This window comes from Bactrocera dorsalis, chromosome 2 (assembly GCF_023373825.1).
Source record: "Bactrocera dorsalis isolate Fly_Bdor chromosome 2, ASM2337382v1, whole genome shotgun sequence".
NCBI classification, from domain to species: Eukaryota; Metazoa; Arthropoda; class Insecta; order Diptera; family Tephritidae; genus Bactrocera; species Bactrocera dorsalis.
The window spans coordinates 103,217,275-103,638,799 of NC_064304.1; the positions used below are offsets into that span (position 1 = coordinate 103,217,275).

General features: G+C 38.6%; 21 protein-coding genes across 38 annotated transcripts; 8 read left to right on the forward strand and 13 right to left on the reverse strand.

Annotated features, from left to right (window-relative positions):
- The first annotated feature begins 423 nt into the window (after positions 1–423).
- On the forward strand, positions 424–147,325 carry LOC105232669 (cadherin-87A). Of its 3 annotated transcripts, none has more exons than XM_049450550.1 (26): positions 424–790; positions 43,625–43,694; positions 80,598–80,698; positions 128,028–128,116; positions 128,240–128,586; positions 129,555–129,700; positions 129,825–129,939; positions 130,219–130,411; positions 132,170–132,282; positions 133,269–134,372; positions 134,631–135,139; positions 135,344–135,572; positions 137,278–137,499; positions 137,566–137,670; positions 139,772–140,371; positions 140,451–140,858; positions 140,934–141,124; positions 141,207–141,512; positions 142,377–142,554; positions 142,617–142,791; positions 142,921–143,324; positions 143,406–143,566; positions 143,630–143,731; positions 143,802–143,883; positions 144,529–144,762; positions 144,969–147,325. In XM_049450550.1, exons 4-26 carry the CDS (start codon positions 128,038–128,040, stop codon positions 145,041–145,043), a joined length of 6,078 nt encoding a protein of 2,025 aa, XP_049306507.1. In that variant the 5' UTR covers positions 424–790; positions 43,625–43,694; positions 80,598–80,698; positions 128,028–128,037; the 3' UTR covers positions 145,044–147,325. The 3 variants fall into 3 exon arrangements, with proteins under 3 accessions (XP_049306507.1, XP_049306509.1, XP_049306508.1); XM_049450551.1 differs by lacking the exon at positions 424–790 and adding an exon at positions 850–1,112; XM_049450552.1 differs by lacking the exon at positions 80,598–80,698.
- LOC105232660 (uncharacterized) lies at positions 137,763–139,687 on the reverse strand. The gene is made up of 4 exons (XM_011214437.4): positions 139,438–139,687; positions 139,247–139,377; positions 137,946–138,146; positions 137,763–137,878 (listed from the first exon to the last, which is right to left on the reverse strand). Exons 1-4 carry the CDS (start codon positions 139,576–139,578, stop codon positions 137,767–137,769), a joined length of 585 nt encoding a protein of 194 aa, XP_011212739.1. The 5' UTR covers positions 139,579–139,687; the 3' UTR covers positions 137,763–137,766.
- A 425-nt stretch (positions 147,326–147,750) lies between the features above and the next one.
- On the forward strand, positions 147,751–174,465 carry LOC105232689 (RNA helicase aquarius). Its single transcript, XM_011214472.4, has 11 exons — positions 147,751–147,958; positions 148,019–148,499; positions 148,566–148,684; positions 148,759–148,986; positions 169,852–170,677; positions 170,735–170,943; positions 171,011–171,471; positions 171,607–172,650; positions 172,712–172,883; positions 173,396–173,764; positions 173,829–174,465. Exons 1-11 carry the CDS (start codon positions 147,857–147,859, stop codon positions 174,327–174,329), a joined length of 4,512 nt encoding a protein of 1,503 aa, XP_011212774.4. The 5' UTR covers positions 147,751–147,856; the 3' UTR covers positions 174,330–174,465.
- On the reverse strand, positions 150,066–162,197 carry LOC105224990 (probable G-protein coupled receptor Mth-like 5). 8 transcript variants are annotated; one of them, XM_049448984.1, is made up of 8 exons: positions 161,932–162,197; positions 159,777–160,783; positions 151,994–152,118; positions 151,638–151,805; positions 151,324–151,508; positions 151,126–151,241; positions 150,661–151,045; positions 150,066–150,596 (listed from the first exon to the last, which is right to left on the reverse strand). In XM_049448984.1, the coding sequence occupies exons 2-8, from the start codon at positions 160,561–160,563 to the stop codon at positions 150,338–150,340; spliced, it is 2,025 nt and encodes a 674-aa protein (XP_049304941.1). In that variant the 5' UTR covers positions 160,564–160,783; positions 161,932–162,197; the 3' UTR covers positions 150,066–150,337. The 8 variants fall into 8 exon arrangements, with proteins under 8 accessions (XP_049304941.1, XP_049304940.1, XP_049304942.1 ...); XM_049448983.1 differs by having other exon boundaries at positions 161,824–162,197; XM_049448985.1 differs by having other exon boundaries at positions 161,862–162,061.
- LOC105232697 (putative inner dynein arm light chain, axonemal) lies at positions 174,372–175,771 on the reverse strand. Its single transcript, XM_011214481.4, has 4 exons — positions 175,375–175,771; positions 175,190–175,312; positions 174,919–175,051; positions 174,372–174,858 (listed from the first exon to the last, which is right to left on the reverse strand). Exons 1-4 carry the CDS (start codon positions 175,483–175,485, stop codon positions 174,479–174,481), a joined length of 747 nt encoding a protein of 248 aa, XP_011212783.1. The 5' UTR covers positions 175,486–175,771; the 3' UTR covers positions 174,372–174,478.
- Positions 175,772–176,092: 321 nt separating this feature from the next.
- Positions 176,093–180,200, forward strand: LOC105232714 (sphingomyelin phosphodiesterase 4). The gene is made up of 11 exons (XM_011214506.4): positions 176,093–176,351; positions 176,440–176,739; positions 176,804–177,346; positions 177,404–177,672; positions 177,735–177,936; positions 178,037–178,140; positions 178,208–178,514; positions 178,586–178,702; positions 178,815–178,937; positions 179,012–179,120; positions 179,317–180,200. Exons 1-11 carry the CDS (start codon positions 176,325–176,327, stop codon positions 179,508–179,510), a joined length of 2,295 nt encoding a protein of 764 aa, XP_011212808.2. The 5' UTR covers positions 176,093–176,324; the 3' UTR covers positions 179,511–180,200.
- Positions 179,712–193,671, reverse strand: LOC105232707 (cytochrome P450 315a1, mitochondrial). The gene is made up of 7 exons (XM_049448991.1): positions 191,873–193,671; positions 182,821–183,030; positions 182,501–182,700; positions 182,045–182,433; positions 180,616–180,831; positions 179,975–180,190; positions 179,712–179,852 (listed from the first exon to the last, which is right to left on the reverse strand). The coding sequence occupies exons 1-7, from the start codon at positions 192,217–192,219 to the stop codon at positions 179,733–179,735; spliced, it is 1,698 nt and encodes a 565-aa protein (XP_049304948.1). The 5' UTR covers positions 192,220–193,671; the 3' UTR covers positions 179,712–179,732.
- Positions 193,672–194,101: 430 nt separating this feature from the next.
- On the forward strand, positions 194,102–257,821 carry LOC105222005 (ATP-binding cassette sub-family C member 4). 8 transcript variants are annotated; one of them, XR_007421786.1, is made up of 14 exons: positions 199,372–200,134; positions 219,265–219,482; positions 221,281–221,412; positions 221,527–221,723; positions 224,538–224,794; positions 226,527–227,378; positions 227,447–227,724; positions 228,943–229,708; positions 229,785–230,139; positions 230,210–230,440; positions 230,573–231,105; positions 231,172–231,332; positions 231,408–231,736; positions 257,617–257,821. XR_007421786.1 is itself a non-coding variant. In XM_049448978.1 (13 exons), exons 2-13 carry the CDS (start codon positions 219,298–219,300, stop codon positions 231,670–231,672), a joined length of 4,212 nt encoding a protein of 1,403 aa, XP_049304935.1. In that variant the 5' UTR covers positions 194,102–194,120; positions 219,265–219,297; the 3' UTR covers positions 231,673–232,388. The 8 variants fall into 8 exon arrangements, 7 of the variants coding, with proteins under 7 accessions (XP_049304935.1, XP_049304936.1, XP_049304937.1 ...); XM_049448978.1 differs by lacking the exons at positions 199,372–200,134; positions 257,617–257,821 and adding an exon at positions 194,102–194,120 and having other exon boundaries at positions 231,408–232,388; XM_049448979.1 differs by lacking the exons at positions 224,538–224,794; positions 226,527–227,378; positions 227,447–227,724; ... (4 more) ...; positions 231,172–231,332; positions 231,408–231,736 and adding exons at positions 249,401–249,630; positions 250,893–251,744; positions 251,813–252,090; ... (3 more) ...; positions 256,452–256,984; positions 257,051–257,211 and having other exon boundaries at positions 199,370–200,134; positions 257,287–257,821.
- A 2,264-nt stretch (positions 257,822–260,085) lies between these two features.
- LOC105222001 (uncharacterized) lies at positions 260,086–267,402 on the reverse strand. The gene is made up of 6 exons (XM_011199157.4): positions 267,042–267,402; positions 265,706–266,985; positions 265,494–265,620; positions 264,729–265,395; positions 261,666–264,670; positions 260,086–261,033 (listed from the first exon to the last, which is right to left on the reverse strand). The coding sequence occupies exons 1-6, from the start codon at positions 267,162–267,164 to the stop codon at positions 260,575–260,577; spliced, it is 5,661 nt and encodes a 1,886-aa protein (XP_011197459.3). The 5' UTR covers positions 267,165–267,402; the 3' UTR covers positions 260,086–260,574.
- A 365-nt stretch (positions 267,403–267,767) lies between these two features.
- LOC105222000 (enhancer of split m8 protein) lies at positions 267,768–268,879 on the reverse strand. Its single transcript, XM_011199156.4, has one exon. It carries the CDS (start codon positions 268,754–268,756, stop codon positions 268,163–268,165), a length of 594 nt encoding a protein of 197 aa, XP_011197458.2. The 5' UTR covers positions 268,757–268,879; the 3' UTR covers positions 267,768–268,162.
- Positions 268,880–272,080: 3,201 nt separating this feature from the next.
- LOC105221999 (enhancer of split m7 protein) lies at positions 272,081–273,204 on the reverse strand. The gene has a single exon (XM_011199155.4). The coding sequence runs from the start codon at positions 272,979–272,981 to the stop codon at positions 272,376–272,378; it is 606 nt and encodes a 201-aa protein (XP_011197457.2). The 5' UTR covers positions 272,982–273,204; the 3' UTR covers positions 272,081–272,375.
- A 16,838-nt stretch (positions 273,205–290,042) lies between these two features.
- LOC105221998 (enhancer of split m5 protein) lies at positions 290,043–291,559 on the reverse strand. Its single transcript, XM_011199153.4, has one exon. The coding sequence runs from the start codon at positions 290,905–290,907 to the stop codon at positions 290,314–290,316; it is 594 nt and encodes a 197-aa protein (XP_011197455.2). The 5' UTR covers positions 290,908–291,559; the 3' UTR covers positions 290,043–290,313.
- A 15,762-nt stretch (positions 291,560–307,321) lies between these two features.
- Positions 307,322–309,692, forward strand: LOC105221997 (enhancer of split m4 protein). Its single transcript, XM_011199152.4, has one exon. It carries the CDS (start codon positions 308,953–308,955, stop codon positions 309,433–309,435), a length of 483 nt encoding a protein of 160 aa, XP_011197454.1. The 5' UTR covers positions 307,322–308,952; the 3' UTR covers positions 309,436–309,692.
- Positions 309,693–314,759: 5,067 nt separating this feature from the next.
- On the reverse strand, positions 314,760–316,330 carry LOC105221996 (enhancer of split m3 protein). Its single transcript, XM_011199151.4, has one exon. It carries the CDS (start codon positions 316,119–316,121, stop codon positions 315,348–315,350), a length of 774 nt encoding a protein of 257 aa, XP_011197453.2. The 5' UTR covers positions 316,122–316,330; the 3' UTR covers positions 314,760–315,347.
- A 19,506-nt stretch (positions 316,331–335,836) lies between these two features.
- Positions 335,837–338,420, forward strand: LOC105221994 (enhancer of split M2 protein). The gene has a single exon (XM_011199150.4). It carries the CDS (start codon positions 336,509–336,511, stop codon positions 337,310–337,312), a length of 804 nt encoding a protein of 267 aa, XP_011197452.2. The 5' UTR covers positions 335,837–336,508; the 3' UTR covers positions 337,313–338,420.
- A 4,653-nt stretch (positions 338,421–343,073) lies between these two features.
- On the reverse strand, positions 343,074–346,732 carry LOC115066672 (uncharacterized). Of its 2 annotated transcripts, XM_049447640.1 has the most exons (7): positions 346,596–346,732; positions 344,471–344,592; positions 344,332–344,409; positions 344,140–344,216; positions 343,742–343,954; positions 343,510–343,666; positions 343,074–343,445 (listed from the first exon to the last, which is right to left on the reverse strand). In XM_049447640.1, exons 2-7 carry the CDS (start codon positions 344,586–344,588, stop codon positions 343,330–343,332), a joined length of 759 nt encoding a protein of 252 aa, XP_049303597.1. In that variant the 5' UTR covers positions 344,589–344,592; positions 346,596–346,732; the 3' UTR covers positions 343,074–343,329. The 2 variants fall into 2 exon arrangements, with proteins under 2 accessions (XP_049303597.1, XP_029409210.2); XM_029553350.2 differs by lacking the exon at positions 346,596–346,732 and having other exon boundaries at positions 344,471–345,154.
- A 1,158-nt stretch (positions 346,733–347,890) lies between these two features.
- On the forward strand, positions 347,891–349,911 carry LOC105221993 (enhancer of split M1 protein). The gene is made up of 3 exons (XM_011199149.4): positions 347,891–348,273; positions 348,358–348,576; positions 349,725–349,911. The coding sequence occupies exons 1-3, from the start codon at positions 348,015–348,017 to the stop codon at positions 349,775–349,777; spliced, it is 531 nt and encodes a 176-aa protein (XP_011197451.2). The 5' UTR covers positions 347,891–348,014; the 3' UTR covers positions 349,778–349,911.
- A 10,679-nt stretch (positions 349,912–360,590) lies between these two features.
- LOC105221992 (enhancer of split malpha protein) lies at positions 360,591–362,006 on the reverse strand. Its single transcript, XM_011199148.4, has one exon. The coding sequence runs from the start codon at positions 361,596–361,598 to the stop codon at positions 361,035–361,037; it is 564 nt and encodes a 187-aa protein (XP_011197450.2). The 5' UTR covers positions 361,599–362,006; the 3' UTR covers positions 360,591–361,034.
- A 19,928-nt stretch (positions 362,007–381,934) lies between these two features.
- Positions 381,935–383,294, forward strand: LOC105221991 (enhancer of split mbeta protein). Its single transcript, XM_011199147.4, has one exon. It carries the CDS (start codon positions 382,106–382,108, stop codon positions 382,766–382,768), a length of 663 nt encoding a protein of 220 aa, XP_011197449.2. The 5' UTR covers positions 381,935–382,105; the 3' UTR covers positions 382,769–383,294.
- Positions 383,295–409,048: 25,754 nt separating this feature from the next.
- LOC105221990 (enhancer of split mgamma protein) lies at positions 409,049–410,700 on the reverse strand. Its single transcript, XM_011199146.3, has one exon. The coding sequence runs from the start codon at positions 410,048–410,050 to the stop codon at positions 409,388–409,390; it is 663 nt and encodes a 220-aa protein (XP_011197448.2). The 5' UTR covers positions 410,051–410,700; the 3' UTR covers positions 409,049–409,387.
- A 4,156-nt stretch (positions 410,701–414,856) lies between these two features.
- On the reverse strand, positions 414,857–417,092 carry LOC105221989 (enhancer of split mdelta protein). The gene has a single exon (XM_011199145.3). It carries the CDS (start codon positions 416,190–416,192, stop codon positions 415,545–415,547), a length of 648 nt encoding a protein of 215 aa, XP_011197447.2. The 5' UTR covers positions 416,193–417,092; the 3' UTR covers positions 414,857–415,544.
- Positions 417,093–421,525: the final 4,433 nt, after the last annotated feature.

The following is a 421,525-nucleotide window of genomic DNA, read 5'->3' on the forward strand; positions in this document are numbered from 1 at the left end:
AGAAATTATTATAGGAAGTTTCAATTCATTAAACCAAAAAAAGGATCTAATTATGAATTTTTGCAGTAAATCAGTGAATATAAAACTGAGGACCTAGACGGTACTCAATGAGCTGATACTACCACTTATCAAAATTGCGTGAACAATTTTATTTTCCTGACTTTTTTTATTTAACAAATACTCATTCACCAATGAATCTAGGTATTTATGTACATCAATCGAAAAAATCATAGTCTAGTTATTATCACGACCCTTTTTTTAGTGATTTTTTTCTCAGTAATGCATTATTTGCTTTTATCCTAATAGCCCAACTAAAAAGTACCTATTTTATACTACCTTTTCCAAAGTTGCACAAAATCCTGTTCAACGCAAACACAAAACGTGCGAGCGATTCTGTTGCCTACGATTAGGGCCGTAGGAAAATGCACCAACAGTTAAACGCCGTCGCTCATAGAGTTAACACGTGTTTTCGCACGAGTGTAGTTGTGGCTTGGCTTTTGTTCTGCCGTCGCTAGCGTTTAGTCGTTTAGAGTGAAGTGTCGGCATTTTAGAACGCGAACGTGAAGTGTACTGCGAAGTCAACGACGACGTTGCAGTGGTAAATAATAATACCAGCAAGAGCGAAATTCTACGAGTAAACAGCGACAGAGCTGTAACAGCGTCGGCAGCTCGGTTAGTGTTAACAGACGCAGCGGCAGCACAAATCGTGGATGTGTATTTTACGTGCGGTTTATTCTGCATTTTGCTGCTTATACGCTGTCGTAGAAGTTTAAAGTTAGTTGTATTAAAGGTATGTGTTAATCTTATTTGCTAACAGCCAAGAATATGTATGCGTATGTCTTCGCCTCCTATTTATTTATTCAATCAGAATTTTTGAAGAGTGGTTTAGTTTAGTGATGTTTTAAGTAACTGCGAAGTGTTGTGAAGTCAAATTACTGTCGAATGTGAAACTAAATTCACTAAGAAGAGTTTGAAAGTAGAAATAAAAAAAATAAGTTCATAAAAAAGTCACAAGGTGGATTTAAAACGGATTACACATATGCATACGTAGCTACATCACACATAGTTATAGATACAAATACACACATACATACGTATGTATATGAATGCAGGTATGTATGAAAAATTAAATATCGCCGAAACTCTTTCATATGGAAAGTGATGTCAGTGTATAAAAGTAGTGAATACAAGTACATAACAGCAAATCAGGTTTTTTAAAGTGGAAGCTGAACTGTGACGCAGCGTCGCGTCAGCAAATGACCACAGAAACAGCAGACAAAGCGCAACAGAAATTCTCCGCGAGAAATCTGAAGACGAAGAATAAGAAGTAATGAAAGAATAAAATTATGTTTACGTGAATTACATATGTCATTTTGTGTGTGGCCTTCTGTATGTGTGTGTGTATTTTATTGTAAATTTGTTTTGGTACACACAGGCACAATATTAAATATCTGTGTGCGTGCATGTGTATTTTGTGCGGAAAGCGGTTTGGCAGCTTCTTGCATTACGACAGAGTGCAGATTAGAATAGCAACCGTTGTAATTCTACAGTCGACGTCGACGTTCGACGCTAGCAGTGTGCTGTTATTGCCATGTAAAAAACAAAACATGAAAACAAATGGAAGTGTTGTGCATATGTGTTTGATATTTTGTGTTTGCCCTCTAAACTTTTCGGCTGTTGTATTATAATATAATGTACATATATAATTTCTAAATATTCCTTCGAGTGTTAATTCAAATAAGACGTGTGAAGTGTATAAATGAAACGCTAGAATATTAGCATTTAATATAAAAAAAGTTAATGTGATTTAAAGAGCCTATATACACACATAGGTGCGTATTTCTTATTTATGTATATAAATAAAACGAATAGTGATGTGTCAGTTATGGTAAAAGATTGATTAAAAGTACTTAGTTTCAGTAACTTAATACCTACAATCTGTTTTGCATGTGGTATAAATATTTGTTCCGCTTGGTTTTGCTCCAAAACTTACTAATGTATTTAAGTGACTTATGTATTACTAGAAAGAAAAATAATTAATAACTTAATAATATTTAGACAAAAAAGGCAAAGTGTAGTTAAAATAAATGAGAATATAATTTTTATGTACAATTAATAATTATGCATTAACAGATGTTAGAAATCGTTCATAGAATCGATAATTATGGCTCGCAATATTGTTGTGAGCTCTATAGCGTCTTAGGAGGCACACCTAGTCCGCCATAATTTTGTGAATTACAAAAAAACAATGCTTCTTTTAAATTAAATAGTTATATATACATAGTTTAAGAAAAAATATTAAATATGTATTTTTCGAGTTAGAAGTGATGTGACACCGCGCTAAAAAAGGGCTCTACTGCCACAGTGATTCCGACCTTGGTTGAAATTTGTATATAAAAAATCTTTACTATAAAAAGTTGAATTTTGATTGTTTTTGACCATTGTATGTTATACTTATTTCGTCCATTGTATGATTTAAATTTTGGTATTTAAATTTAAAGGTATAACCTATTCAATATTTCTTCTTATTTCTGCACATTACATCCAACGACAGTCGGGGTAACCAGAACGGACTCGGATTTTTATCCGGCCAAGGACTGAAGTAAGATATGTAGTGCTCTTTTTAGTGAGGGTTACTCTTTTAACTAATTTATTAATAAGTTTGTCGTTATCTTAAGCAAAAAAGAGCTTCCTTCGAATCATACTCACGGGGATTTCACCGCCACTAATTACGAAAAAAGTTCTATATGCCACTAAATGTATGTATGTGTGTATGGAAGTCCTAAAAATATATTAAATTACCGAGCTATTTCTTTCCTAGTGCCATATGATACCATATACCATACCCTTACAGCCTACAGTCACCGATAAATCTTCTAAAAAATAAATAGTAAGCTTCACACGAAGTCAGGGACCACAGTCTGATGGTGAATTCTGGATTAAAATTGGTATGGGCTTATAGAGGAGGATCTGCAGATAAAGAACACATACATACACATATGCAATATGTATGAATGTCAGTATGTTAAGATAAACTTCAGCTCCCTCTTCTTATTCTTTAAGAGAACGGTCTGAGCTTTAGAATATCAACAAATTAAATTGGGTAGGCATGAATAGTGGTTTTTGTGATTATGATTTTTGCGGAATTTGCATTTAAAGTAAAAAAAGTGTTTAATATGCTAAAGTGTATATTACGGTAAAACATAGATTGGCATAACTTTTAAGTTAAGAAAAGTGCGTACTTTTATAGTTAGTGTATAACTTGACATATCATTTTATTTATTATTGGTCGTTTAGGCTTTTGATTCTAAGGATTTTTTTTAGCTAAATATGTATATTGTTATGAATAACTCTTTTAATTTCATTAACTTCAGCGGATTACAGAAATTTTAATATGTAGCAATTTACCAAATATTTAATACCGATTATCTTTCAAAAATATTGCAGAAAGAAATTCTTACTTTTTATACTCTTGTCTTCACCACTCATACCTACATAGCTGTACTGAAAAAATGTGTGTTAGTATTATATTGCACTGCAGGATGTTTGCATAAATAATATTTTTTATACCCTGACAGGACAAGATATTTTCACAAAATTTCGCATGGATTAACAGATTAATTGAAAAAGTCACCGCCCTGTCACATACATAACGCTACTATAATAAATTACGTATGATATTTCATTAGCCATAACCTTCAAAAGGCGGACAACTGTCGTATCATTAGTTTGTGAATTATATCATTGCAAAGAGGAACAACTTTTTTCATTGTGAAAAAAAAAATGTTAAAAAAGAACTGCTTTTTGGAGGGAAAAAGTTTAAGCAAAAACTTGGCTTGCTGGCAAGTTTTCGGATACTGCTCCAGGAAAGTCTACCTTCAAAAATTAGTATGCTAAGTTTACTTGTAGATGTTGTGGAATAAACACCCGGTAGACATCCAAAAGAGGTTGTTACCGACGAAAACATCAAAAAAAAGTTCACAAAATAATTTTGGATGACCGTAAAGTGAAGTTGTTCGAGATAGCAGACACTCTAAAAATATCAACTGAACGTGTACATGCTGTAATTCACGAATATTTAGCTATCAGAAATCACTGGGTGCCGCGCACTTTTCACTTTTGAGCAAAAACAACGATGAGTTAATGAATTCGAGCAATGTTCGGACATATTCAAGCCTTAAAACATGTGTTGATATGTGAAAATGACATTGAAAAAAGAAAGGGCCATCAACAATGACTAATATATAACGTTATTGGATCGTTTAGCGACGAAATTTTCGAAAAAAGGCGCATTTGAAACAAAAGAAAGTGATTCACCAAGGCAATGCACCGTGTCACAAGTCAATGAAAAAGATGCCAAAAATTCATGAATTGGGCTTCATTTGCTTCCGCATCCACCGTATTCTCTAGATCAGACACCTTGCGATTATTTCCTCTTCTCAGATCTCAAAAAACTGCTCGCTGGGAAGAAATTTTCGTTGAATGAAGAGGTGATCGCTGAAACTGAGTCATATTTTGAAGCGAATTTAGCCAAAAAAGGGTTTTATTATGGTAGGACGGGGACTTTTCAATTAACCTGTTATTATCCAAATTAATTCTATAAGCTCCGCATAAAATTTTTAGACCAGACCTCTATAGCCTATAGCTGCTATATGAACTGAACGATCGGCATCAAATGCTTGTATAGAATTTTTTTTCCATTTCTGTAGGGTATTCTACCCTCGATGCAACCAACGTTCCTTTTTTTTCAAATTATATGCAAGAAGGCGGATTTATGTGGTTAATCTATATTTGCAAACGAAATCAAAGCCTTTAATAAAATCAGTGCGCCGGTAAATCAATATTTTATTCACTTCAATAAACGATAAGCTTCAAACCTTTGACAAAAAACCGCATAAGTCCTTACCTTTGATCAAGTGTGCATTTGTATGATGTATATATGTATGTATGTATGTAGCATTGCAAATTGCAAATTAAAATTATAGTGATGTATTTGCCCTCCGCCATTTCTATCCATATGTAGTTGTATACTGTCATTTCACAGGTTTGCTGCCTTACATATTTACGCATATCATCTCTGCACACAAGCAATTGTTGTTGTGAAATACCACCTTTTGACCTCAAATTAAACGATTTAATTGAACGTGTTCATTGGAAACTACCTACTTACTTACATACATGCATATGTACATATTTGCTTACGAATAAAAAACGTGGGCGACATGCAACGAAAATGTTCAATTTTTCACTACATAAATTGTTAATGGCATCGTTTTTTATAATAATATATGTTAGGCATAACTGAGCAATTATAAGCGTACTTAATCGTATGTATAGTATGTATGCGTTCAGTGTTAATTTCTGTTTTTGACATCATAAGCAAAATTTGAAATGATTTGCTAATAACGAATATATGCTAATTATATTTTTAGTGTAAGGAAGTGATACGACAGATTGCAGCCGGACATTTTAACTTTCCCAATTTGTAAGCATTTTTTTGCTTAGAAATATGTGAAGGAACCTACAAAATTTTATAATAAAAATCTAAAGGCAAGAAATCGCTTGATCTTGGCGGCTTTTTGACTAAGCCATTTCTCGAAATTAACAAGTCGACAAACTTTGCACGTAATGTGTCCATGTTTAGATGTGAAACGGCGGCGCACCGTCTTGTTTGAAATAGAGATCGTAGCGAACGGGAAATTTTTAGGGATGTGATTGTATTTTCTGAACTCCACAAGGATTTGACAAACCCCAGTAGCGAAAATTTTGTTCGTTGACGCAGCTATAAACCAGAAATGGGCTTCTAATGAGAAGTTTATTTTTCGATGATAATGAATTTAGGTAATAATCTGGAACGATTTCCAAGCATTATACCAAAGTGAAGCGTCGTCGCATGACTAAATGGTGAATATGATATATTATATTATATCTTGTTTGACACAAATCTGTAAATAAACACGGCCGCCACGAGCTCTCAAAATCACGACTTCTCTATTTATACACGCTGTATGTAGAGCTGGGCTAATTTAAGCTTCGATTTTACACATTTTCGGCATTTGACTATAATACCTACTTATATCACATATTTATTATACGTTTACTTAATTTTGATTACATTACACTAATGTGGCCAGAAAATATTAATTTAATTTAAATTTCGGGCGAAAGCCCATTCGTCGACATATTTTTTTGCTGGGTTGGCATGACTGTCAGCGACATTTGTGATAATCAAAATAATCATTAGTGTTTGGTATATGCTTGTCCCTCTGAAGTATGTACATAAAGTGCATTCGGCAACTTTTACGATAAGTGAAATTATTCAACAAAGAAGTTCCATTAAATTTTGTCTGCAGAATCAAAGTTCTGGTGCCGAAACGTTCAGAATATTGGAGAAGGCCTTCGGTGATAATTCTTTGTCGCGAGCAAGTGTTTTGATTGGTACAAATTATTCAAGCGGGTCGTGAACGGCTTGACGATGAACCACGTCCATGACGGTCATCAACATCAACTGTTGATCATCAGTCTATAAACAATCAGATATCTTACTGGCATTGTTGGAATATCGGAAGGATCAGTGAAAACCATTTTGAAAGATCATTTGGGCCTAAGAAAAGTGAAAGTACGGTTAGTTCCAAAATCACTAAACTTTTTCGAAAAACAGTGTTGCGTTAACGTCTGTGAAACAATTCTTTCCGACAACCAGGACAAGGATGAATTTTGGATCTATGCTTACGATCTGGAAACAGAAGATAAACCGGCGTAATATAAGTTTTTTTCGAAAAAACAGCGCCGCGTTATCACAAATGTTAAAACAATCCTTTCCGACCACCACGATGTCATGACACGATAGTGGCGATAAGTCTTGGACCTATGCTTACGACCTGGAAACAGACGATCAATCGGCCGAATATCGTGACTAAGATGAGCCGAAGCCGAAAAAATCAACTGAAAACTGTTACAAATCAAGGTTGTGTTGACAGTTTTCTTCGATTATCGAGTTGTTGTGCACTTCGAATTTGTTTGGACTGTCAACAAAAAATACTATTTGGGTATTACGCGTCTTTTGCGCGAAACTATTCGAAAAAAGGTCGTAATTATGGGCCAACAACTCTTGATTTTTGAACAAACGATAATACATCGTTGCATACTGCATTGATTCTTCGTGCCGCAACCACCGTGTTCGCCTGATTTTGGCACTTCCAGCCATTCAGCAAACCCAAATGACCGCTCCGGGGAAACCGTTTCGAGTCAAGATTTGTTTGAACATTTCCCGCATACGCGAGCTTTAGGTTTTTTTGGCTCCCTGTAAAACAACCCGCTTTAACAAGTTTATATGTACATATGTATGTACATACATACTTATGAATCTTTTAATTTGTGATCCAATTATAACTAAACATATCCAACTGTCAGAGAGCTTACAACAACAATGAGCAATTTGTTTTTATGCTTTACGGACTTGCTTGCCCTCAACAACAAGAAAAAATCCTAAAACCCGAACGATTTGCCAGAAAGCTGAAAGCAGACAATTAAAATGTCATTAGATATATTCTATGCTTGAGTTTCAGGTGAGGTATAACAGTGTTCTTTCCATTGCAATTAAAACTAAAAATTTCCACGATTTTCCTATTCAAAAATAAAGCAACAAAACAGTTATGCGTACGTCCGCCTCAGAATTTTTATCAAACTATTCAGATTTTTGTGTATTCTATGAACTCCACACACATACAATTGTACGCATAAAATTTACTTGCACATTTACATTGGCTCGATTCGCCAGCACCGGTTTGACTCCTCAGGTGGAGCAACAACAACAAACAAATCAAATATTTAGAGTAGAATAAGCAAAGCAAAAAGAATATTTACTATGATGTTTGCTGTGCATTTGTGCGGAAAGCAGTTTGGCCACTTTGTATGCAAACACACACAACCACACGCAAAAATACATACATAAAGACTTTGCTGCTGCTGCTGTTAACAGTCGTAACAGAGCGATGAAGCGAGGTACGATGAACAGCAAATGGGTGCTGCAAGTCGACAGCGCTGTGTGGCAGATTTCCAGCAGCGATCGAATTCAAAAGAAATTTTTTTTAGCGCTGAGAGAAGTTGCACAACCAACAAGTTTTTGTTGCTACTGTTGATTTTTTCATTTTTCTCTTGGGTTTCCCTCAATTCTGCTCTTTTATGTGCTTTTGTTTACATTTGTGACCTCATCTAATCACCTCTTAATGTGTTGCTGTTTGCTGGTGGAGTGAATGCGCTTATGTGTATGTATGTATGTACACACTTACATACATATATTTATATTCACAGCTTTAAAGAACACACACACGCGCATAAAAAAATGTGGCTGATATTCTGATTTTGATGCTGAGAAGCGCTACAGCACAGATTAGCGTTACATACATTAATTTTATATGTAAAAACATACTTACATTATACGAATGTGTGTGCAGGTATGTATGCATATTTGAGGATTAGCGGTTTTTTAAGTTTTTGCAATTTAAAATAAAACAAGTAAGGAAGCGCTAAGTTCGGGTGCAACCGAAGATTTTAAACTCTTGCAACTGCCAAGAATCAGGATCAAGCCAGGGAAATACCGGAGGATCGGAATCCAAGCATTTATATATGCACACATATATAAATATTTATATATACATACATATGTAGATGGAAGTTGTATGCCGAATATGTCCGATGAAAATCATTATAATATTGTGTAGTCGAAAAAGTCTTTTCGTATTTTGACAATAGATGTGGTTGCAGTCGTATATCTCCAGTGCTACCAATCACATTTTGTCATACCATACGATATATCACCAATCATGTGGAGTAAAATCAGCTGGATGTTTGAAAATCCTGGTTATATGGGGGCTAGGTCAAGTTTTCGTTCAATTTTCGCGAGTTTAGTCACAAAGCTACACTGTTACCAATAAAACACGCTTCCTCATTTTTAAAGAGACAACTCAAATGCATGCTGATTTTTAATTATATATGTATTTCAAATATTGACCGTTATTTTCATGTGTATCAGGTGTCATCAAGATATTATGATTTTTACTCAACGGACAGACATACAGTCACCCGGATATCAACTTCGCTTGTCATTCTGATCATTTATATATATGTACATATGTATATGTACATAACCTTATATCTATCTCGATTAGTTTTGGGTGATACTTACAACCGTTATGTGAACAAGACTTATACTCTGTAGCAACATGTTGCAAGAGTATAAAAAAACTTAAGACTTTGAAGTTTATGGTCAACAGGCAAATCAAATACTTATGTTGGTTGAGTACAGAGTCCTTAATCTCAGCAATTTATTTACATAGTGGTATGAAAACTTATAATTTGTATCTACATACAAACATACACATTTATTTAACTAGCTACATGAAAACGTACAGGCATATGTACAGCGAATTTCTTCGAACCAAAAGGTAACAAGTACAAGCCTCATATAATCTGGTCAGAAATGAATAATTACCCATATGAAAGCAGCAAGCGGATTTGGAATGAATTCTCGTTTTTTTTAAGGTTCGCCGTAAGCTGAGCTAATACTAGTAATCTAAAATTACGATAGCGTGCGATTTGCGATTCAAATTTCCAATATATTGTTTGGAGATTATTTTAGTACTAGATAGTAAGGGTAGGTTAGGTTAGGTTATATTGGCCGACTGCCCCGCCATACATACATATGCAGACTTACTGGCTCAGTAATGTTAGGAGGTTCAGTTTAATTTGAGCTGAAGTATTCGTCAAACAGGGCGAAAATACCTTTTGCCAACTTTAAGATAGACTTTATACTTAATTTTGATACTTTGTCTAGTCTCCTGAACTGCGAATGTGCTTGCTATCTAAAACGAGTTTTAGAGAATGCTCGTCAGAAGCATAGGAGGTGTTCATGCCAATTTTCCTACACCGTCTGCATGCATTACCATTACTTATGCTCGTCTGGCTCGCTTGTGGTGCCAGTAGGTCGTAATCTGTCATTAGCCTAACAACCGCCCTTTCAAGACTTTGTGAGTAAAAAGCGTGAGTTGTTTTGTTCGGGACTCTTGCACATAATTTTGGCTATTCTTCATGTCCTCAATGCCTTCCAACTCGTCCTGATCCGTACATATGTCAAGGATGTACACTTTACAGAGTTATTTCTGATCTTAAAAATTTTCAAGCGCATTTTGACTAAAACTAAGGGTTCTCCTTGTCTATGTTTTCAACATTAAGTTTAAGAACCAAAAAAATATTACTTAAAAAAGTTCTACTAGACAATTTTATTTATATTTTTCTATTTATTCTAAATTCGCTCAAGCAAAATATATGTATAAGTCTTCTAAAATAAAAAAAACTAGAGGTTTTTAGACCATCTTGCTACCGGAAGTGTGTATGTACCCGGATATGCGAATATTACCAGTTTTTCCTTACTATCGGAATTTGAAAATTAATATTTCGTTTGGATAACCGGTTAGTTACCGCCCTAATATCAATGATATCGTGGCTTGAGTTCTATATCTGGTTAGTACCATTCCAGTTAATTATAGTTATTTTTCAGAAGAGAAATGTTTGTGAGTAGACATTATCCTTCACTCTTGGGATATTGATTGATTGATAAATGACCGCGACCGCAGGCCCAGCATATTGATAAAGTCCAATATTCCGCAGGGTGCTGGCGAAGTGATGTAAACCCTATTTGGAAAGACTGCTATGCAGTCATTTAGGAGGCGTTCTGGTGTTTCGGGTCTCTGCCGCAGAACCGGAAATTTACGCAAGAAGCTAGGCCCTTATTGTGTAAATGCTTCTTCAACTTGCAGTTGCCAAGCAGTAAAATGCGACCAGTAATCTGAGTTTATCCCTAGGGAGGTTGATTGCATACTTAAATCTGCAGAGGTTGTAACCCCCGTTAGCAACTTGGCATGCCGCATGCCTTGTAGTTGTTGCCAATGCCTCTCTCTGAATATACATACTTCTTTGCGAAGCAACTCCTTTATGGGACCCACTCCAGTTCAGATCCTAATATGTTAGTGGTTGCTGCGGGGAGGGCGAGCTCATCAGCCAGTTCGTTCCCGGCTATACCTTTGTTACCGGACACCCAGATGAGGTGCACATGGTCATGTCTCTTGGGATAAGTATGCAAACTGTTCAACGACAGTTATTTTTAAGTCGGGTAAGATTCTAGAATGATCGGTTAAGCGTTTAGATCTGCTCGTGATTGACATTTAATATTTGTGTTGCTGTAAATTCGCACTTGTACACGCAATTACACATAATATATTATTTATTTATATCGAATTAATTATATATTTATGTCCTGTGGTAACTCCTTGCTTATCTAGCTTTAAGAAATTTGTATGTTAAATAAGCAAGCAACTCGTTGACAAAAAAAAATGAATTTTACTATCCAATTTGTGTGCAATAATGACAATGACGATAAAACAAAGAAACATGTAATTTAATTAGATTTAAGTTGCAATTGTAATTGATTGATTTTATTGTATTGTCAATTAAAAAAGAAATTTTTGTTATTGCTATTTTTCCTTGGTGCTTAAATTGGTTCAAATTGTTTCAACACAAAACTTTCACGCATCTATACTTATAGTATGTGTGTAAAATAAATACCCTGCTAAGAAATTTGTGAATTCTGCGAATTTTACAAAAATTTAAGAAGATTCTTTGTTATTTACCTGATACATACATATATATATACATACATAATAGATAAGGTAGAAATTAACACATAAAAATATGTACATGTGTGTTTATTTCCCTTGTCCATTCATATTTGTGCATATTAAATTTTATATCAAAAGAATTTATTTGTTATGTCATTTATTTGAATAGTAAACGACAAGAAGTATTATTTTTCAATCAAATATGTGAACTTTGCGCCTGAAAAGTGTCTTTTGTCATTAATTCAAGAAGATAATTTGAAGAAAACCTTAGTAGAAAGTCATTTTATTTTGGTGGAAGTAATGGCTCTTGCAGAACCCCCAGTGGTTGCCTAGTGACTGATGCCTAGAGCATACTGAAATTGTGGAGATAACACTTTTTCAGCCTGCTGAATGGCAGTGAAAGCATAACGCCAGGAGATGATGAACCCGATTCTCCAATCGATGATGTTGGGGCAGAATTTCCATTGCCCGACCTAGAAGAAGTTTAAATAGCCATTACCCGCCTGAAGGGCAACAAAGCGGCGGGGGCCGATGGATTGCCGGCCGAGCTATTTAAATAGGGCGGTGTAGAACTGATAAGGAGCATGCATTAACTTCTTTGTGGAATATGGTCGGACGAAAGCATGTCCCTTGGATTGGAATTTAAGTGTGCTATGCCCAATCCACAAAACGCGACACCTTCTCACCTGGAGAATTCACAATCGACCAGATTTTCACCATGCGTCAAATCTTCGTCGATTTTAAAGCCGTCTTTGTCAGCACGAAAAGGAACGCTATGCCGCTCTGTCTGAATTTGGTATCACAGCCAAGCTAGTACGGCTATTTAAGCTGACATTGAGCAATACCAAAAGCTCCGTCATGATCGAGAAGGAGCTCTCCGAGTCGTTCGATACCAAACGAGGTTTCAGACAAGGCGACTCCATATGGTACGACTTTTTCAACCTACTCCTGAAGAAAATAGTTCGAGCTGCAGATTTGAGTATTCTATAAAAATGTACATCTGCTGGTATTGATATCATTGGCCTCAACAACCTCGCAGTTAGTTCTGCTTTCTCCAGACTGGATAAGGAAGGGAAGCGTATTGGGTCTGGTAGTGAACGAGGAGAAGACGAAATATCTCCTGTCATCACACAAACAGTCGTCGCACTCGCGACTTGGTTCCCACGTCGCTGTTGACAGCCCTAACTTCACAGTCATAGATAATTTCGCCTATCTTGGATTCAGTATTAACAATAACAACAACGTCAGCATTGAAATCCAACGCAGAATAACTCTTGCCAACAAGTGCTACTTCGGACTGAGTAGCCAATTGAGAAGTAAAGCTCTCTCTCGACGAACAAAGACCAATCTCTACAAGTCATTCATCATCCCCGTCCTGATATATGGTGCAGAAGCATAGACGACGGTCTTTGAGCTGTACGAGATATACGACGACATTGACTTAGTTCAGCCAAGACAAGGGCTACGCTGGCTAGGTAATGTCGTCCAAATGGATGAAAACACTCCAGCTCTGAAAATATTCGACGCAGTACCCAACGGGGAAGTAGAGGAAGAGAAAGTCCTCTACTCCGTTGGAGAGATCAGGTGGACCTGGTGGATATGAAAATGCTTTTCCACCATAACAATGAACACCTCCGCCGTCGCTACTACCAAATTGATCGAGGACTATCAACTCTTGCCCTTGCACCTTATTATACATATTTCTTTCCGTCCGTTTTCCTTTTGCCTGGAAACATGACAAAGTCACTTGCCGGGCAGGATTTTCCAGAAAACGATCTTTTCAGAGAAGTTTTTTATTCGTGTATCAAATGATTATTGGATCGTCTTCGTTAATAAACTAGAAATAATATATTTTCAGAAGAAAATGAACTACAAATAGACTCCGGAAAAGAGGGAATTTTAAAGCCTCTGGTTACTTGCTCTATTGACAAATATGGTATATGTAAATTTAGCTGAGTCTTAGTGGTATCAATTTCTGATTTGCTCAACAAGTAGGCAAACGAGGCATGAATAGAATATAAACCGCACAAGCCCACTATTAAAAATCAATAGGAATGATATAAGAACGCTAGTAAAAGTACTAACTGGCAAACTTGCCAGTAGACTAGGAACGCCCTACAACATGGAAGAAGGAGACTATTGAACATATTCTATGCGATTGTAAAACTCTATATAAAAAAAGCATCACAACTATCGGTCGAGGGTTTTTGACCACGCCTGGGAGGTTGCTAGGATAAAAATTTTCGTACTAGAAAATAGACTGAGGGGTCTTTAGTGCTGGTGGTATCACTATGTGTCTACTAAAGACCTATGTGGTTCGTAAAACTACCACTACCTACTCTACCTACCTTGTTTGTACTCAATTCACAAATCCAATCGCTCCAGTTTTTTTTATGGAAGTCTTAACACTAAATCTGAAAAACAGCTCTATTTTCCAACGAAAAGCTGACAAATAAAAAAACATATTTTCCACACACTTCACACTGCAAGAGTCGGGATGTTATTCTGCAATAATGGCGCTGCACAAACAAAAGTGTGGCAACGTTTAAAGTCGAAAACAACAACAACACCAGCAACCATAAAAACAACAAAGTAAAAAGTCAAAAGTAAATAAAAGAGTGAATGAGAGTGCAGTGGAATCATAACACCTCGCCGTTGTGTTTTGTAAATATATCTGTATGTATGTACGCTTAACAGTAAATACATATACATGTGTGTTTGTGTTTGTTTAGTAAAAGAAAGCACAGTTCTTGCATTGGCACATCAGTTGCAGTTGCATTTGGACTCATTTCACAAAATTCACACGTGCGGATTGCAACGTTTGCTTTTATCTGTACACACATACACATACGTATATGTATACACATACGTATATATGTACATACCAAACATATGTACCCGTATATGTGAGCTAAAGTACAGTGAAGTGTGTGTTTGCCACCTGCCTAGTTCAATTGGTCCATGTAATGGCCCAGTTCAAGTTTGGAAAAAAATCCATGCACGCACACACACACATGTATACGTATGCGCATCTGTGCGCTCAATAAAATCTACAAAAAATAGAAAGTCTGTGTTAAAACAGCAAAGGTATTTGCCCACGTTTTTGTTTTCACGCGAAAAGCTCTAACGGCAAATACACTCAGATTATCTCACAAAAACTGACACAAACACTTACGCACCAGGTTCCAGGTGTGCACGTGCATCATTCGGAATTCAAATCAATCGGCCGCGATCTGTTCCTCTTCTCGCGCAATAGCTTTTATTAACAGTTAGTCGCTTAAAAACGTGCAAACAGTATTAAATTATCGTTACTTGTGTGTTAATCTTTTTCATGTATTTAAGTTTTAAGCGCACTGTGCATGTAAATAAATCAAACTCCTGTGAAATTTGTGTGATACACTCGCTAGCAATAAATATGCAGCTTCATAAAATTATTAATTTAATATGATTTTCAGAAAGAAAATATACTTTTCTATACAATAACTTGTTTTTGATCGTTAAGTTTGTATGGCAGCTATATGCTATAGTGATCCGATCTGACCGATTTGTTCGGAAATTGTATAACTTCAAATTTTTTGCACTCAATTTTCAGGTCGTTAAAAAATAAAAGAAATGGTCAAGTCAAATAAGTTCTTCCTGAGCTTGCAGTGGCCAGTGTAGAAAACGACAAGTAGCCTAAGTTTGTTCCTTGTAACGTTGAATACATATTTAAACCCATTAGCAACTAGGCATGGTGCATGTCTTGGAGTTGTTGCTAATGCCCTTCCCTGCCGACTCTTTTATCCTTGCGGAGCAGCTCCTTTATTGTATGGGGGCCAACCCCATGGAAAGGTTCGGGTCCTACCATGTTGGCGGATGCTGCAGAGCGGGCGAGTTCATCAGCCAGTTCATTCCCGGTTATACCTCTGGGATAAGGTGTACTTGGTTACGATATGGTAGACTATTCAGTCATTCTATGTATACATTCCCGCAACTATAGCGATTTGATCTCATACGCAGAAATCGCTTTGTGTGCCGCTTGACTATCGCTTGGTATAGTTATACGTTCATTGCCATAGTTGTGTTGAAGGTTTAACTTTACGCGCCGACTTATAGCAAAGAGCTCTGCGTGGAATATGTCAATTCCATCCGAGATTTTCGCTCTTGCATATGATCCTTGCTATCGTGCATGTCCTTAATGCCTTTCACCTCGCCCTAATCCGACTGACAGTCCTTTCGCAAATTTAGTTGTATATCCTTTTTATTATCTTCCGTATTTCCTATACTGGTTTAGCCAGACGGATGACACTTTTGGTGTACCTTCATATAATATTTGTAGACTCTGATTCTGTCTGTGATCATGCATAAGTTTCACTGACAATTCTTAACCCATCTAAGCCTAGATTAGCTGACCTACTCACACATATCTTTCCTGCTTCGATTTAGCTCTAGAGATTTAAGAAGTGGAATTTATTTTGGTTCAATTATTAACATAATACATAATATAATATAAAATACATTGCCATCGGGGTGAAAGCCAGACAATATTCTGCGAACAAGCTCGCTCGCATATTTCCTAGATCTTATTAAATTTGCATGAGTTTTGATTGTTGTTAGCAGATTTCTTCTTTACCTCGACTCGTTAAAACTTCACAACTTTGTTTCATAAATCTGCAAAAAACAATGGTTCACACTGTCTTCTTGACTTTTCTCACTGGATGTGAAAAACTTATATTGGTCTCAGTCTGGCTTAATTCACACTAAACTTCGGTAAATAGAAAAACCAAAAACAAGAACGAACGCAAACAATAGAAGTGAGTTACCTATCGCCTTTAGCTTGGACAATAAAAAAAGTCACATGTCTTCTGTTGCACGCAACTTTGTTGTGAATATATAGTTATTTCGATTGTTGTAGATAGAGTATGTACTATATGTGGGTCCAGCGCAGAATCGGCTTCTTTGCTGGTGCACAAATTACAGTTTCTTTTTGCTGCAGGTTTTCAGCAGTATTTTACTGCAAACAAACATCCAGTATTTAATAAGATGGTGGCTTGAAAAGTCGGCAACATTTGGAATTTCACTAACTTTACTTAGTGTAGTTGTATGATTTTTGATAAGTTTGGGGTTTATAAGCTGTGCTCGGCTTGACAAAACTAGCAGTTTCAGTATTAACTTAGAAAACTTTCTGAACTAGTCATTACTTCGAAGTCGTAGAAAATTTCGTCTATCTTGGAACCAGTATTAACACCAATAACAATGTCAACCGAACAAAGACCAAACTTTATAAGTCGCTCCTCATCCCAGTTCTTCCATATGGTGCAGAGGCATAGAAAATGAACATCTGATGAGTTTTCGAGATCAAGGTTATGCGGAGGATTTGTGATCCTTTGCGCATTGGCAACGCCGAATATCGCATTCGATGGAATGATGAGCTGTATGAGATATACGACGACATTGACATAGTTCAGCGAAACAAGAGACAGCGGCTATGTTGGCTAGGTTATGTCGTCCGAATGGATGAAAACCAGCTCTGAAATTATTCCACGCAGTACCCACCGGGAGAAGCAGAGGAAGAGGGACACATTCAATTCGTTGGAAAGACTAGGTGGAGAAGGACCTGGCTACACTTGGAATCTCCAATTGGCGAAAAACAGCGGGAAGGAAGGACGATTGGTGCGCTGTTTTAAACGCGTAGATGAAGAAAGTATGATTCTTCTCCATCTAAATAATTTATAGAAAGGATTACAAATGAGCCATGGAATACGTAATAATTGATGTAAAAATTTTTTGTTGGTTTTCAAGAATTAATTTCTGTTACTAACTCTGAAGAAAGAGTTCATGGCTTGCAGATTGATCTCGATTGTAGAGGTTATCATTGAGGAACGTCAAACCTCATCAGCTTTCAAAAGAAAAAAGAAAAAGAGCAGAAGCTCGAATTGAGTTCATAGAATATCATCTTGAGCAAAACAATATTTTTCAAAAAATTGAATTTCTATACTAAAAATCACCGACTGACTAGCCTCGTAACCTTATCTAGCTCACTATTAAATTTTTTGAGTATGTATGTACGTACATACCGACATACTTATACACATCTTTTAATTTCTCTAGGAAATAATTGACCGTACGGCAAATGAATTATTTCACTTTTCTTTCAACAAATGTAGTCGTCGTATATTTTCTTCGCAAACTTGTGTTTATACCGCCACCAACTTGAAACTAATGCTATAAATTCACTTAATGTCAGCTAATTCGGAATTTTCTTATAAAAGTAAGTAAGTGAGAGTGTGTGTGCGCGCAGCGAAAAGTAGCTAAATTGAAAATTTTTGCACTATAAAGAAGTATGTGTGTGTGTATTATGTGTATTCAGCCTCCAGTTGCACCCGCCACCTAGTTGGCTGCAGGCTGTCTTTGTTGGGTGACTTTCGGTTGGGTTTGCTCTATTTCTCACGAGCGAACTCTCGCAGTGTCATACTTCGCCTGCCGCCTTCTACTCGAAGCCAACTGCATAAGTATTCCCTCTTTGTATTGCATACTTGCCATTTTCGGGTTTCGCCAAGCGTCCCAGGGTACGAATATATGCATAGTAGAGCATTCCGTTTGAATTAATTCAGAATAATACCGAGTTTTCTTAAAGTTGCACCTGGAGCCGACACACAAGAATATATATATGTAGGTATTTTCATAAGTAAAATGCAAAGTTGTTGAACTGTAAAGTCTTTGTCGAGGCGGCTAGCTTTCCTTTATTCCATTAATTTCCTAGGCGCATTTGTGCCAAATCTTCGAGTCCGAGTGCGCAAATTAATTACAGTTAGTTAGAATTTGAAAGTGTGTCCACTCACTATGAGGACTATTTACAAACCTAACTACATAGATACATACATATGTACGTGTATTTTGGGTTCGACTGCAGGTTTCACTGCATGTGCTTACAGTGTTGACGAAAAGTATGTCAACATTTCTGCGGGCCACAATACTGCAAACGCGAGAGATAGTTGCTTGGGTTCCTTTTTTACTTTGTACGCTTAAAGTTCGCTTGGCAATTCCATCATAGTGGACGCAGGATTCCAGCGATGGAAAGATTGCGTCTGAGCTCTATGTTGTTTTCCAAATTTTTACTAACGTAAACGTTCCATTGTTCGACCATGAAGAAGTTCGAATAGCAACTAGTCGTCTGAAGAACAACAAAGCTTCGGGGGTCGATGGGTTGGCCGGTGGGGAATAAGGAGCAAGCCTCAGCTTCTTTGTAAAATATGGTCGGAAGAAAGCATGCCCGACGATTGGAATTTAAGTGGGGTCTACCCAATTTACAAAAATGGAGACATCTCAACATCGCATATAACGTTCTATCGAGTATTGTGTGAAAGATTAAAACCCACTGTCAACAAACCGATTGGATTAAAAGTGTGACTTTAGGCTTGAAAAATCATCAGCCAATTGACCAGATATTCACCATGCGCTAAATTTTGGAAAAGACCCGTGAAAAGTGGATCGACACACACCACCTCTTTGTTGATTTCAAAGCTGCTTTTCACAGCACGAAAAGGTGGTCTTTATGCCGCGATGTCTCTCCGAGCCGTTCGATACTAAACGAGGTTTCAGACAAGGTGACTTCATATCGTGTAACTTCTTCAATACACTTCTGGAGAAAATATTTCGAGCTGCAGATCTGAATAGAGCAGGTACAATCTTCTACAAAAGTGTACAACTTGGTTGGTGAATGCCGATGACATCGATATCATTGGCAATAACAACTGTGCAGTTAGTTCTACTTTCCAAGGTTGGACAAAGAAGCGAAGCAAGATGAAATATCTGCTGTTATCATGCAAACAGTCATCGCACTCCTGATTATAACAACCATAACTTCGAAGTCGTAGATAATTTCGTCTACCTGGGAAACAGTATTAACACCAACGCAGAATAACTCTTGCCAACAGGTGCTACTTCGTACTGAGTAGGCAATTGAGAAGTAAAGTCCTCTCTCGATGAACAAAGACCAAATTCTACAAGTCACTCATCTTCTCCGTCCTGTTCTATGGTGCAGAGGCATGGACGATTTCAATATTTGATGACCCGATGTTACGAGTTTTCATGAGAAATGTTCTGCGGAAGATTTATGGTCCTTTGAGTATGGGCAATGGCGAATACCGCATTCGATGGAACGATGAGCTGTACGAGATATACGACGACATTGACATAAATCTGCGAATTAAGAGACAGCGGCTACGCAGGCTGGGTCATGTCGTCCGAATGGATGAAAAAACTCCATCTCTTAAAATATTTAACCCAGTACCCGCCGGCGGAAGCAGAGGAAGAGGAAGACCTCCACTCCATTGGAAAGACCAGGTAGAGAAGGACTTGGTTACATTTGGAAACTCCAATTCTCGCCAAACAGCAAAAAGGAAAAACGATTGGCCCCCTGTCTTAAAAAAGAAAACGAACGTCATCGTTAAGATTTTTTCAACGATTTTTAGTGAGATACCAAACGAGTTTTTATAGTATTCTAAGCTCTCTTTCAACCAGTTTCTGTCGGATGCGGTTTGCATATAGAAAACATTGTCAGTCCACACTTTTTTGAAATGGAAAATGAAGCCAGCGGATATTTAAATCTGCCAGCATCCAGGGACCTTATTATGCAAATCGATTCGGAAAAAAAATGTTACTCGAATTTTTTGTTATTGGCAACGCGATTTTCACATATTCAATCCTATTTTCAAAAATATTCGTTAGCAACACAGGTTGGTGTAACTTTTGCATAATTATAAGATTGATACTAATTTGAATATAATACATTTGAGAAACAGAATAGGATCCAGGTGTTAATGTTACGGGTATTAAATGCAATATTTATTCTCAAAAAGATATATTTATCAGACTTTAGAAAACCACATCTCAAGTCAGATGTAATTAGTAAACGCAAATTCTCTTTAACAAATAACACGAATAATTGTCTAAGCCACTGTTTACCTGTATATATATATATATTCACACCCCTCTAAACATAAAAGTAAACATCCATGCACCAATATATACCTTCACAGTTAGAAATTTCGCCTTCACTCATTACATCAACGGGCGAACTTGGCCAACTGTGAAATGCTGAAAAGTGTGAGAAGAAAAATATTGAGAATTCATTAGTGTTGTATACCAAAATGAAAGCAAAACGTTACAAAAACAAAAATACAAAAATAAAATAAATCAACTAAAATCATCAATGGAAGACTTTGTTGTTGCGCGCACAGATGTGCCACAAACTTTTCAGCTAATTGTCAGCGGCAACTTTTCGAATTGCAACCGAATGTTACATGTTGCTTAACCCTTAGTTTATATAATATGGTATTGAGTTTTCTTAGCTCCATGAGGTGTAGCAATAAGAGATAATACCGTCTTTGTTTGGAAATATATAGTCCAGTCATTATAGTAAGTTCACCTCTGAATTCGATATACCCATTTATATGTCTGTAAATACTTGTAGATATACCCTACCATATGTATGTAGGTTTTGAGACAACTTTAGGGTGTCAATATACAAGTATTTACAGACATATAAATGGGTCTATCGAATTCCGAGATTCTTACCTAATTTAAGCTTAAATGACTGGACTAATAGGCTGACACATAATTAAAAAAATAAAAATTAATTATTAGATAAATATTTGTAGCAGCAAGAGTACGAAAAGTCTAAGAAGAATGAAACTTGTGAGCTTTGCCAAAACGGTGTTAGGAGTTCTTAGCTGTAGATCAACAGTTTAAACGTCTTTTTTGTATATATCTCAGCAAAGTTAATTAAAGTTCGATTGTATGGAACTTCTAACTGAAATATATACTATATTTATATTCGAATAGGTTAGCTTAGCTTAGTCTGGTAGGCTAATCAGCCACGCACAGAGTTTAGGTCCCTTCCGAAATATTCAAGTAAAAAAGTATAGCATTTCTTCATTTCACCCCTATCTCTTTAAAAGTGAACAAAGAACCAAAGAAATTAAAGCAGTAAATGACGGAATTTCCTACCCATCCATACCCACACAGGGGTTAATCTAAAAGCACTTCGTTGCCGTGTTTTACCGCTTGTGAAGAGTTCGACCGATACTAACGAAATTATAGAAGTTTTTGAAAATTCTAAAAGGCAATTAGTTGCATAAAAGCAAGTCTCTTAGTTGGGTGGCGTAAAGTATTAGTGAGTTGAAAACATTGCGTTAAAGTTAAGACTTGATTGTGTTGGTTGACAATTTCAGTCAAAAGCAAAAACTGACTAGACATTCCTTAGAAACATACTTACATATGTACGTATATGAATGGTAAAGCAAATGTTGCGCGACGTCTGGCAAATTAATATACAATAGTTTATAAATTGTTTGAGTTGCAATACAGTAACAAATCAATAATTTTAAAGATTTTTTAGTTATGCATTTTAAATAATTAACAAAATGGTGAAATATGATAAAATATTATGTTAGCCGTGGTAGTAAAAATTATTATGCATTTTTCTTTTTCTTTACTGACGTAGACACAGCTTACGCGGTTATAGTCGTGTTAACAACAGCGCAACAGTTGCTATTCCTTTTCGCTACTCCAACTGTTCTTTCCTCCTGCTTCCTCGGGGGATACTGCGTCGAATACTTTCAAAGCTGGAGTGTTTTCGTCCCTTCGAACGATATGTCCTACTCAGACTAGGCGCTGTCTTGAACTATATCAATGCTGACGATAGTGACGAAGTGAGAGGTGTCAGAAGTCAAAATTACAAAGAACAACGTTTGAAAAATTATCATCTTAAATATGTAAAACTGCATTTAATATTAAAATATAAAAGTATGTGTTACTTTATGTATGTATGTAATCATTTTAAGTTAGATATTAAGTTAGAGGTAAGAAATTACCAAATACGCTACGAAATGCTTCGAGTTGTTGGTGCGTCACGCGAAAAAGGTCCCGAGTACAAAGTGTTAAAAAAGAGTGTGTAAAAATGTTTTGGAAGAAGTCATTAATTTACCTGGAAACCTATTGAAAACGGTTAAGAGATTTTTCAGATATTCCAATGAAAAGTTTGAATTCCGTCAAATTGTTGGGTTCCTTTAATCTAGTGTTTATAATAATCAAAAATCTGAATGCTAACAAAATATGTGCCGTAACCGAGGGCAAGCTAATGCTTGGACCACCAATAATTCACATTAGACTAAAACGACCTTGCGATCACCCAAGTATATTGTCCAGCATACGTTTACCTCTCTAGTGGACCACATAGAAGTAAGTGTGTCGATAATAATTATAACTTTCATCTCTAAATAACAAAATTTTTCTAAAAGCTCACTCGCTGAAATTTGAATATATGTACGTAGGTATTTCAAACCGGTTATTTTGCTTTTAGCGCTTTCGTAATTCAACAGTTAAGTGGTTAAATATCCGTTGGTTATTGTTATTGCTTTTTGACATACTTCTTTTGCGCTCCTTTTTGCATAATTATTTTAAAGGGGTTATTAATCTTGTGTGACTCATGCCGAGTGCGTGCAATTAATTTAATATTTGGCGAAATAAGTTCGGTTAATAAAACTATCAAGTTTCCTTTATTTTGTGTTTCCGTCTCGTATATATTTAGTAATTTGCAAAGACAATTTACAAAGTTTCGACAGTTTGAGATAACTGTTTACGTAATGTTGCAATCACACCACAAACTGGGGATAACTACGGGTATAAAAACCGACTTATTGATAACTTAAAGGAATGGATGGTATTTTCTTGTACTAATCGCTCCACTGGTCCTTCCAATGGAATGAAGGGTTTCCTCTTCCTCTGCTAGCACTTAAATCTTCTGCGAAACCTTTCTCTGGAAAACTAGTGAGGTCGACTAATCAGATGTTGTCAGCGTCTATGGCTCTGCACCATATAGCAGGACGAGGTAGAGTTTGGTGTTTTGTCGAGGGAGGACTTTACTTCTCAATTGCCTACTCAGTTCGAAGTAGTACCTGGGTTGGATTTCGAGTAGTAGTTCGTGCAGATTGTTGAGTCTCCCCTGTTGTGGATTGGGCAGCACACTTAATTTCCAATCATTGACCATGCTTTCGTCCGACCATATTCTACAAAGAAGCTGATGCATGTTCTTCAATTCTTCGCCGCCATATTTAAACATGTAGCTCAGTCGGTAATCCATCGGCCCTCACCGCTTTGTTGTTCTTAAGACGGGTAATTGCTATTCGAACTTCTTCTTGGTCGGGCACTGGAACGTGCGCTCCAATACAATACAATAAAAATAAATGCATTTATATAAATATTCCTTGGTTTTTCTCGTCAACGCTGATGTAAAAAGATTCAACTTCAAGCATTCGTTTGACCTCCTTTTGCTGTTCTCTTGTCGCCGCCACAAATCAATTGCTCGTATAAGCACCCTCGACTCATTGAAGCGGCGCTGAAACTTTCATAACCATAACGCTGATAGCACTTACCACTTACCAATAACAACAGCAACAATCTCCCTTATCGAAGGCCGAAATGCATACAAGATATGGTCTGACTGCATGCATGCTTTGCGTGCAGTAGCTTCTGGTTGACCTCTAACCATAGCCAAGTACGCCAACAACAACCGTCGAATGGCTAATAACAGTCGAGTTCCAAAGCGCTGATGCACTGAGTTCAACCGGATTGCAGTGTGGTGATGTGAAGTGGAGTGAAGTGAAGTGAACGGAGCTAAGCGCGGAAGTGCGTGTGCGTCAACCGACTAGTAAGTGGCTTGCGGTTTTGAAAATCAAATTTTCTATTTTTCAGCAGTTCGACTGCAGGCGCGACGCAAATGTGCAAATGTGCGCTTTCATATGCGGAAACGGCAAGAGAGCAAGCAATGCGCATTGGTGGTAATGTTGGCAGGAGTGTCAGCAGCTGGCAACCACAGAGAATTCCTTTTTCATCACTTAGCTATTTCCTTTACTTGTGGCTATGTAAAACCCTGTATAACTCTAGTACGAGTACATACCATACCATACCAACTAGACTGTTATGCAACATGCATTTGTGGTCTCTATGTGGCCGGCGTTGCTGCTGTTGGTCGGTTGCGGCAATCCCAATCTCGGCAACGAGCAATTACAATTACAAATTTGTGCTGTCGTGCGTTGTGACTATGTTGCTACAGCAACTGGATTTGTGCTGCCACTCAACTGCCAGCGAAATTTTAAGCCATATTATTGCCGGTAGTTGTCAGCAGCTTGTGGAACCATACATATATACCAGTCCCAATGTGCGATTTCTGAGCTAACAGCTTTTGTTGCACGAGTATGTATGGTGCACAAATTTTCAACAGCTCTGCGGGAAATTAAAGCTAGCTGGGATCGACCATTGATTCCTGCTTTGAATACTAAAGGAAATGAATGTAGTAGGTTGTTTCATGCGCGGAAGTTTACGCAGAAGTGTGAATATAGTGAAAATAGCGCAGAGCTCTGGGTCACATGTCCCTTTTGATAGTGGTGACCCACGCCCGCAGAATGGGGCTGACATATCGAGAAGACTGCGGCAAATGTATAGAGCAGGGCACCATGGAAACAATGGTGTATTTCTTGTGCATTTGCCCCGCATTGGCTAGACTACGCTGTAATCATCTGCGGTCACCACGGTATGATACACTGGGGGATGTATCGATAGTGAGGTCGCAGATCCTGTTAAAATTCGTAAAATTTATAACTATTTCTCATGGACCTAGTAACTGAACTCCATCTACTATCGCAAAGCACCAAACTGGTGTATGCGTGGCTTATTGGCCTAATTGGCTCCCCCAATTATCTTTGATTGAGCTCAAGAATTAAAATAATGAAGATAGCTCAGAGCTCCCGGGTCAGTCACATGTCCCTCTTGGCAGCGTTTTCTACTTCTGGCATTCATATAGACCTTTACCAAATTTTTTTGATTGAGCACGACATAAAATTGCTTTTTTCCTTTGGCTACGGCCATTTTTACCCATTTTCACCTCCCAAAAGACTCTGCTAATTATGTCAAGTTTGAATTGATTACTCCATTCAAAATTCAGATACCGGAATACCACAGTAGAACGGGTATTTGCCGATCGCGCAATAGCTTCTTGAATATCTAACTAGGGAAAATCACCTAAGAACTCTACTGACTACGTGCTGTCTAGTCATTGTTTGATGCCCGTTGAACCGGCTCAAGTGATGAGGAGCAAAGATGACTACCTTTCAGATAGTTTCTTTGGCTAAGAGTTTGTATGTGGAAATCGCGCTTTCACGGTATTGGTTTCAGGTTGACAACATCTGAGGAATATCTATTATATTTGTGAACATAACCGATCCACCTTACACAATTTATAAATTCTTCTTTTTTTATCAAAATAGAGGTCCAAGGCTGTTGTTTCCTTTTCGTGGGGGCGTCTTTTACGTGGCGGGTTCCAAACACAACGCTCAACCCTATAGAGGGATAGTACACCTTCTCACTTTAGCTTGCCTTCAAATGGATATTTTACCAAAAATACTTGATCTAAGACCGGAAGTCGTGAGCTGCATGAGCTATTGGTAAAATAATAGTTTCTAGTCATTTCCAAGCGAGTGGCACTCAGAGAACTTTCCTCCCTTACGAGAACTCTGATACATGACTCCTTCTCCTTATCCAATCGTTCAATTACTGTGCATGAATTGCTTCTGGGTTTGAAAACTAGACAGGAATTATAGTACGACTTGGTTCAGATTAAAGCAACGTTGTTTCTGTTCTCCATAACCGCACTGAATTTTAGGGTGTAATATGTATGTATATGATATCTTCGAGTTTTGGTTTCTTGTTTGCAAATCCAAAAACTAGCTTCTCAAGTATCAAAACTATATACCATCTGAATATACCTGTTGCTTTCTTTTAGTACTGTTGTTGACAACAGCTCAAAGTTCTTTCCAAATAGTTTCGATTGCTGAGATCTACAGTCGAACGTTGGCGTTTCCGTCGTAAGGAAGGGTAGACCATTGTTCGGCTTATTCCGGTATGATTGCCCGTTACACCAAGCGAAATAATATGGAAAAATACTTAAATTCCAATATTTCTCTAATATGGGTTTACATGAGACTATTAGGATTAACCAGCGATCCGTATGCTTTATTTACTTCACTTCCATTAAAAAGTAATGCCTTTTTTGCTACAAGGTAACCTTCTGCTTCTCAACATTCGCTTGCATATTTCTTCATCAGTACATTTCCGCGTTACGTTTTAGCAACGTCATTGCGCCTTGTGTGGGGCAGCAGGTAAGTCGGTGTGGAAATCTTTGCAACAGCCATGCACTTAATGCTGTTGCCATAGTTTCGGCTGCATTTGCTTATGGCCACACTGGATGGTGTGGCATTTTGCTGTGTACAAATGCTTTTATTTACCACAAATGCCAAATGGCGCCAAAGTCTCCACATCGACATATGTATGTATAAGTGAGTCTACAACGAATATGCTTAGATAAGAGGTCGACTAAAAAGTTCATAGGCTGGTGCATAGATGGTATTACTAATATTAAATTCATATAATTTGTAGTCACCCCCTATTTTTAAAAGATATACGTACGTGTACATATTTGACACCCGTCGAACTATTAGTTTATGAGATATAGCATTTTAGGTGAAGAAACTTGTGTTGGATTACAAAAAATGGATCCTGCATTAATAAAGCATTGTTTTTTGGGAGGAAAAAAATACTGTTGAAGTCAAGATTTGAATTGATCAACATTATCTGAACTCTTCATCAGGGAAATCAACCATGGAAAGGTGGCTAAGTTTGAACGAAGAGAAATAAACACCGAGGATCCTGAAGGCAATGGACGCGCTAAATAAAGTCTCTAAAATAGTTTCGGATGCCGGAAGTAAAGTGAAGTTGTTCGATGCTCTACTGAACATCTAGATTATATCACTAACGAATATTTGGGTATGAGAAAGCTCTCTGCAAAGTGGGAACCACGTGGGTGGCTGGCAAGCTCACGATCTATCCAAAACAAAAACAAATGGTTGATTCGGAGCAGTGATTGAAGATTTTTAATCGTAATAAACACAAGTGTTTGGGTCGATATGTGACAATGGATGAAACATGGCCGAATTATAATTATAATATTGTCGTATAACTCGTACAGCTCATGGTTCCATTGAATGCGATATTCGCCGTTGCCAATGCGTAAAGGACCATAAATCCTTCACAGAAAACTCGAAAACTCGTAACGTCGACCCATCAGATGTTGTCATCGTCCATGCTTCTGCACCATATAGTAGGACGGGAATAATGAGTGACTTATAGAGTTTGGTCTTTGTTCGTCGAGTGAGGAATAGTCCGAAGTAGCACCCGTTGGCAAGAGTTATTTCGAGGCTGACATCAATGGTATTCGACATATGTGATTATTTTCTGTCCTGAGACCTCAAGAGAATTGAGAGAAATTTAGTAACAAATCACCGAAATTGAAGCTTATTTTGAGGCTTAAGGCAAATGTTTTATAAAAATAGTAAATAAATTTTTTTTTATTTTTTTTTACCGCCATAATCGGTGAATAGTCCTCGAAGATAACTCCCATATTGAATAACCAAATCAGCTTTTATCAAAAAAAAATCCATGTTAGCCAACGAACTTTTCAGCGCACCTAGTTACTTATACCACTCCTACCATATGTATGGAAAAGCAACTGTATATATGCGTACATATGTATGTGTTTGGGAGTGTGTGTTTCTGAGTTTGAGCGATTAAAATATCGATAGTGCTGGTGATGCTGCTGCTGCTGTTGCTAAGAAAATATGGCATCGCCTTCACAACAGCGCCACTACAGACCAGCTGCAATATGTTGGGGCAAGCCATCGAGGTGCGTCTGATGTGATTTTCGAAAATATTTCGACGCCAACAATAAATCGCACAAAATCGGCAACGGAGCAATAAGTGAACTTACTTGTAATATTTTTGCGACCGGTTTTTCTTGCTGCCACTGCTGTTCCCGTACTGTTGTTGTTGTTGCTATTTGTGATTACTTTGCATTTATGTTTTTGTTACTGTTTTGTGTGTTGCTGTTATTACTTCTATTCGTACTTGGTAAATATTTTTCTTGCATTTTTTGCGGTTTCACAGTCTATATTTTTCTTTACTTTTTTCCATTATTTTTTTACACTCAGCTAAACTCGTTTGTAGCGCGTATCAAATAGCAGAAATACTATAAAACGAAAAACTTGTGCGGGAAAAAATTTCGTACATAATACTGTTCATTTCTTGTTTCTGTAGCAATAATCTCTGTGTTTTGGTGTGCTGCGGTAATTCATTTAGTGTCGAACACTTAACTTCTGGAAGTTGAAAGCAAAACGTAAAAAAGTCTAAAAATTTAAAATTATTTTTTGTTGTTTTTAAAGTTTTTTTTTTATATATTTGTTATTGCACTATCGCAAAAGTTTCATAATAAATCTGTCTAAAATTAAATGTTTTATCATGCACTTTAATAGTAATGATAGGCGACATATCTGGATACTGTCCCATTAGCACTCGCGACGAGAAGCTAAAGATTTTGGTGTACGAAATTTGTCAAAATTGCAATGATGAAGATGAGGTGGAAACATGGACACTTTCTACTCCATTGTTCAGCTTGCGCAAGACTAAGGTTGTTGTTATTGTTGTAGCGGTAGAATTTTGCCAAGTTGACAGTTCTTGGTCGGAAAAAAATCCGGGTCCGTTCCGGTTACGCAGACCCGACTGTCGTGGGAACGGCAAGACTAAAGTTCAAGTACCTCGGTTAGAATTGGCTGGTATTGAAATTAGCTGCTTCAATAAATTTGTGGGAGGCTGCTCATAAAATTCTTGTTCTCCGGAGGCGGTTGCAAATTTGTGGGACCCTAAAGCAAGACTAAGCCCGAAAAGATTTGGATATTACCACAATGCGATGTCAAGCTCTGAGCGCTTTCGTTTGTGTTACGGAAGACGAACTCCATAACATAATGCGATATCAGACAGACTACGTGATAGTATTGTAATCCAATTATGTGACCTCGTCGAAGATCACATGAGAGCTTATTTTGATTCCGTATGCCGCCAGTGCTTGGAGAGCTTGTATTATTTGTAAGTAAAGAAACCCTAAGGATCCCTCATGCCTACACTGAGGTCATCAATAATGGCGTTATTGAATGTGAGAAGCTTTTTGGCCAAAAACTCCTTCAAAGCCTTTTGCTGTCTCAAACTAACCAGACTAAATTGTCAAGTAAAGAGTTTTATGACGAGCTCTTTTGAGCTAAACGGTACTGCAGTTCGCAAAAGACATTAGACCATCCTCATCCAGCGCTTTTTTACCATTTCCAAGCTTGAATCAATTAAAACTTTTCATCGGCTTAGATTAGGTTAGATTAGGGAGTTGATCTGAAGAGATCGCACCTGGACTGCTATATGTAATTCCTTGTGAAGCCATAGAAAAGAATAACTCCAGAACTCCGTTTAATTTCCATTCCTGTCACTTCGTGTTCAAGTCTTGATCTTTCAAACACGGGGCAGTCAAAAAGAAGTGTTGAGTTGTTTCTACCCCATCATCTTCCCTACAACTTCTGAAGAGGGCGTCTCGTAAGATTTCCAGCCTTACATCGGAAAGGCAATAGAGCAATGGCCTCTTAAAAGCCCCACAACTATGGAGGGGCTAGTCTTACAGAGGACAAAGAGATCACTAGTCCTCTTGGGATCGAAGAAGCCAAAAGGCTTTTGCGACAGTGCGTATAGAGATGATGGCCTAGCTCAGGCCAAGCCTCTGCGAAGCCCAGATACTTAGTAATAGAACACAAGAGTATACGGGAGCTCCCATTATAGCGATAGCTGTTCTAGGGTGCCTTTCCTTGCTAGCTCATCAGCTTTACAAGTTCCTGCGATTCCGCTGTGGCCTGGCACCCATACGAGTTATATCACAAAGACACTCGATGCTATTGATAGCTAGGTTAGGCGCTTTTTGTCAAACCCTGAACGTATTGTTAATGACCCTGAGTGGATGATCACTTCTCTGAAGGAGGCTGCACTCCGGAGCAGTGATTCTACTGCTAACTTAATGGCTGTCAGGAAGTCTGAAGCTGAAGTTGATAAAGAGCTCCTGACAGTAAACCCCTCCACCAAGCTTTGGTCTATTCGTAAAGAAGTTCTCTGCCCCTCTCCTCCTTCATCGACTTCCTTGGCACTGAATTCTGAATAAAACTTAAAGATCCTTTTCTGAAAAAACCTTACAAAAAGACCACCATTAATGCGAAGATCGAGTATAAAAGCCTTTTTGTTGGCTGAATACTCTTTTGCAGTGTGGTTTTCTTCCTCAACAGTCTCAGATAAAAACTAATCAGATTAAATGGGCAACTAAAAAACGATCTAACGAGCGATTCTGAGTTTAACGGTACTTTAGTCCACTAACAAGTTTATCAGGTCAATCCTGAACCAAATATTTGTTTAATTTTTGCAACTATGCTAAATTCCATTGTTTTAGTATTTGTTACACAACACATGTAAATGTAAATAAATAAACTATACAGACTATATGCCAGTTTTATTGTGCGTCGAAGCTTAAAAATTAATTTATTCAATGAAATGCTTAGTTCGGTCTACGCTCGACATGACTGATGGTTGTGTTGCGTACAAATGTTTTAGTTTATCTGCCATTTTGACCGCATAATATACATACACAAATACATTCTCATCACACACACACACCCAAATGCACACAAATATTCGGTTCATTGTTGTTTCGGTTAACGCTGTGGTAAATGCTATAAATTAACTTGCACATAATTTACACAACCACATTTGAGGATTTTTACATAGAATACATTGTATAATGTTGCATGCAACTGGAATTTTGTGGCTGCAACTGCATATGCTGCAAGGCAAATCTTGAAACAAATTAGTTTCTACAAATTCGAATCAAATATTGAGCGATGGCAAACCAGATTGATTGAGTGGTGGATAAAATGATTGAGAAGTGATTGATAAAATTATTGACATTTCATGTGCGATGACGAGAAACCAGCATTGCCATGCGTATTAGAGGATGTAAATTACCCACACGACATTTAAATGAAAGTAGTGATGGAAAAAATTAATTGAATACTCGGGGGACAAGCATTAGAAGACAAAAGAATTGTAGCGAAATCATGTTAGATGGAAAAAATCATCTTCGGATTGATTTAAATTGATCGTTCTTCCCATCTTTCTTGTATCATTCTTCCCATCTTTCCTGCACGGTTCTTCTTTTCTTTCTTGCATCGTTTTTCCCATCTTTTTTAAAGGGCTCTTCCCATTTTTCGGTGCCTTGCAGATTACATCAACAGCACCCATTGATAACGCTGACAGGTGTATTGCCGCGAAGGTCGCTCTAAAGCCCAAAGAAACTAGGCATATGAAGGCGTCCAAACAGGGACACGCTCTTCCTTCAACTGCTGCTCTAAAAACGTGATTCACTGCGTCGCAGAGTCTATTCCTGGTGGATTTTTCTCAGCTCTTATAGCGACGAGGAATATGTGGACGGGGTGAAGTCCCTGGAGAATAGGCGTAAGGAGCTTTTTCACGGTTGGCTCGCAGCTAGACAGGAAGATTGGAGGCTAAGTTTTCTGTAAAGAGCTTTGCTTCAGGTTTACTTTTAGGCTATCGCACCGCTGCAGTGGTTTCAAGGCAGCAGTGGCTACTATTAAGGGAGCAGTAGAGAAATTGCTCCAAATTCTTCTTTCCAGGAGGTAACCATTCGCTCTGACAGCAGAGCTGCAGTACTAGCGCTAAGCTTGCTGTGTGTTTTAGTTAGCTAAGAAATGTCCCCGCACCCATCGGAGTGAGAAGGAGTGTGTTTCCCAGTTACCGTACGTTCTGGTCCTCGGCCCAGAGATCTTTCTTTGTATATCGCCGGTGTCAACGACCAGTTTATGTACGATTGCGAGATCATTTTGAACTTGAGTAAAATGCATGAGATTTACTGAGTTTCTAGCTCTCAGCAAAGTTCGTCTTCCCGCAATAGTTGACAACGTTGTATGGAAGAAGGTAAAATGGAAACATCCCGGCACTTTCTTCTACATTGTTATAACTTTGGCGAACAAGGTGGCAGTCGAAACTTGCATTAGCCGCATTAACAATTTTGTGATAGGCTCAAAGTGATTTGTGGATCTTATGACAGGAACATCCTTTAAGGATCGACCTTATTAAACCAACCTAATATAACCGAAGAACTAATTAAAATATATAAGAGTAAGGAAGTTATCGGCGCTCTTTTGTCCTAATCGAAGGAAAGAATGTAGACTAGACGACATTAATATAGTCTTAGAAATAAATCCAAATGGGTAAAACACTCCAGCTCTGAGAGTATTCGACGCAGTACCCGCCGGGGGAAGCAGAGGAAGAGGACAACATCCATGCTGTTGGAAAGACCAGGTGCAGAGGGATCTGGCTGCCCTTGGAATCTCCAATTGGCGCCAAACAGCGAAAAGGAAGAGCGACTAGTGCGCTGTTGTAAAGAAGAAGAAGTTGGAGTTCTGTGATAGCCATTCACTTGGGATTGGCTAGAAACGATTCTTTAACATATGTATGTCTCAAGCAGCTCACGACTTGTGCTCTTAGACCAAGTAGAATAGACCTCTGCGTAGACAAGAAACATCCGTTTGAAGGCGAACCTTCCGTCCGCAAGGTTATGCGCTGGATTTGGGACCCGTCATGTAACAAACACCCCCAATAAAAATTAGTTTCTTAAACACTTTAGTTTAAATACAAGTTCCCGAACCGTAAACCTATAATTAGATTTAGTCAAGTTAAGTAGTCACATGGGGTTCCTCGGCCAAAAAATTACCTATTTTCTGTTTTTTTTTATGTAAAAAATATTATATAGAAGAACTAAAGTTATTATTTCGACGATACGTATTTTACGAAGATTTTGTGAAATTTTTAAAGGAAAATATTCGAAAGTCGGTGACTATGTAGCTGATCTGGAACGCTCAAATTTTCAAGACTGTATCTTCAAAACTATTACTCATATCAAGGACAATATTTCAGAGATGTAGTAGCATTATTTAAGAGAATTAAAATCCAATGCACTTTTTGAACCCTTGACACCCATCTAACCCCTCAATGACAGTATTTACTGTTATTGAAAGACACTTTATCTCCATTCTAATCAAACTATAAGCATGATTTTTGTTAGTTGGGCTTAATCAAATGTTTTTTTTGCCGTTTTTAGTACATACATATGTACAGGTATTCATATGTAAATATGTTTGTGCGACAGCATAAAATCAAGTGTTCGTTTTGCTGACACAACTTTCCCGCGCTATGAGCCAATGACAAATACCACAACTCACATGCACATGCAAAATTTCTATTGTCCAAGCAATTCATAACAGATAACCAAACGTGATTTTGGTGCATTCCATTAATATACTGCATAAATAAATGTCAATTTTATTTGGCGAAATTGTCATGCATACTCACGCAAAGCGTACTAAAAGAGAGGAGCGTCAACACACATACATATGTACATACATATATAAAAAAAACTCTGAGCTGTCTATATATGGTGTTTATCTGAGTAAAATATCGAAATAAATGGATTTTAAAATGTTTTGGTTTTTTGTTTATAAGTGTTTTAGCTTGCAAATATTTGTGTTAATTGTTTATGACACGCAGAGATATAAATAAAAACAAAAATGCCACCTGTTTGTTAGAGATGAGCATTTTATATATCGAAATATTATCTATAAATAGATTAAATCATTTAAATAAAAATTCTTTTATCAGTATTTAACGGGTGATCCAAGTAGAGGTATTTACAATAGTCTTTTTTTTGACAAATCAGTAATCAGTATTCAGTTCAGTATTCTTCGGCATTCCATCATGGAAAGACTTACGCCTGAACAAATCGTTCAACTTTTTTACGGAAATTCACGTTCTGTAAAAAATGTGTTTCACACGCTTCGTTCTACTTATCGTCAACATAAACGGCTGAGCGTTCTATTCAGAACACCATCAGCCATCTTGAGACCTAGCATTCATTATTGGATAATATTCGACCGAATAGGCCACGTCCAGCTCGCAGTGAAGGAAATAAAGCAGATGCTCGAAGTAACAGCCCTCGGCCGAAAAAATCCGAGTCAATTCCGGTGTCTTAGAACCAGCTGTTGTGGAAATAGTTACTTCTGGTATCGTAAAACCGGCTGTTGGCGAAGAATTTGGAGGAATGAGAGTCGTAAGAAATGATTTCAAGCGATATACTTGTGATGCTGACCGTGAGTTTGCTTAAAGTGTGGCCTGTGTGGCTACTCTTTTTTAGTCCTGCAGTTTCTGGTTGACGGAATTTGAAAATAGCGTCGACTTCACGCAAGCGAAGGATATTTGTAGTTTTTTACTTCTGGATATTTCCAAGGTTGCCAATTGCAGACGTCTAAACGCTGTCAATACGTTGATCCTTCTGCAGTTCACATCCGATTCGACTCCTCTAACAGTTGTTGAAGTATTTCCGGGTAGCAAAAGTTGTCAATGAACTCGATCCCATATTTGTCAATCTTTTCTGTTGGAATAATTTACTACCATGACTTTCCGGCAGTGCGTTCAAGCTTGAATAGGTTACTGATCTTATGCTGTTGTTGTCGTAACGGCTATCTAGTCCCCGTTAGGGTTGTAAGGTTCAGATAAGTTGTCATCAAAATCATCCAGGAAACGTGCTGTTTCCACGGGGTTGGACCATAGGGAGAGGGGTGTCAGATTTGTAGGGTTAGTTGGACATGCAAAGAGGTGGTGGAATAATGCGGAGATTCGTTGCATGCTGGGCATATGTTTGATATGTCGGGGTCAATTTTGGATAGGTAGGGGTTTAACATAATACAGTTTCCAGATCGAAGCTGCGCAAGGATCTTACTGCCATACAACTGTCTTACGATTCCCACGACAGCCGGTTCTAGGTTACCTGAATTGATTCGGATTTTATCCAGGTTAACGGCTGTCCTTACGCAGGTCTTACCTCGTATGGATGATTTTACCTTTCACGTCGGGCAGTTCGTGCAATAAGCGACAAACAACACCCGCGTAGTCTAATTTCTCGTGTTGTCGTATGACATCCTGTTATCTTGTGTAGTGTGAGTGTCCTTCATCCAGAATGAATTTCGAATTATTTCGCTTAGCTTGGATTAGGCGGTTTATCTTGTGAGGTACTTTCTTCTACTTAATATCACTAGCTAGATCTCGATGCTACTATTAAAAAGTACATAACTACATATGTTTCTATTAAAAAAAATATATCGTGTACTTAAATATTCTGTCGCTTAATTGATATACACATATCGATATTGTTATTCACCATTATTCTTTTTAACTTTATGCATATATTTTGGTAAATGCCTGTGGCTTGAAGTAAGTGTTTTACAATAGTTTTAAAATATAAACATATGTACATTCATGCAAATATACTTGTATTTGTGATTTTACTCCATTAAACACAACGTGTTTATTTGCAAAGCAATTTGCGCCAAGCCTACGTGCCTGCTGCTGCCGCAAATATACTTTTCAAGTATCACTTTCTTTGCTTATTTCGAAGCGTAATAAATCCAAAAATGCACAAAATAAAAACTGTGGAAAATTCGTTTATCACAAACTGGCTAATAAACATGATATGTGCAAAAATGTTGAATTCATTTTGCATTCATGTAGAAAAGGTTTTTCATTGGAATTATTAAAATATGACTCAACTAACGGTTATTCGATAATTGTAACTTAACTATATCAATATTTATAAGGTGCATACGGATTCTTGGAAACTTTTCGTTTCTGCCTTCAAATGCACACAACAAATTTTTCGATTAATTCCATAAATTGAAATACAATATTGTTTCTGATACTTTTTTATATTTATATATATTTTACTTTTTAAATATTTTTAAATTTAAACGCCTGTAAAGTTGAAAGTGGTTGGAACAGTGGTTAATTGCTCACAAGTACCAGGTTGTTCAATAAGTTTTGTCGTTTGATAAGAAAAACACAATATTATCATTCAAAATACACTTTAATATTCTCCCTGATCATTAATACACTTGCTTCAATGGTCCTCCAATCTGTGGATCCCATCCCTGAAGTCAGAATCCGGAAGGTCTGCAAAATACGCTTCAACAGCCATTATGACCTCTTCATTTGATGAAAAACGCTTGCCACGCATACAAATGGAAGTCGCTGGGGGCCAAATCTGGTAAATACGGTGAATGCTCCAACAATTCGAACTTTGATTCATGGATTTTAGCCAATGTCAAAATGCTCTTGTGACACGGTGCATTGTCCTAATGTAAAAGAATTTTTTTCTTATGCATACTGGGTCTTTTTCACGAATTGTTTTCTTCAACTGGTCCGAAAGGTTGCAATAATATTCAGAATTAATTGTTTTACCACCTTGCAAGTAATTCACAAACAAAATTCCTCTCGCATCCCAAAAAACTGGCCGATTTTCGGACACGAACTCGTTTCGAAGCCGTACAACCAGGTTCACACTAATCTTAAGTCTCTTGTTTTGATTGAAGATCATGGTGATGGAGCCAAGTCTCATCCATAGTGATGAATCGATGCACAAAATCCACTTTATCCCTTCCAAATGTTGCTGAGAATGTCGCATTCGAATGTGTTTTTGTTCCATTGTCAGCGAATGCGGCACCCATTATGCACAAGGCTTTCTAAAACCCAAAATTTCATTTATAATATGGCTCACACTACCTAATGAGATGGGTAAAGCCTCTACTAAATTTTTCTCAGTCAATCGACGATCTTCTAAAACCATATCCCGTATTTTGGCTATCATTTCTGGTGTTGATATACTTTTTGGACATCCTTCAATTAATGTATCAGAATAATACTTTGTCTGAATGACTAGTGCGCTGGAAGTATGCCGTCTTATGACCAAAAATTGTCAACTACAACTGTTCGAGCCCTCATATGCCGAATATGTGCACTCCAGTTCCAAACATTTTTTAGTTTCGAACATTTTATCGAAAATGTCTATCTAACTGTAAGATATTAAGTTGTCAAATATCTCCCTTCCTCTTTTTTGCTCTTTATTCAATGCTCTATAAAAAGTGTTACTGTGATCGGATTTAGTTCAAATATGCGCCGTTTCGTTCAATAATCTGTTTCCATCTAGAGGGCAGCTTCATAATATCCCCCTCGTAGAAGCCCCCCTCCTTATTTGCTGAGAAACTTGGACAGCCATTTTTTACAAGCCTGTTTTGAGTTCAACTTTACACCAACAAGGTCGTTCGCCATGGCGAGGAACAGGTGGTAATCACTTGGCGCTATGTCCGGGCTATATGGCGGATGCAATAAAATCTACCATCCGAGCTCTTGTAGCTTCTGACAAGTCATTAACGAAGTGTGTGGCCAATACTGGACGCTTCTGGTCGATCTCCTGCTTCAAGCGGTCCAGTTGTTCGCAGTAGATGGTAGAATTAACCGTCTGGCCATATGGGAGCAGCTCATAGTGGATGATTCCCTTCTAATTCCATCAAACACACAGCAAAACCTTCCTGGGCGTCAATCCCGGCTTGGCCACTGTTTGAGACAATTCACCGACCTTCGACCACTACCGTTTTCGCTCGATATTGTCGTATGTGATCCATTTTTCGTCGCCAGTTACCAACCGTTTCAAAAATGGGTCGAGTTCGTTCCGTTTCAGCAGCATATCCCAGGCGTTGATTCGGTCCAGAAGGTTTTTTTTTGTCAAATCATGCGGCACCCAAACATCAAGCTTTTTTGTGTATCCAGCCTTCTGCAGATGGTTGAATATGGTTTGGTGACTAACTCTCATCTTCTGGCGATGTCAGGAGATGCCACATGCCGATCTAACTCGATGTTTTTCATGATTTTATCGGTTTTCGTCATCACAGATCTTCCGCCGGCTGGATTATCCATGGTGTCGTTTTCACCCGCTCTGAATCGTCGAAACCATTCCTCCGCAGTTCGAAGTGATAGAGTACCATCCCCCAAAACACCATTAATCTCACGGAAAGTTTCTCTAGCGGATTTGCCTTTAACGAAGGAAAACTTTAAAATTTTAAAATTCGCGCGAATTTCGGGTTTAGTGAACTCCATGTTTATACGTCTATAACTGTTGAACGCAATATCCAAACTAATCATGCATGGCGTGGTTTGGTAGGTTATGTGAAGACCTTTCAAATAGTATTGACAAATCCGAGCTCTGTAGCGCTTTATACATAGCCCCGAAATTCAAAAGACAAAAAGAAATTCGTAGTAAATTCTTTACCGATAACAGTATGCCTGTATGTCAAATATAAGTAGATGAATTCGGATAAATACTTCCGTTAGTCCCCATATACCTAACACATAGATTTTCGAACTTCTAGTTTATAGTTAGAAATTGCGAGAAAATTATTCTCAAGGGTATGAAATATTCAGTTACACCTCAACTTAGCCATTTCCTTACTTGTTTAAATTAAATATATATTCTTGTACATACATATATAAAATTGGCATAAATACCTAAATAAAATATTTATTTTTACTACTTGTTAAAAGCTAATTGAATTATTTCAACTGATATTGATCATAGCAACAGTTTATTATCGATATTTTTTTATATTATCAATACAAAATTATAGTCCAAACGTTTATCACTCATGGAGATTTTGATATTCACATAAAACAATTCTAATAATCACATTTGCAAGCAATTAACTTTAATAAACAATATAATAAATATTCATTTGCAGACAAACACATACATACATATGTACGCACATACATGCGTACAATACATATCCTTTTCAGCAATTATCAAAACTGCATTGAAATACATATTTGCTTACATACATACGTTTGTGTAGATATGTCCGTATGCAAATGAAACTATTAATTATTCATATTAATTGTTTATATATTTCTCTCTGAATAAATTTGTTCATGTCCATAGGAGAAATTGAAATACCAATTTCAATTAAAAAATTCGGGATATTGCGAGTATTTCAATGGCATTATTGCCATTTCTTGCTGAAAATATGCCACAAGTTATGCGTCGCTAAGAAACATTTGACTAATAGCAGTTTTGATTTTTTGCATTTCTAACGAATTTATCTCTTCTCTTTGTACGTGTCCAATAAAAATACTAATTGTAGCTTTTTGTACTGTGAAAGTACATTCGAGGCCATTATGTATGGAACTCGATTTCTTTTGTATAGCCACAACGGGGACACTTGCAGAAGTCCAGAACCCAATTTTCGACGGGTTTCAAGCATTAATCGGCCGTTACTGTTGCAATTTCACATTCGGTATTCGTACGAAGTTCATCAATCGTCGCCAGTTTGTTGGCATAGGCCATAGACTTGACGTAGCCCCACGAGAAAAAGTCAAACGGCGTCAAATCGCACGAAAGCGGCTAATTGACTGGACCATTTCGTGAGATAACATGCTCACCAAACTTGGTTTTCAATAAATCGAATGTGACATTCGCTGTGTGACTTGTGTCGCTGTTCTGTTGGAAGTACATATTGTCCAAGACGAATTCAGCTAATTTGGGTAAAAAAATATTCATTCATAGTAATGTGCCGATATTGATCATCATGGAAGAAATACGGCGGAATGATGCCGCCGGCCCATTAACCGCACCAATTTTTCGGAATGAAGTGATGACTCATGGAGTGGACGAAGCCATTCAGCCAAAAATTAGTCTCATCGCTGAGGATGATTTTTCGATGAAAATCCGAATAACTTTCAAGTGGTTGCTCAGTTGCTGGTTTCGCTGGCGTCAGCAATATTCTCGACACTACGGACTCTTTTTGTCTCACTGACAAGGGAACATTTTGTACTGTGTCTGTGGATTCAAATTTTTTCACTAGACGCTAAATTATTCATCTGATAGACGATAAATTGTTCATCTGACAGGACGATTATGACGACCATAAATTGAAAAATGATGCAAACATAATCGATAATCTTTGCTTTCTTAAGTACCTAGAGATCTTCCCAAGGCGTTCCAATACTGTTAGCCTCAGCCAGTAATTTTATATCGATAGTCTACACTTTTGAAAATAACATACTAAAACTTTAATTCGTTATCTGAAGTAGTTCTTGAGCTGGGGCCTTCTTAAGTGACGCTGCTCGGTTTAATCAGTTCAATCAGTACAGCCAGCTTAATTAGTTTATCTTTTAACTTCAAATTTGCCGTGATAACTCCGAAAAAAAATAGTCCGATCTCTATCAAATTTTTCTGCATATTTTGTATATGGTTAAGAGGAAGGGTGGTGTCTTCTATCGGGAGCTCTCCATCAACTCTAGTTTTAGACTACCAGTAACGTCTTTCGAGCGGAGATGGCTGCCATAAGTAGCATAAAATATATTGCTGCGAAGAGCTGCTTCCTTTAGAGAGCTGTGCATTCATTCTAATTGCCGAACGGCTATACCGACTTTTAGCTTGCTGACTGTGCACTCAAAACAAGTCAGTGCATTTTCTTATTAGCAATTGTTTCATGCTGGAAATTGCTTTCGCTGAAAATTGCAAAGCCAATGCGTTTGCTAGAGGGGGCACCACTTCCCAAATTTTATTCGATTGAAAGCGAGTCGTCCGTAATGGCGCTGGAACTTTGGATATTCAGTGAGCTCATCAAGCGCTGGTCAGCAAACAGAACTGTAAGAGGTTCTCGGAACTCCTAGCAAAGCCAATTTCGCCCCAAGAAAAGCATGAGATCTATCGTTTTTTTGTATCAACCCTATGATCTAACCTTCGACCAAGGGAAGTGTGGTATTTGCAAGGAGTGGTTCCAAACATTTAATCCAACTGATTCTTGAAGCCGCCAACTCAACTATCTCTCACAGGAGCCTATCGTATCGGGATTGCTGTGCCTAGTGCAGCGAAGATATTTAAAATGCCTAAAACAATTACACATAATCATAGTTATTTTCTGGTTGGCCAGCTCATTGGCCACGCCAAGCTTTCGAGCTTTTTGAGCACTCAATTGAAATTATTTGTTCAAATATTGTAGAGGTATTAACCGATTAAAATATCTACATATACTTACATATATTTGTTGTATTTGTTTCTTGTTGTTTCAAATATTGAAATCTACTAAATATGTTTACAAATATTAATGTGCAATGGTTTTAAAGTAACTTTGTTTTTCCATTTAAAAGCTTATGCAGGCTTAGCCTAGCATTCGATTGTTGAAACGGGTGATCCAAGTAGAGGAACTTTTTTCAATTTATAACGAAAGTTTCCGTGGAATCATTGGTCCATGTTTCTTCAAACACGATGCCACTGGGAACGTAACCGTCAGTGGCGCTGCCTGAAATTGAAACTCGTTGTCTCGGCGACAATTGGTTTCAACAAGACGGCGTCACTTCCCACATATCGCATGAATCAAAAAATTTATTGAGACAACACTACGGTAAGCAGATAATTTCATGTTTGGGGCGGTCGATTGTCCACCAAGATCATGTGATATCACACCGTTAGACTTTTTCCTGTGGGGATGTGTAAAGTCTGAATTCTATGCGGATAATTCCACTTCGATTCAGGCCTTGGAGCGAAGCATCACACGTGTCATTCGCCAGTTACCAGTCAAAATGCTCGAACGAGTCATCGAAATTGGACTCAACGTATGGACCATCTGAGACGTAGCCGTAATCTTTTCTTTAAAAAGTAGGAACATCGAAATGGATCACCCTTTATTTGTCTATTTGGAGAGAGCGAAATTTGCATATTTTTGAATATTTCTGTAACTAAATTACACCGTAATGATTTGCCCACACATTGCACGCAATTTACACGCTCATTATCTACTAACTCGACGCTCATGGCTCATAAATTTCCCATGCGCTCTTTAGTTCACCCGTTTACCGTGTGGGGGTGGCCACACAAGTACAATTATATAATTATGCCGACCGTAATGTTTCTAAATGAAATTGAACAGAATTAAAAGCTCGTGTCACTAGCGAAAAGTAAACTAAAATTTATTACCTTCGTTTAATGTGGCTTCCGAAAAAGACAATGTGGAGAATGCCGCTTTTGGTATGAGGAAATAAGTTGTGTGGAGAGAGTTTATGCCCAAGAGTGTCTAAGTATGCCCAGCTGAATGGGTTGTCACTTTAAATTGAGGGAAAGTGAAGTTAGCCAATTCATTTGGGTGGTCGCAGCTTGAAGATGATAAATTTGTGTTACAGAACTAACCAATTGCACTTAATGAACAAAACTTTACGTATTCGTCTCAATGTTATTCGACGAATAGGAGGTTTTACGAATTATAAATTCGCCAGTGAACAGCTGCACCTAGTGGTTTGCCATTTTTTATAAACTTTTATAGATATATTTGTTGGATGGTCGGATAAATACGTCAATACTCACCTCGCGTCCGAGTATAAAGGTAAAGAAATATCCGCAGAGTCTGCAGAAAATTCACAGAGTAAACTGGAAGTTCTCTAGCGGAATAACAATGAAAACGTTCGCTAAGCCTGTTCTTCACAATCTTACTTTCCTACTTTGCAAAAATTAACTCTCCCCCTAAATTTTTTTCTTTGTTTCCGTCATTCTAAAGCGTTGAAGTGTCAACGAGACCAGTTTTTTATTTTGTGGAATGAACTGTTTCAGGTTCTCTTACCCAACAACGGTGAAATTAGCGCTCTTATAAGACTATTAGTCTTCAAAACCCAGTTCATATTCAATCAGGTCTTCTAGAACCTAGGTTTGTCTTTCGCGCAAAAAAGTTTTTAGTCAATAATGAAAAAATATTTGCCTAACCTTTTAACTAAATCCAAGCTGGTATAAAACAGCGAAGATTTCGACTGGGAGAATAGGACTCAGACCTAAGCAAATTTTTGGGACTTCTATTAGATAGCCAGCTGTGGCATTCAATTTAGATCAAATTATTGAAACCAATGCATGAGATCGTGTCAACTATAGGGTTTTCAAAAACTTATTACTACTTAACACTATTTGTAAAGGAACATATCCTGAAAAATACCGGGAAAGCTGACTCCTGATTTTATAAAGTAACATAGTAATAATATTTTTTTTAATTATTTTTCAGATTGATTCGTTGACAGCCAATGAAACTTTATGCTCATTCCAGCGCTTAAACCATAGTTACGTGAAACAAGGTAAGCAAAATAATTTGTATTAAAGTCTGCTGAGAGAAAGCAACTTTTTCCGAAAAGAGTTCGAGTTAAAACAAATTGATACGAGCGAAATAAGAGGAATGTTAAGCGAAGCAAATAATGAATATGTTTTAAATAATTTTAATACATAAAATATTTAATGTTTTCATAAGAAATATGTATTGGTTTCATTTCTGAAATGGTTCATACAATCTGTTCATTCATCATTAACGAATTTTTAACCAAAAGTTATCGGAAATGTATCGCTCAACTAAAATTAATGTGCCCAATTAAAATTGAATTAAAATATTTCTCAACAAAGGTGTTAAACTGTAGCCATCAAGGAAGTCTTAACTTCGGTTGAAACCGAACTTGTTATTTCTGCAGTTTTTATGACATTTTATTGGAGTTTACTCGAGTAAATTGTAGTCGTTTAGTCTACCATTAGCTATAATTTAATGTTAGCGTTGTCGCTTTCGAAGCTTAACTTTTAGGTACTCCTTCAATATATTGAATATCTTCGGTGCGCACAGTGCGGCTTCTGCTAAGTCGGTAGGACTGTCCTTAACTGTTAACAGCAGCTTTTTAAGTCGGTACACGTTGCGATTTTTGCCGTGGATAAAAATATCGAACAGAGATTTGGTCTCAAATTTTGTATTTCGTGTGCGGAATCGTTGCGAATGTTGGGAAAGGCTTACGATGATTCAGCTTTATCACAAATACAAGCCTGAGAGTGGTACCAAGCCTTCAAAGACGGCCGAGAGATCCTTGAACATATATTATGGACGACTTTCGTCCTCTTCAACTGATGAAAATATTAAAAAGTGTGGTATATAGTGCTTGACAATCGCAAGCGTTAGAGAGATGGGAACAGAACTCGACGTCTCTGTCGAATCCGTTCGAATGAGTTTGGTGAATATTTTGGGTATTAAACGCTCATCTCGCCCCGATAAAGCTGATATTTTTTTCAAAAAGAGGATCTCTTTGGTCCAAAAAAGCAATAAATACCATCAATCAACCGCCGTAATCATCACATATGGCTCCGTGTGATTTTTTCTTGATCCCCAAACTAAAATTTAGACGTTGTGGAATAAACATTGAAGGCGGTGAACGCCGAACAGAAGTTGTGACCGACGAAAACATCAAAAAAGATTACAAAATAATTTGCGATTCCCATAAAGTCAACTGAACACGTACGTACATATATTATACATTCACGAATATTTGGGTATGAGAAAGCTCTCTGCAAAGTGGGTGCCGCGCGACCTCATTTTTGACCAAAAACAACGACGAGTTGATGATACGAAGCAGTGTTTGGAGATGTACAAGCGCAATGCAGCCGAGTTTTTGCGTCGATATGTGACAATGGATGAAGCATGGCTCCATCATTTTCCGAAATCCAATCGACAGTAATCTGAGTGGACTGCGCACAATGGATCCGCTTCAAAATGTCAAAAACGCAACAGCTGGCTGGCAAAGTTATGACTTCAGTATTTTGGGATGCGCATGGAGTAATTTTTATTGACTATCTTGAAAAAGGAAAGATCATCAATAGCGCGTATTGCATAGTGTTGGATTAAGTCGCCAGAAAACGGCCGCAATTGAAGAAAAAGAAAGTGCTGTTTCACCAAGACAATGCACCGTGTCACAAGTCAGTGAAAACGATGGCAAAAATGCATGAATTGGGCTTTGAATTGCTTACGCATCCACTGTATTCTCCAGATCTGGCATCCAGTGACTGTTGCTGTTGCCTGTTGCTGTTTTCTGTTCTCAGGTTTCAAAAGAATGGGTGGAAATTTTTGTCAAATGATGAGGTGATTACCGAAACTGAAGCTTATTTCGAACAAAGGACAAATCGTCCTACAAAAAGAAAGAGGGTCGCTATAAATAATATCTCCCTTGAAGGGAAAAAATCGTGGCAGGCCACAAAAAACCGTAATTTAAACCGCTCCAATGCGTTTGGCTTGGGTATAAATTATTTCGCGAATTTGGTTTTTTTCATAAAGCATCAGGAAAATAAATTGATTGAAAACCACTAAGTTATACCCACACACGCACACACATGCATACATACTTACATATATATAAACGTACACTTGTGTGAATAACAAATAAGTAGTATTAATTAAAAATAATAATAACGAAGTGGAATAACAATGCGAACACCACGAAGTGGCATTTATACCCGTGCATGTGTGTATGTGTGAGTAAAAATATTTAAATGCGATTTAACGCACACATACCGATAAACAAGCTGAAATGTCATTAATGCAATTAAATTACGTGTACTATTGCATTTTTCATTTATTTCTGCTACTCCCACCACTGCTATGCGATGATTGGAAACTATTTTTTGCTCGCTCACTAGCGCCGGCTACAAGATGCTAACGACAACAACGAAAAATATAATAATTGCATTTGAAAAAACAAAACAAGAAAAAACGTTAAATTTCGTTACGCTGAATAATATCCTTCACAGGGGTATTTTTCCATAGAACGGTATTAGAGGGTCCTTACTTTGCTTTTAATTGATCAGTTTGTATGGGGGCTACATGCTATAGTGAACCGATCTAAATAAAATTTTCGTAAATTGTAGCATTGCTTTAAGAAATATTCTATGACAAATTTCGTGAAGATATTTTGGCACACTAAAAAGTTTTCCATACATGGCCTTGATTTTGATAGGTTTGTATGAGACCATGTTATAGTGGTACGATCTGAACAATATATTGGGAGATCGTAGCATAGACTTAGATAATAATATCTGCGAAATTTCAAAAAGACAATTTGTCATTTAAAAAATGTTCCTTGAGTTTGAGCTCAGCTCTTTTATACAGTGGTTGCCTCAGGCAATGATCTTTGGCAAACTTCAGAAAGATAACTCATTTAAGGGGGTATTCTAGTCTAGAGACATGAATTTCAGTTAATATTTACCTAATACTTTTACTACCCGGTTTTTTTTAGTTCTTTATTAACATTATAACAATACAGAAAAAATCAAAAATAGAAAAGTCGAAAATTAGCAGCTGAAGTGGGGGCACGTGGCCATACCCACGTTTTCAACCCTCCCAGCAATCTGATTCAAAAAAATATATTTAGCAATCTGGAATAATGTCAAAATGTCTGGTACAACGGAAATTTTTTTACAACTATTTCACGAAATGGAAACTACTTGGAACCGTTTTTGTACTACTTTTTTTTGACTGTTTAAAAAATTTTAAGGGGTTACATGGACTTACGGGTTTCAAAAATATATTTTTTTGTCTTACTAAATTCTACAACACCTCTAGAAGATTGTCTTCAATTTTCAAGTTGATCCGAGCACTAGTTTCGGAAATACAACCTTGAGAACTTGTGCGCTCGAGGCCAGCTAGGCTAAGAGCGCCGTCTTTAAACACGTTTTCTCGAAACTGTGTTTTTGAAGTTGGTTTGGCACGATTTGTCAAATGCGCTTTTCTCAAAATCTGACAACATTAGCTCGACAACCGTTCGATAGATTTCAATGAAATTTATAGACCGTTTTGAAAACATAAAAATCTGGAAAAAACTTTCCTGAGTTGATTTTGTTAGTAAAAAAGGTTCGATGAGGGCACTAAATTATCATTTAATGAATTTTAGTTTTTTTGACCGTTTGTTAGATGAATTTCCAAGAATTAGTGTTGACCACCACAAGAAGCTTCGCTTGGAACTGTATCAAGCAAAACAGGCATTTCTTTTATAATATTATTTTTCAAATTTCTATTAATTAAAATACATATAAATCTTATTTAATGATGCGATGTTTTTAACAAAAAAAAAATTCTGATTCTTCATGTCTCTGACTACACTTAACCTCAAAAATACTATTCTATGGCTTTTGTTACACCTATAAATCGTCATTTTGTCTCGTTTATCGCATTTGTTTGCAATTAAATGTTGCACTGTGCAACAACAACACCAACAATATAATTTTGTTGCAGACAAAATTTAATTCTATGCAACAAAGACAAACACAATAGCGGTAAAGTACAATTTTTTTGTGGCTTTGTGTTTTCGTCCGTCTTCCGCTGGTTGCCTCTGTTTGTCGGGCGCAAAATATTTATATAAACCGCTATGCCTCCACCACGCCACATCCACTTGTTGCCCGCCAGTTCTGCTGCTTACACGCTGTCACTGCTGAACAATGTCAAACTTTCGCAATTAAATTATTTAAGTGCGACGGCGTACAATTGCATTCATCGCATTATGCAATTTCGCTGCGACGACGAGTTAGTGGCCGCCGCAACAGGTGGTTGTGAGGGAAACGTGCGTATGTTTTTATCTACGTGAACAGTGGTTGGAAATAATGAGACTATGAAGACGATTAAAAGTAAAAAAAAGTTGAAATACTAAAAAAAATATGTTCTGAAATTTACATGCCATTGTACTCAGAACTTTACCACCATAGCAGAGGGTCAGGCAATATAACAATCTTTTGTAAAGTTTAAGTAACATAGTAATGTACAAAGTAGTCTTAAACAACCATAAAGCGTTTAATGTATATCCACTTGTAAGACAGGAAAAACGCACTTTGTTGGGATTTTTGATCGGAGGAATAGTCAATATTTTGACAAATACAATTATGAGCACAAAAAAAATCTTTGTTCATACATAATTTTAAAATTCTTTTTTTATTTTTCAAAATCTATGACGTCCCCCTTAAAGTAATGCCTCTTGCTTCCAATACACTGGTGTCAACTTTATTTCGAACCTCCTCGAACCAGTTATTAAAGTCAATTTCTGGAATAATACGAAGCATAATACTACACTTGACAATCGAAGAAAACTGTGAACAAAACCTTGATTTTTGACCTGCTTTGACGTGAGTTTTTCGGCTTCCGCTCACCTTTGCCACGATATTTGGCCGATTGATCGTCTTTTTGTCTTTTCCGGGTCATAAGCATAGATTCAAACTCATCGCTAGTAATAATAAAACGTTTCGTGACATCCTGGTACCACGCTGTTTTTGAAAAAAATTAGTGATTACGGAACCAATCGTGCGTTCACTTTTCTTAGGCCGAAATGATCTTTCAAAATGGTTTTCGCTGATCCTTCCGATATTCCAACGCTTCCAGTAAGATCCTTGATCGCCGATTTTCAATCAACAATTCCTTTATTTTATTGACGTGTTGATCATCAGTTCATATTGATGGCCGTTCAGGTCGTGGCTTATCACGGAGGCTTTTTCCAACATTCTGAACATATCCGCACCAGAAATTTGATTTCACACACAAAATTTGATGGAACTTTTTTGTGAAATAATTTCACTCATCGTAAAAATTGTCGAATGCATTTTTTGTACAGTCTTTGGACGGCTTGGACGTTCTTTTTTGTGTTAAAACTGGATAGGTTACTAGCATCGGAACGTCATAAAACTTGCAAAAATGTATTGAAAAAGAATTTTTGGAGAAGAAAACAACAGCAAACAGATAGGTTAAGTTTTGGAATTATCAAGAGGCTATTAGAACCTTAGCAAGTGACTTTATTAGAGAATCTAAGAGCAACGCGTTAGGTGTCCAGGCGTTGTGGGATCCAAGGAAATGAGCCGGCATGTAAATTACTCAGCGTATGGTATTACGTTCTCCTCACTCAAGTGTGAGAGTTCATAATTTGCGGAATCGATTCTTCCGCCTTCCTTGAGACGAATAATGTTTAGATGGATACATAACTGATGGAATGAATTTAGCTGGAAGTGCACGTGGTCTTCCACCATATCCATTCCCTAAAAAGGTCTTTACTCATTCTTATATGGTGGGCATGCCTATAATCACTGGTTTTCTTACCGACTAACTGTAAGTTAGAACAACGGCTTTGTCTTCAACATTGATAAATCGGAATTTCCAAGACGTTACTAAAGTTGCTGACGATTTATAAGCGATACTGGGTTAAGGAAGGAGGGACTGTTATCAGATCAAAAACTACCTTATTTTTTATTTGTTGGACTAATCAGATAGTCATATATGTATGTAAGATAATATCTTTTAATTTTTAACTAGATACTATTATCTGGGTTTAGAGAGCCTATACACATATTGGTCCAATCTATGACGACTTTTTTATAGTATACAAAGTAGATGTCGTCGTGCCTTTTGACATTTAATTGACAAAAATGTCCAAAACTGTCGTAATAGCTGCTTAACCACGCCCACAAAACTCAATATATTAAGTTTTATGGTTTGGAACAGACGGGCGAACGTCTTTTGTTCTGGACGTGGTCACTGTATTAAATTTAGGATTAGATTTAAAGTGGTTGATCTCTCATCATTGAGAAGATTCTTATGTACAGCTCTTTGTGATACCAGTCGAAAAACTGCTGTAGTTGGATATCTACCATCGGCAAGAACGACCCAAATCTTTTACAAATGTGCTTAGGTGTCTTATTTCTATTTCCGCTATTTCACCTGGATGTCTAAAGGTATGATATTCGAGGTGTTTTTGCTTTAATCTGGCATTCGAAGAGGAAGTGTTCAGTAGACTCCATCTCATAGTTTTCTAAACAGCTGATGCAGCTGGTAAGTTATTCAATCGTACTGCAGGAATTCTGATCGGACAGTGTCCAGTTAGAACTCCTACAATCTCTGAAAAGTGGCTGAGAGCGAAGAGTTCCCTGTGCCTCTTGCAATTTACAGAAGGACTTCACGACTGCACAGCTTTTGCTGAATTGATGCTACAGCGCAACTGTCCAGTAGTGTGCCAGAGAATGCTAAAGCAGCCTTACCCGTTCCCATTCGTGTCCTAGCAAGTTCATCAGCCTTAAAGCTTTCTGCAATACCGCTATGGCCAGGCTCTCAAACCAGTTTAATCATGAACGAGCTCGATGCTAGAGATAAGGAGCTTAGATTCCCCTGCAATACTCTTGAATTTACAGTCAGCGAACTCAAGGCTAATATCCTTGAACTCTACAACCACTGAAGGGGGATCTTGCTGAGAGCGAAGAGTTCTCTAGGTCTCCTGTAATTTACAGAAGGACTTCACGACTGCACAGCTTCTGGTATACGTAGTCGGTAAGCGCTAGCTGATTAGGGCTGAGGATCTACAATCTAATGGTGAGCCAGAGCAACCTAAAGGAGAAACCTTAGTGAGGCAAGCTCATTAGCCTTACAGTTTCTTCAAGCTCAGTTTCAAGAATAAGCTCGATGTTAGAGATAAGAGATACCCCTTCAATATTCCTGAGCGCACAGTCAACAAGGCTAATATCCATCCCATACTATCGGAGAGAATATTCACGACTCTGGAGGCTGCGCTCACTGTATTAATAAGTGAATGAAAAACGTCGCTGACTTCCACTGTTGTTAACTTTTTTACGACTAGTGATTTCAGTTAGGTTGACCACAGCTTTAAAAATCTGTGGGATTTCTACCGAATTTTAAATCCACGCCGAACCGGAGCACTTTGTAGCTAGTGTTCAGTTTATTGTTTCCGTTCAGCACAAGTACATCACATACAATATTTGTATACATACTTATGTATGTATATTTAGGTGGTTCGTCATCTCCAACAATTAGTGACAATTTAAATGGAAAAGCTTTCAAGCTTGTTAAGCAATTAGACCTCTAATTCAAATTAGTATGTGAATTGTGGTTGACACGGAAAAGAAATTACCGCCACGCTGTACACATGGTCGCATTTTGCATACTAAAACATAGTGCGGCTAAAAGTTAAGTTAAGTGAGGTTAGGTGCTGAAACAATAGCCAGCCGAGGAAGGAACATTTGAACGTGTGTTAATATGACCATTTATGGGTTAAAGTGGCGGAATAAAAGCATGTCAAAATAAACAAATTATCTAATGCGCGGAAGCGTGTGCAGAAGGCGGTGGCATGGCACCCACACACACATACACACACTCGCTAGAGATGCAAGCAGGGACCTTGCAACAAGCCGTGCAGGGTTATATGGCAGCGGGCAAATGTCAGTACGCTGGCAATTTGCATTCAGCAAATTTGTTCAAGTCGAAACAAAACAAAGCATTTGGCGCGCTACTACGCTGCCACCAGCGACCGACTGCCGGCAAAGAAAATGTGTCACATGCAAATATACTGCACTATGCAATGCAGTGTAGCATATGCACAGCGAGAAAAGAAAAACACAAAGCAAATGGCAAAACAAGAAGCACACAAAAATAAAAAATAAATCAGAAAAAGAGCTTGCATCTATGTGTGTGTGTGTGTCTGCGCATGTAGTAAAACAACATCCGTAATCTGCTTTGTGTGTGTGTGTGTGTGGAGGATGTCGCGCTGCAGCAACGTGTAGCAGACATTTGCATTTTTCTCTGTACCGCATTGCAGTCGTTCCCGTTATGTGCGCTTTTGTCGCTTGATTATTTTGGCGCCGCCTAGCCGCCAGCCATGCTGCCTCAACGGCGCGCACAATTGGGAATACAGCCAGGATGTGCAATATTTTGTGTCTAAGCGTGGGTGTGTGTGTATGTGTGGCTTTCTAAAGGAAGTGGCGTTTTCGTTTGCGCATTGTGCTTACTTCCTTTGTTCTTTGTTAGTGGGATGGTGATTCGACCTTTAGTGTACGCGCTGGTTGAACCAACGCCGGATTAATGCACATATTTTATTTGTCTATTCAATTTTTCATTAGTTGATGCTGTGCCATCCGAGCGGAACTTTAATCTTTTGTTGTGTATTCACGGTAGTATAGGAACTTTGTCAGAGAGAAAAGCTTACTTGGAAGTACATATTTTTCACAAACATATTGAACTTTTAAACAAAATGTTATATATATTATTAATTAACAGGTCAATTGAAAAGTCCCCGGCGTGACATACATATACACATATTTGGATGGCGCGACTAGAATTAAATTCATATGATTTTTAGACGCTATAATCAATTGACCAGTTACCTTATAATTTTTGGATTTAAATCGATAAGATTCTAAGATAAACCTAGTCGATGAATTTGCCTTCGAAAATCGATTATTTTATATTTCGATAATTTATCTTCTTCTTTATTGCTGTAGACACCGCTTACAGCGTAGTCTTGCCAATGCAGGACAAGTGCACAAGAAATGCTCCATTGTTTCCCTGGTGCCCTGCTTTAGACATTTCCTGCAGTCTTCTCGATCTGTCAGCTCCTTCCTGCGGGCCTGAGTCGCCACCAGACAGTGGTCAGTTAGTATTCGGATAATTTTCTTACAATCTCTTCTATCGAGTGCCAATAGGAATTTTGTGTAATTCTGATTTACTTGGCACACGATTTTTGCAGTTTTGCTCGCAGGTAGCTCGTTCCATCGGGTTTTGTTTTTCTTTAACATGTTTTTGTCCAGATCATCGTATACACAATGCATGGGTTTCCTAACATTGATCACGTTTTCAGGTGTTAGCACTATTTTATTGCCCTCGATGCCTTTGTGGCGTGGCACTCAGTAGAAGAGAAGTTGTTTGCTTCTGGCAACACTTTTCACTGCTGCCATGCTTCTCAAGACACTTCTGGTCGATATACGCTACGAAGTCGCTGCCTTGATTGCTGCTTGACTGTCTACTTAGATGCTGACTCTGGATCAAATAAAATCCGAATTATCTTCCTTTGCTGCTGCTGATTTGTCTACTTATAAGGATTGCTTTGTGTTATAAATATAAACGGTCGAAAAAATTTGAAGATATTGAAATAAATTCTTTTTGAAGGCTTTTAGAGGTAGAGATATGCAGCTTAGTAACTATGTTAAGGCCTGGTAACTTGGTTTCAAAAAATCGAAAATTGTTTTGGGAAATTTTGGAAAGTACAATGTTTTGGAAATATACTGTGAAAATTTCAGACAGAAATTCGAAATATTTCGAGAGTTATAACCAGTTTCCTAGAGCGCCACAGAGTCCTCTCTCTCGGAGTTGTTGAACTTTAAACGCGATTTTTTTTAAAACATTGTTGTTCTGGTCGGCCCGAATCCTAACTTTTTTTACACTAAACCGATTGCTTTCAAAATTTAACGGGCTGCTCTACACACTTATAGTTCTCGTCAGTACTAACGAGAATTTTTTTTACCTCTCACCTTTTATTGTACAACCCTTTCTTTGCTAAAATAAAAGAACATTTTTTTTAAGTCCGCCATTTTGTTATTTTCCCTTGAAATTTAACTTCAGTAGTTCCGATCAGAATGACATGTTTATAGATTAAAAATAATTAAGAATATTTGATTTCAGATAACATCAAGAGTCAAAATCACCCAGGCCACCCACGTGCATTTTGTTTTTGAGGTTGCAACTTCGAGTGAAAAAATAATAGTAATAAAGTATTAAATTTTTTCAAATAATTTTTTTTTTTATTTTTAATGTGTAAATAAAAACTCTCTAAATATTCAAGATAATTCATTTTTATTTTCCTATAAAAAACCACCCTCCAAATAAGTCATGAAAATAGGCATAAGTTACCAGACTACTGCCTTTAGTTCGAGCGTTTTCTTACTCCGGAATACAACTTATGTATAGCCGTGAATAAATTTCTATATAAAATGAAGTGTTTTCTAAGCTGTTGGCCGAAGCTTCTATACAACAATTGTCCTTGCATTCATTAAAAATATTCCAATGCATCTAATTGCAATATTTGTAGCGCGTTGTAAATTGTTTTCCAGAAGTTAAATGAGGTTTTTAAAATATGCTACGAACATTTCAATACCATCCGTAACATATGTACATATATGTATAAACTCCTAATCGAGGAGCTTATATGCAAGTACTTACAGATATCCCGAATTGAACCATGTTTACGGCGGGACAAACTATTGAGACAAATGTACGGGTGTGGGAAAGAAAACGCTGGTTTCATGTTGTAGTTGGAGTAGGGTCTTAGTTTAGTCTGGATAATTCCTACGAAATGTTAAGTGGAGGATTACGTGTTTGCCTGATTGGTCTAATTGCTCATTCACTGACAATTGCGGCAAGTGCTTCTGGCGTAAATTGCGAACATACGGTCATGCATAGCATAGATGAGGTAAAGGGAATAGGAAAGTGTGATAGGTGGGAGAGATTTTGCAGAAATCCCAATCATTCGACTAAATGTATGCAGCGCTCAAGGGTGCGGAGTTTGTACATACTTAGTAAATGCGTTTGCACTGTTTCTCTAAGTACCTACGTATTGTAGAATTCTCACAAAACCGCCATTTTGCTGGCTGATTATTTTAAAATGTATTCTAATTTCGCATGGATTTTACTTCTGACTTCAGTGTGCGCGCAAAAGCTTTGAATGGCTGGGTTCATCTTTCAAGTGAAACAGGGGGGTTAAATGAGCGAGCATATTAGCGAGTGCTTTGCAGTGCTGAAGTGTAGACTCAATCAAATGTACATATGTAAGTATGTAAGTACATACATACGTATGTATACACAAGGCTTATCAATAGAAGTGGGTCGATTTTGTCTACAACTGGCGCCTTTAACTTGATGAACAAAAAAATATTTGTGATCAACCAAAGTCGGTGGCATCGTCAGAAACCTAACTTAGAGACGAGCGGTGTTACCAAAATAATGCCGAGATATGCCGAATGTCTAAGGCAAAATTCGTTGTCTGTATTTAATTCGCTTTATTTCTATGGAAAAGAAAGGCAAACTCCTTCCTACACTCAGTTTTGACTGAAAAAATTTATGTACCTTATGTGTTTGAGTAGAGTATCTAATGGTGATAGTTAACTTATTGAAATAACTCGGGATCAGTGGCATATCTGGCTATAAATCCTATCTAAATCTCGAGTTGAGGGATATAACAGGTTATTCAATGGAGGGTTATCATAGTAGAACACATTTTTTTTGTCGAAATTCGTTTTTATTCTTCTCAGCGAGCATTCTTTTGAGATATGAGAACAGCAAATATTCCATAGTTTCCACTGATTTGTGGAAACAGCCTTTTCTTTTTCTTTCGTGGAGAAATTCCAGCCGTCAGGCTCTGTTTCAAAGCAGCTTTTCTGTATAGCTGAGGTTAACACTTAATATCATATGGAATGTTCTCTTTCCAAATCTATACAGAATGTTGTACAAGGTGCTTTCCAAAGTAAACAAGACTTTTTTGAATCTGGCGCCCCCTTGGGGCATTTCATGACATTTTGTCGTTTGGAAGTGAAGTTATTGCGTTTTAAGTGTCAGCATGTTTGTGTTATCGGTGCGAAAATGAGTTCCAACCAAAAGCCAACATTAAATTTTGTTTTAAAATTGATAAAACTTTTACCGAAACGTTTCAGTTGATGAAACAAGTTTATGGCGATGATTGCCTATCCTGTAACAGAGTGCACGAGTGGTTTCAACGTTTTCAAAGTGGTCGTAAGGACATAAATGACGATCAACATGTGGGCCAATCAAAATCCGTGATCACTGGAAATTCCATCGAAACTGTGCGTGAATTCATCAAAAATCAGCCGAAATCATCATTGAAATTCATGGAAATGGAATTGAACATCTCCAAAACATCGATTTATCGCATTTCGACCGAACATTTGGGCTTACGAAAGGTGTGTGCACGGTTTGTTCCGCACAAATTGACTGACGATCAAAAATTGCTCAGAATCCAACATTCGAAGGACGATTATTTGACCAAAAATCACATTTTAACCATTAACCACTCCCCGTATTCACCTGATATGGCACCGTGCGACTTTTTCCATTTCGGAAAAATGCATTTGCCCATGAAAGGAAAGCGTTATGCAAACGTAAAGGCTATTCAAAAGGTTTGAACCGGCATACTGGCGGCCATACCGGCCAACGAGCTAAACACTCGTTCGACATGCTTTAGGACCATAAAGCTGTATTGAGGCAGACGGAGACTATTTTGAATAAAATAAATTGATTTTACCGAAAAAACCATTTGTTCTGTTTTTTTTTAAGTCCTGTTAACTTTTGGAATATTTGAATGCGAAGAAAAAATTAAAGCAGTTCCATTTAACCAAACTACGATGATTAGCACTTCTTTGGTTTGAAGTAAATATAGCTTTCGAACTTTGTTGTAATATAATTTGCTTCTTAGCATATTGTGTGGGTGGCACGGCAAGGCATTTTAGAAAGGCATAACAGGGAAACAGATCCAACTGCAATAACTATCTCCTTGACGCACTCACTAAAATGCACCTACTAAGGCTGCAGAAATATTTTTATTTTTTCTCTTTATTAATTTGATACCCTGAGCTATTTAATTACAAAAAGCACTAACAATACAGTTGACAACTATATTAGTCGTCATTAAAAGCATTTATATGTCCAAACAGTTATACACTCGGCTAAACTCACTTCTACTTATGGCCCTACAAAGCGCCCACTACTCTCAAGGAATCCCCAGATCATCCGTTACGCCCACTTAGTATTGCTTGTTAGGTTCGTAGTGTCGTTTGTCACGTCAAGCCCGAACGTGCATTCGTGCGTGTGTCGGTGCATGTGTGAGTGCTTTAAATGATGGGCCATGCACGAATGCATGTTGCGGTAGAGTGCCACAGCAGGAGCTCCAGACAACAACCGCTGCGTACTCATACTATATACATATATGGTACAATCACAAGCAATCATGGGACAGCAGTGGCATCACCTGTTTCCAGAGAATGTTCATGCAGCCATAGCCAGAGTAGAGTCAAATTATGCCTGAGGGAGCGGCCGTTCAGTGTGTTAAAGTCGTTAAATGTGCTTAGAGGAGCTATGAGGGAATAAAATTGTATTTTATTTTGTGGAAAGTTTACTGAATTGTATCACAGCCAAGGGAGGTCTTAACTATCTTACCAAGGACTTACTGAGAGAACGGCAAAGAAGGTGTTGCATAAAATAGCGGAGTCTTTGAAGTGTCACTATTTAAGTCTTCATAACAGCGTGGATCTGAGCGTTAGAGAAAATACTATGTAAATGCCTAACATGTAGTTTCTTTCAGACTTTTTAACCATAACACACCTAACTCATCTATCAGTATTGTACACAAGAACTTCCGTTGTGTTCCAGGATTCCGAGTTGTTGTAGTTGGTTACAATTACTTTCCCAAGATTCCTGCCGATGATCTTAGCGATCCTTAATGATCTTAAGGCCTTTCCCCTCCGCTATCAGCCCTTTCGAAAATTTGTTTGTATATTGTTTTTAATGACTTCCGTATCACCTGTACTGGTTCGGGAGCTGTGGGAAAGAGTTCTTGTCTTGTGCAGGTTTTAGAACTCAGAACTTAGTACGAATCCGTTTGCTTGACTTCCTATGTCAATTCTTAACCTGAAATATTGCTGATTCTCAAATTTTGCACCGTCAAAATCCGCATGCTACCACTGTCTCTCAGTTCTATATTTATTTACATTATTTCTCTCGTCCCCAGCACTTTCTTAACTGCTTTTGTTCACACTATTCGTTGCGTGTCGTGCACAGCTGGTACAGTTTCACTGTTGACACGTTGTTGCATTTCATTGTTGCAATTTTAACGAGTCAGGAGCCATCAACGGCACCTGCATATACGCAACCCCCACTCACATGTACTCCCCGCCACCATTACGTTTCCTAACACTGGCCGCTGTTACAACGCTTGACAAGTTGAAGGACTCTGATGGAATTTGATTATTTCACTGTAAACAAAAGTGATATAAAGTGAAGATGATACATTGAGTTGGCATAGAAAAATCACCAGCTCCATAGATCACATTACGCAGAGTGTACTGTAGTGCATATATTCTGGTACTAATAAATTTTCGCTTACTTTCACGCGCTTACGTTCTTTCTTACACTCTCATTCCTTTCGTCCTTTTAAAATTTTATTATTCATTACTTTCTCACCTTTCGAAGCATTTCATGCGATGGCAGCCCTTTTTAACGCTAGTTTAATTCTGTTCCTCTTTTTAGGATTGAAATAGTTATTTTGCAAATGAATTAATTGATCAATTAACCGGAATTTACTCAATTAAATCGCTAATTTAGATCGATTTACCATACAAAATAAAAATCTTATTTTACTACATTAATTCCTGAGCGAGTTGAAACTGAGGGTTGTTGTCCACGCTGAACCCAATTATCAAAGCTTTTCAACCCGCCTCTACTGTTTCAATTTTACGTGCGATATTCGTATGAAGTTCATCCACCGTCGCTGGTTTGTTGCCATAGACCATAGACTTGACGTAGACCTACAGGAAATAGTCTAACCGTGTCAAATCTAACGACCGAGGCGGTCAATTGACCGGACCATTTCGTTAGATAACACATTCACCAAACTTGGTTTTCAATACATTGACTATGACATTCGCTGTGTGGCTTGTGGCCCCGTCCTGTTGGAACCACATATTGTCCAAGTCCAATTCGGGCCAAATATATTCGGTTATCATTAAGCTGTAGCGATTCACATTCACAGTAACGTGCCGATCTTGATCATCACGATAGAAGTACGCCGCCGGCTCATAAACTGCAGCAAACCAAATTTTTTCGGGATGCAATAGTGATTCATGAAGTACGTGTGGATTGCTACCTGACCAATAACGCATATTTTCTTTATTGATGGAGCCATTCAGCCAGAAATGAGTCTCATCGCTGAATTTTTCGATGAATATTCGGATATTCGGATTTTCAAGTTGTTGCTCAACCCAATTTACAAGCATTCGACGATTCTGGTGGTCAAACGGCTAGTGTTCTCGCGTCAATTTAATTTTCTAAGGATGTAGGCCAAGATCTGTTCGCAAAATTCGCCACAACGTTGTCACAGAGATGCCCACCACTTGAGAACGACGTATGAGAGACTGATTTGGGTCTACCTCAATTGATGCGCTAGCGGCAGCAATTTTCTCGGCACTTATTTGTCTCACTGGCACTGAAACATTTTGTACTGTGCCTTTCGAAGTTTTGTAGTTAAAGAAAATAGAGTTGAAGCACACACTTCCAATGGATATACTATCCATTGGTTTTCTAGTCGGAGCCGACATTAAAATTACGTGCATCAATTATGGGCTCTCCGAAAAGTTTCATTTTTTGCTATATGTGAGGTTTTGAATAACTTGGGTGGCGTTTGTATATATTCTTCTTTCATTATGAAGTCATCAAGTCGGTCTACGCTTTCAGTTTGTTAATGAACGCAGTACGAGCTTTTGTTTTAAGGAAGACTTCCACTTATCTACTGATTCTTGTTTGGAATACCAAAAAACATTACACGGAGCTTTAGGTAAGCTTTGGAAGTCCTTAAATGTAAGATGTTCGAACTTTTCGGTATTGAAGTACCTTAGCGGCGAGCTCAATATCGGTTTGCAATTTGTGAGATCTCCAGGAAAACACATAACGTAAACCCCTCACTCCAATGAATCGGCAGATTTGCAACGGATTTGTCGAAGTATTTTAGTTATATTGAAACCGTGATTTTTCCTTGCTCTCTTTAAAATTATGTTGAAGTTTTAAGCCTGAATGAACCCCTAAAAGTGCTCTGTTGAAGTAATCCACAGAAATTTTTACTCTTTTTGCTCCGTTCGAATCGGCCCAACGGGTTACTCTTCAGTGTTTGCCGACTAACTCGATTCCTCGCCTCACTGTAGGTGTGCAATGCATACACGTGTGTTTGTGTATGTGCGCACATGCAGTAAAATATAGTTTTGCATGTGATTTAGAAAACTGTGCTCTATATCAGCTCGCAGATGACATCATTGGATGAAGAACATCACTGTCACTTATTGCATATTGTTATTGTTTTTATGACTGCGACAGAAGCAAAGGCATGTAAGCACATACCTAGATATGTTGCAGTTGCAGGAGCAGCAGTTGGTACACGCCAACGGCGTTCAAGTGCTATGGCTAGGTAAATATGGTATATACCTTATAAAGCTGATAGTGGCGCCGCTGCATGGCAAGCAAAATACAAGGCACCGCACGTAGCAGCAATTTGAATATCCTTACAAATACACTTGACTGCATACAAATGCATATAAGTATATATAAGGTATGTGTGTACATATACATATAAATATACATAAATATATAATCGCTTCTGGGTATAGTGAATGCTCGCTTTCGCAGCATCTAAGCTCTAAACTGTGGCAATGCAGTAGCACTTTTTTGCCAACACGCCGCTTGGCTGTTGTTGCAACATACGAGTATATGTTGGCTGTCGTCAGTGTTTTGTATTGCTTGTTGTTGTTAATTTTTTCTTCCGCTCTCTTTTTTTTTGCTGGAATACTCAATTTTTGGCTTCCACCCAAACGGCGCTTGAACGCGCACGCCATACCGGCGCACGTAGCCTCTCCCCACAGAGGATGTATAACCATCCATAAAGCCAGACACGGCGACAGTCTGTCTACTTGCTGTGCGACTTCCCCTTCTTCCTTTTGTAGCTTCTCACATACCCTTTGTCTTGTTTATTATTTGGATGCTCAACTGAGCTTCGGCTTACTCATCCGCATAGTATCGTAATGGTTCAAAGTGTTGCCAAAAAGAAAAAGAGAAAATATTTAACAAAATAATACTAATAACCCCACGTACCACCACAATAAAAGCAACAACAAAATATCGTAGGGAAACAACACAGCAGCAGCACAACAACAACAAGACGGGAAACTAATAATATTTCCACTGCTTTCATTGGCAATATTAGCAAATATGGCTGACTTGTTCCAGCCAGGCGGATGTGTGTCTAGTGTGTGTGTGTGTGGCTTATGTTGGTAAGCGCCGAAAACCACGTTGCTCATATAAAATGGCATAAAATAGTAAAATAAAGCAATGTGGCATGGCGTGTGCAGCAATTGTTGGCTAACACATTGCTGGTGAGTGGCGAGGAAGCTTACGCGGAAGCAGTGTAACTGCAGTGCAACGAAAGGAAAGATATTTATATAATTGAAATGTGTATTATAAAAGGATGCAGCTATAGTAGTGGCAGCAACAGCAGCCACAGCAGTATTATATGCGCCAATATAAATTATTTGAAGACACTAAAAATGCACTTTAGCTCACAGATGTGCACACATGTAGAGCGGTACTTACATTTTTCGAAAAGAGGTTGCCTAATTTTTAAGTGATCACTGCTTTGGCAGCATTAAATGATAGTGACTTTAGCTAACGTTGACATTTTTATCGATATACATATTTCACTTCTTCACCGCGAAATACTGCTGGTATGTTTCTCTATTTGGGTAAGTCTTCTTTAATCCTTTACCAAAAGACATATCTCTGAATATCTTGCGATATTTTGCATTGGTAAACGTTCTTGTTCCTTAGTGTGTACAACATCGCATATAAGGCGTATTTTGTGAAAGATTAAAGCCCATCGTCAACAAACTGATTGGACCTTATCAGAATGGCTTTAGGTTTGGAAAATCAACAACTGACCAGATATTCACCATGCGCCAAATCTTGGAAAAGACACGTGAAAAGAGTATCCACCACCTCTTCGTCGATTTTAAAGCTGCTTTTGACAGCACGAAAATAAGCTACGTTTATGCCGCGATGTCTGAATTTGGTATCCCCGCAAAACTAATACGGCTGTGTAAACTGGCGTTGAGCAATACCAAAAGCTCCGTCAGGATAGGGAAGGATCTTTTCAAGCTGTGCGATACCAAACGAGATTTCAGACAAGGCGACTTCTTTAATCTACTGCTGGAGAAAATTATTCGAGCTGCAGAGCTTAATCGAGCAGGTACAATCCTCTATAAGAGTGGACAGCTGCTGGCGTATGCCATAACAATGGCATTATTGGCCTCAACAACCGCGCCGTTAGTTTTGCTTTCCCCAGATTGGATAGCAGCAGATGCCATTCTTCGAAGAGCGGCTTCTTTTATGAAGTTATGCATCCACTCCGATATTAGAGCTACTAAAGAGGCCTTGATTAAACTCAAAGCTCATCAAAGAGTGCATGACCTCATTAGTAGTATCATCAAGCTATGCATATCAAACTTGTCTGGGTATCTACCCCAGCGGAATCGTCGAAAATAGTTAAGCCGATGAACTTGCAAGAAAAAGCAGCTAAGCCCAAATTATTTCAGGATGGGGCCGAGCAGACATTCCCCTGTCTCCGTGCAGTCGGGCGATGAATCTATGGGCCTCGTGCGAGCTCAGCAAGCGTTGGTCAGCAACCAGCACTAGTGGGGTTGCGAAAGCCTTTTGGCCTAAAGTGGAACGCAAAATATCCACGCAATTACCAGCTCCTAGCAAGGATTACGGGCCCGTACTGATAGGCGTCCTAGCTGGACACGTCCAATTGGCGCTCATGCGTCGAGGCTAAAGTTTTTGAAGCACGCAACTTGTCAAAGTTGCAGGGAGGAAGATGAGGTGGAGACCTCTAGACACTTTCTCCCTAACTGTGCAGTTTTCGATTAATTAAGGTTGAAGAATCTTGGTTGTCATAATTTCTACAAATCCGGCGAATTAACTGATTATCTATCTAACCTAACCTAACATACAAGTGGAAAGATAAATCCATCTAAGGAATTGATCATCATTTAAGATGCCCTTGACGCGATTTTTAACAGATCCTGCGACCGCACTTGTTTCCCTGGTGCCCTGCTCTAGACATTTACTGCAGTCCCGATCTGTCAGCCCCCTCTTGCGGGCGTGTTTCGCCCCTAGACAGTGATCAGTTAGTATTCCCATCAATTTCCTACCGTTTCTTCTATCGAGTGCCAATTGGAATTTTGTGTACTTCCGATCAATTTGTAGTTTGTGATCGACCGAAGAATCCACAGACGAAACCAGTAAAGGTACTTAGTGGTAGGCAGATACGTCTTCTACATTCCATCACTTAGTAAAACAAATGGGGAAATTTTATTTAAATTTTGTAACACTTCAAAGCAGTTGTTGCATCATTTACAACTTTTCTTCATAAAGTAATTTTGAAAGAAAATGAAATGAATGTATGTATGTATTTATATGTTTTTTCAAGTCTCCCCAACAGGGACTTTAAACCTAAATTACAATACAACACCGCATACATATTCGATTGCCTCTTATGAGCGTAAAAGCATTCTCTATTCCACTCTACTTTCTTACGTTTATACCTATAAGTCGCATATTGTTGTTGTATTAGTAATTTATGCATGTTACGCTCGCTTGCTCCGAAATGCAGCTGTGACCCGGGTTCACTATCAGCAAATCGATTTATTGCTTAATGTAATTAAACTTCCATATATACATACATACGAGTACAACAACATAAACATGCTATTTACGTACCTCGACACATGCATACATACATACATATGTGTATACATATGAGTGTATATTTGCTTGTGCTTGTTATCACTAACACTTCCAATGGTCTCAATGCACACGGAGCAAGACGTCAACATTTGGGGATAATATCCTTAGTTCAAGCTGTGTTTGTTGTTGTTAATTGTTTGCCTACAACTACGTACTACAAGCACACTTAACATCGGAGAAACATTTTCAGGCTCGACACCAATGCAATGCACAAATCTTGATTTAAGCCACTTAAGTCGATAGCCAAGAGACATTCAAATACCTTATTTGGCCCTGTTGAATGCTCTAATCTGTTATAGTGAGTTTGTCACCGCACCGCTCTGTCACACATCCTCGCAAATATTTGGGTAGCTTGAGTGTATGTGAGTGTAATCGTGCACTGATGGTGTTCATTGGCTGTTTTCTTATGTGACTTACGGGGATAGCACTGTTAAATGCCTAAAGGATTGTATTTCGACTGGGAAAACTACCTAGTACTGTCTATTAAGTGCTCAGCTGCTGTTGTAGTAGAAGTAGGAGGTTATAGTTACGTAAGGTTCATATGAGAAAGAAAGTTCATGCGAGGAAAGTTCGAAATGATAGTGACTTTTAGCGTAATAGTTTTTAGCATACGCGTGCCTTTCTGAAGTACCATACATAAGGTTCATACAAATTATTCAAAGAGGGTCGAAAACGCATTGACGACGGACCACGTCCAGGACGGTCATCAACATCAACTGATGATCAGCACGTTAATAAAATAAAGGAGTTGGTGCTTGAGAATCGACGATCATCAGTTAAAGATCTTACTGACATCTTTGAAATATCAGAAGGATCAGTGAACACCATTTTGAAAGATAATTTGGGCCTAAGAAAAGTGAAAGCACGATTGCTTCCAAAATCAGTCAACTTTTGCGAAGAACAGCGACGCATTAACATCTTGCTTCCTACTATCAGGATGCCATGAAGCGTATTATTACTGACGACGAGTCTGGCATCTATACATATGACCCGGGAGAGGACGAACAATCGGCGAATATCGTGGCAAAGGTGAGCCGAAGAAGAAAAAACCACGTCAAAACAGGTCAAAAATCAAGATTATGTTGATAGTTTTCTTCGATTATCGAGGTGTGGTGCACTCCTTATTCCTTCGGAGCGACCAAACTGTCAACAGGATTACCATTTGAGTCTTATGCGTCGTTTCCGCCAAGCTATTCGTGAAAAGAGGTTGGAATTATGGGGGACTGTTGGTTTTTGCACCACGGTAATGTCCCGTCGCATATTGCATTGATTCTTCGAGATTTTTTCGCCAAATTTTCAACCAATATCGTGTCGCAACCACCGTATTCGCCTGATTGAACTCCGTCTGACTTCTGGCTATTCAGCGCTATTCAGCAAAATCAAACGACCGCTTGAGTCGCTACGCTCATTTAAGGTTATTCCAGAAATTGACTTTGACAACTGTTTCGAGGATTGGAAATAAGGTGGCACGATGGATTACAGAGATTTTGAAAAAAATTAGGAATTTTAAAATTACTATATGAACAAAGTCTTAAAATTTTTTGCTCTTAGTACGAGTATATATTTTGTGCCTCGCTAAGTACTTGACTTTTACTGTGCCTAGAGTTTCTTACATTTTTCTTTGGCTTTATTTCTCTATCTAAGGTTTCGAAGTGTCGTAAGAACTTGTCTGGACTTAACCTAGTAAAATATACTTTTAAATTCATATACTAAGAACACTTTTCTTAATGTCTGACTAATAGCGATCGGTCAGTTAAGTTAATGAAGTTAAAAGAAAAAGTTCTGCACTGAAGGAAGGAGTCTTGGTCTTAGCCGGTACTTAACGCACGGATGGCTGCTAACCGGTTCTAAGTGATTTATGAAGCAGCTTGCCTGGTTACGGACTATATAGATCTCAGTGGAGAATATTTTAGAAAACAATAAAGCCATTTTCAATGATTAAAATTGGTTTTTATTCTCGAAATCCGAAATATAAAAGAAATCTTCTTACAAGGTACGTTTGCAAAGAAGTCGTCGTAAAATATGCAAAATAACTTGGAATAGATTGAGTAGAGTAGTAGGAACAATAGCAAAACCTCATGTTTTGGAGCCCCTGAAAATTTTTATGAATTGATACTATGCATTCTCGTGTTTAAATAGTTAGCTAACTTTGGTATAAATTTGACAATTCAGACTAGTTTTTATATTATAAGAGTTTATATCGAAGTTGGCTAATCAGAATCTGCTTATAAACCAAGACTCTCTCAAAACGCAATATTGGAGTTTTAACATTTTCACTTTGCTTTTCACATTCATGCAAAACTGTGTGCCGTTATAACAAGCTTAGGATTTACAACTACCGATTAGAATAATTTTTTAGTAGTTTTGACGAATGCGTAACGGTAAATAACATTTAAATTTAACAAGCAAATAAGTGCTGTGCTATTAACAGTTTTTCAAACGGCATTCAATTACATATTTTTCGCAAAGTTGCTTTGAAGCTAATTGGCCGTTATGTGCTCCCTTTGACTTTACGCTTTTGGGATCGTCGACGACCCCTTTAAAAAAATATAATTTGCTAAAAGAACCAAATACGAGCGGGTGACTTCTCTTCAAACAAATAGAAAAAGCAAATCTACTAAATTAACTTTGTGTAACTTTTGCGCTCAAAAGTAATACAAAAACAAAAACAGAACGCAAGAAAAAACATCCAAAACGATTCGTCTAATTAGACAGCCTGACGTCGATGGCAACGGTACTGCCCGACGGTTGTTGTAAATAGCTGCCGGCTTATTATACATAATATTTTAATTCGTAAAACTAGTCGCCGCGGCACAGCAAAAGACGAAGTCAGCCGAGTGTTAATGAACCCTTTGGCAAATGAAGCAAACTCAGTCCAACAGCTTTAATTACAGAGTAAGGTTGGAGCAGCGGCTTATCAACACAGAGCATAGCTAAAAAGTCCAAAATGCAGATGAGCTTTGCGCCGTGGCTAAGAATTACCGTACGACACGAAATACCAGAAACTGAGAACGTACCACAAGCATAAACACGTAACACCTGTGGCTAATGAGCGCGCATCGCCGTTTTGTTCTGTCTGTGTATAGTATGAAGTCAGACTGTTACACACGGGTTCGTAGTCTACTTAGCCAGTCGGCGCTGTGTCAGCAGTTAAGTTTTGTTGCGACATAAAGTGCGAAACTGGCTGTAGCAGCAGCAGTGCTGTTGATGACCTTTAGCTTTGACACAGTATGTACATAATTAAATCGGCAAAGTCAAATAAAATGAATATAAAAAAAGTAGTTTTCCAGGGACAGTTTGACTTTCTGATAATGCAAATGGTTTGGCCTGGTCCGAATTTGACAAAAACGACTGTTGAATTCTTTTTAGAATACTCAAGAAAAAGACAAACCATTAAGGAAGTACGAATTCTGGTGTAATCGAACATTTTATATTCCCGCAACTTGCAAGGAGGAAAGCCGGGACTTAATTTCAGACGTTGGCAAAACTTTATATTAACATTATGGTATATTTAGATGGGGGTATATTATCTGGAAAATATTTTATCGCAAAAGGAACTGGGGTACATATATTTCACATCCAGGGGATAGAGCAATCCGATTTTGACAATTTTTGGCTATCTTAAAGGCACTATTCCTCCAAAGTTTTATCTCGATGCATTCTTTATTGCTTGATTTGTACACTGGAAAGTGAAAGAGTTAAATGGAAATCAAATTTTGTTATATGGAAAGTAGGCGTGGTTGTTATCCGTGTTCGCACTGTGGGACATAGGAGTGTTAAAATAATGTCTTGTACAAAATTTGATTGAAATTTTTCCAGCAAGTGCCGATGTACGAGTTTTCACCTAAATAGGGACAATGCCACGGACATTGTTCAATTTTGATATGGGCTCTTATAGAGTTTGTTTATATCACCTCGGGCGCAAAATTTAGTGTATCTCATGCTTTTATTTATCGAAATATCGCACTTTTAGTTATTTTCATCAAAACCGTTGTATGAATAGTGCTCGGAGTTATAGAGCGACGAGACAGTCGCTCGGATTTCAACTTCTCTCAGCATCCTGATCATTTATATACATTATACATTGTTCATATATGTATGTATATATATATATATATATATGGTATATTGTTCGATCAGCTCATTTGGTATTTTTTTAGCTTGTTTTGAAGCTTCCCTCATCATTAGTCCTCATCCATGCTGTACTTTCTCATGGGTTTTGTGGATTATACTAAAGTTTGAAGTTTTGTAAATTTGTCTTTTAAATCATAATTGCATCACTGACCTGGTTACGACTCCACTTTCCGTCATTCAACATTCAAGAATGAACTGCCAAAGCATCCCCTCGGATGACAAACTTTCGAATCGGTCAACCTAGGTATTTAGAATCAATGTGTCTAGGGCAGAACGTTCACGGGAGGAATAATTTGAATCGATTTTTTTGTTATCCAAACCGTCTGAGTTGCTGTGACGTTGTTGTATGCCAAAAGATCCATTGCTTTAACATTTGGTGCTGTGGATCGAATTTGTATATGTGGGTGGTTGCAAAAAAGGTTATACATACTATCGGCAAAAAATATTAAGATTTTGCTTATGATTTAAAATTTCTTAATTTATTCTTCAAAATCTATGTCGTCCCTACTAAAGTAATGCCCCTTGGCCCCAATATACTTGTGCCAAAGTTTTCTCCAATCCTCGAAACAGTTTTTAAAGCTAATTTCTGGAGTAGCCTTCAATGCCTGAGCGACTCACGTTTAATGGTTGACTCAAAACGGTTTCCACGAAGCGATCCTTTGAATTTTCTGAATAGCCAGAAGTCTCACGGAGCTAAATCAAGCGAATGGCGGCACGATATTGTTTGAAAGTTTAGTGAAAACTCACGAAAAATCAATACAGTTCGCAGCGGTGGATTACTGTGGTGCAAAAACCAAGAGTTGTCGAACCATAATTCCGTTTTTTTTTTAATAAATAGCTTCTCACAAACGACGCATAATACTACACTAGTTTTCATTATTGACAGTTTGGTCGGTCGGAAGGAATTCGGGATGTACCACAACTTGAGAATTGAAGAAAACTGTGAACAAAACCATGATTTTTTACATGCTTTGACGTGTTTTTTTCGGCTCACTTTTGCCACGATACTCGTATTCGGCCGATTGATCGTGTGTTTCCAGGTCGTAGATTCAAGACTCATCGACAGTAATACTCGTAATACGTTTCATGACATTCTGGTAGTCGGAAAGCATTGTTTCGCAGACGTTAACGCAACGCAGTTTTTTGGAAAAAATTAAGGAATTAAGGAACTAATCGTGCTTTCACTTTTCTTTGGCCCAAGTGATCTTTCCGAATGGTTTTCACTGATACTTTCGATATTCCAAACGATGCCAGTAAGATCTCTACTTGTTAATGGTCGATTCTTAAGCACTAATTCCTATATTTACTATTCTGACACAATGTGATTTGTACCACTGGAGATATTCGACTGCAACGAAATCTATTGACAAAATACGAAAAGCCTTTTTCGACTATCAAATATCTTTGGCTTGTTTCATTTTCTATTTCGTTTCACTCTTATTCGTGTAAATAGATTTCAATATAGATTTATAACTGAATCCAATAAAAGAAACAGCTCGAGTAAGCTCTCTTCAACCTGCATTGCTATTAAATCCAAGCCACCATATGCAACGATTGCGATTTCCTATTTGGTACTTCGGTACACCCCCACTTATGTTGGCATGTGTGTAAAAAATATGCGTGAGCAAGAATAACTCAACACCACCCCCACCCCACCTTAAATGCAGCAACTCTTATCAGCAGCAAGCCATACAGCAGCCGTCATGCATGTGTGTATGTATGCTTGTACGCCCATCAACCAGTGTTGCTTTGCTGCGTCAGTCACTCAAAGAAAAAAGCAAAAAAAAAGCCTTTACCCGTCTACGTAATAATGATTGCGCCGACAAGCGAACTGACAATAGCAACGCTGTGAGACCGAGTCTGTGTTGGCTGTCAAAAGCAATTTTATACATTCATGTCACACCTTCACCGCTTTTGGCCTATTTCTTAGGCGGCCTTCTGCCTTTTTCTTCTCATATATTTTTTGCCAAGTTTTACTCTTTACACTCGCATATACTTATTACATTACTTTACTTACATACATGCATACATGTTTTACTTTTTTTGTAGCGCAAATTTGCAGTCATTAGAGCGAAGGCCGCCAGCGCACGTGGGTGGGGAATCGATGAGGTGATTACAGCCGCTGAGCGTAAGAGCCTCCGAACCATGCTGTGCTCTATTAAGCCTTACCTTAGCTTATGTCTTCGTTACATATACACGTGCATACTTACATACATACTGTATTTGCGCTCTGGCTTCGTTCTCTCAGTGGCGCTTAAATACTGTTGCTACTATGTACCGACACGAGCTCCCACATCCTAAACGTTTTCGAAGAATTCCTTTGACTTGATTAGATGCTGTTAATTGTGACGAGAAGCCCAACACATACTTGTTACGACAGTTAGGCGAGACTTGTTGGTAGAGGCAATGTTTGCTAAGTGAAGTGAAACAAGTTCTGTTGAGCTTATGGATAAGCTTCAAGCTCCTGGAGTTAGTTATTTGCGTAGTTAGAGTTGAAGCTTTTAATTATCTTTATTTAAGTACGAAAGTCAGGCAACTTGTGCTTGGAGCACCTATGCAGTTATTTGAGATTGAAATTTGTGTAGACAAATGTCGGAAATATCGCAGCAGCAAAGCAAAAATGTGCAGATTTTGAGTTCGTTTCGCCAGGCGCTAAAAAATCAACAAAGCGCTAAAAAAGACGGTGATTTCCAAATTTAGACATGAATGGAGGGTATGAGGAGGAGGTATGGAGACCGGCGTCTTTACTGATTTCCTCTAACGCACATTTCTGGTTCCCGCGGACCATCTAAAGGCCGGGTCGTATATTACAAATCGGCTGATCACTCATGTGTTTATGCAGTTCGGGTTTTGGTGCTCTTGCCACGCTTAAGATGTCGCCTACAACTTCATGGCTTGGACGAAGTGGTATGAGAACCACTCATTCCAGCAGCTCTTAGGCTCAATTTGGAATCTAACAATACACTGCTTGTTTGACTAACATGGCATTAAGTTAAAGAAAATTTGAGCTTCTTTCTTTAGTTCTGCAGCTCGAATTATTTTCTCCAAGAGTGGATTAAAGAAGTCGCTTTTACCACGGTGGTTGGCGCAGTTTGTGAGGTCTCCCTTTTTGTAAATTGGGCAGAGCACACTTAAATTTCAAACGTCAGTCACGGTTTCGTCCGACCATACTCTACAAAGAAGCTGATGCATGCTTCTTATGAGTTCTTCGCCGCCATATTTGAATAGCTCGGTTGGCAATCCATCGGCCGCTGTGTTGGTCTGCAGACGGGAAATATATTTGTGCATAGAATAAATAAAATCGGGTGAAAACTTGTTCTAGACCCCATATAAGTAACAAACCCTATGTACCTGACGGTATTATCCCGGCTTTTATCCTAAGTTGCAAGAGTACGAAATGTTCGTTTATACTCGAACACAATCCAAAAACTTGTTTATTTTTAATTTCCGCCAAGTCAAGTTGAAACCTTATTTAATGATATTACAAGTACAAAAAGAAACTCTGAAATCAAGATTGAAATGAAAGGCATTTAAAGCTCAAATTTACTTCTTCCTTCGTCGAAAATGTATTAAAGAGTAAAAAGTTCTCAAATTCTTCCGGTGACTTCTCTATTACTGCTTGACCATGTGAATGCAATAAATGTACGTATGTTTGCATTTACTTTCAAATTATTTGGTACCAACTCCAGCCAGCAATTTCAGCAGAGTTCAATAGAAGTGGCAGCGTGCACAAAAAGCCCTTAGCAAACCGGAGATAGAAATGCTGAATGAAAAGGAAACCACTAAAATACTTGAAGTCAGTCATGAAAATGGAGTAGCAAACTCCTTGAACACTGGTAAATAGAGAGAGAGAGAGAGAGTTGAAATAATTCTCGGCATGCTTCGTCTAAGCAAATTAATGCTTGCGTTGCTATATGCCGGAAAAATGTCTAATCAAAGCATGCTATGGCAAGCATTTTTCGAATTTATTCCATGACCTCTTGGCTGGTTTCATATTTTTCGTGAAATGAGCAAAAGAGACACACAAATGTTTGCTGCTCATTTTTAATTAAGGAAAAAATAGGAAATCTGAGCACTTTGAACCGAATTTCTTGTGTTGAATTTTCAAGTTCATAATTAAAAACTAATAATATTTTACTAAGAACCCCAAAAATCTCGCAAAAGCTTAGAAGATAAAAAATAACGTATTTATTTAATAAATAAATGAAAATAATGGAAAAAGGATTTCTTTGATCCCGTAGCCGATCTTCTTCAAGTAGACCTCCGATAAGAGGTTGCGGACAGTGAGGAAAAATCAAATTTTTGAAATTCACAAGTCTTTATAGCCTATTAGGCCACCATAATCTTAAGTCGTAGTCCAAGTAAAGATACTTTCTTCTATAGCCCTTTTTTAGCATATCTAGCATGAGCCGTGCCAATTTGTCATTATTTTTATTCAGTATTGTTTGACATTTCAACCTTTCAACCTTATTACGAAAATTCATGTTCTGTACAGAATATCTTTCACGCACTTTGCTCAACTTATGGTCAAATTAATCGGCCTACTGAGCATACTATTCGCAAGACCATTACCCATCTTTAGATCCATGTTGGATAATATTCGACCGAATAGACCACGTCCAGCACGCGGTGAAGAAAATACAAGTTGAAGCCGTAGCTGAGAGTGTACACGAAGACCATTGAGAGTCGATTCGACGGCGTTCGCAGCAACTTGGGATGAAGTTTCATTACATCCAGAAAAAAACAACGGTTTAGTGTGGTCCGTAGGCCGTTGGAATCATCGGTTCATATTTCTTCAAAACTGATGCCGGTGAGAACGTAACCATCAATTGCGATCGTTATCCCGCCGACTATTTGATGCCTGAAATTGAAGCTCATGATCTCGGCGATATTCAAAAAAATAAATGCCATAAAATGTTCCTTCGAATGATAATAAACATCCCCCATTAAATTTTAAGTTTATTTGTTTTTTCTTTACAAAGACCTCGAAATGGATCATTCTTTACATACTATATGTACAAATCGAGTTGAGCTATTATGTTCTCAAAGGCTATTCAGTACTAATTCATCTGCTAATACACATGCAAACGTCATAGATCCATTATCTGTTTTGCAATATTTCCAATCTCTTTATTAAATAAAATTTTTCCCCGGCTACCTATACACTTCGTACCAGCTCTTTCCATCAATAACAATGAAAATGTTTTTGAAAGCTATGTTGACAAGTAGTACTCTTGTTCATCGCCATCAGTATCGTCAACATCTTTGTCAATGTCCATGTTAATACTTAAGTTATCTCCACCCCGACCGCTGTCAGTGCCGTTCAACTTCCTTGAAATGTTAGCCCATTCATTCTTTATGCGCGCCCACCTCCACCTCCTCTGCTTTTATCGCACTTTTCAGTTACGAAACCCCTTCCGTATTCGCCCCCATTCACCTTTAGCAGCTACTGTTTTGTTCTATATTCGCTCGCCCATGGCAGTGTTGGGAAACTTTAGTGATGTTGATGGCAAACTTTTGATTGATGTGGGAAAAGTCATGACGATATTAAGTGGCAAGTGCAGAAGGGTGTACCGGCAGCTGTAAGCTGAGTGAGGAAGTCCCCGTTTGCCTACTACTTGGCCAAATATATAGTATGTATGTATAGAGGTAAACAAGCATATATACGTACATAATTGAGATCGCAGCTGTAAAAACTATTTATATACATACATAGGCGCACAGAAACAATAACGGTAATAACGCCGAAAAAAGTAATAAGCAATTCATACTCGTATTTACGCGGAAGGGGAACACAGGGTGATATTAACTAGAACTTTAGTTATTAATTAATTACTCAAATATGCATGCAGCGCGCGAGGGTTGTTGGGGGAAGTAAAATCAATTTTGATTTAAAGTGCTAGAGACTGTCGGTAGTTTCGGTGCTTGTAAATATTACAACCAACTTGTAGACCTGTTAGGAAACGCAACGGCGGTTTTACAAACTTTAAAGTAATTAAATGGCTGTTTGGTTGAAAAGGGAGGCGGATGAATGCTAGATCGCAGGCGGCCGCACTTAGTGCATAATTAGGCTCATTGCGATCTTGAGTGATTACCACATTAAGCCTTATGCAGAAATTTAGTGGATTTGGTAAATAAATCAGCTTTCTTTCATCACAACTGCCCAATGTCACATATATGCCGTCTAATCTGGCTGAGAGCTGGGCATTCGCATAAATATTCTTTCAGATTCCCATTATCCTTCATGCTTGCTCTGCATTCCCTCGACCAAGCTTTTTCCCATTTTCTGAAACTGGAGTCTTAAGGGTAGGTGCCCTGTGACCACTGTAACATCACCAAGTTCTCTTTTGCCTAGAAGTACGCGTTTTTGGGTCTGTCCACCAAAACCCCTATGTTGTTAGTATTCCAAGATCTGAGTTATTCCTCTAGGGTCCATTGCTCCAAATAATCTTTGAAGTAGCTGAGTGGCCTGGGGCAGCAGTGGAATTGTGTTTCCAACTGTTTCCAGACCAGCTCGTCTGCTATACCTATATGACTGGATACCCAGATGGTTTAACCAAGTTGCCTACTAAGAACCTAGTCATCGCCTGCTTGTATAACCTAACCCAATAAGATTTAGATATGGCGCTACGGATAGCATTAATAGATGCCTGATTATACCCTACAAGTTTAAGGATTTACTGGTTAGATCAAAAGCCATTTGGCACCTTCTGTTATACCCACAATTTTGAACTGAAAGACTAAATATTAGTAATTTAATTTGAAGCTACATGATTTACTATGGAAAAAGCCGGCTTCTGTTCCTAATTCACACTTTAATCCGTCTGTAAATATGTAGGTTTCGCCGATTCCTCCTTACAATGTTCATATTATGTTTAGAGCTTATCGGTAATCTGGTATCTTAGTGGCCGCCGTACTGAAGGTGTGGCTAATGGAGCTCAGCTTTCATTTTTCACTAGAAATCTCTTTTCAAAATATCAATCCACACACTCGGTAGCGTTTTCATTCATTTTTTAATAAACATCTAATTTCAAAATCTGTATCCATAGGTTCGAAGTCGACCTATAAAGCATCATATTCAATATTGGAAAGCATTTTTTTTTAACTATTATTTATGGTGTGTGGTATAATACCATCCATTAGGTCCTACATACAATATTTCAAGATTTCACAGTGCAACCAAGAATCCGTCGCATAAAAAAAAATCGCCTGTTCTGTAGTTTTAGTTTTTGTCTCTGAAGAGCTTTCAGCCTTAACCCTCGACCCACGTTATCAGCGCCGCCGTAGATCTGGTAAATCGGTCAACAAGCTACAAAGTTGAGGCCACTAACGCCTAATTTCGGTAGTTAATTTTAATAATTTCGACTCCTTGTCGGATCGTATAGTTTTCCATGTTGAAAGGATAAACCTTACCGAAGAGAAATGTCAAAAGACCGGACGTCGTTTGCCGTCCCTATCGGTGTACTTTTGTGGTGCCCTATTTAAAACCCCTACATTATCCATCCGAGGCCAAAAAAGACTTTGTTTCAACTGTCCAAGTGTAATCCCCGAGATCTCCGTCGTAAGGTAACAGATTTCGAATTTACGATACATACTCGTACTATCCCTGGCAAATTTCTTCGATCCATGAAGAAGAGAAAAAATTTTTTCAATAAGCCTTTATGCTGAAGCTTTGGCTGCGATAACTGCTACTTATATCCACTTTGAGAAGAAAAAATTACAGCCAATATACCGCCAGTGCGCCAAAAATCGTTAAAGTGGTGGTAATAGCGCCCAGCGATCAGAAAAAGCTGTGCGCCTCTTTTCGGCGCCAAACATTTTCCTGCTCTTAGTTTGAAAATATTGAAGTTTACAAAATTTCCATCGCAAATTCATGCAACTTATACTCATAAACTCTGTACAAACATGCTTGTAAATATACTCGCACACAAATTTTTTCAATATTCATACCCTTCGAGCCCAGAATACCTGTGGCTTTGTGTAGGCGTGCGAACGGAATGCGCATCACAATTTTTCGCACTTCCCCACCCCGCCACTAACAAAGACCTTTTTTGTGTTGCGGCAATTGATGAGTAGTTGTGGTAAATGCTGAGTGGTTTGACGAAAGTTGGTCGGTATTCAATAGAGAGACGAGTCGGTGTATACTATATATGTATGTACGTACCGTAGCTAGATGACTTGTAGGCTGCACAGAGCTTTATTGCCAGCAATACCGATGTTGAGGTTGTTGTTTGATTGTTTTTATTTTTGTGTGGGTGGGTTGCCATCAGCTGGACATTTGGTATTTCGTAGGTTTTCACACTAATTGCCATGTTTTTGGGAAATTAACTTTTCGATGACTATGCGCAACAACAGCAAAAACAACAGTAACAACAACAAGAACACGCAAACAAAATGTATTCTGAATAGAAGAGCAAAGTGCCAGCAATTTTTGCTTGATATTATGTTGGAGCTTGTGGTTGGGGTTGTGAGCGAGAGGGTGTTTGGTGTTCGGGTGAGACAAATATTTGTTGCTGCATACTTGCCTTCAATTATTTCATATTTCGAAATTTAACAAGGCCAAAAGTCTTGTACTTCCCGTCACACATTCATTCTGGTAGCTTTCGGGTAGGTATATTGAATTCGACGCACAACCCGCACCACTTTATCCTGCCTATCCTGTTTGGTTAAAGTTCCGTCGTGCACTCCACAGCCACTCACACAGAAACACATTTTTGCATACTATATACATACATACATACATATGTATATACAAATATATATTACATAGTTTGTTAGTTGGTTAGTTAGTTAGTTTGCTGCTGCTGCTGCTGAGATGAGTTGAGTTGAGTTTGTTATTTGCTGCTGTTGCACGTTTACCGGCACCACTGGCTTTTCCTCCCCTTTCTTGTTGTTGTTGTTGCCTGCCAAAAGTACGCAACAAGCTAAACTCGTCGACAGTCGCCGCTGCCATTGCTTAACTTACTTCACAAGCGCTTGTCTTAAGCCACGCATCTGCCTGATTGTGCCTGCCTGTATGTGTGTGTGTGTGTGTGTGTGTGTAGGGAAGTGTGCTTGTGTGAGTGTACTAAAAGCTTCAACAATTTGTGGCATCGTCTGTGGTGCTTAATTAAAAATGTGTGTTTTTGTTGTTGCATTTTGCTTTTTTTACTTTTTTGTTTGTTTATTTCATTTTACTTTGTTGTAAGCGTTTTAAGTATCCATTGCTGCGGTCGAAAATTAGCACCACCAGCTTCTACGCGTGCCCACATTTTGTATTCTGAATCTCTACACTTTTCATTATGCGTTAATTTTATTTAAAAGCTTTAACTTAATTTTGCTCATTAAAAGTTTTCGTGTTTAAGGTTAAGGTCGCGCTATTTGCCGAAGGTGAGGATCATAAAAAATTAAATTTGCGATTTCGCTTCACTGTTTGCTTGTGCAAATGAGCGGAGTGTGCCAAAGTAAGTGAATGCTTTTGAAAATACTAAATATGAAAGACTTAGAATACAGGAAAAAAATATTGTAGTAAATTTAAATATAGGAAAACTAAAATATTCTGCTTCCGAATTTAAGAAACTTTTACCCAAATACCTGGTAATTTCTGATGCTGTTGTAGTTGTAACATAAGCTAAACTCCCTTAGGATGGTAAGGATTAGATAAGTTGTCGTCGACGTTATCCAACGGTAGGCCTAGGAACCTGGTCATTCCTCACTAATAACGCTTGAAGTGTTGGCTTCGACCTGAACAGTCAAAGCTTTTGCATTTTCTTAAAAATTTTAGCCGATATACATAAGTTAGATTAGGAAGCCGTCGGGTTGATCCAAAAATCGATGAATCTTACTTGAACAGATATTGTTGTTTGTTCAAATACTTGTTACCTCTTAGAATCTAGAAAAGCATAGAATCTATATGGATCGACGAAACGTTCTGAGCTCACCACAAATTTATTAGGGCGGTTTATATCAATCTCAGCCACTTTGCTAAGTTCTCCAAGTGTTTAACTACCGAGATAGATAGATAGATAATAAAAAATGAAATTCTGCACTGCGACCTACGGTCTATTGTGCCCTACCCTCTATCACATATGTATGGTCACCAAGGTCCAATATCCTGACCAAATCCCGAAGCCTGCTGGGCGTTACTGAGGGGATGTAATTCCTGTCCACGTAGATGGATAATTGGGCCTTGAGCTTGCTTCTGCATATTGCTGGGCAATACAGAATCATGGGTTCTGGGGTTTCCTGTGCCATGTTGCAGAACCGGCAGTTTGCACAAGAGACTATGCCCATGTTGGGCAAGTGTTTCCTGGGCCTGTAGCGCCTTGTATAGAGCGCGACAAGGAGGAATTTGTCTCGACGCATTCCAGGATCCTACTGCCAATGCAGTTCTCTCCCCACTCTCTTCTCCATAAAAGTGTGGCCCCCACTGCAATGCATGGTTCTGGCTCCATCATCCTGGACGTTGCCACAGCGCGGGCTAGTTCGTCGGCGAGCTCATTGTCGCCAACTCCTTTATGTCCCGACACCTATACACTCCTCTACTAAAAGCGATTTAACCTCACTGTCGCCTAGTGTGGTGATACGCTAATTTCGATAGTTGTGGTAACGATTGAGTTCTGCGCACTGACTTATAGCAAAGACTTCTGTTTGAAAGATGCTCGGAAAACGTTATGGAATAAATAGTTTGGTATGCGGTCCCGCCTACCGAGATATTTTACTCTGGCAAAAGTCGGGCAATAGAGGGAAAAGTGATCAGTGAGTACACCCACAATTGCGGCTATATTGACTTTGCCAAAGGTAACTAGTGCATCGGAAAAACAACTCGCTCACACCTCATGAGCTGAAAGCTCATTAGCTTTGCAATTTCTGCCGATGCCGGTAAGATCCTCGAAATAACAGCCCTTGGCCGGAAGAACCTGAGTTAATTTCGATATCGCAGAACCTGCTGTTGTGGGAATGGGTCCAGTGCTAGAACGCGAACCTCATGAGCTGCGGGCTCATTGACAATTTCCCACGATGCCGCTGTGACCGGGCACCCTTACAAAGCTAATATGGCAAAAGTCAAAAAATATTGATATTGGTATATGGAACCACAATGTCGTGGTATATGTCATTACCTGACAATGAAAGGAAAGCTTTATGTAGACGAAGAGGCCATTCAAAAGGCTTGTACCGAAATACTGGCGGCCATACCGGCCAACGAGCTGAAACATTCATTCGACATGCTTTTGGACCGTGCAAAAAGCTGTATTGATTTTGCCGAAAAAACATTTGTCATTAACTCGCTATGAATTACATTGAGTCAATGTGCGCCGTGGATACAACGAAAAGGATTTTTTTCATCGTGTTCATAATTAGACCGCTCTGTATTTCTTTAATTTTTTCTTCACTAAGTAAATAGTTGTTGAACTTTATGGCGAAGCCTTGACCCACACTAACAACTTGCTAAAGCTGCTAGCTGCCATCCAAAAACGAATTTATCACGAAGAGCCGCTTCAAATCCTTCAAGTGTAAAAATGTCACTGATTCCGTTCATCACTGTACAAAATGATGACTTTGATGCTTAGCTAAATCTTGGGCACCTTATATTAAACTACTTTATATCTACATACATACATACATACATACATACATAAAAGGCTCGTCAGTCTTTTCCAGTAAACTTATGCATGCTTATCCGTTCTTACATTACCTACCTTGCTTTCTTGTTCTTCCTCAAATATGACACTATTTTTCTTTCTGCTTAGTTCCATAATTTCTTGAATGTCACCAAAATGCTCATAAATTTGGTATAATAGACTTTTGTCATATCAGCCAACTGCACATGACTAAAATGAGAGCAAAAAACAAGGTGAAATAATGCAAGTAATGCCCGATGACTTACGAGCGAAATAAAGCCAAAATTTGACAGCAGAAAAATTATGCTAGCCTGTGTTTAATGCGTATGAGTACGTATCTACATACATATGTACATATGTTCAGGTGTATACATATGTACATGGTGCATTATCTGCGTGGAAATTACGGTAAATTTTCGTAAGTTGTATAATAAAGTTTTATAGAAATGTTAACATACGCAAAACCCAGAAGCCCAAACTTATGAGGCTTGTTGTTTGATCGGTTTAAGTATGGTTTAAAGTGTGTAGAATCGGTAACTAACTGGGTTAAACAGTATTTTATAGTTCATCTCTGTTTCATAACCAAACGAAGAAGTGCTTAAAGTCCAACATTTTAAATCGAGATAAGTTCCTAGCTAAAATTTGTTTTTTAGAGTCCAAGACTTAGTTTGATACTCTCTTGAAGAGGAGTCAATAAAGAGTTCTATTTGGCCGTATTTCGGCGTTTGCGTGAGAACATTTATTCAAAACGGCTGGAATTATGAAAGAACAATTCAATTCATTAGTTTAACACGATGATAATTCACCATCACATCGAGCCACGATTGTGACCGAATTTAAAGCCAAAAACGCAATGAATACCATAAGAGAATCCTGTGTTCTGTGGCAATACCTCTGCTAGTAGTAATGCGCTTAAAAGAGAAGTAAGAAAAGTGTATTGTACATACTTACATATATAAATATATGTATATAATATTAAACACACTTCATTCTTTAAATAATAAATAATGCAAAACATATTATCTTTTCTAATAAAATGTTCCTTATTTGTACCATTTCAGCATACAATTCTTATGCGCGTTGAGTTAAACTAAAAATTCCATATGAATTCGTTTCATAACATTTGAAACAGCACAAGTAAATATAAGCCATTAAATTGAAGGTAAGTGTATTGAATTTATATTCTGATGTTGTATTGGTTTCATTATTAAGAAAGTTGTTAAAAAAGCAAGAACCGGTTAGAAGAGATGGTAAACGAGTCTGTGGGTAATATAATACTTATAAAGACAAAATGAATTACTTCTAAAAATATCCGTTAGAAATCCATCAGTAAACGATCCTCAAAAAACTGGAAGGCTTTGTAAAATTTGGCTTCAACTTTAGTTTTGAATTAATCGCATTATTTCAAGCATTGTTTCGTTGCTCCATTATCGAGTCTTGCACTTCTCAAACGGTTACTAATATCAAAATTTTACAAAGTTTGCTACAAGGAATCATAATTTCGAGAAATAATCACAATAAAGTACATGGAATCGTAATTCATAAAGAGTTCCTGAGATCTTAAGCTCAGGCCTCAAAAAAAAGAAACCTTTAGATGCTATCTAAAGCCAAAAGCACAAAAAAGCTCCCAGACTAAGATAATTTTTATAAAAACGCAAGTTGAAGCTATTGAACAACTTCTGAGCAGTAATCAATTCTTAAAATGCGATTTTCTCTATATAATATGCCTTGTCTTCATCAAAGTTCAAAGTTAAAAAAAATAGTATGAACCATTACTATTCATGCCACTCTAACTTAACTTAGCGCATAAGTATAGCTATAAACAGGTTATGTACTCCAAACTGTAACCAAATTATTATAGCTATCATAAAATGAATTTTTACTATAAAAAAAACATATAAATTTTATAGTTTTCGATTACACTGAGCACCCTCCCTATTGTGTGTGGCTCTCCTTTTACTTGCTGCTATTAAATAGCTTAAATAGCATATTTTCACTATTATTGGGAATGAAAGATAAAACGAACGATTTATCTTCTAAACTGAAGCGTCAAATGACGCCACTTTTGGGGCCAGAACGCCAAGTTGCAAGTGAACATACAAGGGTGTGGTAACAAGTAATTGAACTGACTGCCATTTTAATACTGTTTTATAACTAGTATTGCCATTGGTTTCAACTTTCGCTATCGTCCTTCATAACAGCTTAAAACTTGACTTTCTCTACTTTGGGACTAGCAAATAATCATTTAGACCCCAATATTTAATAAGGATGAATGAGATATGATTCTGCGGGATTTCCGCAATAAATTCCTAAACTCTGTCAGGTGGATTGCATATTTTTTGGACTCCTAATTTCTTAAACATAAGTATACTTGACGGTCAATGAACTGTTTGGAGCGTGGCTTTGGATCTAAAAATTTGCAATTGGCCAGATATTGCTCATGCGTTCGACTTCAAAGTAGTATTAATAAATAGTTCAATGTAGTATTATTAAATATTAAAACTTTAACAATATCGTCTGTCCAAGTTGTCTTTCTTAAGTCTAAGAAGACGGAGCTAAGCGTTTTATGAACTGTTCAGAAAATCAAATATATCCCTCCGATTGAATGCCTGCTGAACGCATCAACCGCCTCTTCAGTTGTCGAAAAACGTAGACCTCTTAGTTTATATTTTTCGCACGGGAATCAACGTAGTCATTCGGTGCCCACATGACTCATCTAATCATTGTTTTGAGTGCTCGAAAATGCGGTTGTTTCCGTCGAGGTGTGAGAGTGATCCATCTCCGGCGGTTGGTTTTCCTGATTTCTTAAAAGACAATTGACACACGAATGGTTCTGTACCACTCAAAATTTACTGTTCTGCGTTATTTCAGTGATATGGTTGCGATATGTCCACTTTTTCAACAAAAGAAACAGGCAACCATTCGCTTGGAAGTTCCTCGTCCGCGAACAACTTTTGTTGGGTTTAGTTAATCTGGAAGCACACATACAGTTGACAGCTGTTTACTTTCGGGCTCATCACATAAATCCTCGATTCATCAAATGACAAATTGTTTGGGATCCAACGTAAACATTCTTTTTGTAAAATCAAATGTTCAGGCAATATTGACCTTGACCTCTAGTTATCTCTTCTATCCCACGATAGGTCACACGATGATCTGCCAATATTAATTTAGACATAACATCAATAGTTTCCGGGCAATAATTTATTTTGGACAAATTTCACGAAATTCGTCTTAGAGTGATCCTCGGTTCAATTCCCCATACCATCCATAAAGCTGGTCCTCGATAGAGTTTCATCGCTAAAGTTTGAATTCAGTTCATTGCTGCACTGCTGAGTTAATACGCGACGAAATTTTTAAAAAATAATCGCGCGAAAATGTTTGCAATTTACTTATTTGGTCGAGTTGAATATTTTTAAGTCACTGTAAATAACACAAATAGCGCTCCTACGTCAAAATTTTTCGAGTATGTACAACAAAAAAATGTCAAATTTTACGATAAAATTGTGATTCGCCAAATTGCAACAAGAGGATTGCCAAAAACGGCAAAAAACCATATTATCCAAAGGGAACTGTCCACCCGGACCAGTCGAACTCCAATTACTTTTCGATGCACCTTCGTATATTATTTTGAAATATATACATATATGTATGTATGTACATATTGCCATAGTGAAAAGCATACTAAAAGAATATAAGAAGCCGTTGAACTCTGCTTATTGTATCCGACAGCGTATAAAACTCACTTGTAAATGTAGTGAACGAGTTAAAGTGACTGCTCCGCACTCGGAATAATTTTTCATGTGACTTCAAAGTCTCGCTATTTGTCTGTGATAAAGTTCTCATAGCGAGGGAAATATGTACATATGTATACATGCACACATACATACCTACATGACTCTATGGCCGACATGTTGGACTTAAATACGCAAGGAGCTCATATCTCAGTGCCTGTGGCTCCTGTCTGCTGTGCAACTTATCTGCACTTAAAAAAATAAAATATATAATTCAAAAAAAAATGAGGAGGAATTCTAAAAGCTGCATTTAGAGTTGAAAATCTCGTCAATTTTTATTTTTTTCCATCACGTCAACCCACTACTTCTTAACTACTTACGTACTTACGTACTTAAGTCATTTTTCATTCTCTTGCCACATTTTTACGGGCTTGCAGCTTAGATTGAGTAAACGCGGTAAAGTTCGTAAAAGTTCTCAAATTAAAGTGGGAAAAATTAGAGGAATTATTTTAGCTTAGACAAAAGCGTAAAGGAGCGCTATAAGAAGCATGCCAGCGTGGCATACAATTCGAAAAGACTTAAATACATACATACCTATATACGAGTACATGTATCTATATGTAAGTCTGTGAAACGATAAAGTAGAGCAGAAATATCTATATATGTATGTATAAAATATATATGTTTACAGCCGCGCCAAGCACTGTTAGCCAAAGGAAGCATTACCGCATGCCGTGCAAGTCGAGCTCCCAGCCAAGCGCAAACAAGCTGAGCGCCAGAGTGGTAAGCAAATATACGAGTCGTATGTAGCTTAGAAGTGCGAGTAAACGAAGAATAAAAAATCTGTGTATAAACTAGTCAATACCTATTGTATGTGTCCAAAGACAATGCGCCCCAAGCTCCATTGCTGCAGCTTTTTTTTTCGTTTTCTGTTGGCCTTATTCGCAGAGCGCACGTGGCAACACATATTTTCTTTGACACTATGCAGGTGATGTCTCAAACATCTGCGCCAACTGGTCTCCGGAGCTATGGAAAAAATTTGCAAGCACAAACAATAGGTTCACATATACATATATACACATATGTTTACTCATACTGCATTTGCGTACGAAGTTCCCTACTTTTTTAAAGAAAAATCAAACAAACTTAATATTTTATGGGGAATGTTTATTATCAATTCTTTCAAATGTTGGCCACGGCTACGTCTCGGATGGTCCATCCATTGAGTCCAATTTTCGATGACTCGTTCGAGCATTTCGACTGGTAACTGGAATGATACGCGTGATGTTTTCCTCCAAGACCCCAGTCGAAGCGGGATTGTCTGTATAGACTTTAGGCTTTACTTATCCCCACAGGAAAAATTCAAACGGTGTGATATCACACGATCTGGTGGCTAATCGACCGGTCCAAAACGTGAAATTATCTGCTCCCCAAAGTGTTCTCTGAATAAATCTATTGATTGATATGATTAGTGGAAAGTGGCGCTGTCTTGTTCAAATCGAATGTCGTCTTGGTCACGAGCTTCAATTTCAGGCATCAAATAGTCTATTAACATGGCGCGATAACCTTCGCCATTGACGGTTACGTTCTCACCGGTATCATTTTTGGAGAAATATGGACCGATGATGCTATACAAACCACACCAAATCGTTGTTTTTTCTGGATGAAATATCAATGCTTGAATCTCTTCAGGTTCGTCTTCGTCCCAAATCCGGATATTTTGCCTGTTTACATACCCATTTATCCAGAAATGGGTCTCATAGCTGAAGAAAATTTGGCTCGAAAAAGTCGAGCGGCTTCAGGTTTTGCACAAGCTGTAGTTTGTACGCTTTCGACTTAAGTTCTCGACGTAGAATGCGCCAAGTCGTTCCATACGTCAGTCCGAGTTGCTGCGAACGGCGCCTAATCGACTTTCCACGGTCTTCGTGTACACTCTCAGCTACGGCTACTATATTTTCTTAACTGTGTACTGGAAGTATTCTGTTCGGTCGAATATTATCCAATAATGAATGCGAAGCACACGGAACACATTCTTTACAGAACATGAATTTTCGTAATAAAATTGAACGATTTGCAAGCGTTGAAGGCTGAAAAATGGACCTCTACTTGGATCACCCGTTATATTAATCAACACATAAATGTTTCTTTGTCTATAATTAGTGGTGGACCTAGTGCATAGATTGAATGAGGAAGGCTATGTGAGGTTAGTTTGTCTGCTAATAAGCCGCACTCAAGCGCGACATGTTTTGGCCATAACCTCTTCATTCGAGGAAAATTTCTGGAGACCAGAGCTGGAGAATACGGTAGATGCAGAAGCAATTTGAAGTTCAATTCATGGATTTTTGCCATCGTTTTCACTGACTTGGAACTCGGTGGATTGGCTTGGTGAAATCGAACTTTTTTCCTTCAAATGCGGGCGTTTTTCGGTGATTTCGTCCTTCAAACGATCCAATAACGCAATTTGACAACTATCAAATTTATACACACGCCCTTTGAAGGTTGGGCTAATAAATCATATAGATTTAATTTAATTGAACAGCCAGCAGTCAGCGCTTTATTACTTCCTTCAATCCGTTTCAAAGTTATCCCTTAATCTCTTAAAGCGACCACATTTAAACCAAATCTACCTCCCAGGGATTTGCTAAGTTGTATCATTTTCCGTTTACCTTTCGTATTATTTCCCAATAAGTAACGAATTTTAGCAGATATTCATGTACTTATGTAGGTATCTGCGTAAGTAGTGTGAGTACTGTCTAAAGTGCAAACATATTTATCAACAAATATTTGCAAATTCATATAGGAGATGCCCGCAAGCGGCACTTTACAAAAGAGCAGTTCTCTGAGGAAAGGATCACAGCAACAGCTAACATGCATTTTAGTGCATATACCCTGTAGGCATTGCCAAAACTGAATCAGGACGGAAGCAATGGAAACAAGTAGGGTTCGCATGTGGTTCGCACATGGCGTACCCAGCATACTTTTAAAAGGACGAGAACTAGAAAAATATTGGGTGTATATTAGACCAAAAAGGTGTACTTGAAAGAATTTAAAAGGCAACCTACGTACAGATTTATTTAGGTCGTATTTAGTACAAGCTAGACGAAAAATTTTCACCGAAGTTGTATGGATAATAGATTATTATAGATTAAAACAGTTTAAGACTTTGCTAAGATCGGCAAAGGCCCTTTTGAAGTGATCACGTGAACAATGAGTGAGTGTGGGCAATCATAGAATCCATTTTAATAATTTAACTGCTCCACTTGGTATTAAAGAAAATGAGTGGCGCTTGTCCAGATTGTTGTTCCGTCTTACCAAAAGGTTCGTCAGAAGTAATCATGCTATTATTTTTTCACTAACAAAACACTAGTTCTTACAAGCCCTGTCCCCTTAAACACTTTCTTTCTTAGATTGTTCAATGTTAGTCAAAAAGTTTTATTCTACCAATCTTTTAACGAGATAATTAAAGCAGTTGCTTAAGTACTGTTGGTCGTACAAACCAGACCCCCTTTCTGGGGTCGTGCACAAGTTTTACTCTTCTCAATTTTTTTGAAGATATCACGACATGTCAACCTTTGTGACTTATTCCAAAACAGCTCATTAAAGTTGTATTGCTTTTCACTTGGCTTGGTTTACTGGGACAAAGTCAGTCATTTCTACATTTTCAGGCCATTTTCCTTGCGCTTTTTTGATATGTTCTCTGCTTTAATTGGCTAATTGGTTTTCAGATGTTGCTGTTGCCGAGAGGAAAAATAAAACTGAAAGAATTTCACAAATTCGTTTATTTCAAATTCTCCTAACACTCAATTTCGTATCTCATCATTCGGTTGTTTCTCAGTTTTTTTTTTGTTTTGATTACCTGGATTTGCGAGACATGCTTTTGAGTTGTTTTCATTTCTTGTTTTTCCATTATTATTTTGACACGAAGTAAAATGCAAATACACATGCTTTTCATGCCATCGTCCTGCTTGTCATGGCCTACATTCATTATGTGAAAATCTTGAAATATTTATTCCGCTTGTGTGCATATTCTTTGTGTTTATTACCTTAGGAAAACCGAAGGACAGTTTGTGTGCACTCACTAAGTAATTCACTCTCAGTTGTTAAGGAGTTTTTTTTTTACTTGAATTACTTACGTAATGAAATATGGGCAGTCAGCCTGATGAACTTGAAAGCTTTAAATGAAATTTTGTATAATATGCATACATTTCTAAAATCTTAAATCTTATAAGTAATAGCATAATACTTTCAGTTAACTTCCTATAAAAAATTTTAGGCAGCTTCCGAGCGTCTGATGAATTGCGAAAGAAATATTTTTCGTGATAGAAACATACTCGGAGTTTTGAGATTGCCTTCGTTGTTTACTCTGAAAAATATTGGCATCTTACTATGAAGCACGGCTCAATCATTTTTTCCTTGCATTTCTAGTTGTCTCTTAGTAAACTTTAAGGTGTTCAGCATGCCTATAATGAAGGCAGGTATCATGAAGAAATTTTGCTGTTGGCATCTTTTTCGACATCAAGTGGGCCTCCAATAATGTGCGGCTGGAAGCGGTGGCTAAATCTCTCGAAAAGTTTGATGTGTAATCGAACCTAAAGGTTTTCATATATAGTTTTTTTTGCGACGGTAAGGTCGTGACGTAAAGGTTAACAGTGGTAAAGGTTAACGGAGAAACCCAGCAAGATCCCCACTGCTTTGGATGGTTAGCGACCTATTTAAAGATGTCGGCGAACGAGGTTGTGATATCCTATGCTGACGATGTTGTTCTTATAGTAAAAATAAAATTCCTATATACCGTCGATGAGCTAACCGAAGGATACCTCAATGTGGTATCCAACTGTGCGAATAGAAGTGGTTTAGCCGTCAACCCAACTTACTTACTGTGCGCTCAGAGTTAGTCAAGGAATGTCTGTCCTCATTGAAATAACATCAAGCTACTACTGTATCATCAGACGCGGTTGGTTGCCTGTTCAAACCGGAATTGCTGGCAACTGCAAAGCCAAAGTGTTCAGTTCACATCGGATTGGGGCCGGGTTGGATATCCATTGGTATCTTGCGTTCTAGCAATGAACCAATGACCTCGCGTGAGCTTATCAGGCGCTGATCGTCAAAGTTGTATGGAGGAGGGTGAGGTGGAAATATCTAGGCATTTTCTCCTCTAACCTCACCTTCCGTAGTTATCGAATTTTTGTTGGAGAAAATGAACAAATGAACGTTAGAAAATGGATATAGCTGAGCTTAAGCTTGGTAAAAAATAATATGGAAACGGCTTAATACTTAAAAAAAATAATCTCGGTCCAATAGTTTGAAGTGTATTTGTTGGCACTGTTTTATACAACAAGCGTGTAGGAATCTATATCTAATCCTCAGAAGACTGGTATGATTACAAGGTCACAGACTACCTACTTGTTCAAACATATCGTTGCCATCCTGTCCTTAAAAGCTCGATATTCTTTGAAGGAAGTATGTATACTATAAATTTAGCACCGTTGACTCGTTATACTGTGTGTCTCGACAGCATTTGTCGTATCTTTATGTTGTTGATTTATCTGCACAACACTGTAAAAGTGAATACAAAAGCGCATCACCAAGTTTATGTATAAAATCCTAATATAGAGGGTATCCTTGTGCCCGTAAGTCTGTTGAACGAACGCCCTAAGTGACGCTGTTGGTCATGCAGAAACTGCTCATGTCCATTGTGGTTGGGATGCGGTTGCCCAGGCAATGTTGAGTGGTAGCTTGTGCAAACATTCGGTTCTTTTTAAACTTTGCCTGTGGTTGCCGTAGCCTCCAGAACCTAAGAGCCACTCACTTGCGTTAGATTCATATATTTAGTACACACATGCATCTATATTTCTCCATTATCTCTGTTTGTAAGCGGATAATTTACTTGGCAAATATGGGAGGTTAATTCAACAAAATATATTGTAGGTTAATTAATTGCTACATAGGGTATGCAGAGTACTTAGGCAAGTAAATAGACAAATAAGTTTCACAAGCAAATCTTCAACGAGTAGTTCTTTAAAGCAATTTTCTTGAAAAAATATTACATGAATCCATTTCAGTGATCCAGTTTATGAAACGGATTATTTTACGGCTATTAACAGCGGCATCTGGTTAGGATATTTTTAGAAAGTTTGATTTTGCCACCTTATTTTTGGTAGTTTGGCTTAGTGCAAAATGCTTGTAAGGGGTGATCCATGTAGAGTTACATTTTCAATAGCCTCTTTTTGCCAGATCACGCGTGAGTCATGTCAAGCTGTCATGTTAGTTTTGTTCAGTATTGTTTAGCATTTCTTCATGGAGAGACCTACGTCAGAACAACGTTCACAAACCGTTCAACTTTATTACGAAAATTCACGTTTTGTAAATAATGCGTTTTGTGCGATTCGCTCAACTTATGGTCAACATAATCAGCTTACTGAGCGCTCTATACGCAATATCCATCTTGAGACCCAGCATTCATTAAGGGACATTATTCGGCCGAACAGACCACGTCTAGCATGCAATGAAGAAAATATAGCAGCCGTAGCTGAGAGTATACATGAAGACCGTTGAGAGTCGATTCGGCGCCGTTCGCGGCAACTCGGACTGACGTATGGAACGACTTGGCGCATTGTACATCGAGATCTTCAACAAAAAGTGTACAAAATACAACTTGTGCAAGATCTGAAGCTGTTCGACTTCCTCAAGCGACTTCGCTTCCCTCTATGGGCTCGTGAAAAATTCCAAGAAGATTCGACATTTTTGAGCCAAATTTTGTTTAGCAATGAGCTTCATTTCCGGCTCAATGGATTTGGGACGAAAAGCAATTTGCAGATGTTGAAAATCTGTCATTTCATCCAGAAAAATAACGGTTTGGTGTGGTTTGTGGGCCGGTCTAATCATCGATCCTTATTTCTTCAGAAATGATGATCAAAAGATTACGAGTGTCATTCCCATGTTATTAGTCGAAATGATTCAAAATGTCAAGGTATGAATTCAGTTGATCACAGTTGCTTGGAAAGGACTTAAATTTATTCAAGTTGTTTCTTAATATCATATCTGAAGTTTAAATTTCGTTCTTCCATTTTTGTGTAACTTAAGGAGTTCCAAAAGTTGCGAAACATTTCCTCACTAGAATGCAATGTTCTGATAAGGAGCGTGAAAGGACGGTAAAGTGCTTATCGAAGGTTGTTGTATGTTCTCTGGTTCCGATTTTTTTACCTTGAGCTTATGTTTCGAAGGTCTTTGCTTCTTCTTTCATTTTCGATACTTGTGAGAGCTCTGGCCGCTTTTATCTGCAACAAATAGTATGTGGTTCTTTCCTTTGAGTATGGAAAGAATATAAGTGTATCTTCAAAAACTAAGCGTTATTCGCTTCAAACTGCATGACCGTCCTTCAATTTTTTTAATCTATAAGTAAATCGCATGACTGCATTAAATTCTTTGTCAATTTTTAAATGCGTTTGAGATTATCAGCCTGCCAGCTGCGGCCTGCCGAGCAATGAAAACAAATTTCAACAATCAAATCAACATCAACAGATGGGTACCTAAGGAATCGTAACCAATTTACTGCTTCTACAACAAACAACCCACATACGTAACCTAATATTTTCTACACACATGGCTCCTGGTATCATCGTTATGACATTCGTACATATGAACTTATGGAACATGTGCGTCGATTCAAAATTGCGCTCACATTTTATTATGCATTTGTAGGCGAATTTGCATAAGAATCAGGTCTGATAAAAAAATCTTCAAATTACAGCATTGCAGTTGGAACTGTAAAAAATTGTGAAAAGTGGAAGAAGAAAAGAAAGACTAATGTCAAGTAAAACGACGCCAGTATGGCTAAACTAATATGATTATGCGCGTTTGGTTTATAACGAACGAGCGAGGGAGTGGTATAGGTATAGTGAAGAATTGGGTTAACGGGCGTACAGTCGTTGTCGTTATACCTACATACTATATATAATAATGTGATTTATATTATGTAAATTTCAAGTTGTAGAACTGTGTTCTTAAGATTTCTTTTTTAAGTTCTCCAGAACAGTTATACATATACATATGTATGTACATACATACAAGTGTGTTAGCGCTTTCAAGTCGCCGTTTAAATAGCGTCAAATCAGTTTCGAATGATTCTGTTGTCGTTGGTTTGTTTGTAAAGGCTATAAAGTACTTGCAGCCAATATGCACTGACATTTCAAAGTTGGCTAATTTTTTTTAAGAAAAAATATAGAAACATCAAATTTAATGGAAATTTTTTATTACGATTCGAAAGAAGATTCTTTGGCATTTATTTTTTGAGGATTAAATTTTTTAAATTGGCTGCGACTACGTCTTAGAAGGGTCATCCGTTGAGTCCAATTTTCGTTAAATCGTTCGAGCATTTCGATTGGTAACTGGCGAATGACACACATGATGTCTTGTTTCAAAGCCTGAATCGAAGCGGAATTGTCCACATAAACTTTAGACTTTACATACATACATATTCCTACATGCAACAATCTAACGGTGTGAAATCACAAGATCGCGGCCAATCGACCGGCCCAAAACGTGAAATTGTTATTATCTGCTCACCAAAGTTTTCTCTCATTAAATCCATTGATTGATGCGATGTGTAAGAAGTGGCGCCGTCTTGTTGAAACCAAATGTCGCCGTGATCACGACCTTCAATTTCAGGCATCAAATAGTCGGTTATCATGGCGCGATAAAGGTCCATTGACTATTACGTTCTCACCGGAATCTTTTTGAAGAAATATGCACCGATGATTCCACCGGCCCACAAACCAGACCAAACCGTTGTTGTTTCTGAATGAAATAGGAGCTCTTGAATCGGGTTGGTCTTCGTCTCAAATGCGGCAATTTTGCCTCATTGCTGAACAAAATTTAGCTCGAAAACGTCCGATCTTCTTGGAACTTTTCAAGAGTTCATAAAGCGAACCGATATCGCTTGGAAAGGTCGAGCGGCTTCAGTTCTTGCACGAGCTATAAAATGTGCCAAGTACGTCATACGTCGATCTGAGTTGCCGCGAATGGCGCCGAATCGACTCTTCATGGTGTTCGTGTATATTTTCAGTTACGGCTGCTTTGTTTTCTTCACTTCGTGCTGGACGTGATCTATTCGGTCGAATATTACCCAATAATGAATGCTGGCCGATTATATTGACTATAAGTTAATAGTTCGAGAAGAATTATGTTGTCAAACTTGGCAATTTGGAAAAATATTTTTTGTTCTCTTAAGAAGACCTAACTTCTATATTGAATTTGTGCATTAATTCTAAATTTCTTGACGATATCTCCGCAAATGAAAAAGTTTTCGTTTTCAGCCCTCGATCCCTATGGTTCAATATACATACATATATGACAGCTATGTGATATAGTGATTTTATATTGGCGGTTCTGGCTAATGAGTATGTTTTTTAGGGAGCGAAGGACATGAACACAATTTCATATCAATATCTCAAAGACTGAGAGATTAGTTCTCGTACATACAGACAGGCGGACTTGGCCAATAGTGGAAAACTCTGAAACGACTTCGGTTTCGTCTGTAATTTAATAGACACGAATATTTCAAGAGATGAACGGATTGAGTTCAGAGCTTCAAATTTTTTCTGTTTCCTTAGCTCTTTGCAATATATGGTGACCCTTTCTGTTCTTAGCCTAGCATTTCAATAAATACCGCTAGTTTTAGCTCCACCAGCTACCAGTTTTACCACCATCCACCATCTACAATGTCATCTGTTAAAACTCTGATAATCTCAGCCCTTTCGCAAAGTTGCATGACAAAGAACACAAGCGAAGCAAAAAGTCATTGATTTATCAGAAAGTATTGAAAAATTCGTGCAGTTCAATTTACATTGCATGCAACATGTTGCAGCATCGAAAGTCAACTGCAAATTGGCATAGTTTTGCAATGCTTTTGATTGTAAAATACCAATGCGGAATGTGACAAAGAGCAAATATAACGAAATCAAAGACGAGCGAAGGAAAAATCAGTGCGTCTTGTGACGTGCGACGTGCAGCATTTGTTAGTGTTGCACATCCAATATGCCTGCCACGCAAGTTGACGTACAAGAGCGCTGGGTTAATGTGCAAGCGGGTAGAAGAGTGAAAAGTAAACGTTGCAACGTGATGCAATGCAACCGCACATACATACATATATGTGCATATGTACATATGGGTGTACGCATGTAAATATGTCGATTTTGCTTGCGTGTGTGTGACATTGAAAAATTAGCAGCAAATTGCAGCAATTGCGCTTGAAGGTTATATAACTGCAAGCGCTTACACATGCACACACATACTCGTACAACCATACTTAAATACATGCAATTATGTCGCTCATATAATATAATGGCAGTAATGTAATATATAGAAAAAATTACAATAAAAACAAAGCTGATAATTGAGCGATTATATAAGCATAAATAAATGAAATGTGTTTTACAGTTATTATTGTTAGACACCGACATTGTTTGTTTTTATTACCACTTAGTTGTTGTTGTTTTTTGTTAATGCATTTTTTCTGCTTGTTATTGCGATTATTATTACTATTGTATTATTTTATTATTACATTCACCAAGCGTTAGCACATTTTACTGCACAATCGCACAATCGTCTGTTTGCTGCTCTCCACTTTGCTTGTGTCTGTGCGTTTTTTGTTGGGCGATATTTCATTTCTTTTGTTGCTGGTTTATTATTGTGACATTAAATGAGCAGCACAAGTGGAATTTGAGTGGTTTTCGCTACTTGCAGCCACTCGAAGGCGCCGCAAGAAAAGCGAAATTAAAAAGAAGAAGAAGGCGAAGACGAATACGAAGACGTAGAAGTGTAACGAAAACAACTTGACAGCCCAGCCATTACACAATGCAATCGCCCACAAACCGTTAGATAAGTATTCAGCTAATATAGTCAAGTGCCGTTGAGCAGCAACTTCGGGTTGCAAGAAGTGGCGATTATTTTCCACCACCCAATAACAAATATTAAGTTTAAATGCCAATTTAAGTAATATGTGAGAGAAAAAGTATTCGATATATGTATATGTAAGCACGTAAGCTGTGTCTATTCCAATAAAGAAGATAAGGTATGTAGTCGAAATGATTTAAGAAAAATTCTTCTTCTTTACTGGCGTATACCGGTTATAGCCGAATTCACAACAGTGCGGCGGCAGTCGTTTCTTCCTTTCGAAATGTGGCGCCAATTGGAGTTTCCATGCGAAGCCAAGTCCTTCTCCACCTGCTATCTCCAACGGAGTGGAGGTCTTCCTCTTGCTCTGCTTCCCCTGCGGATACTGCGTCGAAAACTTTCAGAGCTGGAGTGCTTTCATCCAATCGGACGATATGACATAGCCACCGTAGCCATGTCTCTTAAGTCACTGAACTATATTAATGTCGTCGTATATCTCGTACAGTTCGTCGTTCCAACGACTGCGGTTTTCGCCGTTGGCAATGCTCAAAGGATCATACATCTTCAACTGAACCTTTTTCTTAAAATCGTCGACTCATCTTATGTTGTCGTAATCCATGCCTCTTTACCATATAGCAGAAAGGGGATGATGTGTGACTTGTAGAGTTTGAACTTTGTCCGTCGAAAGAGGACTTTACTTCTCAATTGCCCACTCAGTCCGAAATAGCACCTGTTGGCAACAGTTAATCTGCGTTGGATTTCGAGTCTGACATTGTTGTTGTTGCTGTTAATGCTGGTTGCAAGATAGACGAAATTATCTACAACTTCGAAGTTATGACTGTCAATGGTGACGTGGGAGCATAGTCGTGAGTGCGACGACTGTTTGTTTGATGACAGGAGATACGTATTTCGTCTTGCCCTCGTTCATTGCCAGAGCCATCTGATTCGCTTCCTTATCCAGTTTGAAGATAGCAGAACTAATGGTGCAGGTATTAAGGCCAATGATATCAATATCATCACTCTTATAGAAGATGGTACCTTCTCTACTCAGACCTGCAGCTCGAACTATTTTTTCCAGCAATATATTGAAGAAGTCGCACGATAGGGAGTCGCCTTGTTTGAAACCTCGTTTGATATCGAACGGCTCGGAGAGGTCCTTCCCGATTCTGGCGGAGCTTTTGGTTTTGCTCAACGTCCGTTTACACAGTTTAGTTTAGTTTTTCGGCATAAAGACAGCTCCTTTTCGTTCTGTCAAAAACAGCTTTGAAATCAACGAAGATCATGGGTCTTTTGCAAGATTCGGTGCATGGTGAATATCTGGTCGGTAGCTTATTTTCTAGTCCTAAAACCGCACTGATAAGATCCAATCAGTTTGTTGACGTTGGGTTTTAATCTTTCACACAATACGCTCGATAGAACCTTATATGCAATATTTAGGAAGCTTATCCCACGGTGTTTGACGCAAATTGTGAGGTCTCTTTTTTGTGGAATGAGCAGAGCACACTTAGATTCCAATCATCGGGCATGCTTTCGACCGACTAAATTCTACAAAGAAGCTGATGTATGCTCTTTATCAGTTCTTCGCCGCTGTATTTGAATAGCTCGGTTGGCAATGCATCAGCCGGCGCCGCTTTGTTGTGCTTCAGCTGAGTAATTGCTATTCTTACTTCTTCATGATCGGGCAATGGAACGTCCGCTCCATCGTCACTATTTGAATGAATCTTAAATGTCTGCTGTAGCCTAAATCCGATCCAAAGCTACTCGTTAAAGATAGATAAGTCATTAGTAGAAACACGTTTCCATAGCAACTACAAGCATATCTTTCTTTTTTCTAGTGCGCTTAATGCCCACCATTTGAAGAGTGTACGCACTCAGCTCCATCAGAAGACGACATTTATATGCAACTCGAACTATAGTCAATTCATGCTTTATTCTTCGTTTCTTCTTCTTCTTCTTTGTCTTCTTCTTCGTCTTCTTTTTCTTCTTATGGCACAATAGACAAGTTTTTCAACTCAAGGCCACGAGCAGTACACACTTCCGCCCAACCAAAGCAAGTTCGATTCACTTCGAACACCACTCACCACTCAAGCATGTCGGCATACACACTTTTGGACAGATCCATATGTATGTGGGTATGTGGGTACGTGGCAACTCTTCAGTATTCGCCTTTCGTATGCATTTCAATTTCATTATTGTTCGCACGTCACACGGCGCTGTCTTTGGGTCGAACTGATTGCCGCCTGATTGACTGACAGTCACTGTCAGTGTCATTGTTGTCAACACCATTGTTAGTTAGCACACGGTCAGTGCCTTCATTTGCTGCGGCCAGTAGATATGACTCGGATGCTCGACACTATGGCCAATGTCGTTAACAATGAGCGTCCAAATCTCAGTTGCAGCCGCAATTTTCTGCACACCAATCCAGCTTATTGTGTTTAGCGTTGAACCATTGAATGCGTCTAGCTGGAGCTAAGTCTCACAAATACTACACACGTTGCAAGTAGTGTGTTAGTTTTTCGTAAGTACTCGTACGCTCAGCCATACATAGTTGGAGTTTGGTTTTTAGAAACTTTGTTTGCTTTTACTCGCTTATTCAGCTCACGTAATGATGATGATAATAGTCGCACGCCTCAGCCAGCCACTTCTTGTGCCAAACTGCAGCTGGAAACGCTTCGATTAGATATGCTCTGTCGTTTGGGCCTTCAATCTAGTAATTCTACTTCCCACTCTTTTTGCGCCAATCATTTTTGTATTTTCTGCGTTCTCTTCGTTTTTTTGTATACTCTTAGCTTTTGGCGAGCCACTTAAGCTGACGCTTTTGTGGTCCACTTGATTTCGTCCATTTGCGCCATGCACTTCACTCTTGTACCACGTTTATTCTATTCTGGTGAAATGCTCACTTACCACGGGAACTTTGTTGACTGTATATATGTACATATGTATATATATGTAAGTATATGGCGACAGATGTGTTATATAAATATTTGTACAATTTCTATTATTCTTTCCATATTTTCATTTTGATTGATTAATTCAACGGGGAGCTTTTATACACCTGACCACAAGAGAGAACTCCAATGGGTAAATATCGTCTCAAACAAAAAAAATATATACATACATACATATGTATATTTTATAATTTTAAGAAAAATATGGAGCTAAAGAATTTTAATATTTGGGTTCAAAAGTGTAATAGTGCATAAATAATCTTACATCTATTATACTAGTCAAATTATTCAGGAATATAAATTGCGTAGTCCATTGTCTTTGTTGTGTTTGTTGTAGCAAAAGAGAGCATTATCCCAATATTTTTGAGGAAGACTGCGAATTCTAGGTATAAATCTGGCTCCATTCTGGTTAGTAGACCCAACTCACGTCAAACAATTTTGCTAAAAGCTGGTCGTTAATAGTTCTCTCTGGAAGACATATCCGAGCCTATTCTAGTTACGTATACTCGCTAAAATAAATACATATATATAAAAAAGAAACGGGTTCCACGGAGATGTGATTTCAGTTTGGGGAACAAGAAAAAATCACACGGAGCCAAATCCGGTAAATACGGTGGTTGATGGATGGTATTCATTGCGTGTTTGGCTGTAAATTCGGTCACAATCGTGGTTCGATGCGATGGTGCATTATCATCGTGTAAAATTCATGAATTGTTCTTCCACAACTCCGATCGTTTTCGACGGATGTTCGTTCACAAACGCCTCATTACGGCCAAACCCAAATATATCTCCTCATTGACCGTCTGTTCCTTCGGAGCGAATTCATGATGCGTCAGACCTCGAATATCGAAAAAACCAATAAGCATTACCTTTAGTCTTGAGCGGCATTGGCGTAATTATTTTGATTTCGGCTCGTTTTTCCCTCTCCATTTCGATAATTGTTGACTTGTTTGTATCTCAAACTCATAAACGCATGTCTCATCGGCAGCTATAATGCTCTCCATGAATGTGGGATGAGAATTCGCCCGATCAAGCATGTCCAAAGATACCGGCTTACGATACTCTTTTTGAAAGAAAAAAAATCAGCTTCATCGGCACGAGTCGAGCAAGAAAACGTTTCATACTCAAAATATCCACCAAAATCATTCGAACGGTCCCGCCGGAATTGTCGAGCCCTCTTGCCATCTCTCTAACACAAGCCTGACGATTTTAAGATTTGGATCTAGAAGAATGCCGCGCAGGACAGCTAAATAAGTTTGAAGATGAGCAACTGAATGCATTACCCCATGAAGATTGTTGCTAGACATAATAAGGGTTCGTAAATTTTTCAGAAGTCACTCAAGCAGCCATTTCAAATCGTTTAAAGGCAAGGAAATTGGGTGTCATGTGAATAGGAGCCTTGAGACTTTGAAAGGGGATTTTGCAAGCCAAAAATGCTGCTTGAAAGCTACAAAAAGAAGTCGGGTTTGCATATAATTGTGTTAAAAAATAATGGTGATAAAAAGTGAAGTTCCATTACTGAAACCTGGTTGGCAATCCAAATAAACGGGAAAGCCGAATACCGATAACGCCTTGATAATGATCTGTCTTCTGTAAGATCAAAAGACCGTGCTGCATTATGAGTTGCTAAAACGTATTACAACCATTATTGTAGAACGCTACCGGCTTCAACTCATCAATTTTAAGCGAGCGTTTGCTGAAAAACGCGCGGTATATGCAACTAAACTCGAGACAAAAATTTTCCAGCATGGCAACGCTCGGTCTAATGTTAGAAGACCGTTGAAAAACCATTTGGAAAACGCTAACTGCGACGTGTTTCGCCTTATAGCTGAGACCTTGGCTGCTACATATTATTCCCATTTACCTATATTTCGGAATTTGGTTACCGTAATGTTGCAATCCTGCAACTCATAACTTTATAGTAAAGTCTGACATTATTGTTGTTATACGAACTCGAACTGTTTTAACATAGGAGTGTTATTTGTGTTGTTTACAGTAACTTATAATATTCATCTCGACCAAAAAATTAAACCAAATCGCAAACAATTTCGCGCAATTATTTTTTACAACTTTCGACGCGGATTGACTCGGCAACAGTGTTCCACTTCGTCTTTAAAGTGCTACGAAATACGTCTATGAAATTATGACAGGTGATGGATCGTGAAATTACGCTTGTTAACGCCAAAGTAAACAGCAGTTGACTGTATAGGTGTTTCAAAACGAGCCGAATCCAACAAAAGCCGTTCGCGAACGAAGCACTTCCAAGCTAATGGTTGTCTGTTTTAGAAAAATTGAAGATGGACTATAGATCTTAATGGAGAATATTTTGATAAACTATAAAACGATTTTATTTGTTAATATTTCATTAGGTTCTCTAATCTCGTAATGTAAATGGCAACCCTCGTATGACTTCTATTGCACTGTTCGATGCAGTACACCATTATACGGTTTACATCTGAACAGAACAGTCACTTTAAACACTATTCTCGCAATTTTAAAGGATTACCTTCAATTATTATGACAGGACTATATACTATGATCTCTTTTTTCTTTATATGCATACCTCTTTCATAAGAAAGTAAATGCGAAAAATCTGAAGTCGACACTTCTCCGAGTGCACTATTCACGTTAAAGCCACTCAATGACTCTTGATGCCAACTGTTGGCTTAAATACATAAATACTTACTGTTAAAAAACCTGTTGCGTATCATTGTAACCATTGATATTTTCCTATTTTTTCTCTTTCAAAGAATGCAGAGCAATGTACATTTTTATACTCCTGCAACATGTTGTACAGAGTATAATAGTTTTGTTCACCTAACGGTTGTACGTATTACCTAAAACTAATCGAGTTAGGTATATAACGATCAGGATGATGAGTCGAGTTAAAATCCGGCTGGCTGTCTGTCTGTCTGCGCGTCCATCCGTCCGTCCGGTCACGCTGTAACTTGAGCATGGGGGTTGCTTAATACAAAAAAATTACGAGTTCGTAGGTGAATGTAATCGGACCACTGCCACGCCCATAAAACGCCAAAAATCGAAAACATATACTTAAAATGCCATAAATAAGCACTAAATTAAAAAATAAACCTCTAATCTGCAACGGGGAATTACAGTAGCACAGGGTACTTGTGGGAAAAAATTAAATAAAGTCACAGTGTGATAATGGGAGAAATCGGACTACAACCACGTCTACTTTCCATATAACACAACTTTAAATTCAATTTTATTTTTTCACTTTCCATTACACAAATTAAAAAGTAAGTAATATAACGTGATAAAATTTTGCACTAATAATTTCTTTAACTTAACCTTATGACCAAAAATTGCCGAAATCCAACCAAAACTGTTCCGAGCCACTAGGTGTCGAACATGTGGACTCCAGTATCTATAGTTGACTTTTGACCGAAAATATCGGTAAATGTATGGGAATAAATTGAAATTCTGAGAGAATGCATTCCCGACAATAGGAACTCTGTGTACCAAAAATGGGTTGAATCGGGTCAATACTTCCCTGATACCCCACATAACTAATATAAAGATTTTCGAACTTCCGGGTGACTTTATATTGCATATATCGGTCAATATTTGAGCTATCTCAATGAAAATTACAGAGCGTGTTTTACTCATAACAGTGTATTTTTGTGACTAAAATAGATTCAATTAGGCAAAAATTGGACCTAGCTCCCATACAATTAATATCAGGATTTTCGAACATCCGGATTCCGCTCCTCTGGTTGACATTTTACATTTTAAGGTATATCCCTGGCTTTCTTCCTTGCAAGTTGCAAGAGTATAAAATGTTTGGTTGCAGCCGGACTTAGTTCTTCCTTACTTGCTATCATTGTTGTTTTCTTGTTATGTAATTCGCTTCTTTTTTGCCGTTGGCACAAAAATGCCGTTGTGTGCAGAATTCTGTTTTTTACAAACGTTTTTTGTTTTCATTTTTTTGTCCATCAAATTTGTCAATTTCATTCAGTGAAATTGCATGTTGTTTATGTTATTTACTTATATAAATATTTGGACAAAAGAAAAATGTATTAGAAAGACACGAAAGAAAAATAAAAAGTTAACAACTTTTCTCATTTAAACACCCACGCTCATCACCAACACCACAACAGTTGATGTATGCCGTCGTTGCTTGTAGTCTCCTGCTCTGGTAAGAAGTGTTGAAGAGACGGAAGAAGCTCTCGCTAAGAGTAGTACGAAACAAAAGCTGTGGAATATTTACAGCCCTATTCTGCGTCAGTTACAACATTTTTGTTAACCGCGAAATGAAAGTTCTTTTGGTGTAAAGTACATCACACACCGACTTACAAACGCCCAACGAATCTTGAATGATGCTTTCAATGTGTGTGGTGTTCTGTCATCCAAGTCAATACTTCAACACAAATGTGTTGTACAATAATGTAACCGCACTGGAGTGATGTATAAATATTTTAAATATCCCTGTGAGAAAATTTGTTGGTGGGGAATTGGTAAAATTTAATGTATGTATGTATGTACATATACGTATGTGTCAATTGAGGAGCATAACGATTTCTTATTCTCAATCGTCAAATCAAGAAGCGTTTAAGATCTAACAAAGTTGTGATTTTTTGCGTATGAATTTCCTGTGCTTCCTTTCAAAATGTTCTCAATCAGGTTTAGAATCGTAATTTGTGGTATATTAGCTCAAAAACACGTCGCTCAAAAAAGAGTACTTTTTACCTTATTTGTGATGTTTTTGGAACCAATGAGATAGTTATTTCTAAAATTAGCATCGAATCAGCTCAATAATTCGGCATGGTAGAGTCTTGTGACCATTTTGATTTTTTCCTGCTAATCGATATAGATCGCAGCTTGTGTATGTCAGAAAATCGTGGCTGATTTCGGCCGATAGGATAGTTTTCGCATTTTTCAAAGCACGGCCGCCGTTCACAGTTGATCCAGTGGTTCCTTGGTCTTTGATGTGAATACCAGTGGATTCGCATTTCGCCGAGGGTTAAAAAACAATCCTTTGGTTCATGCTTAAACAGGGTCAAATATTGCTGTGAAGTGGTCTAACAGTGGCGCTTCTTTCTTTCAGCTTTCTCATGCGCAATATCTCATGCAAAATCGGACCCAATCAACTTTTTGAGATACCTACTGTTTCAGTTATCACGCCCTGTATTAATCGGCGGTTTTTCAATACAAGACTACCTGTAATCATCGTTGAGTCAAGCGCTTGGTTTGTAAGAGCAGCGTCGGATAGTAGTAGGAAAAGGAGACCCGCTAACATCGTAGTGGGAACGGGTTGGTTATCCTACTACCTCATAGGATCTATGGACCTCACGTGCGTAAAGCATGCATTGGCGCCGACCAACTTCTATACATTTGAGTTATCCTTCTGGCCTAGAGTAGAAAGTAGGCGATCTACTAGACTATTTGCCCTTAACAAAGTTCATATTATCGCTATCGTAGGATTTCTTACTGGATATTAATAGTTCAATAAGCGCTTTTTCGGTTTATGAGGGTTTTTATGATCAGTAATATGGGAGTTTTAAGTACCACAACAGACCGGCGTTCTAAGTTGTACAAGTGAGATCCCTGTTAGGTTCGACCTTTTGCCTTAACCTAACCTAACTATACTTCGAAGCTATTATAACTACACGTGAAATTTCCCTACAAGTCTTTTTCTTTCAAACAATCAAAATGGTAAATTTGTATATATACATATGTACATATGTTTTACGAAATGCTTGTATTTAGTATGCTATATAGTAAACTCCATGTAAACTGTGTAAACGTACTATAAATTGAGCGAGTACTGGCGAAACATTTTCCGGAAGTCTTTCTGACATTGCTTCTTACACTCTGCTTTGTGCGCTTGCGGCGAAGAAGTTGAAATTTAATAAAAATGTCAAAGACAGCTTCTAAAAGTCGTTTATTTAATATGGCGACTATACATCTCTGGCTTCTGCGGACGAATGCGTTCATATATAATTCAATTCACACATATATATACATATAAATATATGTATGTATATGTATATTATATTTTGTGAACATTTTACGAACGAATATTTTCTTGTACAGGGTCTACCAACAAGAATTCACGTCTTTCTGAACAAAAAAAAAATAAAACACTGAAAGGTGGTTAAAATGGGATCGGATTTTTTGTTATTTAGATTAGTTTACGCCATTTGTGACGAGAACAAAATGTTCGCTAAATTGGTAATCACACGGCTCCGTTTGCATATCTCCACCCGTTTACGTCAATTTTCGATGACCCGGTGCAGCATTTCGATATTAGAAGAAAACTGTCAACATAATCTTGATTTTTGAACTGCTATGACGTGCTTTTGAGCTTCGACTCACCTTTGCCACGATATTCGGCAGGTTGACTGTCTGTTTCCAGATCGTAAGTATAGACTTAAGACTCATCGCTAGTAATAATACTTTTCATGCCATTCTGCTAGTAGGAAAGCATTGTTTCACAGACTTTAACGCGACGTTGTTTTCCGATAAAATTGAGTAATTTTGGAACCAATCGTGCTTTCCCTTTCTTAGGCCTAATTGATCTTTCAACTGGTTTTCACTGATCCTTCCGATATTCAAACGATGCTAGTAAGATCACTGACTGTTAATCGTCGATTCTCAAGCACCAATTTTATTGAAGTGTTGATCATCAGTTGATGTTGATGGCCGTCCTGGACATGGTTCGTCGGCAACGTGTTCTTGACCCTTATTGAATAATGTGTACCAATCAAAATCACTAACTCACGACTTCTGAGATTTTAATTAAGTCTTCGTTCATCTGATGTACATATGAATGAAATCCGAGCGAATATAACTTTTGAGAAAACTGTAGTCAGGCCTCAAATTCGGGCTAACAGTTAATGTCGATAGCAGCGGCAATAGTCTTTGAGTCCAAACTATATCATCGAATAACACCAAGCTAAGGTCTCTGAGATCAAAACATATCCCGAAATCGTCATATGAAATCATCGAATAATGTCAAATTTGTTTAAAACAACGACGTTGACCATGAAACAGCTTAAGTGATACTTTTTAATAGTCAAGAATCATTTCAACGGGTTAAGCAGCTCCCGTTGTTTATCTAAAAATGCAGTAGGTTTATTCTGCATGGGAGCATTTGTATACATATATCTGGAAAAGACTTTTTTGGAGCGTGTAGTGTCAAATGTCAGACCTGTAATCGATACTACAAAATGCCAAAAAATCTGTTATTACATCTACATATGTATTAATATAGAGTTGTAAATCCTTTCGCCCACTACCTTTGCATCCTCTATTTAAATACGATTATCTGCGACACCTTCCGTTTGTACTATTCTCTGTAATCTCAGAGCTTTTGTGCATGAATAAAGATAGAGAATTATTTTTAAAGAAGTACCCAAACCAAAATATAACTGTGTATGTTTTATTTTTTCTTCTACTGGCATATAATTTTGTTTTTGTGTTTTTTACGTTTTGCTGATAAAGGATATATGTACATACATATGTAGCTGTCAGCTTTCCATGTTGTTGACATTGGCTTGTGGAAGTGTTTAGCTTTATTGACATCCTTCGTATTTTTTAATATATTCATACGCTACTTCGGTTACTTCGTTCTCAAGAGATAATCATAAAAATAAAAAAAAATCAAGGTAGCTGATGGGGCTCAAGTACTTACCTACTTATATAGTAAGTATGTTTATGAAAATATTCTTCACTTATGTAGCATGTGGTATGGAATATGGTAGTTGTGCAGTTACAGAACTGGTCTCTTTTTCACTTTTGTTACCAATAAAAGCTTCTAAAAATCTTGTTAAATTTTTGGATCATGCCATTTTTGGTTACTACTAAAAATTACGCAGAAGTTCGGTCTTTCGGTGCTTTCTATCTATATCTAATTTTGAAGAAATGTATATCAGAAAAAATAAATTGATAAAATTAATTAGGACGGTTGAATTCTCCATTTTTAGAAACCATATAAAGTGAAGCACAAGTTCGCATTCTATCTATCTATCGAACTATCTATTTCTGCACTCACTTTCGCTCCATATTTCTTTCAAATTGATATTGGATATCTCGATATTGTTAAATATCTTTTCTCTCTCCTTCTATCTCTCCAAAATTTAACTAAAATCACCCTAATAACTAATGTTTAGAACATTATTTTGTTCAACCTAGTCGAATAATAAATTTTAGAGGCTTACTAGATTAACCTGAAACATTAATATGTTCGTTGCGCTCCTCCCTCAAGGGGCTACATGGGTTTCCACGAACAAAAACGCCCTATTTCCCATAATTTGTTTTTCATATAAAAACTAAATATTTTATTCAAACTTTTAATTGTTCCAAAGATACATATTTTACAAAGATTTGGTGAATTTTTCAAAGAAAAATATTTAAAACTTTTCCGTCAGGCCTTCGCGTTGACATCAGAACTTCTTAAGTGGCTAGCTAAACTAGAGCTCACAACTTTTCAAGGCTCTATCTCCAAAACGAATACTTGGAATGGAATTAAAAAAGTCAATGAAAAATCGTTTGTTTTGAAGCCGCAAAACCCGTGTAATCCCTTAAACTTGTTTATGAGAAAAAACATTTATATAAATCTATAAGAGATCTGTTAAGGCGATACCCGATACCGAACAATTAAAGAAACATGTAAAAAGGATCAAGCTCGGGTGCATATTTGCAAGTTGCAAGGCGCAGTAATACCTTCGGGTACATAAGGCTTGTAAGTTATATGGGGTATAGGGCAAGTTTTCATCCGATTTCATGCATATGCATTCTAAGCTAAAAAATACACCGTTATTAGAAAACCACGCTATCTCAATTCTATTAAGTCAACTCATATTTTGGCTGATATATGCGGGGGTTAAGAGAAATATTGAGACGATTCCACCTATTTTTAACACACAGACATACCATCGTCAGGAGAAATGTATCCCTGAATTTCAGTCGTATATCTCACACATTGACCGATATCTGTCGCAAGAAGTCAACTAGAGTCACTGGGGTGCACATATTCGGCACGTAGAGGCTTGAACATGTTTGGCTCTACTTGTATTTGGAAACGTTTTGGTTTTGTGGGCGTGACAGTTGTCCGATTACACCCATCTACGAACTTTTTGGCCAAGGTATATGCATACCAAATTTATTTTTTATTTTTACTCAAGTTGCACCTTGCACGGACGGAGGGAAATATAGTCAGCCGGTTCATACCATCTCTTCGCTCTGATCAGTTCTATATATGTATGTATATAAGAGTATATAAGTATATAACGGTGTACAAATTTATTATACTCTGTAGCAAATTGTTACAAAAGAAAAATAATTATGCGAAAAAATATATTAGGTATTCTTCTGAGAAGAAACCTCCGAAAGAGACATTTTTTAAGATGTTAGTCTTAGCTCAGAGCTTGTGAAGACCACTACAGCACGTGGGCATTACGAAATATTACACCAGTAACCTATTATGAAGTTATTCTGTAATTTCTACTATATTTGTATACCCTACAAACCTATACACACACATGTAATATTCATATGCTCAAGGACAAACGACATTATTCAGGCGCCACTTATACTTGTGTGGCATCCTTTTGCACGGAATTGCTTTATGTACCGTTATATGCTGCTACAAAATGTATTCTCTCTTGATGCCAGCGTTAGATTGTGTGTATTTGTGTAAGTGTGTACGTGCGTTGATGCCTGTGTGCCTTGCCTATTATCTTCGCATTATTCATTTTCCGGTACACAAATGTTTGCTCATTTGATTAACAAACCGAGCAAAACGCCCCACACCTACCCACTAGGAATATATAAAAATAATCAGAGATACATAGATTTTGATTTGTTTTTGGTTAGCACTGTGCTCGAGTCACAATATATCAATGTGAAATTAAGAATTTATATTTAAGCTTGGGGATAACAGGTCAATTGAAAAGTCTCCGGCATGCTACGTAGTTGGCGCTAATAGAATTAAGTCTATATGATTTTTGGTTAGCCCTTATTTTGTCTGACGGTAAAGTAAAGCTTTTCGAAAGAGCTGAGAACATATCGGATATATTGTTAATTAATGTTTGGGTACCTGTTTCGTACCATTGTTTGGAGATGTTCAAGCAGAATAAACCCGAGCGTTATGTAATGGCGGTAATGGCGTTTGTATATTGGGATGCGCATGAACTCATTTTTATTGACTACTTGAAAAAAGAAGGACCATCAACAGTGACTAATGCAAAAGCGTTTTGGAACCGTTTGAAGGGCGAAATTGCCGAAAAACGGTTGTATTCCAAGAAAAAGAAATTTCTATTTCACCAAGGCCATACACCGTGTCACAAGTCAGTGCAAATGCGATTATACAAATTCTTGAATTGGGCTTCGAATTGCTTCAGCAACAACCGCATGCTCCAAATCAGACCGACTGTTCCAGTTCAAAGATCTCAAAAGAATGCACTCTGGGAAGAAATTTTCGCCGAATGAAGAGATGATCGCCGACAGTGAGGCCTATTTTTAAGCAAAGTACAAATCATTGTACAGAAATAGTATCGAAAAGTGGGAGTACCGCTATAACCACTCTTGAAGGAAACTATGTGGATTTAAAAAAAACGAAATTCGACAAAAAAATGTATATTATACTATGGTAGGAGAAGGACTTTTCAATTTACATATTATATCTCTAGAAACAATGAGATAAAACTCATGTTTCTCGTTTTGACATGCACCGGAAGTCAACTATGAACTTCTATATTTTCCGCTAGGTATACTTTTCGCTGCTTAAATTTCGCGCCATGCAAGTTTATATAAGTAATACATATTATTATCTACCTATTACAATAGAATAAGCAATAGCACTGGCATTTTCTCTTACATAATAGTATATCTCATTACCATAAAATTTTGAGTAATTTAATATACTTATTAACATAAGAGTATATATATCCTGTATTGAAATTGTCTAAGGCCAAAGCCTGACCAGAAACATTGTTAGAGTTTACTAAGAGGAAGAAATTATTTTGTTAAATTTGGCTTAGTGGAAGGATATTTACGATATATATGTATGTGTAAGCAATAGCGACCTTCAACAGTACATTCACTTCTATGCCTTTCATATTTCGGTATTATAGAACAAACACAAATAGAAATCATCGAAAATCACTTTTTTGTTTTTCAAAATATTCTCCATTAGGATCTAAACACTTTTGCATGCGTGAACCAATTGTCGAAGCACTTAATTTTTTTTATGTAGGGGAATAAAACGAACTCAATCGGTTCCAAATGAAGACTATACGGTAGGTGACTTATCTATCAATATCGATGTTTGGAGTACTCAAAAATGCAGTTGTTATAGTTGGTTAGTTGGATTTCCTAATTTATTGAAAAACAACTGCAAACAAATGGTTGCGTAACACTTAAAATTTACTGTTCTGCGTTATTTCAATGGGTATGGTTGCGATATGTTCAGTTTTTCCAAAAAACAGGCAACCATTTGCTTGGAAGTGCTTCGTTCGCAAACAACTTTTGTGAGATTCGGCTCATCTTGAAACACCCATATAGCCGATTGTTGTTTACTTTCGAGCTCATTCACGTAAATCTATGATTCATCACCTGTCATGATGTTATAAACATATTTCGAAGCACCGCTATTGTATTTGTTAGTCTATCTCTCGACCAATCGACCCGAGCCTTTTTTTGAGCAATGGACATTTGTTTGGGATGCAATGTGAAAAAAAAATATCGTCTTATCTTTATAATCTTATTATTATCATCTTTGATCATTTATTTTCTACTAGCTCTAGGAATTAAATTGTTGTTGGAAGATGATCTAAATAATTACATAAATTCTTTCATTGTCATTTGTTCAATAGAAATTCGTATTCGTTTCGTTTGGGTAAACCTGTCTGCCTTGACAATAATTCCTTAGAAAACATGACTGACAATTCACGAGAAAGACTTTTGAGTGTTTGTACATTTGAATCAGAGCTTTTGCTTTGATTCTTTAATTAGCCGCATGATGTGCCTAAACTTAACCTCACTTTATAAGCTCTTAATGACGCAAGTTATGTTATGATATATATTTTCCAATTCTTCTGTTATTTTTGATGCGGCCATCTTGTTCTCCATTGTTTGGAACAGTTTTTTTCTTAAAATTTGAGGTTTTAAGACAATGACACCCCAATATTAGTATATTACGACTATATGTTTTACAGATAGTAGAGAATTTTGTTTGCTTTTTGCAAGCTATTGAAGTTTATTAAGTAATTTAAGCCATCTTGAAGAGAGAAGCGAGAAGCATTTGCAGACAAAAAAAGAAAGAGGCCGAAATGCGTGAGTATGAAGAGCTTGACAAGCTGGTCACCAGAGGTAATGCTCGAAAATTCTACGAAAAGATGCGACGGCTAAGAGAAGGAGAAAAAGACCGGAACATACCCTTGTAGAACCCCAAGACGTGATCCAATGACTGTTGCCTAGAGCGTACTAAAATTATGGAGGGAACACTTCTCCAGCCTACTAAATGGCAGTGAAAGCATAACTCCAGGAAATGTTGAACCCGATTCCACAATCGAGGTCGATGGAGCGGACGTTCCATTGCCCGACCAAGAAGAAGTTTGACTAGCAATTACCCGTCCGAAGAACAACAAAGGGTTCAGAGCCGATGGATTGCCAGCAGTGCTATTCAAACACGGCGGCAAAGAACTAATAAAGAGCTTGCATCAGCTTCCTTGTTGAATAAAGCGTCCTGCATAATTTAAGATATCTCCGATGGAGTAAAGTACTTTTTCGGTATTTTTCCTCCCGACTTTATTTAAATTTTTCTTTTTACTTGAATTTGCACCAAGACTCGTCAATCGGCTCGGTTATATACTCGTTAATTTATGTTTCTCTTACTTTAAGCTGAGACTTTAAATATTAATTAAACAGTTCTTCCCTTCACAACCTCGATCTATGCCCTGGCATTACATTAGTACGGATGTGTGTAATTACTCGCGTAAGTTTCCCGGCTCCATCCCATTTGCGATGCGCTGCTACGCCAGCCGCCATCCTTTAAAATGGCTGCTTTAAGCTGTTAATTTTTTGCGTCAACCGCAATTACGGTAAGCGCTCGATGAGCCCACATTTCCCGAACTTTCATCAGCCACACTTTCAGCTCTCTCGGTATATCCAATTACGTAAAGACACCTACTTTTTTTTATTTATCTTTCTTTAAATGTTGCAAATGAGGTGCCGCCTCCAATGCGGGAGGGGGTAGAGATAAAAATTTTACTTATTTCAAAGTGTAAATAATTACTATGCTTTTCGGTTGGGGCTGATGTCAACGCCACTACGCAAGTACAAATAATACGTATTCTTTATTTTCTCACGGGATTTGCGCAAAAGTTTTTCAAGCCTTCTACGTGGCAAGCGTAGAAGTTACACAAATTTATTGTGAGGGCAAAGAAAGGCAGAAAAACTCAACCAATACTAACTGTTGCGGTGCAAATATACTATATGTACATATATTTGTATACATATGCATATGTATGAGTGTAAGAAAATGCGAATAAATAAGCCAAAAACTAAATCCCTCTGATGTTGCAATATAAACGCGGCGTTATTGAGTTGAGCGTTACAGAGCAGTCGTCGTTCTTTATTTGCCGTTGCACAGATTCATCTCATTCGAAAGTGAATAAAAACTTTAAATTGGTTTTGTGCGGATTATGTTCTTATGTATATAAGTACACATATATACTTACATATTTACTTATGTACATACATATGTACATACGTAGTAAGGTAAGTTCTGTAGGTGAATTTGTAGATTTGAGGCTGTAACTCAGCGCTCTGCCTCTGCCTCTGCTTTGAAATGTTACTGGAATTCAAAAATGCCAAGTCTCATATTCAAGGATGTAAAGCCCTGAAGTAACATTGAGTTAAGTTAGATTGAAACACAGGAAAACGGGGAACATCATGTGAGAAAAATATTTACAAACGATTGGCATCAGCCAAGGAGCAATGCCAGCTGCTAAGTGCACTAAGTTCAAACCATTCAAATTTGATGAAATGACAAAAAAATATATTTTAACTACTCGAAGTATTTTAATTAAAATCTTAATTATCACCTTCAAATAGAATAACGGGCCTCAAACAAGCAAACCAACGCTTAATCAAAATTTCCATACACCTGTTATAAGTCTCAGCTGCGATGGAATTCATTGCCTTCAGCGTTTTTTTTCGATTCCCCTCAGTTTGTAACGCCTTTCGCTAGGTAGTTGGACAGTTTCCATGTCATATTCATACATTCACGACTCGTTTACAGTACTGAAGTGTTTGATGTATGTCGGGTTCTATGCTATGTCAAGCATCTCTTTTGATTCAGATGTTTTGATGCGAGTCTAGCATTAACACGCTTCGTATCCAGAATAATAACCAATATGTGTTGATTCGATCCATAATAAATGTTGAGATGCTCTCAAATACCATAATACAAATTTTCAAGCACTGTTCTTTTAATTTTTTCGATGTTATCGTCATTAAAAGGGGTAAATGGACGACTCGCATGAAGCAAATGTTTTCGATGGCTTCACGACCTTTCCTGCATATTTATATCCAAAACATTAACCACTACAGTCGAATATACGTAACCGGAACCGACCCCTTTTCTATCCGGTCATGGAACCGGCGAAATTCTGCCGTTGCAACAACAACTACCTCATTAAATGTAAAAACAGGGAAATTGACCTCACCAGAGCTCGTTCACCTCAGAAAAGGTGTTTGTCTTTGCTAAATGCAAACAAAGGGCTGTTCTCCTCGGTAAACAAAGTTCCATTGCCCTCAATAAAGGTCATTTACCTCAGATGGGCTTATCGAAATCGTAAAATGTAAACAAAGTTCATAGAACTCACCAAAGACGTTAAACTCGGAAAATGTGGATGACTATGTTAAATATAAAGAAAGGGTTGTTATCTTCGCTAAAGGTCCCCTATCGTCCCTTAAAAGGTCATTTACCTCGGCAGGTTTAATTGTTATCGGTAAAACTAAACAGAACCTTGAGAAGAGGTTTCGTCCTCGTTAAAAAAAAAAAAAACACAGGGTAAAAGTCAAAAGTATTGAATTCAACTGAAATTTCTACGTTTGCGTCATTTTCCCACGGTTATCTACCTGTGCTGGTGCTAACCATAACAAAGCATAAAATAATCGAAACTTCATAGTCTCGCCCCGTTCTAGTCGAGGTTTATCGGATCGCAAAATTAAAAGAACATAGTAGTTCGATCTATCTACATACAAAATTGTAGCGGATTATTAATATTTAATACATTTTACAATTTAAGATGTAATATAAGCGAAAGCACAGCTTTACATGTATGTTGGGTCTTGCGTTCCTTACATGCCCCGCATATCTTAATTTTACATAGCACACCGGGGAGTTAACCTAAGTTTATACAACCAAGTTCTTCAGCGATGCAGTATTTTCCGTAAATTCGTTTGTTTACTGCAACAACAGGATGCCATTACTATGCACAGTTGTTATCCTTTGAACTCAAATGCACATACATTTGATGGCATACCTTGCAGGTAAATCCATTAGCTCCAATCCCAGGATAATTCTTTAATATCGAATGTGGGTACTTAAAGCCCAATTAGAGCACAAACTCTGAAATGTTCTCTTCTCGATTTATTCTTACTTTTAGTGGATCTACAATACGCAAATTCACCTCCAACGGATTCGGCAACTGATTTCGTTAAATCAATCTAGGAACTCGATCTATGCTTGCTCTTTTAATTGTAAAAAAGTGCACTAAATGTACCAGACTTCAGGCTAGTCTGTATCAATTTAGTTTGCAAGATTCTCGTTCAACGAACTTTCACTTAAGTTTCAGATTGTATCAGAACATATTAATCTTATGGTTGTGACTTATTATCATAGACTTGTTAATAGCTGACGAAAGCATGCCCGACGATTGGGAAAGGGAGACCCCACAATCTGCGCCAACTATCGTGCGATAAGCCTCCTCAACATCACACATAAGGTTCTATCTCTCGTATTGTGTAAAAGATTAAAGCCCACCGTCAACAAACTGATTGGATCTAATCAGTGTGGCTTTAGATCTGGAAAATCAACAACTGACCAGATATTCACCATACGCCAAAACTTGGAAAAGATTTAGCCTCTACAACCAAGCAGAACTTTCTCTAAAATTGATAAAGAACCGAAGTGATATGAACGAGAACAAGATGACGATTTCCTGTCATCAAATAAACAGTCGTCGCACTCGCTACTAGGCTCTCACGACAAACTTAATTTCGAAGTCGTATATAATTACATCTATCTTGTAACCAGTATTAACAGCAACAACAATGTCAGCATTGAAATCCAACGCAGAATAACTCTTGCCAGCAGGTTCTCAACAAGTCACCCATCATCCCCGTCTTGCTATATGGCGCAGGAGTATGGACGATGATAACATCTGAGGAGTCGACGCTACGGGGTTTCGAGAGAAAGGTTCTGCGGAAGATGTATGGTTCTTTACGCATTGACCACAGCGAATACCGCATTGTATGGAACGATGAGCTATACTAGATGTACGACGACAGCGGCTACGCTGTGTAGGTCTTATCGTCCGAATCGATGAAAACGCTCCAGCTCTGAAAGCATTCAAAGCAGTACCCGCCGGGTAAAGCATAGGAAGAGGGAAGAAATGACTGGGTAATGACCGCGTAAGCGGTGTCGATCCCACTAAAGAAGAAAAATATTATTTCCGAAAAGAGTTTCATAAGCTCAAAAAATTATAAGGTTAATTTGAAAATTTGTCTACACAAATTCTTTTGCTATCTTACGTCTGTAAACATCTAGCCGCTTGAATACCTTTATAAATATAATACGTACATACTTGTATATAAATTGTGAGAATTTTAGCATTACTTTGAAACAATATTTCACAAGTTCACATACTCTCTACAACCGACAACATGTATACAATGGCACAGTAAAATGTTTCATAAGTTCAGAAGTTTGTAACGTTAGTTTAGCGCACTGTTTCACAAGTTCATATTTTCCCTACAGGCTACTTCTGCATACACATATACAAATACAAAGCTGTTGTCTGCTCTCTGCAATCCGACTGACCCTTCTCTACTGTGAAAGTTCAATCAGCCAATTCACACCTGCTTGAATGCGTTTTATGAATGGAATATTTAAAATTCCTTCTCCTTCCATGCTTTCGCATGTTTTTCTGTTTTTCTGTTTGGCAGCTTGTTGTTGAAACCTGTCTGTTTTTATTGGAATTTAATAACAGCGAATATCATCATGCCAAATTGCTCTCTGTATACACACGAGTATTGCATTTTAATTTTCCTGTTTTCGTGAGTATTAATGGTGCTATTCAATAGCTTCTTTTAAGTGATACGTAGTATATAAGTTACATGCCACTAACCGAGTGCAAATTGATATATTCAAATGTATGTGTGGCTATAATTGTGGTCACAAGTTATAACAGCTCATGTCGAGTTAATGCGTGAACAGGTCAAAGTAGCACCAAGTACTGGTATATACATATACGAGTGTACTGTTCATGACAAGAATTGGCTGTTCTTTTCTGAAAGCGTAAGGTGTAATAGCTTATTTACTCTCTACGGCAAAATGACGTAATTTTAGCCATTAAAGTGCTACCTTAATGTACTTGCTTCAAGATTTCCAACATTGAGTTAAGCTGTTATGTCGTATAGCCTTGTGCTGTTTACAAACCATATGCATATTTTGTCAAAGCAAACTTAAAAGCTTAAAAAATTATTTTCTGAAAAGTTATTCTCTCTTGTGTAAATAATCGGCTTAGCAACGGCAAGCAATCAAGCGGTGCAATTATTTCTTCTTAAATATTTTTTATTTGTTTTTTTTTTATCTTAACAGCTATTTACTTTACTCAAAGTGCGTAAATTATACACATTACTTTTGCACTTTATTAAGTCCGCATTAATTTCTTCTTCTTTGGATTTAAATAAATATGCATGTGTGGATTGTGCAAAGAGTTTATAAAAGGATATCAATTAAGGACTAAGACATGTTTACGAACGAGCAGCCTTTAAGTAGTTGGGTTGCTAGGAAGAACGACTTTTACATATCTTTCATTTGAGAAACTAAGTTGAAAGCGTAAGTAAGTGCATGTGCTGGAATCTCAAGCTGCTAATGATTTTGAGGCTTTAGCAAAATGGCATCATAAGAACTTACGCAAATTGCATAAGTGTCAGAAATTTGAGACACGCAATAATTCTAAGCAAATTAAGTTTCTTAACATATTTCAGAGACCATCGTGTTCAAGTGAAGGCTACCACTTTTATTGGTTAATAACATAAATGGAGCAGTGAAAAAGAAAGTGGTGAAGATGGGGTTCTCAAAGAAGCCCGGTGCTTTGCTGCAATGTTTTCCAGATTTTTTATGCAACAACTCACTTCAATCATCCCCCGGCCACAGTTTCTCGCTACGGTCCTGAATAGTGAAATCGAAGGGAAAACATGTGTAAATGTAAATCATGTGTGTGTAGTTCTGAATTGCCTTGCTACTGCTAAAAACCGTTAACAGTTAATAATAATGAGAGTCTTATCCACCGAATCATGGAAATTTACGAAATTATTCATGGAATGAGTATTTTTTGTACAGGTCAATTGAAAAGTCCTGGCAAATAGATGGCGCTACTAGAAGGAAATCCTAAATCCCTAATTTTAAAAAGGCGCATGTATAAATTTGACAGCTGTCGGATCATTAGTTTGTAAATTATATCGTTTTGAGCGAAGAAGCTTTTGTTATTGTGAAAAAAATGGATAAATATGAATTTCATGTGTTTATAAATATTGCTTTTTGGAGGGGAAAAAATACATTTGAAGCCAAAACTTGGCTTGATGCCGAGATTCCGGACACACGCCTAAGAAAATCAAGCATCACTGATTGGTATGCTAAGTTTGGACGTGGTGAAATGAGCATCAACTGCGATGAACGCTGTGAACACCCAAAAGTTTTTGTTACCACGAAAATATCAAATACGTCCACAAAATAATTTCGGATGACCGTAAAATGAAGTTGTTCTAGATAGAAGGTACTCTAAAGATATCAACTGAACGTGTACATCAAATCATTCGCGAATATTTGGGTTTAAGAAAGTTCTGTGCCGCACGAGCTCACTTTTAACCAAAAGCAACGATCCGGAGCAATATTAAGCCCGAATTTTTGCGTGACAGTGGATGAAACATGGTTCCACCACTTCGAAGACAGTCATTCATCACTCTTGAAGAGAACTATGTTGAATAAAAAAACGAAATTCGCCAAAAAAATGTGTTTTACAATGGTACGCCGGGGACTTTTCAGAACGAGATCTTATCTTTTTGATATGTTGCACAATTACCTTTATTAAAAATATAGTTTGGATTTCGCAAAAAGTTTTTGGCAGCCATCAGTGTCTCAGCGTTTATCAAATAGCAATAATAAAACACTAAATTTGATATTTACAGAAGATAATCACATTAAATGGGCAGGCAATCAACTTTGACCGGATCGGCCTCAGATAACTTATTATGATATTTCTAAATCGGAATCAGAGTCAAATCGTTTAGTATAATTTCTGAGACAGAATGTCGGATTTGTCTTTGGCACTTGAAGACATTAGAAGACAGTGCCTGACTTACACTCTATAAATTCGTCGGCTGTTTTCGGACGAGCTTATTTATACCGGTTCGGAAATTATGTACAAAGCAGAACGATAAGAAACTTAAAAGATCTTGTAACTTCAATACAAACGTTTAATATCAGCCTAAAAATATACTTCTAAAATAATATGTTTGATAATACCTTAGAGGAAATTTGACAGTGACAGTGATCTTATTTTCACTGACCTATCGAACTTTCCTTTCATTTCAAATCATCTTAAACGCAAAATTGTTGTGATGTTAAAACATTCGATAAGATAAAAATAAATAATATAAATTTGTTTGCTGAGATTTGTCAAAATTTCAAATTCTTTAAACATTTTTGCACGCATGATTGGTTCCACACATACCAATACCATGCGCACACACACACAGACTCCAAATTCTGACCGATTTGATTATTTTCGCAGCACATTGGCCGCAAATGTAATGTGCAACTGATTGATTAAATTTCCACGTACGCAAATGCCGCAATCAGGCACGCTATAACAAAATTTTACAAATGAATGCTTACGGAATGGTGGAATGCCAACGAGCGTACTGATTTTATAGAATGTTGCAAGCACATTTTGTGCCGATTACTCGGTGGAATCGCTTTTGGGCGGCCGGCATTCAGAGATGAGAGTCACAAAATAGTCGCTGGTTTAGAGGTTAGGGAAATTGTTGTATGTAAATGTGCCACCCGCGAACCGAAATAACCATTTCAATAGCAACACCAACAACAGCAGCTCTAATTAAAAAAAAAAACGCAAAATTGCAATTAGGCGGACAATGGGGAATCCTTGTAAACAGTAATTGAATTTGTAGCGTTTCTATGAATCTAGCATTCTATACTCGGTTGTATGTATGTATATGTATATTGAATGAACGTATGTATGTTTGTATAAAGTTCACAGCCACTGCCTGTCAAGTTACAGAGAAATTAAATATTATTACGGCGAGCGTCAAAAGTCTGCGCGCTTAGTGCAAGAGGTGTCAGTGCCGTAGAGAATGCCTATATGCGTTGAACGGATGTCAAACTGAAGAAAAATACTGAAAAAATATGTAAAAATATACACACTTTACTGTGTATGTAGATTATGGTCTCGTTTTTATACCCTGACGAGGATTACACCGCAACCTTAGATCTATTGTGACCTCTTCTAAATTATAGAGACTCACCTAGCCCCAGGATATTGATAAAGTCCAATATACAGCTGGTGCTAGTGATTTTCCCTATTTGGAAACATGGATCCCATTGCCTTTATCCTATGTAGTCAATTAGCAGGTGTTCTGGAGTTTCAGGCTTCCTGCCTCAGAAATGGCAATTTGCGAAAGAAGCTAGGCTCATATTCTATGAGTGGTTCTCCAGCTTGCAGTGACCAGTGTGGAATATATCTTCAGGACAAGTAGCCTGATTTCGTTCCTAGGGAGGTTGAATACATAATTAAACCTGCTTAGGGTTTAGCCCCTCAATTGCAACTTGGCATGGCCCGTGCCTTGAAGTTGTTGCCAATACCTCTCTTTGCCTACTCCTTCTTCATCTCCTTTATAGTATGAGGAGCCAACGCTCCTTTGTGACCGATGATGAGGTGCACTTAGTTACGTTCCGCTTGGCTATTCGACCGTTCTCTACACTCCTGCACCAGTCGCGATTTGATCTCGTAGGCAGAGATTGCTTTAAGTGCCGCTTGAATATCGCTAAGTATAGTTATACGTTCATTGCGATAGTTGCGTTGGAGGTTTATCTCTATGCTTTGACTTATGGCAAAGACTTTTGTCTGAAATACTCGAAAAACTATGGAGAGTTTGACGCATGGTCCTGTGACTACAATACCAATTCCCTCCGACGTTTTCGAGCCGTCGGTGTACCACTTGATTGTACTTTCCCCAAGCAGTAGTTCGAGAGTGGAATCATTCCATTAAGCCTTGCTGTTAAGGGTAACCTTGAACTTCTTGGTGAAATTTACCCTTTTGGTAATGCTATCGCTTGGAAGAAGAGCCAATGGCATTACACCACTTAACTCTTTCATTAGCTGGGATGAGATTACCTTACGATACAATTTCCCAAAAAATTGTGCAGATCGGATTACTTTAGCATATAGCTGTCATACGAATTGAGCGATCCAAAGCAAGGTAAAGATCGTTTTATACCTTTCTGTCCTTAAAAATCCACCATTGAAGCTTCGCTGCAGCTGAAGTTTTTTTATTTTAATTTTGTTTCAGGCATATTCATTCCTTAGAATCACCGTCTATCGTAGAACAAAAATTTTGAACAATTTCAAGAACTACATAAATTCTACTCACAAGAATTTCTCCATGTGTGTGTATGAAAGTAACTATGTACAAATATTGATATATGATCCTTTAAATATATAAGATTCACTACATTAACTTTCCACTCATACACTTCAGTAGAGTTACAGTGCGTATGAGTAACCTAAGCATATCAAACATATTCATCGAAAAAGGGGGAAACTATTTACATTTCAATATTATATATCCAATCAAGTTCGGTGAGTATTCAATATTCATTTCATTATGCGCCAGCAATATGTTGTACGAGACTATAATACTCTTTGTTCGCATAACGGCGATTTGTAAAGGCCAAATATAGAATAATAGTGATGATGGTTATGTAATGCATCAAAGTAATGAGGATTAAGTTTGTAATGTATCAGTGTTCGTTGTGCCGTTCACTCATGTGTCTGCCTGTAGAACGGACAAGTAGAGTACAACTTTAGACAATTTGAAATGAAGCTTGGCTTGGTTGAGCGGCAGGCAATGTTGTGAAATGTGCAACGTTGAAATTCTAAAAAATTAAGATTGACGTCACTAATTATAATATTTACTTTGCTTTTTTAAGCAACTAAATAAAATCGTTGTGAAAATAAGTAATATTTAAGCGGTTATACTCGTATACAGTTAAAAGGCCAAAAAAGCGAATTTTTCAGATTTTTTTCTGAGAAAACTTTTAAATTTATTGTTGCAAAAATTTTACTCATATTATGGTACCTTTTAACTGTTTTTTAAGATTTAGTATTAGTAAAAATATTTATTTGAAAAGGAACTACAGCGAATCTCCGGGAGCTTCTCTCCAAAAAGACGTTTTCGGGTGACCACTATATCTCTGAACTGAATCCTCTGAAATTAAAAATCCAAACAGATTTCCTTAAAGTAATGTTAAATCTAGTAATTAATCGAAGGAATAAATAAAATAAATATTATTGACAAAATGGCGGTTTCTAAAAAAATCGATTTTTGACCAAAATTTGAGACTAATCGGTTTAGCCGTTTTCGAGTAATGTTGGTGACCGCCTTTGAAAACACCAATTAAAGTTTGGCCTTGTACTTCCAAGCACTCTGTAACTTCTTCTCTTCTTCTTCTTTGTTGGCATGGACACCGTTTCTTGTAACTTCGAAAATATTTACCGGAACGATATGAAATTTTCTGTGTATATTCTTAAATATATGTACATTAAGAAAATACAATAAAAGAAATCCATTTATAGAAATTTCTAACTGTATACATCCCCTTAATTAAATACCTCAATTATCAATTTGATGTTTAGAAATCCACCAACAGATTATTGAAAACTTTCCACAAGCAGCAGATTACCGCTAACATTTTTATTTTCAATTCATCAACATTCGTGCTTTTGTTTTTGTTGCCATAAACTATTACACATTTTGCGAAAATGCTCTAAAGTGTTCCCAACAGCACAAAGCAAACTATCGCAAATTATCTGCTCATGCACATAATAAGTGTATTCATGTATGTGTAAACTTGTAAGTGTATACTAACAACGAACATTAAAAACCTCATAATTCTGTACAAAACGCTTATGCACACGCACACACAGCAGCTCATAAATTTTCCTACTGGGTCTGATTGTATTACCACGAGTATTTGCATACAAATTTCTTTACGCACATCATAACGCGTCAGTCGCCAGTCGTTTAATCTCCTCTCGGCCATAGCGCAAAGTGGAAATATTCAGCGTGGATTTTGCTCACAGCGCTGCAAAAACAAAACAGAAATTGCTTATACGCCTGGGCATACTTAAAAGCTAGTGGTGTAGTGTGGCGTTTCTATGCGCATACAGACAGGCGCACATACACACACAGCTTCATACATATGTATACAGGAACACAAGTGTACACATACATATGTACATATGTATATGCCATGTACAACACACACATACAATGTATTTGGTGCGCGCGTAATTGTATTTTTGCGTTTGTTTTTCCTTCGCATTTTAGCTGATTTTAGTAATGTTTATCATGTTACCGGCTACGGTTTTTGCTGCACGCATTTTGTTGTTTTTGCCACTACTGACATACCCGCTAGGGGCTAGTGGAGAGTTTAGCTTTTGTTAAAAATTGTATTTGTTATTGTTGTTGTTGTGGTTATTGTTTTAGTTGTGCCTGTTGTTGTTGTTGTGAATGTTGTAGTTGTTGCTGTGACTGTTTTTGTTATTGTTTTCTACACTTCCATAGTACGCTAACAACTAATTGAATTTTCATTTTTTTATTTGAGGCTCGTAACACGCGGCACCAAAGCCGCTGGCGTTTACGAAGTTCGCGGAATCGCCGGAATGTGACATTTTACAATTCGGCATGTTGGCAGTTTAGCATATCTGTTTTACAATTTTGCGAATTGCTTTCACTCGCAGATTTCAAGCTGCAGCGTATGGAAATAGTGATAACGGTATTGTTAAAAAAATTGTGATATTTTCGCTGAATTTTCAAGCGAAATCAAATACGAGTTACTTTCGTTATGATATCAATAATCACAGTTAACTGTTAAAAAAAGAAGATTGAGGTATGTGGCTGCACTTTTTTTTTTGGATTTCAGGCGTTTTTTGGTTTAACATTTAATTTTTTAACATTTGACAGCTTAACATTTTGGAGAATGATAACTGTAATTTCTTCTTTAGTACAAAAAAGGGGACTTTTTTATATTTTGGTGAAACAGAAAGTATTTATTCTTGTTATTTCTTAATTGCATTTTGGAATGCATGGGCTTTAGTAACAATTTATTGTTGCTGTATTTTACAATTGGGTTACTCTTTACTCATCTTAACGGGTTATAAACACGTGCATGTCAGAAAACACGCGTTTTTCGTGTGCTTTTTTTTACTTGAGGTGGCGTTCTATGATTGCGGCCGTAAATAAAAAATTCAAAAAATTCAAAAACAGTATTAATCTGTACGAAAGTCGCTATCGCGCTATGGAGTTGTTTTTTTTTTTGAAATTCGACAAAATAGCGGCGGTTTGAACAAAAAGTTTCGAATTTGGCCCTTTTTCCGACAGTTTCTCGTAGAAAAAAATAGCAAGATATCAAAAAAAGCTTCCATAGCGCTATAGAGAATGACGTTAAAAATGGGAACTAAATACCTTCAAAACACTTCATTTGAGAATGGAAACCGTTTTGTAAAACGAGGCAGCTGTCTGGCTCCGTTCCACACTCTGTTACCTTTCTACAAGAAACGCTGTAGTGACCGTAATAATTTGAATTTCGACTTAAAAATTTGAGAAAATGTATACACATACATATGTATATACATACATACATATGTAAGTACGAGAAAAAAAAATTGAAATTTAAAAATTCACAAGTGGATGTAAACCCGTGAAGGTTAAGCCAGCTTAGGATTTTCAATAAATCTAATATTGTTTTTATTTTAAACTATATAAAATTGTTGTTTCGGCTTAGACTCACCTTTGCCATGATGTTCGACCGATTGATCGTGTGTTTCCGCGTCGTAAGCATAGATCCAAGACTCATCGCCAGTAATAATGCCTTTCATGACAAACTGGTAGTCGAAAAACATTATTTTACTGACATTAACGAGACGTTATTTTTCAAAAAAATTGTGTGATTTTGGAACCAATCGCGCTTTCACTTTTCTTTCGCCGAAATGATCTTTTAAAATGGTTTTCACTGATCCTTCCGATATTCCAACGATGCCAGTAAGATCTCTGACTGTTAATCGTCTTTTCCCAACCATCAATTCCTTTATTTTATTGACATCTTGTCCATCAGTTGATGCTGATGGCCGTTCTGGCCATGGTTCGTCGTCAATGTGCTCTTGATCCTCTTTGAATAATTTGTACCAATCAAAAACATTTGCTCGCGACAAGGCATTTTCTAACATTCTCAACCAGAAATTTGATTTCGCACACCAAATTTAATGGAACTTCTGTGTTGAATAATTTCATTTATCGTAAACATCGCCAATTACTTTTGATGGACTTCAAAAAGACAAGCGTATACTAAACCCTAATGATTATTTTGAAGTGTCATTTGGCATAGATATGACTGATAGTCATACAAACTTAGAAAAACTAATTTTTCGACGAATCGGATTTAGCGCGAATTTTAAATATAAAAGACTTACTATTTTTTGCCCACAATATTATGATCAGCATGATCGCTCTAAAATTTTGCATTTGTCCGTTTCTTACCAAGAAGCTGGCCATTTGCAGAAACCGCCGATATTGGACCACTATAACATACATATACATAGCTGCCTTACAAACTGAACTATCACAATCAAGTCTTTGTATGGAAATTTTTTATTTAACAAAATATCTTCACAAAATTTGGTATGTATCAATCCAACTACTACAATCCAAGGCAACGCTACAATCTCCGAATATATTGTTCAAATCGAACCACTATAAAATATAGCTGCCATACAAACTGACTAAAGAAAATCAAGATAAATATCTCCATAAAAGATCTGTTTCTTTATTAGTAACCTTTTTCCATTGGCTGGACGTTTTTCAAATTAAGTCATACATGTGGTTGCCACAAGAAAAGCTTTACTCTTTATTTATGCTACCATTTTCTTAATGAAATGGTTTGGACTCAAAATTGTTAATTTGAAAATAACACATCACTTCTTACCCTTATTCGTACACCTAAACAGAAAAAGCTGACAAGCTTCCGAAACAGCTTTGCTCTTCTGCGAAATAAACGATTTTTAAGCACTCAATATGCATATTTTAGATGATGTACTTGCTGAAACCAATTTCCTGGAAAACTACTGCGCGTTTTTCTTCTTTTTTTTACGAATTTCTGCAGTCAACATAAATGGAGGGGTGTGTATTGTAGCAAAGAACTTAAATGCAGATAAGCATAAAAAGCGGAAAACAGCTGCGAAGCAAAAATTTGTGGAAAAACGTCAAAAGCTAAAAGCATAAAACAACAGACAGCCAGCGCTTGTTGCATGCCACAATGCGCATATGGATGCCACATCAACACCACAGCCAGAGTGGGATGCCTTAATTGGCTGGGATGTTGGTGTTGGTGCTGTTGATGGCGGCAGCAGGGGGTTGAGGGCGCACTTGCTGATTGCCGCTGGCAGTAATGTTGATGTAAACATTACTTTTTGACACATGCAACACAACACGCGCTTCAAAAGCTGCCACACTCGACTTGACAACTGCAAGTGCGAGCTATTGCCACTACAACTCAACTGCCTCACCACCATGCGCACGCCTATCTCCTTGCCAACTCTGGCACTCATTTGCAGCCACTTTTTCTCCAACGCTTCACTGGTGTTATTTGTTGTTTTTGTTGTTGCAGCAGCTGTTGATCTTCACTCGCAGGAGCACAACAGCGCGCTGCATACTATCCTCAAGTGCATTTACACGCTTACTTGCTCGCAGGCGCCTTTCACGCTCCCTCTGCCTTCCAGCGCCGAACACCCGACACACTCGACCAAACAAGCACGAAGCTTTTTTCAACTGCCGCTACCAGTGTCGGCGCTTACAGTGTTGATGTTTTGATTTAAGTGCGTCAAAAGTTGACTTCCTGCCGTCGCTGTCATGCCGCTGATGAAGCTATTGCCACTGCTGCCACTGCTGTTGTTGTTATTTTTGCTATTATTGCAGCTAGCGGCGTTTGCATTCCGCGTTTTTGTGCCACGCGCAGCTGCTTTAACGATGCGGATGTTTTAGTTCGTTCGTCAGCCGTTTTATTTACGATTTTTTCCTCGCTGCCAATTTTGTTGTTGCTGCAGCATTTCTTTGCTTAGTCCTGCAATGCGGCAGCAGTAGCAGCTCACGCTAGTGTGGCTGTTGCGCTTATTGCTATTGTGTGCCGCAAGCGTGGCAATAAAGTCGGTGGGGTGCGGTGGGACGCGCCTTACTGGTTGACTAAAAACGAGCGAGTGCAATTGTGACGCTGCCTTTTTGTACGGTGGCATTAATTAGCGCGCACCCGCGCCCGCATCCGCATCCACAGGCAGTTCGCTTACTTAAAATCAGTAAAGCCGAAAAACTATTTTGCATTTTTTGCGAATATTTGTGTTGTGTTTGCTTTGCAAATTCGCGGCTCGCAAGGAGCAGCGTAAGCGCGCATAGGCGAAATGGCGTGCGAGATAGCAAGTGGGGCGCGTGTGTAAGTGTTAGTGGCGCCGCAAGCACTCCAGCGCACTCTCCCAATCTCTATTTCCCTCTCTCTCTCCCGCCTATCTCTCTCTCGCTCCCGCTTCCTCTGCGCGCACAAATTGCTGTAATTAATGTCGTGCAAAGTTGCGTGAACTTGGCTGCAATCAAGTGGCGCTGCTTGTTAAGTTTGCGGGGTGAGGTTTAAGTGGTTTTATGAATGTAAAAATTCAGTGGTTGCTGATGGCTTCGCGTGAAGTTCTTTGGCGCCAATGTGTGCGGTTTACGAGCAAACACTCAGCTCATGTGCGTGCATATTGGCTTATAAAGAAATGTGTGCATGTGTGAGTGTGTGAGTTTGCTTTAAATTTTAGTTGTTTCTGTTTTACTTTTTTTTTGCGGCTTGTTGACATTTTCCATTTACACACATTAACTTTTTAACTTTCGTAAAATTTTTGCTTAACAAAAATACATTAACCTTTTTCAAACTTTACTCGCAATGAGTAGTCACTTTCCAGGAAGACTCGATTTTTATTGAAACTATAAAGTTTAAAAATAAAAAAAAATACCAATATCAATGTAATGCATTGAAAAATCTCTACAATCATAAAGCGATAAGAATAAGTTATAGTATTACACATACAGCCGCGTTCATGAAAATAGGTTTTAACTATAAAATCGAAAAATAATAAAAAATTAAAATTATATATAGTAAACCTATTCGATTCACTAATATTTGGTTGTAAAGTCTGTATTTTTTGTTACATCCATAGACCGACGTTGCATGGGGTCTATTGGAACTGATCGCCTCACAAGGCTTTGAGCCGAAACGTTCAGAATGTTGTAAAACGCCTTCGGTGATAATTGTTTGTCGCAAAGAAGTATTTTTGATTGGTAAAAATTATTCAAAAAGGGTTGAGAACGTGTTGACGACGACCCACGTCAACGGCAATCAACTCGTCAAAAGGATAAAGGAATCAGTGCTTGAGAATCGACGATTAACAAACAGAGATCTTACTGGGATCTTTAGAATATCGGAAGGATCCGTGAAAACCATTTCGAAAGATCAATTGGTCTTAAGAAAAATTAATGTCCGATTGTTCCAAAATCACCAAATTTTTGCGAAAAATAGCGTCCGTCGTGTTAAAGCCTGTGAAACAATTTTTTCCGACTATCGGGATCTTATGAAACGTGTTATTACTGGCGATCAGTCTTGAATCCATTTATACAACCCGGAAGCAGACGATCAATCGGATATCGTGGCTAAGGTGAGCCGAAGCTGAAAAAACCACAACAAAGCAGGTCAAAAATCAAGATTGTATTGACAGTTTTCTTCGATTATCGAGGTGTGGTGCACTCCGAATTCCTTTCGACAGGTCAAACTGTCAACAAGGAATACCATTTGAGTGTTATGCGTCGTTGGCGTGAAGCTATTCGTAAAAAGAGGGATGGTCCGGCAACTGTTAGTTTTTGCACCACGATAATGCACCGTTGCATACTGCGACAATTCTTTGTGAGTTTTTCATCAAACCAGTTCAGAGTAAACAAAGAAAAAACTGGTTGGCATAGAGGTACGTTAGCCTCGCACATACACATAGAACATTTATACGAATGGATCGAAAATGGAAGACTGAGTTGGTGCGGGGATATACTGTCCAGAGTTACCCATAAGGCAACCTTTAAAGTTGCGGCACCACTGCAGTATATTATATTTTAAGCAGAGGTCTTTCCTATTGGGATAGCCACAGAAGTAGCAACTAATACATCAGCACGCAATTCCAAAATCAACATCTTGGCAGTTGACCTACATTAGTTAACCCAAGCATTGTCTTTACGACGATTTTGACAAGAGTATGGCGAGAAAGGTTTAATTTCGTTTTTGTGATTTTACAGAATGTAAAACTGCAAAGAAAATCTGCAAAGCAGTAGATCAAAAAAACACAAAGTTCCTTTTCAATCTTGGTAGAAAAGGAGGAGGTATGGGTCTGATAGATCTAGATGACTGCAGGAATTGTCAAGAGCAAGGCACCAAGGAATAAATTCGACATCTTTAATGGTACTTGTCCCGCACTAGCAAGGCAACGCTTCAAACATTTGGGGTCTCTTGGTATGAAACACTAGAAGAAGTTTCGTTCATGAGGGCTCTGAACCCATTGAAATTTTAAGTCAAGCGCGGGCATCCTTAGAACTGACTATTCCTCAAGACCTAAGTAAGGACATTCCATCTGACACCGCTAAGAACCAAAACTGGTCTATGCATGGTTCATGAGCCTACCAGACTAACTTAACCTAACTTAACCAATGTTTGCCGCATCATTTTGAAACCAACGCATAGTTACCAGCAGCCGTTAACCAAAATACTGTTTTTTCTGAAGGGTTTTTTGAAATCGTTGATATGCGTAGATCCCTCTATAGACTTATGTAATCTAAATTTATCGCACGGAGCTAGTGAGATTCTCCATTATCTCAATCTAAATGACAGAATCAGCAAATAGAGGATCTTTTGGATATCTGTAACCGCCAGAAACCCTGCATAACCAAAGGATCTAACTCCTTTTGGTTTGAAATTTTTTCGCTTTGGCTTTCTAAAGTTTTTCTCTGTTGACAACACATTTCTACTTCAATCTTTTCGAATTACCTCGATTATCGGCTTCACACTGCACTTATATGTTACATGCTGGACTTCATAAGGGATTAACGCTCCAGTGCTTACAGCATAAATAATTTCGTCATATAAATATATTAGAGCAAACCCTTGAAACAAATTTTATGACTTTTCTTAAATTTCAGTATTATCATTATACCAAGATATGTAATTCATATATAGTGTATTTCATTTAATATTTTACACAATGTTTAACCTAACTGTCACGTCCTCTTTTTTTTACAGCACCTACACCATGCCCAGACATAAATTGTTGCACACACACTATCAGCTGTTCGCGTTTGCGCTTATCAGCATTGTACCGTTAATCAGCTGTAAGTAGCATTTACACTGTGCACCATGAAACACGTCGCACTCATTTACCTTGATCACTCTTTTCGCTGTCGAAACTAATTACACTTTTTTATAACTCTTTATCACATTGTCTTCATTCGCAGCTGAAACAAATCGGCCGCCTGTCTTCACTCAAGTACTCAACAACATTGTATTGGAGGAGAATGCAGCTGTTGGCACAGTTGTCGCTCAATTGCAGGGCTACGATCCGGAGGGTAGTAATGTGACTTTTGGTGCCATCGGTTCGGAACACTTTGAAGTGGACCCCATAACGGGCGTTATAAAATTAATAAAACCTTTAGATCGCGAAGAAAAAGACAGTCTGCTGTTTTATGTCACGATACGTGATCGTGTCAATCCCGATGGCGAATCCGAACAGGATAATATCGTACAAGTGCCAATCACTATTATTGTGCTGGACGAAAATGATAATCCACCAGAATTTCAGAACGTAAGTTGTGCAGCTGGAGCATAATTCTTGATTAAAGGATATATTTTTATGGGGAAAGACTTCGTCTAACTAACTGAAAATTTCTTCTAAGATCCCGTAGTCCCAAACGCTATGACAAAACATCCCGCAATAGAAGCTCTTATGAAATTCGGTGTTGCTTGGAATATCGTTATCTAAAATATTCAGATTAGGACAACTATTCTAGAGAGTTTCACCTCAAATCAGTGAAATAGCCTCGCAAATTTTCAAAAGTTTTTGGTTTTTAATCAGGCTAGTAGAGATTTTCCAACATCGGAGTGCTCTCGGTAATTGAACGCCAGATTTTTTCTCCATCTTCTTGTTTGGCTCTAGAACTGTGTGTTTGGCAAAGTAACGTCATTTGTTCATCCCAAGTGCAGACTGGTCGCTATGCACTTGGTCATTTCATTGGTTGCGTAGGACCCTTGGTACCATTCTCCACCATGGGTGTCAAATCGAATGAGCTTTTCACTAGAACTCGACCTAACCAGTGCATTCGTTGGATTTTTATGCTCCTAAATATATCCGTCTCAACGTAGAGCTCATACAGTTCTTAGATGCTCATCGCTCACTCGAATGATTCCAAAGAGAAAACAGTTCTCTAGAACAGCAAGCGCTTGAACACCTGATCCCTAGTTACTTATAGACTACAGTTAGAGTATTATGGCCTATATTTTATAAACTTACAATTCTTAAGGCTTTTGTGGGAAAAATTTTTGTGAAGAGCTCTTGCGGACGTTTTCAAAGGCTTTACGGAGAACAGTTCTCTCAAATACTCTAAGAGTTAGTCTACTTTACGTCTCATTGTTTGTGGGAAATTTTTTTGTGAAAAGCTTACCGCATATTCTTACTACTTAACAACATTGGACGAAAACCCTGCACTCATTTGAGGCATTCCAATGAAATTCAATTGACCAAATACATATATTTTGCAATTCTCTTCCTCTCAGACGCCATACGAGACAGATGTGAACGAGGACGCCGCCATCGGCACAACCATCTTCAATCAAATACTCGTAACAGACCGCGATACCATCGGCGAGAGTCTCGACCTTAAATGTCTGCCGCAAGAACAGAGTCCAGAGGCGTGCAACAAGTAAGTATTTCGTACTAAAGAAAACATTACACACAAATGACTTTATGTCTTGTTTACTTTTAATAAAAATTCAACAATCACTTTGCACTACTTAAATGTCTTCTCATGTCGTCCGCACACACAGATTCCGTTTGGAGCCATTATCGCGTGAGCCAACCGTCTTAAAGGCGGCCGTTGTGCTGAATGACACGCTGAATTATAATCAACGCATGATTTATCACTTTCAAATTGAAGCGACGGTAAGTACCGAGAGGAAATGGGGAAAGGAAATGTTCGGTAGGCGGCTTAACATAGCGGGTGACTTTATACAATTACCAAATTGGCGACTTTTTAATAAGCAATTAAGTTGTTAACAACATTTCTCCTTTGCAACTACTCGGCACATCCCTTTGTGCTTGTCATTTTGACTTATCTGCTTATTTATCATTGTATTGCTTTGTTGTTGTTATTGCTTTTCTTTTTCTTTTACATTTATTTTCTGTGCAATTTCTTTACTTTTATGCTTCGGCCTTCGTTAGGATGGCGTACATAAATCACAAACGAATTTCGAAGTCCGTGTCAAGGATGTCCAGGATAAGCCGCCTGTATTTCAGGGCTCCTTGTCGGCGGTCATCGATGAGGATAGTCCCATTGGTACGTTGGTGCTGAAGGTGCAGGCGCGCGACGGCGACACAGGCGAACCGAGGAAAATCGTTTACGATTTGTTAACGAGTAAGTGCAATAATTAAGTTGATTAATGGCGGCGGCATTTTACGCAATTATCTGATAAGTTATTGAGCGCTGAAAGGGAGATTCATTACGAATACACACATACACGTAATGCAATAAAAGGATACAAGTGTACGAAACAATGCTCATTTATGAGCACAATTACTCTTTTATACATAAATTATTTGTCTACTTACATAACTGGCCGAAACAATAGATAGCCTGTGAAATTTGAAGATATTTTTTTGCAATTTAATAAATATCCGCAAGTCTTACTGACTATTATCACTTAAGTCTACTCAACTCCCCCTGACAGTTATTCAAATATAGGGTTTGCCTGGACAAGATGTTATGCTAGAGACTTAATATCGATGGAACGTTAAAGGTAGTTCTTGGTTGCTCGGCAGAGAAGTCAAAAAGGGTTTTGGTGTTTTTAAGTAGCGAGTAATTGGATCGTTATAAAGGTTCCCTACTTTTTTATAGAAAAAATTCAGAAAATTCAAATTTAATGAAACATGTTTATTATCATTCGAAAGAACATTCTTTGGCATTCATTTTTTGAAGATTATCTCTTTCAAATGTTGGCCGCGGCTACGTCTCTGATGGTCCATTTGTTGAGTCCAATTTTCGATGACTCGTTCGAGCATTTCGACTGGTAAGTGGCGAATGGCAAGCTTTTTTCGCGATGTTTTGCTCCAAGGTCTGAATCGAATCGCGATTGTCCGCACAGACTTTAGACTTTACATTTCTCCACAGAAAAAAGTATAATGGTGTGATATCACACGATCTTGGTGGCCAATCGACCGGCTCAAAACGTGAAATTATCTGCTCACCGAAAATGCTCACAATAAATCTGTTAATTAATGCGATGTGTAGGAAGTAGCACCGTCTTGTTGACGCCAAATGTCGCCAAGATAACGAACTTCAATTTCAGGCATCAAATAGTCGGTTAGCATGACGCGATAATGGTGGTCTTTGACGGTTACGTTCTCACCGGCATCATTTTTGAAGAACCATAGACCGATGATTTCACCGGCCCACAAACCATACCAAATTGTTATATTTTCTGGATGAAATGACAGCTCTAGAATTTCTTCAGATTGCTCTTCGTCCTAAATGCGGCAATTTTGTTTACATACAAACACGTCCGTCTTTCCGTTTCCTTCTATTCCTCTAAGACTGGACACCCAGATGATATTTACATGGTTTGCTATAAAGAGTCTAATTATTTTCTCCATGCATAACCTAACGCAATGAGACGTAGTATGGGCTCTACAAATAGCCTCAATTGTCGCTTGATTGTCCACTAGAAGATTAATGAACTTGCTGGTTAAAGCAGAAGCCCACTTGACATCTTCTGTTCTACCCACAACTTCGAACTAAATTACTTAATTGTAGTCAGTTAGTTTGCATATGGATTACCTTTTGCTCTGTCGGTGAATATATAGACTTCGCATTAAAATTGTCGACCACGGAACCATTGATCCATTCTTTTCTACCGGGGAATTAAAATGTTGTGTTGAATTCCTCATGGATATCTTTTTCTCAGACGCATTATTCAAACAAAAAATACATGCAGATCTCTGTATTCCTTTCATATATAATAGAAATGGTTATGTAGTTCCTGTATAAACTTTTTCTCAAAAGGTTTTGAGCCTCTACAGCTTGTATCTTTCCATTAAAATAATATGTATACATTTTTTTACTTAATTTCTCTAATATTTTTACTAAAATTCTAATTTTTGTTATTAACTTTTTTAGATCCTATGGACTATTTCTTACTAGATGAGAAAAGTGGTGAACTACGTACAGCCAAACCTTTAGATCGCGAAGCACTACCCGATAGCACCGGCCTGATAACACTCACTGTTAGGGTAAGTCGTATTTCTATAAATAGAAATATAAAATCAATCGATAATTGTGTTCGGAATATAAATAAGGAACACGAAGGTAAGTCCTTAGCTGTGATTCAAACAACTCTTTTATCTCGATGGTTCATGATGTCTCAAATCGAATATTACTGCTTTGTAGAGAATTCTGCAACCCTAAGCTTACCTATCGGCTATAACCGCGTAAGCAGTTTCTACGCCAGTAAAGAAGAAGCCTACCTATGACAGAATTATAGTGTTTGGTGCCAGAACTTGATATTGAATGCTACAAATGATAACTTATCTTAATAAATTTTATGTATTGAATTTCTGTGGTGATTGGGTTTCGCCAGAACTCACTGAACCCAAACGAAATTTATCAAAGTTAACTACATTAAGGCGATGAGGAAACACCTTGACACTTTTTCCTTGATTGTCCAGCTTTTGCTAGACTGAGCTTTTCTCAGGCATTTGGAATGCCATACCTTCTTTGAGTCGGAAGGATTGACTCGAAAAAATTTTTGAGAGTTCTTGATCTACACTACAAAGTGTTTGAAATCACAAAGGACAGGTGTTTCAACTGTCCCCGAGATCGCGAGAATCGACCCCGAACCTAAACCTAACCCATCTATTTATTCAAATTGACTCAGCCATTCACCAACACTATAGACGGGTTCCCACCATCGTCAGATCTTTGTACATAGCCGGAATAGAACCAGTTTTTATTAAGGCTTGTTTTTTCAAACCACTAACCCAAAAATATCGTGCAAAAAGTTAAACATGTGCTCAAAAGCAAAATTACTTTACTCAAAAAATATTTAGTCGCCTGAATATTTCAACGCCAATTTTCCCTCTTCTGAGCGAATGGTCCCTTTATGCTCGAGTAGAATCTCGAACGTAGTCACACGTCAAAATATTTGTCTGTCTTGAATTAAAATGGTTTCCAGCCACCTTTCTCACGCTCTCTTTCTTGTTTTATTTTATTATTTCAGGCCCGTGAACTCGTCAATGGCACCGCCAGCAGTGACGCACTGACGAGTACCACCGCTCAGGCCACCATAACCATACGTGATGTGAACGATTCACCACCTACCTTCAATAAGAAAGAATATGAAGTTTCACTGCAAGAGAACACAGCACCCGGTACGCCACTCGCGCTCGACATGAATGTGACAGATCATGATGTTGGCATCAATTCGAAATTCTCGTTACGCTTGGATGATGTATCCGGCGTATTTGAGGTGGAACCGAAGTATGTAAATGGTTTCTCACAAGTTAACATACGCGTCGGCAACGGCACACTGGACTATGAAAATCCCAATCAACGTAAATTTATTGTGCTCGTCATTGCCGAAGAGACAGACACGAAACCAAAATTATCCTCCACAGCCACCATTACCATAACCGTGTTGGATGCCAACGATAATAAGCCAATGTTCGAGCATGAATCATATTCGGCAAGCATATCGGAAGCGGCTGCACCCGGTCAATATGTTACCACCATCACAGCGAAAGATGTCGATTCGGGTCAATATGGTGATGCGGGTATACGTTATAGTCTATCGGGCACCGGTGCTGAACTCTTTCACGTCAATGAACAAACTGGTGTAATAACATTAGCCGATTGCCAAGCAACGGTGGCTGTCGGTGCAGATGGACGTGCTGGTCGGCAGCGACGTCAATTGCACACGCAAACCGATACGACAGATTACGCATCGCTCTTATCGCTCGCCAATATGGATAACTACAGTCAAATGCCATCGTCCGCCACAACATCGACGGAGGAGGAGGATAATGAACAGCCCAGTGCTGCACTTTTTAATGCGCTCGATATCAATACAGAACCAACGGTAGAGTATAAAGTCGTTACACAATCGGAAGCACGCAGCAGCATTAACGATGTCATTAGCGAAACAGCAGCTACAGCGCCAACAGCAGTGGTGCCCACCCATTTGCCGACAATGTTGGAAAACAGCGCAACAGCCACTGTCCGCCCCACAACGCCGACAAGCCAAGCTGAGATGGTCCGACGAGCTGAGGTGCCGCGTACGTGCCTTGACTATGAAACGGAGACCACGTACTTTCTGTCATACAAAGTGAGTGACGAGCTCAGCACGCGTTGTTGTTGCTGCTGCTGCTATTATTATGTTTATAGCGTTTTAATTTGTTGTTGCTATTGTTATTGTTGCCACGACTGACTTCCATACATACAAGTTGGGTTGCAAGTTTGTGGTTCTTATTTGAAATTCATTTGCAATTATGTGACTTCGATTTGAAATTTCAAGTTTGTCTTGTGAACGTATGCTTTGAATTTAATTTCGTTTTCACTTATTTCGCCCCATTCTTATGTGTAGGCAACCGACGACGGCGGTCAAGGCCAAACATCGGTGGTGCCGCTGCGTATTTCAGTAACCGATGCCAATGATTCGCCACCGGTATGTGAGAGTCCGTTGTATCGCGCCGCTGTTGATGAAGGTGCACACGTGTTCGATTCGCCGTTGGTGGTGAAGGCGCGCGATGCTGACACCATTTCGGACATAACCTATCGCATTATTGGTGATGAGCAAATCACAAGTGTTTTCGCCATCGATCGGCGTACGGGCCAGATAACGGTACGTCCGAATGCAACACTGGATGTGACTTACCTGAAGCGCGATTATTTGGTGTTCGCCGTCGAGGCGAATGATGGCGTTTTCACTACAAATTGTGGTGTGAATATAACGGTACGTGATGTGAATAATCATGCGCCGCGCTTCCTTGCCGCGGAATATTCGGCAGTGGTGGAGGAGAATTCGGAAATCGGCACCAGTGTCGAGAAGCTGCAAGCTGAGGATTTAGATTCGGGCATAAATGCGGAGATCAGGTGGGTAAACCGACGATATAACCGTAATCAAAATGTCTTAATGTGAAAGCAAGCAAGATTAAAGGCATAAACATTTAGATTTCTCTGTGGTACGTGCCTTCCAACCACTTAATGTTGTCGTCTATTCAAATTTTGTATGAATTTTATTTAATTAACCTTCAGCTTCAAGCATTCTGACTTTCATACTTTTCATTTCCATTGTAGATACCGCATTGAGCATGGCAGCTTCAATGATTTCCGCATTGATGAGCGTACCGGCGATGTTTTTGTTTCGCGCAAACTGGATTATGACCGTCGCAATACCTACCACATCGAAGTACTCGCAACCGATTTGGGTACCCCAAGTCTTTCGGGCACAACTACGTTAACTGTAAACATAAACAACAGCAACGATAAAGATCCATACTTCACTCCGGCAACGCAGCATGCGGAGGTGAGTAGTTGGTTATGGAGATTTATATAGGAAATCAATCGATTGAGTGGGCTTTAAATGGACCAAAGAGAGAAGGGTGTCAGAAGAATAGGCTTGGCAGGACATATACTTGATATGTTAGGGTCTATTCTGGTTAAGTAGCAGTTTAACCTACTACAGCGTCCAGAACGAAGCTGCTCGAGGGTCACTCTCGTTTCTCGCGGCAACTTGAACTCTTCGCCTGCAATGGGTGGTGGTTTGACTCCTAGTACTCATTAATTAGAGAGAGTCGGTGAAAATATTAATGGCTCCACTGTGAATGGCGGTTAGTGCTTGTTGGAAGTTAGTTGCGTTTGAAGTCTGGGCAGGGTATTGTTTGATGTCGTCGACGTAGTTGAGGAATGACACCTTGATGCTGCTAGAAAATCCGCTTAAAGCAGGTGACTGCAGGGATGATTTATGCGAAAGCAACCCAGCAGGAATTGCTTGGAGAGGGATTCATTATGCTCCTTAACTGGGAGCATATGGGCCTCACTATGCAGGTGTTCGATGCGAGACATGTTGGCGCGGCGTAGTTAAGGACCGGCCGGATGATTGCCTTGTAGGTGGCCGACTAGCGATATGAGGATTTTGTTGCGGCTCTGTACTTTGGCAATAATCGCGGTTGTATAAGAAGTGAAGAAGTGCAGACTGTAGAAAGTCTCACCTAAAAATTTAGTGTTATTAACAGTCGCAATCTTAACGCCATCGACTGCAATATTAAGGTCAAGTCTGTACACCTTCGTCCAGTTTGTGAATATGGTCGCTGCGGATTTAATGTGGGAGAATGTTAAATTCCGTGCAGCGAGGAAGTGAGAAAGGTCGCAGAGATAGTCGTTTTCTCTTAAAGAAGGTGATCGTCAGCTCTTACCTAATGTTTACGGGGTTCCGCTTTCTGTAAAAATGCGTCTGCGTGTGGGCCAAATGAATTCATTGTTCATGGTTAGGTGTAAACCCTATAATTAAGTTAATATCTGAGGGTTAAGGTATTCTCATCGTCAGGTATTCTCATCATCAGGTTCGCATTATGTCGCGTGTCGCCTAGGCCGGGTCGATAAGTCTGTGCCAGTTGTCTCTGCATTATGCCATGACGACGCCAGTTAGTGATTTCAAGTTCCCCCAGATCTGCTTCCACTTGATCCTTCTTTCTAAGTTTGCGTCGTCCTTTACTTCGTCGGCCGCCAGGGACACCACATTGTAAATGTCTATATCACCAATAAACTTAATAGCTCACCATTCCATCGAATACGGCACTCCCCTTCGCCATGAGGGGTCAATAATTCTTTGATAAACTGCTCATCGCTGTTCGTCATTGTCCTTTCTTCCAGACCATACAGAAGTATGAGTATTACAAGTATGAGTGACTTATAAAGCATTAATTTTGTTTTGTGAAAACGGCTCTACTTTTCGATTGCCTGCTAAGCATGGGATGATAGCAGCTATTGACAATAGTTATGATTCTAACTCTCTGATTCCGGTTGCTAATTACATTTCTAACCGCTTATTTCCTTCACGGACTGGGCAAAGGCTCCAAGTTTTTTGATCAACCAAAATTTCACACTCGTGCAATTCTTGACGCGAGAACTGCCCTGTACTTTGCTAACTTTTTTCTTTTATTCCTATTAGTTTTTTTATTATATATTTCTAATTATTATTTATTTTCTTATACTTCATGTACATTCTCTAGATTCCCGAGGATGCACCTGTTGGCACTTTAGTTCATACTCTCATCGCACTCGATCCAGATGTGCCCACTTACAGCGCTCTCGAATTCGCCGGCACAGATGTTGTCGCCATCGATAAGGATGGCAAAGAGGTGCCAAATAGTGAACAGTTCAAAGAATACTTCACCATAAATCGCAAGGGGCAAGTGATCGTAAATAAGGCGCTGGATCGCGATCTCTTTGCGGTAATGCAATGAATTAATATTCGAGAATTTTTATAATACTGTGGCTTTATTTTTTATTCCATTCAGGTCATACGAATTAGCGTACTTGTTACGGACAGCACGGCGCCCACTGTGCAACAAGGACGTGGTTTGCTTAACATACAAATTACCGATGTCAACAAAACACCACCGGTAAGTCAAATAACCTGAATTTGGAGGCTTAACAGTTTATCAGTTTTTGATTTTTAATTTTTGCTCTTTTTAAATCTTTCATCTGCGTGCTCCCTTTTAAATGAAACTTTCTTTTTTCAAAAATAATTCCTTTTCATCTGCTGCAATATCCGAATCAGTTTCCTCTATATGATACATAAGACTTTGATGTAGATCCGTGTACATGTTACTAGAAATAATTGTTGTTGTAATAGAAATATCCATATATAAGGGCATATATTTTGCTGATAACTTACAGCGCCGCTATGCCAACGGTTATTTGTATTATATTTTTCGCCACGAATATGCTGAATAGCGGTATTTTGCATGGCAAGCAGTAGCGTACCGTTATACCACCGATTATTACCTCTAAAGTGGTGAATATTATATTCTCCACGAATTGCGCGTAAATTGATGGAACTAAAAGATCGCCAAAATCCTCCGCCAAAATGGGAAATCTATGCAATGAAATACATATATGACATTAGGGAGTTATAGAAATCTATGCAAAATTATAGGAATCTATGCAAACAAGTATCTATCATTAAGGGGTTATGGAACAATTGTTACAGAGTTATGAATCGCTAGTGATTTTCTATCGCATGAATAGCCAGCTCATTTACTACATATAGGATCTGAGTGTGTTGTTGAAATTTCGCGTAATATCTGTACTTCCCTGTGAGAAAATTAGGTACGAAATATCGATGAAGATCATTCAAGTTCTAGTTTTCTTCTTCTTGAATACAAGAAAAAAGTGGGATGTTGTATAGAATAGCTGGTATTTATATCACCCACCGAATACTTCCGCTTGGGTATGAGATTTTAAAGAGATGGCTCCAAAACGCTTCTGCTGAAAGAAGATTTGGATACACAGCCTAGTTGATAGATATCTTATGGACGCTGTTTCCACAGCTGGGCAGTCGTAGAAGATAAAGGGGATATTTCTTAAAAAAACACTCCAAAAATGATTTTTTTAAGAAATGATGATGCGTTAAGAGATCGATGGGGTATTTGAGGTGTGGTGATTACGAATTTCAGTTCAAATAATTTCCATCATGTACAGCTATTTTTGTCATTTTAGTAAGTGGTGGTGGTTTGATCCCTAATCCCTTAACTACAATACAGATAAATTTATTTACTAGGAAACTTTTGCTATCAATTTCGGTTTTAAATACATAAAATTAGGAAAAAACAGCCTCTAACATCGAAGTCACAAAATGATTAATAATTATTAGAAACTGCAGATATCGGACCATTATAACATATAACTGTCATACAAAATGAACTATCAAAAACAAGTTCTGCTATGGAAAACATTTTTATTTCACCAGATATCTGAATTAAATTTGGCATGGCTTATTGTCCAGGGCAACGCTATAATCTCCGAACAAATTGTTCAGATCGGTCCACTATAACATATAGCTGCCATACAGACTGAACTATCAAAATCCAAGTTCTTTTATGATTTTTTTTATTTGTGAAGGATATTAGCTTCGGTTCAGCCGATATTAAAGTTTTTTCTGTTTTTAACTGCAATTGCATAGACACATATACTCACAATGCGATGATGTTGGCCGCAAGCCCCACATAACCAAAAACAAATTTCGCTAAAATGATCACTGATACAAATATGATGTGCAAATGCAATAATAAAGTATTGCAACAGGAATTTTCAAGTGCTTTATTAATCTGCAAACAAAAAATATATACAAAAATTATCATAATAAACTTCCGGCCAAATACACTCACGGTGCGCAGATCCAAGCCCAGTTTACGCGGACTTAATGTGGCCGCTTTATACAATATAGTGAAAACGTTGACGAATAAGATTTTGAATTTTCCATATGGTATATCCGATGCTTCAATTGCCGGTATAATAACGGAGTTCATGCTTTGTACAGATTTTGTTTGAAATTGAAATAAAATAATAATAATTTTGTAATAGAATTTTTTATTTTATTTTGGTTTCTTTTTTCACTTTGACACAAAGCACAAAACTACAGTCTTGTGTTGTGTGCATTTATTATATAACATTTGTAAAATAAACTTTAATTTGTAATTAAATATAAATTTAAATTTCCAGAAATTCAATCCACCATGGACTGCCGAAAACCCTGTAATCAAGCTACAAATGACCGAGGAGCAACCAATCGGCTCAGTTTTGGCAACACTACAAGCTTATGACGATGACTCCACTATTGGTGAATACAACATAACACCAAATGCATATTTCACCATCAACAAGACGACCGGTGTGATCACCTCAACAGCGCGCATTGACTATGAAACACTGAAAGAGGTGAAATTCATTGGCACAGTAAGCGATACCGGTGTGCCGTCACTCACATCGACCGCTGAAGTCACCGTCGATATCATCAATTTGAACGACAACGAGCCACACTTTAGCCAATCCGAGTATCACTTCAATGTGACGGAGAATTCACCGCGCGGCACAGTCGCCGGCAAAGTGGAGGCCTTCGATGCTGATGTTGGCACCTTCGGCGAGATAACATATACGCTAATTGGCGAGTATAATAAGTATTTCAGCATTGATGCATACACCGGCAGCATAATGGTGGCCGACGCAACGATACTCGATCGTGAGAAGATCAGCGAGATCACATTGACGGCGGTGGCGCAGGACAAAGCGCCGACTACGGTGCAGAAATCGGCAACAGCGGCAGTAAGGACATACATCATATAATATTTATAAATATTTTCTGTATTTATGTAATGCATTTTTGTTGCTATGTTCATTGCAGATACACATCAACGTGCTGGATGTCAATGATAATGCGCCGATTTTCACACAAACTCAATACACCACAACGCTGGCCGAGAATGCCGCCGTTAGTCCACCCGCTGCATTGCTACAAGTGAAAGCGCTCGATGCGGATGAGGGTATATTCGGCGATGTGCGCTATTTCATCGCCGATGGCAATGAGCAAGGACTCTTCCGGCTGGACGCGCAAACCGGCATTATCTATCCAGCGCAAAGCTTGAGCGGCAAGAAGGGCGTGTATGCATTGGAAGTTGTCGCACGTGATACACAGGGTTCGGGTACAATGGAGAGCCGCACGCGAGTGCTGATCACAGTAATGGGTGTGAATCATTATCGCCCGGTATTCGTGATACCAGCGCTGTCGAATGCCACCATCGAGATACCCGGTGTAAGTGTAGATTTTTTGTTTTAATATATGCATGTCCTTACATTACATACTCTTCCTCTTCTTGTTTGTTTTTAGGATATTGTGCAACAAGATTATCTGCTGATAACCGTTAAGGCTACCGACAATGACACCGATGAGAATGGCGTGCTTTCCTATCATCTACAAGTGAACAATGAGAATGTGCAGGAGACCGATGAGTTCCGCATCGATGCAGCAACCGGTGAATTGCGCACGAAGCGCGAGTTGAATCGCAAGGAACGCGCAAAGTGCGTAAATGCGTGTTTTGAATCTACTCTTCGTTCTCCTATTAAATTTTTTATTAATTTTTATTCCAATTTTTACACTCAGCTATGACATAATTTTGGTGGCTCGTGATGCTGGCAATCCCACGCCATTTGAAACATTACGCTTCCTTAGCATTAGCATTGTTGACGCTAATGAAAATCGTCCTGAATTTCCGGATGCTGCAAATCCTTATAAAATCTCGATCAAGGAGAATAGTGGACGCGATGTCAAGATTGGACGCATACAGGCTACGGCGCGTAGCAAACACAATAGGGATGTCTATTACTATTTGTTGTTGGGCAATGAAGATAATGCTTTTGTTGTGGATAAAACAACTGGTGATATTTACACGAACAAGAGTTTGGACAGGTGAGTCACAACTTTTTTACTCTTGCAACATATTGTTACAAAATATAACGGATTTTGTGCACCTAACGGTTGTTTGTAACACTTAAAACTAATCGAGATAGATATCGTTTTGTATTTATATATGTACATATGTAAATAATCCGGATGAAGAGACGAGTTGAATTCCGAGTGAATGTTTGTCTGTCCGTCTCCGTCCGTCCGTCTGTACAAACTGTAACTTTGTTAAAAATTGAGATATCGGACGTAGTCGGACCAAGTCACTCTTTCAAGCCTCTTTCTGGTGGTCAAACGGCTTCAAATCTTGCGTCCATTTGATCTTGTAAGGGTGTAGGCCAAGATCTTTTCGCAAAATTCGTCACAACGACGTCACAGAGATGCCCAACGCTTGAGAACGACGTGTGAGAGACTGATTTGAGCCTTCCTCAATTTATGAGTTAGCGGCAGCAATATCCTCTACACTACGGGCACGGGAACATTTTGTCCTGTGCCTGTGGATTCAAATTTTTCTGCTAGACGCTCAATTGTTGATCGGACAGGACGATTAAGACGACCATAAATGCTCTTAAAGTTGAGGCCATTGACTCTGAATCCCGGTTGTAGATTTCAATCATTTTGACACGTTGTTGGATCATATATCTTTCTATGATTTAATGGCAAACTTTACTGAAGAGAAATGTCAAAAGAGCGGAAAAAATATGGCGTCGTTTGCTGGTCCTATCTGTCTACTTTTGTAACGCCCCTATTGAAAAACCGTTATCTCCATTGGTTTTAGAATAGTGTTTCGTGTCACAACAACCGTTAGATCAATTTGTTTTGTGTACATCTTCATATTTACATTAATTACAATTTGTTTTGAATTTTCAGAGAGGATACCGATTTCTACACACTTTATATACTTGCAAGTATCAAGTCAGATTTGCATATATCGGAAGAAGAGCGCGCTTCGTTTTCAATAAAAAGCCTTGAACGTGACAATACTGTGGCGAAAGTGTGGATAACGGTACTCGATGAGAATGACAACGCGCCAATATTCGAAAAAGAGGTAATTATAACCTATTTAAATTAATAAATACTTGAACATGTGCTAAAATCTCACGCTCGCAGGTCTACTACGCCGGCGTCAACGCCAAGGCGGCCGTTAACAGTGTCATAACCGTTGTAAATGCTACCGATGCGGATGAAGGCAAGAATGCCAAAATCGAGTACATGATTGTTGCTTCGAATCTTTACAAATTTGGCGCCACCAAGGCAACAGGTTCCATAGTGCCAAGTCCATTCGGTAAGTACAGTGTATAAATTTCAAGTTTAACTTTAATCTTGAAGTTTTTGAGGTTACATTTCCTTTAGAAAAAATATTGATTTTTGCGTTTATTTCATTTGTATTTTGTATTTTTTTTTTTGTACGCAGCAATTTCTGCCGATGGCCGCATCACTACCGCCGCTTTCATGGCTGAATACAATCAGGATCGCTTTGAGCTGGAAGTGATTGCCAAAGAATTGGAGCAACCACAGCAAAGCACACGTACCAAAGTCTATGTATGGGTATTTGACTCCACGCAATTAGTGCGTGTGATACTCTCACGCCCGCCCGAGGAGGTGCATCAAGAGCAGGAGGAAATCATCGCTGAATTGCGCAATGCAACGCAACATCGCATCATTGTCGATGAGATACGCTATCACGTGGATGCCATGGGCCGCATACGCATGGATTGGTGTGATTTATTTTTCCATGCTGTCGAGCCGCATACGCAACAAATCGCCGCTGTCGATGAAATATTAAAAGTTATCGATGCGAATTACGATTACCTGCGGGTGAGTGGGGGGTGATGCTTTGATGTTTTCGGTATAGTGTAATATATGTATATTTTTTTCGTACAATATTTTTGCCTTTAGGACTATTATGCCGGTTTTGCTATTGAGAATGTTGTGCCCGCTTATATCACTATCGTGCAAGATGAATTTGATTTGGCGGTAGCTGGTTTGGTGGCTTTGGTCATTGTGCTCTTTGTGGGCGTCATCAGTTTTGTTGTGCTGTGTTGTTGTCTCAAGCATTGGTGAGTCAGTTGGTTAATATTTTATTATTGTTACTAAAATTTTAATATTTATGTTTGTTTTAGGAATCTTTCCGTGCCCGTAGAAAATCGCCGCAAAGAGGCTTTAATTAAGAAACAAATAATTGAGGACTTGAATACCACAGAGAATCCTTTGTGGATTGAACAGTAAGCGTTTTCTGAAAATGTCTTTAAATATAAAAATGTAATCATGATTTATTATAATTTTTATTCGCAGAAAACTCAAACTTTACGAAGAACAAGAGTTGACGATGCAGGTCTTTTCTGAACCCGACCATATTTCCAACTCGGATTCACCAGTAAGTATTGATTAGCATTCGATAACTGATGTGTTTATAAATATAAAACATGTGCAAATATATATAAGCGGGTGATCCTTTTTTCAATAGCATGTTTTTTTACATATCACGCGTGAGTCGTGTCAAGCGTCATTTTATTTTTGTTCAGCATTATCTGGCAATCGTTCAATTTTATTACGAAAATTCAGGTTCTGTAAAGAATGTGTTTCGCTCAATTAAACTAAACAAGAAAAATTGCCGCATTTTGGACGAAGAGCAACCTGAAAGATTCAAGAGCTACCATTTCATGTAGGAAAGGTGCCCACACACCTTCGCTTCGATTCAGGCCTTGGAGCATCACGCGCGTCAGTCGTCATTTGCCAGTCGAAATGCTCGAACGAGTCATCGAAAATTGGACTCAACGGATGGACCATCTGAGACGTAGCCGTAGCCAACATTTGAAAGATATAATCTTCAAAAGATAAATGCCAAACAATGTGCTTTTGAATGATGATAAACACTTCCCATTAAATGTCTTTAAAAAAAGTAGAGAATCTCGAAATGGTTCACCCTTTATATATTGCTATCTATTTTTAGCCTTCTTTACTCTTCCTTAAGTTTAATTTCAATATTTATTTAACGGAAATATTTCGTATGTTTTTTCAGGCTCAACTGGAGCACCATGTGCCACATCATAGTGTTGTTGACAACACCTATGCCACAATACAGCCACGTAACGGTAATCACAGCAATCACGGCTTGAACAGCACAGCTGTGCACAATGCTGAAAATGTAGTTGGTGTCAATATGAGCAATAGCAATGCGCTGGGACGTGTTCACGATGCACATATTAATGAATTTGCCGATTATGCGACGTTGCGCAACAATCGAGCGCCATCGGTGAGTTGCAATTTTGTTGCAATTTAACTAGCATTTGTTGTGGTTATGTTTAAGAATATTAGAAGGCCTTAAATTTCAACAAGCTTTATGTTCAAGAAAAGTGTTCACCTAACGGTTGTTTTTGCCACACTTGGCACTCTACTTAATGGCTTTTCCTCCCTTAATTTTTACATTCTCTTTAAACACCAAATATCTTATTTTTGCAGATGTATGAATTCACTGGGTCCACTTTCCAAGCGCCCATACGTGAGGGAGACGATGCTGTGGCCGAGCTCATTTAAAATTCAACCCATGCCATGTGTAGAAGAGCTGTGTATATGTAGATCGTGTAAACGCTGGCATTTACAGTTAAAATAATTACTTTTAAGTTATTTTGTAAATTACCAATTGGCAAACAATATTGCTACCGAACAACTTGACACGTTTCGAGCAAGATATTGCAAATTCAAGCAAATATGAATAGGAAAATAATTATAGCTAGCAAAGCTACTAACTGACTAAAAGAAAAACATTAACAAACACACAGGTGATGGTCCAGGGTATGTCAAGTATGCGGTAGTATGGTAGTTATATAAGAAAGTTCGAAAATATATACTAATTAGTAATTATTTACACATACTTTAATTCATAACATTAATTTTTATTTATAAAGTAGTAGGCAAGTATGTATTATGTAAATGTATGTATGTAAGTAACATAAGAAATACTCAAGTCAGCTCAGTTGCTCAGAAATACAGCATTGACTATATACTGAGCAAACATTTATTAGCTGAGTGAAGGATTCGAATATGCTTATGAACAAATGAGCTAAAAAATAAATAAAAATAATAAAATTATTATTACAAAAGCTACAAAAGTATATAAAAATGAGACAATAAGCGAAAAGTAGATATTGCAACGAAAGAACTAAACTAAAAAATTTTTATGTATACACATTCATATTTAAATACCTGTATAATTTTTTAATTTAAAAATGTTTGAATTTTACTTTAAATAGACATTTTTTTATTTCAATATATACGATTTTTACATATGCATGTATATTTATATTTTTTGATTTTTTCATAGCTTATTGTTTGTTTTCTTATCTGTATTAAGTAACAAATATTGAATTACATTTTTTTGTTAACTTAGTGTATTCTCTAGGAATTTTTTACACATACATATAAACTTCTTATATACGAAACTAACATAGCGCTGTAATTAGTTAGAATAATTTGTTTTAGTTAACTGAATAAATTACTTTTGTGCTAAGTTAAATTCAAATAATGCTAAAAAATATATTACACTATGTAAAAAAGAAAACAAAAACGAACAAAATATATACACAAACATATAATTTTAATACTTAATTCGAAATTTAATTATTTATATTCAAGAATTTTACTCTCAAAATAAAACAATTGAATTCAATATCAATTCGGTTTCATTATTTTGATTATTTTTCAGCTCCACTTTTTTTTTGTATTTTTTTTTTTTTTAATATTCAATTGCACTTATAACTAATCGTGTTTAACCCTAAAATATTTAGCAGCTTACACTAATAAATTATAAATTATGTTTTTTAAACGAAAAATTACAATTTTTCTAATTTTAAATACTACTTTGTCAAACAGTAGAGGTTAAATAAGTGAAAAACAATATTGTACTGACAGAAATGTATTTTTATGGCAACTTTTATTTTGTTCTTACAAGATAAAATCCTAAAAGTAATTTCTTTAACTATTAAATATAAAAAAATAAATTTTCTAACAATTATTATTTTTTTTAAGAATTTAGCATAATTTTAAAATAAATATGCGCCGTTCTTGCTCAATGTAACTTCTCTTCAAGAGTATTGTCAAACACACAAACGTACATCAATAAAAAATATATATACACATATGCATTATTTATTTAGTATATCTAGGCTTACTGACAAAGTAAATGTTACTTGTATTGAAAATACTTATACATGTATACAAGAAATAAAAAAAATTAAAATTATACGACTATGTATGTATGTAATTTAAAGACTTAAGCAAATTATGAAATAATAAATATGCGTGAAATTATTAAACATAAAATATCACTTTATATAAGTTGCTGCGATAAATATGAAAATAAATCGAATGTATTTATTTAAAGAATGACCAACGGTTTTTATATATTTTTATTGTTACCCAGTTGGGAGGTTTGTATTGTATTATTTATTATATTTCCTTTGACATAGATATGTATAGAATTATTCTGCAACGGCAAGCTTACAATCTATATACTCGATTCTTTAACACATTAAGAATTAAAAAATAAATTTACTTGGATATGTCTGAGCCGAGAACACAAAACTTCGCCAGTTGTCTCTTTCCTATGCGAGATCATTTTTGTTGTATATCCTAAGTGCAGGCAACTCGCTATACAGTTTGTGTTTCCATTGGATATGTGGATGCTTCCGCTGTCCACTACTGAATCTCGAATAGCAAGACCTTTTTCGCTGTATCATCATCTTCCAAGTACGTTATCTTGCCCTTGTTCACCACAAGACCAAAATATTTCTCTTCTTTTCCTGGCTGGAAAAGGCTGCGTTGTTAAGGCCTACAATGACAATATCATATGCATACCCCAATTTATGTATAGAATTGATTAATATTTTAATATTATTTTTTCTTTTGTTTTAAATTATTTTAAAATTTTAATTTTAACGTATGAATAACAATATGTTAATGATAACTATCGATACATGAAAAAGATATCGATCTACTAAATTTTTTTGGCACAACACTTATGTAACCGTAGAATCTCTAACAGGGCAATAATATCATACTTTCCATTTTTAAATGCAGTAATAAAAGTTAATAATTTGTTAAGTAACCATAAATAAACTAATAATTATGCAAGCGTTTCGCTTATATTCCAATCTAGAATGTTTACTGCAAAATTTTGTTTTGTCAAATGCAACCTTGTGTTGTTGTTAGCTTCTGACAACTACAATCTATTACAATTTCAGCTGTAAACAGCCGGCTGTCAACATCAACACAAGTTCGTCTCCTATTGCAAAAATAATTTACCTTATTTCGATTTCTGTTTATTCTCTTATAAAAATAAGAAATAAAATATGAAGCAAAAACGTAAGCATTCCGAAACGGCGGACGCAAATAGCAAGCAAAATCCACATACCGTGACAGTGTCACAAATCAGCGCCGACATTATATGGCAGGTATGTTTTGATGCAACAATTATTTTAAACGTTTACAAACCTTATGTGCACATTTTACAGCTTGCATCACAATACTGGTCCCCCGAGACGCCAGCAGACGAACTACTGCCTTACAATGGCAATATTATCGAAGATATATATAGTCGTGAAATTTTGGATCATAAATCGGCGACGCGGCGGATTATGATGCTGGAATTCAGTCAGTACTTGGAGAAATACTTGTGGCCTAATTATAAACGTGAAACAGCCACGCATGCTCATCTCATGTCCATTGTGGCTATGGTCAATGAAAAGTTCCGTGAACGTGTGGAAGTTTGGCCACTATTCGAAGCTAAACCGGAAGAGTTTCCCGCTTTCTTTAGACACGTGCTGGAAACATGCTTACCCACGGATGATAGTAGAGGCAGACACGCGACAATGCGTGAAAAAACTGCGTTACTCATATTTCTCAATCACTGTTTTAATAGCATGGAAATCGAGTTGTGTCGCGAGCAGGCAAAACGTTTAGTATCGCTATCAATGTGGAGTTGTCTGCAGCCAAGTAAGTATCTAATTGGTTTCTATTGTATAAAAAACTAATATTTTGTATTTTCGAAATTCTGTGAAGAGCGTTTAGAGCAAGAGCTGCGAGAAGTGCCGGAATGGCGTAAATTTTGGCGACGTTTGCAGAAGAAAGAAAAGGGCAGTGCAAAACCGGAAGTCGAATGGGAAAGACATTTTTTGCAGGTAAGTTTTGACTAAAAATTTGTATTTTGCAACATTTTGTAAAATCACATTGCTTATGTAAATTCATTTTGCAGAATTTAATCATACAATTTTTGCGTATATTGGAAACCATACCGTTAGAAGGCGATGTTCAACCAAATGTTGTTGCATATTGTGAACGTTTTTTGGAATTCATTATCGATTTGGAAGCATTACTGCCTACACGGCGCTTCTTTAATACCGTATTAGATGATACTCACCTGTTGGTGCGCGCGCAAATCTGTAATTTAGTGCAACGCGAAGAGGGAAAGCTGTTCGGTCAGGTAAGTCATAAGTGCATTTCTAATTAGTGAAATTCTTCTAAAGAGGGCATTGTTAGTGTTGTAACGGTTATCTAGTCCCCGTTAGGGTGGTAAGGTTTAGATAAGCTGTAATCAAAGTCTTCCAACGGTAGGCCCCAGCAGATACTGCTCCTCCCAGCATAAACTGCTTTGAGAGGAGTTAATTTAAACGACGAACAAAATCATATTTAAAAGTCGTATTTTTAATGCTCGGAAATTAGATTGCTAACTACCTACCATCACAATAATAGCGAGAGGTGATTTAATATTGTTGTTGTTGTTTGTGTAATAGTAGAAACAAATTTCTTAGACTTTTCAGTTGTTGTAGTAACTAAAATATTACTGAAGTAATATGGAGGAATGCTGTCCAGTCTTTGGCCGACAAGCCGTGTCCTTTCCGGTTACATAGATCCGAATGTCGCGGGGAGGGCGGATAGTTTTCAGTTGTGACCTAAAGTGAGAACATGCTTATTTTTTCTTACCCATATTAGTTAACCTCAAATTTTTAATTATAATAACAACAAAAAAGTAAGCCAAATTATAGAGTCATGTGTAGAAGTACCCCAAGTGAGGAAAGTTCTCTGATCGCCATTCACTTGGGTGTGGCCAGAAACGATTATTTTACATATGGCTCAAGCAGGTCACGACTTCCGGTCTTAGACCAACTATCTTCTGGGTATCAAAAGAATATCTGTTTGAAAGCAAGCTAAAGTGAGAAGGTGAACCATCCCTACTTAGTGTTGTGCGCTGGGTTTGGCACCCGACACGTAATGAAAACCCGGCTATAATGAATTATATTTCGTCAATCCTTTTGCCGCCTTCAAAATGTTTAATTATGCAAGAAATATTAAGCAGTCAACTTGTTACTTAATTTTATTAATATTACTTAAATTATTTTAGTTTAAAGTCTTCACAAATAATTATAAAATTATTTTAATTTCGAGAAAAACTAATAATTTCAATGCTTAAGTACACTTCTTAGGCGTTCAATGAGTTATCTGCATGGAATTTCGAAATTCGAATATCGCATACACTGCGATACAGTTATAAAATTACTAAAATTAATGAGAGTTCAGTTATTATTGGTATAGTGTTGTACAATTGTATTGATTTACTCCATCTTACAACTAAGTATTTGATCAGACTCCAGAGTTTAACAGCAAAACACCAAAACACACAAATTTCCAAGGCATTCCATTGAATCCATTTACACCGACGTATGTCGATACACAGTCACTGGCACGATGGGTATGCCATCGGGGAATATACACGTTGACTGCTGCGCCAACGTTGGTAGCGTTTGTTTGGGCGCGTTCTTAACGCGCGCCTTATCTCAGTAATCATTACAATTCATATAATGCATTTCATCGCCCCAATCATTGGTTGATGGCGGTTCATTATAGCAGCAGGACTTTTTCAACAGGAATGTAACGTGTTTCTGACGCAGCACACATATGTAGAGTAACAGCGGCGCCTGCGCAGCATTGACTAGTACGTGCGCGTAGAGTAGGCCTTCGTACGGCATCAGCGAGAGCACAAAGAAGAGCCACGCAATCGACATGATTAGCAGCATCCAAGAAAACATTATGAAACTACAAAGAAAAAAGTATGTTATTTAGTATATTTGTACATAAATCGCATCATGCTTTCACTCACTTCGCACGCAGCTTATGTTGTATGCGTCCATAGACATTTCTGCGATTGATCAACTTCAATGTGGTCACATAAAAGAATATATTGATTAGTATTATGCATGCGATAGGCGCAAAAAATATCCAAATGCCCAGCCAACCGATTGTCTGCTGATCGCCGATAACATATTGTTGCTTATACGAATCGGCGTCGAGAAAGAAATGCGCAAATACCGCCAAAGCAGCCATCAGCGCGGTCAAACCCCAAGCATATGCGGAATAATAGCAATATTTGCGTCCATCGGTGACGCGCAGGAAGACATTGCGTGAACGGAACGTCTTCCAAATGTAATAACCGAAGCTATTGAGCCAAAAGAAGGCGCCCAGCAAGCTGATGTACAGTATAATATCTGTAAAAAAAATAAAAGAATAATAATAAAAAATAGAAAAAAAAGTTTGTCCAAGTATGTTAGAAGTTTGTCTTAGTTACCCGCCACAATGAAGCTGACGTGGTTCGAGAACTCCGTGAAGATGCGCACAAAGTCCGCCGCCTGCACCATCATCATACACACCGCTATGGTGGTTATAATATTGCCTACCAGATCACTGTTGTGAGTGAAAATGACAAACAATCGATTTTAGTGCACTTTTAATGGCATTTTTTGTTGCCTTTTTATATTTTACTTACCGCAATGTGGGCAGTATAAAGTAGATAATCGATATGAGCAATAAAAGTATCAAGGATATGCCATGCAATATGGGATTTATTACTTTACGCAGTAAAAATGTTGTATCCGACCATTTAATTTCACGCTTCGCCAAACAAATGTTCGCATAGAGCACTTGTTTATGCTGACCTGTTGTAGAAATGGCCTAGAAATAAGTGAAAAGAGAGAAAATTTATATAATTATATTTTAATCTGATCTAACCTCACATTTCAAGTTGTCATAATTTCTTTAGCGTTGTAAACAATTCGCAATTTTCACAACCGTTTTACTTACCTTATCTATGCAATATTGCCCCGCCGCATAATCATGAAAGAGTGACTTCCGTTCATCATCCAAATCTGCATCGTAGTCTGTGTGCTCATACAGCTCATCCTCTTCCTCATTAGAGTTGGTGTAGTGGCGTAACTTGCCATCGTCCAAAAGCACCAGCTGATCAGCGCTCTGCAGAAAATAAATATGTACTTATATATACATATACACATACATATATGTGTGTGTATGTGGTCATTGCCCAACTGTAACGCCACTCCAAACACTCAATTACTTAAGTATTCAATTTCATAACAATGAATGGCTAGCGCTTAAGTAACTGAATATATGTAGTATGTAAAGTTTTAGCGTTTACTTACACCTTGGTAATGATATATGGGCCATGACTGCATCGTGCCACAAGCCGGTATGCCAATAACGAACTTGAATTTCACCGCCACATTGTGTATACCCTGATAGTTGGTGAACATGGGTTGGAAGTACTCTGCAAGTGTGGAAGCATAAAGTGGCATATGATGAAAACTACATACATATATTATCAAGTTTGCGCGTGTGTATATCTATGATTGTTTATTTTTTGCACTATAAAATATTTTAAGCTGTTAAACACCTTTTTAGCAAAAATTGAAAAAAAAATATATTGAATTCACACACATCTCGCCTGTTTTGCTAGCCAAGTTGTTTTGCTGTCGCGCCACAGGCATTTATTTTTTCGACCAAAATGGCAGTAGCTAGACAGTTATCTAGTAATATCGCAAATGCCGATCGTGGAAATTGCATTTATAAACAGTGACATAGAAAATTCAGTAGAAGTTTTATGATTTTATGCACTTTTGTATATGTACAGTGCGTAAAATAAAAAATGGGACACTTTTTAATATTGAAAAAAATACACTTTCGAAACTATATATAATACCCTTTTTTTTTTTTGATCGTTCATTTTGTATGGCAGCAATATGTTATAATGGTCCGATTTAAAATTTTTTTTTAGGATTATAGCACTGCCTTGGCAAATATTTCAAACCAAATTTCGTGAAGATTTTTTGATCGTTCATTTTGTATGGCAGCAATATGTTATAATGGTCCGATTTAAAATTTTTTTTCGAAGATTATAGCATTACTTTGGCCAATAATCTATAAAAAATTTCGTAAAGATGACTCGTCAATGAAAAAATTTTCTATACAAAGACTTGATTATGATCGTTCGGTTTGTATGACAGCTATATGCTATAGTGATCCGATTTGGAAATTTATTTTCGTGGATTATAACATTGCCTTGGCCAATAATCTATACCAAATTTCGTGAAGATATCTCGTTAATCAATGGAGTTTTCCATACAAAGACTTAATTTTGATCGTTTTTTGTTTGGTGGCTATATGCTATAATGGTCCGATATCGGTGAATTAGAATTTTAAATTTATATTATTTTTTTCCTAAAAAAAAAAAAACAAAAAAAAATTGATTTTTCAAAAAATGTTTCTGTTTTTTTTTTTTTTTTATCTATCAAAAGTATAAATTTGTTCTCATTTTCTTATTAAAACTAAAGTGAAAATTTTTTTAACCAAACATAAATTCATAAATGATCTGCTGTCGTCATACTTTTTACAAGCACTGTATGCGCTCCTCTAACTCGTCTGCCAAATGAGGAAGCAAACAATTACGGTATACAATATTGGAAATGAGCACAATAAACGGTGCAATGTGCGTTCGCATGCAATGGCCTAAGTATGCACATACAAATGTATATACATGTGTACAACTGCAGCCAGGACCAGCGTGCGGCCAAATAAGCTGTCTGTCTACATTTCATCAATTAACTTTATTTTCTTATTCCTATTTTCTCTTTTGTTTTTGTTTTACATTTGCAGCGAATTGCAATTGAAGCCAAAAACGAACTGCCTGATGAGTTGATTAATGACTTCTGCTTTATTGTTGTTGTTTTTTAGTTTTCTTTCATTTTATTGTGCAATTGCATTGCTACTCCTTAGTTGGTGGGCATGAGGCAACTTCTCAACTCATGCCATTTCTCCATCGCTCATAGTTTTTCTTATCACTTGTTGTTGTTGTTGTTGATGATGATTGTTTATTTGCAATGTTATTAGCAGCACGAGAATATCTACGCCGACACAAAGTAAAGCGATTATGAAGTGATACATCTGGCGATCAGTGCCCACTGGCCAAACACACGTCGTTTCTTTGTTTGTGTCGCTCCTGAGTTTCTGTATATTTCTCTGTGTGTGTATTGGTGAAAACGTCTGTTCTTTCTTTGTTTATCCGCAGATCGTTCGAGTGGTTGAGCGCAATTGCAAACGCTTTTGGCACCACAGATAATTATTTATGTATGTATGTATGTATTTAAAAAAGTTAACGGTAATAAGTTAACGGTTATATTTAATTAATACGATCGTTTAATGGTTAACAGAATCGGTCAGAGTACGAGTTACAATATTTGTTTCGAGCAAGATTCCTGTGTGAGAGAGTTTTTTATGTTTCAAGACGTTTTTTTCCTTTTCCTTAAGTACTAAAATTAATACTCCCGAAGCTTTGAACAACTTTCAGAGACGATTTTCTTACATCGCTCGTTATTACCGCTATAAAATAGAAGAAAAAAAGCTTGTGAGCTTTTGCTAAACCCTGCTTGTGCGTCCGGTTATGAATAATTGTCGCCAAAATAAAGCCTCTAACAGGTCACTAGACGATTTTTTACTTCTCTCATTATTCCGGCTATACAAATATTCATTAAGTTCTGTAATGGATACTCCAAAAGCTTTAAAGAGCTTTCACAGCTCTACTTCGCTCATTATTCCCGCTATAAAAAAAGGAAAAGGGCTTGTAAGCTTTCGCTAAACCCTGCTTGTAAAAGCTTTCACAAGAATAAAAACTTTAATATAACACTAGAAAATATTCTTAATTCAATTGTTATTCCCGCTATATAAATATATTTACTAATTACTGAAATGCATACTCCGGAGCTTTGAAGAGCTTTCACAAGTAAAACAGCTTGTGAGCTTTCAAAAGAATACAACCTTTAACAGATCATTAGATGATTTTTTTTTTACCTTCTTCGTTATTCCCGCTAAAAATATTACATTAAGTACTAGAAGGAACTTTCAGAAGCTTTGAAGAGCTTTTACAGACGATTTTCTTACTTCTTTCGTTATTTCCGTTATAAAAAAAAAAGAAAATGTTTGTGAGCTTTCGCTAAACCCTGCTTGTTCATCCGTTTTTGAAAAGCTTTCACCAGAATATAGATTTTAACAGATCACTAGAGGAATTTCGTACTTCCCTTGTTATTTCCGCTATAAAAATAATTCAATTAAGCACTGAAATGCATACTCCGGAAGCTTTAAAGAGCTTTCACTAGCGAAAAAAGCTTGTGACTTTTCGTTATATGATACTTGTGAAGAGCTTTCGAAAAACTAAAGCTTGTGTGATTTCACTATCGGTAGACTGTTGCTTCATTCTAAAAGAGCTTTCACTTAAAAAAAGCTTATAAACTTCAATTATGTTAGATAGCTTTTGATTTTTATTCTAAAAAGCTGTTACGTGGAAATTCGAAGAATCTATGATCCCATCTTTTGTAATCCGATGTCGCTCAAATAAACACCCTTTATGTGTGTTATAATTACACTTGCTATTTTTGTTATAATTTGTTGTTGTTGTTGCATACTGTTACACATAATTGCTTTGCTGATACGAATATGCAAATTCCTGAGCATCAGTAGGATGACTAATTCCCAATTTTAAGAGGTTATATGGAAAAGCGAAAACCCTCTTGGCTGATCGCAGCTGTTGTGATTTAACTAACATATAGTATAAATACTCGTATTAGTATGTACTATGATATGTTTTTGGTAGAACTTTTTCTTTGACTGGAAATTGGTGCAAATTTAAAAGATTAAAGCTGCAACCACTTACGTTGGTGTTTGTTTACATTCGCGTTAATTTAAGTGTTTATTTTGCACTTATCGTAATTTTCTATTGTTTTGATAAATGAACAATAAATATAAGATAATTCAAATATTTTCTAAAAACATTGATAAATTATATATACAAGCCACATACATATGTATGTATGTATGTACATAGTATAGTTCCTAAGCCATTTCCAAAGTGCATTCTGTTTTGAAAAGTTTATTTTATTAATTTTTAATTTCATTTTTTTATTTATTCTTTTTTAAAGATAGATTTACTAATAATGTACACATTGTAGAGTCGTTTAAACTATCAATTCTTCTAACTTCCTGCTTCAAACTTCAAAACAAAGTAATATAATTCATTGAAATCAAACTTCGTTTCACTAGAATTTAAATTAAGTGAGTAAGGCTCAGCTGACATTTACTGTTATGCTTCACAAAAGAGAAATTAGCATTCATTCCTGTATGAGTCAGCAATTCAAAAGACCATAGCAGATTGAATTAGATTATTGCCTTATTATATTGATATGCTTACATTAGGGTGGTGCTAAAATTTTGGAAATAAGCTTTACATTCGTATTTCCAAACATTGAGAGATCATTGAAGACCTGCCTCGTTCTGGACGACTTTCGACCTTTTCAACTGATGAAAATATTAAAAAAGCGAGGGATATGGTGATTGAAAATCCTCAGGCAAGTGTTAGAGAGATGGCAACAGAGCTTGACTTGACTTTTTATACTTTTTTTGTCACAATGTAAACCTAATCAGGGGTCATAAATGTAATTATTATTTAAATAATTAATTTGTAGTATAATTTTCATATCATTCAATTGGGATGCTAAAAAGTTAAATTCTGTTATTAACCCACCCAAAGAACCACCCTAATATGCTTAGTACAGCTATTGGTATGCAAAAATATATGGAACTCTGTATTAAAATGATTTGTTGCGCTCTGTTTACCTTATAAACTTAATGTTGTGGATGGTGCTACACATTTCTTTAATTCTAATAAATTGCATTTCCCTCCATTTATGCGATCCGTTAAAGAATCAGACAGACATTTATACTTCTTTTATCCGTTGTGAGTAGCTGCGAAGCACGTTTTATTGCTAACAACTCGACTTTTTGTTTGTTAGTTTTTTTTTTGTTGGGAACATTAATAAAAAAGAAGGTTAGGAAATAAGTGTGCGAAGTCTTCTACTGACACACAAATGCGCGCGCTTTGGAAGGCACAACATTAAATTAGCTAAACGAGGCCGCGTGACGTCATTGTGCTCGACCATTGTCACCTCCTACACATACATGTATACATTTATGTAGTTTATTTTAACTTTGTGTGGTTCCTAGAAATTGTCCTTAAGGGAAATCTATTGTTGTCGAACTAGTTGGCGCCCAATGCAGCGCGGTGCATCCGCTAAGCAATTTCAATGCATAATTTAGACATCACCAAGACAAAGTTTAGCTTGCATCATACATTTTTAGGTCAGCTACTCTTCGAAAGTAACCAACAACACTAAGTTAATATACATTTTAGATTCTCTAAAGATTTTGTTGAGGCGACACATTTTTATACACACACAAACACTGTAGTTGTACCTTAAAGAATACCTTCCTAATGTCTTCTACATTCTAATCGTGTTCGCGAAAAATGTTTTACGGTTCATTTTGAGCAACTTTGTCTAAGAGACTATAGATCTAAAACAGCTCACGAACCAGCGAATTTTAAGGCGAAGTTTTTTGGGGATTGTAAAAATTTGTTGCTTAGTTTTTGAGATATTCCAATTAAAGTTAATATGTAGGTGCATTTTGATATTCTATTATTCATTTGTCGTATACGGACAGGTCGTAGAACTATAACATAATATCTCCCATGCAACCGACTATTCAGATTTTTTGAACTTCACGAAGTTGTTCAGAGAAAACCGTTGAACCTCTCCCGGATACGTGATTTTATAGAAAAAACACGACCCGCTCCGATACACACAGTTACAGCTCGCATTTTTAGACTAGATTTAGGTAGATTCTTAGGTCTCTTTTACAGTAGTGTAAGTCTAATCTAATAGTCGAGCAAAAAAATATATTTATGTATGATATGTGGCAACATTCTATCTACTTCAAGGTATGTCTTGCAAAGATTATTAGTTTTTTTCGGGTACCTAAACGGTAACTGAGAGGTGATAAATCACTTGATCATGCTTTCAAGAAGAAACCCTCCTTGTGTGAATGTAGAAAAAGTTCCTCTGCCTACATTCAGTGTCCTCTAACTGAGAAATACTGAAAATGAACCGAACTAGCCAATTTTGACGTCTGAACTGTGGCACCTTTTAAGCTAACTGTTGTTTAAACAGAGAGTCTTAGTGATTTCTTCACTCATCCATACAATTTTCGTACAGAATTATGCATTTGACATATTATGGTTTATTTTTATGAGGAAATTGGTTTAAATATGCTATATTTTTTAAAGTTAATCAAAGGTAGTTTTCGACAGTACTTGGAAATTCTAGAGCTGCCACAAATTAAATGATTTTTTTGTTGTTTTTCTTGTATTTTTCAACTTGCTTCATACATATGGATATCTATAGATTTCTTATGATTAACTTGGAAATTTGATAGTATTCATATTTTGTGGAAAATTAGAAGCACGACAATAGGCTTGGGGGCGCCCACACAAGCGTAGGCCGAACACAGGAAAATCAATTGAATAAATTAAAGTATATTGATTTGACATGTGTCATATGTAATATATCTACATACATATATATACATATACGTACATACATATATATGTATGTATGTACGTTTGACTTTCATATTCGCACCACAAAAAGAAATCCGAAGACATAAGGTAGAAAATGAAATATAGAAAATCAGGGTTTGCTTGGTAAATGAAGCTTCACCGGGTTCAAAAATGTAGAAGAATTAAGCAACAATTAAAGCGTCTTTCAACTGTAAAAATATATGAAAGCAAGTATCTTACCACTATTCAACTAAAGCATGGAGGCCAAAGACTTATCGGCGCTTCTGTTACTACCTTATATTTTTATATCCTGATCAGAGTATATAAAATATTATGAAGTTATTTAGATCAAACCACTATACCATATAGCTGAGTTAAAAACTGATCGTTAAAAATCAAGTCCTTGTATGGAAAACTCATTAACGGCCGATAATTCCATGTTCGGGTTCAATATTCTTCATTTACACCTGGGCTGAAAAGTCATATAGGACTTTGAGGAAAACGACTTCAACTGAATCTACTGTTAATATTGGCAGCTGTTAGAACAGACAATTTTAAGAGGAGAGGCTCTCATCCCGTGAGTAGTACATTCAAATCTCACTTCTGCCCATCGATACGTAGAAAGTTCAGTCGGAAGTTATTCTCGGTGCAAGAACCTTGAGCACAGCGAATGTCGAATAAATACATACATATAGTACATTTCCTACGGTACATATTTAGGTGGTACTCAAGCTCATAACTGAATCACATCCCAATTTAAGCTACCATAAAAAATAGTCTTATTGTTAGGAAAGGATTATATTCTGCAGTTGAGGTTCAATTAAGAACCAACTTCTGGAGATTTGGGAAGTACTTTAGTTGTAGGAGTTCACCAATTTGCCTCAATCCCAAGCGTATATACAGGTATTAGAGCGGGTCGTTTTGTTTTTTCTATAAAATCGATTATAAGGGAAATGTTCTATGGATCATTCTGAACAATTTTGCCTAAGAGATTATGAGTCTAAACCAGTTTCGAGCCATCGATTTTTAAGGCAAAGTCTGAAAAAACGAACAATCAGTTTTATGGGAGATACATATGTGATATGCATAGTTGTGCGATCTTGCCGATTTCAACAAATGATCAACATAATATCAAAATGCACCCGCGTACTAGATTTCATTGAGATATCTCAAAAACTGAGGAACAAATTTATATTATCCCTAAAAAAAACTTTTTTGTTCCCTGTCAATCAACCCGCTGTACTATATTACATAAACCTAAAGCAACTTTTATATAAAAACCAATTGGTATTGCACAATTTCTAACGGCATCATCACGTGCAGCGTAACCAACGGTTCTTATGCAAATCACAACCGGTTTTAAAGCTATCACGCAACCCCTACCATTTAATTGACTTTTTGCTGCATTTGACTCATTGTTATTTTTATATAATTTTTTGCGTGTTTAAATGTTTTCACAAAAAGAAGTACCATTTCTCTTGCCTTACCACTCTCATTGACCTGCGTGCAGAGGCCGTCCACATGAATTTCGAATTTTTCACAGCATTTATACACGAAAACCAGATTCGCATCATCTGTGGCGGCATTGTTGTCCTTAACGATGGCCGTCGTGTGCCGCCGCTGCAATAGGCGTGTCTCGGCAGGCGCGTTAGCTAAACTTTCATTGCTGCCAACAGCGCCGGCGCAACAGTTGCACACGGCATAGACTAGTAGTAGAAGTGTGGCATGAACTAGATGCCGGTTAAATGCAAATAACGGTGGAAGATTGTAATTGTTGCGGTGGTTGTTTTTATTATTTTTGCTAAGCTGATTTTTGTTACGATTATGTTCATTATTATTATCGTTGTTATGTTCATTATGAGCATCATTATTTTGTTGATAATTTTTATTATTTTTATTTTGAAAATTATTAACATTATTGTGTTGATTATTACCATCATTATTATTTTGATAATTATTGTGCTGATAATTATTTCCGCAACAGCTGATGGCTTGCGGCGTCGTGTGGCAGCTGCGCTTGCGCTCACTGTTTGCGGCTTTAAAATGCATATCGGTGGTAGTGTTCGTTGCTGTTGACATTGTAGATAGTGTTGGTTTTATTGTACTGGTTATTGTTGTTGTTGTTATATCTAATATTTTTGTTGTTGCTTTTGCTGCAGGCGTTCTCGCCACCACTTTTATCATGTTCTCAGGCGCTTTATTTGCTTTTGTTGTAGCCGTTGTTGTTGTTGTTCTTGTTTTTGCTGTCATCTGCAACGTCATCGACTTAATCATTGATCGCGCTTACCACAACCACCAGCGCAATGCGTTCCACTAATATTTTTCTTAATAGGCATATATTTATGTACATATGTATGTATATATTGTATAAATATGTACATATATATTGTATAAATACATATGTACATATATATGTGTGTGTTTTTATTTGATCTGTCTATTTTATGTTTGTAATACGATCTCTTCTGGCGCTCTTTCTCAGCGACAACACAGACTGTCGGTTACGAAATATTTAAAAGGAAATGCGAAAAAAAATTATTATTATTTGTTGTTTTTGCTATTTTATACATATAAGCATGTACATATGTATGTGTTTATATCAAAAAATGCTTAATGATCTAGCTACGTCTCGGCTAGCGCACTGGAACATATGTATGTATGTACATACATATATTCATACATAAGTTCGCGTCATAAGCATTTATTCGTTTTCACTGTGTGTGCGCCGTTTCACCTTGCTACGTCATCGACAAAAGCCGGTTTGTTATTAGTAAGCGTGTAGGCCTTTTTTGGAGCTGGGTAGTGTATCTGTATGTATTATGTACAAATAACACAAGACAGGCAATTTACTGTCGCCAACAATTTGTTGGGTTCTAACTTTTTACACGCGACTGTATGTATGCACACGTATATGACGGTTTTCTTATTTTACGGCTGCTTTTTATGCACCTTAAACAGTTTGAAATATTCTAGTATTACTGCTTTAAGTATTTTTATTTTACAAAAAAAAATATTATTTTTTTTATTAAAATTAATTTTTATTAAAAAGAAATATTTTTATTAAAAAAAAATATTTTTTGGTTTAAAAAAATTGTGGTTTATTAATTTTCTAATTTTTTAAATTTATTTAGATTCTTCTTATTTTTTTAATTTTTCTAATTTTTTTTTAATTTTTCTTAATTTTTTTAATTATACTTTATTTTTTTTTATTAATTTTCCTTATTTTTTTTAATTTTTTAATTTTTTTTTATTTTTGTTTTTAATTTTTCTTAATTTTTTTCATTATTATTAAATTTTTTACAATTTTTTTCAATCTCACTGCTTGCTACAAAAATTTATTTTGTTTATTAACTTTTGCCTCAAGCAGCTTAAAATATCCCAATCCACCGAAATTGGCGCAATTTTCCTGCAAACTCAGCTCTTTAATTATTTCACACTTCTATACATACATATACATATACCTATGTATGTAAGTATATGCACAAAAGCAAGTATTTATTTATATTTCGAAAATATCCGCAATTTTTCACATACAATTCCCACTATAGAGTCATCCACAATATATCTTTTACCCGACGCTCAACAATTTGCATATAACACACTCGTTTTCCGGCACATTTTTACTCATACATCGCTATATACCTGCGTCTGTTTGTATGTATGTACATAAAAAGTAGTGCTGAATAAAAAAAACGTAAAAAAAAATCGTTGCTCTTAAACAAATATATAAAATTATTCAACGGCAGCACCGGGTCTAGCTCTCTCCAGGAACATCAACAGCCGACTAACTGGCGTTTGGCTTTGGTGAGCGCGTTTCAAGCATTGACTGCTTCACTAACTGCTAGCTGTGCTGAGCAGTGCGGTAAGTGGCTGAGGTAACTTGCCTTGCTTGCCGCTGTTTGCTTGTGTTGCCGGCTGGTTTGCTGGCTGTGCTGTTGGTTGCGTGCTCAGCGCCTCATACTCGTACTCACAGGCATTCCATTTGGTACCAGCTCTACCAGTATAGGTAGATTACTCATTGTTGCACTCTGTGTTGTGTGTTGTTGTATGTGGAGTTGCACCGGTTGACTGTGCTCACTCCTGACTTCGTTAATAAACTGCTGTTTAAGCGCAGCTCATCGTCATCACACAATATATTTACTACTAGTTTACCAAAATTACATGTAAAGTGTATATGTGCGCTACAAATACACAGAAACAATGGCATACCCTGTAGGAAAATGCGCAATAGTCGGAGAAAGTTCTTTTGGTTCGTGGCAGATTAAATCCGTTAGGTTAGGTTAGATTAGGTTACGTTAAGTTAATCTTGTAGGCCATAAGCCACGCAAAGGCCTGTTTGGGTCCTTTGTGGTACCCATTATCTTCCTACAGTGTCTTCTTTCGAATGCCAATATGAATTTTCTGTACTTCCGATCTACCGTTTTGCACATGACTTTTGCAGTTTTGCTTTGAACCCAGGTAGCTCGTCCCATCGAATTTTGATTTTCTTTAACATGCTTCTGTCGCGATCATCGTATAGACATTGCATGGGTTTCCCAATTTTTCTCACATTTTCGGATGCTAGCCATACACCATTATTGGCAATCTCGCCCACTACTTGCATGCCCTCGATGCCTGGTACCCAGTAGAAGATTTCTTTTTCTTTGATTTCTTTTGCCAACACTTTCTATTGCTTCCCTGTTTCCCAAGGCGCTTCTGATCGATACGAGATTCCTTTATTTAATGGCTTTATTAAGCAGTATCTCGTGCTCTATAAGTGTATTCGGGTTACGCTTTATGTCTTTAGAAAGACAAGATTTCGTACTAATAATACTAATATTTTCTGGCAGTTTTTTGATTGTGCAATATTCTTTGAGCACGCCTCAAGGATGGATATCAGTAAATAGTAACTACGCCTCTATTACTGTTTTTCTTCGATAAAGACGCAAACTCAAGTCTAGACAGCTGAACACGTGAATAGTTTTTTAATTTGTCGATTCCGTTTCGGTAATTTTCATGTCAAATATGAACCTCAATTGATATTTTTTTTCTTTACTGACGTAGACACCGCTTACGCGCTATACAAGTTAACAACAGCGTGCCAATCCTTCTTCCAACCCACTGTTTGACGCCAAGTGTAGCCAGGTCCTTCCCCACCTTGATTTTCCAATTGAGTGGAGGTCTTCCTCTTCCTCTGCTTCCCCCGGCGAGTACTGCGTCGAATACTTTCAGAGATATTTTCATCCATTCGGACGACATGACTCCAAGAACAGATTGAAGAAGTCGCTCGATAGGGAGTCGCCTTGTCTGAAAACTCATTTGGTATCGAACGGCTCGGAGTGGTCCTCCCGATCCTGACGGAGCTTTTGGTGTTGCTCAACGTCAGTTTACACAGCCGTATTAGTTTTGCTGGGATACCAAATTCAGACATCACGGCATAAAGGCAGCTTCTTTTCGTGCTGTCAAAAGCAGCTTTAAAATCGACGAAGAGGTGGTGTGTCGATTCTCTTTTCACGGGCCTTTTCCAAGATTTGACGCATATGGAATATCTGATCAGTTTTTGATTTTCCAGGCCTAAAGCCACACTGATAAGAACTAATCAGTTTGTTGACGGTGGGCTTAAACTTTTACACAAGACGCTCGATATAATCTTATATGCAATGTTCCGGTGGCTTATCTGATGTCCTGCAAGAAAATCTAGACTAGACCTTGTGGCTATATTATTCCTACAGAGGTGGTACTTACATTAAAATACCAATACCAATGTAAATGAGAATATCTTCTTGTACATTTAGTTCCAGTTTTTCTTTGTTTTTTTTTTTAAATGTTGTTGTATTTAATTACTTCACTTGCCTGTGTATTTATTTGCTCGCTTGCTTGCTGGTCACTGATTGGAAACGGAAACCGGCAATAGTGTCACAGACTGCAGCTCGTGCCGCAGATGTCACGCACACACACACACACTCACGCCTAATACGCTTTTCGATAGCCGCTTGCAACCAAGCGCAGCTGAAATTTTGTCTTCTTGCAACACTGCCACATTATCTATTCATCTGCGCGTCCCCCAAAGACTGCAATCTTCGTTGTCGAAGTTGTTGACCCAATTCAATCAGTGAATTTCAAAACCAACTAAATGTTTTTACAACTTACTTTTATTCCTTTATTTCCTTTGATTTTGTATCGGCAATACCATGTGATTTTAATACAGGGGTACTCGACTGGGGCTCATTATATAATCAAAGGACATTCGCAACAAAATTTTGCTAAATATTGCTGCCTTGATTTAAATCTAAGTCTATATATGCCGTAGAGTGTTTCCACGTCACCAAGCCCGTCTTAACAACGATTTAAACTCACCTTCACATATGAGTATACACTCGTCAACGTTTATTTTTTCAAGTCATCGGTTCAGCTACTCACCCAACTCTCAAAAGTTGTAGAATCTCCAGGTCGTTAATTCGACACATTCCGTCAAAATCAAAATCACGCATCACATAATCATAATTTATTTCCTTCTGGTACAATCAACGACTTTTTGGTGGACACATTGTGGTTCCACGAATACAATTCTCTTCCTCCTCCTTACTGGAGTAGACACCGCTTACGCTGTTATAGCCGAGTTAACAACAGCGCGCCAGTCGTTTCCTCTTTTCGCAATTTCACGCAAATTTAAGATACCAAGTGCAGCCAGGTTCTTCTCCACCTGATCTCTCCAACGGAGTGAAGGTCCTCCCCTTCCTCTGCTTCCCCCGGCGGTTACTACATCGAATACTTTCAGAGCTAGGGTATTTCCATTCATACGGACTACATGCCCTAGCCAGTGTAGCTATCTTTTAATTCAATGAACTATGTCAATGTCGTCGTATAACTCGTACAGCTCATCGTTCCTTCGAATGCGGTACCCGCCGTTGCCAATGCGCAAAGGACCATAAATCTTCCGCAGAACCTTTCTCTCGAAAACTCGTAACGTCTACTCATCAGATGTTATCATAGTCCGTGCCTCTGTACCACATAGCAGGACGAGAATAACGAGTGATTTATAGAGTTTGGATTTTGTTCTTCGGAATAGGATCAATATCATCGGCGTACGCCAGCAGCTGTACAGTTTTATAGAAGATGGTACCGTCTCTATTTACTTCTGCAGCTCGAATTATCGAATGGCTCGGAGAGGTCCTTCCCGATCTTGATGGAATTTTTGGTATTGATCGACGTTAGTTTACGCAGTTTTGTGGGTATACCAAATTCTGACATCGCGGCATAAATTCAGCACCTTTTCGTGCTGTCAAAAGCAGCTTTGAAATCTACGAAGAGGTGGTGCGTGTCGATCCACGAATCTCTTATCTTATTGTCTAAAAATAGACACAACGCACTTTGTTGCTCAAAATGAATACAACAGTTCGCCCATATTGAGAAACCCTTTGCAAGTAGCAAGAGCCTTATGGGTGAAGTTTTTTTCTAAGGAAAAAAATAAATTAAATTTACTCCACCGTCGATTGCTTACCACATTTAAAGTCAACAGCTTTTCTTATCGTATTTATTTGTAAGCAAAAACTCGAAGTTTCTTCTTCTCTAAAAAACTAAAACGAATTCCTTGTCATTCCTTGTTATCGCACGTCAACTTCAAAGTTTACAACACTGGCGTCTACGTCGCTGCGACTATCAGCGCTGTTGTTGTGGGTTGCGTCGTCAAGGAGCTGTGTGCTGCCCTATATTTGAGCCACACAGGCAGCAATCGACTTCCGTGTTTTTGTCGCGGCTCGTGGATTGCCGACGTTTTGACTTGACCACACGCTCAACCGCCCCTCCGTCTGCTTATCCGTCCGTCTGTCAGCTGAGTTTGGTAGTGTAAAAACGAGCTACCGTTATAATTTGGAAAGCATGTTCGATTTTCTCAAACTCACACTTCTTTTGTGTGAAGGATATATACTGGGGCACGTGGTCATGCTCGGTAGAAATATTTATTTGTGTGCCACACACACACACTTCTCGGCAACTATTAAGGCTGCATTGAATGTGTTACGTGATTTTAAACGTTTAACTACATTAATATGCTTTTTTACCCCTACAACAACAAAAACTTCCATTAGCAGCCGACGCACGAAACGTCGAAACGCAACGCTAAAGCGACTGCTACTTGTTTTGTGGTTGTTCGCTGTTTAGTTTTAGCGGTGAGATGGTGATGTATCGAATTGCGTTGGCTTTCAATTTGGTATTTGTGCCTTTGTGGTACCGCATCTTGTGCTAGTTTTGTTGTGAAGCTATTTGTGTGTGTGTAAGGGTGGCGCAAAGAGTCACTGAAAATCAAAATCCTGTGTGCTTCAACCCCTGCAAACAATTTCCACCGGTATATGAGTACTAAGAACCGTCGGTAATTTAGAATTCGATCAGGAGTTCTCCATCTTCTGGTTTAAGATTTTAATTTCGTTTTTTCTTCTTCTTTACTGGCGTAGACACCGCTGATCGCTGATCTTCTTTTCGCAATTTGGCGCCAATTCGAGATACCAAACCTAATCTCTCCAACTCCTGCGTCGAATAATTTCAGAGCTGGAGTGTTTTCATCCATACGGTCGACATGACCAAGCCAGACGTAGCCGCTGTCTCTTAAATCGCGGAAACATGTCAGTGTCGTATTATAACTCGTTCGGCTCATCGCTCAATCGAATGCGAATACACAAAGGACCACATATCTTCCGCAGAACCTTTTTCTTGAAAACCCGTAACAGGATGGGAACAATGAATATATTTCGTTTACAAATAATGTAATTAGGGTACGGTACAATCGGTAAAAAGCACATAATTGCCTAAAGTTGATGAATGGTTAGAGTATTACCTCTCAGAATGCCTATTCGTTGTTTTTCCTTCAAGGGCGATAGTCATTATAGCAACCCTCCTTCTTTTTGTAGTACGATTTGTCCTTTGCTTCAAAATATGCCTCAATTTCGGCAATCACCTCTTCATTCGAAGAATATTTCTTCCCAGTCAGTATTTTTTTGAGATCTGTGAACAGGAAATAGTTGCTGGGGGTCAGATATGGAGAATATGGTGAATGCGGAAGAAATTCGAAGCTCTAGTCATAGATTTTTGCCAACATTTTCGCTGACTTATGACACGGTGCATAGCTTTGGTGAAACAGCACTATCTTTGCGGCCCTCTCACGGTCCAATAATGCTATGTAAAAGTCACTATTGATGGGTCTTTCTTTTTCAAGGTAGTCCATAAAAATTATTCCATACGCTTCCCAAAATACAAGCGAACATACTCTCATCATCCTCATTGCTACTCGTTGAAACTTAGCAAACCACTTTTCAACGGTTGATTTTCCTGGTGCAGAGTCCAAATAATGTTAATCAATCCAAACCGTGGCTTTAACATTTTTTCAGAAACAAAAGTTGCTTCACTCAAAATGATATAATTCACTAACTAATGATTCGACAGCTGTCAAATTTATACAAGTACCTTGAAAGTTAGAGCTGGCTAAAATCATATGGATGTAATTCTAGTAGCATCTATGTGGCAGGCCTGTGATTTTTTCAATTGGCCTGTTACTAGGATAATCGAAAAAAACTTTACGGTTAGATCCAAGATTTTTTTGGCCAAGACTTCATCCCAAACTCGCTGATTATTGTAAATATTTTAGATATTTAGTCTAGCTTCCCCTCGCCATTAGTTACATTCGTTCGTTTCTTTACCTAACCTAGACAAAGTAAAACAAACGACGCATTGGTGATATTGATTGGAAGGTCTGGAAATATTTTCTTAGAAAAACTTTTAAATACTTTATTCTGAGGCCAGCAAGCCATCTGGATCAAATTATTCCGTCGATAGTTGCTCTCACTGAGTAATTTTAAATTCTCTTCCAGGGAGGAATAATGACTGTCTGCCTTGTTAATTTTGTGTTATTATTTTCAAATTTGAAGCTCCATGTTTCTCTCTGTTTCTCTCTCACTTGTACGAGTACTTTGTCAATATAACTATCGTTTTCGGATCGGTTTGCCAATATTATCATAGTCATATATGTTATATTTTTTAGTTGCTTATTGAACCACCCTCGTTTCACTTAATTTGTGGTTTCTTTAGGTTATTAGTTTATTTATGTATGTATACATACTAATATATCTACTACATAAAAATATGACTTACATAAAAACAAATTATTGCGTGCGCCGATGTCACGAGTTCGCATTCCTGTCTACCGTAATAGCAGGTGTGTTAGGTTTTTTCTGATTCTCGTGGGAAATAATTATTGCATATATGGGTATTTGAGTTTTTTGCTTCGTATTTTGGAGGATATGTTTTCAGTGGAGGTTCGATTTAGAGTATCATTCAAGAAACAATAAATAATTTTGACATAAACTGAAAGATATTGACGTAGATGACGTGGGGTTTCTGCAGAACTTCATTATGTTTACGATAAACGTTTGGAAGGACTTGCTTCTAAACTCAGAAAAAGCGAAATTTGTTCTAGGCGAGGAGTTCACTAGACCAAATTGCGACTGAGCACGTGTTGATAGCTTGCCAAGCACATACGAAGCACATTAGTTCAATAGTAAATCCTAAGAAGACTTACAACTTACGCTTTCACGACGCTGCCGAGTAATATATAAATATGGGTTCAGTACGTTTATGTAGAGCTGAATATCCTGTGGAAACGACTTTGAACTACCATTAGCTTTAGGTTAGGTTAATATGGTAGGCCAATAAACCATACCAGATGAAGTTCGCTTGCTAAGTCCAAGAGGAGTAGTCATCGTTTAGAATGCCTGAGCTTTACGTGAATTTTAAAAGACTCTGCGGCTTCACTGTCGTTACCTCCTCCAGTGCATCATACTGTGAGGACCCCAGATGCTTACTCCGTACTTTGCTTTCCGCGTTTATGCTAACAGCACTTTCTTGGTCCGAGTCTTCATGGACTGTGGTATCCGCGCGCTGTACAGCTGGTTTGGCAGTAGGAATACAACCACTGCAACCTTTTTCCGTTGCAGTGGAGGTGTGGCCGCTGGCGATACAGCTCTTACGATCCCTGTGCCCGCCGGCGGTAGCAGCCTCGCCTCCCACCGACATTTGGACCGATATCCCGGTCCGCTTCGTTTCTTTGTCGTCCTCCATTACGAGTTTTAGATTCGGGGGTCTCTACCCCTAGCGTTTTATACCTACCGCCGGGTACCTGATTAGCAATGGACGTTGTATTACCCATTCACCTACTTCTGAGGATGCGCATAAAGCAGTCCAACATGAGGGGATGAATGGAAAGATATGTCAGTCTTCGCTAGGAGTCGTCTGCCTGCAATGTAATGACTCTACCAGAAACCAGCTTAAGATTCTGATATTGTAAGCAGCGACACCCATTGCCCAGTCGACACTCGCTCGGAGAATACATTGCTGAATTTCTAAACGGAAGCGCCTTCCTCTAAGTTCCGTTAATCTTAGCAGTGAGCTAAGTCTTCGCAAGGGTTGGATGCGTTCTATAGATAAATTCCAGAAGATATTAACCCACTACTCGTATGCCCTCTTTGGTTCCACTTTGTCGTTTTATTATTCTTCAATCAACAACTCATATATGTACATATCTACTCTGCATTGCAGCTTCTCGACATGTTGAAATTCTATACGCGCTTCGAAATTAGTGACGTAACCGGCGACTCACTAACCGACCATCAGATGACACAGTTACATTACAAGAAAATCACTTCACTACAACGTGCAGCATTCGCCAAATTTCCCGATTTGCGACTGTTCGCTTTGTCCAATGTCGCGAATGTAGACACGCGCGATGCGCTACACCGTCACTTTGGTGCATTGGATGCAAAGGCGCTCAAAGAAATTGCATCGTTTTTGAATTTGGTGCCGGAAGCACTGGAACCGCCCTTCCAATGGCATCGGCTCGACGATGAATTCCTCAAGGAGCTGTTGATAACGTGTCACGAACGTCGCTGTTCACAGCTGGAGGCGCTCAACGAGATGCCACTCTATCCCACCGAGGATATAATATGGGACGAAAATGTTGTACCTTCCGAATACTTTTCTGGTGATGGTTGCTTAGCTTTGCCGAAGTTGAATTTACAATTTCTCACTTTACACGATTATTTGTTGCGCAACTTTAATCTGTTTCGCTTGGAATCCACCTATGAGATACGACAGGACATTGAGGATGCTGTAAGTCGCATGCTGCCGTGGCAATCGGAGGATGGTGGTGTCGTATTTGGCGGCTGGGCGCGCATGGCGCTGCCGATAGCAACATTCGCTGTGGTTGAGGTGACGAAGCCGCACATTGGCGAGCGTAAACCGTCACGCGTGCGCGCCGATGTTTCGGTAACCTTATCCGTACGTAAGGAAATTAAAGATGAGTGGGAGAACTTACGCAAGCATGACGTATGTTTCTTAATAACAGTGAAGCCGACTAAACCTTACGGTGAGTGGAATGTGGATTCTTTTCATATATTTGACTATACAAAATTTATACTTTCAGGCACCAAATACAATCCACGCGAGCCCTTCATACCACAGGTGGGTCTCGTGTATGTGCGCGGCTGTGAGGTGGAGGGTATGTTGGATGCCAATGGACGTGTGATAGAAGATGGACCCGAACCACGCCCACAATTGCCCGGCGAGCAACGCACCTACCGCGTATGGTTGGACTCGAATCAATATCGCTTGGACATGGACAATTTACAAGATGTACGCTGAAAATATTTGATTCGCAACTTTTCTATTAACTAACTAATACGTTTCAATTTTCGCTCAGGGTTCTGATGATGTCTACGAGAGCTTCAACATCATAATGCGTCGCAAGCCAAAAGAGAACAACTTTAAGGCTGTGCTGGAGACCATACGCCATTTAATGAACACCGAATGTGTGGTGCCGCCATGGTTGCATGACTTGCTGCTCGGCTATGGTGATCCGGGTGCTGCGCACTACTCGCACATGCCGAATCAGGAGCGCAGCTTAGATTTCAATGACACTTTCTTGAATTTCGATCATCTACAAAATAGCTTTCCAGGCTATGAGATTAAATGTACGGCGGCAGAGGAAAAGCGCGTACCACCATTCCGTTTGATATTTGAAGATGTGCCGGAAGAGCAAAACGGTGACGATGATGCTAAGGAAGATGACGAAAATATGAAGCCTGCCTTGGAAAAGGCCATCGTGGTACAGCCCTATGTCTACGAAAGCCGTGGTCCATATGTGGCTAACAAACCGAAACAGTGAGTATAGACGTACATATTATGGTGTGTATGAAAGAGATCAGTTCGAATCAGACTGATAGTAATGATATGAAATATCTTACAATTTTTCAACCGACAATTTATGTTACCGACTAACTGACAACTGTTTTTCAGAAACTCGGTACGTTTCACCCCTACCCAATTGGAGGCCATACGCGCTGGCATGCAACCCGGTCTAACGTTGGTTGTGGGTCCACCAGGTACAGGCAAAACTGACGTGGCCGTGCAAATCATATCCAATATCTACCACAATCATCCCAATCAACGCACTTTAATCGTAACACACTCCAATCAAGCGCTTAATCAACTCTTCGAAAAAATTATGGCTTTAGACATTGACGAACGGCATTTACTACGTCTGGGTCACGGCGAAGAGGCACTGGAAACGGAGAAAGATTTCAGTCGTTATGGACGCGTCAATTACGTGCTGACACAGCGCTTGGAATTGCTTAAAAAAGTACAAAAGCTGCAGGAATCGCTCAATGTGCTCGGCGACAATGCGTACACTTGCGAAACAGCCGGTTACTTTTATCTCTACAATGTAGTGGCGCGTTGGGAAAAGTTTCTTACCCAAGCCACAGCCGTTTCCGTTGCAACGGAGCCGGCGGCATGGCGTGCAGTCTTCGAGAAAGAATTTCCTTTCACACGTTTCTTCGCCGATGCGCCACAACCGCTTTTCAAGGGCGACACATACGATGAATATATGGAAATTGCCAAATCCTGTTTCCGTTATATAACGCATATTTTCGCAGAGCTGGAGGAATTTCGCGCATTCGAACTGTTGCGCACCGGTTTGGATCGCTCCAAATATTTGCTTGTGAAAGAAGCAAAAATCATAGCCATGACTTGTACACACGCGGCGCTGAAGCGTAAAGAACTAGTTAATTTGGGCTTTCGCTACGATAACATACTGATGGAGGAGGCAGCGCAAATTTTGGAAATTGAAACATTTATACCGCTGCTGCTACAAGATCCGCTCGATGGTTATAATCGTTTGAAACGTTGGATTATGATCGGTGATCATCATCAATTGCCGCCGGTCATAAAAAATATGGCATTCCAAAAGTACTCGAATATGGAGCAAAGCTTATTTACGCGCTTGGTGCGTTTGGGCGTACCCACGGTCGATTTGGATGGCCAAGGACGTGCCAGATCCAGGTATATTACAACCTGTTATGTTTTGGTTAATTTTTTATTTTTACTTTCTTTTATTTTTTAGCATATGCTCCTTGTACAAGTGGCGCTACAAGAGACTAGACGATCTTTCGCATATCTTAGAGCGCAGCGAATATCGCAATGCAAATGCTGGCTTTGTACACGACTATCAGCTTATCAACGTGGATGATTTCAAGGGTGTGGGCGAAACAGAACCGAATCCGTTCTTTTATCAAGTAAGTTCTGGTGATATATATAGGATATGAATATTAGAGCGTGTCGAATATAATGATAATAGTAATTCCTAAAATAAACTTTGCCATAAAAGTCGCTGACTCGAGACCTGTTTTAGGCCTATAATATCCAGAATATGCGATTTTTCCATTTTTTCCGCTCCCTGTGAATCAACTCGCTCTAATCCGCATACAATTAGATTCGATATCTAACTATATCAAACTTATTTTCATTTATAATTTGATATGAAGTCTGCTAAATCCCCCAAACACGCAAATAATAGCTTATCCTTTGTCAGATCCCTCTCATTATGCTTATACTTAGTACACCCAAGTCCTTTTCATTTCATTGTTTACCCTAACCCACCTTTTCATCTCATGATTTTATGCTTTTCCTTAAGTTCACACATTGTCTTGCCTCTGTTCCCGTTATTATCCTTACTCAAAGCTCATAAACGTTCCACTTCGCAAAATATTCTTTCCACTCTTTACATAACCTTACTTTTAATCAACAGAATCTCGCTGAGGCTGAGTACATAGTAGCCGTTTATATGTACATGCGTCTATTGGGTTACCCCGCCGAGAAGATATCTATATTGACCACTTACAATGGGCAAAAGCATTTGATACGCGATGTGATCAATGTGCGTTGTGGCAATAATCCGCTCATCGGTTGGCCATACAAAGTCACCACTGTGGATAAGTATCAAGGTCAACAGAATGATTACATACTCATTTCATTGGTGCGCACAAAAGCGGTGGGCCATTTACGCGATGTACGTCGTTTGGTTGTGGCTATGAGTCGTGCGCGTCTCGGCTTGTATATATTCGGACGTGTAGCATTGTTTAAGAACTGTTTTGAATTGCAACAAACTTTTAAGTTGGTAAGTTCATTGAAGTTTCAATACAAAATGTGGTTTCGAATATAAACTTATATTTTCAATGCAGCTCACACAACGTCCACAGCGGCTGCAACTACTGCCAGAAGAAACCTATCCCGCACAGCGTTTAACTAACGACAAAGTCGATGCACAAAACCTGTGCGAAGTAAACAATATGTCACATATGGCCGAGTATGTATACGAAATGTATATGAAACGCATGGAAGAGATAAAGGATAAACTACCAGCACAAGGTGACTTGCAAATGTACACAAACTTACCACAGGAGAGTGAAGACGACGTGTCGGCAATACCTGAGACAGAAGAAGCCGCCGGAGAAACAGAAGAGCCGCCTGCAAAGCGTCCAACTAACGAAATAAAAAAGCCAGCTAAAGTTGCTGCTAAATTCACACCCACGCCGATTGTTAATGAAATCAATATGGAGGACGAGGTGGAGGAGGAGCAGAAAGCGCCAGCTGAGGCAGCAGCGGCAGCATCCACCGAGACAGAGGAAATTGTGACGCCTGCTGAAACTGATGCGTCTGAAGCGCCGACGAATGCAGAGTGATTGGGATTTTTACCAGAACATTATTAAAGTTTATAATGTCATCAAAATAACAACAGATTCATCAATAAATATATGTAGAAATATAAACATTTTATTACACAAAAATATAAAAATTGCATAAAACTCCTGGCCAGCACGAGTATATATTTTTACTTCTTTGGCGCTGTAATGCCCTCCAGTTGCGCCTTGAGTTGTGTATTGGTCTTCTTGAGGAATGCCACTTCTTCTGCGTATTTCTTCTCTTCGGAAGCGCGCAATTCCGCATTACGTCGCTCTGCTTGTTCTTGTTTAATTTTCATATCGTTTATAATATCTTCAAGCGTTTCTTTTTCCATTTCCAATGTTTTGACACGATCACGCAACATTTCCTTTTCTTCGTGCGCTTGCAGTGCCTTACGCATACCAAAAGCCACCGAACTGCAATATAGCGTTTCATATGCCTCCATCGACATGGTGATTTCATCGCGTATGCGTAGTAACAGTAAACCACGCTCGGAACAGTTGATGGTGACCTGACGTATTATTTCATCTTGAAAGCAGATATTTGGACATTAGTATTTAACACTACGTACATGTATATTTTGCCTACCAAAACACTGTGTATATAATTCTCTACGTATGGGGCATATTCCAGTCTCACGAGCCTGAGTTTGTTGAAGACGTGTGTCGAGCATCTCTTGCAGATTGATCACATCCTGTCGTGTAGCTGGTGTGCTTGAAACCTTTTGGAAGAATCATAAATTTAGGTACAAGTTGGCGGCAACATTTTTATAGATTTCTGTGCTTTATTTAACACGACGATTTTTTCAGCTAAAACCTTTGTTTCACCTATTTGGTTATCTTTCACTTCATGTACTTACTGTTTGCTGCCACAATTGTCCATCCTCTTCCCAGCAGCGTGGTGGCAAAATCGAATTCAATATCTCCTCGGTTTCCCGTTTAGTGTCGAGCAAAGCACCGGCTGTTAGTGGTCGCTTCATCTCCTACGTACGTCATTAAAATACTAAATTCAGCTTGTGTTAAAAATCTAACATGCTGGACTTACAATTTCTGTTGGTACACCCTTTTTGTCTGGATGTTTTACCACCAAAACTGGGTTATTGTAGCGCACCAGCGTCTGGTATTGATCGACTGTTGTTACATCCACTTCCTCCATGGTATCGCGTCAGTGATTTTATTACAATTGCAATAATATTATTTATGTATACATATAAAAATAAAAAAACAATAATTTCCCAATAGTTTTATAAATTTTCTATTTTCTCGATTTGTCTGCCTTCCCAACGGCTGTCTGTTATTATATGTGTTGTTATTTTGTTTATAGCAACCGGAAATGGAAGAGTCAAGTAATTTAAAAACACTTTAACCCACTTTTTTGTTGCTTTGTGCTTCGCAATGCAAGAGTTGTAAAGTAATATTGACACCCTGTGGTGTATTTGAATGCATATACATACATATACATATGTATATGTGCAATGGAATTCGCTAAATGAGTGAATAACTAAAATTGCAGAACTAGAAAAATAGTGAAAATATAACAAAATATGCGGTGTACTACGGATTATGTGCCAGAAAGTGATTATTAGTACTTTATTATTAGGTAAAATATATTTGGCAAATAACTTCTTAACATCAAAACTATGTGGAAACTACTGAAGTTATATTTTATTTTTTATCAAATCTAATTTAAATTTATAGTAGCACACATTTCACTTTTTTTAAATAAATCTTGTCACACACTCTTGTATTAAAGCATTGAATTTGTGTCTTTTAAGTCCGCATTTGGAATAGCGCTAAAATTTCTGTAACAAAAATCCCTTTACAAAGAAATTACATCATTGTTTTATTTATACATCTGGTAGCACAACGGGTATGCAGCCGGCTGCCGCAGAAACTCTAGTAGTGACAATCTTACCGCCGTTTTAGTAGTAAACAAACTGAGTTGAAGAAAAATATTCTACCATTCAACAAACTGCAAAAGGCAAGCAGATAATAATGGCCTTTTATAACGAAAATCTTGGTGTAAGTACTAATTGCATATAAATAATATCAATATAGTAGGAAAATAACCTCAAATTATTTGTATGCATTGCCCATCTGTTAATCATAGAATCGAATAATGGAGCTGATGAGCTATCCCATACCGGACCGTTGTGTAGAATTGACGCAGCTGTTCGAGCGTTGCAGTCTACGTGAATTGCAGGATGTATTCCCGACAATAGTGCAATCCGTTTTTGGTATAGGTAGTGGGGGTCTTGGTTGGGGCTTACGTGCGACCACCAAGGAAAATTCACCAATGTGCTTCGATATACTGCATGAGTTTTTCTCTCCCATGGGTCCAATGTTGCGGCTGTGCTATCGCCTACTAAATGAAGCTATAAAATTTGAATTCAATTTGGATTTGTTGCCGGTGAGTTAATAATGTTTACTTTATTAAATAGCATCGATTTTTATAAAATTCTCATCTATTGTAGCACAAAGTAAGCGAGATGATACAATCTGGCCAATATTCACTTTTCTATGCCGACTTAGTAAACATTGATCCATTCCGCCGACAAGTCACATCACTTCTACTGAACGCATTCGATTATTATATGCTTCATTATGTTATACACGCTACATTTCCATTACATAAAATGTATCCAGCTGCATTACAAGTGCATAATGAGCGCATGAAAACGGTATACTTCTTCTTAACAGCTGAATATCTTTGCACCCTTTTGCCGGGCAATCCAGATGCGATCGTTTTTCCCACAAATATTTGTACGTCAGTTAAGGCGCCACAACCACTGCAGCCGGTGCAACCGCTGCAGCCGCAACGCTCGCCAAAATATTTGAAAATACCATCAAACACCAGTTTGTTTCAGGCAGACAGTCCGTCTACGTCAGCGGCAGCTGCAGCGGCTGTGCAGGCCGCACGAAATTGTGAGTCGCCGCGTACACATTGCTGGCGCACAGAATCCGTGCTGCATTTCTTCATAGATACATGGCTGCGCTATGACATCGATGAGGCGCGCGTAAGTGCGAGTGTAAAATTGTTAAAAAATATACATTTAATTTCAAATACATTATAGGACTTACCTAGCAGCGAATTTATACGCGTTGTGCGTATATTGGTTAAGCAAGTGCATACATTTGCGAATTCGACGCACTTGGATCACACACCAATGGTGATGTTACGTAAACTCGCCAATCCAATGATGAAAACGCGCATTTACCCATTTCTTAAAAGCATTATAGGACGCTGGCCATTGGATAGTTCGTTATCAGTGGTGCTGGAGTTATGGCTCAGCTACATACAACCTTGGCGTTATCTGTTTGATGCCCCAAGTGCAGGTTACTAGTAAGTGAAAATTTATTTAGTGTGACATTTGACATTTATTTAACTTTGGTAATTGTTGACAGTGGTGGTAGTGGTGTTAATGCTGGCAACAGTGTGGCGCCGGGACCTAGTGGCAATGAAGTAGCAGTAAGTCAACGCTTTAGCACATTCATAGCGGAGAATTTGGTCATATATACGCAAATTTTTGTTTACATATTGCCACGTTTCGAGCGATTGGATTTCACAACATTTAGGAATGTTATTATGCTGCATCGTTTGGTTAAGGTGCGTAAGAGAAGGGGATTCAAATATTCAAAAGTGATACAATAATTGAACAACAACATTTTGTAATATGTGCCAAATAATATTTGAAATCTCATTTTAGGTTTTCAGTCAGCCTAACCTGCCCGCAATGCTTTGCCAAGCAGAGCAAGCATACATATGTCAACTCGGCACGGATTCACCAAGAAAGCATTCAGTTTACGCCAGGTATCATTGCTCTTACATTTAGCATTATAATATATGTGAATTAACATAGCTTTTTAAACTCTTCCAGACAAGGCAAAAACGAATGGGATGGCATTTTCCATGAGGAAAGCTACACACCACTCTTTGGTCCAGCAGTTAAATGCGAGATTGAGCAAGTGATCAAAACTGTATGCATTTCACGTTTATATGTGCTGCAAGAAATCGACAGTATACGACGCGATATTGTGGAGCAACGCAAAGCGCATAGTTTTTTGCGTAAAATATTTGCCAGCATATTTGCTGATGTCTCGCCGGCAGAGCTGAAATTACAAGAAATTGTCAAAATACCTGATGTACTCGATTTAGCTGTGCGCTCATTGTCCAATATGTTCGATGTAAGTTGCTTACACTTGTTTAGTGCATAAAGTTATTTTATTCAAATAATAATGTTAATGTTTACATGTAGGTACGATTGCCGGAAATTACATTGGAACAAATACACGATCGCAGCAGTCCGCAATTAAACATTTCTGCATATGATAGTAGTGATTATTTGGATATATCGAAAATTTCTCCAATACAAGTGAGTGCATAATATTTTTATTCCTGAAGTTTTAAAGAAATGAAGCTCGGGTGTTTGAATATTGAAAAAGTGACAATTCTTTCGCATGAATTAATAATTTAATATTTTTCAGATGCAAAACAATTTAGCGAATTTATCAGCGACAATCGATCCCGCCACAGTGCCTATAAAGGATTATGAGGTTAAATTCTTAGTGCGCTTTCTGCATAAAATTTCCTGTCGCTTAAATGAAACGGTGTGTATGAAAGACAAGTAATTGTATTTGTGCAGAATATATTTAAGTTTAAAATATACTTTAATTGCTTGCAGTTTGGCAACGAAATTCAAGCACTTTGGTGTCGCTCAGACTTTGTGGGCAAAATAGCGCGACAACTTCTGTATCCGCCCATGACGCAGCAGTGGTTCGACAAATCAAGAGGTAATAAACACTATTTTTTCTTTACCAAATTTAATTTTGTGGCATAAATATCATATTTTTTCTATTTACATAACGATAGTTGTGTATATAGTATATATGTATGTATATACATATACTTTTTTAATACATTAAACAAATTACTAATACAACTAAAATTATTGAAATTATTCACTTATTAAAATTGAAACATTTTAAGGTGTCAGTGAATTGTGTGAGGAACGTCTACCCGCCCGCATATGCCTGCGTCCATTGGCCTCATACCAAGTGCTCGGGCTCATCACATTTGCCATGCTGATCGGTTACTCATTATGGCGTGCGCCCATTTTCGGACTGTTTATTTTTATATTACTATTTTCTATATATATCACTATACTAGCATTATTTGTGTAATTACATATATACATAGATATGTATATATATTTAGCTACATAATTATTGTCCTTAATATCCTCATGCTCCGTTATATTTGAAATTTCTTAATATTTTATATATGTATGTGTGTTTAAAATCTAAACTGAGTGCAAAGAATATTATACACTAAACATATATGTATATATCTATATACTGAACATATATACGTGTTGTGTATGTATGTATATGTATTAACTAATACTATGCGATGTCACGAAGTTTTATTGCCAGTCGTAGCGGCTGATCGGGTACCGTTACCAAACGCAGCTTGCAGTCAATTGGTGTTGTATTGTTACATTGCAATTTGAAATTGCTTATGACCTGAAACATGCAAGAATATGTTATAAAATTTTAAATCAGCGCACAATAATTATATTATATTATATATTATTTAATTATATTTGCTTTGACGACATTAATATATTTAAATGGCATGCACTTACCGACGCTAGCAGGCAGTGCATTTGTTTCATGGCCATGCGTCGGCCAATGCACGAACGATTGCCGATGGCGAATGGTAGGGAGCCATGCGATTGCAAGACTTCCCGTAGTTCGCCGGTTTCCTCGTTGCGTTGCCAACGTTCTGGTTTTGCCGTCTCTGGATCGGGAAAATGTTTGGGCTCACGACCGGCCGTGTACAAGGAGAGCAGCACTAAGCTCTGTTTTTTTTGCGAGTTATAAGAAAAAAAACAGATTGGCGGTTAGCAAAACAAATTTTAATAAAGCAACTATATGTAGTTTAAGGAAAAAAGATTATGCAATAAAAGTATGATGTAAGTGTAAGTGCACATTTATATTATATTAACATTAAAATAAATTAAATGCATTTTTTCAATTATTTTCAGGTAATAAAAATATATATACAAATTTTTCGTATCAATTTCAAAAAATTACAGCAACAAATAAGCCGTGCAAATTATATAACATTTAATATATGTAACTACTGCGGATTTTAAACAAAATTTTTAAAATTACAACAACAATTATTAATTTAAACAATCTTTACATGCACGTGTGAGTTTGAACATACAGGTATATACCATAATAATAGTTACTTTTTATGCTTATTAATTCACATACATACATTTCTTTCGATTTGATAGCCGCCAATATTGGCCTCAGTGTCCAAATAGCGTCCAATAAATGGTGCAATCGGATATAAACGCATAGCCTCTTTTATGAGACCATGTACCAGCATATTGCCGCGCCCGTCATGCGCAGCCATTTCTTTGGCCAAACGCTCTTGCATTTCCGGATTCTGAGTGAGTAGATAAAATGCCCATTCCGTTGTGTAGGCTGTCTGTAGTGGTGTAATATTAATTAAAAAAGTTCCGGTAAATTATTATACCTATTTTAATGAGGTTATGTTGCATGTGGCTTGATATTTTGAAGTTCTTATCATTTACGAGTAGTAAAAAAATTCTTTTAGTCCAGTAGTTCGGACAATTTGTCTGGCAGGCAGTATATAGTATTGTATTTCAATTTAAATAAATTGTTCGGATATTGTTAGCGTTGCCTTGGACAATAGTCCATACCGAATTTTGTGAAGATAACTTGTCAAATAAAAATTTTTCATACAACACTAAATTCCGATCGTTCAGTTTGTATGACAGCTATATGCTATTGTGCTCCGATCTGAACAATTTGTTCGGAGATTTTAGCGCTGATTCTGATAATCACATGTGCCAAATTTCTTGAAAATATCTTGTCAAATAAAAAAGTTTTCCATACAAAAACTTGATTTGGGTCGATCGGTCTGTATGACAGCTATAAGCAATAATGGTGAGATCGGAACAATATATTCGAATGTTTTAGCACTGTCTTCGAGAATAATCTGAGTAAAATTTCTTGAAGATATCTTGTCAAATAAAAAAGTTCTCTATACAAGAACTGGATTTTGATCGGCCAGTTTATATGACAGCTATTTGCTATAGTGGTCCGATCTGAAAAATATGTTCGCAGATTGTCGCGCTGTCTTCGACAATAATCTGTGCCAAATTTCGTAAGATAACTCGTCTCTGAAAAAACTTTTCTATACAAAGACTTGATTTTGATCGGTGAGTTCATATGACAACTATATCCTATAGTAATCCGATTTGAACAATATGGTTGGGGATTGTATGTTGCCTTGAGCAATAATATTTGTCTCATTTGATGAAATTATCATGTCAAATAAAAATATTTTCCTTACAAGAACGTAATTCTAATCGGTTAGTTTGTATGGCAGCTATAAGCTATAGTGGATGGATTTCGTCAATTCTGACAAATGAGTAGCTACTTGCGGTGAAAAGGGCAATAGCAAAATTTCAGATGGATATCTCAAAATTTGAGAGGTTAGTTCGCGTATATAGCGACCTGCGTCGGACTAGTTGGCTAACTCGACTCCACCTTCACACTGATAACTTGCATAAACTCGTATGCATTATTAAGTTTCGGACGTTTTCTTCTGGATGTCAGAAACTTCGTGACACACATGATATAACCTGTTCAGAATATAAAAACACATTGCTTACCGTATCGCCGGCGGCAATAACCAAATCCACAAATATGCGCTTAATCGTATCCAATGGCATGTCGGCCAAAATGAGTTTCTGGAAGAGTGAATCTCCACTGCAATCGTGACAGTCGACGCCATTTTTCACACACAACCCATTTGTAACCTCTTCTGGTAACTCAACTAACAGATCAATCAAATCGTTGCCCTTCTTCAGCACCGCAGCGACGCTCGCCTCGAAATCACGCCAAATACGCATATTGAAACGTTTGGCCAATTGTGGTGGAAACGTCATAAGCGCCGAACTAGTGTCGAATATTCTATGCACAATGCGCGAGAATTCATCCATTGTCTTGGCCATATGCGGATTCTCCGCCGCTGAAACGCCAAACATGATGGTGCAAACCACTAAATGGAGAATTGTTAGAAAAGTTAACTTAGGGAAAAGTTTTTATATTCACGCCTGCCAACCCACCATCAATTGCCCAGTTGTAGAGCTGCTGTTCGAGCTCCAGCACTTCGGTGTAGCTGCCTTGCGCTTTGGCCGCTTGCGTCTTCCACAGATTCACCAAACGCTGCGTACACGCTTCGATGTGCACATCCATCCACTTCATGGTACCGCCGAGCAGAAAACGATTTAATATGCGTCGGTTATGTAGCCATTCGGGTCCCTCCCTAAACGATTGAGATTAAGCGATAAAAACTAATTAAATTAGAAGTGTTAATGAAATTCAAGCAAATAAATGCAAGTGCCTTTTTTTTGCTACTTTTTTGTTTTTGTTCGTCTCAACTCACATGAAGAACAAGCCGCGCTGACAATTGTGCTGCTTATTGTATAAAATCCACGACTCTGGCAGCGGATGCCGTGGATATTGGCCCTCATATTGGAATACCGCACGCATTTGACTTGCTGATGAAACAAATATGGCATCCTGTACGCCGCCCAGACGTTCGTAAAATATTGGACCGAGCTCTTCATGGCGTCGATGAACGTATTTGTGTAATCTAAAAAAAATGTAAAAAAATCATTTTGATTTTAAAATGACAAAAACCCAGTAGGCGACGCTGCCGGCAGGTGAACTTGTGGCGACTATCTGTCGCTACAGTTTAATGAACCAAGTATTTAAAATTTATGTTAAATTTCCATGTAATTGTAAAAAAAAATAATGTAACGGAAACAGTTCTTGAAGAAAAAATTAAAATAAAGATCTTCCAACTGCTGCTTCAATAGTTCAATGCAGTTTCCAGGCTGTGCAAATTATTTTTGCTACAAAAAAAATTTATACAAACACGTTTATACCTGTTTATGTTAATATAAATATATATGCAGACACCGAAAATTCCGATACTGTCATTGAAAATTTAAGCTGACCTTCAAAAACACCTATTTAAGTTTCGCTTGTCAAGTTTATCTTTAAAGTAAGCAATTTGAAATTTATAAATCCTTGTTTATGTTAAAAAAAGCTGGCGACTTTGCAAAAAACTGACCCTGGAATCACATCCGCTGGCTAGCGGAGAAGAGCCACACGCTCAATGTTGAGTGAAAAAATCGATTTATGTAAATTGGATCGACATCATCATCGTAGGTCTTAAAAAAAAAAAAAAAAAATTATTCTCTGGCTTTTAGAGGGCTTAAAAACCCTCAGGAAGTCGGTGCAAAAAAAATAAAACCGCATGAGCTTGTTACATATTTTTATACTCTTCCAAAATAATGCCATAGAGTGCACTCTGTCAAGAAAGTATCGGGAATTCTTTATTTAAATCTCCCGCTTATATAGAAGACAGGCTTTTCCTAGGTTGGTATAACTGTCCTTAATTATGATGCCAAAAATTAGCGCGATCTGTCAACCAGTGTGTTTACAGCAGCTGTTTATGTCAGTCGACCTCAGTAGTGTTTGTCGAATTTTACAATGACCGAAAATATTGATCAACGTATTTGTGTTAAATTTTGTGTTGCGAACAAATTTTCGTGTGCCGATTCATTGGAAATGTTGCAGAAGGCTTTTGGTGAATCTGCTCTATCAAAAACGCGGACTTACGAGCGGTACAGAGCATTCAAGAAGGGTCGGGAGACCGTCAAAGATATGCCACGTTCTGGACGGCCTTCAATGAGTGTGACCGATGATAACGTTGAAAAAGTGAAGGAAATTGTTCCCGAAAATAGCCATGTGAGCTTGAGAGAGATTGCCCGTAAATTGGAAATGTCACACGAGAGCGTACGTACGATTATACGTGAAAAATTGGGCATCCAACACGTTGCTGCAGGACTTGTTCCGATAGAGCTGAATTTCTTTCAAAAAAGGCATCGAGAGCAGGTAGCTGCAGACATGCTGGATCGAGCCAATTCGGATCCCACCTTCATGGAACGCATAATTACTGGTGACGAGACATGGGTCTACGAATATGACACACTTACGAACCAGCAATCATCCGAATGGCGGCCCAAAGGCGCGCCAAAGCCGAACGAAAGTGAAGGTAATGCTCATTGTTTTCTTCGATATTCGTGGTGTCGTCCACTATGAATACGTTCCAACTGGTCAAACCGTCAACATGGCTCCCTGTGACTCTTTCTTATTTTCCATACTGAAATATCCACTTCGGGAACACGCTTTGGCTCAATTAAAGACATCAAAACAAATTCGAAGCGAGAGCTGAAAGCCATCCCGGAAAGTGTCTACAAAAAATGTTTTGGGCGATTGGAAGTAGCGTTGGCACATGTGCATCGCTTCAAATGGATGTTACTTTGAAGGCGATAAAATAAATTTGGATGTTGATTGAAACATTTTTCGTTTTATTTATAAAGTTCCGATACTTTCTTGATAGAGTGAATAATAGTTTAGTTCACCTAACGGTTGTATGTATCACCTAAAATTAATCGAGACAAATATAGGGTTAAATATACTATACATATAAAATGATCAGGATGACGAGTTGAAATCGGGGTGACTGTCTGTCCGTCCACCCGTGTAAGCTTGCATAAAATTTGAGATATTTGATGAAACTTGGTATGCGCGTTTCTTAGTGAAAAAAACATGTGTTCGTAGATGGACTTAATCGGACCACTGCCACTCCCACAAAACGCCAATAACCGAAAATCTATAAAGTGCCATAACGATGAACAAAATCAAGATATAAAACTCTAACTTGGCACAAGGGGTCGCGGTAGCAAGCAACGAAAAATTTCGGAAGATAATCCCGCTCACTCTGCATATAACGGTACTGTTAAAAACTACTAAAAGGGCAATAAATCATAAATAAATACGCCAGAGACATACAATTTTACCCCCGAGCTGATATGAGAGGGCTTTATGGGAGCTGGTATGAAAATTAGACGAAGGTTTTGGCACCGCCCACTTTTTAGTGAAATCCCGTATCTCGGGACTCGATCGACGGATTTCGACTAAATTTGGTACGTGGCATTCTTCTCATATTTCTATGTCACAGTCCCAAAAAAACCACGCCAATTTCCCATGGAACGCAATTTTAAATTCCATTTTACTCTTCGACTTTCTAGCACACAAATCAAGAAGTAGTTATAATAATGGAATAATATTTCGCACTAATAATTCCTTTAAAGTATGCCTCCTCATGACCAAAAACTTCCCAAATACAATCAAAACTATTCAGGCGCTAGGTACCGAATATATGAATCTTAGTATCTATAGTTGACTTTTCATCGAAAATATCGGCCAATGTATGAGATATTCGTATATAATTGAAATTCAGAGACAATCCTTTCCTGACAATAGTAATTCTGTGCATCAAACATGGGTTGAATCGAGCCAATACTTGCCTGAGCCCCTATACCCTATATACATATGTATTTTCGAACTTCCGAGTAACTTTATACTGCGTATATCGGTCAATATTTGAGTTATGTCAATGAAATTATAAAGTGTGTTTTACTCACAACAGTTTACTATTGTGCCTACAATAGCTCTCATATAACAATAGCCTCCTAACTTAGCCTTTCCTTATCTAATGATAGCGACCCCACTTCAATCTCAATGCGGAAACAATTAAATTTTATTAAAACAAATCTTTGAGAAAATGTATGCCAAAAATGGCACACAAAAATAAAAAACGTTTGTTTAATGATAAAACACAGATAGCGGAACATAAATACGAAATAACGTGCTGTTGTAACGTCACTGCACAGCTGTTTAGATAAACGGTACTGCGTTATGTTACGTTGCATTATCTTATCTGTATATTCTATCAAGCGTGGGTGTGTATAAAGTCAAATAAAAGAAAACTTCAAATTTCTCCATCAATTTGTTCGTAAACGGTATTCAGAGGCACGGTGATAAGAGACAATCACTGCTCTCATTATTGGAATCGGCTATATGGGAAGCAAATGTGTGTAACACTAAACCTACAATGGATAAAATGTCGAACAAAGAATTTGTCTAAAATTTTGTATTTTTAACCGAATTTCTTGTGCGGAATCGTTGCGAATGTTGGAAAAAACTTACAGTAATTCAGTTTTATCAAAAACAAAAGCCTACGAGTGGTATAAAGCCTTCAAAGACGGTCGAGAGATCATTGAAGACCTGCCTCGTTCTGGACGACTGTCGACCTTTTCAACTGATGAAAATATTAAAAAAGTGAGGGATATAGTGATTGAAAATCGTCAGGCAAATGTTAGAGAGATGACATAAGAGCTCTCGACTTTTCTCGTGAGTACATTCGAATAATTTTGGTGGATATTTTGTTCTTGCTCGACTCGTCCCGATAAAACTGAAAAGTGTACTGTAAACAGGTCCCTTTGGACATGCTTGATCTTGCGAATTCCGATCCCACATTAATGGAGAGCATTATAACTGCCGATGAGACATGGATTTATGAGTGTGACTTGCAAACAAGTCAACAATCATTCGACTGAAGGGAAAAAACGAAGCGAAACCAAAAAAAAGATTCCAAGCCGCTCAGAAATAAAGGTGTGCTCATTTTTTTCGGTGTTCGTGGTTTGATGCATCATGAATTTGTTACGGGGGGAAAGACGGTCAATAAGGTGTTCTATTTGGTCGTATTGAGGCGTTTGCGTGAGCACATCCATCGAAAAGGGCCGGAATTGTGGAAGACCAATTCATGGATTTTACAAAATGATAATGCATCAGCACATCGAGCCACGATTCTGACCGAAATTAAAGCTAAAACACCACAGTGAATGCCATCGAAATGAATACCAGTGAATGTCGTCGTGTTGAAGGATGGATTCATGTATAGAAGTTCACGCAAGTGAGGAAAGTTCTCTGCGCGCCATTCACTTGGGTGTTCCGGTCTTAGATTAAGTATCCTCTGGGTAGCCAAAGTACATCCGTTTGAAGGCGAGTAAAGTGAGAAGGTGAACCATCCCTTCCCAGTGCCGCGCGCTGGGTCTGGGACCCGCGACGTAAAAAACGCCCCCAATGAAAAGAAAAAGTCTCCAACTATTCATAAAAATTGGGAAACTATTAATTACGTTGGAACAAATTCGATGAACTTTATTTATAAATTCTATCAGCTTTTTGCTAACTTTTAATTTTAATTCTATAAACATATGTATAAACGATACAAGATCGTATTCCAACTGCGCTTGCCTTAATTCAACTACATTTCATTCCACTTGTTCCACATGCCGGCGCCGCACGTTCACCTACTGGGTTCAGTTGAATTTTCGAAAAATTTGAAAGTCAAAATATTTTACTTTCGTCACTCAAATTGATTTATTCCCGATATGTATGCATGTGATCACCCGCCCAGAATGTTATTAATGGACTTGTGTATAAGTACATTTAACCACCATCGTTGAGTTCGCGTGCATGCGTGGGTGTGTGTGTGTGTACAAGAATAGCCTACACCGTTTTTGCGAAATGGAGTTTCAAGCAGTGAATATGAACTTCGCTGTTGTTTTTAATAAAATTGTAAATTTTTCGTATAAAGATGGCGTAGTGGCAACTGACGCATTACAAACGGTACGGCGGCCATACTTGTAAATTATTTGCCAACATGTTCCTATAGCTTTGTATGCTGATTCGCTAAAATATGCGCATACAATTTCTGTTCGCAATCAAAACCTAACTGTCCTGTACTCCTCGCTAAAAAAGCAAAAATCCACAAAAAAACATGTCAATTAAATTGAAGCAAATACATAGAAGAAAAAAATTGCTTTAAAGGTAAAAATTCTAACCTAAAAATAAGTATAGCACGATCCTTCCAACATTTAGGCCGCATGCCAATCGCTTATAGATTTTGTAAAAAGATACTGTCGGATGTTCAAAATCGCCTGTTTTTTGATTTTAAAAATTTTCGTTTGTAATAAAAGTATTTTTTTTTTTATCGATATTGGGATTTGAGTTCAATTATGAATAAGACTTTACAAAATATGTTTCTAATTAATATTCACACAATTGAACTAATGTCATTACTAACTTCGTTTGAAAATAGAGCAAACTGATATATCGTCATCTAAAATGTAAAATAGACGAAACTTTTTTATCAATTACAACTATTTGAAAAAAAAAAAAATGTCACGAAATTTTTACCGAAACATTTGGTGCCCTAGACCTACATATATGTACATATATATTTCGGCCATATTGGTTTTGTTATCTTGCAACTTGTTGTTGTGTTCCATCTGTTCTGTGCGATTTGTTCAAAATGCTTATAAAGCTCCCTTTTGATCGTTCCTAACGGTCATAGTACTAGCTCTGCTTCGGACTCGCCTAAAGAGACTCCTAACTTTGCCAACTCTTCCGACTTTTCGTTGCCGAAAATGTTCGTCTCACAGGGAACCTAAAAAATTGGATAAATGCAGTTGACCTGCCAATGCGTTTAAAGCTTTTCTGCAGTTTTAGGCTACGTTTAAATTAATCTGTGATGTCGACAAGGCAAGCAAAACCACCTGGCTGTTCATGCATTTGGTTGCTATCCATTTCGTCATGCAGTTATTCAATAGAACTTCGCAGGCCTTCTCTATACCTAGTACTTCCGCTTGGAAGATGCTGGTTGAATTGAATTTGTTAGGCGGGTCCTGGTGGTTCCTGCTAAGTATTATTTTGCAAGTGTAATAGACCATGTAAGCTTTATTTATTCATTTTCATTGTCAATCTTCCCAATTAGTTTGGATTCAATTTGGACTCCTAGGTGTTTTGTCGTGGGAAATATAGGAATTGTTGTACCGCTGAGCGTGGGAAAATTGAGTTGTGGTATTTTTGTTTTACATGAGTTAACCTTGGTAGGGCTTTTTCCATAATCACAATGATTGTGGAAGGAAACATCTCTGATACCGTGTGTCAGGGATTCAATAATTGGGCTTATTTTTATATTGTTGAAATCCCCTTCTACGTCAAGAAAGGACGCCATTATATGTATATGTATTGTGTGTGATCTAGTGATTTTTCAATTACATTAATCAATAGAGCAGTTTCGGTTAACCGACCCTTTATGTAGTATGCATGTTGTGCATTCGATAAGGTATTCTACAGAATTGATCTTTGATGTCAGCATGAAGGATGTGAGGCTTATAGGTCTGAAGTCTTTTGGTTTTGGTAGGAAGACCACTATGACACTTTTCCATCTTCTCGGTATGTATGATAGTTGGTCTTATATATATTTTCTAACCTTGGAACCATTAATTCCTTTAGGTTCGCCATCATCATGGGAATAATCCTAGACGGGCTAGCCGATTTAAATGGTAAGTAACTGTTTATAACATTTCATAATATTTTTCTTGCTTACTATGCGGTCGGATTGGCCTGCTCTATTCGCAAGCAATTCCAGTTGTACCTCCATTGCGGTTTGCTGATTGCCAGGAAAGTTCGTCTTCATGAGTTTCTCTAAGGATTCTCTTGTAGTGAGAGTCCACGCACCGTCCTTTCTCTTTAAATAATATTTATTGATATGTTAGTTGGATAGAATCTTATTCAGTCTGGCGGTTTGGCGTAACTTTCTATCAATGTGCATAAAGATTTCCAGGAGTCTGCTTTTACTTTCCTTACTGCTTTTCTGTATTACTTAAGTTTGCCATGTTTTGGTTCATAACATTCATTTAAGGCTTTTTTCAGTGGATTCTTAGTTTCCTGAGGTCGGCGCTACACCAGTGCGGCAATTTCCTCTTTTTGAGAACCGTTAATGGTGTACATTGTTTGAAGGAGTGGTTAAGACTTATTCTAACTCTTCTACCACAATGCTGATTATATTCTGATGATATGATAGAGAGATATTTAAAAATATAGCTTAACTAAATGGAACTTGAGATATTCTAAGGACCGCCTCGAAAAAATAGTTTCGAGAAAAAGGCGTTTCAAATTTCGTTGCCCACCAAACCGGTCCAGTTGGCACGACGGTAATAGGTTGCAACTTTTTAGTATCTAATTTATCAAAATTTGTAAAAGTTCGATTTTTCCGACAAACTATCGTTATTAAGAAATATTTATACCCCGAACAGGGTTTGTCACGAAGTTTGTAACACCCAGTGGGAAACTTCGGAGACCCTCTTGAATATATACCTAAATTTTGTATTGTGTAAATTTCATGTGCGGAATTGTTGCGAATGTTGGAAAGTGCTTACGGTGATTCAGTTTTATCAAAAACACAAGCCTACGAGTGGTACATAGCCTTCAAAGACAGTCGACAGATCTTTAAAGACATGCCTCGTTCTGGACGACCTTCGACCTATTCAACTGATAAAAATATTAAACAAGTGAAGGATATGGTGCTTCAAAATCCCCAGGCAAGTATTAGAGAGTTTGCAAGAGAGCTGATATCTCTCGCGAGTCCGCTCGAATGATTTTGGTTGATATTTTGGGTATGAAACACGACTCGTTCCGATAAAATTCAATATTTTTCAAAACGAGTACCATAAACAGGTCTCTTTAGATATGCTTGATCGTGAGAATTCCGGTCCCACATTCATGAGGAGCATTGTAACTGCCGATGAGCCACGGGCTTATGAGTTTGATATGCAAACAAGTCAACGATCAATGAATTTGGTGGAAAAAGCGAGCTGAAACCAAAAAAAAAAAAACACGCCAAAGCCGCACAAAATCAGCTCATTGTATTTTTTCGATAATCGTGGTTTGGTGCATCATGAATTGGTTACGGAGGGACAGACGATCAATAAGGAGTTCTCTTTGATCGTATTGAATCGTTTACGTGAGAACATCCATCGAAAACGGCCGGAATTGTGGAAGAGCAATTCATGGATTTTACACGATGATAATGCACCACTGCATCGAACCACGATTCTGACCGAATTTAAGGCCAAAAACTCAATGAATATCATCGATCGACCCACGTATTCACTAGGATTGGATCCGTGTGATTTTTTCTTGTTCCCCAAATTGAAATTGTCGCTCTGTGAAAGCCGTTTCCAGTCGATCGAAGAGATACAAGAAATTTCGCTGAAGGAGCTGAAGACCATCCCCAAAAAGTGGTTCGAGGACTGAAGAAACCCTTGGCAAAAGTGTATTACAGCCGGTGTGGATTACTTTGAAGGCGACATAATAAATATTGAGAATAATTAAATATTTTGCGTTTTATTTACAATTTCCGGCTACTTTTTTTATCACAATGTATGTTAGGCTTGTAACTTATTATTATTTTTTTTTTGTTTATTTAACTGTTTTTCAAATGTACTATACTTTTTCATTTCTTTGCCTGATTCATATTTCAAAAAATGTTACACAGTTCGTGCCAATCGGATCCAAGCGATTTGAATAAGCGCACATGCTTAGTCACATGCAAGTGTAATATGTACGATTTTGTATATGCCATAGTGCATACATACGTGCAAAACCAAACAGTCACACAAACCCCACCAACAAAAGTCATTAATAACCAATTTACATGAAAGTGCACTCACTGTTGTCCACCGCCGGCCGCGACTAGATCCCAAAACGTGCCAATTAATGGCAATCCTTTCGGCCTTGGCAACTTCCGCAATTCCTCTGCCGACGACTTCTCAACTTTCGCCTTCCACGGCCAAGCCCCCGTGCTGGGTGGTGCTGCCAATGGCTGTGTTGCCAGCGCCGCTGCCATGTCGTTCGGCTTCGCCGTCGCTGTGATCGAGATAGTTGCTGCTGCTGTTGATGGCGTTAAGTATTCACCTTCTCCCAGGCGACATTTATGCGTTCGACCGCATATTACCAGCAAACGCAGCCAGAAGGCGCGCAAAGCATTTATCACCGCCGATGGCAACAAATTTAGCATGGCGACGACGATGCGCACGCTTGTATCTAATTCAAGTGGAAATTGCAATTTTTTCACAAGCCCTAACTCAGCACTGTGCTCGCTGCTTGCTGCTGGTCTGGCGCAAGGCTGCCTATGTTATGACCACCAAACGTGCCGCGATATTCTTCTGTTGGCGCGCTCTGTTGCTTTGTTGCTGTTAATGATGCCTATGTGCGTTGTATGACTCTATGGGCTTTTCGTTTACTGCAAATGCTGTTTCGGCAAAAACTTAATTTTTTTTAGCCAATTTTTTTCTTTTAATTTACGGCCTTTTACTTATTTCCTTGCTGGTTCGCTTGTGGTGTGTATAGACTTTTGCCGGTTGCTATTCACGTATGATTATTAAAGAAAAAAACTTTTGCGAAAAAAATTATAACGCGTAATCGTCAATTTTGGGCGCGAGCATAAAATTGCGTTGGTTAGTGGAAATGAAATATTTCGACTGCTTATGCAGTAGGTGAGGGCTCGTTTGGATTTCTTAGAGTACGACGTTGAAGTTTAAAACAATTTATCAAAAATAAATCACAAGCACTTCAATAAGGTTATAACACACTTAACACCCAACAAAGTAACGCACACGATTTGTAATTAATTGCACGTAACAGCAAGTGTAAAATTTTATTTAAACAAACCACAAATAATTTTTAAAACTTTTTCCTTTTTTGTTTAGTTTTTTAAAATACTTTAAAATTTTTTACTTTCAATTTTTTTCGCTTTTATGTTTACTTAATTCCTTTTTAAAACAATAGCTGCCGCCACGCCGGCTTTATAATGTGTCTTATACTCTGCGCGCGTCCGACCGTTTGGTACTTGCTTTGTGCTTCTGTGTGCTGCCTTAACTAGCGGCGCTCACTTAATGATTATAGGTGAGAGCATAAGTTCTTGACGCGTTCACCGTTCGTGGTCATCTGAAACCGATCGAGCAGCTGTGTCGCATGTTAAAGGCGAAGGCGAAGCCAAAATCCAAGCCAAAGCCAAAGCTACACCGAAATTAAACGCCGTCGACGCCGCCGAAGCAGCAGCAGTAGCAACAGCAACGGGAGCAGCAAGCAATGAAAATCACGAAAACCACGCCGAATCCGAAACCCAAACTCGGTGTCCATTTCACACAGCTGTGCGGTGCGTAGAGCGAGGAAATTTCACTGCTTGCGCGACGTTACAATAAAAAAAAAAAACAAAAAAAAAAGTATGAAAAAATCGCTGAATAAAAAAGCGGATAAAACCTTTAATTATGCATGCATACCAACGCACACACACAACTAGCAATAAATATACTGAATCGTGTGTGTGTGTGTGCGTTCGTGCGCTGTGCGCCAATGCCGAACAACGTTATCAGGCTGATCTATTAATGATGGTTATCGTCGAACGTTCTGGCCGCATGACGCTCTGCAAATGGTATTGCGGGAAAAGTAAAAGGTGCAATAACAACAACAACAAGAAGACCACCAACACTAAACAACAGAATCATGTAATAATATAGCGTGTTTTGGCTAGGTATCGAAAGTGATGATGATGACAATCAACGAAACGCACCACGTTTTATTTTGTGACCATGATTACATTAAACAGGCCAACATTTTCACGCGATGTCAGCAACAACAATGTCGACACTTACCTATAGGCATAAATACATATACAAGTATGTAAGATATATACATATGTATGTACAGAAAATCGCTCACACATACGTAAATATATTTTATTACATATGTATGTCTATTTTTGTATGCATCGCCACCTTACTGTTTATTCACGGATTTGTCAGCAGCGAGCGCGTATAAGAACAAAAGTTAAGAAAGTGGATAAAAACAAAAAACGTTGTTGAAATATTTTCGCGTTACTGCGAAACTCCACGCAATTGTATTTATGGAGACAGGCAAGTAAGTACGCGCAGAGACGCATCTTTTTAAAAGTTCATTACTTTCTTTAGTTCATTAAGTCAATATTTATGGTTTTATTGAGTTCATATTGTAAATACAGTTATAATTCGTTATATTGTACATTACACAATGTTTGCGATAATGACCGACACATGAGAGTAAATTAACAAGTACGGAAGGACTAAATTCGGGTGCAACCGAGCATTTTAAACTCTTGCAACTTTCAGGAATCGAAGCCAGGGAAATACCTTAAGATGTAGAACGTCAACCAGAGGAACGGAATCTAAGGAATTTTATATATGTGTGCATATACTTTATATAACTCATACACTGACCTATATACTCGGCATAAGGTTTGTTAGAAAAACGAAAATTATATGTAGTATATGGGAGTTGGAGTAGTATCGGCACAATTTTATCTATTGACTATTATCATACCACATGCTAAATAAATGTTCCCTGAGTTTCATTAATGTACCTCACATACAATCACCAATAATATGGAGCAAAGTCACCCGGATATTCGAAAATGCTGGTAATGGTCATATGGGGGCTAGGTCAAGTTTTCGACCAATGTAATCTATTTTAGGCACAAAGATATACCAGGTGGCGCAAAAATAACCTTCCGATGTTTTTTGGCTGTAATTTTTTTTTAATGAAAAACTTTGATTCTGCTTGTGGATTATTTTTATTTAGTCTTTTAAATTTTTTTACATCAAGTCGAGAATGTGATATCATGTAAATGGCCGCCGCCACAGTTGATTGTCATTTGAGCCCTTTTTATGGCATTTTCCATCACTTTGGCCAGAACTTCCGGCGATAGGTCCTCACATTCTTGACGGATATTGTCTTTAAGAGCTGCAAGAGTCTGAGGCTTGTTGACATAAACCTGCGACTTCAAAAAGCCCCACAAAAAGAAGTCTGGAGCGGTCAAATCAGGCGATCTTGCTGGCCAGTGCAAATCGCCAAAACGGGAGATTAGGCGCCCGGGAAATGCATCCTTCAGCATATCGGTTGTGGCACGTGCAGTGTGTGCCGTTGCACCGTCCTGTTGGAACCACATGTTTTCCAATCCCAATTCATCAAGTTGCGGCAAAAAGAACTCGTTGATCATTGCTCTGTAGCGCTCACCACTCACAGTAACCGTTTGGCCCGCGACGTCTTCGAAGAAAAAAGGTCCGATGACTCCTCCAGCGAAAACAGCACACCATACAGTGACTTTGAGCGGGTGTAATGGCTCTTCGTGGGTTACACGCGGATTTTCAGTGCCCCAGAAGCGTAAATTTTGCTTATTTACGTACCCGCTAAGATGGAAATGGGCCTCATCACTCATGATTATTTTTGATGAAAAATCATCTTCCTCTTGGTGGTGATTAAGGATGGCTTGAGCGTATGTTAGACGCGATTGGCGGTCAGCAGCTAACAGCTGATGCACCGTCTGGACCTTGTACGTAAACATATTCAAATCTTGTACCAAAATTCATGGTAAACACCGTCGACTGATACCGATTTGAGTGGCACGCCGTTTGGTCGATGTCGACGGCAACAGCAGCAATATTCTCTGTAGAACGGCTACTGCGGGGTCTGCCACGCCTGGCAGCATCTCGTGTTGTGCCAGTCTCTTCGAGGTGAGCGGCTAAACGTCACAGTGTTTCAGCAGTAGGCGTCGGACGGCCAGGAAATCTGCGACGAAATTCACGCTGTGCCAAAGTCACCGACCGATTATGGGTCAAATAAATAAAATGAAGGATTTGGTCAGAGATTTTACTGGTATGGTTGGAATATCGGAAGGGTTATTGAAAATCATTTTGAAAGATCATTTAGGCGTAAGAAATGTGAAAGCACGATTGGTTCCAAAACCACTTAATTTTTTTTTTTGTGGGACAATGCTTTCCGATTGCCAGGATGTCATGAAACGTGCTGACAATCAGATCTTGGATCTATGTTTATGACCCGAAAACAGACGATCAATCGGCAGAATATCGTGGCAAAGGTGAGTCGAAGTCGAAAAAAACCACGTCAAAATATTTCAAATATCAAGGTTATGTTGACAGTTTTCTTCGATTATCGATTATTGACCAGCCAAACGGTCAACAAGAAATACTGTTTGAGTTTTATACGTCGTTTGCGCGCATCGTAGCGTACTATTGGTTTTTGCACCACGTTAATGCATGTCGCATACTTCATTGATTCTCCGTGAGTTTTCGCCAAATTATTGACCATATCGTGTCGCAACCACCGTATTTGCCTAATTCAGCTCCGCGTGACTTCTGGCTATTCAGAAAACTCAAATAACCGACCTGGGGAAACCGTTATGAGTCAATTGAAGACAAGTGAATCGCTACGCACATTGATGGCTATTCAGGAAATTGACTTTATCAACTGTTTCGAGGAAAAAATCGTTGGCCTAAGTGTATTAGGTCCAAGGGGATGGGACATAGATGAGATGACAGAGATTTTAAGAATCAAATGGAATTTAAAATTATGTTATATGGGAAATAGGCGTGGTTGTAGTCCAATTCGGCCAATTTTGCACTGTGTGATTGGAATATAAGAAAAATGCCACGTACTAAGTGGGGGCTTCTTTTTACTAGACCCGATATAACCTATAACAATTTCATAAAAAGATTGTCCTGGGTTATACGAGAATGTCCTAAAAGTATTATATTTATTTTTTATTTATTCGAAAATAGACCCCTTGTCCAAACCAACTCAACTTGCCAGATTAAACCATATGCAACTTCTGTACGAACTTATAGTTTCCTCGAAGTACTCATAGCAGTCTACTTTTTGGCATAGTTCATTCCCTTGCGATTTGAGTTGCGGCAAGATTGGTAGAGACGAGAAACGATTCCTATTAAAACTCCATAATATCAAGTTCAACTTCCTTGGTCTTAATAAGTCAACCCAAGTATACAAATAATCTTGCAGTTCATTTGTGTGAATAAACGTTTATGTACATACATATATGTACAAAGTTAACGATTTTTCAAGATTTTCACTTTACTGTAATTTTCTTTCTCTGTTCCAAAAAGTACTCGTATATGTATGTACATACTTATATATGTATGAGTTTTAATTTCTGTCGTCAAATGGCCTACACAGCTGACTGTGATTCCCAGACTCCACTTTTTCCAATAAAGGCGAAGCAACAGGTTTCACCGGTATCTAACATTACAACATGCGCACAACCATAAATACACTGCAACACTTCCATATTTAAGTTTTTGTGAGACTTACTTAGAGCGTATTTCAGCTCCCAGCGCGAATAAGGTTAATGTGCCAAGTTCAAGTTCATGTGGCGGGTCATGAAAGGGGAAGGTCAGTATGCCGGTAAAGCGGAAGAAAGGTCAATACTGTAATATTTCCCAGTGCAACGTGGAAAATAACAGTATTTCATAAATTTTAGTTGTGGAAATGTAATTGGTAATATATTTATGGAACGTATTTAAACTTGAAACTTTAAAGTACAAAAATCAATTACACAAACGATTCCACCTATTTTAGTGGGCTATAAGCATGTCTAAAATATATTTTTAGCATAGCTCAGATAACTTTGCGATGTAAATCTCATCTCACTCGGATACTAATTGCCGACTCAAAACGGTATTTATATCAAATTAATGCCGACCATTCATTTTTTACAATTAGCGACAAGTATTCGATTCCACCCGAATTTAACCTTTCCTTGCTGTATATATACATTAATATTTACATATATATATGCCATAAATTTTTAAAAGTAATGCTCTTTACACATACATACTTACACTAAATGACACATTTAACCAATTTCTTTCGTCATTCATCGTTAAGTTCATTGGCTTGTTGTTCAAAAACGCCCAGTAATGGTAGTTGCCAATTCTTGAGCAAAGAAAGTAAAATACAACAAATTAATTAAGTTTTTTCCACCGGCAAAATGTAAATTTTCTCTTCTTACTCTTGAGCTTTCATATCTAGAAGCTTTTGCATTGATTTCGGCCCTTTCGTAGTTGTGCTCTAGTAAATCGTCTCCTTCTTTGACGTTAATAATGTTAATAGGGGTATTTCTTTAAGCAAATCGCGTAAGAAATTGGGAAGCTATAAGTCCTTTGGCTGATGGAAGCTCATTTATTGAGTCGGAGTATTCTTTTGAATGGTCTGCAAAACGCTTTTCTTTCATGGGCTATACATTTTTCCGAAAAGGAAGAAGTCGCACGGTGCCATATCAGGTGAATACGGGGAGTGGTTAATGGTTAAAATGTGATTTTTGGTCAAATAATCGGTCACAAGCGTCGATCGAATGTTGGATTCTGAGCAATTTTTGGTCGTCAGTCAATTAGTGCGGAGCAAACCGTGCACACACCTTTCGTAAGCCCAAATCTTCGGTCAAAATGCGATAAATCGATGTTTCGGAGATGTTCCATTTCCATGAATTTCAATGATGATTTCGGCTGATTTTTGATGAATTCACGCACAGTTTCGATTGAATTTCCGATGATCGCGGATTTGTATTGGCCCACATGTTGATCGTCATTTATGTCCTCACGATCCCTTTGAAAACGTTGAAACCTCTCGTGCACTCTGCTACGGGGTAGGCAATCGTCGCCATAAATTTGTTTCATCAGTAAAAGTTTTACCAATTTTAAAACAAAATTTAATGTTGTCACTTTATTCGAAGCTCATTTTCGCACCGGTAACACAAACATACTGACACCTAAAACGCCATAACTTCACTTTCAATCAATGAAATGTCAAATGTCAATTTTCACTGGACAATCGATAAAGATAGCAGATTCTAACGCATATAGATGTCGCCACCAGGGGGCGCTAGATGCAAAAGTCCTGTTTACTTTGGAACGCACGTTGTAAATAACATTTAACTCAGTATTTTGAAATTTATTTTTAAGAATTTTTCAAACCAAAGCCCCATTTCACATGAAATGCCCCACAAGTTGCTTCTCTCACACCGGTTACCAAATGCTTAAAGTTCACCGTGAGAATCAATTTCGCTACTGTTGGATACGCGCGCATTGCTCCAAAAGTCGCTCTTTAGCTCATTAGTACAGGCTCGTACTAGCCACATACTATAGAATGTATTGGTACAATATTGCATGTGTACGTTTCTATAGCTACATACATACATGCATACACATGTTCTCGTATGACTTAGTACGTCATTTCACGTTCTATGCGAGCATAAAAGTACTCGTAAACTATATTGAAGGAAGTGGCAGTGGTCGGCTAAAATCATACTCAAATGTTTCTCATAATTTTAGTTCTATTCGGGCTGCCTGCGCGGTTGGCCAACGGTAATTTAGTTCAGGTGTAGCTGACGGTTGTTAAGCATCTGCGGTGTTTGTTGTGCCGGTTTTTAGGTGCTTCGCGAAATTCATTTAGGGAGCGGCGGTATGACGTGCTTATCTACATACATTCATACATATATACAAATGTGATTTGCAAAGAAATTTTCTCTTTTCGTCGTATATGGTTTAAATTTGTTAAAAAGAAAATAACCACAGAATAGATATACAAATAACTAAGTACCAGTGAGGTTAGCAAGTGGTGTGCAAAAGTGAACATGTGAAATTTAACCAAATACAAATTAGTTGTTTAGACTTGTATGCATGTTTTTACTTAAGTATTTACTTAATTGTGTTGCCTTGAATGAAACACACTACTTTTGTCCATTGTTGTTGTTTAAAATAATTTTGCGCAAATCACGGCGTTGTCAATGTGCTCTGTCATTGTGTTACACAACATTTGACTTTTGCTTGAAGAACATTTGGTGTTTGACAGTTAAATTCACAGCAAAGGAAGGCAAAAATTAAACCCAGATGTGTTGGCAATTATTTTGTGTTTAATCGAGTATTTTGCTAGTAGAGTTGTTGTGCTAATTTTGACCAAATAATACAAGCGTTGTTGCTCGTTTCGTTTTTTGCGAAACTCGGTGTACGATACAATCTTCAGTTTAGCCAATAGTTACCTTCGCACTGCAGACGTGCTTATCACCGTTTTCATTCGTTATTTTAGTGGTAAGTAGACGCACAGCTGTTTTATACTTACCTACTCACTTACGTATAGGTTATGCTGCCGGTAGCCGCGCACGTTTGTTTACATGTCACCGGCTATCAGCGTTTCTTTCCGTCTAATGGAATTTCAAAGCGAACTTGTTCTTGTATTCCTTTTAATAGCAAATTTTTCAATTCGCGATTATATATACATATTTCAAATTGTTGCTAAGTGTTATTACGGCGGACGAATATTTGGAGTAATAAAATTTCTTTTTATGAAATTAAATCAATTATACAGGCTGCGTCGATAATTGCGTAGAATAATGTACGCATGAAATTTTTTTGTAATGCGCGAGTAATCAAACACAAATATGTGTGTAGAAAATATATTTATATAAAGGTGAAGGGTGTCCCAGAAATAACGCAAGATTTGCCGCCATTTACGTATGTATGTAGTAAAGTGTTGATAACCCTAAAAATAAAGAAATAAATCCACAGCCCAAAATGTAGGCTTGGTAAAAATGGATAGAACAACGTGTTTTCATTATTGAAGAATATTTCAAGATTAATGAAAGTTTGGCAGCCACGGCTCGAAAATTTCATACAAAATATGGTTAGAATAGTGTTTTAACTTCTGTGCAGATTAATTGAAATGGCGACAAATTTCAACTTTGGGTCATCCTATACATGCATTGAAACGGTAATAGAACAAAAAAATCACACCTTTCCTTGTTTTTATAGTTCGTAACTGGAATACCAAAAGATGTCCATTTTCCTTTTAAAAAATGTTTTCTGGCCATAAAGTGTTAAAAGGTTTTGAGAATTTAGTACTCAATCAATTAGAAAAACTCAGTTTTTGGCTCTTTTATTGATTATACCTTTTACTATCTTCTGTGCTTTGGTTAGTCGTTTGTCTTCCAGTAATCAGCGTAGATATTCGAAAAATGCTGCCTCATAAAAAAAAGTGCTTAACAAGTAAAGACTTTTTTTTACTCTTGCAACTTGCATAGATCAAAGCCGGCGAAATATTCAGAGGTGAATTTATACTAAACAAGTAAGGAAAGGCTAAGTTTGGGTGAAACCGAACATTTTTTACTCTTGCATGAATCAAAGCCAGAAAATACCACAAGGTCGAAAACTTCAACCTAAAGAGCGGAACCCAGCAATATAGATTTAATTCATACACTGGCCGACATATTCGACATAAGGTTTGTCATTATACATACATACATATGTAGTATATGGATGTTAGTATCGACCCGCTCTTTTCATTGAGATAACCCACATATTGGGCGATATATACCACATAAAGCCACCCTGAAGTTCGAAAATCTTCATATTAAGAATATTAGCAAAGGAATTTCTCCAAATTTCAATTATACGAGTATATCTCACGCATTGCCCGATATTTTCAGTAAAAAGTCAACTAAAGCACTGGCGTCAACATATTCGATACTTTTGATTCGATTTGGATAATTTATGGTCATAAGGTGGCATACGCTAAAGGCATTGTTCGTGCGAAGTTTTATCCCGTTATATCAGTTGTTGCTTTATTTGTATACTTGAATGTGCAAGGATCAAATGTGCCGAATTTAATTGAAGTCAGTCGAGCAGGTCCTCAAATATGTTATAATATTTAAAAGTGGGCGGTGCCACGCCGATTGTACAATTTTGACCGCGACTCCCTTTCATATCATCCCGGGAGTCCCAGTTTGGCAGGTCGAAGGGAATTCGGAGTGCAGCACACATCGTCGTCGATTCTCAAGCACCAATCAGTTGATGTTGATGACCGTCCTGGACTCTACCCTCTTTGAATAATTTGTACCAATTAAAAACACTTGCTCTCGACAAACAATTATCACCAAAGGCCTTTTCCTATATTATGAACGTTTCGGCACCAGAAATTTGGTTCTGTGAATAAAATTGAATGGAACTTTTTTGTTGAATAATTTCACACATCGTAAAAAATGCCGATTGCACTTTAGAGATCACTTACAGGTAACCTAGAAAAAAATATTTCGAAGACTGGGTTTTCGCGCGAAATTTAAATTAAAAAGTCTTACTACTTTTTGCTCACAACAGTGTAATTTCTAATTTTGTATGATAAAGATTTTTAAAGCACCTAAAAATTTTGCACACACCATAAATTTTTATTATACGCAAATAGTGAAAAAGCAAAAGTAATTAATATATGCACAAAACGTCTATGCACCCTTGATTACTATTATCTAACAAAAAATAAAAGTACTTATGCGTAAATGTCTAGCAATGATTAGATATTCTGGCATCCACTGACATGCTGTGCTTGACACTTTTTAGCACATATAGAGGATAATGTTTAAAATACATTTACTGCAACGGGGATTAACTTAGTGCTTTTCTGCTGACGCCACAGTAAGCTACTTAGATCGTGATGATCGTTTGCGAAGTTTCGTTCTCACAATATTGCAGTGTTTCAACTATTCCGTGCTCATTGCTGCTGCCGTGAAACTCGAAACATAACCTAACATTGGATATTACGGTGTTCCAGGGTTACCTGTCTGATACGAGTCACACTCTCACAAAGCAATAAATTCGTCTTCACTTTGAAGTTACTGTTTAGAAAATGATACATGGAAACACGCTTGGACAAAGCGTCGTTTTAGAAACATAAGAAACAATTCCAATCATTGAAAAGCTTGATCATAATTATAATACCTTTGAGCTTTAGGCTTATAGAAGAAAACAAAAGTCCGTACGGAACTCAGTCTCAGAGATTATCGAAGTTGTTGTTGTTTGCTGGGTTGAAATACTCTATGCTAACAGTACATTTCTTACTTACGTAAATACATACATACATATAATACATACATACTAAATTTCGGGTTTCCAAATTTAAGTTGCTTTAGCGCCTTGGTAGTTCGCCGCTCGTCATTAAGCACATCATATGGTCGTTGAACCGGTTTACAAAAGCTTGTAACTATTGCGCAACAAGCCGGCACAAAAACCGTTAGAATAAAAAAGTAGGTTAACAAGCCAAAAGAATGTACCACTTGAAAAATAGAGTTTGCCTACTTTAACTAAAAATAATATTTTAATTGTATTTGCAAACTCCACTCTTAACTGCAAGCTTAGCGTTCGTTATCTCTGAATGTGCTCATTTTACGCCCATTCGCGTTTATTTACTTTATTTATTTCAGCGTGCAGAAATAATTGATAAGATAGATTTTTATGGAATGCAATATTTCTATGCACTAGTTAGTGACATCAAGCTTACTGCGTATGGAAACTTCAAAGGGAAACCCATTTCCTTACTTCTGTTTCTACCATGCTCGTACTAGACAGTTAGGCCTCTATAAAGTCTCGTCTGCATCTTGTTATTTAGTTACATATGTATATAGTATATGTATATGTATGTATGAATATACTGTATTGTTGGCACGTATTATTTATTATTTGCTGATAAGTTCTCAAATATAATAAAACGTTCCCTACTTAACGGGGTTTTCAATAGGGACGCTACAAAAGTAGACCGATAGGGTCAGCAAAAGACGCCATATTTTTTCACGCTCTTTTGACATTTATCTTCAGTAAGGATTGCCATTTCATCATGGAAAAATAAAAATATATAAATAATATATGTATATATGTATATATTATTACAATTTATACCGAAATTTGGAGTCAGTGGTCTCAAGTGTACAAAAATTTTCAATCCCCCTCCTGTTCGCACCACCGTTTTTCAAATTTAATACATATAACAGCCCCGCGAAAATAACATTATATTTAACAAACTTTAGACATTAATTTTACTTGCTTAAATTGTTTATGAAGTATAATACTTTCGAATTTGTCTCCATATACTGTTTCCAAATGCTCTAGTTTTGAAACTTGTTTTCCTCGTCATTGAGGTGCTCTGAAGCTAATCTACTCGAAATCTGTCTGTTTTATTTTTTGGGCGGAACATGGTTAATTTTGATTAGTCAGCTTGTATGGCAGCTATATGCTATAGTTGTTCAATCCGAATCGCATATTCATCACTATCTATATGAAGTATTATTATATAGCATAAGAATATAGTTTTCCATACAAGAACTATATTTTCTCAGATCTGTGCGATTATATAACTACCATATATGTAAATGATCCGATATCAGCAATTCAATCAAGCAGCTTCCTATGGAAAAAAGCACGTGCGCGAAATTTCAGGTCGATATCTGAAAAAACTGAGAATATGTACATATGTACAGCAGATAGATGGAAATGCCTTATCAGCTGAACTCCACACAATGATAATTTTTTTTATTGGTATATTACTCGTATAACCCCGTTCAGGGTATAATGTATACTCCGCAATTGCAATTTTTATTTCATTTACTCAGCCAATTTAAGACCCTTTATTTCTCCATTCATTTATTATTATATAAATATATGCATGTATATAGTTACATATATAAAACATTAGTAAATTGTAGATTATTAAAATGATGTTTGCATTGTAAATACATTAAACTTATTAAATTACAAGTCTGTATATAATACATACATATGTACATATATGTATATAATTATTAACATGCAAAAGGCATATAAAAAGTTTATATAAACTGACGAGCACGTGATTGCCAATTAAAATGAAGTGAAACCAATTTTGACCGGAACAAATTTTTCCAACCGAAATAGAAATAAATCTAAATCGATCGACATATATACAAATATGCATACAAAGCTACATAAAAATATAATGTGCTTTTATGATTAATGTTAATGTGTGCCTAAAATTATGCGGACCATGAATCAGCTAACCAAAGAGTGTTGTACTAAAATGTAAATAAAACTGGGAGGGCACTAAGCAGTTACTCCTTTGTGTTACCGTAAAAATAGCAAGGTTCCATTAGAAATAATAGAGACCGAAGAATAGTAAAATACAGATTATAAGGTTACCGATTTCTGAAGAAATTTTGTAGTAAAATTAAAAAATTTAACGCTTTTGGCGAAGGAGATGATTTCTTCGTGAAAGCAATGCAAATTTGTATAATATAACATAGGGTTACCAATAGGATCGTTATTCAACATATAAATATGCGAGATATAACGAATAATTTTGAGTCAAATATCTACGGTTCCGGAGAGAAAATCGATTTGGAAGAAGGATACTTTTAGCGTAATAATAAAGGGAGATCCATTTCGAGGTTCCCTACTTTTTTAAAGAAACAACACGGAAACTTCAAATTTAATGGGAAATGTTTATTATCATATCGAAAGAACATTATTTGGCATTTATTTTTTGAAGATTCTTTTTTTTCTTTTTGAAGATTATCTCTTTCAAATATTGGCCGCGCCTACGTCTCAGATGGTCCATCTGTTGAGTTCAATTTTTATGACTAATTCAAGCATTTCGACTGGTAACTGGCGAATGACACGCGTGATGTTTTGCTAAAAGGCCTGAATCGAAGCGGAATCGTTCGTAAAAACTTTAGACTTTACATAGCCCCACAGGAAAAAGTCTAGCGGTGTGATATCACATGATCTTGGTAGCCAATCGACCGGCCCAAAACGTGTAATTATCTGCGCCGAATATTTCCATGTTGAAATGCCAAATAATAGTCAACAAAAATCATATGACAGCTTGACACGACCCGCGCGTGATCTGCCAAAAAAAAAAAGGTTATTGAAAAAAGTACCTCTACTTGGATCACGACATACAACAAATTTACAAATTGAGCGGAATAATAATCTAATTATTACTACGTTTTGCACTCGTTTCATAAAGTTAATAATTTTCCGCTTATCAGTCTAAATGTGCCATATTAGCCACTCAGTAAATCGAATTAACGCAAACATAATGCAAAAAATAATAATAATAACAATTACACTAGTTTACAGTCATTTAGCGACTGTGATTTATATGTACATATGTATGTATATGTAGTGGGCGGTTTCTTGATAATTTCATCAGATATTCCGTTTAATTTCCTGTTGCTATTGTAAAATATCATTCGTTGTCAAGCATTTTAGTGTATTGATAGTGTCAGCTATCTCGATTACCTTCCTAATGTCGTCCTCAAAATCACTTTGTGAAATTCTTAGATAATGTCGTGACGACATTGATTAAACCAAAGATGCTTGACCTAGCGCAGCGCCCCAAATAACACTCAAATCACTTAAGCTTTCTAGTGATATGTAAAATTTTAGCATCGGTTACTATGAAATACATAAACAGTCCACGGCAGTCGGGTCTAATTAAAGTACTATTCTTCCAAATTACTTCAGGAATGTTGCCATAAAAATGGTGTAATGATAGAGTTGTATTTGTGAAAAGCTGTGCAGTGTCATTTGTCACACAACTCCTGACAATTGCTTTGGAAGAAATGTAGTGTTTGACGGTTTGCTTGACAGCGAAAGTAATTAATAATTGCAATCGACATTGTTGGCAATTATTATTTGTTCAATAGAATATTATGCTAATAACATGTGTCCGCTAATTTTGATAGAATATAACAAGTGTTGTGGAACAGCTGTTTTATATCTACAGACACAGCTGTCTGGCTCAGTATAACGTTGTTTACCTGCCGGCTATCTTGTTGCTTCTTTCCACAAAATGGCATTTCCAACGTCAAATCGTTGTTGTATTCCTTTTAATTGCATTTCAACTGATGAAATTTCTAGTAATAAAAGTAACTCAAATTACTTATTTTACCTTTTATCTGCCTTAATGCGACTTTTAATAAGGTAGCTCTATTATATAGCACGATCACTCCATAGATATTGGTATATAATGTAAACTGGTAATCAAAGCAATTAGGACAACACTTATTTGCAGGCTTCTTTGTTGTTATCCATTAAAAACAACAAGAAAAAATAAACGTTTAAGGTATAAAAAAACGGTCGATAAGATATGAAATAGAATACTCATGCAATATGCACAAAATAAACAAAGATATGTCTGGCAATGATTAGATATTCCGGCATGCAATGTCATGCTGTGCCAATCACTTTTTAATTATCTACTTACTAGGCTAATGTTATCCTAGTTTGCGTATTTATCAATATACATATGTATGAATAGGGTGTTTCATACACTGTGACAAAAAAGCAACCGGGAATTGTAATTAAATTCCCTGGGTAAATAGTATTTCAAAAGAATGTATTTATTTTGCTTAATTGATAGGACTGTCCTTAATTACTATGCCAAATATGAGCATGATCTATCACAAAGAGTTTGCCTTAAGTTTTGTACATCTAACCAAATTACGTATGTGGAATCGTTACGAATGTTATCAAAAACACAAGCCTACCAGTAGTACAAATCCTTCAAATACGGTTGAAAGATCGTTGAAAACATGCCTCGATCCGGACGACCTACTACCTCTTCAATTGATGGATTGAAAGTGAAGGATGTGGTGCTTGAAAATCGTCAAGCAAGTGTTCGAGAGATGACAAGAGAGCTGGACATCTCTCCTGAGTCCATTCGAATGATTTTGGTGGACATTTTGGGTATGAAACGCGTTATAGCTCGACTCGTCTCGGTAAACTGATCTTTTTTTGCTTGATCGTGCGAAATCCGATTCCACATTCATGGAGAGCTTTATAACTGCCGATGAGACATGAGTTTATGACCCATACTGAAATTGCCGCTCCGAAGAATCCGTTTTCAGTCGAGCGAAGAATTAAAACAAAATTCGCTGAAAAATCATTAATATAACATTTCCAAACTCACCACTTCATCATTCAGTTTTTCTTCAAAACTCTTTTCCTTTATCAGTTGCAGTATTTGTATTACAAATATTACCTCTTTAATTTTTGCCCCACAGAAGCTCTAATACCCTTCACAAATACTAAAGATGCCTTCTAGGAACATACGTCAGTGAGTTTGTATGGCATGTTCAGGGAGATTATACTGAATAATGTAAAGTGTATTGTGAGTCATGGTATGCTATAGCCACTCAGTCCGAACAATGACTCACGATACACTTTATTATTCAGTATAATCTCCCTGAACATTAATGCACTTGCTTCAACGATCTTCTAATCTGTGCATCCCATTCCTGAACTGAGAATCCGGAAAGTCTGCAAAATAGGCTTCAACGGTCGTTATGACCTCTTCATTTGATGAAAAACGTCTGCCATGCATACTTTTTTTGAGTTCTGGAAACAAATGAAAGTCGCTGGGGGCGAAATCTAGTGAATACGATGGATGCTTCAACAATTCGAACTGTAATACATTGATTATAGCTGTTGTCAAAATGCTCTTGTGACACCGTGTGTTGTCCTGATGAAAAAAGATTTTTTTTTTTGCAAACCGGGTCTTTTTTCACGAATTTTTCATGGATCAAGTTTCCTCCATAGTGATGAATTGATGCACAAAGTCCATTTTATCCTTTTTAAAACGCTCCAAATGTTGCTGAGAATGTCGCATTCGAACGTGTTTTTGTTCTATTGTTAGCGAATGCGGCACCCATTGTGCATACAGCTTTCTAAGACCCAGAATTTGACATAAATTATGGCACAGTGTGTGCCTAATTAGATGGGTAGAGACTCTACTAAATCTCTCTCACTCAATCGACGGTCTTCCAAAACCATATCCTGTATTTTGGCTATGATTTCTGGTGTGGATGCGCTTTTCGGACGTCCTTCACGTGGATCGTCTTCAAGGTTTATACGACTACGTTTAAACTCAGCAACCCATCTTTCTATTGTTCTAATTGTAGGTGAACAATCATTATACACTTTTAACATTTGTTCATGAACTTCTTTTGGTGCTGCGCCTTCCAAAAATAAGATTTTATCACTGCAACAATTTTTCCATTGTAAAAAAATACTGTGACACGGCGACACTAAATGGCTTGTAAACAACGAATGAAAATGAAACTTCACATACGTTCATATGAGAAGTGTACCAAGAAAACAAAGAAAAATGGGTAAACATGGTAAATTTTGGTAAACGCCCTCTCTTTTCGAACGACAAATTAACGGACAACTTGGCATTACACACTTAGTTTTTGAAAATCAGCCACTTACCTGCTATTTGTGACGTCGTAGCCGTAATTTTAAAAGCTTACTTTATCTCTACCACACTTCTATCACTCTTGAAGTCATTCTTTTCTACAACTCACTAGCCAATATCAAATTTCAATTCCTGGAAAATGTATATTTAATCTTTAAGTCTTCAATAATAGGATTATTTATAATTCAGTTAAATTTCGATTTCAATAAACAATAAACACACATCACATACCATACTTATTGTAAATAATATTATTAATATTGTATATTTTTAAATTGGAGTATATGCACACATTTATGTAAAAGGTTTATGGGATATACATACATATGTATGTGAGCCTACAATTAATTATGTAAACAAAAAGCGATAGCATTTTGAGCTTTAATAACAAATAAATGAGTGAAATTACTGGAATGCGAATTGATGACTTCAATAGGCGCTTGTAATGAAGAATTATTTCTATTGCATATACAACGCACCGTTCCAAAGTAAACAGGACTTTAAAAAAATAGAACAAATGTTTTTTTTTCGGCAAAATCAATTTATTTTATTCAAAATAGTCTCCTTCTGCTTCAATACAGTATTTTGCACGGTACAAAAGCATGTCAAAGGAGTGTTTTAGCTCGATGGCCAGTATGCCGGTGCAAGCCTTTTAAATGATCTCTACGTCCGCATAACGCTTTCCTTTCATGGGCAAATGCATTTTCCCAAAAAGGAAGAATTCGCACGGTGTCATATCAGGCGAATACAGGGAGTGGTTAATCGTTAAAATGTGACTTTTGGTCAAATAATCGTCCCTCGAATCATGAATTCTGGGCAATTTTCGGTCGTCAGCCAATTTGTGCGGAACAAACTGTGCACACACCTTTCGTAAGCCCAAATGTTCGAACAAAATGCGATAACTCGATTTTTTGGAGATGTTCAATTCAATTTCCACGAATTTCAATGATGATTGCGGCTGATTTTTGATGATTTCACGCACAGTTCCGATGGAATTTCCGGTGATCACGGATTTTGATTGGCCCACATGATGATCGTCATTTATGTCCTCACGCCCACTTTGAACTTGTTTCATCAATTGAAACGTTTCGGTAAAAGTTTTACCAGTTTTAAAACAAAATGTAACGTTGTCTCTTTGTTCGCACCGGTAACACAAACATACAGACACTTAAAACGCAATAACTTCTCTTCACTGCACAATCCATAAAGATAGCAGATCCTAACGCACTAGTCGACATATAGATGGCGCCACCAAGGGACGCTATATTCAAAAAGTAATGTATACTTTGGAACGCACCATGTATATATGTATATTCAATTGAAAAGTCCCTGGCCTACAATATACATACGTACATAGTTCCCTTCAACGGTGACACACTAGTTATAGCTATCTTAGAAATTTACAATCCTATTTTTGTTGTACGATTTGGTCTTTGCTTCAAAATACGTCTCAGTTTCGGTGATCATCTCTTTATTCGACCAAAATTTCTTCCCAGCGAGCATTCATTTAAGATCTGAGAAGAGGAAATGGTCGCTGGGGCCAGGTCTAGAGAATACGATGGATGCGGAAGAAATTCGAAGACCAATTCATGGATTTTCGCCATCGTTTTCACTGACTTGTGACATGGTGGATTGTATTGGTTAAACAGCACTTTATTTACCCTCAAATTTGATTTTGTACTGCCAATTTATATAGTGACTCGACTTGAACAATTTTTTCGAAGATTGCACTGTTGCTTTGGATCGGTATAAATTTACCCATGGCAGATTTGGTAAAGGTATCACGTCAAATGAAAACGGGTCCATGCACTGGATCCGATCGTTTAGTTTGTGTCGCAGCTATATGCAATAGTTATTAGTTCTGGGTGATTCCGAACAGCTTCTTGGGGAGAAAAGAACGTGTATCAAATTTAAGGTTTGTATCTAAAAAAACTCAAGAGCTAGTTCGTATAGACAGTATATACAGACAGACGAACTTGGCTAATCCGACTTTATATGGTCTCCGACGTTTCTTTTTAAATGCTACGAACTTCGTGACAAAACCCCTTCGAAGTTCCAGCAGCTTCGACAATGATGTTTTTCATATATAATATGTTAACGTACATTGACATAAGAAAGTTCTACAAGCTATTACGTCAGCTATTTTAATTAAGTAAATGAGAGCCAAAATCAGAAGTGAAACTCGGTGCACCTCAATTACTGCTTCCATTTTTCTATCCATTTTTTAACAAGCGACCTATTATTCGTATTGTCTTACCCTCTCCCGTTCACATTCATGAATCGATATCACAATTTCAGGCCAACAGCCAATAATATTACGAATCGAATATGAAAGCAATGAGTTTTTAAATTAAAATTCTATTATTTGTATCCATGTATAACATAGCAACACATTACAGAGATTCACGAAGTAATTTTTTGTTTGGTTGGATTCAATACATAATCGTATATATGTAAGTATATACTCAGGTTGCCCTTTGGAAATGATACGAAAGTTCGCCACCTAATGTTAAGCAAATCCCTTGGTCAATAAAGAGGTTTACTAAAGCTTGCAATTATTGCTCCAGAAGCCGTGTGCTTATATCTAGAATCAAAAACTTACACTTGAAATAGAGAGTTTGCTTACCTTAACTCATAATCACACTTTAATTATATTTACATATGTATATTCAACTAATCGTTTGTTATCTCTGATAAAATGTGTTCGTTTTACGCCCTTTCGCGTTTATTTACAAATATTTTTGCATACAGATATAAGAGAGTACTTAATGAAATGCAATTTTTTATGCACTAGTTAGTGACGCCAAGATTACTACTTATGGGTACTTCAAACGAAATTATTATTTCCTTATACCATGATCCGACCGACACTTAATCACGTGATTTGGGAAATTTTCGGTCATAAAGTGCCATACTTAAAAAAAGAATTTATTGCAATTCACTTAATTTAGTCGAAATCGGTCGGTCGACTTCGAGATATGTGATTTCACCAAAAAGTGGACGGTGCCATACCCATCGTTGAATTTTCACATCGGCTCCCATAAAGTCCTCTCATATCATCTCGGAGGTGAAATTTAATGTATCTACAGTTTTTATCGTTATGTGGGGAGTGGGCAGGGTTATTATCCGATTTCATCCATTTTCACACTGTCGATATAGTGTAGTAAGAGTTTTCTTTTAATGGCGTTTTGTGGGCACGGCGGTAGTCCGATTACTCCCATCTGCGAACTCGTAATTTTGTTTGCCAATAAATAGTACGAGTACCAAGTTTCATCTTCTTAAATTTTACTCAAGTTACAACAAGGACAAACAGACAGTCATTTTCAACTCCTCTCCTCATCTTGATCATTTATATGTATACATAGTATATAGTATACAACCCCATATCTATCTCGCTTTGTTTTAGGTGATACGTACAACCGTTAGGTGAACAAAACTATTATACTCTGATACATACTTTTGCCAATTTTTTTATTAAAGATTTTATTTAAAATATTTATTAATTCATACTATGTAAAACTTGCCATGAAAATATAGGGTGCCAACATAATTTTTCTTTTGGAAAATTTGTATTGTTAATATCCATTGCATTGGGATCGTTATAGGTGGAAATGAATCTGGATTTATGGTGTAATTCCTTAAATAATACAATTTGTTCTGAAGAAACCAAAAAATAAATAAATTTAAGATTAAAATATTCGAGCAATTTGTCAACACTTCACTTTACTTACCGCATAAAGTGGGCAGCGCAATGGCAAATTTGATATTCGTCTCATCTCTCTAAAAAATACTCCAAGCATGCTGTTTGCAATTGTGCCTAGTTTCCCAAGTTGGCAACCATTTACAGGTACTTTCATTAAATTTAAGCGGCTGTCATCGCCACGTAATAAATCTATTGAGGAATGTAAATCGTAGCTCGTTACATTTTCCTTCACTTTAAATTCAATTACAATCTTCACTTTACGTTTTTCATTATAAAATTTGTATTTAAATTCACTAAAGATATCCTTTTCACCGTAAGTTAAATTCATATAGGACAAGCTAAAAGCTAGGTTACGCTGAAAGAAAGAACATACATATGTACATATATGAATTTCGTTAAACTAAATTATAGTTAATGTTATTTTATTTCATTTCATTTGTTTTTTTGTTGCAAATATAATTAATTTTAAAACATTTGTAATTACCGCTGCTTTAGAGGCATTCGAGTTTGCAGACAGCTTCAAAAGCAGGAGTACAAGAAACACTTTAGTCAAAACGTTAGACATACTTAGTTGCGATTAACGTTTCTGGAAACTGTGCGTCCGCAATGGACTCGTGATGAATTGCGTATAATAATTCTTCTTCCACCCTTTTTGATTTACAAATGATTAGCTTAAATTTTAAATATAAATAGTTACTAAAACCAATATCATTTATACTATGATCTGTTATCAAAACTATCCAAATTAAAATTACTTTAAATATACATTAGTGTAAAAAAATTAAATGAAGTATAATTGCTTCATCTAAATAAAAAAATGCAATTATAAAATATGTACCACATATATAAAACGATCGAAGGCCATCACGGTGACCGAGTGCGTTACTAGAACAGCCACGATTCCTGAATATTTTGGGTATTTCGCAAAGTTCTTGGTTGAGCCTGGGTATATAAAGAGTAATCCATTTCGAGGTTCCCTACTTTTTTAAAGAAACAATACAGAAACTTTAAATTTAATGGGGAATGTTCATTATCACTAGAAATAACAGTCTTTGGCATTTATTTTTTGAAAATTATCTCTTTTAAATGTTGGCTGCAGCTACGTCTCAGATAGTCCATCCGTTAAGTTTAATATTCGGTGACTCGTTCGAGCATTTCAACTGGTAACCGGTGAATGACTGAGGTGATGTTTTGCTCCAAGGTCTGAATCGAACCGGGATTGTCCGCATAAACTTTAGACTTTACATACCCCACAGGAAAAAATCGAACGTTGCGATATCTTACGATCATGGTGGTCAATCGGCCGGCCGAAAACGTGAAATTATCTGCTCATTGAAGTGTTCTCTCAATAAATCCATTTATTTATGCGTGCGTTTATGTGTGAGAAGTGGCGCCGTCTTGTTGAAACTGAACGTCGCCGAGATCGCGAACTTCAATTTCAAGCATCAAATAGTCGGTTGTCATGCCACGATAACGGTTGCCACTGGCGGTTACGTTCTCACAGTCATAATTTTTTAAGATTGATTCCATTGATTCCACCTGTCCACAAATCACACCAAACTGTTGCTTTTTTGGATAAAATGGCAGCCCTTGCATCCCTACAGATTGCACTTCGTTTTTACGCCTTCCATTTAAGATCTTGACGTAAAATGCGCCAAGTCGTTCCATACGTGAGTCCGAGTTGCTGCGAACGGCACCGAATCGACTCTTTACGGTCTTCGTATACACTCTCAGCTACGTCTGTTATATTTTCTCCTGCTTCTGCGTCTGCGTGCTGGAAGTGGTCTATTCGGTCGAATATTATGCAATAATGAATGTTAGGTCTCAAGATGGGTGATAGTGTTGTGAACAATACGCTCAGTAAGTGGTAATAAAGTTCAATGATTTCCATGATGAAATGCCAAACATGACTCACGCGTGATCTGTCAAAAAAGGCTACTGAAAAAAGTACATCTACTTGTATCACCCGTTATTACTCCGGCTTTAAACTTTGCGAATGGCAAGAATATAAAATGTTCTGTTATATCCGAAATTAGCTGTTCCTATTTTTATTTATTATCGTCGTTAGGTTAGGTTATACCGGCCAGCTGACAAGCCAGACATAGAACTACTGGTTAGTAATGCCAGATGGAGATTCAGTTTTAGGTGAAGTATTCGTCATACAGGGCGATAAATGTGAACTTTACGAGCGATTTGATATATTATATAATTTTAATACTTGTATAGTCCCTTGTCCTAGATAGTACTAGATAAAGTCATAGGAGGTTTATAGCGTCTCTCATGTCTACTTTCCCTGCACTTTCTGCATGTAATTTTGCATTTTATGTCCAATATAATTATTTTAATCGTAATATATGTATTTCAAATGAATAAAAAACATGGCATTGCTTGTTCACGAAAGAATGGATTTGTTATCAAAATGTAAGGGTACACAGTTCTCAGTGCGTTTCGGTAATTTTCGTGCTCACGCACACAGTCGCAGTTCCTTTCATGCCGACCACTGCATTAGGCCAACAAATATTCTTCAGTCCTTTGAAGACCGTGTAAGTAAAACAAATAATTGTTTCTATTCGAGGCTCTTGCACTATTGGCGATCCTGCAAGACTTTAAGGTCCTTCTCGCCCTGATCCATCTGTCAGCCTTTCCGGAAATTTCATTGTATATTGTTTTTAACGACTTCCGGATTTCCCGTATTTGGTCGGTACCAAGACGCATGACACTTTTGAAAATCTCATCAGCTATTTCGTTTTCCGGAATTCATTTGTGGCCTGGAACCCAGTACACACAAATTGTCTTGAGTGCCGCTTTGCTATCGAACTATATATTGACGATATTTATATTGATTGTTGCGTTGTTAGCTATCAGCTCAGCCGATTCCCCGACTACGAAGATTTCCCCCCGGAAGATGCTGCAGTATTCGGAAAGCTTGTAGAGTCGCATGAGATCCAGCTCCAAGCAATAAATTCCGCTTCCTACTCCATTAGCCAGTTTTGGTGCGTCTGCATCCCTCCCTGCTTATTGAGCTATGCCGGCTGCCATTTTTGTAGGTGATTTTGCTACAGAGTTTTCCACTGCTACAGGTATGTTGTTTGGTGATGAGCTGAGTAACAGTGAACAGCGAGTCGTTGTATCCTCTCCCTCTCCAATGGTTTTTTGTATGAGATGTTGCTGTCAGCGGTCCACCAAACCAAAACACAATATTCTGCAATAATATTGATATAATTAATTTAATTGGAATATACATATGTATGTGGGCCTACAATTAATTATGTAAATAAAAAGCGATAGCAGTTTGAGCTTTAATAATAAATAAATGTGTACAATTATTGGAATGCAAAACGTTGACTTTAATAGAGATGCGCATTTTATGAATATTTATTCATATATACATATGTATATGTTTTCATCGTATACATATACATATGTATTTATGCCGATAATGTGCACTCATATATAATCAACGTATGGCCATGACCTTAACATATATACAGAATCCGACAAAACTTTGTATACCCTATGAATGTAAGACCAATCATATGTGATTATATCTTTGGGGAAGTGAAATTTATTGCTTTGTTTGTTTTTCTGTTTTGTTTATTGGTATATACCCAATTAAAAAAAATTTAATTTAAATATTGTACATCGAACTACTTACGTTGGATGACTTTTATATTGTGGGATTCGAAAACAAAACAAATTTTAATTAACGAAAATTGCTTTATTGTTTTCTAAAATATTCTTCATTAAGATCAATATAATTTTGTAAGCAATTTCGAAGCACTTTAGCCACTCTGGATGAAGTATCTCCAAAACATGAGCTCTATACACATCAACGGCCTGTTCATGTACTTAAAAACGTTGACCTATAATTTTATTTTTTACGAACGGGAATAAAAAAGCCATTCGGTGCCAAGTCAGGATAATACAACTATACGGAGAATGACAAATACATTTTTTAAGTGCTCAAAAATGCAGTTGTTTCAATCGATGTGTAGAGCTAGATTTGTCGTGGTGAAGAGTAATTCATCCTCGTCGGTTGGTTTTCTTGATTTCTTGAAAGACAACTGGCAAACAAATGGTTGTATACCACTCAGCATTTACTGTTTTAGGACGACCTTCCCAAAATTTGTCTTGGAGTGATCTACGACTTCGATTAAATTCATCATACCATCGATAAACACTAGTCCTTGATGGAGCTTCTTCGTCAAAAATTCAATCAAGTTCATCTGTGTACAATTGATGAGTTAATCCAATTTTAGCGAATTAATTCCGGGGAGCCATATCTGGACTGTAGAGCGGCTGCGGATGCGTTGAATTGCCGGCCTTGGTTCGGTATCTGTTCACAAGAAATGCGGTGTGAGCCGGGGCGTTGTCGTGGTGCTACTTCCAATTAGTTGCGATGTCTTGTTGGATCCAATTGATTCTTCGTTTGACGGTTTGTCTAGGAGAAACGAATTCATGAAGGACGATGCCTTTGGTGTCAAAAAAAAAACAATGAGCAATAGTTTTCACTTTAGATTTGCTCATTCATCGGCGACCACTTCCCGGCCCTCCAAAAAGGAATTCAATCGCGTACCAGTGCTGTAACGAACGCTCCGTTGTCGGCTTGCATCACTCACAGAAACGCGTCGCCCGAAAATGTTTATCCTGACTCCCCAGATGCTCGGCGACAACTGACCTCGTTCTTTCGTTAGCTAGAAACGCCCTCTACCGAATCCAGTCGGTACGCGGACGCACCGTAGTACAGTCGCGGCGGAAGAAAATCAGTCCTATTATTACACTTTCCGGACAAACCCTAAATATGTATACGAAAAGTTTGAGGAGCATTTCAGTTTCAATCAGTGAAAAACATGCGTCAACTGTTTTTATCAGCTCCGAGCTTTATAACTTATGTAAAGCTAAAGTCCGAAGTTAAACTCAAAGTTGAAAACACCTCAATTACTGCTTCCTCGTTGTCTTTTTTTACCCTGAACAGTGTATATTGCCTCGAAGTATGTAAAACCCAAAAGGAAATGCCCATATAAAGTAAATGATGAACATGACGAGCTGAGTTGATTTAGCCGTGTCCGTATGTCTGTTAATACGTGACTAGTAATGTAAGAATTTTATTTTTTTTATTTTTTGCAACTTCCACAAAACCTTTATTATCTTACTTTATATTCAATTATGTCTATGAAAATAGCACGCACATTGCATATATGTATATTTGTATTTGCTACGTTATTATTTGCTGATAAGTGCTCAAATATTAAACATATATTTCTATAAAAAAAATTTTGATAGGCGTGTTGTAGCTGCGAGCAGTTTCCGCTTATACTGTATATAACTTAATTAGAGTTGCCAAATGATATTATTTTAGTTTAAATCTGGACGTGACGCCTTTATGGGAAATTCTTGGCAATTCTCTAGTACCCATAACTTGATGTGGAAATTGCGGCAATTTAGACGAGTCTACCTTTTAAGCATCCCAGTAGTAGAAGCAAAAGCTTCCTTAAATCTTATTAAATCTTAAAGTATTTTGTCCAGGTCTTGTAAGTTTACTTCGAAAATTATTTCATGGGTGAACAGAAAGAATTTCAATTAAAGACTGTACTTTGACTCGTCATTATTTTTACATAATATATAAATCGGTTGGAAATCTGCGATTTTTGCGAAGAGTGAATCAAGTTTTGAAAAATAATTTGGGTTTAAGGAAAGTGAGAAAGCTCGATTGGTTCCAAAATTACTAATTTTTATCGAAAAACAGCGTCACGTTAACGTTGCTGAAACAATGCTTTCCGACTACCAGGATTCCATGAAACGTATTATTACTGGCGATGAGTCCTGGATCTATGCTTACGACCCGGAAATAGGCGAGCAATCGACCGAATATCGTGGCAAAGGCGAGCCGAAGCCGAAAAACCACGTCAAAGCACTTGAACTGTCAACAGGGAATACTATTTGAGTGTTGTGCGTCGTTTGCTCGAAGCATTCGTAAAAAAAGGTCGGAATTATAGAACGAAAACCCATAATTTTTGCACCACAATAATGCACCGTTGCATACTGAATTGAATCGTCGTGATTTTTTTTGCCAAATATTTAACCAATATCGTGCCGCAACCACCGCATTCGCCTGATTTACCTTCGTGTAACTTCGGGCTATTCAGCAACTTCACATGCCCACTCCAAGGACACCGTTTTCACTTAATTGAGTATATAAAAGCTGAACCGAAGAAGGCTCTGATGTCCCTCACGACAGAGGATTTTTCCAAGTGCTATGATGACTGGAAAATTCATTGGCAAAGTGTATTGCAACGGCAGGGGATTACTTTGAAGGAGATGAAATCTACAAAATTCACCTTCCAATTTGATCACACTAGTATATGTATTTATAGTCTCTTATTATAAACCTACATATATATCGATTTCTATATCAATATTTTTATGGCTGCAAATTTTTATTATTTAATTTTATTTTTACAGTGATACTTTTGCTATAGAGCACATCTAAGCAAAATGGATAGTTCCCGTAAGCCAGAAAGAATCAATCCTCGCCGTCATGCGAACATACTGTCGCAAATACTTTTCGTTTGGGCAATGCCGCTGCTCTTTAAGGGCGCCAAAAATGGCTTGAACACAGATGATCTCACCAAATGTATGCCAAAAGATAGCTCAGAGGATTTAGGAGATCGCTTGGAAGAGTGAGTAACAAATATTTAATAAACAATTAAAGATGCGCCAAGCTCACATGCAGCCGGGCAATTTGTACTCTCACAAAAGTTTGAAATAATTTCAAGCTTTTAAAAATGTGGTAGACATTTTATATTTTGTATACCTTCTTTATTGGCGTAGACACCGCCATATGGTTCATAAACCCATATTCATAAACGTCTTGTTATCAGTAATTACGCGTTTGATAAATTTACAGCTCTTATCTACGTTGCCAATCACGTTTTTTGCGACTTCTACTCGAAGTAATTTTTGCAAAGATTAAATTATTTTGATAAAAGTCTAGCATTGACACGCTTCATATCCAAAACATTAACCAAAGTGTGCTGAGTCGATCCATAAGAGATGTTGAGAGCATCTGCTTTTCTCTGATGCCAAAATAACCATTTCCAAGTACAATTTCTTTTATATTTTCGATGCCATCGTCACTAATAGTGGTGGGGAGACGACTCATCTGAGGCGAGTTTTCGAAGACTTCTTGTGTAAAAGATAAAAGCCCACCGTCAACAAACTGATTGGATCTTATCAGTGTGGCTTCAGGCCTGAGATTTCAACAGGAAACCAAATCTAGGAAAAGAGCCGTGAAAAGCGGATTGACCACAACACTTCTTCGTCGAGATTAAAGCTGCTTTTGACAGCACGAAAAGGAGCTGCCTCTTTGTTGCCAACTACTGTTTCTGGATTTGGTTTCCCCGCAAAATTAATACGACTATGTAAACTTACGTTGACGTTGACGCAATTCCAAAAACTCCGTCAGGGTCGGGAAGGACCTCTCCGAGCGACTCCCTTTTGTGCCACTTTTTCAATTTACTGCCGGAGAAAATAATTCCTGCTGCAGAACTAATTAGAGAAGGTACAATCTTCTCTAAGAGTGTTTATCTCCTAGCGTACGCCGATGAAGTTGATACCATTGGCCTCAATAACCGCGCCATTAGTTCTGCTTTCTCCAGAATGGATAAGGAAGCGAAGCAAATGGCTCTGGTAGCCAACAAGGGTAATCTAAAGTATCCGCTGTCATCAAACAAATAGTCGTAGCACTCGCGACTTGGATGCCACGTCACTGTTGACAGTCATAACTTCGAAGTCATAGATAATTTCATCTAATTCGGAATCAGTATTAACAGCAACAACAGTCAGCCTCGCAATCTAACGCAGAATAACTCTTGCCAACAGGTGCTACCTCGGACTGAAGAGGCAATTGAGAAATAAAATCGTCTTTCGACGAACTAAGACCAAACTCTACAAGTCACTCATTATTGCCGTCCTGCTATATGAGAAGTATGAGATATACAGCGACATTGGCAGCGAATTAAAAGACAGCGGCTACAGTGACTAGGTCAAGACGTTCGAACGGACGAAAGCATTCCAGCTCTGAAAGTGTTCGACGCAGTACCCGCCGGTGGAAGCAGAGGAAGACTTCCACTCCGTTGGAGAGATCAGGTGAAAAAGGACCTGCTTCGCTTGGAATCTCCAATTGGCGCCAAGCAACAAAAAGGAAGAACGACTGGCGCGCTGTTGTGAAGTCGGCTATAACCTCGTAAGCGGTGTCTAAGTTAATAAAGAAGAAGTAAAATATTTGATAATAAGAAAAAAGCGTCCTTATCCTCAAAGTATGTATAAAGTGAATAAAATATAAAAAAACCAAAGGCAAAAACGTGCAGGCAGCGCTCAACGGCAATTATCTTAAGTTTTTTAACTTAGCTTCCTTTGAAACTATGAATAAAATTAGTTAAAATGCATATTCTCCTAACTTTGTCTCTTTGCTTTCAGAAAATGGTACGCTGAAGTGGAGCGGGCACGTCGCAAGGGACGTAAACCGCTGCTTCGCAATGCCATTCTGCGCACATTTTGGGTGTCCGCAGTTGTGGATGGCATAATATCATTAATTTATATGGTCATTAAGTAAGTAAAAGATGAAATAATCAAAGAACCTTCTGAATTCTACTTTTATACAAACATAAATACATACATACCAGCGCCCCTATTTATATGTACATCCTTTGTTTGCGTTAACAGATCACTCATACCCGCTGTGTTGGCGCAATTATTGATGCAATTTCAAAAGCAAGTGTCACTCTCTTCAAATCGCTCAGCGAATACAACAACAACAGCCACTGATATAGTGAATGCGACAAGCCGAGCAATACGTTCCATTGATGCAGCCGTGAAAAACATGTCTTTGTTGTCGGCTGATGTTGGAAATGCTGAAAGAGGTAGGTGTATTCATGAATGGACTTCGGTTAGTATGCATTAAATTATTAGATCATAAAGATTGTAGTGAAATAAACTGCGGAAGATCACGAATAAAAAGACCACTTCGCTTTTTGATTTTCGTAATCAAAGCCACACCCTTACCGACAAAATGTAATATTTGTACTGAAGTTTATTTGACTGTCCATTCATTGGGACAAAAGAAGAGAACTTTCGACTCTGTTAAATTTTTCAGAAACGTTTCTGCCAACAACAACAGCAAGATGCAAGCCTTCATCGAGAAGGAAAGCCCTATCTAACCAATAGTTCCGGTGATATAGCTATGTTGATGACCCAGCGACCTCAAGGTCTTCAATTTGTCACTAACCGCTCTGAAAATACAAAACTTAAAGAAGAATAGCTGAGAGGTTCGACTACCGAAACTTGGGTTCATATCCCCTTGTTGCTTCTGGGGTTTGCTCTCCATCAGCTTTGCTTCATATTAACGCCAACAGCATTTGACCAATCAGTGACTATGGACTAGATGATTTTTTATGGATTAAAGTACCGGTCCCCATTGTGGTACATAAAACTCCAAAAAATACTGGATCATAACACCTTTACAGATGAACAAAGCGCTTTGAGCCTATCACAGATTTGTTGAGACGGCTAATATCAGTTTCGGCTACGTCTTCTGGTTCGCCGGAGGTAAAACTACCGAAATGTTTCACCTCAATCTTGCAAGGGCTGGACGACGGAAGAGAAAGTGCATGAATGTTTGCTCCTCATCCCCCTTCATGCAACTTTCACAACTAGCGTCCAACAAAATTTTGAGTCTTACCTATTGAATGCCTGCGATTGCGGCATGATTAACTTTGCTCAGTGCTATTAGTTCAGTTATCGAACAGCGCCAGCTTAGAGCACGCGAAGTCCATTATTCCAGTGCTAATATGCAAGATGGCAACGGAAATCCTATTCGATCCCCTTCCGATGTGATCAGGACAAGGATGTGCCCTCTGGCTAGCTCATGGGGCTTTGCAATTGCCAGCGCTTCCGGTATGACCAGACACACAAACGAATGTCATGATGCTGTTTCTAGCGAAGACAGACACTCCTTAATTAGCTTTGAGTGCAAAGTTAATGAGCTCAGCGCTAGTATTACTGCTTTGCTTAGTGAGTGCTTAATTCCCTGAAAGTGGAGCCCCTTGGTCGTAGCAGTACCTCCTCTGCCACCTTGACTGCAGCTGCTTCTGCCTGAAAAACAGTACATTGAACCAGTAGCCTAAAGCTAAGGTTGACGGCGAGCTCCTTAAACAAAACTACCCTTCTATCACATTTCCTCGGTATGTAAGCAGAGAAAAATTCGCCATTAGTGACCTCTATGACGTAGTGATCCATGTTTTCAAGCATGCAATTGAAAGAGGAGAGCATTTAGGCGTGTCCTTTATGCTCATTCAAACTCATTTTAGGCGTCTTTTGCCATAGCCAGAAGGCACATGGAGCTAAATCAGGCGAATGCGGTGTTTGCGGCACGATATTGGTTGAAAATTTGGCGAAAACTGACCAAGAGTTGTTGGCACATAATTCCGAACTTTTTTTACGAATTACGAGTGTTGTGCTTTGACGTGGTTTTTCGGTTTAGGCTCGTCTTTGCCACGATATTCGGCCGATTGATCGTCTGTTTCCGGGTAGTAAGCACATTTCCAAGAATGAATCTGAGTCTGAGTCTGAGTAATAATAAGTTTCATTCCTGGTAATCGGAAAGCATTGTTCACAGACGTTAACGCAACCTGTTTTTCGAAAAAATTGTGTGATTTTGGAACTAATCGTGCTTTCACTTTTTTCAGCCCTAATTGATCTTTCAAAATGGTTTTCACTGATCCTTCCGATATTCCAACGATGCCAGTAACATCTCTGACTATTATTCGTCGATTTTCAAGCACCTTTTATTCGTTTATTTTATTTTATTGACGAGGTGATGTTGATGACCGTTTCGACCGTGGTTCGTGGTCAACGCATTCTCGACCCTCTTTGAATAATTTGTACCAATCAAAAACTGTTGATTGCGATAAACAACAATCCAACATCCAACATTCAGAACGTTTGGGCACCAGAAATTTGATTCCGTACACAAAATTTAATAGAACTTCATTGTTGAATAATTTCGCCGAATGCTTTTTATTTAATTTAGAAAGGCATACGTATACTAATGATTAGCTAAGATTTGGCACAGATGTCACTGACAGTTATGCCAACCAGAAAAAAAAAATTAAATTAAAAGTCTTACTATTTTTTGCTCACAATTCTTGAAGCTGTTTTCAAAGAATCCATTAAATTTGTGACATATGTATTTTATGAACGAGCAGGCAGGCGCCAGGCTAAATACAATCATTAAGATTCTTCTTCTTCTAAGATTAGTTGGCATATTATTGCTGGCCGATAAATATTGTATATACGTATGACTATAGAATATAGTTCCGTTATGTTATGAGAGATGATTGATACCATCATTGGCAATCATTGTTGTTCTTTGTAGTGAGCTGGGCAAATCTAGGGTACAGAAATAGTTGATACGTATATATGTATATGTATGTATGTACGTATGAACGTGAGTAATCTGCGGACAAAGCGAGCCGTTTGCGTCAATTAAGTTGTATGACAATTAGCCGAGTGCACAATTGATTGGCTTGCTCGAACTGATTACGACACTGCAATTGCTGATATCATTCAATAAATTTCTTTCATTACGATTTACTCCTTTCTTCTTTGCTACATGCACGTGCCAGTATTTACATACTTATGTACTACTTATATATAAATATTTGTTTTCTTTGCAGCATCATCTAACATCCTTGACGTCGCCGGAAAATCTGCGACAGATAAATTTTTGTTTGCCGATAATACAACTGAGCAACCTGAATTCAGTGATATCGAAGATCCGTTATGGTTTGTATTCAACGATATTTATTGCTTGAGCACTATTTTGGTAACATCCACACTCCTGGGTTGCTTTCTTATACATCATGTGGATTTGAGGCAGCGTTTGTTGGGTGCACGCATGCGCATCGCTTGTTGCTCGCTGATTTACAGAAAGGTTAGTGAATACTTAAGCAATAATCGTTCTTGGTAGTTTCTCCTGGGTTCGGAATATATGAGTTTATTATAACAAAAAAGGATATAAAATATATTGGTTTTAATCGATTCGTTTGTATGGCAGCGGGTTCTTCAATAAGAGCTAAAAATAAAAAACGGCTTATGATATCAATGCAATTCTTTATTCCTTGGAAAATAAATTCGCTGCCATTATGTATGGAACTCGATTTCTTTTGCATGGGCACGCTTGCAGAAGTCCCGAAGCTCAACCCAATTTGCGACGATTTTCAAGCATAAATCGACCGGTCCTGCTGCAATTTCATGTTCGCACGAAGTTCATCAATCGTCGCTGGCTTGTTAGCATCGACTTTGGACTTGACCTAGCCCCACAGGAAATGGACTGGGCCATTTTGTGAGATAACACGTACACGTACTTGGTTTTCATTAATTCGACTGTGACATATTGTCCAAGTCCATATCATCCAATTGGGGCCAAAAATATTTGGTTATCATTGAGCGATAGTGATTCCCATTCACAGTAACGAGCCGGTCTTGATCATCACGGAAGAAGTACAGCCCAATGACGCTGCCGGCCCATAAACCGCACCAAACCGTAATTTTTTCGGAATGCAATGGTGACTCATGGAGTACGTGTGAATTGCTGCCTGACCAATAACGCATATTTTGCTTATTGACGAAGCCATTCAGCCAGAAATGAGCCTCATCGCTGAAGATGATTTTTCGATGAAAGCTCAATTCACGGACAGACGACGATTCTGATGGTCAAGCGGCTTCAGCTCTTGCGTCAATTTGATCTTGTAAGGATATAGGCCAAGATCTTTTTGTAAAATTCGTCACAACGACGTCAGAGAGTTGCCCAACGCTTGAACGACGTGTGATAAACTGATTTAGGTCTTCCGCATTTGATGAGCTAGCGTCAGCAACATTCTCGACACTACCGGAACTTCTTTGTCTCACTCGCATGGAACAGTCCCTTTGTCTATTTTCCATATATGGTACAATTGAATAATGTCGATCAGAAAATGAAATCAGCAGAAATTACCAACTGAATTCTACTCTACTACTAGATTGGATTCGTTTCTACGAGGGTGTAGGTAGATCAAACTTTTAAAAGCACTTCAAGAGATTGAGCGAAAATGAGGATATTATAGCCGAGATTCAGGTCTATTTTGTATTCGAATTTTCGCAAAGAAAGAGGACCAAGAAGGTTGGAACCAATTAGGGACCGATTTAACATAAGACTGTGACCATGTAACCTTAAACACTTAACATTTTTCAAAGTTTCTATTAACAGCTTTACTTACTTTTTCCTAAAAATAAGTCAAGTACAGTATCAATAGCAGAGTAAAATTTGAATTCGGCGTTGGTATATCCAATCTATTTTCTTCACATAATGAATACATTCAGTAAACTCGGAAACTCTTTACAAGCACTCTAGATACTTCTTCATTACTTCAGTTGTTTAGTCCAACCTTGTGGGTACAAGCTAAGGACTGAATATATTGCTTGAAGATTAGTTGACAATCCTTAGGAAGGTCAAAATAGTATTGTGGCCTTAGAGAACTATACAAACTTTTATTTTCTCTTTATTTCACCCTAGTCTTTTAACAGATTCGCGTGCAAATGTTACTAAAGTCTACAATTTTTTTAACTCTTCAATTTCCAATGTTTTTCTTCGTCTTTATGATTCCGTTATCATTCTTTAATTTCAGACACTTCGTCTCTCAATGCGCTCCGCTGGCCAAACTCCAGCCGGATATCTAATCAATTTGCTCTCGAACGATGTTAATCGTCTTGACTACGGTTTCATCTATATGCACTGGATCTGGATAATGCCATTGAATGCCATGCTGATTTGCTATCTCATTTGGTTACGCATTGGTTGGGCAGCAGTTGTGGGCGTCGTCGGTCTACTACTTAAAACCATACCGGTACAAACCGGTCTCAGTAAATTGGCCTCCAAGTTGCGTATGAAAATCGCCGAACGTACCGATGCGCGTGTTGGCATCATGAACGAATTGGTGCAGGGTATACAGGTGATCAAAATGTATGCATGGGAGAAACCCTTTCAGGCTGTGGTCGGCGAGGCGCGCCGTCGTGAAATCAAGCAAATTCGTTATGCATCATATTTACGTGGCTTCTATTTGAGTACGATGGTGTTTACGGAACGTTCCACACTCTATATAACCATTGCAGCGGCTGTACTTATGGGTAATCAAATTTCAGCCGATATTGTTTTCTCTGCGGCCAGTTATTATAATATATTGCAATTGGTCGCCGCCGTTTGGTATCCGCTAGCTGTGTCTTTCGGTGCTGAGGCATTAGTCTCACTAAATCGTGTCGAAACCTTCCTGCAGCAGGAGGGACACGACGAGAAGGCACATGGGCTGACACATAAAAAAGAATCCAAAACGAGCGAAAGCAGCGCCGCCAATGCCATTGTACTCAAACAGGTGAATGCGAATTGGGATCTGACTAAACCGCAGCATACCTTACAGGATATCAATTTGGAAATAAAGCGTGGCCAGTTGTGCGCTGTTATTGGTCCCGTGGGTGCGGGCAAGGTATATTCTATATTTTTATTTTACACTTTAAAGGGACTTTCACTTACAAAAATATAATTTTTTTGCAGAGTTCATTGCTACAGCTACTGTTAGCCGAACTGCCAATCACAGATGGCGAAGTTGTCATACAAGGAGAACTCTCGTATGCCGCTCAGGAGCCTTGGCTGTTCACCGGCACTGTGCGCAATAATATACTCTTTGGCGAGCCTTACGATCGCAAGCGTTATAATGAGGTAACGAAGTGCTGTGCGCTTTCGACCGATTTCCAGCAGCTTAGTAATGGCGATAAGACAATTGTAGGCGAGCGCGGCGCGTCACTGTCGGGTGGTCAACGTGCGCGTATAAGGTGAGTTGTGCTATATAAAGGGTATATGATCGGCAAAACAAAAAATAATAACTTCGGTTGCAACAAATCTGTAATACTCTTCGCAAATAAAAAATGTTCCACGTAAGAACTTGATATTGATCGGTTAGTCTGTATGGCAGTATTCTTATCTGAACTCCCCCAGAGCTGATGCGGCTATGTAAACTGATAGCAATATCAAAAGCTCCATCAGGACCGGAAAGAACCTCTCCGAACCGTTATATACCAAGCGAGCTTTCAGATAAGCCGATCTCCTATCGTGCGACTTCTTCAACCTACTATTGGAGAAAATAATTACGGTTGCAGAAATAAATAGAAAAGGTACCATCTTCTATAAGAGTGTACAGCTGCTGGCGTAGGTCGATGATATTGATATCAATAACCGCGCCAATTAATTCTACTTTCTCCAGACTGGATAAGGAAGCGAAGCAAATGGGCCTGTAGTGAACGAGGGCAAGACGAAATATCTCCTGTCATCAAACAAACAGTCGTCGCACTAGCGACTTGGCTCCCAAGTCAGTCATAACTTCGAAGTCGTAGATAATTTCATCTTTCTTGAAACCAGCGTCAACACCAATAACATTTTCAGCCTCAAAATCCAACGCAGAATAACTCTTGCTAACAGGTGCTGCTTCGGACTGAGTAGGCAATTGAGAAGTTAAGACCTCTCTCGACGAACAAAGGCCAAACTCTATAAGTCACCCATCATTCCCGTCCTGCCATATGGTGAGAAATACCGCCTTCGATGGAACGATGAGCTGTACGAGATATACGATGCCATAGACATAGTCCAGCGAATTAGGAGACAACGGCCGCGCTGGCTAGGTCATGTCGTCGTAAAGGATGAAAATACTCCAGCTCTGAGTACTTGACGCAATATCCGCAGAGGGAAGCAGAGGAAGAGGAAGACCTCCACTTCGTTGGAAAGGCCAAATGGAGAAGGACTTGGCTACACTTGGAATCTACAATTGAATTAGAATCTCCTATTGGCGACAAACAGCGAAAAGGAAGACGACTGGCGCGCTGCTGTAAACTCAACGAATAAAATCTATTTGTATTTCATAAGGTTACCGACGATTATAAACTTTGTGATAGAGTAGAGTTTTTCATATGAGTTTGAGGTTTCCTAAACATTGCGAACTTTAATGATAATGTCCTTCAAAAAAACAATTTTTTAACTCTTTATTTTTAATTTTCTAGTTTGGCACGTGCTGTTTACAAACCGGCTTCCATTTATTTGCTCGATGATCCGTTAAGCGCCGTCGATGCACACGTCGGTCGTCACCTTTTCGACGAAGTACTTGGACCACGCGGTCGTTTGGCCACTGAAAAGGCCACACGGGTGTTGATTACCCACCAAGTACACTTCTTGACCGAAGCCGATTGGATTGTTATCATTGAAAATGGACGCATCTCACGGCAAGGCACCTACGAGGAGCTGTCGAAAAGTGACCTTGATTTTGCCAAATTACTTGAACGCATGAAGGAGGAAGATGAAGCCGTCGAAAGTGAGAACGAATCGATTTTATCACATGAAACCACCTATGAGGATGAGGAAATTCCTTATATTGATGGTGTGCGTGATGGTTATCAACCGCTGCGTCGTACCAGTCGTAGCAGTCGCACCAGCGCTAATAATGATGGTTCGCTAACGAGAAAATCGGCAAGTTTGGCTTTGAGCTCTGAACAGGATCTCTCCGATGATTCTGGTTTGGCGGAGGACCAGGCGAAAGGCGGTGTCTCCGGACGCGTTTGGTGGGAATATTTCCGCGCTGGCAGCAGTGTATGCGGTCTAGTCTTTATGACCTGTGTCATGTTGTTGTCACAAGTGGTTTGCAGCGGTTCTGATTATTTCGTAAATATTTGGACGCAACAAGAATACTTGCGTTCGCTCAGTAAACCCACGACTTTCACCACCTTTGAGTGTTTGTATATATACGGCGCACTCATCGTCGCCGTTGTGTTGGTGAGTATGCAAAGAATGTAAGACCAAAGTTTGTTCGTACTAAAGAATTTTTTTTTTATCTTTCGCATTCTCACAGATGACCGTATTTCGTGGCTATCTCTTCTTCAAAGTTTGTATGCATGCCTCCAAAGTGCTGCACGATCGCATGTTTGGCTGCATACTCCGTGCAACAATGCGTTTCTTCGACACCAATCCCTCGGGTCGCATTCTAAATCGTTTCTCCAAGGATATGGGCGCCATTGATGAGTATCTACCCAAATCTATTATGGACTTCATACAAATCTCTTTGGTTATGTTTGGCATATTGATTGTGATCTCTGTCATCAATCCCATTCTGCTGTTGGCCATTTTAATTGTAGCCATAGTTGATTACTGGATTTTACAGTTATATTTGCGTCCTTCGCAGGACCTTAAGCGCTTGGAGGGCATTTGTAAGTTCGCCAATAAGCCTAAAAAATTATTCTCACAATTATTATTATTACTTTGAACCTCACATCACAGGTCGTAGTCCAGTCTTCTCTCATCTCTCCGCCTCACTGTCTGGCATTGCGACTATACGCGCACGTGAATTACAAGATATTGTCATAAAGGAGTTTGACAGTCTACAGGATGTGCATAGCGCCGTCTGGCAACTGACAATGGCTGCAAATACGGCATTGGGCTTGTGGTTGGACTGTGTCAGCTGTTGCTTCCTTGCCTCGGTGACATTTAGTTTTTCGTTAATGGGAACTCGTAAGTGTTGCCAACACTATTTTCAAATATTTTTTATTATATAATAGACATATATATAATATACTGTATTCCTAATACATAATTTATCTACCGTTTTCTAACCACAAACACAACAAATTATTTTCTTATCAGAAACCTTCAGCGGCAACGTGGGTTTGGCCATCTCTCAAGCCATGATACTCACCGGCATGGTGCAGTATGGCGTACGCCAAGTAGCCGAATCTCTACAACAGATGACTAGCGTGGAGCGCGTACTCGAATATACTGATCTGGAACAAGAATCGGTAATTAAAAAACAACCACCGCCCACTTGGCCCACACATGGGCAAGTTGAATTTAAGGATCTATCACTACGTTACGATCCCAACAATCCGCCCGTGTTGAAACACTTGAATATCACAATCGAACCCAGTTGGAAGGTGGGCGTGGTTGGACGCACTGGTGCCGGTAAGAGTTCGCTTATTGGTGCGCTCTTCCGTCTCTCGCATCTCGAAGGTGACATCATGGTCGATGGCATTGAAACCGGTAGTATTTCGCTGGAGGCATTGCGTTCGAAAATCTCGATTATACCACAAGATCCGGTGCTATTCTCCGCCACCATACGCTACAACTTAGATCCGTTCGATAAGTATGGTGATGCTGATTTGTGGCGCGCGCTGGAGGATGTGAGTTTCTGATATCTCTATTATAATTTATATTTGTATGTTATATGTGTTTGTTAATGCTTTTAGGTTGAGCTCAAGGGCGCCATACCCGGCTTGGATTATATGGTGACACAACGTGGCAGCAACTTCAGTGTGGGTCAACGTCAGCTGTTGTGCTTAGCGCGCGCCATTTTGCGCAACAATAAAGTGCTCGTGTTAGATGAGGCCACCGCCAATGTGGATCCACAGTGCGTAGTGCAAAAATAAAAATTTCCGAATTAAATTTCTAATTATTTGCCAATATTTTTAATTTCTCTACACAGAACCGATGCGCTCATCCAAACCACCATTCGCACCAAATTCAAGCAATGCACTGTGCTAACTGTTGCTCATCGCCTACACACCGTTATGGATTCGGATCGCATACTCGTGATGGATGATGGTCGCGCACGCGAATTCGATATACCACACCTGCTGCTGAAGAAGCAAAATGGCGCTTTGCGTCAGATGGTCGACGCTACGGGCGCCGAGGCAGAATCACTTAAGAAAATCGCCAGCGAGTCATACAATATGAAGCAACGGGCTTAAATGTGCCTGCTGCTGTTTTGTAATAGTTCTAATTGAAAACACGAAACCTTAACGGTGCTTAAAAGTGGCATTTTTTAAATAGCGACGTGCTCAAAAATTGATTTTGCGCATGCGTAGTTAATGCGAATGTACAATATAAGTGAAACTAACTGCCTTTATATAAGAATAGTATAGTTTTTAGGGAATTTTTTAACTAATGTTAGCTTATTATTTGGGGGAACACTTCAATATAAAATAAAAAATATATGTACACATGTACAAACATATATATGTGCTTAAGAGTAATTAGTCTTTTTTAGAGATTTTGTTTGTTAGTCTCAGCCTCCTTTTGTGTGTCTGTTTTCGAAAAATGCATACATACAAGTTCCAAAAGCAATGCGATATTGAATACTTTTTATTATAAATTATATTTAAAAAAATTTATTTTATGTACAAATTCTTTTGTATAAAAAATTTGAAGCAGTTCTAGTTTGTCAGGCTGGCTCTGAAATCTGTGCAAAAGTCAATTTCGAAAGGAGTTAAAAATCGCATATATGTAGTTGTTGTAAACTGACTTACTTGTTTTTTATCGTACAGATTCTCTACTTAAGGCGGAACTTATACAGTTAGCTCTCAAACGCGAACTAAAAGAAGCGTTTCTCATATATTTCGATTCTGAATTTGTACTTTATACTTTATGTTGCATTATTTTGTTAAAAAATTATAATTTTTCTTGTTTTTTTTTACGTAATAATTTTTATATGTAATATAATTTTTTTTTTCGTTTGAAGCTAATTTTATTTTGTATTTTTTATTGGGTTTCCTGTTAATTTTTAAAGTAATTTTATTTTTAAAAGTTTTTTTCTTAATATTTTTTTCGGTATTTTTCTAAATAATTTTTTATATACACCCACGTTTGTATGTATTTATTTTTTCTTCCATCGTATATTTTTTTGTAATTTTTTATGTATTTTCTTTTGTTATATTTTAATTTTTCTTATTTTTTTTTTGAGATTTTAAAATTTAAGAAACTGGAAAATTATTTGAAATAAAGAGGCAAATGAAAGAAAATTTAAAAATTATAAAAATATAAATATTTTCATGTGTTTTTTGTTGAAATATTTAATTTCTAAATTTATTTTCATATTTTTTTGAAATTAAAATTGAAAGAAATGAAAATTTAACTGAAATAAAAAGGCAAATTAAAATGATCAAAATGTTAAGTTTTTTTGCATTTTTCGTTTAAATATTGTTTTATAAATTTTATAATATTTTCATTTTTCTTTTGAAATTAAAATTAAACAAAAAATGGAAATTGAACTGAAATAAAGTTTCTATTTTTTATTTTAATAATTTCTATTTTACTGTTTAAGCTAAAATAATTTTAATTACAAACTATGTAAAAGAAATATGTTCTTTTATAAAAAAAATCAAATGATTTTTTATTTTTTTAACCAATTTTCAATTCTTTTTTGTTAAAACAAATAATCAATATTATTATTTTATAAATTTTTGTTTAAACCTTTTAATCAAAAACTGAAAATACTTATTTCTATGAAAAACTACTTTTTATTGCAATTAAAATTATTGTAGTAATTTTTACATACTTGTACTATATATTTAATTTTCGAATTCATAGAAGTTTTTAATATCGATAAAAATTTTTAATTTTTTTAAATTTAGTTAATTTCTATATTTAATTTTAGAATTCATACAATTTTTTAAATCGATTTAAATTTTTGAAATTTATTTTTGTAATTTTCTACATTATTTAATTATTCTATATTTAATTTTTTGATATCGATTTAAATTTTTTAAAATATTTTTGTAATTTTCTATATTATTTAATTTTTCTATATTAAGTTTTAGGATTCATAGAATTTTTTAATATCAATTTAATTTTTTTTTAATTAAACATCTTTTTTAATTAAATTTTTTTCTAATTTTTTGAAATTAATTTTTTTTTCAATCGCTGAACAAGTTAAATTAAAAAAAAACTCACTTGCCAAATTTATTAAATATAAATAATTACATTTCTACAAATAAAAACTTTTATTGTAAAACACGAACTAAATATCTTTTTTTTTTATAAATTTACCAAAATAGCCGTACTTTTGCAAGCGAACAAACCCATTTTTATAACCCGATCACTTACAAAATTTATTTTTTTATTTTTTGTACGTAACAATAATGGCAACAACATTTTTTTTTATTTAACACGTTCGCGGACGCAAAAAATTTTAGGGAGCTGCAAAAATATACAGGCAATTATTTTTGAAACTATGTAGTTGTAATATCCGAAATCTAATTAGACATATATTATAAGAGCAGTCAGAACATCGTATTTTAACCGTTATATACAATGAATGCTATAGCATCCACGACGATATAGATAATATTTTTCAAACCAGAATGACGTGAATGAATTTGTAAATACATTGAGAAAAGATAAAATAATATGAAAGTATCTACTGAATCAATTGGTCATTATTTTGAAATGTGTATTAATTACAAAAACTTAAGATTGTATAAAATTAAATGAATAAAAATTGGCTTTAAAGTTTGAATGCTATAGCATTCACGTAATTTTGCATCAGTATGAAAATGAATGCTATAGCATTCACGTCCGCGAACGTGTTAAGTATATTTTGGGTTTATAGATGTTATACATATACATATGTCGTGACAGCCGGCCAGTATGAGCAAAACATAGTTTGAAATATTATGTCTTGTATTTACTACTTTTGTTGCACTTTACTAAAAATTATATAAAAAATATAACGGCTTATACCTCAAAAGTAAATTTATTCATAATATATGTACATATATGCAATTTGCTCCGCCTAGCCGCCCACCTGGCGCATTTCACTACACGGTGACATAGCAAAGTGAACTTCTCAATCATTTACAACGCAAACAAATTTACAATATATTTATGTAGTTACAGCGTGCTAGATTTTTTCTATAATACTGAAATGTGAACTAATTGAATTTACTTAATTTTTTTATATATAAAGTGATGCCTTATACTTAAAAAAAAAAACTTTAATATACAGATACTATACTTATGAAGACGATGATTTTTCTTAATTTAAATTTTAAACAAGTGCTTAAATTTAAAAAATAAATAAATATTTTTAAATATATTTGAAGAGTTAAAGTTATTAATATTGAATTAATTTGTATTATTTTGTTGTAAATACTGCAAAAAAAGTGCAAACACAAAATCAAAAAATGTGTAACTACATTATCGGTTAGGGTTTTAATTTACAACAAAATAACTACAAAATGATAAATAAAAACGTATGTACATATATCGTCACCAAAAATGCAAAAAAACTTAACATCACTTTTCATAAGTTGGCAGGCGAAGGAAAAACGATATAATACTTGTAGAAACCACTCACTTTGAAACAGAATTTGATTTTTGGTTATAAAATGGTTATATATTGGTTATATCTGACAGCGGAAGAATTTAATGCTACATATATGTAATATGACTATATTTTTAATGCTACGTTGTTTTGCATTTTAAGTGACGATGTGTATATACATATATGTATTTCGTGCAATATATGCACATATATAAAAATATATTTTTATGCGTTTCAAAACACCATTAATACAATTACTTTTCTTTTTAATACGTATAATTTTAAAATATTGAACTAAAGTGTAAAAATAATTAGCATATATTTTTTAAGATTATTGTACTGAACTGATATTAGAAACATTTCTAGCCAAATATTTATTGGATACAATTTTGTCCCATAAATAGGTTGTATTCTTTGATGGTGTCAAAAAATATAAGAAATTCTTTAAAGAATTGCGAACAACTTATTTATGGATATTAAATTGTCGAAGGTACATACATACATATACATATATACGTTAAGTTTATAAAATATGAATTTAAATATAAAAAAATTCTAAAATATTGTATATTTAAAATATATGTTGTGGTGTTCTAGTGCCCTAAAAAGGTAAAAATACATATTTTTATAGGTAATTGAATTAAATTTTTTACAATTTTAAACATTTCCAAATACATTTTTTCAATAAAAAATTTATTTTGTATTTTGTATTATTTAACGATAATTTTTGTTAAAGAAAAATTCTAAAATATGTTTATTTACTAGATGGGCACGCGCACTAAAAGAATAAAAAACATAATCATTTAGTTAAAAATGCATACTTTATATTTGAATTAATTTTAAAAGAATAAAAGCATAATAACTTAGCTAAAACTGTTTACTTCATTAAACTTTTTCTTATAAATATTTGCAGTAAATATGTTTTTTTTTGTTTTTTTTTTATTATAATTCTTAAATATTTATTGTTTGTATTGATATTTTTTTTAATTTTTACAACAGACGACACTTTTTAAATATTTTTTTCAAATTTTTTTTCAATTTTTTTTATTTAAAAATTCGATTTTATTCCTTTATTATAAATTATAAGAGAAAAAATAATTAAAAGTAAATTATTATATATAATTTGAATATAAAATTAAAATTTTTTTACTCTCAAAATGAAATTAAATTTAGGCATTCAAACAATTTATTAATTTAGTAATTTAAATAAGTAATTAAATGAAATATATATTTTTAAAATTATCACTAAACAGAATTTGTTTTTTATTCGAAAAACATATAGTTTTAAAAAATGAAATAAATAATTATAAGAAATATATATATTTTTAATTTGTCATAAAATAGAAACCATACTTTTTTTATTCAAAAGTGTATAATTTTCAAAATTTGAATAAATATATCACAAAATAAAATACTTTTTTATTCAAAAAATGTATAGTTTTTAAAAATTGTATAAATAATTAAAATAAATAAAAAAATATTAAGAAATGCAAAACCTTATTTTAAATCATAAATAGCATAGTTTTAAAAATTTAAAAAATAATTTAAAGAAATATATTTTTTAAGTCAATATTTATCGTTTTATTAAGTTCACTTGTTTGCGATAATTACCGGCACGAGACGGTAAATGGAAAATTGTTAAAAAGAGCCATTACAGGGCACGGCACTCGAAGTATAACCAATTAAAAAAGCCATAAATTCGATTTGGAAAATTATTTCTATTTATTTTAAAGTATAAAATGTGTGAAAATAATCATAAATTCAGGACCAATTCACTTTTGCTCGTTATGACCACCTTTTGCCTTAACTATGGCCTTGAGACGGTCAAAAACGAATCGCAAGCTGCCCGAATGTGACTTACCGGTATTTTGGCCCACTCACGGACAATGGCTTTCTTCAGCATCTCGAGATTGGTGTATTTTTTAGTTCGGACCTTGCTCTCCAAAATGGCCTGGAGAGAATAATCCATTGGATTCGCATCTGGTGAATTCGAGAGCCATTGTGTGGTCGTAATGAAGTTCGGAACGTTGTTTTTCAGCCAGTCTTGGTTCACTCGCGCTTTGTGAGACGGTGTTATATGTGAGACGGACGATAATATGTCGCATTTGCTTTGACCTCTTCCATAATTGACTGTAATGGCTGTTTGCATATACCCATTAGAGCAGATAAGCACGTGGATTATTTTGTATGGCAGCAGCTACAGCAGCGATTGTTTCCTCCATTCGAACTTAAGGGTTTCGATGGTAAGGTCTTCTGTTGACTGTCCCATGCTCGGCAAAATTGTTTACAAGTCTCATTATGGTCCATCTGCTCGGAGGATTGCCGCCAAACGTGCGCCTATACTCTCTTTGAACCGAAACTACGGACTCCAGTGCGTGATAGCGGCGGACAATCCAAATTCTTGTTTCAGTGTACCAGTTATCCATTTTTGTTAAATGTAAAAGTCAATCTGCAAAATAAAAAAAATTAACCAGATTCATTAAATAGAAAAAAAAATTATTTATTTTTTTTGGGGGGTAGCGGCTTTCATCAGCCACCCTGTATTTATTCGAAAATCAAGCCTTTGGCCAAATCTACTCAACTCGTCAGAATAATTCATATGCTATTTCTATAAGAACTTGTAGTGTCCTCGATTTACTCATAGTAGTCTACTTTTTGGCATAGTTCATTCCCTTGAAATTTGGGTTGCGGCAAGATTGATAGAGATGAGAAAACATTGCGGCACGCTTCTTCGTAAAGTAAACTGTCCAGTGATTGTATATAAAGCCTTTCCTGCCTTTCAGTCATTTCGTCCTATGAAACACACTCCAAGCGCGTCGAATCTGTCTTCAACTCTATTATAATTTGGGTTGACTCTCCAGTTTTTTTTTTCAAAAGAAGATATCGAAATATTGTTGATGCTACTTATTTGGACAGCAGTATTGTCTCTCTATCGGAACTTGCTTTGATTTTCAGCTCTCTGGCAGCCGAATCGAAATTCTTAATACTTATTAAAAGAAAGTTGCGACCAGATTATTAGTCCTCTTTTAGGCGACATTTCTTTTAAAAACAATCAGTATCACCTCGGCAGCTCTTATACACTTGAAATAAGTTGGTGTCATTTTAAGAGTACATATTTTGAAAATATTGTATAGAATTGTGTGTTTCAACGGGAGTAATATGGGAAAACTGTGTTCTAAGTGAGACCAATTTAACTTCGTAATATTTACCTAACAAAACATTTTATAACGGTCAGATGTCGCCTGATAACCGCACCTCTTTGGAGACGCAGGGTTCCGTCCTCATTGGTGGCTTAATCCGAATATGCAAGATTAGCATTAATTGAAGCCCTGTCCATTTTTATATTTTTCCCATTAAAATTCCAAAATAACAAAACGCTTTCATGTTCAACTCCTTGGTCTTAATAAATCCAACCATAATCTTGCTGCGCATTAATGTGAAAAAAACGTTTATGAACATATGTATGTATACATATACATATATAAAGTTAACGATTTTTCAAAATTTTCACTTTCCTGTCATTTTCTCTCTCTGTTTACAAAAGTAGTAGTGTATACTTATGTATGTACATGAATGTATGTGTTTTTTTCATGGCGTCAAATGGCCTATACAGCTGACTGTGATTCCCAGACTCCACTTTTTCCAATAAAGGCGAAGCAACAGGTTTCACCGGTATCTAACATTACAACATGCGCACAACCATAAATACACTGCAACACTTCCATATTTAAGTTTTTGTGAGACTTACTTAGAGCGTATTTCAGCTCCCAGCGCGAATAAGGTTAATGTGCCAAGTTCAAGTTCATGTGGCGGGTCATAATAGGGGAAGGTCAGTATGCCGGTAAAGCGGGAAAAGGTTAATACTGTTATATTTTTCTCAGGTAACGTGGAAAATAACAGTATTTCATAAATTTTAGTTGTGGAAATGTAATTGGTAATATATTTATGGAACGTATTTGAACTTGAAACTTTCAAGTACAAAAATCAACTGATGACTATAACTTGTTCATGTGGGGAAAAAACGTGAATTACTCGGCAATATAACTGCTGAAGTGTAATAAAATTTAGAAAGCAATTTTTTAAACTTTTAATCACCGAAAACACGTACGCTTAGGCTGGAGCAAATGATAGTTGTGATATGTGCGTTATGATTAGAAGTTTTGGTAATCAGCCATTTAAAAAAAAAACTATTTCATTACGGTTTATAGAAGTTTTCCTAGAAAACCAGTTTTAGTATGTTGGTCCGGGGTCACTGTCCTTAACATACCGCTGTTTTGCTGTTTGGATTTATGCCGGAAAAAATACGATACCCATCCTTAAGTGCCTTTACATCATCCTTGGTGGTTGTGTCAAAAACATTGCCTTAGGAAAAAACAGCGGTTGTGATTCTACCGTTCTACCCTCCATTTGATTTACTGTATCATTGGAGGCTTCTCAACCCCCACACAAACGATTCCATCGATTTTAGTGGGCTGCAAGCATGACTAAAACGTCTGTTTTAGCATAGCTCAGATAACTTTGCGATGTAAATCTCATCTCACTCGAATACTAATTGCCGACTCAACACGGTATTTATATCAAATTAATGCCGACCTTTCATTTTTTACAATTAGCGACAAGTATTCGACTCCATCCGAATTTAACCTTGCCTTGCTGTATATATACATTTATATTTACATATGTATATACCATAAATTTTTAAAAGTAATGCTTTTTACACATACATACTTACATTAAATGACACATTTAACCAATTTCTTTCGTCATTCATCGTTAAGTTCATTGGCTTGTTGTTCAAAAATGCCCAGTAATGGTAGTTGCCAATTCTTGAGCAAAGAAAGTAAAATACAACAAATTAATTAAGTTTTTTCCACCGGCAAAATGTAAATTTTCTCTTCTTACTCTTGAGCTTTTACATATATCTAGAAGCTTTTGCTTAGGAAATCGGGAAGCGATAAGTCCTTTGAAGTGTTGTCTTTTCGCGTTTGATAGAAGCTCATTTATCAAGTCGGAGTATTATCTGAGTCGGTATATCTCAAAATTACAACACATGTTGCTTCTCTCACACCGGCTACCAAATGCTTAGAGTTCACCGTGAGCGTCCTTATCGCCACTGTTGCATACGCGCGCATTGCTCCAAAAAATACCTCAGAGCTTTCGCTCTATTTAAGCCAGATTTGTTGGTAATTATTTTGTGTTTAATCAAATATTTTGCTAGTAGAATTCGTGTGCTAATTTTGACCAAATAATACAAGTGCAAGTACAAGTACAACTCGGTGTACAATCTTTAGTTCAGTCAATAGTTACCTTCGCACTGCGGAAGTGCTTATCACCGTGTTCATTCGTTATTTTAGTGGTAAGTAGACGCTCAGCTGTTTTACCTACTTACCTACTCACTTACGTATAGGTTATGCTGCCGGTAGCCACGCACGTTTGTTTACATGTCGCGGCTAACAGTGTTTCTTTCCGTCTAATAGAATTTCAAACGTAAAATTGTTCTTGTATTTAATAGCAAATTTTACAATTCGTGATTTTATTATATTTTAAATTGATACTAAGTGTTATTACGGCGCACGAATATTTGGAGTAATAAAATTTCTATTAATGAAATTAAATCAATTACACAATGAAATTTTTTTGTAATGCGCGCATAATCAAAAACAAATATGTATGTGTGTAGAAAATATATTCAAGGTGACGGGTGTCCTGAAATTAACGCAAGATTTGCCGCCATTTACGTATGTAGTCAAGTGTAGTAGTAGTAAAGTAGATAACCCTGAAAAAGAGAAACAAATCTACAGTGGACAATTTAGGCCTGGTAAAAATGGAACAATGTGTCTTCATTATTGAAGCATATTTCTTAGAGGTGTCTAGGAACATATTTTTCAGAGTACCAAACGGAATCTTTTTTTATCCACTCTAATGTAAATGCATTGAAAATGTAGTAGGACAAAAAAATCACAACTTTCCCTGTTTTTATATTACGTAACTGGATGTTATTCATCCTTTTGCTAACAAATGTTTTGTTGTTATAAAGTGGAAACAGGTTTTGAGAGTTTAGTACTCAATCAATTAGAAAAACTCAGTCTGTGGCTGTTCTTCAAATATTTTATACTCTTGCAGCTTGCAAGGAACAAAGCCGGCGAAATATTCAGAGGTGAATTTATACTCGTACTAAACAAGTAAGGAAGGGCCCTTTTTACGATTAGCTTCGCGCAAACGACACATAAACCTCAAGAAGTATTCCTTGTTGACAGTTTGGATGGTTGGAAGGAATTCGGAGCGCACCACAACTCGATAATCGAAAAAAACTGTTAATATAATATTGATTTTTTACCTGCTTTAAAGTGGTTTTTCGGTTTCGGCTCACCTCTGCCAAGATATTCGGCTGATTAATCGTTTATTTCTGGATCATAAACATAGATCCAAGACTCATCGCCAGTAATAATACGTTTCATGATAACCTGATAGTCGAAAAGCATTGTTTCACAGCCGTTAACGTGACGTTTTTTCAAAAAAAAAATTAGTGATTTTAGAACCAATAGTGCTTTCACTTTTCTTAGGCCTAACTGATCTTTCAAAATAGTTTTTACCGATCCTTCCGATATTCCAACAATTCCAGTAAGTTCTCCGACTGTTAATCGTCGATTCTCAAGCACCAATTCCTTCGCGCGAAATTTAAATTAAAAAGTCTTACTATTTTTTGCCCACTGTAGTATAGTTTCTGTATTTTGTATGATAAAGATTTTGTACACATCATAAATTATTATTATACGCAAATAGTGAAAAAGCAAAAGTAACACTTAATTACTATTATCTAACAAAAAATAAAAATTTCTTCTTCTCAATTGGCGTAGACACCGCTTACGCGATTACAGCCGAGTTAAAAACATACCTATGTAAATATGTCTGGCAATGATTAGATATTCTGGCAGCCACTGATATGCTGTACTTGACACACTTTAGCACATACTATTTAGAGGATAATCTTTTAAAAACATTTACTGCAACTGATACCATGTTCAGGCCGAAAATTTAAAAGATTAGATTACATTTAAGCATTTCATAACCCAACAGTGTTCTCACTGCCGTTAGAAAAACAGCTGTTATTGTCATTCAAGAATTCACATCGCTTAATATTTATCAAAAGAAAAGATTGTCATATAGTATTTTTGGTTTTTGCACCACGGTAACACCGTTGTATATTGCATTGATTCCTTGTAAGTTTTTTCGCTAAATTTTTGTGTTTTAGCTTGTTGGCCGGTATGACCGCCAGAATGCCGGTGCAAGCCTTCTGAATGGCCTCTACGTCTGCATAACGCTTTCATTTCATGGACAAAAGCAAGAAGTCACACGGTGCCATATCAGGTGAATACCGGGAGTAGTTAATGGTTAAAATGTGATTTTTGGTCAAATAATCGGCCTTCAAATGTTGACTTCTGAGCAATTTTTGGTCGTCAGTCAATTTGTGCGGAACAAACCGTGCACACACTTTTCTTAAACCCAAATCTTCAATCAAAATGCGATAAATCGATGATTTGAAGATGTTCAATTCCATTTCCTTGAATTTGTCCAACAAAACATTTCCAGGCAAGCTTTTCTTGATCATTCAGTTTTTCTTCAAAGCTCTTACCTTTTGTCAGTTCCTGTATTTATAAACCTACAATTATTTCCTGTTAAATTTTTGAGTTTGGGAAATTTCTCTCTCAGATATTCAAATATGTATACCGTCATCGATTTAGAGGCTTGGCTCAGGCGATTCGGTACTATGTAAGGTTGATCTGCTGGGCGAAGAAATTTTGGTTACTGTGTCGTGCGTTTGGACTTGGTTGCAGTGCTTTCCAAACGGCTCTTGTTAACGCAACCTAAAAGCTAACGTCAAAAACAAGTGCTGATTTGGCAACTATCCCTCGAGGAAATCCTATCCTTCTGAATTATACAGTCTAATAATATCGTCAATACTCTAATATAATAATATTAAATATACCGGTTTACGAAATCTGACTGAAAAATTAGCTTACTGTTTTTAAATATATGTACCTGTTCATATGCATTTATAGTTTCTTTGTATATACCTATACATATGTATTTATATAGTTTTTTAGTCAATATTTTCATTAGTGTAATTTTTTATTATTTATTATTGTTTTTAAAAATACACATATATATATGTATTTACAGTCTCTTATTATATACCTACATATGTATATATTGCTTTTATAATTAATAATTTTATGGGTGCAAATTTTTATTATTTAATTTTATTTTTACAGTGATACTTTGCTATAGAGCACATCTAAGCAAAATGGATAGTTCCCGTAAGCCAAAAAGAATCAATCCTCGCCGTCATGCGAACATACTGTCGCAACTACTTTTCGTTTGGGCAATGCCGCTGCTCTTTAAGGGCGCCAAAAATGGCTTGAACACAGATGATCTCACCAAATGTATGCCAAAAGATAGCTCAGAGGATTTAGGAGATCGCTTGGAAGAGTAAGTAACAAATATTTAATAAACAATTAAAGATGCGCCAAGCTCACATGCAGCCGGGTAACTTGTACTCTCACAAAAGTTTGAAACAATTTCAAGCTTTTAAAAATGTGGTGGAAATTTTATATTTTGTATACCTTTTTTATTGGCGTAGATACCGCTGTATGGTTTATAAAGCCATATTCATAAACGTCTTGTTATCAGTAATTAGGCGTTTGATAAATTTACAGCTCTTATGTAGGTTGTCAATCACTTCTCCACGAAGTAGTTTTTGCAAAAGATTAAATTCTCTTGGTAAATTTTAGCATTAACACGCTTCATATCCAAAACATTAACCAAAGTGTGCTGAGTCGATCCATAAGAGATGTTGATGTCAAAGTAACCATTTCCAAGTACAATTTCTTGTATTCTTTCGTTGCTATCGTCACTAACAGTGGTGGGTAGATGACTCATCTGAGGCGAGTTTTCGAAGACTTCACTGAATGTTATATCAAATACTTGTGTTCGTTATAAGGTAGACTCCCCAAAACACTTTATTCTAAGCAGCATAAAATTTTAGACAAATTGTTGTTAAATTTTTTCCACGGTATAATTTGGCAGACTAACTGTTCGCGTCGTAAATAGCTGTAGCAATTAACCGCCTGAAGAACAACAAAGAGGTGGGGACCGATGGATTGGCGGCCGAGCTATTCAAACACGTCGGCGAAGAACTGATAAAGGGCATCAGCTTCTTTGTAGAATATGGTCGGACGAAGCATGCCCGATGATTGGAATTGATATTAGTTAGTTAGTTCTGCCTTTTCCAGAATGGATAAGAAAGCGAAGCAGATAGGTCTGGTAGTAAACGAGAGTAAGACGAAATAACTCTTGTCATCTAACAAACAGTCGTCGCACTAGCGACTTGGCTGTCCCGTCACTGTTGACAATCATAACAGCAGACAATAGTTACAGCAACAAGAGTCAGCCTCGCAATCTAACGCAGAATAACTCTTCCCCACAGGTGCTACTTCGGACTGAATAGGCAATTGAGAGATAAAGTTGTCTCCCGACGAACAAAGACCAAACTTGATAAGTCACTCATTATTCCCGTCTTGCTATATAATGCAGAGGCATGGACAATGCGTCCACGTTACGAGTTTTCGAGAGAAAGATTCTGCGGAAGATTTATGGTCATTTGTGCATTGGCTACGGCGAATATCACATTCCATATCCGACGTCATTGACATAGTTCAGCGAATTAAAAGACAGCGGCTACGTTGCCGAGGTCATGTCCTCCGAATGGACGAAAATACTCCAACTCTGAGAATAATCGACGCAGTACCCGCCGGTGGAAGCAGAGGAAGACCTCCACTCCGCTGGAAAGACCAGGTGGGAAAAGACCTGGCTTCGCTTGGAATCCTTTAATTGCGCCAAACAGCGAAAAGGAAGAACGACTGGCGCGCTGTTGTAAACTCGGCTATAACCTCGTAAGCGGTGTCTACGCCAATAAAGAAGAAGTAATATATTTGATAATAAGAAAAAAGCGTCCTTATCCTCAAAGTATGTATAACTAGCAACCCGCCCCGGCTTCGCACGGAAATAAAATATAAGGCCTATGTCACTCACTGAAAAAATGATTAAAATCGATCCCGCAGTTTTGATTTATTCATTACTCTCCGTGGCCCGCACGCGTTACATTTGGAGTAAAACAATTCCCCTTTCTTTATACCATGAAGATTTGCTTGCTATTTTTGGAATATCTAAATTCATACCCTACATTTTTTTGCATTTTTACATATTTATTTTATTTTTACAACTTGTTGTCTATTGGATGCATTATAAGTTGAGTTTATATTTTGTTGCTCTGACGATGAGGAAGACAAATCTGCATTCACCCCTGCAATTGTAATATTTAAATTTTCATTGACGGGTTGGGTGCCAAGAGCAACACCTGGTATGCCTTCTATAGTTTGAGAAATGACACAAAGACGCACAATAGTTTCTTCGTTTGGAGTGAGCTGATATTTAGAAAATGGGCCACCTCCTGTTGCTCGACTCTCAATTTTGTTGTGAGCTAATTTTCTTTTGATTTCGCTCTTCCACTCAGTTATAACCTATAGAAATAAGTTTGTTTTAATTGCAGTTTAATTTTGACTGAAATTTACTTACCTTTTTCCACCCGTTTACATCTTTGTGTGGAGGACCTGCAGCATTAAGCGATTCAGTTACTTCCTGCCATAACGATTCTATTGTCGGTTTATTGCGTTTCGTAAACCCTCTTAAGATATCTGGATTTTTTCCATAAATTCAATTATGATCGTATTTTGCGTTCTATTCTTATGTTTTCCCCTACAAAAATAAAGTTAATTACTTTGTAAGAATATAATAAATAAATTCCTGAACTTACATTTTCTCAACCGTCTAACAACACACAGAAATATAAACTGAATATTCAAATCTGTTGGCGATTATCTTCTTGTTTTATTTCTGATAGCAAAACCGATAAAATTGGTTTCGACGACACCCAAAACCGATACAAATTCTGTTTCGAATAGCAAACCAATAATATCGGATTTCATGACACCTATGTACTACTTTTTTTGATCGGTTTCAATTCCGTATTCGACAACTATCAGATTACACAACACCCCCGAATTACATGGAATTCAGTACGGTAATAACGACATGAATTAAAAATACATACATACATATTTACGCCCGAAATTTAATGATGCGAGAGATTCGTACATATGTACATATGTACTTACATACATGTGTACGTACCGAGTTCTTTCACCACACGATCTAATTCAACACGAATGAGGTGGGGTGAGATTCCCACATAACTTCTAAAGTTTCATTCGGTTGACAGCGAACAAACACACAAACAGTTTTTTTTGGAAAAAGTGCTGCTCTTGTTTAAACAATTTTGGTTAAATAAGAAATGAATCAACTATTTTTTTGATGCAAAACGAAAGTAACTATTTGAAAGTTTAACTTCAAGTAAGTTTCATTTTAATCGGTGGATTCTTTTATGATGTATGGCTGTGTAAACAAAAAATATATGGTTTTTTACCACATTTTGTCCGAGTGCCACGCCCCCTTTATATATTTCTTCAAATTATAATGACATAAACCTTCCTCTTCAAGCAATCTATCTATTGAAAAAAACCGCATCAAAATCAGTTGCTTAGTTTTCAAGATTTAAACATTTAAGGGGACAAAAGGACAGAAAAAGTGACTTTGTTTTATAATAACTATGTAGTGATAGTGAAGTGAATAAAATATAAAATAACCAAGAACTGAAAGTATTTCCGTACCAAAGGCAATAACGTGCAGGCAGCGCTCAACGGCAATTATTTTAAGTTTTTAACTTCGCAGTTTGTCCTTTGAAACTATGAATAAAATTAGTTGAAATGTATATTCTCCTAACTTTGCCTTTTTGCTTTCAGAAAATGGTATGCTGAAGTGGAACGAGCACGTCGCAAGGGACGTAAGCCGCTGCTACGTAATGCTATTCTGCGCACATTTTGGGTGTCCGCAGTTGTGGATGGCATAATATCATTAATTTATATGGTCATTAAGTAAGTAAAAGATGAAATAATGAAAGAATCTTCTGAGTTCTACTTTTCTACAAATATAACTGCGCCCTTATTTATATGTAAATCCTTTGTTTGCGTTAACAGATCACTCATACCCGCTGTTTTGGCGCAATTATTGATGCAATTTCAAAAGCAAGTGTCACTCTCTTCAAATCGCTCAGCGAATATAACAACAACAGCCACTGAGATAGTGAATGCGACAAGCCGAGCGATACGTTCCATTGATGCAGCCGTGAAAAACATGTCTTTGTTGTCGGCTGATGCTGGAGGAGGTAAGTGTATTCATGTATGGACTTCAGTTAGTATGCATTAAATTATTAGATCATAAAGATTATAGTGAAATAAATTGCGGAGAATCACCAATAAAAAGGCCACTTCGCTTCTTGATTTTTGTAATCCAAGCCACACCCTTACCGACAAAATATAGTATTTGTATTGAAGTTTAATTGACTGTCCATCCGTCGGGACGAAAGAAGAGAACCGTTCACTCTGTAGCCTTTGTTAAATTTTTCAGAAATGTTTCTGCCAGAAATAACAGCAAGATGCAAGCCTTCATCGAGAAGGAAAATCCTATCTAACCAATAGTTCCGCTGATATAAGTATGTTGATGGTTAAAAAATTTTGACCCAGCGACCTCAAGGTCTTCAATTTGTCACAAACCACTCTGAAAATACACAAATAAAATAAAACTAGCTGAGAGGTTCGTCTACCGAAACATGGGTTCATATCCCCTTGTTGCTTCTGAGGTTTGCTCTGCATATAAGTCTACATAACCATCAGCTTAGCTTCATGTTAACACCAACAGCATTTGACCAATCAGTGACTATCGGCAAGACGATTTTTACGACACCAGAACAATATCAGATTTATATCCTCCAATCTTCCCCACTTTCCAACTTTTCCTTATCATTTTGGTCAATATGCTACATAAGAGACCTCAGTATAGGTGACTAACATTTCATAGTCGCTAAATTTATTTCCAGTAAGCACTTTTATTGAGGTCTGAGAGGCGAAAAAAAGATGGGCTGTGCCGGGTTCAGAGTATGTCCTGAATGCAAAAGCAATGTAAACCCCAATTTATACACTGTTACTATCGTTATCAAGGATAAGTCCTTGTATGTATATTTCATATTTTTATAGTGCTAACTATATCGTACAAACTCACTTTATTATGAGGTTAGGTCGATCCTAACAGGGATCTTACTTATCGGCTTACAAAGTTTCTAGCGAAGACAGATATTTCTTAATTAGCTTTGAGTGCACAGTTAACGAGCTCAGTACTAGTATTGTCACTTTGCTGTCATAGTGAATGGTCACTTCCCTAAAAGAGGTTGCACTTCATAGCAGTACGTCTACTGCCACCTTGATTCCACCATTTCTGCCTGAAAATCATTACAGTGGTCTAGCAGCCTAGAGCTAAGATTGACGGCGAGCTCCTTACACGAAACCTCCCTTCTATCTTTCCCTCCTACCTTCGACCTATCAGTGAAGAGTCTCACTATATCTCTTCTCCAGCGGCTTCTCCCTCGGTATGTGAGCAGAGAAAAAATCGCCATGAGTGTGACCTTTACGACATCCATCTTTTCATGCATACAGTTGAAGGAGGAGAGCATTTCGGCGTGTTCTTTCTGCTCATTCAAACTAATTTTAAGCGAATATTGCCATAGCCAGAAGTCACATGGAGCTAAAGCAGGTGGATGCGGTGGTTGCGGCACGATATCGTTTTCTGAGCCCATAGATCTAAGGCTCATCGCCAGTAGTAATATGTTTTATGACATCCTGGTAGTCAGAAAGCATTGTCCCACAGACGTTAACGCAACGCTGTTTTTAGTGATTTTAGAACCAATCGTACTTTCACTTTTCTTAAGCGTAAATGATCTTTCAAAATGGTTTTCACTGATCCTTCCGATATTCCAACGATGTCAGTAAGATCTTTGGCTGTTAATCATCGATTCGCAAGCATCAATTCCTTTGTTGATCAACAGTTGATGTTGATGGCCGTCCTGAACGTGGTTCGTCGTCTACGCGCAAATCTAGAGTACAGAAATAGTTGATATGTATATATGTATGTATATCTACGTATGGGCGTGAGTAATCTGAGGACAAAGCGAACCGTTTGCGTCAATTAAGTTGTCTGACAATTAGCTGAGTGCACTATTGATTGGCTTGCTCGAACTGATTACGACACTGCAATTGCTGATATCATTCAATCAATTTCTTTCATTTCGATTTACTCATTTCTTCTTTCCCACATACACGTGCCAGTACTTACATACTTATGTATATAAATATTTGTTTTCTTTGCAGCATCATCTAACATCCTTGACGTCGCCGGAAAATCTGCGACAACTGAGCAACCTGAATTCAGTGATATCGAAGATCCGTTATGGTTTGTATTCAACGATATTTATTGCTTGAGCACTATTTTGGTAACATCCACACTCTTGGGTTGCTTTCTTATACATCATGTGGATTTGAGGCAGCGTTTGATGGGCGCACGCGTGCGCATCGCTTGTTGCTCGCTGATTTACAGAAAGGTGAGTGAATACTTGAGCAATAATCGCTCATGGTGGTTTCTCCTTGGATGAGGCTCATTTCTGGCTGAATGGCTTCGTCAATAAGCAAAATATGCGTTATTGGTCAGGCGGCAATTCACACGTACTCCTTGAATCACCATAGCATCCCGAAAAAAACGGTTTGGTGCGGTTTATGGGCCGGCAGCGTCGTTGGGCCGTACTTCTTCCGTGATGACCAAGACCGGCACGTTACTGTGAATGGGAATCTCTACTGCTAAATGATAACTGAATATTTTTGGTTTAAATTGGATGATATGGACTTGAACAATGAGTGGTTCCAACAGGACGGCACCACAAGCCACACAGCGAATGTTACAATCGATTTATTGAAAACCAAGTTTGGTGAACGTGTTATCTCACGAAATGGCCCAGTCAATTAGTCGCCTGGGTCGTGCCATTTGACTCCGTTAGACTAATTCCTGTGGGTCTAGGTCAAATCTATGGTCGATGCCAACAAGCCATCGACGATTGATGAACTTCGTGCGAACATGAAATTGCAGCAGGATCGGTCGATTTATGCTTGAAAACCGTCGAAAATTGGGTTGAGCTTCTAGACTTCTGCAAGCGTGCCTGTGGTGGCCGTGCCAAAGAAATCGAATTCCATGCATGATTCGTTGAAAACACTTCAAAAGAGAAGGTCTGAATAGTATTGCCGCCTTATACCATGATCAGACCGAAAGTTTGAAAGGATTAGATTACATTTAAGCCCTTCATTAATCAGGCCGTTCTCACTGCCGTTGGAAAGATGAAAAAAACAACTGTTTTTGTCATTCAAGAATTCACATCGTTCAATATTTATCTAAAGAAAACATTGTCATATAGTATTTTGTAATAAAAGCCGTATTCTTTTAAATATTTTCCATATAATAGAAATAATGGACGCATTTTTTTCACTTGGGAAGTCGATTTTCAGGGTAAATTAGATTCATTGCTTTAAAAAAAAATAGTTTGTTTACATTTTTTTCCCCTTTGTAGTTTCTAAGTCAGCAATGATAATGTAATTTATAAGATTAGTGGGATAAACCACTCAACAGCCAAAACCGTGTGATTAAGTGTCTGTCTAAACATGGTATTATTAGATAACAATAAAAACCTTTATTTTCTCTTTATTTCACACTACTCTTTTTGTTAAGTTACTAAAGTCTACAATTTTTTTTTCTTTTCACTTTCCAATGTTTTTTTTTCAATGTCTTTATGATTCCATTATCATGCTTTAATTTCAGACACTTCGCCTCTCAATGCGCTCCGCTGGCCAAACTCCAGCCGGATATCTAATCAATTTGCTCTCGAACGATGTTAATCGTCTTGACTACGCTTTCATTTACATGCACTGGATCTGGATAATGCCATTGAATGCCATGCTGATTTGCTATCTCATTTGGCGAGGCATTGGTTGGGCAGCAGTTGTGGGCGTGGTCAGTCTACTTCTTAAAACCATACCCGCGCAAACCGGTTTCAGTAAATTGACTTCCAAGTTGCGTATGAAAATCGCCAAACGTACCGATGCGCGGGTCGGCATCATGAACGAATTGGTGCAGGGTATTCAGGTGATCAAAATGTATGCATGGGAGAAACCCTTTCAGGCTGTGGTCGGCGAGGCGCGTCGTCGTGAAATCAAGCAAATTCGTTATGCATCATATTTACGTGGCTTCCATTTGAGTACGATGGTGATTACGAAACGTTCCACACTCTATATAACCATTGCAGCGGCTGTACTTATGGGTAATCAAATTTCAGCCGATATTGTTTTCTCTGCGGCCACTTATATTAATTCATTGCATTTGTTCGCCGCCATTTGGTATCCGATTGCTGTGTCTTTCGGTGCTCAGGCACTAGTCTCACTAAATCGTGTCGAAACCTTCCTGCAGCAGGAGGGACACGACGAGAAAGCACATGGGCTGACACATAAAAAAGATTCAAAAACGAGCGAAAGCAGCGCCGCCAATGCCATTGTACTCAAACAGGTGAATGCGAATTGGGATCTGACGAAACCGCAGCATACCCTACAGGATATTAATTTGGAAATAAAGCGTGGTCAGTTGTGCGCTGTTATTGGTCCCGTGGGTGCGGGCAAGGTATATTCTATATTTTTATTTTACACTTTAAAGGCACTTTCACTTACAAAAATATAATTTTTTTGCAGAGTTCATTGCTACAGCTACTGTTAGCCGAACTGCCAATCACAGATGGCGAAGTTGTCATACAAGGCGAACTCTCGTATGCCGCTCAGGAGCCTTGGCTGTTCACCGGCACTGTGCGCAATAATATACTCTTTGGCGAGCCTTACGATCGCAAGCGTTATAATGAGGTAACGAAGTGCTGTGCGCTTTCGACCGATTTCCAGCAGCTTAGTAATGGCGATAAGACAATTGTAGGCGAGCGCGGCGCGTCACTGTCGGGTGGTCAACGTGCGCGTATAAGGTTAGTTGCGGTGTATAAAGCGTATATGATTTGCAAAAACAAATATTAACTGCGGTTGCAACGAAGCTGTAATACCCTTCACAAATAAAAAATGTTCCACGTAAGAACTTCATATTGATCGGTTCGTCTGTATGTCAGCTATATGATAGTGTATTCTTATTTGAACTCTCCGCAAAGCTCATACGGCTGTGTAAACTGATAGCAATATCAAAAGCTCCATCAGAATCGGGAAGAACCTCTCCGAGCCGTTAGATACAAAGCGAGCTTTCAGATAAGGCGATTTCCTATCGTGCGACTTCTTCAATCTACTATTGGAGAAAATAATTACGGTTGCAGAAATAAATAGAGAAGGTACCATCTTCTGTAAGAGTGTACAGCTGCTGGCGTAGGTCGATGATATTGTTATCAATAACCGCGCCAATTAATTCTACTTTCTCCAGACTGGATAAGGAAGCGAAGCAAATGAGCCTGTAGTGAACGAGGGCAAGACGAAATATCTCCTGTCATCAAACAAACTGTCGTCGACCTCGCGACTTGACTCCCAAGTCAGTCATAACTTCGAAGTCGTAGATAATTTCATCTTTCTTGAAACCAGCATTAACACCAATAACAATTTCCAGCCTCAAAATCCAATGCAGAATAACTCTTGCCAACAGGTGCTGCTTCGGACTGAGTAGGCAATTGAGAAGTAAAGTCCTCTCTCGACGAACAAAGACCAAACTCTATAAGTCGCTCATCAATAGTCCAGCGAATTAGGAGACAACGGCTGCGCTGGCTAGGTTGTGTCGTCGTAAAGGATGAAAATACTCCAGCTCTGACTATTCGACGCAGTAACCGCCGGGGGAAGCAGGGGAAGTGGAAGACCTCCACTCCGTTGGAAAGACCAGATGGAGAAGGTCCTGGGTACACTTAGAATTTCCAATTGGCGACAAACAGCGAAAAGGAAGACGACTGGCGCGCTGCTGTAAACTCAACGAATAAAATCTATATGTATTTCATAGGGTCTCCGACGATTATAAACTTTATGATAGGACAGAGTTTTTCAACTGAGTTTGAAGTTTCTTAAACATTGTGAACTATAATGATACTGTCCTTCAAAAAAATATTTTTGTAACACTTTTCTTTGAAATTTTCTAGCTTGGCACGTGCGGTTTACAAACCAGCTTCCATTTATTTACTCGATGATCCGTTAAGCGCCGTCGATGCACACGTCGGTCGTCACCTTTTCGACAAAGTAATTGGACCACGCGGTTGTTTGGCCACTGAAAAGGCCACACGGGTGTTGATTACCCACCAAGTACACTTCTTGACCGAAGCCGATTGGATTGTGACCATTGAAAATGGACGTATCTCGCGGCAAGGCACCTACGAGGAGCTGTCGAAAAGTGACCTTGATTTTGCCAAATTACTTGAACGCATAAAGGAGGAAGATGAAGCCGTCGAGAGTGAGAACGAATCGATTTTATCACATGAAACCACCTATGAGGATGAGGAAACTCCTTATATTGATGGTGTGCGTGATGGTTATCAACCGCTGCGTCGTACCAGTTGCACCAGCGCTGATGGTTCGCTAACGAGAAAATCGGCAAGTTTGGCTTTGAGCTCTGAACAGGATCTCTCCGATGATTCTGGTTTGGCGGAGGACCAGGCAAAAGGCGTGGTTTCCGGACGCGTTTGGTGGGAATATTTCCGCGCTGGCAGCAGTGTATGCGGTCTAGTCTTTATGACCTGCGTCATGTTGTTGTCACAAGTGGTTTGCAGCGGTTCTGATTATTTCGTAAATATTTGGACGCAACAAGAATACTTGCGTTCGCTCAGTAAGCCAACAACTTTCACCACCTTCGAGTGTTTGTATATATACGGCGCACTCATCGTCGCCGTTGTGTTGGTGAGTAAGCAATGAATGTAAGATAAATGTGTGTTCGTTCTAAAGAATTTTTTTTTGTCTCACGCATTTTCACAGCTGACCATATATCGTGACTATCTCTTCTTCAAAGTCTGCATGCATGCCTCAAAAGTGCTGCACGATCGCATGTTTGGCTGCATACTCCGTGCAACAATGCGTTTCTTCGACACCAATCCCTCGGGTCGCATTCTAAATCGTTTCTCCAAGGATATGGGCGCCATTGATGAGTATCTACCCAAATCTATTATGGACTTCATACAAATCTCTTTGGTTATGTTTGGCATATTGATTGTGATCTCTGTCATCAATCCCATTCTGTTGTTGGCAATTTTAATTGTAGCCATAGTTGATTACTGGATTTTACAGTTATATTTGCGTCCTTCGCAGGACCTCAAGCGCTTGGAGGGCATTTGTAAGTTCGGCAATAAGCCTAAAAAATTATTCTCACAATTATTGTTATTATTAACTTTGAATCTCACATCACAGGTCGTAGTCCAGTCTTCTCTCATCTCTCCGCCTCACTGTCTGGCATTGCGACTATACGCGCACGTGAATTACAAGATATTGTCATAAAGGAGTTTGATAGTCTACAGGATGTGCATAGCGCCGTCTGGCAACTGACAATGGCTGCAAATACTGCATTGGGCTTGTGGTTGGACTGTGTCAGCTGTTGCTTCCTTGCCTCGGTGACATTTAGTTTTTCGTTAATGGGAACTCGTAAGTGTTGTGCATTTTAAAATAAAAAAATGAATCTACATATCTTAATAGAGATAGATTTTTTACCGTGTAGCCTAAATGTAGGCAACGTTTTATATTTATTCTTTAAAAGGGGGTAGTTGCGGTAAAGCTCGTAATCTTCTATTGAACGCGTACTTTTTCGATATAATTAGGACGTTTGACTTACTTTATCCATATTCCATTTTGAAAACCAAATTTGAAAATTAAAGGTCCGTCATATATCTGCTGGTGCATACGTTTTAGCGATATATTGATGTCTCAAGTCACTCAAAGGTATATAGGTTCAAGGCCTCAGTGTAAAAATTGCAGAACAAAAAAATAGTAACAAAGATTTTTGATTCATTTGTCATTTCTTCTTCTTCTTTACTGTCGTTGACACCACTTACGCGGTGATAGCCGAATTTACTACAGTGCGTCATTGGAGAATTCAAGCGAAGCCAGGTGCTTCTCCAACTGGCCTTTCCAACGGAGTCCTCTTCCTCTACTTCTCCCTGCACTTTCAGAGCTCTAGTGTTTTCGTCCATTCGGACAACATGACCTAGCCACCGTAACCGCTGTCTTTTAGTTTGCTGAACTATGTCAATGTCGTCATATATCTCATACAGCTCATCGTTCCATCGAATGCGGTATTTGCCCTGGCGAATGCGCAAAGGACCATAAATCTTCCGCAGAACCTCTCTCTCGAACACTCGTAACGTCGACTCATCAGATGTTGCCATCGTCCATGCCTCTACACCATATAGCAGGACAGGATTAATGATTGACTTATAGAGTTTGGTTTTTGTTCGTCGAGAAAAGACTTTATTTCTCAATTTTCTACTCAGTCCGAAGTAGCACTTGTTGGCAAAAGTTATTCTGCGTTGGATTTCGAGGCTGGCATTGTTCTTGGTGTTAATACTGGTTCCAAGATAGACGAAATTATCTACGGCTTCGAAGTTATGACTGTCAACAGTAACATTGGAGTTCGGAGCGGTCCTTACCAACGTCAGTCTGCACAGCCGTATTAGTTTTGTGAGGATACCAAATTCAGACATCGCGTCAAAAGCAGCTTTGAAATCGGCGAAGAGGTGGTGTGTGTCGATTCTCTTTGCACGGGTCCTTTCCAAGATTTGGCGCACGGTAAATATTCGGTCGGTTCTTGATTTTCCAGACCTAAAGCCACGCTGATAAAGTCTAATCTGCTTGTTAACGGTGGACTTTAATCTTTCACACAATACGCTCGATAGAACCTTATATGCGATATTGAGGAGGCTTATCCCACAGAGCAGAGCACATTTAAATTCCAATCGTCGGGCATGATTTCGTCCGACCATATTTTACAAAGAAGTTGAAGCATACTCTTTATCAGTTCTTCGCCGCCGGGTTGGAATAGCTCGTCCGACAATGGGGGCGTTTGTTACGTGGGGGGTCTCAAAACCAACGCACAACCCAGCGGATCAAGAGGATGTTTCGCTTTCCCACTTTTGCTCGCCTTCAAACGGACATTCTTTGCCCAGAGGATACTTGGTATAGGACCGGAAGTCGTGAGCTGCTTGAGTCATACTTATGTAAAAGAATTGTTTCTGGCCACACCCTCACTTGCGTGAACTTCTACACACGACTCCATCTTCCATAATAATTATAAATTCCATAATATTTTCCATTTAATATACTGTATACCTAATACATTTTTTATCTACCGTTTTCTAACCACAAACACAACAAATTATTTTATTAGAAACCTTCAGCGGCAACGTCGGTTTGGCCATCTCTCAAGCCATGGTACTCACCGGCATGGTGCAGTTTGGCGTACGCCAAGTAGCCGAATCATTACAACAGATGACTAGCGTGGAGCGCGTACTCGAATATACAGATCTGGAACAAGAATCGGAAATCAAGAAACAACCACCGCCCTCTTGGCCCACACATGGGCAAGTTGAATTTAAGGATCTATCACTACGTTACGACCCCAACAATCCACCAGTGTTGAAACACCTGAATATCACAATCGAACCCAGTTGGAAGGTGGGCGTGGTCGGACGCACTGGTGCCGGTAAGAGTTCGCTTATTGGTGCGCTCTTCCGTCTCTCGCAGCTGGAAGGTGACATCATGGTCGATGGCATTGAAACCGGCAGTATTTCGCTGGAGGCACTGCGTTCGAAAATCTCGATTATACCACAAGATCCGGTGCTATTCTCCGCTACCATACGCTACAACTTAGATCCGTTCGATAAGTACGGTGATGCTGATTTGTGGCGCGCGCTGGAGGATGTGAGTTTCTGATATCTCTATTATATTTTATATTTGCATGTTATATGTGTTTGTAAATGCTTTTAGGTGGAGCTCAAGGCCGCCATACCCGACTTGGATTATATGGTGACACAACGCGGCAGCAACTTCAGTGTGGGTCAACGTCAGCTGTTGTGCTTAGCGCGCGCCATTTTGCGCAACAATAAAGTGCTCGTATTAGATGAGGCCACCGCCAATGTGGATCCACAGTGCGTATTCCAAAAATACTAATTTCCTAATTAAATTTTTAATTATTTGACATTTTTTTTTATTTTTCAACACAGAACCGATGCGCTCATCCAAACCACCATTCGCACCAAATTCAAGCATTGCACTGTGCTAACTGTTGCTCATCGTCTACACACCGTTATGGATTCGGATCGCATACTCGTGATGGATGATGGTCGCGCACGCGAATTCGATATACCACACCTGCTGCTGAAGAAGCAAAATGGCGCTTTGCGTCAAATGGTCGATGCTACGGGCGCCGAGGCAGAATCACTTAAGAAAATCGCCAGCGAATCATACAATATGAAGCAACGGGCTTAAATGTGCCAGCTGCTGTTTTGTAGTAGTTCTAACTGAAAACACGAAACCTTAACGGTGCTTAAAAGTGGCATTTTTTAAATAGCGACGTGCTCAAAAATTGATTTTGCGCATGCGTAGTTAATGCGAATGTACAATATAAGTGAAACTAACTGCCTTTATATAAGAATAGTATAGTTTTTAGGGAATTTTTTAACTAATGTTAGCTTATTATTTGGGGGAACACTTCAATATAAAATAAAAAATATATGTACACATGTACAAACATACATATGTGCTTTAGAATAATTAGTCTTTTTTACATAATAGATGTGTATGTTTGTTAGTCTCAGCCTCCTTTTCTTACTGTTTTCGAAAAATGCATGCATATACATAAGTTCCAAAAGCAACGCGATATTGAAAACTTTTTATTTTGAAATTACATTTAAAAGAAATATTTTATGTAAAAAATTTTGTCACATTTACATTTATTTGTTTACTTCATTAAACTATTTCTGTTTTTCATTATAATTCTTAAATATTTAAGTTAAGTAATGATAATTTTTTTTCTACAAATTACAACAGAAGACACCTTTAACATTTTTTAATACTTTTTTCGTTTAAGAATCAAATTCTATTTAAGGATTCAAAAATGCATATTTTAGAATTTTAAATAAATAATTAAAATAAATATATTTTTTTAAATAATTACAAAATACAATATTTTTTATTCTATAAATATATAATTTAAAAAAATTAAATAAAAAAATTGTAATAATTAAAAAATTAAATACATATGGGGTATTCCATACCAAATCGACCACTTTTGAACCCGACCCCTTTAGATTTTGCTGAAACTTATCCATCCTTTTCTACCCTTTGAAAAACATTTTTGAGAATTTTTTCAAAATTTTTTGTCCAACTTCAAAAAAGTTATGAATTTTTCAAAAAAAATGGCTTTTTTATTTTCAAATAGCCATAACTTTTGTAGAAATTGACTTTTGGGGACCTTTTTTTTTAATTTTTGTTTTTGAATGAACTTTTCGAAAAAATACACAAAAAAAAAATTTAACACGATCAAATATATAAAATAATCGGTTTTTTTTAAGAGAAAGTCTTTTGCCTTCCAACTTTACTCTTGAGCTTTGAACTAACCACGTAAAAGTTCATAGCGGGTCGTCTCCAGCCAGTCCACACCACCCAAAAATATATCTATTGGAAGTATGTGCACTGTGAAGATGCCACTGGAAGTAGGTTTCGCGGTATAGTTATCAAAAGTAGTCGAAGTGAGTGTTTCGGATCTCTCTCTGGGACCTTCAATGCGTCCAGCTTCTCAGAGTCTGATAGCAACTTTAGCAGCAATGTGTAGTATTTGCATGATATGTTCGTGGGTGCTATGTATATGTAGAATGACATTAAGGGGTTACGTGGGCTTTAACGACCGAAAAAATGTCTCTTTTCACCAATTTATTTTTCATATTATATAATAAAAAATTTCATAAATAAAAAAATAATTTGTTACAACTTTTGAGCATATCAAAGAGTAACATTTGAATAGTATTTTGTGAATTTTTCATAAAAAATTGTAGAAAATTCAGTCATTGGTTGGCTTCCTGAGGCACCGCCCAAAACCATCTCCTCGCGGTGATCAGCATAACAGACGAAGAATCAGATGAAAATAAAAAAAATAAGTTTCATCGGTTAGTGGATGTGTATAGGTCGTGATTAATCAAAGGTTTTTGGAAAAACACATTTTTTGCAAAGTTGATCGAAAAAAATCTTCGATCTGTCTTATTTAAAAGAACTGTGAAAAATTAAAAAAAACTAAAAAAGTAAAAAAAAATATAACAAAATATAACAAAATATATAGAAAATATAACAAAAAGTATTTATTAAAAAAAAAAATATTAAAAAAAAAATATTAAAAAAAAAATATTTAAAAAAAATATTAAAAAAAAAATATTAAAAAAAAATATTAAAAAAAAAATATATTTAAAAAAAATATTAAAAAAAATATTAAAAAAAAAATAAAAGAAAAAAAAATAAAAGTTTCGGTGCAACCGAAATTAACGTTTTTTCTTGTTTTTTGTTTCTTTGCCTGAAAAGGCTGATGAAAGGCAAGGTTTTGAGACGACAGACAGGGATCCAAGCAGCATGCACCTCGGCTCTCAAGGCGATTCCGGAGAATGCCTTCCGTGACGCCTTCACTGCTTGGAAATCGCGCTGGTAGCGCTGCACCGACGCAAAAGGAGCCTATTTTGAAAATTTTTAAAGAATTGTATCGATTAGTTCAATCATATTTTTAAAACGACTCAGACATATTATTTTCCGGACAAACCCAGTATGTCTTAATATATATTTCTTTAATATTATTTTAAACTGTAGTTCCAAAAAAGAGATCTAAAGTTGAATTGCTCTAACTTCAATTCCACCAAGTGGAGTTGAAAAGCGTAATAGGCATATTTTTTAGGGATATTTTAGGTATGTGGCTTCCCCAAGGAAAACTTTCATTTTCAAAACTTTTAAATCTTACATAATCAATAATGCATATGTATGTATATGTATACACAATATATTCTATTTATTTTCATAGCATTTTACATACTCTTGCGCTGCTTCTCGTCTTAATTAATTAACAATCAATGTGTGTCTTTATCAATATTGCTTTCGAAAATACACCGAATCAAATTAGAACAAATAAAAATCATCTACAGACCTAGGCACATCGGCTGTATGCGTCCAATACAAGCTCCAATGTGTTATGGATGTATGTAAAATCATTATGCATGCAATTATTATAAAATCTTTAACAAATAGGTATTTATACTGATAACAAGTGGCTTATTTATCTACTTAAATATATATATTTGTATGTATGTATGTATGTATTTGTCGCTATATATCATCAACGGGTTGCACAATTAGCTAATGAATTTGTGTGTAGGTAAAAAAAATGCAAAATGTTAAAACTAAATTAAATATATATAGCTATTTAAGAGCAAAGGCACACGGGGCATGCGCGCAAACCGAAGCTACAGGCAAAAACTTTATTTTTGACTGGCATTATCGTCATTTGTTTGCTCCTCTGTCGCTTTCTTTTGTCCATCACCTGTTGGCGAATTTCGCGGATATGTGCGCGTTATGGAGCGTTCGAAGAAGCGCACCGAAGAAATGCAACTTTCGCCGGAAAATAGTTGTGATTGTGTATTGGTTGCGCTGCTTACGCTTTGATCACCGCTACTTTGCGCATTCGAGCTTGCGGAATGTGTAACCGGCGTGGAAGTCTTCTGTCTGTCCAGTTGAGTGCTGCCGCCGTTATTGGTGCGCGGTGTCATCGTTTCAATGATGGATTGCAGGAAGGCACTGCGCAACGATTCGTCTGTTGGAGTCGATGATGTGCTCGAAGAACTGGCATGCTTCAGCAGCTCTTTGGTGAGGAAATCGCGTAAATTTAACGGTCGTCCGAAGTCGCTTAGGAACTCGCAATCGCTAGAGCGTGGTTGAGACTGAAGGAAGAATTTTTATTAATATTTTTACACAATTCAGTTAAATTGTTGTTGAGAGCAAGAAAGACAGCGAAAACAGATAGAGAGTAAGAAGCAGATGGAGAGAGAAGAAGAGATAAGAGATATAAATAGAGAGAGAGAGAGACAAAAGTTATGGAAAAAAATGAAAGAATGAAAGGGAGAGATAAGAAAATTAGAGAGAGAAAAGAATGAAAGAGAGGATGAAGAAAAGTATAGAGAGGAAAGAAAGAAATAGAAATAAAAGAAATAAAAATAGAGTACAGAAAGAAGAAGAGAAAGCATAGAAGAAGAAAGGGAGTGAGGAAGAAAAGTGAGAGAGGAAGAAAAGAAAGATAGAGAGTAAGAATAGAAATATGGGGATAAAAAGACAACAGAGATGGAGAGAAAAAGATTAAGATACAGGAAGAAATAATAAAGAGAGAGAGAAAAGAAAGAAAGGGAAGAAAGATAGGGATAAGAAAGAGAAAGAGAGAAGAAAGATAGAGAGAAAAAAACATAGAGAGAGAAGAAAGATAGGGAGAGAAGTGAGATAAATGGAAAGAAATAAAATAAAGAAAATCGAATAGCGAGAGAAGAGAGGCTCCAGTTGAAATTGTGAGAACATAACTTACGCTTTTATTCTTTCGTGACGCATCATGCCCCGCTGTGTCCTTGGTGGACCTATCATGTGTGGGGCTGATGCTTCGCTGTTTCTGGTGCGAGGTATCTTTGTTGGTGTTGACCTCAAGACGCTCAGGACTATGTCTTAATTTTTGTTTTGCTGCCTCACGCGTTGGACTATGAATTGGTGAACGCTCATCGACACTACGCTCAAATTGAACTTCCTTAGTAGCGCTGATTTTTACCGTTTCCACACGTTTAGGGCTGACACCACGCAATGTAGAATCTGGTGAGCGCTGTGGACTCTTCAACACCGCATTATTGACGTCTTTTCTCGGACTATTACGCTGAGCAGTGGCGCCAGTTGTGGGTGCCACACGCTCCGGACTGCTTGAGCTGTTACTATTGCCGACCGCCTTTGCCTCCTTGGTGCGCGCACGCATTGTTGCCGGCCATTTCATGCCCAAACTGAATAGTTGGCGTTCGAATTCACTTGAACCATTCTCAGATGTTGAGGAGAGCTTCTCAATGCCGCTTTCTGCGGCGAAGACACGTGCATGACTGGTGCGCGCATTTTCACCGGCATCCCTCACGGTGGAGGAGAATATTTGCTCTTTTGTTTTGGCCGTGCGAAAAGAATGCTGTAGCAGTTGACGTCGTCTCAGCTCCTCTTCAATGTTTATCGATTCCGATTCGGTTTCTGTATTACTGTTCGTACGTGCGTCGGAGATGTTTTCCAGACTGGCGCTATCGAGAAACTCACCACTCTGAGAATTTGTTGCTAATTGGCGTAAATATTCCTGACGCGTCGGGAACGGTTTTATGGAGAGATTTGCTATGCGTAGGCAGGAGACCAAGTCGTCGATAGTTTCCGGTGATTGTGACTGTTCAGCGCCATCTTGTGGTACACTCAAATTGCGCAGATATGCTGAAAGCGATGGAAACTCACGATAGTCGGGCACTGCGCCACTCTGCGCATTACACAGTTGTGCGATTAGCGTTTCAAATTCCTGATTTATGCGTTGGCTGGTGTCCGCATCCAACTGTGTGACATCCAAATTCATTTCACGCGCATATTCTTCGAATGTGGGGAAGGGTTGCGGTTGCAAAGGTCTGCTGCGTGAAGCCTCAGCTGCTGCAGCAGCTGCACTAACAGTTGTGGCATTTACTCGCGATGTAGCCGGTGTGTCTACCTCGATGATGGTGGATAGCTCGTGTACTACATCATCTTCGGCAAAGTTAGGACTGTAACGTTGCAAAGTAGGCGGTGGTCGCGCCTTACGCCCGCCGCCGCCATGGTGACTCGGATGTGTTGTGCTCGAAGCTTGCGATGGTGGTTCCACATCCTGTGCTGTCAATGGGCGTGAAATGGAAATGCCGCTATCGTGACTCATACCTGTTGGTTTGTGCTTCTCAAGCGGCGCCGCGCTGTCGAGCGCTGATAAACCTTCCGCTGATGTAGCGGCAGTTTGCTGCTCCAATATATCCGGCGGTGTGTAGTCTATAGAGGTGGTTGGTTGTGTTGTCAGAGCCTGGCGTACGCTTGCGCCAGCACTACTGCCACTGCTGATGCTGGTATTTCTATCGACGGATGCGTTTGAGCGTCGACGCGTGCCATCGGGCAATTCGATGTATTCGGTTGAGTTGCGTCCCTCACTTACCGAACTGAGTGTGACCTCCATGAGGCGTTTCTTTTCGGTGCGCACTTTTTGTATGAGCTCGGTTAATTCCGCGATGCGTTGTGTACAGTTCTCAGTGAGTTGCTCATACCGTGCGATTTGCTCTTCAGCACGACGCTCCTCTGTGTCAACTGAGATATCACGCTTCGGTTGCGAATCCGCACTGGCGTTAGTGGCGGTGCGTTCCGTTGATATGCGCGCTGTTTTTCCCCCATTTTGCGCGGCTTGTCGTGGGTGCTGACCCTGCATCTGCTTATCCTGACCCTGCACTTTTTTAGCTTGACCCTGCGCTTGTTTAGCTTGACCTTGCGCCTGCTTGGCTTGTACTGCCGTTGGCACGCGTGTATGTTCCACCGACGCGCGCTGCTGCTGGCTTACACTAGGTGATGCATTGGCCATCACAGTACGTGTATGCGTATTGGTTGAACTTTTATCTGCCTTGCGCGTTACTTTAGCTTCTTGAGCGCGCGGTACGCGTACTCTTGCATCGGCAGCTGATGGCGCTATCTCCTTACGCTGTCTTGCTTGTGGTTGTTTCATTGCTTTTTCACCGCCACTGTGCTGCTCCTTGCGCAGTCGTTGTTGCCAAATCTCCTCAAACATGCGAATGCTAGTCTCTAGTGTAACATCGCTTTGCGTGCGCAATGTGTCTTCCAACTCACTGATAAAACTACGATTTTCCTCGATAAACCGCTGTACACGTTGTATACGTTCTTGCGAATCGGCCAAGTTGACTGTGGCGCTTACACGATTCGAACTGACATTCATAATGGAAGATGAGGGTGTTTCGATGTCCGAAGAGCTTACGCCCAAACCGAGTACGGAATTACGTGACATACCCAACAGACGTTGCACATAGTGTGCTATGAGCGGATTCAAACGCGCTGGACGTTGAGTTGATTTTGTTGGCTGTGTCGTCGTCTGGGCTTCAACGGCAACAGCAGTTGCTGGTATATTAGTAGCGTCGTGAATGTCTGCCCCCTCACCTAATTCTAATTGATCGACCAGCGCATCCACGTCGTTGGCAATGCGAGATGGTAGACTGCGATATGACGTCGAATTGGAGTCATAAGAATTTTGTCGATTTATAGCACCGTGCTTATCATTAGTAGACTCTTTTTGTTGTTGTTGTGGTTTCTCACGCACATTGTTAGCGGAACGTTTAACACCTAAACGGCGCGTCGGTGTATCAATTAAAGTGGATACTTTTCGTGGACTCTTTGTGGGCTTTTTCACTTTCTGTTTGCCACGTCGGCTGCTTTCATTCTTCAACTTTATTATGATTTCTAACGGTTTGTTGCCTGTAGCCTGCACTCTGCACTCCTTGCCGTCTGATTCTGTAATAAATTAAATGTAAATTATAAATGGATTACAAACGAAATAAATCACACATACTTTTCACTAAATTTTCAGCTTGTTTATCAAGAACTTTATCTGTGCTAACTTGGTTACCTTGTGGTTTCTGCATTTTACATAGTTCACGCAGCTTTTGTTCCAATAAAGCTTCTTTTTGTTCGACATCATTTAAATGTTTGCCCAACGGCGATTGTCTGCCATTTTCCTGCGGCACATCCTTATTCAGCATACGTTCACGCTCGCGACGCACATCGCTCACATCGTTTATCACCTGCTGCATGCTATCACCGCTGCCATTCTTATCCAGCTCCTCACACAAGGCTTTACGCAACTCATCTATGCGCAGCAATAATTTTTTTAAGCGTTCAGCTTTTTGTTTGTTCTGATTTGGCTGACCATCGGCGCATTTCAGCAAATCATTACGTATTTTCTTCTTCTGATCATCAACATAACCGAGCAGTATAGAGCAACGGCTGTCAGAGGAACTATTGATTTGATCATGTGGTGAAGCTAAATTCAAACTATCGCCAACGGTTTTAGCGTTGGTGACGCCTTCTTGTGCACTTCCAATGCGAATGTGCTGTTTGTTAATTTCTGGGCAGGTGATGATTGCAGGATGCAAAAATAGGTCTTCTACGGCTGCATTACGTTTTTGTTCGATGCGTGCTTCACGACTTATATATAATTGATGATTTTGGATTCTAACCTGAAAATGTATGTGAAGATATTATTTAATTATAATCGGGTGAGTGTTACAAACTTCGTGGTAAACTTAATTTCCCTGTTCAGGAAAAAAAAACTCACATCAGTCGGATTCAGCAGTTGTGGATATTCCTGCGTTAACGCATCAAGCCTTTCTGTAAGCTCAGCACAATCACGACGTGCTTGTTCGCGTTCAAGCGCTTTACGACCACGTTCATCCGAGCGCGCACTGCAAATAAAAAAATTGTTTAATTATCTATTTTATTTATTTTTTTATTGTAGAATTTTTTGTGCATATTTTTAAAGTTATTAACCTCATTCTTTTGCGCTCCTCATCTCTGTGTAATGCTAATTCTCTTTCCATTTCCGCTTGTGCTACTGCACACGGCCCATTACGTTCGCGAAAAGTAGGTTCATGCACTAGACCCTCGGTGGGTTGTGCATAATCCCGCGTATATTTGTTGTTGTAATCATAGGACTGGACACGATTACGGCTATTTTCGCGCGCATCTTTTTCCTTATCACTTTTACAGCTATCCATTGTAACTGTGTTGCCTGAAAGTGTAATTTGTATGCGACCCGATGTACTACTTTTATGTGGCGATTTAACTGTCGTACTGGCTGTAGTGGCTGCCAGCGATGGTGGTGGGGGCTTAGGTGGTGAACGTGAACGTGTAGGTGAAACGCTGGTGTCACTCTTTGCATTTAAAATTTGCGACACTTGTGTGAAACGTGGTTTTGCTGTGGTTGCTGCTGCTTTACCTTTTTGTTGGGCACGTATTGGCTTTTCAGGACTACTATTTCGCACAATATGGTGAAATTGCCGGTTGCTCTGTGCATATTTATCTTTAATTTCCCCAGCTGTTATGCTTATTGAATCGTTACTATCCACATCGATATCCACAATAACAGCAGGATTTTTGCTGAGGGCAGATTTTTTATTTTTTACATCAGAACTCTTTTCCTGTTCTTCTTCGTCGGTACACGTTGACGAAAGTAGCGAAGAAGATGAGGAGCTTGTGCATGGGCATTTGATTACTTTCGGACATGGGCAAATTGTTACAGATTTTGTCGTTTCACTTTTATTGGAATCACTTAGCATTTCTGCGTCATCTTCGTCACTATGCTGACTGTCATCGTCATCTGACTCGCTCTCAGCACTTGTACAGTGGCAAGTTGATGTGTGATCTTTTGGGCAAATTTTTCGTCTTCGTTTTTTCGGTGTCTTTTTCTTTTTGTCTTTCATTAGAACATTTGGTGTTTGAGTGCCGGCAGTTTGTAGTATCTTCTTTACATTTTGCTTGGGTTTGGCACCTATCCGTTCATTGGTTTTCTTTTTGAATTGTATGCGCTCTTGCTCCTTTGCAGCTTGACGTTCTGCCATTGCTTCGTTCTCAATTTTTGCGGCATTATGTGCTGTACCGATTTGAAATATAGCTTGTCGATATTCATTATTCTTCTGATCCAATACATGTTGCCGCCAACATTCAAGTTCCTGCTCTTTAATAGCCTCAAGATTTCGCAGCTGTCTATCTTTTTCCGCCGCAACATCATTGCGTATTTTTCGCGCCAACTTTTTTGACTCTTCCCGTACCTGCGGAAATTATCCATATCCTTATATATTTGCATCATAATCACAAAATAACTTACCTCAAGTAAACGTTGTTTACGAAGCTCACCTTCCAGTTGCTTTTTTACACGCACAGGATCGTCCAAAATGCTTGGTTTATTACATGCTCGAAATTTTCCATTCACAGTAATATTTACGGACATTTTCGCGTGCTCTCCCAATATGACACAATTTTCAATTACATTTGCCCCGGCACAATTGTAATAGCTAGTTTTTCGCTATATTCAAATCAAATAAAATTGATAACGACAACAAACCAAATGCGCAGACGCGAAAAAACTAATTAAGTTGTGGAGTGACCAGCTGCCTATTTTGTAAGTATTTTATTGTAACTTCAGCCATTTTTGTTGTCATCTTATGCGAAGTGTCAAGTTGGTCACTCAACGCATAAATAGTGCTGCCTATTCTTATGGCAAGAACAGGGCTGCATCTAAGAATTGTTTACTGTTTTTAAAAAGGTTTAGAAGTAATTATTACATATGAAAGAATGAATTATATGTTGAGATACATATTTAGTTATTAAATTTATAGATATGTATAAAAATTTTGAGAATGTATTAATATTTACAAAACTAATTGTTTTTTTTAGTTTACCAGACATTTAAATGTTTCTAAAAAATAGTGCTGCCAAGTTCTGAAAATTGGCAGCACATATACATTGATGACACTTTATAGAAATAACGGAAAGAAATGCCAATTTCCTTGCACAGGCGGAAACAATAGCATGAATTTTTAAGTAATTTATAAAGTTTATTAGTTTTTGATTTCATTAAGAGTTATTAAGTGTTGTGATGTGCATATGTGTGTGTAAAGTGTAAAAATCAAATTATTTCTAAAGGAGTCAAGTAAATAAAAAACAACTACAAATAACAATGAAATTGCTCATTAGAAGCGACCGAGAGATTCCCAATTTATCTGAATGAAAAGTACGTATGCATTTGTTGGTAAAAGTATATATTTTATATTTATTTGTATATAGTTTAATTCTTAATTGTTGTTTTTTTTTTTGTTTTTATAAAATTGTTGTTCAATAGAAACATCACATTGTAGTATCACAGTTGGTGATGGACATATCAGTAAGTGCCCACTAGTCTCTCACGCTCTCCTCCCTTGCTTTCTTCTGCTTTGGAATGCAATTGCATTACCAAGGTCGCCACAAACTCTCTGCCGCCGTGTGCTGCTGCTGTGCAACAGGTGACGCGATGGGACTCTCACAGTCACTATGATAGCCGGAAGAAGCAGGACTCAGTGGTGCGCATTCAATGCGTAATGGTTGCATACTGGTAACTGTGTTTGTTCGCTGATGCGATACTTGTTGCTGCTGTTGAACTGTGATATTTAGTGGCTGTTGTTGGTGCTGCTCCTGTTGCAGGCGATTAAAACTACGACCCAAATGTGTCATTACAGATTTGCCCACTTGCACGCTCATGCCGGGTGTTGAGGCCATCACACGTGACACCTCATTAACTGCATTCATATAGCCATTACGAAATGAATCGGTGTGCACTTGTGCGCTTTGTTGTTGTGCTTTACCGCGGCACTGTTGACGTACGAAAACAAGTGTTTGCTCGAGTAACTCTGCTTTATCCATGCGTAGTACGGCTTCGTCAGCTTGTAACTCAGCGACGAGTTTCTTTAATGCCTCCAAACAGTTGTTAATACGTGCACGTCTTTGACGTTCCAGTAGCGGTTTCTTGACTTTTAAGTAAATTTGTGTTTTGCTTTGTTGTGCCATTTTATACGTTTTGCGTGTCTTGTCTAGTTGTTCACGTTTCGCCAGTTGATACGATTGTGTTGTCAGATCCTGCAGGACTACGCGCTTTTATACTCTGCTCGAGCAACCCTTATTAACAGCAAGGACTCGTCTGGATTCTCACTCTCTTATGTGAGAGTCTCCTTGTCTTATATGCTGTGCGCTTTTAGCACTGCTGCGCAGCTAAATTGGGTACAACCCTCATAATGTAGTGTAAAGTGAATTAACAACCTACAAATACATATGTATACGTGTATATTTGTTTGTGTGCGCTCATATTAATAAGCAAGTATTTAGATGTGCTCAACTTGCCCAGCCAAACTGAATGACGACGACGAGGACACTTGGCTGCAAAGGGACGTACAAAAAATCCGTTGTTCAACAAAATTCCAAAAAAAAACCTGCCTTATGGCTCGTGGCGTGGGAACCAATGCGAAAGTGAGTTTCTCACACAGCACTTTCCGTTCGGCATGTGTTCGTTGTTGCTGTTATTATGCATGCTAGCCACATGCTCCTTTTTAAGGATCTGAAATTTTGCAGCTGCTGCTATTTTTCGTTTCGGTATTTTGATCCGTTGCTTCGCCGGCAATGCACACGCGTTGTACATACAAACAAACACACATATACATATGTATGTATGTATGTAAGTTCTACAGGCTTTCGTGCGTTATGTTTGCTTTTCGATTTATTGGATTGCCGTGTTGATGTTGCATTTTTTGCAGTCGTATGTCTGTTTGTATGCATAACTCCTACGCAATGTGCGCGAGTGAAGAATTTTAATGCATTCATAGCATTTTTTTGTTGTTGCTGACTTTCAGTGTGTGTTGCTTCAGGATAATGGCATAATTGTTTACTGCTGCTGTTGTTGTTTGTTAAGCACTTCGACAGCTGAATTTGAGTGTGGGAAAGTTTGAGAAATTTTTGTACAAATCCTTGAATGGTGCATTCATACGAAAATTAATTGTTTTATATTATTTTTGTTGTTGGCTTATGTTGCCGTTTGCCCGGTTGCTGGCCAAAGTGGCGCGCGCCAATGCGTGCAATACACGAGTCTTTACCGACTGTCGCTTGATTCGCTTGCGGTGTGTATGAATGCATGTATGTGGCAGCGGACACTTTTCAGTAATCAATTAATATGCAGATTGTACTGAAGTTTCGTGTGCGAAAGTATGTATGTATGAGGATTATGTTATGCTGAAATTAATGAGTCAAAAAATTAGTCATTGCAGTTGTTCTATTTACTGAGGTACCTTTTAATTGTTTCGTTTTCCAATAAGATTACTGGTTAATTTGGAAATGGCAAAACTGCAGCCCTTTTGTCTCATGTTGCTGGGGTTTGCTGTCATCACACTGAATTTGTTTGGAGAAATCTGGCTTAATTCGTGTCTATTTCAGCTCTTCTCTGCCACTTTACGCGCGGTTTCTCGCTAGACCAGCTTCTAACAACTGGAATTTGCGAAATAACTGTCAAAAAAAAAACAATAATAATTTTGTCTTTGGCAATCTTAAACGAGTAAAGTTTCGTCACTATAATTATAGTTTGTAACTATATATACGTATATGTCATAGTGGTCCGATATCGGAGGTTCAAAGAAATGACTAGGTTCTTGACAAGCGAAGGCCGTGTGTAAAATTTGAGATTAATATCTTAGAAACTGAGGGACTTACGAGGTTATAGCCAATTCGAGATCCAGTGGAGTGGAAGTCTTCCTCTTCCTCTGCTTGCTCCGGCGGGTACTGCGACGAATACTTTCAGAGCTGGAGTGTTTTCAAGCATATTGGAGACATGATTTAGCCGTCTCTAAATTCGTTGAACTATGTCAATGTCATCTTAAAATACGTACAGCCTATCGTTCCGTCGAATGCGATATTCACCGTTGCCTATGCGCAAAGAATCATAAATCTTTTAGAGAATCTTTCTCTAGAAAACTCGTGTCATCGACTCATCAAATGTTGCAATAGTTTATGCCTCTGCACCATATAGCAGGACGGGAATAATGAGTGTCTTATAAAGTTCGGTCTTTGTTCGTCGAGGACGACTGTTTGTTTGATGACAGGGAATGTTCATTACGTTTGGTATATTAGACTTGATTTCCGAATTTCAAAGAGTAAAGTAATAGACTTATGAGAAGGCATTCTTTTTCTTCTTCACATTTGAAAATCTGCAAACGTCTTGTGTAAGACGGTAAATCTGAAATATACGAAGTTCCTACTGAAATACTGGAATACTCACTGGTCACAGTCTGGTGGATTACACGCTTGCAGAATTGGACTGACACCAGGGAAACAATGACACATATCTTGTGCCCTTGTACCGCATATACTAAGCTACGCTTTAAGCATTTGTGCCTCCAAAGGTATGAGACGCCGGAAAAAGTATCGATACTGAGGTCACATCGTAACGGTTACATCACAAAAGGTTAATACTGGTCAATACGTGGCTTATTTGCCTACCAGACTAACCTAACCTTCTTCATGGGTAATATCTGTACCCACGTATTAACTGTTTCCAAGCTCAAAAATCGGTTTCGGTAGTATGAAAATAATAAGTATGTTCTCAAAAACATCAAAACGGCTTTAAACTTTAGTCAGGAAAAGAAATCATCTATCAGGTTGATCATTCCCAGCGGAAGATGACGCCTTATTCATAGACACGTTGGCTTTAGGATCATTAGGTGAAAGCGGTTATAGACTTCTGAAGTCAGTAAATGAAAGCTTTCTCTGAAAGATTTCCGCAGTTTTACATCAACGACCTTGCCGCTGGGTTTCCTTTGAGGTTATGTGTGTTTTTGATGCGACTTTTGAAAGCTTTTATATGCCCAATATGTTTTGTTATTCGAAACACTTTACTTTGGTGACCAGTTCATAACATCTTTTTGTTGTTTCATCTAAATTGTCCACGCAAAAAGTTAACCATGGTGAATGTTGTGCGGCCTATAGTATCGTCCTGTTGCATTCACGCATATAATTTTCGTTTTAATGGGTTTTGTTGTTGTTGTACCGGCGGAAAATTTGCTTCAAAGAACTTTAAAGCATGCAGCTGAGTTGGCATTCCTCGAGTGGATGTCCGGGCGGGTTTTGGGTTTCGGGTTCCGCGGTCATTCCGGTTACGTAGACCCGACTGTCGTGGTTAATGATGAAAGTCTGAACGATATTGTTTTCAAAAAAGGACGCATAAATTTCGAAAATCATCCAAAGCTCTTATTCACTGTTGAAGATCGTGTAGGCCTACTGACGCCTTTCAGCATATGCATTAAGCCAAATAACAGCTCTTCCATTTTGATGAAAAAAAGTCAAATTTGTTTTTTGTTTACATTTTAGAGTCATATATTCATGTATATATAATTCTTTTATGCTTAAATACTATTACTACAGTACAGTTGTTTGTATGTATGTAACTAAAGCTTTTCCTATCACAGTTCACAAAACTACACAAGTTTCTTACAAAGTTAATTCGCTAATAACAGTTTACATTAAAAAATTATGTGATTAAAATTAAAAAACAATTTGCACTTAAACTAAATGAGACCGTCGTTTGATTAATTAAGTACATGCTCGAGCTCAGTCACTGGCTATACGTCTGCTGGCCGCCACTGCCTTACTACCAAGGACGCCAGACACTTGTTGCGGATACTTGCAATAGACCGTTGCTGCTGGCTGCCGTTTGGCTAGAGGTAGTCGACTCATTGTCACTAGCATAACCGCTAGAAACCGGACTGTACATGCTGGAGGCGGCGCTGGAGGTGGGTGTAGCTGCACCGCAATTGACGCTCAACGGCTGATTGACAGCGGTGCGCACCTCCTGATGCTGTGACTCCAATTGATTCAAACGCAAACCGAGTTGTGTCATCAGCTGTGTGCCCAACTGGACATCCACATTCGGCAATGTGGCGAGACAACGTGAAATTTCATGTGCCGCCTTAATGTAACCGGAACGGAAACTTTGACGTGCGCCTTCATCGCTGCGCTTGGCTGTGGTTTGTTGCTGACGCATTTTACGCAAATGTTCAACAGTCAATTCGAGAATGTCGGCCTTCTCCAATTTCACCTCCGGATCGCCACTTTGTTGTTGCACACATTCGGCCATCAGATCTTTGAGCTCGTCCAAGCACTGATTGATGCGCGCACGACGTTTACGCTCCAATAGCGGCTTCATCACTTTGCGATAACGATAAGTCTTTGATAATTCATAAGCGCTGGTTGCCATCTTGTTGTTGTTTATTTTTATTTATACTTTGTACTTTTGCTAGAAAAACTCGAAAATAATTTTTACTTTTCTCTCCTTCGGATGTTGTTTTCTTTACAAGTTCTGCAACGAGAATGCTGAGTACGCCAGGAATGTGCCGTGCTTTTATAGCTGCACGTGGCTAAACATGTTAACCACCGCTCCCTGCGCACAGCGCTTGTAGTGCTCGTGCTCAACGCGCGCTCATTGCAAAGCCTGCCAAGCGACCGTTGAGAGAGTGTAGTGCGTAAAACGGGAGTGAGAGTATCACACCAACAGCGTTTGGTGAAGGCGAACACCTGCGTGTGGCTGGCAAACAGGATTGCCCACTCACTCACTGACTGACTGGAGTGGAAGTTGACTGGTGGTTGAATTGAGCGCACAGCCGACTCGAACCGAGCTGTCTCGGTGAAAGGCGATACCGCTGCGCTGCTAGTGGTTGTTCTTGGCTTTATTGTTGCTTTCACTGCTCGTGTTATACGTTCGTTGCGCGCTCTGTTGTAATCGTTGCACGCTGCGCCGATCCTGTTCCAGCTCTCTGCACTCTACTCTTAAGGGCTGTTCGCATTTATGAACTTGCTCATTTTGCTGTGAGGGTGCAGCTGATTTCTTATAAGCTACTTGATCATTATACGCATATCTGTTGGTTGTTGGTTGTTGCTGTTGTTGTTGGTGGTTGTTTTTGTATGCAAGGTAAAATAAATTAACCTCCTGCTCAACGAAAGCTGCTGCGGCGGCGGCTGTTGTTGTAGTCCTTTTTCGAAACCGTGGGAAACACTTTACCACTCAGTTTCCCACACGATTTTTTTTCTTTCCTTCTTTATTTACACCCCGTAATTTTGTTGTTGTGCTCGACGCAACGGCTCGTTATTGTCGTCAGTGTTATTATCACCGCGCTGTGAACAGTACTCATCCCCTTTTCTTGGGGTGACTGTGTGTTTGCTGATAACGATTGGGTACAGTGGTTCAGGTTTGACTTTGAGTAGTTTCAAATTGTGGGCGAGCAAGTGTGCGTATGTAAAAGGGTTTACTGGTAGCGCCAAGAGTGAACTCTGACTTTTTGATTTTGTTTACAACAGCGCGCGAGTCGGTCTTCCTTTTCGCTGTTTGGGCCAATTGGAGATTCGAGGTGTGGCCAGGTCCTCCTCCGATTAGTCTTTCCAACGGAGTGGAGGTCTTCCTATTTCTCTGCTTCCCCCGACGGGTACTGCTTCACATACTCTCAGAGCTGGAGTGTTTTCACCCATTCGGACAATATGACCTAGCCGCTGTCTCTTAATTCGCTGAACTATGTCAATGTCGACGTCCATGCCTCTGCACCAAACGGGGATGATGAGCTTCTTGTAGAATTTGATCGTTGTACGTCGGGAGAGGACTTTACTTCCCAATTTCCTACTCAGTCCGAAGTAGCCCCTGTTGGCAAGAAATATTCTGCGTTGGATTTCGAGGCTGACATTATTGTTGGTGTTAATGCTGGTTCCAAGATAGACAAAATCATCTACGACTTCGAAGTTATGTCTGTAAACAGTGACCCATTTGCTTCGCAGATTGTAGGGTCTCCCTCCCTGGATTGGGCAGAGCATATTTAAACTCCAATCCGTGATCTGTCAACATTCAACAAAAATATGCTTGTCCTCTCTCAGATTTCTACATGTCTTATGGGATTAAAATATTTCAATACCCATCATACTATAATGGATTAAGGCTCTTTGATAATTTTGTGAGTCTAAATATAACATATTATGGTCAATTTCAATGTCTCAGATCTCGGACTTTAGCAACGTTATAACATTTCTGACAATGTAGTATGACGTTATTGATTTCTCGAGCTTTTTGCAATTTAGAGGAGGTATTTCTGAAGACGACTGACGACTATTCTGGTAGTTTTCAACTCGTCCGTGGCAATATTATCGAGGTGTAAACAATGAAAAATTGATAGGAAATCTTTTATTGATCTCTTTAACTTTCTATCTTCGGTTTGACAGATACACAGGCAGGCAGAAGATCCCGGTTAAGGAAGTTCTCTGAATGGACAGTGTGAATAAAATATTTTGGAAGAATAAAGACAATTACATGATTTTTTGGCTGGTACAGTTATGGTTCTAGATATCTATCAGATCAATTTTGGGACAAGCTGCTTTGAGGTCATTAAAAACATACTCTGGGGTTTCGAACGACAACTGCCGTTAGCATAATTCGGATTTCCCGCGAATCCGCATGTATATCAAGGACGCTCCACTTTTCGGAGAGGCTATGCTCAGCTTGCGGATTTCCATCAGCAGTACGGATCCATCTTAAATAATTCGGCACGGCAGGTTTCGACTGTCGCTGTGTATGACGGATGCATTTTAGGAGAGGCTGTTTTCAGGTCATCAGAAATAGGCTTTGGAGTTTCGAACGAAAAGTGCCGTTAGAAAAAATTTGATTTCCCGCGGATCCGCATGTAAGTCAAGCTCTGCTTGATAGTCACATACGCAGCCCATTCAAGTCTGAAGTCTGGCGTCTATCTTTAATAGCCTTCATTTAACTATATTATTTATATACATGGTAAATTTAATCAGTTCTGTTTTCCTTTTGTCCCACTGTACACGCTAATGTGTTGTTTGCCAATCTAGGATATTATTTATCCATTGCGCGGCTGACTCGTTCAACGATGATACTCAGTAGCTGTTATGTGCCAGTGAGCTAAATTCCCGAAAAACTACCACCTGCCTTTCGTCAAATTTCGACGACTGACGAGCACCGTAAACACACACACACACATGAGCACACTTGAAATGACTGCTGGCTAAGCGTTGGCTGCTGCTACGCTTGCTTTTGCAATTGTGGCTGCTACCACTCTTCAGCACGCCAATGGACAGACGGACGGACGGATGGACAGACGGACGAATGACAGACCAACGTACGCTTGGACGAACGAACGCACAGCGGATGGATGAACGTGTGTGCCTGTGTATAAATGTGTGGACAGACCGAGCTGGCTGGTTTACGGATGTGGCCACTAGAGCGACTTATTGACTGCTTTGCTACACTAACTGCCAACGTTGCTGTTGTTGTAATCACACAAACTTCCAGTGTTGTTGTTTACGCTTTTATAGGACGAATGCCGTTTTGACTCACTGACTGTCGCAACTGACACGCTTCTGCTGTGCGTGGATGCGACTCTGGTTGCGGCTGTGGCTCCGTCTGCGGCTGCGGCTGATTTGTTGCTGCGTCAACACACCATCGAGTGTGAGAAAATTTTCTCGCTTGCAGCTGTCGTTGTTTAATATTTGATTCGTTTTTTTCATTTACTCCGTTTTCTTTTGTTTTTGTTCCACTCTTTAATTCGATTTGTTGTTGCTGATTGTTGTTTTTATTTGAAGTAGTTCTGTTTTCTTTGCTCCATGATGTGCCTGCAAATTAGTGCGCACACGCAGACACACCGCACCCTACATACATATGCACATAAGTATATACAGATAGACATTCGATTGCCGGATGATCGTCGGCGCGGCTGCGCGGAGTGTGGACAGCGCGTATCAGATCATAATTGCCACGTCGCGTTGGCGTTTGCTTTGGTTGGCATTGCTGGGTGTCTGCTTGGAATGAGTCGTTCACACGAGCGAGTTTGCGCACATACATGCCAACACGCAGACAGTGGTGTGGAGGATCGCCCGACGTAGTAGCAAAAGTTGTAATAACAACAACAATGCGCACAACAATGAAGTGTGCATGGGATGTGGCAATAAAAGGATTAGGGTCAGCTCGTAATACAATTCCACACATACATATGCATATATTTGTGAGTGCATGCGTATGCGCCTAGGTCCTACATACACCAAACGAACACTCGCTATATTGGTGTAATAAAAACCTTGACTTTTGTAATGTTGACTGTGTTTTTATTGTGGAGCTGCAGCCTTGCAGGAGTGCTTTAGTATGTAGATGCACATACTTATGTAAATATGTATTGTTTTTATTTATTAAAAGTGAATCATGAATGTGGTTCGTTGGAGTTTGCTGGGGATCGCTGTCTTGGGGTCCATGCCACATGTTGTTGTAGAGATGCTTATGTCGCTGCTGTGCCACTTTCTCAGCAACATTGAAATGTTTCACTCGGTTAATTGCAGTAAAATTGGTATGTAATGAGGGTTGTGGAGCTCGGAGCTCTCTGCCAATGGTATTCGAAATTTTGTCTCAGTTGTAATCTTGTGCGCTGCATGTGGTTGATTTCTTGTTGAGGGTGCATCACTTGTGGAAGGGTTAATTTTGTATTACACGCATTTATTATACGATTGCTTCGAAAAACCGTCTAATCCTTTGCGTGGGAAAAATATTTTTCTGAAATGCAATCACTTTTGTATTGTCTTGAGTGTAATTGTTTTGTAGAGTTATGTTCCTTGTACGCATAATCTTGCGACACAACCTTTGGTTCGTTCACCTTTAATGAGCTTAAAGTGGTTATTGATTTATAAGGGTAAAACATTGAAAAAAAATCTTGTGGGAAAATATTTTTCTACGAAATTTATACCGTAAAATTCAAATAGATTATATTCCTTTTAGCGGGTTAAGATTTATTTAACAGGTGTTTCACTATAGATTGCTCAAAATTTACGAAATCCACAGAATTTTGATGTTTACTTATACAAGACCGCTTATGCAATTATAGCCGAGTTTAGAACAGCGCGCAAGTCGTTTTTTTTTCCTTGTTTGGCGCCAATTGGAAATTCCAAGTATAGTCAGGTCCTTTTCCACCTGATCTTTACGTCGGCTTGCCCCGCCGGGCAGTGCGTCGAATCAGATGTTGTAATCGACTACGCCTCTGTTCCATATAGTAGGACGGGAATAATGAGTAACTTATAAAGTTTGCTCTTTGTTCGTCGAGAGAAAACTTTACTACTCATTTGCTTACTCAGTGCGAAGGAGCACCTGTTGACAAGAGTTAATCTGCGTTGAATTTCGAGGCTGACATTGTAGTTGGTGTTAATTCTTGCTCCAAGATAGGCGAAATTATCTACGATTTCGAAGTTATGGTAGTCAACTGTGCCGTGGGAGCCGAGTCGAGCGTGCGACTACTGTTTGTTTGATGACAGGAGATATTTCGTCTTAGGGAATCTCAGCTCTATAAATATTTGTAGGTCTTATTATATAGAGCCGCTTGTCATACAAATTGCATATGGGTTTTCGTGTAGCGTTTTTTATATATCTGTTGATGGCTTTAAGAAAGTTATAAGCGTATGTGATGTTCAGTTTAATACTCAGTTAATACCGGAAGGAAAAGGTTCCATTTAATGTGAGGTGCAGTATTCGTTATAGACAAAGCTTAAACTGCGAAGGTCCCAGATATACATATAAGACGAATTCTAGATAATGTTGGACAGAAGCATAGAATGTGTTCAATGTCCTGCCTCCTGCTTTGCACTTTCTGCATGTATTTACTTATGCCTATTCGTCTGGCATGTGATCCCAGTAAATTGTGACCTGTCATTAGGCCAACAACTGTTGTGCTTGTTTTTATTCCGCCTCTTGGATATGATTTTGGCGATCCGGCATATACTTATGGCGGTCTACCTCGCCCTGATTCGTCTGTCAGCCTTTCGGAAATTTCATTTTAGATCGTTTTTTCTAATTTTCCGTAGGAGGGAGTCATGCGTAGAAGGTCACGCAAGGGAGAAAAGTTCTCTAAGCGCCATTCACTTGGGTGTTGCCAGAAACGATATTTTTACATATGGCTCAAGCAGCTCACACTACCAATGAAAAGAAAAACACAGGCTTGCAGGAGAGACCCCTCTTTTTATGACATTCCTGCAAACGTGTTTAGGATTACGATGTAAGGTCAAGCACTTGGAAGGTCCGGCCCCGTAGTTAGGAAGATGCTACTGCCCAGCTGGTTTATGTTCTCGTAAAAGTAAAGGTTGACAACACTGCCGTCCAAGAAATGCGCTGGACGGGACAAAGACTGAGGCGACTAGGTTCTTGTGGCATATACTACAGTGTCCATATAAAGGAGTGCGAATTCGCAGTGGGATTCGTGGTGGTAGAGATACTCCATCACCGAGTCCTGGCCTTCATCTCGGTGAATGAACATCTAGCCACAATCCACATTAAAGCGAAGTTCTTCAACATATAGCTTATTTGCGGCCACGTACCCGACGGAAGAGAAGGATGATGTGACCAAAGTTGTCCCTAAGAGCGTACCTATGAAAGCTGCTCCCGCCTCCACGTTAAAATCGTGCTTGGCGACTTAAATCCCAGGGTGGGCAAAGAAGATCTTTGGCACAAGCGGTGTCTAGGCCATTAAAGAAGAAGAAGTATTTTCCGTACAGGTTTTATACACAGACAAATAGCAATTTGGGTAATCTCATCAGCTATTTCGTTTTTCATAAATGCTTTGTGGTCTAACCTGCCGCTTTCTGGCTACATAAAATGCCTCTCTGCTCCGAAAAATAGATTCCACTACATGTGCTATTTTTAATCCATCCGTATAGATGTTGCAACTTCTGCTTACGGGTCGTCATCCAACTTCTCCTTCCACTAACATTTTGTTGAATGAGATATGACCGAAGCTGCTTGTGAAGAATTCTTATCAGTTTCGTTTTAGTGGAGATTTTTCTGGTGTAAGATCCTTCCTTTGAAACTATATTTGGTAGATTAAGAAAGATACAACTATTATGCTAACCTTTTTCTTAAGGGAAAACTTTGTGGAGACTAAAGTAATGGAGATACGAAACTCGAGATGACGAAAAGTATTTCTCAAGTAAATTAGTAAATGAGTAAATTTCGTGTGTTCTCACGAAATTCATCAGTCATTTGGAGTGGATTTAATTCTTCGAAATAAAATTTTCAAGAGAACAGAGCCAAGTATTCACAGGTATAATTTATTTCATCATACAAATATCTATAATAATACAGGAAACGAAGTTTAGTAGATTATAACTAATTGAGTGATAGTTAAGCGCTAGATAAAATGATGGGAAAAATAAATAAGAAAGGTTGAGATACATCATTTTTTATTTAAACAATTTAAGAAAATCCACCTTCTTCGGCGACCAAAAAGGCTTAATGAGTGGCCCTCGTAAGCCAAAGAAAGCGACGTTCTACGCCGACAGAATTTCACTCTTAGAAAATCGCCGATAGCACTACAGTAGCACGCTATTTATTGCCTTTATGCCTCCCCTATAAATCAAGTCTTTATGAAATTTGTTATGAGAGTAAAGTTATGTTAATTAGGAGGGTCGTAATTAGGCGTCACTTATACATACATTATCAATCAGCTTTTTGAGCCGCCGACAAACAGTTACATACATGCAACGACGAACTAATTGCATTATCCACCCTAAATTGGTGCTGATGCACCTCCATAAACTTCAATCAGTCAGTCGCCATATATATCACTTAGGCGTCTAAATGCCGCTCAAATATTTTTGGTAAAGCCATGCTATTATACCTGTGCTGTTGATTAATTAAAGGATTACAGCTAGTTTTGTATTGATCTAGCAGGTGTGTAAGGGATTCATGGCATAATTTATGCTGAATCGTTTTCATTCATGTCAAATAATTTGGTGTTTTTCGTTAGTTTAACGAGACTGCTACCTTAGCAGACTGTAGATGACTATGAAGGTGGCACCAAAGCATGTTTCAAGCATATAAAGAAATGTATTTTTAAAGCGTTGGCCTGGTATATTCTAATTCATCAAAAGAAAGCGCCTATTTGCACAGTCTTCTGAGCAGACGGATTTATAGCATTGGCGGTTTGGCTGTCTTGAGAGTAAACCATTAAATCAATCAAAAGGTCAATGAGACGCCGACGCCAGATCTTGATGTTCCTAATAATTTCGGTTATTGTTTCAAGATCTGCGGTAATTGTCTGTCGAGTAATGAGTTGGTATCCATCAATACATTGGCGGTGTATTTCAAATTGTTTATTGCCCAAGATAACGGTACAATCTCCGAAGAAAAGAAATAATCAAAATCAATTTTTATAAGTAAAGTTTTGTATTCGACAAGATATCTTCACGGAACTTTGTATGCATTATTTTCCAAAAAAATCAGATCGCAACTCTATAAATGACATACAAGACCGATGCAACTCAAGCTTTTCTTGGAAAACTCTTTTTTTATTTGACAATATATCTTCCCGAAATCTGGCATTGATTTTTGTCCAAGACAACTCAACAGTCTCTCTTCTATTGAATAGAACTGGTACACCTGGGTCAATCTAATAATCCATAAGTATGTTGTATCTTTATTGAAATGAAAAAAAATCTTCAGTACTACCTATTTTGTGCTTTATTAGCCGAAATAACATATATAATATTAAATTTCGTATTCTTTATATAAATTATACAAATATGTGGACATGTATGCATATAAATATTTGTATGAGTGGATCTGTCTCCGCTTCGCTTCTTGCATGAAATTCCGCAAATACACGACTGAGCTAATCGCCGTCCATTGAGAAAACCGAAATCCTGCGCGTGCAAAAAGTGCGCCACCCGAAGTGCATTCATTCATTAATCACTTCGTGGCGCCAAGTGCACACATACTATACATTTCATGCGCATAGAACCACACAGCCATCAACCAGTCGGTTATGCTTACTCAGGAGGCGACGAAAAAGAGTTGGAGTCAACAGTTTCCACCACGCAACAACAACATAACTTTGTTGTTGTAAGTTTGCTGTGAAAACAAAAAAGAAAAATTCGCACTGCATGTTATGCTTTGCTGTGGCGTTCATTCGTTCATTGATGTTTAATCAGCTGCCTCATCGTGTGTGGAGAGTGTGTGAGAAACCAGTTTATCCATTCATAGTGCTGAGCTGGGCATCCGTCGGTGGTCACACGAGAGGCGCACGGTACGAATGACGAGAACCAACCATTCAACGACTTGACTTGATAGTGTACCGTTCATTCATGCTAAGCTTTCGCCGGTACATCGGGCCTAACAGGCTTTACTATGCTGCGGTGTAATACATATACATACAGACGGAATTGTTTGTGTGTCTAGTTGTTGAGCGCGCTCATTTATTGTTGACTGCCGCTCGCTGTTTAGAATCCAGTATCCAGTTGTTGGCCAACATTTCTAGTGTTTTTTCCTGTTATCACGTGATTGACTGGCAACTTTTTGCATGCGTTTTTGTTGCATACATGTTGCTTGTTGTTGGTTTAGGTGCCGCAAAATCAGCATCGTTGCTTCACTGCCAATCGATTTCACAGTACGTGTGTAGTTCCGTTGCTTGTGGCAACACCGCGCTCCAGTAAAATTGACCAGCTTCGGTATGTAGACAGATGACATGCGATTCCGTATCCTCTGCGTAGGCGTCGGCGTCGGCTCCATGCAACACTGTGTCGCCGTGTTGCAAAAGCCATTCATTGGCGGCGTTTTGGGCCATCTCATTAGTGAGTTGCTCCGCCAAACTGCATAACTCACTATTTATATTGTTGTTATTTTCTGATTCACAGTTGTTGTTGTTATTTACACAAAATTTTTGGTTGTACGCCTGCTTCGCCTTGCCGATTTTGAAGAGTTGTCGCATGCGGCCAGCGAAGTCCTTTAGCTTGCTCACCACTGGCGCGCGTTTCTGGCTTGGAGTATGCATCTCAAATAGCGGTGAAAATTATGTTTTATCAACAAAATGACGTTACTTAATAATTTTACAGAATTTCCGTAACAAAATTTGCGTTGTGCACAGTTTGCTTGCGTTGCGTTGAATGCACGCTTGTCCAAAAGTCGCACTTCTTTTATAGCCCACACAGCTTCTCGTAGCGCTACTGCGGCGCGCGTATGCAAACCCGCCCTGCAAAAGGGCTAAGCAGGGCGCTTGCCAATAAGCGCATTGTAGCAGGAGCATCGTGCGAACAAGTGCGACCACATGAGCCGCATGTGGTTTGCGCGCGCCGCAGCATTGCTGTTGTCGCTTGCACGTGCTGGGCGCGCGGCAGCAACATGAGCGCGCGCATCATCACTGCACAAGCAGCAAAACAAAAAAGAACAATGAAACAAATAAATTAAAACAACAATCCCTTACAACAACAAACAGCGCTCGCAGCACTTGTCGTTGCGGCAAGCTAGCAGGCGCGCTCATCCCCTTTTTATTGCACACACACGCATCCGCTTGCAAAGGCCACGCATTGAACTTGTTTCGGCAGTTGCAGTTCCCAGCATAAGGGCTGCACGGTCGTTGGAATTTCGAAAAAGTATCCCACGGTTTTTGGCATAATATCTGTATGTATGCGCTGCAAGTGGCAGCTGTTTGCAATTTGGCACTGATCGCTCTGTACGATTGCCGCAAAAAAAGGTGGAAGAGGGTGACAAAAAGCAAAGGATATGCGCTACAACACGCACGTTGCGCTGGGGTGACAGCATTTTTTTAGTGAACATTGAATTTTATGCAAATATTTATAAATATAAATATACAAGTGTTGTAGTGCGGCTACACTTGTTGTTGTTGATGATGCTTTTTTGATTTGCTGCTGGCGTTCGCTTAAAGTGTGGGAAAGCGCAAAGCAGAAATGTGCCAGCTTTATGATATACATATGTATATGAAAAGAGGATATCAGGATGGCACGCATAACACTTATTTTTTATGCGCTACCTATAAAGCACCGTGCGATTCAGAGCTGTAGCCTACCATTGAACTGCTCGCATTCAGTTAATAACTGTTAATGAAACGCGCGCTCTTTACAGCCATAAATTACTGCAACAGCATTTGAAAATTATAATTGCACTTTCCTCAAACAAAATCTCATTTCCAACGTCTCCATGCAAACGGCACAGCACGCGCCAAAATCGCCATATCCTCTTGGCACTCTAATGGATCAGGTGCATGCGCAGACGAGCGCCCGCCTGCCAAGCCAGCGCCTAGCTGCGCAAGAACTTGCGACACGTGCGCGCCACGTTTTGCCTCATAACACGCGATTGCTGGACGTTGGGCGGCATGCCGCAGGCCCACAGCGACTTGATCTCTGTACAAAACTAGTTTTGGTGGGCGCGTGCTATTGAGTGCGCCTTTTGGCGCAAGTTGTACAACCGCCACCCATTGTCTATATGAAAGCAAAATTGCATTTTCATTAAATATTATATACATATTAGTATATCACAGTATTTTTACTGTTATTTATGCATGCGCGTGTGCTTATGTTAAGTGCGTTTATTCATAATTTTCGTGTCACGTGTCGGTCGTGTGCAGGCCTTTGATCTTATGTATTTGTAGCGAGTACTCATGCTGACTTCGTTGGTGTGTGGTTGGCTGCGGTCGGGCCATAATTTTTGGGTGGTAAAGTGCCAAATTTAATGTTTCTTTTATTGCTTTCGTGTAGCGTGCGTCCTTGCTGTTTGTGTTTGAATAATGATCTACCATTTAACGATAGAAGCATAATCATTTTCTCAAGTGTTGCGTTTGTTTATTTGAAAATATTATGCGACAACTTGAAATTGATACGGCAAATAGTAAATATTTGTTAGAATTTCTTCAGCCTAGTGTAAAGGGCTCCGAAACTTTAACCGCGGTTTTCTCGGTCTCATTCGACCAAAAGCGACAAAAAAGTGATGATTTTGAGCACTGTTTAGTGAGAGACGATGGTAATAAAATCAATATTTTTCTTCTATATATGGCAATAAATGAAGCATATTATCTTTATTTCTCAATCAACCGAGCAGGGCACAATGAACCGAATATCACATTGGTCTAAATCTATAATTCTAAGTCATTCACTCGAGTGTACCATTTCTGATGCACCGAATATAAAGCGTGGAAAAGGTAGTGTGACTGTTTGGAAAAAGGTAGTATCATCGACTGCGACTATTACACAATGTTATTGGAGGACGAACTTGCCGAGCCGATTCGCCAATTCCAAATACCAAGGGAAACCAGGTACCTTTCGCTGAACTATGTCAATGTATAACTCGAACAGCTCATCCTTCCATCGATTGTGGTATTCGCCGTTGCTAATGCGCAAGGATCGTACATCTTCCGCAGAACCTTTCTTCTGAGAACTCGTAACACCGATTTAACAGATGTTGTCATGATCCATTCCTCTGCATCATATAGCAGGACGGGAATAATTAGTGACTTATAGAGTTTGGTCTTTGTTATTCTGCGTTGGGTTTCGTTGCTGTTAATACTAGTTCTAAGACAGACGAAACTATGTACTTCGAAGGTATGGCTGTCAGCAGAAACTTGATGGCCAAGTCGCCGGTGCGATGATTTGTTTGATGACAGGAGACCCATTTGCTTCGCTTTCTTATTCTGTACACTCTTATAGAAGATTGGACCTGCTCGATTAAGGTCTGCAGCTCGAATTATTTTCTCCAGCAGCAAATTGAAGAAGTCGCACAATAGAGAGACGCCTTGTCTGAAACCTCGTTTGGAATCAAACGGCTCGGAGAGGTCCTTACCGATCCTTACGGAGCTTTTGGTATTGCTCAACGACAGTTTACACAGCCGTATTAGTTTCGCGGAAATACCAAATGAAGACATCGCGCCATGAAGGCAGCTCTTTTCGTGCTGTCAAAAGCAGCTTTGAAATCTACGAAAAGGTGGTGTGTGTCAATTCACATTTCACGGATCTTTTTCAAGATTTGGCGCATGGTCAATATCAGGTCAGTTGTTGATTTTTTAGACCTAAAGACACACTGATAAGGTCAAATCAGTTTTTTGACGTTGGGTTTTAATCTTTCACACAATACGCTCGATAGAACCTTATATGCGATGTTAAGAGGACTTATTCCTCGTTTATGATATTATTCATTTGGGAAAATCTTTGTGAACTAAGAATCAATTTTCTCTTCGTAGTATTATTACGCCATAAAGCGATTAGTTCTAGTCAGAGATACTGAGATTTCCTTACGTCATCCTTTAATATAAGAATTTGAAAATCAGCGCTTGGGTTGGAAGTCTGTGGTTAAATTCACATACGAGTATATCGACACATCGAAATCGAAAATCAATCAGTTTCTTTCAACCGTCAATGGGTTTAGGGATATTAAATTACATATAAAGTTTGGGGACGGATATCATTTTGTCAAAATGGACGTGAACATTAATAGTGGGGATAATTTGGACTTGGTTCTGATTTTAAGTAGGGCAGAACCAATCAGAGGACGAAGAAGTGCATATCATATACGTATATTATGGATACGGCTTACTAGTGACGGTGTCACAAAGAATAGTTAATAATTTGATATTTTTTTCATATTTAAAAACTTCCTTAAATATTTTCATATTACACTTTATTAAAGAAACGTTATTTATATTTACTGCTATTACAATCAAGTTTTTATATTAATTAACCTCTTTCTTTTCAGCCCCTAAACAAGTCCTTCTGCTGGGTAAGTCAAGCACTTTCCATTTTTGTAAAATTATTAGTATCCAGAACACAAAGAATTTGAAATGTTATTTTCATTTCGATTTTGCGACATCTTTTATTCAGCCTAAACTCGTGAATATATAGTACCAACCCCTAAATATATATTGGGTTGCTGTTGAAAACCGTACATATGTGCCGTAAAGGTATGTCCTGAATTGGGTGATGCCCCAATGAATTGCTAATAACTCTTTTTCAATATGGGCTTGTTGATGTCGTGTTATTACTATTGGTCGGTCTAAAATTGTTGCGGTTGTTGTTGTTATAATTGTTTTGTCTTTGTACACTATTATTATTATGAAAAGTGTTATTGTTGTTATTATTCCTAGGATAATTGTCATTTCTGAAATTATTGTTAGTATATCTGTTGAAATTGTTGTTGCTTGGATTGTTGTTGTTTCTAAAATTGTTGTTATTGGGGTATCTCTTTGGTCATTGGTGCGATTATTGTATCGTTATTATTTGAGGTAATCATAACTCTTGAATTGTTGTTTTCAATAAACCTGTTTTCAAGGTCTAGGGCTAGGTCCACCGCTGTGTCTAGCGATTTTGGAAGTGCGGAGAAAACAGTTTGTTTGAATTGGTCGTTTAAACCATTTTTAAAATACAGTTAAGCTGTATTGCTCATTTAGTTGGGTGACGAGTGCTTTTTGTTCAGTAGTGGCATTTGGGCCAATTTGTGATATTTGAAGTTTATTTAGTTCAGATATTAAATAGAGAATTTTATTTTGTAATTAGTTATATTTAGGTTTCTTTGTGTTAAGCTGGCTAGTTGATTTTGTAGTTTTGGTATAGTTGTCGTGCTTTTATATTTATTTGTCAATAAGTTTTTTAGGTCTTCTAGTGTGTGGGCGGTTGTATTGCAGTTATGTTCGTCGTACTATTTCTGATAGTTTTACATAAATAATAAAGTCAATCAGTGCTATTTTGCCTGTAGGTGTTAATCCATTGTAGACTATTTCTACAATTTTTAGAAAAATGATTCTAACTCTTTATGATTTCCCGAAAAGTTGGGAATAGCTTTTGTAGCCATTTCTAAATTGAATTCAGACATGGTTCTTGTTGTGGTATGGGATTCAGTGTTTGAATTTTCAGAATTTCGAAGTGATTGGTGTGGATATTGAGTGTGGTATTGACATATCAATGTTGTAATGCGCTAGAATTTTTTATTAATTTGTCTCGCAAAATGCCAGAAAATTCTAAACATATATCTCTGTGTTCTTTTGATAATTTCTCTTTGTATACATTTAGTGTACTTCGTATTGATTCGAGTGTTACGAATAGTGTTTGCAGATGCTTTTTGCACTGTGTCTTCTTTTATTTTTTATAGTTTTATTTAAGCATTTATATGCTCTATGAAATTTTCTTTCTCAATTAAAATATGCTGATAAATTTTTTTGCCATGTGGCCATTATATATTTTTATTCATATTTATATTTGTGCTTGTTGTCTAACAAGGCTACGCTTTAGTTTGTTGAAAATTTGCTTTATGATAAATGATAATATGATAATTGTGACAATTATTGTTAGAAAAATTTCTAAATAGCTTGTGCTTGTAATGTTGTCTTTTAAAATATTGTTATTATTATTATTTATTATTGAAGTTGGAAAGTTTCTTTATTTTTTTTATCAATTGCATTGTTCACTTCGTATCCTGTGAATACGAGTGTGATTGAGGTAAGTATTTTACTCCAAACTCCCCATTTTAAAAAACGTAATATGTATTTGATAAAGTATTAATAATATATTTTTTAAAGTTTTTTAAAATTAATAAGCTGCTTCTGTACCTCCCTCTTTGTGTCTGTGCTGGTTGACAGGTTGAGCTGATGGTATAAGATCGCCTTGGCTCTGCGTTGTTGGAATCTTCTGCCGGCGCGTTTTCCTTTTTTCCCTTGGTGGTGGTGTAAGAGGGCGTTTTATCGCCTGCTGTCGACGCTTATACTCTTCGATTGTTATAGGTTTGGGGCCCGCGTCTTTTGGGGTCGGCACGTATGCTGGTTGTTGGTGCTATCGTCCGTCGTGGTGGCTGCTGGTGTGTATTGTTGTGCTCTCAATAGCCTTTCGTACTTCAGTTTGAGGGCGTCAAATGCTGCTTTTGGTACGAATTCGGTGTGTTGGTCCTCTGGTGCCATGTAGATGATTTGAAGTAATTTGCAGTAGTGGGCTGATGAAGTGTTGCTGCAGGATTTGAAATTATGTCCTTCGGTTCAATTGGACAGTTTGATGTGTGTACCAGTAAATTTGGTTCGTGACTGCAGTAATAAAATTTGATGAAAATAGGATCAGCAGACAGGATCAAAAGTTTTGGTTCCGCAGGATCGCCATGTGGAGGATTGACATGTGGAACACCTAACACACGATCACATCGCTCAGCCTACTGATGTGAACGCGACAAATTATATTTTTAAACAGCCCCTTTGTGAGGGCTAATCATTAAGCTTAGTCAGCCGGAATGATTTAGTTGAGATACAAAACACAACAGGTTTGGTTCATGTATGCTCTGAATCTGTCCTTTATTGAAAATATAAGGGTATTTATACATTTTGGTTTAACTGACTCTTCCATGACTCCGCCCCGTGTATTTCCAGTCAAAACCCGGAAAAGTATAAAGGCAGCCAATCAAAGTGATTGCTGACCTTGCGAATGCATTACAATGCGACTATACTGTTTACTCATTAGGTTGCAACACTTGTTATTTTTAGAGTGCATTGACCGTGTTGTTACACATATTGATTGCAAACATAGAAAATATTATTATTGAATTTCGTCTCGTTTGTAATGCGAAACTCTTTTGTGTATGTCGCTCTGCTTATGCATTCTTGTGTGGTCTTTTACAAATGTGACTAATTCATGAATTTGCTTATTATAATTTATGAGTGCTTGGTAAGTGGCATTTAGGTAGGACCACTACAGTATTCTCAAAAAAGTTCATTTGAGATAAGACTGCCTTGCGATATTGAACTTAACTCTTTTTGCTTTTTACCCTAAAGTTTTCATCACTTGAGGTTTTTTGTTCAAAAACTGGCGGTAGAAATTCTGTATTGCGAGAACAAAGAAGGGAGGGGTTTGCTGTTTCAGTTTATGGTAAGTGGTACCCTGTAAGTTGCCCGAGTAGGCTCCCTCTCTAGCATTCTTTACCATTCTAATATGTAAATTAATTGTAAATATTTGTTAAGAATGATATATTATTTTCGAGTATAAGCTCAGGTGATTCATGAACAGTCTCCTCTCACGATATGCGGTTTTTGAATTCCTTGAATGTCTTCCACTGAGACTGACTCGATTATTCTAGTCTATGTATCTTTAATAAAGATCAAAGTGGGCTAATGTTAAATGCAATTTAAGTTCGAATTGTGTATGTTTCCGTTTAACTATGTCTCTTTTTTTGAGTTCGGAGACCTATTAGACAAAGGAATTTATAACTTTAAAAAATAGAAGCATGCTGTTAGAATAGATTTTCTTCCTAGTTTTAAAAATAAATCCATACCACATTGATTTGTTGTTTCCAGTCTTACCACGGTACCTCGCGGATTAGATTCGCAATCTCTCTCTCTCCAACAAAATATTATAAAAGACAATAACAGAGTTCCTTAACCAAGATATCAACTATTCAAAGCAATAGCTTTAAAATAAACAACAAGAGAATTCTCATATTAGGAAGAGCACATCTCCATTTTGTATACAATTAAAGACAATATTTTAGTTAATAATTTTCATTTCTTTTATATTTTCTTCATAATTTTTTAACTTACAAACTATTAAAGCTTTTATTCTTTTTTATAATTTCTAAATTCTTACAAACTATTAAAGCCATAGAGTTGTTTCTATTGGAAGATACAATAACAATGCAAATAAATGCGATCACAGTCTTAACACACAATCGTTGTTACTCAAGTTGCCTTGATTTAAAGCTCTCAGTTGCGCTGGTAATGCCCCCGCAGCGTATATTTGTCGGACGCAGCGAACGCTTACAGCCATGGCCGCCAGGTGGCGCAGTCGGTGGCGGCTACAGGTGCGGGTGATGGCATTGGGCTATCGTGTTCACAATCACTGTGATAACCCGAGGAGGCACGACTCGATGGACGCGCCAATTTTTCGCTCATCTTCTCATCCTCCACATCTACAACGATTGTTTGCGCTTGCTGTTGTTGCAATAGCCGATTGAATTCGCTACCCAAATGTGTCATCACCGATTTGCCCACATTGACGCTCATGCCCGGCATAGCGGCCATAACGCGCGATACTTCATTGACGGCATTCATATAACCATTGCGGAAGCTATCCATCGGCTCAAGTGGCGCCACAGCAGGCATCGCGGAACGGCGGCGACTATGTTGACGCATGAAGGCAATTGTCGACTCCAGCATTTCGGCTTTGTCCATACGCAGTATGGCATCATCACCTTGGAACTCAGCTACCAGTGTCTTCAATGTGTCGAGACACTTGTTGATGCGGGCGCGACGTTGACGTTCCAACAGTGGTTTCTTCACCTTCAAGTACAGCTCCGTTTTGGTAGCGTAAAATTGTGATTGTTGTGGTACTGATTTTGTGTTCGGCGACATGTTGTTGCTGTTGTTGTTTATTCGTTTGCTGGTATTACTTTACGTGGCTTGGTTTCTCGTCTCGACCGTGCTTACACTTTGTGTTGAATGCACTCAGTAAGAAGGATGCGAGTTGAATGATGTTGAGTCTCTGACTGCTGTGGCTTTTATACTCACCGGAGCTCGACGACCGCTGCACGGTTGGCAGGAGAACAACCCCTAACTGAGTGTACAACGGATGCAAGTACAATTACTTGTGTGTGCATGTGTATGTGTTGGTTTCTGTCTGTCTTACAATGCTTGTGTCTGATTGTATGTGCCCGACGGCATGCGATACGCATTAATGTATTGTTGTTTTTGCTGTTGCTGTACGTGCTTCGGTGTGTATGCCAGGAGTGTGACTTGCATGCCGTCTCTAGTCTTCTCTATTCCTGTAGGAATTTCAAATTGGAAGCGTCACATGAAATGCTGATGGTGTTTGTTGCAGTTCAAGTGGGAGGCCTAAGTGCTTAATAGACGTGGGGGAGAAAATAATTCAAATTCGTTGGTGCTTATGCAATTAAGATTGCTGTGTATTATATTTATATAAATACATACATACATATATCTACATAAATTCGGTAGTTCTATTCATAGCTCATTAAGTTTAGCGTATCTCAAATACTCTGTTGGGTGTCTGGTGACTTCAAACGCTTTGCTGGAGTTTAGCCGCGTGTCATCCTTCAGTTGTGGGTCGTAATTTTCATCAACCGAAATTGTGGTTTAGATTTTAGTCGGCTTATTCTGATATCGCTCTATCAACTCAATTCTATTGTAATTCTTATATGAAAAAATTTTTCAGTAAGCTCTATTCAGTTTCACAATACGAATCCTTCATAACCTTCAAACTTTTGTGATATCCACATTAAGATCGGAATCTCCTGGAATCATCGGCATTCGTTCGTGAAAAGCATTCAGGTCTCAAGTGAAAATTCTGTATTAGGCCATTACCTCTATGGCTATGAAACTCTTGAATTTATCAAGAAATTGAGTACCACCAGCTCGCTTTAACTTTTCCACTGATGGATGCGACAGTTTCGTCAAATCAACGGTCCTCTTGCGAGTTTATTGGCTGGGTTTGGTATATTTTTCCCCTAATCAACGGTCTTCTTGCGAGTTCATTGGCTGGGTTTGGTATATTTAAACATAAAAACTTTGTTTTTTCTACAAAAGATGGGGTCTCGCCCACTGTTCTCACACAGTTTTGACAATCTTTGCTAATCTATCGAGCTTCCGCTAACCAGACGACTCGGCTCTACCGGTTGGTTGAAAGGCTGTGGTATAGTTTACATGCTAAGGTACATATGTAAGTAAGAAGACCGTTTCTTCTTCTGATAACTCATTTAATTCCTTTGGTAAAGTATGACGACGATTTTTGGGCATTCGCTTTACTCTTTTAAGTTAAGTTAAGTCACTTCGAATTTCCATATACTCGTAAAGTTTATGCCTCTGCACTTGATCTTCTTCAATGTACAGCTTCCTGAGCTTTTTAAAATCCTGCAGTCATTATTAAACCTGTCAGTGTAACAACTCGAAGAGATACTGAGGCTATTGTATTAGGTGCTACGTTAATCCGCTGTTTCCTCTTCCATACAACATGAACAAGTTAGGACGGTGCAGTACATATCATCACTACATCTACAGCAGGCTCCAACGGCGGTTTAGGACCATGAACTGTGATAAGACAGACACTTCATTATACACACTTTTATTTTTCGCCTCTTTAGCTAAGCTAATTGAATCTCTAATGGAGTCTGTAGATGCAATCACGGGGTTGGGCGCTATTTGTCTGAATGTGATGAGAACGAAGGGCTGCCTCAAGTTGGAGCAGAAGGCAAAATCGTGTTGAATAGCGAATTATTGGGGGTTGTTGTGATTGATATCCTAAAATATCAACTAAAAGTCTTACCATACACACTGAAGTGCAGTTCTGACTTCAGTCTGAGCCTCATCCGCCTCCTATGTGCATATAAAGTTCATATATCTTCGGTACTGTAGATTTTCTTACCTGCTTTTAGCTTCACTTGTTGCCAGAAGTGAACTTTTCCAGAGCTGAGCTGAGGTTACTCTCATTCTGCACCGCCATCCAGGCTCTCACGCTGTCGACAATCAACCGCCACTATTTGTAGGCCAACAGATTTAATCTGCTCACACATTCAAGCCAAACTTTTAATTAAACACTTATCATCTTTGTATGTATATGTGGCGACTTCTAAAAATTCATTTACCGGCAATCAAAAGTAATCAATTGCACATAGCAATGTCACTACAGTCCACTCACCAACAACTGCCCACACAGCACACGCGCAGCAAGCGCCCACTAAACACGCATGCGCCAAAGGAAAAGCATGCAAACATATGTACAAGTGTGCGCATAACTCACCTCTTGGCGAATTGTACGTACGTATGTATGTATGTATGTCTCTATTTTGCAGCGCGCCACATGAAGCGTGCCGATCGTCAAGCGCATGTGCCAAGTATCCATTAAACTGGCGCGCTGGCCGCTGGCAGCTTACAAAAGCGCGCGTGTGCCACACAAAGCAAACGTTCATACTCGCGACTATGCGGCCACTCAGCCCAGCAACGCCAAGCAGTTAAGCCATCAAGCTATAGTGCCAGTGGAGTCTGTGGAAATCACTGCAGTTTTGTGGCTAAATTGAATTGCAAGCCGCCAACAAGACCGCAAGTCGACAGGCGAAGCATGCTGGCAAGAGCCGCCCCATTGACGATGAGGCAGACCAGTTTGTTGGGCGATTTTATACCCTGAACGGGGTAAATTAAGTTTGCTGCGAAGTTTGTAACAGCGAGAAGAAAACGTTGGATATACTGTAATATATACATATATACATATGTAAATAAGATCGATGTCACGAGCTGACTGTTTATATGAGAATGAGTCTCTCAGTTTTTAAGATATCGAACTGAAACTTTGCACGAGTCCTTCTCTCTTGGAGAAAATGCTCATTGGTTGGAACCACCGATATCGGATTGCTGTAGCATGTAATTGCCATACAAACTGAACGATCGGAATAAAGTGCTTGTATGGAAAGCACTTCCATTTCACAAGATATCTTCAAGAAATTTGGCATAGATTATTGCCTAAGGACGTAATGTAAGCTCCGAAGAAACTTTTCAGATCGGACCGCCATAGCATATAGCTGCCATACAAACTGACGAATCAAAATCAAGTATTTGTTTGGAAAACTTGTTTATTTGTCGAGATATTTTTACAAAACTTGGCATGGATTATTATACGATTAAACGGTATAATTGTTGAAGAAATCATTCAGATCGGACCACTATAACATATAGCTGTCATACAAAATAACCCACCAAAACCAAATGTATGGAAACATTTTTATTTATGAAGGGTATTCTAGCTTCGGTGCAACAGAAGTTTACGTTTCTTATTTTTTTGTGCTTTGGCAGCATACTTGCAAGCAGAAGAGTTTAAAGTATACTTATCTATAAGGCATATATGTATATATACAATGTATGCAATTAGTTTGCGGCCAATGAAACCCCACCGTTGCTGATTCACCCACTTTTAAGTTGGCCCCTTGGTGTTCAAAGCTCCGAGGGGTCCAAGGAAGTGGTTCGCTCGAAGTACGGCAACAACTTTAAAGTGTGTAAAGTCAGCGAGAGTTGTTGTTAACCGTGAGTTGTTGGTTGTTTTGCTGTTGCTGCTCCCCAGAAATCCAATATACGCAGCGACGCATGCGCAGCAAGCTCAAATAGCGACGACGTGCCTCAAGTATGAAACAGCAACAGCAACAGCAACAACAACAACAGCAATTATAAACAACAGTCATACACACACACTTACATGCATACATGCATACAGCCAATGTACTCGTTTACGATAACAACAGCCCCAAACAAACGCAACGCACCAAATGCCTCTGGAAAGAAAGACAACGTCAAAGGAAAACGACAATAAGAGCCAAGCACTGTAGATATGTCGGTATGTATGTACATATGTATGTTCATAAGTAAGACTCAAAGGTAGGAAAAAAATAGGCAGGTGTTCACCTCGCGTGGGAAACACACGACAAAATCGGTTCTCACGATTCGAAAATCCGGCACACACACACACATACAGCTGCACGTGCAGAGTTACAGCAGCGCATACAGAGTAGTTATAATGATTGAGGGAGCGGTGCATAGGCGGTGTGGTGCGGGGGGTGCGGTGTGTGCATAGCTGGTTGTGGCTGGCATACCTGCACACTGAGGCAGTGAGAGCAACAACAACAGCAATAGCAATAAACTCGCTTTTATTGTACAACAACAACAGCAACAACCACCAACAGCTATAAAGTCGTATTTATTGTACAAAAACAACAAAAATCGTACTTTTGTGCCGTCGTCACACCAACTGACGCTTGCTGCGTGATATTCGAGCATGCATGTTGTTGTTGTAGTTGTTGGCTGTGCATTGGCATTTTGTGCCGTTTCGGGTGTGTGTTTGCGCCTTTGGCCGCATTTGTTATGCATGCTACATTATAAGGTGCTTATCAATGTTATTAAAGCGACTCGATTGTTGTTGTTGCGCTAGTGTCGTTACTAGTTGTTGTTGTTTTTATTAATTTTTTACCTTTTGCTTTCGCACATCACAGCGGCAGCTCGTCAGCCGTTGCGGCCGAAGTGGCGTATGGCTCAAGAGGCGTTAAACGGCGAACGCTTTGCTGGTTTGTTGTTGTTTTTGTAGTGAATTATTTTAATTTTCATAAGGCTTGTTGCGGGCGCGTGTTAACCACAAGCGCTACTGGGAGGCTCACGAATACAAACACACAGCCGCACACGTGTGCAAACGAGCAGACAGAGCCAGCAGTGAAGTCGAGTGGTGTCGTGCTTGTGGGCGGCGGCAGTGGGGGTACGTTCGCCAACTAAAGCTATGCGGCAAGCTGATTGGGTGGCTGGCTGGCTGGTTGGTTGGTTCAGCGCGTGCGCGTTCTTGCTTCAAGCTTGCGTTGGCAGTCGCGCTTGTCTCGTTTGTATTTTGATTTTATTGAAGGACATTTATTGCATGTGCCTTCGCTGCTGGTGTTGTTGTTGTATTGGCAATTGCGTGGCTACCGTATTTTGCTGTAGCTACGTATGTAGCTGTGTAACGGTGTTGTATACGTTTTGTTGCATGTCGTCGTTAGTTGTTGTTGCTGGTTCATTTGTCCGCTGACATGTTGCACAAATTGGTGTACAAGTTGATGTGCGTAGTTAGCTAGATGATCGCAATATGTTTTAGGCCTGCGAGACACCTCTAGAGCTCGTTGCTTACAATATGGGTTAAGCCAATTTAATTTGTTTCTTGAATATTAATGACCGCTCGCTTTTTATATAGTACTTAGTATGAACTAAGAATTTGATGAGGTCACCATAATTTCTTGAGGCATAAAACAGTTTACATACAGTTTTTAGAGGAGCTTGGAGCTTTATAATGTGAACCAGTTAGTTCAACACTGAAAACAAACTTTGAAATATTCACAAAAGTAGAACGTCTTAAGACGCAAGCCCACTTATGTATGTATACCTTAGAGTCACTAAACCGAGTTTCGGCTGTTTTTTTTTCTGTTGTCATGGTTGCGAGGGAGATTTGAGTAGGCAAAAGCCGCTGAAATAGAGTGGCTTTAGTCATCATCTTATGATATCGCTAGGTCGCCGCCTCAGTTGCACAGGTTTAGTCACTTATTATTATAGCATAAATATCTAATTGTAAGAAATCGCAAAATAAGTCTAAACTGGTGGAACCATTGTCATCTTCATCCACACTAATCATTTTTGAAGAGTATTAAGATCACAAGTCAAAAGTTCGCTTTAGGAATTACCTCTTTGTGTATCAAAGTCATGAATCCACCAACAGATTAAGCGCCACCAGCTCCCATGACCTTTTTTACATCCGTTAATGATGGTTTCGTCAAACCAACAGTCCTTTTGGCTAATTGGTTGCTGAGTTTGCACTTCGAAGCTAAGGGTGTACGGCATCCGTTTCTGCTTGAAAATGTTATAACGGTTTAGTATCGTCAATTTAAAGTTAATGGAGAGCTCTTGACAGAAAACATCCACTCCAATCTGCCATTGCCGTCAGATACCTAGTTTGCAAATTCTTCTTCTTTACTGCCGAAGACACCGTTTACGCGGTTATAGTCGAGTTTGCAACAGACCGCCACTCATTCTTCCATGCCATTGTCCATGCCTCTGCCCCATGCAGCAGGACGGGTTTGATGAGTGCCCTTTAGAGTAGGGCTTTGTTCGTCGAGAGGGGACTCTACTTTTCAATTGCCTACTCAGTCCAAAGAAGCACCTGGTGGCAAAAGTTTTTTTTTGGACTCCGAGGCTAACATTGTTGTTTGTGTTAATACTGGTTCCAAAATAGACGAAATTATCTACGACTTCGATGTTACGTGGGATCTAGGTCGCGAATACGACCATAGGAGATATTTCGTTTTGCCATCGGTCAGTACCAGACCTATTTGCTTCGCTTCCTTATTCAGTCTGGAGGAATCAAACTAACTGTGCGGATGTTGAAGCCAATGATTTCAAAATTATGGGCGTTTGTCAGCAGCTATACACTCTTATACAAGATTTTACCTGTTCGATTAAGCTCTGATGCTCGTATTATTTTCTCCAACAGTATATTGAAGAAGTCGCACGATAGCTAGTCACCTTGTCTTAAAACTCGTTTGGTATCGAACGTCTCGGAGAGGTCCTTTCCGATCTTGATAGAGTTATTGGCGTTAGCTTACACAGCCGTATTAGCTTTATGGGGATACTAAGTTCCGACATAGCGGCATAGAAGCAGTTTCTTTTCGTGCTGTCGCAGACGGCTTTAAAGTCCCCGAAGAGGTGGTGGTGTGCGGATCTTCCTTTTACGGGTCTTTTCCAAGATTTGACGCATGATGTATATGTGGTCAGTTGTAGATTTTCAAAGCCTAAAGCCACACTGACAAGGTCTATTCAGTTTGTTGACATTGGGCTTCAGTCTTTTACACAGTACGCACGATAGACCCTTATATGCGATGTTGAGAAGGCTTCTCACATGGTAGTTGGCGCAAATTGTGCGGTCTCCATATTTGTGGATTGGACCGACCACACTTAAATTAAAGTCGTGGGGGATGCGCAGAAGCTGATACATGCTCCTTAACAGTACGCCGTATTAGCAAAGCTCAGCCGACAATCCATCGTCCACTGCCGCTTTGTTGTTCTTCAGTCGGGTAATTGCTATTCGAACATCTTCATGATCGGGCAATGAAACATCCGCTTCACCCTCATCGTTTGGGAAATCGGATTCACCATCTCCTGGTGTCATGCTTTCACTGTCATCACAGAAGTGTTAAGACAACCTACGTATAAAATTAAGAAAAAACTCCTAAAGAGAGTTCTATAAGTTTAGCTTGTTGCTTAACTATCGCCTGTTTAGATTGTCAAAGTAGTGAATTCATAGTTACTAGTTTTTAAATTAGCTCTACATTTAATCCATTTTAAATATTTGATACCGAATCCCCTACGTGACATAACGAAGCTAACGGTAATTGCTTAAGAATTTTGTTTTTAATTTTTTTCTGATTTTACTTTTTTCTGATAATCCAAATAATCCGGTGCTTATCTAAACTACTATCCCATAAACAACGCACACGCATGCGCCCATGACCTGATAACATCGCCTGCGAAGTCGAGAGGAGTTTCCCCACCATAATTTACTACACATGCATAACGAAGAACGCATCGCACCCCGTCGTGTACCGTAACTGCCGCACAGCCAATAACACGCAGAAAGCAAAAATCTACACGTTCTTTCCAGCACCGAATCAAAGGAGCAATCAAAACCATATTTAAGCGTATGTGCATTTTAACGGTCACGGGAACTTTGTATTTGCGTTGTGGCAGTGTAACGCACACGTGCAACACAGGTTCAAAACGGTTGATTTGTGTGCGCACTGCTCACCTCAATAAAAGGACAGTGAAAATGCCTAAAATGCGGGACTCAGGTTCATCGCATTGTGCGCCCTGCCAATTGCCTTCGTTACAGGTACATACATTCTTCACGCATTTCAAACATTCTATACGTGCTGGCGTATGTGTGTGTGTGCAATTGCTTTATGAATAGTGGTAAATTGTAGGCAAAAGTAAATGTTGTTGATCCTTATGCAGGACGCTCGCATGCACGTGTGAAGGCAGCGTGGGAAAGGTAAACTGCTGCACTGACTCGTCGACTAGATAATGTGCGTTGCATGGTTATTTATGCCTTTGAGCAAGGTTGTTTGTGCCACATCATGGTGTTGGTGTTGTTGCATTGATTACAAGCATAAGCACATGTGTAGGCTTTGGTTTGGGCAGTTTGTGTGCGTGCAAGGCGCAGGACTTTCCAATGCGCATGTGTGCCACAGCAGCAAACAGCAAGTGGTGGCGAAGTGACTTGATTGTTTGCTGGCATTTCAACACGTATTAGCTGCCACAAATCCTGCAAAGTGCCTGTGATATATTGTTGTAGTAGTTCTGCACCTAAAATAAACAGCAAATATCCAACTGTAAGTGGCGCAGTAATGTTGCACGTGTGCGTTGCACCGACCGCATAGTGTGTGCGCGCTGTGTTTTTCAGATTTTTTTCTTCTTTTTTGGTGAGTTAGTGTTGGTGCTGGTGTTTTTTATTATCATATTGATTGTTATTGTTGTACTTTTGTGGCACAACGAAGCTACCCTGTCCGTTATCATTTAAACGCAGCACATATGACGATTTGTCACGGCGCGTCCATGTGGTATTATGTGTCATACGAGCGTTGACTGGCCGCGTCGGCGCGACAAGTGTTTGTCACGTCTACGGCTGGTAAACGAACTACGAACGAACAGTTCTTGGTGTTGTCGTTGCTATTGTTTATCAAAAGAATTTGTATGCGCAAGCAAAGATCGCTTCGAGGAGGCATTATTTTTGTATGGTAATACGATCGCCTTATCGAAATTGCTATACATACTTGTTGTCGACGATAGTGGCCCCACATGTACACAAAACTTCTTCGTTCCGTTTTTTTTTTTGTTGGTTTGTAACCACGACAGTTCAGCAACAAAGAACATGCGTTGTTTATTGCGCGGCCGCCCTCTTAAGCATATTGAGGTTAGGTTTTCTTTCCGACGAACTCATTTCGAGTGCCCGATATGCCGCCTCAAGTGGCCCGTGCTAGCGCGTGCAGTTTCGAAACTTCCTCAGCTCGGCTCGGTTGCTAGTTAGCACTTGAGTTGGCTGCCGTTTACCGTTACATTCCAGTGAAATTTTCGCAAATCGCACTTTGTAGTTGCGGCAAATAGCGGCAAGCGGAAATGCCATGCATGCGAGTTTGTGGGTGCAATTTGTTGTGTGTGGCATAAGCGCGTCGCCGCGCCGCGCCGCTCTCGAGTGCATGCCACAGACCACAGCATAATCGATTTTCGGTGCGTCTATTATTATGTTGTATAATTACTGGAGACACGCCGCTGAAAATTGCTCTCGCCGCAGTTTTTTTCTCTCGTTTAGTGTCTTACAACGTTCTGCTATTAATTATTCCAATTATGCCCAAATTTACTCAAGTATCCACATGCGCATTTAAAAAAATAGTTTTTTTTTGTCTCAAAATGTCTTAAATAAACATTGCGTATCACTCTGCGGCACGCCCCCTGCAGCGCTTGACTAGGCATGAGTAGTTTGGTGCTTCTTCGCAGTCATTATGGGACATGTCTTCTGTAAATTTATTTTTAGTTTTCATGCTAAAGAGCAGCGTCAAGTTGATAAGTTTGTGTCATATTGTAAAATGGGGCTCAGCATACCGATAGTCGCCTTAATTATGCTTGTATCTGATAGATCTCATATTACAGCTATAATTCTTAATTCTACTTCTGGAAAGTCGACCCGCTTAGCTTTAAAAGAGATCCCATATTGGCTCTTGGATATACTATCTGATCAAATTTGACTCGCAAACTGAATGTGAACCGTGAAAATATTGGTTTTTTGTCAATCAGAGTCAAATATGATCAGATGGAATTCTTCAGCCCGAAGGGCGCCATGATGAAACCATGCCATAACTTAAAGACAAATATTGCTTAAATGACAAATATTATGTATGTTGCAATATTTATAGATTAGATTCTCCGAGCCATTTTACTCGTTGGTATAGTCTATATGGCCAATTATAACGCGTGATCCAAGTATAGCTACTTTTTTAAATAGCCTTTTTCGACAGAACACGTCCATCAGGCAGTCAAGAAGCTGAGAGTGTACACGAAAACCGTGGAGAGTCAATTCAGCGCCGTTCACAGCAACTCGGACTAACGTATGGAACGACTTTGCGCATTTTACGCCGAGATCTTAAATTGCAAGCGTGCAAGAACTCAAGCCTCTCAGTCTTCCCAGTCGACATAGTTTCGCTCTATGGGCTCTTGAAAAGTTCCAAGAAGATCGACGTTCTCGAGCCATATTTTGTTCAGAGAAGAGGCTCATATCTGGCTCAATGGATATGTACAATAAACAAGCAAAATTGCCGCATTTGGGGGGAAGAACAACATGAAAAGATTCAAGAGCTACCATTTCACGGGTTGGTGGAACCATCGGTGGTTTCTTCAAAAATGATGCCGGTAAGAACGTAACCGTCAAGGGCGACCGTTATTGCGCAATGATCATCAAATATTTGATACCTGAAATAGAAGCTCGTGATCTCGGCGACATTTGGTTTCAACAAGAAGGCGCCACTTCCCAAATATCGCATCAATCAATGGATTTATTGAGAGAATACTTTCGTGGGCAGATAATTTTACATTTTGGGGCGGTCGATTGGCCATCAAAATGGTGTGATAAGCCACCTTTAGACTTTTTCTTGTGGGGCTATGTCAATGTGGGCAATCCCGCTTCGGTTCAGGCCTTAGAGCAAATCATTCCGCGTGTCATTTGCCAGTTGCTAGTGGAGGAGCTAGCCTCTAATATTTCAGCAGACAACTTCAGAGTTAATATCTACGTGAACAGACAAGCAACATTTAGGCTTTAACTTCGTCTCGCATATCAGCCAGAAAAAGTCTTGGAAAGCAGAGCATAATTGGAGTCTGTCACCAGAACAAAGCGACTTCATTTCTACTGATTAACATTAAAAATCCGATCTATTATCTATACGATGATGTTGATACGATTATGGCAAGGAAACTCGAAACCCTAAGCCCAATAGAACGATCTACCCTAGGTGTAAAAACTGCAAAAGATATCTGTAAAACGGTAGACTGAAAATAATTAAAGTTCCTACTCACACTCGACCGAAGGAACTGTAAGAACATGATTGGTATACTCACTGGCCTGCAGAACGGCACCAATAGATCGAGAAGACTGCAGGAACTGTTAAGAGCAAGACACCAGACAAACAATGGAGCATTCCTCGTGTAATTGTTCCGCTTTGGCAAGCCTACGTTTTAAGCGTTTGGAGGCCCCCTGGTATAAGACACTGGAAGAGGTAACGTACAGAGTCGGTTGAAATTCGTGTCAAAGACAGACAACTTAAAGGATGACTACTCCTGATAGACTTCGTAACGGAACTTCATCTGGTACCAAAAGTGCTCTATGCGTGGCTCATTAGCCTACCAGACCAACCTAACCTAACATTACCAATCATTGATAGTTATTATGGTTAATTTTAACTTCCTGTTCGTGAAAGTTGAAAACTCACTGTCTTTCTTTACTCTTTTCTGTAATAATAATAACTCTACGTCGCCCGCAAAAACTATTCTAAAGACGCGTCCGATAAGCATAATTACGCCCATGACCACATGCAGCAAATTGTCGTCTGTGCTGTCACAGGCACTTGTCTTGTGTCACGTGTCTAGACGAGTTTCCTCGCCGGCAGTAAAAGTGATTTGCACTGCGCATGCCCATAGGCATTTTTATGTCATGTTATCAGCGGCTTGCAAGTCACTCAGACAATGCGCTGATTATCCGCGTCGCCGTCGCCTTTCAATTGTAATTTAGGTCGCGGTATGACTTTGTAATTAAGTAATAGGTTTGCCAAAAACTAAAAACATGTCTGCGGTTATCGGTTTCATCTTTGCGTTTTTACAGGAAAATGTAAATATTTTTGTTTTGAAACACATTTTATTTTTTAAAATTTTCTTTTTGTGTACTTATCTTTGAATTATTTTTGTTTGCTTTTTCGGTGCAAATTTATTTGCTTATTCAAGGCCATTTTTCATGCAAATTTGTATTCGAAAAATATGTTAATTCATCTCTTCGCAGTTCGAATTTATTTGGTGATACACAAATAGTTAATATCTATGATATATTCTAATTGCCATCATCAGCTTAGTACACGAAGTATTTTTGTTATACAAGCTTTTTTTATCGTTTTCGTTTTTCCTTAGCCACTTTACTTTCCGCTAAAGTGATAAACCTACGTACATGTATACCTCAAGCTATTACAATACCCCAATTACTTAAGTCTGCAAAATTTATGAAATTTTATATCAAGTCGCGACAAAGTGGCGAGTGCGTGCCACTTCAGGATATCTCCTTTTTCTTTTTTTCCTCGTGTCCTCTTGAAATTAATTCTTCTTATGACAGTTGGTTATTATCAAATGTCCGGCGCAGACAACCGTCCTTAAGGATATGCGTATGACTCATCACTTTTGTGAGTTCATAGTACCCTAATTACTGTCGCATACTCTATACTCAAATACCACTCAGACGGCAATTACTGAAGATGCAATTTTTAACCGTGTCTGCAAACGAGTTTTGCAAAAAAAGTTTTAAAATTTTGAAGATCAATTCGTTAATTTTTATGGACTGTACTTTTTATCGACAGCTAAAAATAAACCACGCATAGATTAGGTTGGTTCTTTGCTGTACCAGATGGAGTTCAGATACTAAGTTCAAGAAAAGTAGTAGAAAGTCAAGTGCCCTTGACCGAATTTTAACAGCCTTTCCGGCTCCATTATCGATACCTCCTCCAGTGTATCATACCGTGCAGATCCCAGATGCTTACAGCGTAGTCTTGTCAATGCGGAACAACTGCACGAGAGATGTTCCATTGTTTCCATGGTGCGCTGCAATAGAGATTTCTTGCAGTTTTCTCGTTTTGTCAACCCCATCTTGTGGGCGTGTGTCGCCACCAGACAGTGACCAGTCAGTATTATAGGAGTTTTGTGTATCTCCGAACTACGGTTTTGCATATGAGTTTTGCAGTTTTTCACCATGTAGATCGTTCCATCGGATTTTGATTTTCTTTACCATGCTTCTGTTGAGATCGTCGTAAAGTCTATGAATGGGTTTCCCAATGTTGATCACGACTATTTCATTATTAACGACTGTCCGCGCGAAGGAAGGACAAAAACCTTCGAAGACGAAGAATTTGAGACGTCGCCAAACCATTTAAAAGCGACTATATATTGGGAATGATTTAGAAGCAACGAACTTGCTATACCAGGAGAGGCACGAAAACGTGATATTACTGCATGACAACGCTCGTTGTCAAAACTTGTTACCTGGAAACGCTTAAATGGGTAGGACTTCTACCCCCATCCGGTCAAATATTGCACCGTCCGATTAATATTTATTCCCTTCGATGGCACATGGTCTGGCTCAAAAGCAGTTCCACTCGCAAGACGGGGTCAAAAAAAGGCTTCCATCTTTGGTTGCATCACAAGATGATTCAAGCTTTACCAGAAAAATGCGAAAAATGTGTGGCTTGCGATGGGCAATACTTCAAATAATTCGTTTGTAACCATTTTCTTTCAATAAAATTGCATTTTTTTTTTTTCAAAATGAGTTGTGACAAGCTTAGTCTATCTTCCCTAAGTCGAAGTGTGGTCATTAATTTGCTTCTGGCATTCTTATAATACCGGTTCCCGGTCGCGAATTTCATATAGATAATTTTATTGAAATTCGAGGAAAGCCAACCAATCTGTGGTCTATTGTACCCTCTCTTGTCATTACCTTCATTTAATCCAGTTAAATCAAACAGGCTTAGAAAAGCTACTGTGTTAATGTTTCCAGAACACAATAGATTCACTGAATTTAATTTCCCAATATTCTGACTCCTTCTTCTTACGATTCCGCGGTAATTTAGGAGTATGTGTTCTGGTATCTTTGCTGTTTGATCACATAAGCGACACAAATCCGTGGAATAGTATCCTACTATGTGCAGATGAGACCACAGCCTGCAGTGGCCTGTATAAAATCTCCCAAGTTGTCTGACATTGTTACTGAGAAAAGCATAAAGTTTTCTGAACCGCTTTGTATCGAACTCTTTTCGCCAAGCACTTGTTGCCACTGGCGTGTTATACTGGCCCTTTTCTACTGCCTAGACTCCGCTCCTATCGGACAGGTTGTTGCAACTTCTTTCTCCAAGAGATCGGCTAACTCATTCTCATTTCCTATATACCCAGGAAGCCATGTTAGTAGGAAATTGTTTTTAGTGGCAACCCTGAAAAGTATTTTTATGCACTCCAGGATTCGGTATCATCTGTGAGTGCCGAGATGTAGGCGGATGGATCCCAGTTGTCGCTTAGTGAAAGACCTTTAGGGGTTAGGGGTTAACTATAAGCAATCCAGGAAGTACTTATTCAATACAAATTCATGCTAAAAATCTATGCTTGAATACCTAACCAGCCTCCATGTATGGTATACTTAAGTGAATAGACTCATGCCGGTGGAGCTTCTGGGAAGGCAAACGGTTTTGTTCACAGATTTCAAGGAAGTCGCCTTTTACCATGGGCATTAGTCATCGAAGGACGGCAATTCCTAAGCTCCCTTGAATAAGAGTCAAAATTGGCAAGTCTACAATGGTTAATCGTGTTTCGAAAAATCTGCTTGCTCCGGCAGGGTGCTCAAAGAATTTGTAGGCGCATAAATCAAAAAAGGGACAAAATTTACTTACGAATTTGAATTGACTTTTGGATTTTGGGCTCGTTATATAAAAATTGACAGTCCCACATTGAATAAAATGGGTTAGTGCGGTTGTTCTAACGTTTAGTTCTACGACTATAATTGCAGTTGAAGATGCTTAAAGAATCCAAATAACCAACTAGTAAATTTAATGAAAAACATTTGAAAGATTTAGGCATATCTAAGTGGAATGTCTAGCCTTTCACTTTGAGCGCTCGCTTGATGGATTCGGAAGGACACAGGCACTGTGGCGGCTACGGGTTGTAGATATAGGATACGGAAGATTGGATTTTAAAGAATTCGGTTGTAGTCATTAATCATCCGAAATCTATGAATAGTCTCTGAAAGGACTTCTTAACTTATTTACTACCGCGGTCTTTCATCTTTATTATAATGGAGAAATAGCATCGCTGAATACTTGGTTGAAAACATCTCCCATTAGAACTTGGGGCGCTTTCAAAAGCGTTTAAATTAGATTGTTTTCGATTCGATTACCGAAAACTTGGTTGAAAGCATCTCTTAGTAGAATTTCGGACGCTTTCAAAAGCGTTCCTTTTTTCAATTTTAAGTGCTGTTTTGCGATAACGAGGCAGTTGATCAAGAACTTTCCTGCTTGATTGGCTAAACTAATTGAGTTGCTAAAATTTGATTAACACATCATCAGTGCACCATATGTTAAGTAAAATCGACTATCAGTGCGAAAAAAGCGCAGCTTCCAAGCAAACTAGCGCTTTCATAACACATGATAATATATTTCTTACATAATCGAGTAGCCAACTTCGCTGCCACAAACCTGTGCACAACGCGTGGCCCACATGCGCCGTCTTGCCACATTACGCTTAGCAGCAACCCACACATACACGCAGCCAGCACTCCTTCATGGCTGAATGCCTAAACAACGAGGCATCGAATAAAAAAAAGAACATACAACAGTGTTGCACCAAAGAGCTGAAGTATCACTAATAACAACAGCAACAATACGCCCGGTAACAAGCAATAACCAGAAGCTTGAGGTTGACGCGCAGCCAACACGCGCACGAAGGACCTCAGCACGCCACACACTCACCGCTTAACACAGTCAGCAACTAATAATAATATGTATGTATGTATGAGTGAATAACGCCCGCTATGAGCACAAGTAGTCAAAGGTCGTTAGTGTAAATAGTAAAAAATAAAATGAAAACAAAAAAACAAGTAATAAAAAGTGCGACAAAAAATGTTGATCGCTCGTTGATCACCGATCATCACACATAATTGTGGCACCAGAGTTCATTTTTTTTTTACAAAGGGCTGTGTTAATTTACAACTACAACGCTGTGGTATTGATATTAAATTTTGAAACTAAAAATATATGCTGATGTGGCACTTAGGCCTTGTGGCATACAAAAAAAAACAAAAAACCTGATAGACACACATTTTATTACCTTAAAGGCCAACAAAACACTGTCGAATTGCTTCCCACGATCACAAAGGATCAGCAGTAAGCAACAGAGACCAGCAAACCATAACACTAAAGCAAATTGATTGGTGCGACATGAGGTATGCAACACTATTAAATTACACGCAGTGAACGCAAATATCCTGACGAACGGCCGATTAAGGCGTAGAGCAGCGCACAACAACAGCAGCAACAATGAGTGTAGGCAGCAACAAATGTTCCTTAAGATTATTTGCCTTTCAATTTATTTTTGTTTTAATTTTTTTTTCGAATTTCTCATTTTTTTTTTTAATTTTTCAAATTTTTTTTTTCAATTTCTTTTGTTTTTTGCCTCCATAACTCCTTTATATGCCACTTTTGCTGTGTAAGCCTTATTTGTATTATTTTTCCATTTTTTCTTAATGCTGCTGCTTCTTCTTCCTTGCTAGTGCTTCCCTTTAGTGCGGCAATAAATTGTATTTGCCTTGCCATTGAAGCGTTGAAAATCGAAAATATTCTCCCACGATCGTTTTTCTATATAGACTTTATCCAATACTCATATTTACTATGTAGAGCGTCAGTCCCTGTGGATCCTTAAGCAAAATGCACACGTGTTCCATAAAATTTTTGTGCGTGCTCATACAGAGTTTATGCACGATTTGCTTTATAAGAAAAAAAAACTACAAAAATAACCTGCTGTTGTTGTTGCATACAAAATTTTATGGCATTAACTATAAGATAGCAGGACACTTGGGCAGCAGCAGTAACAACAACAACCGACACGACCAAAAACGAAAACCAAAAGTGATCATTAAATGGTCCAAGTGTTTGCCTCAAACAAAAAAATATAAGAAAACGACAACAACAACGCACGTTTTCATATAACAGAAACTGAAATTAAAGAAAAAATCACTAACAAAAACAAAAACTGAAGAAAAAATCGAAAAAAATGCTTGATCCTTAAGGCAAGTAGCAAAAGGATCCGCTTGCAAAAACACGGCTTGCATTCAAAAGTGTGGGAACATGACCGTACACGAGTTTCACACGATCCCAGTCCCAGGATAAGCAGACTCCGACATGAAATGAAATGAATTACTTTCATGCCCATTATCCTTATGGCTTATATATACATAAATATAACTACGCGCATTGTCTGTCTGCTGCATCTCCAATTCCCTACAATTCCTTCGCATCCACCTCCTCATCACAAGCAGCCACAAACTTGTTAACGCACAGGTGTGAGTGAGCGCGCCTGCCAGCTGTGCTCTCGCTCTCACCACCGGCTGCAGGTTAAATCTCACACACCAGCACGGCACAGCACAGCACACAGCTCGTCGCTCATCTGTGGCACGTCGAAAACGCACCTGCCATTTTTTATGTACGGATTTTTCAGCTCCTTTTGTCTGCACACACAGATCCTGCTGGCGTTCCCACACTCCGAAAACCGACTTGTTTATGCGTACTATTGGAATTTTATGTGCGATTCACTTCACTACTCTCTTTACCCTGTGACCTGCTATGCCTTTTCACATATACTTGTTGTTGTGCGCATGCGCCGAGCGATTTTGTATAAAAGGCGCGCCAGCGACAGGACTCAACATCATTCAAGCGATAGCATTCGTACAGTGAGCAACACCAGCAAGTCATACACAGCTCTACTACGTTAAAAGCAAGTCTTTGAGCATATTTTCTTCTTCACACACAAAAAAACCGTAAAACAAAATAACAACACAAAATGTACACCGCCGAGTATGAGAACAGCGTCAACATGAGCGCCGAGAAGCAACAGAAGAAGGTCAGCTATAGCATTAAGCGTTTGCTGAAGCAACTCTTCAAAACACAACAACAAAAGCAAAAGCAACAACAAGAATTGTTGGAGAATTTCGCCAACAGCAAGAAAGCCAACTCATTGGAATCACTCGAATCTCTGGAGAATTCACGCAATGCCGATCTGGAGTCCGTAGCTGAGTGCATCTCTCTCGAATCCTGCGAGAATGATGCCAATGAACGTTTGGCCGCTTCATGCGATTTGGAAGATTACGAATTTGCCGATATCACCACAGTGCCCGTACATTTCTTACGCACAGCACATGGTACTTTCTTCTGGACCGCCAACACTGATTTGCCAGCCGATAATGATCTTATCGAACCCTTGTACTGCAGCACCGGCAATCAGATCGCCACCACACAAATGCAAGATCGTTGGGCACAAGCCTAAGCGCATGTGGCTGATGAGATGTAGAGCGAGCAAGTGTGATACAGCGCCACTGAGGTCTTCCAGGTCCACTACACACACATACATAGTGGACCATGCTGAGAAACGCAAAGCTTTAATTGTTTGTGATATTTTTGAAAGTACTTACATGTATATAAGAAATGGTTAGAAAATTAATGTTTACAAATATTTATACAAAAGAAAAAATTATACAATACAACAATGAAAACAAAAACTAAATACTCTTGTGTTATCTTTATGTGGTTTGGTTGGGGATTTCTTACTCTCTGCTTGGTTTTTGTTATCGCATTCTGCTTTTCTTTTTGTTTAAAAATTATATTATCAAGCTTTGCTGTTGTTCTCTAAAATTTAAGTACTCGAAAAAATAATTTTCTTAGAAATTTGTATATTTTTTGAGGTAGATGATGAAACATTCGTAATCAAAATCGTAACCAAATGAAATATGAAAAGAATATACATATCGTCACCTGAAATGCAAAACAATGTATCATCAAAAAATCAAAATTGAGTTTTTCAACTTCCACTGTCAGATATTACCAATATATAACCAATTTATAACCAAAACTAAAATTTTGTTGCAATATGAGTGGTTTCTATTATAACGTTTTTCCTTCGTCTGTAAACTTATGTATGTTATGAAAAGTGATGTTACGTTATTTTGAATTTTAAGTGACGATATGTAAAAATCTAATTGGAAATCTTAACATTTATAATGTATTTGAAATTATACAAGTATATTTGAATTTCGAATAACTAACGACCAACTGGCTCATAATTTCAAGCTATTTGAGCCATTCTCGGCGTCACTACAGGCATGTTATTATACTCGGCTTTGAACTCCGACTTAAGCGGTAATGCTACCAAGAAAAGAAGAGCTATGAAGAATGAGACACAACATTTTCACTCTCCAGTTGAAAAGATTAGATTAATGGTTCCGTGATCGACAGTTAAAAATCGAAATCTACATATTCATCAATGGATAAAAGAGTGATAGTATACTAAGAGCTTCTGTAGTAATCCCTACGTAATAAGTAGCTTCAAACTAAATGCCCGCCTTTTAGGCTAAAATTGTTGGCATAACAGAAGCTGCTAAATGGGTATACTTCCTATAAGCTGTACCAGGCTATTTAGCAACTTCAAGGGTTGTTTGAAGCAACTGACCTTTGGGGCACAGCTCTTGTCTTGGAACACAGGCAACATAGAAGACAAAGTAACTTTGGGTTAGTTTTGGACAAACCAAAAAGCTTCACAGCCCATCTACCCGTAAGATATCATCTTCAGCAAATCGGAAAAGTAAATTAGGTGGAATGCAGAGCATGCAAAAAGCATGATGAGAGGCTGAAACATTATCTATGCGAATGCGCTGCCCCTTCAGATGGATAAGACGGTATATATTCCATGGCTCCTAATATTTCAACTTAAGAAAGAAACTTAAAATCAGTTTTTTTACGATATCCACCGAGTTGTTGGATAAGTTTTAATTTGATTACCACCCGGGAGTATAATGTGGCTAATGATGTCCTAAGTGCGGCAGCCTGCGGTGTGCTGCTCGAGAGCTTGCCCTTTCAACCAACCAATAGCTTAATAATAACACAATTTAAAATGAGTGTTTGTTGAGTTCTTTTTTGTTTTCTTATGGCAATCAGCTGTTTATAACTTTTTATTATCAGAATTTGATGCAGTGAAAATTACAGATTTGCGGACCCAGTCATAATTACCCGCCAGTTCGGTGGGTTGTCTGAAGGTTTTCGTTCCGAAACGCGTGAAAGTTAAGAAGAATGAGTTGAGAGTTGTTTCCAATTTATCTTCTTCCATTCAGCTTCTGCAGATAACATCTAGTAAGATTCCCAAATTTACAGCACGGACGCCAATAGGGCAATGTCCTGTTAAAAGCCCCACAACTAGGGAGAGTCTAGCCTTACTGAAGGCAAAGAGATCACTAGATCCAGCGCTGGTCACGCTTCCGAAAAGTCCAGCTATATAGTAGTAGAGCACAAGAAAATAGGGGAGCACCGTCCCGTTCCCATTCTACTGAAAGCGGTTCTAGAGTGCCTTTCCTTGCAAGCTCATCGGCTTTGCAATTTCCTGTGATTCCGCTTTAGTTTGGTACCCATAACAGTCTTATCACAAAGACACTCGATACCAGCGAGATTAGATACTCCTCGACCAACCCTGAACGCACTGCTAATGAGTTCAAGGCTAGTATCGCCGCTCTGCTATCTGAGAAAATCAAGATATAAACTTTAATTGAATACGTCAAACTTGGCGGTATAGACCAGTGATATACTACAATTCCATATCATAGTTTCTGAGAATATTTATACTTTCAGATTCCAACACTTGGATATGTATATAAGAATACAGTTATTAGAATTTCTAAATTGATTTCTTAATATTTTCACACGTTCCCATTGAAATTAAAAGCAAAAAAAATAAAGAAACAAAATACACCACACTTATTACTCCCTACTTTGTCATTATAGCTCGGCAATTTACAGCTCATTTATTTTCTCCCCTCTCACTAATTAAGAGTGTTTACGACGATTGCCACTTTTCTTACACTTCCAATTTCTTTTGTTAATTTCCGCCACCATAATAATCGTAATTATTTCTTTGACTGCACACACAGGTAGCTTGTTCTTCGTTCCCTCTAAGATTAGTTGGCATTATAGGCCATACCGACAGACACACATATTACATATACATATACTTGCATTAGTTACTTTTCGGCTTATTGTCTTTCAACTGGACAATCACTTAGTGTTTCTGATTGGTCCCCTGTAATTTTGCTGCCTCGTTCCAATTAGACTAATTGTTAGGTGGCTAATGCGCTTGATCGCCGCCAGGTGCCGCTGAGTGCATCAATTTTAGAAGTAATCTGCCTTAAATGCGATCAATTTAAGTTGAGTCGGCTTTGCGGCCCACACAATTAAGTGGTTAGCTAGCTCAGCCTCTTTCTATGTTGTTGAGTCCATTTACGGAGTGAGTTGGATAGATATCAGAAGTGTATTCACGTTTTTAGAAGGCGTGGTTCAGGTCTGGACGGGACTTTTTCCAGCTTTCGCGTCAGTGACTAGGTTATTCAACTATTCGTGGTTAGTCGAAAAGTATTGACACAGCAGAGATTTGCTAAAATTTTATTTGAAATACTAAAAACGAACAAACTCTGTGGTTCCAGTAGAAGTTAAAAGTCAACGGTTTACTGATCAACTGAATTTTCATATAGAGAAGAAGAAAATTTAGAACCAGGTCGGCTAACTTTACACTGCTTTATCGCCGATCTGTATGCTATACTTAAAGTTAAGGCCCATAGCTTTAAGCTATTATAAATAGATAGGAACTTATAAATACGTGCCTTGTAGGGCTTTATTTAACTTTTTTTGGGATTTCAGGTGACACTTAATAATTTTACAACTTGTAAAAGCGGTGATTAAGTGATTAAAGTATTGTCAACACTCTAAGGAAATTTACTTCAACAATAGGGTCGGTTATCGTTTTGCAATCGAAAGCAAAAGTAGAGATACATATTCCATATAGAAATTCTTGAATTTCTCGTGATAGTGAGTGAATCGACAGGACAAAAAGAAACGCCACAAAAAAATTTAAAATGCCAATTTTCTAATCCAATCTTCGGCTTTACAGGATATTCGTCTTTAAATCGCTAGATTTATTCAACCACGGATACACCTTCACATACCTAGGCTAATATTTCACTTCCCAGACAAGCAATTGGTCTAATAGACTGACATAAGAAATATTTCCAATAAGTAAATGTAGTGTTATCATAGAAAACCGTAAACAACATACATATATATAATATCTTCAATTCAACCGTCCTCTCTTGCAAAGATTGCTTACTAATTATCACTTCAGACACGCTTTGTGCTGGAGCGAACCCACTCAGATTCATGGGTTAACAGGCTCAGCAGTACAGAGTTGAGTGTAGGAGAGGGATAATAACTATGGTCGACTTCCGTTTGGCACACAAAACTCGGCATTCAGCATACTGAGTCGCAGAACTTGCAAGCCTTGCAGTTTTGTTATAGTATGTATGCGAACGGCGGAGAGCACATCACTTACTAAAGGACACGTGCTAATGTCACGAATTTAAGTGTGGTTCTGAGTGTATCAGTGAACCATTATCGGCTTGTGCGAGTATTCCACTTGGTGCTTTTAGATCTTCCGTAACCTAGAAAATATTATATTTCCATTTTCATATCAATTCAGATCAGCATTCAGTTACTAAAAACAGGGTCAGAGATCTATTATAATTTGAATATTGAAAGTATTTAAAGAAAACGGTATTAGAACCACCTAGTCCATATGTAGAGCGCAATTTTCACCTTACTGGGTTTGTTAATCGCCAAAATTGCCACTTTTGGGGTTATGAGCACCCACATGAGACTTTTCCAGAGCGTTTCTGGTATTGGTGATCCTTTTCCATATACTTAATGATTGAATAAAAATATTACAATTGAAAGACTATAAACTGTGTTTTCTATTTAATTCCAATCATGTGTTAACTTAGGCATATTTTACTTCTAGTAGGCGGTTTAGTAAGGACAAACACGAAGTTTTGCACTTATTCTGGTATGAAACCGCTCGATCTTTCTAAGCGACATAGCTTCGCTCTATGGGCTCTTGGAAAGTTCCAAAAAGATCCGACGTTTCCGAGCCAAGTTTTTTTTCAGTGATAGGGCCCATTTTTGACTCAGTGGGTAAGTAAAGAAACAACATTGCTGCATTTGGAGCAAAGAACAATCGAAAGAGAGTCAAGAGCCGGTGAAATCTATTTATTCGAAAATGTTAGCGGTGAAAACGGAACCATCAATGCCGACATGCAACGATAACCCACTAATTGATGCTTGAAATTGAATTTCGTTATCTCGGCGACATTTGGTTTCAACAAGACGGCGCCACTTCTCAAACATCGCATCATTCCGCAAAAGATTTATTGAGAGAACACCAAAATCGTGTGATATCACATAGTTAGACCTTTTCCTGTGTGGATATGTAAAGGCTACAGTTTATGTAGACAATCCCGCTTCGATTCAGGCGTTGGAGCACAATATCACTGCTCGAAAGAGTCATCGAAAATTGAACTCAACAGATGGATCAACTGAAACATATCCGCGCCCACCATTTGAAAGAGATAATCTTCAAAAAATAAATGCCAAAAAATGTTCTTTCGAATAATAATAAACATTTCTCATTAAATTTGAAGTTTCTATGATTTTTCTTTAAATAAGTAGTTGAGGTTCCCTAGTAATGGATCACCTTTACTATAACTGAATAAAAAAATATAATTTCAAATTTCAGGCATTAATTCTCAATTTATTTTAAATATTAACATATATTATATATATGTAACTTCAGGAATTTGGTATTTGGCATTTGCCGTTAAAGCTTGATACCAGTTAGAGGAATACCAGTTCACTTCCTTGGATTGCTGAGAACTTACAAAACTACTATTCATTTCGATTATTTTTTTACATACAAACATTACAGCACTTATAGTTCAAATACAGCTTACAATTAATTAAAATAAACAAAATATAAATTATTTTTGCTGAACGCGCTAAACTATACAATAAATAAAGCAAATGACGCTGAACTTTGTAATGATGCATTCAAACACTTTTATGCATACAAGTAATATTATATTATATCACAGACAACAAATAAAGCAAAGTGTGCACTGCATATGTGTGAGTGTGTGTGTGGCGCAACACGTTGCGACGATTGGTTCAGGGGCCACAGCGCCCGCCCACGTCAGCTACGTGCGCCTTGGAAGACAGACGATTCTGTTGATACAATTTCATTCCAATTGTGTGTGTGTGTGTGCGTGTATTATACAACTACAACTAAAGCCTTAACTAATGGCGCGCCGCTAGTCACCAAGGGCGCCACATTGGATCAGATGAGCAGGAATCCACGGACACCACGGAGGCGGTATCGCGCGTCGAACAGCTACTATCCACCGTCGTCACATCGATGAGATCCTGCTCCTTGCATGTGCTAGACGCTGCAGCAGCCACAGCCGCAGCAGTAGCATAGGATCTATGCGCTGCCTCACTAACAACACTGTAGTAATCTACTGGCGACTTGGCGCTGGTCGGTGACTCTAGTGAGCCCATCGATTCACCGCATTCACTGTAATTGTAATTTGCCGACGGCATTGGCATTTGCAGTGTTAACGGTAGCGGCAACAGGTTGGCATTCGTGCAGGCGGTTGTTGGTGGCATTGCGCCAATGCCGGTTACCGTTGAGCTGCGCAGCAGTTGATGTTGCATTTCGATGAGACGCGTCGAGAGGAATTTCATAATTTTGCCACCCAACTCATCCGCTTGACACTGTTGCAGGAGTACTTGTGAAATTTGATCCGCCGCATGCACGTAGCCGGAGCGAAAGGACTCAATATGCGCGCTAGCCTGAGATTGTAGCGAAAGACTGCCGCGTTGTTTCAGCTTACGCATGTGTTCGACCGTTAGTTCGAGTATGTCGGCTTTCTCGAGACGCGTCACATGTTCACCCTCCTGCTGCAGGCACTCCACCATCAGATCCTTGAGATCGTCGAGACACTTGTTGATGCGCGCGCGTCTTTTGCGTTCCAACAGCGGTTTCATCACCTTGCGGTACTGATAGGTTTTGGACATTTCCATGACCATTGTTTTTACTTTATTTTATATTGCGCGTTGCAACTAAGCTTTGGTTGAATTCTATATATTTATTTAAATTTAAATTTGCGTACGCGTTCTTTCGTTATCCGTGATTTTGGGAACTCCGTTGGGAGACACAAGTGAGCTTAGCGTTTATAAGTTGTTTCTGGTTCGCGTGTCGGTTTCAAAATGAGCCAACAACCTGCCCCGTTCACAACTTTTATACAATAAGGGGGTTTTCTGCGCTCACACAGCTCGTACGGGTTGCTGTTTGTGGTGGTTGGTTGCACGATCGCTGCACGATCGCAATGGTGGTCGGTCGCACTGTGTGCTATCGGTGTGTATGTATGTGTGTGGTGCAAGTGCTACCAGTGCTAAGTGAGACTACTGTGCAGTGGCTGCGTTGATGACTGTTGTCGGCTTTCTGATACTCAAAGTCAGTCAGTGAGAGAGTAAGCGAGAATGGGAATGCGTTCGAAGTGTGACCGAAAAGTGTTGTTTCTTATTGTGTTGGGGAAAATTTGGTAGCAGAATTGCGGCTATTTACATTTTTTCGATTTCGTTTCCGCATGTAGGCATATCCCCAAATATTGATCAGGATATTGCTTTCTCCATCTACCGATCATACAGTGATTGAACTATGGAACAATTGAACTACTTTGATAATGATGAAACGATCACGAAATTTTTGAAAAAGCGGGAAAATCGGGCTCAGCAATTGGCCCTAGGATAGGTTAGATGGCTTATTGAAGCCATCCTTTGTCATTTGTGAGACTATACAGAAGAAAAACTGCTGTGTTCGAATTTAAAAATTAGCAAAACGCTTAGAAGCCAATACTAATTTGGAAAGGCATTATTTTTCCACTCCCACCAGTTTTGTGGGATGTCTGAAGGTATGGGCTCCCACGTCTTGACCTCTCAGACGCGGGGAAGTCAAGAAGGAAGTGTTGAGTTGTTTCCACCTCATCTTTTTCCATACAGGTTATGCAAATGGCGTCTGGTAAGATTTCCCAACTTAAAGCATGGACGACAATTAAAAGCTCCACAACCAGGAAGAGGCTAGACTTACGGAGAGCAAAAAGATCACTAGATCTCTTGCGTTCGATCTTAGGCGCTGGCCAAGCTTCCGCCCAGCCCCGTTATCTAGTGGTAGAACACATGAGAATACCCACCCGCTCCCATTTTACCGATAGCGGCTTAGGGTGCCTTTCCTTGCTATTTCATCGGCTTTGCAATTTCCTGCGATTCCGCTATGGCCTTTAAACCTTACGCCTTATGAGCGACTGAAACCCAACCGTAAACACCCGAAAAGCAAAGCAATCACCAGGTCCTTGCAACCGTGCGATATAGTATAGTTACATATATGTATAGTATATGTATATTTGTTAGTGGAATTTTAAATACTATCATGAAAAGTCTTCTCTACAACAACCTGTAAAGAATTTTTATAAAATTATCTACAAGTTATGTCTAAACTCTGATGAAAGAAATGTAGCAAGGAAACGAAAACATTTATTAGTTTCGTAAAAAGACTTCAACAACCAAGTATTTCCAATATATGCTGGATGATCCGTTCAGAATAGAGTTCCGAAATCTGATCACGACAACCGTCGCATCGGAGCTGATAATCTTAACCACTTAAGACTCAATAAAAAACGTCTGGAACTTTATACATCCACAAAGTTTGGATGAAAACCTTTCATGTCAGGGATATTTCCACAAACATCAACAACACTTGCCATTATGCACGCGGGACTTCACAACATTGGTCCCATTGCTGCCCAATCGCATAGCGTACGGCCAGCAACACTTCGCCACACAGCAACACTGAGCACACGCGAACTCCGCACACATAATCAAAAGAGAGCGACACGGTGTTCGTGAGACGCGCCAGCAAGTAGTGATCGTGCGCGGCGCTTGTGCCAATCAGAAGAGCATAACACGTTGGAGTGTTGCTCACACGATCAATAACGACAACGTGCATGCAAACATAGTTGTCGGATGACGGAATTGCCCGCTAGGGGCACAAATACCAATGCAATGGACGTTCGGGCGGTTGGTTGTTTGGTTGGCTGGCTGGCTGCCTGCCTGCCTGCTTGGTTGTTTGGCCCCACCACGCGGGCATGTCTTACTTATTGTCAATGATGACAGTTCTCTGCCGCTGCCACTGACTTGTGTCATGCTGTTGTTGCTTATTACTACTATTGTTGTTGCTGTTATTGCTGGTGCTTTCGTAAATCGCATTGTGTATTTTGTTCGTACGCTACACACTTTTCCAGACCGTGGGAAACAGATTTGTCGTGTGTTTCCCACACGATGGACGGATGGATGGATTGCGATACGTTGCGATGCGCGACGATGAAGACGACGACGACGACGTCGACGATTGTGGCGATGCGATCCGATGGATTGTTGTTGAAATGTTGCCTTTGTTACTTTGCGCTTTAAGTATTTGTTGGTCTTATTGCTATTGTTGTAGGCTTTTCTTTCTTTTACTTTTTTTGTACTTGTTTGAGCTTTAGTTATTGGGCTGCCGGTTGGGTCCCGCATTTTGCGCCACTGCTGCGCCTTAGCTGGAGCTCTCCGTTCGTTTGTATGTAGGTTTGAAGTCGCGCAATTACGCTGAGGCATGCTCGACTGATGATGATGGCATGAATTTCGTTGAAGCGTATCAATTGAGCTGGTTGGCGGTCGAGCCGACGGGCGTTCGTTTGACGGATGGACGGTCAATGAATAGTTTGCCTGGGTTTACTGGGCAGATGGTGGGACACGGGATCCGACTGTTTGACGTGTTGCTTTGTTTGTTTTAGTTTAGTTTGCAGTCAACTTTTGTTGTTGTTTATTTTTTTTTGTTGGGGAGCGCATGGGTCCCACAGTTTGCTCTACCATATAACAGTGCATCGGCATTTTGCAGAAAACTTGCGGGCTCTTGTTACTTTTTTTACAACACACATAATTCGTCGCTTCTCGGGTGGGGTGCCGCAACACACACCAACACACACACACACACATAAAACACGCAAATTACACAAGTAAAGCCATCAGCCGTCAGTCAGTCATTGTTGCTGCGACAAGTGTTGTGGGATTTGTTGGCTGATGTTTTTAACCTCACGTCGCTTGTCCCTAATGCGCTGGGGGGAACGCACGGCATTTAACTGCGAACATATTCATAACTGTTAGTCACCCAAAAATTTACGATATACAATAATTTTTGTTTACATTTTATTTATTTTCCAATGAACGTCAAGTCGACACATATTTGCTTTGCTAAACTCACGTACCTACGAGGGCGTTGTAGTGAATCAGTGGTTTTGCGGACAATCTCGCTTTGTAAATTTCACAAACATGAGCTTTGGTTTTACAAAGCACCTGTATTTCTACTGTCCATGTGGAGCTACTGTGATCTCCGCCGGGATGATCCGCTTCTGGGCAGATTAAACTTGAACGAGGATTTAAGAAGAGACGGTAGTCGGGTTAATCAACCCAGAGACTCCGAGGAAGCCTTAGCACTTTTGCAAACTTTTCTAAAAATCAGTGAGTTGGCTTTAGCTCCGTTTTGTATGTCACATCCGCTTCAATTCACTCAGCAACTGACAAGACGGTGAGCTATTACTTACATATATTTTTATTTCATGTGTGTTCCTGACTATTGTTCTATGAAATGCTGTGCTCTTTAAGTTTTAAGTCACATTCGAATGTAAAAAACATCGTGGTGTTTTTAATCTGTAGAAGACTCTTCATATTTTGGTCACTGTAATAAAAGTTACATAAAATCTCAATGTTAATTATCTTGAAATTGGTCGTCCTTCTCAGCAAGCGCTGGTCAACAACCAGAACCTATGCGACTGAGAGAATATTCTAAATCAGAGTGAACCGGTTCAATATGCAAATCCAATCTCGCCGCAATTGCAGATGATCTACACTACTACACTGGACACTATTTACATACGATGCGGCAAAATATTTTGTCGGACGCTCTTTGCCTAAGCTGTATGGAGGAGGATGAGATGGTATCATCTTGTCGCTCTCTTCTTCTTTGTCCGGATTTTGCCAGACCTAAATGAAATATCTCGGTAGACACATCTTCGGCTAGCTTAACAAAATTTCTGGAATTGGAATTAATCTCCTTAACAAATTTGTGTTGGAGGTCACAACTCTTCGTTCCCATATGAGGGTCTGGTGATGCAGTTTTAGGAGTTTATAGGTAAAATAAAGGATGAACATTTGGCTGAGTGAAATCCATCGATTAGGAGCAACCCTATGGCCGAATCTAACCTAATCGTCCTTCTAGATTTACTCATATATAACACTGAGCCATCTTTCTCCTTCTCTCCTTTCTCAGCAACTCAATAAAATTGTAATTCAAAAAGTCTCGGATTTATCGAAATAGCCTTCTTTCTCAATTTTGTATGTATGTAAGTATAATGGATTTAGTTTTAAGCAAATACGAACATACTTACACTTTTCTGGATAATAATAAAAAAAAACACTGCCGTTTTCGAGGAGCCATCACTCAACAACAGCGCAACGTAACGCAAATTCCCCCACCCATTGAGTCGGCGCCGCTGGCCTGTCAACTTAGCAGGGGATCTTGAGTGCAGTATACAAAAATGACAAACATATATACATATGTACATACATACAAAAATACAATCTTAAAAATATAATCTTTCGCGCCGGTACCAATGGTTTTGGTGGCATACGAGTAAATTATCGCTAATTAAAAAGCCCTTTTCGTGTCCCCACAAGCTGATAAGCTAATTCTAGCTTCACTGGTGTCTTATATACATACATGCATATGTATGTATGTATATTTAAGTAAAATATTTACATATATTTTAAGTAAAATATTTAGATAAATATTCATCCTTATCAGTTTTGTAGACCACAAACTCTTGTTTTCAGGACTTGTATGTAGGTATATTTTGAAGCGTTCGCAGCCGAATGCATATCACACTTGCAGTGCGTTTGAAAAGTACTTTTTTCTATTCCGTAAACAAGGTATATTAAGTTTGCCATGCGTACTAGTCCAACAGTTTTTGAGATATCGACCGAAAATTTTGTACCCGTTCATATCTCCCCAAGACGCTGCTCGAAACCGCCGTTATCGGACCAATATAGCATATAAAGTGAATAAGTGAAATCGAGGGCTTGTGTGGAAAGCTTTTTCAATTGATGCGGTATCTTAACAAAATTTAACGCAAATAAATGGCAGCGGAGAAATATGACCACTTCATTCCTAAAGAAGTACTAAATAACAGGTCAATTGAAAAGTCTCTGGCATAGCATTGTAAAACCCATCTTTGGGCAAAAATCATTTTTTTAATTGAATACAGTTCTCTCAAGAGTGATACGTTGTTTATAGCGTCCCTCCAACTTTTCGATATCAATATCAGCGAGCATTCTTTTGAGATCCGAGAACAGGAAATAGACGCTTGGGGCCATACGATGGATGCGGAATCGAATTCGGAGTCCAATTCATGGACTTTTGGCAGCGCTTTTACTGACTTGTGACACGGTGCATTATTTTCGGCGATTTCGTCCTTCGAACAGTTTAATAAGGCCAAGGCGGTCAACAAAAATTATTCCACGCGCATCCAAAATACAGACGCCATAATCTTATAATATTGCCAGACGACTGTTTCGGTTTCAATGCTTTAGAGTTAGTTCATCGTGTGCTGTCTATTCAGATGACCATCGATTCGACTGCGGAGTGAAAAAATGGAGACATGTTTCCTCCATTCTCACATATCGATGCAAAAACTCTGGATTATAACGCTTTAATATCTCCAAATACTGCTCTGAATTATTAACTTTTCGTTGTTTTTAATCTCTGCATTCTAAACTGTGGTTCGAAAACTCATGACTCTTTGAACAGTGTTTTTTGTCCTTGATACCTTTTGGACTGAAGACATCACGCTGGCATGGACAACTGTTCGATATCCTTGTTGGAATTTTCCCAAACTGTAGATGGCGATCGAGATGACTAATCGGTGTTATTTTACTGGATTTTTAACACCATGTAGCCGATTTTCTTGTTTTATTGTCAATATTTCCGAGAATCCAATGAACTAAATCATCGAATTGGCTAGATTGTTGCGATTGAGTAAACAATTTTTTAAAATAGCTTCATTTGGAATAAATTTCTGAAAATATTTATAGATTTATGTTTTTCTAAACAGTGGATTTTCATACATCCTCGTAAACTATCAAAGTGAATTGGGAAGGTCTTATTTCCATTAATACATAGGAATAAATAATGAGTTCCCCTTTGAATAAAACCACATTCATTGGCTTAAGCTTGACAATCGTTTGCGGTAAAAGAGTGATAACAAAATTCCAAAAATTTATGATTTCATTATAATTTTCATATAGTTTTTAATAAGTTTATCAGTGTTTCGATAATTCAGTTCAGACATGTGTAATAAAAAATAAATCTTTCCGAGTTAGGTGCTCTTTGTGAAAAATCCCCATAAAAATCTCATATAAGCTGAACCTAGGTACTTTTTTGGCGTAGTAAAAGCATCCGAAATTCAGAAATTATAAACTTGAGAGGGAAATGACCAAACTTAGCTCGCTTAAGGGGTCAGTAGACTAATCTTTTTTCATTTTTTATTTTTATTTTTGCATTTTCTGTTTCCTTATACCTTTAGAATTAATGTAGAAACCCACTTTACCATTGGAAGGTTTCGAAAAGCCCAAAAATAATAATACTGCTCGACGTTCGGAGCGCTCGAGGTAAACCTCATAATACAATATGTGAAAAAAGTTCTAATGTCGAATAAAAATTTCTCTTAAAAAAAATGTAAAAAAACAGGCCAGAATACCCCACTGACCCCTTAAATCACAGCAGTAAAAATCAAGGCGTTGGTCAGCGCTCTGGAAACGCCAGGCATTTTCAGTATCAATTGGCAGTTTCGAATGGACACACTAACCACCTGGGTAGGGTTCTAGGTACATGTAAAACCTCTGCTGTGCTTTGTGTCCGCCTCCTGTAATGCAACTCTACATTGAGCGATCAAAACACTCTGCCCGTATTAGCCTTTTAAACCACTCCACCGAGGGCCAGTCCGCATGAGTAGGTTGGAGCGAATTACAAGGGTTCCTGCTCCCCGTGGTACAATAATCTTAAGTCTCCCAACATCCCGAACGTACCCGTAAGTCACCTGACCGTTATAGCTATTATCCCAACGGTTTTGCCACCTAATCTTAACCTTTTCATCTATAAACCTCCTGCTCCCTAGATATCCCTCCCTCTCCACGTCATCGACAGAAATCCAGTCTTTTTGCAGCAATGACATACTCAAACCTCTCCTTAACCTGAATACAACAGCTCGGCTGTATGACAATCAGATCAAGAGGGGTGGTCCTAACAACACCTTTATTACATCCGTTGAGACAGTGCGACATACAACACGTCTTGGCGCCCCAAGACTGTAGTGGCTGCATTCCACCACCTCTTTGGAGTTTTGTAAAAAGACATTAGCCGGAAACTTTTGAAGGACTTGGTGATGAGTGCAAGAAGCTTTTTTTATAATGGAACTGATTTTGGAACTTCCGTATTACCTGTAGAGGGCGATCCCTCTGGTGAGAGAAAAACTTTCACTATTACTTTTGTTATTTAGTGAACTCCCGCCAAGGCGTAATTATGATGTACCTAAAAAACTCGATTACTCTTTAGTCAGTATTTAGTGCCGAATATTATTAAACGTGCTCATAACGATCCATTAAGCACAGACTTTCAAAAGCTTACGAGTTCCCACGCTTAGACCGCCGCAACTGGAGCACGATAAAAGACCTTCAATTAACATTCGATCACATGAAAGAAAAATTACGAAAATTACAAGTTTTCGTGGTAAAAAATTTCAACAGCGTATGATTTCCGCTTGACAAATCGTTTAACACGCTTCATGAAAATTAAAAAAAAAATAATAATAAGAAACTTAGTAAACAAGTGAGTCCAAACCAGTGGCCGGCTAGAGGTCAGTGTCATAGCGACTGCGCGATGACGATGGTGGCGGAGCGACCAGCAGTGGCGCTGGCGGTGTTGAGCCGAATTAAACGGTCATTAGCGTGTGTTGAGTGGCCAACATTGCAGAGTGTCACAAAGCGCTTGCCTAATGTCGGCGACGCCAACAAAGAGGTCATAAACTGGCTGCCGCGGCACTTCAGCGCGAAAGAAACGCGATCTAAAGAAATGAACGGTGTTAAAACTAAAAAAATAATGGCAAATAAAATTAAAAACGAAGTAAATAAACTAAATAAGAAAAAAATTTGAACTTCGACTGCGCCGAAGCTATTATACCTTTCACAGTTGTATTTCTTATAAGAATAATTAAATCTGAAATTGCTATAGTGGTCCGATCTGAAAAATATGAGCGGCGTTTGTAGCGTTATTTTGGACAATTGGTTAGATTAGGTTAGGTTAAGAGGCCGATCCTGAAAGGGTAGGAGGTAGCTAAAAACGCATATATACGGAATTATAAGATCTTTTCTGGTTCGCCGAATGTAAGACTACCGAGATGTTTCAGCCTCAGTTTTGAACAATGGAGGAGAAAGTGCTTAGTTATTTTCATTTCACCCTCCTTCTTACGTCTTTGAAAACTAACGTCCGACACGATTTTTGGTCTTCCCGCATGAATGACAATTGTGACCAAACGATCTCAGGACAAGTAGTTCAGTAGATCTACCGAGTTCTACTCTAGGCCAAAAGGATCTCGCAGTCACACAGAAGCAGGACGTCGATGCCATATTTTGTAAATATATCTTTGCAAAAAGAAAAATATCCATTCAAGAACTTGATATTGATCCATCAGTTTATATGACAGCTACATATATATTATAGTAGTCCGATCTAAACAATATAATCGAAGATTATAGCGTTGTCTTTCACAAAAATCCGCACGCGTTCGTTAAGCTACCTTGACAAATAAAGTCTTCCAGACAAAAACTTGATTGGGGTTTCTCAGTCAATATGGCAGCAATATGCTATAGTAATAGTAGTCCGATAACGGCGGTTCCAAGAAATAAGCATATAATTAGTATCGATAGAAGAGGTGCGGGTCGGTGCTCCCATATCTTCTTCTGTTCTAATACTAGATCGCGGAAGCTTGTACATCCGCTGGCGCAAAGCCGTTTGGACCAATATCAATCGCAAGAGATTTAGATCTAGGCTAGACTCTGCCTGGTTATAGGGGTTTTAACAGACCATTGCACTATTGGCGTCCATGCAGTAAGGCTGGGAATCCTACCAGACACCATCTGCAGACGGTGAAACCGATGAAAGAAGATGAGGTGAAAACAACTCACGTCCCGCCCTTGGGAGCGCATACCTTCAGACATGCCACCGAACTGGCGGAAATGGGAATTAAACATATTTGCTACTAAGCGGTTTGCTGATTTCTAAGTTCGAACACACGGGTTCTTCTTTTCTATGGCATCACGTCGACTCATATACCACGTGCGTTCTTTGATCAGCCATCTAACCTAACCACCTAGTACATTTCATTCTGGGTGGTAGATTATAAGGGGTCTGACATCTCATTCATAGTTGTTTCAGGGTTGTTGATTAACGTAGTATACCCTGTTCAGGGTATAAGAGTACTGCTAAGCAAAGTGCGGCGTTGAAAAAGCTTTTTTGATGACGGCGACGCAACAACTTAACGCCTGATTACGTATGCGCCACCACTTTATTGCTGTTGTTGCGCTGAAGACTGTTGCTACGTTGCTGCTACTAATGATAATGATGATCGTTGTTAGTGTTGTTGTTGTTGGTTGTGCACTTGCCGCTTTCTGCATGCTGGCAATGTTGGTTTTGCTTGCCATGCGACTCTTATTACTGTTGCAATTGCTGTTACTGTTGTTGTTGTTGGTGCCGTTGGCGTTGCGGTTGCTAAATGTGTGGCGTGGTGTGGCGCAGCGTGGCACGACACCAAATCAAACCGTGAGAAAGTGCTAAAGCGTATGATTGGACTACATCGACTGAGGCATTGCTGGGATTGCACCGGGTTAAACTTTGCTTACTTGGTCTCGCGCATGACGAAGCACCACAAAATGAATAATGGATGAGCAAGCAGCTACCAAAACGACGTTGTTATTGGCTGTGAAGAAACTGAACCGTGCATTTAAGCCGAAACTGCTTATGGTCTTTTTGAACCTATGCCTGAGTAGCGTTGAAGACGGGTTAAACCAGAGCTCGCAGTTAAAGTCTAAATATCTTTCGAACTTTTAACCAGCGCTTGAAGTACTCTGTGGACTCTATTTTTATGTTGAAGCTGATAATCGTACAGAACTTAAGTCAAGTTAAGTGCCTCTTCAATTTGTCTTTTCCATTCCAAATCTGAAAATACCTGCTGAAACTGCAAGCAAAATTATGTGGTGCTGTGTCGGTTGGACTTTTTACAAACTCTGGTAGTACCTTGTGGAACCATCAGAACCAACGAAGAGTTGAGACACTTAGATTAATTCATCATTCTGTTATCAAAATATTTGCTTAGACATGAGATTTCGACTTTGTTAGAAAACTCCATGTCAACACTGGCATCAGCTACTTAAAGCTCAAGAGCTGAGGAGCGCCAAGGCTTCAATAATTTCCTTTAGACATTCTCAAACAAATCTACAAACGTTTTAGCTAATGTTATCGCCTGAGTTTCTGTATTATGCATTATAAGGAATAACTACGTTTCTTTGCTCGACTCAAGATGATTTCACTTTTCAATTTCTGTATAAAAAGATAAGAGTTGGAATACTAAAATAACGATTTTAAAGCGGATATTGGTCTCTGAGGCATTTATGGACCTCTAACAATGGAAGAACTGTACTTTGGAACTGTCCCTTTGGAAAAAAACTTAAGCTCTGCAAGTATTCAACGCAGTACCTGCCGTTGGAAGCAGAGGATAAGGAAGACCTTCACTCCCATTGAAAATACCAGGTGGATAAGGATCTGGGTACACTTGGAATCTCCAATTGGCGCTAAATGAAGAACGACTGGGCGCTCTTGTATACTCGGTTATAATCGCGTAAGCGTTGCTTACGTTAATAAAGAAGAAGAAAGTAGTTTTGCTAGTCAGATCTGGTTTAAGAATGTGACCGACCATTTCAAATTTACAGCCAATATCACTTACGCCAAGAGAATTCTCAATAATTTTACAAAAAACTGGTAAGAGGTCTGCACGTAGCTCCAGGGCTCCTAATCCCTATTTTACGGACTTGATTTTGAGGGAGATGCAGCAAGATGTTATTCCACACTTCGGTCTTTAACTGGTTACAGTTCATGGATTTTGTAAGAAACCTCGATATGAAAATAAAATTTATATATAGGAGGGCTTTTCACTTATTAGAAGAGGAAAACTCAAACTCTCAACTAAAACACCAAATGTATGGGGTTAACAGCCATCGGATATAGATCCAAGCTCCAGACGAATTCATTTACACATCCGGCAAAGTGTTGCCCACAGTTTCATTGCGCTTTTTTTTTACTTCAGTCATATGTGGTATACCTAGCTTCGTCTGTTGGCGAATGCAAGCTCGTGCAGCAATAAAGAGATTCGCAAATAAGGAGCGCGTATTGCCATTTATGTGTGCGCGCCAAGAGCCAAGCTCAAGCGAACTCAATTGCCGGCACTTAAGCACTATGCAAGCAATGCAACTGAAAACCACAGACGACAAACAAACGTACACGAGCAAATGGCTCTAGCTGAATCAGCTCAAACCGTAGACACCTTACGCGAACCGACTTGGCCAAACGAGTAAGCGTTAGTTAAGATTAATTGCGACGTAGTAGCCGAGTGCACACACTTCCAAACTGGCTGTTTGTTGACTTCGATCGTTGAACAATTGTGAGTGTGCGAGCGCTTGGCACTGCGCCTCTTAGCCGTCTTGACTGGCAGGCGTGTGAGGAGCGAGCGCGCACTTAGCACACGCGATTGGCACGCGGCTATTTTGCGACGCATGCTGCTAACGTTGCATTTTAACTCGGCGACAAACTCTTCGCGCCTGTATGCTGGTGTGTGTGTGTGTATGTGGAGAGTGTTGTTGCTTTTATTGTCGATCGTGTAGCACCTAAGCGAGACACTGCCGTTTATTGCCAACGTTGTTGTTATTTGTAGCTTATTGTTGCTGTGGTGTCATGTGGCGTTGGTGGGACGTTGGAGGCGCGACCCATGGACACCATTCCGGCTGCGCGTGCAAATAAATTGTGGCTCGGGTTGGTATGGATTGTGTAGTGTCTTTTAAGAAAGAGGCGTATGCTTGTGTGTGTCTTATATATGGAGTCATTTGTTGGTTGGATTAAATGCGTTGAGTGGTATGCAAATTGAAAAAGGCGGACAAATGACGTTTATCACTGTAATGGTTTTTATATTGAACTGATGTTTGTTTAATATTCGTAATTAATTAATAAGACTTATTTATATGTGTGATTTCGAATTTAAAAAGACTGTGTTTTGAGTTATGAACTATAGTTTCCACGAGAAAAAGGTTCGTTAATTCGATAGTTACAAACCAGGATTCCATATTGTAGTCAAAGCAATCTTGGCTAAATTTAGCAAGGACATACACCCTAACTGCTTATAACTATCGTACTTAAAGCAATGGATTATATTTAGCAGCAATGTCTTGTCGTTTCATCGAAATTGTATTAGGGACATAGTCGAAGAACAAAGCCGATTACTCGAAAGATTTCAAAAGGAACCCTGAGCTCCTTTTACAAACTTGTGTTAATCTGATGACTTTAATTACGATTCAAAATGAACTTAGATTAGTGTGAGCTCTACGTACACGACCTATATGAGCATTTCCATATTCTTAGGCTTTATGACTAAAAACGATATACAATGAAACTACCAAAATAGTTGTCAGACAGATCAAAGTGAGAATATCTTGGGGCATGCAGGTTCACCAAAATCAAGTGCAAGAGTCCCAAGGAAAAAAAACGGGTCACAATCTATTGCCATCATTTGCGAGCCGTATGGGAATTATTAACGACGATAAATGTAGAAATCGCAGGGAAGTAGACATGAGAGAGACACTGAATACCTTCTATACTTCTTTTCAGCATAATCTAGTATTCGTCTTAGATATTTAGAAGCTTCGCAATTCAAGGGATTTGACAAAGTATCAAAATTAGATATCAAGCCGCTCTTAAAGTTCGGTTGCAGCGTTGACGTTCTGTATGACGAATACTTCAGCTCAAATTAAACTAAAACTCCATGTGTGCAGTGAGGTCGGGAACATCCTGATATTAATGGTTTTGAGCTGTATGTACTTTATGTAACTATATTCGTGCGGTTTTTTTCGAATTATCAACGTTTATTCTAGAAAAACTAATTTTTATTGCTCATCTGAGGTTTTGAAATCATTCTGGTAATTTGGGAACTTACATCCCAAAAGAAATGCGCGTGATTGGCGTGATTGATTGGAATTCCAGTGATGGCGTTCAGCATCGGCTGAAACAAATGTTAGACATAGGGGTCGAGGTCTGGTCTTTAAGGCGGATAAGGTAAAATTTCGCAACCACTATTTTCCAAATGGTTTTTAACCCGTCTTGTATTATGAGAGCGAGCGTTTTCATGATAGAAAATTATTGGCTTGTGTCTAGGCAAAAATTCTAAGCATTTTCGGTAACGGATCGTTTTGATTTGATGAGTTGGTGTCCGTGGCGTTCTCTATCAATGGTTTCGCCCTTTTTCTTCTTTTCCTTTATTGGCATAGACATCGCTTGCGCGGCTATAGCCGAGTTAACAAAAACGGGCCAATCGTTTCTTTCTTTAGCAATTTGGTACCAATTCCATGGATAAACTACTGCTGGGCCCTTCTCTACCTGATCTCACTAACGGAGTGGAGGTCAAAGCTGGAGTGTTTTCATCTAATCGGATGACATGACCTGGCCAGCGTAACCGCTGTCTCTTAGTTCATTGAAATATGTATGTTAATGTCGTCGTACATAACGTACATCTCATTGTTCCATCGACTGCGGTATCTGCGGTGGCCAATGCGCAAAGGACCTTAAATGCTTCGCAGAACTTTTTTCTCGAAAGGTCGAAACGTCGATTCATCAGATGTTGTCAGATGATGAGTGACTTAGAGATGAGTAGAGAGAGAACTTTACTTCTCAATTCTCTACTCTGTCCGAAGTAGGACCTAAGTATTAGTAAGAATTATTTGCGTTGGATTTCGAGGCTGATTTTTTTGTTAGTGTTAGTCCAGCAAGATATACGAAATTATCTAGGACTTCGAAGTTATGACTGTTAACATGACACTCTTTTAGAAGATTTCATCTGTCGGATTAAGCTCTGCAGCTCGAATTATTTCCTCGAACAGTAGATTGAAGAAGTCGCTCGATAGGGAGTCGCCTTGTCTGAAACCTCGTTCGGTATCGATCGGCTCGGAGAGGTCCTTCCCTATCCTCACGGAGCTTTTGGTATTGCTCAACGTCAGTTTACAAAGCCATATTAGTTTTGCGGAAATACCAAATTCAGATATAGCGGCATAAAGGCAGCTTCTTTCCATGCTGTCAAAAACAGCACGATGAAATCGATGAAGAGGTGGTGTGTGTCTATTGTCTTTTCCGGGTATTTTCCAAGATTTGGCGCAAGATGAATATCTGGTCCGTTGTTGATTTTCCGGGCCTAAAGACACACTGATAAGCTACAATCAGTTTGTTGACGGTGGGCTTTAATCTTTCACACAATACGCTCGATGGAACCTTATATGCAATGTGGGATCTCCTTTTCCGTGGATTGGATAGACCGACTTAGATTCTAATCGTCGCCTATGTTTTCGTCCGACCATATTCTACAAAGAATCTGATGCATGCTCCTTACCAGTTCTTCGCTGCTGTATTTGAATAGATCGTCTGGCAATCCATCGGCACCTGCTGCTTTGTTGTTCTTCCGACGGGCAATTGCTAATCGAAATTCTTCATGAAGATCGGGTTCACCAGCTCCAGGTGTTATGCTTTCATTTCGCATTAAGCAGGCTGGAGATGAGTTCCCTTCGTAATTTCAGTATGCTCTGAGCATCAATCACTGGATCACCTCGGGAGGTTCTACAATTGTATGCTCCGATCCAGAAACCTTCTGTCACCTCATGTTTTCGTAGACCCTTCATTACATCATATTGAAAATACTCATAGCCAACAACAACAATGTAGTTTGCTATTGTCTCATATCGTCTACTATCCAACCAAGGTAGTTCTGGAGCAGGTGTAACGGTGGTGCTAAACAACATAATAAACTCTGGACCGTTAATATTGTTTGACTAGACAAATGCGTTTTTGTTGTTGTCTGTTTTCGTCTTAAACTCGTACACAAACTGCTTCGTTGCTTGTAGGGGAGAATGAAGGTTGAGAATTTGGTTCCCACCATTGGCGAATGCATTAAATCCTGCAGACAGCACTAAGGACCTCTTTCAAAAATATCAATACATACATACTCGTACATATGTACATCTAGATGTTTAATGGCACCAAATCGAATGTCACTGTGACACCTGCAATCGCTTGAGCGTCACACAGTAGCCGAACCGAATGACAAGAGCACAAAAGCAAGAAGCAAAACAAAAATACACGCATACACGCACACATGTGTGCGTGTGTATATGTTTATAAGCGCTCATTTGTATGTTTACCCTCGTACAGCATCCCAGAAAGGTCAAATCGCAGCGTAGCAATGTCAGGTGGCAAGTGTTGCTAAGAAATCGTAGCGTGGGAAAGCCAAGACAACGAACTCAACTCAAACTGAAATCGACATTTATGCGTATTTGTTGTTGTTATTATTATTATTGTTATTGAGTGCTGTTATCACAGCATACATGTCCCTACATTGTTGCACACGTTCACCGCGCTGCTTGACTGACTTAGGGGCGCGAAATTTTCTGCGGCGCACACATGTAGTGCTTCTGGGCGCGGACGGCGCGGCGGTTGGATTGAGCAATATCAGCGTAATAAATAATTCCACTTAACGCGTAGTATGGCTGTACATTTTTGGGCACTCGAAGTGCAGTAAAGCAACGGTATTCATACACCCCTCCACTGGTAACGTTATCAAGTCACCCATAAAAGTTTTTTTTTTCAGGTGCATTTGTGTGTGTGTGTGTGCGCGCAGTGCGTAATCGAAAACCTGATTTGACAACAAAATCAATTTCATCATCTTTATTATGCCATGCACACGTACAAGTGCGCTCAAATACGCATTTATAGCCATACTTGAGTTGCACGGCGTTGCGCATGCGCAAACCGTGCCTTTCATTGCCGCAGCGTTGGCATGTTCATGAGTGTGTGTGCGCATGCCGCTGCAGCCGGCTGCCATCAACTGTCAGCTGTGCGCGTAAATCCTTGCGTGGGAACCTGCCGAAAATCCTTCTTCCCACGGCCAAGCCAGTAACAGCAAACAACCTGCTACGCGCACTAAAGTAACCACTGCGTGATTGCTTTCTTTGTTTCCGTTGTGTGCGCGCAGACGCAGCGTTTTTGTGTTGTATCACTGCCAGTGTGTGTTTGCTTGTACATTTCGGCCGCTGCACCCCAAAACAGCGGTAGCTCTTATGGCAGCAACGCAGTAATCTCGAGTGTTTATGCAGTTTAAGCCCACAAAACACACGTGCAGTTCGTAGTGAAAGGCGCAGAGGAGCAAGAACAAGTAGAAGAAATCAGTATGCGCAGCTGTGTGCTCAAGTGGCCATCATTATCACTCTCATAGTACGAGTAACTGCGTTTGAACGGTCCGTCCGTCCAGCCGTGCGCTCGCCGGTATGCCGCCCGCATTCGAAATCAGAACAGACCAAAATGCAACAACAATTAACACACGAAAATGCGAGCGAAGCATAGTCATACTAAGTGTGGCAGCACGTTTGCCGAACAAAAAACGAAGTTTTACTTGCTGCATCCGTTTTGCGGACACACGGTTGCTTGGTTCCCAAGGAATTCCCACAAAAACTCACTTCCTTTTTCTTGTAACCGTGCTCCTGCATATTGTATATCAAAACTTTGTATTTGTTTAGTTTTTTTTTTGGTTTAAAAATACTCGCTCATTCGCTTTGAAGCGCTCGGCGTTGCGTCTCTTCCAAAAAAATTCAACAAGTAATTAGCAATAAAGTGTCGACGAGGCCAAGTGAACGCGAGTTGTGCTGAAGTGAGCGCAGCAAGCTATGCCTATATGTCCATTCAATAAGTTAAGCCATTGTGAACGCTTTTAATTTTCGGGATTTTTTAAAATCAATTTCGGGATCCCGATGTTTAACAATACTTACATTGAAATACACACATGCTTTTATTATTGCAATATTTCAATAATTTTTTAAATTTACAATATCTACTTCGGGATCCCGAAGACGCACCTAAATTTCTTTCCATAATATTATGTAAAATAACGGTATAAACAAGTGATTCTTGTTTTATTTTATTACAATATCGACTTCATCGGAAGAACTATGTATATTTTTTAGTTTTTAGAGTTTTTAGGTTAGGTTAGGTTAGACTGGTAGGCCAATGAACCATGCCTAGACCAGTTTTGGTCCTTTGCGATACCAAATGGAGTTCAGTCAAGTCAAGTCAGTTACTAGGTCCATGAGGAGTAGTCCTCTTTGACGTGAATTTCAACAGACTCTGTGGCCTTACTATCGATACCGCTTCTAGTGTATCATACCGGGAGGACTCGAGATGCCTACAGTGTAGTCTTGCCAATGCGGTACAAGTGCACAAGAGATTTTCTATTGTTTCCCTGGAGCCTGGCTGTCTTTTTACTTATTGATTTCTCATTTCAAAACAGAATCCCGAATATTTATTGATTTTATCGTATACATTTATTTTATTAAAAATAGTCTAACTTGGTACCAACATTTATAAAATAATGTTAACTGAATTAGAAAATCTTTATTCAAAATCATTGTCTCACCAATAACAATATTGCTCGAATCCCGTGCTTACGGGATCGCAACAGTAAATGACTTCGACTGCGCAGAATCAAGCAGAGCGATAATTTTGCTAAGGCGCCCACCTGTTGTTGTTACTCTGCCGTCAATTCACTGCTTACAGGGTCAGCAAACGGTTTGGCAATATAAAAATACAGGATATTTCATATGGATGATAGAACTGACTGCACCTTTGTACTAACCACCCTGTGTGTGGTGAGCACAAATTGAATGCGCTACAGTTGGCAGTAGGACGGCATTTAAAGAAGGAGTAGATTCAACTAGGACTTTTTAAGTAAAGGCAGAAATATGGAGATCTTAAGCACAGGTGAATACTTATCGCCATAATATTTTTGTTACCACTGAGTTTAAGAGTTCTTGGGCGCGACCGGTCAAGAAGATGAGAAAATGTAGTCAAAACTTCACAATAATTTCAGTGATAATAGGGAACCGCTTGAAAGCGTAAGGAATTCCGAAACCGCTAATCTTATAATCTTATTTGAGCGAAAGTAAAGGCTTTCCATTAGTTCTTCTTCCTTCAAGTGCGCTTTCCAGAAACTTGTTAGTTTTTCGACTTTTATAAAGGAATATAAAGCATATATTTTTAATAAAGTTGGATAGTCTATTTAGCGTTGCTGAATTATGGCTTTGACAGCTTTCACATACATACATACATATGTCAGTATTTGAACCTCAACTTGTCACATTGAAACTTAGAACTGGTAGTTAGTTAGTACCTCTTATGCATTCTCGCGTTTACTGAATCTGCGCTTTTTTCATATTGTCTATAAATTCGGGATACTAACCTATATTCTGGATCTTAATTTCAAGATGACGGTATGCAAAAATGTCGGACTGGAGTCGAAGTTGCTTTGGTACAAGACCTTGACGTAATATTTTACGACCATTCTGAATAGTAGACCAAAAGCGGGTATCTTGAGAAAGTAGGTGTATTGGAGCTTATTTTTAACCCAAAAAAGCTATATCGCTCTTTGAAGACTACTACTTATAGAATCTTCAATTTGTAAGCGGAAATTTTGAAGTCCAAAAAGTCGAATTCTGTTTTGTCTTCAATTCTTAATAGTTTGCTTGTTAGAGCCCTTGCTCTCCAGACGATCTGCAGATCAAATGTAACGGAAGTTGTAAATAAGGTATTCTTTATACATATATATTTAGAAGACTGCAGGAGAGGCCTAGAGCAAGGTACCATGGAAACAATGAAGCATCTCTTAAGCACTTGTCCCGCATTGGCAAGACTACGCTGTAAGTGGTCCCCACGGTATGATACAGTGGAGGAGATATCTATAGTGAGGCCGCAGAGTCGGTTAAAATTTGCGTCAAGCGCAGGTATCATAATGGCTGACTACTTCTCTTGAACCTCGGAACTGAACTCCAGCTGGTATCGCTAAGAACCAAAACTGGTCTGTGCGTGGCTTATTGGCCTGCCAGATTAACCTCACCTAACCTTATATGTACTTATTACCAATGTAGAGTTCCTCAAAGTCGCCAAGACTGACGGCAAACAGCGCAGCCTATTTGCCACACGATATCATGCCACATCCTGTTAAAACGAGAGAAATTTATTATCAAGAAAGAAACAACACAAATGTAATTAAAAAACATTTACCCCAAAAATTGTTTCCCACACTTTTTCTCTACCATTTAGGGGCGCTCGCATACAGGCGCACTTGAGCGCATCGGCTCTCATATTTAGTCAGCGCAGATTTTTGGTTAATTTTTGAGCAAGCCAACAATAACAACGAACAGCCCGAACAGCTGCTGTTGTAGTTGTTGTTGTCGTTGTCGATGTTGCATGTTACCTGCGCTGCATACACAGTTGGCTGAGTTGGTGCTTATGACTCTGCTTATACACGGCTTTGCTGTGTCATCACAATGTCGACAGTGCGTTGACTTGTGTTGCCCTTTTGGGTCAGACACACCAGCAACACAAGTGGTAGTGGTAGAGAGCGAAGAGAAAGAGCGGTGACGGCAACATGGGAAATATACAAGGTATGATTCCTGTTGGAATTTCTCTGTACGGCAGCCAGTCAGCCAGAATTGGGAAGTGCAGTTGAGCGGCGCTCAGCTGAGTGCAGAATTACTGGAGACGCGCCGCCGTTCGAGTCCGAGTTTGTTGTCGTCGTCTCGTATTTCTGCTTTCCTTCAGCTGCGTTGGTTCACACGATCGATCGATGAATGGTTGGCTAGTTTGTTGGTAGGTTTGCCTGTTTGGACGGCCTGGTCGACTGCGGATGGTTGGTCGATGTATAAAAACGTACGGATGCAAGCGCAACAGCATCAGTTCATCAACAACTTTCACAGCGAGAACACGCGCAGCGACCAAAACGAAATTCATATTATCAGTTTTTGAAATGAACGTATATGTTAACAATTCTTGAGCGATATTTTGATAAGACGACTTTTGAAAACAGTTTACTGTGCGGAAATAAATATTTAAGAAACAAAAATAATTGGAAGACACCAAAAAAATGTATACGGATACAAAAAACCTGGCACATCAATTGGCCGACATGAGCCTCACCTCGGCGAATACAACTTTAACACCCGCCACCCCAGCAGAGAAATCCAAGCGCAAGCTTTGCAAAATGTGGCGCCCACTACTGCGGCTAATGGCACGCAAGCGCAACAGCAGCCACAGCACAGCCAACAGCAGTTCGCATGCCACCAGCCTACACCCGAACAACGTACACCTCAACAACACAATCCCAACAAAAGCGCACGCTAACAGTGGCAGCGAAGAGTGGCCCACAGCGCATATTGAGGACTACGCCAGCCTCATGCGCAAAATGAGCTTAAAGGAGCAGTGCAATCATGGCGTAGGCGAGTTGGGCAGCACACGCGCTGTGCCCGAATGGGAGCGCCCCTGTCAGGCAAGTGCTAAATTTGCAACGACAGTGATCAGCAGTGCAAGTATTGAGAAGACGCCGGCCAGCACGTGCGCGCACTGTGTCTATGGGCGTAATTGTCAGCACGAGCAGTTTCATCATCACATCTGTGATGCGGCCACACAAGCCACAAACACAACCGCAACAACATCCACGTCAACAACAGCAGCAACCAGCACAGCAGGCGCGCCTCATTGGCCCACAATGCCAGAGGGCACAGCGGTGCTGTCGCAGCACGCGCCCACCGAACTGCCCATACAGTATATGCACACCGATGAGGGCACCTTTTTCTGGACGAATGCTCAGGAGAAAATCGACGATGACCTACTCACAGCGTGGTTGTGTCAGAGTTGGCGTCAGCTGCCTTTGCAGGCGGCGCTGCTGTGAATGTGCTTTCGCAGAGAGCTTTCACAACACTCTGTGTGTGAGTGTTGGAAGACAGGGGCTTTCATTACTTTCATCAGGGATCTCATTGTTATTTTAGTTTAATTTATACAATTATACACATACCTATATTTTAGTGTAATCAAGTACTTAGTATGTAATGCTAATAGAAATCTACAAGAATAAGTACGAGAAGTACACTTCATAGCCCCATTTGCTTGCAATATAAATATTTGTGATATGATTAACTTAATTTATACATTTATATGTTAAAAATCGTAAAAAAGTAAAATACAAAATATATACATTGAAATATGTACAACAATAAAAAAACAGTGGAAAAAAGTTTAATCGACCCTTTAAATGCTTAGAGTTAAGTTGAGACATTGATGAGCCGTAATCAATTTGACAGCTTAACCTACCGGGGAAAATGAATCTTTCACAAGAAAGGGAAGAAGAAGATAAGAGTGTAAGCACAAACTAAAGGTTGAACAAATTTTCCAACCGATAAAAATTAAGCTTTCACAATAAAGAGAAGAAGAAGAAGTTAGAGCCACAACCTAATGTGGAGCTTCTGTTTCAACCACAAGAGATTATTGTTGGCGGTCATTCCAAACTTACTCTCAAAATTCCATAAAAAATAGTTACAATAAATAAGGAAGACCTAATTTCAGGTATATCCGAACATTTCATACTTCAGGTATATAAGGCTTGTTAGTTATAAGGGGTCTAGAGCCAGGTTTCAAAACTGAAATCGGTAGGTTGGGTCTAGATATATGTGATTTCACGTAAAAGTTAGCGGTGCCACTCCCATCGTCTAATTGTGACCCGCCTCCTTTATAACCTTCTCATACCATACACTTTTCTAAAGAACTTTTTGAGATGGCCTCCAGCTCCTACAGTGAAATTATGTTTTATCTCTTCGATCGACTGTAAACGGGTTCCGCCGAGTGACAATTTCAGTTTGGGGAACAAGAGAAATCACACAGGACCTAATCTAGTCAATACGGTGGTTGATCGATCAACAAAGAAGCTCCATTAAATTTTGTGTGCGTAAACAAATTTCTCTTGCCGAAACGTTCGGAATGTTAGAAAAGGCCTTCGGTTATCATTTTTTTGTCGCGGGCAAATGTTTTTATGAGTTGGGAACGCGTCCCCAAACCACCTTCAAGGCGTTCTCAGCATCGACTGATGATCAACACATAAACAAGACAATCAATCAGCCAAATATCAAGGTTAAGTTGACAGTTTTTTTCGATTATCGAGGTGTGGAATTCCTTCGAATTCCTTCCGACCCGCCAAACTGTCCGTTTTGAGTCAATTAAAGACATTAAACGTGAATCGCTACGCGCATTGAAGGCTATTACGAAAATTGACTTTAACAACTGTTTCGAGGATTGGAAAAAACGTTGGCTCAAGTGTACTGAGGCCAAACAGGATAATTTCGACACTGAGCGATATGGACTGCTCTAGTACATGATCGTATACGGATTTTTTTTAGAGGTGATTTTTTACAGCTATTTGGGCCAGTCCAGATCTATATGTGCCCCCTATTTGTGAACTCACAACAGATATCGAGATAAATTTCCATAAGAAATTTAATATTTAAACAACAATTAATTTCGGCCGGTCCCTAATGGGTACCCCTTTATAAAACTGTCCACTATCATTCTCATTGCTTTTCATACCAAGTACGCGTACTTATTGCTGCTTTGCATAAGAAAGTGTGTAGTTAACTCAACCACAAAAAGGTGATGATAATAATCAACACAACAACAACAGCAACACGTACAAAAATACCAGCAATGCGCACAACAACAACAGAAAAAATACCTTAAATAGCGCATGTAATAATAATAGTGACAACAACTTTGGCATTGCTTCAGGCACGTTCTCATTTTCCCACACTTTTCGAGGTGCTGTTGACTGCTCGCCACCGATGACCAGACGAATGCGGGACGCGCGGACACGAACTGAATACAAGTAACTGGCTATGAAAATGTGAATGTGAGAACATTCTTCACTGCAATGATTAGCAATGTGCTGCTATGTTGCTGGAACTGTCGCTAATGTTGTTGGAATGTTGCTGTTGTAGTTGTTGTCGCTGTTGGATGAGCATGCAGTTATGTGAAAAGTGACTACTCGATGTACTTATGTTTGTAGGTATGCGGGTATTTAGGTATTTCTGTTTGCTCGCAAGTACAAATACGCCGGCGTATTGTTGTTGTTGTTGTGACAGTGTAGCTTTTTTAAAGCTTTTATTTTTTATTTTTATTATTCTTACGTCTTGGCGAGTGGACACTCCCTGCTTGGCACGGCGGAGCGCGACTACTTTATTATGCTGGTCAAGATGCCACAACGGCAACATGCCAATCGTTATTTTAACGGATCTCGTTAACGTAATAACGTTATTAATGTCAGTGTGATTAACCTATGAATTTAGTGGGTTCGACATGGAATGGTCGGCTTGAGCGCGAGCAGTTAGCGGTAAGGCGACTGCCGGTGTTCGCGTTTATTGCGTATAATTTAGGCAGCCGCGGGCTAACCAAAATGATGGGCAGTGATGATTAACAACAACAAACACAAAACCACAACGACAACTGCAACAAAGTGAAAAAAAATTACAAAAACAACTAAAAAATACTCTAGCTGCCGTTTAGTCACTAACAGCAATCATTGCAAATCAGCATCGCTTGTTGTTGCTGCTGCTGTTATTGTAATTGGCTGCGCTCAAGCGCTGAGTCAGCAAAATATATGTACATACATATACATACATACATATTTGCATCATAGTATTTCAACTGGCAATTTTAATCACGAAATGCCTTAGTGTTATTGTTTTTTCCCTTCCGGAAGCAAGATTCGCGTATTTTTCGACAATATTTTGAGAATCTCGCCGCATTTTAGCTGGAATTGTTTGCTGACTTGTGGCGTGTGACGGGGAACTACTCACGTACTGGAGAACTTAATCAAATATTTCATTTCAACAACTTGTCATAGCATTTCTTATTTACAAGTATGTACTTACATATTAGAAATTTAAAAAAGCCCTTAATATTGTAGAGGTACTAAGATCGGTTTACACGTTGACGTTGACATTTCGAAGAATAACATGGTGAAATACCTAAACTTTTTGAAGTCATCATCACAGAGCAAATGACTTTTTCGGTTTCTCCGTTAATTTCTTGTTTTTAGCTCGAACTTGTTAACAGTAAATTTACATTAAAAAATTTGCTGGATTTTGTGAATCATGTAACAATAGGTCCAAATGCTGATGTTTGGTTGTCTGCTCATGAATTTTCCTATGCTGGAATCTAGTACTAGAGATAACCATATTTCGGGCCCGACAAAGTCGATCAGCCTCAACCCATTTGGGGATGTTTCATTATGGAGCCTGAATTTACCGACCGGTGTGCCGTTGTTTGTGACCGTTGTTGTGGATTGTGGCTAGACGTTCATCTACTGGAGGGAATGCCAGGACTCGGCGACGGTGTCTCTCTTCCACTGCGAATCCCACACCAATTTGTGCTCCTTTATCTGGCCACTGTAAAAAAATCGCCAAATTTAGCTGAAATTTTAATTTTTTAGTAAAAATGTCTTCCAAATATCTAATTTTCAGTTGTTTTTCTTTCGTCCAAGTTCTAAGCTAAGGTTTTAACTAAAATGCGTATTTTTTCACTTAAGATGATCCTGTAGGGAGTTATCCTCCCAACGCGGGCGCATATTTTTTGCGAGGGGCACCGGACCGAGTCAAAAAAAAAAAAAAATCCAAAAATTTCAGAGTTTCTTTATTAATAGTGCTTGTTTGTAACAATAAAATATTGTAATAAAACATTTCATGTTTTATATGAGAAAAATATTGTTGAAAAAAGGTTGTTTTTACCGACGAAACCCATGTAATCCTTTAAGTGAACTTCTCTTCATGGTACCGATTTTGTGTATCGAAGGAATTATAACTATAATTTTATTCGGATCACCCTAATACGGATAGTTATGTGTATTTATGCAAGATCTTGAAACTGCGGAAGTTCTACTTATTATTAGATAAACTTAATTAGATTTATAATTTAAAATTATTTTCGTATAATTATAATAAGTAGACGCCTCTCTTAACGTTGTAAGATCCCTACATACGAGTATGTAAGTGGTAAACAAAATAGCACAGATTCATATCGCACTGCAGTACATGTAAAATGTAATTACATGGCTTTTATCAGCTAAATACAAAATCAGGGCGAAAATTTATGCTGTTAATGACATGACACATCACAGTGAGGCAATTTTCATTTGCGCTGAAAGCTAAATTGAAATATACAAGCCGCTCTATTCGAGAAGGATAAATAAGTATTAAAAAGTTTTTTATCGAACTAGAAATTTCTAATTCACTAGAACATTACGAAGAAGCATACTATAATAATTAGTATTGGAATATGGGCGTGGCTTTTCTACTGATTAGCATAGTGTACTTATCCCCTACAACTCACACACTATGTATTCGATAAACACGGGAATGTTGAGTAACTTGTAGAATTTGGTCTTTGTTCGTCGAGAGAGGACTTTACTTCTCGATTGCCTACTCAGTCCGAGGGAACACCTGTTGGCAAAAGTTATTCTGCGTTGGATTTCGAAGCTGACATTATTGTTGGTGTCGAAGTAGTACCTAGTATTCTGCGTTGGATTTCGAAGCTGACATTATTGTTGGTGTCGAAATTATCTACTACTTCGAAGCTATGACTGTCAACAGTGGCATGGGAGTTCGGAGAGGTCCTTCCCGCTCCTGATGGAGCATTTGGTATTGCTCAACGTCAGTCTGCACAGCCGTATTAGTTTTGCCGGTATACCAATTTCAGACATAGCGCCATATTAGCAGCTCTTTTTCGTGTTGTCAAAAGCAACTTTGAAATCCATGAAGTGGTGGTATGTGTCGATACCTTTTTCACGGATCTTTTCAAAGATTATGAATATCTGGTCAGTTATTGATTTTCCAGACCAAGAGCTACACTGCGAAAGTCCAATTAGTTTGTTGACGGTGGGATTTAATCTTTCCAACAGTACGCTCGTTAGAACCTTATATGCGATGTCGAGGAGGCTTATCCCACTGTAGTTGGCGCAGATTGTGGATTCTTGCTCTTTGTGGATTGGGCAGAGCAAGAGAGATTCAATTGTCGAGTATGCTTTCTTCAGACCATATTTTACAACAGAGCCGCTCAAAATTTTTCATGCCTATACTCGGAGTATAGGCAAGCAAATGCAGTCGAAGCATGTACGCTATGACGCTAATTCTGCCAGCGTCAAAAATACACTCGAAATACAAGAATTCAGTTTCGAATAAGCATATAGAGGACTTAATGAGAATCAAAACTTACGATCTTGAAGTCGATATGGAAAAAATCATGGAAAGTTAAAAAAAAATTATTGTTGTTCTTAATTGCTTTTTTAATCAAAAACCATAATTTTTGATTTTTTCTAAATTTTTAATAACAAAATAACCAAATAGCACGATTTCACTCAGTGTACTAACCCTGCGAGAAGCATACTGGTAAAATGACTAGTAAAACGACCTGGAGCCGTGACGGGGACTTTCCGTAAATCTTTCAGTCACACTCTTAAGAGCCATGGGAACTTTTTTGACCGTTTCTTTTCATTACGTACCTAATTGTGTGATTGTATATACCGTTCTTACTCAAAGCTTAGTAGCATAACAAAATGTATAGCTGCACCGCTCATTCACGTTATATGTGCCCGGTGTTTTACCAGTAAATTAACTAGTGGCCTTTCCGCAGATTTACTAGTTTACTGACGGTCATTTTTTGAGAAAATGTGTGGTGAAATGAGAGTAAAACTTCTAGTGATTTGACAATTTTTTTGACCGTCATTTTGCAGTTAAATACAAAGTGAAATACTAAGGTTTTTTACTTGCCATAATGGAATACCGCAAAATATATTTAGAAATAAAAATCCATTTTTTTTGTATGTTTTCTTTTATATTAAAATTTATTTTATTAAAATTTACAATTTTCTTATAAGTTTTTTTTGTTCAGCAAATAGCGTTTTTGCTTTTGCCTGTTGTGGCTTTGCTCAACGCTCTTTCGGACTTCCCTTTCGAAGTCGATGCGTCCATGCAGTTTGAAAATTTCTGAAACAAATAAAACATAATAACAGAAAACTTGGTAAATAAAGTTAACAATAGTATGAATTACCAAATAGAGCCACGCTAACTATTTTTAATTTTGAAAGCGATTTCTTCCCGCACCTCCCATCCCAATTGAACAAACTGAGGACTTCGTCGCCAAAAACTCGCTTCATAACTTCGCCAATATCCCCAGAAGTGCCCTTTAAAGTGAAAAGATATGTTATCTGCAAAGACATTTGTGATTTTGTTAATTCATAAACATGTGTACTCTAAGAAAAAAAAACAAAAACAATACTCACAACTGCATCTTCATAATTTTTTTCTAATATCTTCTCCTCCAAATCAAAGACCGCATCCAAGGTCTGCATTGGCATAAGAACTGCCAGTTCGGTGTGAAAGTCTTCGCAACTTTCTCCCGAGATGCGGCACACTGTCTGCTGCACCTTTTTTAGTAGGACTTTCGTCTCTCGCACGATTTTGTGGTGGGCCATGACATCAGTTTTATTAATTATCTGAAATATGTACATATGTAGATAGTAATAATTGATATACACCTGTGTGCACAAAAATAGCGGCTAAATTCAAAATTGAATTTTACTGCTATTTTTGCACACACAGATGTATGAAAATTTGCATTAAAAAATATATAAAATGTATACTTCTGTAAGGAAGTGACCTAAATATAATGATCACTTACGTTTTCTTCCAATTTGTCCAGGCGACTTTCCAAGTTCAATTGCTTTTCCAAAATTAAATCTAACTTGGCCATTATATCTGTAAGAATAAAATTATTTGTAGCAAGTTCATACTTCTATATACTAGGAATAATTAGTAAAAGTGCTAAAAAAAATATTGACTTTAATGTTTTACGTAAAGTGGTTAACATTACCTTTGTTTGCATCTAAGCCCTCGGAAGCAGTTGCAGTTTCTTCAGAGCAAAACATGTTTTGGCTGTGCGGAGTGAGTACTGTAAAACATTTCATAAAGTCTGAAGAAAGTTATTTCTATATTTATTTCGAAATTCTTACCTTGACTTGAAGAGCTAGCGTAAAAATTATGCGATAGTTGTACTTTTTTCCTTTTTAAGCCCTTAGGAGTGGAAGTTGATGGTGGCGTCACATTAAAAATATCATTGGGCTCCATCATATTGCTCCAACGATGCATTATTTTAAAAAGAAAAATATATATAAATTAGTGAAATTCTAAGTTGAACAGATTTGATAAACAGCAGAATAAACATACAACTAGTGTGCAAAGTCATAAAAGAGGTGGTGTAAAATTGGAATTAAAAGAAAACGATTTTCATGAGGTACGCAAAAGTATTTGTATTTAATATTTTTTTTTGGAAAACGTATTAATTCTTCACTTAACCCACTTGCTACTAAAATGCCAAGAGCAGAAAATGATTCAAGGGGTTCACTAAAGTAATTACTGATTTCTTTAAAATTGTAACCGACTACTACTTCTGCTCCCGATTCAATACTCGTATTTATGACTTTGAAAGGTCCCGTCTCTTGACTGAAGCAAAACGAATCTTTCTCTTTTTTAGGATTTATAAAAAAACGTGTCAAACATTGAATTGTTTTCTTCTATTAAATTGTTTCTTTCTTCAATTCTTAAATATAGCTGTTGCAAAATATTTGTAGGGGATTTAATAAGTTTTTTTAAGCGCTGCATGTAATTTTCAAATTTGTAAGCAGAAAATGTGTCTAAGGGACCAAATTCTGTAGCACTTTCAGTCAAATGAAGTAGGCCATGCAGGTTAAAACTTATCAAATGTTCCCCATAAATATTGCCAAACAAACTAACAAACTCCTCTAATAATTGTTGTACAATATTTGCTTCTCTTTTGTAAGACCTTTCGCAAGAGAGAATACGTATACTAGCATGTAGTAAAAGAAAATGGTAGTACAAATCTTCATCAACACAATTTTTTAAAATAAATATACCAGAGTATAATAAAAATTGTCGATATTCAGTAGATTTCCAACTTTTTAAATCATTGAGATTTCTGCAAACTCTTCCGAATTCAGAAGGAACCCAAGAAGAAACAAAATTGATCTTTTGATTCATTACGTTAACGTTTACTTTACTTACTATAAGGTGTAGCAGCTTTTTAGCTACACCTAAATCGACGAGGTGCATGGGATCTAAAGGGAATTGAGAAACCATTCCAAAAGCTGCTACTTCTAGCACGTTTTCTTGTTCCCGAAATTCTAAATTATGGTGTGCCGGATCATTTCTATTTTTGAATGAAAAATCTGTTCTTAATTCACTTAAATTTTTAGAGAAGCATACCCTTCTTTTATTAAATGTGCCTACTTGACAACATTTTGGGCAGCCGTGCTTTGAATTGTGATTTTGAACCCCAGTCACAAAAGCTCTCGCTGGCGAATCACAAGTAAACAAACGAATATTAAAACTTTTCAAAATTGGATTTATTAAACCGACTTTTAACCCGTTTTTTCTCAAGTACACTACCTCGTCACAAAATTCTTTCATAAATTCATTTGTGCAATTTGGTTTCTGTTTTCCTGAGAAGCAGGCAATAGTGAAAGGAGTGGTTTTCGGAAAGCCAACAATTGAACCAAGAATGGGCCATAGGGCTCTGTTCGAACTTTTAAATAGTCTTAAGCCGTCGATTCCAACATCTATTAACACTTCACTTTTTTCATTCAAAAATGGAAATGAATTTGATTCAAAATGCTTTTGAATGCCAATATACGTAAATTCTCCGCCGGCGATATTCTTTATAACTGATTTAATTTTTGTTGTTTCAAGCACAGTTTTTGCAGACAAGGGCAAATCATGCACTCCTATTTTTCTTAAAACACTGAGCAAATCGCTCAATACGGCTTGAGACACATTATTTTTAATTGCCCATAACTTTAAATGCTTGCACTTTTCTGCACTTGAAACAACTTCATTTTCATTTTCCGACTGGCATTCTGAGCCGGAAAATGAGAAAGAATCTTCAGGAGTAGAATGTAGCGCAGCCGCGGCAGCTTCGCCATCTTCCCCATCAGCACGCGCAAATTCCGATAAACTTTCGTATCGCACTGAACTTCTTTCACACTCCTTTTTAACTTTGCACATTTCATTATAAAATGTTTTCCTCTTCATTTTTTGTATAAATAATATCACTTTACTCACCTGATGTAATTGTTTTGTTTTCTTTAATTCACTCGCGCGTCTTTTTGCGGCTTTCGCGTTCACTTGTAAATATGCAATTAATTGTGATACATATGTCGTGCTGCCACTGACATGAAAATAAATGCCACAACAGGTGGAATTGCTTTCTCTTCTTCTAATTTGCCCGAATTTTTAAAAAAGCTTTGCAAATTAATTGATTTTGTCGATTGGGCAACACCATTTTCTTTGTTTTGGTCTTTTTCGGTAAAATGAAACATTGCTCCATTCCTATGCACACAATATGCGCGAATGAATAAAGCATAATGTGAAAGTTTGATGTTGTTTCTTTTTGCCAATCATTACTACAAATTTTCAACATGCTTTTTTATGTATTGGTAAAAATGCTTGAACGTGTTTGAGAATCGGTTATGGAATTTTTGCAGGGTAAGCAAGCGCGCGCACACAATCATACGCTGGGAGATATCAAATGTGTGATTGTATGCGTTGGTAAATAAATTGCGTATTATTTTGAGCGGCTCTGTTTTACAAAGAAGCTTGCGATTTATCAGTTTTTCGTCGCCGCATGTGAATAGCTTGGCCGGTAGTCCATCATCCCCGTCGCTTTGCTGTTCTTCAGACGGGCAATTGTTGTCGATCTTCTTCATGGTCGGGCAATGGAACATCTGCTCCATCGACATCCATTTTGCTTTCACTGCCATTCAGTAGTTTAGAGAAGTATTCCCTCTATATATTCAGTATGCTCTGAGCATCAGTCACTGGATCATATCTGGGGGTTATACACAAGTATACATACATACATATATGTTATACAGTTAAATAGCTTACTTTAATTCTTAGTTGTGGCGCTTTATAATTTTTCGTTTAATGGCGTTTTGGTGGGCGTGGCGGCGGTTCGATTTGAAAACAATTTTTATCGACTCGGTTTTCGCGGGAAGTTTGACCGGACCACTGCGGTATTTGACTCGCATATTTGTTCCAATAATCTACAACCCCAACCCACTGTGCGATAGGGGCTTATTCATCGTTTGAAGTGCTTCTCCTAGAACATACCACAACGTGCGAGTACACCCTCAAAACTATGTTGTCACCTCCACTCACAACAAATACTGTTGACTTTTATACACGTAAAACTGTACTTTCGTGGTAAAAACAATAATAACGCTAAAGTACCGTTGTTGTTTTATAAAAATATTTATCGTTCGCATTTGCTGATAAGCGATAAGCAAACGTAAATAAAAATAAAAAACATATTTTTCTCAGCGCGACTAAAAGTATGTATAAATACAAATCAGTCAGTGGGTCGATAGTATGAAACAATCAATCAGTGTGCATTAATACTTAAATTCGAAGTGAGAGAAGCAAAGAAACTACTTTAAAATAATTCAAAAAACAAAGAAGTTTTCAAATACAAAAACAAAAATGCTGTGTAAAAAGTTCTACATAATATTTGCCACGTTGTTGGCCTTCTGCAATGCCAATACAATAACAACACTTGCTGATGAGGCACCTTTGGATGCGGACCAGAACCAGGAGGAGCAGCCATGCCCTGTGGTCTGTCCGGCTTTGTATGCGCCTACTTGTGGCTATGACGGCGTTGGCTATGAGCAATTCGTCAATCCCTGCATGATGCAGGTGGCCAACTGTGCGCGTAGGAAGGAACGTGCTTCACTGCATCAACGTGAGTAACCGCAGCGCAAAGTGATCGCGTAACCCCATTAGTTATTGTGTAATAAACGAAATATTTTGAATACATTTTTTACAGCTTTCGCACAGACCGACAATGATTGGTGCAGTACGAAATTGGTAAATAACCTTTATGAAATTGTGTCCAACTTCGCTGACAATTTGAACAAAGAGGAGTGCTTGAAACCCTGTCCGATGATTTACGATCCCGTGTGCATTTCGAATGGCGAATATCGTGTCACCATCGCCACCGCCTGCCAATTGGACATCTACAATTGTGCGCTGAAGGGCACTAAATGTGAGTAAAATTTGATAAAGGCATCGGGTTTTTTTATACCCAAGCATAGTTTTGGAGTATTACTTATATTATGAGGTTTATGGAATATCCCTTGTTTGTAAAAATGCCAACGAGGCAACACCGTTGTACTATATACTTGAGACAGTTGCTTTTAGCTTCGCTTTAACGAAGCGACTTTGAAAAAGTGAGCAAAATGGAACAATCTTTAAGTTAACCGAGTCTTCGTCGTGTAGCACATTTGTTGTTAACGTGAATACGAAATAATAGTGAGTTGTTCGGTTGTAATGAGAGTTCGATCGTTTAAAATGGTACAACTAACCATAAGCAACCGATTTTGCTAGGAGCCTTTGCCACGAAGTTTGCAACACCGACATGGAAACGTCGGAGAACCTATTATGTATACATATATCATACATAAATGATCAGCGTGGCGAGCTGAGTTGGTTTAGCAATGTCCTTCTTTCTATCTATGTATATACTTAATAGCGTCTATATATATACTTATATAAGTGATCTAGTCCCTCAGTTTCTGAGATAGCGATCTAAAATTTCGCAAACTACCTTGTCTCTTCAAGAAGCTACTTATTTGTCACTACCACCGATGTCGGATCACTATAGCATATAGCTGTCGTACAAGCTGACCGATCAAAAACCAGTCTTTGTGTGGAAAACTTTTTTATTTGATATGATATCATCACAAAATTTGACAAAGAATATTGTCCTTATCAACGCCACGTTCTTCGAACATATTGTTCCGATCGGACTACTACAGTTTATAGCTACCATACAAACTGACCAATCAAAATTAATATTAATTTTTCCGTTTTAATGACAATCGGGACAAAATTTCACGGGTCTACGCAACCGGAACGGACCTGGGTTTTTTAACCGGCCAAGGACTGTCAACTCGACAGAATTCTGCCACTACAACAACTATTCAGTTTTTTTCCTTTTTTTATGCTGTAAAAATGGACCTGTGAAGGCACTGCTTTGGTGCAGCCGAAAAAACGGTTCACATTTTAGAAATAATTTACTTTTGAAACATGCACTGGTTATAAAAAAATTTTGTCAGCTTCTCATTCTACATACATATCTTATCTTATCTTTGAAATGCTAACTTTTACTTGTTTAACTTATACTCTTTGCAGTGGAATCCAAGCTCTTCAGAATACTGAGTACCAGGAAATGCGAGCTGAACTAAACTCAACAGACAAACAATCATCGATTGACAAAATTTCAAATAACAATGAGTTAAGAAATCATAGAAAGTTTCTAAAATGTTCTTTTTTTATATAAAGTTTTTTGGGTTTCTTAATGAACCTGTTCCAATAAATACATATGTGATTATGAATATAAAAATGTAATAGAATTTATAGTATAATGTAGTAGTCATTTGGTTAGTTAAGTAGGTATACGTGCTCTTTTTATTGTGCAATAAATATATTGTTCTTATCGATAAAACGGCAGTTCTCTAAATCACTCGATTTATGTCTCAGACAATTTACGAAACACTGATTATTCTGATAAGTTAAAAATAACAAAGGTTTTTATAAACACGTAATTACGTTTATTTATATTAGGATTGTAAAATTTAAATCTACACCTCTCAGTATACGAGTATATATCGTCACGTAAAATGTAAAATAACGTAACATCACTTTTCATAAGTTTGCAGGCGAAGGAAAAACGAGATAATAGAAACAACTCATATTGAAAAAAATTTGAGTTTTGGTTATAAAATGGGTATATATTGGTTAAATCTAACAGCGGAAGCTCAAAATTTTATGCTACATATATGTACATATGTAATATGCTACAGTGGACCGTAAGCAATAAAAAACTTAATTTCCCTTTTTTTGAAAAAGCAATTTTGCATTTTATATAACATGAATGTCAAATCTTAGATATGAGTTAATTTAAGACTGTTTTTTTTTTTCTTCAAACCCTTTTGATATTCATTCCGTCTAAATAGTGGCAGTCAGGTCTGTTCGGGCCAATATCTTGCCAACGCAAGCGTAGTTCGCAAGGTGAAAGGAAAATTCGTAAAAATAATATTTCCAATATATCCGAATAATAATTAGAAATATCGATTTCTTAGCATTATATTCAGAATTTTATATTATACATATATGTATAATTTTCATAATCCCAAAATCTTCTCCGGCTCCCAAGCAGGACTGTTTCATTGATGTTATTCCAGCTTTCTGTTTATGATTCATAACAAAGAAACTTTATTGTTCGAGACGAAACTCGTGAGAAAACTAGAAAAAAACTGAATAACTTAAGTCAAAATTTTTATTATTTTTGTTTACAAGGCTTTATATTTTATACCCGATAATTTCACTGAATCATGGCCAGCAAGCGACAGCTGACAACATTGATATGCTGCAATATTTATACTCTTGCAACATATTACTACAGAGTAATAATACTACTAGGGCAAAAAATAGTAAGACTTTGCTAATAATTAATCTTAATTTATTCTTCAAAATCCAACTTAGCCCAAATACACTTCTTCTTCTTCTTTACTGGCGTAGATACCGCTAACGCGATTATAGCTATATAGTTTCTTCTTTTCGCTACGTGGCGCCAATTGGATATTCCAAGCGAAGCCAGGTCCTTCTCCACCTGGTTCTTCCGTGGCCAACGCGCAAAGGATCATAAATCTTTCGCAGAAGTTTACTTTTACCGAAAACTCGTAACGTCGACTCCTCAGTTGTTGTCGTCGTCCAAGCCTCTGCACCATATAGCAGGACGGGAATTATGAGCGACTTATAGAGTTTAACCTTTGTTCGTCGAGAGAGGACTTTACTTCTCAATTGCTTACTCAGTCCGAAGTAGAATCTATTGGCAAGAGTAATCCTGCGTTGGATTTCCAGGCTGACATTGTTGGTGGTGTTAATACTGGTTCCTAAATAGACAAAATTATCTAAAACTTCAAAGTTATGACTGTCAACAGTGACGTGGGAGCCAAGTCGCGAGTGCGACGACTGTTTGTTTGATGACAGGAGATATTTCGTCTTGCCCTCGTTCACTGCCAGTACCATTTTCATTGCTTCTGTGACCAGTCTGGAGAAAGCAGAACTAACGGCGCTGGTGTTGAGGCCGATGATATCAATATCATCTCTTAGCTTGCCCCGATGTTTGTAATACCAAGAAGAAAACTTTGGGGACCCTGGACTCCTTGACAATAGCTCGGCTTCAATTTGCCACCGTGAGACTACCTCCAAGTGTGGTCGTCAGCTTTTCCCCTTATACTTCAAATCCGTGAGCAATGCTGGAGTACATGTTCAGAGTTGTCTACACACTCTGTACACGTCGGATAATATGGACTTAAGTCATGACGATATTTGCATAGATAGGCCACTGAGTATTTGGGTCAGGTAGAAATCCATGTCTTCATCTTGTCTATCTAGCCACAAATGTATGTCCTAAATCCGGCTGTGTGTCTACCGTCCTTTGCACGAAGTTTGCCACCGTTGTTGGCACATTGCGATACGACATCGCTGAGGATGCAAACTATCCACTAGAGTAAAACCGATCCATGGTTACTCAAATTACCGACTCGCTGGGCGATTATGTCGATCGAATATTGGACGCAATATTTTGGCAATGAAACATTTTTTTTTTATTATTTTTGTAATAAATTGCCTGCCCGATCAACTCCAATGACAGTATTGTCTAATCGCCAACCGCACGTCTCAAAAAAAAAAAAAAACATTCGTTGTATTCAAATCGAAGTGAAAATGCTGAATTCCGTCAAAAGCGCCATTTATCGCGTTGAATTGACAATTTTGATAAAAGAGTTACCCAGAAAAGATTTTCTAATCAAGCTACACCCATCTAAATGAGAGAAAGAGTTAAATGTTCATTTCATTCAATGTTTTCGATAAAAAACAACAAATATTTGCCTGATTTGAAACAAAGATACCTGTTCTCAATACTTGGCCAGCACACTTCGTCGCCACCTTCGCGTTGTTCTCCGCGTGCTTTGTTTATTTTGCCACAAATACCGAACCATCAATTGTGCGATGTCAACGCCTTGGGTTTTTAGTGTTTACTCCCCACCGCAGTGTAGGCGCTAAACGCCGCAACCTTTTTGGCTGCATCCATCAAAACAGTCATTAACGCTACAACAACTTCGATTGTTACGACGCGTCACTGGTTTGTTTACATGCGAGTGTGCAAGTGTATGCGTGTGCACATAGTGTTGTTTTGCTGCAAGAGCGGCAACTTTTGTTTTGTGGCGCATTGCTGTCGATCGGTTGATTGGTTTTCCAACTTCATTGCGCATGCGCAGCACACTTGCGAAGGCCGCAGAGCCCAGTCGACGTGGTTACCTCGTTTATTTGTGGCGTAGACTTGGCGATTACTACGCGTTAACACCCTTTTTCGTTTTGTACAATTTATTTTTCTTATTTTTTAATTGCATAATTATTCTTTGTTTTATTGACATACAAGTGTGTGTTCTGTGTCCGGGTATTTGGGACTCAACTCCATTCAATGCGCCGTGTTCTGAGAACACTTATGATCCAACGCGGCGGTGGCAATCAGACACTGTTAAAACGCGCGATGCTTATCATACTGCGAGGCATGCGGATGGACGCGCGATAACGTTTAACGTTTTAAAAATAATAATACAAACAGTAAAAAACAACAACAGCACATTTACTGAAAAGAAGAACAACAACGTAGAACAAATACTGAAATGGTTATTTAAGCGAACAATTTTGTTTCTTGGTTGACATGTTGGCAAGTTTGTATGTCTGCGCAAACATACATATATATTTATCGATAAACGAGTGTCTTATTGTTTGTTCGTTCGCTCGTTTGTTTTGAACCCACTGCTTAATATTGTGCGCAGAGTATTACAGACTTGTGGGCGAAAGGAATAAAATTAGTTCTTCTTTTTATGTCAGCTAAGCTACTAAACGAAAAATTTGCATCGAAATCAATAAAATCCAGGGGTTACATGGTTAGTTTCGATCTCCACTAAAAATGACATATTCGGTCTTCTCAACGTGCGTAAAGAGTGGCTGACTGCACGGTAAACCTAAGAAGGGTTACCAGTTAAGACCGCATTGTGATTCAGGTTAATATGGCTATATTCGAATGTCCACGTCTGAATGGGAAGAAGTCTTCAAGCGATCCTTAACTTACCAAAAGCGTCATGGAGCTCTGGCACCTATATTTAAAAACATTGACTCGGCGATGACTTATTTCGGAGCTCTGTAGCCTCTTTAAAAATATTGAGTCGTCAGCTCACTTCAGATAAGCCAACTTTCGTAAGAAATAGAGTGAACAGTACAACAACAGCAAAACGATAACAACAACTTCAGCGTAGGTAAGAGCGGCTCAGGAACTAGACGTAAGTTTACCCTTCTGGACGCCATATTGCTAGAGGAAAGTGCGTCGTTTGAAGAACATGTCAGAGATGATGATGACATGCCCCCATGCAACGGCACTCTTCAGACGACATGTACTGCACCCAAGAAGCCGGTTTGCGCCATGGAGTCAGAACTTCCCAGCTCCTGATTCTAGACTGCGCAGCACTCTGTAGACGCAGGATCAAAGCCTTTGGATCTAGAAAAACCGAATAGGGATCATATCGTCCCAATAGCACGAATCAGGTTACTTATTAGTGATATGGACCTGTACGATTCGAGGAGGAAGCGCACAGTAGACCTTATGTCGCGATGGTGTAAAAACTCACTTTATTTCAATCTATCTGATAGAATAATTCCAAATTGATATCATATTCTGATCAATGCTTGACAGGGGAACCACTGCTCGTTTACATACTAATGCAAGTTTTCGAGAGAAATGTTTTGCAGAATATTATTGGACTTTTGCGCTTTGGCAATGGCGGATATCGTATTGATTGGAAGGATGAGCTGTATTAGTTATACGACAACATTGACATATGTACATAGTTCAGCGAATTGAGAAACAGCGGCTACGCTGACTAATTCATGTAGACCGTATGGATGAAAAAAGTCCAGCTCTGTAAGTATTCGACGTAGTACCTGCCGGGGGAAGCAGATGAAGGAGAAGTGCTCCACTCCTTTAGTGAGATCAGGTGGAGAAGGACTTGACATCACTTGGTATCTCGAATTGGCGCTTTTGTTAACTCGAAAGGAGAAGAAGAAAATAAAGTTAGCACACCTTCCCTTATCTCAGCTTCCAAATTAATTTTTTTTGCAGCTATGTTTTGCTTCCACCCGGACATGATACTTCCTTACTTATTTAATTCTTTACATTTGACCATTTGTAAGTGCGTCGTCCTCTTTCTGTCTTTTAAATTAATGTGCGCTCGGCTTTGCATACAAAAAATCACAGCAGGGCATTTCCAGCAACAAAATGCCTCATGTTAAAATATGAACACCCGCGCCGGCGCACCGCCACTACGCATTATACAAGCGTCCCATGATCATCATCATTACTGGTGAGTTCTTGGCGCTTCGCACATTCCGTAACTTCTTAATTGGTCAATTGGTGTAGCAAAGCAGACGGCTAGCAGCGAGCTTGAGCTCGAGCTCCGTAAAGACGAGCGACCGCAAGGGTGCCGCAAGTGCAACGCGCATCCGCCCGCTGCGAAACGAGTTGGAATGTCCGCTTTTTCGGAGTGTTGACACACGCTGCACACAACTTGCATTTTAATTTATTAACTCAATAAATAACAACATTTTATGATGAAAAACTCCAAGCAGGAGCTCCAACAGCCAAAACATGTCAGCACATGTGTACGATTCATATCGCCAGCGCCGAGCGTGTTGTATATGCACACAGCTGTAATAACAAATGTCGAGTTGTGGACACTTGCGCGGACCCGGCGGTCCCCTTTTCGCTCGCTGTCCACAATTAACGTGTTTGATTTGCTGCGCCCACTCGGACCCGCTGCTCGACCGCGCCAACCGCTCGCTTGCTGTCTTAGTTAATGTCGTTAGAGTCGGTGGAGGTTTTTAATGGGTGCCTTGCATATTTGCATGCTTTCCAGCAGTGGGCCGCAAGTTCCAAGAAACGCTTCTTTGTCAAATGAGGCTATCAAAGTTCTTAGTATTTATGTAAGCGCTTTAAACGTGCTTGACAAGGCTACTTGAAGGTGAACGAAAATAGTAGGGAATAAAAGAATAATATTTAATTATAAATTTCAGCATAAATAAATTATGGGTCACTCTATGGATAAACATATTAAACAGTTAGTACTGCGCACAGTAGGAACATTACCTAAGGTTTATGAGGCGGCGAAACATGTGTGACTGACGTTCGGTAGACATCCCACCTAAAGAATATGCGTATTCATAAACGTGACTCATAAAATTCTTTAGTTAAATTCTTCAAGTCGCACAATTATATAATTTGCATAAAGCAAGTTGGAAGAGTTGTAAGCGAACTGCCGACAGGTTATGACAGATGTTCAGAGAGGTCAGAAATCGCATGCTTTTAGATACATACATATGTTCTCTTGAACGCCGTCGATGTAAGGAAATAGCTTGAGCTGTCTCTTGAATTCGGAGGTATTAGGAGAGAATATTAAATGAACAGAGTAATGTCCTAAGTTCCTAAACCCATTTTCTTGTTTAAATAACATATCCTTAATACATACACAATTTAATAAAGAAAGTTGGAAGAATTCCAAGCGAATCGCAAACAGGTTACGAGTATGAAAGACCTTAACATCAATATGAATTTCTAACCTTATAAAAAGAGCAAGAGCTATCTCGTATGTCGAGAGCGCTCGCAAAGTGCTAACTTTATCTTTTACAAGGATCGCTAAAATATTGTTTCACCCTATTTTGATCCTTAAATGTGAATTAAATATCAAAGTTCTTCGCAATCAAAAGGATTACAAACTCTCTCTGGAAACAAAATAGAACATAATAAAGGTTGATCATTTTCAAGGTTCCCTACTTGTTTAAATGAAAAGCACAGAAACTTCAAATTTTATGGGGAATGCTTATTATCATTCCAAATAACATTTTTTGGCATTTATTTTTTGAAGATTACCTCGCTCACATGTTGGCCGTGGCTATGTCTTAGATGGTCCATCCGTGGAGTCCAATTTTCGATGAAACGTTCGGGCGTTTCGACCGATAATTGGCGACTGAGACGCGTGATGTTTTGCTCCAAGGCCTGAACAGAAGCGGAGTTGTCCACATAGACTTCAAACTTTACATATTACCACAGGAAAAATTCTAATGGTGTGATAACACACGATCTTTCTAGCCAATCGACCGGCCCGAAACGTGAAATTATCTGCGAAAGTGTTCTCTCAATAAACCCATTGATTGATACAATGGGTGGGAAGTGGCGCCGTCTTGTTAAAACCAAATATCGATGAGATCACAAGCTTCACTTTCGGGCATCAAAATATCGGTTATCACTGCGCGATAACGGTCGCCATTGATGGTTACTATATCCCGGGCATTATATTTGAAGAAATATTGACCAATGATTCCACTCCAAACCGTTGTTTTTTTCGGATGAAATGGCCACTCTAGAACTTTTCAGGTTTCTCTTTTTCCAAATGAGCCAATTTTGCTTGTTTATATAATATATCCATTGGACCAGAAATTGGCTTCATCGCTGAACAAAATTTGTGTCGAAAACATCGTATCTTTTTAAAACTTTTCAAGAGTCCATGGAACGAAGCGATGTCGACGTAAAATGCGTAAAAGTCGTGCCATACGTCAGTCCGAGTTGCTGCGAACGGCATCGAATTGACTCTCCACGGTCTTTGTGTAGTTTTTCATTGATGAAATGTCAAATCATACTGAACAAAAATAACATGACAGCTTGAGTCGGCTCATGCGTGGTCTGTCAAGAAGCCTATTAAAGAAGTACCTTTTCTTGGATCATTCATTATGTCATATACTATCCGTACTTGATTTCAAGTGAAATCCCAATCCTGCCCAATGAATACCACTAATTCGAATAAAATGTTTCGCGTTCGTGCCATTAGCATGCGAGGAATCAACAGAGGGGGTGGACCATCGGCGCTTGAGCTCGTTCCTTTGCATATGTTTCACATGATTAGAGGAGTTCTCAGACTAACTGCATATCTGCGATATCAGACTATCCTTTTGATTGCGAATCAGTGACAGTCGAGTTACGTCCTAACAGGCCTGATTAGCCCCTGTTAGTCTTTCGAGTTTTTTTGTTTTGCATAAGTGTACTGCAGGGTTCAATGATGTTGATGTAATATTGTTTTGACAGCGCTGCCTTTGATCACTGTACACCTACAAACTAGACTAATATAATTTTTTGTTACCTAAAACTGCTTAAGTATAAAAGACTAATTTGTTGCTAACTGAGATTAGTGTTCATTATATGACGCGCGACATTGAGTGTTTTTTACTTTTGAAGCCTCGTCGGCATTATGTTATTAAACAAACGTGTAATTTTAATTGTCTCAAAGTGTGATTAATTATAATAAAAATAGAGCTTAACGCAAATTTGCAACTTGAACAGTTTATTTCATCATACCCGTGTTAGTCAAGTATTTGCTCTATAAAACAATACTCCAAATCGATAGCTAATTCTTCAGCTGGACACTTGAGACGTAACCTTCCGAGTGCTGATTACTATTCACAATAAAAAAGTACCGGCTTTGGAACACACATTTAGCTTTCATACGTATCTCTCTTAAATAACGTTATTAGAATGTATCAAATAGGGATTTAGATATAGCGGCAACTGAAGTATTCGGCAGACTTTTAAATAAATTTAAAATATTCCATAGTAAAGGGATTATTAAATATATGCGTCAGTGGAGATTTTTTTTAAGTGGTCTTGGACTTTAAGTGTAATTGGTTGGTAAGGGCCGCATAAGTTTTTTATTAACTTCGGGTAACTTGAAAAATAAAAAAGATAATATTTTTGTTCTTTGAAAATCTCAATGTTTTATAATTGTTAAATATTTTCAGAAGAACATTCGAAAATTTATATATTGTAATTGAGGGAGATGTGGGATAGGATCTAGGTTCAGTAACTTTAAAATATAGCCTTTAAAAATGACGCTCCATTGATTGGAGAAATCATACAGGTTTCATACTTTTTCAGAGAGTGAAGTAGGCTCATGGCTTATCTTGTTGCCGAGTTTACGAAAATGCCAAAGGACTCAACGACCATATATTCTGAAAAATAGAGACTCTTTGCGATCTTAATAGTAATTTATGAATTTTTAAGAAGCACATCTAGTTTGAATTTCTAAAAATGAGAGGAGACTTAAATGTCTCTTCTCTTCCATGAGGTAATACTTAGTCCAGTGGTCACATGAGATGCGAGTAAATTAGATTTAGCGGATTAAAGTTCCGCACTTCGCCTATAACTTCTCCCTGCTATAAAAAAAAAAAACAAAAAAAAAACTAAAAATATGGCGAAGCAAAAATATTTTAGAGTTACATACGATCCTGTTTCGACGGTTTCGTTGGATCATAGAGAAAGGAAATGTTAGATCAGCAGCGTTCGCTAGACAAGCAAAGATTTAGTTAGAGTCATGCGGGCACTCTTTGCAACCAGACTAATTTTCGGTATGTCGGGGTCAATAGGTAAGATTTGAACTTGCAATGGCCAGAAGGACGTTGTCATATTAGATTCTCAAGTCAACTCGTGCTCTTTGCCTGCAATGGGTGGTTCACCATAAATCAAAGGACGCCATTCACTGGTAGGGAGGTGAATTCGGTAATGGCTTCACTGTAAATGATGGTCTGTCTGGCATATTTTTCAATCTCCAGATTTTCTACTAGCGTTGAGTAATTGACTGTGTCAAAAGCCGTTTGACGAGTCCACTGCTAGTAGGATCATCCTAACAGATAGGAGTTTTTGATTTACACTACGAACTATCTATAGTGTACTATTCGCAATACCATTACCCATCTTGAGACTCAGCATTCATGCTTGGATAATATAAATACAGCTTGTGCAAAAACCCTCCCAAGCGACATCACTCCGCTGTGTGGGCACTTCAAAAGTTCCAAAAAGATCCGACGTTTTCGAGCCAAATTTTGTTCGGCGATGAAGCCAATTTCTGACTCATTGGGTATGTAAGGTGACCAAAAAAATTGCCACATTTAGGACTTAGAGCCTAAAGAGATTCAAGAGCTGCCATTTCATCCAGAAAAAACAACGGTTTGGTGTGTTTTATGGAACGTGGATTTATCGGTCAGTATTTCTTCAAAAATTATACCGATGAGAACGTAACTGTCAACGGCGACCGTTATCGCGCCATAATAACCGACTATTTGAAGCCTGAAATTGAAGCTCGTGATCTTGGCGACATTTGGTTTTAACAAGAGGGCGCCACTTCCCACACATGGCATCAATCAATGGATTTATTGAAAGAACATTTCAGTGAGTAGATAATTTCACGTGCTGGGCCGGTCGATTGGTCACCAAGATCGTGTAATATCACACGGTTAGATTTTTCCTGTGGGTATATGTAAAGTTTAAAGTCTATACGAACAATCCCGCTTCAATTCAAGCCTTGGAGCAAAACATCACGCGTAGCATTCGCCAGTAACCAGTCGAAATGCTCGAACGAGTCATCGAAAGTTGGACTCAAAGGATGGATCATCTGAGAAGTAGCCGCGGTTAACATTTGAAAAAGATTATCTTCAAAAAATAAATGCCAAAGCATGTTATTTCGAATGATAATAAACATTCCCCAATAAATTTTAATTTTCTGTGGTTTTTCTTCAAAGAAGTAGGGAAAATCGAAATGAATCAGCCCATAGATTGAGCACGAATTTTATTTCAAAATGAATTTTTTCGGATTTTTTTCGTAACTGGATTTTTTTGTGTTTTTCATATACAATTTTTTCAGTTTCAGATCCGAATTAAAATCAGCAATGTAAATCAAAGTGCTATCACCTCGAATTCTAAGCAAAATACTTTAGAATCGATAATGAACAAATCAAAGCAATTTAATAAGACAAGAAAATCGTCGGCAGACAATAAACAACAGTCAAGTGCCACAAATAGTGGATAACAACAAGCCCCTTTTTACATAAGGTGAGTAAATAAAAAATCGATTTTTTTCATATTTTCGTAGTGTTTATCAAAAACGAATTATCTATTTGAAAATGTTTGTTTACGAGTCATTTCTCATATCTTAGTTACAAAAAATTATAAAGTAAAATAAAGCCTTTCGTTATCACAAAAATCTCACTTAGCAACTAGTAAATTAAAGTTATTAAAATAATAATAATAATGTGAAAAAAATTAAGCACAAAAATGCGCTCAACATGGCTGAGCACCACTTGAGATTTGTTTACAAAACTTAAACACTAAATTGGAAGCGCGTTAATACAACAGTTACGTGTTGTCATTACGAGTTAATCAGAAGTACTTCAGCCGCTACAAACGAGTATCACAAATATCTAAAGCTCCGGTCACAGTAATTCCAAAGAAATAGCCAGCACAGTTGTTAAGCGTCTACTAGAGACACACACCTCAGCTTAGGCTTGTGCCCAACGATCGCCGTTATGTTGAGGATACTGCATGTGTGGATATTGTGCATTGCTGTAGCAATAGCTGGGTTGCAGCAGATCCTCATCGGCGGCCACAGGTGTGAAACTGCTCAACACCGGCTGCAGATTGGTGGTCCAGAAGAAGGTGCCCGCTTCGGTGCGTGCAAAACGTACGGGCACATAGACATCATGCTCCGCCTGTGAATCCTCCGCTTCTTGTACGAGTTCGGCCAGCTTCTCATTGGCTGAATTGTCTTCGATCTCTTCGTAGTAATGTTGTTCTTCCATTTGTGCATTGCGCAGATTCTCTAGAGATTCTAAAGATTCCAATGAGTACCATAAACGTTGCTGTTGCTGATATGGATATTGTTGCTGCTGCTGCAGTTGCTGTGGTGTTTGCAAACGCTGCTGCTGGTGGCGGCGTTGCAATTTTTCTTGCTTTTGTTGTTGTTTGTTGCGGAAGAATGTCTGCAAGACGCGCTTAATACTATAGCTCGACTTGTTGTTGGCGTTATTTTGCGGCGCTGCTAATTGTTGCTGTTGTTGACACATTTTCGAAATGTTCGTTCTTCAAATTTTCTGCGTTGTTCGCTAGTTTTCTAATTGTTAAATGCGTGTGGCACGTTGAACGTACGAATTCAGAATGATTTCTACACGCCACGCAACGACCTTTTATAGCAGCGCATTGGCGCTCACCAAGTGGCAACCGCAACAACAATAATCCACACACAGGGAATTTGTACTTCTGTACATTTCCTTCAGGAAAGGGAGTAGTACAGTCAAAGAAACAAAACAGCAAATCTCTAACCGAAGAGCGAGAGAAATACGAGAACACGTGCACCAAACCCATGCGCTCGCTGCTCAGCCGAGTGCTAGTGTTGAGCATGCGTGCCTGTACATTACGGATATGCACTTCGCTTGAGCTCGGCGTACACACGCTCCAGCGTCGAAGTGTTGCACTAACAAAAAACAACGCAACTTGCAACAACAACAGTGTACTGTACATAAAAGTGCAGCTATCTACCCTCCTTGAAGAGCGACGTTGTGTGCTCGATGACTCAGTCGAGCTCGGGCTTCGGAGTTCGAGCAGTACAAATGCTTATGCTTGTAAAGGAAATGTCAAGTAAGAGGGTCACTGCACAGCAACAACAACTCGAATTCCGATAAGAATTGTCGAGGCGGCTCAGCAAGTGGCGCAGGTAGTCGAAGAGCCAAGACAGCAAGAAGGCAAAACTTAGTGGTGGCACAGTGGCGCATGACACGCATCAGATGTTTTGATTCTGTCAACTCTGCGGTTCTGTGAACTGTGCGGTCGGTGTCAGTGCCAACAGTAAAAAATTAGCGGTCACTTGCATTAGCACACTTACGCTCAATTGGTCTGATTTCGCTAGAAACCTGCGGTCTAAGGTTTATTATTTTTTGTTTTAGTATTTCTCTGCGGGAAGTACCAAAATCCAAACATAAAATGAAATGATAATATAACACTTACATACATCTTCAGTTAATAAGTCGTTAATAAGTTCCTCCTACAGTTTTAGAGCTTTTCCTTTTGCTATCTGAGGAAGACCTAACCCATTAGATTATTTCGAGAGCAGGTTGTGGACTACCACACAACCTGAGTATAATGCGCTCACTCCACAATGTAGACCAGTTCCTAAAAAAGAGATGTCTCTGGTAGGAACTTATTCGGCTGAGCAAACTTACGTTTTCTCTTTATCTCATAGATCTTTGTTGAAAACAATAATGATACATGGTCAATTTGGTTTATATATTGTAAATACGAACCTGATGATTTCTTAAGAAAATTTATTGATTTGAACTTTTTACAAAATTCTGTGAAATTTAAGATTTTGTAAAGAAAGGCTTTATTTTGAACCTCTTCAAATTACTTGATCTGTACGAAAGAAGCGTTTGTTTCACAAGTTCTTCTGAGAGAGGAAATATTGAGAATAGCACTTAGCTTGGAAAAGAATTTAACTTGATCTTTAGCCACAGTCTTGAACTGTTCGAAGGAAGCCGGCCGAGGCTGTCAAAGTATCTATGTCAGAAAAGAGGATTTTGGAGTGATAAAATGGAGGCTCCATTCATTAGGTATATAGATCTGTATTTTAGGATGCCGGAGATACAAGAAATATCTAATCTAAGGATCATGAACGGAGCAGGGGATCCTTCTGGTCAACTTAACCAAGAATCTTTCGGTAAGGTTAACCAGAATTCAACTGACAGATGATTACTAATCAGACATAGAGAAACTTAATACTCTCCATAAAACCGACCTGAGAGTTCCACTGCCCCACGATGTAATAAAATCCATGCTGCCGCCGCTGGAAAAGCAATATCAAACATATTTTTAATATGAGAACATTAACTGCAGAGGCTCAGCAGTGTCAAAGTGTGTAAAGTGTTTGAGCTGAAGTATTAGACAATATGCCGCCCATTGACATCCAGGGAGATGAACTCGAGCGATTATATCAGCTATCAGCGCCTAAAACAGTATCGACAAAGACAGAGGAGAGGAACAAGAGCACCGAAATGTGGCAGGAGGTGTGGAATTCCTCGTCCAAAGGGCAGCCAGATAGACAGATGATATGGGGACCTCCCATCTGATCCAAATACTTAGTGGACATGGGTGCTTTAGAAGCTTCCTTCCACGATTACATTAGCCCGAACTGTCCGACGTGTACAGAGTATATAGAATCTATGTTATTTTATTGCCCTCGCTTTTCAAAACTAAAAGGCACACGCGATGGTAGTTTTACGGTCGATAATTTAACGACACTCAGTCAGTAGACTGATAAATGGAAAACTGTTAGCGAAGCGTCAGCATTCATAATGCCAAAACTGAGACTTTTTAACCGATTAAGCGTCCGTCGGTCCGAACAAAAGATGAGACTTAAATGTCCTGTCCCTCCCACGAAGTAATGTTTAGCCGGTGGTTCCGTCGAGAGTCGGGAGAGTCTTGACATACTTAGGAGTATGTTAGGTTTAGTGGTACCGCACTCCGGCTTTCGATGCTTCCCCCTACTATAAAAATTTTACTATAGTAAAAGTGCCATTTTGAAAGATTTAGTATTATTTTTTTAAACACATATTTGCCAAGCACATACACTGTGCGTGCGCAGGATCGCCCCAACACTGTCCGCAGAGTCAGTGTGCTCCGCTATCACTCGGCACACTTGGTGGTGGTTTTTGTGGCTGGTGTCGATTGATAGTTGTTTGCTGTGTTATTGTTGTTTTTATTACCACTGTTGGACGGTATCGATGACTGTGTGCTGTGTGGTGTTTTTGTAGCGCTTAGTGTTGTTATTTTTGCTTTGCTGCTCTCCTGACAATCGCTAAGCATGTATTGGCATGCCAATAAGGGTCGCAGGGTGAATGCAACAATTTGGGTTGTTCGTTTCTGTGTTGTTGTTGTTGTGTGCACACTCCCTCTGTGCAAATCAAACTGGAATTTGAACCCCTTTTTTGTGGAGTGTGGGAAAATGTTTCGAAATTTAGTACAAAATTCCGAAACGGACGAAGCAAAACAACACACAACAAAAACAAACGTGATACGGTATAAGAAAAAGGAAAGGGTCCATCAGCAAGCTCAAGTAGCTGAACGCCAGTTGGTGAGCGTAGCGTCCACTTAGGAGCGCATTTGTAAGAGTATGTGTAGGCTGTATGCAAGTGTAGGGTATGAGTATGTGTGTTTATGTATGAATGTGTGGGTATATGTATGCTTATTTATGTATGTATGTGTATGTGTGTGTGTTGTGATAGTGCAGGGGTTTTATATGCGCCTTGCTGGGGTCTATAAGAAAAAAATGGCAGGTGTTCGACGTGAAATTTTCTCATGGCAGTCTCCAGCGATAAGAAATGCTCTACACACGCACACACACATGAACACACACCGTAGCGAAAATGCTTATAGTGTTATACTTTATGCTGTATAAATTTTTTTGCTTTCATTTTTTTTTGCTTTTTGGGCAAATTTCGCTTTGTGCGTTGTTGTTGCAGCTCATTTATGCTTATTCGATTACTCTAAGTGTTGTTGTTATTGTTTTTTTCGGTTTTTGTAAAATTTGGTGTATGTTTTTATTACAATATTAACTCGAAACAAGCAGTAAAAGTGTGTGGCAAGGGTGCGGGGCCAAATGTATCGGCTTGCAGGATTTGCGTGCACACACACGCACACATATGCATGTATGGAGTTGTGGATATTTACTGCTATGCATTTCAATTTCATTTCCGTGGGAAAGCGCACAGGCTGGGCATTCCCACGCAGTTAAGGTGTTTTTGTTATCCTGCTGCTGTTATATGCTTGTTGTTGTTGTTATCTTATAGTTGTTGTTATTATGATTGCAGTTCCTTATGCCTTGCTCCATTATGCCGTTTCCCTTTAATTTATAGCAGTTGTGTGCGCGTCTGTGCTCCTTATCTTTATGAGGCTCGTTTTATTTTGACAAAGGATGCGTGTGCGTGGCGCAAACGTTGGAGCGCGGCGTAAGCAAATTATCCTTTAAGAGGTTTCGGTTAATTGCAAGATGCGTGGCTGTGTGTTGTATGGCAGCAGGCTGGCAATAGTGCATACAACGGCCATAACGGACCGCGTGTTGAGTCCTTACAATTACTTGGCGTAATTTACTTATGATGAGGGTTTAATGTTGGGGTGAGTTTTTTTTTGTTGTTTCTCATATTTCGTTTTGTTGTTGCTCTTTGTCTTTCTCGGTTAGGTGTTTTTGAGAATTTTCCCAGGCTTTGCAAGAGCCGAGGTGTGGCAGACAGGTTGTTCGATTGTTGTGATGTTTGTTGTTATGTTGTTTTTATTGTTGTCCTGTCGTTCGCTGTACGTCTGCCAGGCTCAACGCTGGTTGAAAATGCATTGCGCAGGCCAGAGTGCTGCCGGGCTGATTGCTTGACTGCTACTGTTGTTACTTGCAGCCAAAAAGGAATCGGAAAAAATTAATAAAATGATCTACAAAAACAATAATAAGCACAGTAAAGTGTTGGTAGATCTCACTTATTATATGCATATATAGTTTTTTGCCTGTCTTGCTCATTTTTCCCATTAATTTATACAGTTTTTTATTATCCTTATTGAGTAGTTATGTCCTTTTATCAATGAACCATTGCTTTAGCACATATTTATACACACTGTTGTTGTGCTTTGCATCGTTACCTACATATGTATGTGTTGGCATTCATTTTAGTAGCGCTTGCTGTGACTTGCTGCGGTTGTGACTCTGACTATGCGCGTGCGCAGAGCGCGTAGACTTGCGCAGTGGCCATAGTAGTCAGCCAACAAGCCTGTTTGGCTACTGTGTTTTGGTTTGTGTGCGCCACCAATTAGTCGCGCTCTCCTCTTTATTGATTTCTGTTAATTGTTGGTGCGGCCCTGTCAATGAAATTTATAGTTTTTTGTATAAATTGTATATAATTTGTGTGTATGTGTAGTAAAGTAGTTTTAATAAATAAAACAGTGTTGCTCTACATTGGTCATTTAGCTCACGAAGGATGTAAAGGTTCAGTTAGTTGAGCTAAAGAGGTTTAACAGGGTGCCAATAGCACTTGTACCGCTAAAAATACTGTTGTGATGCTAATGAGAAGGATGAGAGGGGAAGCGCTACCGATAGTTTCGCGAAACGTTTCATTAACAGGAATCTATGTTGACTTGCATAATATTTTGCGTTGAGGTCCTCTGAGCAGTGCTTTCGATTCTAAAAATGTAAATTCTGTGTTTAATCTTCTTCTTTATTGGCCAAGACACCACTTACTTATAGCCGTGTTTGCAACAGCGCGCCAGTCGTTCTTCCTTTTCGCTGTTTGGCGCCAATTGGCGTTTCCAAGCGAAGCCAGGTCCTTCTCCACGTAGAATGCGATATTCGCCGCGGCCAATGCACAAAGAACCATAAATCTTCCGCAGAACCTTTCTCTCGAAAGCTCGTAACGTCGATTCACCAGATATTTTCGTCCATGCCCTTGCTCCACATAGCTGGACGAGAATAATGAGTGACTTACGGTCTCGACTTCGCCGAGAGAGAGCTTCACTTCTCAATTGCCTACTCAGTCCGAAGTAGCATCTTTTGGCAAGATTAGTTCTGCATTGGATTTAAAAGATGATATTGTAGATGGTGTGGATGCTGGTTCGAAATTAGACGAAATCACCTACGACTTCAAAGTTATGACTGTCAAAAGTAACATGGGAGCCAAATCGCGAGGAAGACGATTGCCCTCGTTCACTACCAGACCCATTTGCTTCGCTTTCTTATCCATTCTGGAGAAAGCAGAACTAATGGCGCGGTTATTGAGATCAGTGATTTTAATATCATCGGCATACGCCAGCAGCTATAGAAGATGCTACCTTCTCTACTTAGTTCTGTAGTTCGAATTATTTTCTCCAGTAGTAGACTGAAGAAGTCGCACGATAGGGAGTCGCCTTGTCTGAAACCTAGATTGGTATCGAACGAATGGCTCGGAGAGGAGCTTTGGGGTTTGCTCAACGTTAGTTTACACAGGAGGCTTATAACACGTTGGTGCAGATGGTGATGATGATGGGTTTAACGTCACTTTAGCAAACATGTTTCTCTTGCGATATTTATTAAAGCGGCTACATAAGGGAGCGCAATTGCGTTGCGGGTCCGCAGTTCGCATCAGTGCAAAATTTTTCAACCTAACACTGATTTGCGCCCATGCCCGACGGAAGGGAAGGACGATATAACCAAAGCTGCGGCTGGAACGCGCTTACGACAACTGCCCCCGCCACGATTTAAAAATTGTGATTGGTGATTTTAAGTCCAGGGTAGTCAAAGAAAGCATCATTGGAATAACATTTGGAAAATTCAGCCTCAATGGCGATACCTCTCCAAATGGATTGCGACTGTTCGACTTCGTAGGGCCCAAGATATGGTTGCCTGTAGTACTAGATTCCAGTACAAGAAAATTCACCAAGCTACTTGGATCTTGTGATAGCGAAGATACGCGCTCGCCTTTGTGCAGCAAAACACGCCCATCAACAACACACTTCACCAGCCCTCTAAACGGCAGTGAAAATGTAACATCTGGAGATCGCGAACTCGATTCCCCAATTGGTAATGACGGAATAGATGTTCCATTGCCGTTTCGAAAAGCAATTACCCGCCTGAAGAACAACAAAGAGACGATGGATTACCGGCCGAAGAACTCACAAGGTTTATGCGTATTTCTTTGCTAAATATGATCGGATGAAAGCATGCCAGATGAAAAAAAATATCGCATATAAGGCCTTATCGAGCGCATGACTGAAGCCTACTGTCAATAAACTGATGAGACCTTATCAGTGTGGCTTTAGACTTGGAAAATTTACAATCGACCACATTTCCAACATGTGAGCAGAGAAATGGCGAATCGAAGACGGTTTATTTTGTAGACGATCCCTATTTCTTTAGCGAATTTTAGCAAATTTAGAGCATATAGTCTACCCAGCGCTCGTTCTGTATGCAATCTGCTCCATTAAGGTAGAGGTTCCAGTAGTTAGACCGGCATAATTCCATTTAATTTCCACTTCCGTAGTTTTTGCTTTAATTTTATTTTGCAACGTATAATAATATAATAAGAAGGGCTTACAAACACCACGAACAACTTTTTTTCTCGCCAGAGCACAAGTCGATCGATCAATTTCAGAAGCGCCATTCTAAAATCGCAACACACAGTCAACACAGCAACTCCCATTGGCTCCATCAGCTACATCTGCAGTGTCCTTGAGCTTTACCGATTGCGCACGCAGGTGCAGCACCACAACCCCACTATCTATGCAGCAGCTTCCATCTAGCTGGTGCCACAGAATTTGCAGTTAATAATATTTAATTGGCAGTTATAAAGGATACGCTCGTACTTAATGACACGGTCATTTTACCCAGATTGCATGACAGGCTCGACCAACAGCCACAGCAATGCAATTAGGGTGCAAATGTACATATAATTTAGATTGGGAATGCGTTAAAGGGCGGTTCGACCGCAACTCACTCGATGGGCCATTCAGATAAGAACACATCGTTGAATCGGTTCTTTGTTCTTAGTTCTTATGTGTGTCGCCAATGTGTACGGTATGTAAATGCATGCTAAATGCGTAGTACGGGAAGCAAAGTACCATAATATCTTTAGCCTGACAGGTGGTTTCGAGTGAAATAAATAAAATTGCGTGATTGGTTGTGGATCAGGATTACAGCGACTGCACACATATGTATGATAAATCTACATATGTATATCGCATGCGATGGCAAATTAATGGGTGCGAAGTGAAAAAATGAAATAATGTTAATGATTGGCGCGCCCTTAAAGGCTGTAAACTACAAGCTACTGCTTCATTTTGCTGTCAAGTAGATTCTAAACTATGCGTTCATCAGCTCAACGCCGATTGCGAAAATTAATGCTCATGCATGCCCGTGCATGACATGACAGAATGCTTCTGTGCACCGCAAACCCACAGTCATCAACGGCTTCACCGCGAAATCAATAAGTATTAAGCAGCTTTGGCAATGTTGGAGCAAGCCGTTCTCTTTATTTGTTATGCATATCCTGATGTTATCCAACAAATGGTAGTTTTCACGAGTTTTAAACCACATACGAACTACTAATTGGCTTTTACGAAGCGCTTTTTGACTCGGAGGCTTGATGGCGCTAGCTGAGAATATTGTTATAAGTTCGTTCCCAAAGTGATATATTTCCTTTGGTTTTTGTCAGGCTTATACTTCTTCGAGAAACCACTTAAAGATGGTTTGCTGAAGATGAATTATTTTCTTTGGGGGTATGTCCAATCCCAGTGAGGGAGCTCGAAAACAACATTCAGTGCACTAATGACCGAAATTTCGGCCGAAATGCTTCACCCTATATTTCATTACTTTCTCTAAGCTCTAGTGTCTGCAACGAAAGCTGTTGCGACATGACATCAAAGCGATAAGGGTACTATAGTCTCTTAAAAATGTGATTAGTGGAGTTCAGATTGAGTGTTTGTACAATACTTTTGAAATTAGGCTCTAAAAAATCCTCACAAATGGGAGAGAATCGAGTTTTGGTTCTCAGCGTCATAAGCATCATTGTTTCAGTACACAAGTTTTCCGTTAAAATCATTTTAAGATCCCGGCATAATTTCTAACGTTTACAAAAAATCAAATCAGAGGATATAAGGAGTACCACCGCCCTATATTCCTGAATAGAAATGAGGAAAACTTTATCTGCTCATCTTTGATCATTCAAGCCAGAAGCCCTATAGCCCTTCAATACAGCTTCTTCGATCCTTCAATTATTCCGCATTCTTTTCAATTTCTTCAGTCAACCTTGAGTTATTGCTTTACCAATTTCTTGCCTCTTACCTCGAATATAGCCTCCAGAATATAGCAAGCTGGTCATTCTTGACTGGTTGGTTCAAAAGGGAGACGCATGAGCGCCAGACCGCAGGCAGCCTCACTTTTGACAATATTTGGCCCATTAAACTTATGGGTAACTTGATGGTTTTCCATCCCAATTGGCTAATGTCTCTTATGTTGATGCCTCTTGGGGCCGTGAAAGTTATCCCGTTACAGCATAAGCAATGACAAAGTTCCAGCATCCCACCTTTCTTCGTGTATGCTCTGCATTCCGCCGAATCCACTTTTCCAATTTTCTGAAGGTGGAGTTTTATGGGTAGGTGCACTGTGATGACCACTACAAAGTTAGTAAGTTCCCTTTAGTATAATCGTAGAAGCTTTTTGTTCTGTTCACCATCAACACTTCCCCAAAGCAACTTTGTGGTATGCACCGAGTTGCTTGTGTTCCAAGACCTGAGTTGTTCCTCTAGGAACCTTTGCTTTAAACAACGCTTGAAGATCTAGAGCAGCTTAGTAGAATTATGTGCATGGCTTTTCTTCTACTCCTACATAACTGGGTACACAGGTTATATTAACTGAGTTATCCACTAAGAGTCTACTTATTGCTTGCTTGCATAACCTAACCTAACTGAGACTTAGTTTAGGCACTACGGATAGCATTTGTTGCCGCTTGCCAACAATTTCGAGATGAAGGACTGAATTGTAGTTCTTTATTTTGAATCTACTCTCTGCGTATGGATTACAGGAGTAGCCCGTTTCTTTTTCTATTTCACTCTTTGATCCGTTGCGGAATATATAGTCTTCGCCGAGCATTCTTACCAACGCAGCTCCTTTATGACTTCAGCTTGGCTGTTTTTCTATTTGCTACACAAAGAGACTATGACAAGACTACATATTGGAGATACGAGTAGTGTGAAATCTCATCTTTTTTCTTGTACCAGTTTCTGTAATATGCCCTGACAGAGTGATTGGGACTCAGTGAAATCAACGCCAACTTCGACATTAAAAGGTAGAAGTCATCCACTCAATTTAATAAACATGCAATGTGTTTTCCATTGAAGTTCATCTCCCTAAAGTTTATTTTTTATGACAGGCAGCCTGTAACTCAGGACCGCGGTCAGCTGATGTTGTTTAGAATCAATAAATGTAAACTTATTTATGTATATTCCGATTTACCTCCAATACACTAACTTTTAAATCACTGGCTATTAATAGGACTGATTAAAGTACGTTCATAGTTCGATTATGATCACTAAAATGATTTCCAAGAAATTCATTAATAAACAGTCTACAAGTAATACAGTTTTATTTAATATTTCCTCTTGATTATTCATCAGCTCAATTGCCGTGTCATCGTAGTTAACGTGTTTTGTACGTGTGTGTGTGTGTTTGTATTAATTTACCATTTTATCTTCATGATTTGTTGATGTTTATTTGTTTCGGCGTTTCTACAATGAAATGTAAGCGGCAGCTTATCAAGTAGTCTGTTAGGGTGATCCAATTATTTTAGAAAATTTGTTTATGTATTTTCTTCTGTTGGTGATTATGACACATTTTCTCTACTATTAGACTTTTAAAACCAGCACACAGATGGATAGTCAAATTTTTTGATTGATAGCCGCCACGATTCGAATTTTTGCTATTATTATTGTCCTCTAACGGACCTCAGTAAAAGATGGCTCATAATTAGTCTGCATAATTTTCCATTTTTTGTACATATACGGTAGTCGAAAAAGTTTTTTCGTATTTGTAATCAAACTTCAAATCATTTTTTTTATTATATTTATAATGAATCAAATATGTACCATTTTGGTCGACCACTTTTTGCCATTTTTCCGTTAGAGACATTATTCCATCAGTGTACAACTTTTCTGGATTCTCGGCGGAAAACTGCGACAAGTAGTTTTCACAGGCTTCTCTTGAAGCCAACTTTACACCATTAGGGAAGTTCTGCATTGACCGAAACAAATGATAGTCCGATGGTGCAAGGTCAGGGATACATGGTGGATGCATCAAAACTTCATAGCCAAGCTCTCCCAGTTTTTGCCGAATCATCAAAGATGTTTGTGGTCTAGCTTTGTGGAAGACGAAGCCCTTTCTGTTGATCAGTTCTGGCCGTTTTTTTTTTCGATTGCTTGCATCAATCTCGTCAGTTGTTGACAGTAAATTGTAAAATCAATCGTTCGACCAGGCTGGAGCATTTCATAGTGGCTGATTCCCTTCCAATCCCACCAAACACTCAGCATAACCTTTTGAGGCATCTATCCTGGCTTTGCGACCATTTGTTTAGCTTCACCACGCTTAGACCATGATCTTTTTCTCATATCATTGTCGTATTTTATTCAATTTTCTTCTTCTGTTACCATTCGTTACAGAAATAGTTCAATTTCATTTCGTTTCAGCAAAGAATCGCGGATGTTAATTCGGCTGGACAGGTATCTCATATGATTTCTTGCGTTTTTGGTTGTCATAATGGATCCATTCTTCATCGTAAATCTTACTCCGATACAAACCCGACCTCGATTCTGCGACATGTTTTTCTGTTTGGCAACAGTCCACATTTCCACTAAAATACGTTGACTGACCACCCTAATGAGCACAACACACAATTCTTACGTATGTACATATTTACGTTGCTCAGAATTTAAACAAAAGCAGTGAAACAGAATCTACTTAGCTTCAGCAATACCAGTCAATATTGGAGAAACGAAAGTAAACAGGCAAACAAAAATGTTTATTTCACAACTTTGCCCCTTAACATTACTATGCGAAGGGGGAAACATTTCCGCTCGCGCAATCTTCTCAATCTCATTGTGTTTCTTGGAATTAGCAATGAGTGCGGACCGTCCGCATGCGGCGATAAACTAATCATTTGACCACTCATTCGTCTGATATTTCATCAAATCAATTCATTTAGGTGTTTTTAATTGGCTTACGCTCTTGGGCCTGGGCTTTATTTAGAAAAATAAATTTATTTTCAGATACATATGTACATAGTTTTAGCGCGTGTTCGTGGCGCTCGACGATCAGAGCTCAGCAGCATTGATGCAGAGACACGCACACATGCAAGTACCAGCTGACGTATTTCGTCGTCTCTCTATCGCTTTATATTTTTGCCGCCCTCACTTTAGTCAATGGATTTACTGACTCTTGCGGTACTTTTGTTGTTCCGTAATGCTTAACGCTTTTTACGTCATGGAAACTCCCTAGCAAAGTTGTAAATCTGTGGTTGTGGAAATGTTTTGACCAAAGTTTATTATCACCGCATCTCTCTTTTGAATTTGAAAGCATAATATACCTAAACTTGTACCGTATATTATAATTGACTCATCTTCAATTACGTCACTACTTCTTCTCATTTAATGACGTACATATGTATGTATGTATGTTTGTAGATGCAGCTTACGCGGTTATAGCGCGCCAATCGTTTCTTCTTTTAGCAATTTGGCGCCAAATTGAAGTAACAAGTGCAGCCAGGTCTTCCTCCACCTGATATCTCCAACGGAGTGAAGGTCTTTTTCTTTCTTTGCTTCCCCCGGCGGGTTCTGCGTCAAATGCTTTCAAAGCTGGAGGTTGTTAATCGATATGACCGATATAACCTAGCCAGCGTAGCCTCTGTCTCTTAATTCGCTGAACTACTTACATACATACATATGTATGTCAATGTCGTCGTATATCTCGTACAATTCATCGTTTCATTGAATGCGATATTCGCCGTTGCTAATGCGCAAAGGACCATATAGCTTCCGCAGAACCTTTCTCTCGAAACGTCGACGCAAATTTCAACAGACTCTGCGGCCGATCGATACCTCCTCCAGTGTATCATACCGTGGGGACCCCAGATGCTCACAGCATAATCTTGCCAATGGGGGAAAAGTGCACAAGAGATGCTCCATTGTTTCCCTGATGGCCTGCTCTAAACATTTCCTCCAGTCTTCTCGATCTGTCAGCCACCACCAGTGAGCAGTTAGTATTCCGATTTGGTTCTCTTCTGTCGAGTGCCAATAGGAATTTTGTGTACTTCCGGTCTACCGTTTTGGGCATGTCTTTTGCAGTCTTGCACCCAGATAGCTCGTTTCGCCGGATTTTGGTTTTATTTGCCATGCTTCTGTCGAGATCACCATTCTTGGCAATCTCGTTTGTGGTCTACACAAAGAGATCTGTATTGCCCCTCTGCAGTGGCTAATCTCAAACCCCAGTCTAAAGCTTAATAGATCGAATTCAATATTTTTCCAAAGCGGTAATAGAAAAATCAATGTTATTTTTAAGGGGTCTTAAAAGCTTCAACTAGTTTTTGGTGGTTAACTTGAGACAAGGACCATCCAAGCTCAGGTCACTCCTATTATGCAGCATATATTTTTTTTTTATAAAAAATAAATTTGCATCCAATGATTCGGGCCTATTAAAAGAATCAAGATCTTGTAGACCAAGAAATAATAGAACACGAGTAGTCAGTATTCGCAAATCGAACGTCAATTTACGAAGTATTGAGTATACTAAGTATTCACAAATCACTTATAGTATGCAGCTCACAACTCTCAGATCTCGACTCTCAGCTGAGCTGTAGTTTTAATTTATGAACTGGTTTCGCATACTACTGCAGCCTCTTCGGTTGTAGGTGATGCTGTTGTTGTTTTCAACAATCATGTTTAATATGTATGTATGTATGTGATATGTGTCAGTTACAAATAAGCGTGATATTAAAGCAGTTGAGCATACAGTCCGGCGCATGCACCGACGGGCTAGCAGACGAACGGCCTTATGTCTTGTCCGACAAACCGACAACGAGCGGATGGATGAATAGCGTCACAGCTTTAAACTGTGGTCTGCGTCCACAAGCAGCACTACATCGTGCTTGCATGCATTTTGTGGATGCCCAAGTACGTCAGCAGCGACCTCCCCAAGCCAAGTCAAAGCCAAAGCCAAGCAGAGCTCGACTCATGCAACCATACAGTGTTGTTGCTGTTTATTCATGTATATATGCATGAAAATGTCGGGCAACGAGCTGAGATAAAACAGAGCAATGCTGTGTAGGGTAGGGTAGGGTAGGGCGGGGCAAGACAGGGCTCCAGACATGGTATGGCATGCCGCGTGAGCTCAGGCTTGTCCGCGTTATGCCGCCGCGCTGCCACTCGTTTTCCATCAAGATAAAATTTGACAGCAATGAAGCGACTGGCACGAGCTCGGTTCCCACGGTCTGAACGCCGTATTTTTTTCCTGTTTTATTTGTTCGCTTTTGTTTGTGTTTTTTTATTTCTTTATTGCTTTAGCATGTATTTTTTTAATTTTATTGTATATTCTGTCTGTGGTACATACATATGTATGTAAGTGTGTATGTATTGTCTTGGGCACGCCAATAAGCTGCATTGCACAGCGCGCACGATCGCTTGTCGTTATTGTTGTTGTTTTGTTTTTTGTTTTCGGTATTGTTGTTACTTGGAATTGAAGCGTACGCGCTTTTTATTGTTGTTTTCTGATTTTGTTGCGCAGCGTCGCTTTGTAGTTTTTTATTTTATTTTTTTTTTCGTTTTTATTGCTTTCATTGCTATTTGTTGTGAAAACCATATTTGTTGTTGTGTGTTTGCTGATCTTTGATTTTGTTGTTGACGGCGTGTGCTCATACAAATGTGCGCGCTGTTGTACATATGCATGTATGGATATGTGTAGCTGTCATCGCCGCCGCCTTGCCGCGCAGCGCCACACACTCGAGATGGAGCTGTGGAGCGTTGCTGTGCCGCGTTGCGACGCGTTGTGAGACGCATTGCTGTAATAAATTAATTCAGCATTTAATAACGAAATGAAACTACAAAAAAAACAAAAAACCAAATACAACAGCAATAAACAGCACATGCCAGCCCCATTGCCACCAATTTCAAACGCTAAAGGCAATGTGAGAAGCGCGCCGCGTCACAACGCGCCGCCCCACTTTACGCTAATATTATTAATGCTGTGAATTGTGCTAAGCGCTGTGGTTGAATTGAGCTGAATTGAAAGCTCTTGTTAGTTCGCTATGTCGGTTTTGTAAGATTGTTGTCATTTATTAACTGTATGCGCGTTAGTCACGGTGGCAGCGACGACGGCGGGTGGTTGACGCGCGCAACTACAATGGCAGCCGCGCGTGCGTATGCCGCCGCCAATCAAGTCGTTTAACAACACTGCCCCAGGGGGGCAATGCAGTAAATGTGTTAAATGACCGAGCAGCGCGCAGCAACATCCGAAAGCTATTGCGCATTCACTTTCAAAAATTTCAAAAAAAAATTATAATAATAAACAAAACGCGGCACGCAGAAAAAATTTATATTGAAAAATTAATGGTTATGAAAATGTGTTGCTTTATTGATATGAAAATTACTTTACATATTGTTGTTCGGTTATTTTGGCGGCTTTTTGATTATGCCGCATAAGCAAACGCGCACACATACATACATGCGTGCTTATAAGTAATACATTTATTAACATGTGAACTCAGTTATGTATCTATTGACCCCACTTTAGCGCTACTTCTTTGTAATATACATTTTCGGTTTTGTTATGATTTTATGTTAGTGTTGCCTTCAGCGCGCGCTGACTTCATAAAAAATTTATTTTAACAACTGTGAGAAAATTAAAGCCTGTATACAATCGCTGCCGATACCGCGCTCAGAAAAGTGCCGCGCGGCGCGTGCGTTCAAAGGAGCATGAAATAACTAAAAATCTACAAATAGTTAAAAGCTAATCATAGTTAATTGCAAAAATATATCCTCAAATCATTGTGGAGCACACGTGCCGCTACATCGCTACTTACATACATACATATGTAGGCATGTTTGTACATATATTTGTACCTATAGCTAATTGTTCAACGGAATGGTAACGCATGCGCGTGTTAGTTCGCACAGTGGCCGCTAACGCTATCAGAAGTTAATTAGAACAGTTATAAGCAAAAATTATATCTATATTTGCAAGACAGTTCAAAGTATACTGACACACTAAATCCAGGTTCTTCTTTACATCCATATGTTATAATTAATTAATTTCATTAAAATTTTAATTTAAGTGGCAGCTTCATAAAAAATTTATTAGTTACACAAATATCATCAATTTCACTTCCCAAATTGTTATTTAATATTTTTTTTTTAATATTAACCATTTCGAAATTGTAGTAAGGTGGCAACCCCTTTAAAATTTCTACTTAAACTAAAGCCTTAGAAAAACATTTTTTTGTAGACAATAAATAACGGATTCAAACTGAATATTTTGTAACCTCAAAAATTTTATTAATAAACAGGTGGCAACGCTATTCAACTTTTTGTGTTAAAACTCACATATTAGTTTCTTGAATAGGTTTCATACGTTTCCGTACGTCTAAATAACTAAATATGTTTATTAAAATTTCAAATTAGGTGGCAACATTACAACATTTGTAATTTAGTTTCCCAAAGAGCATGTCTACAGATTAAATTTAGTATAATTGTTTAATAAATTTTATTTAGTATAATTTTTTAATAATAACCATTTCCAAATTTTATTATGGTGGCAATCCTTTTATAATTTCTGCTTAAATTAACGCCCTAGAAAACTATTATGTACAGACAATGAATTATTAATTTTAAATAAGTCAATATATTTTGAAAAATCATATCAATAGACAGGTGGCAACGCTATACAATTTTCCTTTACTAAAAGTTACTAACTAACATACTATTTTCTCAATAAATATACATCATCCTATATTTATGTATATACATACATAACACTAAATATTTTTATTAAAATTTCAAATTAAATGGCAACATCATAATTTCGAAATATCATCAATTCGCTACCCAAATTTAATTTAATAAATTATCCTTTTTTTAATAGGGTGAATATTTATCCATAGGTTTATATAACTAAAATTTGTTATTACAATTTCAAATTAGGTGGCAACATCAAAATTTATATTTTAATTTTTCAAATAGTATAAATTTTGCTACCCAAAACTAATTAGTATAATTGTTTGATTAATTTTATTTAGTATACTTATTTTAACAATAATCACTTCCAAATTATTTATGGTGGCAACCCTTCTATAATTTTTATTTAACTGAAACCTTACAAAATAATTTTTTTAAAGTTTAAATCAAACATTTTAACTAAATTATTAGATGCTCAAAAAATTATATAAATAGGCAGGTGGCAACGCTATACAATTTTTTCTACTAAAATTAACATTATATTTTCTTGACTTACATTGCAAAGGGTAAAGATACAGCCACACGTCTACATACATACATATATGCAACTAATTATTTGTTATTACAATTTCAAATTAGGTGGCAACATCAAAATTTTGCAAATATCATCAATTTGCTTCCCAAATTTAATTAAATTTAGTATAATTTTTTCATTGATAACCACATCTAATTGTTTTTAATTTTCTTAAGGTGGCAACCCTTTTACAATTTCTTCTTACACTAAAGTCTTAAAAAAATAATTTTTAGAAAAATGAATTACATTTTTTAATTAAATTTTGAGATATTTAAAAAAAAATATTATGATATATCATTAGAAAGGTGGCAACGCTTTAAAAATGTTTTCTACAAGAAATAACATACTATTTTCTTAACTTATTTTTCAACGAGTTAAGCTATTTTGATTAATAACTATTTCTAAACTTTCATAAGGTGGCAACCCTTTTACAAATTATACTGGTTTAAGTGGCCTTCAAAAATAATTTTTAAAACAATGAATTACATATTTCAACTACTTATTAGATACTTAAAAAGCTTTACCATTAGACAGGTGGCAACGCTTGTAAAAAAGATTTCTAAGGTAAGTAAAATACTATTTTCATGAATACTTATATTGCAAAGGATGTATCTTTAGCCATACATCTACATACTTATGCATATTTTTTTTTGGCGAAACATCCGCTTCTGGTATCGAGAGCTCCACTCTCTGTTAATATAATACAAAATCAAGCTTTTTACGGTGCTTATCGCATTTCCGATGTACTACCTGTAATGTTGCTACTCGCTTATTACCCGATTCTCTGCCTATGTAAACCATTCTAGATATACGGATCTCTGAGTGTGTCTAATGACTCTAATCAACTATCGCTGGATTAGAAGTTGAGCTTTTGCTCCAATCTCAACATAGCTCTATTCAGTATACGATTCCGTTCCCATCCACCCATCCAATTCACCGTATTACATGGTAACTACCTACCAACAATCCAACCGAAGCGAGGAACACGTGTCTCCACAAACGCCCACGACTCGCTGCTACTTGACTGCCACGGCGTAGAAAAATCGCTGCAAATTATTATTGTTGTTGTTGCTTTTGTCAAATTGTTATTCTGCATAATTAATGTTATTGTTGTACTGCCATAAAGTAGCGCATGTGATTTGCATTCCATAAGTGCATACATAGGTGCAAATACACAATCGTCAAACGGCTTGCGCACGCGTGCGATTTTACAAATACCAATGCTGGCAAAATGGCAAACTTGTTGCAGTTGCACGCGCAATGCCAGCGGCAGCACAAGACTCGTGTCTGCGCAAGACTGCAAGCGTTGCACACGTCTTTTATGGCATACGCAAGGCCGGCGACGAGGGTGGCGAGATGCGCGGCGCACAACACGCGGCTATGGCTGATAATCGACGCGCTTGTGCCAAAGCGCGTTATTGCCATCGATGTTGCTAGTGTTGTCTTTTGGTCTTTTCATTTGCTGATGTTGTTGTGATTTTAGCGTGTGCTACAGACAGCACCCGAGTAGCGAGCAACCCACTTTTCCGCGTGGCAGACAACAAGCAATAGTTTGTAGTTAGTGGCGCACCAAAAGTACGAATCAGGTATGAAAGGGTATTGCAGCAACTGGTTGGCTTGATATAATAACACCATACAATGGAAGCGCTGTATGCCAAAAGGCAGCGCGAAATGGCAATCAAGAATATTATAAAAGGTAAAACAAGGCTGACGCGCTAGGAAGCAAGCGCGCCTTGCGATGAGAACGTATGTATGTATGTGTGTATGTGCATGCGCATTGCATACGGCAAACAAAACGACGACTCAGCAGCCAAAAGTCAGACAAGCAGGACAACAGCACGAACTTGCAATGATCCATAAAGCGTTAAAAAATGCGATGACTATTCCACAATTATCGGCGTGCCACATCGTGCCGCGGCCGCTGCCGCTGCCATCGTCTGTCCAATCATGAGGCAGGCGCGCAGACAAAGACCCAACGCGCAAACAGAAGGAATCTCGGCAATGCATAAACGGGTTGGCGGACGGAAGACGCGGCGCACGCGGCATATAATACCGGCAGCAGCGAGCAGCACAAGCCAAGAAAGCAAAAACAACAATAACAAACATATAAAATATAAAAATGAAACGACAGCAAATAAGCGCACAAAGCCGCCAACCAGCCCCACCGACAGCGTTTATACAAGCCGCACACACTGGTTAAAAGTAATAAAGCAGCAGCAGCAAATCTTAAGTGAGGCTAAAACGCGGTCGCGCATACACACTTCTTACATACATACAACTACCATACAAATGAAATGAAACACAAACAGCTCGTTATGGATGGCAGGCATGTGCGCCACTGCCACTGCCGCACCAACCGCTTAACAATCAACGGCGCAAGCAAGCAACCAACACGCCAAGACAACGAACGAACGCCGCGCACCACTTAAGAGACCCCAATCAGGCAGTCATGCTGGCATCAGTCATTCAAGCAGCAGGCAAACAGCCACGGACGGACACACCCGTATAATGGAGTATGTGGTATGGTATGCTTGAGTGTTTGTGCCAGTTGTGGTCGTCGCGCATATAGCAAGGGGGACGCCGTTGGCTGGCAGGGAACAGCTGGCGGGTCGGACGTGGTAGGCAAGCCGTTGTCGTGAGAAATCGACTACACTCGACTTTCCCACGGTATAACAATCACAACACAACTTGACGACAACAGCAACGTAGACGGAGATGACGCGCGCGCGCTGACTCGTTCCACATTAATGCCGCTGTCGGCTAAGCCACTACAACAAAAAAGGCAGCAGCAGCAGCAACAACAACAACAATACTAAGAAGTAATATGCCTTGTCGTTGCATAAAAAGTGTGGTCGGGCGCGCGGACAGACGGCGGTACGTTTGGTTGGCGCGTTGTTTGCTTGTGTGTGTGCAGGCAACGGAATGTCGACAAGACAAGGGGGAGTTCATAAGCATGTATTTGTATGCTTGTGTGTGACCGGATAAGTAAGCAGGCAAGTAGCAAGCAGGCGCGCAAAGATATAACTTATGGGTGTGTGTGTGTGTGAGTGTATGCGGTGTGGAAGACGTTAAGCGACGTCAGTTGAGAAGTGATACTTCAACTGCTTACTTAGTGTAATACATAATGGCACAATGGTAGAGCGTAAGCAGAGCGCTGTGCGGTATATGTTGGTGGTGTTTAGCAACTGAGTGTGCGGGTATTTTCTCATTCAGTCACTGAGTTCGACGACGTCACACTGTGGTGGTGATGGTTTGTGTATGTGCGCGCGCACTCTCTGCGATAAGCTCGATCGTTGCGGCGCGCCGTTGCTCACTCGGCTGAGGCTATAAAAGTCAGAGCACGGCGGTGTGCCTTAGCATTCATTGCAATAACGTTGTGCCAAGCAGACACGCGTACAAATTGAAAAGCAAGAAAATTAGAAATTTTGGTTTACAAGAGCGCGCAGCAAAACAGCGCAGAAAAATTGGATTAAAGATAATAGTTTCTCAAAGTTGATCACACAAGCAATGGTACTCGAGATGGAGATGTCGAAAACCTATCAATACCGCAAAGTGATGAAACCGATGTTGGAGCGCAAGCGACGCGCGCGCATCAACAAGTGTTTGGATGAGCTGAAGGACATCATGGTCGAGTGCTTGACCCAAGAAGGTGAACACATAACGCGCCTCGAGAAGGCCGATATACTGGAATTAACCGTGGAGCATATGAAGAAATTGCGCGCACAAAAGCAATTGCGTTTGGGCAGTGGCGTTAGCGCAGGTGCTGTACAAGATACCAAATTGTCCATTGCGGAAAGCTTCCGCGCCGGCTATGTGCATGCCGCAAATGAGGTGTCCAAAACATTAGCCGCACTACCCGGTGTCAATGTGGATTTAGGCACACAACTGATGAGCCAACTGGGACATCGCTTGAACTACTTGCAAGTGGTTGTGCCCAGTGTGCCGCTGACTGGTGTGCCAGCAGCGCAACATTTCCTGCCCACACCAACAGTGGCGCAAGCAACAGCCGTGGCCGCGCAATACTACAGCAGCTTGAGTGGCAGTGAGCGTAGCGCGACCAGTAGTCCTGTGGTCATCACACCGCCACCATCGGAGTGTGGCAGCAGTGAAAGTGGTAGCTGCAGTCCAGCGCCTAGTGACACGTATGGCGCCGTGTGGCGGCCTTGGTGAATATGGTTGGCGTAGTAGCATGCGGACACACAGCGATCCTACTCAGGCGATGTGGATCTCTCGTGGGTATTGAATTTAATGTACGCGCCTAGCTTTTATGCTAGCTGCGCGACAAGGCGCAGTGCGTTAGCGCAACGCTAGGCAAGCGGCGCTGCATTGGTTTGCAGCTGCATGGATAACGCGCTATTGGGTGAACCTATATGCATACATATATGTATGTATGTATAGATGTCTACAAGTTAAGTGGGCATACTTGACGGCAGCTCGGCGTTCTCATTGTCCTTGCGTTGATGACTGATCAGCGCGCGTTGACCTGATGCGCATTGGGTTGAAGGCGTAAATTTCTCAAATATTAAGCGCAAGTTGGCACAAAATTGTAAACCTCGCATTCTTATACAAGAAAACAATTGTAATCACAGGGAAAACAAGAATTTATTTAATATTAAGAATTATAAAAAGAAAAGAAGGAAAAAAAAAAAATAAAAAAAATATAAAATACACAAAAACAAATTTTATTTCTTCATTATTTCTATTTTTATTATTAACTCAGTTTATCTGTTAGAGCCATATGTCAGCATCAGCTCACTGTGCGCTTCGTAGGCCTCCGCACGGTATCGCTTCTTGCTAAAGAAGGTCTTGATCTCGTTTATTAATGCCGCGCGCTGACGTATGAAAATACGTCAATGCGCGTCACGCGCCGACCAAACGGACATTTGACTCTTTTAAATTCATTGATTGTTTTTGCTTTTGTTTTCATTTGTGGATCATCCCATAGCAAAATATTCCCACACCATAAAAGCTGCTCAACAGCTTTAGTTGAGCTTGACTTGCGGAATTTCACAATCGGCGCAATGTCCGGTCGCAATAAAAAAAAAAAACAAAAATAAAGCGCGTTGTTTCTAGTTTAACTATCTGCAAAAAAAAAAAACGAAGCACGTTGTGTGTGTGTGCGCGCTTGACTCATAGATTGCTAACCCGTGCCAATAGTTTAACTGTTCAAAACAACAACTGACAAAGTGCGAAATCGCGCGCTACCAACAGCGCGTTTCTATTGCTGACGCAGCGCGTTATGTGCGCGTCGAAAATTCGCATGCAAACGCGTAGTAAAACAGTTAAATCGATTTAATATCTGTATGTTTCTATGTAGCGCATTTGTACTGACACACACACACGCAAACCACAAAGCATCTTATTTCGCGTTCCTTTAAGCGCAATCAACAAGTATAATAAAAACGTTAATAATAATAACCGCATAGCTATACAAAGCAAGGCAAGCCAACAATAAAGTATAAAAATACCAAAAAAACAATAACAACAACAGCACTCACAACTCGAATGGCAGTTAACGCGTCGCATGCCGCATGCCGCAAGCGGAAGCGTGAGCCATTCATTGAAAAATTTTCCCACACTTTTGTGCGGTCGCGCTTAATGTGCGCTGTTGCCGTCGCGTCGCACTTAATGACTTTCCAAGAACGTATACAAAAAAGCGAAAATAAAAACGATAAACGCCACGCAAACTTGGCTTATCGTTGCGCATTGCCACATACACACACATGCATACTACTGCATTAGCGCAGATAAATATGTAAGTATATACACATAAGCACATGTGGCTGTGTGTGCATGTGTGGCTCCAATTGCGGTAGAGCGGCTACTGGTGCAGCGCATTTGCTCGCGCCTGTGCTGACCCACGTCGCGCGGCACGGTGGTGGTCTGATCTCCACGCGCAAATCATAAACACATATGTACATATACATATGTATATATTTAAATATGTGCTTGTGTGCTTGCCATGTACAGTTGTGGTTTATAAAATATAATAACTAACAAAATTGTGTTCACATTTAAAAACAAAAGTTTTTTTATCATATTTTAACAGCAAAATTTGTTAACTGCGGTTTTTTCTCTAAAGGATTTCCGTTCAAAATTTTATCAACAAATTTTTTTTCGAAACTCATTTTTTCGCTACTTCTTCCGCTATGTTTATAATATTCTGTGAAATCATAAGTGAGCAATCAAAAATCCTTTGGTAGTAAAATGTTTGCAAAAGATATTCAAAAGATTTAGAATGTTTCCTCAATCATAAGCTCAGACATCTAAACACTATGTGAAGAAGACCCTTATTCCGAACCCCATGCTTTCTTCTCTATTGGCATTGACAACATAGTCGTTCTTCTTTTTCGCTGTTTGGCGCCAATTGCAGATTTCAACTGTAGTCAGGCTCTTCTTCACCTGGTCTTTTCAACGGAGCGCTTGCCCTGGTTTGTGCGCTGGATGTGGGACCCGCAACGTAAAAACACTACCAATGAAAAGAAGAAAACAGTCTTGTATGGGAGACCCCCTTTTTATGACGACCACATGACCATGACGACGTATGCACTTACAATGTTCGGTTCCTTAATTGGGAAGATGCCGTAGCCCAGCAGTGTGATGCATTACATTTTATTAATTACTTCATAAAAAATGTTGGTCCAAAACCAATTTCCAACTTCTCAACTTGATTTCCAAAGTTTCGACTAAAAAAGGCCTTTCGCAAAGATGTAAAAAATCTTACTAAAATTATGGGACCGAACCGTAAATCTTAAATTTCAAAATACCCTTTTGATTGTACGTTCAGGTACATACTTATATACTTACCAGTAATATTTCTCTCATATATTTCTCAGCATGATCAAAGTAGGTTTGATGAGCTCGATGTTGTCGGGTGGTACGTGTGAAAATTCACACTCCAATTGTGAGTTGTCTATTGAGACAGAGCTCTTATAACATTTGAAGAAGCACGCTCAATGTTTGTGTTCCAACGGTTGATCCAAGTAGATATATTTTTTGGAAGTCTTTTTTGACAAATCACATGTGAGTCGAGTCAGGCTGTCGTATTATTTTTGTTCAGTATTGTTAATCATTTCATCATAGAAAGACTTACATATGCTTGAACAACATTTACAAAATGTTCAACTTTATTATGAAAATTCACGTTCTGTAAACAATGTGATTCGCGCGTTTCCCTCAACTTATGGTAAACATAATCGGCCTACTGAATACATTGTTCGTAATACCCATCTTGAGACCCAGCATTCATTATTGGATATTATGCAACCGAATATACCGCGACCAACGCGCAGTGAAGAAAATATAGCAGCCGTAGCTGAGAGTGTACACGAAGACCCTGGAAAGTCGATTCGGCGGCGTTTGCAGAAACTCGGACTGACGTGTAGAATGACTTGGCGCATATTACGTCGAGATATTAAATTGAAAGCGTACAAAATATAGTTTGTGCTAGAACTTAAGTCGTTCCAACCAGATGCGACGACCATTATCGCGCCATGATAATCGACTATTTAATGTCTGAAATTGAAGCTCGTGATCTCGACAACATTTGGTTTCAATAAGATGGGGCCACTTCGCATCAATGAATGAATTTATTGAGAGAACACTTCGGTGAGCAGATAATAGCTTTGGGCCGGTCGATTGGCCACCGTTAGACTTTTACTGAGGGGATATGTAGAGTCTAAAGTCTATACGGACAATCCCGCTTCGATTCAAGCCTTGGAGCAAAACATCACTCATATCATTCGCCAGTTAAAGAATGTTCTTTCGAATGATAATCGTATTGTCAGTATAAAATCCTAAAGGAATTCTCAATTTAGTAAATACATAGTTCTGTGCGAAACTTCAAGTGAGAGTGTTAAGATTTCATTAAAAAATCTTTAATTCCTTCCCCTGAATTCCCGTAGCATTTTTTTTAGCGATAATTCCTCCTAATATGAAATTTCATCTTGGCTACCTTGGCTACCCTGCTGTAAATTTGCTTCCAGTTTTCTTTTTTTATAAGGCACTCAACGCTTCCATTACAATGTACATAACTGTTTTATGCACATGTATACATATGTATATGTATGTAAGCCAAGTATCATGCAATTCAGCGCAGAAGGCTTAAGATTGCCTCTAATTGCCAAGTCGCATTTAGAGTGGCGCTGACTTTGTGATTTGGCGACGTGATTGGACCGGTTGGTTAAGATATCAGCGCTGTTCCCATTCATTTATACATGCATAGATACATAGATATATGCGCATGCGCCAAACGTGCGTCACATACATACTTTTGATGAAACCCAAAAACAACGATACCAAATGTTGTAAAGGCTACCGAAAAAATAGCAAATGATCCAAATGAAAAGTGAATAGATTTTAAATTAAGTGGCTGTGATTAAACCAACAAGTCCACATACACATACATACATACATATATACATATATTTAAGTATATATTTCTATACTTTAATAATAATATAGAACATAAATAAGACCGCGACCTAAGATCTATTGTGCCCTAGACAGTTAATACCAAAAACAACAAACTTCGAATAATAGTAGATTTGGGTTACTAATAGGGGTCAGCGGTTGCCACCTGTTGATGATTCTCCAGACGCTTTCTGGTAACTTAAAAATTTAATCTGAAATTTCTTCTCCTTCTTCATGTGGGTATTAAATATGAATATTTAACATCCGGTCCCTTTCACTTGATCTTGTCTAACCTGCAAGCCCTTAAAGTATTCCATCTCACTCTGCCATCTGTATGGCCGTTTGGAAATTTCATTGTCTATTGTTTTAGCCGGTATTGTTCCTCTAACGGCTCGGTAGTCAGTCTTCCTCAATCTCTCCTGTTATATCGTTTCCCAGAATGTCCTTGCGCCTCGGAACCCAACCACTTTATCTACTGCCTCTGCTTCTAAGCGCATTCTCTGACGCAATGCGATGTGAGAATACTGCTTTAATTGCCGCTAGACCATCGCATTGACGTTCCTTATGTCGTTTTCTGGGCTCAGCAGATTTTCTGTCTGGTTCGCCTGAGATCCAGCTCTGCGCAAATAGATCCTGGCGTCTACTTCATCTGCCAGTTTTCATCTGTCCTTATAGATGTTGAAAGTTCCGCTGGTGGCTTGCGTTGACCTGAAGATTCTTGTGGAAAATTCCCCTAACACAGCCAGTCTCGCAGCTGATTTTGCTTCCGATTTTTCCACTGCAACGTCCATTGATGATAACCTTTCTAGTGCAACCGTTGGATCGGCTTTTAGTGCTCCCCTTATGCAGAGAATGGTGGGCCGCTGCATTTGTTCCAACCGTTTTCTGTATACTTATAATTATTTGATGTTTATGACAGCGGTCTACCAAATCAAAGCACATTAAAGCAAGATTGGATTGACTGGGTTAAATAAAGTCGTAAGAAATTTTTTTATTTAATAAAAAAATATTAAGTTAATAGGAAATAGGGTAATGTAGAGTTGCCTGCTGTCAAAAATTTTATTAATTAATCAAAATTTATAAAATAAGTGAATTACTACAATCTGGATATTCGACCACGCCTATACTTATACAGAAGTTATACCGCTAAAATTTGTTAGCAGGGTTGCCACCTGTTTTATTTTTTTTTTAATTTCACCTCATTGGCATCGAATTAATGATTCTGAGAATTCTTTGATATAGAAATATTTTATAGAGCGATTTCTGCCATTAACATCGTTTAAATACTAAGAGTTATGTGTGCTCTTCCAATCCGTCTCTGTTATCTGGTTTAAAGATCCGACGCTACATGTAAAAACACAAGCTTGCGATAATGCACAAATTAATTAAATAATGAACACGTGAACGCAGAAGAAACCAGTATTATCTTTACACAGTGGCTTTTCTACTTAATGCTGTGAATGCGTAAAAGAATTACTTAGGCGGCAACAGCGCCAATAAAGGCGAGGAGCGGAAGCAACTCACATACATACGCCTCAAAATTTACTAGGTTAGGTTATCTGTTGTCAATTATTAATGGCCAAATATCAACCCAATGACGTATCGCTAACTAGCGATAGTGGTCAATTAAATTATGGCACTGACTTATCAAACTGCTCTCTTCACCCAGTCGTCTTATCAGATCAGTGCGTGCTCACGTCTCGCATTGCCCGTTTACAAATTCGCACGTCATAATGCCGCATTGACCGCTAATCACGATGACTGTGTCGTATTTACGCGTCTCTAAGTTTCATCACCCTTTCAAGCGGGCTTTGCTCGTCAATACGCGATTTCAAAATACCGCAAAATCGTCTCTAGTTGCGTTATAAGCGTCTAACCGTTGTTGCTGACGCTGTTATTGTTGACATCACCGTTGACTTAGTAATGCTTTGCTTGCCTAGCTGATGTTGACCACAACTCGTAAAACCGCTTCACATTTTGCCGTATCATCGTTTACCGATTTCTGACAATTCGGTTTGATTGATTGCGCTTAATTACGCCAAGTTTATGGCAAATTCATTTCGCCAATTTACAGTTACACCGTTGTATCGACATTCGCGTGGTAATGGTTTATTGCCGATAATTGCACTACACCGGCAGACGCACCTCCGTTAGTTGGAGCCACAACTGGTAATTTGGCTAGACGATGACTCTGGCAAACACGTGCCATCGTCCGAAATGTCGCAATACTTGCGACTGATGTATTTGGCGTGTGGCAATGGGACGCCGTAACAGCGCTAGTTATGTTGCTTGCGTTGACGGGTTGACGGAAAATGTCGATTGAAGACTTTGAGTGGTTTATTAATTGAGGCTGCTTGCGAGTGGAGTGTATACATACATATATAGATATGTAGTATGTGTGTATGGATAGTATATTAATTATGTTATTTAGTAGGTCATCAGCCGGATCAGGCGATCTCCGTGTTGCTGGAGATTAGTGGCTAAGTGAAGAAAACAAGTATTTCTTTTTTTTATTATCACCATCCTCTCTTAGACCTACACGAGATTAGCTTGCAAATCATTGAATTTTCATATTTTGGGAACCCAAAATCAGATTAAATCGGTTCGAAATGTGTTTATCGACAAATTTTGTTAAGAGCTTGAGGCTCATTTTTTGAAACGTAAAAAAACGCATAAAATTTGCCGCATTTGGGGTTCTTTATTTGAAACGTTAGATTGCCGTTCAAGACACTGCCCATGCATTTTTCCCGAAGAAATTTCATTTAAATGTTTACCGCGGCTGCGTCTTAGGTGGTCCATTCGGAAAGTCCAATTTTGGGCAAAGATGCTTTTTCGACGCAACGTTTCGGCCGGAATAGCCCGAATTTCTTCGATGCTAAAATGTTGTCTTGCCAAAAATGGAATAGTTGCTGGCTTATTTCTGTAGACTTTAGACTTGACGTAGCCCCACATAGTCTAAAGGCGTTAAATCGCATGATCTTGAGGGAAAACTTACGGACCAATTCATCTTGAGATGAATTGTTGTCCGTAAGTTTTTGGCCTCAAGATCATGCGATTTAACGCGAGCTTTAGACTATTTTTTGTGGGGCTACGCCATCTTGTTGAAACCACATGTCAACCAGTTCAACTATTCCATTTTTGGAAGAAAAAGTTTCCGAAGCATCGAACGATAGCGATCGCCATGCTCGTAAAAAGTTGCGTCCAACAGCATCTTTCCGAATGGTCCAATGATTCCACCGCGGTACAAACCACACCAAACATGAAATTATCTTCGGGATGCATGGGCAGTTCTTGAACGGCTTCTGGTTGCTCTTCACCCAAGAATGCGATGAGATTTTGCTTATTTACGTAGCCATTAAAACAGAAATGAGAAATGATATGTATACCATAAATCTGACGTAAAGCGCGAAACAAATTTCGAACCGAACACTGATGTTGTTAATAAAATTCAATGTTATTTTGCATCAGCGTTGCTCGTTAGTTGCTATTAGTGCTAATGAAATGTCAAAGCATACTGAGCATCTTTTTTTTATTATCACCATCCTCTCTTAGACCTGTCTTTTTATACTTGCATGGGAAAATCCTATCCTCAAATAAGAAACACATACATTTTTTCCTGATAGAACCCATGCCACTAAAAAGCACAGTATTTCATGAGATATGCGCTTTGGGTACCTTTCTTAGAAACTTAATATCTTGTAGACTAAATATCTTTATTATCAAATTATACCGGGAATTTATAAATATTTCGAACCTCAGAAATGTTATCAATCTATATCTGGAATGTCTGGATGATAAAGTGTATGCTCTGATGTAGTTATTATGAATTTACTGGACGAAATTGAGAAATAGGTTGTATCCTTACAATTCGGTGACCAACGAACATTAAGTGATTCCTTATGATGCTAGTTACAAGAAAAGAAACAAAAATTATAGTTAATATTCTATCTACACCCTTTTTCACTATAACTTCAGGAATGCTTCTCTATTATAGTAAATACCAAAAGACAGAGAGAGAAAAAATGTTATATCAATGCCTTCATTTTTATTTCGCATTCTCTATGGGTACCTTGCTAACCTTTACTGTGTAAATTTTTAAAGCTATCAATAAAAGCATCTCTCTCATGGTGGTCTACATCTACTTTCATTGTCAGCAGTCCTTCGATTTATTAACAATTTGTTTGAAACTTGAAATATTTATCCGGAGAAATGTAATGGCCTTATACCGAAACCCTAATGAACAAAAGCTCTAACATAGATATAGGCCATAGATTTAGTTGGAAAATCAGGATACTTAAGGAAAACTAACAAACTCCACCCTGAGAGTAGGTCAGCTGTGGAGCTCAAAGCATGTAGCTCGTATCGTCCCCAAACACATGATTCCACGGACTTATTATTTACAGATAACTTTGCAGGACTTATAACCGACCAAATACTTTCAACCGGCAGCGTTCTTAAAAATTTATGGGGAAAATTTTCTGGCTACCACAACAAGAGATGCTGAACATTTTCTCCCACTTGTAATGTGTCCTTGAATATGACAGGACAAAATAAAACAATTTATACATTTTAAACACCTCCAAACAGCTTATTTTTGTGATTAAGTGCTATTTCATGGGAGGCATATGGGTCGATGGTTTGCTTTTGCTTGTCGAGGAGATACTGAAGAAACTTTGTGTTATGTACCGGACTAAAGACCCCGTCTTGACGCATAGATGGGAACGACTACTAGACTTAATACGTATGAGTTTTAGTTAGCCTTAAGCAACTTTTGTTCTTGTGAGAAAATGGATAGAAAGGAACTTCGCGTGTTGATAAAATACTGCTTTTAGAAGGGAAAAATGCAAAACTTGTTTGGACCAGACATTGTCCCAAGAAACTCAACCATCAACAATTCGTAGCTAACTTAAGACGTGGTGAAATGAGCACCGAAGACGGTGAATGCAATGGATGCCCAAAAGATGTTGTTACCGACGAAAACTACAAGAAAGTCTACAAAAAAATTTTGGATTACCGTAAAATGAAGTTGTTCAAGAAAGCTGGGACTCTAAAAATATCTACTGAAAATGTACATCATATGATTTGGATAAGAGAAAGAAAGTGAGTCCCGCGCGAGCTCACTTTTGGCTAAAACCAATGGCGAGTTGATGATTCGGAGCAGTGTTTGGAGATGTTCAAGAGTAATAAACCCAAGTTTTTGCATCGATATTTGATAATGGATGAAACATGGCTCCATGATTTCATTCTGAAGTACAATTGATAGTCATCCAAGTGGACAGCACACGATTAACCCGATTCAAAGCGTAGAAGAACGCAACGGTCCGGTTGCAAGGATATGATAGTTTGACATGCATATGGAATAAATTTTATTGACTATCTTGAAAAAGGTAGGACCATCAACAACGACTTTGTAGGACGAAATCGTCGAAAAGCGACAGTTTTTAAAGAAAAAGAAAGCAAAACAATGCATCGTGCAACAAGTCAGTGAAAACGATGTCGAAAATCAATGAATTGGGCTTCGAATTGCTTCCGCATCCACCGTATTCTCCGGATTTGGCCCTCGGTGACTAATTCCTTTTCTCTGATCTCAAAAGAATTCTCGCTGGGAAGAAATTTTCGTCGACCGAAGTAATGATCGCCGAAACTGAGGCCTATTTTGAAGCATAGGAGAAATCATGCTACAAAAATGGTAACGAAATTTGGAGGCTCGCTGTAAACAGTGCATCAGTTTGGGATTTTTTAAACTGGCCTGTTATGAAATTAAGAGTTCACGATGATCGAAATGCTGAATTACTCAAAGAAATTGTGCGTAATTACAGTTGCATCTCTCATATCAATAACTTTCGTGGAACAGTGAAATGATTCACTGTACAAATTTCTGTGAACTTAATATGCGCCTATGTATTATCTACAAAATTTCCATACTAGCAAGTATGACGTAAAGACAAAAGTAAAGTCAAATATTTGCCCGTCGCCCAATACGTGATCGGATGATGCGGTCTCTTCTAGCTAATCCGGAAATTTCACAGCATTTCTAAATTGAACAGTGTGACACATAACTCGATTACCTTGAGGTGCATTAACGTTTTCACGCTTCGTCACAATATTGAACATACATATGTACGCCATACTGAATTACTTAGAAAAACTCCGAATCACACGATTAGTCAAACAAAGCACGCAAATTATGAGTTCTACAACAAAGCTCTGCTCAGCTCTGGACCAAGCTACAACTAGTCACAGATATTAAGGAAGTAGGCTCGCTGAAAAGGTACGCTTCATTGCGCGACCGACCAATCTAACCGTGCCGCTTGTGTAGCTCGCGCGGTTCAACCATAAAGAGCCATTCGATTTGTCGTGTGCAATAGCAAATCTGAACATTCACTCTGGCATTTTTATTCCTTTTTATGCAATAACAACAATTTCATCATGGCATGAAATAGCGAGCATCTCACGGCCCTCGAAACAGTGTTTGTCGAATGCCAAGCTCTTGGCAACCGCCGGCTAGCGCCTGGTGACTGGCGGCCTAACGATCGCCGCTTGGTGAATTGCAGCAGCGCCACAGCAACGCCGCCAGCAATGATGCTAAATTCCCTAATTGCTACAGCGTGTGCTAAAACACATCCTACATTGATTGTAGTCGGGTAGCTACGTGACTGTGTCACGGCTCGCCTGGAGCTCACGAGTTGTTCGAGTGTGCAGTGTGGCGTTGTTGTGTCGAAGGTGCAGAATAAAATCAATAAACAGTATTAAAAACAAAAAGTGATCACAGCAATTTGAGCTATAAATGTAGCAGTATACAATTGCAATAACAACAGCAACAAAAACGCTACCAACAACGACAATATCAAAAACCAACAGCCAGTGTAATGGGTATTAACAGCATAAGCACAGCGCCTTAATAAATAGTCAGCAAGTAAGTGAGGCGGTACTCATGCCAAGCTAGTACAACACAAGCCTCTGTCCTAACCAGTTCTGACCATGTGCCCATCATCAGCAACGACTATCAGCCACAATATTACCAATAATTTGAACACACACACACAGACCCAGACGTACACGACGTATGCATAAAGATGGGGTAGCCGCTGCAATCGTCAGCCATAAAAGCAGTTAAAAGTTGGAGCCCCTTCGCGCACGCCTTCAAAGATCCAGCAGAAACACCCAGCGCGCACAGCAACCAAGCCAGCAAGCTAGTGAGTCCCAGTGGCACAGTGCGCGTGTGCCAAAGTGGTATAACAACCTCCCATATTACAAATATTGCAGCAGCAGCAACAACCGACAATAACCACACTTATAGCAATCAACATGCATTGGTGCTGGTTGTGACCGTGTGACCGTATTGCAATAGCCGCCGTCGCCACCATCGCAGTCGCATTTCCACGCCGCGACCTCAGGGCCACAGCTTACTTGGTCGCCTCGGTGCGCTCAATGAAGTAGTGACTTGCTTTCTGTTTGTTGTTGCCGGTCTGCCGCGGTTCGTTTGCAGCGTGCCATCGCATAGTCCATAGCTTAAGGCGTTTTTTGAGGCTTTGCTGCCTACCAACCTCAAGTTGGCTTCGTTTGCTACAAACACACACATATACTCCCCAGCGACAGCAGCCATAGTAACAGTATTAACTCCTGTTGCTGGACTTAACGATTGTGTCCACAATCATTATGATGATCACCATCACCTCTTCCGTTTGTCGCTTTGTCTACGTTCAATGGTGGTGTTGCGGCGGCGTCAATGGTTTGTTGTAGTGCGGCAGCACTTCGTGGCACAGTGGTTCAGCATAAAGTTGTTATAAGCAGAACTATGGAAACTATGGAATTAAGAACTTAAATGGATACATCAAGTTCTGGAACATTTTTAATACACTGAACTGGTTATGAAGCTTCTCACGAAGTTTGTAAAACTAATTGATCAAAATCCAGTCCTTGTGACCCCATTGCATGGAAAGCTTTTGTACCAAGTATCTTCACGAAATTTGGTATGTATCTATGTATGTAGATACAGTTGATTCTCCGAACAAATAGTTTAGATCGTTGTACTTATAGTATGTATGTAGCTATTGGAAAAACTGATCGATCAAGATTCAGTCCCTGTATGAAAAACTTTTTTATTTAAAAATACGAAGAAATTTGGCCTAGATTATTGTCCAAGGCAACGGTGCAATCTTCAAAGAAATTATTCAGATCGAATCACTATTGCACAAAACTGCCGTCCACTTGACTGTTGTACACTAAGTTGGCCGTAAAGAAAGCTGTATTTTACTGTATCAGGCAATTAGAGTCTCTAGGCAACTTATAAATTACTTTCAGGTTTCGACATTTCACTTGGTCTTTGTTGTTATAACTAAACCTTCCATAATTAACCGATACGTCTTGCGACAGCATGTCAATTTATATGGTGGACTTATTCCTGTGATCTACACATCCAGTATATATTGGACTCGTTTCAGAACGCCAGCTTCAAAAAGTAAAAAAAGTAGCATTCGATGGAACGATGAGCTGTATGAGGTATACGACGACATTGATATACTAGTTGAGCGAATGTCGATCAGATACGAGGAGACGAAAATACTCCAACTCTGAAAGTATTCAACGCAGTACCCGTCGGGAAGCAAGGGAAGAGGAAGATCTTCACTGCATTTGAAAGACCAGATGGTGAAGGACCTGGCATCGCTTGGAATTTCCAATTGCGGTGTTTACGCCAGTAAAGAAGAAGAAGAATCTCTGCGTATCCAATATCTAACAATTTAGTAAATTTTCAAACCACTGTTTCTCCTTAGAAACTCATTTATTGGAATTATTTAATACTGCAGATCAGAATTTTAGCGATGATCTCAAGGAGCTACTATACATAAATTATTTATGTGGGTCATGAATTTCTATTATAATACAGTTTGAGCATTTAGCAATCCTTTAGTCTACTGTAGGGTCTTTAGGTTTTGATCAGTTTGACGCTAGGCGGTTTAGGTTATGATCAGTTTGATCATTCGGTAATTTAAGATCTGAACACTTTGTTCATTTTATTAAAATTCCAGACCACTGTCCACAAAATTGCTCCACGCCTTTCAACAACTACATAGAGTTGTGGCTCACGTCTACTACAGTCACCGATGAGCTCCGTTCCTAGCCGCCACCACACCGCAACAACAACGTGATCTTCGCTTCATTTAAGTAGGCTCCAATCTCTTCGCATACGTATTGAAAAATTATAATACGAAACAAAAAGCAACAACAAGCAATTCAAAATAGCACAAAACAAAGCAAAAAACTGAGAATTGAGGAAAATAATATCAAAGCAACAACTGCAATAAAAACAAGAAGAACAATGAGTATAAAATGAAAACGAATGGAAAAAGCAAATCAGAAAATGAAGCAACAAAACATTTTAAGCAGAAATAAAAAAGGGCAGGTGTGTCGATCGTGTGAGAACCACGTTCCAAACCATTTTCTCACGATCGTCCGTTTCAGATACGCCATACACAAGCGGCTGCAAAAACAATAGCAACACACAGCCGCGCCATCGCCATGCAATGTAATGCATCAACACACAACAATTACGGAGACAGCAAGCAATCGAAGACGTCGCATGCCGTCACACAAGGGGCGCACACTCACACGCCACAGCTTGGCTTGCCGCGCTCGGCTCGGCACGGCTTGGTGGCAGCAGCAGCGGCAGTCGTTGTAACGCTCGATCTTTGGCTCTTGGCACACGAAAGAGGGATAGATCGCGCGCTGACTTGACGCAAATAGCGCGGCCCGGTTTGGCTCGCTTTCGGTCGGCGCGACTCAGCGCAGCTTGAATTGCTTGTGTGCTGCGGGCTGAGTCTTTATTGCGTCTGTGGGTTTGGTGTTGGCTCGGCAGCCGAATTGTTATTATTCTTCGGGTTATATGAAAGATTAAGTGTCTCGTTGTTGTTGTTGTTGCGCTTGTTACTATTATTGTGCGCCAGTATCAGTGCATTTTTGTTGTTGTCGATCGTGGTTTTCCTTCTGCAGTTTATAGGATTTAATACTTTTCGCTTAAAAGATACACACATGCATACAAACGCGTATGCATGTATGCCTATGCTTACAGCGTCTCAGCTAGACGATTGAGGGTCACGCCGTACGCTTCTAGCGCTCGCTCAAGCCATGCTTCTTAACTCTTATTTACATACATTTAACCAAAACGCGTTCACACACACATGCGCGCACGCGCTTACAAGCCCGCAATGTGTTGTGGTTGTTGTTAATAGTTATCGCTACATATGCGATAAATGTTGTTGCTACTGTTATTGTTGTTGCAACGCGCACCGTGTCTGCTGTCCGTCTGTCATTGTTGTCCCTGAATGGGTGTTATAAGATATGTGATTTAAGCGCGCCGCCAGCCGCGCGCCAAAAGCTAAGCCACATAGCACGCTGCGCCGCGGCTAAACTATGAATATTCGAATTTTGATTGTTGATTGTTGACCCTTACCACTGGTCGCGTCTCAGCACTTATAGCGCGATCCATTGCTGGCTTACTTAGCCGCATCTCGTTTGGTCACACGCTTGTGACCCTTTCGAATAGCCTTCAGCCTTCGGCTGGCCGTCATCCGCCGCCTTCCGTTCAGGGCGCAGCAAACGTTCGTTACTTTTACCTTTGTGTACTGTGCCGCTTTTATCTTACCTTTGCGTATTATTATTTTGCTACCCCGCTCCGCCTCCGCTCTTCTCTTCCACTGCCGCTTTTAATGCGCTTCATTGTAGTGGCAATTATGCCGCGCGTTAACTTCATTCAAAGCCGTTAATGGCATTCTCGGTTGGTTGTGTCCCTTTATCGTTGTTGTTGTAGTTTTTATCTCTCCTCAGGAGTAACTAAATATGTACATATGTATGTATACGCCGCTTGTCTGCGACGTTGATTGCTGTTGATGTTAATTTCCAGCTTCCGGTGATAACCAAATTGACGCTGGCTGTAGCGACTGACTGCTGGCGGTTGTTACTGTTGTCGCTCTTTGTTTGTGACACACATACATTAGTGTCTATATATGTATATACATACATACATATACAGACATTCTCTGCTTTTGGCTGCCTGTGATGGGGAAATCTCCTGTGCCAGTCGATTTACTTACTGTCAATTAGAGCCTTGCATAGTCAACCGCTCACTGAGGCGGACTTATACCAATACCATTGGTTAGGGATGTCCTTTATTTTACATCTAATGGATCTAACTTCAAGTTGTAGAATTTGAAAAATTACCGTTGTTCCGAAAAGTACTAAATTTCCTTTCCACATTATAAATTTTTAAAAGTAGTATGAGATCTTTGCTCAACACTTTTAAACCCTAGAAAAGGGATGAATAATTATTTTTCAGTTTGACTGCTACTTTTGTTGGTGGAATTTCAAAAAAAAAAAACATTGTCTATTGCCAAGACCGGATGATGAACGGTTCGAAAATAGTGTGGGTGAAAGTCAGGATGTAGACAATTTCAATTTAGAAGCGCTATCAAATCACATGTTCTTCAATATTTTTTATAAGATTCTATATTGCATCAGAAGCATAAGTAAAACTTGGACAAATTTTAAAGAAATTTTAACTGTTTTCTAAACCGAAAACTCGTTAAAGATCTGCACCTTATTTAACTAGCAATGAGATTTCAGTATAACGGCTGTTTTTTAGACGTGTGGTTTTCGATGAGGCAAGCTTTTATCGGAGTCGATCTTTTAGACAGCATGAATTATAGTCAACTTGGTTTGTAACAACGTTGTAAAACGGACAAATTTATTACCAAAATCCCTCGGTGTCGACATAATCGCAATTCTTTCGCGTCATAGGTCTGTGACGTGAACTCCAAGATGGTACGATTTAACAACCCGGCTGACGTATGGATCCACTTAGCGCATTTTATTTTGAGATCTCAAAGTGGAACCGTACAAAATATAGCTTGTGCAGGAACTGAAGTCACTCGACCTGCCCAAGTCTTATTGTTTCATTTTATGGGCTCTTGCAAAGTTTCAAGAAGATCCGCCGTTTTCGAGCCAAATTTTATTCAGCGATAATAAACAAGCAAAATTTTCACATTTGAAACGAAGAACAACCTGAAGAGATTCCAGAGCTGCATTTAGAAAAAACAATGGTTTGGTGTGGTTTGTGGGCCAGTGGAATCATCGATTCATATTTCTACAGAAATGGTGCTGATGTGAACGTAGCCGTTAACAGTTATCGCGCCATTATAAGTATTTGGTACCTGAAATTGGAATTCGTGATCTCGACGACATTTAGTTTCAATAAGACAGCGCCATTTCCCACACAACGCATCAATCAATAGATTTATTGAGCGAACACTTCGGTGATAATTTCACGTTTTGGGCCCGTCGATTGGTTTCCAAGATCGTGTGATATCTAAAGTCTAACGTCAATGCGGATAATTCCACTTCGATTCAGGTCATTCGCCAGTTATCAGTCCCAGCCGTAGCCGCGGCCGACATTTGAAAGCGATAATCTTCAAAAAATAAATGTCAAAGAATGTTCTTTCGATTGATAATAAGCATTTCCCATTAAATTTGAACTTTATTTGTTTTTTTTTTTTTAAGTAAGTAGGGAGCCGCGGAATACTAGATCACCTTTTATATTATTCTGGATTACTATTTGGTCTGCTTAAAACAATGCACCGAATTTCAATTTAACGGCCAAAATTGACAGACTAAAGTAATTTCTTTTTCAGCATATTCTATGGTATATAAATACATTTTTATGTTTGTGACTCGGGGCGCCTATTTTCTTCTCCAGAAGCTTAAGGGGGGAGCCTGGTTTAGAGGCCTCAAAAAATCGATTTTTTTAAGGATTTTTTTGCGTCAAAGTTTTCGCTTTCTGCCCAATCGCTCATATATCTGCTAGACGCTCGATCACTATTTTCCTTCTAGCTTCGAAAATATTTCAAATTCTCATCTAAAGTCTGAGGACATATTCTTAGATTATTTTTAAAGAGATTTAAGCAAAAAAAATCGATTTTTTTAAGCTTCTAAATCAGGCTCCCCCCTTAAATAAGAATATTTGTTTAATTTAAGAAATCAAAATATGTACATACATATACCATATATAAAATTAATTTGTATAATTTTTTGTTTTAGTAAAGTTGACAATCCGTCGCATTATCGGTAATCTCGCCTTTATCATATCGTGAAGATATCTATACTCTCTCAACGAAATTATCTGTTCTCCATTATACTAAATGCTCACAACTATTTTTGTTTATTTTAGCTATGTAACATATCATTGCTTTTTATAATTTAATCAATTCTCAAAAATATACATAAAAAAACCACAAAATGCACACCCCTAATACCGATTTACTAGGCTATATCCAATTGTTGACTATACACTCGACAGCCTCAAGGAATTTTAACACGATTAACTAAAGTGTTGGGCTTAGCAAGATATTTTGCATAATGCAAATATGTTATTGTTTTATTGTTGTTGTTAGCGATTATAATTTAGGAGTGCAACAATTCACTTTCAACTCTGGGCTCGCAGTTGCCTCGTTAAGTGGCTGTGAAAACGGAAAGGCATATTATAAATGAGTCATGAAGGTTCCGTCGATTATGCAAAGAAGGGACGGTGTTAATTTTCGAAACGATTTGACTACTTAAGAGTAGCAACTATTATATTATATATAATGCAAATTGTGGTCAGAGTTTAGAGAAGTGTTAATCAATAGCTGGGCAATAAGGGTGGAGAGTGAAATTTAAAGGATTGGTTAAAACAAACAAACAGTTTTTACTGACTTTGCTAATTCATTTTGTTAGTGAGATTATTTAACAGTGACTGCGAAGTTTCCCTTGGTAGCCAAGCTATAGTAGATATTGTTTCCAAAACAACAATTTTATACAGTTTCCTCTCTAATTGCTCGTATATGTTCATAGGATGAAGTTCGTTTTAAATATGGTATATGAATCGTGAATATTATTTTTGACATTTGTATGATTACAATAAGAAATTATAAGATGATAGTTTAATTACGTTTTTCTGCAGGCGGCAAAAGTAGTGGATCAAAATGTGGTTATTGAAACTATATTATTAAGGCAAACATAACCAATAAAGAAACTAATTTTCTTCATAAATCTTTACATTTCACTGACAAACACTCTTTTCATGCTATATTCATCTAAAAATTGCATGAATATTAAATATAACTTCATGAGTTCGCTTCAAATGGATACATACAGGGAATGGGACTGATTTTTTTTTCCTCCCCGACTTTACTTCGGAGCGTTCGCGCACCGACAGAATTTGGTAGAAGGGCGTTCCTAGCTAACAAACGAGCGGCTGGTAAGTTGTCTCCGAGCACCTGGAGAGTCAAGACAAACATTTTCGCGCGAGGTGCTTCCGTGAGTGGTGCAAACCGAAAATGTAGCGTTCGTTAGAGCAGAGGTACGCGATTAAATTCTGTGTGAAACTCGGTAAATCTGCGACAGAGACGTTTGATATGATCAAGCACGCTTACCCACATGTTGCTTTAGCAACAAGTGGTGTGTTTCGGCCAAGCCTTTTGAAGGGCCGGGAAGAGGTCACTGATGAATGCGCAAATCCAAAGTGAAAACGGTGCTTATTGTCTTTTTTGACATCAAAGGCATCGTCCACCATCAATTTGTTTCTCCTGGACAAAACATCAACGCCAAGTTTTAAGTCAAAGTACTCAAGAGACTCAAATTAAGGGTCAATCGGGTTCGACAAGACATCGCAGCCGATTGGAAGTTGCACCACGACAACGCCCCGGCTCACACCGCCTTTCATGTGAATAGCTACCAAAGGCCGGCATCCCCACGCTTCCGCAGCCGCCTACAGCCCAGATGTGGCCTTTCGGAATTTTTTTGTTTCCTTATTTCATTTAAACACACAAAAATGACTGCGGTTCAATCTTCTACAAAGTATTCAGTTTTGAGTGAGGAGATTCTAAACTAGAGTTGAAAATTGACTAACTTGATTCCGGAAGGCAGTAAAATGTGAATTCTTTCATACTATATTCATAAATATTTCAACATTAGCGATGTTGAAACGTAACTCAATCTCAATCAAAATGGATCGGGAAAGCATTTTGGTGAAAAACCCTCCCACTCATCAGTGCTAAATTCATAACGAAGATTCGTCCAAAATCCCCACAATCTGATATAACAGTATTTCGTAAAAAAGAATCTAATACTACAAGCACATAAGTCGGTCTTACGAGCCGACACATTCTTATCTAATTTAGTCTATTGTGGCTAGCTAAAAATAGCACCAAAGTAAATACTTACGTTTATATTAATGTTTATCGATAATGCACAGGCGGCGACGCCGTTAAGTATACGACAAGTGGACGATATTACTCGTGCTTGCAACTTGAAACCTAAATATGTACATAAGAAATGGCAGACAAAATATTTATAAATACACCAGAAAAACGCTGACTGCAATGGTGAGAGGCACAATACAAAGGACGTTATTGTGTGCACGTGCTTATAGCACACAAACATACTTACAAGGGCTTAAGATACTTATAAGTAAATAGTAGGGTGTACCTATCAACAAGGAAGCTTTTTATCGGGTATGAAATTAGCAAAGCTGACATACTCGAAATGCCTTGATTGCCTGAATTCAACCGATCTAAATTGGCTTCAATTACTCAGTAAACCCGTCAACATTTTTGGTTTGGCCATCTCACAATTGGAATAATAAAACTCTATTAGATCAAATTTTACCGTGCCATAAAAACAAAAAAAATACTCTCATCCAGTTTCGTGATAATGATTATATCGGTATATACCTTTTTGATTGAAAAAAAAATGCGTCGGAAAACATATCGTAATCAATAGTTCAAGAGCACCTATAATAATAGATTTGACTACCATATAAAGAATATGAAAATCACTTGTAGAAGACAAGCGATTGAGGCTACGGAAATATTATTAGGACTTTTGTTGACTATCAAAATGAACAAAAACCGGTTAAAGTACGTGAAATCCAAAATTGACGAACGATTTACATCTTCAAAAGCAGAAACATATAATAATTTGGAACGTAATATTTTAAGTTCTTAAATAATAAAAAACGGAAAGGGTGTATTAAGCTTGTCACGAAGTTTGTAATACCCAGAAGAAAACGTCGGTGAACGTATTAAACATATGTTTGTACCATATATAAAGGGTGATCCATTTCGCGGCTCTATTCTCTTAAAAAAAAAAAACAAAGAAACTTCAAATTTAATGGGGAATGTTTATCATCATTCGAAAGGACATACTTTGGTATTTATTTTTTGAAAATTATCTCTTTCAAATGTTGGCCACAGCCACGTTTCTGATATCCAATCCGTTAAGTCCTATTTTCGATGACTAGTTCGAGCATTTCGACTCGTAACTGGCGTATGATAAGCGTGATGTTTTGTTTCAAGACCTTAATCGAAACGGGAATGTCCGCCTAGACTTCAGACTTTACATATCTCTACAGGAAAAAGTCTAACGTTGGATATCACACGATCTTGGCGGCCAATCGACCAGCTCAAAATGTGAAATTATCTGGTCACCGATGCGTTCTCTCACTAAATTTGATGCGATGTATGGGAAGTGGCGCCGCCTTGTTGAAATCAAATTTCGCCGAGATCACGAACTTTAATTTGAGGCATTAAATAGGCGGTAATCATGGCGTGACATTGATGGTTACGTTCTCACCGGCATTATTTTTGAAGAAATATGAACCGTCAAACAACCCATGCCCAACCATTGTTTTTCTGGATGATACGACAGCTCTTAAATCTCTTCTGGTTGCTCTACGTTCCATAAATGGGCTTCATCGCTGAACAAAATTGGGCTCAAAAACGTCCGATCTTCTTGAAACTTTTGAAGCGCTTATAGAACGAAGAAATGTCGCTTGGGAAAGCAGAGCGGCTTAAGTTCTTGCTATTCGACATATTAACGAACAGCGTGACGACAAGAGTCGATTTAGCCGTATCCATTTGTTGTCTGAAACTAGGTAAACTAGTACATCGGTTTTTGAGATATCGGTCCCGCCCTGTTTTCTGCAAAAAGCTACTAATTTTTCGAAACGGTCGCAACATTTAAAAAAAAATCTATGTAAATAATCTTTCTTAAATCTGTTAAGTTTTCGGTGCAAACTGCAAATAATATATATTATATTTTATACATATTGTGGAAACCTAAAAGGTTTAAAAATGTGGCAACCCTTTAAAAAAAATTATCTTAACTGAAGGCTGCTTAAATGATTTTAGTTTTATTTTCTTTTATATCCTTCTTAAAATAATTCGTAATCATAATATTAAAATTTTTAAACAGTTGGCAACTCTACTTAGAATTATTTTGAATGCCTTTTAGTTTCCATAAATCTTTACAGCTCTTACACATTTTTTAGCTTCTAATTTCTATATTATTAATTAATTTTTTTGAAACAGGTGGCAACTTTCCATTATATTTTTTTAATATTTGAAAAGAGTTATTTTTTGTTGAAACTGAAATGGGTTAAAAAAGGTGGCAGCCCTTCTTTAAAAAAATCGGATTTTTTATTTATAGAATTTCACTTCAAAAAACTATATTCACCACCCTAATATGCATGAAAAACGTTTTTGGACGGACATACTTACAACCACATCTGGTTGACAACCCAAGACTGTGAGTTACTGCTTAGTTGGTATATGTACATTGGTATATATGTACATATGTATGTAAATGTCAGCAAGCAATCGACGGGCTTCGCCTCTTGTTGATGTATCTATGGTAATGTGACACCAAAGGAGCAATGCAACACTTTTGTGGCCTGTTCGGCATATACATACATACATACATATGTATGCACAAATCTTGCATTTTGTTTTCATTTTCTTAATTTATTATATTTAATTTAATTTTTTGTTGCAACTTTGTTTACATTACCTCCTTCAATGAAGTCCTGCAGGCACGAACGCATGCATGTACATATGTATGCCTGTAAAAGTGCGCATGTCAATTTATATTCTTTTCCATTTGGAGTTGAATTTGTATACATTCTGCTACGTGATCAAACAAAGCATGCTGGTGGATGGGTTGAAGGCACGTTGAGGCAGCAACAGTTGAGCACACGCCTTTCGAACTATCAAGCTATTTGGCCAGGCAGGCCGTTGCGCATGCGCGTGTTGAATGAGATGAGCCTATTAGTGCGCAATCATCATCACAGAAGCCTCGTCCACGCTTTGGTAGCACAACCATAGCCTACGCGCCGTTCAATCAGGCCAGTGAAGGCATTCATGTTACATACACATTGATATAGGTGTGTGTCCGTGTGTGCCGATCCTTTGTGTGCGGCTGCGCTCATGGGGGCATATTCTTCGTGCGTTGTTGTTTTTATTAGTCTGCGTTGTTTTTATTTAACATTTTTCTTAATTTTAATTTTATTTTATATAAAAAATTGTCTTGCTGCGATTTCTGGTTTTACACAATCCTCGGCTATTCAACGCTCCGCTGCTATTGTTGTATTGTCGTATATAATTGTATTAAGCGTTTATTGTATGCTAGTACATACATATGTGCATATGTATGTATATGTATGTAATAGTATGTACGCTTTGATCCTTACTTTGAGCTCACTTTGGGTTGTGCGCTGTCCAGTCAGGGGTCACACACGCATACAAATGCCCACAATAAACTGATTAGGCACGCTGATCTTATCTTATGCACTTTTACGTGCATAACTGTATGTAGTTGTGTATGTGTGGTAATCTCCATTGCATGTAGTAGTAGTAGTCTCCCTTGGCTCATGGCTCTTCATGTCTTGTGCCCGCTACGCCTTTGTCTTCAACGCTGTGGCTCTTCAAATAGCGACGAAGGCGACGTTGATGACGACGTCCTGCATGATTATGCCTTTTCTGTTCTTGCTTGTGCTACAATTTTGTAACCTTAAGAAATTAATACAAAACACATAGTGGAAAAAAATCGAAATTAAACAACAACAACAACACCATGTGTATAAAAAATTTTTAATTGTGTGCACACGTGTTCAAATTATCAGCAGGATTTCGGCTACTTTTTTTGCTGACTGGTCATCACTGCCAGCATTTACTGCGTTTTTATTGGATTTTTACTTTGGTTTTTGTATTTTTTGTTTTCGATATAAAAAAAGTAGCTCTTCGGTCAGCAAGCCCGAATTTTCAATTCTACATGCACCACCTCTATTAATCACAGCAATGAATTGTGATTTAGGTTTGTCCTTTGTTAGCCGATCTTAACGAAGAAACGATATAAAGGCGAATAAGGTGGGGCTGAGTGCGATCCGAACATATCGAAGTAGCCGTACAAACGGAATGGCTTAGCTACAGTTTCAATTTCATTACATTTGATGGTTAGTCCAACTGTCTAAATCAATATTCTCCAACGTGACTGTGTGCAATTTATGCTTGTGTTGGTTATTCTAGCGTCAACTGATCGCAAAATTCTTCTTTGCTTGCCTACGAATTTGAATACAGTAGCACAATAGTGCTTTCACAGACACTTGTCGCGACATGTTGGTGTGAGGTGTCTGGCTCTGTAGGTGAGCTTTTGTGCGCATAGGCCGTGGACATGGCTGGTCTAAATCAAATGTCTAATCAATTTAATTTGAGTCCAATTCAGAGACTTCGTTCCAAGATAGACGAATTTGTCTACGAGTTCGAAGTTATGACTGTCAACAGTGACATGAGAGTCAAGTTGCGAGTGCGACGATTGTTTGTTTGATGATATGATATTTCGTCTTGCCCTCGTTCACTACTAGTCCACTAATTTTCTACATATCCGTCAACAACCATCGTTATATCCAACACATCATTATACCCAACTCATAGGTGTATGGGTATAAATACATACGTACATTAACTTTCTAAGGATCTACATCGCGCACAAACACAGTTCTTTGTAGTCGCCCTCGGGCCTCGATGTTGACCATAGCAAATAAAGCAAATCTTATCGCCACGATTCTCACACATTCAAAAAACATTATTATTTTTAATTAGAAACTCGATAAAAAGGAGCTGCGGCAAACAGATCCATATGAATATGGATACAATAAAAGGCAGTGAAGCGCTAAAGAAAGTGAAATGCGTAGTTTGGTAGAAAATTAGAGGGTTGCAACACTTATATTCTGCATTTATTTACTTTTTCTTCACTGCCCACACTCCAGTGTCGGACTACCTGTCTTGGTCGGTGTTCGAAATTATTGAGGTGTACCGCCGTATAAAAAGGATTTGATTTGATTGACGTGCAGGAAATGGCAGGTATCGCTTTTGATTTTTATTTCTTCATTATAATTGGAGAAGAATGGGGAAATCTCATCAAGACAGGTATCATATGTATGTGCGCAGACACTATTGTTTGTAATGATATAACAAATTTTGATTGAACATTATTATATATTTCTATTGATATTTGTATGTGTATGCGTGTCGTCCATCCACTTCTTGATTTGGTAATTTTAATACAATTAGATGCATACATGTCTATCTACATATGTATGTATGTACATATGTTTAGGCGATTTCGAAAGTAATGTATAATTTCCGGTCATTTTTATAATTACTATAAAGGGTATGTAATACGAGTATAGATTAACATCCCTGAAGTGATTGGGTTCAAACTAAATATATATGTATGCACATATAAAAATATTCTCTAAATAGTATTTAGGAAAGCTTTTGACAGCACGAAAAGGAGCTGCCTTAGTGCTGCCGCGAAAATATTACTGACGTTGGGGAATACCAAAAACTTCTTCAGGATCGGGAAGGACCTCTCCGAGCCGTTCGATATCAAACGAGGTTTCAAACAAAGCGACTCCCTTTTGTGCGATTTCTTCAATCTACTGCTGGAGAAAATACTTTGAGCTGCAGAACTTAATAGAGAAGGTACCATCTTCTATAAAAGTGTACATCTGCACACCTACGTCGACGATATTGATATCTTTGGCCTTAGTTCTGCTTTCCCCAGAATGGATAAGGAAGCAAAACAAATGGCTCTGGCAGTGAAGAAGGGCAAGGCGAAATATTTCCTTTCATCAAACAAACAGTCGTCGCATTCGCGACTTAGCTCCCACGTCACTATTGACAGTCATAACTTCGAAGATAGATAATTTCGTCTATCTTGGAACCAGTATTAACAGCAACAACAACTTCAGTCTCGAAATGAAACGTAGAATAACTCTTGCCAACAGGTTCTATTTCGGACTGAGTAGGCAATTGAGAAGTAATATCCTCTCTCGACGAACAAAGACCAAACTCTAAAAGTCCCTCATTATTCCCGTCCTTCATTAGTTATTTATTCGCACTATTTCTGCAGTTAGACCCGACTGTCTTAAAAACACATATAAACATATGTATGTAGTTCTCAAAATTTCTCCTCAAAACATTAACACCGAACAGTTTAAAATTGAACGGGAAAATAAGCGCAGACAGGGCCGGGACAGTGATTTATTGTAAAACAAAATGTGCAAAAAAATTATTACAGAAACCGGAACTATCCCGAGAACTCGAGGCTCGGTAAGAAATGTCCCTGATCTCCCCAGCTACCCTCTCTTCTTGATTAAGCGTAGTTGGCTTTAGCTCTATGTAAAGATCTGCGGAAATAATTTATTAAGTGTGTCATACATTGCTGCAAAACATCCTGTGTATGGAAGAGCCAATGTTTTTTTTTGCGGAAGACAAAATTTTTCCTCATCTCAAGTAATAGAATTTGTCTCTTGTTTCTAGGATATCTCAAAAGCTTTGTGACAAAATTTCCATTAAAAGTTTTTCCGATTGAAATTTGAGATGTACTCTGATTCGATTGCTCTATTCCTCTCATATCCAGAGCCTATCAAAGTGTCACTCCTTGCGAAGTTTCAAAGGGATGAATTTAGAATTCAGTAAAGAAATTTGGGTACAGTTTAAGAGAATATGCAAATATTCTAATGAAGATCTTTGCTCACTCACTGATATTTTATCGCACGGTCTAAATTTTATTCTAAAGTGAAACATTAGTTGATCCTGTAAAGATGAAAATTTTCGTCCCTTCCCTGTTTTCCTGAAAGCAAAGTTCCTCTAAAGTAAAAATCACAACTTTATGTTTCTTCATTTCTTATTATTGTATATTTTTTAAAATTACCTAGGCTAAATTTTTTAAAAATTTTCTCTAATTCAACTATAATGTAATAAACTTAATGACAATGTTTAACAATTGTGTGATAATCACAACGATGAAATGCATTCGTTAATGACGCTGGAAACGTGGCCATTAACAAAAGCCTCTCCTCTACTTTAAAGCTTTATATTTAACGGCAATTGACGGCAGATACTGGCTGGTGGCTGCACGTCTGGAAGACTTTATCACTGAGTATAAAATTGTTTTGTACTGGGAACTGCTGCAGACGCTGCTTGACTTGGTTTGGCCTTTGAGCGCCTACCATGGGCGCCAGACATCCTCCTCCTCAGCTTGTGCTACATTCGTAGCTGTGCGTGCATCGATGGGCGAATGACCACTATAGGTGGTCAGCAGACTTTGACTCATACAACTGCTGCTAAGCTTCTCACTGCTGGCGCTCGAGTTGGGACTGCCATTGTAGCTGGAGATGGGCGAAATGGGCACGGAGTAATGTGCGCGGCTGACGTTGCTGGCAATGTGTACTGATAGCGGTGAGTTGATGGGTGTTGGTGGCTGTACGGCGGGTTGCAGTTGATTCAGACGCTGGCCAAGATGTGTCATCAGTTGGGTGCCAAGATGTACATTCACATCGGGTAGCTGTGAGAGTGAGCGTGATACTTCGTTAACGGCATGTATATAACCGGAACGGAAGCCCTCAGCCTGTGACATAGCGCCACCCTTGGAGGCGGCGGCCTTGCGTTGTTGCTTCAATTTCTGTAAATGCGTAACGGTCAACTCAAGTATATCGGCCTTCTCCAGCCGCGTCACATGCTCGCCCTCCGACTCCAGTGTGACGACCATTAAATCCTTCAGCTCATCGAGACACTTGTTGATGCGTGCGCGCCGCTTACGCTCCAGCATTGGCTTCATCACTTTGCGGTATTGATAAGTCTTAGACATTTCCGATACTTGGATGGACATTGTGTTACGAATTTTATTGAATTTTCTCTCTCGATAGTTCGTGTGTGTTGCACTAAAATCCAGAGTGTGTTTCACTGTTGAGTGTTTGCGGTGGAATGCAAGTTGCTGTCCTTAGCCTACACCCTTTTATACTCCAACGGCGTGTACAGGAATGTGAGAATGAGCGCTAACGCTGTCGAGCACAACCCTCAAATGTACTCCATGTTCGTGAATTAAAGACACACACAAGCTGGAGTCCCTGAGAGCCGTACGCTCACTCGTCCTTTTTGCGGTCTTGACGTGCGTGTTGTTGTGGTGTTTATTGTGCGCTCACGTTAAAGTAGAAATCAACCCTCTATTTTCTTATCCACGTTGCTTCGTCGCTTACATGCCAGCACACACATGCGCACCCCTTACACTACTTTCTTCCCCTTCTCCCTGCCAAACTGCCCATTCCTTTGCATGTCTATTTATTTTTTATGCTAGTGTCTTGCAAGTCACCCTTCTTGCGTTTGTGCCCGGCATTCGATCGCTCGGTTTATAGGGGAGGAAATCAAATTTCACAATACACACAAAGACGCAGGATCTTTGATCGCTCCAAATCGTGGGAACTACGTTCCTTGTAAGTTTCTCACACGTCGTATGTGCTCACCTGCGCATGCAGCCAGAAGACAGCCGGACAATATGCCAGTCAGCCCATCAGCCAGCGAGCAAACGGCGTGTTGAGCAAGGATAAGGGCGCACACAAACACCCTTATGGAGTATGCGGTTGCATTGCCATACAGCCAGCCGGATTGCGTTCAGTCGGGTGTTTCGAGCAAAGCATGGGAATTTTGCAATCTGGTCGTCCGTTATGCGGTCTCTACGGCTATGAAGGACGGCTGGCGTGCATTGAGCTGTATGGAGTTGCGCTCTGTACGACTGTAATGAGCTGAAACGTCGCAGCTGTGTTGTGCTACTGCCGTTAACATTTCTTTGATTCCGATTTTTCAGTACTGTGCATTGCTTGTGTGTAATAGTCCTTAATCGTTGTATCCTGTTGCACGTAAGGGGCAGCAAATTGTAGGTATGAAAAGTAAAAGAAGAGGAGAATAATAACACTGCATTGTAATTGAAATGATATCAGCGCATTGTAATGCACGGAAAAAGGCGAAGAAAGCGCAGTGAGACAGGGAATTCCTTTAAAGTGCACAACAGTTGCTTTGCTGTTGTTGCTGTTATTGTATGTCGTTTTTTCAGCGCAACTGTGCGTTAATGGAATCAAACGTAATGTGGGAAAGCGTTCCCACGGTTGCAGCGGCAACGGGTCGTTAGCATTAACTCGCATGTATGCATAGCGGTAGCTAGCGCTACGGAAAGTGAAAAGGTGTGTGCGTGCTTTTGTTGTTTTTGCTGCCATATCGTGACGTTTTAGCGGCTTGCAGTGTGTTCGAGTATCATAACGACTTCCTGCCTGCCAATTGGGCGCTTTGTCTCATCTCGTCGTTGGCTGCATTTATGCGCCGTCAGTTTCTGTTGGCGCTTTTTGTTGCTTTGCCCTCGTTGGCCGAAGTGTGCACGCGAGCGCACTTGTTTTCTCGCCGCGTACTTATGCTTAAATATTTCTTGTATGCGCTTGTATGTTGTTGTGCGGCGCGTATGCGCTCAGCATGGACGTGTGTGCTGCGCATGCGCGGCTGACTTTGCTTTGTCGCTGACATTGACGGTGCTCGTGTTGGTAGTGTAATGATTTTCAATTAAAATGCAAATATAATTACTTGGTTTTAGGGCTAGTATGCTGTACGCTGGGCGCTTGCGCTGCGGTACTATGAGTTTGACCTTACGGACTTTTAAACGCGTGTGGCGTGTTAAGTTTAAAGAACCGCAGCAATTGTTTCGTGGGAACATTGGAGCTTTTGAAGTATGAGGCGCGCGTCGGACACAAGTTGGGGTTATAGCCGATTGTCTACATAACTGTTTTCTTTCTTATGCTAGAAGTAATATTTGGTGCATTATATATTCACTGAAAATGTATGCTGCCACACCAACTTTATTTTAGATAGGTGAATCTTTTACAATAATCTTCGGACTTTTCGACAGGACGAGGGTCCTCACGCGAATATTCTATTCGAAAAGAGGACTTTTAACTGGGAAATCGAGTTATCGAATACCAATTCGAGTAAATTTTGTTCCGAATATAGTTACAGAAGAAGGTCCAAGGTTTCATGACACACTAAAAGAGGGTGGATGGCTTCTGACCCACCAGCGGAACTTTCAACATCTATGTACACATACAAATGCAAAACGCCTGATAGAGTGGGCGATCTATTTCACAGAGCCAGCCAATGCCTTCCAAGCAGAAGTCTATGCGGTCAGATACTGACTACTGATATAGACTGGGTTACAGGAAAACGAAATAGCTGATGAGTTGCCAGAATCGTCATCCGTTTGGCTAACAAATCAGTTTTGAAAATATGCAAGTTGTTGAAAACGATGCATAAAGAAGTTTAAAAAAGGGCTGACAGACAGATCAAGGTGAGATGAAGTGCCTTAGGGGCATAAAGGATCGACAAGATCATGCGGAAAGGAGCGGAAGGAAAATACGCAAGCTTTCTACTGACGCTGTCTCGAAAAGATTGCAAGAATTTTGTTGGCCTAATGGCACGTCACCACTTACTGGCATCACACGCGTGCCATATGGACATCAGCAACGTTGACACATGTAGAAAGTGCAGGGTAGTAGGAATGAAAGAGACGCTGCAGCATCTCCTCTGCTTATTGCCAGCGTTATCTAGAATCTTCGAAGTAGAAGGGACTGTATGAAGTATCAGAATTAGATATCAAGTCTCTATTAAACATCTGCTCGTATTAAAAATGGACCTTCATAAGGCTTTACAAAGAAGCTGTAGTTCTCTGTATGGCGTGACAGCCAGGCAGTGTATCCTGGACTGAAGTGTTCGCGATAGAGCGATTAGGTGGTACTCTCTATGGAATTATCAGTTGTAAAAAGACATTTTGGACGATATGCAAAAATTGCTGTTATTATTTTTAGTTCTTGGGATGTTGATGGAAGACAGCTACTTGTTACGACTATCAAAATAGTTTATTTTATCCAACCAAATCAAGATATGAAGTTGCCACCATCTCTTTGATACTAGAATCGCGCTTATTTTTAGTCAGACACACCATTGCAGAACAACTCTTGCTTCGCTAACAAAATAAAAGCGTATTCTAAATATAAGCATTCACAAGGAGAGCTGGAATGAGGTTGATATACTATACAAATGTAGAAACTAGCAATAATTGTTTATTTCATTGCATTTTGTTGTTTATACGAGTACTAGAAAAACCACGTAGACCTTCCAGGGAAATGCCGATTGATTAAATTGCCAACGTAACTTCCGCTGACCAAACTCAGTTTTAAGACTAGTTGATTTTTGTTATGTGATTAACTTCCCTTTTAGATACACACATGTATGCTACACTGGAGCTTAGTCAGCCATCTAGCTTCAGAGCTCATGGCCATTAACTTTTACAACTTTGACTATTTACCAAGATAATATAGCAGCCGTAGCGGAGAGTGTACACGAAAACCGTGGACAGTCAATTCGGCGCCGTTCGCAGTAACACGGACTGATGTATAAAACGATTTGACGCATTTTACGTTGACCTTCCCAAACAACATCGCTTCGCTCTATGGGCTCTTGAAAATTTCCAAGAAGATCCGACATTTTCGAGACAAATTTTGTTCAGCGATGAAGCCCAGTTCTAAGTCAAGGGTTTATATATGTACAAGCAAAATTGTCGCATTTTGGACGAAGAACGACCAGAAGAGATTCAATAGCTGCAATTGGTTTCTAGGCCGGTGGAATCATTGGTCCATATTTCTTCAAAAATGATGCCAAAGAGAACGTGACCGCCTATTGCGACCATTATCGCGCCACGATAACCGGCAATTTGATACCTGAAATTGAAGGTCGTGATCTCGGTTACATTTGGTTTGAACAAGACGAGCCACTTCCTACACATCGCAGTAATAAATGGATTTATTGAGAGAACACTTTGGTAAGCACATAATTTCAAGTTTTGGGCCGGTTGATTTGTCGATTGTCCACCAAGATCATGTGTTATCATACCGTTAGACTTTTTTCTGTGATGATATGTAAAGTGTAGAGAGTATGCGGACAATCCCGCTTCGATTCAGGTCTTGGAGTTCACCAGTTACCATTCGAAATGCTCGAATAAATCATCGAAAAGTGGACTCAACGGATGGACCATCTGAGACGTAACGCGGTCAACATTCAAAAGAGATTATCTTCAGAAAATAAATGCCAAAAAATGTTCTTTTGAATGATAATAAACATTCCTCACTAAATTTGAAGTTTCTGTATTTTTTTTAAGTAGTGAGCTTGGAAATGAATCACATCTAGGCGTAAACTATTTGGTCCTTGTCGATGTATTAAATTTTAATTTTCTGTGTCGATCGTCTTGATATTTACCCTCTGGAAATCGGCTCGTTTAAAAAATATCGACTCGACGAGAGTCAAAGGTCCGACGGAAAACAGCGTAAGCTCCCTATATCGAATTACTCGAGGGTTGTTCCATTTGCTTAGTCAGTTCCTATGAGTTAAATAAACCGCGTCCTTATTCTCAATGATTTTTAAAGTCTCGATTTCATTGTTGAGCGTTTAAGTCGAAGAAACCGAGACCGATGTCGTAGCCCTCTTTTATAGTTTCGTAGGCCATTAGTCTGGATTGCCGTCTTTTAGATATCGACTCGACTGTGAAAGTTTGGCTGAAATCGAGCTCCTCATGGGGAATTGTTTGTATTCAAAACTCTCTGAATTTGATTTGTAAATATTAAATTTATTAGCTTAGAATGATAAATTGAACATGTACTTAAAGCTACAGTGAACTCTAGTTAATACAAAAGCATTTTTGTTAGAAATAAATTTAAAGCAATTAGACCAATAATTTAGCAAAATATACAGCTGTTTGGAAGCGCAATTTAAGATTAATGTAATATATATATGAACATAACTAAATATACTTATAGATAACCGAAAAAGTGTTTTGTAATTAGATTAGAATTAAATGAGAAAAATACACGTATATAATGTAAGCTTCAAATCACTTATAAATAGTAAGAGTAAGGCATTATTATACTTGGAAGTATGTGGGGAGTTCTGGAGATCGGTTTACGAACAGACCAATCGCTAACTGAGTGGAGTTGGCGGCTATCACAGGCAAATCACATTAATACAACTATAAAAGGCTGACAATTTGTACTTAAAACAATAAAGCTGATATTGATTAAACTAATGCAACACATATGTATGCGCGCACATACACACTTTCATATACATATAAGTATACATACGTAAGATATTATTCAAACATTATTTCATATTACTTAAAACACTACAAACACTTAAAACTATTAAAGCCACTGGCTGGTGAGTGTGTAAAAACGAAAGCTCTTTGAAAATACGCGGTAGCACCGCATGTTGCAGGTTGCGCATTATTGCAGACGGCACTACCAAGGGCGCCACAGACATTCACCGTGTTGCTCGTCTGCATGCAAGTCCCTCAAGCGTTGCAAATTATCGCACATTTGTAGTTGATGTTGTTGTTGTTGGTAAGCGCGCCTCATATGTTCATCAGCATGCAAAGCAGCGGTGGGTGATGCCGATGCCGCGCGTTTGACCACCTCTAAATTGAGCGCCTCCTCACTAGCGGCAGCGTTGGCTACTGGCGCTGGCTGCTGCATATCCTTCAGCTGATAACCCAAATGTTTCATGAGTTTTGTGCCGAATTTCGCATTCAGACCCGGTACTGTGGCGAATACGCGCGACACTTCGTAGGCGGCTTGCGTATAGCCAGCGCGAAACTTCTCCACATTTATGCCACGTCCAGCTGGACCGCTGGCCGCATGATGCTGTGCAACGCTTGCGGCAATTTCGTGTTTATGTGTACGCAAATAGTTAACGGTCAGCTCGAGAATGTCGGCCTTCTCCAGCTTGGCGATGTGTTCGCCTTGCGCCTCCATTGTGTCCACAATGAGATCCTTCAGTTCGTCCAAGTAGAGATTCATGCGCGCGCGTCGCTTCCGCTCTAGCAGCGGTTTGGTGACCTTACGATAGTGTTGTGTCTTGGTCATGAAGCGTTGTCCGTCCACAGCCATGTTGTATGTATGTAATTATGGTGGAGATTTGCAAGTGCGCGTTAAGCGTCTTAAAGTTGTAGAACAAGTGTACGCGCACTACGTTTGTATGTTTGTCAAAGCACTACTAACGAACAGGTTTTCACATTGAGATTATTTCACGTATAAGTTTTCAAGTTTTTCGCACCGACAGCGCCAAGTGTGTTTGGTCGTAGCCGATATAGTATGTTGAATGTGTCAAGTGTTTACCGCACGGTAGCTGTTTGAGAAATGATGCAAACGCAAGGTATTGCCATCCTTTTGTAGCCTTGCGCTCGGCCCGCACACTTGTGCACCTCGTAAAGTGTGCGCGCATGTGCGCTGCTTGGCTGCTGCCACCCTTAAAGTAAGTAACACCAGCTTCGCACTTTTAATAATTCTCTATGTCCACAACCTGTTGTTGTTTGGTGTCGCTCCCTCGTCATTTGCGTTCCTTCACTGTTGGCCGTTAGCTCTGATTCGTATTGTCTGTAGTCGGCATTGCGCTCGTTTCGTACACGATCGGTTCGGTTGGTGTGCGAGCGCCAGACGTGCGTCTTCAGCGCCTTCAAGTATAGCGCGTACCAGCAGCCCTCTGTGTCTTTGTCTGTGCTCCGGTGGTGGATCATGCGCTTGCTGTGCTCTCGTGCGTTACCTTACCTTTGTGTACTGGAATGTATTATATGTTGGTGGCGGTGCATAGGGTGCGCCTTTCACGTGCACGAAGAGCGACATTGTTTGATGAAAGTACACTGTGAAATATTTTAGTAGTTGTACGAAAAGGCGATGTTTAGTAACTGCACTTCTTAACAGTCTTCTCTTAATCTTTTTAGTGAGCGCATGCTATATTAACCAGGTTTTCTAGTATGAAAGTCATTATTTGTGTTGGGTAAGCAGTTTTAGTTGTAGGCCTATACACAATTCCTACTCTTGCGTCCTCGCCGCACACCCTGGAAACGTGAGCAGCCTTTGTGTAAGATGCGGTAGCCAAACCGTGTGGGGCCTGAGGTTACGGATAAAAGGGAGGAAGCTTCAGCGGATCCACTCCGACATATTCAGGTTCGCTGAAGTCTAATTGCAGCGCGTGTTCACTAGAGGTGCTGCTGCAAGTAGACGTCGGTATTGAAACAAGCGGCTCGCTATATAAATGTGTATAAAGCTGTATACCACTCGCCTAGCACGGTTCTGCGCTGGGTTTGGGATCCGCCACGTAGAAATCATTCCAAATGAACATGAAAAAACAGTTTCTGATGTTGACGACGAGATTAAAATGATACTCTAAGAGTTCTCTTCTTCAATATTTCATCAGGGACGAGCTTCCGATATGTAGTGTAGGCACGTAAAACATTTCTCAAATCCCATGGATATTAATTTATAATTCTAAAGAGCTAACGGCAGAACTCCTTCTAGGAATCTAGTTTCCCCAAACTCTTTTATTCGACCTATCCGAATGAAAAATAATTCCTGCAGTTGACCTTCAACCTTCTGAAATTTCCCAAGAATAAACTTATTTGGTGATCATATAATTCTCAGAGTTCAACATACCAGGATCTCAATCACACATTTACTTAGCTTTACCGTTCAATGCCGCCACTATTTGAGCTGTACAGGACCCGCAGTTGAAAGTGGGTGCGAGATTGCTGAGACAGAATCTCAAAATTAAATATTTCACATAAAACGCAGACCTTGAGATCATTGTAAAGCAGTGCTGCCCCTGTTTAAGCGCCATCCATGCAAATTTCTGCGTTGATCCGTCATCGTCAACGAAATCAGGATTCACTGTAGCACATCATAGGGCAAGGAACAGTCGCATAAATGGACTTCATTTGGCGAATCTGATCCATAGGTGAGGAGTGTATTATCGGCCAAAAAAGTGATGGCTACCATTTCATGAGATTTACATGGTGTGTGTAACTGAGATGAAACAAACGCTTACAGGGTTCAACTACTTTGGTTGACTGATACTTGTCAGGCCACTCTTGTATTTAAAGCCGCACTACTATTTGACAGAAGAAGTTTGGGATTGAACTTCTACTTTTCGAGTTTTGTCGGATCTCCTATTCCTGATGTCAGATAGGCAGATTATAGTTTACCATACCTTTTAAAGCATCTAATAGATTAAAAGGACGAGCGGGAAACGAGTCTCATTCTGTTAACCAAAATCTCGTATTTTAAGTTCAAAACCTGGTGGTAAAAATGTACAAAAATATACATAAAGCAAGTACGAAAAATGATCTCAGAGCAAGGAAGATTACTTTTTTAAAGAACAAAAAAGTTAGGTAATGATTTAAGCTAGTAAACTGGTCGGTTAAAATTGAAGCTCATACTATGAATATGGTAGAAGAAATGCTAACCTAAATATATTATATAATACAGGTTACTATTTTAACCTATAACCATTTCTGTCGAGTAGTGGAAGAATGCACGAAGAGAAGATGTTTTTAAAATATTTTTTCCAGTGTACTTTCCTCATCAACACAGCGATCGAAGCTATCTAGAGCACAGCTCACCCCAACAACTTGGTACGAGTATAACGCTCGTGCGAGATCACGACGACCTTTGACAAACAAAGACTATGCTCTTTGCTCGCTCCTTTGGCACTCAGCGCACTGACTTCTTTCTTGCGTACGACACACAGCCAGCCAGCAATGAAACCAGCAAGGCGATCCACCACCAAACGTTCAATGGTCACACGCTCGGGCTCGTGTTTTTTCCCCCGTTCGGTATGTCGGCTGCGTGTGCAATGCTTGCTTGCGTGCTTGCATGCGTGCGTCGGAAGGGATACCATAAGCAGCATTTACAATACACCACTTTGTTGTGTTACTCGATGTCTTACAGCCAAAGTAAGGCATAACGACACTGTCCGTGCTCGGCAATTTCGGACCTTTGACTGTAGACATAGATACTCGTACATACATACATATGTCTACTTGTGTGCATACGGGCGGTGGTGACTGGTGATGGAGTTTTTGTCGTTATGTTTCATTTCCTGTCAGCTCTCGCAGAAGAAATTGCGCTGCATCGCGTGCAATGAGAAGAAAATCAACAACTACAACGGCAGCAACAGTAATAAATGCCACCAACAAGCTAGCCAAGATCCACTGTGTGACGCTTTGTAATGATGATGAGCACGTTCATCATAGTGTTTATATTTAGCAGAAGAACTGTAACAACAATATCACCCATACACTGCTGTGAAAACAATTGTAGTACACAGAATTTAATACGAAAGCAACAGAGGTGGTTTTAATTTGGACATACGAGTATGCATTGTCCCCTTTGGTATGGAGAGTTTCTTGCTAAATTCTGATAATTGTATAGTCCTATTGCTTCTAAGATTTTTCTGAATGACGAATTAATCTTTATAGCACAGCTTTACATAGTTTGATATATCGGTGGTTTAACTTTAATGTCGAGATATCGAGAGGTGATAGCTATTGGAAAAGAAATTCTCTATTATTTTCCTACCAAACTCCCTAGTTCTCGAGCTTTTCAGATTTCGTGATTTTAATCCACGACCCACCTTAAACATAGTAGTTGGGTCATATAGAGCAACAAACGTTTATAAGAAAATTTTGGTTAAGTTATAGTAAAGTTAGATACTATTAGGGCAAACTTACTCCAGATTTTTTAACTTTTCCAATAAATAGACTTTACTTTTCCTGCGTTCAAATTACTATGACGCTACATTTTATACAGCTTGATGGACCTGAGAGGTATTTAAGTACTCAAATATACAGCTTTTCAAAACGTTTCTAAAGAAAATCTAGAAAAATATGTGAGGTTAGAAATATTCACAAACTTATTTCTATAATATCGGATTTTTCAATAGGGACGCTACAAAATTAGACCGATAGGTACAGCAAACGTTGTCATATTTTTACCGCTTTTCTGACGTTTCTCTTCAGTAAGGTTTGCCATTTCATCATGGCAAGACATATTATCCAACAACGAGTCCAACCAAAATTCGGAGTCAGTGGCCTCAACTTTAAGCGCTACTTTCAGTTTATGGTCATCATTATTGTCCTCTCATTCAGAAATTGAGCGTCTAGTGGAAAAATTTTAATCCATAGGCACAACACAAAATGTTCCCGTGTCAGAGAAATAAAGAAGTGCCCGTAGTATCGAGAATATTGCTGATGCTAGCGCATCAATTGAGGACGAGCCAAATGAGTCTCTCACACGTTGTTTTCAAGCGTTGCACATCTCTGTGACTTCGTTGTGGCGAATTTCTCGAAAATATCTTGGTCTACCTCCTTACAAGATCAAATTGACGCAAGAACTGAAGCCGCTTGACCACCAAGATGGTCGTATGTTCGTGAATTGGGCTGAGCAGCAACATTTCCAAGATCCGGATTTACATCGAAAAATCATCTTCAGCGATGAGGTTCATTTGTGACTGAATGGCTTCGTCAAGGAAAACAAAATATGCATTACTGGCCAGGCAGAAATCCGCACGTAATCCATGAGTCACCATTGCATCCCGAAAAAATTACGGTTTGGTGGGGTTTATGGGTCGGTGACGTCATTAAGCCGTACTGATGATAAAGACCTGCACATTACTATGAACTGGAATGAATATTTTGGCCCGTAATGGATGATATGGACTTGAACAATATGTGGTTCCAATAGGACGGTACTACAAGCCAAGCGATTTGGTGCCGTTAGACTATTTCCTGTGCGGCTACGTCAAGTCTGTAGTCTATGCCAACAAGACAGCGGCAATTGATGAGCTTCGCCAGCATATTGGCCGATTTTTGCTTGAAATTGTGTTCAGCGTTTTATTTAAAAAAAAACTTGTATAGCGCTCTTATTGAGAAACCCGTTATTTATTTTATAAAAATCTCAAAATATTTTGTATGACCGATTTAAAGGACCGGATACGAATGCAGGTTTACATAGAATATAATATGGTGGTTTTGGACCAGATTCTGTTGCTCAGTACCTATTGAGAACAAAGGAGGAAAATATTAACAATGCCGCATTTCTGCTCACGAGTGTTAATAAACGAACAACGGAAGAAATGCGTGCATATTTCGGCGCATATATACATACATACATACATATGTGTGTATATCACCCATGCATAGTTGATCGTATGTCTGCTTGTGCGATCAATATGTTTGTGCACATTGTGCACTGCTGTCATTTGGTTCGGTTCGGTTTTGGTTAGGGGAGTTTCAGCTATGTGTGTCAGGATCGTGAGAAACTTTTCTCCCTGCTTTCCCACCGTGCGCACTGATCGCACTCTGATCGCTCGATTGCCCCCTACACAGAAGTCACCTGCCACTCGGCAAACGCGCGCGCTTACAAGTACAACACACACACAAGCGTGG

Excerpts from the sequence above, each read along its gene's own strand:
- LOC105222000 (XM_011199156.4), bottom strand. The coding sequence starts at position 268,756 with ATGGCACAACAAAGCAAAACACAAATTTACTTAAAAGTCAAGAAACCG.
- LOC105221991 (XM_011199147.4), top strand. The coding sequence starts at position 382,106 with ATGGTACTCGAGATGGAGATGTCGAAAACCTATCAATACCGCAAAGTG.
- LOC105232707 (XM_049448991.1), bottom strand. The coding sequence starts at position 192,219 with ATGCTAAATTTGTTGCCATCGGCGGTGATAAATGCTTTGCGCGCCTTC. Across the intron at positions 183,031-191,872 it reads GCGGCCGGCGGTGGACAACA|ATTACACAAATACGTTCATC; the intron begins GTGAGTGCACTT and ends CATTTTTTTTAG. Across the intron at positions 180,832-182,044 it reads TTATTGCCGCCGGCGATACG|ACAGCCTACACAACGGAATG; the intron begins GTAAGCAATGTG and ends ACACCACTACAG.
- LOC105232660 (XM_011214437.4), bottom strand. The coding sequence starts at position 139,578 with ATGAACTCCGTTATTATACCGGCAATTGAAGCATCGGATATACCATAT. Across the intron at positions 138,147-139,246 it reads GCGGCCAACATCATCGCATT|ATTTCCCATTTTGGCGGAGG; the intron begins GTGAGTATATGT and ends TTCATTGCATAG. Across the intron at positions 137,879-137,945 it reads ACCGTTGGCATAGCGGCGCT|TAACATGTACACGGATCTAC; the intron begins GTAAGTTATCAG and ends AATTATTTCTAG.
- LOC105232714 (XM_011214506.4), top strand. The coding sequence starts at position 176,325 with ATGGCCTTTTATAACGAAAATCTTGGT. Across the intron at positions 176,740-176,803 it reads TCAATTTGGATTTGTTGCCG|CACAAAGTAAGCGAGATGAT; the intron begins GTGAGTTAATAA and ends CATCTATTGTAG. Across the intron at positions 177,937-178,036 it reads TGCTGCATCGTTTGGTTAAG|GTTTTCAGTCAGCCTAACCT; the intron begins GTGCGTAAGAGA and ends ATCTCATTTTAG.
- LOC105221992 (XM_011199148.4), bottom strand. The coding sequence starts at position 361,598 with ATGTGTCAACAACAGCAACAATTAGCAGCGCCGCAAAATAACGCCAAC.
- LOC105221996 (XM_011199151.4), bottom strand. The coding sequence starts at position 316,121 with ATGGTCATGGAAATGTCCAAAACCTATCAGTACCGCAAGGTGATGAAA.
- LOC105221993 (XM_011199149.4), top strand. The coding sequence starts at position 348,015 with ATGCTGTGTAAAAAGTTCTACATAATATTTGCCACGTTGTTGGCCTTC. Across the intron at positions 348,274-348,357 it reads ACGTGCTTCACTGCATCAAC|CTTTCGCACAGACCGACAAT; the intron begins GTGAGTAACCGC and ends CATTTTTTACAG. Across the intron at positions 348,577-349,724 it reads TGCGCTGAAGGGCACTAAAT|TGGAATCCAAGCTCTTCAGA; the intron begins GTGAGTAAAATT and ends TACTCTTTGCAG.
- LOC105232697 (XM_011214481.4), bottom strand. The coding sequence starts at position 175,485 with ATGGAGGAAGTGGATGTAACAACAGTCGATCAATACCAGACGCTGGTG. Across the intron at positions 175,313-175,374 it reads AGGGTGTACCAACAGAAATT|GAGATGAAGCGACCACTAAC; the intron begins GTAAGTCCAGCA and ends TGACGTACGTAG. Across the intron at positions 175,052-175,189 it reads GACAATTGTGGCAGCAAACA|GTTTCAAGCACACCAGCTAC; the intron begins GTAAGTACATGA and ends TTCTTCCAAAAG.
- LOC105221999 (XM_011199155.4), bottom strand. The coding sequence starts at position 272,981 with ATGGCAACCAGCGCTTATGAATTATCAAAGACTTATCGTTATCGCAAA.
- LOC105222005 (XM_049448978.1), top strand. The coding sequence starts at position 219,298 with ATGGATAGTTCCCGTAAGCCAGAAAGAATCAATCCTCGCCGTCATGCG. Across the intron at positions 224,795-226,526 it reads GCTCGCTGATTTACAGAAAG|ACACTTCGTCTCTCAATGCG; the intron begins GTTAGTGAATAC and ends CTTTAATTTCAG. Across the intron at positions 231,106-231,171 it reads TGTGGCGCGCGCTGGAGGAT|GTTGAGCTCAAGGGCGCCAT; the intron begins GTGAGTTTCTGA and ends TAATGCTTTTAG.
- LOC115066672 (XM_029553350.2), bottom strand. The coding sequence starts at position 344,606 with ATGCATCGTTGGAGCAATATGATGGAGCCCAATGATATTTTTAATGTG. Across the intron at positions 344,410-344,470 it reads CGCTAGCTCTTCAAGTCAAG|TACTCACTCCGCACAGCCAA; the intron begins GTAAGAATTTCG and ends AATGTTTTACAG. Across the intron at positions 343,667-343,741 it reads AAAATTATGAAGATGCAGTT|ATAACATATCTTTTCACTTT; the intron begins GTGAGTATTGTT and ends ATGTCTTTGCAG.
- LOC105222001 (XM_011199157.4), bottom strand. The coding sequence starts at position 267,164 with ATGTCCGTAAATATTACTGTGAATGGAAAATTTCGAGCATGTAATAAA. Across the intron at positions 265,396-265,493 it reads AACTGCTGAATCCGACTGAT|GTTAGAATCCAAAATCATCA; the intron begins GTGAGTTTTTTT and ends ATACATTTTCAG. Across the intron at positions 261,034-261,665 it reads CGTCACGAAAGAATAAAAGC|TCTCAACCACGCTCTAGCGA; the intron begins GTAAGTTATGTT and ends TTCTTCCTTCAG.
- LOC105221989 (XM_011199145.3), bottom strand. The coding sequence starts at position 416,192 with ATGGCTGTGGACGGACAACGCTTCATGACCAAGACACAACACTATCGT.
- LOC105221994 (XM_011199150.4), top strand. The coding sequence starts at position 336,509 with ATGTATACGGATACAAAAAACCTGGCACATCAATTGGCCGACATGAGC.
- LOC105232669 (XM_049450550.1), top strand. The coding sequence starts at position 128,038 with ATGCCCAGACATAAATTGTTGCACACACACTATCAGCTGTTCGCGTTT. Across the intron at positions 141,125-141,206 it reads AATCGCAAGGAACGCGCAAA|CTATGACATAATTTTGGTGG; the intron begins GTGCGTAAATGC and ends TTTTACACTCAG. Across the intron at positions 142,792-142,920 it reads CATAGTGCCAAGTCCATTCG|CAATTTCTGCCGATGGCCGC; the intron begins GTAAGTACAGTG and ends TTTTGTACGCAG.
- LOC105224990 (XM_049448984.1), bottom strand. The coding sequence starts at position 160,563 with ATGATTAAGTCGATGACGTTGCAGATGACAGCAAAAACAAGAACAACA. Across the intron at positions 151,806-151,993 it reads CCATATATCATTACCAAGGT|AGCGCTGATCAGCTGGTGCT; the intron begins GTAAGTAAACGC and ends TATTTTCTGCAG. Across the intron at positions 151,242-151,323 it reads TTTATACTGCCCACATTGCG|TGATCTGGTAGGCAATATTA; the intron begins GTAAGTAAAATA and ends CACTCACAACAG.
- LOC105221998 (XM_011199153.4), bottom strand. The coding sequence starts at position 290,907 with ATGTCGCCGAACACAAAATCAGTACCACAACAATCACAATTTTACGCT.
- LOC105221997 (XM_011199152.4), top strand. The coding sequence starts at position 308,953 with ATGTACACCGCCGAGTATGAGAACAGCGTCAACATGAGCGCCGAGAAG.
- LOC105232689 (XM_011214472.4), top strand. The coding sequence starts at position 147,857 with ATGAAGCAAAAACGTAAGCATTCCGAAACGGCGGACGCAAATAGCAAG. Across the intron at positions 148,987-169,851 it reads AGGGAAAGCTGTTCGGTCAG|CTTCTCGACATGTTGAAATT; the intron begins GTAAGTCATAAG and ends TCTGCATTGCAG. Across the intron at positions 172,884-173,395 it reads CGAATCCGTTCTTTTATCAA|AATCTCGCTGAGGCTGAGTA; the intron begins GTAAGTTCTGGT and ends TTTAATCAACAG.
- LOC105221990 (XM_011199146.3), bottom strand. The coding sequence starts at position 410,050 with ATGTCCATCCAAGTATCGGAAATGTCTAAGACTTATCAATACCGCAAA.